Genomic DNA, 576,716 nt, shown 5'->3' with positions numbered 1-576,716 from the left:
AGAAACAGGAAAAAACACAACTACATGGAGAATAAATAACATACTTTAAAAGAATGACTGGGTCAAAGAAGAAATTAGAGGAGAGATCAAAAGATACATAGAAAAAAATGACAATGAAAATATATCTTACCAAAATTTTGGGGATGCAGCGAAAGCAGTTTTAAGAGGGAAATATATCATTACAAGCCTATCTCAAGAAACAAGAAAAATCCCAAATAAATAATCTCATGTTACACCTTAAAGAACTAGAAAAAGAAGAACAAGTGAAACCCAAGGTCAGCAGAAGAATGGAAATAACAAAAATCAGAGCAGAACTAAATGAAATAGAGAACAAAAAGACAATAGAAAAAACTAATGTGACAAAACGCTGGTTCTTTGAAAAGATTCACAAAATTGACAAACGCTTGTCTAGACTCACTAAGATAAAAAGAAGGACGACACTAATTAACCAAATCAGAAACGAAAAAGGGGAATTTATCACGGACACCACAGAAATACAAAGGATCATCCAAGAATACTATGAAGTACTATATGCCACAAAATTCAATAACCTAGAAGAAATGGAAAAGTTCTTAGAAACATATAGCCTTCCTAGGCTGAACCATGAAGAACTGGAAAATCTAAACAGACCAATCACCAGTAACAAAATTGAATAAGTCATCCAAAATCTTCAAAAAGCAAAAGTCTGGTACCAGATGGCTTCACTAGTGAATTCTACCAAACCTTCAAAGAGGATCTAATACCAATGCTGCTCAAACTCTTCCAAATATTGAAGAAGAGATAGTACTCCCTCACTCATTTTAGGAAGCCAACATTACCCTGATACCAAAACCAGGTAAGGACAGAACAAAAAAAGAGAACTACTGAGCAATATCTCTGATGAATACAGATGCAAAAATCCTAAATAAAATACTAGCAAATCGAATACAACAATGTATTAAGAAGATTATTCATCACGACCACGTGGGGTTCATCCCCGGGGTACAAGGATGATACGACAACCGCAAAACCATCAGTCTGTTACATCACATAAACAAAATAAAATATAAAAATCATATGATATTAATTGACCCAGAAAAAGCATTTTACAAGATACAACCCCCATTTATGGTTAAAACACTTAATAAAATAGTATAGAAGGAAAACAGCTGAACATAATAAAGGTCATATATGACAAGCCCTCTGCTAATCTCATAATTAATGGTGAAAAACTGAAGCCCTTTGCTCTATGTTCAGTAACATGACAGGGCTGTCCCCTATCACCTCTGCTGTTGGAAGTGCTTGCCAGAGCAATCAGGAAAGAGAAAGAAATAAAATTCGGAATGAAGCAGTTAAATTATCACCCTTTGCAGATGACATGATGCTATACACAGAAAACACTAAACACTCCACCAAAAAGCTATTAGAAGCAATCAACGAATACAGTACAGTTGCTGTCTTCAAAATCAACGTACAAATCTCCATTGCTTTCCTATATACTAACAATGAAATCTCAGAAAAAAAATTCAACAAGCAATTCCTTCTGCAATTGCATAAAAAAGAAAAAATAGCTTGAAATAAACTTAACCAAGGATGTGAAAGACCTATATGCTGAAAAGTATAAAACATTTTTGAAAGAAATTGAAGAAGACACAAGAAATGGAAAGACATTCCATGCTCATGGATTGGAAGAACCAACGTAGTTAAAATGGCCATATTACCCAAAGCAATATACAGATTTAATGCAATCATCATCAAAATCCCAATGGCATTTTTTAAAAACATAGAAGAAAAAATAATCTTTTAAAATAATCTTTTAAAAACATAGAAGAAAAATAATTGTGATTTGTTTGGAATCACAAATGACCCCGAATAGCCGAAGTAATCTTAGAAAAAAACAACAATAATGGCGGTATCACACTTCCTGACTTTGGCTTGTACTACAGGGCTACAATAATCAAAACCACATGGTATTGGCAGAAAAACAAACACATAGACCAATGGAATAGAATTGGGAACCAAGAAATAAAACCACATAAATATGGACAGATAATTGTTGACAATGAAGCAAAAAACATGCAATGGAGGAAAGACAGCCTCTTCAATAAATGGTGCTGGGAGAATTGGATAACCACGTGCAAAAGAATGAAACTGGACTGCTATTTGTCACCATGTACCAAAAGTAAATCAAAATGGATCAAAGACTTAAGCATAAGACCTGACACAATAAACTGTATAGAGGAAAACATAGGTATTATACTTATGGACCTTGGGTTCAAATAGCATTTTGTGAATTTGACTCCAAAGGCAATGGAAGTAAAAGGTAAAATAAATGAATGGGACTATATGAAACTTAAAAGCTACTGCACAGCGAAAGAAACCATCGACAAGATAAAGAGGCCACCAACTGAATGGGAGAAGACTTTTGCAAACAGTGCCTCCCATAAGGGACTAATATCCAAAATATGCAAGGAACTCATGCAACTCAACAAGAAAAAAACAAACAACCTAATTGAAAAATGGTCAGAGGACCTGGGGAGACATTTCTCCAAAGAGGACATAAAAAAGGCAAATAGACATAAAAAAATGCTCAACATCACTAATCATCAGAGAAATGCAAATGAAAACGACAATGAGCTATCACCTCACCCCAGTCAGAATGGCTATCATCAAGAAGTCAAATAGTAACAAGTGTTGGAGAGGCTGTGGAGAAAAGGAACCCACATACACTGTAGTTGGGAATGTAGACTGGTTCTGCCGTTGTGGAAGGCAGTGTGGAGTTTCCTCAAAAAATTATGAATAGAATTACCATATGACCCATCAATCCCTCTCCTGTGTATCTACCCCAAAAATCTGAAAACATTTATACATAAAGACACGTGTGCTCCAATGTTCATTGCAACTTTGTTTATGGTGGCCAAGACATGGAAATAACCAAAATATACTTCGATAGATAAATAGATAGAGAAGTTGTGGTATATATACACATGGAATACTATTCTGTGGTAAGAAAAGATGATATAGGACCAAATGTGACAACATAGTTGGATCTTGAGAGTGTATTGCTGAGTGAAATAAGTCAGACAGAAAAAGCAGAAAACCACGTGATTTCAATGATATGTGGTGTATAAAACAAAAACAACAAAAGAACAAGAGAAACTAATGAGAACAGAAACTCATAGACACAGACAATAATTTATTGGTTACCAGAGGGTAAGGGTGGTGGTGGGTTGGAGATGAGGGTAAGGGGGATCAAATATATGGTGATGGAAGGTGAACTGACTCTGCGTGGTGAACACAGAATGGGATTTATAGATGATATAATACAGAATTGTACACCTGAAATCTATGTAATTTTACTAACAATTATCACCCCAATAAATTTAAAAAATAAATTAAAAAAAAAGAAAAATGGAAAATTACAATTCATTCATGGTATGATTACAAGAATATTGTGCTATCGTCTTTCGAGGTACTATTATACCATTTATCTGATTCCAAACAATTCATGCCATTGCCACCAATGCCATTGGGCTTTCATTTCCCATTCTCCACTCATCTTGTGTCCTGGCAAACACTGACCTGCCATCATTTAATATGCATTTGAGTATGGTGGTTCTGTTATATAAATGGAGTAACACCACAGGTTGGCTTGTGAACCTAGCTTCTTTCACTTGCTAAGGTCTCAAGATTCATCCTTGTCTTATGCACTATCCGTACTTCCTTCATCATTATGGCTGTAGAGATATTTCATTTTACACATATACCACCTTTGTTAATTTATTCATCCGTTGATGTGATACTGAGTTTCTACATTTTTACTATTATTTATATTGCACCTCTTGATTCAGTGTAGAAGTTTCTGTGCACCTGTTTTGAACTCTTTTTTCTATATATCAATGGTGATATGGTATTTTCATTTTCAACACACTGGCCAAGTAGCAAACTATTTTACACAGTAGTCATATCATTCTATATCTCCACCGGAGACATGTGAGTGTTCCAGTTCTTCCACATCATTGTCAACCACATGTGATGTCTCTTCTGGTTGATCACACTATTCTTGAGGCTGTAACATATTATTTTATTGTGCTATCGATTTCTGCTTCCCTAACCGGTAAAGTATTAGTGTGTTAGATTTTCATAGCAAAATGTTATAGACTGTGTGGCTTCAATAACAGAAGTGTACATCTCACCGACCTGAAAGTCCAACAAGAAGGTGCCATGAACGTTGCTTTCTCAGTAGGGTCTTGTAACAGGAACTGCTCAGGAGTGTCTGTCATTGAGTGTGTCAGTAGGAAGGCCCAACTAGAGCAGAACCACAGACTTCATTCTTTTGAAAACCTCACTCTCTGTTGTCTGCCCCGCATTGGAGTTTAATCCCCATTCAGCACGAATTCTAAACTTGATGAGCCTACTCACCTATGAACATAGACATTTCCTGGGAGTGGAAATGAAGAATTGGTCAGAGATTTGGGTCAAGGGTTGTGGTCTCTTCCAGGGTTCAGGCCTGAACTATAATGAAGCACCTGATATCTGGACCAGGGTCAACCTCAGTGTGGAATCAGAGTCCCAGAGAGCAGTTTCCAGGCTTCTGGCCTTTTGTAAGGAGGTGGAAACAATCTCATCTCAAGTTCCGTGTTTTTCACAGTAATCCAACTGTGACATCATCGTACCATCATCAGATGGTCACAGCCACAGCAGTGCCCTGGCCAATTTTCTTATCAGAGTCATAACCAGACAGTCCTCCCCTTCGAGCCCTGGGCTCCATGTGCAACATCTTCTGTGCTCCATAGATCCAGCTTACTCATATACAGTGTTCTGAACCAGCGATAATGAATGCATAGAAATATCGTGCCATTTCAAAGAGGAGCAATGTCCTGATATGCAATCTCTGTGAGCCCTGGCTCCAAAAAGTGCTCCATCCCAGAGTGTTCAGGAATCAATGTGAGCTCCAGAAATGAAGTAGAAGGGGGATTTCCCTCTCTGTTGGTATTCTCAACAATGGCCACATATCTTTCCTAACTGGTTGGGCATCAAATTCTTTACAATTGATGCACTTTTGCTGACTAGTTTCAAGGGGGTGTTGGTGCACAGAAAGGCATAGTAGAGATTTGCATGGTCCCCTATCAGTTCAGATAGTCATGATGGGCTCCATGGGTCTGCCACCTGAATACGCTGTTACAAGCCTCTCAGCGGGCTGATTTTGGAGGGTTGGATTTAGTTCAGTAAAAGTCATATTTGAAGAAAATATGTAAGAAAGAAGGAAAGGTCCAGTTTCTCTGGGTGTTGGCTCAGTAGCAGGCACAGTATATACTGTGGTTCTCCTTATTTTACTTATCAAAGCACACTCTAAATTTTCTGGGGAGGATACTCTCTGCCATCACCTATCAGGTGATGTAACAAAGAATTGGAAGCCACGATAGATTCTCTGGCCACAAATAGATTCCCATATGCAAAATGTACTGGCTCTCTGAGTAAAAGTATGAAAATTGGAAACGTTGCCTTAATTATGAAGATTGGAGTATTAAAGAAACACACACAACATGCACAAAATGTAAAAGATGAAACAGATAGACTTGATGTAGAAGGCCCTAAATTATAGGGAATAGAATGGAAGAGGCACAGCAGACCCAGAGCAATCTGAGTTTTAGCTTCATCCAGATTACAGGTCATTCAGTATAACCTGGTCGCAACCCTGGGAGAGACCACAGCACTTGACCAGGCTCTCTGAGCAATCCTTCCTTTCCACTCCAAGAAAATGTCTTGGCTTACAGGTGAGTAGACAGATCATGTTTTGTTGTAGGGACTTCTTTCCATGTGTAATGATTTTGTCCCTTTCAATTCACAGTCAATGAAACATGTGAAAAGTCCTTTCCAAAACCAGAGCTCCTTCTGTAAAAACGAAATCAACTCCATGAGGCAAATATCCACCACCACACTTCTTTCTAAGAAGGACCCTTCTCCCATTTGCACCAAAATTTCAGAGGCTGTGTTTAATGATATTTATAACTGAGAACCTTTCTCATGTAGACAATAGGGTATAGTAGGCAGGGCCATCAGAGTATTGCAGGTCTTGTGATTTATCAGAGGTGTCCTACTAGGACTAATTCTTAGAGTGTATTGGTAAAACACACACAACAAGTTTGCCATTGGGAAAATTGAAGATTACAATCCAATCATGCTAGATGACAAGAACTTTGTGCTATCATCAATCAGGTGATCTATACCATTTATCTGAATTCAAACAATCAATAGAAACACCATGCCATGGAGTTTTCATTTCCCAATCTCTCATCTTGGACGAAACCAAACACTGACCTGCCTTCTTTCCCTATGCATTTGACTATTGTGGTTCTTTTATGTAAATAGAGTAACACCATAGATGGCCTTCTGAAGCTAGATTCTTTCCCTTGCCAAGGTCTCAAGATTCATCCTTGTCATAGCCACTGTCAGACTTCCTTCATCATTATGGCTGTCCAGATATTTCATTTTATACAAAAAGCACCTTTCCTAATTTTTTCATCAGTTGATGTGATATTGCGTTTCAATATTTTTGCTATTATCTATAGTGCAGCTCTGAATTCAGTTTAGAAATTTCTGTTCACCTGATTTAAACTTTTTTCTATGTATTAATGGTGATATGATATTTCCATTTTCAACACACTGAACAAATAGTGAACTTTGTTCCAGAGAAGTCATATCATTCTATGTGTCCACTGGAGACATGTGAGTATTCTAGTTCTTGCACATGATATTTTCAACCACATGTGATGTTTTCTCTTCTGGTTGATAACACCATTGATAAGGGTGTAACATATTTTCTTATTGTGCTATCAATTTCTGCTTGTTTGACAGGTAAAATGCTAGTGTATTCATATTTTTGTGGCAAAATATTATACACTGTGTGGCTTCAATAACAGAAGTGTATATCTCCATCCTGAAAGTCCAAGATGAAGGTACCATGAGAGTTGTTGTCTCAGGTGGGGCTTGTAACAGGTACCTGCTCAGCAGGGGCTGACCCTGAGGGTGTCAAAAAGAAGGCCCAGCATGATCAGAACCACAGAGATTGCTATTCTCACAGACTAACTATCTGTTGTCTTCCTGGCACTGGAGTTTTATCCCTATTCAACAACCTCTAGGCCTATCCCATCTCAGGGTCCTCATGTGTCACAATGATACGACTGTGATCACATCGTCCCATCACCATGTGTTTCAGCCACAGAAGAGCCCTGGACTATTTCTTACCAGAAACATATTCATGACAGTCCTCCTCATTGAGCCTTGGGATACACCTGCACCATCCTCTGTTTTCTGCACAGCTAGCTTACTCATACTACAGAGGCACTTGGGCCCAGAGATAATGACTTGCCTAGAATCACTATCCCAGTTCAAAGAGGAGCAATATCCTGACATGCAGTCTGTGTGAGCCCTGGCTCCAAAAACTGTTCCATCCAAGGGTGTTCAGGAATGAAAGAATGTGAACTCCAGAAATGAAGCAGAAGAGAGCTTCTCATCTCAATTGTTGAATCTCAACAATAAAAATTGTGGAAACACAGTATCACATCACCTGATGTATAAATAGCAAAGGTAATATACATATAAAAGGAAATATCTCTACAGCCATGATGAAGTGGCTATGAAAGTGATGAATCTTGAGACCTTGGCAAGTGAAGGAAGCTAGCTTCGGAAGGCCTCTTATGGTGTTACTCGATTTACATAACAAAATGATAATTGTCAAATTCATAGAGAAAGAAGGCAGGTCAGTGTTTGCCACTGCCCAAGATGAGGGGAGAATGGGAAGTGAAAACTCCATGTCATGGTGTTTATATTGATTGTTTGGAATAAGAATAATGGTATAATATAGCCTCGATTGATGATACCACAATGTTCTTGGTCTTTTAGAATGACTGACTTGTAGTTTTCAATTTTCTCAATGGCAAACAGGATTGTGTGCATTTTAACAAAAGAATGTAAGGGTTATTCCTAGCAGGACACCTCTCATAAACCATAAGTACTTTAACATTCTTATGGTCTTGCCTACCAGATCCTTTTGGATACGTGACAAAAGTTCTGAGTTTATAAATCATTAAACACTGTCACTGAAATTTTGTTACAAATGGGAGAAGGGCCCTTCTCAGAAAAAAGTGTGTTGGAGGACACTTGGCTAATGGAGTTGATCACAGTATTATATAGAGAAAACTATTTTCTGAAAGGAGTATTCACAGATTTCAATCACTCTGAAATGAAAGGGACAGATTCATAACACATGGAATGAAGTCTCTACCACAAAACATTTAGAGACTACCACCTGTGAGTGGAGACATTTCATTAGAGTGGAAAAGAAGCATTGGTCAGAGAGAACGACCAAGGACAGTGGTCTCTCACACAGATCCTAGAGGATATACTGAAGGACATGCAGTCTAGACCATAATAAAACTCAGATTGCTGGGGGTCTGCTGTGCCTCTTTCATTCTCTTCCATATAACTTAGAGCCTCCTATGCCATTCCAACCTGTTTCATCTTTTACATTTTGCACATGTTTAGTGTGTTTTTTTTTTTGTTTGTTTTTTTTTTAAATTAAATTTATTGGGGTGACAATTGTTAGTAAAATTACATAGATTTCAGGTGTACAATTCTGTATTACATCATCTAGTGTGTTTCTTTAATACATTGATCTTCCTAATTGAGGAAACATTGCCAACATTCACTCTTTCCGTGAGAGTGTCCGTACATTTTGTATGTGAGAAACAATGGGTGGCCAGAAAATCTATTGTGACTTCCAATTCTTTGTTATATCACCTGTTAAGTAGTGGAAGAGAGCATCATCCCTGGAGAAACTTAATGTCCTTTGACAAGTAGAATAAGGAGAACTACAGTACGCACTGAGCCAGCTATTAAGCCAACACACCAACAAGTGGACCTTCCGTTCTTCTTAGGTATTTCCAGGAAAACTTGATGTCTATTGAATAAAATCCACCCAATTCAAATAGGCCGGTTTATAGGCATGAATTGTAGTATTCAGATGGTAGTCCCAGAATCTCTTCCTGCTTGTCAGAACTGACATAGGAACATACAAACGTACATCCTGCCTCTCTGTGTACCAACACTCCCTTGACACCACTCAGCAAATGTGTAAGACTATCAAGAACCTGGTGCCCAAATTTGCTAGGTATGAAAAGTGGTTATTATTGTAAATCACCAACAGAGACTAGAAGACCTGAGTTTCTTCTTATGTAAAGCTCACATTCATCAGGTACCACTCTTTGATACAGCAATTTGGAGCCAGCACTCACGCCAACTGCATATCAGTTCTTGCGCTTCTTTGAAGTGGCAAAGTGAATCCTGAGAAGTCATTATGCCTGGGCCCAAAGGCCTCTGTAGTATGATTAAGATGGCTCTACGGAGCACAGAGAATGGTGCAAGTGGAGTCAGGGCTCAAAATGGAAGGACTGTCGTGGATAAGTCTCTGAGCAGGAAATGAGCCAAGGCACCTCTGTGGCTGAGACCTCCTGGAGAGGTGATGATGATGTCCCAGTTGTCTTTTTGTGACACATGAGGCTACCGATATATGATTGGACAAGTGGGTGTGGGCACGGATTACCACTCCAGTGCTGGGCATACAACAAAGTCTGAGACTGAGAGGAAAATGAGATCTGTGGCTCTGCTTGGGCTCTTCTTAGTCTTGAAATGCTCAGCGTCAGACTGCTGAGCAGTTTCCTGTTGACAGACCCTACTGAGAAAGCAACGTTCTGGCACCTTCAACTTGGACTTTCAGTGTGATGAGAAACACATTTCTGCTTTGAAGCCACACAGTCTATAACATTTTGCTATGAAAATTGGACACTTTGTCTGTCATAGAGGGTAAATCGAAGCACAATGATACAACATGCTACTCCTTCAAGAATCCTGTCATCAACCAAAGAGTAAAGTTCATATGTGCATTGACAATGTGCTGAGGAAGAACTAGAACATTCACATGTCCCTGCTGGATACATAAAATAATATAGTTATTGTGGAAAACAGTTGGCTATTTGTCCAGAATGTTGAGAATGGAAATACAACGTGACCATTGGGAAGTGGAAGTTGCATGGCTTGTGTTTCTATTGATTGCTTGTAATCAGAAAAATGGTATTAGACAGTAAGGATTGAGGAAAGCACAATGCTATTGGCATGTTAAAAAACTGAATTGTAGTTTTCAAAGGTTCCAATGGCAACCTGGTGGTTTGAATTTTACCAAAAAATGTAAAGATTAATCCCAGTAGGGCACGTATCATGCACCACAAGTCCTCTAATGTTGTGATGGCTCTGCGTGCTAGATCCTTTGGGCTACATAAGAAAGCACCTCAGTTCTAAATACAAATATTGCCTATGAAATTTAGATCTCAATGGGAGAAGTTCCATTTCTAGAAATAATTGTGTTGGTGAATACTTGCCTGATGGGGTACGTTACAATTGTACAGAGAGAGAACTGATTTTGAAAGGATTTTTCACCGATTTCATTCACTGTGAATTGAAATGAGAATCATTACAAATTGAAAGAAGTCTATGAAACAAAATATGATGGGCCTCCTCACCTGTGTGCATAGATATTTCCTTCGAATGGAAAGGAAGGATTGGTCAGAGAGTCAGGGCAATGGCTGTGGTCTCTTGCAGGATTCAATCCAGGGCTGTCCTGAAAAACCTGGAGTCTAAATCAGGCTAAAACTCGGATTGCTGCGGATCGCCTGTGACTCTCCCTTTATCTTTCATGTTACTGAGGGCCTCCTATGGCATGCCTATATGTTTCATCTTTTACATTTTGCAAATATGAGTGCTGTACTTTCATATTCTGATCTTCATAATTGAGGAAACATTCCCAATTTTCACCATTTTACTCATAGAGTCTGTACATTTTGCATGACGGACTCCATGTATGGTCAGAGAATCTATAGTGAATTCCAATTTTTGTTATGTCATCTGCTAAGGTGAGACAGAGAGTGTCTTCCCCAGAGAAATCCAGTGTCTTTCACAAGTATAATATGATGAACTACAGTATATACTGATACAGCTACTGATTTCCCACACAAAGAAAGTAGATCTTCCTTTCTTTCTTAGTTAATTCCCGGCATACATGACCTCTTCTGGATTTCATCTAACTCTCTGAACTGATCCAGTTGATAGGCATCAGGGAATTTAGATGGCAGACCCATAGAGCCCATCCTGCCTATCAGATCTGACCTAGTACCATACAAATGCGTATCCTTCCTCTCTGTGTACCAACACTTTCTTGACACTATTCAGCAAATGATGAGGACAACCAAGAACCTGATGCCCCAACTTGCTTGGTATGATAAGTGGTTCTTGCGGAAAATCAGCATCAGAGACTAGAAGACCCGATCTGCTTCTATCTGGAGCTTACATTCATCCAGTAACTGTTTGATGGGGGGCAGTTTTAGGAGTCAGCGCTCACACCAACTGCATGTTATTTCTTGCTCATCTTTTAAGTAGCCAGGTGATTCCTGGCAAGTCATTTTGGCTGTGACCTAGGGCCTCTGTATTATGAGAAGGTGGCTCTATGGTTCACAGAGAATGGTGAAGTCTCACTCAGATCTCAAAGTTGAAGCACTGTCCTGGATAAGTGGCTGTGCAGCAAATGGTCCAATGCACCTTTGTGGCTGCGGCCTCCTGGAGAGGGGATGATGATGTCATGGTTGTCTTTTGTGACACATGAGGATACTGACATGTGATTGGCCAAGTGGCTGATGGGCAGAGATTCCAGGTCTACTGCTGGGCAGACAACAGAGTGTGAGTCTGTGGAGAGCAACTTCTGTGGCTCTGCTTGGTCTGTTCCTTCCTGCTGATGCCCTCAGCTTCAGACACTGTTGAGCAGCTTCCTGTTGACCAACCTTCCTGAGAAACAACATTCTGGCACATTCACCTTGGACTTTTAGGACTGTGAGCAATACACGTCTCTTATTGAAGCCACACAGTCAATAACATTTTGCTATGAAAATCGGACAATTTATCAGTCAGGGAGGGAAAATCAAAAGCACAGTGAGAATATATGTTACTCCTTCAAGAATGCTGTGATCAACCAAAGAGAAAATATCATGTCTGCTTTGACAATGCAATGTGGGAGACCTGGAATTTTCACAGGTCTCTGATGGATACATAGAATGATATAGCTATCGAGGAAAACAGTTCGCTATTTGTTCAAGATGTTGAGAATGAAAATATCACGTGACCATTCATATATACACAATAGTCTTTAAAACAGATGCCCAGAAACTTCTAAACAGGATCAGATCTGCTCTGTAGATAATGCAAAAAATGTAGACATGCAATAACAGGGTAACTGATGAATGCATTAGAGAAGGTGATGTATGTATAAAATGAAACAAGATACAGCCCTAAAGGTGTGAATTTTACCAAAAAAACGTAAGGGATATTCAGAGTAGGGCACCTCTCATACACCAGAAGTCCTCAACGTTGTGATGGCCCTGCCTGCTAGACAGTTTGGGCTACATGAGAAAGCTCATCAGTTCTAAATCCAAATACTGCCAGTGAAATTTAGGTCCGAATGGGAGAAGTTTCCTTGCTAGAAATAAGTGTGGTGGTAGATATTGGCCTAATGGAGCAGATAACCAATTTACAGAAAGTGCACTGATTTTAGAAAGAAGTTTTCACAGGTTTCATTCACTGTGAATTGAAAGGGAGAGAATAATTAAACATTGAAAGAAGTCTCTGAAACAAAACATGATGGGCCTCCTCACCTTTGAGCATAGATATTTCCATCGAGTGGAAAGGAAGGATTGGTCAGAGAGCTGGAGCAACAGATTTGGTCTCTTGCAGGATTCAAGCTGGGGTCTCCTGAGGGACCTGGAGTCTAAATCAGGCTAAAAGTCAGAATTCTGCTGATCTGCTCTGCCTCTCCCTTTCTCTTCCATGTTACTGAAGGCCTCCTATGGCATGCCTCTCTGTTTCATCTTTACATTTTGCGCATGTCGTGTGTGTTACTTTAAGACTCAGATCTTTTTTTTTTCATTCCATTTATTAAAAAGATAAAACAAACTTTTAAACATATGATTGATTTCTAAATTTATAAGCATTTTGCACTTACTCCCCCTACCATCACAGTTGCTTTCTTTTTCGTCTTTCAAATTTCATATCTGTTCTCTTTAACTTATCATTTAAATATCACCTTTATGGTCTCAGTTCAGATTTTGATGTATTTGTTTTATTAGATTCAGGTGCGCAAGACAAAGTAATACTTAACGTTTATATTTTATCCCTCACACTGTGTGAACCCTCCTCCCCCATCCACTATCCCTGTGACATCGCACAGGGCCATTACATTTCCACTGTCTCTCTTCCTAATGCTGTACTCCGCTTTTTGTAAGTACATACATGTACACATACATACATATATACATATATGTGTATATACATACATATACATACAAACTTGCAGTTGACATTCATTATTGTTCAGGCATCTACATCATCCCTGAGGTGGTCTCCCTAATGAGACAAGTGTCCGTCGGATACCCTACAAAATATTTAAAACATTATTGACTACATTCCCCAAATTAATTTTCAGAACCCCGTGGCCATCTTGTGGTTACTGACTTTTTTCCAATCACCTCACTTCCTCCCATATCCCCACCCCCGCCCATCTAGTAACCTCAGTTTTTCCTCTATGTCTCCAAAACTGTTTCTGATTAGTTTATTCACTTATTATTTTCTTTAGATTCCACATATAATGAGATCATATAGTATTTCTCTTTCTCTGTCTGACTCATTTCACTTAACATAATGTTCTCTAGGTTAATCCATGTTCTTGCAAATAGTAAGATTTTTTTTTTTTTCTTTAAGGCTGCTTAATACTCCATTATATAAATGTACCACAGTTTCTTAATCCTGTCATCTACACATGGGCATTTTGGTTGTTTCCATGTCTTGGCTATTGTGTATATTGGTGCCATAAACATAGGAGTGCATAAAGTTTTTGGAATTAGAGTTTTGGATTTTTCCAGATAGATACATAGGAGTGGAATTGCTGGATCATAAGGTAGTTTCATTTTCAGATTTTTGAGATACCTCCATACTATTTACCATAGTGACTGCAGCAATTTGCAATCCCACCAACATTTCAAAGGGTACCCTGTTCTCCACATCCATGCCAACACTTGTTTGTTGATTTATTGATGATAGCCATTTTGACTGGTGTGCAGTGGTATCTCATTATAGTTTTTATTTGCATTTTCTAATGATTAGTGAGTTTGAGCATTTTTTCAAATGTCTGTTTGCCATGTGTATGTCCTATTTAGAAAAATGTCTCTTCATGTCCTCTCTACATTTTCTATTGGGTTGTTTGTTTTTTGTGGAGTTGAGTTCAGTGAGTTTTATATAAATTTGTGATATTAACCCCATATCAGATATATCATTGGCAAATATATTTTGCCATTCAGTAGGGTCCCTTTATGTTTTATTGATGGTTTCCTTTGCTGTGAGAAAAACTTTTTAGTTTGATGCAATCCTACATGTTTATTTTTATTTTTTTCTACTACTTCCCTTATGCGAGGAGATATATCAGTAAAAATCTTACTCTGGGTAATGTCTGTGAAGTTTCTTCCTATGTTTTCTTCCAGGAATTTTATGGTTTCAGGTCTTACATTGAAGTCTTTTTTTTATTATTATTATTAAATTTATTGAGGTGACAATTGTTAGTAAAATTACATAGATTGCAGGTGTACAATTCTGTATTACATCATCTATAAATCCCATTCTGTATTCATCACCCAGAGTCAGTTCTCGTTCCATCACCATATATTTGATCCCCATTACCCTCATCTCCCACCCCCATCCCCCACCCTCCTTACCCTCTGGCAACCACCAAACCATTGTCTGTGTCTATGAGTTTCTGTTTCTCATTTGTTTGTCTTGTTCTTTTGTTGCTTTTGGTTTATATACCACATATCAGTGAAATCACATGGTTCTCTGATTTTTCTGTCTGACTTATTTTGCTCAGCATTACACTCTCAAGATCCATCCATGTAGTCACAAATGTTCCTATATCATCTTTTCTTACCGCCGAATAGTATTCCATTGTGTATATATACCACAACTTCTTCATCCATTCATCTATCGAAGGACATTTTGGTTGTTTCCATGTCTTGGCCACCGTAAACAAAGCTGCAACGGATATTGTAGCACATGTGTCTTTATCTCTAAATGTTTTCAGATTTTTTGGGTAGATAACCAGGAGAGGGATTGCTGGGTCATATGGCAATTCTATTCGTAATTTTTTGAGGAACCTCTACACCGCCTTCCATAATGGCTGCACCAGTCTGCATTCCCACCAACAGTGGATGAGGGTTCCTTTTTCTCCACAGCCTCTCCAACATTTGTTACTATTTGTCTTGTTGATGATCGCCATTCTGACTGGGGTGAGGTGATATCTCATTGTGGTTTTGATTTGCATTTCTCTGATGATTAGTGATGTTGAGCATTTTTTCATATGTCTATTTGCCATTTGTATGTCCTCTATGGAGAAATGTCTCTTCAAGTCCTCTGCTCATTTTTCAATTGGGTTGTTTGTTTTTTTGTTGTTCAGTTGCATGAGTTCCTTGTATATTCTGGATACTAGCCCCTTATCGGAGGCACTGCTTGCAAAAATCTTCTCCCTGTCAGTTGCTGGCCTCTGTATTTTGTCAATGGTTTCTTTTGCTGTGCAGAAGCTTTTAAGTTTCATATAGTCCCATTTGTTTATTTTAGCTTTTACTTTCATTGCCTTTGGAGTCAAATTCATAAAATGCTCTTTGAACCCAAGGTCCATAAGTTTAGTACCTATGTTTTCTTCTATGCAGTTTATTGTGTCAGGTCTTATGCTTAAGTCTTTGATCCCTTTTGAATTAACTTTGGTACATGGTGACAAACAGCAGTCCAGTTTCATTCTTTTGCACTTGGCTATCCAATTTTCCCAGCACCATTTATTGAAGAGGCTGTTTTTGCTCCATTGTATGTTTTTAGCTTCTTTGCAAAAATTATCTGTCCATATTTATGTGGTTTAATTCTGGGTTCTCAATTCTATTCCATTGGTCTATGTGTCTGTTTTTCTGCCAATACCATGCTGTTTTGATTATTGCAGCCCTGTAGTACAAGCCAAAGTCAGGAAGTGTGATACCTCCATTATAGTTCTTTTTTCTTAAATTGCTTTGGCTACTCGGGGTCTTTTGTGGTTCCAAACAAATGTGATGATTTTTTGTTCTATTTCTTTAAAATATGCCATTGGGATTTTGATGGGGATTGCATTGAATCTTTATATTGCTTTGGGTAATATGGACATTTTAACTATGTTGATACTTCCAATCCATGAGCACGGAATGTCTTTCCATTTCTTTGTGTCTTCTTCAATTTCTTTCAAAAAATTCTTATAGTTTTCAGCATATAGGTCTTTCACATCCTTGGTTAAGTTTATTCCTGGGTATTTTATTCTTTTTGCTGTAATTGCAAAAGGAATTTTTGTTTTGTTTTGTTTTGTTTTGTATATTTCTTTTTTTGAGATTTCATTCTTAGTATATAGGAAAGCAATAGAGTTTTGTACATTGATTTTGTAGCCAGCAACATTACTGTGTCCGATGATTATTTCTAATAGCTTTTTGGTGGAAAATTTAGGGTTTTCTATATATAGCATCATGTCATCTGCAAAGAGTGATAATTTAAATTCTTCATACCCAATTTGGTTGCCTTTTATTTCTTTCTCTTGCCTGATCGCTCTGGCAAGGTCTTCCAACACTATGTTGAAAAGCAGAGGTGATAGAGGACAGCCTTCTCGTGTTCCTAAACATAGAGCAAAGGGTTTTAGTTTTCAACATTAATTATGAGATTAGCAGAGGGCTTGTCATATATGACCTTTATTATGTGAAGATATTTTCCTTCTATACCTATTTTATTAAGTGTTTTAATTATAAATGGAGGTTGTATCTTGTCAAGTGCTTTTTCTGCATCAATTATTATAATCCTATGACTTTTGTCTTTTATTTTTTGTGTGTGATGTTTCACATTGATGGATTTGCTTATGTTGAATCATCCTTGTGCCCCGGGGATGAACCCCACTTGGTTGTGATGAAGAATCTTTTTAATGCATTGTTGTATTCGATTTGCTAGAATTTGATTTAGGATTTTTGTATCAGTATTCAACAGAGATATTGGACTGTAGTTTTCTTTTTTTCAGCTGTCCTTACCAGGTTTTGGTATCAAGGTAATGTTGACTCATAAAATGAGTTAGGAGTTACTGTCTCCAATTTTTTGGAAGAGTTTGAGCAGGATTGGTATTAGAATCTATTTGAAGCTTTGGTAGAATTCACTAGTGAAGACATCAGGTCCCGGACTTTTGCTTTTGGGAAGGTTTTAGATGACTGATTCCATTTCGTTACTGGTGATCAGTCTGTTTAGATTTTCCAGTGCTTTATGGTTCAGTCTTGTAAGGCTCTATGTTTCTAAAAACTTGTCCATTTTTCTAGATTATTGACTGTGGTGGCATGTAGTCCTTCATAGTATTCTTGGATGATCCTTTGTATTTCTGTGGTGTCCGTGATAACTTCCCCTTTTTCGTTTATGATTTGGTTAATTAGTGTCTTCTCTCTTTTTATCTCAGTGAGTCTAGCCAAAGGGTTTGTCAATTTTGTAATCTTTTCAAAGAACCAGATCTCTGTCACATTAATTCTTTCTATTGTCTCTTTGTTCTCTATTTCATGTAGTTCTGCTCTATTTTTTGTTATTTCCTTTCTTCTGCTGACCTTGGGTTTCACTTGTTCTTCTTTTTCTAGTTCTTTAAGGTGTAACATGAGGTTATTTATTTGGAAGTTTTCTTGTTTCTTGAGATAGGCCTGTAATGAGATAAATTTCCCTCTTAAAACTGCTTTTGCTGCATCCCAAAAATTTTGGTAGGATATATTTTCATTGTCATTTGTTTCTATGTGTCTTTTAATCTCTCCTCTAACTTCTTCTTTGACCCAGTCGTTCTTTAAAAGTATGCTATTTAATCTCCCTGTATTTGTGATTTTTCCCTCTTTTTTGCAGTTGATATCCAATTTCAAAGCCTTGTGATCAGAGAATATGTTTGGTATGATTTCAATCTTCTTAAATTTGCTTATGCTGATTTTATATCCCAATATATGGTCTTTCCTTGAGAATGTTCCATGTGCACAAGAAAAGAATGTATAGTCTGATGTTTTAGGATGAAGTGCTCTATAAATGTCAATTATGTCCATTTCATCTAATGTGTCAATTAGGGCTATTATTTCATTATTTATTTTCTGTTTGGATGATCTATCCATAGCTGTCAATGATGTGTTTAAGTCCCCTAGTATAATCGTGTTTTGGTCAATTCTTCCTTTAGTTCTGTTTGTAGTTGCTTGGTATATTTTGGTGCTCCCTGATTGGGGGCATAAATATTGATGACTGTTATGTCTTCTTGTTTTACAATTCCCTTCACCTTATGAAATGTCCATCTTTGTCTCTTGTTATCTTTTTCACCTTGAAGTCTGTTTCATCTGATATCATTATGGCTATACCTGGTTTTCTCTGCATACCATTTGCTTGCAGTGTCAATTTCCACCCTGTCTCTTTTAGTCTATGCTTGTCCTTGTAGCTGAGATCTATCTCTTGGAGACAGCATATGGTTGGGTTTTGTTCTTTGATCCAGTCTGCTACTCTGTGACCTTTTATTGGTGAGTTCAGTCAATTTACATTCAGGGTGATTATCGATATGTGAGGATTTCCTGTCAGTCTATCTTTAGTTTTCTGGTAAGGCTGTGTCTCCATTATTTCTTTGCCTTTTTGTTGTTGTCTATTATTTCTGTGTGGTGGTATTCTATGATGTTTCCCTCAGTTTCTTCTCTTATTACAGTATATATATATCAGTTCTGGATTTTTTTTTTTGAGTCATTTCCCTTACGTTTATGTAAAAAGAAAGTTTGATGTTTAGAGTGTTTTGTTTTCTTCAGCACGCTTACTTTCTCCATTCCCATATTCCGGTTCAGGCCTTTACTCTCCCCTTTTTTATGTTTTGGTTGCCACAGATTGTCCCTTTTGATGGTAGTTGAAAAGCCTCCTTTAGTATTTCTTGTACTGCAGGTCGTGTAGAAGAAAATTCCCTCAGCTTCTGTGTATCTGGAAAGGTCTTTATTTCTCCTTCATATCTAAAGGATATCTTTGCTGGATATAATATTCTTGGCTCTAATTTCTCTCTGTCAATAGTTTGAATATTTGATTCTAGTCCCTCCTGGCTTGTAGAGTTCCTGCTGAAAAATCTGATGATAATCTAATGGGCTTTCCTTTGTAAGTTACCATCTTCTTTTCCCTGAGTGCTTTGAATAGCTTTCTTTGTGATTGATATTATACATCTTCAGTACAATGTGCCATTTAGAAGGCCTTTTTGGATTGAGGTAATTAGGTGTATTATGTGCTTCTTGGATTCGAAGGACCAATTCTGTCCAAAAGTTTGGGAAGTTCTCATCGACGATTTGTTTGAATATATTCTCTGTTCACTTCTCTCTTCTCCTTCTGGTATGCCCATTATTCTTATATTGCTCTTTCTGATGGAGACAGAAAGTTGTTGTAGAATACTTTCATTTCTTTTAAGTCTCAAGTCTCTTTATCTTCCATCTGTGTAATTTCCAGGTTTCTATCTTCGATGTCACAGATTCTATCCTCCATCTGGTCAACTCTACTGCCTAAGCTGATTATTTCCTTCTTAATTTATTCTATTGAGATCTTAATCTCCAGAAATTATTTTGGTTCTTTTTTAAATTTCAATCTCTTTCGTAAAATGCACATGCTGTTCTTTGATTGTGTTTTTGTGATAATTTAACTGCCTATCTGTGTTTTCTTGCATCTCGTTGAGTTTTTCAGAACTGCAATCTTGAATTCTCTGTCATTTGACTCACATATTTCTGTATCTTTCTGGAGATTTCCGTTTCTGGAGATTTTTCACTTTCTTTCTGAGCTATCTTGTTGCCTTGGTTATTCATGGCGATTACTGTTTTACTATTTCTCTGCTTAGACATCTACAGGAGTAGCTTCTGCAACAGGTTAATAGGAAGCGGTCTTTCTTTTGTTTTCCAGTATTTGTTGGTAGAATGTTTTATGTTTTCTCTAACTGTAGCTTATTTTTCTTCTCCCAAACGGTAGTGCTATGTTTTGTCTTCACTATTCCAGCTTCTCACACAATGGGGGTATTCCTTGGGAGACGGGCTTCTCCTGTGTTAATAGTTCATCTAGGTCACAGGGCGCAGTTTCCCGGTGGGTATGCGGAGAGCTTTTGATGTTCCAAAACACTTCCAGCTCCAGATTCAGAGCCCATATGTTTCAGCAGTTCTTATTACTCCTGCAGGGATCCGCCCAGTTAGGTGGGGTAATGGGCAGGGTGAGTTGTGAGAGGTGGTCCAGAGGAATATCAGCGCACACCACCACAGCTGGTGTTGCTTTCACAGCTCCCTCCCCTTGCCAGAAATAGTTAGGCTGTGAATTTTTGTCTGCGGTCCACAGTTCTCAGAACAGCAAATATTATTTTATTTTGATCTGACACTGCTACTGTTCTGTTTCTAGCACCGGGCAGGTGGGGGTGGGGCAATCTCTGGGAGGGTAGGGTGAGGGTGGCTAGTCTCATTGTCTAAGGCTTCTGTTCTTTGCTCAGCAGTGAGGGCTTAAACCACCATTTTCAGCCTTCTTCCCTCAATCTTTGCTCTGAGGTCTCTGCCGTGAGCGTTGGGCTCAGCCATGTTATATATGCCCCCTCAGCCCTGTGGGCCATAAGCAGAGCCTTAGCAATCCGAGTTCTTCCCTCTCCCACAGCTGCAGTAGTTTCAGGAAGCAGCGAGCTCGGAGCACTGAGCTAGGTCTACGTCCTGTGCCTTCACGGCTCCGTCTCCACACTTCTCTCTTTCCTCCTCTCCTGTTCGCATGGTTCGCCCACCTGTTGTGATAGCCCTGCCTACTAGGCTATTTGGACTACATGAGAAAGCTCCTAAGTTCTAAAAACAAACACTGCTAGTGAAATTTAGATCCCAATGGTAGAAGGGACTTTGCTAGAATTAAGTGTGGTGGTGGATGTTTGCCTTATGGAGTAGATTACCATTTTAAAAAGAGAACACTGAATTTGGAAAGGAATTTTCAGGAATTACCTTCACTGTGAATTGAAAGGGAGACAATCATTACCATTGAAAGAAGTCTCTGAAACAAAACGTGATGAGCCTCCTATGCTCTCAGCATAGTATTTTCTTTGAATGGAAAGGAAGGATTGGTCAGAGAGCCTGGGCATCGGCTGTGGTCTCTTGGGGGTTGCAGCCTGAGATATCCTGAAGGACCTGGCCTGTAAATCAGGCACAAACTTGGATTGATGAGGATCTGCTGTGCCTCCCCCATTCTCTTCCATGATACTGAGGGCCTTTTATGGCATGCCTCTCTGTTTCATCTTTTATATTTTGCACATGTTGTGTGCATTATTTTAATGCTCAGATCTTCATAATTGAGGAAAGATTCCCTATTTTCACCATTTCAGTCATAGAGTCTGTACATTTTGCATGTGGGGCTCCATTTGTGGTCTGAAAATCTGTCGTGACTTACAATTCTTTGTTACCTCATCTGTTAAGTGGTGGCTGAGTGTGTCTTCCTGAAGAAATCAGTGTTTTTGACAAGTAGAGTATGGAGAACTAAAGTATATTCTGAGCCAGCTACTGAGCCCACACACAAAGGAAGTGGTCCTTCCTTTCTTTCTTAGGTAATTCCTGGCAAACGTAACTTCTATTGAATTATAACCAACCTTCGAAAATCAGCCTTTTGATAGGCACCTATGCAGAATTTAGTTGGCAGACCCATAGAGCCCATCCTGCCTTTCAGAACTGATGGAGCTCTATACAAATATGTATCCTTCCTCTCCGTGTACCATCACTCCCTTGACACTACTCAGCACATGATGATGTCTATCAAGAACCTGATACCCAAACTGCTAGGTATAAGTGGTTTGGGTTTAAAATCACCATGAGAGACTAGAAAACCCGATCTGCTTCTAACTGGAACTCACATTCATCTGGGAAAACTCTTTGATGTGGCACTTTTGGAACCAGTGCTCACACCAACTACATGTCAGTTCTTGCTCCTCTTTGAAATGGCAAGGTGATTCCTGGCATGTCATTTTGGCTGTTCCCTAGGGCCTCTGTAGTATGACAAGATGGCTCTATGGACCACAGAGAATGGTGAAGGACACTCAGTGCTCAAACTGGAAGGACTGTCCTGGATAAATCTCTGGGAGCAAATGGTCCATGACAACTCTGTGGCTGCAGCCTCCTGGAGCGGGGATGATGATGTCACAGTTGTCTTTTTGTTACACATGAAGATACTGATATGTGATTGCCCAGGTGGCTACTGTTCATGGTTTAAAGCTCCAGTGCTGGGCAGACCACAGATTTTGAGTCTTGAGGAGAGCGACTTCTGTGATACTGCTTGTGCTGTTTCTTACTCCTGAGGCCCTCAGTGTCAGAACCTGCTGAACAGTTTCCTGTTGACAGACCCTTCTGGGAAAGCAACTTTCTGGGAACTTCATCTAGGACTTTCAGGACGGTGAGAGATAAACTTCTTTATTGAAGCCACACAGTCTATAACATTTTGCTAAGCAAAAAGGACATTTTATCTGTCAGGGAGGAAAAATCAAAAGTACAATGAGACAATATGCTACTCCTGCAAGAATGCTGTGATCAACCAAAGAGAATAGATTGCATGTGCATTGAAAATGTGATGTGGAAGAACTGGAATGATCACATGACTCTGGTGGTTACGTAGAATAATATAGCTACCGTGGAAAACACTTTGCTATTTGTGCAGTATGTTGAGAATGTAAATATCATGTGACCATGGATATATACACAATAGTCTTTAAAACGGATGCCCAGAAACTCCTACGCAGAATTCAGAATTGCACTGTAGATAATGGCAAAAATGTAGAAACACAATATCAGATCAACTGATGAATGCATTTGTGTAGTGGTATATGTATAAAATGAAACAAGATACAGTCATAAAGGTGAAAGAAGTCATGATGCTGGCCACCGCAAGATTGTATCTTGAGACATTGGCAATAGAAAAAGCTAGCATACCAAGGCCACATACGCTGTCTCTTGATTAAGATGCCAAAATGGCAATGTCAACTTCATAGGGAATGAAGGCAGGTCAGTGTTTGCCAAGGCACAAGTTGTGAGGCAGTGTGTATGAGAAGTGAATCTTGAATGTCTTGCTTTCTATTGATTGCTTGTAATCAGAAAAAATGGTATTAGACAGCAAGAATTGAGGAAACCACAATGCTATAGCATATTACAAAGCTGAATTGATTTTTTTAAAGGGTCCAATGGGAAATTGGTGGTGTGAATTTTACAAAACAATGTAAGGCATATGCCCCGTAGGTCACCTCACTTAAACCACAAGTCCTCTAATGTTGTTGTGGCCCTGCCTCCTCGACCCTTTGGGCTACATGAGAAAGCTCCTCATTTCTAAAAAACAATGCCAGTGAAATTTAGGTCTCTATGGGACAAGTGTCCTTTCTAGAAATAAGCATGGTGGTGGATATTTCCCTGATGGAGTAGATTACCATTTCACAGAGAGAGCACAGATTATGGAAAGGAGTTTTCACAGATTTCATTCACTGTGGATTGAAAGGGAGAGAATCCTTTTGTATTGAAGAAGTCTGTGAAACAAAACATTATGGGCCTCCTCACCTGTAAGCATAGATATTTCCTTCAAGTGGAAAGGAAGAATTGGTGAGAGAACGTGGCAAAGGCTGTGGTCTCTTGCGAGTTTCCAGCCTGGGCTATCCTGAAGGACCCGGAGTGTGAATCAGACTAAAACTCGGATTGCTGTAGATCTGCTGTGCCTCTCCCTTTCTCTTCCATGTTAATGGTGGCTTTCTATGGCATTCCTACCTGTTTCATCTTTTAAATTTTGTGCATGTTGTGTGCATTGCTTTAATACTCTGATCTTCATGATTGAGGAAACATTCCCAATTTTCACACTTTTACTCATAGAATCTGTACATTTTGTATGGGACTCCATGTGTTGTCAGAGAATCTATTGTGACTTCCAGTTCTTTGTTACATCTCCTGCTATAGGGAGGTAGAGAGTATCTTCCCCCAGAGAAATTCATTGTTTGGCCAGTAGAATATGGATAAACTACAGTATATACTGTACCAGCTACTGAGCCCCGTAACAAAAAGAGTAGAGCATCCTTTCTTTCTCAGGTAATTTCTGGTGAACCTGACCTCTGCTTAATTACATCCAAACCTCTCAAATCACCTTATTGATAGGGACATGTTTTGGAATCAGATTGATGACCCATGGAGCTCATCCTGCCTTTCAGAACTGAGAGAGCACCATACAAATATGTATCCTTCCCTCTCTGTACCAAAACTCCTTGACACTCAGCAAATGATGAGGACAATCAACAACCTGAAGCCCCAACTTGCTAGGTATGATAATTTGTCTTGTTGAAAATAACCATCAGATACTGGAAGACCCGATCTCCTGTCTTGAGCTTACATTTTTTGGTAGCACTCTATGATGGGACACTTTTTGGAGCCTGTACTCATACCCACTGCATATCAATTCTTGTTCCTCTTTGATCTTCAAGGTGATTCCTGGCAAGTCGCTATGTCTGTGTCAAACGGCCACTGTAGTATGAGAAAGAAGGCTCAATGGAGCACAGAATATGGTGAAATCACACTTATGGCTCAAAGTGGAAGGCTGACCTAGTTAAGTCTGGGCAGCAAATGGTACAAGGCACCTCTGTGGTTGCGGCTTCCAGGAAGGGGGATGATGATGACACAGTTGTCTTTTTGTGACATATGTGAACACTGATATGTGACTGGCCAGGGTGCTGCTGGGCACAGATTATAGCTCTAGTGCATGGCAAACAACAGAGTGTGAGTCTGTGAGGAGAGTGAACTCTGCGGCTCTGCTTGGGCTGTTCCTTCCTCCTGACAGCATCAGTGTGAGACCCTGCTGAGCAGTGTCCTGTTGACAGACCTTCCTGAGAAAACAGCATTCTAGCACCTTCAGCTTGGAATTTCAATACGGTGAGAAATACACTTCTGCTATTGAAGCCACACAGTCTATAATATTTTGCTATGAAAATCAGACAATTTGTTGGTCAGGGAGGTAAAATCGAAAGCACAATGAGAGAATATGCTACTACTTGAATTATGCTGTGTTCAACCAAAGAGAAAAGATCACATGTGCATTGAAAATGTGATGTGGAAAGACTGGAAAACTCCCATGTCTCTGCTGGATACAGAGAATTATATAGTTACTTTGGAAAACAGTTCGTTATTTTTCCAGTATGTTGAGAATGAAAATACAATGTGACCATTGATATATAAATTACTGTTTTAAACGGATGCCCAGAAACTCCTATACAGAATTCAGAACTGCATTCTAGATAATGGCAATAATGTAGAGACACAATATCTGGTCAACAGATGAATGCATAAGCAAAGGTGTTATATATATAAAATGAAAGAAGGTACAGTCATAAAGGTGAGAGAAGTTCTGATACTGGCCACAGCAAGAAAGTATCTTGAAAAAATTGGCAAGAGAGGGAAGCTAGCATCCCAAGGCCACTTACCTTGTGTCTCCATTGAGATAACAGATCGACAATGTCAACTTCATAGAGAAAGAAAGCTGGTCAGTGTTTCCATGGCCCTAGATGTGGGGCAGCATGGATAGGAAGTGAAAGTTGCATGGCTTGGGCTTCTATTGATGTTTGTAATCAGAAAAAATGGTACTAGACAGTGAGAATTGAGAAAAGCACAATGCTGGTGGCATATTACAAAACTGAAATGTTTCTATTAATTGTTCCAATGGCAAACTGGTGGTTTGTATTTTACCAAAACAATGTAAGGGATATTTCCAGTAGGCATATCTCATAACCCACAAGTCCTCTATTGTTGTGATGGCCCTGCATTCCAGACACTCAGGGCCACATGAGAACGCTCCTCAGTTCGAAAAACAAATACTGCCAGTGAAATTTATATCCCTATGGTAAATGTGCCATTGCTAGAGTTATTGTTGTGAAAGATATTTGCCTGATGGAGTAGATTGCAGTTTCACAGAGAGAGCACTCATTTTGGAAAGGGGTTTTTACAGATTTCATTCACCGTTAATTGAAAGAGAATCATTACTCATTCAAAGAATTCTCTGAAATAAAATGTGATGGGCCTCCTCATCTGTGGGCATAGAAATTTCCTTTGAGTGGAAAGGAAGGATTGCTAGGAGAGCAGGGGCTTTGGCTGTAGTGAATTACATGGTTCAAGCCTGGGCTATCCTTAAGGACCTTGAGTCTAATAAGGCTAAACCCTGGATTGCTGGAGATCTGCTGTGCCTCTTTCATTCTCTTCCATGTTACTGAGGGCATCCTACAGCATGACTATCTGTTTCATCTTTTATATTTTCGCATGCTATGTTCATTCCTTTAATACTCTGACCTTTGTGATTGAGGAAACATTCCTAATTTTCACCCTTTTACTCATAGAGTCTGTACATTTTGCATGTGGCACTCCATGTGTGGTCAGAGACTCTATCGTGACTTCTAATTCTTTGTTACATCACCTGCTAAGGGTTGACAGTTAGTGACTTCCCCAGAGAAATTCAGTGTCTATGACAAGTTGAATATGGAGAACTACAGTATATACTGAGCCAGCTACTGAGCACACACAAAAAGAAAGTGGACTTTCCTTTCATTTTAGATAATCCCTGGTGAACCTGACCTCTAATGAATTACATCCAACCCTCTGAAATCAGCCAGCTGATAACTACGCATTAGAGAATTCAGATGTCAGACCCATAGAGTCATCCTGCCTGTCAGAACTGACTGAAAAGCATACATATGTGTTTTCTTGCTCTCTGTGTGCCAACACTCCCTCAACACTACTCAGCAAAAGATGAGGACAATCAGGAACCTGATGCTCTGACTTTCTAGGTATGATAAGTGTTTTTTTTTTTTTGAAAATCACCATCAGAGACTAGAAGACAAGATCTACTTCTATGTGGAGCTCAAATTCATCTGATAACACTCTTTAGGGGGCATTTTTTGGAGCCACCACTCACACAAACTGTAGGTCATTTCTTGCTACTCTTTGAAGTCGCAAGGTGATTCCTGACAAGTCATTATAGCTGGGAAAAATGGCCACTGTAGTATGAGAAAGATCGCTCTATGGATCACACAGAATGTTGAAGTCACTCTTAGGGCTCCAAGAGGAAGGGCTCACATGGATAAGTCTCTGGGCAGCAAATGGTCCTAGGCAACTCTGTGGCTATGGCCTCCTGAAGAGGGGATAATGATGTAACTGTTGTTGTTTTTTGTGACACATGAGCATACTGATATGTGATTGGCAAGGTGGCTGCTGGGCATTGATCACAGCTCCAGTGCCGGGCAGACAACAGTGTGTGAGTCTGTGAGGAGAGTCAGTTCTATGTCTCTGCTTGGGCTGTTTCTTCCTCCTGAAGAACCTCAGTGTCAGACCCTGCTGTGCAGTTTCCTGTTGACAGACCTTCCTGAAAAGCAACATTCTGGAACCTTCATATTGGACTTTCAGGATGTTGACAAATACACTTCTGTTATTGAAGCTACACAGTCTGTCACATTTTGCTATGAAAATTGGAAACTTTATCGGGCAGGGAGTAAAAATTGAAAGCACAATGAGACAATATGCTACTCCTTCAAGAATGCTGTGATCAACAATAGATAAAAGATCACATGTGTGTTGACAATGTAATGTGTAAGAACTGGAATACTCACATGTCTCTGCTGGATACATAGAATGATATAGCTACGGTGGAAAATGTTCACTCTTTGTGCAGGATGATGCAAATGAAAATATCCTGTGACCATTGATACATACAAAATAGTGCTTTAAATGGATCCCCAGAAACTCCTAAATAGAATTCAGAACTGCACAGTAGATAATGGAAACAAGTAAGAAATACAATATCAGGTCAACTGATGAATGCATTAGTGAAGGTGGTATATGTATAAAATGAAATAAGATACAGTCATAAAGGTGATAGAAGTTAAGATGCTGGCCTCAGCAAGAATGTATATTGAGAAATTTGAAAAGTAAAGAAGCTAGCATCCCAAGGCCACATTCCTTGTCTCTCCATTCAGATAAGAGACAGACAATGACAAATTCATATGGAAAGATGTCACGTCAGTTTTTGCCAGGATGCAAGGTGTGGGACAGCGTGAATGGGAAGTGAATGTTGCATATTGTGTGTTTCTGTTGATTGCTTGTAATCAGAAAAATGGAATTACACAATAAGGATTGAGGAAAACACAATGCTGTGGGCATCTTAAAAACTGAATTATGTACTTTGAAAGATCCAATAGCAAACTGGTGGTGTGAGTTTTACCAAAACAATTTAAGGGATATTTCCAGCAGTCCACCTCTCCTAAACCAAAGTCCTCTAATATTGTGATTGCCCTGCCTCCTAGTCCCTTTGGACTTCATGAGAGTGCTCCTCAGTTCTAAAAACAAACACTGTCAGTGGAATTTAAGTCTCAAATGGAGAAGTGCCCTTGATAGAAATCAGTGTGGTGGTGGATGTTTGCCTGATGGAGTACATTCCTGTTATACAGAGAGATAACTGATTTTGGAAAGGAGTTTTCACAGATTTTATTCACTGCTAATTGAAAGGGAGAGAATCATAACCTTTGAAAGAAGTCTCTGAAAGAAAACGTGATGGGCCTCCTCACCTGTGAGCATAGATATTTCCTTCATGTGGAAAGGAAAGATTGATCAGAGACCTGGAGCAATGACTGTGGTCTCTTGCGGGGTTCAAGCTTGGGCATCTCTGAGGAACCTGGAGTCTAAATCTGGCTACACCTCAGATTGCTGTGGATCTGCTGTGCCTCTTCTATTTTACTGAAGGCCTCCTACAGCATGCCTATCTGTTACATCTATTACATTGTGTGCATGTTGTGTGCATTAACTTAATACTCTTTTCTTCATAATTGAGGAAATATTCCCAATTTTCATACTTTTACTGACAGATTCTGTACATTTTGCATGTGGGAATACATGTTCTTTCTTATGTCACTTTCTGAAGGGTTGATAGAGAGTGTCTTCCCAGAGAAATTCAGTGTCTTTGACAATTAGAATTTGGAGAACTACAGTACATACTGAGCCAGCTATTGAGCCCATACACAAATAAAGTGGGCCTTCCTTTCTTTCTTAGGTAATTCCTGGTGAACCTGACCTCTACTGAATTACATCCAATACTGTGAAATTAGCCGGTTGATAGGAACATATCAGGGAATTAAGTTGGGAAACCTATGGAGCCCATCCTGCCTGTCCGAACTGATGGAGCAAACATACAAATGTGTGTCTTTCCTCTCCATTTACCAATATTCCCTTGACACTACTCAGCACATGATGAGGACAATCAAGAACCTGATGCCCAAACTTCCTAGGTATGGCAAGTCATTCTTGTAGAAAATCACCATGAGAGACTAAAAGACCTGATCTTCTATCTGGAGTTCAAATTCATCCAAGAACACTCTTTGATGGGGCAATTTTTGGAAGCAGTGCTCACTCCAACTGCATGTCATTTCTTGCTCCTCTTTGAACTGGCAAGGTGCTTCAAGGCAAGTCATTTGGCTGGTCCCAAGGGCCTCTGCAGTTTGAGAAAGAGTGGCCTACAGGAACAGAGATTGGTGAAGTGACACTCAGGTCTCAAAGTGGAAGGAGAGTGCTGGATAAGTCTCTGGACAGAAAATTGTCCAAGGCACCTCTGTGGCTGTGGCCTCCTGGAGAGGGGATGAGCATGTCCCATAGTTTGTTTTGTAACACATGAGGATATTGATATTGGACAGGCAGCTGCTGAGCACAGATTATAGCTCCATTGCTGGGCAGACAACAGGGTGAGTCTGTGATAAGAGCGAATTCTTTGGGTATGCTCGGGCTGTTCCTTCTTCCTGAAGGCCTCAGTGTCAGTCCATCCTGAACACTTTCCTATTGACAGATCCTACTGAGAAAATGTTTTCTGGCAACTTGACCTTGGACCTCCAGGAGGGTGAGAAATACGCTTCTGTTATGGAAACCACGCAGACTCTAACATTTTGCTATGAAAATGGGATATTTTATCAGTCAGGGAGGAAAAATGGAAAGGACAATGAGACAATATGCTTCTCGTTTAAGAATGTTGTGATCAACCAAGGAGAAAAGATGGCATGTGCATTGACAATGAGATGTGGAAAAACTGGCACACTGACATGTCTCTACTAGATAAATAGAATGATATAGATACTTTGAAAAACATTTCACTATTTGTCCAGTATGTTGAGAATGAAAATATCACGTGACCATTGATATATACACAGTAGTGTTTAAAATGTATGCCCAGAAACTCCTAAACAGAATTCAGAACTGCACTATAAATCATGGTGAAAATGTTGAAAGACAATATAGGGTCAAGTAATGAATGTATTAGCGATGGTGGAATATGTATAAAATGAAACATGACACAGTCATGAAGGTGACATTAATCTTGATATTGGCCACAGTAAGAATGTTTCTAGAGACATTTTCGAGGGAATGAAGCTTGCAACCTAAGCCACATACGCTGTCTCTCGATTAAGGTAACAGAAGGACAATGTCAAATTCATTGGGAAAGAAAGCAGGTCAGTGTTCAACAGAGCACAAGGTGTGGGACAGGGTGGATGGGAAGTGAAAGTTGCACTGCTTGGGTTTCTGTTGATTTCTTGTAATCTAAAAATGGTATTACACAGCAAGGATTGAGGAGACCACAATGCTCTTGGCATATTACAAAACTGAACTGTACTTTTTAAAGTTTCTAATGGCAAACTGATAGAGTGACTTTCACCAAAAAAAGTAAGGGATATTCCCAGTAGAGCACCTCTCCTAAACCACAAGTCCTCTACTGTTGTAATGGCCCTGCCTCCTAGACCCTTTGGGCTACATGAGAAAGCTCCTCAGTTCTAACACAAACACTGCCAATGAAATGTAGGTCCCAATGGGAGAGGTACCCTTGCTAGAAATATGTGTCGTGGTGTATATTTGCCGATGGAGTAGATTTCAATTTTAAGGAGAGAGTTCTGTTTTTGGAAGGTAGGTTTCACAGATTTCATTCACTGTGAATTGAAAGGAGAGAATCATTACACATGGAAATAAATCTCTCAAGTAAAATGTGATGGGCATCTTCACCTGTGAGAATAGATATTTCCCTCGAGTGGAAAGATGGATTGGTCAGTGATCCAGAGACATGGCTGTGGTCTCTTGCTGGATTCAAGCCTGGGCTATCCTGAATGATCTGGAGACAAATTCATGCTAAAACTCAGATTGCTGTGGATCTGTGGTGCCTCTCCCATTCTCCTGCATGTTACTGAGGGCCTCCTACTGCATGCCTATCTGTTTCATCTTTTGAATTTTATGCATGTTGTGTGTGTAACTTTTTTTTTGGTTTATAATCTGATCTTCATAACTGAGGAAACATTTCCTATTTTCACACTTTTACGCATAGAGTCTGTACATTTAGCATATGGGACTCCATGTGTGGTCAGAGAATCTATTGTGACTTCCTATTCTTTGTTACATCACCTGCTAAAGGGTGGCAGAGAGTGTCTCCCCCAGAGAAATTGAGAGTCTTTGACAAGTAGAATATGGAGAACTACAGTTTATACTGGTGCAGCTACCCACTAACAAAGAAAGTAAACCTTCCTTTCTTTCTTAGGTAATTCCTGGTGAATCTCACCTGTAGGGAATTACATCCAAACCTCTGAAATCAGCCAGTTGATAGGCACCCTTATGGGATACAGATGGCAGACCCATGGAGCTCATCCTGCCTGTCACAACTGATAGAGCACCATACAAATGTGTATCCTTCTTCTCCGTGTACTAAACCACACTTGACACTACTCAGCACATGATGAGGAAAATAAAAACAACCAGATATGCCAACTTGCTAAGTTTGATAAATGGTTCTTGTTGAAAATCAATGTCAGAGTGAGAACACCTGATATGCTTCTATCTCGGGCTCACATTCATCCAGTAACACTCTTCGATGGGGCACTTTTTGGAGCCAGTGCTCACACCACCTGTACGTCAGTTCTTGCTTGTCTTTGAAGTGGCAATGTGATTCCTTGCCAGTCATTTTGGCTGGGGTCAAGAGGCTCTGTTGATTGAGAAAGAAGGCTCTACGGATCACAGAGAATGGTGAATTCACATTCAGAGCTCAAAGTGGATGGACTGTCCTGGATAAGTACCCGGGCAGCAAATTGTCCAAGATACCTCTGTGGCTGCGGCCTCTTGGACAGGAGATGATGATGTCACAGTTGTCTTTTAGTGATACATGAGGAAACTGATATGTGATTCACCAGGCAGCTGCTGGGCACAGACTGCAGCTCCAGTGCTGGGCAAACAACAGAGTGTGAGTCTTTGAGGAGAGTGACTTCTGTGGCTATGCTTGGGCTTCTCCTTCCTCCTGACGCACTCAGCGTCAGACCCTACTGAGCAGTTTCCTGTTTACAGACACTCCTGAGGAAGCAAGAGTGGCACCTTCATCTTGGACTTTCAGGACGCTGGGAAATACACTTCTGTTATTGAAGCCACACAGTGTGTAACATTTTGCTATGAAAATTGGACAATTTCTTAGTCACGGATTGAAAATAGAAAGCACCATGAGACAATATATTACTCCTTCAAGAATGCTGTGATCAACAAAATAGAAAAGATCACATGTGTGTCGAAAATGCAATGTGGAAGAACTGGAAATCTCACATGTCTCTGCTGAATACTCAGAATAATATAGCTACCTTGGAAAACAGTTCGCTATTTGTCCAGAATGTTGAGAATGAAAATTCCACGTGACCAATTATATATACACCATTTTTTAAAAACGGATGCCCAGAAACTCCTAAACAGAATCGGAACTGCACTGTAGATTATGACAACAATGTAGAAACACAATATAATGTCAACTGATGAATACATTAGTGAAGTTTGTATATGTATAAAGTGAAACAAGATACAGTCATTAAAGTAACAGAAGTCCTGATGCTGGGCACCACAAGAAAATATCTTGAAAAATTGGCAAGAGAAAGAAGCTAGCATCCCAAGGCCACATACTCTGTCTCTTCATTAAGGTAACAGGACAACAATGTCATATTCATAGGTATAGAAGGCAGGTCAGTGTTTGCCAGGATGCAAGGTGTGGGGAAGTGTGCATGGGAAGTGAAAGTCGCATAGCTTGGGTTTCTACTGATTGCTTGTAATCAGAAAAAAATGGTATTAGACAGCAAGTAGTGAGGAAAGCCCAATGCTGTCGGCATATTACAAAACTGAATTGTGTTTTTTAAAAGTTCCAATGGCAAACTGGTAGTGTGAAATTTAGCAAAGTACTATAAGTTTTATTCCCAGTAGGGCCCTTCTCCTAAACTACAAGTCCTCTAATGTTGTGAAGGACCTGCCTCTTAGACGCTTTGGCCTACATGAGAAAGCTCCTCAGTTCTATAAACAAACACTGTCCATGAAATGTCGGTCCCAATTGGAAAAATGTCCTTGCTAGAAATAAGTGTGGTGTTGGTTATTTCCCTGATGGAGTACATTACCGTTTTACAGCGAGAGCACTGATTTTGGAATGGAGTTTTCACAGATTAATTCACTGTGAAATGAAAGGAGAGAATCATTAACTATTGTAAGAAGTCTCTGAAACAAAACATGATGGGACTGCTCAATTGTGACCATAGATATTTCCTTCGAGTGGAAAGGAAAGATTGGTCAGAGAGTCGGAGAAATGGCTGTGGTCTCTTGCGGAGTTCAAGGCTGGGCTATCCTGATGGAGCTGGAGTCTAACTCAGGCTAAAACTCAGATTGCTGTGGATCTGCTATGTCTCTCCCATTCTCTTCCATGTTACTGAGAGCCTCCTACGGCATGCGTATTGTTTCATCTTATACATGGTGCGCATGTTGTGAGCATTTCTTTAATGCTCTGATCTCCATAATTGAGGAAATATTCCAAATTATCGCACTTTTACTCACAGAGTCTGTATATTTTCCATGTGGGAATCCACGTGTGGACAGAGAATCTATCATGATTTAAAGTTCTTTCTTACATCAGCTGCTAAGGGGTGGCAGAGAGTGTCTTCCCCAGAGAATTCATTGTCTTTGACAAATAGAATATGGAGAACTACAGTATATACTGATCCAGCTACTGAGAAAAGACACAAAGAACGTGGACCTTCCTTTCTTTATTAGGTAATTCCTGGTGAACCTGACCTCTACTGGATTATATCCAACCCTCTGAAATCAGCCGCTTGATAGGCATGCATCAGGGAATTCAGATGGCAGACCCATGGAGCCCACCCTGCCTGTCAGAACTGACCGAGCACCATAAAAATGTGTATGCTTCCTCTCCATGTACCAACACTCCCTTGACACTACTCAGCAAAAGATGAAGACAATAAAGAACTGATGCCCTGATTCATTAGGTATGATAAGTGGTTCTTGTGGAAAATAATCAGCAAAGACTAGAAGACCTGATCTACTTCTATCTGGAGCTCACATTCATCATGTAACACTCTTTGATGGGGCACTTTTTGGAGCCAGCATGCACACCAACTTCATGTCACGTCTTGCTCCTCTTTGAAGTGTAAAGTTGATTTATAGCAAGTCATTAAGATGGGGCCCAAGAGCCTCTGGAGTATCAGTAAGAAGGCTCTGTAGAGCACAGAGAATGGTGAAGTCATACCCGGGGCTCTAAGTGGAAGGAGTGTCCTTAATGAGTCTGTGTGCCACAAATGGTCCAAGGCACCTCTGTGGTTGTGGCCTCCTGGAGAGGAGGCCAACTTATTTCAGACAACTGATTTCAAAGTTGTCTTTTTGTACCACATGAGGACATGGATATATGATTGACCAGGCAGTTGCTGGGCATAGATTACAGTTCCAATGAGGGTTATACAACACAGTGTGAGTCTGTGAATAAGATCGACTTCTGTGACTCTGCTCAGGCTGTTCCTTCCTCCTGACACTCTCAGGGTCAGGTGCTCCTGAGCAGTTTCATGTTGACGGACGCTCCTGAGAAAGCAATGTTCTGGCACCTACCTCTTGAATTTCAGGATAGTGAGAAATACATTTATCTTATTGAAGCCTCACAGTCTATAATGTTTTGCTCTGAAAATCGGACAATATATCAATCAGGGAAGGAAAATTGAAAGCACAATGAGACAATATGTTTCTCCTTCAAGAATGCTGTGATCCAACCAACGACAAAAGATCACATGTGCATTGACAATGTGATGTGGAAGAACTGGAATGCACACTTGTCTCTTCCAGATACATAGAGTGACATAACAACTTTTGAAAACAGTTCGCTATTTGTCCTGGATGTTGAGAATGAAAATATCACATGACCATTGATATATACACAATAGTGTTTAATACAGATGCCCAGAAACTCCTAAACTGAATTCAGAACAGAAGTATAGATAATAGCACAAATGTAGAAACACAAAATCAGGTCAACTGATGAATTCATTAACAAAAGCATTAGTGAATGTATAAAATGAAAAAAAGATACAGTCATAAAAGTGACAGTTGTCCTGATGCTGGCCACTGTAAGATAATTACTTGAGAAATTAGCAAGTGAAAGATGCTACCATCCCAAGGTATTATAGGCTGTCTCTCGATTAAGATAACAGACAGACAATGTCAAATACATGGGGAAAGAAGGCACATCAGTGTTTTCCAGGGTTCAATGTGTGTGGCAGCTTGGTTTGTAAATGAAAGTTGCATGGCTTGGTTTTCTATTGATTGCTTATAATCAGAAAATTTGTATTAGACAGTAAGGATTGAGGAAAGCACAATGCAGTTGGCATATAATAAGACTGATTGCATTTTTGTAAATGTTCCAATGGCAAAATTGTGGTGTGAATTTTACCAAAATTATGTGAGGGATATTTGCAGTAAGGGACCTCTCCAAAACCACCGGTCCTCTAATGTTGTAATGGCTCTGCCTCCTAGATCTTCTGGGCTACATGAGAAAGCTCCTCAGTTCTAAAACAAACAATTCCAGTGAAATTTAGTTCCCAATGGGACAACTGCCTTGGTATAAATAAGTGTGGTGATGGATATTTGTCTGAAGGAGATATTACCGTTTTACAGAGAAGGCAATGATTTTGGAAAGGAGTTTTCACAGATTTCATTCACTGTGAATTGAAAGGGAGATAATCATTACATTTGAAAGAAGTCTCTGAAACAAAATGTGATGGTCCTCAACTGTGAGCATAGATATTTCCTTTGAGTGGAAAGGACAGATTGGTCAGAAAGCTGAAGCATCAGCTGCTGTCTCTTTGGTGTTCAAGCCTGGGGTATCCTGACACATCTGGAGTCGAAATCAGGGTAAAACTTGGATTGCTGCGGATCTGCTCTGCCTCTCCCATTCTCTTTCATTTTACTGAGGACCTCCTATGGCTTGCCTATCTGTCTCATCTTTTACGTTTTGCACATGTTGTGTGCATTTCTTTAATACTGTCATCTTCATATGGAGGAAATATTCCCAGTTTTCACCCTTTCATGAGACTCTGTACATTCTCCATGTGAGAATCCCTGTGTGGTAATAGAATCTATCGTGACTTCCAGTTCTTTCTTATGTCACATGCTAAGCAGTGGCAAAGAGTGTCTTCCCATGGAGAAATTCAGTATATTTGACAAGTAGATTTAGGAGAACTACCTTTTATATTGAGCCAGGAAACAAGCCCACTCACAAAGAAAGTGGAACTTCCTTTTTTCTTTGGTAATTCCTGGCAAACCTCACCACTACTGAATTATATCCAACCCACTGATATCAGTCTCTTTATCAGCATGCATGAGGGAATCATATGGGAGACCAATGGAACTCATCCTGCCTGTCAGAACTGACAGAGCAACATACAAAGGTGTGTCCTTCCTCTCCATGTACCAACACATTCTTGAAACTACTCAGCAAATGATGAGGACAATCAAGAACCTAATGTCCCATCTTACTAATTTTGACAAGTGATTCTTATTGAAATTCACCATCAGAGACTAGAAGACCTGATCTGCTTCTATCTGAAACTCACATTCATCCGGATACCCTCTTTGATGGGGCACTTTTTGAGCCAGAGCTCAGACCAACAGCATGTCATTTCTTGCTCCACTTTGAAATGGGAAGGTGATTCCTGGGAAGTCATTATGTCAGGGCCCATGGGCATCTGTAGTATGAGAAAGAAGGTTCTATGGAGCACAGAAAATGGTGAAGTCACACTCAGGATTCAAAGTGGAAAGAGTGTCCTGGATAGGTCTGTGGCCAGCAAATTTTCCAAGGCACCTCTATGGCTAAGGCCTCCTGGATACGGGATGATGCTGTCACAGTTCTCTTTTTGTGACACATGAGCATACTGATATGTGATTGGCCAGGTGGCTGCTGGGCACGGATTACAGCTCCAGTGCTGGACAGACAAGAGAGTCTGAGTCTGTGAGGAGAGAGACTTCTGTGGCTCTGCTCGGGCTGTTCCTTCCACCTGATGCCATCAGTGTCAAACCCTGCTGAGCAGTTTCCTGTTGACAGACCCTCCTGAGAAAGCAATTTTTTGGCACCTTCATCTTGGACTTTCAAGACAATGATAAATAAACTTCTGTTATTGAAGCCACACAGTTTGTAATATTTTGCTATTAAAATTGGACACTTTATTGGTCATGGATGGAAAATCGAAAGCAAAATGGACAACATGCTACTCTATCAATATTCCTGTGATCAACCAAAGAAAAAGATCACATGTGTGTTGAAAATGTGATATGGAAGAACTGGAACTCTCACATATCACTGCCTGATTCATAGAATGATATAGTTACAGTGCAAAACAGTTCACAATGTGTCCAGTATGTTGAGAATCAAAATATTCTGTGACCATTTATATGTACACAGTAGTGTTTAAAAATAATTCCCAGCAACTTCTAAAGAGAATTCAGAACGTCACTGTAGATAATGGCAAAAATGTATACACACAATATCATGTCATCTGATGAATGCATTAGTGAAGGTGGTATATGTATAAAATGAAAAAGATACAGTCATAAACTGGACAGAAGTCATGATATTGGCCACCATAAAAAAAGTGTCTTAAGAAATTGGAATGAAAGAAGCTAGCATCCCAGGGCCAATTATGATGTCTCTCCATTAATAACAGAACGACAGTGTCAAATTCATAGGGAAAGAAGGCAGGTCAGTGTTTGCCAAGGGCGCAAGTGTGGGGCACTGTGGATGGAAAGTGGAAATTGCATGGCTTGGGTTTCTATTGATTACTTTTAATCACAAAATGGTATTAGGCAGCAAAGATTGAGGAAAGCAAAATGCTGTTGATATATTGCAAAACTGAATTTTATTATTTAAAGATTCCAAAGGCAAACTGTTGGTGTGAATTTTACCAACACAATGTAAGGGATAGTCCAGTAGTGCAACTCTCCTAAACCACAAGTCCTTTACTCTTCTGATGGTCCTGCCTCCTATATCCTTTGGGCTACATGAGAAAGTTCCTCAGTTCTAAGAACAAACACGGCCAGTGAAATTTAGATCCCCATGGCATAAGTGCCCTTGCTAGAATTAAGTGTGGTGGTAGATATTTTCCTGATGGAGGAGATAACCATTTTAAATAGAGAGCATGGTTTTGGAAAGAGTTTCCACAGAATTCATTCACTGTGAATTGAAAGAGAGAGAATAATTACACTTTGAAAGAAGACTCTGAAATAAAACGTGATGGGCCTCCTCACATGTGAGCATAGATATTTCCTTCACTTGGAGAGGAAGGATTGGATAGAGAGCTGAAGCAATGGCTGTGGTCTCTTTGGGAGTTGAAAACTGGGCTATCCTGAGGGACCTGTAGTCGAAATCAGGCTAAAACTCGGATTGCTTTGGATCTCTTCTGCCTTTCACATTCTATTCAATTTTATTGAGGACCTCCTATAGCATGCCTATCTGTTTCATCTTTTACATTTTGTTCATGTTGTGTGTGTTACTTTAATACACTGATCTTCACAACTAAGGAAACATTCCCAGTTTTCACCCTTTTACTCATAGAGTCTGTCTGTACATTTTGCATGTCTGTCTCCACATGTGGTGAATGCATCTATAGCGACTTCCAATTCTTTATTATCTCACCTGCTAAGGGGTGGAGGAGTGTCTTCCCTGGAGTAAGTCAGTGTCTTTGACAATTCGAATATAGAAAACTACAGTATATCCTGAGCCAGCTACTGAGCTCACATACAAAGAAAACGGACCTTCCTTTCTTTGTTAGGTGATTCCTGGCGATTCTGACCTCTACTGAGTTACATGTATCCCTCTGAAGTCAGCCGGTAGATAGGCACACATCAGGGGATTCTCATGTCAGACCCATGGAGGCCATCCATCCTGTCAGAACTGAGAGTGCATCATACAAATGTGTAACCTTCAACTCTATGTACCAACTCTCTCTAGACACTACTCAGCATATGATGAGGGCAATCAAGAATCTGATGGCCCGACTTGTTAGGTATGATGCTTGGTTCTTGTTGAAAATCACCATCAGAGACTAGAAGATCTGATCTGCTTCTATGTGGAGCTCACATTCATCCGTTAACATTCTTTGATGGGGCACATTTTGGAGCCAGCGCTAGGACCAACTTCATGTCAGTTTTTGATCCTCTTGGAAGTCCACAATGAATTCTCTCAAGTCATCATGCCTGTGCTAAATGGCCTCAGTAGTATGAGAAAAAAGGCTCTACAGAGCATAGAGATGCTGAAGTCACACTCAAGGCTCAAATTGGAAAATCTGATCTGGATAAGTTTCTAGGCAGCAAGTGGTCCGAGGCACCTCTCTGGCTGTGGCCTCTTGGAGAGGGGATGATGACGTCATTGTTTGCTTTTTGTGACACATGTGGATAATGATAAATGATTGGCCAGGTAGCTGCTGAGCACGGATCATAGCTCCATGCATGGCAGTCAACAGAGTGTGAGTCTGTGAGGAGAACGAATTCTGTGGTTCTGTTCTGGCTGTTCCTTCCTTCTGACAGCCTGAGCATCAGACCCTGTTGAGCAATTTCCTGTTGAGAGACCCTTCTGAGAAAGCAATGTTCTGGTATTTTCATCTTAATCTTTCAGGATGGTGAGAAATACACTTCTGTTATTGAAGCCACACATTGTATAACATTTTGTTCTGAAATCAGATATTTTATCAGTCATGGAGGGAAAACCGAAAGCACAATGAGATAATACACATTTTTAAGAATGTTTTTAAGAATGGCGTGATGAACCTAAGAGAACAAATTACATGTGTGTTGACAATGATTTGTGGAAGTACTGGAATGCTCACTTGACTCTATTGGATACATAGAATGATAAAGTTACCATGGAAAACCGTTCTCTATTTTCAAGGATGTGAAGAATGAAAATATCATGTGCCCATTGATACGTACACAACAGTGTTTAAAACGAATGCCCAGAAACTACTATATAGAATTCATAATTGCACTATAGATAATGGCAAAAATGTAGAAACACAATAGCAGGTCAACTGATGAATGCATTATCAAGGGAGTATATGCAAAAAATGAAGAAGATACAGTCATAAATGTGACAGAAGTCTTGATGCTGGCCACTGATAAAAAGTATCTTGAGAAATTGGCAAGAGAAAGAAGTTAGCACCCCAAGGCCACATGCGCTGTCTCTCAATTAAGATAACAGAACGACAATGTTAAATTCACAGACAAATAAGGCAGGTCAGTGTTTCCCAGTGTGCAAGGTATGGGGAAGCATGGATGGGAAGTGAACGTTGAATGGCTCGAGTTTCTATTGATTGCTTGTAATCAGAAAAATGGTATGGGCAGAAAGTATTGTGGAAAGCACAATGCTGTTGTCATATTACAAAACCAAATTGCATTTTTTAAACTTTCCAATAGCAAACTGGTGTAATGAATTTTACCAAAACAATGTAAGGGATATTCCCTGTAGGTCACCTCTCCTAAACCACAAGTCCTATAATGTTGTGATGGCATTGCCTCCTAGACCCAGTGGGATACATGAGAAAGCTCCTCAGTTCTAAAACAAACACTGCCAATGACATTTAGGTCCGAATGAGAGATGTGCCCTCACCAGAAATAAGTGTGTTGGTGGATATTTGCCTAATGGAGTAGCTTGCTGCTTTACAGAGACAGCACTGATTATGGAAAGGAATTTTCACAGATTTCATTCACGGTGAATACAAAGGGAGTGAATCATTACACATTCAAAGAATTATATGAAAGAAAACATGATGGGCCTCCTCATATTTGAGCACAGATATTTCCTTCAAGTGGAAAAGAGGGATTTGTTAGAGAGCCGTGGTAGGAGCTGTTGTCTCTTGAGGGCTCAAGCCTGGGTTTTCCTGAAGGACCGAAAGTGTTTTTCTTTTTTTTTTTTTAAATTTATTGTTTTAAATTTATTGGGGTGACAATTGTTAGTAAATTTACATAGATTTCAGGTGTACAATTCTGTATTACGTCATCTATAAATCCCATTGTGTGTTCACCGCCGCTCCTGGGTATCTACCCAAAAAATCTGAAAACATTTATACATAAGGACCTGAAGTCTTAATCAGGCTAAACTTCGGACTGCTGTGAATGTGCTGTGCTTCTCCCATTCTCTTCCATGTTACTGAGGGCCTCCTATGGCATAACTATCTATTTCATCTTTTAAGATTTGCAATGTTATATGTGTTTCTTTAATACCCTGACATTCATAATTGTGTCAACTTTCCCAATTTTTACCCTTTTACTGATAGAGTCTGTATATCTTGAGTATGGAAAGCCATGTGTGGTCACTGAATCTATTGGGACTGCATATTCTTTGTTACATCACTAACTAAGGAGTGGCAGAGTGACTTCCCCAGAGAAATTCAGTGTCTTTGACATGTAGAAAATGCAGAATTACAGTATATAGTGAGCCAGCTACTGAGCCCATACATAAAGAAATTGGACCTTCTTTCTTTCTTAGGTAATTCCTGGAGAACCTGACCTCTGCTGAATTACATCTAACCGTCTGAAATCAGCTGGTTGATAGGCATATATCGGGGAATTCAGATGGCAGTCCCATGGAGCCCATCCTGTCTTTCAGAACTGACTCAGCACAATACAAGTGTGTATCCTTCCTTTTCATGTAAAAACAATCCCTTGACACTACTCAGCAATTGATGAGGACAAACAAGAACCTGATACCTTAACTTGCTTATTATGATAAGTGGTTATTTTTGAATATCACCATCAGAGACTAGAAGGCCCGATCTGCTTCTATCTGGAGCTCACATTCATCTGGTAACACTCTTTGAAGGGACACTTTTTGGAGCCATCACTGACACCAACTGCATGTCAGTTCTTGCTCCTCTTTGAAGTGGCAAGGTGATTCTGGGCAAGTCCTTAAGGCTGGGCCCAAGGTCCTCTGCATTATGAGAAGGAAGGCCCTACAGAGCACAGAGAATGGTGAAGTCACACTCAGGTTTCAAAGTGGAAGACTGTGCTGGATAAGTCTCTGTGCTGCAAATGGTTGAAGGCACCTCTGTGGCTGTGGCCTCTTGCAGACGGGATGATTATGTCACAGTTTGATTTCTGTGACACATGAGTACACTGAATTGTGGTTGGCCAGATGGCTACTGGGCACTGATTAAAGGTCCAGTGGTGGGCAGACAAGAGATTGTGAGTGTGAGAGGAGACCAAATTCTGTGGCTCTGCATGGGCTGTTCCTTCCTCCTGAGGCCCTCAGAGTCATACCCTGCTGAGCAGTTTCCTGTTGATAGACACTCCTAAGAAAGCAATGTTCTGGCAGCTTTATCTTGGACTTTCAGGACGAAGAGATATACGCTTGTGTTATTGATGCCACACAATACATAATATTATGCTTTGAAAATCGCACACTAGTTTAGTCAGGGAAGGAAAATCGAAAGCACAATGAGACAATATGTTATGTCTTCAAGAATGCTGTGATCAACCAAAGAGAATAGGTAACATGTGTGTTGATAAAGCTGTGGAAGAACTAGAATGCTCAATTGTCTGTGCTGGATACATAGAATTATATAGCTAACATGGAAAACAGTTTGCTGTTTGTCCAGGATGTTGAGAATGAAAATATGTCCTGAACATTGATATATACCTAATAGTGTTTAAAACGGATGCCCAGGAAGTCCGAAACACAATACAGCACAGCACTTTAGTGAATGGGAAAAATGTAGAAACACAGTATATAGTCAACTGATGAATGCATAACCAAAGGTGGTATATGTATAAACTGAAACTGAAGATACAGTCATAAAGGTGACAGAATCCCGATTCCACAAGAAAGTGTCTTTAGAAATTGGCAAGAGAAAGAAGCTAGCATCCCAAATCCAAATATGCTGTCTATCCATTCAGATAACCAATCGTCAATGTCAAATTCATAGGGAAAGAAGGCAGGTCAGTGTTTGTGGGGGTGCAATGTGTGGGCCAGCATGGATGTGATGTGGATGTTGCATGGCTTGGGTTTCTATTGATTGCTTGTAATCACAAAAATGGTATTAGATAGCAAGGATTGAGGAAAGTACAATGCTGTTGGCATATTACAAAACTGAATTGTATTTTTTAGTTTCCAATGACAACCTGGTTGTGTGAATTTTACCAAAACAGTACAAGGGGTAATCCACTAGCCACTTCTCATAAACCACAGTTCTCTAATGTGATGGCCCTGCCTCCTAGACACTTTGGGCTGCATGGGAAAGCTCTTGAGTTCTAAAAACAAACACTGCCAGTAAAATTTAGATCTCAATGGGTGAAGTGCCCTTGTTAGAAATAAGTGTGATTGTGGATACTTATCTGAAGGAGTAGCTTCCCATTTTACAGAGAGAGCACTGATTTTGGAAAGGAGTTATCACAGATTTCATTCACTGTGAATTGAAAGGGAGAGAATCATTACACATTGAAAGGAGTCTCTGAAATAAAACGTGATGTGCCCTGTCACCTGTGAGCATAGATATTTCCTTCGATTGGAAAGATAGGGTTAGTCAGTGAGCCAGCATAATGCTGTGGTCTCTTGTGGGGAGCAAGTCTGGACTATCCTGAAGGACCTGGTGTCTAAATAAGGCTAAAACTGGTATTGCTGTGGATCTGCTACGACTCTCCCATTCTCTTCCATGTTACTGAGGGCCTCCTATGGTATGGCTAACTGATTAATCTTTTACATTTTGCACATATCATATGCGTTACTTTAATACTCTGATTTTTATAATTGATGAAATATTCTCAATTTTCACACTTTTACTCATAAATTCTGTACATTTTCATGTGGGACTGCATTAGTGGTCTCTGCATTAACCGTGACTTCTAATTCTTTGTTAGGTACACTGCTAAGTTGTGGCAGAGAGTGTCTTCCCCGGAGACATTCAGTGAATTTGACAAGTAGAATATGGAAAACTACAGTGTATATGGAGCCAGTTACTGAGCCTACACACAAAGAAAGTGGTCCTTCCTTTCTTTCTTAGGTAATCCTGGTGAACCTGACCTCTACTAAATTACATCCAACACTCTGAAATCAGCTGCTGGATAGGCACAAGTTGGTGGAATCAGATGGCAGACCCATTGAGCCCATCCTGCCTGTCAGAACTGAGAGAGTGCCATACAAATGTGTATACTTCCTCTCTGTGTACCAACACACCTTTGTCACTGATCAGCAAATGATGAGACAATCAAGTACCTGATGCCCGACTTAATAGGTATGTAAAATTGGTTCTTGTTGAGAATCACTATCAGAAATTAGAAGACCCAATCTGCTTTTATCTGGACCTCACATTCATCTAGGAACACTCTTTGATGGGGCACTTTTTGGAACCTGTGCTCACACCAACTGAATGTCAGTTTTTATTCAGCTTTGAAATGACAAGTTGATTTCTGGCAAGTCATTTTGGCTGGGCCAAGAGCCTCTGTACTATCGGAAAGGTGGGTCTATGGAGCATAGAGAATGGTGAAGTCACACTCATGGCTCAAAGTGGAAGAAATGTCCTGCATAATTCTATGGACAGCAAATGGTCCAAGGCACCTCTGTGGGTGTGGCATCCTGGAAAGTGGATAATGATGTCACAGTTCTCTTTTTTTGACACATGAGGATAGTTATATGTGATTGGCCAGGCAGCTGCTGTTCACAAATTGAACTTCCAGTGCTAGGCAGACGACAGAGTGTGAGTCTGTGAAGAGAGTGTCTTCTGTAGCTCTGCTTAGGCTGTTCACTCCTCCTGATGCCCTGAGCATCAGACCCCGCTTAGCAGGGTCCTGGTTACAGACACTCCTGAGAAAGCAACATTCTAGCAGCTTCAACATGGACTTTCAGGATGGTGAGAAATACTCTTCTGTTATTGAAGCCACACAGTCTTTAACATTTTGCTATGAAAATCAGATACTTTATCGGTGAGGGATGGAAAATTGAGAACACAATGAGACAATATGCTACTCCTTCAAGAATGCTGTTATCAACCAAAGATAAAAGATCACATGTGTATTAAAAATGCGATGTGGAAAAACTGGAATGCTCACATGTCTCTCCTGGATACATAGAATGATATAGCTACCTTGGAAAAGGGCACGCTATTTGTCAGTATGTTGAGAAGGAAAATATCACGAGACCATTGATATATTTACTGTAGTGTTTTAAACAGATGACAGAAACTCCTAAACAGTATTCAGTACTTCACTGCAGATATGGCAAAAATGTAGAGACTCAATATCAGGTCAACCGATGAATGCATAAGCGAAGGTGCTATATGTAAAAAATGAAACAAGATACAGTCATAAACGTGACAGAAGCCCTAATACAGCCACAGCAGGACAGTAATTGAGAAATTGGCAAGTGAGGGAAGCTAGTATCCAAAGGTCACATACGCTGTCTCTCCATTAAGATAACAGACCGACAATGTCAAATTCATAGGGAAAGAAGGCAGGTCAGTGTTTGCCAGGGTACAAGGTGTGGGGGAGCATGGATGTGATGTGGATGTTGCATGGCTTGGGTTTCTATTGATTGCTTGTAGTAAGAAAAATGGTATTACACAGCAAGGGTTGAGGAAACTAGAAAGCTGTTGGCATATTACAAAACTTAATTGCATTATTTAAAGATTCCAATGGCAAATGGTGGTGTGAATTTTACCAAAACAATGTAAGAGATAATCCCAGTAGGTCACCTCTCATGCTCCACATCTCCTCTAATGTTGTGATGGCCCTACCTCCTATACCCTTTGGGCTGCATGTCAAAGCTCCTCAGTTCTAAATCAAACACTGAGAATGAAATTTGGGTAGAAAGGGAGAAGTGCCCATGCTAGAAATAACTGTGGTGGTGCATATTTGCATGATGGAGTTGCTTGCTGTTTTACAGAGAGAGCACTGGTTTTGGAAAGGAGTTTTCACAGATTTCATTCACTGTTAATTAAAAGAGAATCATGACTCATTCAAAGAAATTGCCCAAACAAAACGTGATGGGTCTAATCACCTGTGAGCGTAGATATTGCCTTCAAGTATAAAGGAACGATTGCTCAGAGAGCAGGGGCAACAGCTGTGATATCTTACAGGGTTATGCCTGGGCCATCCTGAAGGACATGGAGTCTAATAAGGCTAAAACTCGGATTGCTGTGGATCTGCTGTGCCTCTCCTGTTCCCTTCCATGTTACTGAGGTCCTCCTATGGCATGCCTATTTGTTTCATCTTTTACATTTTTTGCATGTTATGTGTGTTTCTTTGATACTCTGACATTCATAATTGAGGAAACATTCCCAATTTTCACCCTTTTACTCATAGAGTCTCTACATTTTTCATGTGGGACTCCATGTGTGGTCAGTTAATCTATTGTGACTTCCAATTCTTCATAGGTTACTTGCTAAGGGGCGCCATAGAGTGTTACTGTCGGAGAAATTCAGTGTATTTGCCAAGTAGACTTTGGAAAACTACAGTATATACGAGCCAGCTACTGAGCCCACACACAAAGAAAGTGGAGCTTCCATTCTATGTTAGGCAATTCCTGGTGATCCTGACCGCTACTGAATTACATCCAACCCTCTGAAATCAGTGGGTGGATAGGAACACATTGGGGGATTCGAATGGCAGACCCATGGAGCCCATCTTGCCTGTTAGAACTGAGAGAGCACAATCCATCCTCTCCATGTACCAACACTCCTTTGACACTGCTCAGCAAATGATGCAGACCATCAAGTACCTGATGCCCCAACTTAATAGCTATGAAAAGTAGTTCTAGTTGAAAATCACCATCAGAGAGTAGAAGACCCGATCTGCTTTTATATGGACCTCACATTCATCATGGAACACTCTTTGATGGGTCACTTTTGGAGACAGCACACACTGCAACTGCATGTCAGTTCTTGCTCCTCTTTGAAGCATCAAGGTGATTACTGGCAAGTCATTAGGGCTGTGCTGAAGGGCCTTGGTAGTATGAGAAAGAAAGGGCTACAGAGCACAGACTATGGTGAAGTCACTGTCAGGGCACAAAGTGGAAGGACAGTCATGGATAACTCTCTGTTCTCAAATAGTCCAATGCATACTTGTGGCTGCGTCCTCCTGAAGTGGGGATGATGATGTCACAGTTGTCTTTTTGTGACACATGAGGATACTGATATTTGATTGGACAGGAGGATGCTGAGCTAGGACTAAAATAGCAGTGATGGACAATGGTGTGTGAGTCTGTGAGGAGAGCAATTTCCGTTGCTCTGCTAGGGCTGTTCCTTCCTTCTGACACCCTCAGGATCAGACCCTGATGAGTAGTTTCCTGTTGACAGAACTTCCTGAGAAAGCAAAGTTCTGGCACCTTCATATTTGAGTTTCTGGACATTGTGAGATACACTTCTGTTATTGAAGCCACACAGCCTATATCATTTTGCTATGAAAATCAGATGCTTTATGAGTAATGAAGTGATAATCTAAAGCACAGTAAGACACATTCTACTCCTTCAAAAATGCTGTGTTCAACCAAAGAGAAATGATCACATATACCATGATAATATGATGTAGAAGAACTGGAATGCTCAAATGTCTCTGCTGGATGCATAGATCGATATAGTTACCATGGAAAACAGTTTGTTATTAGTCCAGGATGTTGAGAATGGAATTACCCGTAACCATTGATATATACACAATAGTGTTAAAACGGATACCTAGAAACTCCACACTAAACTCGGAACTGCACTGCAGATAAAGGCAGAAATGTAGAAACACAATATGTCACTGATTAATGCCTTAGCGAATGTGGTATATGCATAAAATGATCCAAGATCCATTCTTCAAGGTGACAGAAGTCCTGATTCTGGCGACTGCAAGAAAGAATCTTGAGAAATTGGCAAGAGAAAGAAGATAACACCCAAAGGGCACATACGCTGTCTCTCCATTAACATAATGGAACAACAATGTCAAATTCATAGGGAAAGAAGACAGATCAGTGTTTGACCATGGTGCAATGTGTGGGGCAGCATGGATGGAAGTTAAAGTTCTGTGTCTTGGGTTTCTATTGATTGCTCATAATCAGAAAAATGGTTTTAGACACAAGGACTGAAGAAAGCACAATGCTTTTGTCATATTACGAAACTGAATTATATTTATTAAATGATTCAATGGCAAACTGATGGTGTGAATTTTACCAAACCATTGTAAGGGTTATTCCCAGTAGGTAACCTGTTCGAAATTACAGGTTCTCTAATGTTGTGAAAGCTCTGCAACCTGTACCCTTTGGGCTACATGAGAAAGTTCCTCAGTTCTAAAACAACACTGCCAGTGAAATTTAATTCCCAATGGGAGAGGTACCCGTGATAGAAATAAGTGTGGTTGTGGATATTTGCTTGATTGAGCATATTACCATTTTAGAGAGAGCACTGATTTGGAAAGGAGTTTTCACAGATTTCATTCACTGTGAATTGAAAAGGAGAGAATCATTACACATTGAAAGAATTCTCTGAAACAAAACCTCTGGGCCTCCTCACCTGTGAGCATAGATATTTCCTTTGAGTTGAAAGGAATAATTGTTCAGAGAGCCAGGACAATGGCTGTGGTCATGGTGGTTTTCAAGCCTAGTCTATTCTGAATGTTCTGGGGTCTAAATCAGGTTAAAACTCGGTTTGCTGCGATATGCTGTGCCTCTCCCATTCTCTTCAATGTTACTGAGGGCCTCCTATGGCATGCCTATCTGTTTCATCTTTTACATTGTGCACAAGTTGTGTGCATTACTTTAATACCATGATCTTCATAATTGAGGAAACAGTCCCAATATTCACATTCTTACTCATAGAGTCTGTATATTTTCCATGTTGGACTCCATGTGTGGTCAGTGACTTCCCATATTTGTTATGTCACCTGCTAAGGGGTGGCAGAGAGTGTCTTCAATGGAGAAATTTAGTGTATTTGACAAGTAGGTTAAGGAGAAGTACCATATATACGGAGCCAGCTGCTGAGCCCACATACAAAAAAGTGGACCTTCCTTTCTTTCTTCATTAATTCCTGGTAAACATGACATCTAATCAATTACATCCAACCCTCTGAAATCAGTCAGTTGATAGGCAGGTATCAGGGAATTCAGAAGACAGACCCATGGAGCCCACCCTTACTTTCAGAACAGACAGAGCACCATAAAAATATGTAACCTTCCTCTCCGTGTACCAAGAGGCCCTTGACACTCCTGAGCAAAAGAGGAGGACAATCAAGAACCTGATGCCCAAACTTGCTAAGTTTGATAAGTGGTTTGTTGAAAATCACCATCAGAGACTAGAAGACCCGGTCTGCTTGTATCTGGAGCTCACATTCATTTGGGAACACTCTTACATGGGACACTTTTTGGAGTTAGCGCTCACACCAACTGCATGTCAGTTCTTGCTCCTCTTGAAGTGACAAGGTGATTCCTTGCAAGTCATTATGTATGGCTCACGGGCCTCTTTTGTATGAAAAAGAATGTTCTACGGAGCACAGAGAATGGTGAAGTCATATTCAGGGGTCAAACTGGATGACCTGTCATGGATAAATCCTTGGCCAGCAATGATCCAAGACAACTCTGTGGATGTGGCCTCCTGGAGAGAGGATGATGATGTCACATTTATCTTTTAGTGACACATGAGGATACTGATATGTGATTGGCCAGGCAGCTACTAGGCACCGATTCCAGCTCCAGTGCTGGGCAGCCAGCAGAGTGTGAGACTGTGAGGAGAGCAACTTCTGTGGCTCTGCTCAGGTTGTTCTTTCCTCCTGACCCCCCCCAGGATCAGACCCTGTGAGCAGTTACCTGTTGACAGACACTCCTGAGAAAGAACGTTCTGGCACCTCCATTTTTAATTTTCAGGCAGGTGAGGAATACACTTCTGTTATTGAAGCCACACAGTCTATAACATTTTTCTGTGAAAATCAGAGACTTCATCAGTCAGGGAGGGAAAATCAAAAGCAGAATGAGACAATACACTACTCCTACATGAATGCTGTGATCAACCAAAGAGAACAGATCACATGTGTGTTGATAATGTGATGTGGAAGAACTGGAATGCTCTGATGTCTCAGCTGGATGCATAGAATGATATAGCTATGGTGGAAAACAGTTAGGTATTTTATCAGTATGTTGAGAATGAAGACATCACGTGACCGTTGATATATACACAATAGTGTTTAAAACGGATGCCCACAAACTCATAAACATAATTCAGAACTGCACTGAAGATAATGGCAAAAATGTAGAAACACAATACCAGGTCAACTGATGAATGCATTAGCGAATGTGTTATATGCACAAAATGAAACAAGATACAGTCATAAAGGTGACAGAAGTCCTGAGGCTGGTCACAGAAAGAGTGTATCTTGAAAAATTGTCAAGAGAAGGAAGCTAGCATCCGAAGGCCACATATGATGTTTCTCCATTAAGATAACAGACTGAGAATATCAAATTCATAGAAAAGAAGGCAGGTCTGTATTAGCCAAGGTGCAAGACGAGGGGCAGCGTGGATGGAAAGTGTAAGTTGCATGTCTTGGGTTTCTATTGACTGCTTATAAACAGAAAAATGTTATTAGACAGCAAGGATTGAGGAAAGAAATGCTGTTGGTATATTACCAAACTGACTTGTATTTTTTAAAGGTTACAATGGCAACCTAGTGGTGTGAATTTTAGCAAAAAAATGTAAGGATATTCCCAGTAGGTCACCTCTCCTAAACCACAAGTCCTCTAGTGTTGTGATGGCCCTGCCTCCTAGACCCTTTGTGCTACATGAGAATGCTCCTCAATTCTAAACACAAACACTGCCAGTGAAATTTAGGTCCCAATGGGAGAAGTGCCCTTGCTAGAATTTGTGTGGTGGTAGATATTTTCCTGATAGAGTAGCTGGCCTTTTAAAAGAGAGAGCACTGATTTTGCAAAGGAGTTTTCAAAGATTTCATTCATTGTGAATTGAAAGGGAAATCATCATTACACATTGAAAAAGACTAATGATTTGAGAGTGTAATGCTGAGAGAAATAAGTCAGACAGACAAAGCAGAGAACCATGTGATGTCACTGATATGTGGAATTTAAACCCAAAACAACAAAAGAACAAGACAAACAAATGAGAAACAGAAACTCATAGACACAGACAATAGGTTAGTAGTTACCAGAGTGTAACTGGGGTGGGGAGTGGGAGACGAGGGTAAGGAGATCAAATATATGGTGATGGAAGAACTGACTCTGGGTGGTGAACACACAGTGGGATTTATAGATAATGTAATATAGAATCATACAACTGAAATCTATGTAATTTTACTAACAATTGTCACCCAAAATAAATTTAATAAAATTAAAAAAAGAAAAAAAAAGAAATTTGGACACTTTATCGGTCAAGGAGGGAAAATGGGAAGCACAATGAGACAATATGCTTTTTTCAAGAATGCTCAAACAAAGAGAAAAGATCACATACGCATTGACAATGAGATGTGAAAGAACTGGAATGCTCACAGGACTATGGTGGATCCATAGAATGTAAAAGCTACCCTGGTATACCTTTATCTATTTGTCATGTATGTTGAGAATGAAAATTCACATGACCATTGATATATACATAACAGTCTTTAAAAAAGGGATGCCCATAAACTCCTAAACAGAATTCACAACTGCAAAGCAGATAATGGAAAAATGTAGTGACACAATATCAGGTCAACTGATGAATGCATTAGCGAGGTTGTTATATGTATACAATGAAACAAGGTATAGTCACAAAGGACAGAAGTCCTGATGGTAGCACCCACAAGAAAATGTCTTGAGAAATCGGCAAGAGAAAGAAGCTAGCAACCTAACGCCACATATGCTGTCTCTCCATTAATATAACAGACCAGCAATGTCAAATTCATAGGGAGATACGGCAGGTCCATGTTTAACAGGGCGCAACATATGGGCAGCATAGATGGGAAATGAAAGGTGCATGGCTTGGCTTTCTATTGATTGCTTGTAATCAGACAAATGGTATTAGACAGCAAGGATTGAGGAAAGCACAATGCTGTTGGCATATTACAAAACATAATTACGTTTTTTAAAGGTTCTGATGGCAAAATGGTGGTGTGAATTTCACCAAGACAATGTAAGAGATAGTCCCAGTAGGGCACCTCTCTTAACCACAAGTCCTCTAATGTTGTGATGGTCCTGCCTCTTAGATCCTTTGGGCTACATGAGAAAGCTCTTCAATTCTAAACACAAACACTGCCAGTCAAATTTAAGTCCCAATGGGAGACGTGCCCTTGCTAACATAAGTTTGGTGGTGGATATTTGCCTGATGGAGCAGAATACAGTTTTAAAGAGAGCACTGATTTTGTAAAGTTTCACAGATTTCATTCTGAGAAACTTTGAGATTCAATGTGAATTGAAAGGAAGAGAATAATTACACATGGAAAGAAGTCTGTGAAACAAAAGATAATGGGCGTCCTCACTTGTGAGCATGCATATTTCCTTCGAGTGGAAAGTCAGGATTGGTCAGCCAGGCAGGACGACAGCTGTGGTCTCCTATGTTTCAAGCCTGGGGTAACCTGAAGGATCTGGAATCTAAATTAGGCTAAAACTCGGATTTCTGTAGATCTGTTATACCTCTCCATGTTACTGAGGGATTCCTGTGGAATGCCTATCGGGTTCATCTTTTGCATTTGTAAATGTTGTGTGTGTTACTTTAATACTCTGATCTTCATAACTGCAGACATATTCCCAATTTCACACTTTTATTCACAAGTCTGTACATTTTGCATGTGTGACTCCACGTGTGGTCAGAGAATCTATCATGGCTTCTAGTTCTTTGCTACATCACTTGCTAGGGGTGACACAGAATGTCTTCACTGCAGAAATTCAGTGTCTTTGACAAATAGAATATGGGGAACTACAGAATATACTGAGCCAGATACTGAGCCCACACACAAAGAAAGTGGACCTTCCTTTCTTTCTTATGTAATTCTGGGCAAACCTGACCTGCACTGAGTTACATCCAACTCTCTGAAATCAGCTGATATATAGGCACACATTGGGGAATTCAGATGGCAGACCCAAGAGCCCATCCTGCCTGTCAGAAATGACAGAGCACCATATGAATGTGTATACTTTTTCTCCATGTACCAACACTCCCTTGACACTACTCAGCAAATGATGGAGACAATCAAGAACCTGATCCCCCAACTTGCTAGGCATAATAAGTGGTTCTTGTTGAAAATTACCATCAGAGATTAGAAGACCAGATCTGCTTCTATCTGGACATCACATCCATCCATTTACACTCTTTGATGGTGCCCTTTTTAGAGCCATTGCTCACACCAACTGCATGTCACTTCTTTTACCTCTTTGAAGTGGCAAGGTAATTCCTAGCAAGTAATTATGTGTGGGATGAAGGGTGGCAGTAGTATGACAAAGAAAGAAATCTCTACGGAACACAGAGAATGAAGAAGTCACACTAAGAGCTCAAAGTGGGAGGACTGTCCTGCATATGTAAATGTGCAGCAAATGGATAAAGACACCTCTGTGTCTCCAGGCCTCCTGGATAGGTGTGATGATGTCCCAGTTGTCTTTCTGTCACACATGAGAATACTGATATGTGATTGGCCAGGTTGCTACTGGATACAGATTACAGCTCCAATCCTGGGCAGAGAAAAGTGTGTGAGTCTCTGAAGAGAATGACTTCTGCGGCTCCACTCAGACTGCACCTTCCTCCTGACACTCTCAGCATCATAACTTGCAGAGCAGTTTCCTGTTGTCAGACCCTCCTGAGAAAGCAACATTTTGTCACCTTCATCTTAGACTTTCAGGATGGTGAGAAATACAATTTATTATTAAAGCCATACAGTCTATAACATTTTGCTATTAAAATCAGACACATTTTAATAGGGAGGACAGGGAGGGACAATCAAAAGCACAATGAGACAAAATGCTACTCCTTCAAGAATGCTGTGATCATCCAAAGAGAAAAGATCACCTGAGCATTGACAATGCGGTGTGGAAAACAGGAATGCTCAGATGTCTCTGCTGTATACATAGAATGATATAGCTACTGCAGAAAACAGGTCACTATTGTCCAGAATATTGAGAATGAAAATATCATGTGACCATCAATATACACACAACACTGTTTAAAGCGGATGCCTCAAACTCCTAAACATAGTTCAGAACTTCACTGTAGATAATGGGAAAAAATGTTGAAACACATCATGTCAACTGATGAATGCATTAGTGAGGTTGTATATGCATAAAATGAAACAAGATACAGTCATAAATGTGACAGAATTCCTGATGCTGGCCACAGCAGGAAGAATCTTAAGAAATTGGCAGAGAAAGTAGCTAGCGTCTCTAGGCCAAATATGCTGTTTATCCTTTAAGATAACAAAACAACAATGTCAAACCATTAGGGAAAGAAGGCACGTCAGTGTTTGCCAGGGCAGAAAACACAGTGCAGTGTGGATGTGAAGTGAAAGTTGCCTGGCTTGGGTTTCTGTTGATTGTTTTTAATCAGAAAATTTGTATTATACAGCAAAGATTGAGGAAAAAACCATGCTCTTGGCATATTACCAAACTGAATTGTATTTTTTAAAGGTTCCGATGGCAAACTGTTGGTGTGAATTTTACCAAAAAAAGGAAGGAATTTTCCCAGTAGGGCACGTCTTCTGAACCACATGTCTTCCAATGTGTGATGGCCCTCGCTCCTAGAACTTTTGAGTTACATAAAAAAGCTCCTCAGTTCTAAAAGGAAACACTGCCCATGAAATTTAAGACCCAATGGGAGAAGTGCACTTGATAGAAATAAGTGTGGTGGTCGGTATTTGCCTGATGGTGTAGCGGGCGTTTTTCAGGGAGGGCACTTATTTGGAAAGCAGTTTCACAGATTTCATTCACTGTGAACTGAAAGGGAGAGAATCATTACCCATTGAAAGAAGTATCTGGAACAAAATGTGATGGGCTTCTGCACCTATGAGCATAGATATTTCCTTTGAATAGAAAGGAAGGATTGGTAAAGAACCGGGGTAATGGCTGTGATCCCTTTGGGAATTTAAGCTGAGCTATCCTGAAGGAGATGGAGTCTAAATCAGGCTAAAATCCGGATTGCTGTGGATCTGCTATGGCTCTCCCATTCTCTTCCTTTTTACTGAGGGCCTCCTATGGCATGCCTATCTGTGTCATCATTTACATTTTGCGCATGTTGTGTGTGTTACATTAATACTGTGATCTTCATGATTGAGGAAACATTCCAAATTTGTTATCCTTTTACTCAAAGAGTCTGTACATTTTACATGTGGGACTCCATGTCATCAGATAATCTATCATTCCTTCCAGTTCTTTGTTATGTTACCTGCTAAGGGGTGGGAGAGATTGTATTCCCCAGAGAAATTCAGAATCTCTGACAAGTACAGTATCGAAAACTACAGTATATACTGAGTCAGCTACACACATACAAACAAAGGAAGTGGACCTTCCATTATTTCTTAGGTAATTCCTTGAGAACATGGCCTCTACTGAAATACACCTAACGCTCTTAAATCAGCCAGTTTATAGGAACTTATTGGGGAATTCAGGTGGCAGACCCATGGAGCCCATCTTGCCTTTCATAACTGACATGGCCCCATACAATTGTGTATCCTTCCTCTCCTGGTATCAACACACCCTTGACACTACTTAACAAATGATGAGTACAATCTAGAACCTGATGCCCAAGTTTGCTAGGTATGATAATTGGTTCTTGTTTAACATCATCACCAGAGACCTGAACACCCAATCTGCTTCTATCTGGAGCTCATTCTCATCTGGTAACACACTTTGATGGGGATATTTTTGGAGTGTGCAGTCCCACCAACTGCATGTCAATTCTTGCTCCTCTTGGTAGTGGAAAGGTGATTCCTGGAAAGTCATTATGGCTGTGCCCAAGGGTCCGGAATATCAGAAAGAAGTCTCTTCAGAGTACAGAGAATGGTGAAGTCACACCCAGGCTTCAAAGTGGAAGGACTGTCCTGGATAAATCGTTGGGCAGCAAATGGTCCAAGGAATGTCTGTGGCTGCTGCATCCTGGAGAGGGGATGATGATGTCTCAGTAGTTATTTTGTGACACATGAGGATACTGATATGTGATTGGCCAGGCTGCTGATGGGCACCAAATACATCTCCAGTGCTCGGCAGAAAACAGAGTATGAGGCTGTGAGTGAGTGACTTCTGTGGCTCTACTGCGACTGTTTCTTCTCCTGATGCCCACCTGGTGAGACACTACTAGGCCGTTTCCTGTTGACAGACCCACCTAAGAAACAATATTCTGGCACGTTCATCTTGGACTTTCAGGACAGTGAGAAATACACTTCTGCTATTGAAGCCAAAAAGCCTGTAACATTTTGCTAGGAAAATCGGACACTTTATCAGTCAGGGAGGGAATATTGAAAGCACAATGAGACAATATGCTACTCTTTCAAGAATGATTTGATCAACCAAGGAGCGAAGATCACAAGTGCGTTGACATGTGATGTGGGAGAAATGGATCACTGACATAATTCTGCTGAATACATAGAATGATATAGCTACAGTGGAAAACAGTTCGCTATTTGTCCAGTATGTTGATAATGAAAATATCAAGTGATCATTGATATATACACAATAGTGTTTAAAATGGATGCCCAGAAACTCCTAAACAGAATTCAGAACTGCACTGTAGATAATGGCAAACATGTAGAAACACAATATCAGGTCAACTGATGAATGCGGTAGCAAAGGTGTTATATATATAAAATGAAACAAGATACATTCATAAAGAGGACAGAAGTCGTGATACTGTACACAGCAAGACAGTGTCTTGAGAAATCAGGAATAGAAAGAAGCTAGCAACCCAAGTCCACATCCGCTGTCTCTCCATTAAGAAAACAGAGTGACAATTTGAAATTCATAGGGAAAGAAGTCAGATCAGTGTTTCCCAGGGCACAAGATGTGAGGCATCGTAGATGGGAAGTTAAAGTTTAATGTCTTGGGTTTCTATTGTTTGCTTGTAATCAGAAAAATTGTATTTGACAGCAAGGATTGAGGAAAGCACAATGTTGTTGGCACATTACAAAACTGAATTGTATTTTTTAAAGGTTCCATTTGCAAATTGGTGGTATGAATTTACCCAAACATTGTAATTAAACATTCCCAAGTTTCACAATTTTACTCAGTATGTGTACACTTTTCTTGTCGGACTCCATGTGTGGTCACAAAATCTATCGTGACTTCAAATTCTGTAAGTCACCTGCTAAGGGGTGGCAAAGAATAATCTCCCTGGGGAATATCAGTTTCGTTGACAAGTAGAACTGGAGAACTACATTATATACTCTACCAGTTTCGAAGCCCAAATGCCAAGAAAGTAGATCTTCCTTCTTAGGTAACTCCTGGCAAAACTGACCTCTACTGAATTACATCCAACCCTCTGAAATCAGCTGGTTGATATGCACGTATCAGGGAATACAGTTGACAGAAACATGGAGCCCATCCTAACTGTCTGAACTGACAGGCAACATACCAATGTGTATCCATCGTCTCCATGTACCAACACTCCCTTGACACTACTCAGCACATGATGAAGACCATTAAGAACCTGATGCCCAAACTATCTAGGTATGATAAGTTGTTCTGCTTGAAAATCACCATCAGAGACTAGGAGACTGATCTGTTTCTATATGGAGCTCAAATTCATCCGAAAACACTCTTTGATGAGGAACTTTTTGGAGCCAGTGCTCACACCAACTGCATGTCAGTTTTTACTCCTCTTTGACATAGCAAAGTGATTCCTGGCGAGTCATTTTTACAGGGTCCAAGGGCTTCTCTAGCATGAGTAAGATGGATCTACAGAACACAGAGAATGTTGAAGGCACACTCAGGGCTCAAAATGGAAGGACTGTGTTGGATAAGTCTCTGGGGAGCAAATAGTCAAAGGAACATCTATGGCGGCAGCCTCCTGGGGAGGGGATATTGATGTCACAGTTGTCTTTCTGTGACACCTGAGGACATTGATATTTGATTGGCGAGGTGACTGCAAGGCACAGGTTAAAGCTCCTGTGCTGGGCAAACAACAGGGTGTGAGTTTGTGAAGAGAGTGACTTCTGTGGCTAGGCTCAGGCTGTTCCTTACTGTGGATGCCCTCAGCGTAAGACCCTTCTGAGCAGTTTCCTGTTGACAGACTCTCCTGCGAAAGCAATGTTCTGGCACCTTCATCTTGGACTTTTGGACAGTGAGAAATACATTTCTCTTGTTGAAGTCAATGTCTATAACATTTTGATATGAAAATCAACACTATCAGTCAGGGAAGGAAAACAAAAAACACAATTAGACAATATGCTACTGCTTCAAGAATGCTGTGATCAACCAAATAGAAAATATCACATGTGCTTTGACAATGCGATGTGGAAGAACTCGAATGCTAACATGTCTCTGGTGGATGCATAGATTGGTAAAGCAAATGTGAAAAACTGTTCGTAATTTGTCCAGAATGTTGAGAATGAAAAAATCATGTAATCTTTGATATATAGATAATAGTGTTTAAAACGGATGCCCAGAAACTAAAAAGAAAAAAGCAGGTTCTGAACTGAACTGTAGAGTATGGCAACAATGTAGAGACAAAATATCAGGTCAAATGATGAATTCATTAGCAAAGGTGGTATATGTATAAAATTATACAAAATAGAAGCATATAAGTGACAGAAGTCCTGATACTGGCCACAGCTGGAATGTATCTTGATAAATTGGCAAGACAAAGAAGCTGGTATCCCAAGGCCACATACCCTGTCTCTCCATTAAGATAACAGTCTGACAATGTCAAATTCACAGGTAAAAAAGGCAGTTCCTATTTGCCATTGCACAAGGTGTCTGGTAGCGGGGATAGGTAGTGAAAGTTACATGTCTTGGGTCTATTGATTCTTGTAGTCAGAAAATGGTATTAGACAACAAGGATTGAGGAAAGCACAATGCTGTTCACATATTAAAAAACTGAATTATATTTTTTAAAGGTTCCAATGGCAAACTGATGTTGTGAATTTCACCAGAACAATGTAAGGGATGTTCTCAGTAGGGCACCTCTCCTAAGCCACAAGTCTTCTAATGTTGTGATGGCCCTGCCTCCTATACCCTTTGGGCTACATGAGAAAGCTCCTCACTTCTAAAAGCAAAGACTGCCTGTGAACATGAGGTCCCAATGTAATAGGTGCCCTATCTAGAAATAAGTGTAGTGAACATATATGCCTGATGGAGTAGTTTACCATATTGCAGAGAGAGCACTGATGTTGGAAAGGAGTTTTCACAGATTTCATTCACTGTGAATTGAAAGGGAGAGAATCATTACCCATTTAAAGAAGTCCCTGAAATTCAATGTGTTTGGCCCCCCACCAGTCAGCATATATATTTCCTTCCAGAGAAAAAGAAGGATTGGTCAGAGAGCCAGGCCAACAGCTGTGGTTTCCTGTGGGGTTCAATCCTGGAATATTATGAAGGAGCTGACGTTTTATCAGGCTAACACTCGGATTGCTGCGGATTGGCTGTGACTCTCCCATTCTCTTCTATGTTACTGAGGGTCTCTTATGGCAAGCCTCTCTGTTTCATATTTTGCATTTTCTGCATGTGTGTCATTACTTTAATACTCTGTATTTCATGATTGAGAAAATATTCCCGATTTTGTCCCTTTTACTCATAGAGTCTGTATATTTTGCTTGTGGGACTCCATGTGTGGTCAGTGAATCTGTCGTGACTTCGAATTCTTTATTACATCACATGATCACTGGTGACAGAGTGCATTTCCAGAGAAATTTTGTGTCTTTGACAAATAGAGTATGGAGAACTACAGTATATACTGAGCCAGTTATTGAGCCTACCCACAAAGAAAGTGGACCTTCCTCTCTTTCTTAGGTAATTCCAGGAGAACCTGACCTCTACTGAATAAAATCTAATGTTCTGAAATCATCCGGTTGACAGGCACTTATCTTGGAATTCAGATGGCAGATCCATGGAGCCTATCCTGCCTGTCAGAACTGACAGAGCACCATAAAAATGTGCATTCTTTCTCTCCATGTATCAATATTCCCTTGAAACTACTCAGCAAATGATGAGGACAATCAAGATCCTGATGCCCTGACTTGAGAGGTGTGATAAATGAGTCACATTGAAAATCACTATCAGAGACTAGAAAACCCAATCTGCTTCTATCTGGAGCTCAAATTCATCCGGTAGCACTCTATGATGGGTCATTTTTTTGGACTCAGCGCTCACACCAACTGCATGTCAGTTCTTGCTCCTCTTAGAAGTGGCAAGATGATAGCTGTCAAGTCATCATGGCTGCACCAAAGGGCATCTGTATTATGATAAAGAAGACTCTAGGGAGCACAGAGAATGATGAAGTCACACTCAAAGTGGAAGGACTGTCCTGGATAAATTCCTGGGCAACAAAAGGTCCAAAACAAATCTGTCACTGCAGCCTCCTGGAAAGGGGATGATGATGTCACATTTGTCTTTTTGTGACACATGAGGATACAGATATGTGATTGGCAAGGTGGCTTCTGGAAAAGATTTCAGCTCTATTGCTGTGCAGACCTCAGAGTGTGAGTCTGTATTCAGAGCAATTTCTGTGACTCTGCTCAGTCTGTTCCTTCCTCCTTACATCAGACCCTGCTGAGCAGTTTCCTTTTTACAGACCCTCCTGAGAAAGCCAAGTTCTGGCACTTCCGTCTTGGACTTTCAGGACAGTAAGAAATACACTTGTCTTATTGAAGCCACACAGTCTATAAAATTTTGCTATGAAAATCAGAAAGCTTATCAGTCAGGGTGGGAAAATCAAAAACACAATGAGACAATATGCTACTCCTTCATGAATGCTGTGATTAACCAAATAGAAAAGATCACATGTGTGTTCACAATGCGATGTGGAAGACTGGAAAGCTCACATGGCTCTTCTGGATACATAGAATGATATGGCTACAGTAGAAAACAGTTTGCTATTGGTCCAGGAGGTTGAGAATGAAAATATCACATGACCACTGACAAATACACAATAGTGTTTAAAAAGGACGCCCAAAAACTCCTAAACAGAATTCAGAACTGCTCTGTAGATAAAGGCAAAAATGTAGAAACACAATATCAGGTCAAACGATGAATGCATTAGCGAAGGTGGAATATGTATAAAATGAAACAAGATATAGTGATAAAGATGACAGAGTCCTGATGCTGGCCCCCGCAAGAAAGTATCCTGAGAGATTGGCAAAAGAATGAAGCTTTCATCCCAAGCCCAAATACGCTCACTCTTCGTTAAGATAACAGAAAAACAGTGTCACATTTTTAGGGAAAGAATGCAGCTCAGTGTTTGCCAAGGCACAAGGCATGGGGTAGCCTGGATGGGAATTGAAAGTTGCACGGCTTGTGTATCTAATCATTGCTTGTAGTCAGAAAAACATGGTACTAGACAGCAACAATTGAGGTAAGCACAATGCGGTTGGTATATTACAAAACTGAATTGTATTTTTTAAAGGTTCCAATGACAAACTGGTGATGAGAATTTGATCAAAACAATGTAAGGTATATTCACAGTAGGACACCTCTTATAAACCACAAGTCCTCTAATGTTGTAATATCCCTGAAATCTAGTCCCTTTAGGATACATGAGAAAGCTCCTCATTTCTGAAAACAAACACTGCCGTTGAAATTTAGGTCCCAATGGGAAAAGTGCTCTTGCTTGACATAAGTTTGGTGGCAGATATTTACCTGATGGAGTAGATTGCCAGTTTACAAGGTGAGCACTGATTTTGGAAAGGAGTTTTCACAATACACTGTGCATTGAAAGGGAAGGAATCATTACTAATTGAAAGAAGTCTCTGAAACAAAACGTGATGGGACGCTTCACCTGTGATCATACATATTTCCTTCAAGTGGAAAGGAACGATTAGTCAGAGAGCCATGGGATTGGCTGAGGTCTCTTGTGGCATTCAATCCAAGGCTATCCTGAAGGACCTGGAGTCTAAATCATGCTAAAACGCGGATTGCTGCGGATCTGCTGTGCCTCTCCCATTCTCTTTCATGTTACTGAGAGCCACCTATGGCATGCCTTTCTGTTTCATCTTTTACAGTTTTAGTTTGTATTTGCATTACTTTAATACTCTGATCCTCATAATTGAAACATTCCCAATTTTCACCCTTTTACTCTTCGAGTCTGGATATTTTGCAAGTGAGACTTCATGTGTGGTCAGTGAATCAACTGTGACTTTTAATTCTTTGTTATGTCACCTGCTAAGTGGTGACAGACAGTGTCTTCCTGGAGAAATTCTGTGATTTTGAAGTAGAATATGGAGAACTACCGTAGATACAGGGCCAGCTACTGATCCCACACACAAAGAAAGTGGACATTCCATTCTTTTTTAGGTAATTCCAGCAGAACCTGACCTCTACTGAATTACATCCAACCTCTGAAATCATCAGGTGGATAGGCAAGAAATGGGGAATTCAGATGGCAGACACATGGAGACCATCCTGCCTGTCAGAAATGACAGAGCTCCACAGAATTGTGCATCCTTCCTCTTCATGTACAAAAACTCCATTGACCGTACTCAGCAAATGATGAGGACAATGAAAAAACTGGTATTCCATCTTGCTAGGTATAATAAGTGGTTCTTGTTGGAAAATCAACTTCAGAAACTAGAAGACCTGACCTGCTTCCTTCTGGAGTTCACATTCATCTGGGAACACTCTTTAATGGGGCACTCTTTCGAACCAGCGCTCACACCAAATACATTTCAGTTCTTGCTCCTCTTTGAAGTGGCCAGGTGATTCTTGGCAAGTCATTATGGCTGGGACCAAGGGACTCTGTAGTATGCGAAAGAAGGCTCTACGGAGGACAGAGAATGGTGAAGTCACATTCAGGACTCAAGTAGGAGGACTGTACTAGATAACACTTTGGGTGCAAATGGTCCAAGGCACCTCTGTGGCTGGACAGTGGATGATGATGTCACAGTTGTCTTTTTCTGATGCATGAGGACACTGATATGTGATTGGCCCGAAGGTTGCTGGGCAGTGATTATAGCTCCAATGCTGGGCAGACAATAGAATGGGAGTCTGTAAGCAGAACGACTTCTGTGGCTCTGCTTGGGCTCTTGCTTCTTCCTGATGCCCTCAACATCAGACCATGCTGGAAAGTTTAATTTTGACAGAACCTCCTGAGTAAGCAACATTCTGTTACCTTCCTCTTGGCCTTTCAGGATGGTGAGAAATAAACTTCTTGTACTGAAGCCACACAGTCAATAATATTTTGCTATGAAAATCAGACAACTTATCAGTCAGGGGGGGAAAATCGAAATCTCAATGACACAATATGCTACTCCTTCAAGAATGCTGTGATCAAGAGTAAAAGTCACATATGCATTGACATTCTGATGTGGAAGAACTGGAATGCTCATGAGTCTCTCCTGGATACATAGAATGATATAGGTACAAAGAAAAACAGTTTGCTATTTGTACAGTATGTTGAGAATGAAAATGTATGACCATTGACATGTATACAATAGTGTTTAAGCCGGATGACCAGAAACTCCTAAACAGAATTCAGAATTGCCCTGTACATATTGGCAAAAATGTAAAAACACAATATCAGGTCAACTGATGATTGCATAGCGATGGTGGCATATGTATAATATGAAATAATATACAGTCATAAAGGTGACAGTAGTCCTGATGCTGAACTCAGCAAGAAAGTATCTTGAGAATTTGGCAAGTGAGGTAAGCTAGGATCCAACAGCCACAAACAGTGTCTCTCCATTAAGAAAACAGACTGAGAATGTCACATTCATATGGAAAGAAGGCAGGTCAATGTTTGCCAGAGCACAAGGTGTGGTGCAGCATGGATGGGAAGTGAAAGTTGCATGGCTTGGGATTCTATTGATTGCTGGTAAAAATAAAAATGGTATTAGAGAGCAAGGATTGAGGAAAACACAATGCTGTTGGCATATTACAAAACTGAATTGTATTCTTAAAGGTTCCAATGGCAAGCTGGTGGAGTGAATTTTACCAATACAATGTTAGGGATATTCACTGTAGGTCACCTCTCCTAAACCCTTTGCTAGAAATAAGAGAGTTGGTGGTAATTTGCCTGATGGAGTACATTACCATTTTACAGACAGCACTGATTTTGGAAAGGAGTTTTCAAGATTTAATTCACTGTGAATTGAAAGGGAGAGAATGTTTACACATTGAAAGAAGTCTGAAACAAAATGTGATGGGCATACTCAACCTGTGAGCATAGATATTTCCATTGAGTTGAAAGGAAGGATTGGTCAGAGAGTCAGGGCAATGGCTGAGGTCTCTTTCAGAGTTCTAACCTTGGTTATGTTGAAGGACCTGGAGTCCAAATCAGGCTATAACTCGGATTGCTGCAGACCTGCTCTGCATCTGCCTTTCTCTTCCATGTTTCTGAGGGCCTCCTTCAGCATGCCAATTTGTTTCATCTTTTACATTTTGTGCATGTTGTGATTGTTAATTTAATACTCTGATCTTCATAATGGAGGAAACATTCCCAATTTTGACCCTTTTACTCATAGAGTCTGTACATTTTGTATGTGGGACTCCATGTGTGGTCAGTGTATTTATCGTGACTTCCAATTCTGTGTTACATCACCTGCTAAGGTGTGACAGAGAGTGATTTCCACCGAGAAATTCAAGGTCTTTGAAAAGAAAAATATGGAGAACTACAGTATATACTGAGCCTGCTTGCAAGTCCACACAAAAAGAAAGTGGACCTTCCTTTCTTTCTCAGGTAATTCCTGGTGAAACAGACTCTACTGAATTGCATCCAAATCTCTGAAATCAGGTGGTTGATAGGTACATATTGGGGAATTCAGAGGCAGACCCATGGAGCCCATCCTGCCTGTCAAAACTGACACAGCAACTTTTCATTGTGTATCCTTCCTCTCTGAGTACCTATACTCCTTAACACTACTCAGAACATGATGAGGACAATCGAGAACCTGATGCCCAAACTTGCTAGGTATGACAAATTGTTCTGGTTGAAAATCACCATCAGAGTTGAGAAGACACGTTCTGTTTCCATTGGGAGCTCACATTCCTCTGGAACACTCTTTGATGGGGCACTTTTTAGAGCCAGCACTCAAACCAATTTCATATAATTTCTTGCTGTTCTGTGAAGTGGCAAAGTGATTCCAGACAAATCATTTTGTCTGGTACCAAAGGCCTCTCTTGTATGAGAAAAATTGCTTTAGATAGCACAGATAATGATGATGTCAACACAGGGCTCAAAGTGGAGGGACTCTCCTAAAAAATTATCTGGGCAACAAATTGTCCAGGACAGCTCTGTGGCTGAGGCCTCCTGGAGAGGGGATGGTAATGTCACAGTTGTTTTTGTTAGACATGAGGATAATGTTATGTGATTGACCAAGCAACTGCTGGGTACAGATTAAAATCCCATTGCTGGGCAGACAACAGAGTGTGAGTCTGTGAGGACAGCAACTTGCATGGCTCTTTTTGGGCTGTTCCTTCCTACTGAAGTCTTCAGCTTCACACCCTGCTGAACAGTTTGCTGTTGAGAGATCTGCTGAGAAAGAAACATTCAGGCATCTTTATTCTGGACTTTCACTATGGTGAGAAATATACTTCTGTTATTGAAGTCACACAGTCTATAACATTTTGCGATGAAAATACGACACATTTACAGACAGGGAGGGAAAATCGAAAGCACAATGACACAATATGCTACTCCTTCAAGAATGCTGTGAGCAACCAAAGAAAAAAGATCACATGTGTATTAACAGTGTGATGTGGAAGAACTGGAATTGTCACATGTTTCTGGTGGATGCATAGAATTATGTAGCTAACATGGAAACAGTTGGCTATTCATTGAATATGTTGAGAATAAAAATATCACGTGACCATTGATGTATACAAAATAGTGCTTAAAACGGTTGCCCATTTAAACACCCTTTTTGGGATTTAAACATAAACTGCTAAACAGAATTCAGAACTGCTCTGTAGTTAATGGCAAAAATCTAGAAACACAATATGTGGTCAATTGATGATGCATTAGCGAAAGTGGTATATGTATACAATGAGAGATGATAAAGGCATAAAATTGACAGACGTCCCGATACTGGCTACTGCAAGAAAGTTTCGGGAGAAATTGACAAGAGAAAGAAGCCAGAATCCTAAGGACACATATACTGTGTGTTTATTAAGATAACAGAATGACAATGACAAATTAAAGGGGAAAGAAGTCAGGTCAGTGTTTACCAGGATGCAAGGTGTGGGGAAACGAGGATTGGGAGTTGAAGTTGCATGGCTTGGGTTTCTATTGATTGCTTGAATCAGAAAAAATTGTATTAGGCAGCAAAGATTGAGGAAAGCACAATTCTATTGGCATATTACAATACTGAATTGTATTTTTCAAAGATTACACTGGCAAACTTGTGGTATGAATTTTACCAAAACAATGTAAGGGATATTCCCAGTAGGGCACGCCTCATAAACCACAAGTACTCTAATGTTGTGATGGCCTTGCTTCCTAGACCCTTTGGGCTACATAAGAAAGCTCCTCAGTTCTAAAAACAAACACTGCCAGTGAATGTTAGGCCCCAAAGGGAGAAGTGCCCTTGCTAGAAATAAGTGTGGTTGTCAATATTTGTCTGATGAAGTAGTTTGACATTTTACAGATAAAGCACTGATTTTTGAAAGGAGTTTTCACAGATTTCATACACTGTGAACTGAAAGGGAGATATCCATAACAATTTGAAAGATGTCTCTGAAACAAAATGTGATGGGCCTCCTCAACTGTGAGCATAAATATTTCCTTCGTGAGGAAAGGAAGGATTGTTCAGACAGCTGGGGCAATGGTGGTGGTCTCTTGGGGGTTAAAGCCTAGGCTATCATGAAGGACCTAGAATGTCTATCAGGCTAAAACTCATATTGCTGTAAATCTGCTGTGCCTGTCCCATTCTCTTCAGTGTTAGTGAGGGCTTCATACAGAATGCCTACTTGTTTCATCTTTTATATTTTGCAACTGTTTTTCACATTTCTTTAATACTCTGATATTCATAATTGCGGAAACATTCCCAATTATCACACTTTTATTCATAGAGTCTGTACATTTTGCATGTGGGACTCCAAGTGTGGTCAGAGGATCTAGCGTGACTTCCAGGCTTTGCTACGTCAGCTGCTGAGAAATTGCCCAGTGTGTCCTACACGGAGAAATTTGGTGTCTTTGAAAAGTAGAATATGGAGAACTACAGTATATATTTAGACAGCTACTGAGATCACACAAAATGAGAGTGGACCTTTTTTTTTCTTTCTGAGGTAATTGCTGAAGAAGATGACCTCTACTGAATTACATCAAACCCTTTGAAATCAGCCAGTTGATAGGCTTGCATTGGAGAATTCAGATGTCAGATCCATGGAGCCCATACTGCCTGTCAGAACTGACTGAGCACCATACAAATGTGTGTCCTTCCTCTCTGTGTATCCTACCAAGACTCCTTTGACAATACTCAGCAAATAATTAAGACAATCAAGAACCTGATCCCCCAAATTGCTAAGTATGATAAGTGTTTTTTGTTTGTTTGTTTGTTTGTTTGTTTGTTTTGTCTAAAATCACCATCAGAGACTAGAAGACCGATCTGCTTCTACAAGGAGCTCACATTGATCTGCCAACTGCAGGTCAGTTCTAGCTCCTCTTTGTAGTTGCAAGGTGATTACTAGCAAGTCATTATGGCTGAGCCCAAGGGCCTCTGTAGTATGAAAAATATGTCTCTACAGAGTACAGAGAATGCTGAGGTCACACTCAGGTCTCAAATTGAAGGACTATCCTGGATAAGTCTCTGGGCAGAAAATGGTCCAAGGCACCTCTGGCAGTGGTCTCTTTGGAGGGAATGATAATGTCATAGTTGTCTTTTTTGACACTTGATGATACTGATATGTGATTCCCCAGGCAACTGTGGGGCACAGATTACATCTCCAGTGGTGGCAGACAACAGAGAGTGAGTCTGGGAGGAGACCAACTTCTGTGGCTCTGCTCTGGCTGTTCCTTCCTACTGATGTCCTCCACTTTGGACACCACGAGCAGTTTCCACATGACAGAACCTCCTGAAAAAAAAAACGTTCTGTCACCTTCATCTTGGATTTTCAGGACGGTGAGAAATAAGCTTCTGTTATTGAATCCACATGGTCTATAACATTTTGCTATGAAAATCGGACACTGTATCAATCATAGAGGGAAAATCAGAAGCACAAAGAGTCTATACATTACACCTTCAAGAATGCTGTGATCTACAAAAGAAAAAGATCACATGGGCATTGAAAATGTGATGTGGAAGCACTGGAATGCTCACACGTCTCTGGTTGATACATAGAATGATATAGCTACTGAGGAAAATGGTTTGCTATTTGTACATATGTTGAGAATGAAAATTCCACGTGACCATTGATACACAAAACATAGTGTTTAAAACGAGTGCCCAGAAACTCCTAAACAGAATTCAGAATTGCACTGTGGATAATTTCCAAAATGTAGAATTACAATAGCAGTCAACTGATGACAGCATTAGCGAAGGTGGTATATGGATAATATCTAACAAGATACAGTCATAAAGGTGACAGAAATCCTGATACTGGCCACAGCAAAAACTATCTTTAGAAATTGGCAAGAGAAAGAAGCTAGCATCCCAAGGCCGCATATACTATCTCTCCATTAAGATAACAGATTGACAATTACATATTAAAAGGGAAAGATGGCAGGTCAGTGTTTGCCAGGGTGCATGTTTTGGGGAAACAAGGATGGAAAGTCAAAGTAGCATGGCTTGGGTTTCTATTGCTTGCTTGTAATGAGATAAATAGTATTAGACAGCAAGGATTGAGGGATGCAAAATGCTGTTGGCATAATACAAAACTGAACTGAATCTTTCAAAGATTCCAAGGGCAAATTGGTGGTGTGAATTTTACCAAAACAATGCAAGGAATAATCCCATTAGGGCACCTCTCATGCACACAAGTCTTCTAATGTTGTGATTGTCCTGCCCCCCTAGGCCCTTTGAGCTACATGAGAAAGCACCTCAGTTCTGAAAACAAACACTGCCAGTGAAATTTAGGTCTCAATGGGAGAAGTGCCCTTGCTAGAATGAATCTGGTGGTGGATATTTGCTTGACGAATTAGATCATAATTTTACAGAGAGCACTGATTATGTAAAGGAGTTTTCCCAAATGTCATTCACTATGAATTGAAAGAGTTCTCTGAAACAAAACGAGAAGGGTCTCCTCACCTGTGAGCATAGATACTTCCATTGAATGGAAAGGAATTTTTGGTCACAGAACAAGTGAAATGGCTGTTGTCTCTTGTGGGGTTCAATGCTAGTGTATCCTGAAGGACCTGGAGTCTAAATCAGGCTAAAACTCAGATTACTGTGGATATGCTGTGCCTCTCCCATGTTTCTGAGAGGTTCCTATGGCATGCCTATCTGTTGCATCTTTTACATTTTGCGCATGCTATGTGCATTACCTTAATGCTCTGATCTTCATAATTGAGGAAAGATACCCAATTTTCACACTTTTATGCATAGAGTCTGTACATTTTGCATGTGGGACTCCATGTGTCATCAGATAATCTATCAAGACTTCCAATTCTTTGTTACATCATCTGTTGAAGGGTGGCAGAGAGTGTCTTCCCCCAAAAAATTCATTGCCTTTAATAAGTAGAATAAGGAGAACTACAGTATGTAAACAGCCAGTTACTGAGCCAACACACAATGAAAATGGACTTTCCTTTCTTTCTTAGGTAATTTCTGGTGAATGTGACCTCTACTGAGTTACATCCAACCCTCTGAATCAGTCGTTTGATAGGCATGCATGGGGGAATCAGAGGGCAGAACCATTTACCTCCTCCTTCCTGTCAGAAGTGACAGAACACCATAAAATGTGTATCCTTCTACTCTGAATTCCAAAACTCTCCTGACACTACTCAACATATGATGAGGACAATCAAGAACTTGATGCCCCAACTTGTTGAATATGGTAAGTGGGTGTGTTGAAAATCACCATCAGAGACTAGAAGACAGGATCTGCCTATATCTGGAGTTCACAATCATCCAGGAACTCTCTTTGATGGGCACTTTTTAAAGCCAGCTAACACACCAACTGCATGTCAGTTCTAGCTCCTCTTTGAGGAGGAAAGGTGATTTCTGGAAAGTCATTAGGTCTGGGCCCAAGGGCCTCTCTAGTATGAGAAAGAAGGCTCTACGGAGGACAGAGAATGGTGAAGTCACACTCATGGAACAAAGTGGAAGGACATTCCTGGATAAGTCTCTGGGTAGCAAATATTCAAAGGCTGAGGCTCCTGGAGAGTGGATGATGATGTAACAATGGTCTTTTTGTGACATACGAGGATACTGATATGTGAAAGGCCAGGCAGCTGCTGTGCATGCATTACAGCTCCGGTGCTAGGCAGACAACAGAGTGTGAGTCTGTGAGGAGAGCGATCTGTGTCTCTGCTTGGGTTGTTCCTTCCTCCTGACACCCTCAGCATCAGACCCTGCTGAGCAGTTTCCAGTTGACAGACCCTCCTGAGAAAGCAACGTTCTGTCACCTTCCTCTAGTAATTTCAGGACAGTGAGAAATACAACTGCTATTAAAGCCACACAGGCTATAACATTTTGCTACGAAATCTGACATTATATCAGTTAGGGAGGGAAAATCTAAAGCACAATGAGACAATAGCATACTGCTTCAAGAATTCTGTGATCAACAAAAAAGAAGAGATAACATGTACATTGAGAATGTGATGTGGAAGAACTCTAATGCTCACATGTCTCTGCTGGATATATAGAATCGTATAGCTATGGTGGAAAACAGTTCGCTATTTATTCCGGATGTTGAGAATGAAAATGTCACATGAACATTGATAAATACTCAATAGTGTTTAAAACAGATGCCCAGAAACTCCTAAACAGAATTCAGAACTGCACTGTAGATATTGGCAAAAATGTAGACACACAATATCAGGACAACTGATGAATGCATTAGCGATGGTGGTATGTGTATAAAATGAAACAAGATACAGTCATGAAAGTGACAGAAGTACTGATGCATGCCACAGCAAGAACATGCCATGAGAAATTAGACAGAGAAAGAAGCTAGCATCCCAAGAACACATACGGTGTCTCTCGATTAAGGTAATAGAACGCAATTTCAAATTCATAGGGAAAGAAGGCAGGTCAGTGTTTGTCATGGTGCAAGGTGTTGGGCAGCGTGGATGGTAAGTGAAATTTGCATGGCTTGGGTTTTGATTGATTTCTTGTATTCAGAAAAATGTTATTAGAAAAAAAGATTGAGGAAAGCACAATGCTGTTGGTATATTACAAATTTTAATTGTATTTTTTAAAGGATCCAATGCAAACTGGTGGTGTGAATTTTAGCAAAACATTGTAAGGGACATTCCCAGCAGGGCATCTCACTTACATCACAAGTCCTCTAAAGTTGTGATGGCCCTGCTTCTAGACAATTTGGCCTAATTGAGAAAGCTCCTCAGTTCTAAAAATCAAACACTGCCAGTGCAATTTAGGACCCAATGGAGGAAGTGCCCTTGCTAGAAATAAGTGGTGTGGTGGATATTTGACTGATGGACTAGATTACCTTTTCACAGAGAGAGCACTGAATTTGGAAATGAGTTTTCACAGATTTCATTCACTGTGAATTGAAAGGGAGAGAATCATTACACATTGATAGAAGTCTCTGAAAGAAAATGTGATGGGACTCCTCACCTGTGATCATAGATATTTTTTTTTTTTGAGTGGAAATGAAAGATTGATCAGAGAGCCAGGTTAACTGAAGTGGTCTCTTGCAGGGTTTAAGGATGGGCTTTCCTGAAGGAACTGGTGTCTAAATCAGTCTAAAACTCAGATTGCTGTGGATTTGCTATGCCTCTCCCTTTATCTTACATGTTACTGAGGGACTCATACAGCATGCCTATCTGTTTCATCTTTTACATTTTGCATGTGTTATGTGCATTTTTTTTAATACTCTGACCTTTAAGATTGAGGAAACACTCCCAATTTTCACAGTTTTACTCAGAGAGTCAGTATATTCTGCATGTGGGACTCCATGTGTGTTTAGAGAATCTATTGCGCCTTCTCTTTCATTCTTACATCACCTGCTAAGCAGTGGCAGAGAGTGACTTCCCCGGAGAAATTTAGTGTCTTTGACAAGTAGATTCAGGACCTACCTTATATACTGAGCCAACTAATGAACACAAACACAAAGAAAGTTGAACTTCCTTTCTTTCTTCGGTAATTCCTGGCAAACTTGACCACTACTGAATTACACCCAACTCTCTGAAATCAGCCAAAGATAGGCTCATATTGGGGAATTCAGATGGCAGACCATGGAGCCCATCTGGCCTGTCAGAAATGATAGAGCAACATACAAATATATGTCCTTCTTCTCTGTGTACCAACACTCCCTTGACAGTACTCAGGATATGATGAGGACCATCAAGATCCTGATGACCAAGCTTGCTAGCTATGATAAGTTGTTCTTGTTGATAATCACAATCAGCAACAAGAAGACCTGATCTGCTTCTATCTGGAGGTCATATTCATCCAGTAACACTCTTTGATGGGGCACTTTTTGGAGTTAGCGTTCACACCAACTGCATGTCAGTTCTTGTTCTGATTGAAGTGACAATGTAATTCCTGGCATGTCATTTTGGCTGGGCCAAGTACATCTCTAATAAGACAAAGATAGCTCTATGGAGCACAGAGAATGGTGAAGTCACACTCATGGCTTAAAGTGCAAGGAATGTCTTGGTAAAGTCTGTGTGTAACAAATGTTACAAGGCATCTCTGTAGCAGTAGCCTCCACGAGATTGTATCATGAGGTAACAGTGGTCTATTTGTGACACATGAGGATACAGAAATGTGAATGGCCAGGAGGCTGCTGGGCATGGATTAAAGCTCAAATGCTGGGCAGACAACAGAGTGTCAGTCTGTGAGCAGTTTCCTGTTGACAGACCCTCCTGAGAAGGCAACCTTCTGGAAACAACATCTTGGAATTGCAGGAAGGGGAGAAATACCCTTCTGTTATTAAAGCCACACAGCCTATAACAATTTCCTAAGAAAATTTTATGCTTTATCGGTCAGAAAGGGAAATCAAAAGCAAAATGAGACAATATTCTACTCCTTCAAGAATGCTGTAATCAACCAAAGAGACAAGATCACATGTGCAATGACAATGTGATGTGTATGAACTGGAATGCTCACTTGTCTCTGGTGGATACATAGAATGATATAGCTACCATGTAAAACAGTTTGCTATTTGTCCAGTATGTTGAGAGTGAAAATATCATGTGACCAATGATATAACACAATAGTGTTTAAAACGGATGCCCAGAAACTCCTAATCAGTATTCAGAAGTGTACTGTAGAAAATGGCAAAAATGTAGAGATACAATGACAGGTCAACTGATGAATGCATTAGCGAAGGTGGTATATGTATAAAATGAAACAAGATACAGTCATAAACATGATAGAAATCCTAATACTGGCCACAGCAAGAAAGTATCTTGAAAACTTGTCAAGAGAAAGAATCTAACATCCTAAGTCCACATACACTGTCTCTCCATTCTGATAACAGAAGGACAATGACACATTCACAGGTGAGGAAGGAAGGTCAGTGTTTGCCAGGGTGCAAAGTGTGCAGCAGCATGGATGGGAAGTGAAAGATGCATGGCTTAGGTTTCTATTGATTGCGTGTAATCAGAAAAATGGTCTTAGTCAGCAATGATTGATTAAATCAAAATGGTGTTGGCATACTACAAAACTGAATTGTATTTTTTAAAGGTTCCAATGGCAAAGTTGTAGTGTGAATTTCAGCAAAACAATGTAAGGGATATTCCCAGTAGGGCACCTCTCATAAACCACACGTCCTCTAATGTCGTGATGGATCTGCCTCCTAGACACTTTGGCCTACATAAGAAAGCTCCTCAGTTCTAAAAACAAACACTGCCAGTTAAATTTAAGTCCCAATGTGAAAAGTGCCCTTGCTAGAAAGAACTGTGGTGGTGGATATTTGTCTGATGGAGTAGCATGCCGTTTTACAGAGAAAGCACTTATATTGGAAAGCAGTTTTCACAGACTTCATTCACTGTAAATTGAAAGGGAGAGAAACACTACACATTGAAAGAAGTGTCTGAAACAAAACATGATGGGCCTCCTCATCTATGAGCATAGATATTTCCTTTGAGTGGAAAGGAAGGATTGGTCAGAGAGCTGGGGAAACAGCTATGGTCTCTTGCGGTGTTCAAGCCTTGGTTATCCTGAAGGCCTTGGAGTCTAAATCAGGCTTAAACTCGTAATGGTTCAGTTTTCAGTGCCTCTACCACTCTCTTCCATGTTACTGAGAGCCTCCTATGGCATGCCTATCTGTTATATCTTTTACATTTTTCTCATGTTATGTGTGTTTCTTTATACTCTGATCTTCATAATTGAGGAAAACTCCAAATTTTCACACTTTTACTCCGAAACTGTACGTTTTGCATCTGGGACTCCATGAGTGGTTAGAGACTCAGTTGTGACTTCCAATTCCTTGTTATTTAACCTGCTAAAAGTTGGCAGAGTGTCTTCCCTGAAGAAATTCAGTGTCTTTGAAGTGTAAAACATTTAGATCTACATTATTACTGATCCAGTTTCTGAGCCCACACACAGATCAATTGGATATTCCTTTCTTTTAGGTAATTACTGGTGAACATGACATCTACTCAATTACATCCAACCATGTGAAATCAACTGGTTGATAGGCTCACATCGGGGGATTCAGTTTGTAGACTGATGGAGCCCATCCTGCCAATCAGAAATGAGAGAGCACCATACAAATGTTTATTTTTCCTCTCTGTGTACCAACACTCCCTTGACACTTCTCAGCAAATGATAACAACAATCAAGAACCTGTTGCCCAAACTTACTAATTATGATACGTCGTTGATGTTGAAAATCACCATGAAAGACTAGAAGATCCTGTCTGCTTCTATCTGGAGTTCATATTCAGCCTGTAAAATTCTTTGTTGGGGCTATTTTTGTAGCCAGCACAAACTCCAACTGCATGCCAGTTCTTAATCCTCTTTGAGGTGGCAAGGTGATTCCTGGCAAGACACTATGGCTGGGTCCAAGGGCCTCTGTATTATGAGAAAGATTGCTCTATGGAGCACAGAGAGTGTTGAAATCACACTCAGGACACAAAGGGGAAGGATTGTCCATGATAAGTCTCTGGGCAGAAAATATTGCAAGGCTCCTCTGTGGCTTTGGCCTCCTGGAAGTGGATAATGATGTCACAATTGTCCTTTTGTGACAAGTGAGGATACTGAAATATGATTGACCAGGCGTCTGCTTGGCATGGATTTTACCTCCAGTGCTGGGCAGACAGCAGACAGTGAGTCTGTGAGGAGAGTGACTTTTGTGACTCTGCTTTGGCTGTTCCTTCCTACTGACAATCTCAGCGTCAGATCATGCTGAACAGTTTCCTGTTGACAGACACTCCTGAGAAAGCAACGTTCAGGTACCCTCATCTTGGACTTTCAGGACGGTGAGAAATACAGTTCTATTATTGAAGCCTCACTATCGATAGCATTTTGCTATGAAAATCAGACAACTTATCAGTCAGGGATGAAAAATCAAAAGCACAATGAGACAATTTGCTACTCCATCAAGAATGCTATAATCAGCCAAAGGTAAAACATCACATGTGTGTTGAAAATGCGATGAGGAAGAAATTTAATGTTAACATGTCTCTGCTAGATACATAGAATAATATAGTTACCGTGGAAAATAGTTCACTATTTTTCAGTGTGTTGAAATAGAAATATCATGTGACCATTGATATATTCACAATAGTGTTTAAAACAGATGTCCAGAAACTCCTAAACAGAATTCAGAACTGCACCATAGTTAATGGCAAGAATGTAGAATCACAATATCAGGTCAACTGATGAATGCATTAGAGAAGGCGTTAATGTATAAAGTGAAAGAACACACAGTCATAAGGGTGACAGAAGTCCTGATGCAGGCCATTGCAAGAAAGTACCTTGAGAAATTGGAAGATAAAAAGCTAGCATCCCAAGGCCACATACACTGCCTCTCAATTTAGATAACAGAATGACAAAGTCAAATACATTGGGAAAAAAGGCACGCCATGTTTGCCAGGGTGCAAAATGTGGGGCAGCCTGGATGGAAACTGAAAGTTGCATGGCTTGGGTTTCTATTGATTGCTGGTAGTCAGAAATATGGTATAGATAGGAAGGATTGAGGTAAATAAAATGCTGTTGGTATATTAGAAAACTGAATTTTATTTTTTAAAAGTTCCAATGGCATACTAGCGGAGTGAATTTTAAAAAATCAATGTAAGTGATATCCCCAGGAGGGGTCACTCCTAAACCAGAAGTCCTGTAATATTGTGATGGCTGGGCCTCCTAGACTTTTTGGACTTCATTACAAAGTTCCTCAGTTCTAAAAACAAAACAAAACAAAAAAACTATAGGGAAATTTGGACCCAATGGTACAAGTGCCCTTGCTAGAACTAAGTGTGGTGGTGGATATGTGCCTGATGGAGTACATTGCCATTTTACCAAGAGACCAATGATTTTGGAAAGGTGTTTTCACAGATTTCATTCACTGTGAATTGAAAGAAAGAGAATCATTACCGTTGAAATATATCTCTGAAACAAATGTCATGACCTCCTCGTCTGTGAGAATATATATTTCCTTCAAGTGGAAAGGAAGGATTGCACAGAGAGCCAGGCTGTGGTCTCTTGCAGGGTTCAAGGCTAGGTTATATGGAGAGACCTGGAGTCTTAATCAGGCTAAACCTTAGATTGCTGCAGATCTGCTCTGCCTGTCCCATTCTCTTCATAATTTACTGGGGGCTTCCTACGACAATCCTAACTGTATCATCTTTAGTATGTTGCACACTTTGTGTTTGTTACTTTAATACTCTGATCGACCCAATTTAAGAAACATTCTGAATTTTCACCCTATTACTCATAAAGTCTGTACATTTTGCATGGGGACTCCATATTTGCTCATAGGATCTCTCATAACTTCCAATTCTTTGTTACGTCACCTGCCAAGGGGTGGCACAGAGGGTCTTCCCCAGAGAAATTCGGTGTTTTTGTCAAGTAGAATATGCAGAACTACAGCATATACTAAGCAAGCTACTGAGCCTACACACAAAGAAAGTGGACCTTCCTTTCTTTCTTAGGTAATTCCTGGCAAAACTGACCTCTAGTGAATTGCAACCAACCCTCTGAAATCAACCGTTTCATAGGCACATATTGGGGAATTCATGGCAGAACCATGGAGCCCATCCTTCCAGTCAGAAATGACAGAGCAACATAGAAATATGTACCATTCCTCTCCATGTACCAACACTCCCTTGTCACTACTCAGCACATGATGAGGTCCATCAAGTACCTGAATAACCAAACTTGCTAAGTATGATAAGTGGTTCTGGTTGAATATCACCATCAGAGAGTAGAAGACCCAATCTGCTTCTCTCTGGAGGTCACAGTCATCAGGTAACACTCTTTGATGTGGCAATTTTTGGAGCCAGTGCTCACACCAACTGCATGTGTCTTTTTTCTCCTTTTTGAGGTAGCAAGGTGATTCTTGGCAAGTCATTATGGTGGGGCCAAGGACCTCTGTACTATGAGAAAGAAGAATCTACAGAGTACAAAGATGGTGAAGTCACATTCAGGGCTAAAAGTGGAGGGCTATACAGCATAAGCATATGGGAAACAAATGGTCCAAGGCACCTCTGTGGCGGCCGACTCCTAGAGAGGGGAAGATGATGTTTCAGTTCTCTTTTTGTGACACATGAGCATACAGATATGTGAGTGGCCAGGCAGATGCTGGGCACAGAATACAGCTCCAGTGCTGGGCAAAGAAAAGAGTGTGTGTCTGTGAGGAGAGCAACTTCTGTGACTAGCTCAGGCTCTTCCTTCTGACACCCTCAGGGTAAGACCCTGCTGCACAGTTTCCTGTTGACAGACCTCCTGTGAAAGCAACATACTGGCACCTTCATCTTGGAATTTCAGGATGGTGAAAAATACACTTCTGTTATTGAAACCGCAAAGGCTATAACATTTTGCTGTGAAAATTGGACACTTTATCAGTCAGGGTGGAAAATCAAAAGTACAATGAGAAAAGATGCTACTCCTTCAAGAATGCTGTGATAAACCAAAGAAAAAGATCATATGTGCATTGGCAATGCGATGTGGAAGAAATGGAATGCTCACATGTCTCTGCTGGATCATAGAATGGTATAGCTACCATGGAAAACAGTTCACTATTTTTCCATTATGTTGAGAATGAATGTATCACATGACCATTGATATATACACATTAGTGTTTAAAAATGAATGCCCAGAAACTCCTAAACAGAACTCAGAACTGCACTGTACATAATGGCAAACATGTAGAAACACAATATCATGTCAACTGATAAATGCATCTGTGAAGTTGGTGTATGTATAAAATGAAACAAGATACAGTCATATATGTGACAGAAGCCCTAATACAGCCAGAGCAGGAAAGTGTCTTGAGAACTTGGCAAGAGAAAGAAGGTAGCACCCAAGTCCTCATACTCTATATCTCCATTAAGATAACAGAACGACAATGTCCAATCATAGCGATAGAAGGCAGGTCAGTGTTTGCCATGACACAAGGTGTGGGGCAGTGTGGATGGAGAGTGAAAGATGCATGGCTTGTGTTTCTATTGATTGATTTTAATCAGAAAAATGGTATTAGACAGCAAGAATTGAGGAAAGCACAATGCTTTTGGCATATTACAAAACTGAGTTGTATTTTTTAAAGGTTCCAATGGAAAAATGGTTGTGTGAATTTTACCAAAGCAATGTAAGGGATATTCCCAGTAGGGCACCGCTCATAAACCACACGTCCTCTACCGTTGTAATGGCCCTGCCTAATAGACACTTTGGGCTACATGAGAAAGCTCCTTAGTTCTAAAAACAAACACTGTCAGTGAAATTTAGGTCCCAATGGGAGAAGTGCCTTGCTAGAAATAAGTGTGTCATTGGATATTTACGTGACATGTAGCTGGCCGTTCTAAAAGAGAGCACTGATTTTGGAAAGGAGTTTCATAGATTTTATTAACTGTGAATTGATAGGCAGAGAATCATTAGAAATTGAAAGAAGTCTCTGAAACAAAAGATGATGGGCATCCTCACTTGGGAGCATATATATTTCCTTCGAGTGGCAAGGAGAATTGGTTAGCAAGGCAAGGCAACGGCTGTGGTCACTTGAGGGATTCAAGCCTTTGGCTATGATGATGGACCTGGAGTCTAAATGAGGCTAAAACCCGGACTGCTGCGTATCTGCTCTGCTTCTCCCATTCTCTTCCATGTAACTGAGTGCCTCCGACAGCATGCCTACCGGTTTCAGCTTTTGCATATGCATATGTGATGTACTTTTCTTTAATACTCTGATATTGATAATTGAGTAAAAATTCCCAATTTTCACTCTCTTACTCCAAGAGTGTATACATTTTTCATGTGGGACTTCTTGTGTGATATGAGAATTTTTGTTGACTTCCAATTCTGTGTTATGTCACTTGCTAAGTGGTGGGAGAGAGTGACTTCCATGAAGAAATTCAGTGTCTTTGACAAGTAGAATATGGAGAACTACACTATCTACTGAGCCTGCTTCTAATCCCACACAAAAAGAAAGTGGACCTTTCTTTCTTTCCCAGGTAATTCCTGGTGAACCTGACCTCGACTGAATTACATCCAAACCTCTGAAATCAGCTTGTTCATACGCAGGTATCAAGAAATTCCAATGGCAGACTCATGGAGCTCATCATGCCAGTCAGAACTGCCAGAGGAACATACAAATGTGTATCATTCTTCTCCATGTACCAACACCCCTTGAGACTACTCAGCACATGATGAGGACAGTCAAGAACCTGATGCCCAAACTTGCTAGGTATGATAGTGGTTCTCTTTGAAAATCACCATCAGAGACTAGAAGACCCAATCTGCTTCTATCTGGAGCTCACATTCATCAGGGAACACTCATTGTTCAGTTATTTTTGGAGTCAGCATTCAAACCAACAGCATAGAAGTTCTTGCTCCTCTGAAGTGGCAAGGTTATTTCTGGCAAGTCATTATTGTTATTCCCCAGGGTCTCTGTTTTATAAGAAACATGGCTCTGCAGAGCACAGCGAATAGTGAAGTCACAGTAAGGGCTAAAATTGGAAGGACTGTATTGGATGGGTCACTCTGCAGCAAATGGTCCAAGGCAACTCTGTGCTGCAACCTCCTGGATAGGGGATAATGATGTCACAGTTGTGTTTTTGTGACACATCAGGATACAGATATGTGATTGGCCAGGCAGTTGCGGGACACAGATTACAGCTCTGGTGCTGGGCAGACAACAGTGTGTGAATCTGTGAAGAGAGAGAATTCTGTGCCTCGACTTGCACTGTTCCTTCTTCCTGACACCCTCCACATCAGACCCTGAAGAGCAGTTTCCTGTTGCCAGACCCTCATGTGAAAGCAACATTATGGCACCTTCATCTTGGACTCTCAGGACGGTAGATATACATTTCAGTTATTGAAGCCAAACAGGATCTAACATTTTGCTATGAAAACCGGACACTTTATCGCTCAGGAAGGGAAAAGAGAAAGCACAATGAGACAGTATGATACTTCTTCATGAATGCTGTGATCAACCAAAGAGAAAAGATCACATGTGCTTTCACAATGCAATATGGAAGAAGTGGAACACTCACATGTCTTTTCTGGATACATAGAATGATAAATCAAGCAATGAAACAGTTCCCAATTTCTCCAGGATGTTGATAATGAAAATATCATGTGACCATTGATATATAAACAATAGTGTTCAAAATAGATGCCCAGAAACTCTTAAACAGAAATCAGAACTGCACTGTAGAGAACGGCAAAAATTTAGAAACACAAAGTCAGGTCACTGATGAAAGCACTAGCAACAATGGTATATGTATGAAATGAAACAAGATACAGTCATGAAGGTGACAGAAGTCCAGAAGCAGGCCACGGCAAGAAAGTATCTTGAGAAATTGGCAAGAGAAAGAAGCAAGCATCCCAAGGCGTCAGATTGCTGTCTCTCCATTAAGAGAAAACAATGACAATGTCAATTTCATAGGGAAATAAGGCAGGTCAGATTTTGCCAGTGCTCAAGGTGTTGGGCAACATGGATCGGAATTGAAAGTTGCAAGGCTTTGGTTTCTATTGATTGCTTGTAATCAGAAAAATGGTATTAGACAGCAAGGATAGAGGAAAGCACAATGCTGTTGGCATATTAGAAAACTGAACTGTTTTTTTAAATGTTCCAATGGCAAACTGGTGGTGTGAATTTCACCAAAACATGTGAATGATATTTTCAATAGGACACTCTCATAAATTACAACTCCTCTAACGTTCTGATGGCCTTGCCTCCTAGACCCTCTGGGCTACATGAGAAAGCAACTCAGTTCTAAAAACAAACACTGCCAGTGAAATTTATGTCCCAATGGGGGTAGGCCCCTTGTTAAAAATAAGTGTGGTGGTGGATATTTGCCTGATGGAGTAGATTACCATTTTACAGAGAGCACTGATTTTTGAAAGTAGTTTTCACATATTTCATTCACTGTGAATAGAAACTGAGAGAACCATTACTCATTGAAACAAGTCTCGGAAACAAAGCATGATGGGATTCCTCACCTGTCAGCGTAGATATTTCCTTCGAATGGAAAGGAAAGATTGGTCAGAGAGGTAGGGCAATGGCTGTGGTCTCTGCATTGTTCAAGTCTGTCTATTGTTAAAGACCTGGAATCAAAAACAGGATCTGATGTGCCTCACCCATTCTCTTCCATGTTACCGAGGGCTTCTTATGACAGGCCTTTCAGTTTCTTCTTTCACATTTTGCTCATGATTTGTGGTTTTGTTTAATTCTCTGATCTTCATAATTGAGGATACATTCCCAATTTTCGCCCTTTTACTCATAGAGTCTGTACATTTTACATGTGGCAATCCATGAGTGGTCAGATAATCTTTTATGACTTCCAGTTCTTTGTTATGTCACCTGCTAATAGATGGTACAGAGTGTCTTCCCTCAGCGAAATTCATTGCCTTTGACCAATAGAAAATGGAGAACTACAGTATATACTGAGCAATGTACTGAATCGACACACAAAGAAAGTGGATCTTCCTTTCTTTTTAGGTAATTCCTGGTGAACCTGACATCTACTGAATTACATCCAACCCTCTGAAATCAGTTGGTTCAAAGACATATATCTGGGAATACAGATATCAGACCCATGGAGTTCATCCTGCCTATCAGAACTGATAGAGCACCATACAAATGTGTATCCTTCTTCTCCGTGTATCAACACTCCCTTGACCCTACTCAACACATGATGGGGACAATCAAGATCCTACTATCCAAACTTGCTATGTATAAGTGTTTCTTCTAGAAAATCACCATCAGAGACTAGAAGACCCTATTTGCTGATATTTGGAGTTCATTCCTCAGGGAGCACTCTTTGATGGGGCGCTTTTTGGAGACAACACTCAAATCAACTGTGTATCAGTTCTTGCTCCTCTTTGAAGTGACAAGGTGATTCCTGGCAAGTCATTATGTTTGGGCTCAAGGGACTCTGTAGTTGAGAAACATGGCTCTATGGATCACAGGGAATGGTGAAGTGACACTCAGGGCTGAAATTGGATGGTCAGTCCTGTATAAGTCTCTGGACTGCAAGTGGTCCAAGATATTCCTTAGGCTGTCACCTCCTGGGGAGGGGATGATGATATCACAGTTGAATTTTTTCTGACAAATGATGATACTGATATGTGATTGGGCATGGATTACAGCTCCACTGCTGGGCAGACAACAGAATGCAAGACTGTGAGGAGAGCAACTTCTGTGGCTCTGCTCAGGCTGTTCCTTCCTGCTGAAGCCATCAGCATCAAATCCTGTTGAACATTTCCTGTAGACAGATCCTCCTGATAAAGCAATGTTCTGGCACCTTCATCTTGGACTTTCAAGATGGTGAGAAATACACTTCTCTTATTGAAGCCACACAGTCTATAACATTTTGCTATGAAAATAGGACTCTTAATCAGTCAGGGATGGAACATCGAAAACACAATGAGGCAATATGCTATTCCTTCAAGAATGCTGTGATCAACCAAAGAGAAAAGATAACATGTGTGTTGACAATGCGATGTGGAAGAATTGGAATGCTCAATTTTCTCTGCTGGATACATAGTATGATGTAGTTACCATGGTAAACACTTCACTATTTGTACAGTATGATGAGAATGAAAATACCACGTGACCATATATATATATATATATATATATATATATATATATATATATATATATATATATATATATATATATATACAAACTAGTATTAAAACAGCATGCCCAGAAACTCCTAAACAGAATCAGAACTGCACCTTAGATAATGGCCAAAATGTAGAAACACAATATCTGGTCAACTGAAGAATGCATTAGCGAAGATGCTACATGCATAAAATGAAATAAGACACAGTCATAAGGTAACAGAAGTCCTGATACTGGTGACCACAAGAAAATATCTTGTGAAATTGTCAAGAGAAAGTAGCTAGCATCCCGAGGCACAAGCACTGTCTGTCCATTAGGATAACACAATGACAATGTCAAATTCATAGGGAAGGAAGGCAAGTCAGTGTTTGCCATAGCTCAAAGTGTGGGGCAGCGTGGATGGAAGTGAAAGGTGCATGGCTTTTTTGTTCTATTGATTGCTTGTAATTAGAAAAATGGTATTACACAGCAAGGAATGAGAAATCCACAATGCTGTTGGCATATTACAAAACTGAATTGTATTTTTTAAAGGTTCTGATGACAAACTAGGGGTGTGAATTTTACCAAAAGAATGTAAGGGATATTCCCAGGGGGCCACCTCTGATACACCACAGGTCCTCTATGTTGTGATGGCCCTGCCTCCTAGATACTTTTGGCTACATGAGAAAGCTACTCAGTTCTAGAAACAAACTCTGCCAGTGATATTTATGTTCCAAAGGGAGAACAACACTTGCAAGAAATAAGGGTGTTTGTGGATATTTGCCCTATGTAGTAGCTTGCTGTTTTACAGAGAAAACACTGATAATGGAAGGAGTTTTCACATATTTCATTCACTGTTAATTGAAAGGGAGAAAATCATTATGCATTCAAAGAGGTCCCTGAAAAAACACCTGATGTACCTCCTCACCTGTGAGAGTAAGTATTTCCTTCTAGGGAAAGAAAGGATTGGTCAGAGAGCTGAAAAAATGTCTGTGGTCTCTTGCAGGGTTCAAGCATGGGCAATCCTGAAGGACCTGGAGTCTAAATCAGGCTAAAACTCAGATTGCTGTGGATGTGCAGTGCCTCCCCTTTCTCTTCCATGTTACTGAGAGCCTCCTACAGCATGCCTATCTATTTCATCTTTTACATTTTGTGCATGCTGTGTGCATTACATTAATACTCTGATCTTCATAATTGAGGAAACACTCCCAATATTTCTCCCCTTTTATTCATACTGTGTATGCATTTTGCATGTAGGACTCCATGTGTGGTCAGGAAATCTATTGTGACTTCCAATTCTTTCTTACATCACCTGCTAAGGGGTGGCAGAGAGTGTCATCCCCCAGAGTAATTCAGTGTCTCTGACAAGTAGAATATGAAGAACTATAGTATATACTGAGCCAGCTACTGAGCCCGCACAGAAACAAAGTGGACCTTCCTTTCTTAGGAAATTCCTAAAAAACCTGACCTCTATTGAATTACATCAAATCCTCTGAAATCAGCTGCTTGATAGGCACACATGGGGGAAACAGATGCAGACACGTGGAGCTCATCCTGCCTGTCAGAATTGACAGAAGAGCATAAAAATATGTATCCTTCGTCTCCATGTACAAACTCTCTCTTGACTCTACTCAGAAAAAGATGAGGATAATCAAGAATCTGATTCCCCAACTTGTTTTGTACGATAAGTTATTCTTGTTTAAATTACCATCAGAGACTAGAAGACCAATTCTGCTTCTATCTGGAGCTCACATTCATCCGGAAATTGCCTTTGATGGGACACTTTTTGGAGGTGGCACTCACACCATCCGCATGTCAGTTCTTGCTCCTCTTTGAAGTGGCAAGGTGATTCATGGCAAGTCATTTTGGCTCGGCCTGAGGGCCTCTGTAGTATGAGAAAGCTGGATCTACAGAGCAAAGAAAATGGTGAAGTTCCCTACTGGGCTCAAGGTTGAAGGACTTTCCTGGATAAGTTTTGGGCAGCAAATGGTCCAAGGCATCTCTCTGGGTGTGGCCTCCTGAAGAGGGGATGATGATGTCACAGTTGTCTTTGTGTGTCACATAAGGACACTGATGTGTGATTGGCCTGTTGACTTCTGGTCATAGATTACAGCTCCAGTGCTGGGCAGACAACAGACTATGAGTCTGTGAGGAGAGTGACTTCTGTGTCTTTGCTTGAGCTGTTCATTCCTCATGATGCCTTGGACATAAGACCCTGTAGAGCAGTTTTCAGTTGACAAACTCTCCTGATAAAACAATGGTCACCTTCAACAAGGACTTTCAGGATGGTGAGAAATACACTTATCTTATTGAAGCCACAAAGTCTATAGCATTTTGCTATGAAAATCGGACACCTTATCAGTTCAGGGAGGGAAAATCAAAAGCACAATGAGAGAATATGCTACTCTGTCATGAATGCTGTGATCAACCAAAGAGAAAAGATCACGTATAAGTTGACAGTGCAATTTGGAAGAACTGGACCTTCACATGTCTCTTCTGGATTCATAGAATGTTATAACTACATTGGAAATCAGTTCACTATTTGTCCAAGATGTCGAGAATGAAAATATCACATTACCTTTGGTATATACACAATAGTGTTTAAAACGGATGCCCAGAAATCCTAAGCAGAATTTAGAACTGCAGTGTAGATAATGGCTAAAAAAGTAGAAACACAATATAAGGTCAACTGATGAATGCATTAGCGGATGTGTTATATGTTTAAAATAAAACAAGATACATTCATAAAGGTGACAGTAGACCTGATGCTGGCCACCACAAGAAAGTTAATTGAGAAATCAGCAAGAGAAAGACACTAGCATCCCAAAGTATCATAACATGTCTCTCGATTAAGATAACAGACAGACATTGTCAAATTCATAGGGAACGAAAGCACTACAGGTTTTCCCCAGGTGCAAGGTGTGGGGCAGCATGGATGGGAATTTGCATGTCTTTGGGTTCTATTGATTGCTTGTAATCAGAAAAATTGTATTAGACATCAAGGATTGAGGAAACCACAATGCTGTTTGCATACTAACAAACTGAATTGTATCTTTTAAAGGTTGCAATGGCAGCCTGCTGGTGTTAATTTTACAAAAACAATGTAAGGATATTCCCAGTAGGGATTCTCTCCTAAACCACAAGTCCTCAAATTTTGTGATGGCCCTGCCTCAGATAACCATTGGCCAACAAGGGAAGATCCTCTGTTCCAAAACAAACACTGCCAGTGAAATTTAGGTCCCAATGGGAGAAGTGGCCTTGCTAGAAATAAGTGTGGTGGTGGATATTTGCCTGATGGAGCAGATTATCTTTTCACACAGAAAGCATTGACTTCAGAAAGTACTTTTCACAGATTTAATTCACTATGAATTGAAAGGGAGAGAATCGTTACACATTGAAAGTAGTTTCTGAAAAAAAACATGATAGGCCTCCTCACCTGTGATCGTAAACATTTTCTTCAAATTGAAAGGACGGATTAGTCAGAGATCTGGAGCAACAGCTGTGATCTCTTGCAGGTTTCATTCCTGGGCCATCCTGAGGGCCATGGAGTCTAAATCAGGCTAAACTTTGGATTGTTGTGTATCTGCTGTGCCTCTGCCATTCTCTTCCATGTTACTGAGGGCCTACTATGGCATGCCTGTCTGTTTCATCTTTCGAATTTTGCGCATGTACTGTGTGTGTGTTTAATACTCTGATCTTCATAACTGAGGAAACATACCCAATTTTTACCCATTTACTTATAGAGTCTGTATATTTTGCATGTGGTTCCCCCTGTGTGGTCAGTGAATTTATCGTGACTTCCAATTCTGTGTTGCATCACCTGCTAAGGAGTAGCAGAGAGTTATTTCCCCATATAAATTCAGTGTCTTTGACAAGTAGAATATGGAGAACTACAGTATATACTGAGCAGCTTCTAAGCCCACACACAAAGAAAGTAGACACTCCTTTATTTCTTAGGTAATTCCTGGTGAACCTGAACTCTACTGAAGGACATACAACTCTCTGAAATCAACCAGTTGATAGGTGTGCATCAGGGAATTCAGATGGCAGATCAATGGGGCACATCATGCCTTAGAGAACTGACAGAGTAAAATAGAATTGTGTATCCTTTCATTCTGTGTACCAACAGTCCCTTGAAACTAATCAGCAAATGATGAAGACAATCAAGAACCTGATGCCCCAATATGCTAGGTGTGATAAGTGGTTCTTGTTGAAGAGCAACATCAGAGACTAGAAGACCCGATCTGCTTCTATGTGAAGGACACTCTTTGATGGGGGAATTTTTGGAGCTAGCGCTCACACCAATGGCATGTCAGTTCTTGCTCCACTTTTAAGTCCAAGGTGATTTCTGACAAGACATTATGTTTTGACCAGGGGCCTCAGTAGTATAAGAAAGAAGGCTCTGTGAAGCACAGAGAATGGTGAAGTTACACTCAGGTCTCAAAGTGGAAGGAATGATCTGGACAAGTCTCCGGGCAGCAAATGGTCCAATGAACCTCTGTGTCTGTGGCCTCCTGGAGAGGGGATGATGATGTCACTGTTGTCTTTTTGTGATAGATGTGGGCACTGATATGTGATTGGCCAGGCGACTTCTGATCACGGAAGATAGCTCCATGCCTGGCAGACAACAGAGTGCAAATCTCAGTTTAGATCAAATTTTGTGGTTGTGTTCAGGCTGTTCCTTCCTCCTGATGCCCTGAGCGTCAGGCCCTGCTGAGTAGTTTCCTGTTGACAGATCCTCCTGAAAAAGCAACATAAAGGAACCTTCATTTTGGACTTTCAGGATGGTGAGAAATACACTTCTGTTATTGAAGCAACACAATGTATAATATTTTGCTCCGAAAATCAGACACTTTATCAGTCAGGGAGGAAAAAACGAAAGCACAATGAGACAATATGCTTCTTTTTCAAAAATGCCACGATCAACCTAAGAGAACAGATCACAGGAGTGTTGAAAATGTGATGTGGAAGAACTGGAATGCTCACATGTCTCTGCTGGAGACATAGAATGACACAGCTACCATGGAAAACAATTCTCTATTTGTCAAGGATGTTGAGAATGAAAATATCACGTGCCCATTGATACATACACAATAGTGTTTAAAATGGATGCCCAGAGACTCCTAAACATAATTCAGAACTGCACTGTAGATAATGACAAAACTGTAGAAACACAATATCAGATCAGCTGATGAATGCATTAGTGAAGTTGTTATATCTATAAAGTGGAAAGAGATACAGTCATAAAGGTGACAGAAGTCCAGAAGCTGGCCACTGACAGAAAATATCTTGAAAATTTGGCAAGAAAAAGAAGCTAGCATCCCAAGGCCACATAGGCTGTCTCTTCATTAAGATAACAGAACGACAATGCCAAATTCATAGGGAAGCAGGCAGATCAGTGTTTGCCAAGACACAAGGTGTGGGGTAGCGTGGATGGGAAGTGAAAGGTGCATATCTTGGATATCTATTGATTGCTTGTAATCAGAAAAATAGCATTAGACTGCAAAGATTGAGAAGATCACAAAACTGTTGGCATATTACAAATCTGAATTGTATTTTTTAAAGGTTTTGATGGCAAACTGGTGGTGTGAATTTTACCAAACAATGTAAGGGATATTCCCTGTAGGTCACCTCTCCTAAATCACAGTCCTCTAGACCATTGTGGATCCATGAGAAAGCTCCTCATTTCTAAAAACAAACACTGCCAGTGAAATTTAGGTCCCAATGGGAAAGGTGCATTTGCTAGAAATAAGTGCGTTGGTGGATATTTGACTGATGGAATAGATTACAGTTTTAGAGAGAGAGCATGGATTTTTGTAAGGAGGATTCACAAATTTCATTCACTAAGAATTGAAAATGAGAGAATCATTACAATTTAAATAAGTCTCTGAAACCAATGTTACGGGCCTCCTCACCTGTGAACATAGATATTTTGTTAGAGTGGAAAGGAAGGATTGATCAGAGAGCCAGGGCAATGGCTGTGGTCTATTGCTGGGTTCAAGCCTGGACTATCCTGAAGGACCTGGAGACTAAATCAGGGTAAAACTCAAATTGCTGCAGATCTGCAGTGCCTCTCCCATTCTCTTCCTGGTTACTGAGGGCATCCTTTGGCGCCCCTACCTGTTTCATCTTTTACATGTTGTGCAAGTTGTGTGCATACTTTAATTCTCTGATCTTCATAATTGATGAAACATACCCAATTTTCAACCTTTTACTCATAGCGCCTTTACGTTTTGCATGTGGAACTCCATGTGTGTTCAGAATATCTATCGTGACTTCCATTTCGTTGTTACATCACCTGCTAGGTTGTGGCAAAGAATGTCTTTCCCCAGAGAAATTCACTGTCTTTGACAAGTAGAATATGGATAACCACAGTATCTACTGAGCCAGCTACAATGCCCACACACAAAGAATGTGGACCTTCCTTTCTTTCTTAGGTAATTCCTGGAGAAACTGACCTATACCAAACTACTTCCAACACTCTGAAATCAGCCGCTTTTTAGTCATGCATTGGGAAATTCAGATGGCAGATCCATGGAGCTCATACTTCGTGTCAGAACTGACAGAGCACCATACAAATGTATATCCTTCCTCTCTATGTACCAACACTCTGGACACTGCTCAGCAAATGATGAGGACAATCAAGAACCTGATGCTAACACTTGCAAGGTATGATAAGTGGTTCTTGTTGAAAATCACCATCAGAGACTAGAAGACCCGATCTGATTCTCTAGGGAGCTCACATTCATCTGGTAATACTCTTTGATGGGGCTCTTTTTTGAGCAAGGACTCATTCTAACTGCATGTCTGTTCTTGCTCCTCATTGATGAGGCAAGGTGATTCCTCGCAAGTCATTATGGCTGGGACCAAGGACCTCTGAAGTATGAGAAAGAAGGCTCTACGGAGTAAAGAGAATGGAGAAGTCACAATTAGGGCTCAAAGTAGAAAGACTGTCCTGTATAAGTCTTGGCAGCAAATGGTCCTGGGTACCTCTGTGGCTTAGGACTCCTGGAGAGGGGCTGATGATGTCAGAGTTGTATTTTTTTGACACATGAGCATACTGATATGTGATTGGCCTGGTGGCTATTGGGCATGGATTACAGCTCCAGTGCTGTTCAGTCTACTGAGTGTGAGTCTGTGAGGAGAGTGTCTTCTGTGACTATCCGTGGTCTATTCTTTCCTCCTGACACCCTCAGCCTCAGACCATGCTGTGCAGTTTCCTCTTGACACACACTCCTGAGAAAGAAATGTTCTCTCACCTTCATTTGGACTTAAAGACAGTAAGAAAGACGCTTCTGTTATTGAAGCCACACACTCTATAACATTTTGCTATGAAAATCAGACAGTTTATCACTCAGGGAGTGAAACTTGAAACCACAATGAGATAGTATACTACTCCTTCAAGAATGCTGTGATCAACTAAAGAGAAAAGATTGCATGTGTGTTGACAATGCGATGTGGAAGAACTGGAATGCTCACATGTCTCTGATAGATATATAGAATAATATACATACTGTGGAAAACAGTTCTCTATTTGTGCAGTATTTCGAGAATGAAAAAAACCAAGTGACCATTCATATATACAAACTAGTGTTTAAAAGCCATGCCCAGAAACTACTAAACAGAATTCAGAACTGAACTTTAGATAATGAACAACAAGGAAGCAACACAGTATCAGTTCAACTGATGAATGCATCAGTGAAGGTGTTATATGTATAAAATTAAATAAGATACAGTCACAAATGTGCATAAAATGAAAGAAGACTCTGTCATAATGTTGACAGAAGTCCTGATACGGGCCACACAAGAAAGTATCTTGTGAAACTGGCACAAGAAACAAGCTGACATCCCAAGGACACATACGCTTCTTCTCCATTAAGATAACAAAAACAATTGAAATGCATAGGGAAAGAAGGCAGGTGAGTGCTTGCCAGGGCGCAATGTGTGGGGCAGTATGGACGGGAAGTGAAACTGGCATGGCTTGGGTTTCTATTGATTGCTTGTAATCAGAAAAATGATATTAGACAGCGAGTTTTGAGGAAAGCACAATGATGTTGTCATATTACTAAATGAATTGTATTTTTCAAAGTTTCCAGAGGCAAACTGTGATGTGAATTTTAACAAAACAATGTAAGGGATATTACAAGTAGGGCACCTCTCCTAAAATACAAGTCCTCTAATGTTATGATTGCCTGCCTCCTAGACTCTTTAGGCTACATGAGAAAGCCCCTCAGTTCTAATAACAACACTGCCCGTGAAATTTAGGTCCCAAAGGGAGTAGTTCCTTTGCTAGAAATGAGTATTGGGGTGGATATTTGCCTGATGGAAAAGGTTACTGTTTTGCAGAGGGAGCAAAGGAGTGAAATGAAAAGGAGAGAATCATTACACATTGAAAGCGGTCTCTGAAACAAACCTAAATGACATCCTCACTGTGAGCATGGAAATTTCTTTTGAGTAGAAAATAAAAATTGGTCAGACAGGTGTTGCAAGATCTGTGGTTTCTTGTGGGATTCAAGCCTGGGCTATCCTCAAGGAACAGGAATCTAAATCAAGATAAAACTCGGATTGCTGCAGATGCGCTGTGCCCCTCCCATTCTCTTCCATGTTACTGAGGGCCTCCTACGGCATGCCTATCTGTTTCATCTTTTGGGTTTTCTCATGTTATGTGAGTTTCTTTAATATTCTGACCTTCATAATTGAGGAAACATTCCCAATTTTCACACTTTTACTAATAAATTCTGTACATTTTGCATGTGGGACTCCATGTGTGGTCAGTGACTCAATCCTGCCTTCCAATTCATGTTACGTCACCTGGTAAGGGGTGGCAGAGAGTTTCTTCCCCAGGAAAATCAGTGTCTTTGACAAATAGAATATGGGTACTTACAGTATATACAGACCCAGCTACTGAATGCACACAAAAAGAATGTGGGCCTTCCTTTCTTTCTTAAGTAATTCTTGGTGAACCTGACACCTACAGGATTATATCAAACACTCTGAAATCAGCCGGTAGATAGGCAAGAATCGGGGAATTCAGAAGGCAGACCCATGGAGTCCATCCTGCCTCTCAGTACTGACAGTGCACCATACAAATGTGTATCTTCCTCACAGTGTAGCAAAACTCCTTTGACACTACTCATCAAATGATTTGGACATTCAAGAACCTGATGCCCAAACTTGTTAGGTATGGTAAGTGGTTCTTGATGAAAATCACCATCGGAGTTATAAAGGCTGATCTGTTTCTGTCTGGAGCTCACATTCATCCAGTAATAGTTATAATAGGGAACTTTTTGGATACAGCATTCAAAACAAGGGTATGTCCATTCTTGTTCCTCTTTGAAGTGGCAAGGTGATTCCTAGCAAGTCATCATGGCTGGGCCCAAAGGCTAATATAGTGTGAGAAAGATGGCTGTACAGAATACAGAGAATGGTGAAATCACACTCAGGGTTCATAGTACAAGGACTATCCTGGATAAGTCTCTGGGCAGCAAATGGTCCAAAGCACCACTGTGGCTGTGAAATCCTTGGAGAGGTGATGATTTTGTCAGAGTTCTCTTTTTGTGACACCAGTGGATACATATCTGTGATTGGCCACGCGGCTGCTGGGCACAGACTAAAGCACCAGTACTGTGCGGACAACAGAGTGTGAATCTGTGAGAGGAGTGATTATGTGGCTCTGCTCAGGCTGTTCTTTCCCCCTGACACCCTCTTCATACACCCTCTGCATAATACACAACCTGCACTACAAGAAATACTAAAGGAGGCTATTCGACCACCATCTGCAGGGACAATTTGTGACAATCAAAACATACAAATGGGGAGAGTAAAGGCCTGAACTTGATTATGGGAATGGAGAAAGTAAGCATGCTGAAGAAAATGGAATACTCCAAATATTAAACTTTCTTTTACACAAACTTAACTGTAACCACTCAGCATAATCCAGAACTGAAATATATACTGTAATGAAAGAAGAAACAGAGGAAAAACATCATAGAATGCCACTACACAGAAATAACAGACAACAACAAACAGTCAAAGAAACAATGGAGACACAGCCTTACCAGAAAAATAAATATAAAGTGACAGGAAATCCTTATATACCACTAATGACCCTACATGTAAATGGACTGAACTCACCAATATAAAGGCACAGAGTAGCAGATTTGATCACAAAGCTAAACCCAACCATAAGCTGTCTCCAAGAGACACATCTCAGCTACAAAGACAAGAATACACTCAAAGTAAAAGGGTAGAAATGGAAACTCCAAACAAATGGTATCCAGAGAAATTCAGACTAGCCATATTGATATCAGATGAAACAGTCTTTAGTGTAAAAATGGTAAGAAGAGAAAAAGAGGGCATTTCATAACGGTAAAGGGGAATATACAACAACAACACATAACAGTCCTCAATATTTATGCCCCCATCAGTGAGCATGAAAATATACCAAGCAACAGATAACAGAACTAAAGGGAGAAATTGACCAAAACACAATTATACTTGGGGACTTGAATACATCACCAATGGCAATGGATAGATCATCCAAACAGAAAATAAATAACGAAATAGCAGCCCAAAATGACACATTAGGTGAAATTGACATAACTGACATTTATAGAGCACTTCATCCTAAAGCATCAGACTATACATTTTTTTCTCATGTACGTGGAACATTATCAAAGATAAACCATAAATTGGGACAAAAAATCAGCCTCAGCAAATTTAAGAAGATTGAAATCATACCTAGCATATTCTCTGATCACAGAGAAAATGGATATCAACTGCAAAAAGAAATCAGAAAAAAACACAAATACATGGAGATTAAACAACATACTTTTAAAGAAAGATCAGGTTAAAGAAGAAATTAGAGGAGAGATCAAAATAAACATAGAAATAAATGAAAATGAAAATACGTCTTACCAAAATTTTTGGGATGCAGCATTAGTAGTTTTAAGAGAGAAATTTATATCATTATATGCCTGTATCAAGAAAGAAGAACAATCCCAAATAAATAAGCTCATGTTACACCTTAAAGAACTAGAAAAGGAAGAACAAATGAAACCCAAGTTCAACAGAGAAAGGAAATGACAAAAATCACAGCAGAACTAAATGAAATAAAGAACAAAAAGAAATTTTAAAAAATTAATGTGAAAAAGAGCTGGTTCTTTGAAAGATTAACAAAATTGAAAACCCTTGGCTAGACTCACTAAGGTAAATAGAGAGAAGACACTAATTAACAAAATCAGAAATGAAAAAGGGGAACTTATCATGGACACCACAGAAATAAACAGGATCTTCCAAGAATACTATGAAAGACTACATGCCACCAAATACAATAACCTAGAAGAAATGGAAAAGTTATTAAAACATAGCCCTCATAGGCAGAATCAAGAACTGGAAAAACAGACATTTCACCAGTAACGAAATTGTATCAGTCATCCAAAACCTTCCTAAAAGCAAAAGTCCGGGGCCAGATGGTTTCACTAGTGAATTCTACCAAACCTTCAAAGAGGATCTAATACCAATACTGTTCAAACTCTTCCAAAGAAGAGACATTACTCCCCAACTCATTTTATGAGGCAAACATTACCCTGACACCAAAACCTGGTAAGGACAACACAAAAAAAAGAAAACTACACACCAATATAGCTGATGAATACAGGTGCAAAAACCCTAAACAAAATTCCAGCAAATCAAATACAACAATACATTAAAAAGATTATGTGTTGTGACCAACTGGGATTCATCCCAGGGGCACAAGGATGATTCATCATCTGCAAATCCATCATTGTGATACATCACATAAACAAAATAAAGGACAAAAATCATATGATTATATCAATATATGGAGAAAAAGTATTTGACAAGATACAACATCCATTTATGATTAAAACACTTAATAAAATTGGTATAGAAGTAAATACCTTAACATAATAAAGGCCATATGTGACAAGCCCTCAGTAATTTTACTAACAATTGTCACCCCAATAAATTTAATTAAAAAAAAAAATTCATAATTAATGGTGAAAAACCGAAGTCCTTTGCTGTATGTTCAGGAACATGACAGGGCTGTCCCCTATCACCTCTGCTTTTCAACATAGTGTTGGAGGTCCTTGCCAGAGCAATCAGGCAAGAGAAAAAATAAAATGACTCCATATTAGGAATGAAGAAGTAAAATTGTCACTCTTTGCAAATGACGTGATGTTATAGATAGCATACCCTAAAGACCCCACCAAAAAGCTATTAGAAAAAGTCAACGAATACAGTAAAGCTGCTGGCTACAAAATCAACTTACAAAATTCCATTGCATTCCTATATACTAACAATGAAATCTCAGAAAAAAAAACACACTACTTTTGCAATTGCATAAAAAATAATAACATACCTAGGAATTACCTTAATCAAAGATGTGAAATACCTATATGCTAAAAACTATTAGACCTTTTTAAAAGAAATTGAAGACAACACAAAGAAATGAAAAGACATTCCATGTTCATGGATTGGAAGAATCAACATAGTTAAAATGGCCATATTACCCAAAGCAATACAAATTTAATGAAACCACCATAAAAATCCCAATGACATTTTTAAAGGAAATATAACAAAAAATTATCAGATTTGTTTGTAAGCACATAAGTCCCTGAATAGATAAGCAATCTTAAGAAAAAAGAACAATACTGGAGGTATCCTACTCCCTGACTTTAGCTTGTACTATAGGTCTACAATAATAATAACAGAATGGTATTGGCTGAAAAACAGACACATAGACCAATGGAATAGAATTGAGAACCCAGAAATAAAACCACATGAATATGGACAGATAATTTTTTCCAAAAACAAGAAACATGCAAAGGAGAAAAGACAGCCTCTTCAATAAATGGTGATGGGAGAATTGGATAGCCCAATACCAAAGAATGAAAGTGGACTACTATCTTTCACCGTGTACCAAAATTAATACGAAATGGATCAATGACTTAAGCATAAGACATGACACAATAAACAGCATAGAAGAAAACAAAATTAATAAACTGATGGACCTTGCATTCAAAGAGCATTTTATGAATTTGACTCCAAAGGTAAGGGAAGTAAAAACTAAAATAAATGAATGGGACTATATAAAAGCTTCTGCAGAACCAAAGAAACCATAGACAAAATAAAGAGGCAATCAAATTACTGGGAGAAGATTTTTGCAAACAGTGTCCCCGATAAGGGGCTAATATCCAAAATATACATGGAACACATGGAACTCAACAGCGAAAAATACAAACAACCCAATTGAAAAATGGGCAGAGGACCTGAAGAGACATTTCTCCAAAGAGGACCCACAAATGGCAAATAGTTATAGGAAAAAATGCTCAACATCAATAATCATCAGAGAAATGCAAATAAAAACCACCAGAAGATATCACCTCACTGCAGTCAGAATGGCTATCATCAACAAGACAAATAGTAACAAGTGTTAGAGAAGCTGTGGAGAAAAAGGAACCCTCATACACTGTTGGTGGGAATGCAGACTGGTGCAGCCATTATGGAAGGCAGTATAGATGTTCCAAAAAATTTGTGAATAGAATTACTGTATGACCCAGAAATCCCTCTCCTGAGTATCTACCCAAAAAATCTGAAAACATTTATACATAAAGACACGTGTGCTCGAATGTTCACTGCAGCTTTGTTTACGGTGACTATGACATGGAAACAACCAAAATGTCCTTCGATAGATGAATGGATAAATAAGTTGTGGTATATATACACAATGGAATACTATTTGGGGGTAAAATTAGATGATATAGGAACACTTGTGACAACATGGATGGATCTTGAGAGTATACTGCTAAGTGAAATAAGTCAGACAGAAAAAGCAGAGACCCATATGATTTCACTGATATGTTGTATATAAACCAAAAAAACAAAAGAACAAGACAAACAAATGAGAAACAGAAACTCATAGACACAGACAATAGTTTAGTGGTTAACAGAGGGTAGGGGGAATGGGGGTTGGGAGAGGTGGGTAAGAGGGATCAAATATATGATGATGGAAGCAGAACTGAATCTGGGTGGTGAACACACAATTGGATTTATAAATTATGTAATACAGAATTGTACACCTGAAATTCTATGTAATTTTACTAACGATGGTCATCCAAATAAATTTGAAAAAAAGATAAAACATATATCAACTATTCAGAAAAAAAGGAAAGTACAATGAGACAATATGCTACTCCTGGAAGAATGCTGTGATCAACCAAAGAGAAAAGATCACATGTGTGTTGACAATATGATGTGGAAGAACTGGAACGTTCACATGTCTCTGGTGGTTATATAGAATAATATAGCTACCACGGAAAACACTTCACTATTTTCCAGTATGTTGATAATGGCGATATCATGTGAAAATCGATATATATATATACAATGGTGTTTAAAACAGATTCCCAGAAACTCCTAAACATAATTCAGAACTGTACTGTAGATAATGACAAAAATGTAGAAACACAATATCAGTTCAACTGATGAATGTATTACCGAAGTGGGATATGTATAAAATGAAACAAGATACAGTCATAAAGTAGAAAAGAAGTCTTGATGCTGGCCACCACAAGACAGTAGCTTGAGCAATTAGCAAGAGAAAGAGATACCATCTGAAGGCCACATACACTGTCTCGCGATTAAGATATCAGAACAACAAAATCAACTTCATAGGGAATGAAGGCATGTCAGTGTTTGCCAGGGAGCAAGTTGTGTGGCAATATGGATGGGAAGTGAAAGTTTCAAATCTTGGGTTTTCTATTGATTGCTTGTAATCAGAAAATTGCATTAGACAGCAAGGACTGAGGAAACCACAATGCTGTTGGACTATTACAAAGATGAATCGTATATTTTAAAGTTCCATTGGCAAACTGGTCGTGTGAATATACCAAAATAATGTAAGGCATATTCCCGGTAAGTCACCTCACCTAAACCACAAGTCTTCTAATGCTGTTGTGGCCCTGCCTCCTAGACGATTTGGGCTACATGAGAAAGTCCACAGTTCTAAAAGAAACACTGCCAGGGAAGTAATGTCCAAATGGGAGAAGTGCCCTTGCTAGAAATAGGTGTGGTGGTGAATAGTTCCCTGATGGAGTAGATTACCATTTCACAAAGAAAGCACTGATTTTGGAAATAAGTTTTCACAGATTTCATTCACTGTGAATTGAAAGGGAGAGAATCATTATGCATTGAAGAAGTCTCCGAAACAAAACATGATGGGCCTCCTCACCTTTGAGCATAGATATTCTCTTCGAGTGGAAATGAAGGATTGTGAGAGAGTCAGGGCAATGGCAGTGGTCTCTTGCAGGGTTCAACCCAGGGCTATCCTAAAGGACCTGGAGTCTAAATCAGGCTACAACTCGTATTCCTTTGGATCTGCTGAGCCTGCCCTTTTCTCTTCCATGTTTATGAAGGTCTCCTATTGTATGCCTATCTGTTTCATCTTTTACACTTTGCACATGTTGTGTGTGTCACTTTAATATTCTGTTCTTCATGATTAAGGAAACAATCCCAATTTTCACACTTTTACTCAAAGAATCTGTACATTTTGCATGTGGCCCGCCATGTGTGGTCAGTGAATCTATTGTGACTTCTAATTCTTTAAGTCATCTGCTAAGGGATGGTAGAGAGTGTGTTTCCTAGAGAAATTCAGTGTCTTGGACAAGTAGAATGTGGAGAACTACAGTGTATACCAAAACAATTCCTGAGCCCACACACAAAGAAAGTGGACCTTCCTTTCTTTCTTAGGTAATTCCTGGTGAATCTGACCTCTACTTATTACATCCATCCCTCTGAAATCAGCTGGTTGATAGGCATACGATGGGAAACTCAGATGACAGATCAATGGAGCCTATCCTGCCTGTCAGATCTGACAGAGCACCATACAAATGTGTATCCTTCCTTATCCATGTACCAATACTCCCTTGACACTACTCAGCAAATGATGAGGACAATCAAGGAACTTGCTAGGTATGATAAGTGGTTCTTGATGAAAATCACCATCAGAGACTAGAAGACCCATTCTTCGATCTGGAGCTCACGTTCATCCGGTAACACTCTTTGATGGGGCACTTTTTGGAGCCAGCGCTCACACCAACTGCACATCAGTTCTTACTCCTCTTTGAAGTCCAAGGTGACTCCTGGCAAGTTATTAGGGCTGGGCCCAGGCGCCTATGTAGCATGACTAAGAAGGCTCTACAGAGCACAGAGAATGGTGTAGTCACACTCAGGGCTCAAAGTAGGTCTGTCCTGGATAACTCTCTGGGCACAATTTGTCCAAACACCTTTGTGGTTGAGGCCTCCTGGAAAGGTTATGATGATGTCACAGTTGACATTTTGTGACACATGAGGACACTGATATTTGATTGCCCAGGCACCTCTGGGCGTGGATTACAGCTCCAGTACTGGGCAGACAACAGAGTGCGAGTCTGTGAGGAGAGCAACTTCTGTGGCTCTGCTCAGGCTGTTCTTTCCTCTTGATGCCCTCAGCATCAGACCCTGCTGTGCAGTTTCCATTTGACAGAGACTCCTGAGAAAACAACGTTCTGACTCCTCCATCTTGTACTTTCAGGATTGTTAAAAATACACTTATTTTATTGAAGCCACATAGTGAATACGTTTTGTTATATAATCCGGACACTTTCTCAGTCAGGGAGGGAAAATCGAAAGCACAATGAGACAATATGCTTCTCCTTCAATAATGTGATCAACCAAGGAGAAAAGATTACATGTGTTGACTGTGTGATTTGGAAGAACTGAATGCTCACATGTCTCTCCTGGAAACAAAGAATGATATAGCTACATTGGAAAACAGTTCTCTATTTGTCCAGTGTGTTGAGAATGAAAATGTCACATGGCCATTGACATATACATAATAGTGTTTAAAAACGGATGCCCAGAAACTCCTAAACAGAATTCAGAACTGCAGTGTAGATAATGGCACAAATGGAGAGACACAGTATCATGTCAACTGATGAAGGCATTAGCGACAGTGGTACATATATCAAAGGAAACAGGATACAGTCAAAATGTGACAGTAGTCCTGTTTTTGGAAACCGCAAGAAAGTCACTTGAGAAATTGGCAACAGAAAGTCACTAGCATCCCAATGTATCAAAAGCTTTCTCTCGATGAAGATAACAGACCAACAATATCAAATTCTTGGCGAAAGAAGGCAGGTCAGTGTTTTCCAGGGCACAATGTATGGGTCATCGTGGATGGGAAATGAAATTTGCATGGCTTGGATTTCTGTTGATATATTGTAATCAGAAAAATGGTATATGACAGCACGAATTGAGGAAAGCACAATGCTGTTGGCATATTACAAAACTCTGGCATTTTTTTTAAATGAATGTTTATTTTAATGAAGTTTTTTGTTTATTGGCGTGAAAATTATTAGTGAAATTACATAGATTTCAGGTTTACAATTCTGTATTACATCATCTATAAATCCCGTTGTGTGTACACCACCCAGAGTCAGTTCTCCTTCCATCACCATATATTTGCTCCCCCTTTCTCTCATCTCCCACCCCAACCCCCCTTTCCCTCTGGTAACCACTAAACTACTGTCTGTGTCTTTGAGATTCTGTTTCTTATTTTTTTGTCTTGTCCTTTTCTTGTTTGCTTTTTTATATACAACACATCAGTGAAATCATATGGTTCACTGCTTTTTCTGTCTGACTTATTTTGCTTAGCATTATATGCTCAAGATGCATTCATGTTGTCACAAATCTTCCTACATATTCTTTTTGTTACCGCAGAATAGTATTCCATTGTGTATATACATCACAACTTCTTTATCCATTCATCTATCAAAGGATATTTTTGTTTGTTTATTTACTTTTTTCTAATTTATTGGGGTGACAACTGTTAGAAAATTACATAGATTTCAGGTGTACAATTATGTATTATATCATCTATAAATCCCATTGTGTGTTCACCACCCAGAGTCAGTTCTTCCATCGCCATATATTTGATCCCCCTTACCCTCATCTCCCACACCCAACCCCCATACCCTCTGGTAACCACTAAACTATTGTCTGTGTCTATGAGTTTCTGTTTCTCATTTGTCTTGTTCTTTTGTTGTTTTTGTTTTACCACATATCAGTGAAATCACGTGGTTCTCTGCTTTTTCTGTCTGACTTATTTCGCTCAGCATTACACTCTCAAGATACTGCCATGTTGTCACAAATGTTCCTATATCATCTTTTCTTACCTCCAAATAGTATTCATTGTGTATATATATCACAACTTCTTTATCCATTCATTTATCGAAGGCCAACACTTGTTACTATTTGTTTTGTTGGTGATACCCATTCTGACTGCGTTGAGGTGATAGCTCATTATGGGTTTTATTTGCATTTCTCTGATTATTAATGATGTTGAGCTTTTTTTCATATGTCTATTTGCCATTTGTATGTCCTCATTGAAGAAATGTCTCTTCAGTTCCTCTGCCCATTTTTCAATTATTTTGTTTGTTTTTTGTTGTTGAGTTTCATGAGTTCCTTGTATATTTTGGATATTAGGCCCTTAAGGAAGCACCATTTGCGAAAGTCTTCTCCCATTCAGTGGTTGCCTCTTTATTGTGTTGATTGTTTCTTTTTCTGTGCAGAAGCTTTTAAGTTTCATATACTCCCTTTTGTTTATTTTAGCTTTTACTTGCATTGCCTTTGGAGTCAAATTCATAAAATGCTCTTGGAACTCAAGGTCCGTAAGTTTAATACATATGTTTATTGTGTCAGGTCTTATGCTTAAGTCTTTGATCCATTTTGAATTAACTTTGGTACATGGTGACAAATGGCAGTCTAATTTCATTGTTTTGCATGTGGCTATCCAATTCTCCCAGCACCATTTATTGAAGAGGCTGTCTTTGCTCCATTGTATGTTTTTAGCTTCTTTGTCAAAAATTATCTGTCCATATTTATGTGGTTTCATTTCAGAGTTCTCAATAATATTCCGTTGGTCTATGTGTCTGCTTTTTCTGCCAAAACCATGCTGTTTTGATTATTGTAGCCCTGTAGTACAAGCCAAAGTCAGGAAGTGGGATACCTCCAGTATTGTTCTTTTTTCTTAAGATTGCTTTGGCTATTTGGGGTCTTTTGTGGTTCCACACAAATCTGATGATTTTTTTTGTTGTTGTTCTATTTCTTTAAAAATGCCATTGGGATTTTGATGGGGGTTGCATTAAATCTGTATATTGCTTTGGTTAATATGGCCATTTTAACTATGTTGATTCTGGCAATCCATGAGGACAGAATGTCTTTCAATTTCTTTGTGACTACTTCAATTTCTCTTTAAAATGTCGTGTAGTTTTCAGCATATAGGTCTTTCACATCCTTGGTTAAATTGATTCCTAGGTATTTTATTCATTTTGCTGCAATTGCAAAAGGAATTGTTTTTTGTATTTCTTTTTCGGAGATTTCATTGTTAGTATATAAGAATGCAGTGGACTTTTGTATGTTGATTTTTTTTTTTTTTTTTTTTTTTTTTGTACATTGATTTTGAACTAGCAACGTTATACATTTGTGGATTGTTTCTAAAAGCTTTTTGGTGGAGTCTTTAGGGATGTGACAAATTCTTTTAATGTATGTTGTATTTGATTTGCGGGAATTTAGCTTAGGATTTTTGCATCTGTATTCATCAGAGATATTGGTCTGTATTTGTCTTTTTTCTTGTTGTTCTTACTAGGTTTTGACATCAGGGTAATGCTGGCCTCATAAAATGAGTTGGGGAGTAGTGTCTTTTCTTGAATTTTTTGGAAGAACTTGAGCAGAATTGGTATTAGATCCTCTTTGAAGGTTTGGTAGGATTCACTAGTGAAGCCATCTGGTCCTGGACTTTTGCTTTTGGGAAGGTTTTGGATGACTGATTCAATTTCATTACTGGTGATCGGTCTGTTTAGATTTTCCAGTTCTTAATAGTTCAGCCTAGGAAGGCTATATGTTTCTTGAACTTGTCCATTTCTTCTAGGGTATTGAATTTGGTGGCATATAGTCCTTCATATTATTCTTGGATGATCCTTTGTATTTCTTCCCCTTTTTCATTTCTGATTTTGTTATAACAGTCTTCTCTCTTTTTATCTTAGTGAGTCTAGCCAAGGGTTTGTCAATTTTGTTAATCTTTTCAAAGAACCAGCTCTTTGTCACATTATTTTTTTCTATTGTCTTTTTGTTCTCTATTTTATTTACTTCTGGTCTGATTTTTGTTATTTCCTTTCTTCTGCTGACCTTGGGTTCACTTGTTCTTCTTTTTCTAGTTGTTTAAGGTGTACATGAGGCTATTTACTTGAGATTTTTCTTGTTTCTTGCGATAGGCCTGTAATGAGATAAATTTCCCTCTTAAAACTGCTTTCTCTGCATCCCAAAAATTTGGTAGGATGTATTTTCATTGTCATTTGTTTCTATGCATCTTTTGATCTCTCCTCTAACTTCTTCTTTGACCCAGTCGTTCTTTAAACATATGTTGTTTAATCTCCATGATTTGTGTTTTTTCCTGCTTTCTTTTTGCAGCTGATATCCAATTTCAAAGCCTTGTGATCAGAGAATATGCTGGTACGATTTCAATCTTCTTAAATTTGCTGAGGCAGATTTTATGTCCCAATATATGGCTATCCTTGAGAATGTTCCGTGTACACTAGAAAAGAATGTATAGTCTGATGTTTTAGGATGAAGTGCTCTATAAATGTCAATTATGTCCATTTCCTCTAATGTGTCATTTTGGGCTGCTATTTCATTATTTATTTTCTGTTTGGATGATCTGTCCATAGCTGTTAATGATGTATTTAAGTCCCCTAGTATAATTGTGTTTTGGTCAATTTCTACCTTTAGTTCTGTTAGTAGTTACTTGGTGTATTTCGGTGCTCCCTGATTGGGGGCATAAATATTGATGACTGTTATGTTTCTTGTTGTACAGTCCCCTTCACCATTATGAAATGTCCATCTTTGTCTCTTGTTATCTTTTTCCCCTTGAAGTGTGTTTCATCTGATATCATTATGGCTGCACCTGATTTTCTCTGGGTATCATTGGTTTGGAATGTCAATTTCCACCCTTTCACTTTGAGTCTATGCTTGTCCTTGTAGCTGAGATGTGTCTCTTGTAGACAGCATATGGTTGGGTTTAGTTTTTTGATCCAATCTGCTACTCTGTGCCTTTTTATTGGTGAGTTCATCCCATTTACATTTAGGGTGATTCTTTATATGTGACGCTATCCTGTCATTCTATCTTTAGTTTTCTCTTAAGGCTGTGTCTCCATTGTTTCTTTGCCTTTTTTTTTGTTGTCTATTATTTCTGTGTGGTGGTATTCTATAATGTTTCCCTCTGTTTCTTCTTTTATTACAGTATATATTTCAGTTCTGGTTTTTTTTTGAGTGGTGATACTTAAGTTTTTATAAAGGAAAGTTTCATATTTAGAGTATGCTGTTTTCTTCAGCACGCTTACTTTCTCCTTTCCCGTATTCCGGTTCAGGCCTTTACTCTCCCACTTTTTTATGTTTTGGTTGCCACAAATTGTCCCTGTTGATGGTGGTCGAAAAGCCTCCTTTATTATTTCTTGTAGTGCAGGTCGTGTATTAGAAAATTCCCTCAGCTTCTGTATGTTATGAACGGTCTTTTTTCCTCCTTCCTATTTAAAGGGTATCTTTGCTGGATATATTATTCTTGACTCATAATTTCTGTCTTTTAAGAGTTTGAATATTTGGTTCCACTTCCTCCTGGCTTGTAGAGTTTCTGCTGAAAAAGCTGATGATAATCTAATCAGCTTTCATTTGTATATCACCGTCTTCTTTTCCCTGACTGCCTTGAGGATTCTTTCTATGTTGTTGATTTTAGACAGCTTCACTACAGTATGCCTTGGATATGGCCTGTTGGGATTGATGTATTTAGGTGTTCTAGTTCCTTCTTGCATTCGAGGGTCCAGTTCTGTCCACAAGTTTGTGTTGTTCTCATCGAAAATTTGTTTGAATATATTCTCTGTTCCCTTCTTTCTTTCTTCTCCTTCTGGTATGCCCATTATTCTTATATTGCTCTTTATGATGAAGTCAGAGGGTCTTGTAGAGTTCTTTCATTTCTTTTAAGACTCCAGTCTCTTTCCTCTTATATCCATGTCATTTCCAGTTTTCTATCTTCGATGTCACTGATTTTTTCCTCCATCTGGTCAACTCTACTACCTAAGCTGGCTATTTCATTCTTAATTTCTTCTATAGAGTTCTTACTGTCCAGAAACTCTATTTGGTTTTTTATTAAAATTTCAATCTTTTTCGTAAAATGCACATGTTGTTCTTTCATTGTGTTTCTAAGTTCATTAAACTGCCTTTCTGTGTTTAGTTGCTTCTCGTTGTGTTTTTTCAGAATTGCAATCTTGAATTCTCTATCACTTAAGTCATATATTTCCACACCTTTAAGTTCTTTTCCTGGAGGCTTTTCACTTTAGCTCTGAGTGGTCTTGTTGCCTTGGTTATTCATGGCAATTTCTTATTTATTATTTCTCTTCCTCAACATCTACAGCAGTGGTTCAGCAACATTCTGATAGGAAGAAAATTTTCTATTATTTTCCAGTACTTGTTGGAATAATGTTTTATTTTCTTTCTGACGCAGCTTTTTATTCTGTCTCACATGGTAGTGCTATGTTTTCTCTGCACTATTCCACCTTCTCACACAATCAGGAGATTCCCTGGAAGATGGGCTTCCTTAAAAAAAAAAAAAAATAGTTCACCTGAGTAACAGGGCTCAGTGTCTTTGTGGGTATGCAGAGAGCTTTTGATGTTCCAAAGCTCTTCCTGCACCAGATACAGAGACTGTGTTTCAGCAGTTCTGTTTACTCCAGCAGGGATCCACCCAGATATGTGGGTCCAGGGGTGGGGTGAGTCGTGAGGTGGTCCAGAGCAATGGTGGTGACACCGCCACATCTGGTCCTGTTTCCAGAGCTCCCTCCCCTTTGCTCAAACTAGTTGTGCTGCGAATCTGTGTCTGAAGTCCACAGTTCTCAGAACAGCAAATATTCTGTTCTTTTGATATGACACTGCTACTCTTCCATTTCTAGCACCGATCAGGTGGTGGCAGGGCAAGCTTTGGGAGGGTAGGGAGGGGGCGGCTAGTATCAGTGCCTAAGGCTTCGGTTCTGTGCTCCACAGTGAGGGCTAAATCTACCGATTTCAGCCTTTTTCCCTCAGTCTTTCCTCCGAGGTCTCTGCCGTGAGCATTGTGTTCAGCCATATTATACCCTGTCCCCTCAGCACTGTGGGCCATAAGTAGATCCCTACAGGCTGCGTTCTTCCCTCTCCTGAAGCTGTGGTGTTTCCTCGATGCAGCAAACTTAGAGCACTGAGCTAGGTTTGCGTCTTTTGCCCATGCAGCTCAGTCTCCACACTTCTCCCTTCCCTCCACCCTCTCTAGCGTGATTCGCCCACCTTTAGGTGAATTTAGTAGTGAGCATCTTCCTCTTGACTGTCTGCAATGCAGGGAGTCCTTTGTTTTGTTATGGCTGTTCGATTAGTTGTAAATTCCATGGAAGATTTACAGAGGCTCACCTCACACTGCCATTTTGATGATGTCAATCTGAGTTGCATTTCTTAAAGGTTCCAATGGCAAACTCATGGGTGAACTTTACCAAAATGATGTAAGGGATATTCCCAGTAGGGAACCGCTCCTAAACCACAAGTGCTATAATTTAATGATGACCTTTAATCCTAGAACCCTTGGGTTACATGAGAAAGCTCCTCAGTTCTAAAACAAACAATGCCAGTAGAATTTAGTTCCCAATGGGATAAGTGGCCTTGCTAGAAATAAATGTGGTTGTGGATATTTGCCTGATGGAATAGATTACTGATTTCCAGAGAGAGCAATGATTTTGGAAATAAGTTTGACAGATTTAATTCGTTGTCAATGGAAAGGGCAACAATCATTACACATTGAAAGAAGTCTCTGAAACCTAACTTGATGGGACCCCTCACCTGTGAGCATAGATATTTCCTTTGAATGGGAAGGAAGGTCAGAGCGCTAGGGCAATGGCTGTAGTCTCTTGCCTATGCTATCCTGAAGGATCTGGAGTCTAAATCAGGCTGAAATTGTATTGCTGCAGATCTTCTGTGCCTATCCCATTCTCTTCCATATTATTGAAGGGCTCCTATGGCATGGCTATCTGTTTCATCTTTTACATTTTCCACATGTTGTGTGTGTTAATTTACTGTTGTCACACAGCAGCCTAGCCGCCTGTCCCTACCATCCTTTCCTTAGGGAAAGAGGGTTGCGGGTTTGTCCCTCTTAGGGGTTGAGTTTTATAGGTCTCCTCTCTTGGTCCCAGTATGCTGGGTCTGCGGTCAAAGACGAGTAAGTTTCCTCAAGGGAGGGACGACTTAAGCCAGACGGGACCCCAGGGACCCCCATGAGTTAGCCTCTGAAACTAGGAAGGGATGCCCCTCCTCCAATGTTTTCTGGAAGCTGCTGACGCATGCTGCAAATGTCCAGCACCCTATTGTGCTAAGGAACGTTAATTGAGCGAAACTGCCTCGCTCCCGCTTAGCTCATGGGATAATTACCTTGAGAGACCTGCTCCCCCAGGGGTTGTACACACCGCACCTTGGTCATGCGGGGACGGCATGAACAGGTTGCTTTGGGACAATATGATTGGATATTGGGAACATGCTGATTGTGTTAGTGGTGTAAGAGTTTTACAGACCCTGCTCAGAATCATGTGATGCCTATTGTAAAAAAGCAATAAATACCCACAACGACCCGATTCGGGGCTCCAGTCTCTTGAGGCTGTGAGTCCCTTGGTCCTCTGTGGTTTCTCTGCATTCAGTGTCTCTGGTCTCTTTAATTCTATAATAGAATTTAGCCTCTGCCGCCTCCCTTGCTTTCCCACTGCTTGTGTTGTGCAGGACGCAACAATTTACTACTCTGATTTTCATAATTGAGGACACATTCACAATTTTTACCATTTTACTCATAGAGTCTGATCATTTTGCATATGGTACTCCATGTGTGGTAGTGATTCTATCGTGACATTCCAGTTCTTTGTTAGGTCACCTGCTAAAGTGTGACATAGAGTGTCTTCCTGGAGAAATTCTGTGTTTGAAGTAGAATATATACATTATATACTGAGCCAACACACAAAGAAGGTGGACCTTAGCTTTCTTTTTGGGTTATTCCTGGCAAACCTGACCTCCATTGAATTACATTCAACCTTCTGAAAACATTCGGTTGATAGGCATTTGCCATGGAATTCAGGTGGCAGAAATGTGGAACCCATCATACATGTCACAAATAACAGAGCACCATAGAAATGTGCATCCTTACTCTTCGTGTACCAATACTCCGTTGACACTAATTAGCTAATAATGAGGACAATCAAGAACCTGATTCCCCAATTTGCTAGGTATGATAAGTGGTTCTTGTTGAAAATCACCATCAGAGACTAGAAGAACTGATCTGCTTCTATCTGGAGATCACATTCATCAGGTAACACTCTTGATGGTGTACTTTTTGGAGTCAGTGTTCACACCAACTGCATGTCAGTTCTTGCTCCTCTTTGAAGTGGCAAGATGATTCCTGGCAAGTCATTATGGCTGTTCACAAGGACCTCTGTAGTATGAATCACTTGGCTCTATAGAGCACTGAGAATAGTGAAGTCACACAAAGGGCTAAAAATGGAAGGACTAATCTGGATGGGGCTCTAGGCAGCAAAAGGTCCACGGCACTTCTGTGGCTGTGGCCTCCTGGAGAACGGATAATGATGTCACAGTTGTATTTTTGTGACACATGAGGATACTGATATGTGATTGGCCAGGTGGCTGCTTGGCACAAATTACAGCTCCAGTGCTGGGCAGAAAACAGAGTGTGAGTCTGTGAGGAGAATGACTTCTGTGGCTCTGCTCAGGCTGTTCCTTCCTCCTGGTGCCCTCAGCGTCAGACCCTGCTGAGCAGTTTACTGTTGACAGACACTCCTGAGAAAGTAACATTCTGGAACCTTCATCTTAGACTTTCAGGATGGTGAGAAATTTCCTTCTGTTATTGAACCCACACAGTCTATAACATTTTCTATGAAAATTAGACACTTTATCAGTCAGGGAAGGTAAATTGAAAGCACAATGAGACAATATGGACCTATTTCAAGAATGCTGTGATCTACCAAAGAGAGAAGTTCACACGTGGGGTATCAATTCAATTTGGAAGAACTGGAATGCTCACATGTCTCTGGTGAATAAATAGAATGATAAAGCTACTGTGGAAAACAGTTTGTTATTTGTCCAGTATGTTGAGAATGATAATATCATGTAACCGTTAATATATACATAATAGTATTTATAACTGATGCCCAGAAACTCGTAAACAGAATTCAGAACAGCACTACAGATAATGGCAAAAATGTAGTCATAATATTTCATCAACTGAAAATGCATTAGTAAAGGTTTTATATGTATAAAATAAAACAAGATACAGTCATAAATGTGAGAGAAGTACTGATGAGAAAGCTTCTCATTTCTAAAAACAAACATTACCAGTGAAATGTACATCCCAATGGGAGAAGTTCCCTTGCTAGAATTAAATGTGGTGGTGGATATATTCCGGATGGAATAGATTGATGGTTTATACAGAGAGCACTGTTTTTGGAAAGGAGTTTTCACAGATTTCATTCACTGTGAAGTGAAAGGGGGAGAATCAAATCACATTGAAAGAAGTCTCTGAAACAAAACTTTATGCGCATCCTCATTTGTGAGCATTGATATTTCCTTCAAGTATAAAGGAAGGATTGGTCAGAGAGCTGGGGTAATGGCTCTGATCTCTTGTGCAGTTCAAGCCTTTGCTATCTTGATGATCTGGTGTCTAAATCAGGATAAAATTCAGACTGCTCTGGATCTGTGGTTCCTCTCCCATTCTCTTCCATTACAGAGGGCCTTCCACACCATGCCTATCTTTTAGATCTTTGACATTTTCTGTATGTTATGCACTTTTCTTTAATACTTTGATCTTTATAACTGAGTAAACATTACCAATTTTCCCAATTTTACTCAGAGAGTGTGTACATTTTAAATGTGGGACTTCATGTGTGGTCAGGAATCCCTGTGACTTTCAATTTTGTGTTACATCACCTACAAAGGGGTTGCAGAGAGTGACTTCTCCTAAAAAATTCATTGTCTTTGACAAGTAAAATATAGAGAACTACATTATATGCTGAGCCAGCTACTGAGCCCACATACATACGCATTGACAATGTGATGTGGAAGAACTCTAATGCTGACAGGACTCTGATTGATACATAAAATGTTATAGTTACCGTGGAAAACAGTTCGCTATTTGTCCAGGATGTTGAGAATGAAAAATTCACATAACCATTGATATATACATGATAGTCTTTAAAACGGATGCCCAGAAACTCCTATAAAGAATTCAGGAACGCCCTATAGATAATGACAAAAATGTAGAAACACATTATCTGGTCACTGGTTAAATGCATTAGCGAAGGGGGTATACATACAAAATGAAGCAAGATACAGCCATCAAGGTGACAGAAGTCCTGATACTGACCACAACAAGAAAGCATCTTATGATTGGCAAGAGAAAGATGCTAGCTCGACCCAAGGCCACATATGCGGTCTCACGATTAAGATAACAGACAGACAATGTCAAATTCATAGGGAAGGAAGACAGGTCAGTGTTTGCCATGTTGCAAGGTGTGGACCAGCGTGGATGGGAATTGAGAGTTGCATGGCTTGGGTACCTATCGATTGCTTATAATCAGACAAATGGTATTAGACAGCATGGATTGAGGAAAGCACAATGCTATTGGCATATTACAAAACTGAATTGTATTTTTAAAATGATTCCAACGGCAAACCAGTAGTGTGAATTTTACCAAAACATTGTAACAGATATTTCCAAAGGAAACGTCTCATAAACCACATGTCCTCTAACATTGTGATGGCCCTGCCTCTTGGACCCTTTTGGGCTACAAGAGGAAGCTCTTCATTTCTAAAAACAAACACTGCCAGTGAAATTTAGGTCGAAATGGGAGAAGTGCCCTTGCTATAATTAAGTGTGTTGGTGGATGTTTCCCTGACGGAGTAGATGACCATTTTAAAGAGAGAGCACTGGTTTTGGAAACGACTTTTCACAGACTTCATTCACTGTGAATTGAAAGGGAGAGAATAATTTCACATTGAAAGAAGTCCCTGGAACAAAATGTGATGGGCCTCCTCACCTGTGAGCATAGATATTTCCTTTGAGTGGAAAGGAAGGATTTGACAGAGAGCCTGGGCAATGGTTGTGGTCTCTTGTGGGGTTTTAGCCAGGGGTATCCGGAAAGACCTAGAGTCTAAATCAGGCAAAAAATCGTATTGCTGCAGATCTGTTCTGCCTCTCCAATTCTCTTCCATGTTTGTGAGGGCCTCCTATGGTATGTTTATCTATTTCATCTTTTACATTTTGTGCATGTTATGTGTGTTTCTTTAATACTCTCATCTTCCTAATTGAGGAAACATTGAAACAAGTCTCTGAAACAAAATGTGATAGGCTTCCTCACCTGTGAACATAGATATTTCTTTCAATTGGAAAGGAAGGATTGGTCAGAGATCCAGGGCAATGGCTGTGGTCTCTTCAGCATTCAACCTAAGCCTATCCTGAAGACCCTGGAATCTAAATCATGCTAAAACTCGTATTGCTCTGGATCTGCTGTGCCTCTCCCTTCTCTTCCATGTAACTTAGGAAATCCAGTGGCATGACAATCTGTTTCATCTTTTACAGGTTACATATGTTATGTGCTTTTCTTTAATACTCTGATCTTGATAATTGAGTAAACAATCCCAATTTTCACACTTTTACTTAGAGAGTGTGTGCATTTTGCATGTGGGACTCCATGTATGGTCAGAGAATCTATCTTGTCTTTCAATTCTGTATTATGGCAACGCTAACGGGTGGCAGAGAGTGACTTCCATAGAGAAATTCAGGGTCTTTGACAAGTAGAATATGGGGAACTACAGTATATACTGAACCAGCAATTCAGTCCACAAACAAAAAATGTGGATCTTCTTTTTTTTGTCAGGTAATTCCTGGTGAACCAGACCTCTACTGAATTATATCCAATCCTCTGAAATTAGGAGGTTTTTAGGCACATATCATGATATTCAGAAGCAGACCCATGGTACCCATCCTGCCTCTCAGAACTGACAGAGCCCCTTTCATTTGTGTATCCTTCCTATCCATGTACTTACAATTCCCTAACACTACTCAGCACATGATGAGGACAGTCAAGAACCTGATGCCCAAACTTGCTAGGTTAAGTGGTTCTGGTTCAAAATCACCATCAGAGACTAGAAGACATGATTTCCTTCTAAGTGGAGCTCATATTCATCTGGGAACATTCTTTGAAGGTGCACTTTTTGGAACCAGCGCTCACACTAACTGCATATAAGTTCTTGTTCCTCTTTGAAGTGGCATGCTGATTACTGGCCAGTCATTTTTGCTGGGCCCAAGGGCCTCTCTATTTTGAGAAAGATGGTTCTTTGGAACACAGAGAATGGTGAAGTAAGTCACCCTCAGGACTCAAAGTGGAAGGAGAGTCCTGCATAAGTCTCTGTGTAGCAAAAGTTCCAAGGCACATCTGAGGATGTGGCCTCCTAGAGAGGGGATGATGATGTCACAGTTGTCTTTTTGTGACACATGAGGATAATTTTATGTGATTGACCAGGTGGATGCTGGGCACAGATAAAAGTTCCATTGCTGGCCAGACAAAAGTGTGTTAGTGTGTGAGGAGAGTGACTTCTGTGGGTCTGCTCGGGCTGTTTCTTCCTCCTGATACACTCAGCGTCAGAACCTGTAGTGCAGTTTCCTGTTGACAGACGCCCCCCTGAGATAGCAATGTTCTGGCACCTTCATCTTGGAGTTTCAGGAAGGTGAGAAATCCACTTTTGTTATTAAAGCCATACAGTCTATAACACTTTGCTATGGAATTAGGACACATTGACGGTCAGAGAGGGAAAATCGAAAGCACAATGATACAATATGTTACCCTTCAAGAATGCTGTGATCAACCAAAGAGAAAAGATCACATGTGCATTGAAAATGCAATGAGGTAGAACCTGAACAGTCCTGTTCTCTGCTGGATACAGAGAATAATATAGCTCCCTTGGATAAAGTTTGCTCTTTGTCCAGGATATGGAGAATGAAAACATCACATGACCATTGATATATAAACAATAGGGTTTAAAACGGATGTCCAGAAACTCCTTAAGATAATTCAGAACTGCACTGTAGATAATGGCAAAAATGTAGAGAAAGATATCAGGTCAACTTATGAATGCATTAGTGAAGGAGGTATATGTATAAAATGAAACAAGACACAGCCATAGAGTTGTCAAAAGTTTTGATACTGCCCACAGCAAGAAAGTATCTTGAGGACAAGAAAGTATCTTGAGGAATCGCTAAGAGAGGGAATCTAGCATCCCAAGGCCACATACACTGTCTCCCCATTGAGACAATAGGCCAGAAATGTCAAACTCATAGGGAAAGAAGGCACGTCAGTATTTGCTAGAGCACAAGGTGTGGGGAAGCATGGATGGGAAGTGAAAGTTGCATGCTTGGGGGTCTATTGGTTGCTTATAATCAGAAAAATGGTATTAGACAGCAAGGATTGAGGAAAGCACAATGTTGTTGGCATATTGCAATACTGAATTTTATTTTGTGAAGGTTCCAATGGCAAACTTGTGTTGTGAATTTTACCAATTAAATGTTAGTTATATTCACTTTAGTTCACCTCTAATAAACCTCAAGTCGTCTAGTGTTGTGATGGCCCTGCCTCCAGGACACTTTGGGCTTCATGAGGAAGCTCCTCAGTTCTAAAATCAAACACTGCCGGTAAAATTTAGGTCCAAATGGGAGAAGTGTCCATGCTAGAAATAAATGTAGTGGTGGACATTTACCTCATGGAGTACATTACCATTTTACAGATAGAACACAGATTTTCTAAAAGAATATCACAGAATTCATTCACTGTGAATTGAAAGGGAGAGAAACATTACACATAGAAAGAAATCTCTGAATCAAAACGTGATGGGCCTCCTCACCTGTGAGCATAGATATTATAATCGCATGGAAAGGACAGATTGGTCAGAGAGCAAGGGTAATGGCTGTTGACTCTTGTGGGGTTCAAGCCTTGGCTATCCTGAAGGACCTGGAGTCTAAATCAGGATATAACTAGGATTGCTGCGAATCTGTTGTGTCTTTCCCATTCTCTTCCATGTTATTGAGGGCCATCTATGCCATGTCTATCTGTTAGATCTTTCACATTTTGCATATGTTATATGCTTTTATTTAATACTCTGATCTTGATAATTGAATAAGCATTACCAATGTTCCCAATTTTACTCAGAGAGTGTGTTCATTTTACATGTGGGACTTCATATCTGGTCAGAGAATGCTCATGACTTTCAATTTTGTGTTACGTCACCTGCTAATGGTTGGCAGAGAGTGACGTCCCCGAATAAATACAGTGCTTTTGACAAGTAAAATATAGAGAACTACATTATATACTGAGCCAGCTGCTGAGCCTACACTCAAGAATGTGGATGTTCCTTTCTTTCTTAGGTAATTCCTGGCGAATCTGACCTCTATGCTATTATATCCAACCCTTTGAAATCAGCTGGTTGATAGGTATGTATCAGGCAATTCAGTTGGCTGACCCATGGAGCCCAACCTGCCTGTCAGAACTAAGAGAGCACCACACAAATGTGCATCCTTCCTCTTCACGTATCAACACACCCTTGACACTACTCAGCAAATGATGGGAACAATCAAGAAACTGATGCCCCAGGTTGCTATGTGTGGTAAGTTGTTGTGGTTCAAAATCACCATCAGAGACTAGAAGACCCGACTTCTTCTATCTGGAGCTCCTATTCATCTGGGAACACTCTTTCATTGTGCACTTTTTGGAGCCAGAGCTCACAAGTGCATATAAGTTCTTCATTCACTTTGAAGTGGCAAGGTGACTCCTGGCAAGTCATTTTTGCTGGGGTCAAAGGCCTCTCTAATATAAGAAAGATGGCTATATGGGGCACAGATAATGAGGAAGTCACACACAGTTCTCATAGTGGAAAGATAAGTCTCTGGGCAGCAAATTGTCCAAGACACCTCTGTGGCTCTGGCATCCTAGAGACGTGATGATCATGTTACCTTTGTGCTTTTGTGAAAGGTGTGGATACTGATATGTGATTGGCTAGATGGCTGCTGTGCAAGTATTACAGGTTCAGCGCTGGGCAGACAACAGAGTGTGTGTATGTGAGGAGATTGACTTCTGTGGCTCTGCTTGGGTTGTTCCTCCCTCCTGAAACCTTCAGTGACAGATCCTGCTGAGCAGTTCCCTGTTGAGAGACCCTCCTGAGAAAGCAATATTCTGGCACCTTCATCTTGGACATTCAGGATGGTGAGAAATACGTTTCTGTTATTGAAGCCACACAGACTATAACATTTTGGTACGAAATTCCAAAACTTTATCACCCAGGATGAGAAAATGGAGAGCACAATGAGACAATATGCTACTCCTTCAAGAATGCTGTGATCAACCAAAGAGAAAAGATCACATGTACATTGACAATGCGATGTGGAAGAACTGGAACACTCACATGTCTCTGTTTGATACATAGAATTATATAGCTACTGTGGAAAACAGTTCTCTATTTGTCCAGGATGTTGATAATGAAAATATCACATGACCATTGATATGTACCCAGTAGTATTTAAAACGGATGATTAGGAACTCCTAAACAAAATTCAGAACTGCACAGCAGATAATGGAAAAAATGTAGAAACACAATATCAGGTCAACTGATTAATGCATTAGAGAAGGTGGTATATGTATAAAATGAAACAATATACAGTCATAAAGGTGATAAAAGTCCTGATGCTGGCAACTGCAACAAAGTAGCTTGAGAAATTGACAAGAGAGAAGCTAGCATCCCAAGGCTACATTTGCTGTTTCTCCATTAAGATAACACAACAACAATGTGAAATTCATAGTGAAGGAAGGCAGGTCTGTGTTTGCCAGGGTGCAAGGTGTGGGGCAGCGTGGATGGGAATTGGAATTTGTGTGACTTGGGTTTCCATTGATTGTAATGAGAACAGTGGTATTAGAGAGAAAGGATTGAGGAAAGTACAATGCTGTGGTCATAATACAAAACTGAATTCTTTTTTTTTTTATTAAATTTATTGGGGTGACAATTGTTAGTAAAATTACATAGATTTCAGGGGTACAATTCTGTATTACATCATCTATAAATCCCATTGTGTGTTCATCACCCAGAGTCAGTTCTCCTTCCATCACCATATATTTGATCACCCTTACCCTCATCTCCTACCCACCACCCCCCACCCCCTTACCCTCTGGCAACCACCAAACCATTGTCTGTGTCTATCAGTTTCTGTTTCTCATTTGTTTGTCTTGTTTTTTTGTTGCTTTTAGTTTATATACCACATATCAGTGAAATCACATGGTTCTCTGCTTTTTCTGTCTGACTTATTTCGCTCAGCATTACACTCTCAAGATCCATCCATGTTGTCACAAATGTTCCAAAGGCAAACTGGTGGTGATTATTTTACCAAAAAATGTAAGGGATAGTCCCAGTAGGGCACCACTCCTAAACGATAAGTCCTCTAATGTTGTGATGACCCTGCCTCCTAGACACTTTAGGCTACATGAGAAAGCTCTTCAGTTATAAAAATAAGCACTGTCAGAGAAATTTAAGTGCCAATGGGAGAAGTGCCCTTGCTTGAAATAAGTGTGGTGGTGGACATTTTTCTGATGTAATAGATTACCATTTTACAGAGAGAGCTCTTATTTTGGAAAGGAGTTGTCACAGATTTCATTCACAGTGAATTGAAAGGGAGAGAATCACTACACATTGAAAGAAGTCTCTGAAACAAAACGTGATGTGCATCCTCACCTGTGAACATAGATGTTTTGTTCGAGTGGAAAAGAAAATTTGGTGCAAACGCCAGGGCTACAGCGGTGGTCTATTGCGGGATTCAAGCCTCGTCCATCGTCAAGGTCAAGGAGTCTAAATCAGGAGAAAACTTGATTGCTGCAGATCTGCTGTGCTTTTCCTATTCTGTTCCATGTTACTGAATGTCTCCTACAGCATTGACTCTCCATTTTTTGTTTTACATTTTTGGCATGTTACGTGCGTTTTTTTTTTTTGTTTGTTTGTTTGTGTTTTTTTTTAATTAAATTTATTGGGGTGACAATTGTTAGTAAAATTACATAGATTTCAGGTGTACAATTCTGTATTACATCATCTATAAATCCCATTGTGTGTTCATCACCCAGAGTCAGTTCTCCTTCCATCACCATATATTCGATCCCCCTTACCCTCATCTCCCACCCCCCACTCCCCGCCCCCCTTACCCTCTGGCAACCACTAAACTATTGTCTGTGTCTATGAGTTTCTGTTTCTCATTTGTTTGTCTTGTTCTTTTGTTGTTTTTGGTTTATATACCACATATCAGTGAAATCACATGGTTCTCTGCTTTTTCTGTCTGACTTGTTTTGCTCAGCATTACTCTCTCAACATCCATCCATGTTGTCACAAATGTTCCTATATCATCTTTTCTTACAGCCGAATAGTATTCCATTGTGTATATATACCACAACTTCTTTATCCATTCATCTATCGAAGGACATTTTGGTTGTTTCCATGTCTTGGCCACCGTAAACAAAGCTGCAATGAACATTGGAGCACACGTGTCTTTATCTCTAAATGTTTTCAGATTTTTTGGGTAGATACCCAGAAGAGGGATTGCTGGGTCATATGGCAATTCTATTCGTAATTCTTTGAGAAACCTCCACACTGCCTTCCATAATGGCTGTACGAGTCTGCATTCCCACCAACAGTGTATGAGGGTTGCTTTTTCTCCACAGCCTCTCCAACATTTGTTGCTATTTGTCTTGTTGATGATAGCCATTCTGACTGGGGTGAGGTGATATCTCATTGTGGTTTTGATTTGCATTTCTCTGATGATTAGTGATGTTGAGCATTTTTTCATATGTCTATTTGCCATTTGTATGTCCTCTTTGCAGAAATGTCTCTTCAAGTCCTCTGCCCATTTTTCAATTGGGTTGTTTGTTTTTTTGTTGTTGAGTTGCATGAGTTCCTTGTATATTCTGGATACTAGCCCCTTATCGGAGGCACTGTTAGCAAAAATCTTCTCCCATTCAGTTGGTGGCCTCTTTATTTTGTCAATGGTTTCTTTTGCTGTGCAGAAGCTTTTAAGTTTCATATAGTCCCATTTGTTTATTTTAGCTGTTACTTCCATTGCCTTTGGAGTCAAGTTCATAAAATGCTCTTTGAACCCAAGGTCCATAAGTTTAGTACCTGTGTTTTCTTCTACGCAGTTTATTGTGTCAGGTCTTATGCTTAAGTCTTTGATCCATTTTGAATTAACTTTGGTACATGGTGACAAATAGCAGTCCAGTTTCATTCTTTTGCACGTGGCTATCCAATTCCCCCAGCACCATTTATTGAAGAGGCTGTCTTTGCTCCATTGTATGTTTTTAGCTTCTTTGTCAAAAATTATCTGTCCATATTTATGTGGTTTTATTTCTGGGTTCTCAATTCTATTCCATTGGTCTAAATGTCTGTTTTTCTGCCAATACCATGCTGTTTTGATTATTGTAGCCCTGTAGTACAAGCCAAAGTCAGGAAGTGTGATACCTCCATTATAGTTCTTTTTTCTTAAGATTGCTTTGGCTATTCGGGGTCTTTTGTGGTTCCAAACAAATCTGATGATTTTTTGTTCTATTTCTTTAAAATATGCCATTGGGATTTTGATGGGGATTGCATTGAATCTGTATATTGCTTTGGGTAATATGGCCATTTTAACTATGTTGATTCTTCCAATCCATGAACACGGAATGTCTTTCCATTTCTTTGTGTCTTCTTCAATTTCTTTCAAAAAAGTCTTATAGTTTTCAGCATATAGGTCTTTCACATCCTTGGTTAAGTTTATTCCTAGGTATTTTATTCTTTTTGCTGCAATTGCAAAAGGAATTGTTTTTTGTATTTCTTTTTCTGAGATTTCATTGTTAGTATATAGGAAGGCAATGAACTTTTGTGCGTTGATTTTGTAGCCGGCAACTTTACTGTATTCGTTGATTGTTTCTAATAGCTTTTTGGTGGAGTCTTTAGGGTTTTCTATATATAGCATCATGTCATCTGCAAAGAGTGATAATTTAACTTCTTCATTCCCAATTTGGATGCCTTTTATTTCTTTCTCTTGCCTGATTGCTCTGGCAAGGACTTCCAACACTATGTTGAAAAGCAGAGGTGATAGGGGACATCCCTGTCGTGTTCCTGAACGTAGAGCAAAGGGCTTCAGTTTTTCTCCATTAATTATGAGATTAGCAGAGGGTTTGTCATATATGGCCTTTATTATGTTAAGGTATTTTCCTTCTATACCCATTTTATTAAGTGTTTTAATCATAAATGGATGTTGTATCTTGTCAAATGCTTTTTCTGCATCAATTGATATAATCATATGATTTTTGTCCTTTATTTTGTTTATGTGATGTATCACATTGATGGATTTGCGTATGTTGAACCATCCTTGTGCCCCGGGGATGAACCCCACTTGGTCGTGATGAATAATCTTTTTAATGCATTGTTGTATTCGATTTGCTAGAATTTTATTTAGGATTTTTGCATCGGTATTCATTAGAGATATTGGTCTGTAGTTTTCTTTTTTTGTGCTGTCCTTACCAGGTTTTGGTATCAGGGTAATGTTGGCCTCATAGAATGAGTTAGGGAGTACTGTCTCTTCTTCAATTTTTTGGAGGAGTTTGTGCAGAATTGGTATTAGATCCTCTTTGAAGGTTTGGTAGAATTCACTAGTGAAGCCATCTGGTCCCGGACTTTTGCTTTTGGGAAGGTTTTGAATGACTGATTCAATTTCGTTACTGGTGATCGGTCTGTTTAGATTTTCCAGTTCTTCATGGTTCAGCCTTGGAAGGCTATATGTTTCTAAGAACTTGTCCATTTCTTCTAGGTTGTTGAATTTGGTGGCATATAGTCCTTCATAGTATTCTTGGATGATCCTTTGTATTTCTGTGGTGTCCGTGATAACTTCCCCTTTTACGTTTCTGATTTTGTTAATCAGTGTCTTCTCTCTTTTTATCTTAGTAAGTCTAGCCAAGGGTTTGTCAATTTTGTTAATCTTTTCAAATCACCAGCTCTTTGTCATATTAATTTTTTCTATTGTCTTTTTGTTCTCTATTTCATTTAGTTCTGCTCTAATTTTTGTTATTTCCTTTCTTCTGCTGACCTTGGGTTTTACTTGTTCTTCTTTTTCTAGTTCTTTAAGGTGTAACATGAGGTTATTTATTTGGGAGTTTTCTTGTTTCTTGAGATAGGCCTGTAGTGAGATAAATTTCCATCTTAAAACTGCTTTCGCTGCATCCCAAAAATTTTGGTAGTATGTATTTTCATTGTCATTTGTTTCTATGTATCTTTTGATCTCTCCTCTAATTTCTTCTTTGACCCAGTCCTTGTTTAAAAGTATGTTATTTAATCTCCATGTATTTATGTTTTTTCCCGCTTTCTTTTTACAGTTGATATCCAATTTCAAAGCCTTGTGATCAGAGAATATGCTTGGTATGATTTCAATCTTCTTAAATTTGTTGAGACTGATTTTATGTCCCAATATATGGTCTATCCTTGAGAATCTTCCGTGTACACTAGAAAAGAATGTATAGTCTGATGTTTTAGGATGAAGTGCTCTATAAATGTCAATTATGTCCATTTCATCTAATGTGTCATTTAGGGCTACTATTTCGTTATTTATTTTCTGTTTGGATGATCTATCCATAGCTGTCAATGATGTATTTAAGTCCCCTAGTATAATTGTGTTTTCGTCAATTTCTCCCTTTAGTTCTGTTAGTAGTTGCTTGGTGTATTTCGGTGCTCCCTGATTAGGGGCATAAATATTGATGACTGTTATGTCTTCTTGTTGTACAGTCCCCTTCACCATTATGAAATGTCCATCTTTGTCTCTTGTTATCTTTTTCACCTTGAAGTCTGTTTCATCTGATATCATTATGGCTACATCTGATTTTCTCTGGGTACCCTTTGCTTGGAGTGTCAATTTCCACCCTTTCACTTTGAGTCTATGCTTGTCCTTGTCGCTGAGATGTGTCTCTTGGAGACAGCATATGGTTGGGTTTATTTTTTTGATCCAATCTGCTACTCTGTGCCTTTTTATTGGTGAGTTCAGTCCATTTACATTTAGGGTGATTATTGATATGTGAGGATTTCCTGTCATTCTATCCTTAGTTTTCTGGTAAGTTTGTGTCTCCATTGTTTCTTTGCCTTTTTGTTGCTGTCTATTATTTCTGTGTGGTGGTATTCTATGATGTTTCCCTCTGTTTCTTTTTTTATTTCAATATATATTTCAATTCTAGATTTATTTTGAGTGGTTACCCTTAAGTTTATGTAAAAGAAAGTTTGATATTTAGAGTATTCCATTTTCTTCAGCACGCTTACTTTCTCCATTGCCATATTCCGGTTCAGGCCTTTACTCTCCCCCTTTTTGAGTTGTGGTTGCCACAAATCGTCCCTGTTGATGGTGGTCGAATAGCCTCCTTTAGTATTTCTTGTAGTGCAGGTCGTGTATTAGAAAATTCCCTCAGCTTCTGTATGTCTGGAAAGGTCTTTATTCCTCCTTCATATCTAAAGGATATCTTTGCTGGATATATTATTCTTGGCTCATGGTTTCTCTCTTTCAATAGTTTGAATATTTGGTTCCACTCCCTCCTGGCTTGTAGAGTTTCTGCTGAAAAATCTGATGATAATCTAATGGGCTTTCCTTTGTAAGTTACCGTCTTCTTTTCCCTGGCTGCCTTGAGGATTCTTTCTTTGTCGTTGATTTTAGACAGCTTCAATACAATGTGCCTTGGAGAAGGTCTGTTGGGATTGAGGTATTAGGTGTTCTGTTTGCTTCTTGGATTCGAGGGTCCAGTTCTGTCCACAAATTTGGGAAGTTCTCATCGACAATTTGTTTGAATATATTCTCTGTTCCCTTCTCTCTTTCTTCTCCTTCTGGTATGCCCATTATTCTTATATTGCTCTTTCTGATGGAGTCAGAAAGTTCTTGTAGAGTTCTTTCATTTCCTTTAAGTCTCAAGTCTCTTTCTTCTTCAATTTGTGTCATTTCCAGGTTTCTATCTTCGATGTCACTGATTCTTTGCTCCATCTGGTCAACTCTACTACCTAAGCTGGTTATTTCATTCTTAATTTCTTCTATTGAGTTCTTAATCTCCAGAAATTCTATTTGGTTCTTTTTTAAGATTTCAATCTCTTTCGTAAAATGCTCATGCTGTTCTTTGATTGAGTTTCTGAGTTCCTTTAACTGCCTATCTGTGTTTTCTTGTATCTCGTTGAGTTTTTTCAGAACTGCAATTTTGAATTCTCTGTCATTTAAGTCACATATTTCTGTATCTTTAAGTGCCTTTTCTGGAGATTTTTAACTATCTTTCTGAGCTATCTTGTTGCCTTGGTTATTCATGGTGATTACTGGTTTACTATTTCTCTTCCTAGACATCTACAGGAGTGACTTCTGCAACAGGTTGATAGAAAGCGATCTTTCTTTTGTTTGCCAGTACTTGTTGGTAGAATGTTTTATTATTTCTCCAACTGCAACTTATTTTTCTTCTCCCACACAGTAATGCTATGTTTTCTCTGCACTATTCCAACTTCTCACGCAAAGGGGGGATTCCCTGGGAGACGGGCTTCTCCTCTGTTAATAGTTCGTCTAGGTCACAGGGCGCAGTGTCCCGGTGGGTATGCAGAGAGCTTTTGATGTTCGAAAGCTCTTCCAGCTGCTGATTCAGAGCCCGTATATTTCAGCAGTTCTGTTTACTCCTGCAGGGATCCGCCCAGATAGGTGGGGTCAGGGGCGGGGTGAGTTGTGAGAGGTGGCCCAGAGCAATGGCGGCGACCACCACCTCAGCCGGTCCTGCTTCCACAGGTTTCTCCCCTTTGCTGGAACTAGTTGGGCTGTGAATTTGTGTTTGCGGTCCACAGATCTCAAAACAGCAAATTTTCTGTTGTTTTGATCTGACACTGCTACTGTTTCGCTTCTAGCACCGGGCAGGTGGGGGCGGGGCGAGCTCTGGGAGGGTAGGGAGGGGGCGGCTGGTCTCAGTGCCTAAGGCTCCGTTCTCTGCTCGGCAGTGCGGGCTTAAACCACCGTTTTCAGCCTTTTTCCCTCAGTCTTTTCTCCGAGGTCTCTGCCGTGAGCGTTGGGTTCAGCCGTGGTATATGCTGTCCCCTCAGCCCTGTGGAGCCCTGGCAGAGCCCTAGCAGTCCGAGTTCTTCCCTCTCCCGCAGCTGCGGTAGTTCCGGGAAGCAGCGAGCTCGGAGCACTGAGCTAGGTCTGCGTCCTGCGCCCGCGCGGCTCCGTCTCCGCGCGCTTCTCCCTTTCCTCCTCCCTCCACTCGCGCGAATCTCCCACCTGTCGGTGATTTCAGTCGGTAGTGGGCCTCTTCATGTTGCCTGTCTGCTGTGCAGGGAGTCCTTTGTGGAGTTTTTGTTGTTCGATTCTTTGTAAATTCCGGGGGAGCTTTACAGAGGCTCACCTCACGCCGCCATTTTTCCCTGTTTTTTTTTTTTTTAATACGCTGACCTTCGTAATTGAGGAAACATTCCCAATTTTCACCTTTTTACTCAGAAATTCCTTTTTTTTTTTTTTTTTGCATGGGAGATTCCATGTCTCCTGAGAGAATCACTCATGACTTCCAATTCTTTGTTACTTGACCTTCTAAGTCGTGGCAGAGAGTGTCTCCCCTGGAGTAATTGACAGTCTTTCATACGTTGAATATGGAGAACTACACTATATACTGTGAAAGCTACTGAGCCCACACAGAAATAAATTGGACCCTCCTTTCTTTCTTAGGTAATTCCTGGCAAACATGACCTTTAGGGAATTGCATCCAACCCTCTGAAATCAGCTGGTTGATAAGCACATATCGTGAAATACAGATCACCAACCCATGGAGCGCATCCTAACTGTCAGAATTGACAGAGCAACATACAAATGTGTATCCTTCCTCTCCGTGTACCAACACAGTCTTGACTTTACTCAGCAAATGATGAGGACTATCAAGAACTTGATGCCCCTAACTGGCTAAGTATGATAAGCAGTTCTTATTGAAAACCACCATTAGAGCCTAGAAAACCCTATATGTTTCTATCCGGAGCTCATATTCATCTGGAAACTCTCTTTCATGGGGCACTTTTTGTAGCCACTGCTAACACCAACTGCATGTCAGTTCTTGCTCTTCTTTGAAGTGGAAAGGTAATTCCTGGCAAGTCATTATGTCTGGCATCAAATACCTTTTTTATAATGAGAAAGAAGGCTCTATGGAGCACAGTGAATGTTGAAATCACACTCAGGGCTCAAAGTGGAAGGACTGTCCTGGACAAATCTGTGGGCAGCAAATGGTCCAAGGCACCTCTGTGGCTGAGGTCTTCTGGAGAGGAGATGATGATGTCACACTTGGCATTTTGTGATATATGAGAATACCAATATGTGATTGGTCAGGCAGCTGCTGGGCTCAGATTAAAGCTCCTGTGCTGGGCAAAAACCAGATTGTAGGTCTGTGAGGAGACTGAATTCTGTGGCTCTACTAGTGCTGTTCCTTCCTCATGTCTGAGCGTCAGACTTGCTGAGCAGTTTCTTGTTGACAGATGCTCAAGCGAAGAAAGATTCTGGCAACTTAATCTTGGATTCTGGATGGTGAGAAATACACTTCTGTTATAGAACCCACAGAGTCTATACATTTTTCTATGAAAATCGGACACTATAGGTCAGGGAGGGAAAATTGAAAGCACAACGAGACAATATGCTACTCCTTCAAGAATGCTGTGATCAACCAAAGAGAAAAGATTAAACATCCATTGAAATGCAATTTGGAAGAACTGGAATGCTAACATGTCTCTGGTGGATACATAGAATGATATATGTACCGTTAAAAATGGTTCAATATTTCTCAGTATGTAGAGAAAGAATGTATCATGTAACCATTGATATATACATAATAGTGTTTGAAAAGGATGCCCAGAAAATCCTAAACAGAATTCTCAACTTCACTGTAGATAATGGCATAAATGTAGAGATACACTATCAGGTCACCTGGTGAATGCATTCACAAAGGTTGGGTATGTATAAAATGAAAGAAGACACTCTCATAAAGGTGACAGAAGTACTGATACTGGCTACAGCAAGAAAGTGTCTTGAGAAATAGGAAAGAAAGAAGCTGGCATCCCAGGCCACATACGCTGTCCCTCCATGAAGAAAACAGAACAAAAATGTCAAATTCATAGGGAAAGAAGGCAGGTCACTGTTTGCCAGGGCACAAGGTGTTGGACAGCGTGGATGGGAATTGGGAGTTGCATGGCTCGTGTTTCTATTGATTGCTTGTAATCTAATGGTTTCAGACAGCAAGGATTTAGGGAAGCACAATGCTGCAAGGAAACTACAAAACTGAATTGTATTTTTTAAAGGTTCCAATGGCAACCTAGTGGTGTGAATTTTACCAAAACAATGTAAGGGATATTCCCAGTAGAGCAACTCTCATAGACCACAAGTTATAATGGCTCTGCCCCCTAAACCCTTCGGGGTACATGAGACAGCACATTAGTGCTAAAAACAAACCCTGACAGTAAAATTTAGGTCCCAATGGGAGAAGTGACCTTGCTAGAAATTAGTGTTGTAGTGGATATTTGCCTGATGGCATAGCTTGCTGTTTAACAGAGAACACTGATTTTGGAAAGGAGTTTTCACAGATTTCATTCATTGTGAATTGAAAGGAAGAGACTCATTATGCATTGAAAGAAGTCTCTGAAACAAAACTTGATGGACCTCCTATATGTGAGCATAGATATTTCTTTCACGTGGAAAGGAAGGATTGGTCAGAGAGCCAGGGCAATGGCTATGGTCTCTTGCGGTGTACAAGCCTTCACTATCATGAAGGCCCGAAGTCTAAATCAAGCTAAAACTTGGATTGCTGTGGATCTGGAGTGCCTCTCCCATTCTCTTCCATGTTACTGAAGGCCTCTTAATGCATGCCTATCTGTTTAATCTTTTACCTTTGGCACACGTAGTGTGCATTATTTAATACTCTGATTGTGAAATTGAGGAAACACTCCCGATTTTCATAATTTTACTATAAAGTCTATACATTTTGCATGTGGGACTACCTCTGTGGTCAGAGAATCTATTGTGACTTCCAATTCTTTGTTATGTCACCTGCTATGGAGTGGCTGACAGTGTCTTCAATGGAAAAATTCAGTGTTTTTGTCAAGTAGATTATGGAGAACTACAGTATATACTGAGGCAGCTACAGATCCCTCACACAAAGAAACTGGACCTACCTTTCTTTTTCAGGTAATTTCAGGCAAACCTGACCTCTACGGAATTACACCCCACCCTCTGAAATCAGTCGTTTGATAGGCACTTATCACATAATTCAGTTTGTAGACCCATGAAACCCACCCTGTTGGTCAGAACAGACAGAACACCATACAAATATGTATCCTTCCTCTCTATGTAACAACATTCCTTTGACACTACTCAGAAAATTATGAGGACAATCAAGAACCTGATGCCCCAACTTGCTATGTATACGTGGTTCATTTTGAAAATCAACATGAGAGTCTAGAAGTCCCGATCTGCTAATATCTGTACTTCACATTCGTCTGATAAACCTCGTTGATGGGGCACTTTTTGGAACTAGCACACACACCAACTGTATGTCTGTTCTAGCTGCTCTTTGAAGTGGCAAGATGATTTGTTGGAAGTCATCATGGATGGGCACAAGGGCCACTGTAGTATGAGAAAGATTGCTCTACGGAGCACAGAGCATATTTAAATCACACTCAGGGCTCAAAGTGGATGGATATCCTGGATAAGTCTCTTGACAGCAAATGGTCCAAAGCTCCTTGATTGCTGCATTCTCCTGGAAAAGGGATGATGATGTCACAGTTGCCTTTCTGTGACATGTGAGGATACTGACATGTGATTGGCCATGCAGCTGCTGGCCACACATTAAAGAACCAGTGCAGGACAATCCTCAGAGTGTGAGTCTATTAGGAGCGTGACTTCAGTGCCTATGCTCAGTCTCTTCCTCTCTCGTGATGCGCTTAGCATCATACCCTGCTGAGCAGTGCCCAGTTGACAGACTCTCCTGCAAAGGCAATGTTCTAGCTCCTTCATCTTGGACTTCTGGATTGTGAGAAATACATTTCTGTTATTGAAAGCACACAGTGCGTAACATGTTGCTATGAAAATCAGAAACTATCAGTCAGGGTGGGAAAATCTAAAGCACAGTGAGACACTATACTACTCCTTGAAGAATGCTGTGATCAACCAAAGAGAAATGATCACATGTGCTTTGACAATGCGATGTGGATGAGCTGGAAGCTCACAATCTCTGGTAGATACATAGAATGATACAACTACCATGGAAAACAGTTCATAATGTCCAGTATATTAAGAATAAAAATATCATGTATGATTGATATACACAAAGTATTGTTAAAATGTATGCAAAGCAACACCTAAACAGAATTTAGAACTGCACTGTAGATTTTGGCAAAAATGTAGAAACACAATATCATATAAACTGATGAATGCATTAATGGTGACGGTATACGTATAAAATGAAACAATAAGCTGTTTTGATTATTGTAGCCCTGTAGTACAAGCCAAAGTCAGGAAGTGTGATACTTCTATTATTGTTCTTTTTCCTTAAGATTGCTTTGGCTATTTGGGGTCTTTTGTGGTTCCAAACAAATCTGATGATTTTTTTGTACTATTTCTTTAAAAAATGCCATTGGGGTTTTGATGAGGATTGCATGAAAAATGTCCAGAGGACCTGGACAGACATTTCTCCAAAGAGGACATACAAATGGCAAATAGACATATGAAAAAATGCTCAACATCACTAATCATCAGAGAAATGCAAATAAAAGCCACAATGAGATATCACCTCACCCAAGTCAGAATGGCTATCATCAACAAGACAAATAGTAACAAATGTTGGAGAGGCTGTGGAGAAAAAGGAACCCTCATACACTGTTGGTGGGAATGCAGACTGATGCAGCCATTATGGAAGGCAATGTGGAGGTTCCTCAAAAAATTACAAATAGAATTACCATATGACCCAGCAATCCCGCTCTTGGGTATCTACTCCAAAAATCTGAAAACATTTAGAGATAAAGACACGTGTGCTCCAATCTTCATTGCTGCTTTGTTTACCGTGGCCAATACATGGAAACAACCAAAATGTCCTTCGATAGATGAATGGATAAAGTAGTTGTTGTGTATATACACAATGGAATACTATTCGGCAGTAAGAAAAGATGATATAGGAATATTTGTGACAACATGGATGGATCTTGAGAGTGTAATGCTGAGCGAAATAAATCAGACAGAAAAGCAGAGAAGCATGTGATTTCACTGGTATGTGGTATATAAACCAAAAAACAACAAAAGAACAAGACAAAATGAAGCAACATACAGTTATAAAGGTGACATAAGTCTTGATCTTGGCCACAGCAAGTAAGTATCTTTAGAAATTGGCAAGAACAAGAAGCTGACATCATAAGGACACATACGCTCTCTCTCCATTAAGATGAGAGACAAACGATGTCAAATTCATACCACCCATTCTCTTCCACGTTACTGAGGGCCTCCTATGGCATAACTTTCTGTTTTATCTTTTATATTTTGTGCACGTTGCCCCCAAAAAAGAAGTCAGGTCAGTGTGTCCCAGGGTGCAAGGTGTGGGGCAGCGTGTATGTGAAGTGAAATTCGCATGGATTATGTTACTTGTAATCAGCAAAAATGGTATTAGACAGTACAGATTGAGGAAAGCACAATGCTGTTGGCATATTACCAAACTGAACTGTAGTTTTTTAAATATTCCAAAGGCAAACTGGTTTTGTAAATTTTACCCCCAAAAAAATTGATGTTCTATTTTGTAGGACACCTCTCATATACCAAAAGTCCTCTAATGTTGTGATTGCCCTGCCTCCTAGACCCTTTTGGGCTACATGAGAGAGCTTCTTATTTCTAAAAACAAACACTGCCAGTGAAATTTAGGTCCCAATAGGTGATGTGCCCTTGCTAGAAATAAGTGTGGGGGGTGAATATTTCCCTGATGGAGAACATTACATTTTACAGAGAGCACTGAATTTAAAGGAGTTTTCTCACATTTCATTCACTGTGAATTAAAAGGGAGAGAATCTTTACACATTGAAAAAAGACTCTGAAACAAAGTGTGATGGGCCTCCACACCTTTGAGCATAGATATTTCCTTTGAGTGGAAAGGAAGGCTGGGTTAGAGAGCCGGGTAATGGCTGAGATCTCTTGCGGGGTTCAAGCCTGGGATATACTGAAGTACCTGGAGTCTAAATCAGATTAAAACTCAGATTGGTGCGGATTTGGTGTGCACCATCCATTCTCTTCCATGTTACTGAGGACCTCCTATGGCATAACTTTCTGTTTTATCTTTTATATTTTGTGCACGTTGTCCACATTTCTTTAATACATTTGGGCACCTTCAGCTTAGACTTTCCGGATGGTGAGAAATACACGTCTCTTATTGAAGCCACACAGTCTATAACATTTTGCTATGAAAATCAGAACATTTATGAGTCAGGGAGGTAAAACAGAAAACACAATGAGACAATATGCTACTCCTTGAAGTATACTGTGATCAATCAAAGAGAAAAGATCACATGTGTGTGGAAAGTGTGTTGTGGAAGATCTGAAATGCTCTCATGTTTCTGGTGGATACATAGAATGATATAGCTACTATGGAAAACAGTTCGCTATTTATCCAGGATGCTGAGAATGAAAAATTCACGTGACCATTGATATATAGACACTAGAGTTTAAAACGTATGTCCGGAAACTCCTTTACATAATTCAGAACTGTAATGTAGATAATGGCAAAAATGTAGAAACACAATATCAGGTCAACTGATGAATGCAGGAGCGAAGGTGGTATATGTGTAAAACGAAACAAGATACAGTCACAAAGGTGACAGAAGTCTTGATACTGGACAACTCAACAAAGTATCATGAGAAATTGGCAAGAAAGTAGCTAGCATCCCAAGGCCACCTATGCTGTATCTCCAATAAAATAACAGATCAAAAATGTCTAAATCATAAGGAAAGATGGCATGTCAGTGTTTGCCAGGGCACAAACTATGGAGAACCATGGATGGGAAGTGAAAGTTGCATGGATTTTGTTTCCTGTTATAAGAAAAATGGCGTTATGCAGCATGGATTGAGGAAACCACAATGATGTTGGCATATTACAAATCTGAATTGTATTTTTTAAAGGTTCCAATGGCAAACTGGTGGTGTGAATTTTACCAAAACATTGTAAGGGATATCCCCAGCAGGGCAATTTTCCTAAACCACAAGTCCCCTAATGTTGTGATGGACCTGCCTATTAGACACTTTGGCTTACGTGAGAAAGCTCCTCAGTTATAAAAACAAACACTGCCAGTGAAATTTAGGTACCAATAAGATAATTACCCTTGCTAGAATTACGTGTGTGGTGGATATTTGCCTGATGGAGGAGCTTGTTATTTTACATAGAGAGCACTGATTTTGAAAAGGAGTTTTCACAGATTACATTCACTGTGAATTGAAAGGGAGAGAATCATTACACATTCAAAGAAGTCTCTGAAACAAAACGTGGTGGGCCTCCTCACCAGTGAGCATAGAAATTTCCTTTGAGTGGAAAGGAAGAATTGGTCAGAGAGTCAGGGCAATGACTGAGGTCTCTTGCGGGATTCAAGCCTGGGTTATCCTGAACAACCTGGTGTCTAATTCAGGCTAAAACTCAGAATGCTGTGGATCGGCTGTGCCCCTCCCTCTCTCTTCCATGTTAGTGAGGGCCTCATGTGGCATAACTTTCTGTTTCATTTTTACATTTTGTGAATATGATGTGTTTCATTAATACTCTGATCTTAGTAATTAAGGACACATTCCCAAATTTCACAATTTTACTGATAGAGTCTGTGTATTTTGCCTTTGGGACTCCATGTGTGGTCAGAGAATCTAGCGTGACTTCTAATTCTCTGTTATCTCACCTGCTAAGGGGTGGCCTAGAGTGTCTTCCCCAGAGAAATTCAATGTATTTGACTGGTGGAATATGGACAACTACAGTACATACTGAGCCAAACACTGAGCCCACACACAAAGAAAGTGGACCTTCCTTTCTTTCTTACATAATTCCTGGCAAACCTCACCTCTACTGAATTACATCCAACTCTCTTAAATGAGCTGCTAGATAGGCACATGTCAGGGAATTCAGAAGGCAGACTCTTGGAGCACATCCTGCCTCTCAGAATTGACAGTGCACCATAAAGATGTCTATCCTCCCTCTCTTTGTACCAACACTCCCTTGACGCTACTCAGCAAGTGATGAGGACAATCATGACGCACAATCTTGCCAGGTATGGAAATTGGTTCTTGTAGAAAATCACCATCAGAGACGATGAGACCATGTCGTTCTATCTGGAGCTCACATTCATCCAGTAACACTCAATGATGGAGATCTTTTATAACAAGCACTCACACCAACTGCATGTCCCTTCTTGCTAATCTTTGAAGTGGCAAGGTGATTCTTGGCAAGTCATTGTGCCTGGGCCCAAAGGCCTCTGTAGTATGAAAATAAAGCTGTATGGAGCACAGAGAATGGTTAAGTCACACTCAAGGCTTGAAGAGGCAGGACTGTCCTGGATAAGTTTCTGGGAAGTAAATATTCTAAGTCACCTCTGTGCCTGTGTCCTCCTGGAGTGGTGATGATGATGTCACAGTTTCCATTATGTGACACATGAAGATAATGATATGTGATTACCCAGGCAGCTCTTTGGCATGGATTACAGCTCCAGTGCTGCACAGACAACAGAATGTGAGTCTGTGAGGACAGTTAATTTGGGGGCTCTTCTCGGGGTGTTCCTTCCACATTACGCCCTCAGCGTTAGACCTTGCTGAGCAGTATCCAGTTGACAGACCCTCCTGAGAAAGCCACGTTCTGGAACCTTCATCTTGTACTTTCAGGAGGCTGAGAAATACACTTCTGTTATTGAAGCACCACAGCCTATAACATTTTGCTATGAAAATCGGACAATATATAACTCACGGAGGGAAAACCACAAGCACAAGGAGACTTTATGCTATACAAGAGAAATGATCACATGTGTCTTGACAAAGTGATGTGGAAAAACTGGAATGCTCATATGTCTCTGCTGGATACATAGAATGATATAACTACCATGTAAAACATTTTGCTTTTGTGCAGTATTTTGAGAATGAAAATATAACGTGAACATCAGTATATACACAATAGTTTAAAATGGATGCCTAAAACTCCTAAACATAATTCACAACTGCAGTGTAGATAAAGGCAAATATGTCGAAACACAATATCCGGTCAACTAATGAAGACATTAGTGAACATGTTATATGTATAAAAGGAAACAAGATACAGTCATGAAGGTGACAGAAGTCCTGATGCTTGACACTGCAAGATAGTGTCTTGAGAAAATGGAAAGAGAAAGAAGCTAGCATCTGAAGGCCACATACATTGTCTCTCGACTAAGATAACAGAATGACAATGTCAAATTCATAGGGAATGAAGGCAGTTCAGTGTTTGCCAGGGAGAAAATTGTGGGGCATCATGGATGGGAAGTGAAAGTTGCATGTCTTGGGTTTCTATTTACTGCTTGTAATCAGAAAAATGGTATTAGACAGCAAGCACTGAGAAAAGCACTATGCTGTTGGCATATTACAAAACTGAATTGTATTTCTTAATTGTTCCAATGGAAATGTGGTGGTATGAATTTTACCAAAACAATGTAAGGGATATTCCCAGTCAGAAACCTCTCCTAAACCACAAGTCCTCTAATGTTGTGATGACCCTGCCTCCTAGACACTTGGGGTATAGGAGATAGCTCCTCAGTTCTAAAAACAAACACTTCCAGTGAGATTTAGGTCCCAATGGGAGAAGTGCCCTTGCTACAAATCTGTGTGGTGGTGGATACTTGCCTGATGGAGTATATTACCATTTTACAGAAACAGCATTTATTTTGGAATGGAGTTTTCACAGATTTCATTCACTGTGAAATGAAAGTGAGAGAATCATTACACATTGAAAGAAGTCTCTGAAAAAATCATGATGGGCCTCCTCATCTGTGAGCATAAATATTTCCTTCGAGTGGAAAGGGAGGAGTCTCACAGAGCTGGAGCAATGGCTGTGGTCTCTTCCAGGGTTCAAGCAGGGGCTATAATGAAGGACCCGGAGTGTAAATCAGGCTAATCCTCTGTTTGTTGCAGATCTGCTGTACTTCTCCCATTCTCCTCCATGTTACTGAAGGTATCTATGGTATGCCTATCTGTTTCATCTATTACATTTAATGCATGTTGTGTGTGTTAATTTAGTACTCTGATCTTCATAATTGAGGAAACATTCCCAATTTTCACACTTTTACTCATAGATTCTGTACATTTTGCATGTGGGTCTCCATGTGTGGTCAGAGAATCTATTGTGACTTCTAGTTCTTTGTTAATTCACCTGTTAAGGGTGTCAGAGACTGTCTTCCTCTGGAGAAATTCAGTGTCTTTGACAAGTAGAATATGGAGAAATACAGGATATACTGAGCCAGCTTCTGTGACCACAAAAAAGAAAGTGGACCTTCCTTATTTTCTTAGTTAAATCTTTGCGAAACTGACCTCTACTGAATTTCATCCAACCCAGTGAAATCAGTCGTTGATAGACATGCATTGGGAAATTCAGGTAACAGACCCATGGAGGCCTCTTGTCTTTCAGAACTGACAGAGCAACATACAATTTGTATCTTTCCTCTCTGGGTACCAAAATTCTCTTGACCCTAATCATCAAATGATGAGGACAATCAAGAACCTGATGCCCATACTTGCTTGGAATGATAGGTGGTTCTTATTGAAAATCACCATCACAGACTAGAAGACCCAATCTGCTTGTATCTGGAGGACACATTCATCCGGTAACACTCATTGATGGGGCACTTTTTGGAGCCAGCGCTCACACTAACTGCATGTCAGTACTTCCTCCTCTTTGAAGTGGCAAGTTGATTCCTGGCAAGACATTATGTTTGGGCCCAAGGGCCTCTGTAGTATGAGGAAGAAGCCTCTATGAAGCACAGAGAATGGTGAAGTCACACTCATATCTCAAAGTGGAAGGACTGTCCTGGATTAGTCTCTGTGTAGGAAAGGTTCCAAGGCATCCTGTGGCTTCCCCTCCAAGAGACGGGAATATGATGTCACAATTTTCTCTTTGTGACACACAAGGATAATGATATGAGTTTGGCCAGGCAGCTGATGGACACGGAATACATCTCCAGTTCTGGGCAGACAGCAGAGTGTGTCTGTTAGGATAGCAACATTTGTGCATTTGTGGCTCTGCTCGGGGTGTTCCTTCCTCCTGACACCATCAGCATCAGATCCTGCTGAATAGTTTCCTGTTGAGAGATCCTCATGAGAAACCAACATTCTGGCACCTTCATCTTGGACTTTTGGATGGAGAGAACTACACTACTGTTATTGAAGCCACACAGTCTACAACATTTTGCTATGAAAATAGGACACTTTATCAATCAGCGAGGGAAAATCGACAGCATAATGATAAAAAATGCTACTCCATCAAGAATGCTGTGGTTAACCAAAGAGAAAAGTTCACTTGTGCATTTTTGTGCGATGTGTAAGAACTGGCATGCTCACATGACTCTGGTACATACATAGAATAATATAGCTAATGAGGAAAACTGTTTGCTATTTATCCAGGATGTTGAGAATGAAAATATCTTTTGACCATTGGTATATACACAATAGTGTTTAAAACAGATGCCCAGAACCTCCTAAACAGAATTCAGAACTGCACTGTAGATAATGGCAAAAATGTATAAACACAATAGATGGTCATCTGATGAATGCATAAGAGATGGTGATATATGTATAAAATGAAACAAGATACCGTAATGAAGGAGACAGAAGTCTTGATGCTGGCTACAGGAAGAAAGTACATAGAGAAATTGGCAAGAGAAAAAAGCTAGCATCCCAAGGTCACATATGTTGTTTCTCCATTAAGATAACTGCGTAAGCATGTCAAATTCATAGGGAAAGAAGGCAGGTCAGTGTTTACCAGGGCACATGGTGTGGGGCAGCATGGATGGGAAGTGAAAGTTGCATGGCTTGCATTTCTATTGATCGCTTGTAATCAGAAAATCGTATAGACAACAAGGTTTGAGGAAAGCACAAAGCTGGTGGCATATTACAAAACTGAATTTTATCTTTTAAAGATTCTAATGGCAAACTGGTGGTATGAATTTTACCAAAACAATGTAAGGGATCTTCTCAATAGGGCACCCCTTGTAAATCACAATCCTCTAATGTTGTGATGGCCATGCCTCCAAGACCCTTTGGTCTACATGAGAAGGCTCCTCAGTTCAAAAACAAAAACACAGCCAGTGAAATTAGGTCCCAATGGGAGAACTGCCCCTGGTAGAAATAGGTGTGATGGAAAATATTTACCTGATGGAGTAGATTGCCCTTTTAACAGAGACCACTGATTTTGGAGGAGAGTTTTCACAGATTTCATTCACTGTAAATTGGAAGGAAGACCTTACACATTAAGAAATGTCTCTGAAAATAACAACAACAACAACAACAAAAACAAACAAACAAACAAATAACGTGATGGGTCTCCTTACCAGTGAACTTAGATATTTCCTTTGAGTGGAAAGGAAGGATTGTGCAGAGAGGCAGTGCAATGGCTGTGGTCTCTAATGGGGATCAAGCCAAGGCTAGTCTGAAGCACCTGTAGTCTAAATCAGGCTAAAATTCTGATTGCTGCAGATTTGCTGTGCATCTCTCCCATTGTCTTCCATGTTACTGAGGACCTAATACGGCATGCCTCTCTGTTTCATCTTTTATATTTTACACATAGTATGTGCATTTCTTTAATACTCTGATCTTCATAATTGAGGAAACATTCCCAATTTTCACACTTTTACTCAGAGAGTCTGCACATTTTGCATGTGGGACACCACGTGTGGTCAGAGGATCAGTGATGACTTCCAATTCTTTGTTACATAGCCTGTCAAACGGTGGCAGAGAATGACTTCCCCAGAGAAATTCAGTGTATTTGACAAGTAGAATATGGAGAACTACAGTATATACTGAGCCAGCTACTGAGACAAAAGTGGACACACAAAAAAGTGGACCTTACTTTCTTTTTCGGTAATTCCTGGTGAACCTGACCTCTACCTAATTACATCCAAAATTCTGAAATCAGCCGGTTGACGGCATGTAACGGGGGATTCAGATGGCAGACCCAGGGAGCCCATCCTGCCTGTCAGTAGTGAATGAGCACCATACAAATGTGTATCCTTCCTCTACATGTAGCAACTCTCCCTTGACACTACTCAGCAAATGATGAGGGCAATCAAGAATCTCATGCCCTGACTTGTGAAGTATAAGTGATTCTTGTCAAAAATAAGCAGCAGAGATTTCAACCCGTTATGCTTCAATCTGGAGCTAACATTCATCTAGTAACATTCTTTGGTGTGGCACTTTTTGGAACCAAATCTCACCCCAACTGCATATAAATTTTTGCTCCCCTTTAAAGTGGCAAAGTTATTCCTGGCAAGTCATTTTTACTGGGCCCAAGATCCTTTCCAGTATGAGAAAGATGGTTCTATGGAGCACAGAGAATGATGAAGTCACACTTAAGGCTCAAATTGGGGGAAAGTCCTGGATATTTCTCTAGGCAGCAAATGGACAAAGACGTATCTGTGGCTGCCGCCTCCTCGAAAGGGAATGATGATGTCAAGTGGACTTTCTGTGACATACAAGGGTACTGATATGTGATTTGACAGACAGCTGATTGGCACAAATTCCAGCTGCTGTGCTGGTTAGACAACACAGAGTGAAGCTGTGAGAAGAGCAACTTCCCTGGCTCTGCTCGGGCTGTTCCTTCTTCATGACGGCTTCAGCGTCAGGTCCTGCTGAGCTGTGTCCTGTTGGCAGACTCTCCTGTGAAAGCAATGTTCTGGCACCTTAATGTTAGAGTTCTGGACAGTGAGAAATAAACTTCTGCTATTGAATCCACACAGTCTATTATATTTTGTAATGAAAATCGGACACTATCTATCATTCAGGGAGGGAAATCTGAAAGCACAATGAAACATTATGTTACTCCTTCAAGATTGTTGTGATCAACCAAAGAGAATAGATCACATGTGAGTTGACAATGTGATTTGGAAGAACTGAAATGCTCACATGTCTCTGCTGGATACATAGAATGATATAGCTACCATGGAAAGCAGTTTGATATTTATCCAAGATGCTGTGAATGAAAATACCATGTGACGATTGATATACACACAATAGTGTTTACATCAGATGCCCAGAAATTCCTAAACAGAAATCAGAACTGCAAGGTAGATAATGGCAAAAATGTAGACACACAATATCAAGACAACTGATGAATGCATTCGCGAAGGTGGTATATGTATAAAATGGAACTAAATACAGTCGTAAAGGAGACAAAAGTCTTTATGCTGGCCACAGAAATAAAATATCTTGAGAAATTGGCAAGAGCATGAAGCCAGCATCTCTACGCCACATATGCAATCTCTCCATTAATATAACAGAATAACAATGTCAAATTCATAGGGAAATAAGAGAGATCAGTGTTTGCCAGGGTGCAAGGTGTGGGGCAGCATGGATGGGAATTGAAAGTTGCATGGCTTGGGGTTCTATTGATAGCTTGTAATCAGAAAAATGGTATTAAACAGCAAGGATTGAGGAAAGCAAAATGCTGTAGGCATATCACAAAACTGAATTTTATTTTTTAAAGTTTCCTAAGGCAATAGGGAGGGTTGAACTTGACCAAAACAAGGTAAGGTATGTTACAAAACCGAATTGTATTTCTTAAAGTTTCCAATAGCAAACTGGTGGTGTGAATTTTACCAAAACAATGTAAGGGATATTCCCAGTCGGGCACCTCTCCTAAACCCCAAGTCCTCTAAAGTTGTGATGGATCTCCCTCCTCAGTTCTAAACCAAACACTGCAGTGAAATTTAGCTTCCAATGAGAGATATGCCCTTGCTAGAAATAGGTGTAGTTGTGGATATTTGCCTAATCGAGGACATTACCATTTTACAGAGAGAGCACTGATTTTGTAAAGGAGTTTTCACAGATTTCATTCACTGTGAATTGAATGGGAGAGAATCATTACACATTAAAATAAGTCTCAGTAACAATACATGAAGTGATGCCTCACCTGTGAGCACAGATATAGCCTTCGAGTAGAAAATAATGATTGGTCAGAGAGCCACGCAAAGGCTGTGGTCTCTTACAGGGTTCACGCCTGGGCATTCCTGAGGGACCTGGAGTCGAAAGGAGGCTAAAACTCAGATTACTGAGGATCTGCTCTGCCTCTCGCATTCTCATCCAGGTTACTGAGGGTCCCTTATGGCATGCCAATCTCTTTCATCTATTACATATTGTGCATGTTATGTTTTTTTTGTTTAATTCTCTGATCCTCATAATTGAGGATACATTCCCAATTTTCACCTTTTTACTCATAGAGTCTGTATATTTTACATGTGGCACTCCACGTGTGGTCAGATAATCTATTGTGACTTCCAGTTCTTTGTTGTGTCACCTGCTAAGGGATGGTAGAGAGTGTCTTCCCGCAGAGAAATTCATGGTCTTGGACAAGCAGAATATGGAGAACTACAGTACATATTGAGCCGATAAACAAAGAGAGTGGACCTTCCTTTTTTTCTTAGGTAATTTCTGGCTAACCTTACCTCTATTGAATTACATCCAACCCCCTGAAATCAGTCAGTTTTTAGGCATGTATCGGGGAATTCAGATGTGAACCCCATGGAGTTTATCCTGTGTGTCAGAACTGAGAGAGCACCATACAAATGTGTATCCTTCTCCATGAATCAACACTCCCTTGACACTTCTCAGCACATGATGAGGACAATCAAGAATCTGCTACCCATTCTTGCTAGATATAAGTGTATCTTCTTGAAAATAACAATCACAGACTAGAAGACCATGTTTGATGATACATGGAGCTCATTCCTCAGTGAACACTCTTTGAAGGGGCACTATTTGGAGACAGCGCTCACACCAACCTCATATCAGTTCTTGCTCCTCTTTAAGTGGCAAGGTGACTCCTGGAAAGTCATTATGGCTAGGCCCGAGGTCCTCTGTAGTATGAGTAACATGGCTCTACTTATCACAGAGAATGGTGAAGTGACACTCAGGCCTGAAAGTGGAATGACAGTTCCTATAAGTTTCTGGACAACAATTGGTCGAAGACACTTCTGAGGCTGTTGCCTCCTGGAGAGGGGATGATGATATCACAGTTGTATTCTTTCTGACACATGATGATGCTGGTATGTGATTGGCCAGGTGGCTGCTGGGCATGGATTAAAGCTCCAGTGCTGGGCAGACAACAGAATGTGAGTCTGTGAGGTGAGTGAGTTCTGTGGCTCTGCTCTGGCTGTTCCTTCCTCCTGATGCCATTAGCATTAAACCTTGTTGAGCGTTTTCTGTTGACAGACTCTCCTGATAAAGCACCATTCTGGAACCCTCATCTTGGACTTTCAGGATGGTTAGAAATGCATTTATCTGTGAAACCACACAGTCTATAATGTTTTGCTATGAAAATCGGACATTTTATCACTCAAGGAGTGAAAATTGAAAGCACAATGAGACAAAATGCTACTCCTTAAAGAATGCTGTGATCAACCAAAGAGAAAAGATCACATGTGCATTGACAGTGTAATTTGGAAGAACTGGAATGCTCAGATGTCTCTGCTAGATACATAGAATGATATAGCTACATTGTAAAACAGTTTTCAAGTTGCCCAGGATGTTGAAATTGAAAATATCAAATGACCATTGATACATACACAATGGTGTTTAAAACAGATGCCCAGAAACGTGTAAACATAATTCAGAACTGCAGTGTAGATAATGGTACAAATGTAGGAACACAATATCAAGTCAACTGTTGAAGGAATCAGCGAATGTATCATATGTATAAAATGAAACAAATATAATCATAAAGGTGAAAGTAATCCTGATGTTGGACACCCAAAGAAAGTTACTTGAGAAATGGCAATGGAAATACGCTAGCATCGCAAGGTATCGCAGGCTGTCTATCGAATAAGATAACAGACCGAAAATACCAAATCATAGGGAAAGAAGGAAGGTCAGTGTTTTCCAGGGCTCAAGGTGTGGGGCAGTGTGGATGGAAAGTGAAAGGTGCATGGCTTAGGGTTCTGTTGATTGCTTGTCATCAGCAAAATGATGTTAGACAGCACTGATTGAGGAAAGTAAAATGCTGTTGGCATATTACAAAACTGAGTTTCATTTTTATAATGATTTTTTTTAAATTTTATTTTATTAAATTTATTGGGGTGACAATTGTTAGTAAAATTACATAGATTTCACGTGTACAATTCTGTATTACATCATCTATAGATCCCATTGTTCGGTCACCACCCAGAGTCAGTTCTCCTTCCATTACCATATATTTGATCCTCCTTATCCTCCTCTCCCAATCCCCACCATCCTTACCCATTTGTAAACACTAAACTATTGTCTGTGTCTATGAGTTTTTTGTTTCTCAATTATTTGTGTTGTTCTTTTGTTGTTTTTGGTTCATATACCACAAATCAGTGAAATTATATGGTTCTCTGCTTTTTCTGTCTGACTTCTTTCGCTTAGCATTATATTCCCAAGATCCATCCATGTCGCAAATGTTCCTATATCATATTTTCTTACCACCAAATAGTATTCCATTTTGTATATATACCACAACTTCTGTATACATTTCAGTATTGAAGGACATTTTGGTTGTTTGCATGTGTTGGCCACCATAAACAAAGCTGCAATGAACATTGGAGCATCCATGTCTTTATATATAAATGTTTTCAGATTTTTTGGGTAGATACCTAGGAGAGGGGTTGCTGGGTCATATGGTAATACTATTGGTAATCTTTTGAGGAATCTCCACACTGTCTTCCTTAACAGCTGCACCAGTCTGCATTCCCACCAACAGTGTATGAGGGTTTCTTTTTCTTCACTGCCTTTCAAACACTTGTTATTATTTGTCTTGCTGATGATAGCCTTTCTGACTGGGATGAATTGATATCTCATTGTGGTTTTTATTTGCATTTCTCTGATGATTAGTGATGTTGAGCATTTTTTCATATGTCTATTTGCCATTTGTGTGTCCTCTTTGGAGAAATGTTTCTTCAAGTCATCTGTCTATTTTTCAATTGGATATTTGTTTGTTTTTTTGTTGTTGAGTTTCATGAGTTCCCTGTACATTTTGGATATCAGCCCTTCATCAGAGGCACTGTTTGCAAAAAACTTCTCCCATTCAGTTGGTTGCCTCTTTATTTTGTCAATGGTTTCTTTTGCCGTGTAGAAGATTTTAATTTTCATATAGTCCCATTCACTTATTTTAGTTTACTCCCCTTGCCGATGAGTAAAATTCATAAAATGCTCTTTGAATCCAAGGTCCATAAATTTAGTACCTATGTTTTTTTCCATGCAGTTTATTGTTTCAGGTCTTATGTTTAGGTCTATGATCAATTTTGGATTAATTTTGATTCATAGTGACAGATAGCAGTCTCGATTCATTCTTTTGCACGTGGCTATCCAATTCTTCCAGCACCATTTATTGAAGAGGCTGTCTTTTCTTCGTTGTATATTTTATAATTTTTGAGAAAAGTTTTCTGTCCATATTTATGTGGATTTATTTCTGGGTTTTCAATTCTATTCCACTGGTCTATGTGTCTGTTTTTCTGCCAATACCATGCTGTTTTGATTATTGTAGCCCTGTAGTACAAGCTAAAGTCAGGGAGTGTGATGCCTCCAGCATTGTTCTTTTTCTCAAGATACCTTTTGCTATTCATTGTCTTTTGTGGTTCCAAACAAATCTGATGATTTTATATTCTACTTCTTTAAACAATGCCACTGGGATTTTGATGAGGATTGCATTAAATCTGTATATTGCTTGGCGTAATATGGCCATTTTAACTATGTTGATTCTTCCAATCCATGAGTACAGAATGTCTTTCAATTTTTTGTGACTTCAATTTTTTTTTTTTTTTTTTTTTTTTTAATGTCATACTTTTCAACATATAGATCTTTCACATCCTTCATTAAGTTTATTCCTGGGTATTTTATTCATTTTGTTGCAATTGCAAAATGAATTGTTTTTCTGTATTTCTTTTTTGAGATTTTTTTTTTTTAAATCAAATTTGTTGAGGTGACATTTGTTAGTAAAATTACATAGATTTCAGGTGTACAATTCTGTATTACATGATCTATAAATCCCATTGTGTGTTCATCACCGAGAGTCAGTTCTCCTTCCATCACCATATATTCGATCCCCCTTACCCTCATCTCCCACCCCCCACCCTCCACCCCCCTTACCCTCTGGCAACCACCAAACCATTGTCTGTGTCCATGAGTTTCTGTTTCTCATTTGTTTGTCTTGCTCTTTTGTTGCTTTTGGTTTATATACCACATATCAGTGAAATCACATGGTTCTCTGCTTTTTCTGTCTGACTTATTTCGCTCAGCATTACACTTTCAAGATCCATCCATGTTGTCACAAATGTTCCTATATCAAATTTTCTTACCGCCGAATAGTATTCCACTGTGTATATATACCACAATTTCTTCATCCATTCATCTATCGAAGGACATTTTGGTTGTTTCCATGTCTTGGTCATCGTAAACAAAGCTGCAATGAACATTGGAGCACATATGTCTTTATCTCTAAATGTTTTCAGATTTTTTGGGTAGATACCCAGGAGAGGGATTGCTGGGTCATATGGCAATTCTATTTGTAATTTTTTGAGGAACCTCCACACCGCCATCCATAATGGCTGCACCAGTCTGCATTCCCACCAACAGTGTATGAGGGTTCCTTTTTCTCCACATCCTCTCCAACATTTGTTATTATTTGTCTTGTTGATGATCGCCATTCTGACTGGGGTGAGGTGATATCTCATTGTGGTTTTGATTTGCATTTCTCTGATGATTAGTGATGTTGAGCATTTTTTCATATGTCTATTTGCCATTTGTATGTCCTCTTTGGAGAAATGTCTCTTCAGGTCCTCTGCCCATTTTTCAATTGGGTTGTTTGTTTTTTTGTTGTTGAGTTGCATGAGTTCCTTGTATATTCTGGACACTAGCCCCTTATCGGAGGCACTGTTTGCAAAAATCTTCTCCCATTCAGTTGGTGGCCTCTTTATTTTGTCAATGGTTTCCTTTGCTGTGCAGAAGCTTTTAAGTGTCATATAGTCCCATTCGTTTATTTTAGCTTTTACTTCCATTGCCTTTGGAGTCAAATTCATAAAATGTTCTTTGAACCCAAGATCCATAAGTTTAGTACCTAAGTTTTCATCTATGCAGTTTATTGTGTCAGGCCTTATGCTTAAGTCTTTGATCCATTTTGAATTAACTTTGGTACATGGTGACAAATAGCAGTCCAGTTTCATTCTTTTGCACGTGGCTATCCAATTCTCCCAGCACCATTTATTGAAGAGGCTGTCTTTGCTCCATTGTATGTTTTTTGCTTCTTTGTCAAAAATTTTCTGTCCATATTTATGTGGTTTTATATCTGGGTTCTCAATTCTATTCCATTGGTCTATGAGTCTCTTTTTCTGCCAATACCATACTTTTTAGATTATTGTGGCCCTGTAGTACAAGCCAAAGTCAGGAAGTGTGATACCTCCATTATAGTTCTTTTTTCTTAAGATTTCTTTGGCTATTTGGGGTCTTTGGTGGTTCCAAACAAATCCGATGATTTTTTGTTCTATTTCTTTAAAATATGCCATTGGGATTATTGGGATTTTGATGGGGATTGCATTGAATCTGTATATTGCTTTGGGTAATATGGCCATTTTAACTATGTTGATTCTTCCAATCTGTGAGCATGGAATATCTTTCCATTTGTTTGTGTCTTCTTCAATTTCTTTCAAAAATGTCTTATAGTTTTCAGCATATAGGTCTTTCACATCCTTGGTTAAGTTTATTCCTAGGTATTTTATTCTTATTGTTGCAACTGCAAAAGGAATTGTTTTTTATATTTCTTTTTCTGAGATTTCATTGTTGGTATATAGGAAGGCAATGGACCTTTGTGCGTTGATTTTGTAGCCGGCAACTTTACTGTATTCGTTGATTGTTTCTAATAGCTTTTTGGTGGAGTCTTTAGGGTTTTCTATATATAGCATCATGTCATCTGCAAAGAGTGATAATTTAACTTCTTCATTCCCAATTTGGATTCCTTTTATTTCTTTCTCTTGCCTGATTGCTCTGGCAAGGACTTCCAACACGATGTTGAAAAGCAGAGGTGATAGGGGACATCCCTGTCGTGTTCCTGAACGTAGAGCAAAGGGCTTCAGTTTTTCTCGATTAATTGTGGGATTAGCAGAGGGCTTGTGATATATGGCCTTTATTATTTTAAGGTATTTTCCTTCTATACCCATTTTATTAAGTGTTTTAATCATAAATGGATGTTGTATCTTATCAAATGCTTTTTCTGCATCAATTGATATAATCATATGATTTTTGTGCTTTATTTTGTTTATATGATATATCACATTGATGGATTTGCGTATGTTGAACCATCCTTGTGCCCCAGGGATGAACCCCACTTGGTCGTGATGAATAATCTTTTTAATGCATTGTTGTATTCGATTTGTTAGAATTTTATTTAGGATTTTTGCATCGGTATTCATTAGAGATATTGGTCTGTAGTTTTCTTTATTTTGTGCTGTCCTTACCAGGTTTTGGTACCAGGGTAATATTGGTCTCATAAAATGAGTTGGGGAGTACTGTTTCTTCGTCAATTATTTGGAAGAGTTTGTGCAGTATTGGTATTAGATCCTCTTTGAAGGTTTGGTAGAATTCACTAATGAAGCCATCTGGTCCTGGACTTTTGCTTTTGGGAAGGTTTTAGATGACTGATTCAATTTCGTTACTGGTGATCGGTCTGTTTAGATTTTCCAGTTCTTCATGGTTCAGCCTTGGAAGGTTATATGTTTCTAAGAACTTATCCATTTCTTCTAGGTTGTTGAATTTGGTGGCATATAGTCCTTCATAGTATTCTTGGATGATCCTTTGTATTTCTGTTATGTCCGTGATAACTTCCCCTTTTATGTTTCTGATTTTGTTAATCAGTGTATTCTCTCTTTTTATCTTAGTAAGTCTAGCCAAGGGTTTGTCAGTTTTGTTAATCTTCTCAAAGAACCAGCTCTTTGTCACATTAATTTTTTCTATTGTCTTTTTTTCTCTATTTCATTTAGTTCTGCTCTAATTTTTGTTATTTCCTTTCTTCTGATGACCTTGGGTTTTACTTGTTCTTCTTTTTCTAGTTCTTTAAGGTGTAACATGAGGTTGTTTATTTGGGAGTTTTCTTGTTTCTTGAGATAGGCCTGTAATGAGATAAATTTCCCTCTTAAAACTGCTTTCGCTGCATCCCAAAAATTTTGGTAGGATGTAGGCTTTGAAATTGGATATCAACTGTAAAAAGAAAGTGGAAAAAACACAAATACATGGAGACTAAACAATATACTTTTAAAGAAGGACTGGGTCAAAGAAGAAATTAGAGGAGAGATCAAAAGATACAGTTGTATTTTTTGACACATGAGGATACTGATATGTGATTGTCCAGGTGGCTGCTGGGTACTAATTACAGCTCCAGTGCTGGGCAGAAAATAGAGTATGAGACTGTGAGGAGAGCAAATTCTGTGTCTCTGCTCGGACTGTTCCTCAATCCTGATGCCTTCAGTGTCAGACCCTGATGAGCAGTTTCCTGTTAACAGACCCTTGTGAGAAGCAATGTTCTGGCACCTTCATCTTGTACTCTCAGGACAGTGAGAAATACACTTGTGTTATTGAAGCCACACAGTCTATAACATTTTACTATGAGAACCGGACACTTTATCGCTCAGGGAGGGAAAATCGAAAGCAAATGAGACAGTATGCTACTCCTTCATGAATTCTGTGATCAACCAAAGAGAAAAGATCACATGTGGTTTCACAATGTGATGGAGAAGAACTGGAATGCTCACATGTCTCTTCTGGATACCTACAATGATATAGCTAGCAAGGAAAACAGTTCACAATTTGTCCAGGATATTGAGAATGAAAATATCATGTGATCATTGATGTATACAAAATAGTGCTTAAAAACTGATGACCAGAAACTCCTCAACAGAAATCAGAACTGCACTATAGATAATGGCAAAAAGGTAGAAAAACAATATCAGGTGAACTGATGAATGCATTAGCGATGGTGGCATAAGTATAAAATGACCAAAGATACAGTCATAAGGTGACAGAAGTCTTGATGCTGGCCTCCGCAGGAAGGTATGGTGAGGAAATAGCAAAAAAGAAGCTAGTATCACAAGGCCACATATGTTGTCTCTCTATTAAGATAACAGACAGACTATATCAAATTTATAGGGAAAGAAGTGAGGTCAGTGTTTGCCAGGGTGCAATTTGTGGGGCAACATGAATAGGAAGTGGAAGTTGCATGGCTTGTTTTTCTTTTGATTGCTTGTAATAGAATAAATGTTAATAGACAGCAGGGATTGAGGAATCCACAATGCTGTTGGCATATGACAAAACTGAATTGTATTTTTTAAGGTTCCAAGGGCAAACTTGTGGTGTGAATTTTACCCGAAACTTGTAAGGTATAGTCCAAGTAGGGCAACTCTCCAAAACTGCAAGTCCACTAATGTTTTCATGTCCCCGCCTCCTAGCCTGTTTGGTCTACATGAGAAAGCTCTTCATTTCTACAAACAAACACTCCCTGTGATATTTAAGTCCCAATGGGAGAAGTCCCTGGTTAGAAATAAGTGTGGTGGTGGATAATTGCCTGATGGAGTAGATTACCGTTTTACAGAGAGTACTGACTTTGTAAAGGAGTTTTCACAGATTTCATTCACTGTGAATTGAAATGGAGAGAATAATTACACATTGAAAGAAGTCTCTGAAACAAAATGTGATGGACTTCCTCACCTGTGAGCATAGATATTTTCATGGAGTGTAAAGGAAGGATTGGTCAGAGAGCAGGGCAACGGCTGTGGTCTCTTTGGATTCAAGCCTGGGCTACCCTGAAGGACTTGGAGTATAAATAAAGCTAAAACTCAGATTGTTGTGGATCTGCTGTGCCTCTCCCTACCTTTTCCATGTTTCTGATGGCCTCCTATGGCATTGCTGTATTCTTCAGCTTTTACATGTTGTGCATGTTGTTGTGTTTTACTTTAATAGTCTGATCTTCATAATTGAGGAAACATTCCCGATTTTCACCCTTTTACTCATAGAGTCTGTATATTTTGCATGTGGGACTCCACGTGTGGTCAGAGAATCTATCATGACTTCCAATTCTTTCTTGTGTCACCTGCTAAGGGGTGGCAGGGAGTGTCTTTTCCGGGGAGAATCCAGTGCCTTTGACAAGTAGAATATGGAGATCTACAGTATATACTGTGAGAGCGTCTGAGTTAACACATAATGAAAGTGGACTTTCCTTTCTTTTTAGGTAATTGCATGTGAACCTGACCTCTACTGAATTACTTCCAACCCTCTCAAATCAGCCAGTTTATAGGCACATATATGGGAATTCATATGGCAGATCTATGGAGAACCTAATGCCTGTCAGAACTGACAGAGCAACATACGAATGTGTATCCTTCCTCTCCATGTACCAACACTCACTTGACATTATTCAGCAAATCATGAGGACAATCAAGAACCTGATGCCCCAACTTGCCAGGTATTATAAGTAGTTCTTCAAATATATGGTGGTGGGAGGAGAACTGACTCTGGGTTGTGAAAAAACAATGGGATTTATAGATGATGTAATACAGAATTGTACAACTGAAATCTATGTAATTTCACTAACAATTGTCACCCCAATAAATTTAGAAAAATAATAAGTTGTTCTTCTTGAAAATTACCATCAGAGACTAGAATACCTGATCTGCTTCTATCTGGAGCTCACATTCAATTGTAAACACTCTTTGAGGTGGCTATTTATGCATCCAGTGTTCACACAAACTGCATGTTAGTTCTTGCTCCTCTTTGAAGTGGCAAGGTGATTCCTGGGACGTCATTTTGTCTGTGCCCATTTGCCTGTGAAGTATGTAAAAAAAAAAACCTCTACAGAGCACAGAGAATGGTGAAGTCACACTCAGTGCTCAAAGTGGAAGGACAGTCCTTGATAAGTCTCTGTGCAACAAATGATCCAAAAGACTTCTGTGGCTGAGGCATCCTAAAGACATGTTGATGATATCACAGTTGCCTATTTGTAACACATGTGGGTACTGATATGTGATGGCCAGGCTGCTGGTGGGCATGGATTAAATCTCCAGTGCTGGGCAGAAAACAGATGTCAGTCGGAGAGGAGAGCGACTTTTGTGGCTCTGCTCAGGCTGTTCCTTCCTCCTGATGCCCTCAGCGTCAAACCATGCTGAGCAGTTTTCTGTTTACAGACACTCCTGAGAAAGCAATGTTCAGGCACTTTCATCTTGAACTTTCAGGATTGTGAGAAATACACTATCGTATTGAAGCCACGCAGTCTATAATTTTTTGCTACAAAAATCAGACTCTTTGTCAGGCAGGGAGGGAAAATCGAAAGCACAATGAGACAATATGCTACTCCTTTAAGAATGCTGTGATCAACCAAAGAGAAAAGATCACATGTGCATTGACAATGCAATGAGGAAGAACAAGAATGCTCAAATAACTCTGGTGGATACATAGAATGATGTGGGTACCATGGAAAACAGTTCACAAAATGTCCATATTGTTGAGAATGATAATACCACATGACCATTGATATGTACACAATAATATTCAAAATGGATCCCGAGAAACTCCTAAACAGAATTCAGAACTACAGTGTAGATAAGGTCACAAATGTGCAACCACAATATCAGGTCAACTGATGAATGCATTAATGAATATTTTATAGGTATAAACTGAAACAAAATACAGTCATAAATGTGACAGCAGTCCTGATGCTGGCCACCGGAAGAAAGTTACTTGAGAAATGGCAACAGAAAGATGCTAGCATCCAAAGGTATCATACTGTGTCTCTCGATTAAGATAACAGACAGACAATGTCAAATTCATAAGGAAAGAAGGCAGGTCAGTGTGTTCCCAGGTGCAAGGTGTGGGGCACCGTGGATGGGAAGGGAAAGTGGCATGGTTTGTGTTTCTATTGATTGCTTGTAATCAGAAAAATGGTATTAGACAGCAAGGATTGTGGAATGCACAATGCTGGCAGCATATTAGATAACTGAATTCCATTTTTTAAAGGTTTCAATGACAAACTGGTGGTTTGAATTTTACCTAAATAATATAAGGGATATTCCCAGTAGGGCACCTCCCCTAAACAACTAGTCCTCTAATGTTGTGATGTCCCTGCCTCCTAGACCCTTTGGGCTAAATGGGAAAACTCCTCAGTTCTAAACAAACACTTCAGTAAAATTTAGGTCCCAATCAGAGAATTGCCCATGCCTGAAATAAGTGGTTGGTGGATATTCGCCTGAAGGAGTAGATTACCATTTTACAGAGAGAGCACTGATTCTGGAAAGGACTTTTCACACATTTCATTCTCTGTGAATTGAATGGGAGAGAATCAATACACATTGAAAAAAGTCACTGAAACAAAACGTGATGGGCCTCCTCACCTGTGAGCATCAATATTTCCTTCAAGTGGAAAGGACAGATTGGTCAGAGAGTTGGAGTAATGACTGTGGTCTCATGTGGAGTTCAAGTCTGGGCTATCCTGAGGGACATGGAGTATAAAGTAGGCTAAAACTCGTATTGTGTATCCTTTCTCTTCGTGTACCAACATTCCCTTGACACTACTCAGCAAATGATGAAGACTATCAAGAAGCTGATGCACCAACGTGCTAGGTATGATAAATGGTTCTTGTTGAAAATCACCATCAGAGACTAGAAGACCTGATCTGCTTCTATCTGGAGCTCACATTCATCTGGTAACTCTCTTTGATGGGGCACTTTATGGAGCCAGTGTTCACACCAACTGCAGGTCAGTTCTTTCTCATCTTGACGTGGCAAGTTAGTTCCTGGCAAGTCTTTTTGGGTGTGCCCATTTGCCTCTGAAGTACTAAAAAATAAGCTTTACAGATCACAGACAATGGTGAAGTCATACTCAAGGATCAAAGTAGAAGGACTGATCTGGGTAAGTCTCTGGGTAGCAAATGGACCAAGGCACACATGTGGATGTACCTTACTGGAGAGGGGATGAAGATGTAACAGTTGTCTTTTTGTGACATATGAGGATACTGATATGTAATTGGCCAGGCTGCTGCTGGGCCCGGATTACAGCTCCAGTGCTGGACAGACAACAGACTGTGAGTCTGTGAGGAGATCTACTTCTGTGGATTTGTTCGGGCTGTTCCTTCCTCTTGATGCCCTCAGCATCAGACCCTGTTCAGCATTTTCCTGTTGATAGACCCTCCTGAGAAAGGAATGTTCTGGCACCTTCATCCTGAACTTTCAGGACAGTGAGACTTACACTTCTATTATTGAAGCCACACAGTCTATAACATTTTGCTATGATAATCAGACACTTTGTCAGTCAGAGGGAAAATCAAAAGCACAATGAGACAATAAGTTATTCCTTGAAGAATGCTGTAATCAACCAAAGAGAAATGATCACATGGGCGTTGACAATCTGATGTGGAAGTACTGGAACCCAAAATGGCTCTGTTGGGTACATAGAATGATATAGCTACCATGGAAAAATTTTTGCTATTTTTCCAGTAGGTTGAGAATGAAAATATCATGTGACCATTGACATATACACAATAGTTTTATAAATGGATGCCCAAAACTCTTAAACATAATACAGAACTACATTCTAGATAATGGCAACACATAGAACACTATATCAGGTCAAGTGATGAATGCATTAACGAAAGTAGTATATGTATACAATTAAATAAGACACAGTCACAAATGTGACAAAGTCCTGATACTGGCCACAACAATAGAGTATCTTGAGAAATTGACAAGAGAGGGAACCGACCATCCCTTGTCAACATACCTTGTCTCTCTATTAAGGTAACAGACAAACATTGTCAAAATTCATAGAAATAAGACAGTTCTGTATTTTCTAGGGAGCAAGGTGTGGGGTTACATGGATGGGAAGTGAAAGTTGTACGGTTTGGGTTTCTATTTATTGCTTGTAATCATAAAACATGGTATTAGAAAGCAAGTATTGAGGCAAGCACAATGCTGGTGACATATATCAAAACTGAATTGTATCTTTTAAAGCCCCCAATTTCAAACTGTTGGTGTGAATTTTACCAAAACAATGTAAGGATATTTCCAATAGGCCTCCTCTCATAAAACACAAGTCCTCCAATGTTGTGATGGCCCTGGCTTGCAGACACTTTGGCCTACATGAGATAGCTCCTTAGTTCTAAAAACAAAGACAGTCAATCAAATTTAGGTCCCAATGGGAGAAGTGCCCTTGATAGAAATAAATGTGGTGGTGCATATTTGCCTGATGGAATAGATTGACATTTTACAGAGAAAGAAATTATTTTGGAAAGGTGTTTTCACAGATTTCATTCACTGTGAACTCAAAGGCAGGGGGAGTCATTACGCATTGAAAAATTCTCTGAAACAACTCTGGCTGAGACTCCACACCTGTGAGCATAGCTATTTCCTTTGAGTGGAAAGGAAGGATTGGTCTGAGAGCCAGGGGAGTGGCTGTGGTCTCTTGAGCTGTTCAAGCCAAGTCAACCTGAAAGATCTGGAGTCTAAATCAGGCTAAAACTCGGATTGTTGCTGATCTTCTGTGCTTCTCCCATTCTCTTCAGTGTTACTGAGGGCCTCATATGGCATGCTTATCTGTTTCATCTTTTACATTTTTTGTATCTATGTGCTTTTCTTTAGTACTCTATTCTGGATAATTGAGTCAACTGTCCCAATTTTCACAATTTACCAAAATAGTCTGTACATATTGAATGGGAGACTTGATGTGTGGTCAGAGAATCTATTGTGATTTAGTATTCTGTGTTTTGTCTCCTGCTAAGACATGCGAGAGTGACTTCCAGGAGAAATTCAGGGTTTGACAAGTAGAATATGGTGAACTACAGCATATACTGAGCCTTCTTTTAAGCCCACACACAAAGGAAGTGGACCTTCCTTTCTTTCTTAGGTAATTCCTGGCGAACCTGACCTCTTTTGAATTACACCCAACCCTCTGAAATCAGCCGGTTAATAGGCATGCATCAGGAGATTCAGATGGCTAAACCATGGAGGTCATCCTGCCTGTCAGAACTGAGAGATTACCATACATATGTGTATCATTCTTCTCCATGTATCAACAATCCCTTAGATTTATTCATTAAATGATGAGGACAATCAGAAACCTGATGCCCCGACCTGCTATGTGTGATAAGTGGTTTTTGTTGAAAAGCAATATCAGAGATTAGAAGACCTAATCGGCTTCTACCTGGAGCTCACATTCATCTGGTAATACTCTTTGATGAGGCTCATTTTGGAGCAAGCGCTGACACCAACTGAATGTCAGTTCTTGCTCCTCTTTGAAACCATAAGCTGGTTCCTGGCAAGTCATTATGGCTGGGCCCAAGGGCCTCTGTAGTATGAGAAATAAGTCTCTATGGAGCATAGAGAATGGTGAAGTCACACTCAGGGCTCAAAGTGGAAGGACTGTCCTGGATAAGTCTCTGGGTAGCATATGGTCCAGGACACCTCTGTGGATGAGGCCTACATAAGAGGGTAAGATGTCACAGTTGACATTTTGTGACACATGAGGAAACTGATATGTGATTGTCCCGGTAGCTGCTGGGAATAGATTACAGCTCCAGTGATGGTCAGAATACAGAATGTGAGTCTGTGAGGAGAGCAAATTCTGTGGCTATGGTCGAGCTGTTCCTTTCTCCAGATATACTCAGCGTCAGATCCTGCTTTGCAGTTTCCTGTTGACAGACCCTCCTGAGAAAGCAACATTCTGGCACCTTCATCATGTGCTTTCAGGACAGTGAGAAATACACTTCTGTAATTGAAGCCACACAGTCCATAATTTTTGCTATGAATATCGGACACTTCATCACTCAGGGAAGGAATATCGAAAGTACAATGAGATGATATGCTATTCCTTCAAGAATGCTGTGATCAATGAGGAGAAAATAACACAAGTGCATTGACAATGTGATGTGGAAGAACTCTTATGCTCTCATGTCTTTGCTGGATACATAGGATGATATGGTGACCATGGAAAGCTGTTGGCAATTTGTCCAGTATGTTGAGAATGAAAATACCATGCAACCATTTTTATATACAAAGTAATGTTTAAAACAGATGCCCAGAAACTCCTAAACAGAATTCTGTATTGCACTGTAGATAAGGGCAAAAATGTAGAAACACAATATCAGGTCAACAGATGAATGCATTAGCAAAGGTTGCATATGTAGAAAAAGAAACATGATACAGGCATTAAGGTGACAGAGGTCCTGATGCTGTCCACAGGAAGAAAGAATCTTGAGAAACTGGCAAGAGAAAGAAACTGGCAGCCTAGGTTTCTTACACTGTCTCTCGAAAAATGTGCTCAATGGCAATGTCAAATTCATAGGGAAAGAAGGCAGGTCAGTGTTTGCCATGGTGCAAGGTGTGGGGCAGCGTAGATGGGAAGTGAAAGTTGCATGGCTTGGGTTTCTATTGATTGCTTGTAGTTAGAAAAATGGTATTAGACAGCAAGGATTGAGGAAAGCACAATACTCTTGGCATATTACAAAACTGTTTTATATGTTTTAAAGGTTCTAATGGCAAACTGGTGGTGTGCATTGCACCAAAAAATATGTGAGATATTCCCATAAGATCACATGTCATAAACCACAAGTCCTCTAATGTTGTGATGGCCATGCCTCCTAGACATTTTGGTCTAAGTGAGAAAGCTCCTCAGTTCAAAAAACCAAACACTGCCAGTGAAATTTAGGTCCCAACGGGAAAAGTGCCCTTGCTAGAAATAAGTGTGGTGGAAGATATTTGCCTAAGAAGCAGATTGCTGTTTAACACAGAGAGCACTGATTTTGGAAAGGAGTTTTTGCAGATTTCATTCACTATGAATTGAAAGGTAGAAAATGATTACACATTAAAAGACATCTTTAAAAAAACATGATGGGTCTCCTCACCTGTGAATGTAGATATTATCTTCAAGTGGAAAGGAAGGATTGGTCAGAGAGCCAGGACAATGGCTGTGGTCTCTTGCATCTTTCAAGCAAGGCTCTCCTGAAGGACCTGGAGTCTAAATCTGGCTAAACTTGGATTGCTCTGGATTTGCTCTGCTTCTCCCATTCTCTTCCATGTTACTGAGGGCCTCCTATGGCATGACTTTCTGTTTTATCTTTTACATTTTGCACATGTTGTGTGTGTTACTTTAATACTGTGATTTTCATAATTGAGGAAACATTCCCAGTCTTTACACTTTTTCCATAGAGTCTGTACATTTTGCATGTGGGACTCCATGTGTGCTCAGAGAATCTATCATGACTTCCAAATCTTTGTTACATCACCTGCTAAGCTGTGGCAGAGAGTGAATTCCCCAGAGAAATTCAGTGTCTTTGACAAGTAGAATATTGAGAACTACAGTATATATTGAGCTAGCTACTGAGCCCACACACAAATAAAGTGGACTTTCCTTTCTTTATAAGGCAATTCCTGGAGAACCTGACCTTTACTGAATTACTTCCAAACCTTTGAAATCAGCCTGTTCTTATGCACATACTGGGGAATTCAGATGGCAAACCCAAGGATCTGACCCTAACTGTCAACACTGACAGTGAACCATAAAATTATATATCCTTCCTCTCCATGTACCATCATTCATTTGACACTACTCAGCACATGATGAGTACTATAAAGAACTTGATTCCCAAACTTGCTAGGTATGATAATTGTTCTGGTTGAAAATACCATCAGAGACTATAAGTCCCAATCTGCTTCTCTTGGAGCTCAGGCATCTGGGAACACACTTTGATGGGGCACTTTTGGAAACAGCGCTTACACCAACTGCATGTCATTTCTTGCTCCTCTTTGAAGTGGCAAGATGATTCCTGGGAAGTTATTTTGCCTGGGACCAAGGGCCTTCAGAGTAAGAGAAAGATGGGTCTATGGAGCACAGAGAAGGTTGAGTTCACATTCAGAGGTCAAAGTGGAAGGACTGTCCTGGATAAGTCTCTGGGCAGCAAATGGTCCAAGGCACATGTTTGACTGTGGCCTCCTGGAGAGGGGATTATGATGTCACTGTTGTGTTTTTGTGAACCATGCAGATACTGACATGTGATTGGTCAGTCTGCTGTAGGGCACAGATTAAAGCTCCCGTGTGGATTGACAACAAAGTGTGAGTCTGTGAGGAGAGTGACTTCTGTAGCTCTACTAGGGCTGGTCCTTCCTACTGTATTCATCAGGATAAGACACTGCTGAGCAGTTTCCTGTTGACAGACCCTCCTGAGAAAGTAACATTCTGGCAGTTTCATCTTGGAATTTCAGGACAGTGAGAAATACACTTTTGATATTGAAGCCATGCAGTCTATAACATTTTGCTCTGAAAATTGGGCACTTTATCTGTCAGGGAGGAAAAATCAAAAGCACAATGAAACAATATGCTACTCCTTCAATAATGCACAATCAACGAGAAAAGATCACATGTGCGTTGACAATGTGTTGTGGAAAAGTGGAACACTCACATGTCTCTGGTGGATACATATAATGTTATAGCTACCGTGGAAAACTTTTCACTATTTGTCCTGTATGTTGAGAATGAAAATCATGTCATCATTGATAGATACACAATAGTATTTAAAACGGATGCCTATAAACTCCTAAACAGAATTCAGAACTGTCCCCTAGATAATAGAAAAATGTAGAGACACAATATCAGGTCAACTGATGAATGCATTAGCGAAGATAGTAGATGTATACAATGAAATAAGGTAGAGTCATAAAGGTGACAGAGTACTGATGGTGGCCACTGCAGGAAAGGATCTTGAGAAATCGGAAAGAGAAAGAAGATAGTGACCCAAGGCCATATATGCTGCCTCTCCATTGATATAACAGACCAACAATGTCATATTCAGAGGAAAAAAAGGCAGGTCAATGTTTAACAGGATGCAATGTGTGGGCAGCATGGATGGGAAGTGTAATTTGCATGTCTTGGGTTTTTCTTGATTGCTTTATTCAGACAAATGGTATTAGACAGCAAGGATTGAGGAAAGCACAATGCTGTTGGCATATTACAAAACTGAATTATATTTCTGAAGGTTCCAATGGCAAACTGGTTGTGTGAATTCCCCCAAACAATGTAAGGGCTATTCCCAGTAGGGTACGTCTCCAAAACTCAAGTCCTCTAATGTTTTGATGGCTCTGCCTCCTAGACCATTTTGGGGTACATGAGAAAGCTCCTCATTTCTAAAAACAAACACTGCCAGAGGAATTTAGTTCGCAATGGGAGTACTGCCTTTGCTAGAATTAAGTTTGGTGGTAGATATTTTTTTTTTTTTTTTTTTTTGTAATTTTCTTTTTTTTTTTTAATTAAATTTATTGGGGTGACAATTGTTAGTAAAATTACATAGATTTCAGGTGTACAATTCTGTATTACATCATCTATAAATCCCATTGTATGTTCATCACCCAGAGTCAGTTCTTCCATCACCATATATTCGATCCCCCTTACCCTCACCTCCCCCCCACACCGCCCTTACCCTCTGGCAACCACTAAACTATTGTCCGTGTCTATGAGTTTCTGTTTCTCATTTGTTTGTCTTGTTCTTTTGTTGTTTTTGGTTTATATACCACATATCAGTGAAATCACATGGTTCTCTGCTTTTTCTGTCTGACTTGTTTCGCTCAGCATTACTCTCTCAAGATCCATCCATGTTGTCACAAATGTTCCTATATCATCTTTTCTCACTGCCGAATAGTATTCCATTGTGTATATGTACCACAACTTCTTTATCCATTCATCTATCGAAGGACATTTTGGTTGTTTCCATGTCTTGGCCACCGTAAACAAAGCTGCAATGAACATTGGAGCACACGTGTCTTTATCTCTAAATGTTTTCAGATTTTTTGGGTAGATACCCAGGAGAGGGATTGCTGGGTCATACGGCAATTCTATTCGTAATTATTGAGGAACCTCCACACTGCCTTCCATAATGGCTGCAACAGTCTGCATTCCCACCAACAGTGTATGAGGGTTGCTTTTTCTCCACAACCTCTCCAACATTTGTTACTATTTGTCTTGTTGATGATAGCCATTCTGACTGGGGTGAGGTGATATCTCATTGTGGTTTTGATTTGCATTTCTCTGATGATTAGTGATGTTGAGCATTTTTTCATATGTTTATTTGCCATTTGTATGTCCTCTTTGGAGAAATGTCTCTTCAAGTCCTCTGCCCATTTTTCAATTGGGTTGTTTGTTTTTTTGTTGTTGAGTTGCATGAGTTCCTTGTATATTCTGGATACTAGCCCCTTATCGGAGGCACTGTTGGCAAAAATCTTCTCCCATTCAGTTGGTGGCCTCTTTATTTTGTCAATGGTTTCTTTTGCTGTGCAGAAGCTTTTAAGTTTCATATAGTCCCATTCGTTTATTTTAGCTTTTACTTCGATTGCCTTTGGAGTCAAGTTCATAAAATGCTCTTTGAACCCAAGGTCCATAAGTTTATTACCTATGTTTTCTTCTATGCAGTTTATTGTGTCAGGTCTTATGCTTAAGTCTTTGATCCATTTTGAATTAACTTTGGTACATGGTGACAAATAGCAGTCCAGTTTCATTCTTTTGCACGTGGCTATCCAATTCTCCCAGCACCATTTATTGAAGAGGCTGTCTTTGCTCCATTGTATGTTTTTAGCTTCTTTGTCAAAAATTATCTGTCCATATTTATGTGGTTTTATTTCTGGGTTCTCAATTCTATTCCATTGGTCTATGTGTCTGTTTTTCTGCCAATACCATGCTGTTTTGATTTTTGTGGCCCTGTAGTACAGGCCAAAGTCAGAAAGTGTGATACCTCCATTATAGTTCTTTTTTCTTAAGATTGCTTTGGCTATTCGGGGTCTTTTGTGGTTCCAAACAAATCTGATGATTTTTTGTTCTATCTCTTTAAAATATGCCATTGGGATTTTGATGGGGATTGCATTGAATCTGTATATTGCTTTGGGTAATATGGCCATTTTAACTATGTTGATTCTTCCAATCCATGAGCATGGAATGCCTTTCCATTTCTTTGTGTCTTCTTCAATTTCTTTCAAAAATGACTTATAGTTTTCAGCATATAGGTCTTTCACATCCTTGGTTAAGTTTATTCCTAGGTATTTTATTCTTTTTGCTGCAATTGCAAAAGGAATTGTTTTTTGTATTTCTTTTTCTGGGATTTCATTGTTAGTATATAGGAAGGCAATGGACTTTTGTGCGTTGATTTTGTAGCCGGCAACTTTACTGTATTCGTTGATTGTTTCTAGTAGCTTTTTGGTGGAGTCTTTAGGGTTTTCTATATATAGCATCATGTCATCTGCAAAGAGTGATAATTTAACTTCTTCATTACCAATTTGGATGCCTTTTATTTCTTTCTCTTGCCTGATTGCTCTGGCAAGGACTTCCAACACTATGTTGAAAAGCAGAGGTGATAGGGGACATCCCTGTTGTGTTCCTGAACGTAGAGCAAAGGGCTTCAGCTTTTCTCCATTAATTATGAGATTAGCAGAGGGCTTGTCATATATGGCCTTTATTATGTTAAGGTATTTTCCTTCTATACCCATTTTATTAAGTGTTTTAATCATAAATGGATGTTGTATCTTGTCAAATGCTTTTTCTGCATCAATTGATATAATCATATGATTTTTGTCCTTTATTTTGTTTATGTGATGTATCACATTGATGGATTTGCGGATGTTGAACCATCCTTGTGCCCCGGGGATGAACCCCACTTGGTCGTGATGAATAATCTTTTTAATGCATTGTTGTATTCGATTTGCTAGAATTTTATTTAGGATTTTTGCATCGGTATTCATTAGAGATATTGGTCTGTAGTTTTCTTTTTTTGTGCTGTCCTTACCAGGTTTTGGTATCAGGGTAATGTTGGCCTCATAAAATGAGTTAGGGAGTACTGTCTCTTCTTCAATTTTTTGGAAGAGTTTGTGCAGAATTGGTATTAGATCCTCTTTGAAGGTTTGGTAGAATTCACTAATGAAGCCATCTGGTCCCGGACTTTTGCTTTTGGGAAGGTTTTGGATGACTGATTCAATTTCGTTACTGGTGATCGGTCTGTTTAGATTTTCCAGTTCTTCATGGTTCAGCCTTGGAAGGCTATATGTTTCTAAGAACTTGTCCATTTCTTCTAGGTTGGTGAATTTGGTGGCATATAGTCCTTCATAGTACTCTTGGATGATCCTTTGTATTTCTGTGGTGTCCGTGATAACTTCCCCTTTTACGTTTCTGATTTTGTTAATCAGTGTCTTCTCTCTTTTTATCTTAGTAAGTCTAGCCAAGGGTTTGTCAATTTTGTTAATCTTCTCAAAGAACCAGCTCTTTGTCACATTAATTTTTGCTATTGTCTTTTTGTTCTCTATTTCATTTAGTTCTGCTCTAATTTTTATTATTTCCTTTCTTCTGCTGACCTTGGGTTTTACTTGTTCTTCTTTTTCTAGTTTTTTAAGGTGTAACATGAGGTTTTTTATTTGGGAGTTTTCTTGTTTCTTGAGATAGGCCTGTAATGAGATAAATTTCCCTCTTAAAACTGCTTTCGCTGCATCCCAGAAATTTTGGTAGGATGTATTTTCATTGTCATTTGTTTCTATGTATCTTTTGATCTCTCCTCTAATTTCTTCTTTGACCCAGTCCTTCTTTAAAAGTATGTTGTTTAATCTCCATGTATTTGTGTTTTTCCCCGCTTTCTTTTTACAGTTGATATCCAATTTCAAAGCCTTGTGATCAGAGAATATGCATGGTATGATTTCAATCTTCTTAAATTTGTTGAGACTGATTTTATGTCCCAATATATGGTCTATCCTTGAGAATGTTCCGTGTACACCAGAAAAGAATGTATAGTCTGATGTTTTAGGATGAAGTGCTCTATAAATGTCAATTATGTCCATTTCCTCTAATGTGTCATTTTGGGCTGCTTTTTCGTTATTTATTTTCTGTTTGGATGATCTATCCATAGCTGTCAATGATGTATTTAAGTCCCCTAGTATAATTGTGTTTTGGTCAATTTCTCCCTTTAGTCTGTTAGTACTTTCTTGGTGTATTTCGGTGGTCCCTGATTGGGGGCATAAATATTGATGACTGTTATGTCTTCTTGTTGTACAGTCCCCTTCACCATTATGAAATGTCCATCTTTATCTCTTGTTATCATTTTCACCTTGAAGTCTGTTTCATCTGATATCATTATGGCTACACCTGATTTTCTCTGGGTACCATTTGCTTGGAGTGTCAATTTCCACCCTTTCACTTTGAGTCTATGCTTGTCCTTGTAGCTGAGATGTGTCTCTTGGAGACAGCATATGGTTGGGTTTAGTTTTTGATCCAATCTGCTACTCTGTGCCTTTTTATTGGTGAGTTCAGTCCATTTACATTTAGGGTGATTATTGATATGTGAGGATTTCCTGTCATTCTATCTTTAGTTTTCTGGTAAGGCTGTGTCTCCATTGTTTCTTTGCCTTTTTGTTGTTGTCTATTATTTCTGTGTGGTGGTATTCTATGATGTTTCCCTCTGTTTCTTCTCTTATTTCAGTATATATTTCAGTTCTGGATTTTTTTTTGAGTGGTTACCCTTAAGTTGATGTAAAATAATGTTCAATATTTAGAGTATTCCATTATCGTCAGCACGCTTACACTCTCCATTCCCATATTCTGGTTCAGGCCTTTACTCTCCCCCCTTTTGAGTTTTGGTTGCCACGAATTGTCCCTGTTGATGGTGGTCGAATAGCCTCCTTTAGTATTTCTTGTAGTGCAGGTCGTGTATTAGAAAATTCCCTCAGCTTCTGTATGTCTGGAAAGGTCTTTATTCCTCCTTCATATCTAAAGGATATCTTTGCTGGATATATTATTCTTGGCTCATGATTTCTCTCTTTCAATAGTTTGAATATTTGGTTCCACTCCCTCCTGGCTTGTAGAGTTTCTGTTGAAAAATCTGATGATAATCTAATGGTCTTTCCTTTGTAAGTTACCGTCTTCTTTTCCCTGGCTGCCTTGAGGATTCTTTCTTTGTCGTTGATTTTATACAGCTTCAATACAATGTGCCTTAGAGAAGGCCTGTTGGGAATGAGGTAACTAGGTGTTCTATTTGCTTCTTGGATTCGAGGGTCCAGTTCTGTCCACAAATTTGGGAAATTCTCATCGACAATTTGTTTGAATATATTCTCTGTTCCCTTCTCTCTTTCTTCTCCTTCTGGTATGCCCATTATTATTATATTGCTCTTTCTGATGGAGTCAGAAAGTTCTTGTAGAGTTCTTTCATTTCTTTTAAGTCTCAAGTCTCTTTCTTCTTCTCTCTGTGTCATTTCCAGGTTTCTATCTTCGATGTCACTGACTCTTTCCTCCATCTGGTCAACTCTACAACCTAAGCTGGTTATTTCATTCTTAATTTCTTCTATTGAGTTCTTAATCTCCAGAAATTCTATTTGGTTCTTTTTAAAAATTTCAATCTCTTTCGTAAAATGCTCATGCTGTTCTTTGATTGAGTTTCTGAGTTCATTTAACTGCCTATCTGTGTTTTCTTGTATCTCGTTGAGTTTTTTCAGAACTGCAATCTTGAATTCTCTGTCATTTAAGTCACATATTTCTGTATCTTTAAGTGCCTTCTCTGGAGATTTTTCACTTTCTTTCTGAGTTATCTTGTTGCCTTGGTTATTCATGGCGATTACTGGTTTACTATTTCTCTTCCTAGACATCTACAGGAGTGGCTTCTGCAACAGGTTGATAGAAAGCGGTCTTTCTTTTGTTTGCCAGTACTTGTTGGTAGAATGTTTTATTATTTCTCCAACTGCAACTTATTTTCCTTCTCCCACAGAGTAGTGCTATGTTTTCTCTGCACTATTCCAACTTCTCACACAATGGGGGATTCCCTGGGAGACGGGCTTCTCCTCTGTTAATAGTTCGTCTAGGTCACAGGGCGCAGTGTCCCGGTGGGTATGCGGAGAGCTTTTGATGTTCCAAAGCTCTTCCAGCTCCTGATTCAGAGCCCCTAGGTTTCAGCAGTTCTGTTTACTCCTGCAGGGATCCGCCCAGATAGGTGGGTCAGAGGTGGGGTGAGTTGTGAGAGGTGGCCCAGAGCAATGGCGGCGACCACCACCACAGCCGGTCCTGCTTCCACAGCTCTCTCCCCTTTGCTGGAACTAGTTGGGCTGTGAAATTGTGTTTGCAGTCCACAGTTCTCAAAACAGCAAATTTTCTGTTGTTTTGATCTGACATTGCTACTGTTTCGCTTTTAGCACCGGGCAGGTGGGGGCGGGGCGAGCTCTGGGAGGGGAGGGAGGGGGCGGCTAGTCTCAGTGCCTAAGGCTCCGGTCTCTGCTTGGCAGTGCAGGCTTAAACCACCGTTTTCAGCCTTTTTCCCTCAGTCTTTTCTCCGAGGTCTCTGCCGTGAGCGTTGGGTTCAGCCGTGTTATATGCTGTCCCCTCAGCCCTGTGGAACCCTGGCGGAGCCCTAGCAGTCCGATCTCCCGCAGCTGCGGTAGTTCCGGGAAGCAGCGAGCTTGGCGCACTGAGCTAGGTCTGCGTTCTCCGCCCGCGCATCTCCGTCTCCGCGCACTTCTCCCTTTCCTCCTCCCTCCACTCGCGCGAATCTCCCACCTGTAGGTGATTTCAGTCAGTAGTGGGCCTCTTCGTGTTGCCTGTGTGCTGTGCAGGGAGTCCTTTGTGGAGTTTTTGTTGTTCGATTCGTTGTAAATTTCAGGGGAGCTTTACAGAGGCTCACCTCACGCCGCCATTTTTCCGGAAGTCCTTGGTGGTAGATATTTGCCTGAAGGAGTAGATTAGCGTTTTAAGGAGAGAGCACTGATTTTGGAATGAGTATCCACAGATGTCATTTACTATGAACTGAAAGGGAGAGAATCATTACATATTGAAAGAAGTTGCTGAAACAAATCATGTAGGGCAATATCACCTGAGAGTGAAGATATTTCCTTCGAGTGGAAAGGAAGGATTGATCAGAGAGCCGGAGCAACACCTGTGGTCTCTTGCAAAGTGTAATCCTGGACTATCCTGAAGGACCTAGAGTCTAAATCATGCTAAAACTTCTATTGCTGCTGATCTGCTGTGAAGTTGAAGGAGAATCCTAGATAAGTCTTTGGACTGCAAATGGTTAAAGGTACTTCTGTGTCTGTGGCCTCCTGGAGAGGGTCTATGATGTAAAAGTTGTCTTTATGTGACATATGAGGATATTGATATGTGATTGCTCCGGAGGCTGCTGGGCACAGATTAAAGCTCCAGTCCTGGGCCGACAAGAGATTGTGAATCAGTGAGGAGAGCAACTTCTGTGGCTCTGCCTGGTCTGTTCCTTCCTCCTGATGCCCTCAGCATCAGACCCTGCTGAGCAGTTTCCTGTTTACAGAGACTCCTGAGAAAGCAACGTTCTGGGACCTTCATCTTGGACTTTCAGGACAGGGAGAAATACACTTATCTTATTGAAGCCACACGGTCTATAACGTTATGCTATGAAAATTGGACAGTTTATCAGTCAGGGAGGGGAAATTGAACACACAATGAGACAATATGCTACTCCTTCAGGATGCTCTGATCAACCAAAGATAAAATATCACACGTGCCTTGACAGTGCGATTTGGCAGAACTGGAACACTCACATGTCTCTTCTGGATACATAGAATGATATAGCTACATAGGAAAACAGTTCCTTATTGTCCAGGATTTTGAAATTGAAAATATCACATGACCATTGATATATACACAATACTGTTTAAAAACGGTTGCCCAGAAATTCCTAAACAGAATTCAGGACTGCAGTGTAGATAATGGCAAAATGTAGAAACACAATATCAGGTCAACTGATGAATCCATAAGAGAAGGTGGTATGTGTATAAAATGAAACAAGATACAGTCATAAATGTGACTGCAGTCATGATACCTGACACAGCAAGAAAGTAGCTTGAGAAATTCACAAGACAAAGAAGCTAGTATCCAAATGCCACATATGATGTCTCTTCATTACGATAACAGAATGACAATGTCAAATTCCTAGGGAAAGAAGACAGGTCACTGTTTGTCTTGGTTCATGGTGTGTGGCAGCGTGGATGGGAAATGAATGTTGTATGTCTTGGGTTTCTGTTGATTGCTTGTAATCAGAAAAATGGTATTAGACAACAAGGATTGATGAAAGCACAATGCTGTTGGCATATTACAAAACTGAATTGTGTTTTAAAGGTTCCAATGGCAAAGTTGTGTGAATTTTACCAAAACAATGTAAGGGATATTCCCAGTAGTGCACCTCTCATAAACCACAAGTCCTCTAATCTTGTGATAGCGCTGCCTCCTAGACACTTTGGGCTTCATGAGAAAGCTCTTCAGTTCTAAAAACAAACACTGACAGTGAAATTTAAGTCCCAATGGGAGAAGTGCCCTTGCTAGAAATAAGAGTGTTGGTGGATATTTTCCTGATGGAGTCATTTCACTTTTTCAGAGAAAACACTGATTTTTGAAGGGATTTTCACAGGTTTCATTCACTGTGAATTGAAATGGAGAGAATTGTTACCCATTGAAAGAAGTCTCTGAAACAAATGGTGATGGGCCTCCTCACCTGTGAACATGCAGATTCCCTTTAAGTGGAAAGGAAGGATTGGTCAGAGAGCCATGGTAAAATCTGTGGTGTCTTGCACGCTCAACACAATGCTATCCTGAAGGACCTGGAGTCTAAATCAGGCTGAAACTTGGATTGTGGTGGATCTGCTATGCCTCTCCTATTCTATTCTATGTTACTGAAGGTCTCCTATGACATGACTTTCTGTGTCATCATTACATTTTGCGCATGTTTTGTGCATTTCCTTAATACTCTGATCTTCACAATTGAGGAAGAATTCCCTATTTTCACAATTTTACTCATAGTGTCTGTACATTTTGCATGTGGTACTCCATGTGTGGTCAGAGAATCTATCGTGACTTCCAATTCTGTATTATGTCACCTGCTAAGGGGTGGCAGATAGTGAGTTCCACAGAGAAATTCAGTGTCTTTGAAAAGTAAAATATGGAAAACTACGATATATACTGAGCCAGATTCTAAGCCCACAGTCAAGGAAAGTTGATCTTACTTTCTTCCTCAGGTAATTCCTGGCAAACCTGACCTCTACTGAATTACATCCAAACCTCTAAAATCTTCTGTTTTTAGGCATGTATCAGGGAATACAGATGGCGGTCCCATGGAGCCCATTATGCCTGTAAGAACTGACAGAGCAACATATATATGGGTATCCTTCCACTCCATGTACCAACACTCCTTTGAAACTATTCAGCAAATGATGATGACAATCAAGAACCTGATGAGCAAACTTGCTAAGTATGATAATGGTTCTGGTTGAAAATCACCATCAGAAACTAGAAGACCTGATATGCTTCAATATGGAGCTCGCATTCATCCAGGACACTTTTTGATTGGGCACTTTTTGAGAACAGCGCTCAAACCAACTGCATATCAGTCCTTGCTCCTCTTTAAAGTGCCAAGGTGATTCCTGCCAAGTCATTTTTGCTGGGCCCAAGGGCCTCTACTGTATGAGAATGATGGCTCTACGGAGCATGGAGAATGATGTAGTTACACTCAGGGCTGAAAGCCTGTCGTGGATAAGTCTCTTGACAGCTAGTGGTCCAAGGCACCTCTGTGTCTGTGGCATCCTGGAGCGGGGATGATGATGTCACAGTTGTCTTTCTGTGACACTTGAGGATCTTCAGCAAATATACACCAACATACTTATTTCTAGCATGGGCTATTCACCCATGGGACATAAATTTCACTGGCAGTGTTGGTTTTAGAACTGAGGAGTTTTCTCATGTAGCCCAAAGTGACTAGAAGGCAGGGCCATCCCAACATTAGAGGATTTGTAGTTTAGGAGATCTGCAATATTGGGAATATCCCTTACATTGTTTTGGTAAAATTCACACCACCAGATTGCCATTGGAACCTTTAAAAAATACAATTCACTTTTGTAATAGACCAACAGCATTGTTCTTTCCTCAGTCCTTGCTGTCTAATACCATTTTTCTGATGACAAGCAATCCATAGAAATTCAAATTATGCAACTTCCACTTCCTATCAACGCTGCCCCACACCTTGCACTTTTGTAACACTGACCTGCCTTCTTACCCTATGAATTTGACCTTGTTGGGTTATTATCTGAACAGAAGACAGCTTATGTCACCTTGAGATGCTAGCTTCTTTCTCATGCTAATTTCTCAATGTGCTTTCTTGTGGTGGTCAGTATCAGGACTTCTGTCCCCTCAATGAATATATCTTGTTTCATTTTATGCATATACTATATTTAGTAATACATTAATCAGTTGATCTGATATTGTGGTTCTACATTTTTGCAGTTCTGAATTTTGTTTAGGAGTTCCTGGGCATCCATTTAAATCAAATTGTGTATATATATCAATGGTCACACGATATTTTCATTCTCAACGTACTGGACAAATGGTAAACTGTTTTCCACTGTACCTATAACATTCTATGTATTCAGGACAGACATGTGAGTGTTCCAGTTTTTCCACATTGCTATGTCAAGGCAAATGTGACCTTTTCTCTTTGGTTAATCACAGCATCGTGAAGGAGTAGCATATAGTCTCATTGTGCTTTCTATTTTCCCTCCCTGACTGATAAAGTGTCTGATTTTCACCGCAAAATGTTATAGACTATGTGGCTTCAATAACAGAAATGTGTTTCTCACTGTTCTGCAAGTCCAAGATGAAGGTGCCAGAACATTACTTTCTCAGAGGGTCTGTCAACAGGAAACTGCTCATCAGGGTCTGACGCTGAGGGTATCAGGAGGAAGGAACAGCCCAAGCAGAGCCACAAAATTTGCTCTCCTCACAGACTCTCACTCTGTTGTCTGCCCAGCACTGGAGAAGAAATCTGTCTCCAGCAGCCACCTGGGCAATCACATATCAGTATCCTCATGTGTTACAAAATACAACTGTGATATCATCATCCCCTCTCCAGGAGGGCACAGCCACAGAGGTGCCTTGGACCATTTGCAGCCAGAGGTTATCCAGGCTAGTCCTTTCACTTTGAACCCTGATTGTGACTTCACCGTTCTCTGTGCTCCATACAGTCTTCTTTCTCACACTACAGAGTCCCCAGTGCCCAGCAATATTGACTTGCCAGGAATCAACCTGTCTCTTCAATGAGTAGCAAGAAATGACATGCAGTTGGTGTCATCATTGGCTCCAAAATGTGCTCCAACAAACAGTGTTACTGGATGAATGTCAGCTCCAGTAGAATCAGGTGGGGTCATCTCGTCTCTGATGGTGATTTTCAACAAGAGGCACTCAGCATATTTAGCAAGTTGGGGCATCAGGTTTTTGATTGTCCTCATCATTTGCTGAGTAGTATCATGGGAGTTTAGGTACACGGAGAGGAAGGATACACAGTTGTATGGTGCTCAGTTCTGACAGGCAGGATGGTCTCTATGGGTCTACCATCTGAATTTCCTGATGTGTGCCTATCACCCACTGATTTCAGAGGGTTGGGTATAACTCAGTAGAAATCAAGTTCACCAGGAATTACCTATGAAAGAAAGGAAGGTCCACTTTCTTTGTGCGTGGGCTCAGTAGCTGGCACAGTATATGCTGTAGTTCTCTATATTCTGCATTATCAGGACACTGAATTTCTCTGGGGAAGACACTCTGTGCCACCCTTACCAGGTCACTTAAAAAAGAACTAGAAATCACGATAGATTCTCTGACCACACATGGAGATCCACATGCAAAATGTGCGGACTCTTTGAGAAAGTGTGAAAATTGGAAAGGTTTCTGAACTATGAAGATAATAGTGTTAAAGAAACGCACCTAACATGCACAAAATGTAAAAGATGAAACAGATAGGTATGACATAGGAGGCCGTCCGTAACATGGAAGAGAATGGGAGAGGCATAGCAGATCGACATTAATCTGAGTTTTAGCCTGATTGAGACACCGGATCCCTCAGGATAGGCCTGGCTTGAACACTGCACGAGAACATTGCCCCTGCTCTCTGACCAATCCTCCTTGCCACTGGAAGGAAATATCTACATTCACATGTTAGGAGGCCCATAGTGTTTTGTTTCAGATACGTCTTTGAATGTGTAATGATTCTCTGTCTTTCAATTCACAGTGAATGAAAACTGTGAAATCCCTTTTTGAAAATCAGTGCTCTCTCTGTAAAACATCAAGCTACTCCATCAGACATATATCCACCACCACACTTATATCAATCAAGGGCACGTCTCTCATTGGGACCTAAATTTCACTGGCAGTGTTTCTCTTTAGAACTGAGGAGCTTTCTCGTGTAGGCCAAATGTTCTAGGAGGCAGGGGCATTACAACGCTAGACGACTTGTGGCTTATGAGAGGTGCCCTACTGGGAATATCTCTTACGTTGTTTAGGTAAGATTAACACACCTCCAGTTTGCCTTCGGTACTATTAAAAATACAATTCATTTTATTTTTTATTAGTTTCAGGTGCACAAGACAAAGCAAACTTAGACGTTTATCATTTATATCCCTCACACTGTGTGAACCCCCTCCCCCATCCACTATCCCTCTGTACGTTCCCCAAATTAATTTTCAAACCCCCATGACCATCTTATGGTTACCGACTATTTTTCAAAACCTCTCACCTTCCCCTTATCATTTTTGTAATACGCCAACAACATTGTGGGTTCCTCAAACCTTTCTGTGTAATATCATTTTTCTGATTACAAGCAATCAATAGAAACCTAAGCCATGCAACTTTCAGTTCCTTTCCATGATGCCCTACAGCTCGTGCTCTGGCAAACATTGACCTGCCTTCTTTCCCTATGAATTAGACATTGCCATTGTGTTATCTTAATGGAGAGACAGTGTATGGGGCCTAAGGATGCTAGCTTTTTCTCTTCCAAATTTCTCAAGATATTTGCTTGCTGTGGCCTGTATCAGGACTTCTCTCATTATTATGACTGTATCTTGTTTCATTTTATACATATACCAACATTGCGTATGCATTCATGTGTTGACCTGATATTGTGTCTCTATATTTTTGGAATTAGCTACAGTGCCATGCTGAATTCTTTTTAGGAATTACTTGACTTCCTTTTTAAACACCATTGTGTGTATATGAATTTCCAAGTGACATTTTCATTCTCAACACAGTGGACAAATAGCGAAGTGTTTTTCACAGAAGCGATATCATTCTATGTATCCACCAGAGACATGTGAGTGTTCCAGTTCTTCCACATCACATTGTCAAAACACATGTGATCTTTTATTTTTGATTTATCACAGAATTCTTGCAGGAATAGCATATTGTCTCATAGTACTTTCAATTTTCCCTCCCTGACTGATAAAGCATCTAATTTGCATAGGAAAATGTTATAGACTGTGTGACTTCAATAGCAGAAGTGTATGCCTCACCATCCTTAAATTCCTAGATGAAGGTGCCAGAGAATTGTTTTCTCAGAAGGGTCTGTCAACAGGAAACTTCCCATCAGGGTCTGACACTAAGGGCTTCAGGAGGAAGGAACAGCCTGAGCAGAGCCACAGAAGACGCTCTCCTCACAGATTAACTTTCTGCTGTCTGCCCAGCACTAGAGATTTAATTTACCCAGTAGCACCCTGACCAATCAAATACCAGTATCATCATGTGTCACAAAAAGAAAACAGTGACATCAAAATCCCCTTTCCAGGAGGCCACAGCCACCGAGGTTCTTTGGACAGATTGCTGTCCAGAGACTTATCCAGGACAGTCCTTCCATTTTGGGCCCTGAGTGTGACTTCAACACTCCTTGTGTTCCCTAGAACCATCTTTCTCATACTTGATAGGCCCTTGAGCATATCAAAAATGACTTGCCATGAATCACCTTGCCACTTCAAAGAGGACCAAGAACTGACATGCAGTTGGCTTCAAAAACTGCACCATCAAAGAATGTTCCCAAATGAATGTGACCTCCAGATAGAAGCATGTCGGTCTCCTAGTCTCTGAAGGTGATTTTCAACAAGAACCAGTTATTATACCTAGCAAATTCGGGCCTCAGGTTCTTGATTGTCCTCATCATGTGCTGGGTAGTGTCAATGGAGTTTTGGTACATGGAGTCTAAAGATACACATTTCTTTGGTGCTCTGTCAGTTCTGACAGTTAGTATGGAACCCATGGTTAGGCATCTGAATTCCGTGATATGTGTCTATCAAGTGGCTGATTTCAGAGGGTTGGATGTAATTCAATAGAGGTCAGGTTTGCCAGGAATTACCTAAGAAAGAAAGAGCACTTCTTATAACTTGTGTGTGGGCTTAGTAGCTGGCTCAGTATATAATGTAGTTCTGCATATTTTACATGTCAAAAGACACTTAATAACTCCTTGGATGTCACACTCTGCACCCCTTCGTAGGTGACGTAACAGAATTGGAAGTCACGATCGATTCTCTGACAATACATGGAGTCCCATATGCAAAATAAATACACCTTATGAGAAAAATGGTGAAAATTGGGAATGTTTCCTCAATTATGAACATTGGAGTATTAAAGTAATGAACACAACATGCACAAAATGGAAACACGAAACAGATTTGTATGCATCGGAGGCTCTCAGTAACATGGAAGAGAACGGGAGAGGTACAGCAGATCCGCAGCAATCCAAGTTTTAGCCTGATTTAGACCCCAGGTCTGTCAGGATAGCCCAGGTTTGAACCTCGTAAAAGACCTCAGCCATTGCACCAGCTCTCTGACCAATACTTCCTTTCAAGTCAAAGGGAATATCTATGCTCATAGGTGAGGATGCCTATCACGTTTTGCTTCAGAGACTTCATTCAATGTGAAATGATTCTCTCACTTTCAATTCACATTGAATGAAATCTGTGAAAACTCTTTTCCAAAATCAGTGCTCTCTCTGCAAAACAGTAATGTATTCCACAAACTAAATATCTAGCAACAGTCTTATTTCTAGGAAGGGCACTTCTCCCATTGGAAACTAAGTTTCACGGACAGTGTTTGTTTAAAGAACAGAAGAGCTTTCTCATGTAGCCCAAAGGTTTTAGGAGTCAAGGCCATCAAAACATTAGAGGACTTGTGGTTTATGAGAGATGCACTACTGGGAATATCCCTTACATTGTTTTGGTAACATTCACGCCAGTTTGCCATTGGAATGATTAAAAAATACAATTCAGTTTTCTAATATGCCAACAGCATTCTGCTTTCCTCAATCCTTGCTGTCTAATACTTTTTCTAATTGCAAGCAATCATAGAAACCCAAGCTATGCATCTTTCACTTCCCATCCACGCTGGCCCATGCCTTGTGCTCTTGCAAACACTGACCTGCCTTCTTGCCCTATGAATTTTACTTTATTGGTCAGTTATCTCAATGCAGAGAGAGCATATGTGACCTTGGGATGCTAGCTTCCCTCTCTTGCCAATGTCTCAAGATGCTTTCTTGCTGTGGCCAGTATGAGGACTTCTGTCACCTTGATGACTGTATCTTGTTTCATTTTATGCATATACCCCCTTCGCTAATGCATTCATCGGTTGACCTGATATTGTGTATCTACATTTTTGCCATTATCTACAGTGCAATTCTAAATTCTCTATATGGGATTTTGGGCATTTGTTTTAAACACTATTTAGTATATATCAGTGGTCACGTGACATTTTCATTCTCAACATAGTGGACAAATATTGCACTGTTTTCCATAGTAACTAAGTCATTCTATGTATCCACCAGAGGCTTGTGAGCATTCCAGTTATTTCACATTGCATTGTCAAGACATGTGGTCTTTTTTCTTTCCTTGATTACAGCATTATTGAAGGAGTAGCATATTGTCTCATAGTGCTTTCGATTTTCCCACCGTGACTGAAAAGTAACCGATTTTCAAGCGAATAATAATAGACTGTGTGGCTTCAGTAACAGAATTGTATTTCTCACTGTCCTGAAATTCCAAGATGAAGCTGCCACAATGTTGATCTCTCAGGATGCGTGCCAGCAGGAAACAACTCAGCATGGTCCGACGCTGAGGGCATCAGGAGGAAGGAACAGCCTAAGCAGAACCACAGTAGTCACTCTCCTCAGAGTCTCATTCTGTTTTCTGCCCAGCACTGGAGTTGTAATCTGTTCCCAGCAGAAGCCTGGCCAATCACATATCAGTATCCTCCTGTGTCTCATAAAGACACCTGTGACTTCATCATCCCCTCTCCAGGAGGCCGCAGCCACAGTGGTATATTTGACACTTGCTGCCCAGAGACTCATCAAGGAGAGCCCTTCCACTTTGAGCCCTGTGTGTGACTTCAACTTTCAACATGCTCTGCACATCCTTCTTACTCATACTACAGAGGCCCTTGGGCCCAGCCACAATGAATTCCCTGGAATCACCTTGCCACTTCAAAGAGGAGCAAGAACTGACATGCATTTGGTGTGAGTGACAGCTCCAAAAGGTGCCCCATCAAAAAGTGTTATTGGATGAATATGAGCTCTAGATAGAAACAGATCAGGTTTTCTAGTCTCTGATGGTGATTTTCAACAAGAACCAATTATCATAGCTCAGGTTTTTGATTGTCGTCATCATTTGCTGGGTACTGTCAAAGGTGTGTTGGTACATGGAGAGGATGGATACACATTTGTAAGTCGGTCTGTCAATTCTGACATGCAGATTGGCTCTATGGATCTGCCATCTGAATTCCCTAATGTGTGCTTATAACCTGGCTGATTTCAGTGGGTTGGATGTAATTCAGTAGAGGTCATGTTCGCCAGGAATTACCTAAGAATAAAAAGAAGGACCACTTTCTTTTGGTGTGGGCTGTAGTTCTGGCTCAGTATACACTATAGTTTTCCATATTCTATTGTCAAAGACACTGAATTTCTCTGGGGAATACACTCTTTGCCAACCTTTAGCATGTGACCTATCAAAGAATTGGAAGTCTGGTAACCACTAAACTATTGTCTGTGTCTATGAGTTTTTGTTTGGTAAGGGGTGTGGTGGGTAGGAGATGAGACTAAAGGGGGATCAAATATATGGTGATGGAAGGAGAACTGACTCTGAAGGTGAACACACAATGGGATTTATAGATGATGTAATACAGAATTGTACACCTGAAAACCTTGAATTTTACTAACAATTGTCACCCCAATAAATTTAAAAAATAAATAAAAATAAAAATATTGGTAGTCCTGATAGATTCACTGACTGTACATGGAGTCCCACACTCAAAATGGAAAGACTCTATGAGTAAGAGGGTGATAATTGGGATTGTTTCTGCACTTATGAAGATCAGAGTATTCAAGTAATGTACAAAACATGGGCTAAATATAAAAGATAAAACAGATAGCCATGCCATAGGAGACCCTCAGTAACATGGAGGAGAATAGGAGAGGCAGAACAGAAGCACAGGATTCCGAGATTTAGCCATCTTTAGACTCCAGGTCCTTCAGGATAGCCCAGACTTGAACACTGCAAGAGAGCACAGCTGTTGCCCCGGCTCTCACCGATGTTTCCATTCCCCTTGAAGGAAATATCTATGCTCACAGTTGAGGCCCATCACATTTGTTTCAGATACTCTTTTCAATGTGTAGTGATTCTTCCCTTTCAATTCACAGTGAATGAAATCTGTGAAAACTCCTTTCCTAAATCAGTGCTCACTATGTAAAACAACAAGCTACTCCTTCAGGCAAGCATTCACCACCACACTTATTTCCAGCAAGGACACTTCTCCCATTGTGATCTAAATTTCACTTGTGGTGATTGTATTTAGAACACAGGAGCTTTTTATGTAGCCCCTGAGAGTCTAGGAGTTAGGGCCATCACAACATTAGAGGTCTTGTAGTTTATGAGAGGTGTCCTACTGCGAATAACCCTTACATTGTTTTGGTAAAATTCATACCACCAGTTTGCCATTGGAACTTTTAAAAAATACAACTCAGTTTTGCAATATGCCACCAATGTCCTTTCCACAATCCTTGCTGTCTAATACCATTTTTATGGTTACAAACACTCAACTGAAATCCACGAGATGCCACTTTCACTTCACATGCACACTGCCCCATAACACTGACCTGCCTTTTTACCTATGAATTTAACATTCTGGTTATTTTATCTTAATGTAGAGACAGTGTAAGTGACCTTGGGATGCTAACTTCATTAACTTGCTCTTTTCTCAAGACTCTTTCTTGCTTTGGCGAGTATGATGACTTTTGTCACATTTATGAATGTATCTTGTTTCATTTTACACATCTACCACATTCGCTAATGCATTCATTAGTTGACCTGATATTGTGTTGCTACGTTTGTGCCATTATCTACAGTGCAGACCTGAATTCTGTTTAGGAATTTCTGGGTATCCGTTTTAAACATTATTGTGTATATATCAATGGCCATATGATATTTTCATTCTCAATATAATGGACAAATAGTGAACAGTTTTCCACAGTTACTATACTATTTTATGTATCTAGTAGAGAAATGTGAGTGTTTCAGTTCTTCCTCATCACATTGTCAACACACATGTGATTTTTTTCTCTTTGGTTGATCACAGCATTCTTTAAAAAGTAGCATATTGTCCCAGTGTGCTTTTAATTTTCTTTCTCTGACTGATAAAGCGTCCTATTATCATAGAAAAATGTTATAGAATGTGTGGCTTCAATAAGAGAGGTGTATTTCTCACCGTCCTGAAATTCCATGATGAAGGGGCCAGAATGTTGCTTTCTCAGGAGGGTTTGTCAACAGGAAAGTGTTCAGCAGGGTCTGATGCTGAGGGAGTCAGAAGGAAAGAACACTCCGAGCAGAGCCACAGAATAAGCTCTCTTCATAGACTCACACTCTGTTGTTTGCCAGGCACGGAGGTATAATTCGTGCCCAGCAGCTGCCTGGCCAATCACATATCAGTATCCTCACGTGTCGCAAAAAGGCAACACTGACCTCAACATCCCCTCTCCAGGAGGTCACAGCCACAGATTTCTCCTGAAACATTTGCTGCCCAGGGACTTATCCAGGACAGTCCTTCCACTTTGAGCCCTGAATTTGTCTTCACCATTCTCTGTGCTCCATGGAGACTTCTTCATTATACTATAGTGGTCCTTCAGCCCAGACATAATTACTTGCCAGGAATTACCTTGCCAGTTCAAAGAGGAGCAAGAACTGACATGCATTGGTGTGAGCGCTAACTACAAAATGTGCACTATCAAAGAGTGTTACCAGATGAATATGAGCTCCAGAGAGAAACATATCAGGCCTTCTAGTCTCTGATGGTGATTTTCTTTATTTTTTTTTCTTTTTAAAATATTTCTATTAAAATATAGTTAATATACAATATGATGGTGATTTTCAACAAGAATCACTTATCAAAACTTGCAAGTTTAGGGAACAGGTTCTTGATTGTCCTCATCATTTGCTGAGTAGTGTGAAGGGTATGTTGATACACAGAAGTAAGGATACACATTTGTAACTTGGTCTGCCAGTCCTGACATGAAGGATGGGCTCCATGGGTCTGCAAAGTGAATTTCCTGATGCATGCCTAGCAACCAGCTGATTTTAGAGGGTTGGATGTAATTCAGTAGAGGTCATATTTGTGAGGAATTGTCTAACAAAGAAAGGAAGGTCCACTTTCTTTGTGTGTTGGCTCTGTAGCTGGTTTACTATACATTATAGGCCTCCATATCCAACTTGTCAATGACACTGAATTTCTCCAAGGAAGACACTCTCTACCACCCCTTAGCATTTGACACAACAAAGAATTGGATGGCACAATAGATTCCTTGACCACACATGGAGTGCCACATGCAAAATATACAGACTCTATGAGTAAAAGTGTGAAAATTTGGGTTGTTTCCTCATCATGCAGATCAGCGTATTAAAGTAACACACATAACATGTGCAAAATGTAAAAGATGAAACAGATAGCCATGTCGTAGGAGGCCATCAGTAGCATGGAAGAAAAAGGGAAAGGAAGAGTAGAGCCACAGCAATCCGAGTTTTAGCCAATTTTAGACTCCAGGTCCTTCAGGATATCCCAGGCTTGATCCCCCTAAGAGACCTCTTCCATTGCCCCAGCTCTCTACCCCAAAATCACAGGTGTGGAGGCAAATCACTATGATCACAGGTGTGGAGGCAAATCACGCTTTCTTTCAGTGTCTTCTTCCTTTTTTTTTTTTTTTTTTAGAATTCACATTCAGGATGGTGCTTTATTTAGTTGGAAAGCTGTCTGAAGTCTTTTTTTTAAATTTAATTTTATTAAATTTATTGGGGTGACATCGAATATATGGTGATGGAAGGAGAACTGACTCTGGGTAATGAACACACAATGGGATTTATAGATTATGTAATTCAGTGTCTTCTTTCAATCTGTAATGATTCTCTCCCTTTCAATCCACAGTGAATGAAATCTGTTAAAAATCCTTTCCAAAATCAGTGCTCTCTCTGTAAAACAGCAGCTACTCCATCAGGAAAATATCCATACCATTCTTATTTCTAGCATGGGCACGTCTTCCATTGGGATCTAAATTTCACTGGCAGCATTTGTTTTAGAACTTAGGAGCTTTCTCATGTTGCCCAAAGAGTCTAGGAGGCAGGGCCATGAAACCACTGGAAGACTTGTGGTTTAGGACATGTGGCCTACTCAGAATATCCCTTAAACTGTTTTGGTAAAAGTTACGCCTCCAGTATACCCTTGGAACCTTTATAAAATACAATTATTTTTTGGTAATATGCCAACAGCATTGTGCTTTCCTCATTCTTTCCTGTCTAATACCATTTTTCTGATTGCGAGCTATCTATAGAAACCCAAGCCATGCAACTTTCACATCCCATCCATGCTGCCCCACAACTTGCACCCTGGCAAACACTGACCTGCCTTCTTTCCCTGTGAATTTGACATTCTCAGTCTGTTATCTTAAGGAGAAACAGTATATGTGGCTTTGAGATTCTAGCTTCCCTCTCCTCCCAATTTATCATGATACTTTCTTGCTGTGTCCAGTATCAGGTCTCCTATAACCTTTATGACTGTATCTTGTTTTATTTCATACGTATACAACCTTCGCTAATGTATTCATCAGATGACCTGATATTGTGTCTCTATATATTTGTCATTATCTATAGTGCAGTTCTGAAATCTGTTTAGGGTTTCTGGGATCCAGTTTAAACACTACTGTGTATATATCAATGGTCATGTCATATTTTCATTCTCAACATACTGGATATTGCAAACTGTTTTGCACGGCAATTATATCATTCTTTGTATCCAGGAGAGACATAAGAGTATTCCAGTTTTCCACATTGCATTGTCAATGCACATGTAATCTTTTCTGTTTTATTGAAGCAGCATTCTTGAAAGAGTAACATATTGTCTCATTGTGCTTTCGTTGTTCCCTCCCTGACTGATAAATTGTCTTATTTTCAAAGCAAAATGTTATAGACTGTGAGGCTTCAATAAAAGAGATGAATTTCTCACAATCATGAAAGTCCAAGATGCAGGTGCCAGAACATTGATTTCTCAGGAGGGTCTGTCAACAGGAAACAGCTCAGCAGGGTCTGACACTGAGGACATCAGGGGAAGGAACAGACTGAGCAGAGCCACAGATCTTGCTGTGTTCACAGACTCACACTCTGTCTGCCCAACATTGGAGCTGTAATCCATGCCCAGCAGCTGACCGGCCAATCACTTATCAGTATTCTCATGTGTCACAAAAAGACAACTGTGACATAATCATGCCTCTCCAGGAGTCCGCATCCACAGAGGTGCCTTGAACTATTTGCTACCCATAGACATATGCAAGATAGTCATTCCAGTTTGAGCCATGAATGTGACTCCACCAATCTCTGTGCTCCATGGAGACCTCTTTCTCAAAATACAGAGGCCCTTGGCCCAGACAAAATTACTTGCCAGGATTCACTTTGCCACTTCAAAGCAGAGCAAGGACTGACATGCAGTTGGTGTGAGAACAGTTTCCGAAAAGAGCTCCACCAGAGAGTATTACTGGATGAATATGAGCTCCACATAGAAGCAGATTTGGTCTTCTGGTCTCTGATGGTGATTTTCAACAAGAACCACGTATCATAGCTAGCAAGTCAGGGAATCAGGTTCTTGATTGTCATCATCATTTACTGAGTAGTGTCAAGGGAGTGTTGGTACATGAAGAGGAAAGATGCACATTTGTATGGTGCTCTCTCATTTCTGACAGGCAGGAAGGGCTTCATGGGTCTGCCATCTGAATTCCCTAATGTGTGCCTATCAACCTGATGATGTCACAGTTTTGGAGGTAATTCAGTAGAGGTCAGGTTCACCAGGAATTTCATAGGAAAGAAAGGAATGTCCACTTTCTGTATTTGTTGGCTCAGTTGCTGCCTCCATATATACTGTAAATTTATATATTCTACTTGTAAAATACACAGACTTTCTCCAGGAAGACACTCTCTGCCACGTCGTAGCAGGTGAGTAAACAAAGAATTGGAAGTCCTGATAGATCACTGACTACACAAGGTTTCCCACATGCAAAATGTATAGACTCTAAGAGAAAAAGGGTGAAAATTGGGAATGTTTCCTCAATTATGGATATTGGAGTATTAAAGTATCACACACAACATGTGCAAAATATTAGAGATGAAACAGATAGTCATGCCATAGGAGGCCATCAGTAACATGGAAGAAAAAGTGAGAGGCACAACAGATCCACAGCAATCCGAGTTTTAGTCTGATTTAGACTCCAGGTCTTTCGGGATAACCCAGGCTTGAACCCTGCAAGAGACCACAGCCATTGCCCTGGCTCTCTCACCAATTATTGCTTTACGTTTGAAGGAAATATCTATACTCAGAGTTGTGGAGGCCCATCGGGTTTTCTTCAGCAACTTGTTTCACTGTGCAATGATTCTCTCCCTTTCAATTCACAGTGAATGAAATCTGTGAAAACTCCTTTCCGAAGTCAGTGCTTATTCTGTAAAATGGTAATGTAGTCCATCAAGCAAACATCCACCATCATACTTATTTTTAGCATGGGTACATCTCCATTTTTTTTTCTCTGAAAATTTCACATGCATTGTTTGATTTTAGAACTGAGGAGCTTTCTTATATAGGCCAAAGGGTATAGGAGGCAGGTCCATCAGAATATTAGAGGACTTGTGTTTTAGGAGATGTGCCCTACTGGGAATATTCCTTACAATGTTTTGCTGAAATTCACACCACCAGTTTGCCATTGGAACCTTTAAAAAATACAATTCAGTTTTGTAATATACCAACATCATTGTGCTTTCCTCAATCTGTGTTGTCTAATACCATATTTCTTATTACAAGAAACACAAACCATTCACATATCCCTTACAATCCATGCTGCCCCACACCTTGTACCTTGGCCAACACTGGCTTGCCTTTTTTTCCCTATGAATTTGACATTGTTGGTCTGTTATCTGAATGGATAGTCAGCATACGTGGACTTAGGATGCTAGCTTGTTTCTCTTGCCAATTTCTCAACATACTTTTTTTGTGGAATCTGATTTTCTGTCACTTTATGACTGTATCTTGTTTCACTTTATACATATACCACCTTAGCCAATGCATTCATCAGTTGACCTGATATTGTGTTTCTACATTTTTGCCATTATCTAATGTGCAGTTCACAATTCTGTTTAGGAATTTCTGGAATTCAGTTTTAAACACTATTACATACATATCAATGGTTACATGATGTTTTCATTCTCAACATACAGGACAAATAGCAATACATATTCCACGGTAGTTATATCATTCTATGTATCCACCAGAGAAACATGAACATTCCAGTTCTTCCACATTACATTGTCAAAGCACATGTAATCTTTTCTCTTTGGTTGATCACAGTTTTCTTGAAGGAGTAGCATATTGTCTTATTGTGCTTTCGATTTTCCCTCCATGACCGATAGTGTCCGATTTCCATAGCAAAATGCTATAGACTGTGGGGCTTCAATAACAGAAGTGAATTTCTCACCATCCAGAAGTCCATGATGAAGGTGTCAGAACTTTGCGTTCGCTGTAGTGTCTGTCAACAGAACATTGCTCATCAGGCTCTGACACTGAGGGTGCCATAAATAAGGAACAGCCCAAACAGAGCCACAGAAATAACTCTCTTCACAGACTCACACTCTGTTGTCTGCTCAGCACAGGAGATGTAATCTGTCCACAGCAGCTTCCTGGCCAATCACATATCAGTATACTCATTTGTTACAGAAAGAAAACTGTGACATCATGATACACTCTCCAGGAGGGCACAGCCACAGTAGTGTCCTGGACAATTTGCTTCCCAGAGACTTATCCAGGAAAGTCCTTCCACTTTGACCCATGAGTGTGATGCCATCATACTTTGTGCTCCGTATAGACATCTTACTCATACTAGCGAGGCCCTTGAGCCCCGCAAAAATGACTTTCCAAAATCACCTTGCCACTTCAAAGAGGATCAAGAACATATATGCAGTTGTCGTGAGAGCTGGCTCTAAAAAGTGCCCCATCAATGTGTGTCCCCAGATGAATGTGAGCTCCAGATAGAAGCTGATTGGATCTTCTAGTCTCTGATGGTGATTTTCAACAAGAACCACTTATCCAGAGGGTAAGGGGGATCGAATATATGGTGATGGAAGGAGAACTGACTCTCGGTGATGAACACACAATGGGATTTATAGATCATGTAATACAGAATTGTACACCTGAAATCTATGTAATTTTACTAACAATTGTCACCCCAATAAATTTAATAAAAAAATATATATATACATCTGCATAAAAACTTTAAAAAAAAAGAACCACTTATCATACCTAGCAAGTTTGGGGCATCACTTTCTTAATTGTCCTCATCATTTGCTGAGTGTTTCAAGGGAATATTGGTACATAGAGAGGAAGGAAACACATCTGTATGTAGTTCGCTCAGTTCTGACAGGCAGGATCGGATCCATGGTTCTGCCATCTGAATTCCCTGATATGTGCCTATCAACCGGCTAATTTCAGAGGATTGGATGTACTTCAGTAGAGTGCCAATTTGCCAGGAATTACCTGAGAAAGAAAGGAAGGTCCAGTTTGAACATGGGTAAAAAGCACTTCAGTATATACTTAAGTTCTCCATATTCTACTTGTCAAAGACACTGAATTTCTCCATTGAAGTCACTCTCTGCCACCCCTTAGCAGGTGATGTAACAAAGAATTGTAAGTCAGGATAGCTTCATTGATCACCCATGGAGTCCCACATGCAAAATGTACAGATTCTAGGAGTCTAAGTGTGAAAATTGGGGATGTTTCCTCAAATATGAAGATCAGAGTATTAAGTAACACACAACATGCTCAAAATGTAAAAGATGAAACAGAAAGTCAGGTTGTAGGAGGCCCTCAGTAACATTGAAGGGAACAGGAGAAGCACAGCAGATCCGCAGCAATATGAGGTTTAGCCTGATTAGACTCCAGTTTCTTCAGGAGAGCCCAGGCTTGAACCCTGCAACAGACCACAGCCATTGACTTGCTCTTGAGCAATACTTCCTTTCCACTCGGAGGAAATATCTATGCTCACAGGTTAGGCGGCCCATCACGTTTTGTTTCAGAGACTTATTTGAAAGAGTAATGATTCCCTTTCAAATAACAGTGAATAAAATATATGAAAACTACTTTCCAAAATCTGTGCTCTCTCTGTAAAATGGCAAGCAATTCATTCAGGTAAATATCCACCACCACACTTATTTCTAGCAAGAACACTTCTCCCATAGGGACGTAAATTCACAGGCAGAGTTTGTTTTTAGAACTGGGGAGATTTCTCATTTAGCCTAAAGTGTCTAGGAGGCAGGACCACCAAAACATTAGAGCACTTGTGGTTTCTGAGTGGTGCTCTACTGGGAATTAAACTTACATTGTTTGGGTAAAATTAACATACCACCAGTTAGCCATTGGAAACTTTAAAAAATATAATTCAGTTTTGAATTATGCCAACAGCATTATGGTTTCCTTAATCCTTTCTGTGTAATAGAATTTCTCCGATTACAAGGAATCAACAGAAACCAAGCCATGCTAATTTTACGTCCCATCCACGCTGCCCCACACCTTGTGCTCTAGCAACTACTGACCTGTCTTCTTCCACTATGAATTAGACATTGTCATTCTTTTATCTGAAAGGAGAGACAGTGTATGTGGCTTTGTGCTGCTAGATTCTTTCACTTGCTAATTTCTAAGGGTTTTTCTTTCTGTGGCCAGAATCAGGACTTCTGTCACCTTTATGACTGTATCTTGTTTGGTTTTATACATATACCACAATCGCTAATGTATGCATCAGTTAAGCTAATATTGTGTGTCTACATTTTTGCCATTATCTACAGTGCCATGCTGAATTCTCTTTAGGAGTCTGTGCATCCGTTGAAACTCTACTGTGTATATATCCATGGTCACACTATATTTTCATTCTCAACATAATGGACAAAGAGCAAAGTGTTTTCCATGGTAGCTATATCATTCTATGTATCCACCAGAGACATAAGAGCGTACCAGTTCTGCCACATCGCATTTTCCACACACATGGGCTCTTTTCTCTTTGGTTGATCACAGTATTCTTCAAGGAATAGCATATTGTCTCATTGTGTTTTCTGTTTTACCTCCCTGACTCATAAAGCATCCAATTTTCATAGCAAAATGTTATAGACTTGTGTCCTCAATAACGCAGGTGTATTTCTCTCTATCCTGATGCCCAAAATGAACGTGCCATAACGTTGCTTTCTCAGGAGTATCTGTCAGCAAGAAAGTGCTTGGTAGTGTCTGAAGCTTAGGGCATCAGTAGGAAGGAACAGCCTGAGCAGAGTCAACAAATTTGCTTTCCTCGCAGACTAACTCTCTGTTGTCTGCCTAGCACTGGAGCTCTAATCTGTGCACACCAGACATTTGCTCAATCACAAATCAATATGCTCATGTGTCACAAAAAGACAACTGTGACATCATCATAACTGCTCCAGTAGGCCACAGCCACAGAGTTGGTTTGGACCACTTGCTGCACAGAGACTTATCAATGACAGTCCATCCAATTTGAGCCCTGAGTTTTTCTTCACCATTCTCTGTGCTCCATAGAGCTTATTTTCTCATACTACAGAGGCCCTTGAGTCCAGCCATAATGACTTGCCTGGATCACCTTGCTTCTTCAAAGAGGAGCAAGAACTGACATGCATTTGTGTGAGCGCTGGCTCCAAAAATGCATCATGAAAGAGTGTTACCGGATGAATGTATGATCCAGTTAGATGCAGATCAGGTGTTCTATCCACTGATGGTGATTTTCAACAAGAATCTTTCATTACACCTAGGAAGTCGGGGCATCAGTTTCTTGATTGTCCTCATCATTTGCTGAGTAGTGTCAAAGGATTGTTCGTACACAGAGGGGAAGGATACCGATTTGTATGATGCTCTGTCTGTTCTGACAGGCAGGATGAGCTCCATGGTTCTGCCATCTGATTCCCCATGCTTTGCTATCAAGCAGTTAATTTCAGAGGGGTGATGACATTCAGTAGAGATCAGGTTCACCAGGAATTACTGTAGAAAGTAAGTATGGTCCACTTTCTTTGAGTGTGAGCTCAGTAGCTAGCACAGTGTATACTGTAGTTATCCATATTCTATTTGTCAGAGTCACTGAATTTATCTGGGGAAGACACTCTCTTCCACCCCTTAGCAGGTGACATAACAACAAACTGGAAGTAATGATAGATCCTCTGGCCACAAATGGAGTTCCACATGCAAAATGTACAGACTCTATGAGTAAAGGGTGAAAATTGGGTATGTTTTCTCAATTATGAAGATTAGAGTATTAAAGAAATGTACATAACATGTGTAAAATGTAAAAGAAGAACCAGATAGGGATACCATAGGAGGCCTGTAGCAGCATGGAAAAGTATGAGAGAGGCACAGCAGATCAGCAGGAATCCAACTCTTAGCTTGATTTAGACTCCAGTTCATTTAGTTATTTCAGGCTTGCACTCCGCAAGAGACCACAGCTGTTGCCCCGTATGTCTGACCAAACCTTCATTTTCAATCGAAGGAATTATCTAAGGTCACAATGGAGGAGATCCATCACGTTTTGTTTCAGAGACATCTTTCAATGTGTAATGCATCTCTCCCTTTCAAATCACAGTGTATGAAATCTGTGAAAACTCCTTTCCAAAATCAGTGCTCTCTCTGTAAATCGGTAATCTACTCCATCAGGCAAATATACACCACCACACTTATTTCTAGGAAGGGCACCTCTCCCTTTGGGACCTAAATTTCACTAGCAGTGTTTGTTTTTAGAACTGAGGAGTTTTCTCATGTTGCCCAAAGAGTCTAGGAAAAAGGGCTATCAAAACATTAGAGGACTTGTGGTTTAGGAGAGGCGCCCAACTGGGACTATACCTCACATTGTGTTGGTAAAATTCATACCACCAGTTTTCCTTTGGAACCTTTAAAAAGGCAACTCTATTTTGTAATATGTCAACAGCATTGTGCTTTCCACAATCCTTGCTGCCTAATACGATTTTTCTGAATACAAGCAATCAATGGAAAACTAAACCATGCAACTCGACTCTATATGCATGCTGTCCCACAACTTGTGCCCTGGCAAACACTGACCTGCCTTCTTTCCCTATGAATTTGATATTGTTGGTCTGTTATCTAAATAGAGAGACAGCGTATGTGGCCTTGGAATAGTAGCTTCTTCTTGCCAATTTCTCATGATAGATACTTACTTGCGGTGAAAGCATCAGGACTTCTGTCACCTTTATGACTGTATCTTGTTTCATTTTATACGTATACTACCTTTGGAAATACATTCAAGTGTTGACCTGATATCGTGTTTCTACAATTTTGTCATTATCTACAGTGCAGTTCTGAATTCGGTATAGGAATTTCTGGACATCCGTTTTAAACACTATCGTGTATATATCAATAGTCACGTGATATTTTCATGCTCAACATCCTGGCCTAACAGCGAACTGTTTTCTTTGGTAGTTATATCATTCTATGTATCCAAAAGAGACATGTGAGCATTCCAGTTCTTCCAAATTGCACTGTCAATGCACATGTGCTCTTTTCTCTTTGGTTGATCACAGCATTCTTGAAGGAGTAGCATATTGCCTCTTTGTGGTTTTATTTTTCCCTCCATGACTGACAAAATGTGCAGTTTTCATAGCAAAATGTAATGGGTTTTGTGGCTTCAATAACAGAAGTGTATTTCTCACCATCCTAAAAGTCCAGGATGAAGGTAACAGAACATTGATTTACCAGGAGGGGTGTCACCAGGAAATTTCTCACAAGGGTCTGATGCTGAGGACTTCAGGGGAAGGGAGAGCCTGAGCGGAGCCACAGACTTCGCTCTCCTCACAGACTCAGACATTGTTGTCTGCCCTGCATTGGAGCTGGAATCTGTGCCCATCAGCCACCTGGCAAATCATATATCAATTTCCTCCTGTATCTCAAAAGACAACTGTGAAATCATCATCCCCATTCTAGGAGACCTCCCCACAGAGGTGCCTTGGACCACTAGCTGCCCAGAGACTTATCCAGGACAGTCCTTCTACTTTGAGACCTGAGTGTGATTCCACCATTCTCTGTGCTCCGTAGAGCCTTCCTTATCATTCTACAAAGGCCCTAGGGCCAGTAATAATGACTTGCCATGCATCACCTTGCCACTTCAAAGAGGAGCAAGAACTGATATGGAAATATTGTGAGCACTGGCTCCAAAAGATTCCCCATCAAAATGTGTCAGGATGAATGTGAGCTCCATAAGAAGCATACCGGGACTTCTACTCTCTGATGGTGATTTTCAATTATCATACCTAGCAAGTCGGGACATAAATTTCTTGAATATCCTCATCGTTTGCTGAGCAGTGTCAATGGAGTTTTGGTATGGGGAGAGGAAGGATACACATTTGTATGTTGCTCTCTCAGTTCTGACAGGCAGGATGAGCTCCAAAGTTCTGCCATCTGAATCCGCTGGTGTGCGCCTATCAACAGGCTGATTTCAGAAGGTTGGATGTAATTCAGTAGAGGTCATATTCACAGGATTTACCTAAGAAAGAATGGAAGGTCAACTTTCTTTGTGTGTGGGCTCAGTAGTTGGTCATTCTGTACTGTAATTCTCCATATTCTACCAGCCAAGACACAGTATCTTTGGGGGAAGGAACTCTCTACCACCACTTAGCAGGTGATATAACAAAGAATTGGAAATCATTATATATTCACTGACCATCATGGATTCCCACATGAAAAATGTAAAGACTCTACGAGTAAAAAGATGAAAATTGGGAATGTTACATCAATTATGACAATCAGAGTATTAAAATCACACACAACATGCGCAAAATGTAAAAGATGAAACAGATAGACATGCCATAGGAGGCCCTCAGTAAAATGGAAGATAATGGGAGAGACACAACCAATCTGCAGCAATCCAAGTGTTAGCCTGATTTAGACTCCAGGTTCCTCAGGATAGCAGAGGCTTGAACCCTGCAAGAGACCACAGCTGTCACCCTGGCTCTCTGAGCAATCCTTAATTTCCATTTGAATGAATTATCTATGCTCACAGTTGAGAGGCACATCATGTTTTGTTTCAGACACATCTTTCACTGTGTAAGGCATCTCTCCCTTGCAATTCACAGTTTATGAAATCTGTGAAAACTCTTTCCAAAATCAGTGCTCTCTCTTTAAAATGGTAATGTAATCCACAGTCAAATATCCACTACCACACTTATTTGTAGCAAAGGCATTTCTCCTTTGGAACCTAAATTTCACTAGAAGTGTTTGGTTTTAGAAGTGAGGATTATTCTCATGTAGCCCAAAACTGTCTATAAAGCAGGGCCATCACAACATTAGAGGATTTATGGTTTACAAATTGTGGCCTACTGGGAGTATCCCTTACATTTTTTGGTAAATCTCACACCACCAGTTCATTGGAATCTTTGAATAATACGATTCAATTTTAAAAATGCCAACAGCAATGTGCTTTCCTCAATCCTTGTTCTCTAATATCATTTTTCTGATAATAAGCAATCACTAGTAACACTAGCCATGGAATTTTCACCTCCCATCCTTGTTTCCCCACAACTTCTGCCCTGGCAAACACTGACCTGTCTTCTTTCCCCTTTAATTTGTCATTGTCATTCTGTTATCTTAATGGAGAGACAGAGTATGTGGCCTTGAGTTTATAGCTTCTTTTTCTTGCCACAGCATCTTTTCAAGATGCTTTCTTGCTATGGCCACTATCAGAACTTCTCTCACCTTTATGACTATATTTACTTTGATTTTACACATATACCACGTTTTCTAATGTTTTCATCAGTTGACCTGATATTGTATTTCTACATTTTTGCCAGAAAGTAGATCTGAATTCTGTTTAGGAGTTTCTGGGCATTCTTTTAAACACCATTGTACATATATATCAATGGTCACATGGAATTTTCATTCTCAACATACTGTACAAATAGCAAACTGTTTTCCACAGTAGCTATATCATTCTATGTATCCAGCAGAGACATGTGAGCATTCCAGTACTTCCACATCACATAGTCAACGCACATGTGATCCTTTCTCTTTGGTTGATCACAGCATTCTTTTTATTTATTTATTTATTTATTTTAATTTTTGGGGGGTGACAATTGTTAGTAAAATTACATAGATTTCAGGTGTACAATTCTGTATTACATCATCTATAAATCCCATTGTGTGTTCATCACCCAGAGTCAGTTCTCCTTCCATCACCATATATTTGATCCCCCTTACCCTCACCTACCACCCCCCACCCCCTTACACTCTGGTAACCACTAAATTATTGACAGTGTCTATGAGTTTCTGTTTCTCATTTGTTTGTCTTATTCTTTTGTTGTTTTTTGATTTATATCAGTGATCACAGCATTCTTGAAGGAGTAGTAAATTATCAAATTGTGCTTTTGATTTTCCCATCCAGACTCATAAATTGTATGCTTTTCATAACAAAATGTTATAGACTGTGAGGCTTAAATAAGAGAAGTGTAATTCTCACCGTCCTGATACTCCAAGATGAAGGTGCCAAACGTTGCTTTCCCAGGAGGGTCTGTCAACAGGAAACTGCTCTGCAGTGTCTGAAGCTGAGGGCATCAGGAGGAAGGAACAGCCAGAGCAGAGACACAGCAGTCGCTCTCCTCACATACACACTCTCTGTTGACTGCCCAGCACATGATCTGTAATCTTTGCCCAGCAGCTGCCTGGCAAATCACATATCAGTGTTCTCAAGTGTCACTAAAGGACAACTGTGACCTCATAATCACCTCTCCAGGAGGCCACTGTCACAGAGGTGTCTTGGACCATATGCTGCCCAAAGACTTATCCAGGACAGTCCTTCCATGTGAGCCTTGAGTGTGACTTCATCATTCGCTGTGCTCCATAGAGACATCTTTCTCAAATTACAGAGGCCCTTGGGACTAACCCTAGTGATTTGCCAGGAGTCACCTTGCCCCTTCAAAGAGGAGCAAGAACTGACATGCAGTTGGTGTAAGCACTGGCTCCAAAGTGTGCCCCATTGAAGAGTAATCTGTATGAATGTGAGCTCCAGATAGAAGCACATCAGATCTACTAGTCTCTAATGGTGATTTCCAACAAGAACCACTTATCATTCTTAGAAAGTTGGAGCCTCAGGTTCTTGATTTTCCTCGTCATTTGTTGACTAGTACCAAAAGAATATTGGTACATGGAGAGGAAGGATTATATTTGATTGGCACTCTGTCAGTTCTGACAGGCAGGAAAAGGGGTATGGGGGTGCAATCTGATTCCCCCATGCATGCCGACCAAGCGGCTGAATTCAGAAGCTTGGATGTAATTCAGTAGAGGTCAGGTTCACCGGGAATATCCTAAGAAAGAAAGGATGGCCCACTTTCATTGTGTGTGGGCTCAGTAGCTGGATCAATATATACTGTTTTTTTGCTATATTCTACTTGTGAAAGACACTGTATATCTCTGGGGAAGCCACACTCTGACAACCCTTCGCAGTGATGTAACAAAGAATTGGAAGTCACGATAGATTCTCTGACCACACATGAAGTAACACATGCAAAATGTACAGACTCTATGAGTAACAGGGTGAAGATTGGGAACATTTCCTCAATTATGAAGAGAGTATTAAAGTAACAAACACAACATGCACAAAATGTAAAGATGAAACAGATAGGCATGCCATAGGTGGCCATCAGTAACATGGAAGATAAAGGGAGAGGCACAGCAGATCGACAGCAATCTGAGTGATAACCTGATTTACACTCCAAGTCTTTCATGATAAAACAGGCTTACACTGGCAAGAGACCACAGCCGTTGTGCTGGCTCTCTGACCAATCCTTCCTTCCTCTAAAAGGACATATCTATGCTCAAATGTGATGAGACCCTTCATGTTTTGTTACAGAGAATTCTTTGAATGTGTAATGATTCTCTCTTTCTATTCACAGTGAATGATCTCTGAAAACTCCTTTACAAAACAAGTGTTCTCTGTCAAACGGTAATCTACTCCATCAGACAAATATCCACAACCACCCTTATTTCTAGCAAGGGCACTTCTCCCATTGGGACCTAAATTTCACTGGCAGTGTTTGTTTTTAGAGCTGAGAAGGTTTGTCATGTAGCCCAAAGGTTCTAGGAGGCAGGGACATCACAACATTAAAGGACTTGTGGTGCATGATGTGTCCCCTACTGGGATTATCCTTTACGTTGTTTTGGTGAAATTCACACAACCACATTGCCATTTGGAACCATTAAAAAATACAGTTCAGTTTTGTAATATCTTAACATCATTGTGCTTTCCTCTATCCTTGCAGTCTAATACCATTTTTCTGATTACAAGCAATTAATAGAAACCCTTCCACACAATTTTCACTTCCTATCCATGCTACCCCATACCTTGTGCCCTAGTGAACACTGACATGCCTTCTTTCCCTATAAATTTAACATTGTCATTCTGTTATCTTTATGGAGAAACAGCATATGTGGCCTAGGGATGCTAGCTTCTTTCTCTTGCCAATTTCTCTAGATACTTTCTTGTGGAATCGAGTCTTCTGTAACATTTATGACTGTATCATCTTGTTTCATTTTATACATATACCACTCTCGATAATGCATTCATCAGTATACCTGATATTGTGTTTCTACATTTTTGACTATCTACTGTGTAGTTCTGAATTCTGTTTATGAGTTTCGGTCGTGCACTTTATGGATTATTGGGCATATATGTTACCTGTTATTTTCATTCTCCATATCCTGGAAAAATAGTGAATAGTTTTCCACAATAGCTATATCATTCTATGTATCCAGCAGAGATATCTGAGCATTTCATTTCTTCCATATCGCATTGTCAATGCACAGATGATCTTTTCTGTTTGGTTGGTCACAGCATTCTTGATGGAGTAGCATACTGTCTCATTGTGCTTTCTATTTTCCCACCTTTACTGACAATGTGTTCTATTTTCATAGGAAAATGTTATTGATTGTTTGGCTTCAATAATAGAATTGTTTCCTCACCATCCTTAAAATCCAAATGAAGGCACCAGAACATTGCTTTCTCACAGGTTCTGTCAATAGGAAACTGCTCAACAGAGTCTGACGCTGATGACATCAGGAGGAAGGAACAGCCCTAGCCCTGCCACAGAAGTGGCTCTCCTCACAGACTCACACTCTGTTGTCTGCCCAGCACTGGAATCTGTGTCCATCAGCCACCTGGCCAATCACATATTAGTGTCCTCACGTTTCACAAAAAGACAACTGTGATATCATCATCCACTCTCCAGGAGGCCCCACCACAGAGGTACTTGGAATATTTGCTTCCCAGAGAGTTCTCTAGAACAGTCCTTCCACTTTGTGCCCTGAGTGTAACGTCACCATTTTCCATGCTCCATAGAGCTTTCTTTCTCATACTCCAGAGGCCCTTTGGCCCAGCCCTAATGACTGACCAGGAATCATCTTGAAACTTCAAAGAGGAACGAGAACTGACATGCAGTTGGTGTGACCGCTGGCTCCAAAAAGTGCCCCATCAAGGAGTGTTACCAGATGAATGTGAGCTCCAGATAGAAACAGATAAGGTCTTGTAGTCTCTCCTGCTGATTTTCAACAAGAACCACTTTTCATACATAGAAAGTCAGGTGATTAGGTTCATGATTGTACTCATCATGTGGTCATTAGAGTCAAGGGTGTGGTGATACACGTAGAGGAAGGATACACATTTGTATGGTGCTCTGTTGTTTCTGAAAGCCTGGATGGGTTCCATGGGTCTGCCATCTGAATTCCCCAATGCATGGCTATCAACCATCTGATTTCAGAATGCTAGATATAATTTAGTAGAGATCAGGTTCACCAGGAATTACCTATGAAAGAAAGGAAGGTCCACTTTCTTTATGTATGGGCTCAGTAGCTCACTCAGTATATACTGTAGTTATCCATATTTTACTTGTCAAAGACACTAAATTTCTCCAGGAAAACACTCTCTGCCAAAGCCTAGCATGTGACAGACATAACAAAGATCTTGAAGTCATGATAGATTCTCTGACAACACATGGAGTCCCACTTGGAAAATGTGCAGACTCTTAGTAAAAGTGTGATAATTGGGAATGTTTCCTCAATTATGAAAATCAGAGTATTAAACAAATGCTTACAACATCGGCAAAATGTAAAAGAGGAAACAGATAGGCATGCCGTAGGAGGTCCTCAGTAGCAAGGAAGAGAATAGGAGATGCAAAACAGATCCCCAGTTACCCAAGTTTTAGCCTGATTTAGACTCCAGGTCATTCAAGATAGCCCAGGCTTGAACTATGCAAGCGACCACACTCTTGGCCCAGACAAAATGACATTCCAGGAATCACCTTGCCACTTCAATCAGAACAAGAACTGACATGCAGTTGATGTGAGTGCCTGCACCAAAAAGTGCCCCATCAAAGAGTGTTACCGGATGAAAGTGAGTTCCAGATAGAAGCAAATTGGGTCTTCTTGTCTCTGATGGTGATTTTCAACAAGAACCACTTATCATAGCTAGCAAGATTGGGCATAAGCTGCTTGATTGTCCTCATCATATGCTTAGTACTGTCAAGGGAGTGTTGGTACACGAGAGGAAGTACATACATTTGTATGGTGCTCATTCACTCATGACAGGCCAGATGGGCACAATGGGTATGCCATCTGAATTCCCTGATATGTGCCTATAGCTGGTGGATTACAGAGGGTTGGAAATAATTAAGTAGAGGTCAAGTTTCCCAGGAATTACTGAACAAAGAAAGGAAGGTCCACTTTTTTGTGTGTTGGCTCGGGAGCTGGCACAGTATATAAGGTAGGTCTCCTGAATCTACTTGTCAAATACACTTAATTTATCCAGGGAAGTCACTCTCTGCCACTCCTTACAGGTGATGTAAGAAAGAATTAGAAGGCACAATAGATTCTCTTACCACACATGGAGTCACACATGCAGAATAAACTGACTTTATGAGTAAAAGAATGAAAATTTGGAATGTTTCCTTAATCTTGAAGATCAAATTATTAGCAAAACTCAAAAAACATATGCAAAATATAAAAGATGAAACAGATAGGCATGCTGTAGGAGGCCCTCAGTAACATGGAAGAGAATCAGAGCGGCACAGCAGACCCACTGCAATCCGAGTTTTAGCCTGATTTAGACTGCAGGTCCTTAAATATAGCCCAGGCTTGAACCCTGCAAGAGACCACTGTCATTGCACCAGCTCTCTTACTGAATTTTCCTTTCAACTCTAAGGAAATATCTATGCTCACAGGTGAGGATGCCCATCACATTTTATTTCAGAGACTTCTTTCAATGCAATGAATCTCTCTCTTTCAATTCAGATTGAATGAAATCTGTCAAAACTCCTTTTCAAAATCAGTGCTCTCTCTGTAAAATGGTAATCTCCTCCATCAGGGAAATATCCTCCAATCTATTTATTTCTAGCAAGGTCACTTCTCCAATTGTGACCTAATTTCACTGTCAGTGTTTGTTTTTAGAACTGAGGTGCTCTCTCATATAGCCCAAAATATCTAGGAGGCAGGTCCATCACAACAGTAGAGGACTTGATGTTTAGGAGAAGTTCCGTACGGGGATTACCCCTTACATTGTTTTGGTAAAATCCCCACCACCAGTTTTCCTTTGCAACCCTTAAAAAGACAATTAACTTTTGTAATATGACAAAAGCACTGTGCTTTCCTCAATCCTTGCTGTCTAATACCATTTTTCTCATTACAAACAATCAATAGAAACCGAAGCCATGCAACTTCCTCTTCCCATGCAAGCTGCCCCAAACTTTGAGCCCAGGCAAACACTCACCTGCCTAATTTCCCTATGAATATGAAATTTCTGTTATGTTATCTTAAGAGAGATAGCATATGCGGCCTTGGGATCCTAGCTTCATTCTTGCCAATTTCTCAAGGTACCTTTTTTGAGGTGCCCAGAATCAGGATTTCACCTTTATGACTGTATCTTGTTTCATTTTACACATATGCCACTTTTGCTACTACATTCATCAGCTGATGTTATATTGTGTTTCTACATTATTTCCATTATCTGCAGTGCAGTGCTCAATTCTGTTTAGGCATTTCTGGACATCCTTTTTAAGAACTATTATGTATATATCAACGGTCACATGATATTTTCATTCTCAACACACTGGACAAATAGTGAACAGTTTTCTACTCTAGCTATATCATTCTATGTATCCAGCAGAGACATTTGAGTTTTCCAGTTCTCCCCCATCACATTGTCAGTGCACATATGATCTTTTCTCTGTCGTTATTCAAAGCACTCGTGAAGGAGTACCATATTGTCTCATTGGGCTTTTCATTTTCCCAATCTGATTGATAAAATGTCTGTTTTTCATAGCAAATTGTTATAGATTGTGTGGTTTAAATAACAGAAGTGAATTTCCTACCATGCTGAAAGTACAAGATGAAGAAGCCAGAATGGTGCTTTCTCAGGAGTGTCTGTCATCACAAACTGCTCTGCAGGGTCTGACGCTGAGGGCTTCAGGAGGAAGGAGCAATCTGAGCAGAGCCACAAAAGTTGCTCTCTTCACAGACTCACACTCTGTTGTCTACCCAGCACTGGAGCTGTAATCTGTGCCCATAAATCAGCTGGCCCCTCACATATCAGTATCTTCAAGTGTCACAAAAATTCAACTGTGACATCATCATCCTCTCTCCCAGAGTCTGCAGCCACAGAGGTGCCCTGGACCATTTGCTGCCTAGAAACTTACACTGGGCAGTCCTTGAACTATCAGTCCTGAGTGTGAATTCACCATTCTCTGAACTCCCTAGGGACTTTTTCTCATAGTACATAAGCCCTTGGGCCCATTCATAATGACTTGGCAGGAATCACCTTGTCTTTTCAAAGAGGAACAAAAACCGACATGCAGTTGGTGTGAGCGCTGTCTCCAAATTTAGCCCATCAAAGATTGTTACCAGATGAACATGAGCTCCACATAAAAGCAGATTGGGTCTTCCAGTGTCTGATGGTGAGTCTCAACAAGATCCACTTATAATACTGAGCAAGTTGGGGCATTAGGCTCTTGATTGCCCTCATCATTTGCTGAGGAGTGTCAAGGGAGTGTTGGTACATGGAGAGGAAGGATACACATTTGTATGGTGCTTTTTCAGTATTGACAGGCAGGATGGGCTCCATATGACTGCCATCTGAATTCCCTGAAGCGTGCCTATTAACTGGAAGCTTTCAAAGTGTTGGATGTAGTTAGGTAGAGGTCAGATTTTCCAGGAATAACCTAAGAAAGAAAGGTAGGTCCACACTGTTTGTGTGCAGCCTCAGTAGCTGCCTCAGTGTATACTTTAGTTGTCCATATTCTACTTTCAAACACACTGAATTTCTCCGGGGAACACACTCTCTGCCACAGCTTGGCAGGTGATGTAACAAGGAATTGGAACTCACGATAGATTCTCTAACCACATATGGAGTCCCACATGCAAAATGTACAGACTCTAAGAGTAAAACAGTGAAAATTGCTAATGTTTCCTCAATTATGAAGATCAAAGTATTAAAATAATGCACACAACATGCACAGAGTGTAAATTATGAAACAGATATGTGTTCCACAGAAGACCCTCAGTAACATGGAAGAGAGTGGGAGAGGCACATGAGATTTGCAGCTATCTGAATTTCAGCCTGATTTAGACTCCATGTCCTTACGGATAGCCCATGCTTGAATCCTGTAAAGACCACAGCCGGATCTCGGCTCTCTGACAAATCCTTCCTTTCCACTCGAAGGAAATAGCTATGCTCACAGGTGAGGAGGCCCATAACGGTTTGTTTCAGAGACTTGTTTCAAAGTGTAATGATTCTCTCCTTTCAATTTGCAGTGAATGATATCTGGGAAAACTCCTTTCCAAAATCAGTTCTCTCTTTGTAAAATGGCATTATACTACATCATGTAAATATCCACGACCACACTTCTTTCTAGCAAAGGCACCTTTCCCATCAGGACGTAAATTTCACTGGCAGTGTTTGTTTTTAGAAGTGAGGAGCTTCCGCATGTAGCAAAAAGTGTCTAGGAGGCAGGGTGATCACAACATCATAGTACTTGTGGTTTATGAGAGGTGCTCTACTGGGAATATGCCTTACATTATTTTGGTAAAATTCACATCTCCAGTTTGTCATTGGAACCTTTAAAAACACAATTCAGTTTTGTAATATGCCAACAGCATTGTGCTTTCCTCAATCTTTACTGCAATACCATTTTTCTAATTGCAAGCAATCAGTAGAAACACAAGCCATGTAACTTTCACTTCCCATCCATGCTGCCCACACCTTGCACCCTGGCAAACACTGGCCTGCCTTCTTTCCATATGAATTAGACATTGTCGTTCTGTTATCTGAATGGAGAGTCAGCTTATGTGGTCTCGGGATGCTACCTTTTTTCTCTTGCCAATTTCTAAAGATACTTTCTTGCTGTGCCCTGTATTGGGACTTCTATCACCTTTATCACAGTGTCTTGTTGCATTTTATACACATGCCACCTTCGCTAATGTATTCATCTCTTGACCTGATACTGTGTCTCTTACATTTTTGTCATTATCCACAGTGTCATGCTGAACTCTGTTTAGGAGTTTCTAGGCATCCGTTTTAAACACTGTTGTGTATATATCAATGGTCATAGGTAATTTTCATTATCAACATCAAGTAGAAATAATGAACTGTTTTCCATGGTAGCTATATGTCATTCTATGTATCCAGCAGAGACATGTGAGCATTATAGTTCCGCAACATCGCATTGTCAACATATTGTGATCTTTTCTCTTTGGTTAATCACAGCATTCTTGAAGGAGTAGCATGTTGTTTCATTATGCTTTAGATTTTCCCTCCTTGATGGATCAAGTGTCAGATTTTCTGATCAAAATGGTATAGGCTCTGGGGCTTCAATATCAGAAGTGTATTTCTCACTGTCCTGAAACTCCAAGTTGAAGGTGCCAAATGTTGCTTTCTCAGAAGGGTCTGTAAACAAGAAATTGCTTAGCTGGGTCTGATGCTGTGGGGTCAGGAGGAAGGAACAGCTCGAGTAAGGCACAGAAGTCTTTCTCCTCACAGACTAACACTGTTCTGTCTGCACAGCACTGAATATGTAATCTGTGTCCTTCAGCCACTAGACCAATCCCATATCGGTATCCTCATGTGTTACAAAAAGACAACTATGACATCATCATCCCCTCTCCAGGAGGTCGCAGCCACAAAGGGGCCTTTGACCATTTGCTGCCTGCAGAATTATCCATAACTCTCGTTCAACTTTGAGCTCAGAATGTGATATCACCCCTCTTTGCTCCATAGAGAATGCTTTCTCATACTACAGAGGCCTTTCGGCCAAGCCTTAATGACTTGTCAGGAATCACCTTGCCACTTCAAAGAGGAACAGAATTGACATGCAGGTAGTGTGAGCGCTGGCTCCAAAAAGTGCCCCTTTAAAAACTATTACCCAATGAATGTGAGCTCCAAATAGAAGCAGATCTGGTTTTCTAGTCTCTGATTGTATAGTTCAACAAGAACAACTTACGATTCCTAGCAAGTTTTTGCATCAGGTCCTTGATTGTCCTTGTCATTTGCTGAGTAGTGACAAGGGTGTGTTGGTACGTGGAGAAGAAAGATACACAATTCTATCATACTTTCTCAGTTTTGACAGGCAGGATGGGCTCCTTGGCTCTGCCCTCTGAATTCCAAGATGCATTCCTATCAACCAGCTGATTTCATAGTGTTGGATGTAACTCAGTAGAGTTCAGCTTCACCAGGAATTACCTAAGAAAGAAAGGGAGGTCCACTTTCTTAGTGTCTAGGCTCAGTAGCTGGAATAGTATGTTCTGTAGTTCTCGATATTCGACTTGTCAAAGACACTGAATTTCTCTGGGGAAGATGCTCTCTGCCAACACTTAGCAGGTGACATAACAAAGAATTGGAAGCCACGATATATTCTGTGACCACACTTGGTGACCGACATGTAAAACATGCAGACTCTATGAGTAAAAGGGTGAAAATTGAGAATGTTTCCTCAATTATGTAGATCAGAGTATTAAATTAACAAACACAACATGCCCTCAATGTAAAATGTGAAACAGATCTGCATGCCATAGGAAGCCCTCAGTAACAAGGAAAAGAATGGGAGAGGCACAGCAGATCCACAGCAATCTGAAGGTTAGCCTGATTTACACTCCAGGTACTTCAGGATAGCCTAGGCTTGAACCCCGCAAGAGACCACATCCATTGACCCGGCTTTCTGACCAATCCTTCCTTTCTGCTCGAAGGAAATATCTATGTTCACAGGTGAGGTGGCACATCAAGTTTTGTTTCAGAGACTTCTTTCAACGGGTAATGATTCTCTTCCTTTCAATTCACAGTGAATGAAATCTGTGAACATTCCTTTCCAAACTCAGTGCTGTCTCAGTAATATGGTAATCTACTCCTTCAGGTGAATATACACCACCACACTTATTTCTAGCAAGCGCACTTCTCCCATTGAGACCTAAATTTCACTGGCAGTGTTTGTTTTTAGAACTGAGGAGCTATCTCATGTAGCCCAAAACGGTTTAGGAGGCAGGTAAATCACAAAGTTAGTGGACTTCTGGTTTATGAGAGGTGCCCTATGGAATAGACCATACTTTTTTTTTTTTTTTTTTTTTTTTTTTTTGGTAAAATTCACACAACCAGTTAGCCTTTGGAACGTTTAAAAGTGCAATTCAGGGCGGACTTCCGGAAAAATGGCGGCGTGAGGTGAACCTCTGTAAAACTCCCCTGGAATTTACAATGAATCAAACAACAAAAACTCCACAAAGGACTCCCTGCACAGCAGACAGGCAAGACGAAGAGGCCCACTACCGACTGAAATCACCTACAGGTGGGAGATTCGCGCGAGTGGAGGGAGGAGGAAAGGGAGAAGTGCGCGGAGATGGAGCCGCGCGGGCGCAGGACGCAGACCTATCTCAGTGTGCCGAGCTCGCTGCATCCCGGAACTACCGCAGCTGCGATTGAGGGAAGAACTCGGACTGCTAGGGCTCCGCTTGTGGCCCACAGGGCTGAGGGGACAGCATATACCATGGCTGAACCCTACGCTCACGGGAGAGACCTTGGAGAAAAGACTGAGGGAAAAAGGCTGAAAACGGTGGTTTAAGCCCTCACTGCCAAGCAGAGAACGGAGCCTTAGGCAGTGAGACTAGCCGCCCCCTCCCACCCCTCCCAGAGCTCGCCCCGCCCCCACCTGCCCGGTGCTAGAAGCGAAACAGTAGCAGTGTCAGATCAAAACATCAGAAAATCTGCTGTTTTGAGAACTGTGGGACGCAGACACAAATTCACAGCCCAACTAGTTCCGGCAAAGGGGAGGGAGCCGTGGAAGCAGGACCGGCTGTGGTGGTGGTCGCCGCCATTGCTCTGGGCCACCTTTCACAACTCACCCCGCCCCTGACCCCACCTATCTGGGCGGATCCCTGCAGGAGTAAACAGAACTGCTGAAACATACGGGCTCTGAATCAGGAGCTGGAAGAGCTTTGGAACATCAAAAGCTCTCCGCATACCCACCGGGACACTGCGCCCTGTGACCTAGACGAACTATTAACAGAGGAGAAGCCCGTCTCCCAGGGAATCCCCCCATTGTGTGGGAAGTTGGAATAGTGCAGAGAAAACATAGCACTACCGTGTGGGAGAAGAAAAATAAGTTGCAGTTGGAGAAATAATAAGACATTCTACCAACAAGTACTGGAAAACAGAAGAAGGACGTCTTCCTATCAACCTGTTGCAGAAGTCACTCCTATAGATGTCTAGGAAGAGAAATAGTAAACCAGTAATCGCCATGAATAACCAAGGCAACAAGATAGCTCAGAAAGAAAGTGAAAAGTCTCCAGAGAAGGCACTTAAAGATACATATATATGTGACTTAAGTGATAGAGAATTCAAGATTGAAGTTCTGAAAAAACTCAACAAGATGCAAGAAAACACAGATAGGCAGTTAAATGAACTCAGATACTCAATCAAAGAACAGCATGAGCATTTTACGAAACAGATTGAAATTTTAAAAAAGAACCAAATAGAATTTCTGGAGATTATGAACTCAATAGAAGAAATTATGAATGAAATAACCAGCTTAGGTAGTAGAGTTGACCAGACGGAGCAAAGAATCAGTGACATCGAAGATAGAAACCTGGAAATGACAGATGGAAGAAGAAAGAGTATGAGACTTAAAAGAAATGAAAGAAATCTACAAGAACTTTCTGACTCCATCAGAATGAGCAGTATAAGAATAATGGGCATACCAGAAGGAGAAGAAAGCGAGAAAGGAACAGAGAATATATTCAAACAAATTGTCAATGAGAACTTCCCAAACTTGTGGACTGAACAGGACCCTTAAATCCAAGAAGCAAATAGAACACCTAGTTACCTCAATCCCAACAGGCTTTCTCCAAGGCACATTGTATTGAAGCTGTCTATAATCAACGAAAAAGAAAGAATCCTCAAGGCAGCCAGGGAAAAGAAGAAGGTAACTTACAAAGGAAAGCTCATTAGATTATCATCAGATTTTTCAGCAGAAACTCTACAAGCCAGGAGGGAGTGGCACCAAATATTCAAACTATTGAAAGAGAGAAATCATGAGCCAAGAATAATATATCCAGCAAAGATATCCTTTAAATATGAAGGAGGAATAAGACCTTTCCAGACATACAGAAGCAAAGGGATTTTCTAATACACGACCTGCACTACAAGACATACCAAAGGAGGCTATTCGACCACCATCGACAGGGACAATTTGTGGCAATCAAAACTCAAAAAGGGGGAGAGAAAAGGTCTGAACCAGAATTAGGGAATGGAGATAGTAAGCGTGCTGAAGAAAATGGAATACTCTAAATATCAAAATTTCTTTTACATAAACTTAAGTGTAACCACTAAAAAAAAAAAAAAAAAAATCCAGAACTGAAACATAAACTGTAATAAAAGAAGAAACAGAGGGAAACATCATGGAATACCACCACACAGAAATAATAGAAAACAACAAAAATGCAATGAAACAATGGAGACACAGCCTTACTAGAAAACTAAAGATAGAATGACAGGAAATCCTCACATATCAATAATCTCCCTAAATGTAAATGGACTGAACTCACCAATAAAAAGACACAGAGTAGCAGATTGGATCAAAAAACTAAACCCAAACATATGCTTTCTACAAGAGACACATCACAGCTACAAGGACAAGCATAACTCAAAGTGAAAGGGTGGAAATTGACACTCCAAGCAAATGGTACCCAGAGAAAATCAGGTGTAGCCATAATGATATCAGATGAAACAGACTTCAAGGTAAAAAGATAACAAGAGATAAAGGTGGATATTTCATAATGGTAAAGGGGACTGTACAACAAGAAGACATAACAGTCATCAATATTTATGCCCCAAATCAGGGAGCACCGAAATATACCAAACAACTAATAACAGAATTAAAGGGAGAAATTGACCAAAACACAATTATACTAGGGGACTAAAACACGTAATTGACAGCTATGGATAGATAATCCAAACAGAAAATGAATAACGAAATAGTGGCCCTAAATGACACATTACATGAAATGGATATAATTGACATTTATAGAGCACTTCATCCTAAAACATCAGACTATACATTCTTTTGTAGTGTACATGGAATATTCTCAAGGATAGACCATATACTGGGACATAAAATCAGTCTCAGCAAATTTAAGAAGATTGAAATCATACCAAGCATATTCTCTGATCACAGTCTTTGAAATTGGGTATGAAAGCAAAAAGGAAGCGGGATATAACCAAATACATGGAGATTAAACAACATACTTTTAAAGAACGACTGGGTCAAAGAAGAAGTTAGAGGAGAGATCAAAAGATACATAGAAACAAATAACAATGAAAATACATCCTATTAAAATTTTTTGTGTATATATACCACAACTTCTTTATCCATTCATCTATTGAAGAACATTTTGGTTGTTTCCATGCATATATACACAATGGAATACTATTCGGCAGTAAGAAAAGATGATATAGGAACATTTGTGACAACATGGATAGATCTTGAGAGAGTAATGCTGAGCGAAACAAGTCAGACGAAAAAGCAGAGAACCATGTGATTTCACTGATATGTGGTATATAAAACACAAACAACAAAAGAACAAGACATATAAATGTGAAACAGAAACTCATAGACCAAAAACAACAAAAGAACAAGACAAACAAATGAGAAACAGAAACTCATAGACACGGACAATAGTTTAGTGGTTGCCAGAGGGTAAGGGGGGTGGGGGGGGAGGTGAGGGTAAGGGGGATCGAATATATGGTGATGGAAGAACTGACTCTGGGTGATGAACATACAATGGGATTTATAGATGATGTAATACAGAATTGTACACCTGAAATCTATGTAATTTTACTAAGAATTGTCACCCCAATAAATTTAATTAAAAAAAAAAAAAGAAAAAAAAAAAAAAGAAAAAGAAAAAAAAAAAAAAACTCATAGACACAGACAATAGTTTAGTGGTTGCCAGAGGGTAAGGGGGATGGGGGGTGGGGGGTGGGAGATGAGGGTAAGGGGGATCGAATATATGGTGATGGAAGGAGAACTGACTCTGGGTGATGAACACACAATGGGATTAAGAGATGATATAATACAGAATTGTACACCTGAAATCTATGTAATTTTACTAACAATTGTCACCGCAATAAATTTAATTAAAAAAAAAAAAGGAAAAAAAAATTTTTGGATGCAGCAAAAGCAGTTTTAAGAGGGAAATTTATCTCATTAAAGGCCTATCTCAAGAAACAAGAAAACTCTCAAATAAATAACCTAATGTTCCACCTTAAAGAACTACACGTAGAAGAACAAGTAAAACCTGAGGTCAGCAGAAGAAAGGAAATAACAAAAATTAGAGCAGAACTAAATGAAGTAGAGAACAAAAAGACAATAGAAATATTAGTGTGAAAAGAGCTGCTTTTTTGAAAAGATTAACAAAATTGACACATCCTTGGCTAGACTCCCTCAGCTGAAAAGACAGAAGACACTAATTAACAAAATCAGAAACAAAAGAGGGGAAGTTATCATGGACACCATAGAAATACAAAGGATCATCCATGAATACTATGAAGGACTATATGCCACCAAATTCAACAACCTAGAAGAAATGGACAAGTTATTCGAAACATATAGCTTTCCAGCCTGAACCATGAAGAACTGGAATCTCTAAACAGACCGATCACCAGTCCCAAAATTGAATCAATCTTCCAAAACCTTCCCAAAAGCAAAAGTCCGGGACCAGATGGCTTCACTAGTGAATTCTACCAAACCTTTAAAGAGGATCTAATACCAATCCTGCTCAAACTCTTCCAAAAAATTGAAGAAGAGACAGTACTACCTAACTCATTTTATAAGGCCAATATTACCCTGATACCAAAATCTGGTATAGACAGCACAAAAAAGATAACTACAGACCAATATCTCTTATCATCACCAATGCAAAAATCGTAAATAAAACTCTACAACTCGAATACAACAGTGCATTAAAAAGATTATTCATCACGACGAAGTGGGTTTCCACCCCGGGGCTCAAAGATGGTTCAACATCCGCAAATCCATCAATGTGATACATCACATAAACTAAATAAAGGACAAAAATCATATGATATATCAATTGATGCAGAAAAAGCATTTGACGAGATGCAACATCCATTTATGATTCAAACACTTAATAAAATAGGTATAGAAAAAATACCTTAACATAGTAAAGGCCATATTTGACAAGCCCTCTACTAATCTCATAATTAATGGTGAAAAACTGAAACCTTTTGCTCTACATTTAAGAACACGACAGGGCTGTCCCCTATCACCTGTGCTTTTCAACATAGTGTTGGAAGTCCTTGCCAGAGCAATCAGGCTAGAGAAAGAAATAAAAGGCATCCAAATTGGGAATGAAGAAGTTAAATTATCACTCTATGCAGATGACATGATGCTATATATAGAAAACCCTGAAGACTCCACCAAAAATCTATTAGAAACAATCAATGAATACAGTAAAGTTCCTGGCTACAAAATCAACGTACAAAAGTCCATTGCTTTCCTATATACTAACAATGAAATCTCAGAAAAAGAAATTCAAAAAACAATTCCTTTTGCAATTGCAACCAAAAGAATAAAATACCTAGAAATAAACTTAACCAAGAATGTGAAAGACCTATATGCAGAAAACTATAAGACATTTTTGAAAGGAATTGAAGAAGATGCAAAGAAATGGAAAGACATTCCGTGCTCAATGATTGGAAGAATCAGCATAGTTAAAATGGCCATATTACCCAAAGCAATATACAGATTCAATGCAATCCCCATCAAAATCCCAATGGCATATTTTAAAGAAATAGAACAAAAAATCATCAGATTTGTTTGGAACCACCAAAGACCCCAAATAGCCAAAGCAATCTTAAGGAGAAAGAACAATAATCTAGGTATCACACTTCCTGACGTTGGCTTGTACTACAGGGCTACAATAATGAAAACAGCATGGTATTGGCAGAAAAACAGACACATAGACCAATGGAATAGAATTGAGAACCCAGAAATAAAACTGCATAAATATGGACAGAAATATTTTGACAAAGAGGCTAAAAACATACAATGGAGGACAGACAGCCTCTTCAATAAATGGTGCTGGGAGAATTGGATAGCCATGTGCAAAAGAATGAAACTGGACTATTTGTCACCATGTACCTAAGTTAATTCAAAATGTTTCAAAGACTTAAGCATAAAACCTGATGTAATTACTGCATAGAAGAAAACATAGGTACTAAAATATGGGCCTTGGGTTCAAAGAGCATTTTATGAATTTGAGTCCAAAGGCAACGGAACTAAATGCTAAAATAAATGAATGGGACAATATGAAACTTATAAGCTTCTGCACACCAAAGAAACCTTCGACAAAATAAAGAGGTCACCAACAAAATGGGAGAAGATTTTTGCAAATAGTGCCTCCGATTAGGGGCTAATGTCCAGAATACAAAAGGAACTCATACAACTCAACAACAAAAAAGCGAACAACCGAATTGAAAAATGGGCAGGGGATTGAAGAGATATGTCTCCAAAGAGGACATACAAATGGCAAATAGTCATATGAAAAAATGCTCAACATCACTAATCATCAGAGAAATGCAAATAAAAACCACAATGAGCTATCACCTCACCCCAGTCAGAATGGTGATCATCATCAAGACAAATAGTATCAAGTGTTAGAGAGGCTGTGCAGAAAAAGGAACCCTCATACACTGTTGGTGGGAATGCAAACTGGTGCAGCCATCATGGAAGGCAGTGTGTAGATTTCTCAAAAAATTATGAATAGAATAGCCATATGACCCAGCAATCCCTCTCCTGGGTATCTACCCAAAAAATCTGAAAACATTTATACATAAAGACACGAGTGCTCTAATATTCATTGCAGCTTTGTTTACGGTGGCCAAGATATGGAAACAACCAAAATGTCATTCGATAGATGAATGGATAAAAAATTGTGGTATATATACACAATGGAATACTATTTGGCGGTAAGAAAAGATGATATGGGAACTTTTGTGACAACATGGATGGATCTTGAGAGTGTAATGCTGAGCGAAATAAGTTAGACAGAAAAAGCAAAGAACCATGTCATTACACTGATATGTGGTATATAAACCCAAAACAACAAAAGAACAAGACAAACAAATGAGAAAAAGAAACTCATAGACACAGACAATAGTTTAGTGTTTACCACAGGGTAAGGGGCATGGAAGGTGAGAGGTGAGGTAAGGGGGATTAAATATACCATGATGGAAGAAGAACTGACTCTGGGTGGTGAACACACTATGGGATTTATAGATGACGTAATATAGAATTGTACACCTGAAATCTATGTAATTTTCCTAAAAATTGTTACCCCAATAAATTTGAAAAATAAATTAAAAAACAAACAAACAAATAAAAAACTAGTAGATGGGTCATCAGTTTTTTATTGTCCTCGTGATTTGCTGAGTAGTGTCAAGGGAGTGTTGGAACATGGAATGGAAGGATACACATTTGTATGGTCCTCTTTCAGTTCTGACAGGCAGGCTGGACTCCATGGGTCTGCCATCTCAATCTCCTAATGCATGCCTATCAACTGGATGATTTCACCAGGTTGGATTGAATTCAGTAGAGGTCAGGTTCCCCAGGAATTACCTAAGAAAGAAAGGATGGTCCACTTTCTTGGTGAGTGGGAATAATAGCTGGCTCAGTATATAATGAAGTTCTCCATATTCTTCTTGTCAAATACACTTATTTTTCTGGGGAAGACTCTCTCTGAGACCCCTAAGCAAGTGACATAACAAAGAATTGCAATTCACAATGATTCATTGACTGCACATGAAATCTCAAAAGGAAAATGTACACACTCTATGAGTAAAAGGATGAAAATTGAAGTGTTTGCTCAATTATGATGATCAGAGTATTAAAGTAATGGACACAAGCTGTAGAAGATGAAACAGATAGGCGTGCCAAATAGGCATTCAGTAACATGGAAGAGAATGGGAGAGGTACAGCAGATCTGCAGCAATCCGATATTTAGCGTGATTCAGACTCCAAGTCTGTAAGCCCAGGCTTGAACCCCGCAAGAGAGCACAGCCATTTATCTGGCTCTCTACCAATCCTTTCTTTCCACTCGAAGGAAATATCTGAATTGTCTTTAGGAGTTTCTGGGCATCCTTTTAAACATTATTATGTATATATCAATGATCACATAGTATTTTCATTATCAACGTCCTGGACAAATAGCGGACTGTTTTCCATGGTAAGTATATCATTCTCTGTATGCAGCAGAGACATGTGAGTGTTCCAGTTCTTCCACCTAGCATTGTAAAAGCACATGTGATCTTTTATCTTTGGTTAATAACACCATTCTTGATGGAGTAGCATAAAGTCTCATTGTGCTTGCTATTTTCTCTCCTTGACTGAAAAAATTGACCGATGTTCATAGCACAATGTGATAGGTTGTGTGGCTTCAATAGTAGAAGTGTGTTACTCACCATCGTGAAAGTCTAACATGAGGGTGCCAGAATGTTACTTTCTTAGGAGGGTCTGTCAACAGGAAAGTGCTTTGTTGGGTCTGATGCTGAGGGCATCAGGAGGAAAGAACAACCCAAGCCGAGCTACAGATTTCACTCTCCTCACAAACTCACATTCTGATGTATTTGGAGCACTGAAGATGTAAAGCGTGCACAGGAATCACCTGGCTAATCATGTATCAGTATCTTCCAATGTCACATAGAGAAAACAGTGACAGAATCATCCCATCTCCAGGAAACCACAGCCACAGAGGTGACTTGAAACATTTCCTACTCAGAGGTTTATCCACCAGAGTCTTTCCACTATGAGCCCTAAGTGTGACTTCACCATTCTCTGTGCTCCGTAGAGCCTCATTTCTCATACTACAGAGGCCCAGATATAATGATTTCCCAATTCTTTGGAAATTGGCCCAGATATAATGATTTCCATTATAGATTTCCAATATATTTCCATATATATTTCTACATGGGAACAGATATAATGATTTCCAGGAATCACCTTGCCAACTCAAAGAGTAGGACAACTGCCATGCAGTTGGTGTGAGTGCTGGCTCCAAAAAGTGTCCCATCAAAGAGTGTTAGTGGATAAATGTGAGCTCCAGATAGAAGTAGATTGGGTCTTCTAGTCTCTGATGGTGATTTTCAACATGAACACTTATTATACCTAGCAAGTTTGGGCATCAGGTTCTTGATTGTCTTCACCATTTGCTGAGTAGTGTCAAGGGAGTGTTGGTACATGGAGAGGAGGGATAGACATTTGTATATTGCTCTGTTAGTTTTCACAGGCAGGATGAGATCCATGGGTCTGCTATCTGAATGCCACGATTTGTGCCTACCAGCCAGCTGATTTAAGAGGGTTGGGTGTAATTCAGCAGAGGTCAGGTTTGCCTGCAATTACCTAAGAAAGAATGTAAGGTTCACTTTCTTAGTGTGTCGTCTTGGAAGTAGGCTCAGTATATACTGTAGTTCTCCAAATTCTTCATGTCAAAGACACTGAATTTCTCCGGGGAGGACACTCTGTGCCGCACCTTAGCAGGTGACATAACAAAGAATTGGAAGTCATGATAGATTCTCTGTCCACACATGGAGTCCCACATGCAAAATTTACAGACTGTCTGTGTAAAACCATGAAAATGGGGTATGTTTCCTCAATTATGAAGACCAGAGTATTAAACTAATGCCAACAACATGCAGAAAATATAAAAGATGAAACAGATAGGCATGACGTAAGACACCTAAATAACATGGAAGAGAATGGGAGAGTCACAGCAGATATGAAGCAATCCGAGTTTTAGACTGATTTAGACACAAGGTCCTTCATGCGAGCCCAGGTTTGAACACCACAAGAGATCATAGCCATTGCCCAGTCTCTCTAACCAATCATTCTTTTCCACTTGAAAGAAATGACTAAGCTCACAGGTGAGGGGTACATCATGTTTTGTTTCAGAGACTTCTTTCAATGTGTAATGATTATCTCCATTTCAATTCAAAGGGAATGAAATCTGTGAAAATTCCTTTCCAAAATCAATACTCTTTCTGTAAAACATCAATCTACTCCATCAGGCAAATATCCACGATCACACTGACTCTAGCAAGGACACTTATCCCATTGGGACCTAAATTTCATTGGTTGTGATTGTTTTCAGAACTGAGGAGCTTTCTCATGTAGCCCAAAATGTCTACGAGGCAGAGGCATCACAACATTAGAGGACTTGTGGTTTAGGACAGGTGATCTATTGGGAATATCTCTTACATTGTTTATTAAAATTCATATCACCAATTTGCCTTGGCAAGTTTCAGAAATACAATACAGTTTTGTAATATGCCAACAGCTTTGTGATTTCCTCAGTCCTTGCTGTGTAATATCATTTTTCTGATTACATGCAATCTATAGTAACTGAAGCCATGCAACTTTCACTTCCCATCCATGATGCTCCACACCTTGCGCTCTGGGAAACACTGACCTGCTCTCTTTCCCTGTGAATTTCACATTTTTGTTCTGTTATCTTAATCGATGCTAGCTTCTGTCTCTTGCCAATTTCTCAAGATGCTACCTTGCAGTGGCCAGCATTAAGACTTCTGTCACCTTTATGACTGTAGCATGTTTTATTTTATACATATAGCACCTTTGCTAATGCATTTATCAGTTGACCTGATATTGTGTTTCCACATTTCTGCCTTTATCTACAGGGAAGTTCTGAATTATGTTTAGGAGTTTCTGGGCATCTGATTTAAACTCTATTTTGCCTATATTGATGGTCACGTGATATTTTCATTCTGAAAATACTGGACAAACAGCGAACTGTTTTCCACAGTAGCTATATCATTCTATGTATCCACCAGAGACATGTGAGCATTCCAGTTCTTGCACATCACATTGTGAATGCACATTTGGTCTTTTCTTTTTTGTTGATCTCAGCATTCTTGAGATGTAGAATATTGTTTCATTGTGCTTTCAATATTCCCTCCCCGACTGATAATGTGTCCGATTTTCATAGCAAAACATTATAGTCTGTCTGGCTTTAATTATATAAGTGTATTTCTCACCATTCTAAATGTCCAAGATGAAGATCCCAGGAACTTGCTTTCTCAGGAGGGTCTGCCAACAGGGAACTGCTCTGCATGGTCTAAAACTGATGGTGTCAGAGGATGGAACAGCCTGAGCAGAGTCAAATAATTCACTCTAATCACAAACTCACATTCTATTGTCTGCCCAGCAATGGATGTGTAATTCAGGCCCAGCAGCTGCCTGACAAATCATATGTCAGTATCCTCATGTGTCACAAAAAGGCAACTGTGACATCATCATCATCTCCTCTCAAGGAGGCCACAACCAAAGAGGTGCCTTAGACCACTTGCTGCCCAGAGACTTCTCCAGGACAGTCCTTCACATTGAGCTCTGATTGTGATTTCTCCATTCTCTGTGCTCCATAGATCCTTCTTTCTCATACTGCAGAGGCCCAGATGTAATGATTTGCCAGGAATCACCTTACCACTTAAAGAGTAGCAAGAACTGACATGCAGTTGGTGTGAAAGCTGGCTCCAAAAAGTGCCCCATCACAGAGTGTTACTGGATGAATGTGAGCTCCAGATAGAAGCAAATATGGTCTTCTATTCTCTGATGGTGTTTTTCAAAAGGAACCACTTATCATACCAGTTAAGTTGGGGGATCAGATTCTTAATTTTCCTCATCATTTGCTGATTAGTGTCAAGGGAGATTTGGTACATGGAGAGGAAGGATACACATTTGTAAGATGCTCTATCAGTTCTGAAAGGCAGGATGGCCTCCATGATTCTGCCATCTGAATTTCCCAATGTTTGCATATCAAGCAGCTTATTTCAGAGGGTTTGATGTAATTCAGTACAGGTCAGGTTTGCCAGGAATTACCTAAGAAAGAAAGGAAGGTCCAACTTCTTTGTGTGTGGGCTCAGGATCTGTCCCAGTACATACTGTAGTTCTGCATATTCTTCTTGTCAAACACACTGAATTTCTCTGGGGAAGACACTCCGCTAGACCCTTAGGAGGTGATGTAACAAAAAACCGTAAGTCACGATAGATTCTCTGACCACAAATGGAGTCTCACTTTCAAAATTTACTCTATGAGTAAATTGGTAAAAATTGGGACTGTTTCCTCAGTTATGAAGATCAGAGTATTAAAAGTAATGCTCACAATGTGTGCAAATTATAAAAGATGAAACAGATAGGCATGCCATAGGAGGCCCTCAGCAACATGGAAGAGAATGGGAGAGGCACAGCAGATCCTCAGCAACCCGAGGTTTAGCCTTATTTAAACTCCAGGTCATTTAGATAGGCCAGGCATGAACCCTGCAAGAGAATACAGCCATTGCCCCATCTCTCTGACCAATCCTTCCTTTCCACCTGAAGGAAATATCTATGCTCACAGGTGAGGAGGCCCATCATGTTTTGTTCCAGAGACTTGTTTGAAAGTGTAATGATACTCTCCCTATCAATTCACAGTGAATGAAATGTGTGAACACTCATTTCCAAAATCAGTGTTCTCTCTGTAAAATGGCAGGCTACTCCCCTAAGCGGATATCCACCACCAAACTTATTTCTAGCAAGGGCACTTCTCCATTTGACATCTATATTTCACTGTCAGTGTTTGACTTTAGAACTGAAGAGCTTTCTCAGGTAGCCCAAATTGTTTTGGAGGCAAGGAGATCACTACATTAGAGGACTTTGGTTTATGAGAGGTGCTCTACAGGGAATATCACTTATATTGTTTTTGGTAAATTTGACACCACCCGTTTGCCATTGGAATCTTTACAAAACACAATTCAGTTTTGTAATATGCCAACAGCATTGTGGTTTCCAAAATCCATGCTTTGCAATACCATTTTTCTGATTACAATTAATCAATAGAAACCACCTTTCACTTCCCATCCAAGCGGCCCCACCACTTACACTCTGGCAAATACTGACATGCCTTCTGTAAATGTGAATTTGACATTGCAATTCTGGTATCTGAATTGAGAGTCAACATTTGTGGCCTCGCAGTACTAGCTCTCTGTCTTGACAATTTCTCAAGATTCTTTCTTGCTGTGGCCAGTATGAGGACTTCTGTCACCTTTATGACTGTATCTTGTTTTATTTTATATATATACCACTTTCGCTAATGCATTCATCTGTTGGCTTATATTGTGTCTCTACATTTTTGACATTATCTACAGTGCAGTTCGAAATCTCTTTAGGAGTCTGCACATCTCTTTAAAATACTATTTTGTGTTTATTCATGGTCATGTGATATTTTCATTCTTAACATACTTGACAAATAGCCACAGTAACTCTATAATTCTATGTATCCACCATACATATATGAGCATTCCAGTTTTTCCACATCACATTGTCAATGTTCATGAGATCTTCCCTCTTTGGTTGATCACAGCATTCTCGAAGGAGTAGCATATCATGTCATTGTGCTCTTGATTCCCCCTCCCTGAGTGATATAGGGTCTGGTTTTCATAACAAAATGTTATAGACTATGTGGCATCAATAAAAGAAGTGTAGTTTTCACCGTCATGAATGTCAAAGATGACAGTGCCAAAACATTGCTTTTCAAGGAGGGTCTGTCAACAGGAAACTTCTCAGCAGGGTCTGACACTAAGGGCATCAGTAAGAAGAAACAGCCTGAGTAGAGCCACAGATGTCTCTTTCCTCACAGCCTCACACTCTGTTGATGCCCAGCACTGGAAGTGTAATCCATGCCCAGCAGTCGCCTGGCCATTCAAATGTCAGTATCATCATGGGCCACAAAAAGACAACTGTGACATCATCATCCCTCTTCAGTAGGCTGCAGCCATAGAGGTGCCTTAGACCTTTTGCTGCCCAGAGACTTATCCTGGACAGTCCTTCCACTTAGAGCTCTGAGTGTGTCTTCACCATTCTCTGTGCTCTGTAGAGCCTTCTTTCTCATACTACAGAAGCTCTTGTGCCCACATGATGACTTCCAAGAAATTATCTGGCCACTTTAAACAGTAGCAAGAAGTGACACACAGTTGGTGTCAGTGCTGCCTCCAAGTTGCTCCCCGTCAAAGAATGTTCCCAGAAGAAAGTGAGCTTCAGCTAGAAGCAGATTAGGTCTTCTAGTCTCTGATGGTGATTTTCAAAAAGAAGTACATGTCATAGAGAGAAAGTTTGTGCAACAGGTTCTTGATTATCCTCATCGTTTGCTGAGTAGTGTCAAGGGGTTGTTGGTACATGGAGATGAAGGACGCACATTTTTATGGTGTTCTTTCAGTTCTGACAGGCAGGGTGAGCTCCATGGTTCTGCCATCTGAATATCCGATAGGTACCTATAAGCCAGTTGATTTCAGAGGTTGGATGTAATTCACTAGAGGGAAAGTTCATCATGAATTACCTAAGAAAGAATGGAAAGTCCACTTTCTTTTTGGGAGGGCTCAGCAGCTGGCTCAGTATATACTGTAGTTCTCCATATTCTACTTGTCAAAGACACTGAATTTCTCCAGGGAAGACCCTGTCTACTACCCCTTAGCAGGTTACATAACAAAGAATTGTAAGTCACATTCTCTAAGCACACTGGAGTCCCACATGCAAAATGGACAGACTCTCTGAGTAAAAGGGTGAAAGTAGGGATTGTTTCCTCAACTATGAAGATTAGAGTATTAAATAAATGCAAGTAACATGAGCAAAATGTTAAACATGAAACAGATAGCCATGTCATAGAAGGCCCTCAGTAACATGGAAGAGAATGGGAGAGGCAAGCAGATCCACAGCAATTCGAGTTTTAGCCTGATTTAGACTCCAGGTTATGTAGGATAGCCTGGGCTTGAACCCCTCAAGATAACACAGCTGTTACCCCAGCTCTCTGACAAATCTTTCCTTTCCAACGAGGGAAATATCTATGCTCACAGGTGAGGAGGCCCATCACATTTTGTTTCAGAGGCTTATTTCAATGTGTAATGATTCTCTCCCTTTCAATTCACAGTGAATGACATCTGTGAAAACTCCTTTCTAAAATCAGTGCTCTCTCTTTAAAATAGCAAGCTATTCCATCAGGCAAATATCCACCACCACGCATATTTCTATGAAAGGCACATCTCCCACTGGGACATAAACTTCACTGGCAGTGTTTGTTTTCAGAATTGAGGTGCTGTCTCATGTAGCCCAAACTGTCTAGAAGGTAGGACCATCACAATATTAGAGGACTTGTGGTTTATGAGTGGTGCCCTCCTGATATTATCCCTTAACTTGTTTTGGTAAATTTCACACCACCCCTTTTCCATTTGAACAGTTAAAAAATACAATTAAGTTTTGTAATATGCCAACAGCATTGTAGTTTCCTTAATCCTTGCTGTGTAATACCATTTTTTCTGATTACAAGCAATCAATAGCATTCCAAGCCATGCAATTTTCACTTCCCATCCATGCTGTCTTACACCTTGCTCTCTGGCAAACGCTGACTGGCCTTCTTTCCCTATGAATATGTCATTGTCATTCACTTATATTAATGGAGAGAGAGTGTATGTGGCCTTGAGATGCTAGCTTCCCTCTTTTGCTGATTTCTGAAGATGCTTTCTTGATGCGGCCAGAGTCAGGACTTCTATCACTTTTATGACTCTGTTTTGTTTCATTTTATACATATACCACTTCGCTAAGGCATTCACCAGTTTACCTGATATTTGGTTTCTCCATTTTTTACATAATCTACAGTGCAATTCTGAATTCTATTTAGGTTTCTGGGCATCTGCTTTAAACACTTTTGTGTATATATCAATGGTCACATGATATTTTCATTCTCAACTTCCTGGACAAATAGCAAACTGTTTTCCACAGTAGCTATTTTCCACGTTTGTTCCATGGTAACTATTCTATTCTATGTATCTACCAGTGATGTGAACATTGCAGTGCTTCTGGATCACATTTTGAATGCACATGTGATCTTTTCCCTTTGGTAGATCACAGCATTCTTGAAGGAGTAGCATATTGTCTCACTGGTCTTTCGATTTTCCGTGCCTGACTGATAAATTGCCCAATTTTCATAGCAAAATGTTGTAGACTGTGGGCTACAATAACAGAAGTGTATTTCTCACTGTCCTGAAAGTCCAAGATGATGGTGACAGAATGCTCTTTCTCAGGAGGTTCTGTCAAAGGGACACTGCTCAGCAGGGTCCGATGCTGAGGAGTCAGTGGGAAGGAACATCCTGAGAAGAGCCCCAGAATTTTCTCTCTTCATAGACTCACACTCTGTTGTGTGCCCTGGATTGGAAATTTACTCCATGCCCAACAGACACCTGGCCAATCATGTATCAGTATCCTCATGTGTCACAAAAAGACAATTGTGACATCATCATCCCCTCTCCAAAGGGCTGCAGGCACAGAGGTGCCTTTGACCATTTACTCTCCATAGACTTATACAGGGACAGTCTTTCCACTTTGAAGGCACCTCAGTGGTTGTGGTCTCCTGGAAAGGGGATGATGATGTCACAGTTGTATTTCTGTGACAAATGAGTATACTGATATGTGTTGACCATGCGGCTGCTGGACATGGATTAAGGCTCCAGTGCAGGGCAGACAAGAGAGTGTGATTCTGTGAGGAGACCAAATTCTGTGGCTGTGCTCAGGCTATTCCTTTCTCCTGAAGCCCTCAGCATCAGAACTTGCTTTTCAATTTCCTGTGGACACACCCTCCTAAGAAAGCAATGTTCTGGCACCTTCATGTTGTACTTCCAGGACGGTGAGAAAAACACTTATGTTATTGTAGCCACACAGTCTATAACATTTTGCTATGAAAATCTGACACTTTATCAGTCAGGTAGGGAAAATTGAAAGCACAATGAGACAATATGCTACTTCTTCAAGAATGGTGTGATCAACCAAAGAGAAAAGATCACATGTGTTGACAATGTGATGTGGAAGAACGGGAACACTCAATTGTCTCTGCTGGATACATAGAATGATACAGCTACTGTGGAATACACTTCTCTATTTGTCCAGTATGTTTAGAATGAAAATATCACCTGACCATTGATATATATCTGATAGTGTTTAAAACAGATGTCCATAAACTCCTAAACAGAATTCAGAACTGCACTGTAAGTTAATAGCAAAACTGTAGAAATACAATATCAGGTCAACAGATTAAAGAATTAGCAAAGGCAGAATATGTACAAAATGTACAGTCATCAAGGTGACAGAAATCCTAATATGGGCCACAGCAAGACAGTATCTTGAGAAATTGTCAGGAGAAATAAGCTAGCCTCCCAGGGGCACATATTCTTTCTCTCCATTAAGATAACAGAAAGGCAGTGTCAAATTCGTAGGGAAAGAAGGCAGGTCAGTGTTTGCCAGGGCTCAAGGTGTGGCCCATCATGGAAGGGAAGTGAAAGTTGCATGACTTGTGTTTCTATTTAATTCTTGTAATTAGAAAAATTATATTAAACAGCAAGGACTGAGGAAAGAACAACGCTGTTGTTAAATGACTAAACTGAATTTTATTTTTAATGGTTCCAATGGCAAACTGCGCGTGTTAATTTTAACAAAATAATGTAAGGGATATTGCCAGTAGTCCACCCTCCAAAACCACAAGTCCTCTAATGTTGTGATTGGTCTGCCTCCTAGAACCTTTGGACTACATGAGAAAGCTCCTCAGTTCGGAAAAAAAAAAAAAAAAAAAAAAAACACCCAAAAATCACTGCCAGTGAAATTTAGGTCCCAATGGGAGAACTTCCCTTGCTAGAAATAAGTGTGTTGTGGATATTTGTCTGATGGAGTAGATAACCGTTTTACAGAGAGAGCGCTGATTTTGGAAAGGAGTTTTCACTGATTTCATTCACTGTGAATTGAAATGAAGAGAATCATCACTAATTGAAAGAAGTATCTGAAACCAAAATTGATGTTCCTCCTCATCTGTGAGCATAAATATTTCCTTCGAGTGGAAAGGAAGATTTGGTCAGAGAACCCGAGTAACGGCACTGGTCTCATGCGGGGTTCAAACCTGGGCTATCCTGAAGGACCAGGAGTCTAAATCAGGCTAAAACTCGGACTGCTGTGAATCTGCTGTGTCTCTCCCATTCTCTCCCATGTTACTGAGGACCTCCTACTGAATGTCTATCTATGTCATCTTTTTCATGTGTGCCTGTTGTGTGCGTTACTTTAATACTCTGATCTTCATGATTGAGGAAACAACCCACTTTTTACACTTATACTAATAGATTCTGTACCTTTTACCTGTGGGGCTCCATGTTTGGTCACAGAATCTATCATGACATCCAATTCTTTGTTAAGTCACCTACTACAGGTTCACTGAGAATGTCTTCCCTGGAGGTATTCAGTGTCTTTGACAAGGAGAATATGGAGAACTACAGTATATACAGAGACAGTTCCTGTGCCCAAACAAAAGAAAGTAGACCTTCCTTTCTTTATTAGGTAATTCCTTGTGAAACTGACCTCTACTTAATTATACCCAACATTGTGAAATCAGCTTTTTGATAGGTACGCATCTTGTAATTCAGAGGACAGACCCATGGAGCCAAACCTGACTGTAAAAGTAACAGAGCACCACACAAATGTGTATCCTCCTTCTCCATGTACCAACAATTTTTGACACTACTCAGCAAATGATGAGGACAATCAAGAACTTGATGTCCCAACTTGCATGATTCTTGCTGTCGTGAGTCTTGTTGAGAAAAATGATGAGAGACAAGATGACCTGAACTGCTTGTATTTGGCACTCACGTTCATCCAGAAACACTTTTTTATGGGGCACTTTTTGGAGCCAGCACTCACACCAACTGCATGCCAGTTCTTGCTCCTCTTTGAAGTGGCAAGGTGATTCCTGGCAAGAAAATATGGGTGGGTCCAAGGGTTTCTGTAGTATGAGAAACATGTCTCTACAGAGTACAGAATATGGTGAATTCAAAACAAGGTCTCAAAGTGGAAGGACTGTCCTGGATACGTCTCTGGGCAGGAAAAGGTCCAAGGCACCTCTGTCATTGCGGACTCCTAGAGAGGGGATGATGATGTCACAGTTGTCTTTTTGTGACACATGAGGATACTGATATGTGATTGGCATGGCAGCTGCTGGACACAGATTCCACCTCCATTTCTGGGGCGGCAACAGAGTGTGAGTCTGTGAGGAGAGCGACTTCTGTGGCTCTGCTCAGGCTGTTCCTGTCTCCTAAAGTCCTCAACCTCAGACCCTGCTGAGCAGTTTCCTGTTGAGAGACCCTCCTGAGAAAGCAACTTTCTTGAATTTTCATCTAGGACTTTCAGTGCAGTGAGAAACACACTTCTGTTATTAAAGCCACACAGTCTATAACATTTTGCTATGATTTTTGGACACTTTATCAGTCAGGGAGGGAAAATCAAAAGCTCATGAGTCAATATCTTACTCCTTCAAATATGCTTTGATCAATCAAAGAGAAAAGATCACATGTGCTTTGACAATGTGATGTGGAAGAACTAGAACGCTCACATGTCACTGCTGGATCCAAAAAATGATATAGCTACTGTTAAAAAACAGTTCGCTATTTGTCCAAGATGTTGAGAATGAAAACGTTATGTGACCATTGTATATATACAATAGTGTTTAAAACGAAGGCCCAGAAACTCCTAAATAGAGTTCAGAACTACACTGTAGTTAATGGCAAAAATGTAGAAACACAATATAAGGTCAACTGATGAATGCATTATTGACAGTGGTATATGTACAAAATGAAACATGATAAAGGAATGAAGGTGATGCAAGCCACTGCAAGAAAATACCTTGAGAAATTAGTAAGAGAAAAAGCTAGCATCCAAAGGCCACGTATGCTGCCTCTCAATTAAGAAAACAGAACGGCAGTGCCAAATTCATAGAGAAAGAAGGCAGTTCAGTGTTTCCCAGGGAGCAAGGTTTGGGGCAGCATGGAAGGGAAGTGAAAGTTGCATGGCTTGGGTTTCTATTGATTGCTTGTAATCAGAAAAATTGTATTAGAGAGTAAGGACTGAGGTAAGCAAAATGCTGTTGACATATTACAAAACTCAATTCTATTTTTTAAAGTTTCTAATGCAAACTGGTGGAGTGAATTTCACCAAATCTATGTCAGGAATATTCCCAGCATGGACGTCTCCTAAATGACAAGTCTTCTAATGTTCTGATGGCCATGCTTCCTAGACACTTTAGACTTCATTACAGTGCTCCTCAGTTCTAAAAATTAACACTGATAGTGGAATTTAGTTCCCGATGGGAGAAGTGCCCTTCGTAGAAATAAGTGTGGTGGTGGATATTTTCCTGATGGAGTACATTTCTGTTTTACAGAGAGAGTAATGATTTTGGAAAGGAGTTATCACAGATTTCATTCACTGTGAATTGAAATGGAAATTCAATGTCTTTGACAAGTAGAATATGCAGAAATACAGCATATACTGAGCCAGCTACTGAGGCCACAAACAAAGAAAGTGGACCTTCCTTTATTCCTTAGGTATAAAATGAAACAGGACACAGACATAAAGGTGACAGAATTCCTGCTACAGGCCACAGCAAGAAATTTTCTTGAGAAATTGGCAATAGCGGGAAGCTAGCATCCCAAGGCCAAATATGCCATCTCTCCATTAAGATAACAGATTGAGAGTGTCCAATAAATAGGGAAAAAAGGCAGGCCAGTGTTTCCCAGGGAGCAAGGTGTGGGGAACTGTGCTTGGGAAATGAAAGTTGCATGGCTTGGGTTTCTCTTGTTTGCTTTTAGTCAGAAAAATTGTATTATATAACATGGCTTGAGGAAAGCACAATACTGTTAGCATTTTACAAAATTGAATTGCATATTTAAGGTTCCAATGGAAACTTGGTGGTGTGAACTTTCATCAGCCACAAGTCTCCAATGTTGTGGTGGCCTTGCCTCCTAGACTCTTTGGGCTACATTACAAAGTTCCTTATGTTAAAAACAAACACTCCCAGGTAATATACGTCACAATGGGAGAAATGCCGTTGCTAGAATTAAGAGTGGTGATGGATATTTGCCTGATGGGATGGATGACAGTTTTAAAGAGAGGACAATGATTTTAGAAAGGAGTTTTCACAGATTTCATTCACTGTGAATTGAAAGGGAAAGAATAATCACCCATTGAAAGAAGCCTCTGAAAGAAAATATGATGGGCCTCCTCACCTGTGAGCATAGATATTTCCTGCGAGTGGAAAGGAAGGATTGGTCAGAGATCTGGGGCAATAGCTGTGGTCTCTTGATGGGGTTCAGCCTGGTCTGTCCTGAAGGAGTCTAAATCAGGCTAAATCTCGATTGCTGTGGATCTGCTCTGTCTCTCCCATTCTCTTCAATGTTAATGAGGGCCTCCTCTGGCATGCGTATTTGTTTCATCTTTTACATGTTTTGCATGTTGTGTGCATTACTTTAATACTCTGATCTTCATAATTGAGGAAACATTCCCAATTTTCTCCCTTTTACTTAGGGAGTCTATATATTCTCCATGTGGGACTCCATGTGTGTTAAGAGAGTCTATTGTGACTTCCAATTCTTTGTTATGTCACCTGCTAAGGAGTGGTAGAGAGTGTCTTCCCTGGAGAAATTCAATGTCTTTGACAAGTAGATGAAGGAGAACTACCTTATATACTGAACAAGTACTGAGTCCACAGAAAAAGAAAGTGGACCTTCCTTTCTTTCTGAGGTAATTCCTGGCAAACCTCACCTCTACTGTGTTACATCCAACCCTCTGAAAGCAGCCATTTGATAGGCATGCATTGGGGATTCATTGGTAGACCCATGGAGCCCATTCTGCCTGTCTGAACTGTTATAGCACCATACAAATATGTATCCGTCCTTCTCAATGTTCCTACACTCCTTCGGCACTACTCAGCAAATGATGAGTACAATCGAGAACATGGTGTCCAACTTGTTTATTTTTTTCTTTTTCTTTTTATTTTTAAATTTTATTTTATTAAATTTATTGGGGTGACCATGAGAGACTAGAAGACCCAATCTGCTTCTATCTGGAGCTCACATTCATTCGGTTACACTCTTTGATGAGGCACTTTTTGGAGTCAGCGCTCACAGGAACTCTGTGTCAGTTCTTCCTCCCCTTTGAAGTGACAAGGTGATTCTTGGCAAGTCATTAAGGCTGGGCCAAATGGCCTCTGTAGTGTGAGAAAGAAGTCAGTACAGAGCACAGAGAATGGTGAAGTCACATCAGGGCACAAAGTGCAAGGGTGTCCTGGATAAGACTGTGGGCAGCAAATGGTCCAAGTCACCTATGTAGCTGAGGCCTCCTAGAGTGGGGATGATGATGTCACAGTTGTCTTTCTGTATATGATTGGCAGGGAGCTGCTGGGCACGGATTAAATTTCTGTGCTGGGCACACAACAGTGTGAGTCTATGAGGAGAGTGACTTCTGTGGCTCAGCTTGGTCTATTCCTCTCGCTTAACGCCTTCATTGTCAGACCCTGCTGTGCAGTTTCCTGTTGACAGACCCTCCTGTGAAAGCAACATTGTGGTACCTTAATCTTGGACTTTTGGACAGTGAGAAATACACTTCTCTTATTGAAATCAAAGTCTATAACATTTTGCTATGAAAATCGGACACTATCGGTCATGAAGGGAAAACCAAAAGCACAACGAGACAATATGATACTGCTTCAATAATGCTGTGATCAACCAAAGAGAGAAGATCACATGTGCATTGACAATGTGATTTGGAAGAACTGGAATGATTACATGACTTCAGTGGAGGCATATAATGGTAAAGATACTGTGGAAAACAGTTTATTATTTGTCAAGAATGTTGAGAATGAAAATGTCACTTAATCATAGTTATATACATAGTAGTGTTTAAACGGATTCCCAGAAACTCCTAAACAGAATTCAGAACTGCACTGTAGATAATAGTAAAAATATAGAGACACAATGTTGTGTCAACTGATGAATGCATTAGCGAAGGTGGTATATGTATAATATGAAACAGATATAATCATAAAGGAGACAGAGGACATGATACTGGCTACAGCAAGAAAGTAACTTGAGAAATTGCAAGAGAAAGAAGCCAGCATCGCAAGGGCACATAAACTGTCTCTCCATTAAGATAGCAGAATGACAGTGTCAAATTCATAGAGAAATAAGGCAGATCAGTGTTTGCCATGGTGCAAGGTGTGGGCAGCGTGGATGGGAAGTAAAAGTTGTATGGCTTGGGTTTCTATTCATTGCCTAAGTCAAAATATTTTATTACCCATCAAAGATTGAGGTAATCACAATGGTGTTGGTATACTACAAAACTGATTTTTTTTTTTTAAAGTTCCAATGGCAAACACTGTAAGGGATTTACCAGTAGGGCACCACTCATACACCACAAGTCCTCTAGTGAGTGGTAGACTTGCCTCCTAGACAGTTTGGGCTACATGAGAAAGCTCCTCAGTTCTAAATAGAAACACTTACAGTGAAATTTAGGTCCCAAAGTCACAAGTGCCCTTGCTAGAATTAAGTGTGGAAGTAGATATTTCCCTATGAAGTACAGTACAATTTTACAGAGAGAGCACTGATTTTTGAAAGGAGTTTTCACAGATTTCATTCACTGTGACTTGAACGGAAGAGAATCATTACACATTGAAAGAAATCTGTGAAAAAAACATGATGGGCCTCCTCACTTGTGAGCATAGATATTTCCTTCGAGTGGAAAGGAATTATTGGTGAGAAAGCCACGGCAACAGCTGTGGTCTCTTGGGGGGTTCAAGCCTTGGTTACCCTGAAGACGTGTAGTATAAATCAGGCTAAAATTCAGATTGCTGCTGATGTGCTCTGTATCTCCCATTCTCTTCCATGTTACTGAGGGTCTCCTATGGCATACATCTCTGCTTCCTCATTTATTTTTTGCGAATATTTGTGAGTTACATTAATACTCTGATCTTCATATTTGAGGAAACATTCCCATTTTTCACACTTTTACTCATAGATTCTGTATATTTTGCAGGTGGGACTCCATGTGTGGTCAGAGAATCCATCGTGACTTCCTGTTCTTTGCTATGTCTCCTGCTTAGGGGTGGCTGAGGTGTCTTCCCGAGATAAATTCAGTGTCTTTGACAAGTAGTATATGGAGAACTACAGTATAAATTGAGCTAGCTTCTGAGCCCACACAAACAGATTGTATACCTTCTTTTCTTTCTTAGATAATTTCAGGCAAACCTGATCTCTACTTAATTTAATCCAAAACTCTGAAATCAGCCATTTGATAGGCATGCTTTGTGGAATAAAGATAGCAGACCCATGGAGCTCATCCTGCCTGTCAGAACTGACAGGGATCCATTCAAATGAGTATCATTACTCTCTGTGTACCAAACTCCCTTCACACATCATAGCAAATGATGAGGACAATCAAGAACCTGATGCCCAAACTTTCCAGGTATGATAAGTGGATCTTGTTGAAAATCACCATGAGAGACTAGAAGACCTGATCTGCTTCTATCTGGAGCTCATATTCATCTGTTAACACTCTTTGATGGTGCACTTTTTGGAAGAAGTTTCACACCAACTGAATGCCACTTCTTGCTCCTATTTGAAGTGGCAAGGCGATTCCTGACAAGAAATTATGGGTGGGCCCAAGGCATTCCGTAGTATGAGAAACATATCTCTACAGAGTACAGAGAAAGGTGAATTCAAAACAAGGTCTCCCATGAATAACCAATGCAACAAGATAGCTCAGAAAGAAAGTGAAAAAATCTCCAGAGAAGGCACTTAAAGATACAGAAATATGTGACTTAAATGACAGAGAATTCAAGATTACAGTTCTGAAAAAACTCAACGACATACAAGAAAACACAGATAGGCAGTTAAAGGAACTCAGAAACTAAATCAAAGAACAGCATGAGCATTTTACGAAAGAGATTGAAATCTTAAAAAAGAACAAAATAGAATTTCTGGAGATTAAGAACTCAATAGAAGAAATTAAGAATGAAATAACCAGCTTAGGTAGTAGAGCTGACCAGATGGAGCAAAGAATCAGTGACATCGAAGATAGAAACCTGGAAATGACACAAATAGAAGAAAAAAGAGACTTGAGACTTAAAAGAAATGAAAGAACTCTACAAGAACTTTCTGACTCCATCAGAAAGAGCAATATAAGAATAATGGGCATACCAGAAGCAGAAGAAAGAGAGAAGGGAACAGAGAATATATTCAAACAAATTGTCGATGAGAACTTCCTAAATTTGTGGACAGAACTGGACCCTCGAATCCAAGAAGCAAATAGAACACCTAGTTACCTCAATCCCAACAGACCTTCTCCAAGGCACATTGTATTGAAGCTGTCTAAAATCAACGACAAAGAAAGAATCCTCAAGGCGGCCAGGGAAAAGAAGACGGTAACTTACAAAATAAAGCCCATTAGATTATCATCAGATTTTTCAGCAGAAACTCTACAAGCCAGGAGGGAGTGGAACCAAATATTCAAACTATTGAAAAAGAGAAATCATGAGCCAAGAATAATATATCCAGCAAAGATATCCTTTAGATATGAAGGAGGAATAAAGACCTTTCCAGATATACAGAAACTGAGGGAATTTTCTAATACATGACCTGCACTACAAGAAATACGAAAGGAGGCTATTCGACCACCATCAACAGGGACAATTTGTGGCAACCAAAACTCAAAAAGATGGAGAGTAAAGGCCTGAACCGGAATATGGGAATGGAGAAAGTAAGCGTGCTGAAGAAAATGGAATACTCTAAATATCAAACTTTCTTTTACATAAACTTAAGGGTAACCACTCAAAATAAATCCAGAATTGAAATATATACTGAAATAAAAGACGAAACAGAGGGAAACATCATAGAATACCACCACACAGAAATAATAGACAACAACAAAAAGGCAAAGAAACAATGGAGACACAACATTACCAGAAAACTAAGGATAGAATGACAGGAAATCCTCACATATAAATAATCTCCCTAAATGTAAATGGACTGAACTCACCAATAAAAAGGCACAGAGTAGCAGACTGGATCAAAAACTAAACCCAACCATATGCTGTCTCCAAGAGACATATCTCAGCTACAAGGACAAGCATACACTCAAAGTGAAAGGGTGGAAATTGACACTCCAAGCAAATGGTGCCCAGAGAAAATCAGGTGTAGCCATAATGATATCAGATGAAACAGACTTCAAGGTGAAAAACGTAACAAGAGACAAAGATGGACATTTCATAATGGTGAAGGGGACTGTACAACAAGAAGACATAACAGTCATCAATATTTATGCCCCCAATCAGGGAGCACCGAAATACACCAAGCAACTACTAACACAACTAAAGGGAGAAATTGACCAAAATACAATTATACTAGGGGACTTAAATACATCATTGACAGCTATGGTTAGATCATTCAAACAGAAATTAAATAACGAAATAGTAGCCATAAATGACACATTAGATGAAATGGACATAACTGACATTTATAGAGCACTTCATCCTAAAACATCAGACTATACATTCTTTTCTAGTGTACATGGAACATTCCCAAGGATAGACCATATATTGGGACATAAAATCAGCCTCAACAAATTTAAGAAAATTGAAATCATACCATGCAAATTCTCTGATCACAAGGCTTTGAAATTGAATATCAACAGTAAAAAGAAAGCAGAAAAAAACACAAATACATGGAGACTAAACAACATACATTTAAAGAAGGACTGGGTCAAAGAAGAAATTAGAGGAGAGATCAAAAGATACATAGAAACAAATGACAATGAAAATGCATCCTACCAAAATTTTTGGGATGCAGTGAAAGCAGTTTTATGAGGGAAATTTATCTCATTACAGGCCTATCTCAAAAAACAAGAAAACTCCCAAATAAATAACCTCATGTTACACCTTAAAGAACTAGAAAAAGAAGAACAAGTAAAACCCAAGGTCAGCAGAAGAAAGGAAATAACAAAAATTAAAGCAGAAATAAATGAAATAGAGAACAAAAAGACAATAGAAAAAATTAATGTGACAAAGAGCTGGTTCTTTGAAAAGATTAACAAAATTGACAAACCCTTGGCTAGACTTACTAAGATAAAAAGAGAGAAGACACTGATTAACAAAATCAGAAACGTAAAAGGGGAAGTTATCCCAGACACCACAGAAATACAAAGGATCATCCAAGAATACTATGAAGGACTATATGCCACCAAATTCAACAACCTAGAAGAAATGGACAAGTTCTTAGAAACATATAGCTTTCCAAGGCTGAACCATGAAGAACTGGAAAATCTAAACAGACCGATCACCAGTAACGAAATTGAATCAGTCATCCAAAACCTTCCCAAAAGCAAACGTCCGGGACCAGATGGCTTCACTAGTGAATTCTACCAAACATTCAAAGAGGATCTAATACCAATTCTGCACAAACTCTTCCAAAAATTTGAAGAAGTGACAGTACTCCCTAACTCATTTTATGAGGCCAACATTACCCTGATACCAAAACCTGGCAAGGACGGCACAAAAAAAGAAAACTACAGACCAATATCTCTAATGAATACCGATGCAAAAATCCTAAATAAAATTCTAGCAAATCAAATACAACAATGCATTAAAAAGATTATTCCTCACGACCAAGTGGGGTTAATCCCCGGGGCACAAGGATGGTTCAACATACGTAAATCCATCAATGTGATACATCACATAAACATAATATAGAACAAAAATCATATGATTATATCAATTGATGCAGAAAAAGCATTTGACAAGATACAACATCCATTTATGATTAAAACACTTAATAAAATAGGTATAGAAGGAAAATACCTTAACATAACAAAGGCTATATATGACAAGCCCTTTTCTAATCTCATAATTAATGTTGAAAAACTGAAGCCCTTTCCTCTACATTCAGGAATATGACAGGACTGTCCCCTATCACCTCTGCTTTTCAACATAGTGTTGTAATTCCTTGCGGAGCAATCAGGCAAGAGAAAGAATTAAAAGGCATCCAAACTGGGAATGAAGAACTTAAATTATCACTCTTTGCAGATGACCCACATGATTTCATCTTATGTGGTATATAGACCAAATACAGCAAAAGAACAAGACAAACAAATGAGAAACAGAAGCTCATAGACACAGACAAGAGTTTAGTGGTTAGCAAAGGGTAAGGGAGGTAGGGGGTGGGAGATGAGGGTAAGGGGGATCAAATATATGCTGATGGAAGGAGAACTGACTTTGGGTGGTGAACACACAACAGGATTTATAGATGATGTAATACAGAATTGTATACCTAAAATCTATGTAATTTCACTAACAATAGTCACCCCAATAAAGAAAAAAATAAAAGCTTCATTAAAAAAAACAATCATTAAAAAAAAATACAGGACAGTTTTGTAATATGCCAACAGCATTGTGCTTTCCTCAATCCTTGCTGTCGAATACCGTTTTTCTCATTACAAAAACACAATCTATGCAACTTTCACTTCCCATCCACGCTGACCCACATTTTGTGCCCTAGAAAACACTGACCTAGCTTATTTCCCTATAAATTTGACTCTATTGGTCTATTATCTTAATCTAGAGACAGCATATTATACCTTGGGAATCTAGAGTCTTTCCATTGCCAATACCTCAAATAACTTTCTTGCAGGGTCTAGCATCAGTACTACTGTCACGTTTATGATGGTATCTTGTTTCCTTTTATACATATACCACTTTCACTAAAGGATTCGTCAGTTGACCTGATATTGTGTTTCTACATTTGTGCCATTGTCTACAGTGAAGTTCTGAATTCTGTTTATGAGATTCTGGGCATTCGGTTTTAAACATTATTATGTATATATCACTGGCCATGTGATATTTCCATTTTTATTTTGTTTTATTTTTTTTCTAATTTTTTATTTATTTTTTATTTATTTTTTAATTTTTTGGGGTTGTAATTGTTAGTAAAGTTACATAGATTTCAGGTGCACAATTCTGTATTACATCATCTATAAATCCCATTGTGTGTTCATCACCCAGAGTCAGTTCTCCTTCCATCACCATATATTAGATCCCCCTTACCCTCATCTTCCTGGATAAATAGCAAACTGTTGTTCAATGTAGGTATGTCATTGTATGTATACAGAAGAGACATGTGAGCATTCCAGTTCTTAAAAATCACACTGCCAACACACATGTGATCTTTTCTCTCTGGTTGATCACAGCATTCCTGAAGGAGTAGCATATTGTCTCATTGTGCTTTCGATCTTTCTGCCCTGACTGATACACTGTCTGATTTTCATAGTAAAACATTATAGACTGTGTGGCTTCAATAAGATACCTGTGTTTTTCACTGTGCTGAATGTCTAAGGTGAAGGTGTCAGAATTTGCTTTCTCAGGCCTCTCCGACAACAGGAAACTGCACAGCATTGTCTGACGCTGAGGGCGTCAGGAGGAAGGAACAACCAGTAGAGCCACAGAAGTCACTCTCCTCACAGACACACACTCTGTTGTCTGCCCAGACTGGAGCTGTACCCCATACCCAGAGGTGACTGGACAATCACTTGTCAGTGTCCTCATGTGTCACAATATGACAGCAGTGACATCATCATCACCTCTCTAGGAGGTTGCTACAAAAGAGGTGCCATGGACAATAGTCCCCAGAGAGTTATCCAGGACAATCCTTCCACTTTGAGCCCTGAGTGTGACTTCACCATTCTCTGTGCTCCGTATAGCCTTCTGTCTCATACTACAGAGGTCCTTGGGCCCAGCAAAAATTATTTGCCAATAATCACCTTGCCTCTTTAAGGAGGAGCAAGGACTTATGTGCAGATCGTTTGAGCGATGGCTCCAAAAATTGCCCCATACAAAATTGTTCCCAGATGAATGTGAGCTCCATATTGAACAAGACCCAGTCTTTTAGTCTCCAGTCGTGATTTTCAACCAGGACCAATTATGATACCAGCAAGTTTGTGCATCAGTTTCTTGATTGTCCTCATCGTGTGCTAAGTAGTGTCAAGGGAGTGTTGGAACACGGAGAAGAAGGATACACATTTGTATGATGCTGTGCCCATTCTTACAGGCATGATAGGCTCCATGGGTTTGCCATCTGAATTCCCTGATACTTGCCTATCAACTGGATATTTCAGAGGGTGGAATATAATTCACTAGAGGTCAGGTTCACCATGAATTACCTAAGATAGAAAGGAAGGTCCATTTTCTTTGTGTGGAGGCTTAGTGGCTGGCTAATTATATACTGTAGTTCTCATATTCTGCTGGTCAAAGACAGTACATTTATCTGGGGAAGAAACTCTCTGCGAACACTTAGTAGGTGACGTAACAAAGAATTGGAATTCACGATAGATTCATTGACCGCACATGGAGTCACACATACAAAGTGAACAGACTCTAGGAGTAAAAGGGTGAAAATTGGGAATGTTTCCTCAATTATGAAGAACAGAGTATTAAAGTAACACACACAACATGCACAAAATATAAAAGATGAAACAGATAGGCGTGCCACAGTAGGCCCTCAGTAACACGAAGAGAATGGGAGGGGCACTCAGATCTGCAGGAATCCCAGTTTCAGCCTGATTTAGACTCCCGGTCCTTCATGATAGCCCAGTTTTGAACCCAGCGGGATACCACAGCCATTGCACAGGCTTTCTGACCAATCCTTCCTTTCCACTAAATTAATTATCTATGCTCATAGGTGAGGAGGCCCGTCATGTTTTGTTTCAGAGACTTCTTTCAATGGGTTATGATTTTTTCCATTTCAATTCACAGTGAATGAAATCTGTGAAAACTCTTTTACAAATCAGTGCTCTCTCTGTAAAACGGTTATGTAGTCCATCAGGCAAATATCCACCATCACTCTAATTTCTAGTAAGGGCAGTTCTCCAATAGTACCTGACTTGCAATGGCAGTGTTTGTTTTAGAGCTTTCTCATGAAGCCAAAAGGGTCTAAGAGGCAGTGCCATCACAACATTAGAGCACTTGTGGTTTAGGAGAGGTGACCTATAAAAAATATCCATTGCATTGTTTTGGTAAAATTTGCACGATGATTTTGCCATTGGAAACTTTAAGAAATACAATTCAGTTTTGTAATATGCCAACAGAATTTTGCTTTCCTCAATCCTTGCTGTCTAATACCATTTGTGTGATTACAAGTTTTCAATAGAAGCCTAACCTATGCAACTTTCACTTCTCGATCATGCTGCCCCACACCTTGCACGCTGGCAAACACTGAGTTGCCTTCTTTCCCTATGAATTTGACATTGTCGGGCTGTTATCTTAATGGAGAGACAGCATATGTGGCCTTAAGATGCCAGCATCTTTCTCTTGCCAATTTCTCAAGATACGTTCTTGCTGTGGCCAGTATCAGGACTTCTGTCACCTTTATGACTGTATCTTGTTTCATTTTATTCAGATAACACCTTCGCTAACGCATTCACCAGTTGACCTGATATTGTGTCTCTGCCTTTTACCCATTATCTGCAGTGAACTTCTGAATTCTGTTTAGGAATTTCTGAGCATCCGTTTTAAACACTATTATGTATATATCAATGGTTACATGATATTTTCATTCTCAACATAGTGGAGAAATAATGAATTGTTTTGCACAGTAGCTATATCATTCTACGTATGCAACAGAGACATGTTAGCATTCCAATTCTTCCACATTGCATTCTCAAAGCTCATGTGATCTTTTCTATTTGGTTGATCACAGCATTCTTGAAGGAATAGCATATTTTCTCATTGTACTTTCAATTTTTCCTCCCAGACCGGTAATGTCTGATTTTTATGGCAAAATATTATACACTGTGTGGCTTCAAAAACAGAAGTGTGTTTATCACCATCCAGAAGTCCAAGATGAAAGTGCCAGAACGTTGCTTTCACAGGAGTTTCTATCAAAAGGAAACTGCTCAGCAGGGTCTGACACTGACATCACATTGAAGGAACAGTGTGAGCATTGCCACAGATCACTCTCCTCACAGACTCACACTGTTTTGTCTGCTCCACACTGGAGCAGTATTCCGTGATCGGCAGACACCTGGCCAATCACACATCAGTGTACTCCTGTATCACAAGAAGACAATTGTGACATCATCATCCCTTCTCCAGGAGGCCGCAGCCACAGTGGTGCCTGGGAACATTTCCTGCCCAGGGATTTATCCAGGACTCTCCTTATTCTTTGAGACCTGATTGTGACTTCATCATTCTCCATGCCACATATAGCCATTATTCTCATAGTAGAGAGGCCTTTGGGTCCAGCAAAAATGACTTGCCAGGTATCACCTTGCGCCTTTAAGGAGGAGCAAGAACTTATATGCAGTTGGTTTGAGCGATGGCTCCAAAAATTGCCCCATCTAAAATTGTTCCCAAATGAATGTGATCTCCATATTGAACAATATCCGGTCTTCTAGTCTCTGATCGTGATTTTCAACCAAATCACTTATAATACCTAGCAAGTTTGTGCATCAATTTCCTGATTGTCGTCATCATGTGCTGAGTAGTGTCAAGGGAGTGTTGGAACTCAGAGAAGAAGGATGCACATTTGTATGGTGCTGTGTCCATTCTGACAGGCATGATGGGCTCCATGGGTTTGCCATCTGAATTCCCCGAAACTTGCCTAACAACCGGATGATTTCAGAGCGTGGAATGTAATTCAGTAGAGATCAGGTTCACTAGGAATTACGTGAGAATGAAAGGAAGGTCCACTTTCTTTTTGTGTGTGCTTTGAATCAAGCTAAGTACACACTGAAGTTCTCCATATTTTACTTGTCAATACCACTGCATTTCCCCATGGGAGTCACTTACTTCCACGCCATAGAAGGATACGTAACAAAGAATTGGAAGTCACAATAATTTCTATTGACCAAACATGGAGTACCACATGCAAATATACCGAGTCTCTGAGTAGAGTTGAAAAATGGGAATGTTTCCTCAATGACGAAGATCAGAGTATTAAGAAATGCAAATAACATTTGCAAGCAGTGTTACCAGATGAATGAGAGCTCCACATAGAAACAGATTGGGACTTCTAGTGCTGATAGTGATTTTCAAAAAGAACCACTTATCATAATAAGCAAGTCTGGGCATCAGGTTCTTGATTGTCCTCACCATTTGCTGAGTAGTGTCAAGAGAGTGTTGGTACATGGAGAGGAAGGATACACATTTGTATGGCTCTCTGTCTGTTCTGACAGGCAGGATGAACTCCATGGAACTGCCATCTGAATTCCCCGATGCACGCCTGTTAACCTGCTGATATCGGAGGGTTGGATGTAATCCAGTAGAGGTCAGGTTCGCCAGGAATTACCTATCAAAGAAAGGAAGGTCCACTTTCTTTGTGGGTTGGCTCAGTAGCTTGCTCACTATATACTGTAGTTCTCCATATTCAACTTGTCAAAGCACTGAATTTCTCTGGGTAGACACTTTCTGCCACCCTTTAGCAGGTGACTTAACAAAGAACTGGAAGTCATGATAGATTATCTGACCACACATGGATTCTCACTTACAAAATGTACAGACTCTATGAGTAAAGGGTGAAAATTGAGAATGTGGCCTCAATTATGAAGATCAGAGTATTAAAGTAAAGCAAATATTGCACGCAAAATGTAAAAGATGAAACAGATAGGCATGACGTAGGAGGCTCAGCAACATGGAAGAGAATGAGAGTGGCAGAGAATATCAGGAGCAATCTGAGTTTTAGCCTTGTTTGGACTCGAGGTCCTTCAGAATAGCTCAGGCTTGAACCCCACAACAGACCACAGCTGTTGACCTGGCTCTCTGACCAATCTTTCCTTTCCACTAGAAGGTAATATCTATCCTCACAGGTGAGGAGTCTCATGATGTTTTGTTTCAAAGCATTCTTTCAATAGGTAATGATTTTCTCCCTTTCAATTCATAGTGAATGAAATCTTTGAAAACTTTCCTAAAACAGTGTTCTCTGTGTAAAACTACAAGCTATTCCATCAGGTAAATATCCATCACCTCACATATTTTTAGCAATGGCACTTCTCCCATTGGGACATACATTTCACTGGCATTGTTCGTTTTTAGAACTGAGGAGCTTTCTCATGTAGCCCAAAGGGTCTATGATTCATGGCCATCACAACCTTGGAGGACTTGTGATTTAGGAGAGGTGCCCTACTGGGAATAGCTCTTATATTGTTTTGGTAAAATTCACACCACCAGTTTTCCATTGGAAACTTAAAAAAATACAATTCAGTTTACTAATATGCCAACAATATTGTGGTTTCCTCAATCCTTGCTGTGTAATACTATTTCTCTGATTAAAAGCCAACAATAGAAACCCAAGAGATGCAACTTTCATTTCTCATCCACTCTGCCCCACTCCTTGCTCTCTGGAAACCACTGACTTGCCTTCTTTCCCTATGAGTTTGAGATTGTTGTTCTATTATCTTAATGGAGAGACAACGTATGTGGCTTTGGGATGCTAGCTCAATTCTGTTACCAATTTCTCAAAATCCTTTGTTGCTGTAGCCAGTATCACGACTTCAGTCACCTTTATGACTGTATCTTGTGTATATATATATATATATATATATATATATATATATATATATATATGCTAATGCATTCATCAGTTGACCTGATATTGTGTCTCTATATTTTTGCCATTATCTGCCATGCCATGCTGAATTCCATTTAGCAGTTTCTGGGCACCTGTTTTAAACACTACTACATGTATATATTCATGGTCATGTGATATTTTCATTCTCAACATACTGGACAAATAACGAAGTGTTTTCCACAGCAGCTATATCATTTTATGTATCAACTAGAGACAAATCAGCATTCAAGTTCTTCCACATCTCAATGTCAACACACGTGATTTTATCTCTTTGATTTATCACAACGTTCTTTCAAGGATACCATATTGTCTCATTGTGCTTTCAATTTTCCCTCCTTGACCAATGAATTGTCCGAATTGCATAGCAAAAGGTTATAGACTGTGTGGTTCCATAAGAGAAGTATATTTCTCAAAGTCCTGAAAGTCCAGGGTGAAGGTGCCAGAACATTGCTTTCCCAGGAGAATCTCTCAACAGGAATCTGCTCAGCAGGTTGTGTCACTGAGGCCGTCATGGGGAAGAAACAGCCAAGCAGAGCCACAGAGGCCACTCTCCTCACAGACTCATACTGTTGTCTGCTCAGCACTGGAGCTTTTTTCCGTGCCCAGCAGCCAACTGGCCCATCACATATCTGTATCCTCATATGTCACAAAAGACAACTGTGACATCATCAACCCCTCTCAAGAGGTCACAGCCACAGAGATGCCTTGTACCGTTTGCTGCCCTGAGACGTATCCAGGACAGTCCTTTCACTTTGAGTCCTGGGTGTAACTTCAACATTCACCGTGATATGTAGAGCCATCTTCTCATACTACAGAGGCCCTTGGGAGCAGCCAAAATGACTTTCCAGGAATAACCTTTACACTTCAAAGAGGAGCAACAACTGACATGCAATTGGTGTGAGCACTGGTTCCAAAAATTGCCCATCAAAGAGTGTTCCCAGATGAATGTGAGCTCCAGATCCAAGCAAATTGTGTCTCCTAGTCTCTGATGGTGATTTCAAACCAGAACCATTTATCATAAATAGCAAGTTTGAATATCAGATTCTTGATAGACCTCATCATGTGCTGAGTAGTGTCAAGGGAGTGTGGGTAAACAGAGAGGAAGAATAGATATATGTATGGAGCTCTGTCAGTTCTGACAGGCAGAACAGGCTCCATGGCTCTACCATCTGAATTCCCCAATACGTGCCTATCAACCAGCTGATTTCACAGGGTTGGATGTAATTCAGTAGAGGTCAGGTTCACCAGGAATTACCTAAGAAAGAAAGGAAAGTCCACTTTGTGTGTGGACTCAGTATCTGGCTAAATACATGCTGTAGTTATTCATACTCTTACTGTCAAATACACTGAATTTCTTCAGGGAAGTCAATCTGTGCCACCCATTAGCAGGTGACATAACAAAGAATTGGAGTCACGATATATTTTCTGACCACTATGAAGTGCCATATGCAAAATGCACAGACTCTATGAGTAAAAGGGTGAAAATTGGGAATGTTCCCTCAATTGTGAAGATCAGAGTATTATATAAACCCACGTTACATGCAAAAAACGGAAAAGATAAAACAGATAGGCATGCCATAGGAGGCCCTCAGTAACGTGGAAGAAAATGTGAGAGGAACAGCAGATTTGCAGCAATCCGAGGTTTAGCCTGATTTATATTCAAGGTCCTCCAAGATTGCCCAGGCTTGAACCCCACAAGAGACCATAGCTGTTACCCAGGCTCTCTGACCAATCCTTCATTTCCACTCGATGGAAATATCTATGCTCTCAGGTGAGGAGCCCAATCTCCTATTTTTTCAGAGACTTATTTCAATGGGTAATGATTCTCTCCTTTTCATTTCACAGTGAATGAAATCTGTGAAAGCTGTTTTCCAAAATAATTGCTCTCTCTGTAAATGCTTGAACCCCGCAAGAGACCACTGCCATTTTCCCAGTTCTCTGAGCAATCTTTCCTTTCGACTTGAAGGCAATGTCTATGATCAAAGGTGAGAAAGCCCGTCATGTTTTGCTACAGTGACTTCTTTGAATGCATAATGAATCTCTCCCTTTCAATTCACAGTGAATGAAAAATGTGAAATCTCCTTTCCAAAATCAGTGCTCTCTCTGTAAACAGCACCTATTCCATCAGACAATATCTACCATCACACTTATTTCTAGCAAGGCAATTTCTCCCATAGGTACCTAAATTTCACTGGCAGTGTTTGTTTTTAGAACTGAGGAGCTTTGTCAAGTAGCCCAAAGGATATAATAAGCAAACAATCACAACATTAGAGGACTTGTATTTTAGGAGAGGTCACCTACTGGTAATATCCCTTACTATGTTTTGGTAAAATTTGCACGTCAGTTTGACTTTTGACCCTTTAAAGATACAATTCATTTTGTAGTATGATAACAGAATTGTGCTTTCTTCAATCCTTGCTGTTTAATACAATGTTTTTTTTATTAAAAACAATGAATAGTAACAAAAACCATGAAACTTCCACTTCCCACCCACACGCCCCTACACTTTGCTCCCTGGCATACACTGACCTGTGTTCTTTCCCTATGAATTTGGTGTTCTATTATCTTAATGGCAAGGCAGCCTACGTGGCCTTCAGATGCTAGCTTTTTCTCTTGCAAATTTCACAAGATATTTTCTTGCGGTGGCCAGTATCAAGATTTCTGTCACCTTTATGACTGTGTGTTGCTTCATTTTATGCACGTAACACCTTCGCTTATGCATTCATCAGTTGCACTGATATTGATTTTCTAAATATTTGCCACCATCTACAGTGCAGTTCTGAATTCTGTTTAGTAGTTTCTGGACAGGCGTTTTAAACACTAGTTTGCATATATCAATGGGCACTCAGTGTTTTAATTCTCAACATACTGGGCAAATAAGGAACTGTTTTCTATGGTAAGTATATCATTCTATGTATCCAGCAGAGATATGTGCACATTCCAGTTCTTCCACATCCCATTGTCAACACTCATGTGATCTTTTCTCTTTGGTTGATCACAGCATTCTTGGAGGAGTAGCATAATGTCTCATTGTGGTTTCAATTTTCTTTCCCTGAATTATAAAGTGTCCTATTTTCATAGCAAAATGTTATGGACTGTGTGGTTTCAATAATAGAAGTGTTTTTCTGACCGTTTGGAAAGTCCAAATGAAGGTGTGAGAATGTTGATTTCTCAGGAGGGTCTGTCAACAGGAAACTGCTCAGCAGGTTCTGATGTTGAGGGAATCAGGAGGAAAGAACAGACCATGGACAGCCACAGAATTTGCTCTCCTCACAGACTGACACTCTGTTTTCTGACTAACACTGGAGCTGTAATATCTGCCCAGCAGCCATCTGGCCAATCACAAATCAGTATCCTCATGTGTGACAACTAGACAACAGTGACATAATCATCTACTCTACAGGAGTCTTCAGCCACAGAGTTGCCCTGGACCATTTGCTTCCCAGAGACTATCCAACAAAGTCCTTTCGATTAGAGACCTGAGTGTAACTTCACCATTCTCTGTGCTACACAGAGACTCCATTCCCATATTACAGAGGCCTTAAGGCCCAGACATAATGACTTGACAGGAATCACCTTGTAACTTTAAAGAGGGCAAGAACTGACATACAGTTGGTGAGAATGCTTTCTCCAGAAAGAGTCCCATCAAAGAGTATTACCAGAGGAATGTGAGCGCCATAAAGAATCAGATTGGGTCGTCTAGTTTCTGATGGTGATTTTCAAAAAGAATCACTTATCATGCATAGCAATTTGGAGCATCAGGATCTTGATTGTCCTAATCAGTGGCTGAGTAGTGTCAACGGTGTGTTGGTACAAGGAGAAGAAGCATACATATTTGTCTGGTGCTCTGTCACTACTGACTGGCAGGATGAGTGCCATGGGTCAGCCATCTGAATTCCCCCATGCATGCCTGAAGTGGCTGATTTCAGAGTTTGGATGTAATTCAGTAGAGGTCAGTTTCACCAGGAATTACCTAAGAAAGAAAGGACGGTCAAATTTCTTTGTGTGTGGGCTCAGTATGTGGCTCAGTAGATACAGTAATTCTCCATATTCTATTTGTCAAAAACAGTGAATTTCTCTGGGGGGAGACAACTCCTGCCACCCCTTAGCAGGAGACATAATAAAGAATTGGATGTGACGATAGATACTCTGACAACACATGGAGTCCCACATGCAAAATATGCAAACTCTATGAGTAAAAGGGTGAAAATTGGGAATGTTTCCTCAATTACAAAGATCAGAGTATTAAAGAAAAGCACATTACATATGCAAAATGTAAAAGATGAAACATATAGGCATGGGAAAGGAGGCACTCAATAACATGGAAGAGAATAGGAGATGCACAGAAGATCCGAAGCTTTCCGAGGGTTAGCCTGATTTAGAAACTCGGTCTTTCAGGATAACTTTGGCTTGAAAGCGTCAAGAGAGCACAGCATTGCCCTGGCTCTCTGACCAATCCTTCATTTCCACTTGAAGGAAATATATATGCTGACAGGTTTGGAGGCCCATCACGTTTTGTTTCAGAGACTACTTTGAATGTGTAATGATTCTCCCCCTTTGAATTCACAGTTAATGAAATCTGTGAAAACTCCTTTCCAAAATCATTGCTCTCTCTGTAAAGGAGCAATCTACTCCATCCGGCAAATATCCACCATCACACTTATTTCCAGCAAGGGCATTTCTCCCATTGGGACCTAAATATCCCTGGCAGTGTTTGTTTTTAGAACTAAGAGGCTTTCTCATGTAGCCCAAAGTGTCTATGAGCCCAGACCTTCACAACAGTAAAGTATTTGTGGTTTATGAATGGAGCCCTACTGGCAATGTCCTTACATTGTTTTTGTAAAATTCACACCACCAGATTGATACTGGATGCTTTAAAATATACAATTCAGTTTTTTAACACGCCACCAGCATTGTGCTTTCCTCAATCCTTGCTTTCTAATACCATTTTATGATTACAAGTAATCAATAGAAACTCAAGGCATACAAGTTCTACATCCCATGCAGGCTGCCCCACACCTTGCGCCCAGGCAAACACTGACCTGCCTCCTTTCCCTATGAATTTTGACATTGTCGGTGTGTTATCTTAATGAAGAGCAAGGTATGTGGCCTTGGAATGCTATCTTCCCTCTCTTGCCAGTTTCTCAAGATGCTATCTTGCTCTGTACAATATCAGGACTTCTGTTACCTTTATGACTGTATCTTGTTTCATTTTATAAATATACGAAGTTCTCTAATGCATTCATCAATGGACCTGACATTGTGTCTCTACATTTTTACCATTATCTACAGTACATTTCTGAATTCTGTTTAGGAATTTCTGGGCATCCAATTTAAGCACAATGGTCACATTATATTTTCATTCTCAACATATTGGACAAATAGCGAACTCTTTCTATGTTAGCTATATTATTCTATTTATCCACCAAAGACTTGTGAGCGTTCCAGTTCTTACACATCACATTATCAATGCACATGTGATCTTCACTGTTTGGTTGATCACAGCATTCTTGAAGGAGTAGCATATTATCTCATTGTGCTTTCGATTATCCCTCCCAGACTGAAAATGTGTCCTATTTTCATAGCATATTTTGACTGTGTGTTTTCAACAACAGAAGTGTATTTCTCATCATCCTGAAAGTCCAAGATGTACATGCCAGAATGTTGCTTTCTCGTGAAGGTCTGTCAATAGGAAACTATTCAGCAGGGTGTGAATCCTGAGGGCTTCAGGAGGAAGGAAAAAACCAAGCAGAGCCACAAAAATCGCTCTCATCACAGATACAGAGTCTGTTGTCTGCCCAGCAATGGAACATTAATCCGTGCCCAGCAGCCACTTGGTCAATCACATATCAGTATCCTCCATTGTCACAAAAAGACAACTGTGAAATCATCATCTTATCCCCAGGAGGCTGCAGCATGAGACGTGCCTTGGACCTTTTGCTACACAGAGACTTATGCAGCACTGTCCTCCACTCTGAGCCCTGAGTGTGAGTTCATCACTCTCCGTGCTCCATACAGCCATCTTTCTCATCCTAGAGAGGCCCTTCGGTCCAGCAAAATGACTGCCAGGAATTGCCATGCCACTTTAAAGAGGATCAAGAACTTACAGGCAGCTCATGTGAGCTCTGCCTCCAAAAAATGCTCCATCAAAAAGTATTCCCATCTGACTTATATCACTCAGCATTACATTCTCAAGATCCATCTATGTTGTCACAAATGTTCCTATATCACCTTTTCTTACCGCCGAATAGTATTCCACTGTGTATATATACCACAACTTCTTTATCCATTCATCTATCGAAGGACATTTTGTTTGTTTCCATGTCTTGGCCACCGTAAACAAAGCTTCAAGTGGTATATAAACCAAAAATAACAAAAGAACAAGACAAACAAATAAAATCAGAAACTCATAGACACCGACAATAATTTAGTGGTTACCAGAGGGTAAGGGGGTGGGGGTGGGAGATGAGGGTAAGGGGATCAAATATATGGTGATGGAAGGAGAACTGACTCTGGGTGGTGAACACACAATGGGATTTATACATGATGTAATACAGAATTGTACACCTGAAATCTATGTAATTTTACTAACAATTGTCACCCCAATAAATTAAAAATAAATAAATAAATAAAATAAAATGAATACAAATTTAGGAAGCCAAGATCAAGATTGAGACAGTAAAAGGAAATAAAGTATTGAGATAAGGGGGGGGAAAACAAATAACAAAAAGTGTTCCTGGATGAATGTGAGCTCCAGATAGAAGCACATCAGGTGTTCTAGCCTCAGATGGTGATTTTCAACCAGAACCACTTATCATACCTAGCAAGTTTGGGCATTATGTTCTTGATTATCCTCATCATGTTCTGAGCAGTGTTAAGGCATGTAGGTAAACAGAGAGGAAGGGTACACAATTGTATAATGTTCTGTCAGTCCTGACATGAGGATGGCTCAATGGGTCTAGCTCTGAATTGCCCAACATGTACCTATCAACCTACTGATTTCAGAAGGTTGTATGTAATTCAGTAGTGATCAGGTTAGCCATAAATTACCTGAGACGAACAGTAGGTCCACTTTCTTTTTTGTGTGGGCTCAATAGCTGGTTCAGTTTATACTATAGTTCTCTATATTCTGCTTGTCAAAGACACTAAAATTCTCCATGAGAGACACTCTCAGTCACCCCTTAGCAGGTGACATAACAAAGAATTTGAAGTGACAGTAAATTCTCTAACCAGACATGGAGTCCCACCTGCAAAATCTGTAGACTCTCTGAGTAAAAGTGTGAAAATTGGGAATATTTCCTCAATTATGAAGAACACAGTATTAAAGAAACACTAATAACATGCTCAAAATGTAAAGGATGAAACAGAAAATCATGTCACAGGAAGCTCTCAATGACATGGAAGGGAATGGGAGAGGCACAGCAGATCAGCAGTAATCCGAGTTTTCAACTGATTTAGACTCTAGGCCCTTCAGGATAGCCTTGGCTTGAATGCCACAAGAGGCAAGCCAGTGGCCCAGCACTCTGCAAAATCCTTGCTTTTCACTCAAAGGAAATATCTCTACTCACAGGTAAGGAGGTCCATCACATTTTGTTTCTGAGATTTATTTCAATGGATAATGATTCTCTCCCTTTCAATTCACAGTCAATGAAATCTGAGAAAACTCATTTACAAAATCTATGCTATCTCTGTAAATGGCAAGTTACTCCATCAGGCAAATATCCACAAACACTCTTATTACTAGCAAGGACACTACTCCCATTGGGACCTAAATTTCACTCTCAGTGTTTGTTTTTATTAATGAGGAGCTTTTTCATGTAAATCAAATGTTCTAGGAAACAGGGCCTTCACAATGTTAGAGTTCTTGAGGTTTATGAGATGTGCCCTACTGGGAATATCCCTTACATTGTTTTGGTAAAATTCACATCACCATTTAGCCATTGGAACCTTTAAAAATACAATTCAGTTTTGTAATATGCCACCAGCATTGTGGTTTCCTCAATCCTTGCTGTGTAGTACCATTTTACTGATTACAAGCAATCAATAGAAACCCAAGCCACACAACTTTCACTTCCTATTCACATTTCCCCACCCCATGCGACCTTGCAAACCCTTACTTGCCCTCTTTCCCTATGAATTAGGCATTGTCAGTCTGTTATCTTAATGGAGAGATAGTGTATGTGGCCTTGGGATGCTAACTTCTACCTATTGCCAATTTCACAAGATACTTTCCTGTGGTGGCCAGTATCAGGACTTCTGTCACTTTTATGACTGTATCTTGTTTCATTTTGTACCTATACACCCTTCGCTGATGCATTCATCACTTGAAATGACATTGTATTTCTACACTTTTGCCATTGTCTATAGTGCAGTTCTGAATTCTGTTTAGGAGTTTCTTGGCATCCGTTATAAACACTATGGTGTATATATCAATGGTCACATGATATCTTCATTCTCAACATTCTGGATAAATTGTGAAGTGTTTTCCACATTTGTTATATTATTCTATTTATCTGCCAGAGACAGGGGAGCATTCCAGTTCTTCCATGTCACATTTTCAATGCACATGTGATCTTTCCTCTTTTGTTGATCACAGCATTCTTGAAGGAGTAGCATATTGTCTCATCATTCTACCAATTTTCCCTCCCTGACTGATAAAGTGTCTGAATTTCATAGGAAAATTGTATAGATTGTGTGGCTTCTATAACCGAAATGTATTGATCAATGTCCAGAAATTCCATGATGAAGGTGCCAGAATGTTGCTTTCACAGCATGGTCTGTCAACAGGACAACTACTCAGCAGGGTCTGACTCTGAGGGCTTCAGGAGGAAGGAGCAGACTTAGCACAGCCACAGACATTGCTTTCCTCACAGACTCACACTCTGTTGTCTGCCAAGCACTATAGATGTAATCCGTGTCCAGCAGCTGCCTGGCCAATCACATATCAGTATAACGATGTGTCACAAAAAGACAACTGTGACATCATCATCCCCTCAGCTGAGGCTGCAGCCCAAGATGTTTGTTAGACCATTTGCTGTCCAGAGACATATCCAGGTCAGTCCTTCCTCTTTGAGTCCAGAGTGTGACTTCACCATTCTCTGTGCTCTGTAGAGCCTTCTTTCTCATAATACAAAGGCCCTTGGCCCCAACCATAATGACTTGCCAGGAATTACCTTGCCACTTCAAAGAGGAGCAAGAACCGACGTGCAGTTCGTGTGAGCGCTAGCTTCAAAAAGTGCTCTTTCAAAGAGTATATCTGGATGATTGTGAGCTGCAAATTGAGGAAGATCGGGTCTTCTAGTCTCTGATGGTGATTTTCAACAAGAACCACTTATCATACATAGCAAGTTAAGGAATCAGGTACTTGATTGTCCTCTTCATTTGCTGAATAGAGTCTAGGGAGTGTTCATACATGGCGAGGAAGGATACACATTTGTATGGTGCTCTATCTGTTCTGACAGGCAGGATGTGTTCCATGGGACTGCCATCTGAATTCCCAGATGTCTGCTTATTAACCAGCTGATTTCAGAGGGTGGATGGAATTCATTAGAGGTCAGGTTCACTAGGAATTTCCTAAGATAGAAAGGGAGGTCCACTTTCTTTGTGTTTGGGCTCAGTAGCTGGTACAGTATATACAGTAGTTCTCCATATTTTTTGTGTCAAAGACATTGCATTTTTAAGGGAAAATATACAATCTGACATCCCATAGCAGGTGATGTAACAAAGAATTGGAAGTCACTATAGATTCTCTGACCACAAATTGAGTCCCACATGACAAATATACAGACTCTATGAGTAAAAGGGTGAAAATTGGGAATGTTTCCTCAGTTATGAAGATCAGACTATTAAAGTAACGCTCAAAATGCACAAATGGAAAACATGAAACAGATAGGTAAGCCATAGGAGGCCCTCTATTACAAGGAAGAGAAAGCGAGATGCACAGCAGATCCACAGGAGTCTGAGTTTTAGACTGAATTACACTCCAGGTCCATCAGGATTGCTCAGGCTTGAAACGGAAGAGACTAGAGCCATTGCCCAGGCTCTCTGACCAATCCTTTCTTTCCTCTCGATGGAAATACCTATGCTTACATTTGAGGAGGCCCATCATGTTTTGCTTCAGAGACTTCTTTCAATGAGTAATGTTTCTCTCCCTTTCAATTCACAGTGAATGGAATCTGTGAAAACTCCTTTACAAAATCAGTGCTCTCTGTAAAACGGTAATCTACTAAATCCAGCAAGTATCCACCACCACTCTGAATTATAGCAGGGGAACTTCTCCCATCGGGACTAAATTTCACTGGCAATCTTTGGTTTTAGAACTGAGATGCTTTCTCGTGTATCCAAAGGGTCTAGGATAATGGGCCATCAAAACATTGAAGATTTGTGGTGCACGAGTAGTGCCCTGCTGAGATTATCCCTTACATTGTTTTCATAAAATTCACGCCACAAGGTTGTCATTGGAACCTTTAAAAAATGCAATTCAGTTTTGTAATATGACAATAGAATTGTGCTTTCATAAACCCTTTCTCTCTAATACCTTTTTTCCTGATTATAAGCAATCAATATAACACAAGCCATGCAACTTCAACTTCCCATCCATGTTGCCCCACAACTTGTGCCCTGGAAAACACTGACCTGAATTCTTTCCCTATAAATTTGACATTGTTGTTCTGTTATCTTAATGGAGAGACAGCATATGTGGCCTTGGGATGCTTGATTCTTTCTTGCCAGTTTCTCAAGATACTTTTGTTTTGTTTTTTTTTGTTTGTTTGTTTGTTTTTTTGCAGTGGCCAGTATCAGGACTTCTGTCTCCTTTATGACTGTGTCTTTTGTATTTTATATAGATAAGATAACACCTTCATTAATGCAATCATAAGTTGACCTGATATTGTGTTTATATATTTTCGCCATTATTTACAATGAAGTTCTGAATTCTGTTTGGGAGTTTCTGGGCATCCATTTTAAACACTATTTTGTATATATCAATGGTAATGTGATATTTCATACACAACATTCTTGTCAAATATCGACCTGTTTTCCATGGTAACTGTATCACTCTATGTTTCCAGCAGAGATATGTGAGTGTTCCACTTCTTGCACATCGCATTTACAATGCACATGTGATGTTTTTTCTTTCATTGATCACAGCATTCTTGAAGGAGTAGCATTTTGTCTCATGGTGATTTCAATTTTCCCTCCCTGGCTGATAAAGTGTTTAATTTTCATAGCAAAATGTTACAGAATGCGTGACTTCCATGACAGAAGTGTATTTCTCACTGTCCTGAAGTCCAATATGAAGTTGCCTGAAATTGGCTTTCTCAGGAAATTCTGACAACAGGAAACTGCTCAGCAGGGTCTCACACTGATGCTGTCAGGAGGAAGGAACATCCGAGCAGAGGAACAGAAGTCGCACTCCTTACAGACTCACACTCAGTTGTATGCCCAGCACTTGAGCTGTAATCTGCACCCATCAGCTGCCTGGCCAATCACAAATCAGTATGCTTATGTATCACAAAAAGACAACTGTGACATCATCCCTTCTCCTGGAGGCCTCAGCCACAGAGGTGCTTTGGACCATTTGGTGCCCACAGACTTATCCAGGAAATTCCTTCCACTTTGAGCCCTGAATGTGACTACACCATTCTCTGTGCTCCATATAGTCTTCTTTCTCATACTATAGAGGTCCTTGGAGCCAGTCATAATGACGTGTCAGGAATCACATTGCCACTTCAAAGAGAAGCTAGTACTGACCTGAAGTTGTGAGCACAGGCTCCATAAAATACCCCATCAAAGAATGTTACTGGATGAATCAGAGTTCCAGATTGAAGAAGATCTGGTCTTCTATTCTCTGATGGTGATTTTCAAAAAGAATCACTTCTCATACTTAGCTAGCCGGGGCATCATGTTCTTTATTGTCCTTATCACATAGTAAGTCATGTCAAGGGAGTGTTGTTGCACGTAGAGGAAGGACACAGATTTGTATGGTGTCCTGTCAGTTCTGACAGTCATGATGGGCTCCATGGGCCTGCCATCTTAGTTCCCAGACCATGCCTATCAACCGGCTGATTTCAGAGGGTTGGATGTAATTCAGTACAGGTCATGTTGGGCAGGAATTGCCTAGAAAAGAAAGGAAGGTCCACTTTCTTAGTGTGTGGGCTCTATAGCTGGGTCAGTACATACTGTAGTTCTCCATATTTGCTTGTCAAAGACTCAATTCCTCTGGGGTAGACACTCTCTCCCACCAATTAGAAGTGATGTAACAAAGAATTGGAAGTCATGAGAGATTCTCTGACCACACATGAAGTACTACATGCAAGATGTACAGACTTGCTGAGTAAAAGTTTGAAAATTGGGAATGTTTCCTCAATTATGAATATCAGAGTATTAAGGAAATGCACATAACATGCGAAAAATGTAAAACATAAATCAGAAAGTCATGCCCTGGTAGACACTCAGTAATATGGAATGGATGGGTGTGGTCCAGCAGATCTGCAGCAATCTGAATTGTATCTTGATTTAGATTCCTTGTCCTTGAGGATAGCCCATGATTGAATCCTGCAAGAGACCATGGCAGTTGCCGTGGCTCTCTGTATAATTTTCTTTTCCAGTTGAAGGAAATATCTATGCTCACCAGTGAAGAAGCCCATCATACCTTTCAGAGACTCCTTTCAATGTAATGATTCTCTCCCTTTCAATTTACAGTGAATGAAATCTGTGAAAACACCATTCCAAAATCAGTGCTCTCTCTGTAAAACAGTAATCTACTGCATCAGGCAAATATCCACCACCACACTTATTCTGGCAAGGGCACTACACCAATTGGGACCTAAATTTAACTGGCAGTGTTTGTTTTTAGAACTGAGGAGGTTTCTCATGTAGTCTAAAGGATCTAGGAGGCAGGGCCATCACAACCTTAGAGGAATTGTGGTTTAGGGGAGGTGCACTACTGGGACTGTCCCTTACATTGTTTTGCTTGAATTTACACTATAAGTTTGTCTTTGGAAAGTTTAAATAATACAATTCAGTTTTGTAATATGATAACAGCATTGTGCTTTCCTCAATCCTTTCTGTCAAATACCATTTTTCTGATTACAATAAACAGAAACCCAACCCACGCAACTTCCAATTCCTATCTACACTGTCCCACACCTTGTACGCTGGCAAAGACTGACCTGCCTTCTCTCACTATGAATTTAACATTGTTATTCTGTTATCTTAATGAAGAGACAACATATGAGGCCTTGGGATGCTAGCTTCTTTCTTGCCAATTTCTCAAGATACTTTCTTGCGGCGGTCAGCATCAAGAATTCTGTCACCTTTATCACTGCATGTTATTTCATTTAATAGATATATCACCTTCGATAATGCATTCGTCAGTTGACCTGATATTGTGTCTCTACAATTTTGCCATTACCTACAGTGTAGTTCTGAATTCTGTTGAGGAGTTTCTGGTCATTCGCTTTAAACACTATTGTGTATTTCACAAAGGTTATGTGATATTTCCCTTCTCAGCATCACGTAAAAACTGTGAACTGTTTTCTACTGTAGCCTTATCATTCTATGTATCCAACAGTGACATATGAATGTTCCAGTTCTTCCACATTGCATTGTCAATGCATATGTGATTTTTTTCTCTTTGACTGATCACAGCATTCTTGAATGAATTGCATATTGTCTCATTGTGCTTTCAATGTTCCCTCTCTGACCCATAAAATGTCCATTCATAGCAAATTAGTATAGACTGTGTGGCTTCAATAAAATAAGGGTATATCTCAGCATTCTGAAAGTCCAAAATGAACGTGACACAACATTGCTTTCTCAGGAGGGTCTGTGAACAGTCAAGAGCTCAGCAAGATCTAATGCTGAGGGCTTTATGAAGAAGGAACAGCCCTTAGAGTGCCATATAAGTCACTTTGCTCACAGACTCACACTCTGTTGTCTGGCCAGCAATGGAGCTGTAATCTGTGCTTAGCAGCAGCCTCGCCAATCACATATCAGAATACACATGTGTTACAGAAAGACAACTGTGACATCATCATCCCCTCTTCAGGAGGCCACAGCCTCAAAGGTGCTTTGGGCCTTTTCCTATACAGTGATGTATCCAGGACAGTCGTTCCACTTTGAGTCTAGTGTGTGACATCAACATTCTTTGTGCTCTGTAGAGCCTTCCTTTTCATAATACAGAGGCCCCTGGGCCCCGCCATAATTACTTGCAGAAATCACCTCGATAATTCAAATAGAGCAAGAACTGACATACAGTTGGTGTGAACGCTTGCTCAAAAATTACCCCATAAAGATTATTTCTGGATGCATTTGAGCTCCAAGTAAAAGCAGATCGGGTCTTCCAGTCTCTAATGGTGATTTTCAACAAGAACCACTTATCATACCTAGCAAGTTGGGCATCAGATTCAACATTGTCCTCATCATATTATGAATAGTATCATGGGAGTTTTGGTACATGGAGAGAAAGGATACACATTTGTATAGTGCTCTCTCAGTTCTGACAGGCAGGATGGGCTCCATGGTCCAGCCTGCTGAATCGCCCGATGTGTGACTATCAGTCGCAGATTTCAGAGGATTGGACATCATTCAGAAGAGGTCAGGTTTGCCAACAATTACCTGAGAATTAAAGGAAGGTCCAATTTATTTGTGTGTGCCCTCAGTATCTGGCTCAATATATACTGTAGATCTCCATATTCTACTTGTCAAATACACTGAATTTCTCTAGAGAAGACACTCTCTGCCACCATTAGCAGGTGACATAACAAATACTTGGAATCAACAATAGATTCATTGATGGCACATAAAGTTTCACATGAAAAATGTACAGACACTATGAGTAAAAGGGTGAAAATTGGGAATGTTTCCTCAATTATGACAATCAGAGTATGAAAGTAACTCACACAACATATGCAAAATAACAAAGTTGAAACAGATAGGAATGCCATAGGAGGCCCTCAGTAACATAGAAGAGAATAGTAGAGTCACAGCAGATCCACAGCAATCTGAGTTTCACCCTGATTTAGACTCTTGGTCCTTCAGATAACCCAGGCTTGAACCCCGCAAGGGACTACAGCTGTTGCCCCAGCTCTCTGACCAATCCTTCCTTTCCACTTAAAGGCAATGTCTATGCTCACAGTTGAGGAGTCCCATCAAGTTTTCTTTCAGAGACTTCTTTCAATGTGTAATGAATCTCTCCCTTTCAATTCATGGTGAATGAAAAATGTGAAATCTCCTTTCCAAAATCAGTTCTTTCTCTGTAAAACAGCAACTACTCCGTCAAACAATATCCACCACCAAACTTATTTCTAGCAAGAACACTTCTCCCATAGGGAACTAATTTCACTGGCAGTGTTTGTTTTAGAACTGAGGAACATTATTATGTATCCTAAAGGTTCTAGTAGGCAGGGCCATCACAACATTAGAGGACTTGTGGTTTAGGAGAGGTTCCCTACTGGGAATATCACTTATATGCTTTTCATAAAATTCACAACACCAGTTTGACATTGGAAACTTTAAGAAATGCAACTCAGATTCAAATCATTAACATGGCAGTGTGCAGTGAGCCTCTGTAAATCTCTCCTAGAATTTACAACTAATCGAACAACTATAGCACAACAAAGGACTCCCTGCACAGCAGGCAGGCAAGATGAAGAGGCCCACTACTGAATTCACCTAAAGGTGGGCGAATCACACAAGCAGTGGAGGAGGAAAGGAAAAGTGCGGAGATGGAGCCGCGCAGGCACAGGAGGCAGAACTAGCTCAGTGCCCCAAGCTCGATGCATCCAGGAACTACTTCAGTTGCAGTACAGGGAAGATCTCAGACTGCTCGTGCTCTGTGTATGTCCCACATGGCTGAGGGGAAAGCATATAACATGGCTGAACTCAACGTTCATGGCAGAGATCTTGGAGAAAAGACTTAGTGCAGAAGGCTGAAAATGGTAATTTAAGCCCTCACTACTGAGCAAAGAACCAAAGCCTTAAGCATTGGGACTAGCCGCCCCCTTCCTCCCCACCTAAATCTGGCCCGACACCACCTGTCTGGTACTAGAAGCAGAACAGTAACAGTGTTAGATCAAAAGAGCAGAATACTTGCTGTTCTGAATCCTACGGGATGCAGACATAGATTCGAGCGCAACTAGTTTTGGCAAAGGGGAGGGAGCTGTGGAAGGAGGACTGGCTGTGGTGGAGGTCATTGCCATTACTCTGGGCCACCTCGCACAACTCACCCCAGCTATCGGGGTGGATCCCTGCAGGAGTAAACAGAACTGCTGAAACATACAGGCTCTGAATCTGGTGCAGGAAGAGTTTGGAGCTTCAAAAGATCTATGGATACCCACACCGACACTGTGCCCTGTGACCCAGGTGAACTATTAACAGAGGAGAAGCCCATCTCCCACGGACCAGCCCCATTGTGTGAGTAGCTACAATAGTGCAGACATAACACTACCGTGTAAGAGAGAAAAACAAGATGCAGTTGGAGAGACAAAAAAACATTCTACCAACAAGTACTGGAAAAGAAAAGACCTCTTGCTATCAACCTGTTGCAGAAGCCATTCCTGTAGTTGTCTAGGAATAGAAATAGTAAATCAGTAATTGCCATGAATAACCAAGAAAACAAGACCACTCAGGAAGAAGGTGAAAAATCTCCAGGAAAGGAACTTAAAGATATGGAAATATGTGACTTAAATGACAGATAATTCAAGATTGCAGTTCTGAAAAACACTCAACGAGATGCAAGAAATACAGAAAGGCAGTTTAATGAAATCAGAAACACAAACAAGGAACAACATGAGCATTTTACGAAAGAGATTGGAATTTTAAAAAGAACAAAATCGAATTTATGGAGACTAAGAATTCAATAGAAGAAATTAAAAATGAAATATCCAGCTTACGTAGTAGAGTTGACCAGATGGAGGAAAGAATCACTGACATCGAAGATAAAAACCTGGAAATTACAGAGATGGAAGAAGAAAGAGACTTGAGATTTAAAATAAATGAAAGAACTCTACAAGAACTTTCTGACTCCATCAGAAAGAAAACATATAAGAGTAATGGGCATACCAGAAGCAGAAGAAAGAGAGAAAGGAACAGAGAATCTTTCAAACAAATTCTCCATGAGAAATTCCCAAACTTGCAGACAGAAGCGGATCCACAAATCCAAGAAGCAAATAGAACACCTCATACAAACAGGCCTTCTCCAAAACACGTTGTACTGAAGCTGTCTAAAATAGATGACAAAGAAAGAATCCTCAAACCAGCCAGGAAAAAGGAGATGGTAACCTACAAAGGAATGTCCATTAGATTGTCATCAGATTTTTCAGCAAAACCTCTAGAAACCAGGAGGGAATGGAAAAAAAAATTCAAACTATTTTTTTTATTATTTTATTAAATTTATTGGGGTGACAATAGTTAGTAAAATTACATAGAATTCAGGTGCACAATTCTGTATTACATCATCTATAAATCCCATTGTGTGTTCATCACCCAGAGTCAGTTCTCCTTCCATCACCATATACACGATCCCCCATACCCTCGTCTCCCACCCCCCACCCCCCACCCCCCCTTACCCTCTGGCAAACACTAAACGATTGTCTGTGTCTATGAGTTTCTGTTTCTCATTTGTTTGTCTTGTTCTTTTGTTGTTTTTGGTTTATATACCACATGTCAGTGAAATCACATGGTTCTCTGCTTTTTCCGTCTGACATATTTCGCTCAGCATTACTCTATCAAGATCCATCCATGTTGTCACAAATGTTCCAATATCATCTTTTCTTACCGCCGAATAGTATTCCATTGTGTATATATACAAAAAATTCTTTATCCATTCATCTATCGAAGGACATTTTGGTTGTTTCCATGTCTTGAAAACTGTAAACAAAGCTGCAATGAACATTGGAGCACACGTGTCTTTATCTCTAAATGTTTTCAGATTTTTTGGGTAGATACCCCGGAGAGGTATTGCTGGGTCATATGGCAATTCTATTCGTAATTTTTTGAGGAACCTCCACAGTGCCTACCATAACGGCTGCACCAGTCTGCATTCCCACCAACAGTGTATGAGGGTTCCTTTTTCTCCACAGTCTCTCCGACATTTGTTGCTATTTGTCTTGTTGATGATAGCCATTCTGACTGGGGTGAGGTGATATCTCATTGTGGTTTTGATTTGCATTTCTCTGATGATTAGTGATGTTGAGCATTTTTTCATATGTCTATTTGCCATTTGTATGTCCTCTTTGTAGAAATGTCTTTTCAAGTCCTCTGCCCATTTTTCAATTGGGTTGTTTGTATTTTTGTTGTTGAGTTGCATGAGTTCCTTGTATATCCTGGATGCTAGCCCCTTATCAGAGGCACTGTTTGCAAAAATCTTCTCCTATTCAGTTGGTGGCCTCTTTATTTTGTCAATGGTTTCTTTTGCTGTGCAGAAGCTTTTAAGTTTCATATAGTCCCATTCATTTATTTTAGCTTTTACTTCCATTGCCTTTGGAGTCAAGTTCATAAAATGCTCTTTGAACCCAAGGTCCATAAGTTTAGTACCTATGTTTTCTTCTATGCAGTTTATTGTATCAGGTCTTATACTTAAGTCTTTGATCCATTTTGAATTAACTTTGTTACATGGTGATAAATAGCAGTCCAGTTTCATTCTTTTGCACGTGGCTATCCAATTCTCCCAGCACCATTTATTGAAGAGGCTGTCTTTGCTCCATTGTATGTTTTCAGCTTCTTTGTCAAAAATTATCTGTCCATATTTATGTGGTTTTATTTCTGGGTTCTCAATTCTATTCCATTGGTCTATGTGTCTGTGTTTCTGCCAATACCATGCTGTTTTGATTATTGTGGCCCTGTAGTACATGCCAAAGTCAGGAAGTGTTATATCTCCATATTGTTCTTTTTTCTTAAGATTGCTTTGGCTATTTGGGGTCTTTTGTGGTTCCAAACAAATCTGGTGATTTTTTGTTCTATTTCTTTAAAATACGCCATTGGGATTTTGATGGGGATTGCATTGAATCTGTATATTGCTTTGGGTAATATGGCCATTTTAACTATGTTGATTCTTCCAATCCATGAGCACGGAATATGTTTCCATTTCTTTGTGTCTTCTTCAATTTCTTTCAAAAATGTCTTATAATTTTCATCATATAGGTGTTTCACATCCTTGGTTAAGTTTATTCCTAGGTATTTTATTCTTTTTGCTGCAATTGTGAAACTATTGAAAGAGAGAAATCATGAGCCAAGAATCATGTATCGAGCAAAGATATCCTTTAGTTATGAAGGAGGAATAAAGACATTTCCAGACATATAGAAACTGAGCGAATTTTCTAATACAAAACCTCCACTACAAGAAATAATAACGGAGCCTATTCTAACACCATCAACAAGGGCAATTTGTGGCAACCAAAACATAAAAAGGGGAAGAGTTCAGACCTGACCCGGAATATGGGAATGGAGACAGTATGCATGCTGAAGAAAATGGAATACTGTAAATATCAAACTTTCTTTTAGATAAACTTAAGGGTAACTAATCAAAAAAATTAAATGCATAAGTGAAATATATACTGTAATAAAAGAAGAAACAGATTGAATTATCATAGGATACGACCCCACAGAAATAATAGACAAAAACAAAAAGGCAAAGAAACAATGGAGACATAGCCTTACCAGAAAACTGAATATAGAATGACAGGAAATACTCATATATCAATAATCACCCTAAATGTAAATGGATGATCTCACCAATAAAAAAGCCCAGAGTCGCAGATTGGATCAAAAAACTAATCCTAACCATCTGCTGTCTCCAAGAAACACATCTCAGCTACGAGGACAAGAATAGAATCAAAGTGAAAGAGTGGAAATTGACATTCCAAGCAAATGGTATCCAGAGAAAATCAAGTGTAGTCATACTGATATTAGATGAAACAGACTTCAGTTTGAAAATCATAACAAGAGACAAAGATGGATATTTCATAATGCGACAATACAACAAGAAGATATAACGGGCATCAATGTTTATGCTCCAATCAGGGAGCACCAAAATATACCGAGCAACTACTAACAGAACTAAAGGGAGAAAGTGACCAAAACACAATTATACTAGGGGACTTAAATACATCTCAGACTGCTATTGATAGATCATCCAAACAGAAAATAAATAATAAAATAGCAGCCCTAGATGACACATTACATGAAATGGACATAAAAAAACATATATAGAGCACTACATTCTAAAACATCCAACTATACACTTTTTTCTAGTGTACATGGAACCTTCTCAAGGATAGACAACATATTGGGACATAAAATCAGCCTCAACAAATTTAAGAAGATTAAAATCAAACCAAGCATATTCTCTCATAACAAGGCTTTGAAATTTGATATCAACTGGAAAAAGAAAGTAGGATAAAACACAAATACATGGAGATTAAGCAACACACTTTTAAAGAATTAGAGGTCAAAGAAGAAAATACAGGAGAGATCAAAAGATACATAGAAATAAATGATAATGAAAATACATCCTACCAAAATTTTTGGGATGTAGCAAAAGCAGTTTCAAGAGGGAAATGTATATCATTAAAGGCCTAGCTCACAAAACAAGAAAAATGCCACCTAAATAACCTCATGTTACAACTTAAAAAACTATAAAAAGAACAAGGAAACCCAAGGTCAGCAGAAGACAGGAAATAACAAAAATCAGAGCAGAACTAAATGAATTAGAGAACAAAAAGAATACAAAAAAATAAATGAGACAAAGAGCTGGTTCTTTGAAAAGATTAACAAAATTGACAAACCCTTGGCTAGACTCACTAAGATAAAAAGAGAGAAGACACTAATTAACAAAATCAGATACGAAAAAGTTGTTGTTACAAAAACACCACAGAAATACAAAGGATCATCCAAGAATATTATGAAGGACTATATGCCACAAAATTCAATAACCTAGAAGAAATGGCCAAGTTCTTTGAAACATATAGCCTCCCTAGGCTGAAACATGAAGAACTGGAAAATCTACACAGACCGACCACCAGAAACAAAATTGAATCATTCATCCAAAACCATCCCTATAGCTAAAGTCCTGGTCCAGATGCCTTCACTAGTGAATTCTAATAAACTTTCAAAGAGGATCTAATACCAATCTTGCTCAAACTCTTCCAAAAACCTGAAGAAGAGACAGTACACCTAACTCATTTTATGAGGCCAACATTACACTGATAACAAAACCTGGTAAGGACAACAGTGCAGATTTGATAAGAATTACCTAAGAAAGAAAGGAAGATCCACTTTCTTTGTGTTTAGATTCAGGAAATGGCTCATTATATACTGTAGTTCTCCATATTCTACTTGTCAAGGACACTCAATTTCTCAATGGAAGGCACTCTCTGCCACTCCTCAGCAGGTGATGTAACACAGAATAGATCTATGGAAGACCCAATAGATTCTCTGAACACACATGGAGTCCCACATGCAAATGTACATATTCTCTGAGTAAAAGTATTGAAATTCGGAATGTTTACTCAATTATCAAGATCAGAGTATTAAAGAAAACACACAATATATGGAAAATGCAAAAATAAAACATAGGCATGACTTAGGAGGCCCTCAGTAACATGGAAGAGAATGGGAGAAGTACAGTAGATCCACAGCAATCTGAGTTTTATTCTGATTTAGACTCAGGTCCTTCAGGATAGCCATGGCTTCAACCCCGCAAGAGACCACAGCCATTGCCCCGCTCTCTGACCAATCCATCCTTTACACTGGAAGGAAATATCTATGCTCACAGGTAAGGAGGTCCATAAGGGTTTTTTTTGTTTTGTTTTGTTTTGTTTTTCTTCAGAGACTTCTTTCAATGGGTAATGATTCTCTCCCTTTAAATTCACATGAATTAAATCAGTGAAAACTTTGTTCCAAAATCAGTGCTCCTTCTGTAAACTGATAAAACACTCCATCAGCCAAATATCCACCAACATACTTATTTCTAGCAAGGGCACTTCTCCCATTGGGACCAAAATTTCACTGGTAGTGTTTGCTATTAGAACTGAGGAGCTTTCTCATGAAGCCCAAAGGGTTTAGGATGCAGCATCATAACATTAGAGGACTTGTGATTTACGAGAGGTGCCCTACTGGGAATATCCCTTACAATGGTAAAATTCTCAACTCCAGTTTGCCATTGGATCCTTTGAAAGAAACAATTCAGTTTTGTAATCTTCAAACATCATTGTGCTTTCCTCAATTCTTGCTATCTAATACCATTTTTCTGATTGTAAGCAATCGATAGAAACCCAAGCCATGCAACTTTCACTTCCCATCCATGCTGTCCCACACCTTTCGCTCTGGCAAACACTGACCTGACATCTTTCCCTATAAATTTGACATTGTCTGTTTTATCTTAATGGAGAGGCAGTGTATGTGGCCTTGGTATGCTAGCTTCTATCTCTCCAATTTCTCAAGATATGTTCTTGCTGTGTCCATATCAGGACTTCTGACACATTTATGTCTGTATCTTGTTTCATTCCACACACATACCGCCATCGTTAATGCATTCATCAATTGACGTGATATTGTGTCTCTACATTTTTGCCATTTTCTAAAGTGTGGTTCTGAATTATTTTTAGGAGTTTCTGTGTATCCGTTTTAAACACTATTGTCTATCTATCAATGGTCATGTGATATTTCATTCTCAAAATACTGGACAAATAGACAAGTGTTTTCCACTGTGGATATATAATTCTATGTATCCACCAGAGACATGTGAGCATTCCAGTTCTTCCACATTGCATTGTCAATGCACATGTGATCTTACTCTTTTGTTGATCACAGCATTCTTAAAGGAAGAGCGTATTGTTTCATGGTGCTTCCTATTTTTCCTCCCTGACTGATATAGTGTCCAAATGTCATAGCAAAATGTTATAGACTGTATCGCTTCAATAACAGAAGTGTATGTCTCACCATCCTACAATTCCAAGCTGAAGGTGCCAGAACATTGCTTTCTCATTAGGGTCTGTCCACACAAAACTGCTCAGCAGAATCTGATGCTGTAGGCATCAGTAGGAAAGAACAGCCAGAGAATAGCCACAGAAGTCGCTCTTCTCAAAGATTCACACTGTGTTGTCTGCCCAACACTGGAGCTTGAATCTGTGTCCAGCAGCTGCCTGGCCAATCACATATCAGTATCCTCATGTGTTATCAAAAGACAACAGTGACATCATCATGCCCTCTCCAGGAGGCGGAAGACACAGAGGTGCCTTGGACCATTTGCTGCCCAGAGATTTATCCAGGTCACTTTGAGACCTGAGTGTCACTTCACCATTATCTGTTCTCCACAGAGCATTATTTCTCATACTAAGATGCCCTTGGGCCCAGGTATAATGACTTGCAAGAGATCATCTTGCCACTTCAAAGAGGAAGAAGAACTGACATGCAGTTGGTGTGAGTGCTGGCTCCAAAATATGCCCCATCGAAGAGTTTTACTGGATGGAAGTTTCACAATGAATGAAATGTTTGTAAACTTCTTTACAAAATTTGTGCTCTCAATGTCAAATGGAAAGCTACTCCATAAGGCATATATCCACAACATTCTTATTATCAGCAAGGATACATCTTCCATTGAGATCTAAATTTCACTAACAGTGTTTGGTTTTAGACCTGAGGAGCTTTGACATGTAGCCCAAAGGGTCTAGGAGGCAGGGCCATCACAACATTAGAGGACTTGTGGTTTATGAGAGGGAAGTACCCCTTACATTGTTTTGGTAAAATTCACACCAACGGTTTGCCATTAGGACCTTTAAATGATACAATTCAGTTATGTAATACGCCACCAGCATTGTGCTTTCATCAATCTTGGCTGTCTAATAACATTTTTCTAATTACAAGCAATCAATTGAAACCCAAGCCATGCAACATTCACTTCCCATCCATGCTGCCCACACCTTGGGACCTGGCAAACACTGACTTTCCTTCTTTCCCTATGAATTTCACATCCTCACACTGTTGTCTTAATGGAGAGACAGGCTTTGTGGCCTTGTGATGCTAGCTTCCCTCTTTTGCCAATTTCTCAAGATACTTTCATGCTGTGGCCAGCATCAGGACTTCTGTCACCTTTATTACTGTTCTTTGTTTCATTTTATACATATGCCAACTTCGTTACTGCAGTCATCAGGTGGCCTGATATTGTGTCTGGCTCATTATATACTGTAGTTCTCCATATTCTAATTTTCAAAGACACTGAATTTCTCCAGAGAAGAAACTATATGCCACCCTTTATCAGATGCTGTAACAAAGATTTGGAAGTCAGGATAGATTCACTGAGCACACGTGCAGTCCCTCATGCAAAATGTATAGAATTAATGAGTAAAAGTGTGAGAAATGGGAAAGTTTCCTCCATTAAGATGATCAGAGTATTAAAGTAATGCACATAATATACACAACAGTTAAAAGATGAAACAGATAGTCATGCCATATTAGGCTCCCAGTAACATGGAAAGGAATGGGAGAGGCACAGCAGTTTCACAGCAATCCAAAGTTTAGCCTGATTTTGAATCCAGGTCCTGCAGAAAAGATGACATTTGAACCCCAAAAGAGACCACAACCATTTTCCCAGCTCTCTGAACTATCCTACCTTTCCACTCAAAGGCAATGTCTATGCTCACAGGTGAGGAGTCCCATCACATTTTGTTTCAGAGACTTATTTCAATGTGTAATGATTCTCTCCCTTTCTTTTCACAGTAAGTGAAATCTGTGAAATCTCCTTTCCAAAATCAGTGCTCTCTCTGTAAAATGGTAATCTACTTCATCAGGCAAATATCCACCAACACACTTTTTTCTAGCAAGGGCACTTCTTCCATTGGCACCTAAATTTCACTGGTAGTGCTTGTTTTAAGAAATGAGGAGCTTTCTCATGTATGCTAAAGGGTCTAGGAGGCAGGTAAATCACATTAGAGGACATGTGGTTTAGGAGAGGTGCCCTACTGGGATATCCATTACAATGTTTTGGTAAAAATCATACCACCAATTTGCGACTGGAACTTTTAAAAGATACAATTCAGTTTTCTAATATGCCAGCAGCATTGTAGTTTTCTCAATCTTTGCTGTCTAACACCATTTATGATTATACACAATCAATAGAAACCCAAGCCATGGAACTTTCACTTCCCATCCACACTGCCCCACACCTTGCACCCCAGCAAAAACTAACCTCTCTTCTTTCCCTATGAATTTGACGTTTTCAGTCAGTTATCTTAATGGAGAGACAGCCTGTGTGTCCTTGGATTCTATCTTGAGCCTCTTGCCATTTCTCAAGACACTTTCTTGCTGTGGCCAGTATGAAGATTTCTATTACGTTTATGACTGTATTTTGTTTCATTTTATACATATACCACCTTCGCTAATGCATTCATCTGTAGACCTGATATTGTGTCTCTACTTTTTTGCCATTATCTGCACTGCAGTTCTGAATTCTGTTTAGGAGTTTCTAGGCATGCATTTTAAACACTATTGTGTATGTATTAATGGTCACATGATATTTTCATTCTCAACATACTGGACAAATAGCGAACTGTTTTCTGTATAATTCTATGTATCCACCAGAGACATATGAGCATTTCAGTTCTTCCACATCACATTCTTAATGCACATGTGGTCTTTTCTCTTTGGTTGATCACAACATTTTCGAAGGAGTAGTATATTGTTTCATTGTGCTTTTGATTTTCCCTCCCTGACCTATAGTGTCTGATTTTTGTAGCAAAATTTTATAAACTCTGTGGCTTCAATAACAGAAGTCTATTTCTCACCATCCTGAAAGTCCAAAATGAAGGTGCCAGAACGTTGCTTTCTCAGAAGTGTCTATCAACAGGAAACTGGTCAACAGGGTCTGATGCTGAGGGTATCAGGAGGAGGGAACAGCCCAAGCAGAAGCACAGAAGTTACTCTCCTCACAGATTCACATTCTGTTGTCTGTCCAGCAATGGAGCTTTAATCGGTGCCCAGCAGACACCTTGCCCATCACATATCAGTATCCACATTTGTCACAGAAAGACAACTGTGACATTATTATCCCCTCTCCATGAGGCTGCTGCCACATATGTGCCTTGGACCATTTGCTGCCAGGAGACTTATCCAGGACAGTTATTTCTTTTGATTCTCAGTGTGACTTTATCATTCTCTGTACTCCATAGTGCCATCTTTCCCATAATACAGAGGACCTTGGGACCAGCAAAAATTACTTGCCAGAAATAAACTTGCCACTTCAAAGAGGACCAAGAAAAGAATTAGAGTAAATGTGAACTCTGGCTCCAAAAAGTGCCCCATCAAAGAGTGCTCCCGGGTGAATGTGATCTCCAGATAGAAGCAGATCGGGTCTCATAGTCACTGATGGTTATTTTCAAAACGAAACACTTATCATTTCTAGCAAGTCAGGGCATCATGTTCTTGATTGTCCTCATTATTTGCTCAGTAGTGCCAAGGGAGTGTTGGTATATGGAGAGGAAGGATACACATTTGCATGTTGTTGTCTCAGATCTGAAAGTCAGGATGGGCTCCATGGGTTTGCCATCTGAATCCCCTGATGCATGTCTATTACCTTGTTGATTTCAGAGAGTTGGATGTTATTCAGTACAGGTCAGTTTGGGCAGGAATTATCTAAGGAAAGAAGGACAACTTTCTTTGTGTGTGGGCTCAGTAGCTGGCTCAGTATATACTGTAGCTCTCCATATTCTACTTGTCAAAGACACTGAATTTCTCTGGGGAGGACACTCTCTGCCACCCATAGTAAATGAGAGAACAAATAATTGGAAGTCATGATAGATTCACTGACCGCACGAGGAGTCCCACATGAAAAATCAGTAAAAATTACTCTATCAGTTAAAATGTGAAAATTGGGAATGTTTCCTCAATCATAAACATCAGAGTATTACAGTAACACAAACAACATGTGCAAAATATAAAAGATGAAACAGATAGGCATGCCGTAGTGTCCCCTCAGTAAAATGGAAGAGAATGGGAGAGGCACAACAGATCTTCAGCAATCCGAGTTTCAGGCTGATTGAGATCCATGTCCTTCAGGATAGCTCCAGCTTGAATCTTGCAAGAGACCACAGCTTTTGACCCAGGTATCTGACCAATATTTTCTTCCACTTGAAGGACAGTTCTAGGACCAGAGCTGAAGAGACCCAGCATGTTTTTTTGAAAGGTTTCTTTCAGTGTGTAATGATTCTCTCCATTTCATTTCACAGTTAATGAAATCTGTGAAAACTCCTTTCAAAATCAGTCCTGACTCTGTAAAATGCTAACCTACTCCCACAGACAAATATCTATTACCACACTTATTTCCAACAAGGGCACTTCTACCATTGGGACCTAATTTCACTGGCTGTGTTTGTTTATAGAAATGGGGAGCTTTCTCATGTAGCCCAAGGGTCTAGGAGGCAAAGTCATCACAACATTACAGGACTTGTGGTTTACAAGAGATGCCTTACTGGGAAAAGCACTTAAATTGTTTTGGTAAAATTCACACCTCTGGTTTACCATTGGAACATTTTAAAAATACAAGCATTTTGTTACATGCCTATATCATTGTGTTTTCCTCAATCCTTGCTGTCTAATACCATTTTTCTGCTTACAAGCAATCAGTAGAAACACAAGTCATGCAACTTTCACTTCCCATCCACGCTTTTCCACACCTCATGCACTGGCAAACACTGACTGGCCTTCTTTACCTATGAATTTGACATTGTCGGTCTGTTATCTGAATGGGTACACAGCGTATCACCTTGGGATGCTGGCTTCTTTCTTGCCAATTTCACAAGACACTTTCTTGCATTAGCCAGCACCAGGACTTCTGTCACCTTTATGACTGTATCTTTTTTCATTTTATACATATACCACCTTCGCTAATGCATTCATCAGTTGACGTGATATGGTGTTTCTACAAATTTGCCATTAACTACAGTACAGTTTGGAAGTTGTTTAGGAGTTTCTTTGCATCTATTTTAAACACTATTGTGTATATATCAATGGTCATGTAATATTTTCATTCTCAACATTCTGGACTAATAGTGAACTGTTTTCTATGTTAGCTATATCATTCTAAGTATCCAGAAGAGACATGTGTGTGTTCCATTACTTCCACATCGCATTGTCAACACACATGTGATCCCTTCTCTCTGGTTGATAATAGTATTCTTGAAGGAGTAGCATATTGTCTCGTTATGCTTTCGATTTCCCCTCCCTGACTGATAAAGTGTCTGATTTTCATAGCAAAATGTTATAGGTTTTGGGGCTTCAATTACAGAAGTGTATTTCTCACCGTCCTCAAAGTCCAAGATGAAGGTGTCAGAACATTGTTTTCTCAGGAGGGTCTGTCAACAGGGAAATGCTTAGCAAGGTCTGACATTGATGGCATCATGAAGAAGGAATAGCCTGAGGAGAGCCATAAAAGTTGCTCTCCTCACAGACACACACTCTGTTGTCTACCCAGCACTGGAGCTGTAATCGTGCCCAGAAGTAGCCTGGCCAATCACTTATCAGTAAGCTCAGATGTCATAAAAAGCCAACGGTAACATCATTATCCCCTTTCCAGGAGGCCACAGCATCAGTTGTGCCTGGGACCATTAGCTACCCACAGATTTATCCAGGACAGTCCTTCCATTTTGAGCCCTGAGTGTGACATCATAATTCTCTGTGTTCCATAGAACCTTCTTTCTACTACTACAGAGGTCCTGGTGCACAACCATTATGAATTGGCAGGAATCAACTTGCCACTTCAGAGAGTAGCAAGAACTGATATGCAGTTGGTGTGAGCACTGACTCCAAAAAGGGCCCGTCAAAGAGTGTTACTGGATGCATGTGAGCTCCAGATATAAGCAGATAAGGTCTTTTAGTGTCTGATGGTGGTTTTCAATAAGAAACACTTATCATACTTAGCAAGTTAGGGCGTCAGGTTCTTGATTGTCCTCATCATTTAGTGAGTAGTGTCAAGGAAGTGTTGGTACATGGAAAGAAAGGATACAAATTTGTATGTTGGTCTGTCAGTCCTGGCAGGCAGGATGTCCTCCATGGGTCTGCCATCTAAATTCCGTGAAACGTGCCTATGAACCGGCTGATTTCAGAGGGTTGAAAGTAATTGAGTACAGGTCAGGTTCTCCAGGATTTACCTAAGAAAAAAGCAAATTCCAATATATTTTTGTGTGGGCTTAGTAGCTGGCTCAGTATATACTGTATTTCTGGATATTCTACATGTCAAAGACACTGAATTTCTCCTGGGAGGATACTCTCTGACATCCATTAGCAAGTGATGTACCAAAGAACTGAAAGTCATGATAGATTCTCTGACCACACATGGAATCCTACTTGCAAAATGTACAGACTCTATGAGTAAAAGCATGAAAATTGGGAATATTTATGCCATTATGATGATTAGAGTATTAAGGTAACACACATAACATACACAAAATGTAAAAGATGAAACAGATAGGCATGCCATAGTAGGCCCTTATTAACATGGAAGAGAATGGGGAGGCATAGCAGATCCACAGCAATCTGAGTTTAAGCCTGATTTAGACCCCAGGTCCATCACGATACCCAAGGCTTGAAGAATGCAACAAGCACAGCCGTCTTCACGGCTCTCTGGTCAATACTTTCTTTCCACTCGAAGGAAATATCTATGCTCACAGGTGAGCAGTCCCATCATGTTCTGTTTCAGAGACTTCTTACAATAAATAAAGATTCTCTCCTTTACATTTCACAATGAACAAATCTGTGAAAACTCCTTTCCTAAATCAGTGCTCTCTCTATAAAATGGTAATGTTCTCTATCATGCAAATATCCACCAACACTCTTATTTCTAGCAAGGGCACTCCTCCCATTGGTACCTAAATTCCACTGGCAGTGTTTATTTTTAGAACTGAGGTGCTTTCTCATGTAGCCCTAAGGGTCTAATAGGAAGGGCCATAACAACATCAATGGCTTCTGGTTTATGAGAGGTGCCCTACTGGGAGTATCCCTCCCATTGTTTTTGGTAAAATTCACATCACCAGTTTGCCATTGGAATCTTCAAAAAATACAATTCAGTTTGGTCATATGCCAACATCATCATGCTTTCCTCAATCCTTGCTGTCTAATACACTGTTTTCTGATTAAAAACAATCAATAGTGGTGATGGAAGGAAAACTGAGTCTGGGTGGTGAACACACACTAGGATTTATAGATGATATAATACAGAATTGTACACCTGAAATCTATGTAACTTTACTAACAATTGTCACCCCAATAAATTAAAAAATATAAGTAAATTAAAAAAAAAAAATCAATAGTATCCAAAGCCATGCAACTTCCACTTCCCATCCTTGCTTCCACACAGCTTGCTCCCTGGCAAACACTGACCTGCCATCTTTCCCTATGAATTTGACATTGTTGTTCTGTTATCTTAATTGAGAGTCAGCATATATGGCCTTTGGATGGTAGCTCCTTTCTTACCAATTTCCCAAGATACTTTTTTTGTGGTGGCCAGTATCAGGACTTCTGTCTATTTATCACTGTGCCTTCTTTAATTTTAAGTGTATACCACCTTCATTAATGCATTCATCAGTTGACCTGATATTATGTTTCTACATTTTTGCCATTGTCTACAGTGCAGTTCTGAATTCTGTTTAGGAGTTTCTGGGCATTTGTTTTATACACAATTGTGTACATATCAACGGTCACGTGATATTTTCCTTCTCAACATACCTGACAAATAGCGAACCGTTTTCCTTGGTAGCTGTATCATTCTATGTATCAACCAGAGGCATGTTAGTTTTCCAGGTCTTCCTCATCACATTGTCAATACACATATGATCTTTTCTCTTTGGTTGATCATAGCATTCTTGAAGGAGGTGTATATTGTTTCATTGTGCTTTCAATATTCCCTACCTGACTGATAAAATGTCCGATTTTGACAGCAAAATGTTATAAACTGTGTGTCTTCAATAGCATAAGTGTATTTCTCACCGTCCTGAAAGGCCAATATGAAGGCTCCTGAACATTGCTTTCTCATGTGGGTCTGTCAATGGGAAACTGCTCAGCAGAATCTGAAGCTGAGGGCATCAGGAGGAAGGAACAGCCCGAAAAGAGCAACAGAAGACACTCTCCTCACAGACTCACACTCTGTAGTCTGCCCAGGACTGGAGCTTTAGTCCATTCCCAACAGCCACCTGGCCAATCACATATCAGTATCCTCATATGTCACAAAACGAGAACTGTGACATCATCATTTCCTCTCCAGAGAAAGAGGTGCTTTGGACCATTATCTGCCCAGAGATTTATCCATCACATTTGTTCAAATTTGATCCCAGAGTGTGACTTCATCATGCTCTGTCCTCCATTGAAAACCATCTTTCTCATACTAGAGAGAATCTTGGGCCCAGGAAAAATGACGTGCAAGGAATAAACTTTCCACTTTAAAGAGGAGCAAGAACTTATATGCATTTGTTGTTCATTGTCTCCAAAAAGTGTCCCATCAAAGAGTGATCCTAGATGAATGGGTACTCCAGAAGGAAGCAGAATGGGTCTTCTAGACTCTGCTGGTGAATTTCCCAAGTTTTGTCATCAGATTATTGATTGTCTTCATCATGTGCAGTATTATGTCAAGGTAGCATTGGAACATGGAGAGGACGGATACATATTTGTATGTTGCTCTGTGAGTTATGACATTCAGGATGGGCTCCATGGATCTCCCATCTGAATTCCCTGATACTTGCCTATCAACCAGCTGATTTCAGATGGTGGGATGTAATTCAGTAGAGGTCAGGTTCACCAGCAATTATCTGAGGTAGAACGGAAAGTCCACTTTCTTTGTGTGTGGGCTTAGAAGCAAGTTCAGTATATACTTTAGTTCTCCATATTCTACCTGTCAAAGACACTGAATTTCTCTGTGGAAGTCACTCTCTACCATCCCTTAGCAGGTGATGTAACACAGAATTGAAGACACAATAGAACCTCTGACCACACATGGAGTCCCACATGCAAAATGTGCACACTCCCTGCATGTAAGTGTGAAAATTCAGAATGTTTACTCAATTACCAAGATCAGAGAATTAAAGAAAAGCACATACTACACACAAATTGTAAAAGTTTAAACAGATAGTCATGCAGTAGGAGGCCCTCACTAACAAGGAAGAGAATAGGAGAGGCACAGAAGATCCACAGAAATCCATGTTTTAGCCTGATTTAAACTCCAGGTTCCATCAGGATCGCCAAGGCTTGACTAACCCTGCAAGAGACCACAACCATTGCCCCAGTCTATGACCAATCCTGCCTTTCCACTCTAAGGAAATATCTACACTCACAGGTGAGGAGGCCCATCACAATTTATTTGAGAGCGTTATTTAAATGTGTAATGATTCTTTGACTTTCAGTTCACAGTGAATGAAATCCGTGAAATCTCCTTTCCAAAATCAGTGTTCTCTGTAAAACGGAAAGATTCTCTGTAAAACAGTCCTATATGCACCCACACACTTATTTCTAGCAAGAGAACTAATCCCATTGGAACCTAAATTTCACTGGCAGTGTTTGCTTTTAGAACTGAGGAGCTTTCTCACATAAACCAAAGGGTGTCGTAGGCAGGGTCATTACAATATTACAGAGTTGTGGTTTATGAGAGGTGCCTTACAGGGAATAACCCTTACATTGTCTTAGTAAAATTCATACCAGAAGTTTGTCATTGGAACCTTTAAAAAATCCAGTTGAGTTTTGTAATATGCCAACACATTGTGCTTTCCTCAATCCTTGCTGTCTTAAACCATTTATCTGATTACAACTAATCAATAGAAACCCAAGCTATGCAACTTTCACTTCCCATCCACGCTTCTCCACACCTTGCACCCTGGCAAACACTACCTGGTCTTCCTACCCTATGAATTTCACATTGTCTTCTGTTATCTGAATGGATAGATAGCACATTTGGTTTCAGGATGCTAGCTTCTTTCTCTTTTCAATTTCTCAACATACTTTCTTGTGGAATCGGGACTTCTCTCCCCTTTATGACTGAATCTAGTGTCATTTTATACATATGCCACTTTTGTTACTGCATTCATCTGTTGACCTGATAGTGTGTTTCTACATTTGTGCTATTATCTACAGCGCAGTTCTGAATTCTGCATACCAGTTTTTGGGCATCCGTTTTAAACACTATTGTGTGTATTTCAATGGTCACATGATATTTTCATTCTCAACATACTGGAAAAGTCACAAACTCTTTTCCAATATAGGTATTTCATTCAATGTATCCAGGACAGACATGTGAGCATTCCAGTTCATGCATATCGCAATGTCAAGTCACTTGTGATATTTTCACTTCGGTTGATAACAGCATTCATGAAGGAGTAGCATATTGTCTCATTGTGCTTTAAATTCCCCCCCCCCCGACTGATTAAGTGTCTTATTTTCATAGCAAAACGTTATTGACTATGTGGCTTTTTTGAGAGAAGTTTATTATCAACATCCTGAAAGTCCAAGATGAATGTGCCAGAACGTTGCTTTCACAATAGGGTCTGTCAACAAGCAACTGCTCTGCAAGGTCTGATGCTGAGGGCATCAGAGGAAGGAACAACCTGAGTAGAGTCACAGAACTCGGTCTCCTCACAGACTCAAACTCTCTTATGTGCCCAGCAATGGAGATGTAATCCATGCCCGGCACCCTCATGGCCAGTCATATATCAGTATACACATGGGTCACAAAAAGACTGCTGTGACATCATCATCCCCTATCCAGGAGACCATAGCCAGAGAGGTGCCTTGGACTACTTGCTGCCCAGAGACTTATCTCAGACAGTCCTTCCAATTTGAGCTGTGAGTGTGACTTCACCATTCTGTCTGCTCCATAGATACATCTTTCTCATACTACATTGGCCTTTGGGCCCAGCCATAATGGCTTGCCAGGAATAACTTTGCCACGTCCACAAGGAGCAAGAAGTTCTATGCAGTTGGGGCGAAGGGTGGTTCGAAAAAGTGCTCCATCAAAGAGTGTTCCCAGATGAATATGATCTCCAGATAGAAGATGATCGGGTATTCTAGTCTATGATGGTGATTATCAACCAGAACAATTGATCATACCTAGCAAATTTAAGCATCACGTTCTTGATTGTCCACATCATGAGCTGAGTAGGGTCAAGGGAATGTTGTTACATGGAGAAGAAAGGTACATATTTGTATGATGCTCTGTCAGTTGTGACATGAAGGATGCGCACATGGGTCTGCCATTTGAATTCCCTGATACATGTCTATTAACCAGCTGATGTCAGAGGGTTGAAAGTAATTCAGTAGAGATCAGGATCACCAGGAATTACCTGAGAAAGAAACGAAGGTCCACTTTCTTTGTGTGTTGGCTTACAAGCAAGTTCAATATACACTGTAGTTCTCCATATTCTACTTTTCCAAGACATTGAATTTCTCCATGGAAGTCACTCTGTGCCATGCCTTAGCAGTTGGTATATCACAGAATTGGAAGTAACAATAGATTATATGACCACACATGGAGGCCCACATGCAAAATGTATGCACTCTCTGAGTAAAAGAGTGAAAATTTGGAATATTTACTCAATTATAAAGATCAGAGTATTAAAGAAACATGCATAACATGCGCAAAATATAAAAGTGAAACAGATAGCCACGGTGTAGGAGGACCTCAGTACCATGGAAGAGAATGGCAGAGGCACAGCAGATCTGCAGCAATCCGAGTTTTAGCCTGATATAGAGTCCAGGTACTTCAGGATAGCCAAGGCTTGAAACCTGCAAGAGAACAAAGCCATTGCCCCGGCCATCTGACCAATCCTTTCCACTCAAAGGAAATATCTACAATCAGAGGTGAGGAGGCCCATCACGTTTTGTTTTACAGACTTCTTTCAATATGTAATGATTCTCAGCCTTTCACTTCACAGTGAACGAAATCTGTGAAAACTCTTTTCCAAAATCAGTGTCCTCTCTGTAAAAGGGCAAGCTACTCCATTTGGCCTATATCCACGAAAACGCTTATTTCTAACAAGGTGACTTCTCCCATTGGGACCTAAGATTCACTGGCAGTGTTTGATATTCGATTTAAGGAGCTTTCTCATATGCCCCAAAGTGTCTAGGAAACAGGGCCATCACAACATTAGAGGACTTGTGCTTTATGAGATGTACCCTACTGGGAAAATCCCTTACACTGTTTTGGTAAAATTCACATCACCAGTTTGCCACTGGAAACTTTAAAAAATATAATTCATTTTTTAAAATATGTCAACACGTTGTGCTTTCCTCAATCGTGCTGTCTTATATCATTTTTGTGATTATAAGCAATCAAGAAAAACCCAAGCCATCTAACTTTCACTTCCCACCCACGTTGACCCACACCTTGTGCCCTGTAAAACACTAACCTGTCTTCTTTCCCTACGAAGTTGACATTGTTGGTCAGCTATCTGAATGGATAGACAGCATTTTTGGATTTGGGAGGCTAGCTTACTTCTCTTGCCAATTTCTAAAGATACTTTCTTGTGGAATAGGGACTTCTGTCTCCTTTATGTCTGTATCCTGTTTCATTTTATACATATACCACCTTCTCTAATGCATTCATGAGTTGACCTGATACTGTGTTTCTACATTTTTGCCATTAACTACAGTGTGGTTCTGAATTCTGTTTAGGAGTTTCTGCCATCTGTTTTAAACACTATTGGGTATATATCAATGGACAGGTGATATTTTCATTCTCAACATCCTGGACAAATAGCAAACTGTTTTCCAAGGTACCTATATCATTCTATGAATCCAGCAGAGACAATTGAGTACTCCAGATCTTCCACATCGCATTGTCAACAAACATGTGATCTTTTCTCCGGTTGATGATGACATTCTTGAAGGAGCAGCATATTGTCTCATTGTGCTTTTGATTTTCCCACACTGACTAATTAGCTTTCTGATTTTCATAGCAAAATTTTATAGACTGTGTGGCTTCAATAAGACAAGTGTATTTCTCACTGTCCTGAATGTCCAAGATGGAGGTGCCAGAACTTTGCTTTCTCAGGAGGGTCTGTAAACAGGAAACTGCTGAGCAGGGTCTGATGCTGAGGATGTAAGGAGGAAGGAACAGACTGAGCAGAGTCACAGAAATCGCTCTGAACACAGGCTCACACTCTGATGTCTGCACAGCAATAGAGTTGAAATCTGTTTCCAGAAGCCACCTTGCCAATCATATATCTGTATCCTCATGTGTCACAAAAAGACAAATGTGACATCATCATCCCTTTCCAGGAGGCTGCAGCCACAGATTTGTCTTGGACCTTTTGTTGCCCAGGAATTTATCCAGGACAGTCCTTCCACTTTGAGACCTGAGTGTGACTTCATCATTCTCTGTTCTCCCTAGAGTCTTCTTTATCATAATACAGAGGCCCTTTGGTGCAGCCATGATGACTTGACAGGTATCATCTTGCCACTTCTAAGAGGAGAAAGAACTGACTTGCAGTTGGTGTGAGCGCTGAGTCCAATAACTGACCCATCATAGAGTGCTACCAGATGAATTTGAGCTCCAGTTAGAAGCAGATTGGGTTTTCTAGTCTCTGATAGTGATTTTCAACGTGACTCATTTATCACACCTCTCAAGTCAGGTCATCAGGATCTTGATTTTCCTCATCATTTGCTGAGTAGTTTCAAGGGAATATTGATACACGGAGAGAAAGGATGCACATTTGTATGGTGCTCTGTCAGTTCTGACAGGCAGGATAGGCTCCACAGATCTGCCATCTGAATTCCAAGATGAGTGCCCGTCAACCTGATGATTTCAGAACGTTAGATTTTATTCATTAGAGGTCAGGTTCTCCTGGAATTACCTAAGAAAGAAAGGAAGGTCCACTTTCTTTGTGGGTAGGCTCAATAGATGGCTCCGTATATACTGTAGTTTTCCATACTCCATTTGTCAAAGATACAGAATTTCTCTGGAAATGCACTCTCTGCCAACATTTAGCATGTGATGTAATAAAGAATTGGAAGTCACCACAGATTCACTGACCACACATGGAGTCCAACAAGCAAAATATACAGACTCTATGAGTAAAAGGGTCAAAATCGGGAATATTTCCTCAATCACGAAATACAGAGTATTAAAGTAATGCACACACATGCAGAAAATGCAAAAGATGAAACAGACAGGCTTGCCATAAGAGACCCTCAGTAACATAGAAGAGAATGGGAGACTCACAGCCAATCCTCAGAAATCCGAGTGTTAGCCTGATTAAACGTCAGCTCCTTCATGATAGTCCAGGCTTGAACCCCACAGGACACCATAGCTGTTGGCCTGGCTCTCTGACCAATCCTTCCTTTCCACTGGAAGGAAATATATATGCTGACTGGTGGGGGGCCCAACACATTTAATTTCAGGGACTTCTTTAAATGGGCAATGATTCTCTCCTTTTCAATTCACAGTGAATGAAATCTTTGAAAACTCCTTTCCAACAACAGTGTTCTCTCTGCAATATGGTAAACTACTCCATCAGGCATATGTTCACTACACTTATTTCTAGATAGGGCACCTCTCACATTGGGACCTAATGTTCACAGGCAGTCTTTGGTTTTAGAAGTGAGGAGCTTTCTCATGTAGCCCAAAGGGTATAGGAGGCAAGGGCATCACAACATTAGAAGACTTGTGGCTTAGGAGAGGTTCCCTACTGAGAATATCCCTTACATTGTTCTGGTGAAATTCACAACACCAGTTTGCCATTGGAAGCTTTAAAAAATATAATTCAGTTTCGTAATATGTGAACAGCATTGTGCTTTCCTCAATCCTTGCTGTCTAATACCATTTTCTGATTGCAAGCAATCAATTGAACCCAAGACATGTAACTTTCACTACCCATCCACCCAAACAGACACCTTGTGCCATGGCAAACAGGACCTGCCTTTTTTACCTGTGAATTAGACATTATCAGACTGTTATCTTAATGGAGAGATGGCGTATGTGGCCTTGGAATTACAGCTTCTTTGTCTTGCCAATTTATCAAGATACTTTCCAGCTGTGGCCAGTATCAGGATTTCTGTCACCTATATGACTCTATTTTGTATAATTTTATACATATACCACCTTCGCTAATGCATTCATCTGTTGACATTATATCTTGTCTCTACATGTTTGCCTTTCTCTACAGTGCAGTTCAGAACCTGCTTTTTTCTTTTTTCTTTTTTTTTTTTTCAGTTTCTGGGCATCCGTTTTAAACACTATTATCTATATATCAAAGATTACATGATTTTTTCATTCTCAACGTTCTGGACAAATTACGAACTGTTGTTCACATTAACTTTACCAATCTATGCATCCACCATAGACATGTTAACATTCAAGTTCTTCCACATCGCACTGTCAAAGCACATGTGATATTTTCTACTTTGTTGATCACAGCATTCTTGAAGCAGCAGCATATTGTATAATTGTGTTTTTGATTTTCCATCCCTGACCCATAGTGTTGATTTTCATATCAAAATGATATAGACATTGACTTCAATAAGAGAAATGTATCTCTCACTGTCCAAAAGTCCAAGATGAAGGTGCCAGAACATTGCTTTCGCAGGAGGGTCTGTCAACAGGAAAGTGCTCAGCAGGGTCTGACGCTGAGGGTGTCAACAGTAAGGAGCAGCCTGAGCTGAGCCACAGAAGTCACTCTCTTCGCAAACTCACACCCTGTTGTCTGCCCAGCACAGGAGTTTTAACCTGTACCCTGCAGTCACCTGGCCAATCACATATCAGTGCCCTCAAGTGTCAAAGAAAGACAACTGTGACATCAATATCTCCTCCCCAGGAGGCTGCCGCCATAGATGTTCCTTTGACCATTTGCTCCCCAGAGACTTATCCAACACAGTCCTTCCATTTTGAGCCCGGAGTGTGACTTCAACATTCTCTGTGTTCTGTAGAACCATCTTACTCATACTAGAGAGGCCCTTGGGCCCTGTAAAAATGACTCGCCAGGAATCACTTTGCTATGTCAAAGAGGAGTAAAAACTGACATGCATTTGGTGTGAGCACTGGCTCCAAAAAGTTCCTCATCAAAGAGTGTTTCCGGATGAATTTGAGCTCCATATAGAAACATATCAGTATCCTAGTCTCTGATGGTGATTTTCAAGCAGAACAACTTATCATACCTAGATAGTTTGGGCATCAGGTTCTTAATGGTCCTCATCATGTGCTGAGTAGTGTCAAGAGAGTGTTGGTACATGGAGATGATGGATACACATTGGTATTTTGCCTGTCATTTCAGACAGTTAGGATGGGTTCCATGTTTCTGTCAACTGTATTCCCTGATACATGCATATCAACCAGCTGATTTCAGAGGGATGGATGTAATTCAGTAGAGGTCAGTTTTGCCAGGAGTTACCTAAGAAGGAAGATCTACTTTCTTAGCATTTGGGCTTCGAAGCTGGTAGAATATAAAAAGTATTTCTCCAGTTCTACTTGTCAACAAAACTGATATTCCCCAGGGAGAATATTCTTTGCCACCCCTTAGCAGGTGACTTACAGAATTTGAAGTCATTGTAGATTTTGTGACCACACATGGAGTCCGACAAGCAAAATGTACACACTCTCTGAGTAAAATTGTGAAACTTGGGAATGTTTAATTACAATGTTTGGGTAAAATTCATACCACCAGTTTGCAAAATGGAACCTTTAAAAATACAATTCAGTTTTGTAATGTGCCAACAGCATTGTGCTTTCCTCAATCCTTGCTGTCTAATACCATTTTCTTTTTCTTTTCTTTTTAAATTTTATTTTATTAAATTTATTGGGGTGACAATTGTTAGCAAATTTACATAGATTTCAGGTGTACAATTCTGTATTACATCATCTATAAATCCCATTGTGTGTTCATCACCCAGAGTCAGTTCTCCTTCCATCACCATATATTCGATCCCCCTTACCCTCATCTCCCAACCCCCACCCCCCGCCCCCCTTACCCTCTGGCAACCACTAAACTGTTGTCTGTGTCTATGAGTTTCTGTTTCTCATTTGTTTGTCTTGTTCTTTTGTTGTTTTTGGTTTATATACCACATATCAGTGAAATCACATGGTTCTCTGCTTTTTCTGTCTGACTTGTTTCGCTCAGCATTACACTCTCAAGATCCAGCCATGTTGTCACAAATGTTCCAATATCATCTTTTTTTACTGTCGAATTGTATTCCATTGTGTATATATACCACAGCTTCTTTATCCATTCATCTATCGAAGAACATTTGGTTGTTTCCATGTTTTGGCCACTGTAAACAAAGCTGCAATGCCATTTTTCTGATTACAAGCAAACAATAGAAACCCAAGACATTAAACTTTAACTTCCCATCTACGATGCCTCACGTCTTGTGCCCTGGGAAACACTGATCTGACTTCTTTCCCTATGAATTTGAAAATGTCGTTCTGTTTTCTTAATGGAGAGACAGCGGATGTGGCCTTGGGATGCTAGCTTCTTTCTCTTCCTGATTTCTCAAGACACTGTCTTGCTGTGTACAGTATCAGGACTTCTGTCCCCTTTATGTCTGTATCTTGTCTCATTTTATACATATACCACCTTCGCTACTGCATTCGTCTGTTGACCTGATATTGTGTCTCTACATGTTTGCCATTATCTACAGTGCAGTTCTGAATTCTGTTTAGGAGTTTCTGGGCAACCATTTTAAACACTATTGTGTATATGTCAATGATCACTTGATATTTTCATTTTCAACATACTGGACAAATAGCGAACTGTTTTCCACTGTAGCTATATCATTCTATGTATCCAGCAGACATATGTCAGTGTTCCATTTCTTCCACATCACATTGTCAACGCACTTGTGATCTTCGCTCCTTGGTTCATCAAATCATTCTTGAAAGAGTAGCACATTGTCTCACTGTGCTTTCAATTTTCCCTCCCTGACTGATAAAGTGTCCGATTTTCCTAGCAAAATGTTACAGGCTTTTTGGCTTCAATAACAGAAGTGTATGTCTCACTGTCTTGAAAGTCCAAGAAGAAGGTGCCAGAATGTTGTTTCTTAGGAGGGTCTGTCAACAGGAAACGGCCTAGCAGTGTCTCACCAGGCGGGCATCAGGAGAAGAAACAGTCGGAATAAAGCCACAGAAGTCTCTCACTCACAGATTCATACTCTCTTGTCTGCCCAGCACTGGAGATGTAATCTGTGCCCATCAGCAGTCTGGCCAATCACATATCAGTATCCTCATGTATCACTAAAAGACAACTGTGACATCATCATCCCCTCTCCAGGATGCAGCAGCCACAGATATTCCTTGGACCATTTGCTGCCCAGAGATTTATCCAGGACAGTCTTTCCACTTTGAAGCCTGAGTGTGACTTCACCATTCTCTGTACTCCGAAGAGACTTCTTTCTGATAGTACCAGGGCCTTTGGGCACAGCCATAATTACTTTCCAGTAATCACCTTTCCACTCCAAGAGGAGCAAGAATTGACATGCAGTTGGTGGGACCACGCCCTCAAAAATATACCCATCAAAGAGTGTTACCGATGAGAATGAGCTCCAGATAGAAGCAGATTGGGTGTGCAGGTCTCAGGTGGTTATTTTAAACAAGAATCAATTATCATACCTAGCAAATTTGGGCATCAGGTTCTTGATTGCACTCATTTGTTAAGTAGTGTCAAGGGTGTGTTGATACCGGGAGAGGAAGTATACACAATTGTATGGGGCCATGTCAGTTATGAAAGGCAAGATGGGCTCCATGCGTCTGCCACCTGAATTCCCAAATAAGTTCCTATAAACTGACTGATTTAAGAGTGTTAGATGTATTTCAGTAGAGGCCATGTCCTCAAGGAATTACCTAAAAAGTAATGGAAGGTCCACTTTCTTTGTGTAGCTGACTCAGTATATACTGTAGTATTTGATATTGTACTTTTCAGAGATTGTGAATTTCTCCAGGGAACACAATCTCTCCCACCCCTTAGCAGGTAACATAACAAAGAACTGGAAGGCACTGTTTGCAAAAATCTTCTCCCATTCAGTTGGTGGCCTCTTTATTTTGTCAATGGTTTCTTTTGCTGTGCAGAAGATTTTAAGTTTCATATAGTCCCATTCGTTTATTTTAGCTTTTACTTCCATTGCCTTTGGAGTCAAATTCATAAAATGCTCTTTGAACCCAAGATCCATAAGTTTAGTACCTAAGTTTTCTTCTATGCAGTTTATTGTGTCAGGTCTTATGCTTAAGTCTTTGATCCATTTTGAATTAACTTTGGTACATGGTGACAAATAGCAGTCCAGTTTCATTCTTTTGCACGTGGCTATCCAATTCTCCCAGCACCATTTATTGAAGAGGCTGTCTTTGCTCCATTGTCCGATAAGGGGCTAGATTCCAGAATATACAAGGAACTCATGCAATTCAACAACAAAAAAGCAAACATTTGTTGTTTCTTAGGAGGGTCTGTCAACAGGAAATGGAAATGTATCCATTTTAAACACTATTTTAAACACTATTGAGTATACATCTATGGTCACGTGATGTTTTTGTTCTGAACATACTGGACTAATTGGGAACTGTTTTCAAGGGAAGCTATAACATTCTATGTATCGACAAGAGACAAGTGAGCATTCTAGTTCTTCCACATCACATTGTGAAAGCACATATGATATTTTCTCTTAGTTTGATCACAGCATTCCTGAAGGAATAGCATATGTTCTCATTGTGCATTCTATATTCCCTCCCTGACCGATAAATTGATTTCCATAGCAAAATGATATAGACTGTGTGGTTTAAGTAACAAAAGTGTATTTCTCACCGTCCTGAAAGTCCATGTTGAAGTTTCCAGAATGTTGCTTTCTCAGGATGATCCGTCAAGAGTCAACTGCTCAGCAAGTTCTGAGGCTGAGGGCTTCAGGAGGAAGGAACAGTCTGAACAGAGTGATATAATTTGCTGTCCTCACAGACCCACACTTTGTTGTCTGCCCAGCACTGGAGCTTTATTCCATGCCCAGCAACCACCTGGCATATCAGGTGGCAATTAAATATCAGTATCCTCATGTTTCACAAAAAGACAACTGTGACAATATCATCCCCTCTCCAGGAGGCCACAGCCTCAGAGTTGCCTTGGACTTTTTGCTACACAGAGACTTATCCAGGACAGTCCATCCAATTTGAGCCCCGAGTTTAACTTCAGCATTCTCTGTGCTCCATAGAGCCATCTTTCTCATAGTAGAGAGGCCCTTTGGACCAGCAAAAATGACTTCCCAGGAATCACCTTTCCGCTTAAAAGAGGAGCAAGAACTTATATGCAGTTGGTGTGAGTGCTGGCTCATAAAAGGGACCCACCAAAGAGTGTTCCTGGATGTATGTGAGTTCCAGAGAGAAGCAGATAGGGTCTTCTACTGTCTGAATGTGATTTTCAAAAAGAACCACTTATCTTATTTATCTAATTGTGGTCTCAGGATCTTGATTGTCTTCATCATTTGCTGAGTAGTGTCAAGGGAGTGTTGGTACACGGAGAGGTTGCTTACAAATTTATATGGTGCTCTGTCAGTTCTGGCATTCAGGATGGGTTCCATGGGTCTACCTCTACATTCCCCAGTACATGCCTATCCACTTGGTGATTTCAATGGGTTGGATGTACATCAGTGGGTTCGCTGAGAATTTCTTGAGAAGCAAGAAAGGTCCATTTTCTTTGTGTGTGTTTATTCAGGAGCTCGCTCAGTATATACTTTAGTTCTCCATATTCTACTTGTCAAAGACACTGAATTTCTCTGTGAAAGTCATTCCCTGCCACCACTTTGCAGGTGATATAACACAGAATTTGAAGTCACAATAGATTCTCTGACCACACATGGAGTCCCACATGCAAAATGTACATACTCTCTGAAAAAAAGTGTGATAATTGGGAATATTTCCTCAATTATGAAGATCAGACTATAATAGTAACACACAAAACATGCACAAAATGTAAAAGAAGAGATAGGCCTGCCGTGGTGGCCCTCAATAAAATGGAAGAGAATGGGAGAATCACAACACATCCACAGCAATCTGAGTTTTAGCCTGATTTGGACTCCAGGTCTCTTAGGAAATTCCAGGCTTGAACGCCACAAGAGACCATAGCCATTGCTCCAGATCTCTGACCAATCTATCCTTTCCACCTGAAGGAAATATCTATGACCAAAGGTGAGGAAGCCCATGACGTATTGTTTCAGAGACTCCTTTCAATGTGTAATGATTCTCTCCCTTTCAATTCACAGTGAATGAAATCTTGAAAACTCCTTTACAAAATCAGAGCTCTCTCTGTAAAATGGTAATCTACTCCATCATACAAATATCCACTACCACTTATTTCTAGCAAGGGCACTTCTCTCATTGGGCCTAAATTTTACTGGCAATGTTTGTTTTTAGAACTGAGGAGCTTTTTCACATATCCCGAGGGTTTAGGATGTAAACTCATAACTTTACAGTACTTATGTTTAGGAGAGGTGACCTACTGGGAATATTCCTTACATTCTTTTAGTAAAATTCAAACTACCCTTTTACCATTGGATCATTTAAAAATACAATTCAGTTTTGTAATATGACAACACCATTTTGCTTTCCTCAATCCTTGCTGTCTAACACCATTTTTTTTTTCATTAGAAGAAATCAATAGAAACCCAAACCATGCAACTTTCATTTCCCATCCATGTTGCCCACACCTTGCGCCCTGGCAAACATGACATGCCTTTTTTCCCTATGAATTTGACATTGTCGTTCTGTTATCTTAATGGAGAGATAGTGATTGTGGCTTTGGGATGCTAGATTCTTTCTCTTGCCTATTTCTCAAGACACTTTCGTGGGGCAGCCAGCATCAGGACTTCTGTCACATTTATGACTGTGTCTTGTTTCATTTTATACACATATCACATTAGCTAATGCATTCATCAGCTGACCTGATATTACGTATCTACATTTTTGCCATTATCTACAGTGCAGTTATAAATTCTGTTTAGGAGTTTCTGAGCATCGGTTTTAAAGACTATTGTGTATATATCCATGGACATGTGATATTTTCATTCTCAACATCCTGGAAAAATTGTGAACTGTTTTCTACATGAGCTATATCATTCTATGTATCCACCAGAGACGTGAGCCTTTGATTTCTTCCACATTGCATTGTCAATGCACATATGATCTTTTCTCTTTGGTGGATCACAGCATTCTTGAAGCAGTATCATGTTGTCTCATTGTGCTTTCAATTTTCCCTCCCTGACTGATAAAATGCCTGATTTTCATAGCAAAATAATATAGGCTTTGTGGCTTCAATAAGAGAAGTGTATCTCTCACAATCCTGAAAGTCCAAGAAGAAGGTGCCAGAATGTTGCTTTCTCAGAAGTGTCTGTTAACAGGAAACTGCTCAGCAGAGTCTGACGCTGCAGGCATCAATATAATGAAGAGCCCAAGCAGAGTCACAGGAGTCTCTCTCCTCACAAACTCACAATCTGCTCTCTGCCCAGCACTCGAGCTGAAATTGTGCCCAGGAGCCATCTGGCCAAACAAGTATTGGTATCCTCAGGTGTCACAAAAAGACAACTGTGACATCATCATCCCCTCTCCAAGGGGCCACAGTCACAGCGGTGCTTTGGACCTTTTACTGCCCAGAGACTTATCCAGATGAGTCCTTCTTATTTGAGCCCAGATTGCGACTTCACCATTCTTTGTGCTCCATACAACCTTCTTTGTAATACTACAGAAGCCCTTGATGCAAGCATTAATGACTTGCCAGGAATCACCATGCACTTCAAAGTGGAGTGAGAAGTTACATGCAGTTGGTGTGAGTGCTGGCTCGAAAAGGTGGCCCATCAAAGAGTGTTACCGGCTGAATGTGATTTCCAGATCAAATTGTCAATGCACATGTGGTCTTTTTTCTTTGGTTGATCATAAAATCTTTGAAGGGGTAGCATATTGTCTCATTTTGCACTGGATTTTCCCTCCCTGACCAATAAAGAGTCCGATTTCATAGCAAAATGTTATAGACTGTGTGGTCTCAATAACAGAAGTGTATTTCTCACCATCCTGAACGTCCAAGATGAAGATGCCAGAACGATGCTTTCTCAGATGGTTTTATCAACAGGATCCTTCTCAGCATACACTTATTCTGAGGGTGTCAGGAGGAGGAAATAACCTGAGCCTAGACACAGAAGACCCTCTACTCAATGACGCACAATCTGTTGTCTCCCCTGCACTGGAGCTGTTATAGGTGCCCAGCAACAGCCAGGCCAATCACATATCAGTATACTCATATGTCACAAAAAGACAATTGTGACATCACATCCCCTTTCCAGGAGTCCACATCCACAGTAGTTACTTTGCCTATATGCTGCCCAGAGACTTATCTAGGACAGCTATTCCATTTTGATCCTTGAGTGTGCTTTCAGCTTTCTCTGTGCTCCGTACAACCTTCTTTGTGGGGAGCCATGGTTACAGCTAACTCCGAGACTTAATAGAATGGCTCGGTTTATGCTTAACCTGTTTCCTCCCTTGAGGCATTGTCTCTGCCTGCACCTGGGGGGAGCTTGCAGGCTGCTGAGGAATGTGAGAGCGGCCAGTCCCCGGACACAGAAGACTGATGGCTATTCAGGGTAATAGATAGGATAATTACTTTTGGGAGTTTCAGTGATTTTCTATCCTCTATGTAAAAGTTAAAAATTTACATTTGCTAAGGTAATGCATACTTTCTTTGTTAAGTTGCACATACTCAAACTGCATATATTGGTGAAGAAGGATAAATTCGAGGCTTCAGCATCCCTGAAGCCCTGCAGCATTAGCATTTGTGTGAGTGTCTTTTATTTCATTCTCACTCCCCCATTTAGGTTCTGATCGACTTGTGGCGGCTGGCTCGCCACACTTGGCGCCCGAACAGGGACCTGAATACGGGGGTAACAGTGAGGAACACGGCGTGGCAAGGGCCCGGCTTGAAGAGGAGCTTATTTCAGTGGATGCGCGGTGAGTAAGACACAGATGTTTTGGGATAAATTTAGATGTAATATTACCCCTCGGTCGAATGAATGTGTGAATGAGTGATACTTCTACGACTTCTTGTCACGGAGCTTGCTTGGGCCCTAATCTGCGGTTCCGTTTCTGTCATACAGCATAATGGCGACTGGACTTCGGTCCACCAGTTCGGGGACTTATACCGATGCGCCTTAGCCAAGACAGATTTAGTCCCGCGAGGGGCATGGCCAGACGGGCATCTGACTGTTTCCTTTGTTGACTGAAGGGACGAAAAGGGGAAAATGGGTCATGCGAGCAGCAAGGAACTGTATGTCAGAGGACTTAAGAAGTTGCTTGCCGCCCATGGCAGTCCGGTGAGCAGAAAACAGTTACAAGATTATTATGCTGCCCATGGACCTCAGCGGGTCCCTGTAAAAACATTCGGGTTATGGACTTTGATCAAGGATTGCTTAGATCTTAAACGTGAGGGCTGTAAGCTAGAGAAAGTGAAACAAGCTGGAAATGAGAAAATTCTCCCACCTGCCGCTTCTCCGGCGGAGAGAGAGGAGAGGGAGGGAGCCAAACATACGGAAGGATTTTCTAAGGTTAACAAAGAGCCTGTTTGTCAGGAATCTCCGGTCGAGTCTTGGGAAGATCTAGACCCTCAGGATCAGGAAGAATTAGAGGATGAGGCAGCCAAATATGATAGGGACAAATACCCTCCTTTGGTGGCTAGGCTCAAGAAGGCGAGCAACCTGCAGGCACTGCACTTTCTTTTTCAGATCAGCTAAAGAAGATTCAGGGACAGTTGATAGAACTTAAAGTTGCTGTAGATGGAGGAAATTGTCCCCGGGGTCCCCTGATTCCTTTTAGAGATCAATGGAATCCTCGGGGTAAAGATCTCCCCATAGTTAATCCCTCTGCACCACCTCCTGAGGAGCCCTGTATGTGGGGTCCTCCACTGCAGCCTTCGGTTTGGGACATGCCTAATAAGTCTCCGCCAGATTATGTTAAGCCAGGGTCGGACTCTGTTGTGCGTTCCCCTCTTCAAATTGCTTGTGAAGAAGCTCACAAGCAGGGGGAGTCCACAGAGCAATTTGGAATATATCCTATCTTTGAAAGGCTTGACCAGGCAGGGTGCAGGGTTAGAGAATGGAGGCCATTTCAATGGAAACAATTAATGGAATTAAAGGAGGCTTGCACACAATATGGTAATATTGCCCTTTTCACCATGGCAATTTTGGATGCCCTGTCTAGTGAAGCTACCCCTGCAGAGGATTGGAAGCATATTGCACATGCTTGCCTTTCTGGGGGCGACTATCTCTTATGGAAATCAGAGTTTTATGAAAATTGCAAAAAGAAGGCTAATCAAAATGCCCTAAGGCAAATTCCTATTACTTTTGGCATGCTAGCAGGAGAAGGCATATATGCTGAATTAAGAAACCAGATGGGCTTTGCAGCGGGAGTTTATGCTCAAACCACTGCAGTGGCAAAAGACGCTTGGCAAATGTTGCCTGATTCTTCCTGCAAGGAGGAACATGTTTCTCACATAAGGCAGGGTGCAGATGAGCCTTTTCAGGAATTTGTGTCTCGCCTCAATACAGCCGCAGGGCGGATTTTTGGGCCATCAATTGCCACTCAGTCATTTATAATGCAGCTTGCTTATGAGAATGCTAATTCTACTTGTCAAGCAGTTATTAGACCATTTAGAAAAAAAGGAACATTATCTGACTATATTCGCTTGTGTGCGGATGTAGGATCCTCTTTTACCCAAGGCATAGCCATAGCAGCAGCTATGCAAGGGAAGCCTATGAAAGAAATATTGTATCAACAGGCAAGACTCAATACAGAGAGTCGCTCTGGGACTTGTTTTACTTGTGAGAAATTGGGACATCGAGCTGCCCAATGCCCTCGTAAAGGAGAGTCTGAGAACTCGACCGCTCCTACAAAAAGCCTCCAGATATATGTCCTAAATGTAGAAGAGGAAAACATTGGGCCAATGAATGCAAATCCAAGACAGATAAAGATGGGAAACCCATCCAGGGAAACTGGGTGAGGGGCCAGCCCCTGGCCCCGAATCAACAATGTTATGGGGCACTACAGATCCCAGAACAGATGCAGGGACAGAAAGGGAATGAGCCTCTGAGAGAAATTGCATCACAGATTTATTCCGAGCCACCTCAGGTAGCACAGGATTGGACCTCTGTTCCACCACCGACATCGTATTAACTCCTGAGATGGGAATGCAAGCATTGCCCACAGGGATCTTTGGGCCACTACCACTAAGAACTGTAGGTTTATTATTAGGAAGAAGTAGTTCCACTATGAAAGGGATTCAGGTTTCCCCGGGAATTATTGAGGAGGACTTTACTGGAGAAATTAAAATTATGACTCACTCACCTTTAAATATTTCAGTTATACCTGCTGGGACTCGCATAGCTCAGCTAATTATTTTACCTCATATAAAAATAGGAAAAAATAGGCAAAGTCAGAAACGTGGAGACCGAGGATTCGGTTCCTCTGATGCTTATTGGGTTCAGGAAATAAAAAGAGATCTACCTGTTTGCAGCTTAAAATTAATGGAAAAAGTTTTCAAGGGATTTTGGATACTGGAGCTGATGTATCCTGTATAGCTGTTGAACATTGGCCTTCCAGTTGGCCTATGCGATGCACTAATACAGACTTACAGGGCATAGGTCAGTCTCATTCCCCTAAGCAAAGCAGTAATTTATTGTCATGGCAAGATGAGGAAGGACATCAGGGGACTTTCCAGCCATACGTTTTCCCCGGTTTGCCCGTTAACCTATGGGGATGGGACATTATGAGCAATATGGGAGTTTATCTTTTTAGCCCAAGCACTCCAGTAACTCAGCAGATGTTTGGTCAAGGGCTCCTCCCAGGACAAGGCTTAGGCACTGAGGGACAAGAACGTCAGGAACCTGTTTCGCCTACCGCTAATTTACAAAAAAACAGGTCTGGGATATTTTCCCCATGGGTCATAGATCTACCTGTACTCCACCAGAAAACTGCAGAAGCAATAACTTGGAAATCTGACATGCCTGTGTGGATAGATCAATGGCCCCTTACTCAAGAAAAAATATTAGCCGCTCAAGCGCTAGTACAGGAGCAGCTTGATAAGGGCCATGTAATTAAATCTACATCGCCCTGGATTCACCCATTTTTGTAATTAAGAAAAAATCGGGGAAATGGAGATTGTTGCAGGATTTGAGAAAAGTAAATGAAACTATGGAAGTTATGGGTGCTCTCCAGCCAGGATTACCTCATCCTTCTGCTATTCCAAAGGATACCTATAAAATAGTGCTAGATCTGAAAGAATGCTTTTATACTAACCACTCCATCCCCAAGATTGTAAGAGATTTGCTTTTAGTATTCCTAGCCTGAACTTCCAGGAACGTATGAAAAGATATCAATGGTGAGTCCTTCCCCAAGGTATGGCTAATAGCCCCACCTTGTGTCAGAAGTTTGTTAGTGAAGCAATTGATAACACCAGAAAACAGTTCCCTTCTGTGTATATCATTCATTATATGGATGACATCTTATTGACTTGTAAGAAAGAAGGAATGTTGTTAGCTTGCTTTGTAGATATGAAAAAGAATCTTCTGGCCTCGGGTCTTATTATTGCACCTGAGAAAGTACAGAGAAGTGAGCCTTATTCTTCCTTGGGATTTCAGTTGTTTGCTCAGTATTTCACTCCACAAAAAATAGAGCTTAGGAAAGATCATCTCAAATCTCTTAATGATTATCAGAAACTGTTGTGAGATATTAATTGGCTGCGCCCTTCTTTGGGACTAACTACTGGAGATCTTAAACCACTGTTTGAAATTTTAAAAGGAGATTCTGATCTGACCTCCCCCAGGTCTCTTACTGAGCCTGCGCAGCAGGCTCTCTCTAAGGTTGAGGAAGCCATTCAGCAACAGCATGTTTCCTTTTTAGATTATTCTAAACCTCTATATGTGTATGTTTTGGACACCAAACATACACCCACAGCGGTGTTATGGCAAGAAGGGCCACTTAGATGGATACACCTCCATGTGGCTGCCCAAAAGAATCTTACTCCTTATTATGAATTTGTGGCCAGTTTAATTCAGGAGAGCCGCTTGGAAGCTCGAAAATATTATGGAAAGGAGCCAGATTCTATTGTTGTCCCTTTTACAAAAACACAGATTCAAGGCCTGATGCAGTTTACAAACAGTTTTCCTGTGCATTGGCTAATTTTGTGGGGACTTTGGATAATCATTATCCCAAGCATAAATTGCTTCAATTTTTTCAACATCATGATCCAATTTTCCCTTCAATAGTGTCACATGCTCCTCTTCCTTCTGTACCTAATGTTTTTACTGATGGATCCAACAATGGTGTAGATTTGTTGTGGCCACAGGTAAACTCCAAAAAAACTTAAAACAGATAATGGCTCAGGTTATACCAGCAAAAAATTTTTTCTATTTTGCCAGCAATTTTCGATCAATCATGTTACTGGCATTCCTTACAATCCCCAAGGACAAGGGATTGTTGAGCGCACTCATGGCACTTTGAAAGTCAATTTGCAAAAAATAAAGAAGGGGGAGTTATATCCCCTAACGCCTCATAATTATCTGTCTGATTCTCTCTTTATTCAAAATTTTTTGACCTTGGATGCCCATGGCAAGAGTGCTGCAGAGCGCTTTTGGCATCCTTCTACTGCCCCTCAGGCTTTGGTCAAATGGAAAGATCCACTTACGGGCTTTTGGAAAGGCCCAGATCCAGTCCTCATATGGGGACAAGGACATGTATGTGTTTTTCCACAGGATGCAGAAGGCCCCCGGTGGCTGCCAGAACGATTGGTGCGACATGTGGACCCTCTACCTATTGATGACACTGCTAGCCCTCAGCAATGCAGAAGACGACCAGATGTATTGGGACTATGTACCTGATCCACCAATCTTCCACCCCGCTGTGTGGGACGGTCCTGAGATTCCAGTCTATGTTAATGATACTCATGCCTTAGGACTGCCCTCTGATGGGCACATGAAACAGCAACTGGAGAAAAATTTCACTTATAATGGTATAGGAATAGGTTTTCCTATTAGTATTGCAAAAAATAGGTCAACATCTGGGTGTTTGCGTAGTTCTCCTGTCACTATGCACATTAATGACTCTTTAGTTGGATGGACTGTTCGTCTTAACATGCTTGGCGATTGGTCCGGAGGACGCAAGATAAATCTGCCCGTCCCTCCATCACGTCCATCTTGCAAAAAAAGATTGAAATTAAATATTGAGACTGTCCCATGGAGAGACTGTCCTGGCAATGATCCTGTTCGTTATGACATCCCTGGAACAGGCAGATACATCGTTGACTGGTCGAGAAGTAACCGGTCCGGATGGGCCCGAGAACTGACTTCTGGACTTTGGAATTCTGACTCACAATATCAGCAAAATTCATTATGGAGACTTACGGGAGTAATGGATGAGGTTGTTTAAATAGTTGAGTTCTGTAAATCAGGCACTCCCTGCAGTCATGTGAGTTTCTTGAAAGATGGGACTAGAGATTGGACTACTGTTGCTAAGACTGTTAATATATCTGCTTGTGTTCCTTCTCCTTATGCACTGTTGATTGGAAATGTTAATGTACACTTTATAGAAAATCAATTTAGTGTATCCTGTAGTAATTGTTCTTTAGCAAATTGTATTTCTTGGGTACCATTAGGAACTCATGTTATGATACTTAAACAACCATCTTTTGTTATGCTTCCTATTAATATTTCTGGACCTTGGTATGCTGAAAGAAGTTTGCAGGTTTTTAAAGAAATTGAGTATGCTTTGAGAAGACAAAAACGGTTTATTGGACTTCTACTTGCAGGAATTATGGCTTTGGTTACTATAATCGCAACTGCTGCTACAGCAGCTGTGGCTCTTTCTCAGACTATTCAAAATGCTCATTATGTTAATACGCTTTCAAAAAATGTTACTTTGGCTTTAGGGACCCAAGAAGCTATTAATGAGAAATTAGAGCAAAAAGTGTATGCCCTTTATGATACAGTTCAGTATATGGGAGATGTGATTCAGGTATAAAAGTTAAATCTCATTTAGAATGTCATTCAGAATATCATTGGATATGTGTTACTTCTAAAAAATATAATAATAGTCAATATGATTGGAATCGGGTTCGTTTACATCTTCAAGGAATTTGGCATGATGCTAACCTATCTTTGGATATGCTTCGGCTTCACGATGAAATCCAAAGTATGAGAGAAGCTGAAGCCTTAAAATTTGATGCAGCTCAATCTGCTTCTGAGTTCATTGATGTTCTTAGGAATGTTTTGCCCTCTATGCCTTATATTACCCATTCTGTTATGACGTTCCTTACATTGGGCATCTGTGTCTGTTTGGTTCTGTGCCTACTCCCCATCCTCATTAGATGTTCATCAGCAGAATGTTAGACTTACGAGCTGACATCCATCAGCTTGAGCTTAAGGCGAAGCCTTAAGCCTCTCTCCCCCGTGCATTATGAGGGATGGGTTAGTCAACGACGGGTAAATACTTGGGAGCTGCTTCAACACCTATGACAGGGATTGTGTGATAAAATATGAGTACCAAAGATGGGTAAGTTGAGGCCGGCGTCCTGGAACACCTAAGACAGGCACCGTCACCTCGCCATCATGGCTGGATGGATTTTGTTCCTATAAAATAAAAAAGGGGAAGATGTGGGGAGCCATGGTTACAGCTAACTCCAAGCCTTAATAGAATGGCTCGGTTTATGCTTAACTTGTTTCCTCCCCTGAGGCATTGTCTCTGCCTGCACCTGGGGGGAGCTTGCAGGCTGCTGAGGAATGTGGGAGCGGCCAGTCCCCGGACACAGAAGACTGATGGCTATTCAGGGTAATAGATAGGATAATTACTTTTGGGAGTTTCAGTGATTTTGTATCCTCTATGTAAAAGTTAAAAATTTACATTTGCTAAGGTAATGCATACTTTCTTTGTTAAGTTGCACATACTCAAACTGCATATATTGGTGAAGAAGAATTAACTTGAGGCTTCAGCATCCCTGAAGCCCTGCAGCATTAGCATTTGTGTGAGTGTCTTTTATTTCATTCCCACTCCCCCATTTAGGTTCTGATTGACCTATGGCGGCTGGCTCGCCACACTTCTTTCTCATACTACAGAGGCCCTTGGGCCCAGCCATAATGACTTGCCAGGAAACACCTTGCCACTTCAAAGAGGAGCGAAAACTGACATGCAGTTGATGTGAGCGCTGGTTCCAATATGTGGCCATGAAAGAGTGTTCCCTGATAAATGTGAGCTCCAGATAGAAGCAGATTGGTTTTTCTACTCTCTGATGGTGATTTTCACCAGAACCACTTATCACACCTACGAAGTTTGGGTGTCAGGTTCTTGATAGTCCTCATCATGTGTGAGTAGTGTCAATGGATTGTTAGTACATGGAGAGGAAGGATACACATTTGTATGGTGCTCTGTCAGTTCTGACAGGCAGGATGGGCTCCATGGTTCTGCCATCTGAATTCCCAGATGAGTGCCTATCAAACAGCTGATTTCAGATGGGTGGATACAATTCAGCAGAGGTCAGGTTTGCCAGGAATTTCCTAATAAAGAAAGGAAGATCACACAGTGGGATTTATAGATAATGTAATACAGAATTGTACACCTGAAAGCTATGTAATTTTACTAACAATTGTCACCCCAATAAATTTAATTAAAAAAAAAAAAGAAAGGAAGATCCAGTTTATTTGTGTGTGGGCTCAGTAGTTGGGTCTGTATATACTGTAGTTCTCCATATTCTATTTGTCAAAGACACTGAATTTCTCCCGGGAAGTCACTCTCTGCCAATCCTTAACAGGTGACATGACAACTAATTGGAAGTCATGATAGATTCTCTGAGGACACATGTAACCCACATGCAAAATATGCAAACTCTATAAAAGTGTGAAAATAGGTAATTTTTCCTCAATTATGAATATCAGAGTATTTAAAAAAGCATATAACATGACCAAAATGTAAAAGATTAAACTGAAAGGCATGCCATAGGAGGTCCTCGGTAACATTGAAGATAATGGATAGACACGGCACATCCGCAGCAATCCATGATTTAGCCTGATTGAGACTGCCCGTGCTTCAGATTTCACGAGGCTTGAACACCTCAAGAGACCATAGCCATTTCCCTGGTTCTCTGATCATACTTCCTTTCCACTGGAAGGAAATATCTACACTCACAGTTGAGAAGGCCCTTCACATTTTTTTTTTCATAGACTTCTTTCAATTTGTAAAGATTCTCTCTCTTTAAGTTCAAAGTGAACGAAACTGTGGAAACTCCATTCCAAAATTAGTGCTGTGTCTTAAAACATTAATCTACTCCTACAGGCAAATGACCACCACCACTCTTATTTCTAGCTAGAGCAGTTCTCCCTTTGGGACTTAATTTCAATGGCAGTGTTTGTTTTTAGAACTGAGGAGCTTTCTCATGTAGCCCAAGGGTCTAGGAGGTAGGGCCATCACACCATTACAAGACTTGTGGTTTAGGAGAGGTGCCCTACTGGGACTATCCCTTACATTGTTTTGGTAAAGTTCACATTTCCAGTTTGCCATTGGAACATTTAAAAAATACAATTCAGTTTTGTAATTTGCCTACAATATTGTGCTTTCTTCAATCCTTGCTGTTTAATAACATTTTTTCTGATTACAAACAATCATTAGAAACCCAAGCCATGCAACTTTCACTTGTCATTCATGCTGCCCCACACCTTGCACCCTGACAAACATTGACCTCCCTTCTTTCTCTGTGATTTTGACATTGTCGGTATGTTATCTTAATGGAGAGACAGGCGGTTGTGACCTTGGGAAGGTAGCTTTTTTCTCTTGCCAATTTCTCACGATACTGTCTTGCTGTGGCCAGTATCAGGACTTCAGTCACCTTTATGACTGTATCTTGTTTCATTTTATACATATACCACCTTAGCTAATGCATTCAATTGTTGACCTGATATTGTGTCTCTGCATTTTTGCCATTATCTACAGTACAGTTCTCAATTCTGTTTAAGACATTCTGGCCATCCATATTAAACATTATTGTGTATATATCATGGTTAAGCGTATTGTTTATTCTCAACATACTGACAAATAGCGAACTGTTTTCCACATTAACCATATCATTATAATTATCCATCAGAGACAAGTGAGCGTTCCAGTTATTCCACATCACATTGTCAACACACATGTGATCTTTTCTCTTTGGTTGATCACAGCATTGTTGAACGAGTCACAGAGTTTCTCATTGTGCTTTCCATTTCTCTCCCTGACAGATAAATTGTCCGATTTTCATAGCAGTATGTTATTGACTGTGTGTAATCAATAATAGATGTGAATTTCTCACAGTCCTGAAAGTCCAAGATGAAGATTCAACAAAGTTGCTTTCTCAGGATGGTCGGTCAACAGGAAAGTGCACAGAAGAAAATCACACTAGGGTTTTGGGAGGAAGGAAGAGCCCGAGCAGAGCCAGAGAATTTGCTCTCCTCACAGGCTCACAATCTGTTGTCTGCCCAGCACTGGAACTGTAATCTGTGCCCAGTAACCACCTGATCAATCACAATCAGTATCCTCATATGTCAACAAAAGATAATTTTTACATCATCATCCCTGTCCAGGAGGCCACAGCCACAGAGGTGCCTTGGAACATTTGCTGCCCAGAGACTTATGCTGGACTGTCCTTCAACTTGAAGCCCTCAGTCTAACTTCATGATTCTCTGTGCTCCATAGATCCTTCTTTGTCATTCTACAGAGGCCCTTGGTCACAGACATAATGACTTGCCAGCCATCACCTTGGACTTCAAAGAGGAGCAAGAACTGACATGTAATTGGTGTGAGAACTGGCTTCAAAAAGTGCACCATCAAAGAGTCTCCTTGATGAATGTGAGCTCCACATAGAAGCAAATTGGGTCTTCTCATCTCTGTGGGTGATTTTCAAAAAGAACCACTTACTATACCTAGCAAGTTGGGGCATCTGGTTTTTGATTGCCCTCATCTTTGCTGAGTAGTGTTAAGGGAGTGTTGGTACATGGAAAAGAAGGATACACATTTGTATATTGCTCTCTCTGTTCTGACACGCAGGATGGGATCCATGGATAGGCCATGTGAATCTCCTGAGGCTTGTCTATCAATTGGTTGATTTCAGATAGTTGGATGTAATTCAGTAGAATTCAGGTTCTCAAGGAATTACCTAAGAAATAAAGGAAGGTCCCCTTTCTTGGTGTGTGGGCTCAGTAGCCGGCTCACTATATACTGTAGTTCTGCATATTCTACTTGTGAATGACACTGAATTTCTCTGGGGAAGACCCTCTCCACGACCCCTTCGCAGGTGATGTATCAAAGAATGGTAAGTCAAGATAGATTCATTGGCCACACATGTAAGCTTACATGCAAAATGTACAGATTCCAGGAGTATAAGTGTGAAAACTGGGAATGTTTCCTCAATTATGAACATCAGAGTAGTAAGGTAACAAACACAACATGCACAAAATTTAAAAGATGAAGAAGATAGGCATTCCACAGGAATCCCTCAGTTATATTTAAGAGAATGGGAGAGGCACAGCAGATCTGCAAAAATAAGAGTTTGGGCCTGATATACACTCTAGGTCCTTCAGGATAGCCCAGGCTTGAATCTCGCAAGAGACCACAGCTGTTGCCCTGGCTCTCTGACCAATCCTTCCTTTCCACTTGAAGGAAATTCTATGCTAACAAGTGAGGAGGCCCATCATATTTTGTTTCAGAGACTTCTTTCAATATGTAATCATTCTCTCCCTGTGAATGAAATCTGTGAAAACTCCTTTCCAAATCAACGTTCTCTCAGTATAATTGTAATGTACTCTATCAGGTAAATATTTACCAACAATCTTATTTATAGCAATGGCACATCTCCCATTGAGACTTAAATTTTATTGGCAGTGTTTATTTCTAGAAATGAGGAGCTTTCTCATGAAGATCAAAGAGTCTAGTACGCAGTGCCATCACAACATTAGAAGACTTGTGGTGTAGGAGAGGTGACATACAGGGAATATCTCTTACATTGTTTTGGTAAAATTAACACCATCAGTTTGCCATTGAAAACTTAAAACATATAATTCAGTTTGAAATAAGGCTAACAGCATGGTGCTTTCCTCAATTGTTGCTGTCTAATACTATTTTTCTGATTACAAGCACTCAATAGAGACCCAAGCCATGAACCTTCACTTACCATCCACACTGCCCAACAACTGGAGCTCTGGCAAACACTGACATGCCTTCTTTCCCTATGAATTTGATATTGTCTTTCTGCTATCTTAATGAAGAGACAGCATATGTGGCCTTGGGATACTAGCTTCTTTCTCTTACCAATTTTCAAGATACTTTGTTGCAATGGACAGTGTCAGGACTTCTGTCACCTTTAGGACTGTGTTGTCTTTCATTTTATACATATATAACCTTCATTAATGCATTCATCAGTTGACCTAATATTGTGTTTCTACACTTTTGCCATTATCTACAGTGCAGTTCTGAATTCTGTTTAGGAGTTTCTTGGTATTTGTTTTAAACACTACTTTGTATATATCAATGGTCACGTGGTATGTTAAATCTCAAAATACTGAACAAATAGCGAAATGTTTTCCACGGTAACTACATCATTCTATGTATCCAACAGAGACATGAGAGTGTTCCTGTTCTTCCACATCACATTGTCAATGCACATGTGATATTTTTTCTTTGATTGATCACATCATTCTTCAAGGAGAAGCATATTGTCTCATTGTACTTTTGATTTTCCCTCCCTGAGTGATAAAGTGGACGATTTTTGTAGCAAAATGTTATAGACTGTGTGGCTTCAATAACAAGTGTATTTCTCACTGTCCTGAAAGTCCAAGATGAAGGTACCAGAAGGTTTCTCTCTCAGGAGGTCTATCAACAGGAAACTGCTCAGTAGGATCTGACACTGAGGGTTTCTGGAGGAAGGAACAGCCCAAGGGGAGCCACAGAAGTCACTATCCTCACAGTCTCACACTCTGTTGTCTGTCCAGCACTGGAGGTTTAATCATGCGCACAACTGGCTGGTCAATCATGTATAAGTATGCTCATCTGTCACAAGGAGACAACTGTGACAGCATCATCCGCTGTCCAGGAGGCCACAGCAACACAGGTGTATTGGACATTTGCTGCCCAGAGACATATCCAGGAATGTCCTTTCACTTTCAGCCCTGAGTGAGACTTCACCATTCTCTGTGTTCCATAGAGCCATCTTCTCATACTACAGAGGCCATTTTGTCCAGTCGAAATGACTTGCCAGAAATCACCTTGCCACTTCAAAGAGGAGCAAGAACTGACATGCAGATGTTGTGAGCATTGATTGCAAAAGATGAATTCTGGAAGAGTCTTTCTAGATGAATTGATCTCCAGATAGAAGCAGAGTGCATCTTCTAGTCTCTGATGGTGATTTTCAATCAGAACCAGTATCGTACTTATCAAGTTTGGTTATCAGGTTCTTGATAGACCTCATCATGTGCTGAGTCGTGTCAAGGTAGTGTTGGTACATGGATAGTTAGGATACACATCTGTATGGTGCTCTGTCAGTTCTGACAGGCAGGAAGGGCTCCACGTGTGTGCCATCTGAATTTCTTGATTCCTAACTATCAACTGTCTAATTTTAGATGGTTGGATGTAATTCAGCATGGGTCAGGTTTGCCATGAATTACCTAACAAAGAAAGGAAGATCCACTTTTTTGTGTGGGACTCAGTAGCTGGCTCAGTATATCCAGCAGTTCTCCATATTCTACTTGTCAAAGACACTGAATTTCTCCAGGGAAGACACTATCTGCCACCCATTATAAGGTGAGGTAACATGAATTGGAAGTTACGAAAGATTCACTGACCACACATGGTGTCTCACATGCACAATGTACAGATACTTTGAGTAAAATAATGAAACTTGGGAATGTTTCCTCAATCAAGAAGATCACAGTATTAATGTAACACACACAACATGCGCAAAATGTAAATGATAAAACAGATAGGCATGCCATAGGAGGCCCTCAAAAAAAGGAAGAGAATGGGAGAGGCATAGCAGATCCATAGCAATCCGGGTTTTAGCCTGATTTAGACTCCATCTCCTTCAGGATAGCTCAGGCTTAAATTCCCAAAGAGATCACAGCTATTACCCTGGTTCTCTGACCAACCCTTCCTTTCCATTCAAAGGAAACATCTATGCTCATAGGTGCGGAGGCCCATCACGTTTTGTTCCAGATACTTCTTTCAATGGGTAATGATTCTCTCCCTTTCAATTCACAATGAATGAAATCTGTGAAAACTGCTTTCCAAAATAAGTGCCCTCTCTGAAAAACGCCAGCTACACCATCAGGCAAATACCAACCACCACACTTATTTCTATCAAGTGCACTTCTCCCATTGGGACTTAAATTTCATGGGTAGTGTTTACTTTTAGAACTGAGGAGCTTTTTTATGTAACTCAAAAGTTCTAGGCGCGAGGGCCATCACAACATTAGAAGACGTGGTTCAGGAGAGGTGCCCTACTGGGGAAATCCCTTACTTTTTTTGGTAAAACTCACACCAACAGTTTACCATTGGAACCTTTAAAAAATACAATTCAGTTCGGTAATATGCCAAGAGCATGGTTCTTTCCTCAACCTTTGCTGTATAATACAAATTTTCTCATTACAAGCAATCATCAGAAACCCAAGCCAGGCAATTTTCACTTCCCATCCACGCTGCACTATGTCTTCTGCCCTGGCAAACACTGACGTGCCTTCTTTCCCTATTAGTTTGACATTGTTGTTCTGTTATCTTAAAGGATAAACAGCATATTTTCCCTAGAGATGCCAGCTTCTTTCTCTTGCCAATTTCTCAAGATTTATTTCTGCTGTGGCCAGCGTCAGGAATTCTGTTACCTTTATGACTGTATCTTGTTTCATTTTATGCCTATACAACCTCACTAATTCATTCATCAGTTGACATGATGTTGTGTTTCAACATTATTTCCCATTATCTACAGTGAAGTTCTGAATTATGTTTAGGAGTTTGAGGCAACCGCTTTAAACAGTATTGTGTGTATATCGATGGTCACATGATATTTTCATTCTCAATATTCTGGACACATAGTGAACTGATTTCTGCAGTAGCTATATCATTCTATGTGTACAACAGAGACATCTGAGCATTCCTGTTCTTCCACATCACATTGTCAACGCACAGGTGATCTTTTCTCTTTGGATGATCACAGCATTCTTGAAGGAGTAGCATTTTGTCTCATTGTACTTTCGATTGTCCCTCCCTGTCCTCCCTATTAAAAAGTGTCCGATTTTAATAGCAAAATGTTATAGACTGTATGGCTTTAATAATAAATTGTATTTCTTACCATCCTGAAAGTCCAAGATGAAGGTTACAGAATGTTGCTTTCTCAGGAGGCTCTGTCAACAGAAAACTGCTCTGCAAGGTATGATGCTGAGAGTGTCAGGAGGAAGGTACAGTCCGAGCAGAGCCGCAGAAGTCATTCTCTTCAGAGACTCACACACTTTTCTCTGCCCAGGACTGGAGCTGTAATCTGTGTCCAGCAGCAACCTGGCCAATCACATATCAGTATTCTCATGTGTGACAAAAAGACAACTGAGACATCATCCCACCTATCCAGGTGGTCTGCAGACACTGAGGTGCCTTTATCCATTTGCTGCGCATTTACATATGCAGGACAGTCCTTCCAATTTGAGTTCTGAGTGTGACTTCTTCACTCTCTCTGTTCTCAGAGCTTTCTTTCTTTGTCATACTATAGCGACCCTTCATCCCACACATAATTACTTGCTAGGAATCACCTTGCCACTTCAAAGAGGTGGAAGAACTGACATGCAGCTGGTGTGAGCAACGGCTCTAAAAAGTGCACCATCAAAGAGTGTTAATGGATGGATGTGATGTCCAGATAGAAGCAGATCTGGTCTTCTAATCTCTGATGGTGATTTTCAACAAGAACCACTTATTATACCTAGAAAATTGTGGTATCAGATTCTTGATTGTCTACATCATTTGCTGAGTAGTGTCAAGGAGTGTTGGTATATGCAGAGGAAGCATACACGTTTTTATGGTGCTCGATCAGTTCTGACAGGCAGGGTGGGCTCCATGGGTCTGCCATCAAAAGTCCCTCATGCATGCCTATCAAGCGGCTGATTTCAGAGGGTTGGATGTAATCAAGTAGAGGTCAGGTTCACCAGGAATTACCTAATAAAGAAAGGAAAGTCCATGTTCTTTGTGTGTTTTCTCAGTAGCTGGATCAGTATATACAGTAGTTCTCCATATCCTATTTGTCAAAGACAATGAATTCTCTGGGGAAGACACTCTCTGCCAACCCTTAGAACTTTAAATCATGATAGATTCTCTGTCCACACATGGATTCCAGCATGGAAAATATACAGACTCTGTGAGTAAAAGTGTGATAATTTGGAATGTTTCCTCAATTATGAAGATCAGAGCATTAAAGAAATGCTCACAACATGCGCAATATGTATAAGATGAAACAATAGGCTGCCGTAGGAGGCTCTCAGTAACATGTAAGAGAATGGGAGAGGCATAGCAGATCCAAAGCAATCTGAGTTTTAGCCTGATTTAGACTCCAGGTCCATCATTATAGCCCAGCCTTGAACTCCGCAAGAGACCACAGCCATTTCTCCAGCTCTCTGACCAATCCTTCCTTTCCACTCAAAGGAAATAGCAATGGTCACAAGTGAGTAGTCCCATCATGTTTTGTTTCAGAGACTTCTTACAATAGGTAATGATTCTCTACTTTTCATTTCACAGTGAATTAATCTGTGAAAACTCCATTCCAAAATAAGTGTTCTCGCTGTAAAACGGTAATGTACTCCATCAGGGAAATAACCAACACCACACTTATTTCTAGCAAGGACATTTCTCCAGTTGGGACGGACATTTCATGGCCAGTGTTTGTTTATAGAACTGAGGAGCTTTCTCATGCAGGCCAAACCGTCTAGGAGGCAGATCCTTCACAACATTAGAGGACTTGTAGTTTAGGAGAAGGACCCTACTGGGAATAAACCTTATAGTACTTTGCTAAAATTCACACTAGCAGTTTTCCATTGGAAATTTAAAAAAATACAATTCAGTTTTGTAATATGCCAACAGCATTGTGCTTTCCTCACTACTTGCTGACTAATACCATTTTTTTCTGATTAGATGCAATCAATAGAAACCCAAGCTATGCTACTTTCACTTCCCATGAACACTTCCCCACACCTTGCGTCCTGGCAAACACTGACCTGCCTTCTATAACTATGAATAGGACATTGATGTCCTGTTACCTTAATGAAGAGACAGAGTATGTGGCCTTGGGATGCTAGCTTATTTCTCTTGCCAATTTCTCAAGATATTTTCTTGTGGTGCCCAGCATCAGGACTTCTGTTACTTTCATGACTGTATCTTGTTTCACTTTATACATATACCAACTTAACTAATGTATTCATCAGTTGACATTATATTGTGTTCCTACATTGTAGTCATAATCTACAGTGCAATTCCGATTCTGTTTAGGAGTTTCTGGGCATCCGTTTTTAAACAATTATGTATATATAATTGGTCACATGGAATTTTCATTCTCAACATTCCGGACAAATCGTGAACTGTTTTCCAAGGTAGCAATATTATTCTGTGTATTCAGTAGAGACATGTGAGATTTCCAGGTCTTCCACATTGCATTTTCGACACACATGTGATCTTTTCTATTTTGGTGATCACAGCATTCTTGAAGGAGTAATATATTGTCTCATGGTGCTTTTGATTTTCATTCCATGACTCAGAAATGGTCCGATTTTCATAGCAAAATGTTACACATGTGTGGCTTCAATAACAGAAGTGTATTTCCCAGCGTCCCGAAAGTCCAGGATGAAGGTGCCACTCTTGCTTCCTCAGGAGTGTCTGTAAACAGGAAACTGCTCAGTAGGGTCTGACAATGAGCGCATCAGGAGGAAGGAGAAGCCCAAGCATAGCCACAGAAGTCATTCTCCTCAAAGACTCACACTCTGTTGTTTGCCCAGCACTGGAGCTGCAATCTGTGCCCAGCAGTCGCCTGGCCAATCACATATCAGTATCCTCGTGTATCACTAAATAACAACTGTGACATCATCCTCTCCTCTCCAAGAGGCCGCAGCCACAGAGGTGTCTTGGACAATTTGCTTCCCAGGTACTTATCCAGGACTGTCCATCCACTTTGAGCCCCGAATTTGAATTCACCATTCTCTGTGATCAGTAGAGCCTTCTTTCTCAATCAACAGAGCCCCTTGGCCCCAGCCATAATGAGTAGCAAGGAGTCACCTTGCCACTTCAAAGAGAAGCAAGAACTGAAATACAGGTGGTGTGAGCACTGGGTCCAAAAACTGCCCCATCAAAGACTGTTACTGGATGAATGTGAGAACGAGATAGAAGCATATCAGGTGTTCTCGCTCTGACATTGATTTTCAACAAGAACCATGTATCAAACTTAGCAAGTTGGCATATCAGGTTTTTTTTTTTAATTTTCCTCATCATGTGCTGAGTAGTGTCAAGTGTGGGTTGGTACACGGAGACGAAGGATACACATTTGTATGGTGCTCTATCAGTTGTGACAGGCAGGATGAGCTACATGGGTGTGCCATCTGTATCCTGTAAGGGTGCCTATCAACCGGCTGATTTCAGAGGTTTGGATGTAATTCCCTACAGGTGAGGTTCAACAGGAATTAACTAAGAAAGAAAGGAAGGTTTACTTTCTTTGTTAGTGGGTAGCTGCACCTGTATAAACTGTAGTTCTCCATATTCTACTTGTCAAAGACTCTCAATTTCTCTGGGGGAGACACTCTCTGCCACCCTTCTGCAAGTGATGTAACAAAGAATTGGAAGTAACGATAGATTCTCTGACCACACATGGAGTTCCATATGCTAAAGGTACAGACTCTATGCATAAAAGTGTGAAAATAGGAAATGTTTCCTCAGTTATGAAGATCAGATTATTAAAGTTAGGCACACAACATCACAAATTTCAAAAGATGAGACAGATAGGCATGCGGTAGGAGGACCTTAGTAACATGCAGGAGAATGGGAGAGGCACTGCAGATTCACAGCAATCCGAGTTTTAGCATGAATTTGTCTCCAGATCATTCAGGATAGCCCCGGCTTGAATCCAGCAAGAGACTACAGCCATGTCTCCGGATAACTGACCAATCCATCTTTCCACTTGAGGGAAATATCTATTCTCATAGGTGAAGATGCCCATCACATTTTGCTTGAGAGATTTCTTTCCATGTGTAATGACTCTCTCCTTTTAATTCACAGTGAATGAAATCTGTGAAACCTCCCTTTCAATAACAGAATTCTCTCCGTAAAATTGAAATCTACTCCATCAGGCAAATATACACCACAACACATGTTTCTAGCAAGGGCACCTCTCACATTGGGACCTAAATTTCATAGGCAGTGTTTGTTTTAGAACTGAGGAGCTTTCTCATGTAGCCCAAAGGGTCTAGGAGGCAGGGCCATCACAACAGGAGAGGACTTGTGGTTTAGGAGAGGTGCTCTACTGGGAATATCCCTTACTTTTTGATGAAAGTCACACCATCAGTTAACCATTAGAAACTTTAAAAAATACAATTTAGTTTTGTAATATGCCAAGAGCATTGTGCTCTCCTCAATCCTTTCTGTGTAATACCATTTTTGAATCACTAAATTTCTTTTTTGACTTTTTATTTTTTATTAAATTTATTGGGGTGACAATTGTTAGTAAAATTACATAGATTTAAGGTGTACAATTCTGTATTACATCATCTATAAATCCCATTCTGTGATCATCACACAGAGTCAGTTATCCTTCCATCACCAGATATTGATCACCCTTACCTTCATCTCCGACCCCCACCCACCACCCCCTTTACCCTCTGGTAACCACTGAACTAATGTCTGTGTCTATGAGTTTCTGTTTCTCATTTGTTTGTCTTGTTCTTTTGTTGCTTTTGGTTTATATACCACATTTCAGTGAAATCACATGGTTCTCTGCTTTTTCTGAATGACTTATTTCGCTCAGCATTACACTCGAAAGATCCATCCATGTTGTCACAAATGTTCCTATATCATCTTTTCTTACCACCGAATAGTATTCCATTGTGTATATATACAACAACTTCTTTATCCATTCATCTATTCAAGGACATTTTGGTTGTTTCCATGTCTTTGCCACCATAAACAAAGCTGCAATGAACATTGGAGGACACGTGTCTTTATATCTAGACATTTTCAAATTTTAGGGGTAGATACCCAGGAGAGGGATTGCTGGGTCATATGGCAATTCTAGTCGTAATTTTTTGAGGAACCTCCAAACTGCCTTCCATAATGGCTGCAGCAGTCTGCATTCCCACCAACAGTGTATGAGGGTTCCTATTTCTGCACAGCCTCTCCAACACTTGTTACTATTTGTCTTGTTGATACTAGCCATTCTGACTGAGGTGAGGTGATATCTCATTGTTGTTTTGATTTGCATTTCTCTGATGATTAGTGATGTTCAACATTTTTTCATATGTCTATTTGCCATTTGTATGTCCTCTTTGGAGAAATGTATCTTCATGTCATCTGCCCATGTTTCAATTGGGTTGTTTGTTTTTTGTTGTTGAGTTGCATGAGTTCCTTGTATATTCTGGATATTAGCCCCTTATCGGAGGCACTGTTTGCAAAAATCTTCTCCTATTCAGTTGGTGGCCTCTTTATTTTGTCGATGGTTTCTTTCGCTGTGCAGAAGCTTTTAAGTTTCATATAGTCCCATTCGTTTATTTTAGCTTTTACTTCCGTTGCCTTTGGAGTCAAATTCATAAAATGCTGTTTGAACCAAAGGTCCATAAGTTTAGTACCTATGTTTTCTTCTATGCAGTTTATTGTGTCAGGTCTTATGCTTAAGTCTTTGATCCGTTTTGAATTAACTTTGGTACATGGTGACAAATAGCAGTCCACTTTCATTCTTTTGCATGTGGCTATCCAATTCTCCCAACACCATTTATTGAAGAGGCTGTCTTTGCTCCATTGTATGTTTTTAGCTTCTTTGTCAAAAACTATCTGTCCATATTTATGTTGTTTTATTTCTGGGTTCTCAATTCTGTTCCATTGTTCTATGTGTCTGTGTTTCTGCCAATACCATGCTGTTTTGATTATTGTAGCCCTGTAGTACAAGCCAAAGTCATTAAATATGATACCTCCATTTTTTTTCTTTTTTCTTAAGGTCGCTTTGGCTATTCCGAGTCTTTTGTGGTTCCAAACAAATATGATGATTTTTTGTTCTATTTCTTTAAAATATGCCATTGGGATTTTGATGCGAATGCATTGAATCTGTATATTGCTTTGGGTAATATGGCCATTTTAACTATGTTAAATCTTCCAATCCATTAGCACGGAATGTCTTTCCATTTCTTTGTGTCTTCTTCAATTTCTTTCAAACATGTCTTATAATTTTCAGCATATTGGACTTTCACGTCCTTGGTTAAGTTTATTGCTAAGTATTTTATTCTTTTTGCTGCAATTGCAAAACGAATTGTTTTTTGTATTTCTTTCTCTGAGATTTCATTGTTAGTAAATAGGAAGGCAATGGACTTTTTACGTTGCTTTTGTAGCTAGCAACTTTACCGTATTCGTTGAATGTTTCTAATAGCTTTTTGGTGGAGTCTTTAGGGTTTTCTATATATAGCATCATGTCATCTGCAAAGAGTGATAATTTAACTTCTTCATTCCCAATTTGGATGCCTTTTATTTCTTTCTCTTCGCTGATTGCTCTGGCAAGGACTTCCAACACTATGTTGAAAAGCAGAGGTGATAGGGGACAGCCCTGTCGTGTTCCTGAACGTAGATAAGGTGTCAGTTTTTCACCATTAATTATGAGAATAGCCGAGGGCTTGTCATATATGGCCTTTTTTTATGTTAAGGTATTTTCTTTCTATACCTATTTTATTAATTGTTTTAATCATAAATGGATGTTGTATCTCGTAAAATGCTTTTTCTGCATCAATTGATATAATCATATGATTTTTGTCCTTTGTTTTGTTTATGTGATGTATCACATTGATAGATATGCGGGTGTAGAACCATCCTTGTGCTCCGCGTATGAACCCCACTTGGTCGTGATGAATAATATTTTTAATGCATTGTTGTATTCTATTTGCTAGAATTTTATTTAGGATTTTTGCATCTGTATTCATCAGAGATATTGGTCTGTGGTTTTCTTTTTTTGTGCTGTCCTTACCACGTTTTGGTATCAGGGTAATGTTGGCTTCATAAAATGAGTTAGGGAGTACTATCTCTCTTTCATTATTTTGGAAGAGTTTGAGCAGGATTGGTATTAGACCCTCTTTGAAGGTTTGGTTAAATTCACTAGTGAAGCCATCTAGTCGCCGACTTTTGCTTTTGGGAAGCTTTTGGATGACTGATTCAATTTATTTACTGGTGATCGGTCTGTTTAGATTTTCCAGTTCTTCATGGTTCAGCCTTGGAAGGCTATATGTTTCTAAGTACTTGTCCATTTTTCTAGGTTGTTGAATTTTGTGGCATATATTCCTTCGTAGTATTCTTGGATTACACTTTGAATTTCTGTGGTGTCCGTGACAACTTCCCCTTTTTCATTTCTGATTTTGTTAATTAGTGTCTTCTCTCTTTTTACCGTAGTGAGTCTAACCAAGGGTTTGTCAATTTTGTTAATCTTTTCAAAGAACCAGCACTTTGACACATTAGTATTTTCTATTGTATTTTTGTTCTCTATTTCATTTAGTTCTGCTCTGATTTTTGTTATTTCCTGTCTTCTGCTGAACTTGGGTTTTATTTGTTCTTCTTTTTCTAGTTATTTAAGGTGTAACATGAGGTTATTTATTTGGGAGTTTTCTTGTTTCTTGGGATAGGCCTGTATGATATAAATTTCCCTCATAAAACTGCTTTTGCTGCGTCCCAAAAATTTTGGTAGGATGTATTTTCATCGTCATTTTTTTCTCTGTATCTTTTGATCTCTCCTCTAATTTCTTCTTTGACCCAGTAGTTCTTTAATAGTATGTTGTTTAATCTCCATGTATTTGTGTTTTTTCCTGCTTTCTTTTTGCAGTTGATATTCAATTTCAAAGCCATGTGGTCAGAGAATATGCTTGGTATGATTTCAATCTTCTTAAATTTCCTGAGTCTGATTTTGTGTCCCAATATATGGTCTATTCTTGAGAATGTTCCATGTACACTAGAACAGAATGAATAGTCTGATATTTTAGGAGGAAGTGCTCTATAAATGTAAATTTATCAATTTCATCTAATGTGTCATTTATGGCTGCTATTTAGTTATTTATTTTCTGTTTCGATGATCTATCCATAGCTGTCAATGATGTATTTAAATCCCCTAGTATAATGGTGTTTGGTCAATTTCTCCCTTTAGTTCTGTTAGTAGTTGCTTGGTATATTTCGGTGCTCCCTGATTGGGGGCATAAATATTGATGACTGTTATGTCTTCTTGTTGTATAGTCCCCTTCACCATTATGAAATGTCCATCTTTGTCTCTTGTTATCTTTTTCACCTTGAAGTCTGTTTCATCTGATATCATTATGCCTGCACCTGATTTTCTCTGGATACCATATGCTTGGATTGCCAATTTCCATGCTTTCACTTTGAGTGTATGCTTGTCCTTGTAGCTGAGATATGTCTCTTCGAGACATCATATGGTTGGGTTTAGTTTTTTGATCCAATCTGCTACTCTGTGCCTTTTTATTGGTGAGTTCAGTCCATTTACATTTAGGGTGATTATTGATCTGTGAGGATTTCCTGTCATTCTATCTTTAGTTTTGTGGTAAGGCTGCATCTCCATTGTTTATCTGCCTTTTTGTTGCTATCTATTATTTGTATGTGGTGGTATAGTATGATGTTTCCCTCTGTTTCTTCTTGTATTACAGTACGCATTTCAGTTCGGTATTTTTTTTTTTTTTTTTTTGAGTGGTTACCCTTAAGTTTATGTAAATTTAAGTTTGATATTTAGAGTATTCCATTTTCTTCAACACGCTTACATTCTCCATTCCCATATTCCGGTTCAGGCCTTTACCCTCCCCCTTTTTATGTTTTGGTTTCCACAAATTGTCCCTGTTGATGGTGGTCGAATTATCTCCTTTAGTATTTCTTGTAGTGAACGCCATGTATTAGAAAATTCCCTCAGCTTCTGTATGTCTGGAAAGGTCTTTATTCCTCCTTCATATCTAAAGGATATCTTTGCTGGATATATTATTCTTTGCTCATAATTTCTCTCCTACAGTAGTTGAATATTTGGTTCCACTCCCTTCTGGCTTGTAGAGTTTCTGCTGAAAAATCTGATGATAATCTAATGGGCTTTCCTTTGTAAATTACTGTCAAAATAACCTAAGCTGTTTATTTCATTCTTAATTTCTTCTATCGAGTTCTTATCTCTAGAAATTCTATTTGGTTCTTTTTTAAATTTTCAATCTCTTTCATAAAATGCTCATGCTGTTCTTTGATTGTGTTTGTTAGTTCATTTAATGTCCTATCTGTGTTTTCTTGTATCTCGTTGAGTTTTTTCAGAATTGCAATCTTGAATTCTCTGTCATTTAAGTCACATATTTCTGTATCTTTATGTGCCTTTTCTGTGTTCTTTTCACTTTTTTCTGAGCTGACTTGTTGCCTTGGTTATTCATGGAAATTACTGACTTACTATTTATCTTTCTAGACATCTACAGGAGTTGCTTCTGCAACAGGTTGATAGGAAGAGGTCTTTCTTTTGTTTTCCAATACTTTTTGGTAGAATGTTTTATTTTTTCTCCGAGCGCATCCTATTTTTCTTCTCCTGTACAGTAGTGCTATGTTTTCTGTGCACTATTCCAGCTTCTCACACAATCAGGGGATTCCCTGTTAGATTGGTTCTCCTCTGTTAATAGTTTGTCTATGTCACAGGGTGCAGTGACCTGGTGGGTATGCGGAGAGCTTTTAATGTTCCACAGCTCTTCCAGCTCCAGATACAGAGATTGTATGTTTCAGCGGTTCTGTTTACTCATGCAGAGTTCCGCCCAGATACTTGGTGTCAGGGTTGGGGTGAGTTGTGAGAGGTGGCCCAGAGCAATGACCGCGATCACCACCACAGCCGTTCCTGCTTCACAACTCCCTCCCCTTTTTGGAACCAGTTGGGGTTCGAATTTGTGTCTGCGGTCCACAGATCTCAGAACAGCAAATATTCTATTCTTTTGATATGACACAGCTACTGTTCTGTTTCTAGCACCGGGCAGGTGGGGGTGGGGCGAGCTCTGGGAGGGTAGGAAGGGGGTGGCTAGTCTCAGTGCCTAAGGCTTCCATTCTCTGCTTGGCTGTGAGGGCTTAAACCACAGTTTTCAGACTTCTTCCCACAGTTTTTTCTCCGAGGTCTCTGCTGTGAGCTTCGGGTTCAGCCGTGTTATATGCTGTCCCCTCAGCCCTGTGGGCCATAAGCGGAGCCCAGTAGTCTGAGTTCTTCCATCTCCCACTGCTGCAGTAGTTCCGGGATGGAGCGAGCTCCTAGCAGTGTGCTAGGTCTGCATCCTGCACCCGAGCAGCTCCATCTCCACGCACTTCTCCATTCCAGCCTCCCTGGCTCACGCGATTTGCCCACCTGTAGGTGACTTTGGTAGTCGGCCTCTTCGTCTTGCCTGTCTGCTCTGCACGGAGTCCTTTGTGGAGTTATTGTTGTTCGATTAGTTGTAAATTCCAGGGGAGCTTTACAGAGGCTCACCTCACGCCGCCATTTTGATCTGGAATCTAAGTGCGATTTTCATAGTAAAATGTTATACACTGTGTGTTACAATAACAGAAGTGTATTTCTAACTGGTCTAAAAGTTCAAGATAAAGGTTCCTGAACATTGCTTTCTCAGGAGATCTGTCAACAGGAAGCTGCTCAGCAGGGTCTGATGCTGAGGGCATCAGGAGGAAGAAACAGCCCTCACAGAGCAACAGAAGACACTCTCCTCACAGACTCACACTCTGTTGTCTGTGTAGCACTGGAGGTTTAATCGGTGTGCAGAAGCCACCTAGCCAATTACATATAAGGATCCTCATGTGTCACAAAAAGACAACTATGACATCATCATCCTCTCTCCAGAAGGCCACAGCCACAGAGGTGCCTTGACCATTTGCTGCCCAGATATCGTCCAAGACTGTCATTCCACTTTGAGCACTGAGTGTGACTTCACCATTCTCTGTGTTCCAGAGAGGTATCTTTCTCATGCTACAGAGGCCCTTGCGACCAGCCAAAATGTCTTGCCATGAAACAACTTGTCACTTCAAAGAGGAGCAAGAACTCATACTCTGTTGGTTTGAGCATTGGTTCCAAAAAGTGCCACATCAAAGAGGGTTCCCAAATGAATGTGAGCTCCAGATAGAAGCAGATTGGGTCTTCTAGTCTCTGATGGTGATTTTCAACCACAACAAGTTATCATATCTAGCAAGTTTGGGCATCAGTTTCCTGATAGTCCTCATCATGTGCTGAGTAGTGTCAAGGGATTGTTGGTACACATCGAGGAAGGATACACATTTCTATGTTACACTATCAGTTCTCACAGTCAGGATGGGCTCCATGGGTCTGGCATCTGAACACCCAAGTCATGCCTATCCACTGGCTGATATCAGAGGCTTGGACTAATTCAGTAGTAGTCATGTTCACCAGGAAATACGTAAGAAATAAATGAAGGCCCAAATTCTTTTTGCCCAGGCTCTGTTGCTGGCTCAGTATATACTGTATTTCTCCATATTCTACTTGTCAAAGACACTGAATTTCTCTGCGGTTGTCACTCTCTGCCACCCCATAGAAGTTGATGTAACAGAGAGTTGGAAGTCAAGATAGATTCTCTGATAACACATGCAGTGCTACTTGCAAAATGTACAGGTTCTATGAGTAAAAGGGTGAAAATTGGGAATGCTTCCTCAATTATGAAGATCAGAGTATTAAAGAAACGCACATAACATGTGCAAAATATGAAAGATGAAACAGATAGGCATGCCATAGGATGCCCTCAGTAAAATGGAATAGAATGGGAGAGGCACAACAGATCTGTAGCAATCTGAATTTTAGCCTGATTTAGACTGCAGGTTCTTCAGAATAGCCCATGCTTGAACCCTGCAACAGACCACAGCCATTGCCCCAGGTCCTGGCAAATCCTTCCTTTCCACTCAATGATATATCTATGCTTAGAGGTGAGGAGGTCCATAGCGTTTTGTTTCAGAGACTCCTTTCAATGAGTAATGAATCTCTCCCTTTCAATTCACAGGGAATGAAATCTGTGAAAACACCATTCCAAAATCAGTGCTCTCTCTGTAAACTGGTAATCTACTGAATCCGGCAAATATCCACCTCCACACTTATTTCTAGCAAGGACACTTCTCCCATGGGACATAAATTTCACTGGTAGTGTTTGTATTGAGAACTAAGGAGCTTTTTCACATAGCCCAAAGAGTCTTGGAGTCAGGGCCATGGCACATTAGAGGAGTTGTGGATTATGAGTGGTGCCCTACTAGGAATATCCCTTACATGGTTTTGGTAAAATTCACATCACCAATATGCCATTGGAAACTCTAAAAAATCAATTTTGTTTTGTAATATGACACCAAATTGTGCTTTTCTCAACCCTTACTGTCTAATACCAACATTCTGATTACAAAAAAGATCAATAGAAACACAAGACCTACAACTTTCACGTCCCATCCACACTGCCCCACTCCTTGTGCTCTGGCAAACACTGACCTGTCTTCTTTCCCTATGAATTTGACAATGATGATCTGTTATCTTAATGGATAGACAGCATATGTGGTCTTGGGATGCTAGCATCTTTCTCTTGCCAGGATCACAAGATACTTTCTTGTTGTGGCCAGTTCAGAAATTCTGTCACATTTATGACTGTGTCTTCTTTCATATTATGCAAATAACACCTTCGCTAATGCATTCATCAGTTGACCTACTATTGTGTTTCTACATTTTTGCCATTAACAACAGTGTGGTTCTGAATTGTGTTTATGAGTTTATGGGTATCCATTTTAAACACCATTGTGTATATCTTAATGGTCAAGTTAGAGCATCATTATCAACATCATGGTCAAATAACAAACAGATTTCCACAGTAGCAATATAATTCTATGTATGAGCAGAGACATGTCAGCATTCCAGTTCTTCCACATCACATCGTCAATGGACATTATAGCTTTTCTCTTTGGTGGATCACAGCATTCTTGAAGGAGTAGCATATTTTCTCATTGTTTTCTCGATTGTCCCTCCCTGAGTGATAAAGAGTCGATTTTCATAGCAAAATGTTATAGATGGTGTGGTTTCAATAACAGAAGTGTATTTCTCACCATCCTGAATGTCCAAGATGAAGGTGCCAGAACATTGCTTTCTCAGGAGGGTCTCTCAACAGGAAACTGCTTAGCATGTTCTGATGTTGAGGTCATCAGAGTTGCGGAACAGCAGAGCAGAGCCACAGAATTTGCTCTCCTGACAGACTCACATCTTTTGTCTGCCCAGCACTGGAGCTGTAATCTATGACCAGTAGCTGCCTGACAAATCACATCAGTATCCTCATGTATCACTAAAAGACAACAGTGATGTCATCATCCACTCTCCATGTGGCCTCAGCACCAGAGTAGCCTTGGACCATTTGCTGCCCAGGGACGTATCCAGGACAGTCATTCCACTTTGAGCCCTGAGTGTACTTCACCTTCATCTGAGTTTCACAGAGCCTTCTTTCTCTTACTAAAGATGCCCTTAGCCTGAGCCATAATTACTTGCCAGGAATTCCACTTTCCACTTCAAAGAGGAGCAAGAACTGATATGCAGTTGCTGTGAGCGCTATCTCCAAAAAGTGCCCTATCAAAGAGTGTTACCAGATGAATGTGAGCTCCAGATAGAAGCAGATCAGGTGTTCTAGTCTCTGATGGTGATTTTCAACAAGAACAACTTATCATACCTAGCAAGTTGGGGCATCAGGTTCGTTATTGTCCTCATCATTTGCTGAGTTCTGCAAAAGAGAGTTTGGGTACATGAAGAGGAAGAATACACGTTTGTATAACTTTCTGTCAGTTTTGACAGGCAGGATGAGCTCCATAGGTCTGCTATCTGAATTCTCCATTATGTGCCTATCAACTGGCTGATTTTGGAGGGTTGGATGTAATTCAGTAGAAGATAGGTTCTCCAGGAATTACCTAAGAAAGATAGGAAGGTCTAGTTTTGTTGGGTGTGGGCTCAGTGGCTGGATCAGTATATATTGTAGTTCTCCATATTCTACTTGTCAAAGACACTGAATTTCTCCGTGGAAGTCACACTCTTTCACCTCTTAGCAGGTGAGGTAACAAAGAATTGGAAGTCACAATAGTGTCAATGGCCACACATGGAGTGCTACATGCAAAAAGTACAGACTCTATGAGTAAAAGTGTGAAAATTGGGAATGTTGCCTCAATTATGAATGTCAGAGTATTAAACAAACACACATAATATGTACAAAATGTAAAAGATGAAGCAGATAGGCATGCTATAGGAAGCCCTCGGTGACATGGAAGAGAATGGGAGAGGCACAACACATTCGCAGCAATCCTAACTTTAGACTGATTTAAAATCCAGGTCCATCAGGATAGTCAAGGCTTGAGCCCACAAGAGACCACAGCTCTTGCCATGGCTCTCTGACCAATCCTTCTTTCCACTCAAAAAAAAAAAAATCTATGCACAAAGGTGAGGAGACACATCATGTTTTGTTTCAGAGCCTTCTTTCTTTGAGTAATGATTCTTACTTTCAATTCACATCAGTAGGATGTAATCTGTAAAAACTCCTTTCCAAAATATGTGCTCTCTCTGTAAAACGCTAATCTACTCCATCAGGCAAATATCCACACCACACTTATTTGTAGCAAGGATACTTCTCCCAATGGGAACAAAATTTCACTGGCAGTGTTTGTTTTTCGAAATCAGGTGCATTCTTAGGTACCCAAAAGTTTCTAGGAGGCAGGGAGATCACAAATTTAGAGGACTTTGGTTTATGAGAGTTGCCCTACAGGGAATATTCCTTACAATGTTTTGCTAAAATTCACACCACCATTTTGTCATTGGAACCTTTAAAAATACAATTCAGTTTGGTAATATGCAAACAGCATTTTGTTTTCTTCAAATCTTGTCATTACTTTTTTACCGATTACAAGGAATCAATAGAAAACCAAGCCATGCAACTTCCACTTCCCATCCATGCTGCCCCACACTTTCACCTTGGAAACAATGACCTGCCTTCTTTCCATTTGAATTTGACCTTGTGGTTTGTTATCTTAATGGAGAGGCAGCATATGTGACCTTGGGATGCTAGCTTCTTTCTCTTGCAAATTACTAAAGGTAGCTTCTTGCTGAGGCCTGCATCAGGACTTCTGTCACCTCCATGTGTGTATTTTTTTTTTCATTTTATACATATACCTCCATTTCTAATGCAGTCATCAGTTGAACTGATATGTGTTTCTACATTTTTCACATTACGCACTGTGCAGTACTGAATTCTGTTTAGAGTTTCTGGACATGCATTTTAAACACTAGTTTGTATGCATCAATTGTCACATGGTATTTTCATTCTCAACATACTGCACAAATAGTGAACTGTTTTCCACAGTAAGTATATAACTCTCTGTGTCCAGCAGAGACATGTGAGCATTCCAGTTTATCCACATCGCAATGTCAACACACATGTGATCTTTCCTCTTTGGTTAATCACATCATTGATAAAGGAGTAGCATATTTTCTCATTGTGGTTTCGATTTTCCCTCCCTGAGTAATAAAGTGCCCGATTTTCATGTCAAAACGTTTTTGACTGTGTGCCTTCAATAACAGAAGTGTGTTTCTCACCATCTTGAAAGTCCAAATGAAGGTGCCAGAAAGTTGATTTTTCAGGAGTGTGGGTCAACAGGAAACTACTCAGCAGTGTCTGATGCTGAGGGCATCAGGAGAAAGGAACAGACCGAGGAGAGCCACAGAAGTCACTCTCCTAACAGACTCACACTCTGTTCTCTGACCAGCAGTGGAGCTTTAATCTGTGCCCTGCAACTGCCTGGCCAATCACTTATCAGTATCCATATAAGTCACAAAAACACAACAGTGAAAACATCATCCACTCTCCAGGAGGCTGCAACCAAAGAATTGTCTTGGATCATTTGCTGCCCAGAGACTAATCCAGCACTGTCCTACTTGAGCTCTGAGTGTGACATCACCATTCTCTGTGCTCTGTAGAGCCATCTTTCTCATACTACGAAGGCCCTTGTACCCAGCCTTAATGAATTCCCAGGAATCATCTCGCCACTTCAAAGAACTGACATGCAGTTGGTGTGAGTGCTGGTTCCAAAAACTGCCACATTAAAGTATGATCCTGCATGAGTGAGCTCCAATAGAAGCAGACCCGGACTTCTAGTCTCTGATGGTGATTTTCAACCAGAATAACTTATCATACCTAGCAAGTTTAGGCATCAGGTTCTTGATACTCCTCATCATGTGCTGAGTAGTGTCAAGGGAGTATTGGTACATGGAGAAGAAGGACTCATATTTGTATGGTGCACAATCAGTGCTGACAGGCAGGATCAGATTCTTGGGTATGCCTTCTCATTTTCCCAGTATGTGCTTAGCAACCGGCTGATTTCATAGGGTTGGATGTAATTCAGTAGAGGTCACTCTCTGCCACCACTTAGCAGGTGATGTAACAAAGAATTGGAAGTCACGATACATTCACTGACCATAATAGAGTCCCACATGCATAATGTACAGAATCTATGAGTAAAGGTTGAAGATTCGGAATATGTCCTCAATTATGATGATCAAATTATTAAAGTATCGCACAAAACATTAGTAAAATGTAAAAGATGAAATAGAGAGGTACGCTCTAGGAGGCCCTCAGTAACAGAAAGAAGAAAGAAAATGGGAGAGCCTCGGCAGATCCACAGCAATCTGAATTTTAGACTTATTTAGACTCCAGATGCTTCAGATTAGCCCAGGCTTGAAGCGGAAGAGACCACAGCCATTGTGCCGGCTCTTTGACAATTGCTTCCTTTCCATTCGATGGAAATATCCATGCTCACAGGTGAGGAGGGCCATCACATTTTGTTTCAGAGACTTCTTTCAATGTGTAATGATTCTCTCCGTTTCCCATTCACAGTGAATGAAATCTGCAAAAACTCCTTTCCAAAATAAGTGCTCCTCTGTAAAATGGCAAGCTACTACATCAGGCAAATATTCACCATCAGATTTATTTCTACCTAGGTAACTACTCCCATTCAGGCATAAATATCACTGGCAGTTTTTGTTTGTTGAACTGAGGAGCTTTCTCATGTAGCCCAAATGGACCAGAGACAGGGCCATCACAACATTAGAGGACTTGTTGTTTACGAGAGGTGCCCTCCTGGGAATATGCCTTACATTATTTTAGTAAAATACTCCCCATCAGTTTGCAATTGGACAATTTTAAGATACAAATCTGTGTTGTAATTGTCAACAGCATAGTGCTTTTCTCAACCCTTGCTGTCTAACACCATTCTTCTGATTAAAAGCAATCAATAGAAACCCAAGACATGCAACTTTCATTTCCTATCCACGCTGCCCCACAACTTGCGCCTTGGCAATCACTGACCTTCCTTCTTTCCCTATGAATTTGACATTGTCGGTTTGTCACCTAAATGGAAAGACATTATATGTGGACTTGGGATGCTGGCTTCTTTCCTTGGCAATTTTTCAAGACACTTTCTTGAGGTATCCAGTGTCAGGACTTCTGTTACCTTTATGTGTGTATCTTGTTTCATTTTATACACATATTACTTTCACTAATGTATTTATCAGTTGATGTGATATTGTGTCTCTATGTTTAGCCTTGTTCTACAGTGCGGTTCTGAATATTATTTAGGAGTTTCTGGGCATCTGTTTTAAACACTATTGTGTGTATATGAATGGTCACGTGATATTTTCATTCTCAACATACTGGACAATTAGCAAACTGTTTTCCATGGTAACTATATCATTCTATGTATCCAGCAGAGACATGTGAGCCTTCCAGTTCTTCCACATCACACTGTCCATGCACATGTGCTCTTTTCTCTTTGTTTGATCACTGCATTTTTGAAGGAGTAGCATATTGTCTCACTGTGCTTTCCATTTTCCATCCATGACTGATAAAGTGTCCAACTCTCTTAGCAAAATTTTATGGACTATGTGGCTTCAATAACAGGGGTGTATTTCTCACTGACCTAAAAGTCCAAGATGAAGGTTCCAGAACATTGCTTTTCCCAGGCATGTCTGTCAACAGGAAACTGCTCAGCAGGGTCTGACGCTGAGGGCATCAGGAGGAAGAAACAGCCTGAGCCGAGCCGCAGAATTCGCTCTCCTCAACGACACACACAATTTTGTCTGCCCAGAACAAGAGCTTTAATCTGTTCCCAGGAGCTGCCTGGCCAATCTCACATCAGTATCCTCATGTTTCACTAAAAGAAAACTGTGACATCATCATCCCATCTCTAGGAGGCTGCAGCCACAGAGGTGCCTTGAACTTTTGCTCCCAGAGAGTTATCCAGGATAGTCCTTCCACTTTGAGCGCTGAGTATGTCTTCACCATTCTCTGTGCAGTGTAGAGCTCTTTTTTCTCAAAGTTCAGAGGCCATACGCCCAGTCAGAATGACTTGTCAGGTATCACGTTGCCCCTTCAAAGGACAGCAAGAACTTACATGCAATTGGTTTGTGTGCTGGCTCCTAAAAGTGCCCATCAATTGTGTTACAGGATGAATGTGATCTCCAGATAGAAGCAGATCATGTCTACTAGTCTCTCGTGGTGATTTTCAAAAAGAATTACATCATACTTAGCAAGTCAGGGCATCAGGTTCTTGATTGTCCTCATCATTTGCTGAGTAGTGTCAAGGGAGTATTGGTACACGAAGAGCAAGGAATAACATTTGTATATTTCTCTGTCAGTTCTGACAGGAAGGATGGGCACTATACATCTGCTATCTGAATTTGATGATCCATGTCTATCAATTGATTGATTTCAGAAGGTTCAATGTAATTCAGTCAAGGTAAGGTTCACCAGGGATTACATGAGAAAAACAGAAGGTCCACTTTCCTCGTGTGTGGGCTCAGTAGCTGGCTCAGTACGTACAGAGGTTCTCCATATTCTACTTGTCAAAGACACTGAGTTTCTCCAGGGGAAGAGACTCTGTGCCACACTTAGCAGGTCATATGACAAATAATTAGAAGTCACAATAGATGCTCTGACCTCACATGGAGTCCACCATGCAAAGGGTACAGACTTTATCAGTAAAAATTTGAAAATTGGGAATGTTTCCTCAATTATGAAACTCACAGTATTAAAGTAACACACATAACGTGCACAAAATGTAAAAGATGAAAGAGATTGGCATGTCATAGGAGGTCCTCAGGAACATGGAAGAGAATGAGAGAGGCTAAGCAGATCTGCAACAATCCGAGTTTTAGCCTGATTTAGACTCCAGTTCCTTTAGGATAGCCCAGATTTAAACCATGGAAGAGATCTCAACCACTGCCCCAACTCCCTTACCAATCCTTCCTTCCATTTGAAGGATATATTTTTGGTTACAGGTGAGGAGGCCCATCACGTTTTTGTTTTTGTTTTTTTCAGAGTCTTCTTTCAATGTGTAATGATTCTCTCCCTTTCAATTTGCAGTGAATGAAATCTGTGAAAACTCCTTTTCAAAATCACCGCTGAGACTTTAAAAAGGTAATCTACTGTATCAGGCAAATATCCATAACCACACATATTTCTAGGAAGTGTACTTCTCCCATTGGGACCTCAATTTCACAGGCAGGGTTTATTTTTAAAACTGAGGAGCTTTCTCATATATCCCAAATGGTCTAGGAGGCAGTGCCATCACAACATTAGAAGACAGGGGTTATAGGAGAGGTGGCCTTCTGGGAATATCCCTTACATTGTTTCATAAAATTCACATCACCAGTTTAACATTGGATCCTTTAAAAGATGCTATTCAGTTTTGTAATATGCCAACAGTATTGTGCTTTCCTCAATCCTGGCTGTGTAATACCATATTTTTGATTACAAGCAATCAATAGAAACCCAAGCCATGCAACTTTCACTTCCCATCCACGCTGTCCCATACCTTGTGCCATGGCAAACACTGCCCTTCCTTCTTTCCCTATGAATTTGACACTGTAGTTATGTTATCTTAATGGAGAGACAGCATATGTTGTTATGGGATCCTACCTTCTTTCTCGTGCCAATTGTTCAAGCTTACTTCTTTGTGTGGCCAGTATCAGGAGGTCTGTCACCTTTATCACTATATCTGGTTTCATTTTATACATTACCACCTTCGCTACTGCATTCATCATTTGGCCTGATATTGTGATTCTACATTTTTGCCATTATCTACAGTGCAGTTCTGCTTTCTGTTTAGGAGATTCTGGGCATCTGTTTTAAACACTATTGTGTATATATCAATGGTCACATGATTTTGTCATTATCAAAATCATGGATAAATAGTGAATTGATTTCCATGGCAGCTATATTAATCTATGTATCCAGCAGAGACATGTGAGCTTACCAGTTCTTCCAAATCGCATTGTCAATGCACATGAGATCTTTTGCTTTGGTCGATCACAGCAATCTGGAAGGAATAGCATATTGTCTCATTGTGCTTTTGACTTTCCCTCCCTGACAGATAAATTGTCTGATTTCCATAGCAAAATGTTATGGACTGTGTGGCTTCAATAAGAGAAGTGTATTTCTCACTGTAGTGAAAGTCCAACATAAAGGTACAAGAATGTTGCTATTATACACTGTGTGGATTCAATAACAGAAGTGTATTCCTCATTGCCCTGAAAGTCCCAGATGAAGGTGCCAGAAAGTTGCTTTCTCATGAAGGTCTGTCAACAGAAAACTGCTCAGTAGGGTCTGAAGCTGAGGGTCTCAAGAGGAAGGAACAGCCTCAGCAGAGCCACAGAAGTCGCTCTCCTCACTGACTCACAATTTGTTTTCTGCTAATCACTGGAGGTGTAATCCATGCCCAGTGGCCACCTGGTCAACAATATATCAGTGTCCTCATGTGTCACTAAAAGACAAGTGTGACATCATCATCCCCTCTCCAGGAGGTTGCAGCCACAGAGTTGTCTTGGGCCATTTGCTGCCCAGGGACTTATGCTGGAAAGTCCTTCCATTTTGAAACCTGACTGTGACTCCACCATTCTCTGTGTTCTGCAGAGCCTTCTTTCTCATACAACATACACCCTGGGCTCAGCCATAATGACTTGCCAAGAATCAACTTTCCACTTCAAAGAGCAGTAAGAACAGACATCATTTGGTGTGATCACTTCTCCAAAAACTTTCCCTTTAAAGAGTGTTACTCAAAGAATGTGAGCTCCACATAGAAGCAAATCGGGTCCTGTAGTCTCTGATGGTGATTTTCACCAAGAGCCACGTATCATACCTAGAGAGTTGGAGCATCAGATTCTTGATTGTCCTCAATATTGGCTAAGTAGTGCCAAAGGCATTTGGTACATGTACAGGAAGGGTAGACATTTGAATGGTGCTCTGTCAGTTCTAATAGACAGCATGGGTTCTATGGGTCTGCCGTCTGAATCACCCAATATGTGCCTATGAACTAGCTGATTTCAGAGAGTTAGATGTAATTCAGTAATGGTCAGGTTCACTAGGAATTACCTAAGAAAAATGAAAGGTTCACTCTCATTGTGTGTGGCCTCAGTAACTGGCTCAGTATATATTGTAGTTCTCCATATTCTACTTGAAAAAGGCACTGAATTTCTCCAGAGAAGACGCTCTGTGCCACCTCTTAGCAGGTGAGGTAACGAAGAATTGGAAGTCACGATAGATTCTCTGACCGCACATGGAATCCCACATGCATAATATACAGAATCTATGAGTAAAGGTTGAAAATTGGAAATGTTTCCTCAATTATGAAGATCAAAGTATTAAAGTAACATACACAACATGCAAAAATTGTAAAAGAAGAAACAGGTAAGCATCTGCCAGATGCCCTCAGTATCATGAAAGAGAATGAGAGAGGCACACCAGATCCACATCTATCCGAGTTTTACCTGATTTAGAATGCAGTTCCTTCCAGATAGTCCAAGATTGATCCCCGCAAGAAACCATAGCTGGTGCCCCATCTTTCTAACCAATCCTTCCTTTCCACTCCAAGAAAATATCTATGCTCACATCTGACGAGGCCCCTCCAGTATTTTCAGAAACTTCTTTCAAAGTGTAAGGATTCTCTCCTTTTCAATTTGCAGTGAATGAAATCTGTGAAAACGCCTTTCAAAAATCAGTGCTCTCTCTGTAAAACGGTAATCTACTCCATCAGGCAAATATCAACAAACACACTTATTTCTAGCAGGGCACGTCTCCCATTGGGATTTATTTTAACTGGATATGTTTGTTTTTAGAATGGAGTAGCTTTCTCATGTAGCCCAAAGATTCTAGGTGGCAGGGTCATCACAACATTAGAGGACTTGTGGTTTAGGAGAGGTTCCTAAAAGGGACTATATCTTATATTGTTTTGGTAAATTTCAAACCACCAGTTGGCTTTGGAACATTTAAAGATACATTTCAATCTTGTAATATGAAAACAGCACTGTGCTTTCCTCAACCCTTGCTGTCTAGTACCATTTTTCTGATTACAAGCAATCAATAGAAACACAAGCCATGCAACTTCCACTTCCCATGTATGCTGCACCAAATCTTGCGCCCTGGCAAACACTGACCTGACTTCTTTCACTATGAATTTGATGTTGTCAGACTGTTTACTAATGGAGAGCCAGCGTATGTGTCCTTGGGATGCTAGCTTCTGTCTTGCCAATTTCTCATGATAATTTCTTGCGGTGGTGAGCATCAGGACTTCAGCCACCTTTATGACTATATCTTCTTTCATTTTATACATATACCACCTTCACTAATGTATTCATCAGTTGACCTGATATTGTGTTTCTACATTATTTCCTTTATCTGCAGTGCAGTTCAAAATTATGTGGAGGAGTTTCTGGGCATCCGTTTTAAGCACTAATTTTTATATATCAATGGTCACAAGATATTTCCATTCTCAACACCCTGGACAAATAGCAAACTGTTTTGTACAGTAGCTATATTATTCTATGTATCCAGCAGAGTCACGTGAGCATTCAAATTCTTCCACATTGTGTTATCGATGCACATGTGATCTTTTCTCTTTGGTTGATCACAGCATTCTTGAAGGAGTAGTATATTGTCTCACTGTGCTTTCGATTTTCCCTCCCTGACTGATAAAATCTCTGATTGTCATATAAAATGCTATAGAATGTGTGGCTTCAATAATAGAAGGGTATTTCCTCCATCCAGAAGCCCACGATGAACATGCTAGGACATTGGTTTCTCTGTAGTGTCTGTCAACAGGACATTACTCAGCACGGTCTGATGCTGAGGGTGTCATGAGGAAGTAACAGCCCGAGCAGAACCACAGAAGTGACTCTATTCACAGATACACAGACTCACACTCTGTTTTGTGCCTAGCACAGTAGCTGTAATCTGTGCCCAGTAACTGCCTGGTGAATCACATATCATTATATTCATGTGTCACAGAAAGACAACTGTGACATCATCATCCCCTCTCCACGAGGCCACAACCACTGTGGTGTCTTGGACCGTTTGCAGCCCAGAGACTTATCCAGGAAAGTCCTTCCACTTCGAGCCATGAGTGTGATGTCATTATTCTCTGTGCTCCATATAGACATCTTTCTCATACTAGAGAGGCCCTTGAGCCCAGCAAAAATGACATTCCTGGTATCACCTTGCCACTTCAAAGAGGAACAAGAACTTATATGCAGTGGGTGTGAGTACAGTCTCCAAAAAGTGCCATCAAAGAGTGTTCCCAGATGAATGTGAGCTCCAAATAGAAGAAAATCAGGTCTTCTAGTCTCTGATGGTGATTTTCAAAAAGAACCACTTATCATATCTTGCAAGTGGGGCATCAGGTTCTTGATTGCCCTCATCATTTGATGAGTGGTGTCAAGAAAGTGTTGGAACATAGAGAGTAACGAAACATTTGTATGGTGCTCTGTCAGTCCTGAAAGGAAGAATGGGCTCCATAGGTCAGATATCTGCATTCCCTGACACATGCCTATCAAACAGCTGATTTCAGAAGGTTGGATGTAATTCAGTAGACTTCAGACTCACCAGGAATTACCTGAGATAGGAAGGAAGATCCACTTTCTTTGAGAGTGGGCTTAGAAGCAAGCTCAGTATATACTGAAGTTCTCCATATTCTACTTGTCGAAGACATAGAATTTCATGATGGAAGTCACTCTTTACCACCCCTTAGCAGGTGACATAACAAATAATTGGAAGTCACAATAGATTATTTGACCGCACTGGAATCCAACATGCAAAATATACAGACTCTATTTTTTAATTTATTGAGGTGACAATTGTCAGTGATATTACATAGATTTCAGGTATACAACTCTGTGTTACATCATCTATAAATCCCATTGTGTGTTCACAATTCAGAGACAGTCTCCTTCCATCAGCATATATTTGATCCTCCTTACCCTCGTCTCCCAACTCCCACCCCTCTTACACTTTGGTAACAACCAAACTATTGTCTGTGTCTATCAGTTTTTGTTTCTCATTTTTTTTGTATAAACCAAAAACAACAAAAGAATGGGACCTATATTACTCTGGCAGTATTTGTTTTTAAAACTGAGGAGGTTTCTCATGTAGCCCAAAGTGTCTCATAGGCAGGGCAGTCACTACATTAGAGGATTTGTAGTTTATGAGAGGTGTCCTACTGGGATTAACCCTTACATTGTTTTGGAAAATACACATCACCAGTTTGCCATTGGAACCTTTAAAATGTACAATTCAGTTGTGTAATATGCCAAAATCATTGTGCTTTCCTCAATTCTTGATGTCTAAAGAAGTTATCTGATTACAACCAATCAAAAGAAAACCAAAACATCCAACTTTCAGTTCCCATCCACGCTGCCCTACAACTTGCACTCTGGAAAACACTGACCTGCCTTTTTTCTCTATGAATTATACATTGTCATTCTGTTATCTTAATGGAGAGACACGTATGTGGCCTCATGGTGCTAGGTTCTTTCACTTGCCAATTTCTCAAGATATGTTCTTGCTGTGGCCAGTATCAGAAATTATGTCACCCTTATGAATGTGTCTTATTTCATTTATACATATACCACCTTCACTAATGCTTGTATCAGTTGACCTCATATTGTTTGTCTACATTTTTACCATTATCTACAGTGGCATGTTGAGTTCTGTTTAGGAGTTTCTGTGCATCATTTAAACTCTACTGTGTATATTTTCATGGTCACATGATATTTTCATTCTCAGCATACTGGACAAATAGCAAAGTGTTTTGCATGGTAGCTATATCATTCTATGTATCCAACTGAAATATGTGAGTGTCCTACTTCTTCAACATCACATTGTCAACGCACATGTGATATTTTCTCTTTGGTTGATCACAGCATTTGTGCAGGAGTGTAATATTGTCCCCTTGTGCTTTCCATTTTCCCTCGCTGACCAACAAATTGTCAGATTTGCATAGCAACATGTTATAGACTGTGTGGTTTCAATAACAGAAGTGAATTTCTAACTTTCTAGAAAGTTCAAGATGAAGGTGCCCGAAAGTTGCTTTCTCAGGAGGGTCTGTCCACAGGAAACTGCTCATCAGTGTCTGATGCTGAGAGTTGTCAGGCAGAATGAACAGCCAGAGCAGAGCCAGAGTTGTCACTGCTCACAAACTCAGACTCTGTTCTTTGCCCAGCACTGAAGCTGTAATCGTGCCCAGCAACCACCTGGCAAAACACATATCAGTATACTAATGTGTCAATAAATACTACATCATCATCCTCTCTCCAGGAGATTGCAGCCACAGAGGTGCCTTGGACCACTTACTGCCCACAGACTAATCCAGAACACTCCTTCCACTATGAGCGCTTAGTGTGACTTCACCATTCTGTGTGCTCCATAGACCCTGATTTCTCAGACTACAGAGCCCTTTGGCCAAGCCATAATGACTTGCCAGGAATCACCTTTCCACTTCAAAGTGGAGCAAGAACTAATACGCAGTTGGTGTGAGCACTGGCTCCAAAAAGTGCCCCATCAAAGAGTGTTCCCTGATGAATGTGAGTTCCTGATAGAAGCAGATCTCGTCTTCTAGTCTATGATGGTGATTTTCAAGAATAACCACTATCAAACCTACCAAGTTTGGGCATCAGGTTCTTGGTTATCCTCATTATTTGCTGAGTAGTGTCAAGGGAGTGTTGGTACGCAGAGAGGAAGGATACATATTTGTATGTTGTTCTGTCAGTTCTGACAGGCAGGATGGACTCCATGGTCTGCCCACTGAATTCCCAAATATGTGCCTACCCACCAGGTGATTTCAGAGGTTTGGATGTAATTCAATAGCGGTCAGGTTGTCCAGGATTTACCTAGGATAGAAAGGAATGTCCACTTTCTTTGTGTGTGGGCTCAATAACTGACGCAGAACATACAGTAGTTCTCACTATTCTACTTGCAAAGACACTGAATTTCTCCTGGGAAGACACTGTCTGCCATCCCTTGCAGGTGATGTAACACAGAATTGGAAGTCACGATAGTTTCTCTGACTACACACAGAGTCCCACATGTGAAATGTACAGAGTCTCTGAGTAAAAGTTTGAAAATGGGAATGTTTCCTCAATTATAAAGATAAGAGTATTAAAGAAATGGACATAACATGCCCAAAATGTAAAAGATGAAACAGAAAAGCATGGCATAGGAGGGCCTCAGTAACATGGAAGAGAATGGGAGAGGCACTGCAGATATGCAGCAATACGAGATTTAGCCTGATTTAGACTCTAGGTCGTTCAGGATAGACTTAGGTTGAACACCAAGTAGACCACAGCCATTGCCCTGGCTCTCTGACCAGTCCTTCCTTTCCATTGAAAGGAAATATCTACATTCACATGTGAGAAGTCCCATCAAATTTCATTTCAGAGACTTCTTTGAATGTGAAATGATTCTCCCCATTTCAATTCACAGTGAACGATATCTGTGAAAACTCCTTTCCAGAATCAGTGCTTACTCTGTAAAATAACAATCTATTCCATCAGTCAAATATGTTCCACCACACTTATATCTGGCAAGGGCACTTCTCCCATTAGGACCTAATTTTAACTGGCAATGTTTGTTTTATGAAATCAGGAGCTTACACATGTGGCCCAAAGGTTCAAGGTTCAAGGAGGCAGGTAAATCACAACATTAGACAACTTGTGTTTTATGAGAGGTGTCCTTCTGAAAATATCCCCTATGTTGTTTTGGTAAAATTCACACTTCCAGTTTACCTTTGGTACATTAAAAAATACAATTCAGTTTTGTAATATGTCAGCAGCATTGTGCTTTCCTCAATCCTTTTTGTCTTTACCATTTTTCTGACTACAAGCAATCAATAGAAACTGAGGCTATGCAACCTTCACTTCCCATCCATGCTGCCCCACACCTTGTACCCTGGCAAACACTAATCTTCCTTCCTCCCTTCCCTATGAATATGATATTGTCATTCTGTTAACATAATCAAAAGACAGTGTATGTGGCCTAGGTTGCCAGCTTCTTACTCTTGCCAATTTCTCAAAAAATTTCTTGCTGTGGCGAGTATCAGGACTTCTGTCACCTTTATGAATGTATCTTGTTTCATTTTATTCATATACAACCTTCACTAATGCATTAATCAGTTGACGTGCTATTCTGTCTACATTTTTGCCATTATCTATAGTGTCATGTAGAATTCTGTTTAGGAGTTTCTGATCATCCGTTTTAAACACTACTGTGTATATATTCATGGTTAGGTTATACTTTCATTCTCAACATACTGGACAAATAGCGAACTCTTTTCCACGTTAGCTATATCATTCTATGCATCCAATAGAGATATGTGAGCATTCCAGTTCTTCTTCATCACTTGTCAATGCACATGTGATCTTTTCTCTTTGATGATCACAGCATTCTTGATGGAGTATCATATTGTCTCATTGTGCTCTTGATTTTCTCTCCCTGAGTGACAAAGTGTCTGATTTTCATAGCAAAATGTTGTGGACTGTGTGGCTTCAATACAGAAGTGTATTTCTCATCGTCTTGAATGTCCAATAAGACAATGCCAGAACATTTTTTCTCTGGAGGTTCTGTCTACAGGAATATGCTCAGCAAGGTCTGATACTGAGGGCGTCAGGATTTAAGAATAGCCCGAGGAGAACCACAAAATTTGATCTACTCACAGACTCATACTCTGTCATCTGCCCAGCACTGGAGATATAATCTGTGCCCATCAGTTGCCTGAGTAATCATATATCAGTATCCTCATGTGTCACAAAAAGACAACTGTGACATTATCATCCCATCTTCAGGAGGTGGCAGCCACAAGTAACTTTGGAACATTTGCTGCCCAGGGACTTATCCAGGACACTACTTCCACTTTGAGCCCTGAGTGTGACTCCACCATACTCCGTGCTCCATTGCACCTTCTTTCTCATACTATAGAGGCCCTTGTTCCATCCATAATGACCTGCCAAGCCTCACATTGCCACTTCAAAGAGGATCAAGAACTGACATGGAGTTAGGGTGAGTGCTGGCTCCTAAAAGTGCCCCAAAAAAGAGAGCTCCCAGATGAATGTGAGCTCCACAGATAAGCAGATGATGTTTTTTAGTCTATCATGGTGATGCTTAAAAAAACTACTTATCATACCTAGCAAGTCGGGTCATCAGATTCTTGATTATCCTCATCATTTGCTGAGTAGTATCAAGGGAGTGTTGGTACACGGACAGGGAGGATATACATTTGTGTGGTGCTCTGTCAGTTCTGACAGGCAGGATGGGTTCCATGGGACTGCCATCTGAATTCCCAGATACATGCCTATCAACTGACTGATTTCACAGAGTTGCATGTAATTCAGCAGAGGTCAGGTACACCAGGAATTAACTAACAAACAAAGGAAGATCCACTCTCTTTGTCTGTGGGATCAGTAGCTGTCAGTATATACTGTAGTTCTCCATATTCTACTTGTCAAAGACACTGAATTTCTCTGAGGAAGACACTCTCTGCCACCCCTTAGCTGGTGATGTAACAAATAACTGAGAGTCACAATAGATTCTCTATGACACATGGAGATCCACATGCAAAATATACAGAATCTATGAGTAAAAAGTGAAAATTGGGAATGTTTCCTCAGTTAAAAGATTAAAGTATTAAAGTAAAGCTCACAACATGCTCATAACAGATGAAACAGATAGGCAAGACATAGGAGGCCCTCAGTAACATGGAAGAGAATGGGAGAAGCAGAGCAGATCCACAGCAATCTGAGTGTTAGGCTGATTTAAACTCCAGGTCCTCAGGATAGCCCAGGCTTGAACTCTGCAAGAGACCACACCAGTTGCCCAATCACTCTGACAAATCTTTCCTTTCCACTTGAAGGAAATATCTATGTTCAATGTGAGGAGGCCCATCACATTTTGTTTCCAAGACTTGTTTCAATGTGTATTGATTCTCTCCCTTTCAATTCATAGTGAATTAAATCTTTGAAAACTCCTTTGCAAAATCAGTTCTCTCTCTGTAAAGTATAATCCACTTCATAGGGAAATATTCATGTCCACACTAAATTCTAGCAAAGACATTTCTCCCTTTGGGACCTAATTTCATTCGCATTGGTTGTTTTTAGAACTGAGGAGCTTTCTCATGTATCCCAAAAGGGTCTAGGAGGCAGTTCCATCACACCATTAGAGAACTCATGGTGTACGAGAGGTGCCCTACTGGGAATATCCCTTACATTGTTTTGGGAATATTCACATAACCAGTTTGAAATTGGATGATTTAAAAGATAAACTCAGTTTTGTAATATGCTACCAGCATTGTGTTTTCCACAATCCTTGCCTTCTAATACAATTTTTCTTATTGCAATCAATCAATAGCAACCCAAGCCATACAATTTCCACTTCCCTCCATGCAGCCCCACACCTTGCACCCTGGCATACACTGACCTGTCTTCTTTCCCTATGAATTTTGACATTGTCGGTCTGTTATATTAATGGAGATAAAATGTATATGGCCTTGGGATGCTAGCGTTCCTCTATTGTCAAATTTTCAAGACCCTTTCTTGCTGTGGCCAGTATCAGGTGTTCTGTCACCTTTATGACTGTATCTTTTTCATTTTATATATATTCCACCTTCGCTAATGCATTCATCGATTGAATTGACATTGTTTCTCTACATTTTTGCCTTTATCTATACTGCAGTTCTGAATTCTGTTCAGGAGTTTCTGGGCATCTATTTAAACACTATTGTGTATAAATTGATGGTTACATGATATTTTCATTCCCAACATACTGGACAAATAGCGAATTGTTTTGCATGGTAACTATATCATTCTATGTATCCACCAGAGATATGTGAGAAATCTAGGGATTGCACATCACATTGTTAATTCACATGTGGTCTTTTCTCTTTGGTTGATCACAGCATTCTTGAAGGAGTTGCATATTGTCTCATTGTGGTTTTGATTTTCCCTCCCTAAACTGATAAATCATCCAATTTTCATAGCAAAATGTTATAGACTGTGGTTCTAATAACAGAAGTGTATTTCCCACCACTCTAAAAGTCCAAGATGAAGATGCCAGAATGTTGCTTTCCCAGGAGTGTCTGTCAACAGGAAACTGCTCAGCAGGGTCTGACCCTGAGGGCATCAAGACTGAGGAATAGACCAAGCCAATCCACAGAAGTCATTCTCCTCACAGATTCACACTCTGTTGTATACCTAGCACAGAGCTTTACTCCGTGCCCAACAGCCCCCTGCCAATTACACAGAGAAAGACAACTTTGACATCAATATCCCCGCTCCAGGAGGCCACAGTGACAGTGGTACCTTGGACCATTTGCTGCCCACAGTCTTATCCAGGACACTCCTTGCACTTTGTGCCCTGAGTATGACTTCACTATTCTCTGTGCTACATAGAGACTTCTTTCTCATGCTACAGAGGTCCTTGGGCCCAGACATGATGACTTGCCAGGAATCTCCTTGCCACTTTGAAGGGGAGGAAGAACTGACACAGAGTTCCTGTGAGCGCTGGCTCCAAAAAGTCCCCCATCAAAGAGTGTTACCAGATGAATGTGAACTCCAGATAGAAGCAGATAGGGTCTTCTAGTCTCTGATGGTGATTTTCAAAACGAACCACTAATCAAAACTAACAAGTTGGGGGCATCATATTCTCAGGTTTTCTCATCATTTGCTGAGTATTGTCACGTGAGTGTAGGAAAATGGAGAAGGAAGGATACATGTTTGTATGGTGCTCTATCAGTTCTGACAGGCAGGATGGGCTCTATGGGTCTGCCATTTGAATCCCTGATGCATGCCTATCAACTGACTAATTTTGAGCATTGGATGTAATTCAGTAGAGGTCAGGTTCACCAGGAATTACTTAGGAGAGAAAGGAAGGTCCACTTTCTCTGTCTGTGGGCTCAGTGCCTTGCTCAGTATATAAGGTAGTTCTCCTTAATCTACTTGTCAAAGACCCTGAATTTCTCCATGGAAGACACTCTCTGCCACCCCTTAGCAGGTGACATAACAAAGAATTGGAAGTCACAAGAGACTTTCTAACCACACATGGAGTCCCACATGAAGGATGTGCAGACTCCCTGAGACAAAGGGTGAAAATTGTGAATGTTTCCTCAATTATGATGATCAGAGTATTAAAGTATCACACACAACATGTACAAAAAGTAAAAAGATGAAACAGATAGTCATGCCATAAGAGACCCTCATTAACATGGAAGAGAATGGGAGAGGCACAGCAGATCCACAGTAATCCGAGGTTTAGCCTGATTTAGACTCCAGGTCCTTCAGGACAGACCAGTCTGAACTGCGCAAGAGACCACAGCTATTGCCCCGGTGTTCTGACCAATCCTTCCTTTCCACTCGAAGGAAATATCTATGCTTACCGGTGAGGAGACTCATCATGTTTTCTTTCAGAGACTTCTTACAATGGGTAATTATTCTCTCCCTTTCGATTCACAGCAAATGAAATCAGTGAAAACTCATTTCCAAAATCATTGTTCTCTCTTTAAAACTGTAATCCACCCCATCAGGCAAATATCCACAACCACACTTAATTATAGCAAGGCCAGTTCTCCCATTGGGATGTATATTTCACCGGGATTGTTTGTTTTTAAAATGAGGAGCTTTCTCATGTAGCCCGAAAGAATCTAGGAGGCAGGGCCATCACAATATTAAAGGACTTGTGGCTGATGAGAGGTGCCCTACTGGCTATAGTCCTTACATTATTTTGGTAAAATTCAGAGACCTAGATTTTTATTGTAATCTTTAAAAAGTACAATTCCGTTTTTTTTTGTTTGTTTGTTTGTTTGTTTTTTTTAATTAAATTTATTGGGGTGACAATTGTTAGTAAAATTACATAGATTTCAGGTGTAAAATTCTGTATTACATCATCTATAAATCCCATTGTGTGTTCACCACCCAGAGTCAGTTCTCTTTCCATCACCATATATTCGATCCCCCTTACCCTCATCTCCCACCCCCGACCCCCCGCCCCCGTTACCCTCTGGCAACCACTAAACTATTGTCTGTGTCTATGAGTTTCTGTTTCTCATTTGTTTGTCTTGTTCTTTTGTTGTTCTTGGTTTATATACCACATATCAGTGAAATCACATGGTTCTCTGCTTTTTCTGTCTGACTTGTTTCGCTCAGCATTACTCTCTCAAGATCCATCCATGTTGTCACAAATGTTCCTATATCATCTTTTCTTACTGCCGAAAAGTATTCCATTGTGTATATATACCACAACTTCTTTATCCATTCATCTATCGAAGGACATTTTGGTTGTTTCCATGTCTTGGCCACCGTAAACAAAGCTGCAATGAACATTGGAGCACACGTGTCTTTATCTCTAAATGTTTTCAGATTTTTTGGGTAGATACCCAGGAGAGGGAATGCTGGGTCATATGGCAATTCTATTCGTAATTCTTTGAGAAACCTCCACACTGCCTTCCATAACGGCTGCACCAGTCTGCATTTCCACCAACAGTGTATGAGGGTTCCTTTTTCTCCACAGCCTCTCCAACATTTGTTGCTCTTTGTCTTGTTGATGATAGCCATTCTGACTGGGGTGAGGTGATATCTCATTGTGGTTTTGATTTGCATTTCTCTGATGATTAGTGATGTTGAGCATTTTTTCATATGTCTATTTGCCATTTGTATGTCCTCTTTGGAGAAATGTCTCTTCAAGTCCTCTGCCCATTTTTCAATTGGGTTGTTTGTTTTTTTGTTGTTGAGTTGCATGAGTTCCTTGTATATTCTGGATACTAGCCCCTTATCGGAGGCACTGTTTGCAAAAATCTTCTCCCATTCCGTTGGTGGCCTCTTTATTTTGTCAATGGTTTCTTTTGCTGTGCAGAAGTTTTTAAGTTTCATATAGTCCCATTCGTTTATTTTAGCTTTTACTTCCATTGCCTTTGGAGTCAAGTTCAAAAAATGCTCTTTGAACCCAAGGTCCATAAGTTTAGTACCTATGTTTTCTTCTATGCAGTTTATTGTGTCAGGTCTTATGCTTAAGTCTTTGATCCATTTTGAATTAACTTTGGTACATGGTGACAAATAGCAGTCCAGTTTCATTCTTTTGCACGTGGCTATCCAATTCTCCCAGCACCATTTATTGAAGAGGCTGTCTTTGCTCCATTGTATGTTTTTAGCTTCTTTGTCAAAAATTTTCTGTCCATATTTATGTGGTTTTATTTCTGGGTTCTCAGTTCTATTCCATTGGTCTATGTGTCTGTTTTTCTGCCAATACCATGCTGTTTTGATTATTGTAGCCCTGTAGTACAAGCCAAAGTCAGGAAGTGTGATACCTCCATTATAGTTCTTTTTTCTTAAGATTGCTTTGGCTATTCGGGGTCTTTTGTGGTTCCAAACAAATCTGATGATTTTTTGTTCTATTTCTTTAAAATATGCCATTGGGATTTTGATGGGGATTGCATTGAATCTGTATATTGCTTTGGGTAATATGGCCATTTTAACTATGTTGATTCTTCCAATCCATGAGCACGGAATGTCTTTCCATTTCTTTGTGTCTTCTTCAATTTCTTTCAAAAAAGTCTTATAGTTTTCAGCATATAGGTCTTTCACATCCTTGGTTAAGTTTATTCCTAGGTATTTTATTCTTTTTGCTGCAATTGCAAAAGGAATTGTTTTTTGTATTTCTTTTTCTGAGATTTCATTGTTAGTATATAGGAAGGCAATGAACTTTTGTGCGTTTATTTTGTAGCCGGCAACTTTACTGTATTCGTTGATTGTTTCTAATAGCTTTTTGGTGGAGTCTTTAGGGTTTTCTATATATAGCATCGTGGCATCTGCAAAGAGTGATAATTTAACTTCTTCATTCCCAATTTGGATGCCTTTTATTTCTTTCTCTTGCCTGATTGCTCTGGCAAGGACTTCCAACACTATGTTGAAAAGCAGAGGTGATAGGGGACATCCCTGTCGTGTTCCTGAACGTAGAGCAAAGGGCTTCAGTTTTTCTCCATTAATTATGAGATTAGCAGAGGGCTTGTCATATATGGCCTTTATTATGTTGAGGTATTTTTCTTCTATACCCATTTTATTAAGTGTTTTAATCATAAATGGATGTTGTATCTTGTCAAATGCTTTTTCTGCATCAATTGATATAATCATATGATTTTTGTCCTTTATTTTGTTTATGTGATGTATCACATTGATGGATTTGCGTATGTTGAACCATCCTTGTGCCCCGGGGATGAACCCCACTTGGTCGTGATGAATAATCTTTTCAATGCATTGTTGTATTCGATTTGCTAGAATTTTATTTAGGATTTTTGCATCGGTATTCATCAGAGATATTGGTCTGTAGTTTTCTTTTTTTGTGCTGTCCTTACCAGGTTTTGGTATCAGGGTAATGTTGGCCTCATAAAATGAGTTAGGGAGTATTGTCTCTTCTTCAATTTTTTGGAAGAGTTTGTGCAGAATTGGTATTAGATCCTCTTTGAAGGTTTGGTAGAATTCACTAGTGAAGCCATCTGGTCCCGGAATTTTGCTTTTGGGAAGGTTTTGGATGACTGATTCAATTTCGTTACTGGTGATCGGTCTGTTTAGATTTTCCAGTTCTTCATGGTTCAGCCTTGGAAGGCTATATGTTTCTAAGAACTTGTCCATTTCTTCTAGGTTGTTGAATTTGGTGGCATATAGTCCTTCATAGTATTCTTGGATGATCCTTTGTATTTCTGTGGTGTCCGTGATAACTTCCCCTTTTACGTTTCTGATTTTGTTAATCAGTGTCTTCTCTCTTTTTATCTTAGTAAGTCTAGCCAAGGGTTTGTCAATTTTGTTAATCTTTTCAAAGAACCAGCTCTTTGTCATATTAATTTTTTCTATTGTCTTTTTGTTCTCTATTTCATTTAGTTCTGCTCTAATTTTTGTTATTTCCTTTCTTCTGCTGACCTTGGGTTTTACTTGTTCTTCTTTTTCTAGTTCTTTAAGGTGTAACATGAGGTTATTTATTTGGGAGTTTTCTTGTTTCTTGAGGTAGGCCTGTAATGAGATAAATTTCCCTCTTAAAACTGCTTTCGCTGCATCCCAAAAATTTTGGTAGGATGTATTTTCATTGTCATTTGTTTCAATGTATCTTTTGATCTCTCCTCTAATTTCTTCTTTGACCCAGTCCTTCTTTAAAAGTATGTTGTTTAGTCTCCATGTATTTGTGTTTTTCCCCGCTTTCTTTTTACAGTTGATATCCAATTTCAAAGCCTTGTGATCAGAGAATATGCATGGTATGATTTCAATCTTCTTAAATTTGTTGAGACTGATTTTATGTCCCAATATATGGTCTATCCTTGAGAATGTTCCATGTACACTAGAAAAGAATGTATAGTCTGATGTTTTAGGATGAAGTGCTCTATAAATGTCCATTATGTCCATTTCATCTAATGTGTCATTTAGGGCTACTATTTCGTTATTTATTTTCTGTTTGGATGATCTATCCATAGCTGTCAATGATGTATTTAAGTCCCCTAGTATAATTGTGTTTTGGTCAATTTCTCCCTTTAGTTCTGTTAGTAGTTGCTTGGTGTATTTCGGTGCTCCCTGATTGGGGGCATAAATATTGATGACTGTTATGTCTTCTTGTTGTACAGTCCCCTTCACCATTATGAAATGTCCATCTTTGTCTCTTGTTATCTTTTTCACCTTGAAGTCTGTTTCATCTGATATCATTATGGCTACACCTGATTTTCTCTGCGTACCATTTGCTTGGAGTGTCAATTTCCACCCTTTCACTTTGAGTCTATGCTTGTCCTTGTAGCTGAGATGTGTCTCTTGGAGACAGCATATGGTTGGGTTTAGTTTTTTGATCCAATCTGCTACTCTGTGCCTTTTTATTGGTGAGTTCAGTCCATTTACATTTAGAGTAATTATTGATATGTGAGGATTTCCTGTCATTCTATCCTTAGTTTTCTGGTAAGGTTGTGTCTCCATTGTTTCTTTGCCTTTTTGTTGTTGTCTATTATTTCTGTGTGGTGGTATTCTATGATGTTTCCCTCTGTTTCTTTTTTTATTTCAGTATGTATTTCAATTCTGGATTTATTTTGAGTGGTTACCCTTAAGTTTATGTAAAAGAAAGTTTGATATTTAGAGTATTCCATTTTCTTCAGCACGCTTACTTTCTCCATTCCCATATTCCGGTTCAGGCCTTTACTCTCCCCCTTTTTGAGTTTTGTTTGCCACAAATTGTCCCTGTTGATGGTGGTCGAATGGCCTCCTTTAGTATTTCTTGTAGTGCAGGTCGTGTACTAGAAAATTCCCTCAGCTTCTGTATGTCTGGATAGGTCTTTATTCCTCCTTCATATCTAAAGGATATCTTTGCTGGATATATTATTCTTGGCTCATGGTTTCTCTCTTTCAATAGTTTGAATATTTGGTTCCACTCCCTCCTGGCTTGTAGAGTTTCTGCTGAAAAATCTGATGATAATCTAATGGGCTTTCCTTTGTAAGTTACCGTCTTCTTTTCCCTGGATGCCTTGAGGATTCTTTCTTTGTCGTTGATTTTAGACAGCTTCAATACAATGTGCCTTGGAGAAGGTCTGTTGGGATTGAGGTAACTAGGTGTTCTATTTGCTTCTTGGATTCGAGGGTCCAGTTCTCTCCACAAATTTGGGAAGTTCTCATCGACAATTTGTTTGAATATATTCTCTGTTCCCTTCTCTCTTTCTTCTCCTTCTGGTATGCCCATTATTCTTATATTGCTCTTTCTGATGGAGTCAGAAAGTTCTTGTAGAGTTCTTTCATTTCTTTTAAGTCTCAAGTCTCTTTCTTCTTCAATTTGTGTCATTTCCAGGTTTCTATCTTCGATGTCACTGATTCTTTGCTCCATCTGGTCAACTCTACTACCTAAGCTGGTTATTTCATTCTTAATTTCTTCTATTGAGTTCTTAATCTCCAGAAATTCTATTTGGTTCTTTTTTAAGATTTCAATCTCTTTCGTAAAATGTTCATGCTGTTCTTTGATTGAGTTTCTGAGTTCCTTTAACTGCCTATCTGTGTTTTCTTGTATCTCGTTGAGTTTTTTCCGAACTGCAATCTTGAATTCTCTGTCATTAAAGTCACATATTTCTGTATCTTTAAGTGCCTTCTCTGGAGATTTTTCACTTTCTTTCTGAGCTATCTTGTTGCCTTGGTTATTCATGGCGATTACTGGTTTACTATTTCTCTTCCTAGACATCTACAGGAGTGACTTCTGCAACAGGTTGATAGAAAGCGGTCTTTCTTTTGTTTGCCAGTACTTGTTGGTAGAATGTTTTATTATTTCTGCAACTGCAACTTATTTTTCTTCTCCCACACAGTAGTGCTATATTTTCTCTGCACTATTCCAACTTCTCACGCAATGGGGGGATTCCCTGGGAGACGGGCTTCTCCTCTGTTAATAGTTCGTCTAGGTCACAGGGCGCAGTGTCCCGGTGGGTATGCGGAGAGCTTTTGATGTTCCAAAGCTCTTACAGCTCCTGATTCAGAGCCCGTATATTTCAGCAGTTCTGTTTACTCCTGCAGGGATCCGCCCAGATAGGTGGAGTCAGGGGCGGGGTGAGTTGTGAGAGGTGGCCCAGAGCAATGGCGGCGACCACCACCACAGCCAGTCCTGCTTCCACAGCTCCCTCCCCTTTGCTGGAACTAGTTGGGCTGTGAATTTGTATTTGCAGTCCACAGATCTCAAAACAGCAAATTTTCTGTTGTTTTGATCTGACACTGCTACTGTTTCGCTTCTAGCACCGGGCAGGTGGGGGCGGGGCGAGCTCTGGGAGGGCAGGGAGGGGGGCGGCTAGTCTCAGTGCCTAAGGCTCCGTTCTCCGCTCGGCAGTGCGGGCTTAAACCACTGTTTTCAGCCTTTTTCCCTCAGTCTTTTCTCCGAGGTCTCTGCCATGAGCGTTGGGTTCAGCCGTGTTATATGCTGTCCCCTAAGCCCTGTGGAGCCCTGGCGGAGCCCTAGCAGTCCGATCTCCCGCAGCTGCGGTAGCTCCGGGAAGCAGCGAGCTCGGCGCACTGAGCTAGGTCTGCGTCCTGCGCCCGCGCGGCTCCGTCTCCGCGCACTTCTCCCTTTCCTCCTCCCTCCACTCGCGCGAATCTCCCACCTGTAGGTGATTTCAGTCGGTAGTGGGCCTCTTCGTGTTGCTTGTCTGTTGTGCAGGGAGTCCTTTGTGGAGTTTTTGTTGTTCGATTCTTTGTAAATTCCAGGGGAGCTTTACAGAGGCTCACCTCACTCCGCCATTTTTCCGGAAGTCTACAATTCCGTTTTGCAACATCCCAAAAGCACTGTGATTCCCCATTCCTGGCTGTCTAATACTATTTGTCTGATTACAAGCAATCATTAGAAACCCAGGTCATGAAACTTTCAGTTCCCATCCATGAGCCCCACACCTTGCGTCTGACAAACACTGACCTGCCTTCTCTCCCTATGAATTTCACATTGTCATTCTGTTATCTTAATGGAGAGACAGAGTATGTGGACTTGGGTTGCTAGCATCTTTCTTTTTCCCAATTTCTCAAGACACTTTCTTGCTGTGGCCAGTATCAGGACTTTGGTTACATTTATGACTCAATCTTTTTTTCATGTTATGTAAGAGCCTGACTCAGAAAAACTATGCCATCCGGCAGCACATGACCTAATTCCTGGGACAGTCAGTTTGCCCTTAAAAGGTCACATCTCTGCTAAGTACAGCTCCTTCCTCATTCCGCTCCCTGCCCAGTTTACCCTAATCTATATAAGCTTGTAGCTGCAATAAAAAATTTGAGGCTTGATCAGAACTTTGTCTTGCCTCCATTTCTTCGTGCCTCCTATTTTCTCTTTTCAGGGTGTCTCTCTTCGGTCCCTGTCGAATGCCCCGCTGGTCGGGGCATTTCTGGCACCCAACGTGGGGCTCGAAGATCCCAGACCCTTTGAAAAACTGTCTGCCTTAAGTCCGGCCAGACGCGTTGCTGAGTCTCCGCGCGATTTAACCGCGTGAGCCTGACTCGTTTCCTGATCTCCGCGGATACAAGCCAATCCGTGAGCCTGATCTGATAGAGGTAAGCAGACATACGAAAATAGATGTTTCGGGATAAAATTAGATTTAATGTTACCCCTCGGTCGAATGAATGTGTGAATGAGTGACAGTTCCACGACTTCTTTTCACGGAGCTTGCTTGGGCCCTAATCTGCGGTTCCGTTTCTGTTATACGGCATAACGGTGACTGGACTCCGGTCCACCAGTTCGGGGACTTATACCGAAGCGCCTTAGCCAAGACAGATTTAGTCCCGCGAGGGGCACGGCCAGACGGGCATCTGACTGTTTCCTTTGTTGACTGAAGGGCCGAAAAGGGGATAATGGGTCAGACATTGAATTCTCATGAACTCTTCATTTCTGGGTTAAAAATTTCCCTCAAGGTGCGAGGAATTAAGGCTAGAAAAAAAGATCTCCGTGACTTTTTCGAATTTCTGACAGACATTTGCCCCTGGTTCCCCCAGGAGGGAACAATTGATATTAAAATTTGGAAGCTCGTCGGCGATGCGTTCCAAGACTTTTATAAAGCCTTTGGGCCTGAAAAGGTCCCTGTTTCTACTTTTACTTACTGGAATCTCATAAATGACGTCCTCAGGGTTCACTCCCATGACCCGGATGTCATAGAAGTTATTAAAAAGGGGGAGAGCCTCTTAAAGGAATCGTCCCGTCCCCCGTCTGAAAATGACTCCGTGTCTATAGATATCCCTATTACTGACCCTAAGCCCAAGCCCTGTCTCGAGAAAGGCCCTACCCAAAATTCGGCTGAACCCCCTAGTCATCCCTCAATAAGACTTTATCCCTGCCTTAAAAACCTTCCCCAAGATTCGGACACAACCCTCCCTCCCGAGGACCAGGCTACCCTTGAGGATGCGGCCGCTCGTTACCATCAGGAGGACCCCTCTGTATCGTCTCCTCCACCCTTCCGGCCACCTCCTTATACCATCCCTCAAAACCATCCATTCCTCGCTCCCATCATCCACAGTCCACCTTCTACTATTCCTCACTCCAATCCCCCTACTCAAACAACCGCCTCCCTAACACAACAGATTGCCTCTCTTCAAGAGGTCCTCCAGGAAAAACGCCAACACATTAGTCTTCTCAAAGAACTCCGTGCCCTTGAGGCTGAACTCGCTGCACTCTCTGGGCTGCCCTTTTCCCCCCGTCTACCCCTAAAATGAGCTCCCAAACAAAGACCTGTCCTCGCTTTTCCGGTCACTCGCAGACAGTCTGCAGAGGTAGGTCCCAATACTCAGACCCCTGAGGACCCCCAAGAGGAGGATACCGCAGAGGGGTCCAATAATGAAGCTGAGGAACAGGATAACCCCCCCTCAGAGGAAGAGGCGGGGCCCCTAAGAGACAGACAGCACTACTGCCCTTTAAACATTAAGTATTTAGAAGACTTAAAGGCTGCGGTCCACGCTTATGACCATGTAGCTCCCTTCACGGTAGCCTTGCTGGAAAGCCTCACCGACCGTTGGCTAACGCCAAATGATTGGTTCACTTTAGCTCACGCCACCCTGTCTGGTGGTGATTTTGTTTTATGGCGCACAGAGTATGTGGAAAACGCACGAAAAATTGCTGAACGAAATACTCAAAGCCAGTCCTCCCGCTCCTGGACTAGAGATCGCCTTCTCGGCCGACCGCCCTATAACACCAATGAGGCTCAGGCCGCCCTCCCCCCAGGCTTGTTAGCTCATGTCCAAAATGCCGGCCTTAAGGCCTGGTGTAAACTCCCACCCAAAGGGCCCGCCAGCACCTCCTTGGCCAAAATCCATCAAGGGCCTGACGAATCCTATTGCGATTTCATCAGCCGCCTAACTGAGGCTGCCGAGCACTTAATTGGAAAAGAAGAGTCAGATAGCGCCTTTATTAAACATCTTGCATTTGAAAATGCCAATGCCACCTGCCAAGACGCCATCCGCCCCCATCGCAATGGCTCTCTCTCAGACTATATTAAACTTTGTTCTGGTGTCGGGATGTCTCACGCCATCGGTCTAGCCATTGGAGCCGCACTAAAAAGCTTCACAGAGGACAATGAAAAATCCTGTTACAATTGTAAACAACCTGGTCATTTTGTCCGGGAATGCCCTATAGACAAACAGCCCCGTCAGCCACCTTCCACTATCTGTCCTCGCTGTAAACGCGGCAAACATTGGGCTAGAGACTGTCACTCCAAGGTAGATGCTATGGGTAACCCAATTCGCCCCAGGTCAGGAAACCCCCAACGGGGCCAGCCCCTGGCCCCAAGTCCCCAGAACAAACCAGGGGCAATACGGTTTGTTCCTCAGTCCCAGTCTCCATTACCTCCCTCTGCAGAGCCACCCCAGGCAGTGCAGGATTGGACCTCTTGTCCCCCACCCCAGCATTATTAACCCCTGATCAAGGCATACAACTCCTCCCTACCAATGCCCATGGGCCTCTACCACCCAATACCTTTGGGCTAGTCCTTGGGCGCGGTAGTTCAGCTCTAGCAGGGATTAATATTATCCCGGGAGTAATTGACCAAGATTACACGGGGATCATTACTCTCCTGGCCTCAGCTCCTAACGGGCCGGTTACTATTCAACAAGGCCAAATAATAGCTCAACTTATTTTACTTCCCTTAGATTCCTCCACTAAGTCTAACCTCCCTCACCCCAGACTACACTCTGCCTTTGGGGCCTCAGATACCTACTGGATACAACAAATTACCCCTGACAGACCCCTACTCACCCCAAAATTAGACAATAAACCCTTTGAGGGACTCATTGACACTAGGGCTGACGCTACGGTCATCGCTTCTCACTTCTGGCCTGCCTCGTGGCCTACCACTGTTGCCTCCACCCATCTAAAGGGCATCGGTCAGTCTACTAACCCTAGACAAAGTACAAAACTTCTCACTTGGACAGACAGTGAAGGTAATACCGGCCACGTCCAACCTTATATCATCCCAGGGCTGCCCGTTAACCTCTGGGGACGTGATATACTTTCCCAGTTAAAGCTTATCATGTGTAGCCCCAATGAAGTAGTCACACAACAAATGCTCAACCAAGGCTTTGTCCCAGGACAGGGGCTTGGAAAGTTGGGACAAGGCATCAAACATTCCATAACTGTTATAACCAACAATAATCGGACAGGTCTGGGACATCCCGACCAAAATTTCTCCTAGCGGCCATTAACTTCCTTGTACCCCATGCAGACAAAATAAGATGGAAATCGGATGAGCCTGTATGGGTAGACCAATGGCCACTTAATTCAGAAAAACTCACAGCCGCCACACATTTAGTACAGGAACAACTGGCGGCTGGCCATCTTGAGCCTACCACCTCCCTGTGGAACACTCCTATATTTGTTATTAAAAAAAAAGAGTGGAGCCTGGAGACTTCTCCAAGACCACCGTGAAATTAATAAAACTATGTTTGCCATGGGGGCTCTTCAACCTGGCCTCCCTTCCCCTGTTGCCATACCAGCCAATCACGCCAAAATTATTATTGATCTAAAAGACTGCTTTTTCACCATTCCCCTCCATCCCCAAGACAAAGAGAGATTTGTCGTTAGTCTCCCAGTCATTAGTTTCAAAGGACCCATGCCTCGCTATCAATGGAAGGTCCTTCCACAAGGCATGGCCAATAGCCCTACACTATGCCAAAAATTTGTGGCCCAAGCAGTTGACCCTCTTCGTACTCGGTGGCCCTCCATTTACATCATCCATTACATGGACGATATCCTTTTGGCCGGGCCATCCTCCGAAAAGGTTCTCCAATGCTGCCTGGAACTTACCAAAAATCTTGCCCAATTTGATCTCCAAATCGCTCCTAATAAGATTCAAATACAAGATCCCTACTATTATCTTGGCTTCGAATTCAATTCCAATCTTATTACCACTCAAAAGATTGTGCTAAAAACATCCCATCTCCGTACGCTCAATGATTTTCAAAAATTCTTGGGGGACATTAACTGGCTCCGGCCATATCTCAGGCTCACTACAGGACAGTTAAAACCATTATTTGATGTCTTACAGGGAGATCCTAATCCTCTCTCTCCGCGTTCACTTACTCCGGAAGCTCACCAGTCCCTTCAAATAATACAATTAGCCATTGAACAACAACAGATTAAACACATATCTTACCACCAACCCTTTTCTCTTATGATATGTGCCACCCCTCACTCTCCAACGGCGGTACTATGGCAAGAGGCCCCCCTATTGTGGATTCATTTACCCTCCTCGCCCGCCAAGGTTCTTACTCCCTATCCCACATTAACAGCCAGCATCATCCAAATAGGGAGAGAAAAAAGTCGACTATATTTTGGGATGGACCCTAACCGGATCATCCTCCCTTATACTAAAAATCAAATTAATTGGCTCATGAAAACGATGATAACTGTACAGTAGTACTTTCTTCCTTTCCAGGTACTATAGACAACCACTATCCTGCCAATAGGTTGCACCAATTTACACGAGTACACCCATTCATTTTTCCAAAAATTACCAGTGCCAAGCCCCTATTAGCGGCTGCCTTAGTCTTCACTGACGGCTCCTCCAAAAGTCAGGCTGCCTATGTTATCAATGGCCAAACCTTTACAGTCCCTTCACCCTATCAATCTGCACAGCTAGTTGAACTGTTTGCTATCCTACAGGTTTTTATCCAACTCCCAGATACTCCATTCAACCTATATACAGATAGTGCTTATATCGCCTTCTCCCTTCCCCTTCTAGAAACCGTGCCCTACATCAAACCCTGCAGTAATGCAGTCCCTCTTTTCTGCCGCCTTCAACGGCTCATTACCTCAAGACATCACCCCTTCTTTGTCGGCCATTTACGGGCCCATTCCGACCTTCCTGGCCCACTAATTCAGGGTAACGCCCTTGCGGATGCCGGCACCCGACTCATCCTCGCCGTTCTCACCGACCCCCTAAACAAAGCTCAACAGTGTCACGCTGTCCATCATTTAAATGTCCGCACACTCTGCCTCATGTTCAAAATCACTAGGGATCAGGCCAGAGAAATAGTCAAGAGCTGCCCTGGATGTGTTACTCTTCTCCCAACACTCCACTTAGGGGTCAACCCTCGGGGAATTCTCACCAATGAAATCTGGCAAATGGATGTTACCTATATCCCAGAGTTCGGGTCCCTCAAATATTCTCATGTCACCATCGATACTTACAGTGGGTTTATCTTCTCCAGCCTCCATACAGGAGAAGCTACAAAAAATGTTATTGCCCATGTCCTCCAGTGTCTAACTGTACTCAGAAAGCCCCAAAAGATAAAAACTGATAATGGCCCTGGGTACACTTCCCAGGCCTTTAAACAATTTTGCGGCCAATTTCAGATTCAACATGTCACTGGTATCCCGTACAATCCCCAGGGACAAGGAATTATTGAACGAGCTCATCAAACCTTAAAAAACACCTTAAATAAACTCAAAACATCCACTTCGTAACCCACTAAAGGTTCCACTCGTAATATTCTAAATCACGCCCTGTTCGTCCTCAATTTTCTACAACTAGATGACCAGGGTAACTCCACTGCAGACCACCTTTGGTGTCAAAAAACAAAACATCAATGCGCCAAGGTCATGTGGAGAGATCCCCGCAAGGCAAAATGGAACGGGCCCGACCCAGTTCTCATCTGGGCGCGAGGATCTGCCTGCATATATGATACCCAAGAAAACAATCCCCACTGGTTACCTGCTCGTCTGGTCAAACCCATTAACCCCCCTATCACTAATCCACCACCACCAGGGACTTAATCGCTGAGATATTTCCTTTTTTTCCACAGATGTTACACCCAACCATTCTCTTTGGATATCTACTCCTGGTAACTTCTTGCGTTTTGGCTGGCTATTGTTAATTCCACTGCTCCTGCCTTCCCCGCTCCTAATCATGTTTTCATCTGCGGCAACGGCCTGGCCTTCATGGCCCTCCCCACCAATTGGACTGGCCTCTGTGCACTGGCTTTTCTCTTGCCAGATATAGATATTCTACCCGGAGATCAGTCACTTCCTATACCAGCCCTTGATCTTTTCCCTGGGCAACAAAAACGGGCCCTCGCGTTCATTCTCCATATGGCAGGACTAGGTATAAAGGCCGCTATGGCCACAGGTGCTGCCGGGGTAGGAGTGTCCGTAGACACTTATCAACGGCTTTCTCTCCAACTTATTGATGATGTTACCACACTATCAGATACTATTAATGACCTTCAAGACCAGGTCGACTCCTTAGCAAAAGTAGTACTCCAAAACAGACGAGGGCTTGATCTTCTAACAGCGGAACAAGGGGGGATCTGTTTAGCTTTACAGGAACGATGCTGCTTCTATGCCAACAAATCCGGCATAGTGCGAGACAAGGTCAAGAGACTCCAAGAAGATCTTCTTCAACACAAAAAACAACTTCTTAACAACCCCTTTCTAACTAGTTTTAATGGTCTCTTGCCTGTTCTCCTCCCCATCTTTGGTCCCATTCTAGGATTACTCCTACTTGTCTCCCTCGGACCTTGGGCATTTAATAAACTGACAGGATTTATCAAACAACAAATAGACAACATTTTGGCCAAAACCATCCACATTCATTATCAACGGCTGGCGACAATGGATCACCCAGAGGGTGACTATACTCGCTCACAAGCAGGCTCCAGTTATATAAACATATAACTGACATGGTGGCTGAGGACATGTCGGCCTATAACAAGAGGCCTGAGCACCAGACGGCTGCAGCAATTGGGTACTGCAAGGGAGGGTCCCGACTGACCCAATCTCAGTTCTCCCTGAACTCATGCCCAGACTGCATAGGGGTTGGTGCCTACAACAAAAATAACTGCCCCACCCCTGGTCCACAAAAGGCACTGGGGGCTACGCGCTATTGGGACCGTCTGGGCCTCTGAGTTCCCGTCTCGGTTAAGGCTCACTCTCTTAAAAAGGTAAAGAGAGAGTAAAGAGAGAGGAGATGTAGGAGCCTGACTCAGAAAAACTATGCCATCCGGCAGCACATGACCTAATTCCTGGGACAGTCAGTTTGCCCTTAAAAGGTCACGTCTCTGCTAAGTAAAGCTCCTTCCTCATTCCGCTCCCCGCCCAGTTTACCCTAATCTATATAAGCTTGTAGCTGCAATAAAAAATTTGAGGCTTGATCAGAACTTTGTCTTGCCTCCATTTCTTCGCACCTCCTATTTTCTCTTTTCAGGGTGTCTCTCTTCGGTCCCCGTTGAATGCCCCGCTGGTCGGGGCAATGTTATACATATAACACCTTCTATAATGCATTCATCAGTTTACCTGTATTGTGTTTCTACATTATGCCATTTTCTACAGTGCAGTTCTGAATTCTGTTTAGGAGTTTCGGGGCATCCGTTGTAAATACTATTGGGTATATATCAATGGTCACGTTATATTTTCATTCTCAACATACAGAAAAATAGTGAACCGCTTTTCAGTGTAGCTACATCATTCTATGTATCCAGAGAGACACGTGAGCATTACAGTTCTTCCACATCACATTCTCAACAAACATGTCATCTTTTCTCTTTGGTTGATCACAGCATTCTTGAAGGAATAGCATATTGTTTCATTGTGCTTTCCATTTTCCCTCCCTGACCCATAAAATGTCTGATTTTCATGGGAAAAATTATACATTGTGTGGTTTCAATAACAGTAGTGTATTTCTCACTGTCCTGAAAGTCCAATATGAAGGCGCCAGAACATTGTTTACTCACAGGGTCTGTCAACAGGAAACTGGTCAGCATGGTCTGACACTGACGTCTTCAGGAGGAAGGAACAGCCCAAGCAGAGCCACAGAAGTAGCTTTCCTGGAAAATTTTGTCTGCCCAGCACTGGAGATGTAATCCATTCCCAGCAGCCCCCTGGCCAATCACAAATCAGTATACTCATGTGTCACAAGTAGACAATTGTTACATCATAACCCCCTCTACAGGAGGCTGCAGTCACAGAGGTGCCTTGGACCATTTGTTGCCCACAACTTAACCAGGACAGTACTTTAACTTTCAGCCCAGAGTGTGACTTCTCCATATTTTATACTCCATAAAGCCTTCTTTCTCATATTTTAGAGGCCCTTGGTCCCACTCATATGACTTGCCATGAATCACCCTGCGACTTCAAAGAGGAGCAAGAACTGACATGATGTTGGTGAGCACTGCCTCCAAAAAATTCCCCATTAAAGACAACTACTGGATGAATGTGAGCTCCAGATAGAAACAGATAGGGACTTCTAGTCTCTGATGGTGATTTTCAACAAGAACCACTTATCACACATAGCATTTTTGGGCATTAGATTCTCGATTGTCCTAATCATTTGTTGAGTAGTGTGAAGGGAGTGTTGGTACATGGAGAGGAAGGATACACATTTGTATGATGCCGTGTCAGTACTGACAGTGTGGTTGGGCTCCATGGGTCTGCCATCTGAAATCCCTGATGCTTGCCTGTCAATCGGCTGATTTCAGAGTGTTGGATGTAATCCAGTAGAGGGCAGGTTCACCAATAATTACCTAAGAAAGAAAGGACGGTTCACTTTCTTTGTGTGTTGGATCAGTAGCTGGCTCAGTGTATACTGTGGTCCCCCATATTCTACTTGTCAAAGACACTGAATTTCTCCAGGGGAAGAAACTCTCTTCCACCAATTAACAGGTGATGAAACAAAGGTTTGGAAGTCACAATAGATTCTCTGACCACACATGGAGTCCCACATGCAAAATGTACAGACTCTATGTGTAAAAGTGTGAAAATTGGGAATGTTTCCTCATTTATGAAGATCAGAGTCTTAAAGTAACAAACACAACATACGAAAAATGTAAAAGATGAAACCAATAGGCATGCCACAGGAGGCTCTCAGTAACAAGGAATGGATTGGGAGAGGCACACAGATCCATTGTAAACAAAGTTTTAGCCTGATTTTGGTTTCAGGGCCTTCAGAATAGCCTACGTTTGAACCCGGCAAGAGACCACTACCATTGCCCGGCTTTCTGGCCAATCCTTCCTTTCCACTTGAAGGAAATATCTAGGCTCACAGGTGAGGAGGCCCATCACGTTTGTTTCAGAATTTTTTTTCAATGTGTAATGATTCTATCCCTTTCATTTCACAGTGAATGAACCTGTGAAAACTACTTTCCAAAATCAGTGCTCTCTCTGTAAAATGGCCAGCCAATCCATCAGGAAAATATCCAGCATCTCACTTATTTCTAGTAAGGTTACTTCCCCCATTGGGACCTAAACTTCACTGGCAGTGTTTTTGGAACTGACATGTAGCACAAAGGGTCTAGGAGGCAGGGCCATCACAACATTACGGGACTTGTGGTTTAGGAGAGGTGTCTTGCTAGGAAAACCCCTTACATTGTTTTGGCAAAATTCACACCACCAAGTTTCCATTGGAACCTTAAAAAATACAATTCATTTTTGTAAAATGCTAACAGCATTGTGCTTTCCTCAAGCCTTTTTATCTAATACAATTGTTCTGATTAAAAGCAAAATATAGAAACACAAGCCATGCAACTTTCACTTCCTAAGCACAGTGTCCCACACCTTGCTCCCTGGCAAACCCTGACCTGCCCTTTCCCCTATGCATTGCACACTCTCAGTCTGTTATCTTAATGGAGAGATAGTATATTTGGCCTTGGGATGCTAGCTTCCCGCTCTTGCCAATTTCTCAAAAATTTTCTTGCTGTGGCCTGTAACACGAATTCTGTCACCTTTATGGCTGTGTCCTGTTTCATTTTATACATATACCACCATCACTAATGCATTCATCAGTTGACCTGGTATTGTGTTTCTACATTTTTGCCATTATCTACATTGCAGTTCTGAATTAGGTTTAGGAGTTTCTGGGCATCCATTTAAACACTATTGTACATATATCAATGGTCATTAAATATTTTCATTTGCAACATCCTGGACAAATAGTGAACAATTTTCCATGGTAGCTACATAATTCTATGTATCCAGCGGAGCCATGCGAGTGTTCCAGTTCTTACTCATCGCATGTCAATGCACATGTGATATTTTCTCTTTTATTGATCACAGCATTCTTGAAGGAATAGCATATTATCTCATTGTGCTTTCAATTTATACTCACTGAGTGATAAATCGTACAATTTTCATAGCAAAATTATATAGACTGCTTGGCTCCAATAACAAGTGTATTTCTCACCATCCTGAAAGTCCAAGATGAAGGTGCCAGAACGCTGTGTTCTGGGGAGGTTCTGTCAACAGGAAACTTCTCAGCAGGATCTGAAGTTGAGGGTGTCAAGAGGGAGGAACAACCTGGCAGAATCGCCAAAGTTACTCTCCTCACTGATCCACACTCTGTTTTCTGCTCAGCACTGGAGCTGTAATCCATGCCCAGCAGACGCCTGGCCAATCACATATCAGTATTCTCATGTGTCACAAAAGGACAACTGTGACATTATTATCCACTCTCTAGCAGCCCGCAGCCATAGAGGTGCCTTGGACCATTTGCTGCCCAGAGACTTATCAGGACAGTTGTTATACTTTGAGACCTGAACGTGACTTCAACATTCTCTGTGCTCCCTAGAACCTTCTTTCTCATACTACAGAGGCCATTGGGCCCCCCATATGATTTACCTGGAATCATCTTGCCACATCAAACAGGAGCAACAACTGACATGTAGTTGGTTTTAGCGCTGGCTACAGAAAATGCCCCATCAGTGAATGATAACAGAAGCTTGTGAGCTCCTGAGAGATGCAGATTGCGTCTTCTAGATTCTGATAGTGATTTTCAACAAGAACCACTTATCATACCTAGCAAATTTGGGCATCAGGTTATTGATTGTACTCATCATTTGCTGAGTAGTGCCAAGGGAGTGTTGGTACACGGAGAAGAAGGAAGCACAATTATACAGAGCACTGTCAGTTTTGAAGGGCAGATGGGCTCTATGGGTATGGCTTCAGAAATGCCAGATAAGTGCCTGTCATCTGGCTGATTGCAGAGGTTTGGATGTAACTTAGTAGAATTCAGGTTTGGCAGGAATTACCTAAGAAAGAAATGAAGGTCCACTTTCTTTGTGTGTGGGCTCAGTAGCTGGCTCAGTATGTACTGTATTTCTCCATATTCTAATTGTTAAGGACACTGCATTTCTCTGGGGAAAGACACTCTGTGCCACCAATTAGCAGGTGATATACCAAGAATTGGAGGTCACTATAGATTATCTGAGAACATACGGAGTCCTACTGCAAAATGTACAGACTCTTTGAGTAAAAGTGTGAACGTTGGGAATGTTTCTGCAATCATGAAAATCAAAGTATTAAAGTAATGCACAACATGGACAAAATGTAAAAGATGAAACAGATAGGCAGGCCATAGATGTCCCTCACTAACATGAAAGAGAATGGCAGAGGAACAGCAAATCCACAGCAATCTGAGTGTTAGCCTGATTAAACTTCAGCTCCTTCATGATAGCCCAGGCTTGATCACTGCATGAAACCACAACCATTGCCCTGGCTCTCTGACCAATCCTTCCTTTCCACCTATCCCTTACATTGTTTTCCTAAAATTCACACGATCAGTTTGCCATTGGAACCTTTAATAAATGCAACTCAGACTGACATCATCAAATATCGGCATGAGATGAGCCTCTCTAAATCTCCCCTGGAATTTACAACTAATTGAACAACTGTAACACAAAAAAGCACTAACTGAACAGCAGACAGGCAAGATGAAGAAGCCCACTACTGAGTTCACCCATGGTGGGCGAATCGCGTGAGTGGAGTACGAGGGACAGCAGAAGTGCAGTGACAGAGCTGCATGGGCACAGGACTCTGATCTAGGTCAGTGCTCCGAGCTCGCTGCATCCCGGAACTAGCACAGCTGCTGTAGAGAGAACTCAGACTCCTATGGCTCCTTGCATGGCCCAGAGGGCTGAGGGGATAGCAAATAACATGGCTGAAACAATGCTCATGGTAGAGACCTCTGAGAAAATACTGAGTGAAGAAGGCTGAAAACAGTGGTTTAAGCCCTCTCTGCAGAGGAGAGAACTGAAGCCTTAGGCACTGAGACTAACCGTCCCCTCCCTACCCTCCCAGACCTTGCCGCAACCCCACCTGCCAGGTTTTGGAAGCGGAACAGTAGCAGTATCAGATCAAAAGAATAGAATATTTGCTGTTCTGAGAACTGTGGACTGCAGACACAGATTCACAGCACAACTAGTTCTGACAAAGGGGAGGGAGCTGTGGAAGCATGACCGGCTGTGCTGGTTGTCACTACCATTGCTCTGGGCCACCTCTCACAACCCAACCCTCCCCTGGGCCCACCTATCTGGGCACATCCTGCAGGAGTAAACAGAACTGCTGAAACATAAGGGTTCTGAATCTGGTGCAGGAAGAGCTTTGGGAATTCAAAAGCTCTCTGCATACCCACATGGACACTGTGCCCTGTGACTCAGGCGGACTATTAAAAGAGGAGAAGCCCATCTCCCAGGGAATCACCCATTGTGTTAGAAGCTGGAATAGTGCAGAGAAAACATAACACAACCGATGAGAGAGAAAAAAGGCTGCAGTAGGAGAGAAAATAAAACATTGTACCAACAAGTACTGGCAAACAAAAGAAAGACCTCTACCTATCATCCTGTTGCAGAAGTCACTCCTGTAGATGTCTAGGAAGAGAAATAATAAATCAGTAATTGCCATGAATAATCAGGGCAACAAGACACCTCAGAAAGAAAGTGAAAAGTCTCCAGAAAAGGAAGTTAAATATATGAAAATATGTGACATAACTGACAGAGACTTCAAGATTGCAGTTCGTAAAAAACTAAACGAGATGCAAGAAAACTCAGAAAAGCAGTTTAATAAACTCAGAAACACAATCAAAGAACAATATGAGCATTTTAAGAAAGAGATTGAAATTTTAAAAATGAACCAAATAGAATTTCTGGAAATTAAGAACTCAGTAGAAGAAATTAAGAATGAAATAACCAGATTAGGTTGTAGAGGTGACAAATTGGAGGAAAGAATCAGTGACATCGAAGATAGAAACCTGGAAATGACACAGATGGAAGAAGAAAGAGACGTGAGACTTAAAAGAATTGAAAGAACTCTACAGGAACTTTCTGAGTCCATCAGAAAGAACAGTATAAGAATAATGGGAATACCAGAAGGAGAAGAAAGAGAGAAGGGAACAGAGAATATATTCAAACAAATTGTCGATGAGAACTTCCCAAATTTTGTCTAGAAATGGATCCTCGAATCCCAGAAGCAAATAGAACACCTAATTACCTCAATCCCAACAGGTTTTCTACAAGGCACATTGTATTGAAGCTGTCTAAAATCAATGACAAACACAGTATCCTCAAGCAGCCAGGGAAAAGAAGATGGTACCCTACAAAGGAAAGCCCATTAGATTATCATCAGATTTTTCAGCAGAAACACTACAAGCCAGGAGGGAGTGGAAGCAAATATTCAAACTATTGAAAGAGAGAAATCATGAGCTAAGAATAATATAGCCAGCAAAGATATCCTTTAGATATGAAAGAGGAATAAAGACCTTTCCAAACATATGGAAGCTAAGAGAATTTTCTAATACAGGATCTGCACTAAAAGAAATACTAAAGGCTATTCAATCACCATCAATAGGGACAATCTGTGGCAACCAAAACAAACAATTGGGAGAGTAAAGGCCTGAACCGGAATATAGGAATGGTGAAAGTGAGCATGCTGATGAAAATGGAATACTCTAAATATCAAACTTTCTTTTACATAAACTTAAGGGTAACAACACACACACAAAAAAATTTGGAACTGAAATATATACTGTAATAAAAGAAGAAACAGAGGGAAGCAACATAGAATACCATGACACAGAAAAAATTATACAACAACAAAAAGGTAAAGAAACAATGGTGACACAGCCTCACTAGAAAACTGAAGATAGAGACAGGATATCCTCATATATCAATGATAACCCCAAATGTACATGGACTGAACACACCAATAAAAAGGCACAGAGTAGCATTTGGATCAAAAACCGAAACCCAACCATATGCTGTCTCCAAAAGACACATCTCAACTACAAGGACAAGTATAGATTCAAAGTGAAAGGGTGGAAATTAACACTCCAAGCAAATTGTATCCAGAGAAAATCAGGTGTACTCATACTGATATAAGATGAAACAGACTTCAGGGTGAAAAAGATAATAAGAAACAAAGATGGATGTTTCCTAATGGTAAAGGGGACTATACAACAAGAAGACATAACAGTCAACAATATTTATGCCCACAATCAGGGAGCACCGAAATATAGCAAGCAACTACTAACAAAACTAAAGGGAGAAATTGACCAAAACACAATTACACTAGGGGACTTAAATACATCATTGACAGCTATGGGTAAATCATCCAAATAGAAAGTAAATAATGAAATAGCAGCCCTAAATGACACATAGGATGAAATGGACATAATTGGCATTTATAGAGCACTGAATCCTAAAACATCAGACTGTACATTCTTTTCTAGTGTACATGGAACACTCTCAAGGATAGACCATATATTGGGATATAAAATCAGCCTCAGCAAATTTAAGAAGATTGAAATCATACAAAGCATATTCTCTGATCACAAGCTTTGAAATTGGATATCAATTGCAAAAGGAAGTGGGAAAAAACACAAATACATGGATATTAAACAACATACTTTTAAAGAACGACTGGGTCAAAGAAGAAGTTAGAGGAGTGATCAAAAGATACATAGAAACAAATGACAATGCAAATACATCCTACCAAAATTTTTGGGATGCAGCGAAAGCAGTTTTAAGAGGGAAATTTATCTCATTACAGGCCTATCTCAAGAAACAAGAAAACTCCCAAATAAATAACCTCATGTTACACCTGAAACAACTAGAAAAAAAGAACAAGTGAAACCCAATGTCAGGAGAAGAAAGGAAATAACAAAAATCAGAGAAGAACAAAATAACATAGAGAACAAAAAGGCAACAGAAAAATTAACGATACAAAGAGCTGTTTTTTTGAAAAGATGAACAAAATTCACAAACCCTTGGTTAGACTCACTAATTAACAAAATCAGAAATGAAAAAGGGGAAGTTATCACAAACACCACAGAAATACAAAGCTTCCTCCAAGAATGCTATGAAGGAGTATATGCTACCACATTCAATATTCTAGAAGAAATGGACAAGTTCTTAGAAACATATAGCCTTCCAAGGCTGAACCATGAAGAACTGGAAAATCTAAACTGGCCGATCAACAGTAACAAAATTGAATTAGGCTTCCAAAACCTTTCCAAAGTAAAAGTCCCGGACAAAATGCCTTCAATAATGAATTCTACCAAACCTTCAAAGAGGATCTAATACCAATTCTGCTCAAACTCTTCCAAAAAATTGAAGAAGAGACGGTACTTCCTAACTCATTTTATGAGGCCAACATTACCCTGATACCAAAACCTGGTAAGGACAGAACAAATAAAGAAAAGTATAGACCAATATCTCTGATGAATACCGATGCAAAAATCCTAAATAAAATTCTAGCAAATCAAGTACAACAATGCATTAAAAAGATTATTCATCACAACCAAGTGGGGTTCATCCCCGGGGCACAATGATGGTTCAATCTCTGCAAATCCATCAATGTCATACATCACATAAACAAAATAAAGGACACAAATCATATGATTATATCAATTGATGCAGAAAAAGCATTCAACATAGTGTTGGAAGTCCTTGTCAGAGCAATCAGGCAAGAGAAAGAAATAAAAGGCATCCAAATTGGGAATGAAGAAGTTAAATTATCAATCTTTGCAGATGACATGATGCTATATATAGAAATGCCTAAAGACTCCACCAAAAAGCTATTAGAAATAATCAACGGATTCAGTAATGTTGGTGGCTACGAAATCAATGTACAAAACTCTATTGCTTCCTATATACTAACAATGAAATCTCTGAAAAGAAATGCAAAAAACAATTCCTTTTGCAATTGAAGCAAAAAAAGCAAAATATCTAGGAATAAATTTAACCGAGCATGTGTAGGACCTATATGCTGAAAACTGTAAGAAATTTTTGAAAGAAATAGAAGAAGACACAAAGAAATGGAAAGACATTCCATGCTCATGGACTAGAAGAATCAACAGAGTTAAAATGGCCATATTACCCAAAGCAATGTACAGAATTAACACAATCCCCATCAAAATCCCAATGGTGTTTTTTAAAGACCTAGAATAAAAAATCACCAGATTTGTTTGGAACCATGAAAGACCCCGAATAGCCAAAGCAATCTTAAGAAAAAAGAACAACAACGGAGGTATCACACTTTCTGATTTTAGCTTGTACTATAGGGCTACAATAATCAAACTGCATGGTATTGGCAGAAAAACAGACACATAGACCAATGGAATAGTATGGCGAAACCAAAAATAAAACCACATAAATATGGACAAAGAAGCTAAAAACATTCAATGGAGGAAAGACAGCCTCTTCAATAAATGGTGCTGGGAGAATTGGGTAGCCACGTGCAAAAGAATGAAACTGGACTGCTATTTGTCACCATGTACCAAAATTAATTCAAAATGAATGAAAGTCTTAAGCATAAGACCTGACACAATAAACTGCATAGAAGAAAACATAGGTACTAAATTTATGGACCTTGGGTTCAAAGAGCATTTTATGAATTCGACTCCAAAGGCAATGGAAGTAAAAGCTAAAATAAACAAATGGGACTACATGAAACTTAAAAGCTTCAGCACAGCAAAAGAAACCATCGACAAAATAATGAGGCAACCAACTGAATGGTGAATGTTTTTGCAAACAGTGCCTCTAATAAAGGGCTAGTATCCAAAATATACAAGGAACTCATGCAACTCTACAAAAACAAAAACAACAACAAAGAAAACAACCCAATTGAAAAATGGACAGAGGACCTGGAGAGACATTTCTCCAAAGAGGACATATAAATGGCAGATAAACATATGAAAAATTGCTCAACATCACTAATCTTCAGAGAAATGCAAATGAAAAACACAATGAGATATCACCTCACCCTAGTCAGAATGGCTATCATCAACAAGATAAATAGTAACAAGTGTTGGAGACACTGTGGAGAAAAAGGAACCCTCATACACTGTTGGTGGAAATGCAGACTGGTGCAGCCGTTCTGGAAGGCAGTGTGTAGGTTCCTCAAAAAATTAGAAATAGAATTACCATATGACCTAGCAATCTCTCTCCTGGGTATCTACCCAAAAAATCTGAAAACACTTATACATAAAGACACGTGTGCTCCAATTTTCATTGCAGCTTTGTTTACAATGGCCAAGACATGGAAACAACCAAAATGCCTTTGATAGTTGAATACATAAAGAAGTTGTGATCATATATATATATATATATATATATAGATAGATAGATAGATAGATCTAGATCTAGATCTAGATCTAGATCTAGATCTAGATCTAGATCTAGATCTATATCTATATCTATATCTATATATCTATATATCTATATATCTATATATCTATATATCTATATCTATATCTATATCTATATCTATATCTATATCTATATCTATATCTATATCTATATCTATATCTATATATATATACTGGAATACTATTCAGTGGTAAGAAATGATGATACAGGAACATTTATGACAACATAGATGGATCTTGAGAGTATAATGCTAAGCGAAATAAGTCAGACAAATAAAGCAGAGAACAACATGATTTTCTGACAAGTGGTATATAAACCAAAAACAACAAAAGAACAAGACAAATAAATGAGAAACAAAAACTCGTAGACAGAGACAATAGTTTAGTGTTACCAGAGGCTAAGGGGGGTGGGGGGTGGCAGATGAGGGTAAGGGGGATCAAATGTATTGTGATGGAATGCGAACTGACTCTGGGTGGTTACACACAATGAGATTTATAGATGATGTAATACAGAATTGTACACCTGAAATCTATGTAATTTTACTAACAATTGTCACCCCAATAAAGTAAAAAAAACAACATATGATTATATAAATTGATCTAGAAAATCATTTGACAAGATACAACATCCATTTATGATCAAATCTCTTAATAAAATAAGTATAGAAGGAAAATACCTTAGCATAATAAAGGCCATGTATGACACACCCTCAGCTAATTTCATAATTAATGGTGAAAAACTGCAGCCCTTTGCTCTACATTCAGGAACACGACAGGCCTCTCCCTCTGCTTTTCAACATAATGTTGGAATTCCTTGCCAAAGCAAACAAGAAAGAGAAAGAAATAAAAGGCATCCAAATTGGTAATGAAGAAATTGTCACTGTTTTCAGATTACATGAGGCTATGTATTGAAAACCGTAAATCTCCACCAAAAAGCTACTAGAAACAATCAACAAATACAGTTAAGTTGCCGGCTGCAAAATCAGTGTACAAAAGTCCATTGTTTTACCTATATCCACCACAACATTTATTTGTAGCAATGGCACTTCTCCCATTGCGACCTAAATTTCACTGACAGTGTTTGTTTCTAGAACTGAGGAGCTTTCTCATATAGCCCAAACATTCTAGGAGTCTGGGCCATTAAAACATTAGAGGACTTGTGGTTTATGAGAGGTGCCCTACAGGTATGGTCCCTTACACTGGTTTGGTAAAATTCATACCAGCAGTTTGCAATTGGAACCTTTAAACAATACAATTCAGTTTTGTAATATGCCAACAGCATTATGCTTTCCTCAATCCTTGCTGTATAACACCATTTTTCTGATTGCAAGCATTCAATAGAATCCCAAGCCATGCAAATTTCACTTCCCATCCACTCTACCCCATGTACTGCACATGGGAACCACTGAACTGCATTTTTTCCCTCTCAATTTGACATTGTCGTTCAGATACCTTAATCGTGAGACATTGTAAGTGGCCTAGGTTGCCAGGTTCTTTCTCTTGCCAATTTCTCAAGATACATTCTTGTGATAGCAATCAGAGGAGTTCTTCATGACTGTAACTTGTTCCATTTTATACATATAACACATTCAATAATGCATTCATCACTTGACCAGATATTATGATTCTACATTTTTACCATTATCTACAGTGAAGTTCTGAAATCTCTTTAGGAGTTTCTTGGTTCCATTTTAAACATTGTTGTGTATATATCAATGATCACGTGATATTTTCATTCTCATCATACTGTACAAAAAGGGAACTGTTTTCCACTGTAGTTACATAATTCTATGTATCCAGCAGAGACATGTGAGAATTCCAGTTCTTCCACATCGCATTGTCAATGCACACGTTTTCTTTTTTCTTCCATTGATCACAGGATTCTTGAAGGAGTAGCATACGGTCTCATTGTGCTTTCGATATTCCCTGCCTGACAGATAATGTGTCCGATTTTTTATCGCAAAACGTTATACACACAGTGTGGGTTCAATAAGATAAGTGTATTTCTCAGCCTCCTGAATGACCAAAAAGAAGGTGCTAGAATTTTGCTTTCTCAGGAGGATCTATCAACAGGAAACTGCTTAGCAGGGTCTGATACTGAGGGTGTCAGGAGGAAGGAACAGCCTGAGCAGAGCCACAGAAGTTGCTCTCCTCATAGACTCAAACACTGTTGGAGCTGTAATCCGTGACAGCAGGCACCAGGCCAATCACATAACAGTGTCCTCATGTGCCACAAAAAACAACTGTGACATCATCATCCTCTCTCCTGGAAGCTGCAAACAGAGGTGCCTTGGACCATTTGGCCCTAGAGAGTTATGCTGGATAGACCTTCCGCTTTGACCCTTGAATGTGAATTAACCATTCTCTGTGATCTGTAGAGGCTTCTTTCTCATTCTGCAGAGGCCTTTGGGCAAAGCCATGATGACTTGCCTGGAATCACCTTGCCACTTTAAAGATGAGCAAGAACTGACACGCAGTTGGTGTGAACACTGGCTCCAAAAACTGACCTAATAAAGAGCGTTAGCATATGAATGTGAGCTCCAGATACAAGGAGCTCAGGGCTTCTAGTCTCTGCTGCTGATTTTCAACAAGAACCACTTATCGTACCTAGCAAGTCAGTTCATCAGATTCCTGATTGTCCTCATCATTTGCTTAGTAGTGCCACGGGAGTGTTGGTATACAGAGAGGAATGATACACATTTGTATGTTGCTCTGTCAATTCTGAAAGGCAAGATGGGCTCCATGGCTCTGCCCTCTGAATTCCCAGATGCATGCCTATCAACCAGCTAATTTCAGAAGGTTGCAAGTAATTAAGTAGATGTAAGGTTCACCAGGAATTACCTAAGAAAGAAAGTAAGGTCCACTCTCTTTGTGTGTTGGCTCAGTAACTTGCTCAGTATATACTGTAGTTTTCCATATTCTACTTGTCACAGACACTGAATTTATCTGGGGAAGACACTCTCTGCCACAGCTTAGCAGGTGATGTAAGAAAGAATTGGAAGTCATGATAGATTCTCTGACACACAGAGAGCCCCATCTGCAAAAGGTACAGACTGTGAGTAAAAGTGTGAAAGTTGGGAATCTTTCCTCAGTTTAGAAGATCAGTGTATTAAAGTAATACAGACAACAGCACAAAATGTAAAAGATCAAACAGATAGGCATACTGCACGAGGCCCTCAGTAACATGGAAGAGAATGGGAGAGGCAGAGAAAATTAGAGCAATCCAAGTATTAGCCTGATTTATACTCCAGGTCCTTCAGGATAGCCCAGGCTTGAACCCAGCAAGAGATCACAGCTGTTGCCCCGGTTCTCTGACAAATCTTTCCTTTCCACTAAAAGGAAACATCTATGCTCACAGGTGAAGAGGCCCATCATATTTTGTTTCAGAGACTTCTTTCAATGTCTAGTGATTTGATCCCTTTCAATTGACAGTAAATTAAATCTGTGAAAACTCCTTTCCAAAATCTTGTCTCTGTAAAATGGTAATCTGTTCCTACAAGCAAATATCCACAGGGACACTTATTTCCAACAAAGGCACTTCATGCATTGGGACCTAAATTACACTGGCAGTGTTTGTTTTTAGAACTGAGGAACTTTCTCATGTAGCCCAAGGGTCTGGGAGGCAGGGCCATCACAACATGACAGGACGTGTAGTTAAGGAGAGGTGCAGTACTGGGAATGTCCCTTACATTTTTTGGTAAAGAAAACACCTCCGGTTTGCCATAGGAACCTTTAAAAAATACAATTCAGTTTTGTAATATGCCTACAGCATTGTGCTTTCCTCAATCCTTACTGTCTAATACCATTTTTCTGATTGCAAGCAATCAATAGAAAACCATGCCTTGCAACTTTCATTTCCCATCCATGCTTTCCCACACTTTGCGCCCTGTGCATCACTGATCTGTCATCTTTCCCTATGAATTTGAAATTTTCATTGTGTTATCTTATTCAAGAGTGGGCATATATGGCATTGGGATGCTAGCTTCTTTCTCTTGTCAATATTCCAGATACTTTCTTGCTGTTGCCAGCATCAGGACTGCTGTCAGCTTCATGATTGAATCTTGTTTCATCTTATACCTACATGATCTTCGCTAATTTACTCATCACTTGACCTGATATTGCATTTCTGCATTTCTGCCTTTCTCTACAGTGCAGTTCGGAATTATGTTTAGGATTTTTTTGGTATACGTTTTAAACACTATTGTGTATATACCAATGGACATGTGATATCTTCATTCTTAACAACCTAGATAAATAGCAAAGTTTTTCCATGGTAGCTATATCACTTTATGTGTCAGCAGAGACATGTGAGCGTTCCAGTTCTTCCACATCACATTGTCAAAGCACATGTGATCTTTTCTCCTTCGTTGATGACAGCATTCTTGAAGAAGTAGCATATTGTCTCAGTGTACTTTTCATTTTCCCTTCGTGACCAATAAAGTGTTCGATTTTCATAGCAAAATATTATAGCTTGTGTGGTTTCAATAACAGAAGTGTATTTCTCACTGCCTTGAAAGTCCAAGTTGAAGGTGCCAGAACGTAGCTTTCTCAGGAGGGTTTGTCAACAGGAAACTTATGAGCAGGGTCTGATACTGAGGGAATCCATAGGAAGAAAAAAACAGAGCACAGTAACAGAATTTGCTTTCCTAACAGACTCACATTTTGTTGTCTGCCAAGCACAGGAGCTATGGCCAATCACATATCAGTATCCTCAGGTGTCACAAAAAGACAACTGTGACGTCATCATCCCTTTTCCAGGAGGCTGCAGCCACAGATGTGTCATGGACCATTTGAGCCCAGAGAGTTATCCAGGACAGTCCTTCCACTTTGTGCCTTGAGTGTCACTTCACATTATCTGTGCTTCGTAGAGCCATAATTCTCATACTGCAGAGAGCCTTTGGCCCAGCCCTGAAGAATTGCCTGGAATCATCTTGCCACTTTAAAGATGAGAATAACTGACATGCAGTTGGTGTTTCATTGGCTCCAAAAAGTGTCCCATTAAAGAGTGTTCCCTGATGAATGTGAGCTACAGATAGGAGCAGATTGGTCTTCTAGTCTCTGATGGTGATTTTCAAAAAGAACCACTAGTCATACCTAGAAAGTTGAGGCATCAGGTTCTTGATTGTCCTCATATTTGCTGAGTTGTGTGAAGGGAGTGTTGATACATGGAGAAGAAAGATTCACATTTGTCTGGTGCTCTGTCAGTTGTGACAGGTGGGATTGGCTCCATGGGTTGCCATCTGAAATCCCTAAAGCATGCCTATAAAATGGCTGCTTTCAGTGGTGTGTTTGTAATTCAGTAGATGTCAGTTTGCCAGAAACTACCTAAGGAAGAAAGGAAGGTCCACTTTCTTTGTTTGTGGTCTCAGTAGTTGGCTCAGTATATGCTGTAGTTCTGCATATTCTACTTGTCAAAGACACTGAATTTCCCTTTCAATTCACAGTGAATGAAATCTGCGACAACTCCTTTCCAAAATAATAACTCTCTCTGTAAAACGGCTATGTACTCCTTCAGGAAAATATCCACCACCGCACTTATTTGTATCAAGGGCACTTCTCCCATTGGGACCTAAATTTCACTATCAGAGTTTATTTTTAGAACTAAGGAGCATTGTATTGAAGTCCAAAGTGCCTAGGAGGCATGGACATCACAACATTAGAAGAATTGTCATTTAGCAGAGGTCCATGCTTGGAATATTCCTTACATAGTTTTGGAAACTTCACTCCACCAGTTTGCATTAGAGCCTTTAAATAACACAATTCAGTTTGTAATATGTCAACAGCATTATGCTTACCTCAGTCCTTACTGTCTAATACCAATTTTCTGACTACAAGCAATCAATAGATACCCTAGCCATGCAACTTTCACTTCCCATCCATGCTGCCCCAAACCTTGAGCTCTGGGAAACACGGACCTGCCTTTTTTCCCTATGAATTTGACGCTGCTGTTCTGTTATCTTAATCAAGTTGCAGCGTGTATGGCCTTGGGACGCTAGCGTTTTCTCTTGCTAATTTCTCAATGTGCTTTCTTGCAGTGGCCTGCATCAGGACTTCTGTCACCTTCATGACTGTACCTTGTTTCATTTTGTACATATACCTCTGTCACTAATACATTCGTCAGTTGACCTTATATTGTGTTTCTACATTTTTGCCATTAACTACAGTGGAGTTCTGATTTCTATTTAGGAGTTTCTGGGCATCCATTTTAAACACTGTATTATATATCGCAATGGTCACATGATGTTTTCATTCTTAATGTCCTGGACAAATAACAAACTGTTTTTTATAGTAGCTATATCATTCTGTGTATCCAGGAGTGACATGTCAGAGTTCCAGGTCTTCCATATTACATTGTCAATGCACAAGTGATCTTTTCTCTTTGATTGATCACAACATTCTTGAAGGATTAAGATATTGTCACATGTGCTTTCAATTTTCCAACTCTGACTGATAAAGTGTCCGAAATTCGTAGCAAAATGTTATAGACTGTGTGACTTCAATAAAAGAAGTGTGTTTCTCACCATCCTGAAAGTCCTAGATGAAGGTGCAAGAACATTGATTTTTCAGGAGGGTCTGTCAACAGGAAACTGCTCAGCAGGGTCTCAGGCTGAGGGCTTCAGGAGGAAGGTACAGCCCGAGCAGAGCCACAGAAGTCGCTCTCCTCACAGACACACACCCTGTTGCCTCCCCAGCACTGGAGCTGAGATCCATGTCCAGCAGCCGCCAGACCAATCACAGATCAGTATCCTCATGGGTCACAAATAGACAACTGTGACATCATCATCCCCTCTCCAGGAGTCTGCAGCCACAGAGGTGCCTTGGAACTTTTTGCTGTCCAGAGACGTATCCAGGACAGTCCTTCCATTTTGAGCCCTGTTTATGACTTCACCATTCTCTGTACTCGACAGAGACCTGTTTCTCATACTACAGAATTCTTTGGACCCAGTCATAATTACTTCCAGGAATCACCTTGCCACTTCAAAGAGGAGCAAGAACTGTCACGTAGTTGGTATGAGTGCTGGCTCCAAAAAATGCCCCATGAAAGAGTGTTTCTGGATGAACGTGAGCACCAGATAGAAGCAGTTCAGGCCTCCTGGAATCTGATCATGATTCTTAACAAGAATCATGTCAACAAGAATCATGCAAGTTGGGGAATCAGGTTCTTGACTCACCTCATCATTTGCTGAGTAGTATTGAAAGACTGTTGGTACATGGAGAAGGATACAGATTGGTGTGGTGCTCTGTCAGTTCTGACAGTCAGGATTGGCTCCATGCATCTGTCATCTGAATTACCAGATGTGTGCCTATCCAACAGCTGATTTCAGAACGTTGGATATAATTCAGTAGATGTCAGTTTCACAAGGGATTATGTAAGAAAGAAAGGGAGTCTACTTGCTTTGTGTTTGGGACCAGGAACTGTCTCTGCATATACTGTAGTTCTCCATATTCTCCTTGTCAAGGACACTGAATTCCTCCAGGAAAGACATTCTCAGTGAACCCTTAGTAGGTGACTTAACTAAGAATTGGATGTCATGATAGATTCTCTGACCAAACATGGAGTCCCACAGGTAAAAGGTACAGACTCTATGAGAATAAGGGTAAAACTTGGGTTGTTTCCTCAATCTGAAGATCAGAGTACTAAAGTAACACATACAACATGTGAAAAATTTAAAAGATGACACAGATAAACATGCAGTAGTATGTCGTCAGTAAAATGGGAGAGAATGGGAGAGGCAGAGCAGATTCACAGCAATCCAAGTTTTAGCCTGATATAGACTCCAGGTCCTTCAGGATAGGCCAGGTTTTAACCCTGAAGGGACCACAGCCATTACTACACTTCTCTGACCAATCGTTCCATTCCACTCATTGGAAATATCTATGTTCATAGGTGAGGAGGAACTTCACGTTTTGTTTCAGATACTTCTTTTAATGGGTAATGATTCTCAACATTTCAAATCACAGTGAATGAAATCAGTGAAAACTCCTTTCCAAAATCAGTGTTCTCTCTGTAAAACGGTAATCTAAACCATCAGGCAAATATCCGCAATACACTTATTTCTTGCTAGGGCTGTTCTCCCATTGGAACTTAAATTTCACTGGCAGTGTTTGTTTCTAGAACTTAGGAGCTTTCTCATGTAGCCCAAAGGTTCTAGTAGGCAGACCAATTGCAACATTATAGGACTTGTGGTTTAGGAGGTTGGCCTACTGGAATATCCCTTACATTGTTTTGGTAAAATTCATACCTGCAGTTTGCCATTGGAACCTTAAAAAATACAATTCAGTTTAGTCATATGACAACCGCATTGTGCTTTCCTGAGTCCTTGCTGTTTAATAGAATTTTTATATTACAAGAAATCAATAGAAACATAAGCCACGCAAATTTCACTTCCCTTCCATGATGGACCACACCTTGCACCCTGGCAAACACTGTCCTGCCTTCTTTCCCTATGAATTTGACACTGTCATTCTGTTATCTTAATGGAGAGACAGAATATGTGCCCTTGGATGCTAGCTCTATTCTCTGCCAATTTCTCAAGATACTCTCTGGTGGTGGCCCATATCAGGACATCTGTCACCTTGATGACTGTACCTTGTTTCATAGTATACATATACCACCTTCACTAATGCTTTCACCTGATACTGTATTTCTACATTTTTGCTAATAACTACAGTGTGGTTCTGAATTATGTTTAGGAGTTTCTGGGCATCTATCAGGTATATATCAATGGTCAGGTGATATTTTCATTCTCAACATACTGGACAAATAGAAAACTGTATTCCATGGTAGCTATATCATTCTATGTATCCAGCAGAGACAATTGAGAGTTCCAGTTCTTCCACATCGCATTGTCAACACACATATGACCTTTTCTATTTGATTGATCACAGCATTCTTAAAACAGTAGCATATTGTATCATTGTGTTTTCAGTTTTCCCTACCTGACCAATAAAGTTTCCAATTTTCATAGCAAAATGTTATAGACTGTGTGGCTTTAATAACAGAAGTGTATTTCTCACCATCCTGAAAGTCCAACATGAAGGTGCCAGAACATTGCTTTCTCAGGAGGGTGTGTCCACAGGAAACTGCAAAGCAAAGTCTGATGCTGAGGGCTTCAGGAGAAAGGAACAGCTTGAGCAGAGCCACAGAATTTGGTCTCTTCATAGACACACCCTCTCTTGTCTGCACTGCAGTGGAGCCTTAATCCATGTCCAGAAACCACCTGGCCAATCACATATCAGTGTCCTCATGTGTCACAGAAAGACAACTGTGATATCATCATCACCTTTCCAGAAGGCCACAGCCACTGAAGTGCCTTCAAAGTGGGAAGACTGTCTTGTATAAATCTATGGACAGCAAATGGTCCAAGGCACCTCTGTGGCTGCAGCCCTCTAGAGAGGGGATGATGACATCACAATTGTCTTTTTGTGACACATAAGTATACTGATATGAGATACTCCAGGTGTCTGCTGAGCATGGAGTAAATTTCCAGTCCAGGGCACAAAACAGAGTGTGAGTCTGTGAAGAGAGCAAATTCTGTGGCTCTCCTCAGGATGTTCCTTCCTACTGACTACTCAGTGTCAGACCCTGCTGAGCAGTGTCCTTTGACAGACCCCCCTGATAAAAATGTCTGGCACCTTCATCTTAGATTTTCAGGATGGTGGGATATACACTTCTGTTATTGAAGCCACACAGTATATTACAGGTGCAATGAAAACCAGACACTCTATCTGTAGGGAGAGGAAATCAAAAGCACAATGAGACAATATGCTTCTCTTTCAAGCATGCTGTGATCAACCAAAGAGAACAGATCACATGTTCATTGACAATGTGATGTGGAAGTACTGGAATGCTCACATGCCTCAGGTGGATACATAGAAAAATATAGCTACCATGCAAAACATTTATCTATTTGTCCAGGATGCTGAGAATGAAAATATCATGTGCCCATTGATATATACACAATAGTTTTTAAAACGGATGCCCAGAAACTCCAAAGAGATTTCAGAACTGAAATGTAGACAATGGCAAAAATGTGGAGGCACAATATCAGGTCAACTGATTAATGTAATAGTGAAGGTGACATATGTATAAAATGAAACAAGATACAGTCATAAAGGTGACATAAGTCCTGATATTGGCAACAGCAAGAAAGTATCTTGAGAAACTGGCAAGAGAAAGAAGATAGCATTCCAAGGACAAATATGCTGTGTCTCCATTAAGATAACAGAACAACAGTGTCAAATTCATAGGGAAAAAGGCAGGTCAATGTTAGCCAGGGCACATGTGTGGGGCAGCATGGATGGGAAGTGGAAGTGGCAACTCATAGGTTTCGGTTGAGTGCTTGTAACCAGAATCATCATATTAGACAGGAAGGATTGTGGAAAGGAAAATGTTGGTGGCATATTGCAAAACTGAATTGTATTTTTTAAAGGTTCCAATGGCAAACTGGTGGTATGAATTTTACCAAAACAATGTAAGGGATATTCACAGTAGGGCATTTCTCATAAACTACAAGTCCTTTAACGTTGTGAAAGCCCTAACTCTTAGACACTTAGTGCTACATGAGAAAGCTCAACAGTTCTAAAAACAAGCACTGCCAGTAAAATTTAGGTCCCAATGGGAGAGGTGCCCTTGCTAGAAACAAGTGTGTTGGTGGATGTTTGCCTGTTGGAGTAGATTACTGTTTTCCAGAGAGAGGACTGATTTTTGAAAGGAGTATTTCCAGATTTCATTCACTGTGAATTGAAAGGAAAGAATCATTACACATTGAAAAAAATCTCTGAAACAAATATGATGGGCCTTCTCACCTGTGAGCATAGATATTTCCTTTGAGTGGAACAGAAGGATTGGTTGGAGAGCCTGGGCAAAGGCTGTGGTCTCTTGCCGGTTTCAAGCCTGTGCTATCCTGAAGGACCTGGAGTCTAACTAAAGCTAAAACACGGATGCTGCGGATTTGCTGTGGCTCTCCCATTCTCTTCCATGTTACTGAGGGCCTCCTATGGCATATCTATCTGTTTCATCTTTTACATTTTGCCCATGTTGTGCATTACTTTAATACTCTGATTTTCATAATTGAGGAAACATTCCCAATTTAAACTGCTTCCTCATAGTGTCTTTACATTTTGGACGGGGGGCTCCATGTGCGGTCAAAGCATCTATCGTGACTTCCAATTCTTTGCTAGGTCACATGCTAAACGTTGGCAGAGAGGGTCTTTCTGAGAGAAATTCAGTATCTTTTGCAATAGAATATGATAAACTACAGTATATACTGAGCCAGCTACTGAGCCAACATCCAAAGAAAGTGGACCTTCCTTTATCCGTAGGTAATTCCTGGTGAACCGGTCCTCTACTGAATTATATCTTACCCTCTGAAATCATCCGGTTTATAAGCATGCTTCGGAGAATTCAGATGGCATACCCATGAGCCTATACTGCATGTCAGAATTGACAGACCAAATTAAATGTGTATCCTTCCTATCTCTGTACCAACACACCCCTGAAACTACTCAGCAAATGAAAAGGACAATCAAGAACATGGTCTATGATAAATGGTTCTTGTTGAAAATCACCTTCAGAGACTAGACGACCCGATCTGCTTCTATCTGGAGCTCATATTCATTAGATAACCCTCTTTGATGGGGCACTTTTTGGAGCCAGCACTCACACCAAATGCATGTCTGTTCTTGCTCCGCTTTGAAGTGGCAAGGTGATAGCAGACAAGTCATTAGGGCTGGACCCAAGGGCCTCTGTGTTGTGAGAAAGAAGTATGTATAAATCACATAGAGAGTTGAAGTCACACACAGGGCTCAAAGTAGTAGTGCTCTCCTGGATGAGTCTCTGGGCAGCAAGTTTTCAAAGGCTCCACTATGTCGGCTTCCTCCTGGAGAGGGGATGATGATGTCACAGGTGTCTTTTTGTGACACATGAAGATACTGATAAATAGTTGGTTAGGCTTCTTCTAGGAACACATTACACCTCCAGTGATAGAGTGTGAGTCGGTGAGAAGAACGACTTCTGTGTCTCTAGTTAAGCAGTTCCTTCCTCCAGACGCCATCATCATCAGACCCTGCTGTGCAGTTTCCTGCTGACAGACCCCCATGAGAAAACAACGTTCTGGCACCTTCATCTTGGACTTTCAGGACGGTGAGAAATACAATTCTGTTATCGAAGCCACATTGTCTATAATAATTTGCTTGATAATCGGTTACTTTTTTGGTCATGGAGGGAAAATCGAAAGTGCAATGAGAAAATATGTTACTCCTGCAAAATGGCTGTAATCAACCAAAGAGAAAAGACACATGTGCATTGACAATGTGATGTTGAAGAACTGGAATGCTCACTAGTCCTGGTAGACACATAGAATGATATAGCTACTCTGGAAAACAGTTCGCTATTTGTCCAGTATGTTCAGAATGAAAATATCTTGTACCATTGAAATATGCTAAATAGTGTTTAAAATAGATGCCCAGAAACTCCTAAACAGAATTCAGAACTGTACTGTAGATAATTGCAAAAATGTAGAAACACAATATCAGATCAACCGATGAATGCATTAGCCAAGGTGGTATATGTATAAAATAAAACAAGATACAGTCACAAATGTGACAGAAGTTCTCATTCTGGCCACAGCACGAAAGTATCTAGAGAAATTCACAACAGAGGGAACCTAGCATCCCAAGGCCACATACGCTGTCTCTACATTAAAATAACCAACCGACAATTCAAATTCATAAAGAAAGAAGGACTGACAGTGTTTGCCATGGCGTAAGGTTTGGGCCAGCGTGGATGGGAAGTGAAAGTTGCATGGGTTAGGTTTTTATGATTGTTTGTAATTAGAAAAGCAAGGATTGAGGAAAAGCACAATGCTCGTGTATTAGATAGCAAGGATTGAGGAAAGCACAATTCTGGTGGCATATTTCAAAACAGAATTGTATTTTTAAAGGTTCAATGGCAAACTCGTGGTGTGAATTTACCAAAACAATGTAAGTGATATTCCCAATAGGGTACCTCTCCTAAATCACAAGTCCTCTAATGTTGTGATGGCCCTGCCTCTTAGACCCTTTGGGTTACATGAGAAAACTTCTCAGTTCTAAAAACAAACACTGCAGTGAACCTTCCGTTCCAATGGGAGAAGTGCCCTAGCTAGAAATAAGTGTAGTTGTGGATATTTGCCTGATGGAGTACATTACTGTTTTACAGAGAGATCACTGATATTGGAAAGGATTTTCACAGTTGTCATTCACTGCAAATTGAAAGGTAGAGAGAATCATTACACTTTGAAAGAAGTCTCTGAAACAAAACGTGATGGCCCTCCTCACTTGTGAACATAGATATTTCCTTTGAGTGGAAAGGAAGGAGTGGTCATAGAGCTGGGGCACCAGCTGTGGTCTCTTGTGGGGTCAAACCTGGGATATTCAGATGGACCTAGAGTCTAAATCAGACTTAAACTCGGATTGGTGAGGATCGGCTGTGCCTCCACCATTCTCTTCCATGTTAGTAAGGGCCTCCTAAGGCATATCTATCAGTTTCAAATTTACATTTTGCTCATGTTATGTGCCTTTCTTTAATACTCTGACATTCATAATTGAGGAAACATTCCGAATTAACACACGTTTACTCAGAGTGTCTTTACATTTTGCATATGGGAGTACATGTGTGGTCAGAGACTCTATCATGACTTCCAATTCTTTGTTATGTCATTGCTAAGGGGTGGCAGAGAATGTTACATAACCTGATAAGAATGGTAGAGAGGGTCTTCCCGGGGGAAATTCAGTGTCTTTGACAAGTAAAATATGGATAATTACAGTATATAGTGAGCCAGATACTGAGCCCATACACAAAGAAAGTGGACCTTTTTTTCTTTCTTAGCTAATTCCTGGTGAACCTGAACTCTACTAAATTGAATCCAACCCTTGGAAATCAGCCGCTTATAGGCAAACATCTGGGAATTCAGATGGCAGACCCATGGAGCCCATCCTGCCTATCAGAACTGATGAGCAACATACAAATATGTATCCTTCCTCTACGTGTGCCTACACTCCCATGACACTCCTAAGAAAATGATGAGCACCATCAAGAACCTGATGTCCCAACATGGTATGTATGATAACTGGTTCTTGTTGAAAATCACCACCAGAGACTAAAAGACCAAGTCTACTTCTATCTGGAGCTCATATTCTTCCAGGAACACTCTTTAATGGGGCACTTTTTGGAGCCAGCACTCACACTGACTGCATGTCAGTCCTTGTTCCTCTTTAAAGTGGCAAGGTGATTCCTGGCAAGTCATTATGGCTGGACACAAGGACCGCTGTAGTATGAGAAAGAAAGCTCTATAAAGTACTGAGAATGATGAAGTCACACACAAGTTTCAAAATGGAAGGACTGTCCTCCTGGATAAGTCTCTGGGCAGGAAATCGTCCCAGGCACGTCTGTGGCTGCGGCCTCCTGGAGAGGGTATGATGATGTCACAGTTGTCTTTTTGTGACACAGTATGACTCTGATATGTGATTCACCAGGTAGCTGTTGGGCACAGATTCCGTCTCCAGTGCTCAGCAGACAACAGAGTGAGAGTCTGTGAGGAGAGCAACTTCTGTGTCTCGGCTCAGGCTCTTCCTTCCTCCTGATGCCCTCAGTGTCAGACCCTGCTGTGCAGTATCCTGTTGACAGACTCTCCTGAGAAAGCAACGTTCTGACCCCATCATCTTGGACTTTCAGGACGTTGAGAATTCCTTTCTGTTAGTGAAGCCACATAGTCTATAACATTTTGCTATGATAATCATATATTTTATCAGTCAGGGAGGGAATATCAAAAGCACAAAGAGACAGTAAGCTACTCCTTCAAGAATGGTGTGATCAACCAAAGAGAAAACATCACATGTTTATTGATAATCCCATGTGGAAGGACTGGAATGCTTACATATCTCTCCTGGATACATAGAATGATATAGCTACAGTGGAAATCTGTTTAGTATATGTCCAGGATGTTAAAAATGAAAATATCAGGGGATCATTTGTATATACACAATGATGTTTACAGGAGTTGCCCAGAAACTCCTAAACAGAATTTACAACTGCACTATATATAATGGCAAAAATGTAGAGACACATAATCATGTCAACAGATAAATGCATTAGTGAAGGTGGTATATGTATAAAATGAAACAAGATACCGTGATAAATGTGACGGAAGTCCTGATACTGGACACAACAAGAAAGTATCTGGAGAAATTGGCAAGAGAAAGAAGGTAGCTTCCCAAGGCCACATGCACTGTCTCTCCATTAAGATAACAGACTGACAATGTCAAATTCATAGGGAAAGAAGGCAGGTCCTTGTTTGCCAGGGCTAAATGTATGGGGCAGTATGAATGGCAAGTGAAAGTTGCATGGCTTGGGTTTCTATTATTGCTTTTAATCAGAAATATGGTATTAGACAGCAAGGATTGAGGAAACAAAATACAGTTGGCAGATGACAAAACTGAGTTATATATTTTAAAGGTTCTAATAGCAAACTGGACTTGTTAATTTTACCAAAACAATGTGAGGGATATTCGTACTAGGGCTCCTCTCGTTAACCACATATCCTGTAATGGTGTGATGGCCCTACTGCTTGGACACTTTAGCTACAGGAGTAAGCTCCTCTGTTCTACAAACTAACACTGCCACTGAAATTTAGGTTCAAATGGAGGAAGTGCCCTTTCTAGAAATATGTTGGTGGTGGATATTTGTCTGATGTAGTAGCTTTCCCTTTCACAGAGGAGGACTGATGTTGGAAAGGATTTTTCACAGATTTCATTCACTGTGAATTGCAAGGGAGAGAATAATTACACATTGAAATAAGTCTCTGAAACAAAACGTGATGGACATCCTCTCCTGTGAGCATCGATATTTCCTTCGAGTGGAAAGGAAGGATTGATCAGAGAGCGAGGGCAATGGTTGTGGTCTCTTGCGGTATTGAATCCAAGGCTATCCTGAAGTACTTGGAATCTAAACCAGGCTAAAACTCATATTGCTGTGGATCGGCTGTGCATCTGCCATTCTCTTCCATGTTACTCAGGGTCTCTTATGGCATGACTCTCTGTTTCATCTTTTATATTTTGTGCATATTATATTTTGTGTGTTACTTTAATACTCTGATCTTCATAATTGAGTAACATTCCCAATTTTCCCACTTTTACTCACTGAGTCTGTACATTTTGCATGTGCGAATCCATGCGAGGTCAGTGTATCTATCGTGGCATCCAATTCTTTCTTATGTCACCTGTAAAGTGGTGGCAGATAGTTCTTCCCTGGAGAAATTCAGTGTCTTTCACAAGTACAATATGGAGAACTACAGGGTATGCTGAGCCTGCTACTGAGCCCACACACAAAAAATGTTGACTTTCCTTTCTTTCTTAAGTAATTCCTGCTGAAGCAGACCTCTACTGAATTACAGCCAACACTCTGAAATCAACAGGTTGATAGGCACGCATCGGGGGATTCAGATGGCAGACCCAACTAGCCCATCCTGCCTGTCAGAACTGAGAGAGCACCATACAGATGTGTATCATTCCTCTCCATGTATCAACACACCCTTGACACTACTTAGCAAATGATGATAACAATCAAGACACTGATGTCCCAACTTACTAGGTATGATGAGTGTTTTTAGTTTTTTTTTTTTAAATCACCATCAGACAGTAGAACACCAGATCTGCTTTATGTGGAGTTAACTTTCATGCAGGAGCACTCTTTGGTGGAGCACTTTTTGGAGCCAGCACTCACAAGAACTGCATGTCATCTCTTGCTCTGCTTTGAAGTGGCAAAGTGATTGCTGGCAAGTCATTTTGTCTGGCATTCAGAGCCTCTTCAGTCTGAAAAAGAAGGCTGTACGCAGCACAGAGAATGGTGGATGCACTGCCAGGGCTCAAAGTGGAAGGACTGTCCAGGATAACTCTCTGGGCACCAAATGATCGAAGGCACCACTGTGGCTGTGGACTCCTGGAGAAGAGATGATGATGTCAAAGTTGCATTTTTGTGACACATGAGGATACTGATATATGATTGGCCAGGCCACTGTTGGGCACAGATTACAGCTCCAGTGCTGGGCAGACAACAAGTATGAGTCTGTGAGTAAAGCGACTCTGTGGCTCTAATCGAGCTGTTTCTTTTCCTGACATCTGAAGTGTCAGACACTACTGAGCAGTTTCCTGATGACAGACTCTCCTGAGAAAGCAACGTTCTGGCAGGTTCATTTGGAAATTCAGGATGGTGAAAAGTACACTTATATTATTGAAGCCAGAAAGCCTATAATATTTGTCTATGAAATATGGACAATTTATCAGTCACAGAGCAAGAATCGAAAGCACAATGAGACAATATGCTATTCCTTCAAGAATGCTGTGATCAACAAAAGAGAAAAGATCACACAAACATTGACAATGTGATGTGGAAGAAATGGAAAGCTCACATGTCTCTGCTGGATACATAGAATCATATAGCTGTGGTGCAAAACAATTTGCTATTTATTCCTGATATTGAGAATGAAACTATCACGTGACCATTTATTTATACTCAATAGTGTTTAAAATGGATGCCCAGAAACTCCTAAACAGAATTCATAACTGTACTGTAGATAATGGTAAAATGTAGAAACAAATTATCAGGTCAACTGATGAAGGCTTTAGCGACGGTGGTATATGTATAAAATGAAAGAAGACAAAGTCATAAAGGTGAAAGAAATCCTGATACTGGTCACAGCAAGAAAGTATATTGAGAAACTGGCAAGAAAGAAGCTAGCATCCCATGTCAACATATGCTGTCTCTTGATTAAGATAACAGAAGTGCAACGTCAAATTCATAGGGAAAGAAGGCAGGCCGTCTTTGTCAGTTCGCAAGGTATGGGACAGTGTGGATGGGAAGTAAAATTCGCATGGCTTGGGTTTCTATTAATTGCTTGTAATCAGAAAAAATAGTGCTACACAGCAAGGATTGAGGAAAGCACAATGCTATTGGCATATTAAAAGCCTGAATAGTATTTTTTATAGGTTCCAATGACAAACTGGTGGTGTGAATTTTACCAAAAAATGTAAGAGATATTCCCAGTAAGGTGTTTCTCATAATCCACAAATCCTTTTATGTTGTGATGGTTTTACCTCCTAGACCTTTTTGGCTTCATGAGAAACCTCTTCAGTTCTCAAAACAAACACTGCCAGTGAAATTTGGGTACAAATGGGAGAAGTGAAATTGCTAGAAATAAGTGTGGTGGTGGATATTGGCGTTGTGGAGTAAATTACCCTTTTATTGAGAGAGAACTGGTTTTGAAAGGAGTTTTCACAGATTTCATTCACTGTGAATTAAAAGGGAGAGAATAATTTCACATTGAAAGAAGTCTCTGAAACAAAATGTGATGGGCCTCCTCACCTGTGAGCATAGATATTTCCATCAAGAGGAAAGGAAGGATTGGTCACAGAGCCGGGGCAACAGCTATGGTCTTTTTCGATTCAAGCCTGGGCTATCCTGAAGTACCTGGTGACTAAATCAGACTAAAACTCGGATTGCTGTGGATGTGCTTGTATTTCCCTTTGTCTTCCATGTTACTGAGGGCCTCCTATGGCATGCCTATCTGTTTCATGTTTTACATTTTGTTCATAATGTGTGTTACTTAATACTCTAATAATTGAGGATTCATTCCCAATTTTCATACTTTTACTCATAGTCTTAACATTTTGCATGTGGGAATCCATATGTGGTCAAAGAATCTAAGGTTACTTCCAGTCCTTTGTTATGTCACTGGCTAAAGGGTGGAAGAGTATGTCTTCCCCCAGAAAAATTCAGTGCCTTTGACAAGTAGAATATGGAGAACTACAGTATATACTGAACAAGCTACTAGGCAAACACACAAAGAAAGGGGACCTTCCTTTCCTTATTAGTTAATTCCTGGTGAACCTGACCTATACTGAATTACATACAACCCTCTGAAGTCAGTCATTTGCTAGGCACGTATCGGAGGATTCATATGGCAGACCCATGGAGCTCATCCTTCCTGTGAAAACTGAGAGAGAACCACACAAATGTGTATGTTTCCTCTCCGTGTACCAACACTCCCTTGACACTACTCAGCAAATGATGAGGACAATCAAGAACCTGAAGCCTCAGCTTGATAGGAATGATAAGTGGTTCTTGTTGAAAATCACCATCAGAGACTAAAAGACTGGATATGCTCCTATGTGGAGCTCACGTTCATCTGGTATCACTCTTTGATGGGGTATATTTTGGAGCCAGCTCTCACAGAAACTCTATGTCAATTTTTGTTCCTCTTTGAAGTGCCAAGGTGTTTCCAGGCAAGTCATTCCAGGTTATTCCAGGCTATGCCCAAGGGCCTGTGTAGTATGAGGAAGAAGGCTTTACAGAGCAAAGAGAATGTTGAAGTCACACTCTGGGCTCAAAGTAGAAGGATTGTTCTGGATAAGTCTCTGGGCAGCAAATAGTCCAAAGCACCTCTGTGGCTCATGTCTCCTGGAGAGGGTATGATGATGTCACAATTATATTTCTGTGACACATGAGGATACGGATATGTGATTTCCCACATAGCTGCTCAGTAAAGATTACAGTTCCTTGCTGGGCAGACAACATAGTGTGAGTATGGAATGAGAGTGAATTCTATTGCTCTGCTTGGGCTGTTCCTTCCTCCTGACACCCTCAGTGTCAGACCCTGCTGACCAATTTCTTGTTGACAGAGCCTCCAGAGAAAGCAATGTTCTGGCACCTTAATCTTGGACTTTTAGGACAGTGAGAAATACACTTCTGTTACTAAAACCACACAGTCTATAACATTAGCTATGAAACCGGGTTTTTTTTTAGTCAGGTAGGAAAAATTGAAAGCATGATGAAACAATATGCTATGCCTTCAAGAATGGTGTGATCAACCAAAAAGAAAAGATCACACGTGCATTAACAATGTGACATGGAAGAACTGGAATACTCACATGTCCGAGCTGGATACATAGAATATTATAGCGACAGTGGAAAACAGTTCACTATTTGCCCAGGATGTTGAGAATGAAAATATCACGTGACCATTGTTATATACACAGTACTGTTTAAAAGACATGCCCAAAACTCCTAAACAGATTCAGAACTGCACTTTAGATAATTGCAAAAATGTAGAAACACAATATCAGGTCTACTGAAGAATGCATTAGTGAATGTGGTATATGTATAAAATGAAACAAGATACAGTCGTAAAGGAGACAGAAGTCCCGATTCTACAAGAAAGTATCTTGAGAAATTGGCAAAAGAAAGAAGCTAGCATCCCAAGGCCACATATGCTGTCTCTCCATTATGATAACAGACTGAAATGTCAAATTCATAGGGAGAGAAGGCAGGTCACTGTTTGCAAGGGCGCAAGTTGTGGGGCAGCGTGAATGGGTAGTGGAAGTTGCATGGCTTGGATTTCTATTGATTGCTTGTAACGAGAAACATGGTATTAGACTGCAAGAATTGAGGAAACCACAAAGCTGTTGGCATATTACCAAACTGAATTGTATTTTTTAAAGATTCAAATGGCAACCTAGTATTTTGAATTTTATCAAAACAATGTAAGGTATATTCCCAGTAGGGCACTCCTCATAAACTACAAGTCCTCTAATTTTCTGATGGCCCTGCCTCCTAGACACTTTGGGCTACATGAGAAATCACCTCAGTTGTAAAAACAACACCGTGTGGAATTTAGGTCCAAATGGGAGAGTTGCCCATGCTAGCAATAAGTGTGTTGGTGGATATTTTCTTGATGGGGTAGGTGGCTGTTTTACACAGAGAACACTGATTTTGGAAAGGAGTTTTCACAGATTGCATTAACTGTGGATTGAAAGGGAAAGAATCATTACACATTGAAATAAGTCTCTGAAACAAAATGTGATGGGCCTCCTCACCTGTGAGCATAGATATTTCCTTCAAGTGGAAAGAAAGGAGGGTTAGAGAGCCAAGCAATGGCTGAGGTCTCTTGCGGGGATCAAACTGGGCTATCCTGAAGGACCTGTAGTCTAAATCAGACAAAAACTCAGATTGATGTGGATGTGCTCTGCCTCTCCCATTCTCTTCCTCATTACTGAGAGCCTCCTATGGCATGTCTATATGCTTCATCTTTTACATTTTGTGCATGTGGTGTGTTTTTCTAAAATACTCTGATCTACATAATTGAGGATACAATCCCAATTTTCATCCTTTTACTCACAGAGTCTGTACATTTTCCATGTGGGATTCAATGCGTGGTCAGAGAATCTATCATGATTTCCAAATCTTTGTGACATCACCCGCTCAGTGATGGCAGAGAATGATTTCCCCGGAGAAATTCAGTGTCTTTGACAAGTAGAATTTGGAGAACTACAGTATATACTAAGCCAGCTCCTGAGACCACACACAAAGAAAGTGGACCTTCGTGTCTTTCTTAGCTAATTACTGGAGAACGTTAACTTTACCGATTTACATCCAACCCTGTGAAATCAGTCGGTTCATAGTCAGTATCGGTGAATTCAGATATCAGACCGATGGAGTTCATCCTGCCTGTCAGCACTGACAGAGCATCATACAAATGTGCATCCTCCCCTCTGTGTACCAACACTGCCTTGACACTACTCAGCAAATGATGAGGACAATATATTACCTGATGCTCAAACTTGCTAGATAGCATATGTGGTTCTTGTTGAAAATCACCATCAGAGATTGGAGACACAATCTGCTGCTATCAGGAGCTCACATTCATCAGGGAACACTTTTTGATGGGACATTTTTTTGATCCTGTTCTCACACCAACTGCATGTAAGTTCTTACTCCTCTTTGAAGTGAAGAAGTGATTCCTGGCACGTCATTATGGCTAGGCCCAAGGGCCTCTGTAGTATGAAAAATGAGGCTCTATGAAGCAGAGATGGTGAAGTCACACTCAAGTTTCAAAGTGGAAGGGCTGTCATGGATAAGTCCCTTGGCAGCAAATGGTCCAATAAAACTGTGTAGCTCAGGCCTCCTGGAGAGAGGGTGATGATGTCACAGTTGTCTTTTTGTGACACATGAGCATACTAATATGTGATTGGCCAGGCGGCTGCTGGGAACAGATTACAGCTCCAGTGCTGGGCAGACAACAGAGTTTGAGTCTGTGAGGAGAACGACTTAGGTGGCTCTGCTCCAGCTGTTCCTTCCTCCTGATGCCATCAGTGTAAGACCCTGCTGAACAGTTTCCTCTTGACAGATCCTCCTGAGAATGGCATGTTTTGGCACCTTTATATTGGGCTTTCAGGACGGTGAGAAATACACTTCTGTTATTGAAGCCACTCTGTCTGTAATATTTTACTATGAAAATTGGACACTTTATTGATTAAGGAGGGAAAATCGAAAACACAATGAGACAATATGCTACTTCTTAATGAATGTTATTATCAACCAAAGAAAGAAGATAACATTTGCTTTGAAAATGCAATGAGGAAGAACTGGAATGCTCAGTTGTCTCTGCTGGACACATAGAATGATATAGCAACCAAGGAAAAGAGTTTGGAATCTGACCAGGATGTTGAGAATGAAAATAAACCTTACCATAGATATATACCCAATAGTGTTTAAAACGGATGCCCAGAAACTCTTAAACAGAATTCAGAACTGCACTGTAGTTAATGGCAAAATGTAGGAACTCAATATCAAATCAACTTATGATTGAATTAACGAAGTTGGTATATGTATTAAATGAAACAATATACAGTCATTAAAGCGACAGAAATCCCGATTCCACAAGAAAGTATATTGAGAAATTGGCAAGAGAAAGAAACTACCATCCCAAATCCAAATATGCTGTCTATCCATTCAGATAAAAGATTGACAATATCAAATTTACAGGGAAAGAAGGCAGGTCTCTGTTTTGCAGGGCTCAAGGTGTGGTGCAGCTTGGATGGAAAGTGAAAGTTGCATGGCTTGGGTTTCTATTGATTGCTTGGGATCAGAAAAATGGTAAAAGACAGCAAGGATTTAGAAAACACAATGTGTTGGTATATTACAAATCTGAATTGTATTTTTTAAAGGTCCAATAGAAAATTGGTTTTGTGAATTTTACCAAAACAATGTAAGGGATATTCCCAGTAGGTCACCTCTCGTAAATCACACGTCCTCTGATGTTGTAATGGGCGTGGCTCCTAAACCCTTTGTGCTACATGAGAAAGCTCCTCAGTTCTAAAAACAAACACTGCCAGTGAAATTTAGGTCCCAATGAGAGAAGTGCCCTTGCTAGAAAGATGTCTGTTGATGGATATTTGCATGATGGTGTAGCTTGACGTTCTAGAGAGAGAACACTGATTTTGGAAAGGAGTTTTCTCAGATTTCATTCAGTGTGAATGGAAAGGCAGGAAATCATTACACATTGAAAGAAATCTCTGAAACAAAACTTGAAGGACCTACTCACCTGTGATCGTAGGTATTTACTTCGAGTCAAAAGGAAGTATTGGTCAGAAAGCGGGGGCAATGCCTGTGGTGTCTTACAGCTTTCAAGCCTTGGTTATCCTGATGGACCAGGTGTCAAAAACAAGTTAAACTGGCATTGCTGCGGATATGTTGTGCCCCTCCTATTCACTTCCATGATACTGAGGGCCTCCTATGGCATTCCTATCTGTTTCATCTTTTACATATGCATATGTTATGTGCTTTTTAAAAAATATTCTGATATTGATAATTCAGTAAAAATTCCTAATTTTCAGACTTTCACTCAAAGAGTGAGTACATTTTGCACGTGGGACTCCACATATAGTCAGAGACTCTATCGTGACTTCCAAATCTATGTTATGTCACCTGCTAAGGGGTGGCAGAGACTGACTTCCATGGAGAAATTAAGTGTCTTTGACAAGTAGAATATGGAGAACCACAGTATATACTGATCCACTACAGAGCTCACACACAAAAAAGTGGACCTTCCTTTGTCTTTTAGGTAATTCCTGGTGAACCTGACATCTACTGAACTACATCCAACCCTCTGAAATCAGCCGCTTGATAGGCATGCAGTAAGGAATTAGATGGCAGAGCCATGAAGCCCATCCTCTCTGTCAAAACTGACAGAGCACCATACAAATGTGTATCCTTCATCTCCATATACCAACACTCTATTGACACTACTCAGCACATGATAAGGACAATCAATAACCTGATGCTCCAACTTGCTAGGTATGATTAGTGGTTCTTGTTGAAAATCACCATCAGAGACTAGAACAGCCAACATGTTCCTATCGGGAGCTCACATTCATCCCGTAAAACTCAACGTGGCACATTTTAGAGTCAGCGCTCACACCAACTGCATGTCAGTTCCTGCTCCTCTTTGAAGTGATTCCAAGCCAGTTATTGTAGCTGGGTGCAAGAAACACTGCAGTATGAGAAAGATGGCTCTACGGAGCACAGAGAATAGTGAAGTCACACTAGGCTCAAAGTGGAAGGACTGATCTGGATAAATTTCTGGGCAGCAAATAGTCCAAGGTACTTCTGTGGCTGCGGCCTCCTAGACAGGGGGTGATGATGACACAGTTGTTTTTTTATGACACATGTGGATACTGATGTGAGATTGGCCAGGCTGCTGCTGGTCTTGCATTATAGATCCTGTCACTGGCAGATAACAGAGACTGAATCTGTGAGGAAAACGACATAAGAGGCTCCGTTAAGGCTGTTCCTTCCTCCTGGTGCCCTCAGGGTCAGACACTGCTGTGCAGTCTCATGTTGACTTATCCTTCTAAAAAAGCAATGGTTTGGCACCTTCATCTTGAACTTTCAGGACGGTGAGAAATACACTTATTTTATTGAATCCATACAGTGTATAACATTTTGCAACAAAAACCGAACACTTTATCAGTCATGGAGGGAAAATCGAAAGCACAATGAGATACTATGCTACTCATTAAAGAATGCTGTGATCAACCAAAATGAAAAGATCACACGTCCATTGACAATGTGATATGGAAGAACTGTTAACATTCACATGTCCTTCCTGGATACATAGAATGATACAGCTTCTGTGGAAAACAGCTTTCTACTTGTCCAGGATGTAGAGAATAAAAATATCACGTGCCTATTTATGTACAAAAAAAGTAGTGTTTAAAACGGATGCCTAAGTAGAAATCAAACTTGCACTGTAGATAAAGGCAAAAATGTAGAAACATAATATCAATACAACTGATGAATGCTTTAGCTAAGGTGGTGCATGTATAAAATATAACCAGATGCAGTCATTAAGGTGACAGAAGTCCTGATGCTGGCCACCGCAGGAAAGTATTTTTAGAAATTGGCAAGAGAAGGAAGTCAGCATCCGAAGGCCACGTACTCTGTCTCTCCATTAAGAAACAGAACGGCAATGTCAAATTCATTGACATTGAATTTAAAGGCAGGGAAAGAAGGCAGTCAGTGTTTGCCAGGAAGAAAGGTTTGAGGCAGAGTGGGTGGGATGTGAAAGTTGCATGGTATGTGTTTCCTGTAATCAGAAAATGGTATTAGACAGCAAGCATTGAGAAAAGCACAATGTTGTTGGCATATTATAAAAGTGAATTGCATTTTTTTAATGTTCCAAAGGCAAACTGGTGGCGTGAATTTTACCAAAACACTGTATGGGATATTCCCACTACGGCACCTCTATTAAACCACAATTCTTCTAATGTTGTGATGACCTTGCCTGCCAGACCCTTTGGACTACATGAGAAAGCTCCTCAGTTCTGAACACAAACATTGCCAGTGAAATTTAGGTTCAAATGGTAGAAGTGCCCTTTCAAAAAAAAAGTCTGGTTATGGATATTTGCCTGATGGAATAGATTATCAATTTACAGAGAGGGAGCGGACTTTGGAAATGAGTTTTAACAATTTCATTCACACTCAATTGAAAAAGAGAGAATCATTACCCATTGAAAGAATTCTCTGAAATAAAATGTGATGGGCCTCCTAACCTGTGAGCATACAGATTTCCTTCGAGTGGAAAGGACACATTTCTCAGAGACCCAGGGCAACAGCTGTGCTCTCTTGCTGGTTCAAGCCTGGGCTATCTTGAGGAACCTGGAGTCTTAATCAGTCTAACACTCGGATTGCTGTGCATCTGCTGTGCCTTTCCCTTTCTCTTACATGTTACTGAGTGCCTCCTATGGCATGTCTATGTGTTTCACCTTTTACATTTTGTGCAGGTTGTGTGTGTTACTTTAATACTCTGATGTTCATAATTAAGGAAACAGTCCCAATTTTCACCCTTTTACTCATAGACTCTGTACATTTTCATGTTGCACTCCAAGTGAGGTCAGATAATCTATCATGTCTTCTAAATCTTTGTTACATCACCTGCTACGGAGTGGCAGAGAGTGTCTTTCCCAGAGAAATTCAGTGTCTTTTACAAGTATAATATGGAGAAATTAGGTATATACTGAGACTGCTACTGAACCCACACCCAAAGTAAGTGGACTTTTCTTTCTTAGGTAATTTCTGGCGAACCTGACCTCTACTGAATTACATCCACCCCTCTGAAATCAGCCGGTTGATAGATACATAATTGGAATTCAGTTGGCAGACTCATGAAGCCCATTCTGCCTGTTTGAAATGACAGAGCACCATACAAAAGTGTATCCTGCTTCTCCATGTACTGACACTACTCACCACATGATGAGGTCTATAAAGAAGATGATGCCCAAACTTGCTAGGTATGATAAGTGGTTCTGGTTGAAAATCACCATCAGAGACTAGAAGAGCCAAGCTTCTGCTATCTGGAGCTAACATTCATCCAGGACCACTCTTTGACGGACAACTTTTTGGAAGCAGCGCTTACACAAACTGCATGTCAGTTCTTGCTCTTCTTTGAAGTGGCAAGGTGAATCCAGGAAAGTCATTTTGGCTGGTCCCAAGGGCCTCCGTAGTATGAGAAGATGGCTCTACAAAGCACAGAGAATGATGAAGTCACACTCAGGGCTCAAAGTGGAAGGACAGTCTTGGATAAGTCTCTGGGCAGCAAATAGTCCAAGACACCTCTGTGGCTGCCGCTTCCTGGAGAAGGGATGATGATGTCACAGTTGTCTTTTGTAACATATGGGGATATTGCTATGTGATTTGCTAGGTGGCTGCTGGGCATGGATTAAGCACCAGTGCTGGAGAGACAACAGAGTTAGAATCTGTGAGGAGAGCAACATCTGTGGCTCTGCCTGGACAGTTTCTTCCTCATGACACTCTCAGCGTCAGACCCTGGTGACCAGTTTCCTGTTGACACACCCTCCTGAGAAAGCAATGTTCTGGCACGTTCATCTTGGACTTTCAGGATGGTGAGAAATACACTTCTATTATTGAAGCCACACAGTCTATAACATTTTGCAATGCAAATCTGACACTTTATTGGTCAGGGAGGGAAAATTGAAACTAAAATGAGACAATATGGTACGCCTGCAAGAATGTTATGATAAACCAAAGAGAAAAGATCTCATGTTCCTTGACAATTTGATGTGGAAGGACTGGAATACTCACATATCTTTGGTGGATACATAGAATGATATAGCCACCGTGGAAACACTTTGCTATTTGCCCAGTATGTTGAGAATGAAAATATCATGTGACCCTGGAAAGCACACAATAGTGTTTAAATTGATGCTCAGAAACTCCTAAACATAATTTAAAACCTCACTGTAGATAATGGCAAAATGTAGAAATACAATATTCGGTCAACTGATGAAAGCATTCACGAAGGTGGTATATGCATAAAAGTGAAACAAGATACAGTAACAAAGATGACAGAAGTCCTGATACTGGCCACAGCAAGAACGTATCTTTAGAAATTGGCAAGAGAAGGAAGCTAGCATCACAAGAACACATAATCTGTCTGTCAATTAAGATAACAGAACGACAATGGCCAATTGTAGGGTAAAGAAGGCGGTTCAGTGTTCGCCAGGGCACAAGTTGTGGGGACAAGAGAATGGGAAGTGAAAGTTGTATGGCTTGGGTTTTTATGGATTGCTTGTAATCAGAAAAATGGTATTACACAGCAAGGATTAAGGAAAGCGCTTTGCTGTTGTCATATTATAAAACTGAATTGTATTTTGCAAAGATTCTAATGGTAAACTTGAGGTGTAAATTTTACCAAAATAATGTAGGAGATATTATCAATAGGGCACCTCTCCTAAACCACAAGTCCTCTAAACACTGGCAGTGAAATTTAGGTCCCAATGAGAGAAGTACCCTTGCTAGAAGTATGTGTGGTGGTTGATATACGCCTGATGGAGTATATTACTGTTTTACAGAGAGAGCACAGATTTTGGAAAGGAGTTTTCACAGATTTAATTCACTGTGAATTGAAAGGGAGAGAATCATTAACCATTAAAAGAATTATCTGAAACAAATCCTGATGGACCTCCTCATCTATGAGCATGGATATTTTCTTCAAGTGGAAAGGAAGGATTGGTCAGAGAGGCTCTGCAACAGCTGTGGTCTCCTGCAGGATTATAACATGGGCTATCATTAAGGACCTAGAGTCTAAGTCAAGGTAAAACTCAGATTGCTGCGGATCTGCTGTGCTTCTCCCTTTCTCTTCCATGTTACTAAGGGCCTCCTACAGCATGCCTATCTGTTTCATCTTTTATATTTTGCACATGTTGTGTGTGTTATTTAATAGTCTAATCTTCATAATTGTGGAAACATTCCCAATTTTCACACTTTTACTCAGAAAGTCTGTACATTTTGCATGTGGGACTCCATGTGTGATCAGAGTATACCGTGACTTCCAATTCTTTCTTACGTCACCTTCTAAGGGGTGGCAGAGAGTGTCTACCTCCAGAGAAACTGAGAGTCTTTCTCAAGTAGAATATGGAGAAATACAGTATATCCTGAGCAAGCTACTGAGCCTACAAACATAGAAATTGGACCTTCCTTTCCTTAGGTAATTCCTGGTGAACCTGACCACTAGGGAATTATATCCAACCCTCTGAAATCAGCCGTTTTATACACATGTATTGGGGAATTCAAATGGCATACCTGTGGAGTCCATCTTGCCAGTCAGAACTGACAGGGTACCATACAAATATGTATCCTTCTTCTCTGTGTACCAACATTCCTTTAACACTAAACAGCATATGATGATGACAATCAAAACCTGATGCCCTGACTAGCTAGGTATGACAAGTGGTTCTTGTTGAAAATCACAATCAGAGACAGGAAGACCTGATCTGCTTCTATCTGGAGCTCATATTCATCCCACAACACTCTTTCATGGGGCACTTTTTAGAAGCATTGCTTAGACCAATTTCTTGGCAGTTCTTGCTCGTCTTTGAAGTGGCAAGGTGATTCCAGGCAAGTCATATGGCTGGGAAGAAGGGCTTCTGTAGTATGAGAAAGATGGATTTATGGAGCATAGAGAATGGTAAACTCACACTCAGGGCTCAAAATTGAAGGACTGTCCTGGATAACTCTCTGGGAGCAAAAGTTCCAAGGGACCTATGGGGCTGTGGCCTCCTTGAGAGGGGATGATGATATCACAGTTTTCTCTTTGTGACACAAGAGGATACTAATATGTGATTGGCCAGGCACCGCTGGGCACAGATTACAGCTGCATTGCTGGGCAGACAACAGAGTGTGAGTCTGTAAGGAGAGTGACATCTGTGCCTCTGCTCGGGCTGTAGCTTCCTCCAGATCCCCTCAGCGTCAGACAGTGCTGAGCAGTTTCCTGTTGACAGAGCATCATGAGAAAGCAAATTTCACGCACATTCATCTTAGACTTTCAGGATGGTGAGAAATACACTTATCTTATTGATGCCAAACAGTCTATAACATTTTACTATGAACATCAAACACTTTATAAGTCATGGAGGGAAAATCGAAAGCACAGTGAGACAATATGTACTCCTTCAAGAATGCTGTGATCAACAAAAGAGAAAAGATGACATGTGCATGGACAATGCGATGTGGAAGAACTGGAACACTCACAAGACTCTGCTGGATACATTGAATGATATAGTTACCATGGAAAACAGTTTGCTATTTGTCCAGTATGTTGAGTATGAAAATATCATGTGATCATTGACATGTACAGAGTAGTGTTTAAAAAGGATGCCCATAAACTCCAAAACAGAATTCAGAAATGCACTGTAGATTTTGGTAAAAATGTAGAAACACAATATCAGATCAACTGATGAATGTATCACCAAAGGTGGTATATGTATGAAATGAAACAAGAAAGAGTCATAAAAATGATAGAAGTCCTGATGCTGGCCACTGCTAGAAAGTAGATTGAGTAATTGTCAAGAAAGATACTAGCATCTCAAAGCCACATATGCTGCCTCTCCACTAAGAAAACAGACCACCAATGTCAAATTCATAGGGAAAGAAGGCATGGCAGTGTTTGCCATGGCACATGGTATGGAGCTGTGTAGATGGGAAGTGGACATTGAATGGCTTTGGCTTTTATTGATGGCTTGTAATCAGAAACATTGTATTAGACAGCAAGAATTGAGGAAAATACAGTGCCGTTGTAATATTACAAAACTGAATTGTATTTTTTCAGGGTTCCCATGGCAACCTGGTGGTGTGAATTTTACCAAAACACTATAAGGTATAATGTCAGTTGGGCAACTCTCAAGCACCACAAGTCCTCTAATATTGTGATGGCCCTGTCTCCTACACCCTTTGGGCTACATGAGATAACACCTCAGTTCTGAAAACAAATACTGCCAGTGAAATATAGATCTAACTGGGAGAAGTGCCCTTGGTAGAATTAAGTTAGGTGGTGAATATTTGAGTGATGGACTAGATTACCATTTCACAGAGGGCACTGATTTTGTAAAGATGTTTTCACAGATTTCATTCACACTGAACGAAAAGGGAGATAATCATTACACATTGAAGTAATTCTCTGAAACAAAACGTGATGGAGCTCCTCTCATGTGAGTATAAATATTTCCATCAACTGGAATGGAAGAATTGGTCAGATAGCTGGGGAAACAGCTGTGGTCTCTTGCCTGTTCAAGCATGGGCTATCATGAATGACCTGGAGTCTAAATCAGGCTAAAACTTGGAATGCTGGGGATCTGCTGAGCCTCTCCCATTCTCTTCCCTGTTACTGAGTGCCTCTGAAGGCATGACTTTCTGTTTCATCTTTTACATTTTGGGCATGTTTTCTGTGTTACCTTAATATTCTAGTCATCATAATTGAGGAAACATTCCCATTTTCACACTTTTACTCATGGAGTCTGTACATTTTGCATGTGGGACTCCATGTGTGGATAGAGAATCTATTGTGACTTCCAATTCTTTGTTATGCCTACTGCTAAAGGGTGTCACAGAGTGTCTTCCACCAGAGAAATTCAGTGTCTTTGAGAAGTATAATATAGAGTACTACAGTATATACTGAACTAACTACTGAGACCACAACCAAAGAAGGTGGACCTTCCTTCCTTTCCTGGAAAAGTCCTGGTGAACCTGACCTCTACTGAATTACATCCAACCCACTGAAATCAGCCGGTTCATAGTCATGTATCAGAGAATTCAGATGACAGACCCATGGAGCCCATCCTGCCTGTCAAAACTGACAGAGCACCGTACAAATGTGTATCCTTCCTCTCAGTGTACCAACACTCCCTTGACATTACTCAGCAAATGATGAGGACAATCAAGAACCTGATAACACGACTTGCTAGGGTTAATAAGTTATTCTTGTTGAACATCACCATCAGAGACAAGAAGACCCTATCTTCATCTCACTGGAACACACAGTCATCCAGTAACACTCTTTGATGATGCACTTTTTGGAGATAGCACTCACACCAACTGCATGTTAGATCTTCCTCCTCTTGGGCTAGTCATTATGGCTGCACCCAAGGGCCTCTGTAGTATGAGAAAAAAGGCTCTACGGAGCACAGAGAATGGTGGTCACACTCAAGGCTCAAATTGGAAGGACTGTCCTTGATAAGTCTCTATGCATTACAAAACAACTCTGTGGGTGTGGCATCCTGGAGCGGGGATGATGAACTCACAGTTATCTTTTTGGGTCACATGAGGATACTGATATGCGATTGGCCAGGTGGCTGGTGGGCACAGATTACAGCTCCAATGCTGGGCAGACAAGAGTGAGTGTGTCTTGAAAGATAGTGAATTATGTGGCTCTGCTCAGGCTGTATCTTCCTCCTGATGCCCTCAGCTTCCGACACTGCCGAGCAGTTTCCTGCTGACAGACTTTCCTGAGAAACAACATTCTGGCACCTTCATCTTGGACTTTCAAGACCATGACAGATACACTTCTGTTATTGAGGCCACACAGTCTATAATATTTTGCTATGAAAATAGGACACTATGAGTCAAGGATGGGAAATTGAAAACACAATGAGACAAAATGCTACTCCTTCAAGAATGCTGTGATCAACCAAAGAGAAAAGAGCACATGTGTATTGAAAATGCGATGTGCAAGAATCTGAATGCTCACATGTCTCTGCTGGATACAAAGAATGATATAGCTACCTTGGAAAGTGGTTCTCTATTTGTCCAGTATGTTGATAATGAAGAGATCACATGACCTTTGACATATACACCAAGTGTTTAAAACAGATGTTGGGAAACTCCTATACAGAATTCAGAACTGCCTGTAGATAATGGCAAAAATGTAGAAACACAATATCAGGTGAACTGATGAATGCAGTAGTGAAGGTTGAATATGTATAAAATGAAAAAAAGATACAGTCATAAAGGTGACAGAAAACCTGATAATAAAATCCACAGGACAGTATCATGAGAAATGGGTAAGAAAGAAGCTAGCACCTCAATTCCACATACGTTGTCTCTCCATGAACATAACAGAATGAAAATGTCTAATTCATAGGGAAAGATGGCATATCAGTGTTTGCCAGGGTTCAAAATATTGAGCAGCGTAGATGGGAAGTAAAAGTTTCAAGGCTTGGGTATCTACTGATTGCTTGTAATCAGAAAAAAAATGGTATTAGACAGCAAGGATTGAGGAAAGCACAATGCTTTTGGCATATCACAAAACTGAATTGTATTTTGTAAAAGTTCCAAGGCCAAAGTGGGGTTGTAAATTTTACCAAAACAATGTAAGGTATATTTCCTGTAGTGCACCTTAGAGAAACAAAAGTCCTCTAATATTGTGATGGCACTTCCTCCTAGATACTTTGGGCTACATGAGAAAACTCCTGAGAAATAAAAACAAACACTGCCGTGCAATATATGTCCCAATGGGAGAAGTGCTCTTGCTAGAAATAAGTATAGTGGTGGTTATTTACCTGATATGGTAGATTACAGTTTTAAAGAAACAGCACTGATTTTGGAAAGGAGTATTCCCAGATTTCATTCACTGTTAATTGAAAGGGAGAGAATCATTACACATTGGAAGAGGTTTCTGAAAAAAAACGTGCTGGGCCTCCTCACCTGTGAGAGTAGATATTTCTGTAAAGTGGAAAGGATGGATATTCAGAGAGCCAGGACAACGGATATGGTCTCTTGTGGGGTTCAAGCCTGGGCTATCATGAAGGACCTGGGGTCTGAATCAGGCTAAAACTCAGATTGCTGCGGATGTGCTGTGTCTATCCCATTCGCTTGCATGTTACTGAGGGCCTCCTATGGCATGACTGTCAGTTTCATCTTTTACATTTTGCTCATGGTATGTGTTTTTCTGAATACTCAGATCTTCATAATTGAGGAAATAATCTCAATTTTCACCCTTTTACTCAGAGTCTGTAAATTTTGCATGTGGTGCTCATGTGTTTTCAGAGAATCTATTGAGACTTGCAATTCTTTTTTATGTCACCAGCTAAGGGGTGGCAGAGAGGATCTTCCTCAGAGAAATTCAGTGCCTTTGATAAGTAGAATATGGAGAACTACAGTATGTACTGAGCCAGCTACTGAGCCCACACACAAAGTGGACGTGCCTTTCTTTCTGAGGTAATTCCTGGTGAACCAGACCTCTGCTGAATTACATCCAACCCTATGAAATCAGCTGGTTGATAGGCATGCATCAAGAAATTCAGATGGCAGAACAATGGAGCCCATCCTGCCTTTCAGAACTGACAGAGCTCCATACAAATGTGTGTTCTTCCTCTCCATGTACAAACACTCCCTTGACTATACACAGCACATGATGTAAAGAACCAGATACCCAAACATGCTAAGTATGATAAAAGGTTTTGCTTGAAAATAACTTTCAGAGACTAGAAGATGCACTCTGCTTGTATCTACAGGTCACATTCATCCGGAAACATTTTTTGAGAGGGCACTTGATGGAGCCAGCACTCACAACAATTGCATGTCAGTTATTGCCCCTCTTTGAAGTTTCAGGGTGATTCCTAGCAAGTCATTTAGGGTGGTCTAAAAGGCCTCTGTAGTATGAGAAGATGGCTTTAAGGAACACAGAGAATGGTGAAGTCACACTGAAGGCTCAAATTGGAAGGACATTCCTGGATAAGTCTCTGGGCAGCAAATGGTTCAAGGCAACTCTGTGGCTGCGGCCTCCTTTAGAGGGGATAATGAGGTCAGAGTTGTCTTTCGGTGACACACGAGTACACTGATATGTGATTGGCCATGCTGCTGCTAGGCCAAGATTAAAGCTCTAGTGCTGGGCAGAGAACACAGTGTGAGTATGTGAGGAGACCAAATTCTGTGGCTCTGCTCAGGCTGTTTCTTTATCTTGAAGCCCTCACCAACAGACCTTGCTTTGCAGTTGACTGTTCACACCCTCCTGAGAAAGCTATGTTCTGGCATCTTCATCTTGGACTTTCATGATGGTAAAAAATACACTTCTGTTATTGAAGCCACACAGTCTATAACATTTTGCTATGAAAATCAGACACTTCATTGGTCAGGGAAGGAAAATCGGAAGCACAATGAGACAATGTGCTATTCCATTAAGAATGTGGTGATCAACCAAAGAGGAAGTGGTTTTATAATATGTGTGATGACAATGTGATGTGGAAGAACTAGAAAGGTAATTGTCTCTGCTGGATACATAGAATTATATAGCTACCGTGGAAAATTGTTTGTTATCCGTTCAGGATGTTGAGAATGAAAATCTGACCTGAACATTGATATATACCGAATAGTGTTTAAAACGGATGCCCAGAAACTCCTAAAAAGAATCCATAACTCAGTGTAGATAATGGCGCAAATGTAGAAACACAATATCTGGTCAACTGATTAATGCTGTAGCGAAGGGGATATGTGTATAAAATGACACAAGATACAGTCATAAAGGTCACAGTTCTCCTGACGCTGGCCACTGCAAGAAAGTTACTTGAGAAATTGGCAAGAGAAAGGCGCTGGCATCCCAAGGAAATATATGCTGTCTCTTGTTAAAGATAACGGACCAACAATCTCAAATTTATAGGGAAACAAGGCAGATCAGTGATTTCCAGGATGCAAGGTGTGGGACAGTGTTAATTGTAAGTGAAAGTTGCATGGTTTGGGTTTCCATGGATTACTTGTAATCAGAAAAATTGTATTATTCAGCAAGGCTTGAGAAAGCACAATGCTGTTGTCATATTACAAAACTGAATTGTATTTTGTAAAGATTCCAATAGCAAATTGGAGGTGTGAACTTTACCAAAACAATGTAAGGGATATTCCCATTAGGGAACCTCTGCTAAACCACAAGTGTTCTAATGTTGTGATGGCCCTGCCCCCTAGAATCTTTGGGCTACATGAGAAAGCTCCTCCTTACTGAAACAAACACTACCAGTGAAGTTTAGGTCACAACTGCAGAAGTACACTTGCTAGAAATAAATGTGGTGGTGGATATTTGCCTGATGGAATAGAATACCGTTTTACAGAGAGAGCACTAATTTTGGAAAGGAGTTTTCACAGATTTCATTCACTGTTACTTGAAAGGGAGGGAATCATTACACATTGAAAGAAGTCTCTGAAACAAAACGTGATGGGCTTCCTCACCTGTGTGCATAGTATTGCTTACGAGTAGGAAGGACACATTGGTCAGAAAGTTGGAGCAATGGCTGTGGTCTCTTGCAGGATTGAAGCCTGAGATATCCTGAGGAACCTGGAGTCTAAATTGGGCCAAAACTCGGATTGCTGCGGATCTGCTATGCCTCTCCTTTTCTTTTCCATTTTACTGAGGGCCACCCACGGCATGCCTATCTGTTTCATTTTTCTATATTTTGTGCATGTTGTGTGTGTTGCTCTAATACTCTGATCTTCATAATTCAGGAAACATTTACAATTTTCACCCTTTGACTCTTGGAGTCTGTATATTTTGCACATGGGTCTCCATGTGTGGTCAGTGAATCGATCGTGACTTCCAATTCTTTGTTACGTCACCTGCTAAGGTGTGGCTTAGAGTGTCTTCCCCAGAGAAGTTCAGTGTCTTTGACAAGTGGAATATTGAGAAATACAGTATATAGTGATCCAGCTACTGAGCCCACACACAAAGAAAGTTGACCTTCCTTTCTTTCTTAAGTAATGCCTCATGAATCTGAGTTCTACTGAATTATATCCAACTCTCTGAAATCTGCCAGTTGATGGGCATGCTTTGAGGAATTCAGATGGCAGACCCTTGGAGCCCATCTTGCTAGTCAGAACTGACAGAGCAACATACAAATGTGTACCCTTCTTCTCTGTGTACAAAATCTCCCTTGACAATACTCAGCAAATGAAAAGGAAAATAAAGAAATTGATGAATTGACTTGCTATGTATGATAAGTTGTTCTTGTTGAAAATCAGCAGCAGAGACTAGAAGACCTTATCTGATTCTATCTGGAGCTCACCTTCATCAGGTAACAAACTTTGATATGGCACTTTTTGGAGCCAGCGCTCACACCAACTGCATGTCAGTTCTTGCTCTTCTTTGAAGTGGCAATGTTATCCTAGGCAAGTCATTTTGGCCTGGCCCAAGGACCTCTGCAATATGAGAAAGAAGACCCTATGGAGCACAGAGAATTGTGAACTCATATTCCCGGCTAAAAGTGGAGGGACTGTACTGGAGATCTCTTTGGATTCAAATGGTCCAAGGCATCTCTGTGGATGCGGGCTCCTAGAGAGGGGATGATGATGTCACAGTGGTCTTTTTGTGACATATGAGGATACTGATATGTGATTGGCCAAGTGTCTGCTGTGCACAGAGTACAGTTCCAGTGCTGGGCAGACAACAGAGTGCAAGTCTGCGAGGAGACCAAATTCTGTGGCTCTGCTCTGGCTGTTCCTCCTGATAACCTCAGCGACAGACCCTGCTGAGCAGTTTCGTGTTGACAGATACTCCTGAGAAAGCAGCGTTCTGGTGTCTTCATCTTGGACTTTCATGACGGTGAGAAATACACTTCTGTTATTGAAGACACACAGTCTATAACATTTTGCTATGAAAATTGAACACTTCATCAGTCATGGAGGGAAAATTGAAAGCACAATGAGACAATATACTCCTCCTTCAAGAATACTGTGATCAACCAAAGAGAAAAGATTGCATGTGCATTGACAATGTGATATGGAAGAATTGGAATTCTCACATGTCTCTCTGGATACATAGGATGATATAACTAACAAGAAAACAGTTCATATTTGTGCCGTATTTTGAGAATGACAACGTTATCTGACCATTGATAGATAGTCAATAGTGTTTAAAACGGATGCCAGGAAACTACTAAATAGAATCAGAACTGCACTTTAGATAATGGCAAATATGTAGAAAGACAATATCTGGTTAACTGATAAATGCATTAACCAACGTGTTATATGTATAAAATAAAACAAGATACATTCATAAAGGAGACAGAAGTCATGTTGCTGGCCACCGCAAGAAAGTATATTGACAAATTGGCAAGAGATGGAAGCTAGGATCCCAAACCACATAAGCTGTCTCTTCATTAAGATAACAGAAAGACAATATCAAATTCATAGGGATTGAAGGCGCGTGAGTGTTTGCCATGACACACGTTGTGGGGCTGCATGAATGGGGATGAAAGTTGCATGGCTTGGTTTTCTATTGATTGCTTGTAATCAGAAAAATTGTATTAGACAGCAAGTAGTGAAGAAAGCCCAATGCTGCTGGCATATTAAAAACTGAATTGTATTTTTTAAAGTTTCCAATGGCAAACTGTTAGTGTGAATTTTAGCAAAGCATTGTAAGAGTTATTCCCAGTAGGGAACTTCTCCTAAAGCACAAGTCCTCTAATGTTGTGATGGACCTGCCTCCTAGACCCTTTGGTCTACATGAGAAAACTCCTCAGTTCTAAAATCAAACACTGCCAGTGAAATTTAGGTCCCAATGGGAGAAGTGCCCTTGCTAGAAATAAGTGTGGTGGTGGATATTTGCCTGATAGAGTTCATTACCATTTTACAGAGAGAGCACTGATTTTGTAAAGGAGTTTTCACAGATTTCATTCACTGTGAATTGAAAGTGAGAAAATCATTACACATTGATAGAAATCTCTGAAACAAAAAGGTTATGGTCCTCTTCACTTCTTAGCATACACATTTCCTTAAAGCTGAAGGAAAGGCTTGGTCAGAGAGATAGGGAACGACTGTGATCTCTTGTGCGGTTCAAGCCTGGGCTATCTTGAAGGACTTGGATTCTAAATAAGGCTCAATCTTGGGTTGCTGCATATCTGCTGTGCTTCACCCATTCTATTCCATGTTACTGAGGGCCTCCTATGGCATGCCTATATGTTTTATCTTTTACATTTTATGCATGCTGTGTGTTACTTTAATACTCTGATCTTCATAATTGAGGAAAGATACCCAATTTTCACGCTTTTACTCTTAGATTCTGCATATTTTGAATGTGGGACTCAATGTGTGTTCAGTGATCTATCATGACTTCCAGTTCTTTGTTAAGTCACCTGCTAAGGGGTGGCAGAGAGTGTCTTCCTGGGAAGTTTCTGTGTCTTTGACAAGTAGGACATGAAGAACTACAGTATATACTGAGCCAGCAACTGAGCCCAAACACAAAGAAAGTGGACTTTCATTTCTTTCTTAGGTAATTCCTGGAGAAACTGACCGCTACTGAATTACGTGCAACCCTCTGAAATGAGCCAGTTTATAGGCACTTATCAGTGAATTCAGACATCCAATCTAGGGAGCCCATCAGGCCTGTGAGACTGACAGAGCACCATACAAATATGTATCCTTCCTCTGCGTGTTGTAACACTCCCTTGACACTACTCAGCAAATGATGAAGACAATCAAAGAGCTGATGCCCAACCTTAATAGGTATGATAAGTGGTTCTTGTAGAAAATTACCATCAGTGTCTAGAACACCTGATGTTCTTCTATCTGGAGCTCACATTCATCTGGTAACACTCTTTTATGTGGCACGTTGTAAAGCCAGCGCTCAGAACAACTGCAAGTCAGTTCTGCCTCCACTTTGAAGTAGAAAGGTGATGTCTTGCAAGTCATTATGTCTGGGCTCAAAGGCCTCTGTACTATTAGAAAGAAGGCTCTGTGGAGCTCAGAGAATTTTGAAGTGATACTCAGGGCTCAAAGTGAAGGACTCTTTGGGATAAGTCTCTGGGCAGTAAATGGTCCAATGCACCTCGCTGGTTGCGGCCTCCTGGAGAGGGGATGATGATGTCACAGTTGTACTTTTGTGACACATGAAGAAACAGATATGTGATTTTCCAGGCAACTGCTGGGCATGGATTACAGCTCCAGTGCTTGACAGACAACCGAGTGTGAGTCTGTGAGGAGATCAACTTCTGTCATTCTCCTTGGCAGTTCCTTCTTCCTGAAACCCTCAGCGTCGGACCATGCTGAGCATTTTCCTTTTAACAGACCTCCTGAGAAAGCAACATTCTGGCACTTCATCTTGAACTTTCAGAACGGTGAGAAAACCACTTCTGGTATTGAAGCAACACAATGTATAGCATTTTACTATAAATATCCGACACTTTATCCACCAGGAAGGGAAAATTGAAAACACAATGGGACAATATGCTACTCCTTCAAGAATGTCATGATCAACCAAAGAGAAAAGATCACGTGTACATTGACAATGTGATGTAGAAGAGCTGGAACGCACATAGGTCTCTCTGGTGGATACATGGAATGATATAGCTACTAAGGTAAACAGTTCACCATTTGTCCAATATGTTGAGAATGTAAAATTCAAGTGATATTTCATATATACACAATTGAAGTTAAAACAGATGCCCAGATACTCCTAAACAGAATTCTGAACTGCACTGTATATAATGGCAAAAATTGGAAACACAATATCAGGTCAACTGATAAATGCATTGACGGAAGTGGTATGTGTATAAAATGAAACAAGACACAGTCATAAAGGTGACAGAAGTCCTGATGCAGGCCACAGCAAGTAAATACCATTAGAAATTGGCAAGAGAAAGAAGGTGGCAACCTAAGCCACATATGATGTCTCTCAATTAAGGTAACAGAACGACAATGTCAAATTCATATGGAAAAAAGTCACATCAGAGTTTTCCAGAGTAGAAGGTGTGTGGCATCATGGATGGGAAGTGAAAGTTCATGACTTGGGTTTGTATTGATTGCTTGCAATCAGACAAATGGTATTAACAGCAAGGATTGTGGACAGCATAATGCTGGTGGCATATTGCAAAACTGAATTGTGTTTTTTAAAGGTTCCAATGGCAAAGGGGTGGTGTGAATTTTACCAAAACAATGTAAGGGACATTCCCAGTAGGGCACCTCTCATAAACCACAAGTCCTCTAATGTGATGGCCCTGCCTCCTACATCCTTTGGGCTACATTAGAAAGCTCCTCAGTTATTAAAATGAACACTGCCAGTGAAATTTAGGTCACAAATGGAGAAGTGCCTTTCCTCAAAACAAACATGGTGGTGGATGTTTGCCTGACAGTATAGTTTGTGGTTTTATAGAGGCAGCACTAATTTTGGAAAGGCTTTTTCACAGATTTCATTCACTGTGAATTGAAAGGGTGAAAATAATTACACATTGAAAGAAGTCTCTGAAACATAATGTTATTGGCCTCCTCACCTGTAACCATAGATATTTCCTACAAGTGAAAAGAAGGATTGCTCAGAGAGCCAGGGCAATGGCTGTGGTCTCTTGCAGGGTTCAAGCCAGGGTATCCTGAGGGACCTGAAGTCTAAATCAGACTAAAACTTGGATATCTGTGGATCTGATGAGCCTCTCCAATTCTCTTCCATTTTATTCAGGGCCTGCTATGGCATGGGTATCTGTTTCATCTTTTAGATTTTGCACATGTTGTGTGCGTTACTTTAATATTCTGATCCTCATAATTGAGGAAACATTCCAAATTTTCACCCTTTTCCTCATACATTCTGTACATTTTGTGTGTGGTTCTCCAAGGAACGTCAGTGAATCTATAGTGATATACAATTATTTGTTAAGTCACCTGTTAAGTGGTGGCAGACAGGGTTTTCCCTCAGAAACTCAGTGGCTTTGACAAGTAAATTATGGAGAACTACAGAATATGCTGAGCCAGCTATTGAGCCCATACACAACGAAAGTGGACCTTCTTTTCTTCTTTAGGTAATTCCTGGTGAACCTGAACTTTACTGAGTTACATCCAACCTTCCCAAATCAGCCAGTTGATAGACACACATTGGGGAATTCCAATGGAAAACCCATGGAGCCCATCCTGCCTGTCAGAATTAACAGAGCACCATATGAATGTCTATCCTTTCCCTCCGTGTACCAATATGCCCTTGATAACCACTCAGCAAATGATGAAGACAATCAATAAACTGAGCCTCCACTTGCTAGGTATGATAAGTGTTTTTTGTTGAAAATCACCATCAGAGTCTAGAATTCCACATTTGCTTCTATCTGGAGCTTTAATTAATTCAGTAGCACTCTTTCATGGGGCACTTTTGGAGCCAGCACTCACACCAAGTGCATGTCATTTCTTGCTTGTCTTTGAAGGGTCAAGGTGATTCCTGGCAAGTCATTATGTCTGTTCCCAAGGGCCTCTGTAGTATGAGAAAGAAAGCTCTATGGAGCACAGAGAATGGCAAAACCACACCCAGGGCTCGAAGTAGAAGGACTGTCCTGGATAAGTTTCTGGGCAGAAAATTTTCCAAGGCACCTCAGTGGCTGTGGCCTCCTGCAGAGGGGATGATGATGTTATAGTTTCCTTTATGTGACACATGAAGATACTGATAAGTGATTAGCCAGGCCCTCCTTGGCACGGATTTCATTTACAGTGCTGGGCAGACAAAAGAATGTGTGTCTGTGAGGAGATTGACTTCAGTGGCTCTGCTCAGGGTGTTCTTTCCTCTTGAGGCCATCAGCATCAGACCCTGCTGAGCAGGTTCCTGTTGACAGACACTAGTGTAAAAGCAATGTTTGGCACCTTCATCTTGGACTTTAAGGATGGAGAGAAATACACTTATGTTATTGAAGCCACACAGCCTATAACATTTTGCCATGAAAATCAAACAATTTATAACACAAGGAGGGAAAATCAGAAGCACAATGAGACTGTATGCTACACCTTCAAGAATGCTGTGATCAACCAAAGGGAAATGATCACATGTGTCTTGACAACATGATGTGGAAAAACTGGAATGCTCACATGTCTCTGCTGGATACATAGAATGACATAACTATCATGTAAAATAGTTCACTTTTGTCCATTGTTTAGAGATTGAAAATATAATGTGAACTTCAGTATATACACAATAGTGTTTAAAACGGAAGCCCAGAAACTCCTAAAGAGAATTCACAACTGCACTGTAGATAAGGGCAAAAATATAGAAACACAATATCAGGTCAACTAATGAATGCATTAGCGAAAGTGTTATATGTATAAAATGAAACCAGATACTGTCATAAAGGGGACAGAAGTCTTCATGCTTGCCAACTCAAGATAGTATATTGAGAAAATGGAAAGAGAAAGAAGCTAACATCCCAAGTCCACATACGCAGTCTCTCAATTAGTATAACAGAACGACAATGTCAAATTCATAGGGAATGAAGGCAGGTCAGTGTTTGCCAGGGTTCAAGTTGTGATGCAGCGTGGATGGGAATTGAAAGTTGCGTGTCTTGGATTTCTATTGATTGCTTGTAAACAGAAAAATGGTATTAGACAGCAAGCATTGAGAAAAAACCAATGCTGTTGGTACATTACAAACTGAATTGTATTTCTTAAATGTTCCAATGGCAAACTGGTGGTGTGAATTTTACCAAAGCAATGTAAGGGATATTCCCAGTAGAGCACCTCTCCTAAAACACAAGTCCTCCCATGTTGTGATGACACTGCCTCCTAGACACTTGGGCTATATGAGAAAGCTCCTCAGTTCTGAAAACAAACACTGCCAGTGAAATTTAGGTCCCAATGGGAGAAGTGCCCTTGCTACAAATCAGTGTGGTGGTTGATATTTGCCTGATGGAGTAGATTACCATTTTCACATAGAGAGCACTGATTTTGGAAAGGGAATTTCACAGATTTCATTCACTGTGAATTGAAAGTGAGAGAATCATTACACATTGAAAGAAGTCTCTGAAACAAAACATGATGGGCCTCCTCACCAATGAGCATAGATATTTCCTTCAAGTGGAGAGGAAGGATTGGTTAGACAGCGGGGCTAAAAGTTGTGGTCTCAGGTGGGGTTAAAGCCAGGGCTATTCTGAAGGACATGTATCCTAAATAAAAATAAAGCTTGGATTGTTGCGGACATGTTGTCCCTCTCCCTTTCCCTTCCATGTTACAGGGGGCCTCCTACAGCATGCCAATCTGTTTCATATTTTACATTTCTTGTATGCTGTCTGTGTTATTTTAATACTCTGATCATTGTAATTGAGGAAACAGTCTGAATTTTCACCCTTTTGCTCATAGAGTCTGCACATTTTGAATATGGAATTCCTTGTGTGGTCAGTGAATCTATCGTGGCTTCCAATTCTTTGTTATGTCGTCTGCTAAGGGGTGGCAGGAAGTGTCATCCCAGGAGAAATTCAGCGTCTTTGACAAGTAGAATATGGAGAAGTACATTATATACTGAGCCAGGTACTGAGCCTACACAAAAAGAAAATGGACCTTCCTTTCTTTCTTATGTAATTCATGACGAACCTTACCTCTAGTGAATTACGTGCAACACACTGAAATCAGCTGCTTGATAGGCATGCATTGGGGAATTCAGAGGGCAGACCCATGGAGCTCATCCTACCTGTCAGAAGTGAGAGAGCACAATACAAATGTTTTTCCTTCCTCTACATGTACCAACACTCCTGTGACACTATTCAGAAAATGATGAGGACGATCAAGAACCTGAAGCCCCAAATTGCTAGCTATGATAGTGGTTCTTTCTGAAAATCATCAACAGAGATTAGAAGACCTGAACTTCTTCTATCTGGAGATCACGTTCATCCAGTTAAGGTCTTTGATGGGCATTTTTTTGTAGACAGCACTCACACACTGCATATCAGTTCTTGTTTATCTTTGAAGTAGCAAGGTGATTCCTGGAAAGTTATTATGGTTGGGCCAAGGGCCTTTGAGGTATGAAAATAAGGTTGTACGGAGCACAAAGAATGGTGAGGTCAAACACAGGGCTCAAAGTGATTAGGCTGTCTTGGATAAATCTCTGGGCGGCAACTTGTCAAAAGCACAACTGTGGCTGTGGCCTCATGGAGAGGAGATGATGATGTCACAGTTGCCTACTTGTGACACATGAGGATACTGATATGTGATTGGCTGGTTTCTTTTGGCATGGATTACACCTCCCGTGCTGAGCAGACAACAGAGTGTGAGTGTGCGAGGAAAGCGGCTTCTCTGGCTCTGCTCAGGCTGTTCTTTCTTCCTAACACCCTCATCATCAGTCCCTGTTGAACAGTTTCCTGTTGACAGACCCGCCTGAGAAAGTAACATTCTGGCATCTTCATCTTGAACTTTCTGGACGGTAAGATATACACTACTATTATTGAAGCCACACAGCCTATAATATTTTGCTATGAAAATCAGACACTTAATCAGTCAGGGAAGGAAAATCAAAAGCACAATGAGACTTTATGCCACTCCTTCAAGAATGCTGTGACCAACCAAAGAGAAATGATCACATGTGCATTGACAGTGCAATTTGGAAAAACTGGAATGTTCACATGACTCTGCTGGATACATAGAAGATGTATCTATAAAAGAAAACAGTTCAGTGTTTGTCCCATATGTTGAGAATGAAAATATCATGTGACTATTGATATATACACAATAGTGGTTAAAACAGATGCCCAGAAACTCCTAAACAGAATTCAGAACTGCACTGCACGTAACGGAAAAAAAATGTAGAAACACAATAGCAGGTCAACTGGTGAGTGCATTAGGAGGGTGGTATATGAATAAAAATAAAACAAGATACAGTCATAAACATGACAGAAATCCTGGTACTGCCCACCACAAGAAAGTATCTTGAGAAATTGGCAAGAGAAGAAGCTAACATCCCAAGGCCACTTACGCTGTCTATCCATTAAAATAACAGAATAACAATGTCAAACTCATAGGGAAATAAGGCAGGTCAGTGTTTGCCAGGCCACAAGTTGTGGGGTAACATGGATGGGTTGTGGAAGTTGCATGGCTTGGGTTAATAGTGATTGCTTGTAATTAGAAAATGGTATTAAACAGCAAGCATTGAGGAAACCCCAATGCTGTTGGCATATTCCAAAATTGAATTGTACTTTGTTAAGGTTCCAATGGCAAACATGTATTTTGTGTATTTTACCAAAACAATAAAAGGGATATTCCCAGTAGGTCTCCCTTATACTCCCCAAGTTATCTAGGGTTGTGCTGGCCTTGCCTGCTAGACTGCTTATGATAAATGAGAAACCTGCTGGCTTATAAATACAAACCCTGCCAGTGAAATTTAGGTCCCAATCTAAGAAATGCCCTTACTAGAAATAAGTGTGGTGGTGGATATTTCCCTGATGGGGTAGTTCATCGTTTTACAGAGAGAACACTGATTTTGGAAAGTCGTTTTCTTAGAATTAATTCTCTGTGAATTGAAAGGGAGAGAATCTTTACACATTCATAGAAGTGTCTGAAACAAAATTTGATGGGCCTCCTCACCTGTGAGCACAGACATTTCCTTCAAGTGGAAAGGAAGAATTGGTCAGAGATCTGCGGAAATGGCTGTGGTCTCTTGCTACGTTCAAGCCAAGGCTATCCTGAAGCACCTGGAGTCTACATCAGGCTGTTATTCGGATTGCTGCGGATATGATATGCCTCTCCCATTCTCTTCCATGTTACTGAGGACCTCCTCCGGAATGTCTTTCTGATGCATTCTGTACATTTGCATGTGGTAATCCATAGGTGGTCAGTGAATCTATCATGACTTCAAATTCTTTGTTACGTCACCTGCTAAGAGGAGACACATAGTGTCTTCCCCAGATCAATTCAGTGTCTTTTACAGGTAGAACATGGGTAACTACAGTATATACTGAGCCAGGTAATGAGCCAACACACAAAAATGTGGACCTTCCTTTCTTTCTTAGGTAATTTCTGGTGAATCTGACCTCTACTGAATTATATACAACCCGTTGAATTCAGCGGTTGGTAGGCACGTATAGGGGAATTAAGGTGGAAGACCCATGGAGCCCATCCTGCTTGTCAAAACGGTCGGCCTCTGTAGTATGATAAAGATGTCTCTATGGAGCACAGAGAATGGTGAAGTCATTCTCAGGGCTCAAAGTGGAAGGATTGTCCTTGATAAGTCTCTGGAGCAGCAAATCTTGCAAGGCATCTCTGTGACTGTGGCCTTCTGGACAGGGGATAATGATGTCACAGTTGTATTTTTGGGAAACATAAGAATATTGGAATGTGATTGTCCAGGGAGCAAACCTCCCTAGACATGGATTACACGGATTACATGGATTACAGCTCCAGTGTTGGGCAGACAAAAGTGTGAGTCTGTAGGCAGAGTGAATTCTGTGGTTCTTCTTGGTCTATTCCTCAGTTCAAAAGAAAACACTGCCAGTTAAATTTAGGTCTCAGTGGGAGAAGTGCCCTTGCTAGAATTATGTGTGGAGGTGGATATTTCCCTATGAATTTCTTTTACATAGTTCTTTTACAGAGAGAACACTAATTTTGGAAAGGAATTTTCACAGATTTCATTCACTGTTAATTGAAATGAGAGAATCATTACACACTGAAAGAAGTCTCTGAAAATATTGTGATGGGTCTCCTCACCTATGAGCATAAATATTTCCATCGAGTGGAAAGGAAAGATAGCTCAGAGAGCTGGGACAACAGTTGTGGTTTATTGTGGGGTTCAAGCAGGGGATATCCTGAAGGACATGGAGTGTAAATCAGGCTAATACTCGGATTGCTGAGGATCTCCTCTGCCTCTCCCATTCTCCACCATATTACTGAGGGTATCCTATTACATGCCTATCTGTTTCATCTATTACATTTCATGCATATTGTGTGCATTACTTTAATACTCTGCTTCACAATTGCACTGTATATAAAGGCAAAAATGTGGAAACAGATTATCAGGTCAACTGATGAATGCATTAGAGAAGGTTTTATATATATAAAATGAAAGAAGACACAGTCATAAAGCTGACAGAAGTCCTGATACGGGCCACCACAAAAAAAAAAAAAAATCTTGAGAAATTGGCAAGAAAGAAGCTAGCATCCCAAGTTCTCATACCCTATCTCCCCATTCAGACAACAGAACAATAATGTCAAATCCATAGGGAAAGAAGGCAGGTCTTTGTTTGCCATGGTACAAGGTGTGTGGCAGCGTGGATGGGATGTGAAAGTTCCATGCATTGTATTACTTGTAATCAGACAAATGATATTAGACAGCAAGGATTGAGGAAAGCACAATGCTGTTGGTATATTACAAAACTGAATAGTATTTTTTAAATATTCCAACGGCAAACTGGTGGTGTGAATTTTACCAAAACATTTTAAGGGCTATTCCCAGTAGGGCATCTCTCCTAAAACACAAGTCCTGTAATGTTTTGATGGCTCTGCCTCCTAGAACCTTTGGGCTACAAGAGAAAGCTCCTCAGTTCTAAAAGAAACACTGCAAGTGAAATTTAAGTCCTGATGAGAGAGGTGTGGTGGTGGATAATTCCCCAATGGAGTAGATTACCGTTTTACAGAGAGCACTGATTTTGGAAAGGCGTTTTCACAAATTTCATTCACTGTGCATTGACAGGCAGAGAATCATTACACATTGAAGGGTGGGTGGTGGGAGATGAGGGTAAGGGGGTCGAATATATGGTGATGGAAGGAGAACTGACTCTGGGTGATGAACACACAATGGGATTTATAGATGATGTAATACAGAATTGTACGCCTGAAATCTATGTAATTTTACTAACAATTGTCATCCCAATAAATTTAATTAAAAAATAAATAAATAAATAAATAAATAAATAAATAAATAAATAATTAGATAGATATCATTCACTTAGAAGGAATAGTGTTGAATATTCCAGTCTAATGACCACTATTCCCAAATATTCAATGCGGAGTTAGTAGCCTGTCATTCAAAGGCTCCTGTCATATTTTTAAACCAACTATTTCCCATAATAGACACAAGACAATGACAAAGTAAACATGTAAGTTTATAGGGGAAACAAAGTTTATGAGGACTTCTGCTGACACTCGCCAACACACATTTTAGACTTTGTTATGCTGCATAGCCTTTTAGGTCATTGGCAATAAAAAGGATGTGCCCACAATGGAGGCTGTGGATGATGGAAAGGCAGCAGGTGTATCTGCTGTTACCATCATTGGGAACCATGGTTTTCCTGCTAATTGTAGGGTTAGAAAGTTGACCATAAGAGATGGATAAATCATGAGGATGGATTGGAAAATCAGCTTCAAAATAGCTTCTCTGTAAACAAGATGTAATGTGGGAATGTGAATTACAAGTTATACCTGCAATTAAATCTTAAATCGGGCCATTTCCTTGAGTGCATATGAAAGGTGGTTATGTGGTTTGAAGCAGGATTTGGATGTAGTTCAAGTTGTTTTAACAGTCTAACTAAAACTGATGAGAAGACTATAAAACCCTTGTGATTAGAGCAGCCCTATGTGCAATTCTCTGATTTGGTCTGGCTTTACCTTTTGTGGCATAGTTAAATGTGTGGAGTTTGAAACTATGTGTACTTTACTTGGATCAGCAACAAAATAAGAATTATGATTATTTACATGACACTTTGCTCTAAAGTATTTATTTTTGAAGTTGAATGATGCAAGTGATTAAGAACCATTTTTCCTTTCAACTCTTCATTCTCAGTAAAAGATGGGCACTGCCTTGTTTAAAATAGAGATTTTAATAGCACTATCTAAAACAATGGGAAAAAAGTTATTTACTGACACGTAAAAGAAGAAAGAAGACCTCCAGATCCTATGAAGAACTTTATAATTTTGTAATCAAGAATTTACCCAAACATGAGTTCATCTATAAATTTACAGTGTTCACTATTTTCAAACATTACTTATTGGGCATAGAAATCTAAATTTGACTTCCTCAAGTGAAAAACTGTTTCCATATTTAAAGTAACAGTGAACAAATATTTTAATGGAGGTTCAACTTTTTTCAAAATTCAGAATGCACATTTATCTATATTTTGAAATAAAATTAATGTAGTAATTTTATATAATTTTAACATAGGTATTTATAGACCTTATCATATTACAAGTAAAAACTACCTTACTTAACACAGAGACCGAATTTCTTTTGACAGAAAGTCATGTGGAAAAGCAGATCTTTGAAAAGCGGGCTGTAGTTTATTAAATCCATAGAAGTTTAGCTGTCTAAGTAAACATTTCATGCTTCCAGTTTCAAATATTTTGAAAGGAGCTTTTCTCTCCAAAGCTTCTTTTCGAGGAGTTAATCATTAGTCAATATACAAGTTCCATTCTCATCCTCCATATAGATTTAAAGGTGTTGCTCACAACTGTATTCCAAGTTTTCTGGGAAAGATCATGGAATGAAAATCATTATCTTCATTTTGTTCAGAATCACAGTACATATAATGTGGTTGTCTTAGCAATGCTCACTCAGTCACTGCCAAGAATGCCTATTTGTGAATCACTGACAAGTCCATGTTCTCAGTGAGTGTATGTCTTTTTCCCAATAAAGATATAATGGTGTTTACTGAGCTATGAATCCTCTCTTACAAGAAATATGTTGAATGCCTGAAGAAACATGTGCCATTTCAAAAAACTTTTCTTGAGTTCCTTCTCTCATCTCCATAGTATTGAATACTGCAGCTTCAAATGTTGCTTTGACAGGCTTACACGTGTAAAATATCCAGATCAACACAACAGTTTTCTACCTATCAGCTGTTATATCACAAATAGACTGGTCTCCTAGCAATGTCATACTATATGAAACCAGTGTATTTTTCCCGTGCACATTTTATTCAGTTCAAAAACTGGTTATTTATTTCAGAATGGTTATTTATATGGTGTGATCTGCAAAATCTGAGGGCCACAAGAGATTTTAATCAGTACATCTTAGTGGTTCATCCAGTCAATATGATGCAATGAATTTCAGATTAGTCACTATAGTATCAGGTATAATAAATTGAAAATGTACAAAATCAGATAGACAGAGTAAGTAATTTTACATAGTGTGGTATTTAAAACTATGCTGTGTAATAGCCGTGTGCATAAACACCATGGATGTGTAAGCACAATTTTCAATTGTTAGAGAAAAACAGTACAATTTGATTCAAATATAAAAATGGATAGCTGTTTTTCTGTTTTACAAGAATGGCTTTGCAATCACAACACATTTAATTCATTTATACAATCATAGATATAAGCATGAAAACATTGTACTTTTTGTCTGTGTAGATATGTACATGTAAATGTAAATATGATATTTAAAAATGGAGATCTTTTAAGTAGATTCTGTCAGTGTAAACAAACAAACAAACAAACAAAGGATAATACAGTCCTATAAATGTAATACATATGTGTTAATATGTTGTCTTATATTACACAGTAAGGGAATATATAACATAAAATATCCACTCCTGGGTGTAGTGATAGGGCCCTGCTTGTCCTAAGCCATTTGTGGTCTCCTGATTGTTCCCTGGTGTACCTGAGTACATCCTGGAGTTCGTCAGTGACTCCTGGTATCCCTGAGCTTGCCCTGAGCACACCTTGGTGATCCTGGTTGGCCCTGTTGCTTCTGAGTGTGCCCTCACATTTCTGACTGATTTTTCATGATCCCATTAGTACCTTTGTGATAACGAATGCTTCCTAGTGGTAGTGAGATTTCCCTGGTGAAGTTGGGAACATCTGGGTTGTCTTGATCTTTCCCTGAAAATGTAATCCATCTCGGTTGGGGTGTGTGCCATCTGAATTTCCTGAAAGTGACCCAACGTTCTTTGGGTCTCCCGGATTTTCTGAGTCCCTCTTCTTTTCCTGTGGGACACGGCAATGTCATTTGTTTCTCCTTATTGTCCTGATATCTATCTGATAATTCTCCTTGCTTCCTTGATTTCCGGAGAATGTGTGATTAAGTTCATCATCTCCAGTTGTGCGTAGCTAGAGTCACCTCCAGTCATCTAGCAACCTCAGAGTGTCCTAAATCCTCAAGGTGCTCACTGTTAACCAGGGAATATCAATGAAATTGTAACATGCTAGCATAGTAAGCTTCAAGCATAGTAAAGTAAGGCTACAGAAAGTTAACAACAGTTTTGTAATGGTCGTGGAATCTAAATTAAGACAGGGTCATGAGCCATAGAATGGACTGAGTCCAAATGATTATGTCACCAATTATGAGATTAATTCCCAATATCTAATAACATGTTTTCTTATCTAATTCATACACTAGTGAGGATATAGAGTTTTGACATGAGACTGACATACAGTTGCAACATAAATCTTCAAGGTAATTTCATTTCTTTCAGTGACAGAGAGAAAATGTTAAGGTAATTCCCAACTCATTGGAAATTTGGTCTGGCTCCTTAGACAAGGGTTGTCCAATGCTAAAATAACTATCGCCAAAAGTGATGTCAAAAAAAAGCAGAAGTGTTCACTTTAAACTAAAAAATAGACCACTATGTCTGCTGTCCTAGTGTATGCCTGATGTTCCTGTCATCTTCTTGTTTGTCATAAGAGACTAGTCTTGGCACTGAGTGTACCCTGGTGATGCTCAGAGTGCTGTGGTAGTGCTCAGAAAATCTTGTTTTGTTTTTTCATGTGAAGCCAACATTGTCAAAGAGACCACTACTAATCCTGTGCTGAGTGGTAATCCTATTTGGGTTCTGGAGTCCCTGATGAAAACCCCGTAAGAGCTGAGTATCTGATATAAATCCTAGATACTCCTCATTTGTGCTGAGGGGCACCATTGTCCTGTGCAGCCCATGTGGTAGTGATTTTCTCCAGACGCTCACAATATACCCCTAACAATTGTAGGAACCCTCTTGCACTTTGCAGTCTCCCTCATATTTCTGACAGTGGCCTGGTGGTACTGAGTGACCCTAGTAGCCATGAGTTTTCCCTATTTGTTTTGATGGCATAATAGGTAGTTTTCATATGGTAGGTAGTATTATTAGCCACTGGAATTTGTGGTGGTTTTGTTGTGTTCATATGTGTCTTCTGGTGTTGTTGTGACCCCAGAGTCCCCAGGACAAACCTTGATTTTTTTTTTTCTGAGCATCAGAATATTGCCACAAAACTCCCAATGTAATCTACATAGTTACTTGCTGGTCCTGAGTGGAACTTAGTTCATCTGAGTGGTCTCTGAGGTTCTGACAATGCTCCATTTTTCCTCTGCAATTTCTGGATTTTCAGGGTACCTGAACACCCTAATTGTTTTTGATACAATCATGATAAGCACCAAATCCCTTAGGTAATTTGTGGTTTCTCCACAGACATTGATTTGCCTGTTTGTTTGTTTGTTTGTTTGTATTTGTTGTGGTTGTTATTCCAAAGCATCCACTGGTGAGCCTAAGTATCTTTGCAGGTACAACCTGGTGGTTTTGAGAATCACCTGATACCTCTGATAGCTTTTGGATGTCTTTTTTTCCATCCCATAGTGGTCCGGTAAGGGCTCTGTATAACACAGATCACTCTCTGGTGCCCACGCTGCAATCCTAATCATCGTAGGGTAACACCAGTTAACTAGAGCACCACCTGAGTATCTTAAAACCTCTCTGGTGGCCTTGTGCCCCTCATTCTTTTTCCTGTTAAAGGACAGGTGTTTTTGAGTGCCTTCTTGTGCTGCTGAGGGCTTTTCATATTTTTAATTGTGCTCTCTCGTCCGAACATGAAACCTGGTTGATTCTAACACAACTTTCCTTGTAGTCTACTGTGTCTCTTGATCAGCACATGTGTTATCCTGACAGACCCTTGATTTCCCCAATAGTCACATGATAATTGTGAGTGACCAGTAGTTTTCCTCAACACCCCAGGGTTGTGTTGATGTTTCATGTAATGATTAATGCCTAGTGTGTCACATCGTCTTCTGGAAGTCATGACCTATACTCAGTATACCACATACACCTGTGGATATGATCATTGGACTTTCCTAAACTGTATAATCAGCATGTAGTTATTAATGCCCCCAGGTTGTCTGATATCCCCCTGTAGTTCTGAGTGACTGAAAGTGATCAAGGGTGTTGCCAGCTGGCGGTAGTGCACACAGTGTATTATGGCAACCCACTGAATGCCTTGAGTGCTCTCTGGTGTTCCTGAGAGATTTCTGTTCAACTTGAGTATTTTGGGGGTGTTTTGGGAACCTACTGGTAGTTTTGAGTGACTCCAAGTGGTCCAGTGTCACTTGCAACTCAGAATCAGTCAGAGGTGAAAGTCCTACCTAGAAGTCAGAGGAGCCCTCTTCCAAGGCATCCATTATCTGCGCCATATTCGTACTCTTGATGCTGCAAGGGAGGGACCAGGTGGTGGCTGGCTAGTACAGGAGATAGGAAACCCAGGGGCCAGATCATTCAGGAAATATTCCTAATGGCGCCAAGCCCTGGCTTATGAACGCAGTCTTGCAACACTCACCCTGAAATTTTGGGTAAAGCATGGATCTTGGGCACAGGTTGGAACTCCTTGGGCTTAGCAGCAGAGGTCCAAATTAGAATTATGAATAACACGAGGACTGTTCATACAAAACTGGTTTATGACTCACAGGTTTTCATCGTGATGGAGACATAGGCATGGAACTCTGAATGTCCATCTCTTCTGTCAGAACCAGGCATGTGTGGTATCCGAACATAAGTGGCTTCTGTGCAGGTTGGGGCACACTGTTGTCAGGTGGAGGTGAAGTGTTCTCAGGAAATTGTGCCTCACTGTGTTTGTGCACAGACATGTAGCACCCAGGGGGACACCCCGGGCCTTGTTGCTGTTGGGTTGAAACAGCGGACCTAGGCAATGGAATAGTCAGCCCATGTGAGGCTTTTCCCTAGACTTGTTCTACTGACCTAGCACTTTCAGCCCCAGAGTCCAGCGTTCAGGCTCCTTGACCTGAAGCAGTTTGTGAACCACACAGAAATGTAGGCTATGATCGGAGACTAAAATGAAAACATGCTTAGCTACATGATGAATTTGCAGGTGAGGATAGGGAGTGAGTGCGGCTAGGGGAAGCAATGTACTCTTGGAAACAGGAAAGGGCAGGTGTGCTGGGAAGAGGTTTCCACTGTCTCATCCACTTTTTCCTGGCAAGTTGAGGAATTCAGATATCGCCATGATTTCTGGAAGATCAGGTTGTTCTTTTGGTGTAACCCCTACTTTCACAATCAGGTGATAGTAAAGGAGTATGTCATCCACGTGCCCAGTAAGAACAGGCTGACTAGTTGGGATGCTCGAGAGGTGTGTGAAAGTTGAAATAAATCCAGCCCCTTTTTATATACTTGTCTTCCTGTGGTATATAAGGTGTCTGTCACATGCCACCCCAATTCATTTGTACCTGCAATATGCATGTGAAACCTATAGCCGCAGGCACGATGCCAGCAGCTCTAACTTTTTCAACTGGTTCTCTGACCATCGTTTTGCAAGCTCTGGCACAATTACTGCGGTGGGGTCTCCCAGGCTGTATCAAAAAAAGCTTTAGTGTGCATTCGCCCCTGTTAGATTTGGGATCTTAGTCCTGCCCATCCTTATGTGCCCCATTTACCCGGCCAGATCATCAGTAAGGGCCAATCCCTTCTAATACTATGTAAAGAGCAAAGTACCACAGGAGGAATCTCACAGGAGAACAGGTGTGGAGCATGGGCTGGGGCAGTGAAACATGTGCTATCAGGTAGCTGGGGCATTTATTTCTCAGTGACAGAACCTGTGCTCAAAGGAACTCAGTCAGTGCAGGAGGACAGCAAGATGACACAGGGAGTCTGCATAACTGCAGAGCAAATCTCTTTATGACTAGGGAAGCTCATGGTGGATGAAGTAGTGAGAATGTGCAGAGTCATTCCAAATCAATGGTCACTCATTAACTCCACTCCTCTGTACTTCATTGCCTGGCTTTCCACCCCACTTCAGGACTCCATACTATCCCCTTAAACTAAGGATGACAACATGTAATTCTTAGTAACCTTTGTTTTTTAGGTATAAAAGGCACAGACATGTGTGAGGGGAGCAGGGTGCCAGGATTGTTTAACAAGCAATGGCCAGCTCACACACCCATGTGTTCTGTGTCCTCTGATGACGCCACCATGAGTATTCCTGATTTTACATAGGATGAAGCCTTTTTCCCAGGTCCTCTATCAGGTTGAGACCCCAACACGTAAAAGACAACCATGGAACAATGTTTTTCTCATGAACACAGAAATGAAAGTGTCCCTCCTCACCCGACAATCATGTACATAGCATATGAGGCACAAATAAAACCTTACCAACAGTTCTTTCCCAGAACCATTTTCAACTTTCTAAGTATAACACTAATGGGAGTACCTGGAGTATGGACCATGAATCTGTTTCAAATCTGACCCAGGAAGTTACAGGTCAGATCCAGGGGGATCCCAGCCCAGGGTTGGTTGCCACCTAGGAACACCTGTGTTGTGGCCACACAAAGGACTGACTCTGTCAGAAATGGAGGGCAGGGTCTTCCACCTCCTTTCTCCCTGGCAATTTTCTCTAGTCCTAGATGCAGTGGCCCCAAGGTAAACATTTCTGAGGGTGTCCAGCTATTCCCCATCGTATGAAGAAATACTGGTTCACCTCAACTAAGATGAAGTATCACATTTTGGGATGTGCATGCTACAAGAATGCCATGAGAAGTCCCATGAACTGGAGAGGTGTATTGTTTTGTGGAGGGAAAGCAAAAATTTGGAAAGGTTGCTGAGAAACAAAAGTGTATAAGAGAACAAAATGAGTTGTGGAACTGACAGTTTCTTAATTGCTGAGTTGCTTGGCTATTCATCTATTCTGTAGGAGATGCAGCACATCTCTTTGTGTCAGGGCATGACACTGATGAATCATTTGTGTGGATGACACTGTCGGGACTGTAGTTTGCAATCTTTCCTATAATTGACTCCAAGTGTTGCTATGTTGGAACTTTCCCTTACGGTCTCCTGCTCACTTTTCATGCATTTTCACTTTACAAATTTTCTCATTCCCCACTTTTTGTCAAGATCTTTCTCCGAAACATCACTGCTCAATGTAATATTCCTTTTATTTCCTGGTTTTGGGCCTGCAGTGCAAGCCAGGACATTTCTCTGCTGTCATGGTCCCCATTGAAGTGATCCTGTGCAGATTGGAATGCTAACAAGAAGGAATACCTTGATTTTCTCCTTGTCAGCAATATCTGTACCATGGGGACCTTTCACAACTCACGTAGTGAAACACCCTACAACTTCAAACTCTCGGTTTCTCCAAGGAAATTTTTGTTAGTGCCACTTTCAATAACATCCTCCATTAAATAATACAATTCCTCTACTTTTTTTATGGCTCTGCCACATTTAAATGTGCACAAAGGCAATGCCTTGCTCTTCCCAAATGAAACACACACACACACACACACACACACACACACATATGCACACATATATAGTTTCTCAGGCGAAATGACTGACTGTTGTCTAATTCAGTTCAAGAGACACTACAGCCCCATTAGTGCATTCAGCCTACTCAGAGGATTGGGATGGAATGTGCAATCCAAGTGGTGTAAAAGGGTACCAGCAGCACAGAATTGGTGAAGCCCCTGGCTGATAGATTGCGTTCCCTGATCCCTATGGAGTTGGAGAGGGGTTTTCACATAGGGGTTTTCATTGAAGACTAATCGTTGCCACGGAAGACCCACTGGCTTGCCCAGAAGGGAAGGCTTGGGCCCAGTGAGAAAACACAGCATGACTGAAACATATTCATATGTCTGGGATATGGGCGAATGTGTGGTATGGAGTTGCCCAACTTAAGTGGCCCACTAGGAAAGTTAAAATATCTAGCATCCATTCTATCACATTCTTGTGGGTGCTGGTAGTCCAAGTGGGACAAGAGCCCCAGATATACCCTGTGGCCTCATTGATATATGGGCAGGAACATTCATTCACGAATGCTATCATTTGTTCACGACACCCAAAGTTGAAAACGTGCTATAGAGAGGACTGGGATTCTTGGAACTTTGGTAGGAATTTTGCCTTGCTAGTTTTGCCCACTCCTCTGATCTCTCATTTTTCTATCTGAAACAGCTGTTAAAAAATTTCTAGTATTTTTTTTTTCTTTTCTTGTAGCCAAATTCGGGACATTACCCATTCATTTTTCTAGATTATCGTCTATGGAGGATCACAATAGAGCTTGATGGAGGTCTGGATATTAGTTCCTTTGCAGACATATCCAAAGTTAAAGATATTGCTGTGATGACTTTTAATGAGTTACAGGAGAATACCCAGCACAGTATAGAACGTTTCCAACCTGTAAATAAGAGCCTTCATTGAAATATGAAAAAATACTCATTGATCAGAAGCTTCTAAGTCAGGTACTCTACTTCGTGTAAATGTTACAAGGAGTCAAATGGTCATCATTCAGCTCTAAGGTGACAAAAGAGCTTTGCTCAGTGGAGGAGATGGGCAGGATATGAAGGTCCAGTTTTTTCAAATGAGAAAGGTTTATAACAATTGCAGTTAGCAAAAGGATTTCATGGGGGAGCACAACTGATTGAAAATTGTTGAGTGTGGTGAGAATTTTAGAAATTGTACATTTTGCACAGATGTAAAAGAGGACCCTGTGATTTTTCTCACTGGCTTTAAGCAAATGGGCAGTGGCAGGAATGTCTCTGAGAGAGGGATGGTGTCCTTGTACCACAGGGTCTAGTTACTGGCTATAATTCCCAGGAGTCCCTGTGGACGTCCATAGTTTAGGGTAAGTATTTCCATGACACTTTCATTCTTTACAGATGGCACAGGGTAAGGCAGTTGCTCATTAAGATGTCCAAGGGCTGATGATCTGAACATATTTTTCAAGGTCCCAAAGACTAAGCATATAGGTGCTGGGCCATGCAAAATGCACCTGCATTCTAACCGCTAAAGTAGGCAATGTTCACTACAACCTTGGAACTGGCACTGATTTTGAGTTTGGGGGAATTTCAGGATGCCATGTAAGCATCTGAACCCAGTGCTCTTCTTGTTCCCAGACTGGGAATCTCAAACGCAAGTTTGTGCAATGTGATATATTTTGGAGTCTTGCACCTTCAATGTTAGCATTTAACAGGTTGCTGCTGTCCTGCTGTAAGAACATTGAGAAGGAGAGCACAGAGAATTCACCTGTGTAGTGCCACACAGGATAGCTTGAAGGAAGTTTTATATCCCCTAAGTGAGATCTCAAGATATGTGAACAGTAAGAGTGAATTGCTGAGAAGCCCTGAAGCATTGCTGCCAAGGTTTGTTGCTTTTCTAACTGGTTTAAAGCAAAACAGGCACTGGCTGGTCTTATCAACTAAAATAGAAAAAAAAAAAGAAAACAAAAACAAACCAACAAAAAAAGGTGCTGGCTGCTCCTATCATCATTGTATCAATCTATTAGCCTGAAAGGCTTGCTTTCCTTGGGAATGGATGTCATGACTGTGTAGTAGTAACAACTACAGGGCACTGGGGGATAACGGTGTTTAGTGTTGCCATGTCCTGGATAAATCTTCATCCCCAGGGACTGGGCTTTCTTACAAGCAAAGGGTGGGAGGAATCACAAGTCCTGATACAAGGGACAACAGCTCCTCATCCTTGTATTACCCTGTTATGGACTTGAGGCCTATAAGGACATCTTTATTTATTATGTAAGGACAAATTTTGCACATAGGTTTCAAGAATTCACCTTGAATTTGTACAGACAGTGCACTGTGAATTCTGGAATGTCAGTTGAAGAGTTTCCTCAAGCAGAGGATGATAGTTGACCAAACAGGAGCAGATAACCAATGTCTCTAAATGCAATTCTTGTAATAGCAGTGGAGTAAAGGAGGGATGTCGAAAGATACTTTATTTTACCTGATTGTGTAGTTTGACTGCTAGTGTCAAATCCTTTATTTACTTGTCCCACTTAGAGGTAATAAATTCCAGCCTAATGCCTTTCTAACACAGTCTCAGAGGAAGAGTTGGGATTGATTTAGTCATAGGCTTTGCCATGGCCACAAGGTCTAGAAGACCACCTACATGGTTTGTGGATACACACTAATTGTACCCTGTCTTGGTCTAGATTTTCATTTCCTAGACCAAGGGATTTCAGAACAATCCCTGAACTACGGCAGAATTCCAGGGAATATTCACGTATGTTTGCATGTACACATGGATACATGGCTGCACATGTCCATAACATGCATATGTATGTATACATATGGATGTCTCAAGCATGTGCATTCATCTACCCATGTATAGTGCGCAATTAAACATGAAACCACTTGTAAAACGCTCATGAAATCCGTGTCATTGAAAACTGCCCAACAATATACACGTGACCTATAATTTCAGTGATGCAGCACCATGTATCAACATGCTTCATCCTTGTCTCTAGATATCTCCCGGGATAAAACAGGGAGAAAGAACCACCTGTGTCCAGAGACTGATTCCCTGTGTAAAATAGACAGAATGGTTGCAATCAGCATATGCCGGAATGGAAGAAATTCCAAATTGACATTTATGCTCTTGTCAAGTGAATGAGAAACCTTTCTCCCGAGGTTTACTGTATAGAAGAGAAATGCCTTTTGGTAATGCTGGGGGAGTGGGGTCACTGACGTGTATTACAACAGAATAAGTTGTCACAAACTTACTTTGCTGCTGTGACCCCTACAGGGTCTCGCCTCACAATCTACGTGGCAAGCGTCTTCCACAAGGGTCCCTGTGCCGTATTAGCCTACTGACACCTACGGACGAAAAGAAACGGTAGTCTTAGGAACCAACAATGGCAAATCCCTTCCATCTGGGAGGACACATGCTAGCTTTTAGTCCTGGGAAAGGAGGGTCGCTGCCACTGGCACCATTCCCGGTTTGTGGTACCAGACCTTTATGGCAGTGCTTGGGGTCCCTTGGATAGTTTCAACATGTAACAGAACGGGGGACCCCATAATAGGCCATAGTGAGAGCACATAGTTTCTTCGTAAAATCATCCCTGTATCGGGAACTCTGTATATTACAGTCACCTGCGGTGGCCACTCAGCCACTACCTCTGGCGTCACTTGCAAATCATGAGTCAAACCGGCCCCCCATGGGCCTATCAGGCCCAACCATCGACAGTGGGGGCTTTTGACCTGCCAGGGCCAAGTCCATTGCATAGTGATATGTCCCCAGGTGGACAGTCAGACGATCCATTGAATCATGAATTGAAGGCACTGCAGCATGCATGGTCAAGTCACCTTATTTAACTCTCTATAGTCCACAGTCATTCGCCAGGTCCCATCTGGCTTCTTGACAGACCATACTCGGGAGTTAAAGGGACTGTGCGTTAGCCTCACAATGTGTGCCTTCTCCAATTCCAATATTATACGATGAATCTCCTCCTGTCCTGGCAGGCGGTACTGTCATACTGTAACCACGCACCAGGGCTGTGGCAACACTTGAGGAGGGTGGTGAGCATGCCCACATGTCACCGCTTTCACCACCCGGATCCGGAGATGGAACTGTCCTACCGATGTCTGTAAGCTGAGGCCATGTAGCAAGTCCACCGCTAGAATATACTACGGAACGGGGGAGACATAAACCTTGTAGGTATGAGGAGGAAGCCTTCCTACACCCAGTGGTAAGGAAATGGCTTTCACAGTCACAGTGTTTCCCCCGTAGCCATCAATGCAGATTGCTGGTCCAGGGAACAGTTCTGGGTTCCCATAAACGAGACTGTAGTCAGAGCCAATGTCAACTAGAGCCAAAACCCTCTGTACATTCGAAGGGGACCAATGCATGGACAGTTCCACGTGGGGTCTCCGGTCCCTGCTCATCCGCTCTGACCGGGTACCTTGGCCCTACCCCTAATCAAACTGAAAGGGGTCGGCCTCAAGCGGCTGCATGAAGTCCTGGAGGGACATGGGTCGCGCTTTCCCAGACTCCTCCTTTATGCTTCTCTGGAATTGTTGTTCCGGATGCAACTGTTTCCAAAGTTCCAGCAGGAGTGCATTGGGTTGTTGGTCTATTTTCTTCCTATCAACCCCTGCTGCCACGAGATCACGCAACATCTGTGCACGTGTTACTCTCTGAGGCCCGCGACCTCGCCCCTTTACCTTTGGTTTGGGCTTCCAGGTCTCAACTGCGCAGACCTCCTGTCTTAACTTCCTTCACCTCCGGCTTTCAATATCCCCTAGGGTGGCCATGGCAGTTGTAACTTCATGGATCTGTCTCCCTACATACGGTGTAAGAATAACAACCAAGGATCCAAAAGCCCTTGCAGGTGCAGTATCCAAAACCAGATCTCTCATGCTGGCAGTAAAAAGCTCGTCATCTGGGCCCTGCATGTTGAGGTTAAAAATAGCATGTCTCATACCCATTTCATGGATTATTTGCGTAAGTTCTGTATATGACTGCCATTGACTCATAGTGTCGGGCTGCTCACCAACCTGTTCCCATGTGGTGCATACTGCAGCAGTGAGCCACTCCATTAGAGAATGGTAGCCCTGGTTGTGGGCCAACCTGTGGCAGTTTTGTAACCTTTATCACAGGGACTGGTTCACTGTCACAAAGGCTAGCTTTTCCATCTCGTCTGGGGAGCAGAGAATGTCGTCTGCTCCCTCATCCCATAAACGCAATAGCCAATCTGAGACTGGCTCTCCAGGGCACTGTCTGTTCCACCTCCCCAGCTCCTGCAACTCAGTGGGAGTGTATGGGGTATAGGTCGTGAACTCAGTCACAGCTGGGTTGCCAGGAGCAATGCGCTCGGGGCTAAAATGTTGCTCACGTTTTACCCTTTGCTTCAAGATTGGCCGGGCTTGTGGGTTGGGAGCTACGTTGCCTCCACTAGCTTCCTCCGCCTCTGCCTCAGAGTCTCCATCTTGGGGACCCTGTTCTAACAGGCAAACCCTGGTTTCCAGTGCTTCCAACCGGGAACTGGTCCGGCACCTGGGCCATTTCATTAAGTGCATTTTCCGTGTTGAGGCTCAAGGCCATGAGGAACATCCAGCCCACACTGCTGGCTGTAGCTTTGTCCTCCTCTAGCAACTGCTCAGCCAGAGCTTGCAGGGCCCTCTCCATACTGGCCGGAGAGCCGTCCATGTCCTCCCACCTCTCCTTGGGGGTCCAACTCCTGAGGACAGTGGCCACCGGACACCATTCACTGTGTGGGGGCCACACGTGCTCCTGCCCAGAGTCAGACGCCATTCCTATCTGGTTGGAATCTTGCTCGCCACGCCAGGTGTCTGAGTGGGTGGAAGCCTCGGTGTAAGATGTCCACAACTCTCAGAGCTTAAAGACACAGCAGATCACCAAAATGAAGGAAATGCCGTCCATGGCCAAGAGGGTGATGTGCCAGCTGGAGGCTTGAGTCTCCCAGGCAGACCATGCCTCCTGTTCCTAGTGTCGCTTCTCATGGGCATTCAGAAGCTGGGCTCTCAAACGCACAAACCGCTCCACCATGCTTTGGTAGGTGTTCGCCGGCACCGTACTCTGCTTATGAAGCTGAGCTTTTATATGTGTAAACTGCTCCAGTATATTCCGAGTGTTTCAACCGACACCATACCCTGCTTGCTGCACCATTTGTCGTGCGGGGCGGCCTTCAGGGTCTCTGCTCCCGCTCCCCACACAAGAACGCAGGATATGGTGAGGACAAAAAGGAACACCCACGAAGCCATAGGTAGAGGAGCCTTACAACGATGGTCTCACTGGAGGCTGGGTTCACCGGACGTGCGACCTGCTATCCGTTTTTCTGCCAACCGACCGACAGCTCTCCTCCACTCTCCTCAACTCTGCTCCTCTACTCTCCTTGGCTCTCCTCCGTAGCTACAGCAGTTATATTAGTGGCTAATTGGCTAACTGGCTACAGGTGACGGCCATTCAGCCGCAGCTGATGGCCATCTACTACCCGAACCAGCACCTTTCCACGTGAGGCTGAGAGCCTGTAAACTACTTTCTGGGGCTCTGTCCCCAAAAGTATCGTAGCACAAGGCGAGTGCGGCCTGTTTCCGGGAAGGTAAAGTGATCTGCACGTGCTATGGTGCTTTACTTATGCAAGGGGGCCTTCATGAGGAAGTGGCCTGCTGGCCTTCCAGTGCAGTGGGCGCCTGGGGACCCTGCAGGCCGCAGCAGCCAGGGCAGGGGCGGTGGCCAAGTCCTCAGGTTTGTGATACTGCCAGGAGGAGCGGCCCTGGTGGCACGGCCGGAGGTGATACTGTGTGTGGAGGACATCAGGCGTGTGGACAGTGTGGTGATAGAAGACAAGGTAGCGACACAGGACGTAGTGAAGGATGAAACAGAGGTGGGGGTTAGGAGGTGGGAGGAATGGAGGTTGGGGAAGACTAGGCACAAGCTGCGGTCCCCGAGGAAGAGGAGCAGGCCTGGGTACTGTGCGGGAGGACATACCCCGGAACCCCTTCCGGCACGACGTCGGTGTGCGGGGACCTGGGTCCCACCCACTTGGAGGCGCTGGAGGCCCTTCACTTGAAGCCCAAGCCTGTGAATAAGGAAGCCATTCTGTGCCAGGGTTAGTCGGGGTGTTTACAACGTGTGTGTGTGTGTGTGTGTGTGTGTGTGTGTGTGTTTGTGTCTGTGAGAGAATGTGTGGTGGAGTTGTTAATCGGTAATTAGAAATAAGAATAGAAATGTGAGATTCTTGCATATGGTCACAAGTCATGTAGATTTTTATTTGAATCTTTTGTTTAGTTTTAAGAAACCTGATATCACTCTCTTGAATCAAATCCTCTCTAATTTGGGAAAACTTCGCCAAAGTTTATGTTCATGTTATAAACAGAAAGGAGTCATTATTTACAGTGTTTCTTTCTCTAAGGAAAAAACCTGGGAGGGAAACTTTAGCAATGCCTTGTTAGCTACTGGGTTACAAATGACTCTGAAGTGCAGTAATTATTAATGAAGACAAACAAATGAGAAACAGAAACTCATAGACACAGATAATAGTTTAGTGGTTGCCAGAGGGTAAGGGGGGTGGGGGGTGGGGGGTGGGAGATGAGGGTAAGGGGGATCGAATATATGGTGATGGAAGGAGAACTGACTCTGGGTGATGAACACACAATGGGATTTATAGATGATGTAATACAGAATTGTACACCTGAAATCTATGTAATTTTACTAACAATTGTCACCCCAATAAATTTAATGAAATAATTTTTTTAAAAAAGAAAGTGATAGTGTGGTTTTCTGTTTAAACACACAAGATGACTTGGGCTTTTCCACCCAAGGCATGAGTGGCTCATGAGATTTATGGGAGGCCTGTTTTTGTTGAAGTGGATAATACAGGGACAGTGTGTGGGCTCACAATGGTCATTAGGTGATGCAGACTTGTGAAGCCTGCCTGTCTCCCACTTCTCTGCCAGACATCGGTCTGCACATAACAGCACAGCCTGGACTCACTGACTCCTGTGAAGTCAAATGTAGAATTTAGATTCAAGTCACCGTCTCTGATTCTTAATCCTAGATTCTGCAAATGGCCAGGAAGAGAAGGTATTTAGAAGGTATTATGAAAAGCAGTATTGTAAAAGTGTGGGAATACAGAAATAGATAAATAGATAATGTCAGATAACAGAGGAGGATTAAAATACGTACATAAGGAAACAAACATTATTACCAAATAGATTCTTATCACAAGTAGTGCTAGAAATAAAGCCATGGTAATTAGAGTATCGAGACGTAATTTAAAAAGGAAGATAAAGCAGGTTTTAAATATGGTGGATTCTGTGGAGGATGATATTTTTTTCAATTAGAGGAGGGGGGATTATATCAATTTCCTAATTATTTTGGAAAGCACCAAGTCGGCTCTTTAGTGTGGGTAGAGAAAAATAGATAATGTCAGATAAGCCATATCTCAGTAACATACTATTTTTGAGGGAGTTTGGTCTGTATTTAAAGAACAATTGTTCCTTGCTAAGCAAGAATGAAGATTATTTTATTTACAATTTATGGATGGTGTAGCCTACACCATGTATATGGAGCAAGTTGTAGTTTCTATCATTTATTATAGACATTAACTTAAAGCATCAGCTCACCACATTTGTGTCAGAGCCTTTGGCCTCAGTCATGAAACACACAACAGAACTGCCTATATCTGGGCACAGGTATGCAATGCATGAAGGTCTCATCAACTCCATCTATAATATTTTTGGGTTCTCATCTGTCTCTCCTACCAAAAGAGATAGAAAATAAAAATCCCAAGTCACCCTGAGGTTAAGACCATGATCGATATCATCTCTTTATGACTAACTTTCCATGCCAAAAATTTCATTTATTTTCTTAGCAGCACAACTAGCATCTTACTTCACAAATTTGTTTCAGTATTCCCTAACTTTTACAATACTGCTTTTCATAATAAACAAGACAGTTTCACTTTTAAATTATCAATTTCATTTCAGGTCCAATTCATTTTTTCTAGATAAGTATAAATAAAACAAAACAAACTCCCTTCCTTTGTTCTAACGTTAGGAGAAAGTTGGGGCAAGTTATTTCTACCTTCCTTGTGAAACTTCACTGTACGCAGAAAGATCTCTCTTGTAATATTTTTCATCTGTAAAACTTTATGAAAATCATTAACTCATGAAAAAAAACAAGTTTCAGATTACAAATTTGACTTATATAAAATCTTACATTTAGTAATGCAGAAAACTGTGATGAGAGATTTTCCTTGAGCTGTAATATAAAAAGCAGGGACCATTCCTCTCACTAGTTTTTTAACCTCTACCCTCGAAAGCAAAGTAAATACTGACCTTCATTAAATATTTGATACCCAGTGAGCTAACCATCTGAGCTATTCAAGTTCCTCATGTCCCAACAGTGCTTAGAGATGAAAGGAGTCTGCAGTCCTTTTCTTTTAATTTATTGGGTGACAATTGTTAGTAAAATTACATAGATTTCAGGTGTACAATTCTGTATTACATCATCTATAAATCCCATTGTGTGTTCACCACCCAGAATCAGTTCTCCTTCCATCACCATATATTTGATCCCCATACTCTCATCTCCCACCCCCAACCCCCCTGACACTCTGGTAATGACTAAACTATTGTCTGTGTCTATGAAATTCTGTTTCTTATTTGTTTGTCTTGTTCTTTTGTTGTTTTTGGTTTATATACCACATATCAGTGAAATCACATGGTTCTCTGCTTTTTCTGTCTGACTTATTTTTCTCAGCATTACACTCTCAAGATCCAGCCATGTTGTCACAAATGTTCCTATATCATCTTTTTTTTTACCGCCAGATAGTATTCCATTGTGAATACATGCCACAACTTCTTTATCCATTCATTTATCAAAGGACATTTTGGTTGATTCCATGTCTTCGCCACGGTAAACAAAGCTGCAATGAACATTGGAGCACACGTGTCTTTATGTATAAATGTTTTCCGATTTTTTGGGTAGATACCTGGGAGAGGGATTACTGGGTCACATGGTAATTCTATTCATAATTTTTTGAGGAACCGCCACACTGCCTTCCATAACGGCTGCAGCAGTCTGCATTCCCACCTACAGTGTATGAGGGTTCCTTTTTCTCCACAGCCTCTCCAACACTTGTTACTATTTGCCTTGTTGATGATAGCCATTCTGACTTGGGTGAGGTGATGTTTCATTGTGGTTTTGATTTGCATTTCTCTGATGATTAGTGATGTTGAGCATTTTTTCATATGTCTATTTACCATTTGTATGTCCTCTTTGGAGAAATGTCTCTCAAGATCCTCTGCCCATTTTTCAATTGGGATGTTTGCTTTTTTGTTGTTGAGTTTCAAGTGTTCTTGTATATTCTGGATATCAGCCCATTATTGGAGGCACTGTTTGCAAAAATCTTCTCCCATTCAGTTGGTTGCCTCTTCATTTTGTCGATGGTTTCTTTTGCTGTGCAGAAGCTTTTAAGTATGATACAGTCCCATTCGTTTATTTTAGCTTTTACTTCCATTACCTTGGAGTCAAATTCATAAAATGCTCTTTGAATCCAAGGTCCATGAGTTTAGTACCTATGTTTTCTTCTATGCAGTTTATTGTGTCAGGTCTTATGCTTAAGTCTTTGATCCATTTTGAATTAATTTTGGTACATGGTGACAAATAGCAGTCCAGATTCATTTTTGAGCACGTGGTTATCCAATTCTCCCAGCACCATTTATTGAAGAGGCTGTCTTTGCTCCATTGTATGTTTTTAGCTTCTTTGTCAAAAATTATCTGTCCATATTTATGTGGTTTTATTTCTGGGTTTTCAATTCTATTCCATTGTGTCTATGTGTCTGTTTTTCTGCCAATACCATGCTGTTTTGATTATTGTAGCCATGAAGTACAAGCCAAAGTCAGGAAGTGTGATTCCTCCATTATTGTTCTTTTTTCTTAATATTGCTTTGGCTATTTGGGGTCTTTTATGGTTCCAAACAATTCTGATGATTTTTTGTTCTTTTTTTTTTTTTTAATGCCATTGGGATTTTGATGGGGATTACATTATATCCATATATTGCTTTGGGTAATACGGCCATTTTAACTATGTTGATTCTTCCAATCCATGAGCACTGAATGTCTTTCCATTTCTTTGTGACTTCTTCAATTTCTTTCAAAACTGTCTTACAGTTTTCTGCATATTGGTCTTTCACATCCTTGGTTAAGTTTATTCCTAGTAATTTTATTATTTTTGCTGCAGTTGCACAAGAAATTGTTTTTTGTATTTATTTTTCTCAGATTTCATTGTTAGTATATAGGAAAGCAATGGAATTTGCCCGTTGATTTTGTAGCCAGCAACTTTACTGTATTCGTTGATTGTTTCTAATAGCTTTTGGTGGAGTATTTAAGGTTTTCTATATATAGCATCATGTCATCTGCAAAGAGTGATAATTTAACTTCTTCATTCCCAATTTGGATGCCTTTTATTTCTTTCTCTTGTCTGATTGCTCTGGCAAGGACTTCCAACACAATGTTGAAAAGCAGAGGTAATAGGGGACAGCCCTTGTGTGTTCCTGAACGTAGAGCAAAGGGCTTCAGTTTTTCAACATTAATTATGAGATTAGCAGAGGGCTAGTCCAATATGGCCTTTATTATGTGAAGGTATTTTCCCTCTATACCTATTTTATTAAGTGTTTGAATCATAAATGGATATTGTATCTTGTCAAATGCTTTTCCCTCATCAATTGATATAATATAATTTTTGTCCTTTATTTTGTTTATGTGATGTATCATACTGATGGATTTGTGGATGTTGAACCATCCTTGTGCCCCGGAATGAACCCCACTTGGTCGTGATGAATAATCTTTTTAGTGCATTGTTTTATTAGATTTGCTAGAATATTATTTAGAATTTTTGCATTGGTATTCATCAGAGATATTGGTCTGTAGTTTTCTTTTTTTGTGTCGTCCTTATCAAGTTTTTGTATCAGGGTAAAGTTGGCCTCATAAAATGAGGTAAGGAGTATTGTCTCTTCTTCAATTTTTTGGAAGAATTGGAGCAGAATTGGTATTAGATCCTCTTTGAAGTTTTGGTAGAATTCACTAGTGAAGCATTCTGGTCTCGAACTTTTGCTTTCGGGAAGGTTTTCGATGAAGGATTCAATTTCATTACTGGTGATTAGTCTTTTTAGATTTGCCAGTTCTTCTGGTTCAGCCTTTGATGGTTATATGTTTCTAAGAACTTGTCCATTTATTCTACATTATTAAATTTGGTGGCATAGAGTCCTTCATAGTATTCTTGGATGATCCTTTGTATTTCTGTGGTGTCCGTGATAACTTCCCCTTTTTCATTTCTGATTTTGTTAATTAGTGTCTTCTCTCTTTATCTTAGTGAGTCTAGCCAAGGGGTTGTCAATTTTGTTAATCTATTCAACGAAGAAGCTCTTTGTCACGTTAATTTTTTTCTGTTGTCTTTTTGTTCTCTATTTCATTTAGTTCTGCTCTCATTTTTGTTATTTCCTTTCTTCCACTGATCTTGGGTTTCACTTGTTCTTCTTTTTTTAGTTCTTTAAGGTGTAACATGAGGTTATTTATTTGGGATTTTTCTTGTTTCTTGAGATAGGCCGGTAACGATATAAATTTCCCTCTTAAAATTGCTTTCGCTGCATCCCAAAAATTTTGGTAGGATGTATTTTCATTGTCATTTGTGTCTCTGTATCTTTTGATCTCTCCTCTACTTTCTTCTTTGACCTGGTCATTCTTTAAAAGTATGTTGTTAATCTCCAGGTATTTTTTGTTTTTCTTCTGCTTTCTTTTTGCAGTTGATATCTAACTTCAAAGCCTTGTGATCAGAGACTATGCTTGGTATGATTTCAATCTTTTTAAATTTGCTGAGTCTGATTTTATGTCCCAATATATGGTCTATCCTTGAGAATGTTCCATGTACACTAGAAAAGAATGTATAGTCTGATGTTTTAGGATGAAGTGTTCTCTAAATGTCAATTATGTTCATTTTATCTAATGTGTCATTTAGGGCTGCTATTTCGTAATTTATTTTCTGTTTGGATGATCTATCCATAGCTGTCAATGATGTATTTACGTCCCCTAGTATAATTTTGTTTTGGTCAATTACTCCCTTTAGTTCTGTTAGTAGTTGCTTGGTATTTTTTGGTATTCCCTGATTGGGGGCATAAATAATGATGACTGTTACCTCTTCTTGTTGTACAGTCCCTTCACCATTATCAAATGTCCATCTTTGTCTCTTGTTATCATTTTCACCTTGAAGTATGTTTCATCTGATATCATTATGGCTGCACCTGATTTTCTCTGGGTACCATTTGCTTGGAGGGTCAATTCCCACCCTTTCACTTTGAGTCTATGCTTGTCCTTGTAGCTGAGATGTGTCTCCTGGAGACAGCATATGGTTAGGTTTAGTTTTTTGATCCAATCTACTACTCTGTGCCTTTTTATTGGTGAGTTCAGTCCATTTACATTTAGGGTGATTATTGATATGTGAGGATTTCTTTTCATTCTATCTTTAGTTTTCTGATAAGGCTGTGTCTCCTTGTTTCTTTGCCTGTTTGTTGTTCTCTATTATTTCTGTGTGGTGGTATTCTATGATGTTTCCCTCTCTTTCTTCTTTTATTACAGTATATATTTCAGTTCTGGATTTTTTTTTTTTTTTGAGTGGTTACCCTTAAGTTTATGTAAAGGAAAGTTTGATATTTAGAGTATTCCATTGTCTTCAGTACGCTTACTTTCTCCGTTCACATATTCCGGTTCAGGCCTTTACTCTCCCCCTTTTTGAGATTTGGTAATCACAAATTGTCACTGTTGATGGTGGTTGAATATCCTCCTTTAGTATTTCTTGTATTGCAGGTCATGTATTAGACAATTACCTCAGCTTCTGTATGTCTGGAAAGGTCTTTATTCCTCCTTCATATCTAAAGGATATCTTTGCTGGATATATTATTCTTAGCTCATGATTTCTCTCTTTCAATAGTTTGAATATTTAGTTCCACTCCATCCTGGATTGTAGTGTTTCTGCTGAAACATGTGATACTAATCTAATGGTCTTTCCTTTGCATGTTACTGTGTTCTTTTCCCTGGCTGCCTTGAGGATTCTTTCTTTGTCGTTGATTTTAGACATCTTCAATACAATGTGCCTTGGAGAAGACCTGTGGGGAATGACGTAACTAGGTGTTCTATTTGATTCTTGGATTCGAGAGTCCAGTTCTGTCCAAAAGTTTGGGAAGTACTCATCGACAATTTGTTTGAATATATTCTCTGTTCCCTTCTCTCTTTCTTCTCCTTCTGGTATGCCCATTATTCTTATATTGCTCTTTCTGATGGACTCAGAAAGTTCTTGTAGAGTACTTTCATTTTTTTTAAGTCTCAAGATTCTTTCTTCTTTGATCTGTGTAATTTCCATGTTTCTCTCTTCGATGTCACTGATTCTTTTCTCCATCTGGTCAACTCTACTACCTAAGATGGTTATTTCATTCTTAGTTTCTTCTATTGAGTTAGTATTCTCCAGAAATTCTATTTGGTTCTTTTTTTAAAATTTCAATCTCTTTCGTAAAATGCTCATGGTGTTCTTTGATTGTGTTTCGGAGTTCATTTAACTGCCTATCTGTGTTTTCTTGCATCTCATTGAGTTTTTTCAGAACTGCAATCTTGAATTCTTTGTCATTTATGTCATGTATTTCTGTATCTTTAAGTGCCTTTTCTGGAGATTTTTAACTTTCTTTCTGAGCTATCTCATTGCCTTGGTTATTCATGGAGATTACTGGTTTACTATTTCTCTTCCTAGACATCTACAGGAGTGGCTTCTGCAACAAGTTGATAGAAAGCGGTCTTTCTTTTGTTTCCCAGTACTTGTTGGTAGAATGTTTTATTTTTTTTTCCGACTGCAGCTTTTTTTCTTCTCCCACACGGTAGTGCTATGTTTTCTCAGCACTATTCCAGCTTCTCACTCAATGGTGGGATTCCCTGTTAGACAGTCTTCTCCTCTGTCATTAGTTCGTCTAGGTCACAGGGCACAGTGTCCCGGTTGGTATGCGGAGAGCTTTTGGTGTTCCAAACCTCTTCCAGCTCCAGATACAGAGCCCATATATTTCAGCTGTTCCGTTTACTCCTGCAGGGATCCACCCAGATAGGTGGAGCCAGGGGCGAGTTGAGTTGTGAGAGGTGGCCCAGAGCAATGGAGGCACCCAACACCACAGCTAGTCCTGCTTCCACAGCTCCCTCCCCTTTGCCGGAACTAGTTGGGCTGTGAATTTGTGTCTGTGGTCCACAGTTCTCAGAACAGCAAATATTCTGTTCTTTTGATCTGACACTACTACTGTTCCGTTTCTAGCACTGGGTACGTGGGGCAGGGCAAGCTTTGGGAGGCTCGGGAGGGGGCAGCTAGTCTCAGTGACTAAGGCTTCTGTTCTCTGCTCGGCAGTGAGGGCTTAAACCACGGTTTTCAGCGTTCTTCCCTCAGTCTTTTCTCTGAGGTCTCTGCCGTTAACGTTGGTTTCAGCTATGTTATTTGCTGCCCCCTCAGCCCTGTGGGAAGCAGAGCCCTAACATTCCGAGTTCTTCCCTCTCCCGCAGCTTCAGTAATTTTGGGAAGCAGCAAGCTTCGAGCACTGAGCTAGGTTTGCGTCCTGTGCCCGTGCAGCTCCGTCTCTGCACTTTTCCCTCCCCTCCTGCCCCCGCTCACGCAAATCACCCACCTGTAGGTGATTTCGGTAGTGGGCCTCTTCGTCTTGCCTGTCTGCTGTGCAGGGAGTCCTGTATGGAGTTTTTGTTGTTCTATTTGTTGTAAATTCCAGGAGAGCTTTACAGAGGCTCACCTCATGCCACCATTTTTCCTCCAAGTCGGTGGATATATTCTTAATCTCAACTGAGTTCTTCCAATGCACCCTATCCAGTGAAAAATGGGTCCATCATCAAGAAGTGGAAGTGCTCCTCCAAAAACATCTGCCCGTTCTGGTTCAGGGTGGAGCAATAGTGGGATGGGAAGAGAAGGTAAGGTAAAAACAATCATTTTTTTTATTAATGAAATTGAGCTATTGTAAACTGAATGCTTAACTTTAAAATCAACAAGCAAAATGGAGAGTGGAAAGTGCATGGGAATATTCACTGATCACAATGTTATTAATTGAGTCATGGTAAGAAAATAATGTTCAGCTTGTAGTTATGGATGCAGTAGATATTTAACACTACAGTGGGAAAAGCAGTTCCTCTGAGTCCCTGTTTGACACAGGGTCCTTCCTAATTTTTAAAGTTTCTGCTAATAAACTTTGATTAGTACACTTATTTTTCACATGGATCAAGATGAAACTTTTCGTGAAGGTGAGAGAATATTCTGATCAATGGTGTAATTAGGCTATGTGTTTTGACCAACTGGACAAAATGACAAACATAAACTAAGACTTGCCATATTAACCTATTTTCCTTTATTTGTTTGGATCATGATGGCACTTGATGGATTTTTTTTTTAACATAATGTTGATGGATACATTCTTAATCTCAATATGAGTTCTTGCCAATGAACCTTGCTAATGGTTCCCTGACCTAAACATTATTAAAAAGTTCAGTTAAAAGACCATAATAGTGTTTATGTGCAGGGTATCATTTTTGGTTGTGTGAAAACACTAAGAAATATATACAAATACACATGGGATACATTTTCTGATTCTTTTTTTTTTTTTTTTAAATTAAATTTATTGGGGTGACAATTGTTAATAAAATTACATAGATTTCAGGTGTACAATTCTGTATTACATCATCTATAAATCCCATTGTGTGTTCACCACCCAGAGTCAGTTCTCTTTCCATCACCATATATTCGATCCCCCTTACCCTCATCTCCCACCCCCCACCCCCCGCCCCCGTTACCCTCTGGCAACCACTAAACTATTGTCTGTGTCTATGAGTTTCTGTTTCTCATTTGTTTGTCTTGTTCTTTTGTTGTTCTTGGTTTATATACCACATATCAGTGAAATCACATGGTTCTCTGCTTTTTCTGTCTGACTTGTTTCGCTCAGCATTACTCTCTCAAGATCCATCCATGTTGTCACAAATGTTCCTATATCATCTTTTCTTACTGCCGAATAGTATTCCATTGTGTATATATACCACAACTTCTTTATCCATTCATCTATCGAAGGACATTTTCGTTGTTTCCATGTCTTGGCCACCGTAAACAAAGCTGCAATGAACATTGGAGCACACGTGTCTTTATCTCTAAATGTTTTCAGATATTTTGGGTAGATACCCAGAAGAGGGATTGCTGGGTCATATGGCAATTCTATTCGTAATTCTTTGAGAAACCTCCACACTGCCTTCCATAACGGCTGCACCAGTCTGCATTCTCACCAACAGTGTATGAGGGTTCCCTTTTCTCCACAGCCTCTCCAACATTTGTTATTGTTTGTCTTGTTGATGATAGCCATTCTGACTGGGGTGAGGTGATATCTCATTGTGGTTTTGATTTGCATTTCTCTGATGATTAGTGATGTTGAGCATTTTTTCATATGTCTATTTGCCATTTGTATGTCCTCTTTGGAGAAATGTCTCTTCAAGTCCTCTGCCCATTTTTCAATTGGGTTGTTTGTTTTTTTGTTGTTGAGTTGCATGAGTTCCTTGTATATTCTGGATACTAGCCCCTTATCGGAGGCACTGTTTGCAAAAATCTTCTCCCATTCAGTTGGTGGCCTCTTTATTTTGTCAATGGTTTCTTTCGCTGTGCAGAAGCTTTTAAGTTTCATATAGTCCCATTCGTTTATTTTAGCTTTTACTTCCATTGCCTTTGGAGTCAAGTTCATAAAATGCTCTTTGAACCCAAGGTCCATAAGTTTAGTACCTATGTTTTCTTCTATGCAGTTTATTGTGTCAGGTCTTATGCTTAAGTCTTTGATCCATTTTGAATTAACTTTGGTACATGGTGACAAATAGCAGTCCAGTTTCATTCTTTGGCACGTGGCTATCCAATTCTCCCAGCACCATTTATTGAAGAGGCTGTCTTTGCTCCATTGTATGTTTTTAGCTTCTTTGTCAAAAATTATCTGTCCATATTTATGTGGTTTTATTTCTGGGTTCTCAATTCTATTCCATTGGTCTATGTGTCTGTTTTTCTGCCAATACCATGCTGTTTTGATTATTGTAGCCCTGTAGTACAAGCCTAAGTCAGGAAGTGTGATACCTCCATTATAGTTCTTTTTTCTTAAGATTGCTTTGGCTATTCGGGGTCTTTTGTGGTTCCAAACAAATCTGATGATTTTTTGTTCTATTTCTTTAAAATATGCCATTGGGATTTTGATGGGGATTGCATTGAATCTGTATATTGCTTTGGGTAATATGGCCATTTTAACTATGTTGATTCTTCCAATCCATGAGCACGGAATGTCTTTCCATTTCTTTGTGTCTTCTTCAATTTCTTTCAAAAAAGTCTTATAGTTTTCAGCATATAGGTCTTTCACATCCTTGGTTAAGTTTATTCCTAGGTATTTTATTCTTTTTGCTGCAATTGCAAAAGGAATTGTTTTTTGTATTTCTTTTTCTGAGATTTCATTGTTAGTGTATAGGAAGGCAATGGACTTTTGTGCGTTGATTTTGTAGCCGGCAACTTTACTGTATTCGTTGATTGTTTCTAATAGCTTTTTGGTGGAGTCTTTAGGGTTTTCTATATATAGCATCATGTCATCTGCAAAGAGTGATAATTTAACTTCTTCATTCCCAATTTGGATGCCTTTTATTTCTTTCTCTTGCCTGATTGCTCTGGCAAGGACTTCCAACACTATGTTGAAAAGCAGAGGTGATAGGGGACATCCCTGTCGTGTTCCTGAACGTAGAGCAAAGGGCTTCAGTTTTTCTCCATTAATTATGAGATTAGCAGAGGGCTTGTCATATATGGCCTTTATTATGTTGAGGTATTTTCCTTCTATACCCATTTTATTAAGTGTTTTAATCATAAATGGATGTTGTATCTTGTCAAATGCTTTTTCTGCATCAATTGATATAATCATATGATTTTTGTCCTTTATTTTGTTTATGTGATGTATCACATTGATGGATTTGCGTATGTTGAACCATCCTTGTGCCCCGGGGATGAACCCCACTTGGTCGTGATGAATAATCTTTTTAATGCATTGTTGTATTCGATTTGCTAGAATTTTATTTAGGATTTTTGCATCTGTATTCATCAGAGATATTGGTCTGTAGTTTTCTTTTTTTGTGCTGTCCTTACCAGGTTTTGGTATCAGGGTAATGTTGGCCTCATAAAATAAGTTAGGGAGTATTGTCTCTTCTTCAATTTTTTGGAAGAGTTTGTGCAGAATTGGTATTAGATCCTCTTTGAAGGTTTGGTAGAATTCACTAGTGAAGCCATCTGGTCCCGGACTTTTGCTTTTGGGAAGGTTTTGGATGACTGATTCAATTTCGTTACTGGTGATCGGTCTGTTTAGATTTTCCAGTTCTTCATGGTTCAGCCTTGGAAGGCTCTATGTTTCTAAAAACTTGTCCATTTCTTCTAGGTTGTTGAATTTGGTGGCATATAGTCCTTCATAGTATTCTTGGATGATCCTTTGTATTTCTGTGGTGTCCGTGATAACTTCCCCTTTTACGTTTCTGATTTTGTTAATCAGTGTCTTCTCTCTTTTTATCTTAGTAAGTCTAGCCAAGGGTTTGTCAATTTTGTTAATCTTTTCAAAGAACCAGCTCTTTGTCATATTAATTTTTTCTATTGTCTTTTTGTTCTCTATTTCATTTAGTTCTGCTCTAATTTTTGTTATTTCCTTTCTTCTGCTGATCTTGGGTTTTACTTGTTCTTCTTTTTCTAGTTCTTTAAGGTGTAACATGAGGTTATTTATTTGGGAGTTTTCTTGTTTCTTGAAGTAGGCCTGTAATGAGATAAATTTCCCTCTTAAAACTGCTTTCGCTGCATCCCAAAAATTTTGGTAGGATATATTTTCATTGTCATTTGTTTCAATGTATCTTTTGATCTCTCCTGTAATTTCTTCTTTGACCCAGTCCTTCTTTAAAAGTATGTTGTTTAGTCTCCATGTATTTGTGTTTTTCCCCGCTTTCTTTTTACAGTTGATATCCAATTTCAAAGCCTTGTGATCAGAGAATATGCATGGTATGATTTCAATCTTCTTAAATTTGTTGAGACTGATTTTATGTCCCAATATATGGTCTATCCTTGAGAATGTTCCATGTACATTAGAAAAGAATGTATACTCTGATGTTTTAGGATGAAGTGCTCTATAAATGTCAATTATGTCCATTTCATCTAATGTGTCATTTAGGGCTACTATTTCGTTATTTATTTTCTGTTTGGATGATCTATCCATAGCTGACAATGATGTATTTAAGTCCCCTAGTATAATTGTGTTTTGGTCAATTTCTCCCTTTAGTTCTGTTAGTAGTTGCTTGGTGTATTTCGGTGCTCCCTGATTGGGGGCAAAAATATTGATGACTGTTATGTCTTCTTTTTGTACAGTCCCCTTCACCATTATGAAATGTCCATCTTTGTCTCTTGTTATCTTTTTCACCTTGAAGTCTGTTTCATCTGATATCATTATGGCTACACCTGATTTTCTCTGGGTACCATTTGCTTGGAGTGTCAATTTCCACCCTTTCACTTTGAGTCTATGCTTGTCCTTGTAGCTGAGATGTGTCTCTTGGAGACAGCATATGGTTGGGTTTAGTTTTTTGATCCAATCTGCTACTCTGTGCCTTTTTATTGGTGAGTTCAGTCCATTTACATTTAGAGTAATTATTGATATGTGAGGATTTCCTGTCATTCTATCCTTAGTTTTCTGGTAAGGTTGTGTCTCCATTGTTTCTTTGCCTTTTTGTTGTTGTCTATTATTTCTGTGTGGTGGTATTCTATGATGTTTCCCTCTGTTTCTTTTTTTATTTCAGTATGTATTTCAATTCTGGATTTATTTTGAGTGGTTACCCTTAAGTTTATGTAAAAGAAAGTTTGATATTTAGAGTATTCCATTTTCTTCAGCACGCTTACTTTCTCCATTCCCATATTCCGGTTCAGGCCTTTACTCTCCCCCTTTTTGAGTTTTGTTTGCCACAAATTGTCCCTGTTGATGGTGGTCGAATGGCCTCCTTTAGTATTTCTTGTAGTGCAGGTCGTGTATTAGAAAATTCCCTCAGCTTCTGTATGTCTGGAAAGGTCTTTATTCCTCCTTCATATCTAAAGGATATCTTTGCTGGATATATTATTCTTGGCTCATGGTTTCTCTCTTTCAATAGTTTGAATATTTGGTTCCACTCCCTCCTGGCTTGTAGAGTTTCTGCTGAAAAATCTGATGATAATCTAATGGGCTTTCCTTTGTAAGTTACCGTCTTCTTTTCCCTGGCTGCCTTGAGGATTCTTTCTTTGTCGTTGATTTTAGACATCTTCAATACAATGTGCCTTGGAGAAGGTCTGTTGGGATTGAGGTAACTAGGTGTTCTATTTGCTTCTTGGAGTCGAAGGATCCAGTTCTGTCCACAATTTTGGGAAGTTCCCATCGATAATTTGTTTGAATATATTCTCTGTTCACTTCTCTCTTTCTTCTCCTTCTGGTATGCCCATTATTCTTATATTGCTCTTTCTGATGGAGTCAGAAAGTTCTTGTAGAGTTCTTTCATTTCTTTTAAGTCTCAAGTCTCTTTCTTCTTCAATTTGTGTCATTTCCAGGTTTCTATCTTCGATGTCACTGATTCTTTGCTCCATCTGGTCAACTCTACTACCTAAGCTGGTTATTTCATTCTTAATTTTTTCTATTGAGTTCTTAATCTCCAGAAATTCTCTTTGGTTCTTTTTTAAGATTTCAATCTCTTTCGTAAAATGTTCATGCTGTTCTTTGATTGAGTTTCTGAGTTCCTTTAACTGCCTATCTGTGTTTTCTTGTATCTCGTTGAGTTTTTTCAGAACTGCAATCTTGAATTCTCTGTCATTTAAGTCACATATTTCTGTATCTTTAAGTGCCTTCTCTGGAGATTTTTCACTTTCTTTCTGAGCTATCTTGTTGCCTTGGTTATTCATGGCGATTACTGGTTTACTATTTCTCTTCCTAGACATCTACAGGAGTGACTTCTGCAACAGGTTGATAGAAAGCGGTCTTTCTTTTGTTTGCCAGTACTTGTTGGTAGAATGTTTTATTATTTCTCCAACTGCAACTTATTTTACTTCTCCCACACAGTAGTGCTATGTTTTCTCTGCACTATTCCAACTTCTCACGCAATGGGGGGATTCCCTGGGAGACGGGCTTCTCCTCTGTTAATAGTTCGTCTAGGTCACAGGGCGCAGTGTCCCGGTGGGTATGCGGAGAGCTTTTGATGTTCGAAAGCTCTTCCAAGTGCTGATTCAGAGAACGTATATTTCAGCAGTTCTGTTTACTCCTGTATGTGATTTCAGTCGGTAGTGGGCCTCTTCGTGTTGCTTGTCTGCTGTGCAGGGAGTCCTTTGTGGAGTTTTTGTTGTTCGATTCTTTGTAAATTCCAGGGGAGCTTTACAGAGGCTCACCTCACTCCGCCATTTTTCCGGAAGTCTTACATTTTCTGATTCTAAGAATCATTTCATTGAGAGGAAAATAACAAGAAAAAGTAATGATGGCTTAACTGATAGAACTTAAGTATTTTGTCATGTAGCTTGAAGGGATATCATTGGCACTAAGTGGTATTTTAAAATAAAATTAAGACTTGAAAAGCAAGTCTAAGGATTCAGACATCTTAGGTTGGGAGGAAATAACAGAAGCGCATAAAATTGTGAAATATATGGAGGACATAAATTAATCTCTGTGACTATTTGGTGCAGAGATGTTTTAAACTCTAACATAATGGTCTAACATAATAATTTGAAATTGTTTGAAAAAATATTTAAAGCAGCAAAGCAGCGGATGAAGTGTAGAATCAAATATAAGAAGAGATAATAAATTTGAAAGGGAGGTGTCCCATCTCAGATTGAACAGAGAAGGAAGCAAGAGGCTTTAGAAACAACTCTTAGTAAGGCTTGACAAACAATTCTTAGTAATCCATATAACAACATGTCTTCTATTTTACTGAAGTTAAAAGACAATTTGAGCTCCCTTACCCCTTCAGATTTTCTCTTTGACCCTTGATATGGTAAGAACTTGAAAAATCACTGATTTGGAAGATATATTATACTTCCTTAGTAAGCGTTGTTTCTAAAACAACTTCTTAATTTTGCTTCTCAGTTCAATCTGAGTTCATTTGTCATGTGGAATCCAAAGAAACAAATAAGTGAGCAAAACAGAAACAGACTCAGATACAGAGAAGAAACGGATAGTTGCCTGATGGCAGAGGGGTTGGGAGGCTTGCTGAAACAGTGAAGGGATTACAAAGTACAAATTGGAAGTTAAAACATAATTGTGGGGATACAATTTCAGCATAGGGGATACAGTCAATAATACTGTATTAATGTATGTATGGTTCCAGATGGGTATTATACTAATCTGGGGGATCAACTTGTAAGTTACAGAAATGACTATCCACTGTGCTGTACACCTGAAACCGATATAAAACAATATGGAATGTCAACTGAAATTGAAAGTAAATTTAAAAGAAAATTACATTTCATATGCAGAAGATCGCTAAATCTAAGTAAGTACAGCATGGCTATCAACTTCAAAATACACAAGACGCCTATACATCCCTGTTAGTTTATGAGCTAGTGAACAAACACAAATAAGTGAAAGGATTACCTCTAGGAGCTGGGAGTAAAAATTAACACATGAAGAATATTACTGATCAAAGAAAGTCATGTGTTAAATGAGATACAATGCTCTTAAAGTGATCCTTTAAATAGTATTATGGATATGCATTAGAATTCTATGTTGTCATCATTATAGAGTCTCAGCTTGTACATTGAAATTTAGGAGCATTAGAATAGAGTCAACCAGTTGGCAATAAATTGTAAAATATATGTAAAGAATTTGGCATGAAGTAGCACAATAAAAATATTGATAAGCCCAAAAGAGTATTATTTACAGTGTAATAATACATAGAAGTGGAAGATAAGAAGATGGAGTATCCTGAAACCTACAAAGATTAGCATGAAAAGACTAGTGTAAGTGGGAAATAAGATCTTGAAACTCATTTGTGATAATTTGTTGTCTGGGTGGGTCGAGTCTCAGAGTAAGGTGCGTGTGCCTCGGGGAGCTGGAAGAAGATGTGTGGACCCGAAGGCAAAGTAGACATTTTATTTAGGCTTAATTAGGGGCACAATCAGCCCCATCGCTGGATACAGCCAGCAGCTCTGGTCATGTCTCAGCTGCTCTCTTAGTGAAACATCCGGACACTTTTATACCACACAGAGACAAAGGTGGCATACAGCCAGGGTGCTTACATAAGAGTACATATGTAAGATGTATGGCGCCAGCATTGTGTATTATCAGGTCACCTGGTCAGGGCTAGTAATGTATAGCATCGTCCTGGACCAGCACGTCACCGGGTCAGGGCCAGTATCTGGTCAGGGAGTGAGCCTGACAAAGGTTATTTTTCCTACACCTGATCCCTTTAAGAGTTTCTCACCTGCCAGCTAGTCGCGTCTGCCTCAGCCTTCTCTGTAGATCTTTGTGTCAAAGGGCAGAGCCGTGTACCCAGAGGATACAACAGCGATATGAAGAATAGCAGAAGGCCACTAGGATACAAGCCCCTCTTTTCAACAGAGCAAAAGCTCATCTCCAAGAGGAGGAGAGTCAGGACCACCATTCTTGTCAGGGGTCTCCTTCTGGCACGAGTGCCACTAATTTCTCCTGTCAGGGCAGACAGTGCCTGGCATACATTTGTCTTATTATCAGCAATGTATAAACAGTAGTCAGCATGTACAATTACACAGGTACCACCCTGGGCAGTAGTTAAAATGGCCAAAGCCATCCGGTTTTGGAGGACTATCTTTTTCATCGATCAAATTTCTCCATCAGGAAGTGCAGGGCCTGGTGGGTTTGGTTAAGTGCTCAGGCGGTGTGCTCAGCAAGTACAGTAATTTGTGTTTCCAGCACAATAGAACTAGCTTGTGGACTGCAAATAACCAAAGGATAAAACCATGCGGGTGTCCTCTTGACAAAGTGATGTCTGGCTGTAAAGGGCTCCCAATTTTGGGTGTCGAGTTTCTAGTGTGGGTCGCACACTGGCTGGATGGTTTGGCCATCCCCATGTACAATTCCCTATCTACTGGAAAGGGACTTAGGGCCAGCCATAAGGGGTCTAAATTGGTGGGGTCCAACCCCTGTTCCTTTTTGCCCTTTTACCATATATGACCCTCGGAGACTTGGGTTGCGTTCTGACATAGGGTCGCAGGTAACCAACCCATGTCTCTGGTGTCAGTCTGTCATTACCAAAACAGAGGGATGACCTGGGTAAATTCTACATCTTTATTCCTGAGACATCTGACCCATCGTACACTGCATGCCCCAACCACGCCATGGTGTGTTTTCTTTGCATCCTGATGTGGGAGAGGACGTGTCACCAATTAAAGTTCCTGCCTATCTGTCGAGGGTTCCATCCTTGCAACCAAGTCCAGTTATCTGCACTGGCTGCATAGATACACCATGGAAACCCTGTCGGTGTGGGCTGGAAACTCTGTAAATCCAACACTGTAGATGTTGGCCATTCTGGTGTAGGTTTGGGCCCAGCCTACCATCATATTGGCCTACAGGCATCTATGAGCTGAAAGAAACAGTAGACGTAGGAAAGAGCAATGGCTGATCCCTCCCATCTGGGAGTATACATGCTAGCTCTTTTTCCTGGGAGAGGAGAGTTTCTGCTCCCAGCACCTTTCCCATGTTTGGAGCAGTGTTGGGAATCCCTTGTGTGATTTCAACACGTAAACAATAGGGAACCCTATGACAGGTCACAGTGAGAGCACAGAAGGCCCTGCGTGATTGTCCAGGTGTCGGGACCTTCATAGACCACAGTCACCTGTGGTGGCCATTTGGCCACGAACCCTGGAGTCACTTGTCAGTCTTGGGTCACACCAGCTCCCCATGGTGCTAGCAGGTCCTTCCAATGACAGTGGGGACTTTTGATCTGCCAAGGCCAAGTCTGTTGTAGTCGTTTTTGTGCTTTAAGTATGCGGTTGTTGGTTAAAGGATGTTTTTATTTTTGCCATATCCCAGCTATAGTCGGGTCTCACTGGTAGTGACTTGTAGTTGTATGGGAGTGGCCATCCAATGTAGCAGAATCTCTACTGGTGAGGGCACACCCCTTCTAGACTTCACGTGCAAATTCTCAAAACTTTCCACAGTCACGAGGCCCAGTCAGACTTCGTGGGAGGGTGTTACGACACCTGAAGGCCTTGTTTCAATAGGCTTTTATAATGCTCAATTATTCCAGGTATCTGTGGCTTGTATGGGGCATGGAAGAGCCATTGTATTCCATCCTGGCAGTCAATTGCTGCACTATATATCCCATAACGTGAGTACCCCTGTTGCTTTCAATGACCTGTGGGCATCCATAGAGGGCACACAGCAATGTGTGCACCCTTAGAGGGCATACAGCAATGTTAATTTATGTCTCTGGTCTGCAAAGAGACATGGCCAAGCAATCAATAACCCTGTAGCAGTGTCTACTGCTGTGAACGTGTAAGTGTCATTCTGGGCTTTGGACAGGGGTCCTAGGTAATCTACTTGTCAGCAAGTGAGGGGCACCCTCCCTCGCGTGAGTTATTGTGTCAACCTCCCTCATGTTTGCTGTTTGGGACTGTCCTGGGCACTAAAGAAACAGTTGTGACAGACACCAGCCATCTCCTTCCATTTCAAGGACAGCCCCCAGATTCTGTTCACCTGCCACATGGTTTTGTTTTTCCGTGCTGCAACTTTCTATGCAGCCAGTGAGCTACATCAGTGGCAGGTGACCGTTCTAACCAACAGACCTGTGCTAAAGCATCTGCGTCATCATTACCTGGGGCGTTAAAGGGGAGTGATCCGTAACGTGCATCTGGGTCACCTCTTTTTCCTGTCCTAAATCCCAGAAGTCTTGCCACATGTATTGAGTTCACCGTGGATGGTGTCCTACCTACATTTTTGGTGCTTCCACATGGGGAGCCACAACATCAGACGCTGAAACACCCCCGAGCTCTCTGTGCAAATTACCAAGAACCAGGTTCGTGGCTGATGATGATCTAAACAGCCCTTAGCTCAGCCCAGAGACTACTCTTACCCACCCCAGCATCAAACCAAATGGTGTCTATTTTGGACTGTACACCAAAAGCTGTCTAAATGGCAGCAACTCTCTGAAGAGCCATCAGTATACGGGGCATCTTCAGGTACTGTGTGGCTGTCCCTGTCTATAAGTTGAGGGTTCTAAATTCCCCCACTAGGTAAATCACCAGGCGTGACCTAAGCTACAAGATCCACAGGACATAGGACATACTATAGTTGTGCTCAAAGGGCTTGAACTGAGGGTACTACATTGCTCTAAGTAGGCACACCACTTGGCACGGCTCGTGGTCAGTGTCACCCCGGTTATGGGTCCCTGGGTCCACAATAACGATGTCATTTCTAAGATGGCTTCTGTAGCCACCAAAGCTGTGTACACAGTGGCCATTTGTTTCCATCAGGGAGTAGCAGACTTCCGCTCCTTTACACAGTTGGGAGCAGAACCACACTGGCAACTGAGATGCTCCTGCTGTTGCCAGAGGCCCCAATCATACCCCTCATGGATTATGTGAACATGGAGTTCAAACAGGCAACCTGGATCTAGTATTTGTAGTACCTGTGTCTGTTGAGCTGCCCATTAGTGGCAACACATGTCTGTGGTATAGTCTCTGTCTAATCCCATGAGGCACCCTTCTTCACCAGGCACATAAGTGTCTTGCCATCTGTGCTAAATGGGGTAAACCCAACTAATACCCCAACAGACCTAAATACGTTTGTAGTTGGGAAACCTTGGTCGGTCGGGGAAATACCTGTATTTTACAATAACAACTTCTGGTATAACCTTTGCCTAACCCGACCACACAACACCCAAAAACTTGACAGATAAGCCAGAGCCCTGGAACTTTCCTTCGTTCACTGCCCAGCCACATGACTTCAAGTGGCAGAAGAGAGAGAGAGCTGCTTGTTCTAAATCTGAAAGAGAATCAGATGTTAGTAATATATCATCAACATATTGAAGCAGAGCCACAGAAGATGGCTGTTTCCACTGTGCCAAATATTGGCCTCAAGACTATGGCCAATAGTGGGACTATTTAAATATCACTGTTGGAGGGCTTCAGAGGTCTACTGATGCCCGACCCATGTGATGGCAAACTGTTCTTGACTCTCAGGTTCAATGTCAATAGAGAAGATCTCCAGATCCACTACATAGCGATACGTTCCCAAGCGTATAGTGAAGCGGTCCATAAAATCAGGAACTGAAGGCAATGCAGCATGCAGAGGTGGTGTCACCTTATTTAATTTCCTGTAGTCTGTTGTCATTCATCAAGTCCCACCCGGTTTCTTCACTGCCATACCAGGGAGTTAAAGAGACTATGCATTGATCTCAACAATGTGTGCTTTATCCAGCTCTAAAATTGTGTGGCCAATCCTCATCCCACATCTGTCAGTGGATGTGTCACTGTAACCACGTGATTGAGCCACAGCAATACACAAGCAGGAGGGAGTGAGCATGTCCATATCACAGTTTTCATTACATGGATTCAGAGGCGGAACTCTCCGACCAAAGTCTATAACCTGAGGCCATGCAACTTATCTACCCTTAGAGTATATTCCAGGATGGGGGAGACATACACTGTGTAGGTATAGATGGGAAGACTTCCTATACCCAGTGGTAAGCAAATGACTCTCACCTTCAAAGTCCCCTCCCCCCATAGCCATCAATATAGATTGCAGGTCTGGGAAACAGTTCAGGGTTCCCAAAGATAAGGCTGTAGTTTGCTCCGGTGTCAACCTCATGCCAAACCCTCTGTACATTTGAAGGGGATCAATGTATGGACAGTTCTAGGTGGGGCCTCTGGTCCCCACTCATTCTCTGTGACCGGGTACCTTGCCAACCCTAAACCAGACAAACTGGAAGGAGCTAGCCTCCTGTGGTAGCATGAACTCCCAGAGGGACGTGGATCACGCTTTCCCAGACTTCTCTTTGGGGTTTTGCCAGAATTGCTGTTCTTGACGTAACTGTTCCCACAGTTTGAACAAGACCACATCAGGTTGTCAGGCTACCTTTTCCTTGATCAACTTCCGCTGCTAAGACATCTTTTCACATGTGCATGTGCATCACCCTTTGGGGCCTTCTGGTTTGCCCTCCCATACTTCTATTTTGGACTTCTTGTCTTAACCTCTAAGACCTTGCACCCTAATTTATCCTGCCGCCATCCCTCCACATCTCTCAGGGTGGCCATGGGGGTTGTGACTTTAAGATTCCACCGTCCCGTATAGGGGTCAAGGAGAGCACCCAAGGACCCAAAGACATTTGCAGGAGCAGTACGCAAAATCAAATCTCTCATGTTGATCATAAAATGCTCATCACCTGGCCCATGTGTGTTAGAGACAAACAGCATGTCTCATACCCATATTACGGATGCTTTGCACAAGTTTAGTATATGATTACCATTTGTTCACAGTCCAAGGCAACTTGCCTACATTTCCCCCTACTGTGTGCACCACAGCAGTGAGCCACTCCATTAAGGATTGGTTGCCCTGGCCTTGAACTAGCGTGCAGTAATTTGCAGCCATTGCCATAGAGATGGGTGCACCATCAGGGAGGTTACCTTTTCAATTTTACCTGAGGAACAGAGAATGCTGTCTGCTCCCTCGTCCCACAAGCACAGCCACCAAGCTTCGAGTGGATCATCGGGGCATTGCAACCACGGTTTTATTAACTCTCACAACACCGTGGGAGTATAAGGAGTATAATTTGTGAACTCAGTCACTGCTGTGTTGATAGCATCAATGCCCCCGGGTCCAAAGGCTGTTCATGTTTTACCTCTTGTTGTACAGTGGACCAAATGCAGGGGTGCGGGACATCGTCAGCCTCCCCAGAGTCCTTTGTCAGGAACTCCAGGGTGCTGTCTGCTTCGCACCCCCCTACTGCGGAGTTCCTTCTCGAGCTGATGGAGTCTGGCCTCCAGCAGTTCCTCCAGAGACTGTAGGTCCCATACTCTGGTCACTTCAGCAAGCACTTCCTCTTCAATGCATGTCCGCACAGCACATTGCGGCACATCCAGCTCACACATCTGGCAGCACCTCTTGCTTCTTCCAGCAGCTGCTCAGTTAAAACCTGTAAGGCTTTATCTGTGCTGACCTGAGAATCATCCACGTCTTCCCACCCTTCCAAGGAGGCCCAGCTCCTCAGAGTATTGGCCACTGGGTGCCACAAACCGTTGAAGGCACATGTTCTGTCCAGGGGCGTAGAGATCTCTTACCTGACCTAGATCCTGCTTGCTTCGCTAGGTGTCCTGGTGGGTTGAGTCTCAGGAGTAATGTGTGTACACCTCAGGGAGCTGGAAGAAGATACATGGAGCTGAAGGCAAAGTAGACATACTTTATTCAGACTTAGGGGGAATACTCAGCCCCTTTACTGGATACAGCCAGCACCCTTGTCAAGTCTCAGCCACCAACCTTGTGAAACAGCTGGACAACTTTATGCCATACAGAGACAAAGGTGGCTTACAGCAAAGGTGCTTACATAGGAGTATATCTTTCAAATGGATGGTGCCTTCACCTTGTTCCTTTATGTCGGACCAGAAGGTCTCCGGGTCAGGGTTAGCACTGCTACTATATCTCAGACCAGCATATCGCTGGGGGAGAGCCAGCCACTGGTCGGGGAGAGAGCCTGACCAAGGCTATTTTACCTTCACTTAGGTTAATATTGTAGTCTCAGGACAAACTGGGAGAGTGGTAATAGTACCAGACTTGGGTATTGAAAAGACTAATTAGTTGTAATGGGACCATTATAATGAGTAATACATTAAGTAGTAAGGATGAAGGCAAGACAGAGACTTTTAAATAATTGAGGCAAGAGATGGATGAAGTACGACAATGACAAATAGAAAAGGAGAAAAACTTACAGATAAGATTTTAGAAGACATATGTAAGCATTGTATACGTGAAAGTAGCTGTCAAAATCATATTTGGTTCAGATTTTTGAGGTTTTGCTTATTGAAGGTCATGTAAAGATTATACAAAATGTATACTGGGAGGGGAGAGGTCTCAGGATAAAACCATTATTCAAGAATAACACTTTAAAGGGCAGACAAAATGAGCATAAATGGAATCTTAGACTAATTATTGTACATCAATTTGGAAAGAGGAAAGAACACGATGTTTTTAATGTTTTTTTCTTTTTCTTTGAAACATTATGCTCAATTCTGAGACACTTAGGCATTTTTAAATTGCAGGACCAGTATTGTGTTGGAGAAAAAAATACGGAGGTCCTCCATGCCGAGAGTCAGTCTCTTCCAGGAGAAAATAGTGTATGACACTGAGGTATAGTGGTTATTCTACTAAACATAGGTAAAGGACAATAAAATATATGAACCGTTATATCATAGTTGATATATTTTGTTCAGGTGAAATTCATCTACCATAAAATTAAACATTTTCAGAGTGAACGATGCAATAACATTCACAGTGTTTTGCAGTCATGACCTCTGTCTGGTTACAAAATATTTTCATTACCAGCAAGTAAAATGATCTGACATTTAAGCAATCACTCCCAATTTATTCCCCTGCCCCAGGCACTAGCAAGCTCTTATATGTGTTCTGTCTATATCAACATTCCTATTCTGGATGAATCATTCTATTGGAATCAAACAATAGGTGACCTTTATTTATCTGGCTGTTTTTCATTAGCATGAATGTTTTTGAGGATCATCAGTCTTGTAGCATGAATAGTACATCACACCTTCAAGACTGATTAAATATATAGTCCATTGTAGGTGTCGTTAATTAACCGAGCTTGTTCATCCATTTGTCTGTTAGGGTTATTTCCATCATACTGCTGTTGTGAATATTCATGTACAAGTATTTGGGTATAGAATACCCAAGTATCCTATTATTTGGGTATGTACTGAGGGAATGGCATTCCTGGTCATATCATAACTCTGTTTACTTTTTTAAGGAACCACTCATCTTTCCCATAGCACCTGCACCATTTGACATCTCTATCACCAGTGTATGTAGGATTCCATTTTTTGTACATCTTCATCAACACTATATACTTTTCTTTTTCTGTTTTCTTTGTTTCTTTAATTAAACTTTATAGGCGTGAAAATGGTTAGTAAAATTTCATAGATGTCAAGGGTACAATTCTGCAATACATCACCTACACACCACACTGGGTGTTCACTACCCAGAGTGAGGAGAACTTTCATTTAAAAACAAATTATGTAGCCAACTTACGAGTAAAGTAGTATCTAATATTGGTTTTGATTTGCATATCTCTAATGACTAATTATATTGAGCATGTTTTCACGTGCCCGTTGACTATATGTGTTCTTTGGAGACAAGCGTATTCAGGTCCTTTGTTCTTTTCAAATACTTTGTATTTTCTTTGTCAGAGCTTTTAATATATTCTTCTGTGTATCAGAAGGTGTATTTTAAAATATTTGCTACTTTATTTGTTTAAGTTCTTCAAGTAGAGATAATCACAGTTCCAAAGACTACAAGAATTACTGTAAAAATACAACCTAGAGGCTACCGTGATTATAACCATTCACCTCCTCAGGATGGACATTCCTCTAGGATACATAGGTACTATGAATTTTTCTCCTTCTTAACAAACTGCATTTCTCAATTTGGACAATGGCTCATACTCTGTGTTGACTTTTTTTTTTGTTTTTTTAATTTTGTGATCGTGATGACTCTGGTGGGGTCATGATATAGAGTAATCTGAACATACAGGAGAGGTTCTTACAGAGATTCACATGGTAGTTATGGTAAGAGTCCAGTTTTGACTTGTAAATCATACAGTTAGACTTAGCAGGCCAGTGTTGTTTTATTTTGCTTCTAATTCTACGACGGGAAAACACTACTGTGGACTTTTGATTAGGTTGAAGGTCTTGGAATCATTATCTTAATAGCTCTTTCAAACAAATAGAATGCTTTTAAGGGTAAATTGGATGTCTCATCTTATTTCCTAATTAAATAAAACTTACTTTAACACTTTAACAGGTGTTTAAGAGTATGAAGCAAAGGAACAGTGTTAAAATCAGAATCACAGCCTAATTTCATAAACTGTGAATAGGACATTTATTTTAAAGAAATGACTTAGGCTACAGATATACTCTTACACTATCTTTTAAAGGAACATGAGATCCTTTAGTGAAAGGTATTTGCATCTTTGTTGCCTTCTGAGCAGAGGAAAACGAAGGCACATTTTCCAGATATTTAGTTATCACTTTATAATGTCATGGTGTCATGATACCAGAATATTTTGTAATGTAGTTTAGATTTTGTTCTTTGATCATTGACTTTACAGGAAACTCTCGGGGTGTACCACCAGCACGAGGGCCCCCTCTGACTTATGATGGAAGTGGTTCTTACGATGAGTATAACACCCGAAAAGGATATGGTGGATGGCTGAAAAATAATTAATCAGCCGAAGTGGTACATCTCTAAGTGGTCATGATTTAGGTGGCAGACAGGAATGATGGTTTTCACCCTTTATGGATAGGGTATACTCTATTCCTCATGAATCATATAGTAGCTCAAGTTACAGGGTTTCCAGAGCAGTTTGTGGGGGAACCCGACCTGAAAGATCAGGCTGAAACAGATACTGAACAATGCTGTTATGTACTAAATTTTCTGTGAGAAGAGAAACTTTAAATGCCATGTTTCTGTTAGTTGAGTACTACAAAAGAAAAAAAAAAGTGTTTGTTTGGGTAGATGTGTGTATTATTTTTCCATCCATGAATTTTTGGATAAGATGATAAAGTGGAATTTCTCAAAGTAATTTCATAATTGTTCATTTTAATTGAGATATGAAACTTTAACAGTTTAAATTTCATGTCTCTTTTGCTATACTTTTCAGAGTCAAATATCCACAAAATACTATTTTATATCTTATTTTACTCCTGACTAAAACAACCATAAAAGCAATGTGGAGGTGAGTTGCTCTGTTTCTGTAAAATTTCCCTTTATGTCTTTGAACATAAAAAGGCATACAAAATTAAGCAGCCTGTTACATTACCATCAGGAAACTGTGCCTGTTTGCCAGCTTGAAGGGCTAAAGAAATCATATGTTCCTCTTTGAAAAACTAAATGAATAAAAGAAAAGGTTTGAACATTTTACAACAAGGCTGCAAAACAATTTTTGCCTCATAAGTGTGACATTGTGTGTGTGTTTATATCCCTTAAAGAAATGGTATATGTGAAGATAAAAATTGAACATATGGAATGATATAAAGGTTTTAAGGATGTAAAATTAAGCATCCATTTGCTTATCCATTCTATAGCAGCAGATGGCCCAAGTGTCAATAATGGTAAGTTAATCCATTTTCTCCACGAAAACAAAACTGATCCAGTTAGTCTGATGACTACCCTTTATATCAGAAATTAATAGTGAATATCAACTATAATGGAAAAATAAAACTGAGCCAGTTAACTTTCCTGAGTATGTATCTTAATGAAATGAAATAAGTGTGCTTAAGTGAGTGTGTGTGTTTGTGTGTGTGTGTGTGTATGTATATATTTATGTGTGTATTGGGGGTCCAGAAAATGCATACACATGACTTGTATTCATTTTTTTATTACCAGTATATATTGAGTATTGCAAATTTAACACAGGTTTTCCTTTCTTAAAATGTGTATACAATGTTTGACACTCTCTGTATTGTTTGTGTGCCTATGTAAATATATGTGCATATGTAAATACATACGTACATATATTTACAAATATATGTAAATGGTGGAAACAAAGCATTGTTCTTAAGGAAGCACTCATTAACTTTACCTTGAGATATTGAAAATCAGTGAAAATCCAAAGGTTTAATACTGTATGCTCTTACAAATACAGAAGGATCTGCCAGTCTTAGGATATTTATCAGTAAATGTAGTCAAAGATCATTAATAAGAATACTTTAAAAAAACTCATGCATTCTTGGAAGCTTGAGTATATAAAGTTTTATTAAGTCCGTCAAATTGAGTTTCCAAACTAGCATGTATCTTTGAGGATTCTTAGAAGTATTCCTTTAAAGGAACAGTGCAAATGAAGTTTAGCTTGTGGAATATTAAGGGGGTAAAAATGTTACAATTTCCATATTAGATTGAAGCATCAAATGGATATCCTATGTTCTTTATCCACTCATCGTTCATGGGCATTTGGGTTGCTTCCATACCTTAATATTTTAAGGGAACACACGAACATACACTGTCGATGGAATTCCAAACTGATGCAGCCAACGTGGAACACAGTTTGGAGTTTTCTTAGAAAACTGAAAAGAGAATTTCCTAATGACTCAGCAATTCCACTTCTAGGTATAAATCTGAAGAAATCGAAATGACTAATTAAACAGATACGTATTCATCACAACACTCTTTGCAATACCCAAGTGGAAGCACAGCAAAGGCCAATAGATAAATGTTAGTTAAAGCTCCCGCCATGCATTACACACGTGCAGGACTAGCGTGCGTCCTTGGTTACTGGATCATCTGTCACTGCCTGCTTCCTGACAATCGCTAATCTGCACTTCTCTTGTGTGTGCCAGTGCAGGAAAGGCACTGCTTAGGTCTGCAGATGATCTCTCCTGTGTCCACGTTGTCTGAGGAGTGTGTTGGTTCCTAAAAGCTGTATCCACACACAGCCCCTCAAGAAACCTGTGTGCAGAAAGGGCTTCCTGGTTGTGTTTGGAGCTCTGCCAGACTCACAGCTTGAAAAGCCTGTATATGTGTGTGGGGAAGCAGGCTGTGTGGAAACAACAGCCCACCACATCCACTATGACCCGCTGGTCACCACCTCCTGTTCATCAATGAAACCTGAACCATGTCCTCTACAGCCAGCACTGCCTCCTGATGCCACTCCAGGGCCTCCTTCCTGCTCCACCTCCACACCGACGATGGAGGCCTCTGTCACCCTCCCACCTGCTGAGGCAGGCAGGGTCTCCATGTGTCCCCCTGGCCGGAAGACCCTTGGCTCCAGCTGCTGCCCCTTCAAGGCACAATCCCAGAGTTACATGATCTGAGGATGACAGATCACTGGACCCGCCTAGAACCAGCCTCACTTGCCATGGGGCCCCGCCCTGAGAAGTGCAGCGGAGAAGATGCAGAAGGCAGTAGCACATGTGTCATGTTGAAGGGACATTTGTCAGCTGCAATCCTAGAACCGTAGAGCTGGACTTCTACGTTTGGCTGCCCGTCTCTGATTGGAAGGGCGCATGCGGAATGTGGCCACACACCCTTCACTGAATCTGCTGGAAGGATGCCAAAGCCATGCTCAGTCTGCTGACCCTGTCTTCACCAATCAGAAAGAGGATCTGTCGACTACAGACCCTGTCCCTTCCTGGCTAAGGACCTCCTATCCACCTTGCCTCATCCCACCAGCTTCTTGGCCAGGCTTCTTCCTCACCACCCTTCCCAATGTGCAGTCCCTCCCTCTATAAGGACCAGTGTGTAGAAAGTCCACTGAAGCTGGCATCTGGTGTTTACCTGGACATGGGCGCCAGCTGCTGGGACCCTGAGCGCTAGGCAGGGTTTCCTACTACAAAATCACAGTCTTGTAGCACTTGTGCAGCTGATCACAGGGAGTTCTCAGGAAATAGCCCTGGGTATAGGACCTGGCCAGCGCAGTATATCCCTGGAATAGACATATCTGAGAAACGAAATGCAGACACTGTCACGGACACTACACGTGGGGAGCTGTGGCATTAATACTTGCAAAGTTGACCTCCTGTACTTAGGGGATATAAGCCCTTCATTGAACAGTGCATTATGTCGGAATGTTTCTTTCTTTCTCCCTCTCTGCCACCCACCGTCCCTCCCTCCCTCCCTGCCTGACTGCCTACCTCCTTCTCTCTTCCACTGTCTTTACTTCTTACTCTCTTTCTATTCTTATGTCCTTCTCCTTTGATCCCCTGACTTTGTGTCTCTCACTCCCCCATGTTTTTAATCTTGGGTTTACTGTGATGTCCAAAAAGGTGGAGCTTTTGCAAATAAAGTACATACTAGAGTGTTTTGGTCAACCACCATTCAATTTCCCTAAAAGAGCCTGAGCCTTTCTGTGGTTACACCTTTGTAATATCCTCCCATCGTGGGTCATGCTAGAATGCCTGCCTTCCTTTCACCAAATGATTCTAGGAACATTGACAAATGTTCCTCAAATGTGGCCTTGTCACTGCATGAGTCTTAGAGACTCAGGAGGGCAGGAGACACACAGGATCTCCTCCTTTTCTTGGTGAACACAGAGACTGTTGCTTGGCAGAGCACCAAGGATGAGCTCTTCTGCTGCCTGGTCAGCAGCTCAGGCAGACGCAAACCTTCACTGTGGCGGTGACAGTAGATAGAATTGTCCCAAAACACGATTTCTAGGGCAAGTGGTTCCTGCTGTTGGGCAGCATCGACGACAGAATGCTTCCCATCTGACCCCGTGCTTCCAGCCAGTTTGCCGTGACAGAGAGCAGGGCTGAGGATGGTGTTTTCCATAAGGCTGACCTGCCAAAGTTTTGATGGAAGAAAGTAGTGTACTCTCCTGGAGCACAAGTCAGCTACCCTAAGATTACTTCAAGGTGTTTTTCTCATATATTGGTCACCTCAGGGGAAAGATTTCTCATTGGCTTGACAAGAACATAAGGATATGTGATTGATTTGGGGTTTCTTTCTCTCCTGCATATGCTGTTTTGGACCATTTGGTCTACTGTGTCTATGGCATTGGTCTGTCAACACAGGTGTTTCTTTCTCTTTGTTCTATCCCAGGGGGTGCAAAGATACTCCTTTAGTGTGTTTGCCTTCAAATGTCAATGCATCAGAGACACTCTTAGTCATATATCTGTTGTCTCAGAGTTCTCAATTTCTTTAAGTTCAGATGCTTTTTTATGAGATTTATAACATTTCAGTGTACGCATACACATACATAGGTGAATACACACACCATAGTTGTCTATATGCACACTTAAATAATATATAAAATGACCATATGTAACCCTGCATCTGAGCATGTGAATAACATATACATATGTATATATGAATATTATATGAAATATATATGTGTACATGTGTATGTGTGGTGTGTGTGTGTGTGTGTGTATGTTATTCACATGATCAGATGCAGGGTTACATATGGACATCTTAAGTATTATTTGGTAAGACAAAGACAGTGACACCCACCACAAGTCCTCCCCTTTAGAGGGATGAAGCCTACTTGCTCATGCATGCTTATGCATGCAGGGAGAGCGTGCTACCTGAAAGGTGTAGGAACTCTGAGGTTGGGTCACCATGCCCTGATAATCAAAACAAGATCACAATATTTATCTGTCCTGACATGCAGCCCGGTATCTGTGTGCAATTATTGGGAATTTTCAGTGTGCGTGACTTTTACTTGGAACAACACCTAAGACTTGCACCCCATGAGAAGTTTTTCAACTGCTCTCACAGGGCTCCACCTCTGCACAACTGTGTTCCCAAAGCACAGTGCCAACACCCTCGTTCTCAGGGCTGGATCAAAGACTGATCAAAGGCACACACTTCTACATATAACAGTCTCAGGCTTCCTTCCCAGCTGGACTCATAAATGAAATTGAGCCCACTCATCATCCAAAGTCAGGCTGAATATGCACCCAACCCTGGTGTGTATGAGCCATTGTCTATTCAGGAAAGGATAGCAGACACGCCCATCCTACACAAAACCACATCATTAACTCTTTGTGTGCCCTTCCTAGTCGCAGAGAGTAGAGATAAAGGCTGTTAAAGAAATCCTATGGGACTACTCCTGGAGTCCAGCATGGCCCGGACTGGTGTGACAATACAAGGCGATCTTAGGGTCACTGGAAAACCTTTCCCTTTCGCCAGAACACAGATTCTAGGGATTCAATATGAGAGGTGCCAGGAATAAACCTAGTATAAAATTTGGTGCTGGAAAGACAGGTTTTCTTTGCATCAGTGTGAGCATCACGCAGAGGTAGACCATCCATCCTCTCCATTGCCAAGGCCTCTCGACACCCTCATACACCCTCTGAGGCTGTACCCTGACAAGCAGCTGGTCATACACAGATTTACTTGCAGGGTAGCAGAGACTGGTGAAAGTGGCTCTCAAAGCCTCTCTGCTCTGAGACAGGCTGTTCGATAGTGAATCCTTTAGTGTACTCAGGGTGATCAGACAGCATGAGGGACATCTGACAGTATGGTAGGGACAGATAGCCTCATGCAGGATAAAACTTATCCTCAACAGGGAGAGACCTCTCAGCCACACTGATAAAATCTTGGAGCCCAGCGACGGCAGTAAGTCCCTATCCGTCCACCTGAATTACAGCGCTTTCTTCACCACTACTGTCAACTCTGGAAGGAGCAGGCTAGCTGCTTGCGACCAAATCCATCCTGTCTGCACACCCTTCCCTCAATCTATTACACCCCTGCTCTATCTACTCCAGGGCTTCGGCCCTCCTGTAGCCTGAGACACCCTAAAATGCAAGGAACCCAATGAAAATGAAAGGGTCATGCGGAGGTGAATGTAACTTAGTATGGCTATCCTTTAGCCTCACTGCAGTGTCTCCTGAGGAGAGATGCCCTCCCCTGTGGCACCACTCATACTAATTGCTGGTACCCTGCAGAACTTCCTGGACAAGGGCAGAAGAGCAAGTAGACCAGTGGTGTCACCACTGACTCAGCGCAGGGCACTCTCTCATTATCTGTCCCACAGTCCCTTCCTCCAGGATGATAGGAGAAAGGCCCAGACAGCGTGGTACAAGGGTAACATCACACTGAACAGCTACACTTCCCACACACTGCCTTAAATGCTGCTCCCTCGTGCAGAGGTCAGGAGTGCCTGCAAACTGTCAAAATTCCCATCACCACTCCTAGGGCTAGTGACGCCTACCTCAGAAAGTCACTTGTCTTTTGTCAGTGTGCGGCCACCATCCAAGAAGAAGGGTATACATGAAGCTGCCTAAGCCACAGAAACTAGGGACAGTGGGGGTCACAGGTTACTTTAGGCTTTGCTCATCGGGACTGCGCCCTGTGTCTGGCACCTTCATGCAGGACAAGTCTTTATCATTAAAGCATCGTGTCTTCCTACTGATCCCAACCCCACAGACTGTAGCCTGCTACAAAGAACCATGGCCTCTCAGTAATTGCACTTCCTGCTCTACTCTCATCTTCACTTCCAGAAGCCTGCCTCTGCCCCGTACACAGCACATTCCACAGGTTACAGATCCTATCCCACCACAGGAGGCGGTCTGCTCATTAATCCCACGTAAATCTATCATACACACAACACAACGATGGCAGCACTGCACAGCTTCCTTATGTCTCTTTCAGTGTCACTCCAGATAGCTGGTGCAATCCTCTGAAACTTCCACAGGAGATCCATTCCTCATATCTATGATGTGCAAAATAACCAAGTGGATCCATTGTGCCATCTCTCCCATCGGCAGACTCTTGTTGCCATTGTTCTACTTGGCCACATTTCATGATCTGTCCTCTTCCTCTCAGGATCTGTAGTGCCCCCAACACATACACACACCAAGCAGGCAAGGAGGCACACACCAACATGAGTAAATCCATGTAAGTCAATGTGCGATCATGTGACGGATCCACTAGTTGGCTCAGTGGGCAGTGCACCTTACCCTTGAAATCACATTACATTTACACCCAGGGTTTTAAATACAGAGATGCAGACATCCATTGCCATTGGCAGAATTATGGGTTTAGTTGTGAGGGCCTCCTGGGTGTATGTCAAATTTCAAGGGTACTTGCATTATCCGTACAGAAAAGGATATGGCAAGATAAGCAGGATCTGCTCTTTGTGATGAACGCTGTAACAAACATTTACGGGGGGGGGGGGGTGTTATTTGGCCTTCTGCCTCTACAGGGCAATATTACCTGCCTGAAGCTGAGTCTCGCTGGGCACTTTAGACGTGTGTGACAAGGTATAAGGTACCAGTACAGAAACAGAGTGTGTACACTCAGGAAAATAGGTTGTGAAGGCCTCTCTAGGCAGATCGGTGGTGGTAGTGGAAGGACTGTGAGACTGAATGAAGAGAGAGAGGTAGGCACAAAAAAGCACTGCACAAACTATTTGATGTTTCTGGATGGTGTCTTGGATAGGACTAATGTGGAAGAATCACTCTTTGAATGTCTGAGGGTCACAGGGCGGATTGAGAACACTGGTGCACAAGACCTGGGTTCCCATCGTTACCTCTTCCAAGGCCCTACATCTCCATCATGTGTCCTATTCTCTGTTCATCCTTTGCCAGGGGAACCCCAGTTTTTCCATCATATCTTGAAAATATAATGGTAGGAGAAATGAAATTTGTGAGCATCCATGATTGCATGAGCAGATAGATAGAGTCACAAAACATGGGTGCACATATAATATCTGCTGTTTAAAAATAATACCTAAAATGTCCATATGTAACCATGCATGTGAGCAGCTGACTAGCACATATATACACACATGTGTTTATATGTATGCATGTGTGTGTGTGTGTGTGTATATATATATATATATATATATATATATATATATATATATATGGACATCCATGGTGTGTGCTTTAATCTATGTATGTTTATGCATACACTGAAATGTGGTACCTATCATAAAATAATAACATGTGAACTTTGGGCAATTTTGAACTCCAGGATGACAGATATCTGACCAAGAGTGTCACTATTATAGTGCCATATGAGGGCAGACACAGAGTAAAAGAAACACCTGTGTTGAGAGGCTGATGCCATACACAACAGTAGACTGAATGGTCCCAATCAGCATATGCAGGAGACATAGAAACACAAAATGAACCACATTTCTTAATGTACTTGTCAAGCAAAACATAAATCTTTCCCCTGAGGTGACCTACATAGGAGAAAAACACCTTGAGTAATGTATGGGTAGCTGACTGGTACTCCAGAGACAACACTCCTTTTTCAGTCACAATTTAGGCAGGTTAGTCTTATGGAAACACCATCCTCAGCTTTGCTCTCTGTCATGGTCAATAGGGTGGAAGGGCGTGTTGGCTGGGAAGAATTCTGCTGTGCACGCTGCCCAATAGCAATAACCATTGCCCTAGAAATCGTGTTGTGGGACAATTCCATACCATGTCACTGCCACAGGGAAGGCATGCATCTGCCTGAGATGCTAACCAGGGAGCAGACAGCTCATCCATTGTGCTCTGCCGTGCAATGATCTCTGAGTTCACCAAGACAAGGAGGACATTGTGTCTGTCACCTGCTCTCCCGAGTCTCTAAGATTTGTGCAGTACAATGTCCAAGTTGGAGGGACATTTGTCAGTGTTCTTGGAATCTGTCTGTGAAAGGAAGGCAGGCATCCTTGCATGACCCATGATAGAAGTAGTTTACAAAGGTGTAACTGCACAGAGACTCAGATTCTTTTAGGGCAGGAACAGGAGTGATGTCATAGGAATGGTGGCAGTGAGGTGGTCTTCTTGAGTTCTCCACTGGAACTTACCACAAATTGAACATGTGTAACCCTTCAAAGAACACACTGCTCATCATACACAACAGCTAAAAGATGTGCATGAGGATTATTAGAAGGTGGGCAAATTGGGCAAGCAGGGTAAGAGGGAAGGGAACAGAATGGAGACGCGGACCGCATCAGTGGCTGCAGAGACAAAGGAGGTCCCAGGACAGAACAGACATCAGAAGAGCCAGGAGGTGGACTCTTTCGTTGCATCCCACAGCTGATATCTCCTGCCGAGAGAGCAGCATATCCAGCCTTTGAGGAGTAACCTCAGCTGAGACATCTAGCTGGGCCCTAGTTCGGACGAGAATATAAACTCCATACCTGGGCCCCTCCCCTTCACTCTCCCAATGCTACCCTCACCCTTCCAGATTCAAGATGGCCTCTGAACTGAAGAGTAGTGTCATATTACAGAGGAGCCATACCGCTCAGGATCTGGGAAGCCCCAGCTTTATCTCTGACCCAGGGAAGAGGCTTGGAAGAGTGTGACATTACTGGGCTTGGAGAGAGAAGACTTCCCCATCTCCAGCCCCCACCTTTTCTGGCCTACCTGGTGCAGTGCAATTAAACTGTAGAGACACTCCCAGGGGTCAGCAGTAGGTGGCAGATGCAGATCTGGACTTTCTGCAGCTCAGAAATCTCCCACCCTACACACACACACACACACGGAAGAAGTGCCCTAAGACTCAGGAGATCTGGGTACAAGGCTGGTTGTGTTACTCTCAGTGCGCACATGTGCAGGCAAGAGCAGAAACTGCCTTGATTTTGTAAAAACTACCATCCACACCCCAGAGCCACACTCATCTAAAACTATAGTCCCAGGATCACTCTGGGCACCAGGTGACCGGCTCTGCCTGCACAATACATGGAGGACTCTTTGATTCTGCAGAGGACAACCTAAAGATTGCCTGTTGGGCTTAAGCCAAGACTGATGCTGCTTTTTCTGTTTTGTTATGTTTCTGTATTTTTGATACTTTTGCCTGTGTTAAGCATGGGTTATCGGTCGTTTTTACATGTGAGACTATTTCGTTTTTGTTGTTGTTGTTGTTGTTGTGCTTGGTGATTTGCTTTGTTTTGAAATTGCCCTACAGCAGGGCCCAGCTCAAGAGGAACAAGATTGAACACACCCAGAGGCCAATTCCTGACCAAACCAGAGTATTACCGGGTTTGACCTACAAATGACAAACCCAGGGGGACTTCTCTATAGGCACAAGTGCCCGTAGGGGCCATGCCTCATTTGAGTAGTCACACAGCAGAACATCCCTCACACAGCAGAACATCCACTGTGGGCAGAGCCAAGTCTCCCAACTAGTCAGTGTAGGAGTCAATCCCACCTACTGACAAGCCAAAAGCAATTAAAGATCACCTTTAACAAGACAATATATCCAACACAAGAGTCACCTAAGGAGCACACACAAAGTAGAAGAAAGAAGTGGTGCAAGTCAAATATAAAGGATACATACTACATAAGACATCCCAGCAAAAACCAAGAACCCTAGGGGATCTACCTAATACAGCAAAGCAAACAGAGAGTCAGCCAGCATGGGGAAAGAAGGAAACATGTCCAAATAAAGAAGAGAAGAAACCTCCAGAATTGGAATCAAATGAAATAGAGGTAACCAACCTATCAGAGACAGAGTTCAGAACACTGATGATAAGAATGTTTAAGGAGCTTAGTGTTGACATAAAGAAGAATAGAGACATCATAATGAACAACTAGTTAGAAATAAAAATAAAATAACTGAAATAAAGAACACATTTGAAGGAATGACCAGCAGGTAAGATGAGCAGAAGATCGAATCAGCGACTTAGAAGACAAGTTAACAGAGATCACCCAACAGAACAACAAAAAGAAAAAGAATGAAAAACAATGAAAATGGTTTAAAAGATTTCTGGAATAACATCAAGCACAACAACATGAGCATCATAGGAATATCACAAGGTGAAGAGAGGGAGCAAGCAATCAAGAATATATTTGAAATAATAATGTCTGAAAACTTCCCTAACTCGGTGAAGGAAACCAACATACAAACTCAGGAAGTGCAGAAAGTTCCATCTAGGATAAAACCAAACAGGTCCACATCAAGACACATTATAGTTAAAATGGCAACAGTTAAAGAGAGAATCCTGAAAGGAGCAAGAGAAAGACAGCAGGTTGCATACAAGGGAACTGCTATAAGACTATCAAATGTCTTTTCTACAGAAACATTGCAGACAAGGAGGGAGTGGTAGGAGGTACTCAAAAAGTGATGGAAAACAAAGGCCTACAACCTAGATTGCTTTATCCAGCAAGGCTATCATTTAAAATTGAAGGAGAGATACAGAGCTTCCCAGAAAAGAATAAGCTAAAGGAATTTATTACCACCAAGCCAGCACTGCTGGAAATATTAAAGGGGCTTTTGTAAACAAAAGAAAGATGAAAACAATCAGACTACGAATTTAAAAAATGGCAATAACTATGTATCTATCAATAATCACTTTAAATATAAGTGGATTAAATGCTCCAATCAAAAGACATAGGGTGGCTAAGTGGATAAGAAAGCAAGACCCTTGTATATGCTGTGGACAAGAGACTCACCTCAGATCAAAAGATACACAGGCTGAAAGTAAAGGGTTGGAGTAAGATGTTTCATACAAATAGAAATGAGACAAAAGCTGGAGTTGCAATGCTTATATCTGACAAAATAGGCTTTAAAATGAAGAATATATTAAAAGACAAAAATGGGTCCTAGATAATAAAGTGATCAATCTGACAAGAGGTCACAACCATTGTAAACATCTATGCACCAAACATAAGAGCACCTAAATATGCAAAACAGATATTGAATGACATAATGATAAACAGTAACACTATCGTAGTAGGGAACTTCAACACAACTCTGACAACAAGGGACAGGTCTCCAGACAAAAACATCAATATGTAAACAATAGCATAATGACACATTGGACCATTTGGATTTAATCGAGATTTTCAGAGCAATTCACCCCAAAGCTGCAGAATGCACATTCTTCTCAAGTGCATATGGAACATATTCCAAGACAGGCCACATGTTAGGCCACAAGAAAATTCTTGATAAATATAAGAAAATTGAAATCATACCAATTGTCTTCTCTGACCATAATGTGCTGAAATGAGAAATGAACTACAAGAAAAAATAAATAAATAAACAGGAAGACACACAAATTCATGGAGGCTGACTAACATGTTACTAAATAATGAATGGGTCAACCATGTGATCAAGGAAGAAATCAAAAGATATCTTGAGATAAATGAAAATGAAAACACGATGATACAAAATCTATGGGATACAGTGAAAGCAGTGCTAAGAGGGAAATATGTAGTACTTCAGGTCTACCTAAAGAAATAAGAAAAATGACTAATCAAAAATTTATCTTCTAAAGGGATCTGGAAAAATAAAAGCAAAATAAGCCCAAAAGGAGTACAAGGAAGGAGATAATAAAGATCAGAGTGGAAAATAAAAAATGAAATAGAAACCAGAAAAAAAAAAATACTAAAGGTCAATCAATCCAAGAATTGGTTTTCAGAGAACATAGACAAAATTGACAAACCTTTAGTTAGACTCCTCAAAAGAGAGAGAGAGAGAGAGAGAGAGAGAGAGAGAGAGAGAGAGAGAGAGAGACAGAGAGACAGAGAGACAGAGAGACAGAGAGACAGAGAGAGAGAGAGAACCCAAATTAATAAAATCAGAAATAAGAGACGTGACAACAGACATCACAGAAATACCAGAAAAAAATAAAATAAAATAAATAAATAAATAAATCTTATGAAATTACTATGAGCAACTATATGCCAACAAATTAAACAATCTTGAAGTAATGGACAATTTTCTAGAAGCATACAACCTTCCAAGGCTACCTCAAAAAGAAACGGAAACTTGAATAGACTGGTTACCATCAGGGAAATTGAATCAGTAATCAGCAATCTCCCAACAAACAAAAGCCCTGGACCAGATGGCTTTACAGGTGAATTTTACAAAAAAAATAAAAATAATTATCACCTATTCCCTCAAAGTATTCCAAAAAATCCAAAAGGAAGGGAGGCTCTCAAGTACATTTTACGATCCCGAAATCGGACAATTACACTACAAAACAAAACAATCAAACAAAAAACTACAGTTTGATATCTCTAATGAACATAGATGCAAAAATTCTCAAGAAAATATTAGCGAACATAATTTAACAATATGTTAAAAAGATCATACACCATGATCACATGGGATTCATGCCTGGTATGCAAGGGTGGTTCAACAGTCATAAATCAATTAATGTGATACACCACATTAATAAAATGAAAAATAAAAATAATATGATCATATCAATAGATGCAGAAAAAGCATTGGACAAAACCCAGCAAACATTTTTGATATAAACCCTTGAGAAAGTGGGAATACAGGGACCATATCTCAACATAATAAAGGCCACATATGAAAAACTCACTGCTAACATCATACTTAATGGGGAAAAGCTGAAACCATTCCTCTCAAGATCACAAACAAGACAAGGTTGCCCACTTTCTCCACTTCTATTCAACATAGTGCTGGAAGTTCTAGCCACAGCAATCTGACAAGAAAAAGAAATAAAAGGCATCCAAATAGGTAAGGAGGAAGTAAAATTGCCATTACATGAAGATGACATGATACTATATAGAGAGAACACTAAAGACTCCTCCATACAAAATTAACATTCAGAAATCAGTTGCATTTATATACACCAAAAACAAAAAATCAGAAGGAGTAAGAAAACAATCCCATTTACAATTGCTTCGAAGACTATAAAATAACTGGGGATAAATTTAACCAAAGTAGTAAAAGATCTGTATTCAGAAAATTATAAGACACTGAAGAAAGAAATTAAATAAGATAGAAATAGATGGAAACACATACCATACTCAAGGATAGGAAGAATTAATATAATATAGTTAAAATCTCCATACTACCTAAGGGAATATACAGATTCAACGCAATTTCTATCAAACTACCAAGGACATTTGTCACAGAAATAGAACCTATAATCCTAAAATGTATATGAAAATATAAAAGACCTTGGAAAACCTTGGCAATTTTGAGAAATAAGAACCAAGTGGGAGGTATAATGATACCTGACATCAAATTATACTACAAGGCTTCAGTAATCAAAACAGTATAGTACTGGCATAAAAACAGATACATAGATCAATGGAACAGAATAGAGAGCCCAGAAATAAATTCATGCCTATATGGTCGTTTAATCTACGACAATGCAAGCAAGAATTTATGGTAGAGTAAATACAGCCTACTCAATAAATAGTGTTGGGAAACTTGGACAGACACATGGGAAAAAAATGAAGCTGAACCTTCTCCTTACACCATATACAAGAATAAATTGAAAATGAATTGAAGTCTTCATTGAAAGATCTGATAGCATAAAATTCCTAACTAAAAATATAGGAGTGAGGGAGCAAGGGAAGGAGGGAGGGAGAGAGAGAGAGAGGAACAGGCCAACAGAATGAGCCCTTTAATGAGTGACTTTTTTTTCTCCTTGAGTACCGGAGGTCAATTCTGCAAATATTAAGGTCACAGCCCCTACTTGTAGAATCGTTGCCAGTGTCTGCAGCTTGGTTCCCAGACATGCCAATTCCATGGATATCATCGTGTTAGCCATGCCACATATACTATGGGCTATTTCCTGAGAGCTCTTTGTGGAACAGTTGGACAAGTGCTACAACACAATGATTTGGTAGTGGGAAGCCCGGCCTAGCACCCAGTGTCCCAGCAGGTGGCACCCACGTCCAGGAAACCCCTGAGATGCCAGGTTCAGTGAACTTTCTACAGGCGGGTGATTGGAGAGGTCACAAGGGCCATTTGTGAATGTGCTTGCATTGGGCCTGAGGAAGAAGCCTTGTCCAAGAAGCAGGCGGGATGGGGGAACTGAAGGGTGGTCATTATATAGGAAGGGCGTGGGTCCAGGGTCGCCAGGTCCTCTTTCTGATTGGTGGACATGGGGCCAGCTGACTGAGCGGGGCTCTGGCATCCTTCCAGCAGATTGAGTATGGGGGCAGGCGGGCACTTTGAGCTTCGCACTACCTACCGGAGACCAGCAGCCAAACCCAGAGCCCCGCTCTAGGGCCCGAGGCTACTGGACTGAATTGTCGGCTCTGCACACACGAGCGTCCTCCTTCCACGCCTTCTCCACTGTACAGCTTAGAACAGGGCCCCATGGAGAGTGAGGCTGGGAAGGGGGCAGGTCTGGCGGTCTGGGAGTCCTCGGATGACTTAGTTGTGGAACCGTGCCTTCAACAGGCAGCGGCCCGAGAGTGTCCCGGCCCAGCGGGACTCCTGGAGACCCTGCAGGCCACCGCAGGTGCGAGGGTAGCAGAGGCCTCCATCCTCAGCGTGGCGTCGGAGCAGGAAGGAGGGGCCCCTGCGTGGCCACATGAGGCAGTGCTGCTTGTAAAGGACGTCACACATGAGGTAGAGGTCATGACAGAAGAGGAAGTGGTGGCCCAGGAGTCTGTGGACGATGATTCGGAGGTCCGGCAAGTGGAGGAACTCGGGGTCATGGGGGACGGACAGAATGAGGTACAGTGTGTTGGGAGTGAGGAGGAATCACAGGCCCCAGTGTGGAAGGACAAGCCTGGGCCGGCCCTGCCGGCACCACGCCGGAGGTCTGCGTACAGCCCGCAGTCCCCACTGCAGCTGCTGCAGGCCCTTCAGTTACAGCTGAGTGTTAAGGCCCGGCACAGTAGCGCCTACTATCGGCTGAGGCGCAAGATCTGTCAGAGCAGGCAGCCGCATCTGGAGCGTAGAAGGAACATCATCCAGTGCATCCACGGCTTCTGGGCCAAAGCTGTATCCTTACGGATGACTCCTGGGGTATGCTGCTGAACGGAAGACAGCCATGGCAGGCACAAATTGCAAGGGCCAGGTGGAAGCCCGGTAAGGGCTGAGGGAAGGGCCTGAGTGCCTCGAACGCACGTCTTGGGGTCAGGTTTAGGAGGACCAGGAGAGTCCTCAGGCGTCTGAGCAGAAATTATGGGCCAATCCTTTCGACACAGAGGTTGCCCGAGCACACTTCCTTGGCCTCAGGGAGTGTGCCCGGGCAACGTGTATGGAGGCTACGTGACACACTGCAGACATTTCAAGGACACAGTGTCCTGGGCAATCCCAGCAGAAATGGAGCCCACACACTCCTCCCAGGCACTCTGTGTGTGGGTAGTTGTTCCATAGTTGAGTGCCAAAGCACAGGTAGGTGTTGTATGTAGGGTTTAAGCGGTATGATGCCACTCTCCTTCCCAAGACAATACTCAGCTAGATGAGCTCAGGAGCAGGCTACAGCACTGCTACCCCAAAGCCTCCATGCAAATCCCCACCACTAACCCCTCTCACACACACAAAAACAATCACAGGACAAGGTGTGAGTGCAGCAGAGCTCCCTTCCGCATGCAGGTATCTCGAGAAGCTGTGTGTGGACACAGCTTCATGGGAACAAACACACCCTCCTCAGGGAACCTGCAGACAAGAGAGAAACATCATAAGAAGTGGTTTTTGAACATGTGCACACATAAGTGAGCTGCAGAATAGGGGTAAGTCAGCACGCAGGCCCTCCTCATGTCATCACAGGCAGCATAAGGTAAACCTGCACCCTGGGATACCACAGTCGTGGGCACATGAGATAAATGGCAGGGGCTGAGGGTTTGGTTGGGTGGCACTGCCTAGCATCCTGCCACATGCCAATCTAGTACCTCCTCTATCCCAGACTGGCTCAGCTGCTTTAGGCCCTACCTTGAAAGCATGAAGACTCCTAGACCAGAGCACTGATTCTGAACCACCCACACTTGTCAGCCTTGATCAGTGGCCAAGATGAAGACATGTTTAGCTACATGACCAGTTTGGAAGTGAGATGATGTGCCTGGAGCAGGGCTAGGGGCACTTGGTTGGGGTGATGTGATTCAGAGAAGGGGCTCTAGTCCTGCCACCATGCTAGCTCAGCAAGCAAAAAGACATGTCCCTATTCTCAACCTCTTGCACGTGACAGGTGCAGTAATTGAGCTACCCAGGTATCAGTCAGTTGAAGTTTCCCTTTTGGAGAAACCCCTTCTTCTACAATGAAGTGATCATCAAGGAGTATCACATTAACTTTCCTGGAAAATGGTGGTGCTCAGGACAGGGGCAAAAGAGGCAAGGCATGGGTGCTGGGCCAGTGTGTCCCTTGTGTTCCTCCCCTCTGCTCCCAGGGTATAGGGCATCTTGTTCCACTCCAGTATGGTGTTTCTGGGCCTATGGACAAGGATGCAGCAGTCACAGTCACAACATCATGGGCCTTAACTTATTCAACTGGTTATCTGACCACAACTTCCCAGGGTCTAGCAGGATAACTGAGGTATAAGCCCTCTGGCCATGGTCAGAAATGATGCTGAAGGAGACCCCAAGTGCATGGAAGGAGTCTAGGCCCTGTCCTGAGCTGCCTGCATTGTTTCCTCCGTCCAAGAATATCATTGAGACGTCACAGGAATGGCGGCAGTGGGGCATATTTTTTGAGTTCTTCTCTGGATCTTATCAGAAATGGGACATTTATAACCCATCAAAGGATTCTCTGCTCATCACACAGAACAGCTAAGAGACTCGTGCAAGGATTACTTGCAGGTGGAAAATTGGGCGAGCAGGGGAAGTGGGAAGGAAGCGAAGTGGAGACACGGCCACTTCTGCATCTGCGGGGTCTGCATCAGTGGCGGTGGAAATGCAGTCCACCCCTGTGTCTGTGGGGACGTGGCCCTCATCTGCATTGGTGGAATCCCGGCCGAAATCCGCAGCTGCAGAGATGCAGGGGATCCCAGGACGGAACAACAAACAAAAAAGCCAGGAGGTGGGCATTTCCCTTGCATCCCACAGCTGATTTCTCCTGCCGAGGGGGCAGCATATCCAGCATTTGAGGCAATAACCTCAGCTGATACCTCCAGTTAAGCCCTAGGCCGGACAAAGGACACAAACTCCATACCTGGGCCCCTTCTACCGCTCTTCCAATCCTACCCCTACCCGTTCAGAGACTTGAACTGGCCCCTGAACTGAGGAGTGGTGTCAGATTACAGAGGAGCCTCGGTACACGGGCTCTGGGAAGACTGGCGGGTGGCTCTCGCCCAGGGAGGAGGCTGGAGGAGTGTGGTTTTTTCTCGGCTAGGAGAGAGGTAACTCTTCCGCCCCCAGCCACCATCTTTTCTGGCCTACATGAAGAGTGTGACACAGCTGGACTTGGAAAGAGAAGACCCCTCCATCCACAGACCCAACTCTTTCTGGCCTGCCTCGGGCGGGGCAATTACAACTATGAGGCACTCCCAGGACCCAGCAGTAAGCCACAGATGCAGCAACCAGCTTTTAGCAGCTCTGAAATCTCCCGCCCGCCACACACACACACACACACACACACACACACACACACACACACGGAAGAAGTGCCCTAAGACTCAGGAGAACTGGACACAGGGCTGGTGGTGTTACTCTCAGTGTGCATATATGCAGGCAAGGGCAGAAACTGCACTGGCTTTGTAAAAACTACCATCCAGACCCCTCACCTCACAAATCTAAATCTGCAGTCCCAACGTCAATCTAGGCACCAGGTGAATGGCTCTGCCTGCACAATATGCAGGGGACTCTTTGGTACAGCATAGGACAACCTAGAGTTTTCTTGGTGGCCTTATGCCAAGACTGGTGCTGCCTTCTGTTTTGTTTTGTTTTGTCTTTATATCTTTGATATATTTGCCTGTGTTGAGTGGGGGTTGTTGGTAGTTTTTACATGTGAATGTATTTGATATTTTTCTTTGTTGTTGTTCTTGTTGTGCTTGGTGATTTGTTTTGTTCTGAAATTGCCCTGCCATGGCCCAGCTTAAGAGGCACAAGATTCACCATTCCCAGTGGCCAACTCCAGACCAAACCAGAGTAATACCGGGCTTGACCTACAATGACAAACCCAGAGGGAATTCTTTACAGGCACAAGAGCCCATAGAGGCTAAACAACATTTAAGCGGTCAACACTCACGCAGTAGAACACCCTGCAGTGGGCAGAGCCAAGTCTCACAGCTAGTTAGCCTACCAGTAAACCACACCTACTCACAAGCGAAAAGCAATTAAAGATCTTCAACAGGAGAATATACACAACACAAGAGTCACCTTTGGAGCACACGCAGAGGAGAAAAATGAAGTAGTGCAAGTCAAATATAAAGGACACATACTACATAAGATAACCCAACAAGAACTAAGAACTATAGGGGATCTATCTAATACATCGAAGCAAACACAGAGAGTCAGCCAGAATGAGGAAACAAAGAAACATGTCCCAAATAAAAGAACAGAAGAAACCTCCAGAAATGGAACCAAATGAAACAGAGATAACCAACCTACAAGAGACAGAGTTCAGCACTCTGATGATATGAATGTTTAAGGAGCTCAGAGACGACATCAAGAAGGATGTAGAAATCATAACAAACAACCAGTTAAAACTAAAGAACACAATTACTGAAAAAAGAACTCACTTGAAGGAATTAACAGCAGGCTAGATGAAGCAGAGGATTGAATCAGCAACTTAGAAGACAAGTTAGCAGAGATCACCCAAACAGAAAAACAGAAAGAAAAAAGAATAATAAAAAAAAAATGAAGAAGGTTTAAAAGACCTCTGCGATAACTCAAGTGCAACAACATGTGCATCATAGGAATACCAGACGTTGAAGAGAGGAAGCAAGGGATTGAGAATATATTTGAGTAATAATGTCCGAAAACTTCCCGAACCTGCCGAAGGAAACCAACATACAAGCCCAGGAAGCGCAGAGATAAACACCATTCCAACCATGATAAACCCAAACAGGTCTACACCAAGACACATTATAGTTAAAATGGCCAAGGTTAAAGACAAAGAGAGAATCCTAGAAGGAGCAAGAGCAATACAGAGGGTTACATACAAGGGACTATCAAATGACTTTTCTGCAGAAACATTGCAGGCCAGGAGGGAGTGGCAGGAGATACTCAAAGTGATGGAAAACAGAGGCCTACAATGGAGATTGCTTTATCCAGCAAGGCTAACATTTAAAGTTGATGGAGAGATAAAGAGCTTCCCAGAAAATAATAAGCTAAAGGAATTTATTACCACCAAGGCAGCATTGCAAGAAATACTAAAAGGACTTCTGTAAATAGAAGAAAGATGAAAACAATCTAACACAAATTTATAAATGACAATAGCTATGTACCTATCACTAATCACTTTAAATTTAAATGGATTAAATGCTCCAATCAAGAGACATAGGGTGGCTGAGTGGATAAGAAAGCAAGACCCTTGTATATGCTGTTTACAAGAGACTCATCTCAGATCAAAAGAGACACAGAGGCTGAAAGGGAAGGGTTAGAGTAAGATATTTAATGCAAATGGAAATGAGACAAAAGCTGGAGTTGCAATACTTATTTCTGACAAAATAGACATTAAAATGAAGAAAATATTAAAAGACAAAGATGGGCACTATATAGTAATAAAGGGATCAATCTGACAAGAGGATAACCTGACATAACCCTAGTAAACGTCTATGTACCCAAAATAGGAGCACCTAAATATATAAAACAGATATTGACTGACATAAAGACAGAGATCAATAGTAACATTATCATCGTAGGGGCTTCAACACACCTCTGACAACAAGGGACAAGTCTTCCAGACAGAAAATCAATACAGAAACAACAGCCTTAAATGATACATTGGACCACTTGGATTTAATCGATATTTGCAGAGCATTTCACCCCAGTGCTGCAGAATACACGTTCTTCTCCAGAACACATGGAACATTTTCCAAGATAGACCATATGTTAGGCCACAAAACAAGTCTTGATAAATTTAAGAAAATTGAAATCGTATCAATTGTCTTCTCTCACCACAGTGGAATGAAATTAGAAATGAACTACAGGAAAAAACTGGAAGGCACACAAATTCATGGAGGCTAAATAACCCGTTACTAAATAATGAATGGGTCAAGCAGGAGATCAGGGAAGAAATCAAAAGATATCTTGAGACAAACGGAAATGAAAACACGACAAGCCAAAATCTATGGGATGCCGCGAAAGCAGTCCTAAGAGGGAAGTTCATAGCATTGCAGGCCTACCTAAAGAAATAGGAAACATCACTAATAAACACTTTATCTTCACACTTAAGTGATCGGGAAAAACAGCAACAAAATAAGCCCAAAGGGAGTACAAGGAAGGAGATAATAAAGATCAGAGTGGAAATAAATGAAATAGAAACCAGAAAAACAATAGTAAAGATCAATGAGTCCAAGAGTTGTTTTTTAGAGAAGATAAACAAAATTGACAAACCTATAGCCACACTCATTAAAAAAAAAGAGAGAGAGGAACCAAGTTAATAAAATCAGAAAGGAAAGAGGAGAAGTGACAACAGACACCGCAGAAATAAAAAAAAAATAAAAATTATTATGCGCAACTATATGCCAACAAATTTGACAATCTGGAAGAAATGGACAGTTTTCTAGAGGCGTACAACCTTCCAAGGCTAACTCAAGAAGAAATAGAAAACCTGGTTAGACTGATTACCACCAGGGAAATTGATCAGTAATCAACAATCTCCCAACAAACAAAACCCTGAACCAGATGGCTTTACAGGTGAATTTTACAAAACGTTCAAAAAAGAAGTATCACCTATTCTCATAGAGCTCTTCAACAAAATCCAGAAGGAGGGAAGACTTCCAAACACTTTCTAGGAAGTCACTACCACCGTGATCCCAAAATCAGAAAAAGATGCCACAAAAAATGAAAATGACAGGCTGATATCGCTAATGAACATAGATGCAAATCCTTAACAAAATATTAGTGAACATAATTCAGCAATACATTAAAAAGATCATACACTATGATCAAGTGGGATTCACCCATGGTATGCAAGCGTGGTTCAAAATCCGCAAATCAATTAATGTGATACACCACATTAATAAAATGAAAAATAAAAATAACATAATTATATCAATAGTTTCAGAAAAAGCATTTGATAAAATCCAGCAGCCATTTATGATAAAAAAGTGGGTATAGAGGGATCATATCTCAACATAATAAAGGCCATCTATGATAAACCCACAGATGACATCATACTCAATGGGGAAAAGTTAAAACCATTCCCCTTAAGATCAGGAAAAAGGCACGGTTGCCCACTTTCTCCACTTCTACTCAACATAGTGCTGGAAGTTCTAGCCACAGCAATCAGACAAGAAAAATAAATAAAAGGCATCCAAATCGGTAAGGAGGAAGTAAAATTTTCATTATATGCAGAGGACATGATACTATATATAGAGTATCCTAAAGTCTCCACCAAGAAACTATTAGAGTTGACAGATGAATTTAGTAAAGTAGCAGGATACAAAATTAATATTCAGAAATTGGTTTCATTTGTACATGCCAATAATAAAACATCAGAAGGAGAAATTAAAAAAGCAATCCCATTTACAATTGCTCCAAAGACTATAAGATACCTGGGAATAAATTTAACAAAGGAAGTAAAAGATCTGTACTCAGAAAATTATAAGACACTGAAGAAAGAAATGAAAGAAGATACATATAGATGGAAACACATACCATGTTCATGGATAGGAAGAAGTAATATAGTTAAAATGCCCATACTGCCTAAGGCAATATACATATTCAATGCAATTCCTATCAAACTACCAACGACGTTTTTCACAGAAATAGAACATATAATCCTAAAATTTATAAGGCACCAAAAAGACCCCAGATAGCCTCAGCAATCTTGAGAAATAAGAACAAAGTGGGAGGTATAACAATACCTGACATCAAATTATACTACAAGTCTCCAGTAATCAAAACAGCATGGAACTGGCATAAAAATAGACAGATACTTCAATGGAACAGAATAGAGAGTCCAGAAATAAATCCATGCCTATATGGCCATTTAATCTACAACAATAGAAGCAAGAATGTACAGTGGGGTAAAGACAGTCTTTTCAATAAATGGTGCTGGGAAACCTGGACAGAAAAATACAAAAAAATGAACTTGGATAACCTCCTTACACCATATACAAAAATAAATCAAAACAGATTAAAGACTTAAATGTAAGATCTGAAAACATAAAATTCCTAGAAGAAAATATAGGAAGAAACTTCACAGACATTACCCAGAGAAAGATTTTTACTGAGTATCCCCTTGCGCGAGGAAAGTAAGAGAAAAAATGAACATGTTTAATAAAATAAAATTAAAAAAAAAAAAAAAATGAACATGTCGGATTACATCAAAGTAAAAAGTTTTTTCACAGCAAAGGAAACCATCAATAAAACAAAAAGGGATCATACTGAATGGGAAAAGATATTTGACAATCATATATCTGATAAGGGGTTAATATCACAAATTTATAAAAAACTCACTCAGCTCAACTCCAAAAAAAACAAACTACCTAATTAAAAAATGGGCAGCGGACATGAAGACGCATTTTTCTAAAGAGAACATACAGATGGCAAACAGACATATGAAAAAATGCTCAAACTCACTAACTAGCAGATAATTGCAAATAAAAACCACAATGAGATACCACCTCACTCCAGTAAAAATGGCTGTAGCTATCAATAAATCAACAGACAAGTGCTGGCGAGGATGTGGAGACAAGGAATGCTTGTGCACTGTTGGTGGGAATGCAGATTGGAGCAGCCATTATGGAAAACAGTATGGAGTTATCTCAAAAATCTGAAAATGGAACTACCTTATGATCCAGCAATCCCACTCCAAGGTATCTATCTGGAGAAATCCAAAACTCCAATTCAAAAATCTTTATAAACTCCTATGTTTATTGCAGCACTATACACAATAGGCAAGACATGGAAACAACTGAAATGCACATCAGTAGATGATAATCAGTAGTAGATTAAGAACCGGTGGTACATTTATACAATGGAGTATTACGCAGCCATAAAGAAGAAAGAAATCTTACCATTTGCAACAACATGGAGGGACCTAGAGAACATTATGTTAAGTGAAATAAGTCAGACAGAGAAAGACAAATACCATATGATCTCACTTATATGTGGAAACAAAAGAAAAGAATGAGTGAATGAACTAATCAGAAACAGTTTTGGATACATAGAGGAAAAACTGAGGGTTGCCAGATGGGCGGGGTGGTGGGGATAATGGGGAACATGAGAGGTTTAGAAAATAGTCGGTAACCACAATATGGCCACGGGGTTTTGAAAATTAATTTGGGGAAGGTAATCAATAATGTAAAGATTTTGTAGGGTATCCGATGGACATGTGTACCATTTGGAAGACCACCTCAGGGGTGATGTAGATGCCTGATCTCTGCACTGTACACCTGAAGCTGAACAATAATAAATTCCAACTATAATTATATATATATATATATATATATATATATATATATATATATATATATATATATATATATATATGTATATATATATACATATATATATATATATATATATATATATTTTTTTTTACAGGAAGCGGAGTACAGCATTAGGAATAGAGACAGTGGAAATGTAATGGCTCTGTGCAATGTCAGAGGGCTAGTAGATGGTGGGAGGGGGCATCACACAGTGTGCGGGATATAAATGATAAACATCTAAGTTATTGCTTTGTCTTGTGCACCTGAAACTAATCAAATTTAAAAAAAATAAAAATAATGAAAAATAATAAAAAATAATAATAAAATAAAAGTGACCCTGAAGATAAGAATCATTTATATCATTCCAAGTATGACGGCATTTCTTACTAATGCCCCATTGCTTAGTGAGAAAATGTAGGTTCTAAATCTTGTGTGATTCTTAAAGAAAAAATGTTTTTTTTCTTCCTGTTTTATTGGGTCATTATATTATAAATATTAAAACTTCCTTTTTAAAGAGAAAAAACAAACACACACAAGAATATAATTGAGTTGCATGAGTTCCTTGTATATTCTGGATACTAGCCCCTTATTGGAGGCACTGTTTGCAAAAATCTTCTCCCATTCAGTTGGTGGCCTCTTTATTTTGTCAATGGTTTCTTTTGCTGTGCAGAAGCTTTTAAGTTTCATATAGTCCCATTCGTTTCTTTTAGCTTTTACTTCCATTGCCTTTGGAGTCAAATTCATAAAATGCTCTTTGAACCCAAGGTCCATAAGTTTAGTACCTATGTTTTCTTCTATGCAGTTTATTGTGTCAGGTCTTATGCTTAAGTCTTTGATCCATTTTGAATTAACTTCGGTACATGGTGACAAATAGCAGTCCAGTTTCACTCTTTTGCACGTGGCTATCCAATCCCCCCAGCACCATTTATTGAAGAGGCTGTCTTTGCTCCATTGTACGTTTTCAGCTTCTTTGTCAAAAATTATCTGTCCATATTTATGTGGTTTTATTTCTGGGTTCTCAATTCTATTCCATTGGTCTATGTGACTGTTTTTCTGCCAATACCATGCTGTTTTGATTATTGTGGCACTGTAGTACATGCCAAAGTCAGGAAGTATGATACCTCCATTATAGTTCTTTTTTCTTAAGATTGCCTTGGCTATTCGGGGTCTTTTGTGGTTCCAAACAAATCTGATGATTTTTTGTTCTATTTCTTTAAAATATGCCATTGGGATTTTGATGGGGATTGCATTGATTCTATATATTGCTTTGGGTAATATGGCCATTTTAACTATATTGATTCTTCCAATCCATGAGCATGGAATGTCTTTCCATTTCTTTGTGTCTTCTTCAATTTCTTTCAAAAATATCTTACACTTTTCAGCATATAGGTCTTTCACATCCTTGGTTAAGTTTATTCCTAGGTATTTTATTCTTTTTTGCTGCAATTGCAAAAGGAATTGTTTTTTTGTATTTCTTTTTCTGAGATTTCATTGTTAGCATATAGGATGGCAATGGACTTTTGTGCGTTAATTTTGTAGCCGGCAACTTTACTGTATTCGTTGATTGTTTCTAATAGCTTTTTGGTGGAGTCTTTAGGGTTTTCTATATATAGCATCATGTCATCTGCAAAGAGTGATAATTTACCTTCTTCATTCCCAATTTGGATGCTTTTATTTCTTTCTCTTGCCTGATTGCTCTGGCAAGGACTTCCAACACTATGTTGAAAAGAGGAGGTGATAGGGGACAGCCCTGTTGTGTTCCTGAACGTAGAGCAAAGGGCTTCAGTTTTTCTCCATTAATTATGAGATTAGCAGAGGGCTTGTCATATATGGCCTTTATTATGTGAAGGTATTTTCCTTCTATACCTATTTTATTAAGTGTTTTAATCATAAATGGATGTTGTATCTTGTCAAATGCTTTTTCTGCATCAATTGATATAATCATATGATTTTTGTCCTTTATTTTGTTTATGTGATGTATCACATTGATGGATTTGCGTATGTTGAACCATCCTTGTGCCCCAGGGATGAACCCCACTTGGTCGTGATGAATAATCATTTTAATGCATTGTTGTATTCGATTTGCTAGAATTTTATTTAGGATTTTTGCATCGGTATTCATCAGAGATATTGGTCTGTAGTATTTTTTTTTGTGCTGTCCTTACCAGGTTTTGGTATCAGGGTAATTTTGGCCTCATAAAATGAGTTAGGGAGTACTGTCTCTTCTTCAATTTTTTGGAAGAGTTTGTGCAGGATCGGTATTAGATCCTCTTTGAAGGTTTGGTAGAATTCACTAGTGAAGCCATCTGGTCCCGGACTTTTGCTTTTGGGAAGGTTTTGGATGACTGATTCAATTTTGTTACTGGTGATCAGTCTGTTTAAATTTTCCAGTTCTTCATGGTTCAGCCTTGGAAGGCTATATGTTTCTAAGACTTGTCCAATTCTTCTAGGTTGTTGAATTTGGTGGCATATAGTCCTTCATAGTATTCTTGGATGACCCTTTGTATTTCTGTGGTGTTCGTGATAACTTCCCCTTTTACGTTTCTGATTTTGTTATTCAGTGCCTTCTCTCTTTTTATCTTGGTAAGTCTAGCCAAGTGTTAGTCAATTTTTTGAATCTTTTCAAAGAACCAGCTCTTTGTCACATTAATTTTTTCTATTGTCTTTTTGTTCTCTATTTCATTTAGTTCTGCTCTAATTTTTGTTATTTCCTTTCTTCTGCTGTCCTTGGGTTTTACTTGTTCTTCTTTTTCTGGTTCTTTAAGGTGTAACATGATGTTATTTATTTGGGAGTTTTCTTGTTTCTTGAGATAGGCCTCTAATGAGATAAATTTCCCTCTTAAAACTGCTTTCGCTGCATCCCAAAAATTTGGTAGCATGTATTTTCATTGTCATTTGTTTCTATGTATCTTTTGATCTCTCCTCTAACTTCTTCTTTGACCCAATCCTTCTTTAAAAGTATGTTGTTTAGTCTCCATGTATTTGTGTTTTTTCCCGCTTTCTTTTTACAGTTGATATCCAATTTCAAAGCCTTGTGATCAGTGAATATGCATGGTATGATTTCAATCTTCTTAAATTTGTTGAGACTGATTTTATGTCCCAATATATGGTCTATCCTTGAGAATGTTCCATGTACACTAGAAAAGAATGTATAGTCTGATGTTTTAGGATGAAGTGCTCTATAAATTTCACTTATGTCCATTTCATCTAATGTGTCTTTTAAGGCTATTATTTCGTTATTTATTTTCTATTTGGATTATCTATCCATAGCTGTCAATGATGTATTTAAGTCCCCTAGTATAATTGTGTTTTGGTCAGTTTCTCCCTTTAGTTCTGTTAGTAGTTGCTTGGTATATTTTGGTGCTCCCTGATTGGGGGCATAAATATTGATGACTGTTATGTCTTCTTGTTTTATAGTCCCCTTCACCATTATGAAATGTCCATCATTGTCTCTTGTTATCTTTTTCACCTTGAAGTCTGTTTCATCTGATATCATTATGGCTACACCTGATTTTCTCTAGGTACCATTTGCTTACAGTGTCAATTTCCACCCTTTCACTTTGAGTCTATGCTTGTCCTTGTAGCTGAGATGTGTCTCCTGGAGACAGCTTATGGTTGTGTTTAGTTTTTTGATCCAATCTACTACTCTGTACCTTTTTATTGGTGAGTTCAGTCCATTTACATTTAGGGTGATTATTGATATGTGAATATTTCCTGTCATTCTATCTTTAGTTTTCTGGTAAGGCTGTGTCTCCATTGTTTCTTGCCTTTTTGTTGTTGCCTATTATTTCTGTGTGGTGGTATTCTATGATGTTTCCCTCTGTTTCTTCTTTTATTTCAGTTCTGGATTTATTTTGAGTGGTTACCTTAAGTTTATGTAAAAGAAAGTTTGATATTTAGAGTATTCCATTTTCTTCAGCACGCTTACTTTCTCCATTCCCAGATTCCGGTTCAGGCCTTTACTCTCCCCCTTTTTGAGTTTTCGTTGACACAAATTGTCCCTGTTGATGGTGGTCAAAAAGCCTGCTTTAGTATTTCTTGTAGTGCAGGTCATGTATTAGAAAATTCCCTCAGCTTCTGTATGTCTGGAAAGGTCTTTATTCCTCCTTCATATCTAAAGGATATCTTTGATGGATGTATTATTCTTGGCTCATGATTTCTCTCTTTCAATAGTTTGAAGATTTGGTTCCACTCCCTCCTGGCTTGTAGAGTTTTGATGAAAAATCTGATGATAATCTAATGGGCTTTCCTTTGTAAGTTACCGTCTTCTTTTCCCTGGCAGCCTTGAGGATTCTTTCTTTGTCATTGATTTTAGACAGCTTCAATACAATGTGCCTTGGAGAAGGCCTGTTGGGATTGAGGTAACTAGGTGTTCTATTTGCTTCTTGGATTTGAGGGTCCAGTTCTGTCCACAAATTTGGGAAGTTCTCATCGACAATTTGTTTGAATATATTCTCTGTTCCCTTCTCTCTTTCTTCTCCTTCTGGTATGCCCATTATTCTTATATTGCTCTTTCTGATGGACTCAGAAAGTTCTTGTAGAGTTCTTTCATTTCTTTTAAGTCTCAAGTCTTTTTCTTTTTCTCTCTGTGTCATTTCCAGGTTTCTATCTTCGATGTCACTGATTCTTTCCTCCATCTGGTCAACTCTACTACCTAAGCTGGTTATTTCATTCTTAATTTCTTCTATTGAGTTCTTAATCTCCAGAAATTCTCTTTGGTTCTTTTTTAAAATTTCAATCTCTTTCGTAAAATGCTCATGCTGTTCTTTGATTGAGTTTCTGAGGTCATTTAACTGCCTATCTGTGTTTTCTTGTATCTTGTTGATTTTTTTCAGAACTGCAATCTTGAATTCTCTGTCAGTTAAATCACATATTTCTGTATCTTTAAGTGCCTTCTGTGCAGAGCAAGAATCACACTCAGTTGTATGCCCAGCACTGGAGCTATAATCTGTCCCCAGCAGATGCCTTAACAATCACAAATCAGTACATTCATATGCCACAAAAAGACAACTGTGATATCATCCCCTTTCCTGGAGACCTCAGCCACACAGGTGTCTTGGGCCATTTGCTGCCTATAGACTTATCCAGGAAAGTTCTTTCCCTTTTAGCCCTTACGGTCACTTCACCATTCTCTGTGCTCCATAGAGACTTATTTCTCATACTACAGAAGCCCTTGGGCCCAGGCATAATGACTTGCCAGGAATCACCTTGCCACTTCAAAGAGGACCTAGAACTGACATGCATTTGTTGTGAGAACTGACTCCAAAAAATACCCCATCAAAGAATGTTACTGAATGAATGGGAGCTCCAGATAGAGGAAGATCTGGTCTGCTACTCTCTGATGGTGGTTTTCTAAAAGAATCACTTATCATGCTTAGCTAGAAAGTGCACCACCTTCTTGATTGTCCTCATCACATGGTGAATAGTGTCAAGGGAGTGTTGGTACACGGAGAGGAAAGATACACATTTTTATGGTGCTCTGTCAGTTCTGACAGACAAGATGGTCTCCTTGGGTGTGTCATCTGAATTCCCCGATGCGTGCCCATCAAGCGGCTGATTTCAGAGTGTTGGAGTTAATTCAGTAGAGGTCATGTTCACCAGGAATTACCTAAGAAAGAAAGGAAGGTCCACTTACTTTGTGTGTGGGCTGAATAGCTGGCTCAGGATATACTGTAGTTCTCCATAATTTACTTGTGAAATACACTGAATTTCTCTGGGGAAGAAACTCTCTGCCACCCCTTAGCAGGTGACGTAATATGAATTAGAGTGATGATAGATTATCTGACTACACATGGTGTCCCACATGCAAAATGTACGGACTGTATGAGAAATGGGTGAAAATTTGAAATGTTTCCTCAATCGTGAAGATCAGAGTATTAATGTAATGTACACAACATATACAAAATGTAAAAGATGAAACAGATAGGCATGCCATAGGAGGCACACTGTAACATGGAAGAGAATGGGAGAGGCACAGCAGATCCGCAGCAATTCGAGTTTTAGGTGATTTGAACTCCAGGTCCTTCAGGATAACTCAGGCTTGAACCTCAAAAGAGACCACATCTGTTGCCTCAACTCTCTGACCAATCCTTCCTTTCCAATCAAAGGAAATATCTATGTTCACAGGTGAGGGAGCCCATAATGTTTTGTTTCAGAGACTTCTTTCAATGGGTAACGATTCTCTCCCTTTAATTCACAGTGAATGAAGTCTGTGAAATCTCCTTTACAAAACCAGTGCTCTCTCTATAAAATGGTGAACTACTTCATTCAGGCAAATACCACCACCACACTTATTTTAGCAAGGGCACTTCTCTGATTGGGTGCTAATTTCACTGGTAGTGTTTGTTTTTATAACTGATAAACTTTCTGATGTAGCCCAAAATGTCTTAAAGGCAGGCCCATCATATTAGAAGTCTAATGGTTTAGGAGAGTTGGCCAATATCCTTTACATTGTTTTGGTAAAATTCACACCTCAGTTTGCCTTTGTAACCTTTAAAAAACACAATGCAGTTCTGTTATATGACAACAGCATTGTGCTTTCCTCAATCCTTGCTGTCTAATATCATATCTATGATTACAAGCTATCAATAAAAATCCAAGACATGCAACTTTCACTTTCCATCCAAGCTGCCCCACAACTTGCGCCCTGGCGAACACTGAACTGCCTTCATTCCCTATGAATTTGACATTGTTTTCCTGTTATCTTAGTCGAGAGACAACATATGTGGCCTTGTAATGCTAGCTTCTTTCTCCTTCCAGTTTCTCAAGATACTATCTTGTGGTCTCAAGTATCAAGACTTCTGTCACATTTATGACTGCATCTTGTTTCATTTTATACATATAACACGTTCACTAATGCCTTCATTGGTTGACCTGATATTGTGTTTCTACATTTTTGCATTTATCTACACTGTAGTTGTGACTTCTGTTTAGGAGTTTCTGGCATCCATTTTAAACTATTGTGTACATACTGATGTTCATGTTATATTTTCATTCTCAAAATACTGGACAAATGCGAACTGTTTTACACGTTAGTTATATCATTCTATGTACTCAGCAGAGACATAAGAACATTCCAATTTTTAAACATTGCATTGTGTAAAAGACACATGTGATTACTTCTCTTTCATAGCATAAAGTCTCATTGTGCTTGTGATTTTCCCTTGGTGAGTTATATATTGTTCAATTTTCATAGCAAACTGTTAAAGGCTGTGTGGCTTAAATAACAGACGTGTATTTCTTACCATCCTGAAAGTCCCAGATGAAGGTTCCAGAATGTGGCTTTCTTAAGAGGGTCTGTCAACTGGTTACCGCTCAGTAGGGTCTGACGCTGAGGGCGTCAGGAGGAAGGAACACTCTGAGAATAGCCACAAAATTCACTCTCCTCACAGATTCACATTCTGTTGTATGCCCAGCACTGGACTTGTAATCCGTGCCAAGGAGCCGTCTGGCTACCCACATATCAGTATTTTCATGTGTCACATAAAGGAAAGTGTGACATTATCATCCACTCTCCAGGAGGCCACAGCTACAAAAGTGCCTTGGAAAATTTGCTATCCAGAAACTTATTCAGGACAGTCATGTCACTTTGAGCCCTGAGTGTGATTTCACCATTCTCTGTGCTCCATAGAACTTTCCTTTTCATACTACAGAGGATCTTGGGCCCAGGCATAATGATTTTCCAGGAATCACCTTGCCACTTCAAAGAGTAGCAAGAAGGGAGTTGCAGTTGGTGTGAGTGCTGGCTATAAAGAGCTCCATCATTGAGTGTTACTGGATGAATGTAGACTCCAGATAGTAGTGAACATGATCTTCTAGTCTCTGATGGTGATTTTCAACAAGAACTACTTATCATACCTGGCAAGATTGTGTGTCATGATTGTCCTTATCACTTGCTGAGTAGTGTCAAGGGAGTGTTGGTACAAAGAGAGGGAGGATACACATCTGTTAGGTGCCCTGTCCGTTCTGACAGGGAGGATGTGCTCCAAGGGTCTGCCCTCTGAATTCCCCGATATGTGTTTATCTAGCGGCTCATTTCAGAGAGTTGGATGTAATTCAGTAGAGGTGAGGATTGCCAGGAAGTATCTAAGGAAGAAAGGAAAGTCCACTTTCTTTGTATGTGGGCTCAGTATTTGGCTCAGTATTTACTATAGATGTCCATATACTACCAGTCAAAGACACTGAATTTCTCTGGGGAAGACACTCTATGACACCCCTTAGCATGTGACATAACAGAGTATTAGAAGTCTCGATAGATAACCTGACCACAAATGGAGTCCCACATGCAAAATGTACAGAACTATGAGTAAACGGGTGTAATTTGGGAATGTTTCCTCAATTAGGAAGATCAGAGTATTAATGAAACACACATCATATTCACAAAATGAAAAAGATGAAACAGAGAGGCATGCAACAGGAAGCCCTCACTATCATGGAAGAGAGAGGGAGGGGCACAGCCGATCCACAGCACTCTGAGTTTTAGCCTGATTTAAACACCAGGTCATTCAGGAAAGCCCAGGCTTGAACCCTGCAAGCGACCACAGTCATTGCCCTGACTGTCAGACTGATCCTTCCTTTCCACTCAAAGGAAATGTCTATGCGCACAGATGCGGAGGCCCACCACTTTTTTTTAAGAGACTCCTTTGAATATGTAATGATTCTCTCTCTTTCAATTCACAGTGAATGAAATCTGTGAAAACTCCTTTTCAAAATAAGTGCTCTCTCTGTAAAAAGACAAGCTTCTCCATCAGGCAAATATCCACCACACACTTAATTCTAGCAAGGGTAATTCTCTGATTGGTACCTAAATTTCACTGTCAGTGTTTGTTTTTACAACTGAGGATCTTTCTCATGTAGGCCAAAGTGTTTAGGAGGCAGGTCCATCAAAATATTAGACGACTTGTGGTTTAGGAGAAGTGCTCTAATGGGTATAACCTTTAAATTGTTTTGGTAAAATTTACACCACCAGTTTGCCATTAGAATGTTTAAAAAATACAATTCAGGAGAGACGTAAACAAAATGGCGGCTTGAGGTGAGCCTCTGTAAAGCTCCCCTGGAATTTACAACAAATCGAAAAACAAAAACTCCACAAAGGACTCCCTGCACAGCAGACAGGTAAGAAGAAGAGGTCCACTACCGAAGTCACCTACAGGTGGGCGAATCACGAGAGCAGGGGAGGAGGCAAAGGAGAAGTTCGGAGACGGAGTCGCACGGACGCAGGAGGCAGACCTAGCTCAGTGCTACGAGCTCACTGCATCCCGGAAATACTGCAGGTGCAGGAGAGGGAAGAACTCGGACTGCTAGAGCTCTGCTTGTGCCCACAGGGCTGAGGGGGCAGCATATAAAACTGCTGAACCCAACGCTCATGGCAGAGACCTCAGAGAAAAGATTGAGGGAAGAAGGCTGAAAATGGTGGTTTAAGCACTCATTGCCGAGCAGAGAATGGAAGCCTCAGGCACGGAGATTAGACGCCCCCTTCCTACCCTCCCAGAGATCGCACCGCCCCCACCTGCCTGGTGCTAGAAACAGAACAGTGGCAGTGTCAGATCAAAATAATAGAATATTTGCTGGTCTGAGAACTGTAGGCCGCAGACACAAATTTGCAGCCAAACTAGTTCCGGCAAAGGGGAGAGAGCTGTGGAAGCAGGATCGGTTGTGCTGGTGGTCGCCACCATTGCTCTGGACCACCTCTCACAACTCACCCTGCCCCTGACTCCACCTATCTGGGCAGATCCCTGCAGGAGTAAACAGAACTGCTGAAACACACGGGCTCTGTATATGGAGCTGGAAGAACTTTGGAACATCAAAAGCTCTCTGCATACCCCCCCAGGACACTGCACCAAGTGACCTAGATGAACTATTACCAGAGGAGAAGACTGTCCCCAGGGAATCCCCCAATTGTGTGAGAAGCTGGAATAGTGCAGAGAAAACATAGCACTACAATGTGGGAGAGGAAAAAAAGACTGCAGTTGGAGAAAAAATAAAACATTCTACCAACAACTACTGGGAAAAAAAAAAAAGAAAGGACGCTTCATATCAACCTGTTGCAGAAGCCACTCCTGTAGCTGTCTCGGAAGAGAAACAGTAAATCAGTAATTATCATGCATAACCAGGGCAACAAGATAGCTCAAAGAGACAGTGAAAAGTCTCCAGAAAAGACACTTAAATATACAGAAATATGTGACTTAAATGACAGAGAATTCAAGATTGCACTTCAGAAAAAACTCAAAAATATGCAAGAAAACACAGATAGGCAGTTAAATGAAGTCAGAACCACAATCAAAGAACAGCATGAGCATTTTACGAAAGAGATTGAATTTTTAAAAAGGAAACAAATAGAATTTCTGGAGACTGGAACTCAATAGAAGAAATTAGGAATGAAATAACCAGCTTAGGTAGTAGAGTTGACCAAATGGAGGAAAGAATCAGTGACATCGAAGATAGAAACCTGGAAATGGCACAGATGGAAGTAGAAAGAGACTTGAGGCTTAAAAGTAATGAATGAACTCTACAAGAACTTTCTGACTCCATCAGAAAGAGCAATATAAGAATAATGGGCATACCAGAAGGAGAAGAAAGAGAGAAGTGAACAGAGAATATATTCAAACAAATTATCGATGGGAACTTCCCAAAATTGTGGACAGAACTGGATCCTTCGACTCCAAGAAGCAAATAGAACACCTAATTACCTCAATCCCAACATGCCTTCTCCAAGGTACATTATATTGAAGTGTCTAAAATCAATGACAATGAAGGAATCCTCAAGGCAGCCAGGGAAAAGAAGACGGTAACATACAAAGGAAAGCTCATTAGATTATCATCAGATTTCTCAGCAGAAACTCTACAAGCCAGGAGGGAGTGGAACCAAATATTCAAACTATTGAAAGAGAGAAACCATGAGCCAAGAATAATATATCCAGCAAAGATATCCTATAGATATGAAGGAGGAATAAATACCTTTCTAGACATACAGAAGCTGAGGGAATTCTCTAATACACAACCTGCACTAGAAGAAATACTAAAGGAGGCTATTGAACCACCATCAATTCTTGAACAATTTGTGGCAACCAAAACATTAAAAGGGGGAGAGTAAAGGCTAAACCGGAATATGGAAATGGAGAAATTAAGCATTCTGGAGAAAGTGGAATTCTCTAAATAACAAACTTTCTTTTACATAACTTAAGGGTAACCACACAAAAATAAAAATCTAGAACTGAAATATATACTGTAATAAAAGAAGAAACAGAGGGAAACATCATAGAATACCACCACACAGAAATAATAGACAACAATAAAAAGGCAAAGAAGCAATGGAGACACAACATTACCAGAAAACTAAAGATAGAATGACAGGAAATCCTCACATATTAATAATCACCCTACATGTAAATGGACTAAACTCACCAATAATAAGGCACAGAGTAGCAGATTGGATCAAAAAACTAAACCAACCATATGCTGTCTCCAAGAGACACATCTCACCTACAAGGAAAAGCATAGACTCAAAGTGAAAGGGTGGAAATTGGCACTCCAAGCAAATGGTAACCAGAGAAAATCCGGTGTAGCCATAATGATATCAGATGAAACAGACTTCAAGGTGAAAAAGATAACAAGAGACAAAGATGGACATTTCATAATGGTAAAGGGGACTGTACAACAAGAAGGCATAACAGTCATCAATATTTATGCCCCCAATCAGGGAGCACCGAAATACACCAAGCAACTACTAACAGAACTAAAGGGAGAAATTGACCAAAACACAATTATACTAGGGGAGTTAAATATGTCATTGACAGCTATGGATAGATCATCGAAAGAAAATAAATAATGAAATAGTAGTCCTAAAAGACACATTAGATGAAATGGACATAATTTACATTATAGAGCACTTCAACCTAAAGCATCAGACTATACATTCTTTTCTACTGTACATGGAACATTCTAAAGGATAGACCATGTATTGGGACAAAAATCAGCTTCAGGAAATTTAAGAAGATTGAAATCATACCAAGCTTATTCTCTGATAACAAGGATTTGAAATTGGATGTCAACAGCAAAAGAAAGCAGGAAGAAAAACACAAAAAACAAAACATAGAGATTAAACAACATATTTTTTTAAAGAAAGACAGGGTCAAAGAAGAAATTAGAGGAGATATCAAAAGATACATAGAAACAAATGACAATGAACATACATCCTTCCAAAAAGGGATGCAGCAAAAGCAGTTTTAAAAGTGAAATTTATATCACTGCAGGTTATCTCAAGAAACAAGAAAAATCCAAAATAAATAACCTACTGTTACATCTTAAATAACTAGAAAAAGAAGAACAAGTGAAACCCAAGGTCAGCAGAAGAAAGGAAATAACAAAAATAAGAGCAAACAAAATGAATTAGAGAATTAAAATACAATAGAAAAAATTACTGTGACAAAGAGCTGGTTCTTTCAAAAGATTCAAAAAATTGACTAACACTTGGCTAGACTCACTAACATAAAAAGAGAGAAGACACTAATTAACAAAATCAGAAACGAAAAAGGGGAAGTTATCACGGACACCACAGAAATACAAAGGGTCATCCGAGAATACTATGAAGGACTATATGCCACCAAATTCAATAACCTAGAAGATATGGACAAGTTCTTAGAAACATATAGCCTTCCAAGGTTGAACCATGAAGAACTGGAAATTCCTAACAGACAGATCATCAGTAATGATATTGAATCAGTCATCCAAAACCTTCCCAAAAGCAAAAGTCTGGGACCAGATGGCTTCAATAGTGAATTCTACCAAACCTTCAAAGAGGATCTCATACCAATTCTGCACAAACTCTTCCAAAAATTTGAAGAAGAAACAGTACTCCCCAACTCATTTTATGAGGCAAACATCACCCTGATACCGAAACCTGGTAAGGACAGCACAAAAAAAGAAAACTACAGACTAATATCTCTGATGAATACCGATGCAAAAATCCTAAATAAAATTCTAGCAAATTGAATCCAACAATGCATTAAAAAGATTATTCATCACGACCAAGTGGGGTTCATCCCTGGGGCACAAGGATGGTTCAACATACGCAAATCCATCAATGTGATACATCATATAAACAAAATAAAGGACAAAAATCATATGATTATACCAATTGTTGCAGAAAAAGCATTTGACAAGATACAACATCCATTTATGTTTAAAACACTTAATAAAATAGGTATAGAAGGAAAATACCTTAACATAATAAAGGCCATATATAACAAGCCCTCTGCTAATCTCATAATTAATGGAGAAAAACTGAAGCCCTTTGCTCTATGTTCAGGAACATGACAGGGATGTCCCCTATCACCTCTGCTTTTCAACATAATGTTGGAAGTCCTTGCCAGAGCAATCAGGCAAGAGAAAGAAATAAAAGGCATCCAAATTGGGAATGAAGAAGTTAAATTATCACTCTTTGCAGATGACATGATGCTATATATAGAAAACCCTAAAGACTGCACCAAAATGCTATTAGAAACAATCAACAAATACAGTAAAGTTGCTGGCTACAAAATCAACGCACAAAAGTCCATTGCCTTCCTATATACCAACAATGAAATCTCAGAAAAAGAAATACAAAAAAAAAACAATTCCTTTTGCAATTGCAGCAAAAGAATAAAATACCTAGGAATAAACTTAACCAAGGATGTTAAAGACCCATATGCTGAAAACTATAAGACTTTTCTGAAAGAAATTGAAGAAGACACAAAGAAATGGAAAAACATCCGTGCTCATGGATTGAAAGAATCAACATAGTTAAAATGGCCATATTAGCCAAAGCAATATACAGATTCAATGCAATCCCCATCAAAATCTCAATGGCATATTTTAAAGAAATAGAACAAAAAATCATCATATTTGTTTGGAATCACAAAAGACCCCGAATAGCCAAAGCAATCTTAAGATAAAAGTACTATAATGGAGGTTCACACTTCCTGACTTTGGTGTGTACTACAGGGCCACAATAATCAAAACAGCATGGTATTGGCAGAAAAACATACACCTAGACAAATGGAATAGAATTGAGAACCCAGAAATAAAACCACATAAATATGGACAGATAATTTTTGACAAAGAAGCTAAAAACATACAATGGAGCAAAGACAGCCTCTTCAATAAATGGTGCTGGGAGAATTGGATAGCCACGTGCAAAAGAATGAAACTGGACTATTTGTCACCATGTACCTAAGTTAATTCAAAATGGATCAAAGACTTAAGCATAAGACCTGACACAATAAACTGCATAGAAGAAAACATAAGTACTAAACTTATGGATCTTGGTTTCAAAGAGCATTTTATAAATTTGACTCCAAAGGCAATGGAAGTAAAAGCTAAAATAAATGATTGGGACTATATGAAACTTGAAAGCGCCTGCACAGCAAAAGAAACCATTGACAAAATAAAGAGGCCACCAACTGAATGGGAGAAGATTTTTGCAAACAGTGCCTCCGATAAGGGGCTAGTATCCAGAATATACAAGGAACTCATGCAACTCAACAACAAAAAGCAAACAACCCAATTGAAAAATGGGCAGAGGACTTGAAGAGACATTTCTCCAAAGAGGACACACAAATGGCAAATAGACATATGAAAAAATGCTCAACATCACTAATCATCAGAGAAATGCAAATCACAACCACAATGAGATATCAATCACCTCACCCAAGTCAGAATGGCGATCATCAACAAGACAAATAGTAACAAATGTTGGAGAGGCTGTTGAGAAAAGGAACCCTCATACACTGTTGGTGGGAATGCAGACTGGTGCATCCGTTATGGAAGGCAGTGTGGATGTTCCTCAAAAAATTACGAATAGAATTGCCTTATGACCCAGCAATCCCTCTATTGGGTATCTACCCAAAAAATCTGAAAACATTTATAGATGAAGACACGTGTGCTCCAATGTTCATTGTAGCTTTGTTTACGGTGGCCAAGATATGGAAACAACCAAAATGTCCTTCGATAGATGAATGGATGAAGAAGTTGTGGTATATATACACAATGGAATGCTATTCGGCGGTAAGAAAAGATGATATAGGAACATTTGTGACTACATGGATGGATCTTGAGAGTGTAATGCTGAGCGAAATAAGTTAGAAAAAGCAGAGAACCATGTGATTTCACTTATATGTGGTATATAAACCAAAAGCAACAAAAGAACAAGACAAACAAATGAGAAACAGAAACTCATAGACATAGACAATGGTTTGGTGGTTGCCAGAGGGTAAGGGGGGTGGGGTGTGGGGTGTGGGAGATGAGGGTAAGGGGAATCGAATATATGGTGATTGAAGGAGAACTGACTCTGGGACACAATGGGATTTATAGATGATGTAATACAGAATTGTACACCTGAAATCTATGTAATTTTACTAACAATTGTCACCCCAATAAGTTTAATAATAATAATAATAATAAAAAAAAACAATAATGCAGCTATCACACTTCCTGACTTTGGCTTGTACTACAGGGCCACAATAATCAAAACTGCATGGTATTGGCAGATAAACAGACACATAGACCAATGGAATAGAATTGAGAACCCAGAAATAAAACCACATAAATATGGACAGATAATTTTTGACAAAGAAGCTAAAACATACAATGGAGGAAAGACAGCCTCTTCAACAAATGGTGCTGGGTGTACTGGATAAGCACGTGCAAAAAATGAAACTAGACTGCTATTTGTCACCACGTACCAAAATTAATTCAAAATTGATCAAAGATTTAAGCATAAGACAAGACACAATAAACTGCATAGAAGGAAACATGGGTGCTAAATTTATGGTCCTTGGGTTCAAAGAGCATTTTATGAATTTGACTCCAAAGGAAATGGAAGTAAAAGCTAAAATAAATGAATGGGACTATGTGAACCTTAAAAGCTTTGCACAGCAAAAGAAACCATCGACAAAATAAAGAGGCCACCACCTGAATGGGAGAAGAGTTTTGCAAACAGTGCCTCTGATAAGGGGCTAATATCCAGTATATACAAGGAACTCATGCAACTCAACAAAAAAAAACAAACAACCCAATTGAAAAATGGGCAGAGCACCTGGAGAGACGTTTCTCCAGAGAGCACATAAAAATGTCAAATAGACATAAGAAAATATGCTCAAAATCACTAATCATCAGAGAAATGCAAATGAAAACCACAGGAGATATCACCTCACCCCAGTCAGAATGGCTATCATCAACAAGACAAATAATAACAAGTGTTGGAGAGGCTGTGGAGAAAAAGGAAGCCTCATACACTGTTGGTGGGCATGCAGACTGGTGCAGCTGTTATGGAAGGCAGTGTGGCGCTTTCTCAAAAAATTACAAATGTTGCCTTCTCAGGAGTGTCTGTCAGCAGGAAAGTGCTTGACAGTGTCTGAAGTTTAGGGCATCAGTAGGAAAGGACAGCCTAAACAGAACCAACAAATTTGCTCTCCTCACAGTCTCACTCACTGTGGTCTGCCTAGCACTGGAGCTCTAATCTGTGCACACCAGACACTTGGTCAATCACATATCAATATGCTCATGTGTCACTAAAAGACAACTGTGACATCATCATAACCGCTCCATTAGGCCACAGCCACAGAGTTGTTTTGTACCATTTGCTCCACAGAGACTTATCAATGACAGTCCATCCAATTTGAGCCCTGAGTTTGTCTTCACCGTTCTCTGTGCTCCATAGAGCTTATTTTCTCATACTACATAGGCCCTTGAGTCCAGCCATGATGACTTGCCTGGAATCAGCTTGTTTTTTCAAAGAGGAGCAATAACGGACATGCATTTGTGTGAGCGCTGGCTCCAAAAAATGCATCATGAAATAGTGTTACCAGATGAATGTGTGCTCCAGTTAGATGCAGATCGGGTGTTCTATCCACTGATGGTGATTTTCAACAAGAACCACTCATTACACCTAGGAAGTCGGGGCATCAGGTTCTTGATTGTCCTCATCATTTGCTGAGGAGTGTCAAACCAGTGTTCTTACACGGAGAGGAATGATACCAATTTGTATGATCTGTCAATTCTGACAGGCAGGATGAGGTCCATGGTTCTGCCATCTGATTCCCCCATGCTTTGCTATCAAGCAGCTGATTTCAGAGGGTGGATGACATTCAGTAGAGATCAGGTTCATCAGGAATTACTGTAGAAAGAAAGTATGGTCCACTTTCTTTGAGTGTGAGCTCAGTAGCCAGCTCAGTGTGTACTGTAGTTCTCCATATTCTATTTGTCAAAGTCACTGAATTTATCTGGGGAAGACACTCTCTGCCACCACTTAGCAGGTGACATACAATGAATTGGAAGTAACAATAGACCATATGACCACAAATGGAGTTCCACATGCAAATTGTACCGACTCTATGAGTAAAGGGTGAAAATTGGGTATGTTTTCTCAATTATGAAGATCAGAGTATTAAAGAAATGTACATAACATGTGCAAAATGTAAAAGATGAAACAGATAGGGATGCCGTAGGAGGCCTGTAGTAACATGGAAAAGTATGGGAGCGGCACAGCAGTTCAGCAGGAATCCGATTTGTAGCTTGATTTAGACTCCAGTTCATTTAGTTATTTCATGCTTGAACTCTGCAAGAGACCACAGCTGTTGCCCCATCTGTCTGACCAAACCTTGATTTCAATAGAAGGAATTATCTAAGGTCACAATGGAGGAGGCCCATCACATTTTGTTTCAGAGACATCTTACAATGTGTAAGGCATCTCTCCCTTTCAATTCACAGTGTATGAAATCTGTGAAAACTCCTTTTCAAAATCAGTGCTCTCTCTGTCAAACGATAATCTACTGCATCAGGCAAATATACAACACCACTCTTATTTCTAGCAAGGGCACCTCTCCCTTTGGGACTTAAATTTCACTAGCAGTGTTTGTTTTTAGAACTGAGGAGTTTTCTCATGTTGCCCAAAGAGTCTAGGAAACAGGGCTATCAAAACATTAGAGGACTGTGGTTTAGGAGAGGTGCCCAACTGGGACTATACCTCACATTGTTTTGGTAAAATTCATATCACCATCTTTCCTTTGGAACCATTAAAAATGCCATTACATTTTGTAATATGCCAACAGCATTGTGCTTTCCTCTATCCTTGCAGTCTAATACGATTTTTCTGATTACTAGCAATCAATGGAAAACCAAGCCATGCAACTCGACTCTATATGCATGCTGCCCCACACCTTGTGCCCTGCAAACACTGACCTGCCTTCTTTCCCTATGAATTTGACATTGTCATTCTGTTATCTTAATGGAGACACAGCACATATGGCCTAGAGATGCTAGCTTGTTTCTCTTGCCAATTTCTGTAGATACTTTCTTGTGGAATCGAGTCTTCTGTAACCTTTATGACTGTATCTTGTTTCATTTTATACATATACCACCCTCGATAATGCATTCATCAGTTTACCTGATATTGTGTTTTTACATTTTTGCCATTATCTACTGTGTAGTTCTGAATTCTGTTTAGGAGTTTTGGTCATGCACTTTAAACATTATTGTGCATATATGTTACCTGTTATTTTCATTCTCCAAATCCTGGAAAAAATAGTGAACAGTTTTCCACGATAGCTATATCATTCTATGCATCCAGCAGAGATATCTGAGCATTCCAGTTTTTCCACATCGCATTGTCAATGCACAGGTGATCTTTTCTGTTTGGTTGATCACAGCATTCTTGAAGGAGTAGCATATTGTCTCATTGTGCTTTCGATCTTACCTCCCTGACTGATAGATAATATGTCTGGTTTTCATAGCAAAATGTTATAGACTGATTGGCTTCAATAACAGAAGTGTATTTCTCACCATCCTGAAAGTCCAAGATGAAGGTTCCAGAACGTCACTTTCTCAGGAGGGTCCGTCAACAGGAAACTGCTCAGCAGAGTTTGATGCTGAGAGCATCAGGAGAAAGGATCAGCCCAAGCAGAGCCACAAAACTCACTCTCCTCACAGACTCACACTCTGTTGTCTGCACATCACTGGAGATGTAATCTGTTCCCAGCAGCTGCCTGGCCAATCACAAGTCAGTATCGACATGTATCAAAAAAGACAACTGTGACATCATCATCCCCTCTCCAGGAGGCCGTAGCCACAGAAGTGCCTTGGACCATTTGTTGCCCAGAGACTTATCCAGGACTGTGCTTCCACTTTGAGCCCAGAGTGTTACTTCAACATTCTCTGTTCTCCGTAGAGCCTTCTTTGTCATACTAGAGAGGCCCTTGTGCTCAGCCCTAATGACTTCACTGGATTCCCCTTGCCACTTCAAAGAAGAACAAGAACTAACATGCTGTTGGTGTGAGTGCTGGCTCCAAAAATTGCCCCATCAAAGACTATTACTGGATGAATGTGAGCTCGAGAGAGAAGCAGATTGCGTCTTCTAGTCTCTCATGGTGATTTTCAAAAAGAAATATTTATCATAGCTAGTAAGTTTCGGCATCAGGTTCTTGATTATCTGCGTCATTTGCTGAGTTGTATCAAGGCAGTTTTGGTACACGGAGAGGGAGTATACACATTTGTATGGTGTTCTGTCAGTCCTGAAAGGCAGGATGGACTCCATCGGTGTGCCATCTGAATTCCCTGCTGCATGCCTATGAACCAGCTGATTTCAGAGGGCTGGATGCAATTCAGTAGAGTTCCATTCACCAAGAATTACATAAAAAAGAAATGAATGTCCACTTTCTTTGTATGTGGGCTCAGTAGCTGGCTCAGTATGTACTGTGGTTCTCCATAGTCTACTTGTCAAAGACCCTGAATTTCTCTAGGGAAGACCCTCTTAGCCCCCCCTTATCATGTGACGTAACAAATAATTGGAAGTCACGATAGATTGTCTGACTACACATGGAGTCCCTTAATGCAAAATGTACAGACTCTATGAGTAAAAGTGTGAAAATTGGGAATGTTTTCTCAATTATGAAGACCAGAGTATTAAAGAAATGCTCATAACAAGCACAAAATGTGAAAGAAGAAACAGATCTGCATGCTGCAGGAGGCCCTCAGTAATATGGAAGATAAAGGGAGCAGATCCAGAGCAACCCAAGTTTTAGCCTTATTTAGACTGCAGGTCCTTCAGGATAGCCCAACCTTGAACCCTGCAAGAGAGCACATTGGCTAACCTGGCTATCTGACCAATCCTTCCTGTCCACACACAAAAAAAATAATGTCTGTGATCACAGGTGTGGAGTCCCATCACATATTGTTTCAGAGACTTCTTTCAATGTGTAATGAGTCTCTCTCTTTCAATTCCTCCCTGACTGATTAGCTGTCCAGTGTTCATAGCAAAATGTTATAGACTGTTTGCCTTCAATATCAGTTTATTTCTCACCATCCTATAAGTCAAAATGAAGGTGCCAGAATGTTTCATTCTCAGGAGGGTCTGTCAACATGAAAGTACACAGCGAAGAATCACCATGACAGAATCAGAAGGAAGGGACAGTCCCAGCAGAGCCACAGAAATTGCTCTCCTCACATACTCACACTCTGTTTTCTACCCAGTTCTGGAGCTGTAATCCGTACCAAGCAGCAGCCTGTCCAATCACATATCACTATCCTCCTGTGTCTCAAAAATACAACTGTGACATCATCATCCCCTTTCCAGGAGGCCACTGCCACAGAGTTGGCTGGACCATTTGCTGCCCAAGAACCATCCAGGACAGTTCTTCCCCTTTCAGCCCTTAGTGTGACTTCACTATTCTCTGTGCTCCATAGAGCCATGTTATTCATACTACAAAGGCCTTTGGTAACAGCCATAATGACTTGTCGTGAATCATCTTGCCATTTCAAAGAGGAACAAGAACTGACATGTAGTTGGTGTGAGCGCTGGCTCCAAAAAGACCCCAATCAAAGATTGTTACCAGAGTAATGTGAGCTCCACACGGAAGCAGATCATGTTCTCTAGTCTCCGATGGTGATTTTCAACCAGAACCACTTATCAAACCTAGCAGGTTGTGGCATCAGATTCTTAATGTCCTCATAATTTTCTGAGTGATGTCAAGGAAGTGTTGTTACATGGAGAGGATGGATACACACTTGTATGGTGCTCTGTCAGTTCTAACAGGCAGGATGGGCTCCATGTGTCTGCCATCTGAATTCCCCGATATGTGCCTTAAAGTGGCTGATTTCAGAGTTCAATGTAATTCAGTAGAGGACAGGTTACCAGAAATTACCTAAAAAGAAAGAAAGGTCCACTTTCTTTGTGTGTGGGCTCAATAGGTGGCTCAGTATATACTGCAGTTCTTCATATTCAATTTTTCAAAAACACTGAATTTTTCCAGGGGAGACATTAACTTCCACCCCTTACAAGGTGACATAACAACGAGCTGGATGTTACTATAGATACTCTGATGTCACATGGAGTCCCACATTCAAATGTACAGATTCTATTTGTAAAAGAGTGAAAGTGGGAATGTTTCCTTAATTATGAAGATCAGATTATTAAAGAAACAATCATAACATGTGCAAAATGTAAAAGATGAAACAGATAGACATGCCATAGGAGGCTCTCAGTAACATAGAAGAGAATGAGAGAGGCACTGCAGATGCGCAGCAATCCACGTTTTAGTCTGATTTTGATTCTGGCTCTTTCAGGATAGCCCCAGCTTGAACCCCAAAAGAGATGACAGCAGTTGCCCTGACTCTCTGACCAATCCTTCATTTCTACTTGAAGGATATATCTGTGCTTGGAGGTGAGGAGTTCCATCACATTTTGTTTCAGAGATTTCTTTCAATCTTTAATTATTCTTTGTCTTTCAATTCACAGTGAATTAAATCTGTGAAAACCCTTTCCAAAATCAGTCCTCTCTCTATAAAAAGACAATCTACTCCATCAGGCAAATATCCACAAAGACACTTATTTCTAGCAAGGGCATTTCTCTCATTGCGACCTATATTTCAATGGCAGTGTTAGGATTTAGAACTGAGGAGCATTCTCAGGTAGCCCAGAGGGTCTAGGAGGCAGGGTTGCCACAAAATCAGAGGAATTATGGTGTATGAGGCTTGCCCAACTGGGAATATCCCTTGCATTGTTTTGGTAAAATTAACACAACCAGTTTGCAATTGGAATCTTTGAAAAATACAATTCAGTTTTTAATATGCGAACATCATTGTGCTTACCTCAATTGTTGCTCTCTAGTACCATTTTTCTGACTACAAGCAATCAATAGATACACAAGCCATGCAACTTTCAATTCCCATCCAGGCTGCCCCCACCTTGTGCCTTGGAAAACAATGACTTGCTTTTCTTCCCTATGAATTTGACACTGTCATTATGTTATCTTAATTGAGACACAGTGTATTTGACCTTTACATGCTAGCCTCTTTCTCATGACAATTTCTCAAGATTCTTTCTTGCTGTGGCCAGCATCAACACTTCTGTCACCTTTATGACTGTATCTTGTTTCATTTTGTACATACACCAACTTCGCTAACGCATTCATCAGTTGACCTGAGTTTGTGTTTCTACATTTTTGCCATTATCTACAGAGCAGTTCTGAATTCAGTTTAGGAGTTTCTGGTGTCCTTTTTAAACACTATTGTGTATATCTCAATGGTCATGTGATATTTTCATTCACAACCTCCTGGACAAAAAGGAAATTGTTTTTCATGGTAGCCATATCATTCTATCTATCCAGCAGAGACATGTGAGTGTTCCAGTTCTTCAATATCACATTGACAATGCGCATGTGATCTTTTCGGTTGATCGCAGCATTCTTGAAGGAGTAGCATATTGTCTCATTGTCCTTTCAATTTTTCCTCCCTGACATAAAGTGTCTGATTTCAGAGCAAAACGTTATAGACTGTGTGGCTTCAATAAGAGAAGTGTATTTCTCAGTGTCCTCAAAGTCCAAGATGAAGGTGCCAGAATGTCGCTTTGTCAGGAGGGTCTCTCAACAGGAACTGCACAGCAAGGTCTGATGCTGAGGGCATCAGGAGAAAGAACAGCTGAGAGGAGCCACAGAATTCAGTATCCTCACAGACTCACACTCTAATGTCTCCGTGGCACTGGAGCTTTAATTCATGCCTAGCAGCCGACTGGCCAATCACATACAAGTGTACACATGTGTCACAGAAAGACAACTATGACATCATCATTCCCTCTCCAGGAAGCCACAGCCACAGAGGTGCCTTCTACCTTTTGCAGCTCAAAGACTTATCCAGGGCAGTCCTTCCATTTTGAGCCCAGAGTGTGACTTCATTATTCTGTATTTTCTGTAGAGGCATCTTTCTCATACTAGAGAGGCTCTTGAGCCGAGCAAAAATGACTTGCCAGGAATAATGTTGCCACTTCAAAGAGGAGCAAGAACTTCTATGCAGTCGGTGTGAGCCATGACTGCAAAAAGTGCCCCATCAAAGAGAGTTCCTGGATGAATGTGAACTCCACATAGAAGCAGATCGGGTCTTCTAGTCTCTGATGGTGATTTTCAACCAGAACACTTACCATACATAGCAAGTTTTGGTGTCAGGTTCTTTTGGTGTCAGTTTCAAGGGAGTGTTGGTACATTGAGAGGAAGGATACACATTTGTATGGTGCTCTGTCAGTTCTGACAGGCAAGATGGGCTCCATGCGTCTGCCATTTGAATTCTCTGATACCTGCCTAAAAACAGGATGATTTCAGAGGGTTGGATGTAATTCAGTAGAGGTCAGGTTTGCCAGGATGTACCTGAGAAAAAAGGAAGGTCCACTTTCTTTGTGTGTATGTGTACAAGTAGGCTCAGTGTATACTGCAGTTCTCCATATTCTCCTTGTCAAAGACACTGAATTTCTCCATGGAAGTTACCCCCTACCACTCTTTAGCAGGTTATGTAACACAGAATTGGAAGGTACGATAGATTCTCTGACCACACATGGAGTCCCACATGTAAAATGTACACACTCTGTGAGTAATAATGTGAAAATTGAGAATGTTTACTCAATTACCAAGATCAGAGTATTAAAGAAAATCACATAACAGACTCAAAATGTAAAGGATGAAACAGATAGGAATGTCATAGGAGGCCCTCGGTAGAACGGAAGGGAATGGGAGAAGCACAGCAGATCAACAGCAATCCAAGTATAGACTGATTTGGACCCCAGGTCCATCAGGGTAGCTAAGGCTTGAACCCCACAAGAAACAACAGTCATTGCACGGGCTGTCTGTCCAATCTTTCCTTTCAACTCATAAGAAATATTTATGCTCACAGGTGAGGAGGCCCATCACGTTTTGTTTAAGAGACTTCTTTCAATGTGGAATGATTCTCTGCCTTTCATTTCACAGTGAATGAAATCTGTGAAAACTCCTTTCCAAAACCTGTGCCCTCTGTGTAGAATGGCAAGGTACCTCATCAGACAAATATCCACCAACACACTTATTTCTACCAAGGGCATTTATCCCATTGGGACCTATATTTCACTGGCAGAGTTTGTTTCCAGAACTGAAAAGTTTTCTCATGTAGTGCAAAGGGTCTAGGAGGCAGGGCCATCACAACATTAGAGGAATTGTGGTTTATGAGATGTGCCCTAATGGGAATACCCATTACATTGCTTTGGTAAAATTCACAACACCAGTTTGCCATTGGAATATTTAGAAAATACAATTCAGCCTTGTAATATGTTTAAGGAAAATACATGTGCTTTCCTTAATCCTTGCTCTCTTATACTATTTTTCTGATTCCAAGCAATCAACAGAAATCCAAGCCATGCAGCTTCTACTTCCCATTGACACTACCCCACACCATGTGCTCTGGCAAACACTGACCTGCCTTCATCCCTGTGAATTTCACATTGTTATTCTGTTATCTTAATGGAAAGACAGCATATGTGGCCTTAGGATGCCAAGGTGTTTCTCTTGCTAATATCTCAAGTTATTTTCTTGCGGTGGACATCATCAGGACTTCTGTCACATTTATGACTGTATTTTATTTCATCTTATACCTATATCTCATTAAAAATGCATTCATCAGTTGACTTGATATTGTGTTTCTACATTTTGCCATTATATACAGTGCAGTTCTGATTCTGTTAAGAGTTTCCGGGCATCCGTTTTAAACACTATAGTGTATATATCAATGGTCACGTGATATGTATTTTTTTAATTTATTGGGGTGACAATTGTTAGTAAAATTACATAGATTTCAAGGGTACAATTCTGTATTACATCATCTATAAATCCCATTGTGTGTTCACCACCCAGAGTCAGTTCTCCTTCCATCACCATATACTTGATCCCCCTTACCTTCATCTCCCATCCCCCAACCCCCTTACCCTCTGGTTACCACTAAACTATTGTCTGTGTCTATGAGTTTCTGTTTCTCATTTGTTTGTCTTGTTCTTTTGTTGTTTTTGGTTTATATGCCACATATCAGTGAAATCACATGGTTCTCTGCTTTTTCTGTCTGACTTATTTCTCTCAGCATTACACTCTAAAGATCCATCCATGTTGTCACAAATGTTCCTATATCATCTTTTCTTACCGCCAAATAGTATTCCATTGTGTATATATACCATAACTTCTTTATCCATTCATCTATCGGAGGACATTTTGGTTGTTTCCATGTCTTGGCCACCATAAACAAAGCTGCAATGAACATTGGAGCACACGTGTCTTTATCTCTAAATGTTTTCAGATTTTTTGGGTAGATACCCAGGAGAGGGATTGCTGGGTCATACGGTAATTATGTTTGTTATTTTTTGAGGAAACTCCACACTGCCTTCCATAACGGATGCACCAGTCTGCATTCCAACCAACAGTATATGAGGGTTCCTTTTTCTCCACAGCCTCTCCAACACTTGTTACTATCTGTCTTGTTGATGATAGCCATTCTGACTATGTGAGGTGATATCTCATTGTGGTTTTGATTTGCATTTCTCTGATGATTAGTGATGTTGAGCATATTTTCATATGTCTATTTGCCATTTGTTTGTCCTCTTTGGAGAAATGTCTCTCCAGGTACTCTGCCCATTTTTCATTTGGGTTGTATGTTTTTTTTGTTGTTGTTGTTGCTGTTGTTGTTGTTGAGTTGCATGGGTTCCTTGTATATTTTGGATATTAGCCCCTTATCGGAAGCACTGTTTACAAAAATCTTTACCAATCATTGGTGGCCTCTTTATTTTGTCGATGGTTTCTTTTGCTGTGCAGAAGCTTTTAAGTTTCATATAGTCCCATTCATTTATTTTAGCTTTTACTTCTCCTCTGGTTTCTCCTCTCTTAATAGTTCCTCTAGGTCACAGGGCGCAGTGTCCCAGTGGGTATGTGGATAACTTTTGATGTTACAAAGCTCTTCCAGCTCTAGATACAGAGCCCATATGTTTCAGTATTTCTGTTTACTCCTGTAGGGATCTGCCCAGATAGGTGGGGTCAGGGGTTGGGTGAGTTGTGAGAGGTGGTCCAGAGCAATGGCAGCGACCACCACCACAGCCGGTCCTGCTTCCACAGCTCCCTCCCCTTTGCTGGAACTAGTTGGGCTGCGAATCTGTGTCTGCGACCAACAGTTCTCAGAATAGCAAATATTCTGTTGTTTTGATCTGACACTGCCTCTGTTCTGTTTCCAACACCAGCAGGTGGGGGCAGGGCGAGCTGTGCGAGTGTAGGGAGAGAACGGCTAGTCTCAGTGCCTAAGGCTGCTGTTGTCTGCTTGGCATTGAGGGCTTAGACCACCGTTTTCAGCCTTCTTCCCTCAGTCTTTTCTCCGAAGTCTCTGCCATGAACATTGGGTTCAAACGTGTTATATGCTGCCCCCTCAGCCCTGTGGGCCACAAGCGGGCCCCTAGCAGTCCGAGTTCTTCACTCTCCCACAGCTGCTGTAGTTCCAGGATGCAGCGAGCTCGGAGCACTGATCTAGGTTTGTGTCCTGTTCCCGCACGGCTCCGTGTCAGCACTTCTCCCTTTCCTCTTCCCCCACTCGCACGGTTCACCCTCCTGTAGGTGACTTCGGGAGTCGGCCTCTTCGTCTTGCCTGTCTGCTGTGCAAGGAGTCCTCTGTGGAGTTTTTGTTGTTTGATTCATTGTAAATTCCATTGAAGCTTTACAGAGGCTCACCTCATGCCGCCACTTTTTCTGGGTATCAGGTTCTTGATAGACCACATCATGTGCTGTAGTGTCAAGGGAGTGTTGGTACGTGGAGACAAAATACACACATTTGTATGGTGCTCTCTCAGTTTAGACAGGCAGGATAGGTTCCATGCGTCTGCCATCTGAATATCCCAATGCATGCCTATCTACTGGCTGATTTCAGATGGTTGGACGTAATTCAGTAGAGGTCAAGAATGCCAGTAATTACCTAAGATAGAAAGGGAGGTCCATTTTCCTTGTTGTGGACTCAGTAGATAGGTCCATGTATACAGTAATTTTCCATAGTCTACCTGTAAAAGTCACTGAATTTTTTGGTGCAGACACTCCCTGCCACCCATTATCAGGTGACCAAACAAAGAATTATAAATCATGAAAGATTCACTACCGCACATGGAGTCCCACATGCAAAGTGTTAAGACTCTATGAGCAAAAGAGTGAAATTGGATATGTTTCCTCAATTATGAAGATCAGAGTATTAAAGTAACACACAATATGCACAAAAAGTAACAGATGGACGAGATATATGTGCCATAGGAGGCACTCAGTAACATGGAAGAGAGTGTGAGAGGCACAGCAGATCTGCAGCAATACAAGTTTCAGCCTGATTTAGACTCCAGGTTCTTCAGGATAGCCCAGGCTTGAACCCTACAATAGACCACAGCTGTAGCCCCAGCTCTGTGATCAACCCTTCCTTTCCACTCAAAGGATAGGTCTATGCTCACAGGTGAGGAGGCCCATCACGATTTGTTTCAGAGACTTCTTTCAATGTCTAATGATTCTCTGCCTTTCAGTTCACAGTGAATGAAATCTGTGAAAATTCCTTTCCTAAATCAGTGCTCACTCTGTACAATGGCAAGCTACTCGTTCAGGAAAGTATCTACCACCACACTTATTTCTTGCAAAGGCACTTCTCTCATTTGGGTGCATATTTCACTTGCAGTGTTTGTTTTTAGAACTGAGGACCTTTCTCATGTAGTCCAAAGGATCTAGGAGGCACGGCCATCACAACATTAGAGGACATGTTTTTTAGGAGAGGTGACCTATTGGGAATATCCCTTGAATTGTTTTGGTAAAATTCACAACACTAGTTTGCCATTGTAACCTTTCAAATTTAGAATTCAGTTTTGTAATATGCCGACAGCATTGTGCTTTCCTCAATCCTTGCTGTCTAATACCATTTGTCTGATTACAACCAATCAATAGAAACCCAAACCATGCAACTTAAACTTCCCATTGAAGCTGCCCCACACTTGAGCCATGGCATACCCAGACCTGCCTCTTTCCCTATGAATTTGACATTGTCATTCTGTTATCGTAATTGAGAGATAGCGTTGTGGCTTTGGCATGCTAGCTTCTTTCACTTGCCGATTTCTCAAATATTTTTCTTGCAGCAGCCAGCATTAAGACTTCTGTCACCTTTATGACTGTTTCTTGTTTCATTTTATACTAATACCACCTTCGCTAATGCAGTCATCAGTTGACCTGATATTATGTTTCTACATTTTTTGCCATTATCAACATTGCAGTTCTCAATTCTGTTTAGGAGTTTCTGGCCATCCGTTTTAAACATTACTGTTTACATATCAGTGGTTATGTGATATTTTCATTCATAACATCCTGAAAAAATAGAGAACTGTTTTCTATGGTAACTATATCATTTTATATACGCAGCAGAGACACGTGGGCACTCCAGGTCTTCCACATCACATTTTTTTTTAATTGGGGAAGGGGAACAGGACTTTATTGGGGAACAGTGTGCACTTTCAGAACTTTTCTCCAAGTCAAGTTGTTGTCCTTGCAATCTTAGTTGTGGAGGGTTCTGTAGAGCTTCAAGTTGTTGTTCTTTCAGTCTTAGTTGTGGAGGGCACAGCTCAGCTCCAGGTCCAGTTGCTGATGCTAATTGCAGGAGGCACAGCCTACCATCCCTGCGGGAGTCAAGGAATTGAACTGGCAATCTTGTGGTTGAGAGCCCGCATTCCAACCAACAACTGAGCCATCTGGGAGGCAGCTCAGCTCAAGGTGCCATGTTCAATCTAGGTTGCAGGGGGAAGAGCCCACCAATCCTTGCGGGACTTCAGGAACTGAACTGGCAACCTTGTGGTTGAGATCCCACTGGCTCATGTGGGAATTCAACTGGCAGCCTTCGGAGTTAGGAGCACGGAGCTCTAACCGCCTGAGCCACCTGGCCATCCCCCCACGTCGCATTTTCAATGCACATGTGATCTTTTTTCTTTGGTTGAAGACAGCATTCTGAAGGTGTATTATATTGTCTCATGGTGCTTTCAATTTCCCCTCCCTGACTGACAAAGTGTCTTATTTTCATAGCAAAATATAGACTGTGTGGCTTTAATAACAGAAGTGTATTTCTCAACGACCTGAAAACCCAAAATGAAGGTGGCAGAATATTGCTTTCTCAGGCGGGTCTGTGAACAGGATTCTACTCATCAGGGTCTGATACTGATAGCATCAAGAGACAGCAACAGTCTGAGCAGAGCCACAGAGTGCACTCTCCTGACAGACTCATACTCTGTTCTCTACCGAGCACTGGAGCTATAATCTGTGCCCAGCAACCGCCTGTCTAGACACATATCAGTATGCTCATGTGTCATAAAAAGAAAACTGTGACATCATCATCCCCTATCCAGGAGGCCTCTTCCACAAATGTGCCTCCGACCATTTGCTGCTCACAGATTTATCAATGAAAGTCCTTCCACTTTGACCCTGAGTGTGACTTCACCATTTACTGTGCTCCATAGAGCCTTCTTTCTCATACTACTGAGGACCTTGAGCCCAGCCATAAAGACTTGACAAGAATCACCTTACCATTTAAAGGAGGAGTAAGATCTGAAATGCAGTTGGTGTGAGCACTGGCTTCAAACAGTGCCCCGTCAAAGTATGTTTCTGGATGAATATGAGCTCCAGATAGAAGCAAATAGAACAGATACAACAGGTATTCTAGTCTCTGATAGTGATTATCGACAAGAACCTCTTGTCATCCTTTGCAAGTTTGGGCATCAGGTCCTTGATAGACCTCATCATTTGTTGAGTAGTATCATGGGAGTGTTGGTATATGGAGAAGAGTGTTACACATTTGTACGTAGCTCTGTTAGTTCTGAGAGGCAGGATGGGCTCCATGGGTCTGCCATTAGAATCCCGAGATGCGTGCCTATCAACTGGCTGATTTTAGAGGGTTGGATATAATTCAGTAGAGATCAGGTACACCAGGAATTACCTAAGAAAGAAAGAAGGTCCACTTTCTTCGTGTGTGGTCTCAGTAGCTGGATCAGTGTATATTGAAGTTCTCCATATTCTACTTGTCAAAGTCAAGGAAATTCTCTGGGGAAGACACTCTCTGCCACCCATTAGCAGGTGACATAACAAAGAATTGAAAATCACGATAGATTCACTGACCACTCATGGAGTCCCTCATGCAAAATGTACAGACTCTATGAGTATAGGGTGAAAATTGTGAACGTTTTTTCGATTATGATGATCAGAATATTAAAGTAACGTGCACCACATGTGCAAAGAGTAAAAGGTGAAACAGATAGGTATTCCGTAGGAGGTTCTCAGTAACACAGAATAGAATTTGAGAAGCACAGCATATATGTAGCTATCCGAGTTTTAGCTGATTTAGACTCCAGGTCCATCAAGATAGCAAAGGCTTGAACCTCGCAAAGGACCACAGGTATTGCCCTGGCTTTCTGCCCAGACTTCCTTTCTATTTGAAGGAAATGTCTATGCTCAAAGGTGAGGAGACACATCACTTTTTATTTTCAGAGAATTATTTCAATGTGTAATGATTCTCTGCCTTTTAGTTCACAGTGAATGAAATCTGTGAAAACTCCTTTCCAAAATCAGTGCTCTCCCTGGAAAACGGCCAGCTACTCCATCATAAAAATATCTTCCACCACCCTGATTTCTAGGAAGGGCACTTCTCTCATTGGGACATAAGTTTCACTGGCAATTTTGTTTTTAGCACTGAGGAGTTATCTCCTGTAGCCCAAAAGGTCTTGGAGGCAGGGCCATTACAACACTAGAGGACTTATGGTTTATGAGAGGTGCCCCACTGGGAATATCCCTCACATTGCTTTGGTAAAATTCACACAACCAGTTTTCCATTGAATCATTTAAAAATTACAATTCAGTTTTTTAATATGCTAACACATTGTACTGTCCTCTATCCTTGCTGTCTTATAAATTTTTTATATTACAAACAATCTATAGAAACCCAAGCCATGCAACTTTCACTTCCTATCCTCACTGCTCCACACCTTGTGGCCTGGGAAACACTGACCTGCCTATTTTCCTATGAATTTGACATTGTTGGTCTCTTATCTGAATGGATAGGCAACGTATTTATATTTAGGTTGATAGCTTCATTCTCTTTACAATTTCTCAAGATACTTTCTTGTAGAATTGGGACTTCTTTCACATTTATGACTGTATCTTTTTTCAGTTTATACATATATCACCTTTGCTAATACATATGTCAGTTGACCTGATATTGCATTTCTACATTTTTACCATTAACTACAGTGTAGTTCTGAATTCTGTTCAGAAGTTTCAGGGCATCCGTTTTAAACACTATTGGGTATATATCAATGGTCAGGTGATATTCTCATTCTCTACCTCCTGGACAAATAGCGAACAGTTTTCCACAGTTGCTATATAAATCTATGTAGCCTGCAGAGACAATTGAGTGTTCCAGTTCTTCCACATAGCATTCTCAACACATGTTATCTTTTTTCTTTGGTTGTTCACAGCTTTCTTGAAGGTATAGCATATTGTCATATTCTGCTTTCTATTTTCCCTACCTGACCAATAATGTGTTCGATCTTCATAGCAAAATATTATAGACTGTGTGGCTTCAGTAAGAGAAGTATGTTCTCACCATCCTGAAAGTCAAAGATGAAGGTGCCAGAACGTTGCTTTCTCAGGAGTGTCTGTACACAGTCAACTGCAAAGCAAAGGCTGATGCTGAGGGCATCAGGAGATAGGAACAGCCCACACAGAGCCACAGAATTTGGTCTCCTCACAGACTCACACCCTCTTGTATGCACTGCACTGGAGCTTTAATTGGTGCCAGGCTGTCGCCTGGCCAATTGCTCATCAGTGTACTCCTGTGTCACAGGAAGACAACCGTGACATCATCATCCACTCTCCAAGAGGCCACAGCCACAGAGGAGCCTTTAACCATTTACAGCCCAGAGACATATCTAGGGCAGTCCTTTCATATTGAGCCCTGAATGTGACTTCATCATTCTCTGCGTTCTGTAGAGCCATCTTTCTCATACTAGAAAGGCCCTTGAGCCCAGCAAAAATGACTTGCCAGCAATAACCTCCCATTTTAAGGAGGAACAAAAACTTTTGTGCAGTTGGTGTGACCACTGGCTCCAAAAAATACCCCATCAAAGAGTGTCCCCAGGTGAATGTGAGCTCCAGATAGAATCAGATTGAGTCATCTAGTCTCTGATGGTTGTTTTCAACTTGAACTACTTATCCTGTCTAACAAGTTTGAGCATTAGGTTCTCTATTGTCCTCATCATGTACTGAGTAGTGTCAAGTGTGTATTTGTACAAGGAGAAAAAGGATATACATTTGTGTGATGCTCTGTCAGGTCTGACAGGCAACATGGCCTCCATGGGTCTGCCATGTGAATTCCCTGTTACCTGACTATCAACCGGCTGATTTCAAGGATTGGATGTAATTCAGTAGAGGTCAGGTTCACCAGAAATTACCTGAGAAAGAAAGGCAGGTCCAATTTCCTTGTGAGTGGGCTTAGAAGCAGGCTCAGTATATACTATATTTCTCCATATTCTACTTGTAAAAGACACTGAATTTCTCTGGGGAAAGACAGTCTCTGCCACCCTTAGCAGGTGACTTAACAAAGAACTGGAAATCACAATAGATTATCTGACCACACTTGGAGTCCAACATGCAAAATGTACAGACTCTATGAGTAAAAGTGTGAAAATTGGAAATGTTTCCTCAATTATGAAGACCAGAGTATTAAAGTATCTCACACAACACGTGCAACATGTGAAAGATAAAATAGATAGGCATGCCACAGGAGGCCCTCAGTAACATGGAAGAGAATGGGGGAGGCACAGCAGATCAGCAGCAATCTGAGTTTTAGCCTTATTTACACTCCATGTCCATGAGGATTGCACAGGCTTGAGCACCGCAAGAGACCACAGCCCATGATCCAGCTCTTGGACCAATCCTTCCTTTCCACTCAAAAAATATATACACTCACAGGTGATGAGGCACATCACATTTGTTTCAGGGACTTCTTTCAATGGGTAATGATTCTCTCCCTTTCAATTCACAGTGAATGAAATCTTGAAAAGTCCTTTCCGAAATCAGAGGTCTCTCTGTAAAAGTGTAATCTATTTCTTAGGGAACTATCCACCGCCACACTTTATTCTAGCAAGGGCACTTATCTCATTGGGACTGAAATTTCACTGGAAGTGTTTGTTTTTAGAACTGAGGAACAGCCTGAAGAAGTCACTCTGCCTATAGACTCACACTCTTTTTTCTGCCCAGCACTGGAGTTGTAATCAGTGTTAGTAGCTGCCTGGCCAATCACATATCAGTATCCTTATGTGTCACAAAAAGACAACTGTGACATCATCATCCCCTCTCCAGAAGGCTGCAGCCACAGAAGTGCCCTGGACCATTTGCTGCCCAGAGACTTAACAAGGACAATCCTTCAACTTTGGGCCCTGAGTGTGACTTCACCATTTTCTGTGCTCTGTAGTGAAGTCTATCATAACACAGAGGCCCTCAGTAACATGGAAGAGAATGGGAGAGGCACAGCAGATCTGCAGCAATCTGAGTTTTAGCCTGATTTAGAATCCAGGTCCCTCAGGATAGCCCAGGCTCAAACCCTGAAAGAGACCACAGCCATTGCTCCAGCTCTCTGACCAATCCATCCTTTCAAGTTGAAGGAAATATCTATGCTCAAGGGTGAGGAGACCCATCATGTTTTGTTTCAAAACTTCTTTGAATGAGTAAAGATTCTCTCCCTTTTAATTCACAGCGAATGAAATATGTGAAAACTCCTTTCCAAAATCAGTGCTCTCTCTGTAAAAAGATGATCTATTCCACAAGGCACACATCTGCCATGACACATATTTCTAGCAAGGGCAGTTTCCCATTGGGACCTAAATTTCACTGGCAGTGTTTGTTTTTAGAACTGACGACCCTTCTCATGTAGCCCAAATGATCTAGGGAGGAGGGCCATCACAACATTAGAATATTTCTGGTTTTTAAGAGATGCACTACTGGGAATATCCCTTACATTATTTGGTAAAATACACACCACCAGTTTTCCATTGGAACCGTTAAAGAATTGGAATCTTTAAAAAATGCACGTCAGTTTTGTAATATGCCAACAGCATTGTGCTTTCCACAATCCTTGCTGTCTAATACTTTTTCTAATTACAAGCATTCATACAAACCCAAGCCATGGAACTTTCAGTTCCCATCCACGCTGCCCCACACCTTTCAAAATGGCAAACACTGCCTTGCCTTCTTTCCCTATGAATTTGACTTTCTCTTTCTGTTATCTTAATGGACAGAGAGTGTCTGTGTGCTTGCGATGGTAGCTTTTTCTCTTGCCATTTTCTCAAGATACTTTCTTGTGTGGCCTGCATCAGGACTTCTGTCACCTACATGACTGTATCTTGTTTCATTTTATACATATACCACTTTCACTAACATATTCACCAGTTGACCAGACATGGTGTTTCTACTTTTTTGCCATTATCTACAGTGCAGTTCTGAAATCTACTTATGAGTTTTAGTCATCCGTTTTAAACACTATTGTGTATAAATCGGTGGTCACATGATACTGTCATTCTCAACATACGGGACAAAGAGAGAACTGTTTTCCAAGGTGGCTATATCATTCTATGGATCCAGCAGAGTCATGTGAGCGTTTGTTCTTCCACATCGCATTGTTAATCCCCATATGATCATTTTCTTTGGTTGATCACAGCATTTTAGAAAGAGAAGCATATTGTCTCATGGTGCATTCAATTTTCCCTCCCTGACTGATAAAGTGTCCAATGTTCATAGTGAAACGTTATAGACTGGATTCAAAAACTTAAGTGTATTTCTCAGCATCCTGAAAGTCCACAATGAAGGTGCCAGAACATTGCTTTCTCAGGAGGTTCTGTCAACAGGAAAATGCTCAGCAGGGTCTGATGCTGAAGGAGTCAGGAGGAAGTTACAGCTTGAGCAGAGCCACATACACTCTGCTCAACAGATTCCTAACATACTCACACTCTGTGGTCTGCCTAGCACTGGAGCATTGATCTGTCCACAGCAGCTTCCTGGCCTATCACATATCAGTATTATCATATGACAAAAAAGGACAACTGTGACATCATCATCACCTTCTGGGAAGCCACAGCCACAGAGGAGCCTAGGACCATTTGCTGCCAAGAGACTTATACAGGAGATACCTTCCACTTTGAGCCCTGAGTGTCACTTCATATTCCCTGTGCTCCTCAGAGCCTTCTTTCTCATAGTACAGAGGCCCGTAAGCTCACCCATAATGACTTGCCAGGGTTCACCTTTCGAGTTCAAGAGGAGAGAGAACTGAGATGCAGGTGGTGTGAGCACAGGCTCCAAAAAGTGTCCCATCAAAGAGTGTTACCGGATGAAAGTAGCTCCAGATAGAAGCAGATTGCGTCTTCAAGTCTCTGATGGTGATTTTCAAAAAGAAGTATTTATCATAACTAGCAAGTTGGGGCATCAGGTTCTTGAATATCCTCATCATTTGCTGAGTAGGGTCAAGGGAGTGTTGGTACAAGGAGAGGAAGGTACACATTTGTGTGGTGTTCTCTCATTTCTGACAGGCAGCATGGGCTCCATTGTTCTACCATCTGAATTCCCCAACGGGTGCCTATCCACCGGCAGATTTCAGAGGGTTGTTTGCGATTCAGTAGAAGGAAGTTTCAGTAGAAGTAAGTTTTGCCAGGAATTACCTGAGAAAGAAAGGAAGGTCACTTTCTTTGTGTGTGGGCTCTTTAGCTGGGTCCGTATATGCTATAATTCTACATACTCTACTTGTCAAGACACTGAATTTCTCCTGGGAAGACACTCTCGGCCACCCCTAAGCAGGTGATGTGACAAAGATTTGAAGTCATGAGAGATTCTCTGACCACACGTGGAGTCCCACATGCCAAACGTACAGACTCTATGAGTAAAAAGGTGAAAATTCAGACTGTTAACTCAATTAGGAAGATCACAGTTTTAAAGCCACACACACAACATGTGCAAAATTTAAATGATGAAACAGATTGGCATGCTGTCAGAGGCCCTCAGTAACATGGAAGTGAATGGGAGAGGTACAGCAGATCTGTAGCAATCCAAGTTTTAGCCTGATTTAGACGCCAGATCCTACAGGATAGCCCTGGTTTGAATTCCACAAGAGACCTCAGCCATTTCCCCCACTCTCTGACCAATCCTTCTTTGCCACACAGGGGAAGTACCTATGCTCACTTGTGAGGATGCCTATTTTGTTTTGTTTCAGAGACTTCCTTCAATTTGTAATGATTCACTCCCTTTCAATTCACAGTAAATGAAATCTGTGAAAACTCATTTCCAAAATCAGTGTTCTCTTTCTAAAATGGTAATGTACTCAATCAGGCTAATATTCACCAACACAATTATATCTAGCAAGGGCACTTCTCCTATTAGGTCCTAAGTTGCACTGGCAGTGTTTGTTTTTAGAACTGTGGAGCTTCCTCATTTAGCCCAAAGTGTCTATTACACAGGGCCATCACAACATTAGAGGACTTGTGGTTTAGGAGTTTTGCCCAACTGAGAATATCCCTTACATTGTTTTGGTAAATTTCACATCACCAGTTTTCAATTAGAACCTTTAAAACCTGCATTCAGTTTTGTAATATGCCACCAGCATTGTACTTTCCTCAATCCTTTCTATCTAATACATTTTTTTTTTCTCATTACAAGAAATCAATGAAGCCGAAGCCATGCAAATTTCACTTCCCATCTACGCGGTCCCGCACCTTCAGGCTTGGAACAATGACCTGTCTTCTTCCACTATGAGTTTGGTATATCGGTCTGCTATCCTTATTGAGAGGCAGCGTATGTGGCCTTGGGATGTTAGGTTCTTTCTCTTGCTAAGTTCTGAAAATACTTTTTTGCTGTGAACAGTATCAGAACTTCTGATACCTTGATGACTGTATCTGGTTTCATATTATACTCATATCACCTTCACTAATGCATTCATCAGTTGACCTGATAATGTGTTTATACATTTTTGTCTTTATATACAGTGCAGTTGTGAAGCAGAGTATTAAAGTAACACACTCAATATGCGTTAAATGTAATAGATGAAAAACATAGGCATGCCATAGGATGCCCTCAGTAACATGGAGGGTAATGGGAGAGGTAGAGGAGATCCATAGCAATCCGAGTATTAGCCTTATTTACACTCCTCATCCTTCAGGATAGCCCCTGCTTTTACCCCACAAGAGACCACAGCCGTTGCCCCAGCTGTCTGAGCTATGCTTCGTTTCCACTCAAAGGAAATACTTATTCTCGCAGGTGAGGAGACCCATCACAATATTTTCAGAGACATCTTTCTCTCATTTCAATTCACAGTGCATGGAATCTGTGAAAACTTCTTTCCAAAATAAGTGTTCTCTCTGTAAAAGTGCAATCTACTTCATAGGGAAATATCCACCTCCACACATAATTCTAACAAGGGCACTTCTCCCATTGGGACCTAAATTTAACTGGCAGTGTTTTCTTTTAAACTGAGGATAGCCCGAGCAGAGCCTCAGAATTTGCTCTGACTACAGACTCACATTCTTTGGTCTGCCCAACACTGGAGCTGTAATCCATGCCCATTAGCTCCTTAGACAATCACATACCATTAACCTCATGTATCCCAAAAAGACAACTGTGACATCATCATCCCATGTCCAGGAGGCCACAGTAACAGAGGTGCCTTGCACCATTTGCTGCTCCAGAGACTTATCAAGGACAATCCTTCCACTTTGAGCCCTGGTGTGACTTCACCATTCTCTGTGCTCCATAGAGACATCTTTATCATGCTACAGAGAACCTCAGTTTTGAGAAGTAGGATGGGCTCCATGGATCTGCCACCTTAATTCCCGTATATGTGCATACCAACCAGCTGAATTCACAGGGTGGTATATAGTTCAGTAGAGGTCAGGTTCACCAGAAATTACCTAAGAAAGAAAGGAAGGTCCACTTTTTTATGTGTTGGCTCATTAGCTGGCTCAGTATGTATTGTAGTTCTCCATATTCTACCTGTCAAAAACACTGAATTGATCTGGGGAAGACCCTATTTGTCACTCCATAGCAGGTGATGTAACACAGAATTGGAAGTCACGATAAATTCACTGACCACACATGGAGAACCACATGCAATATATACAGACTCTATGAGTAAATGGGTGAAAATTGGGTATGTTTCCTCAGTTATGAAGATCAGAGTATTAAACAAGTACACACATCATGCGCAAAATTCAAAAGATGAAACAGACAGGCATGCCATAGTAGGCCCTCAGTAACATGAAAGAGAATGGCAGAGGCACAGCAGACACACAGCTATCCGAAGTTTAGCCTGATTTAGACTCCGTGGTCCTCAGGTAGGCCCAGGAATGAAACCTGCAAGAGACCACAGCTGTTGCTCCAGCTCGCTGACCAATCCGTCCTTTCAACTTGAAGAAAATATTTATGATAACAGGTGAGGAGGCCTATCACGTTTTTGTCAGAAACTTCTTTCAATGTGTAGTGATTCTCTACCTTTCAATTCACAGTAAATGAAATCTATGGAAACTCCTTTCCAAAATCAGTGTTCTCTCTGTAAAATGGCAATCTACTCCACCAGGCAAATATCCACTAACACACTTATTTCTAGAAAGGGCACTTCTCACATTGGGACCAAAATTCACAATCATTGTTTGTTTTTAGAAGTGAGAAGCATTGTAATGTAGTCCAAAGGGTCTAGGAATCAGGACCATCACAACATTAGAGGATTTGTGGTTTAGGAGAGGTGCCCTGCTATGAATATCAGTATCCTCATGAGTGACAAAAAGACAACTGTGACAACAACATCCCCTCTCCAGGAGCCCGCACAACAGAAGTGCCTTTTACCATTTGCTGTCCAGAAACATATTCAGGACAGTTGTTCCACTTTGAGCTCTGAGTGTGACTTCACCATTCACTGTGTTACATAGATCCTTCTTTCTCACACTATGGAGGTCCTGGGCCTTGACATAACGACTTGCCATGAATCACCTTGCCACTTCAAAGAGGAGCAAGAATGGACATGCTGATGGTGTGAGTGCTAGCTCCAAAAAGTGTCCATCAAAGGCAATTTCCAGATGAATGTGAGGTCCAGATAACTAACAATTGACACCCCAATAAATTTAATAAATAAAAAAAAGAAGCATAGTTGGTCTTCTAGTCTCTGATGGTAATTTTCAACAAGAATAACTTATCGTACAAAGCAAGTTGGGGAATCAGATTCTTGATTTTCCTCATCTTTTTCTGAGTAGAGTTTAGAGAGAGTTTGTACATGGAGAGGAAGGATACATATTTGTATGCTCTTCTGTCAATTCTGACAGGAAGGATGAGCTCCACGTGTCTGCCATCTGTTTCCCCCATGTGTGCCTATCAAGCAGCTGATTTCAGAGGATTGGATATAATTCAGTAGAGGTTAGGTTCGTTAGGAATTTCCTAAGAAAGAAAGGAAGGTCCACTCTGTTTCTGTAAGGGCTGAGTAGCTGGCTCAGTACATACTGAAGTTCTCCATATTCTACTTGTCAGAGACACTGAATTACTCTGGGGGATGACACTCTCTGCCACCACTTAGCATGTGATGTAACAAAGGATTGGAAGTTACAATAGATTCTCTGACCACACATGGAGTCCCACATGCAAAATGTATACACAGTATGAATAAAAGGGGGAAATATTGGGAGTGTTTCCTCGATTATGAAGATAAGAGTATTAACGTAATGCACACAACATGCACAATATGTAAAAGATGAAATAGATAGGCATGCTGTAGGAGGCCCTCAGTAACGTGGATGAGAAAGGGAGAGGCCATCAGATCGACAGCAATCTAAGTTTTAGCCTGATTTAGACTCCAGGTCCTTCAGGATGTCCATGCTTGAACCCTGCAAGAGACCACAGATGTTTTTTCAGCTCTTTGACCAATCATTCCTTTCCCTCGAAGGAAATACTTACTCTCACAGGTGAGGAGGTACATCAGTTGTTGTTTCAGGGACCTCTTTGAATGCATAATGATTTTCTCCCTTTCAATTAACAGTGAATGAAATATGTGAAAACTCTTTCCATTTTCAGTGCTTTTTCTGTAAAACAGCAAGCTACTCCATAAAGCAAATATCCACAAACACCCTTATTTCTTGCAAGGGCAGTTCTCCCATTGAAACCTAAATATCACTGACAGAGTTTGTATTTAGAACTGAGTAACTTTCTCATGTAGCCAAAAGTGTCTAGGAGGCAGGGCGATCACAACATAGAGGACGTGTGGTGTATCAGAGGTGGTCCCCTGGGAATATCCCTTACGTTCTTTTGGTAAAATTCACATTCCTAGATTGCCATCAGAACCTTTAAAAAATACAACTCAGTTTTTAATATGCCAACAGCATTGTGGATTCCTCAATCCTTGCTGTGTAATACCATTTTTCTAATTACAAGCAATCAATAGAACAAAAAGCCATGCACCTTTCACTCCCATCCATGCTGCCCCACACTTTGAGCTATGGCGAACACTGACTTGCCTTCCTTCACTATGAATTTGACATTGTCATTGTTTTACCCTAATGGAGAGGCAGTACTTGTGCCTGGGGATGCTAGCTACTTTCTCTTGACAGTTTCACAAGACACTTTCTTGTGGTGACCAGTATCAGAACTTCTGTTACCTTATGACTGTGTCTTACTTCATTTTATACATGTAGCATCTTCGCTAATGCATTCATCAGTTGACCTGATATTGTGTTTCTACATTTTGGCCATTATCTAAAGTGCAGTTCTGATTCTGTTTAGGAGTTTCTGGGCGTGCTATTTAAATACTAGTTTGTATACATCTATGGTCACGTGGTATTTTCATTCTCAACATACTGTACAAATAGTGAAGGGTTTCCCATGGTAACTACATCATACTATATATCCAGCAGAGATAATTGAGCATTCCACTTCTTCCACATCGCATTGTCAACACATATGTTATCTATTCTCTTAGGTTGATCACAGCATTCTTGAAGGAATAGCATATTGTATCATTGTGTTTTTGATGTTCCATCCCTGACTGATCAAGAGAACTATTTTCATAGCAAAATGTTATAGACTGTGTGACTTCAAAAAGATAAATGTATTTCTCACTGTCCTTTTTTATAATTTATATTTTAAATATATTGGGGTGACAATTGTTAGTAAAATTACATAGATTTCAGGTGTACAATTAGGTATTACATCATCTATATCCCATTGTGTGTTCACCACTCAGAGTCAGTTCTCCTTCCATCACCATATATTTGATCCCCCTTACCCTCATCTTCTATCCTCTACCCTCCTTATCCTCAGGTTACCACTCAACTATTGTCTGTGTCTATGAGTATCTGTTTCTCATTTGTTTTTCTTGTTCTTTTGTTGTTTTTGTTTTATATACCACATATCCATGAAATCACATGGTTCTCTGCTTTTTCTGTCTGACATATTTCGCTCAGCATTACACTCTCAAGATCCATTCATGTTGTCACAAATGTTCCTGCATCATCTTTTCTTACCACAAAATAGTATTCCATTGTGTATATATACCATAACTTCTTTATCCATTCATCTATCGATGGGCGTTTTGGTTGTTTCCATGTCTTGGCTACCGTAAAAAAAGCTGCAATGAACCTTGGAGCACATGTGTCTTTATCTGTAAAAGTTTTCAGATATTTTCGGTTGATACCCAGGAGAGGGATTGCTAGTCATATGGCAATTCTATTCATAATTTTTTGCGGAAGCTCCACACTGTCTTCCATAATGGCTGCACCAGTCTGCATTCCCACCAACAGTGTATGAGGGTTCCTTTTTCTGCGCAGCCTCTCCAACACTTGTTACTATTTGTCTTGTTGATGACTGCCATTCTGACTGGGGTGAGGTGATATCTCATTGTTGTTTGTATTTGCATTTCTCTGATGATTAGTGATGTTGAGCATTTTTTCATATGTCTATTTGCCATTTGTATGTCCTCTTTGGAGAAATGTCTCTTCAAGTCCTCTGCCCGTTTTTCTATTGGGTTTTTTGTTTTTTGTTTTTGAGTTGCATGAGCTCGTTGTATATTCTGGATATTAGACCCTTATCGGAGGCACTATTTGCAAAATCTTCTCCCATTCAGTTGTTGGCCTCTTTATTTGTTGATGGTTTCTTTTGCTGTGTAGAAACTTTTATGTTTCATATAGTCCCATTTGTTTATTTTAGCTTTTACTTCCATTGCCTTTGGAGTGAAATTCATAAAATGCTCTTTGAACCCAAAGTCCATAAGTTCAGGACCTATGTTTTCTTCTATGCAGTTTATTATGAAAGGTTTTATGCTTAAGTCTTTGATCCATTTTGAATTAATTTTGGTACATGGTGACAAATAGCAGTCCAGTTTCACGCTTTTGCACGTGGCTATCCAATCCCCCCACCACCATTTATTGAAGAGGCTGTCTTTTCTCCATTGTATGTTTTCAGCTTCTTTGTCAAAAATTATCTGTCCATATTTATGTGGTTTTACTTCTGGGTTCTCAATTCTATTCCATTGGTCTATGTGTCTGTTTTTCTGCCAATACCATGCTGTTTTGATTATTGTAGCCTTGTAATACAAGACAAAGTCAGGAAGTGTGATACTTCCATTATTGTTCTTTTTTCTTAAGATTGCTTTGGCTATTCGGGGTCTATTGTGGTTCCAAACAAACCTGACGATTTTTTGTTCTATTTCTTTAAATATGCCATTGGGATTTTGATGGGGATTGCATTGAATCTGTATATTGCTTGGGTAATATGGCCATTTTAACTATGTTGATTCTTCCAATCCATGAGCACGGAATGCCTTTTCATTTCTTTGTGTCTTCTTCAATTTCTTTCAAAAATGTCTTACAGTTTTCAGCATATAGGTCTTTCATATCCTTGGTTAAGTTTATTCCTAGGTATTTTATTCTTTTTGCTGTAATTGCAAAAGGAATTGTTTTTTGTATTTCTTTTTCTGAGATTTCATTGTTAGTATGTAGGAAAGCAATGGACGTTCGTACATTGATCTTGAAGCCAGCAACTTTATGGTATTCGTTGATTATTTCTAATAGCTTTTGGGTGGAGTCTTTAGGGTTTTCTGTATATAGCATCATATCATCTGCAAAGAGTGATAATTTACCTTCTTCATTCCCAATTTGGATGCTTTTATTTCTTTCTCTTGCCTGAGTGCTCTGGCAAGGACTTCCAGCAGTATGGTGAAAAGCAGAGGTGATAGGGGACAGTCATGCCGTGTTCCTGTACGTAGAGCAAAGGGCTTCAGTTTTTCACCATTAACTATGAGATTAGCAGAGTGCTTGTCATATATGGCCTTTATTATGTTAAGGAATTTTCCTTCTATACTTATTATTTTTATATATTAAATTTATTGAGGTGACAATTGTTAGTAAAATTACATAGATTTCAGGTGTACAATTCTGTATTACATCATCTATAAATCCCATTGTGTGTTCATCACCCAGAGTCAGTTCTCCTTCCATCACCATATATTCGATCCCCCTTACCCTCATCTCCCACACCCCACCCCCCACCCCACTTACCCTCTGGCAACCACCAAACCATTGTCTGTGTCTATGAGTTTCTGTTTCTCATTTGTTTGTCTTGTTCTTCTGTTGCTTTTGGTTTATATACCACATATCAGTGAAATCACATCGTTCTCTGCTTTTTCTGTCTGACTTATTTCGCTTAGCATTACACTCTCAAGATCCATCCATGTTGTCACAAATGTTCCTATATCATCTTTTCTTACCACTGAATAGTATTCCATTGTGTATATATACCACAACTTCTTCATCCATTCATCTATCGAAGGATATTTTGGTTGTTTCCATGTCTTGGCCACCGTAAACAAAACTGCAGTGAACATTGGAGCACATGTGTCTTTATCTCTAAATGTTTTCAGATTTTTTGGGTAGATACCCAGGAGAGGGATTGCTGGGTCATATGGCAATTCTATTCGTAGTTTTTTGAGGAACCTCCACACTGCCTTCCATAATGGCTGCACCAGTCTGCATTCCCACCAACAGTGTATGAGGGTTCCTTTTTCTCCACAGCCTCTCCAACATTTGTTACTATTTGTCTTGTTGATGATCGCCATTCTGACTGGGGTGAGGTGACAGCTCGTTGTGGTTTTGATTTGCATTTCTCTGATGATTAGTGATGTTGAGCATTTTTTAATCTCCTGAAATTCTATTTGGTTCTTTTTTAAAATTTTAATCTCTTTTGTAAAATGGTTATGTTGTTTTTTATTGTGGTTCTGAATTCATTCAATTGCCTTTGTGTGCTTTCTTGCATCTCGTTGAGTTTCTCAGAACTGCAATCTTGATTTCTCTGTCATCTAAGTCTCATATTTCCGTATCTGTAAGTTCTTATTCTGGAGACTTTTCACTTTCTTTTTGAGCTGTCCGGTTGCCTTGGCTATTCATGGCAATTACTGATTTACTATTTCTCTTCCTAGATATCACAGGAGCAGCTACTGCAACAGGTTGATAGGAAGATTTCTTTCTTTTTTTTTCCAGTACTTGTTGGTAGAAAGTTTTATTTTCTCTCCTACTGCAGCCTTTTTTTTTTTTTTTTTTCCTCTCACGTGTAGTGCTATATTTTATCTGCACTATTGTAGCTTCTGTCAAAATGGAGGGTTTCCCTGGGCGATGGGCTTCTCCTCTGATAATAGTTTGTCTGGGTCACAGGCCGCAATATCCATTCGGGTATGTGGAGAGCATTTGGAGTCCCGAAGCTCTTTCTGCCTCAGATTCAAGGCCCTTGTGTTTCAGCAGTTCAGTTTACTCCTTCAGGGATCCGCCCATATAGGTGGGGCTAGGGGCAGGCTGAATTGTGAGAAGTGCTACAGTACAGTGGCAGCGACCACCATCACAGCAGGTCCTGCTTCCTCAGTTCCCTCCCCTTTGTTGGAACTAGTTGTACTGTGAATCTGTGTCTGCAGTCCACAGTTGTCAGAATAGCAAATATTCTGCACTTTTGATGTGACACTGCTACTGTTCTGCTTCTAGCACCTGGCAGTAGGGGTGGGGCATGATCTGGGAGGCTAGGGAGGGGGCAGCTAGTCTCAGTGCCTAAAGCTTCTGTTCTCTGCAGCAGCAACTGCTTAAACCACCATTTTCAGCCTTCTTCCCTTAGTCTTTTCTTCGAGGTCTCTGCTGTGAGCGTTGGGTTCAGCCATGTTATATGCTGTCCCCTGTCAGTCATAAGCGAAGCCCTAGCAGTCCGAGTTCTTCCCTTTTCCACAGCTGTGGTAGTTGTGCGAGGCAGGGGGCTCAGAGCACTGAGCTAGGTCTGTGTACTGCGCCCGCCCAGCTCCATGTCCCCACATTTCCCTTCCCTCCTCCCCTTATGGCATGATTTACCCACCTTAGGTGAATTCAGTAGTGATCCTCTTCGTGTTTTCTGTCTGCTGTGCAGAGAGTCCTTATTGGAGTTATAGTTGTTCGATTAGTTGTAAATTCCAGGGGTGATTTACAGAGGCTCACATCACTCCTCCATTTAGAGGACAATAAGACTTCTTTCAATGTGTAACAATTTTCTCCCTTTGAATTCACAATGAATGAAATCTGTGAAAACTCCTTTCAAAATCAATGCTGTCTCTGAAAATGGTAATCTACTCTCACAGCGAACTGTTTTCTATATAATGTAACTATATCATTATATGTATCCATTAGAGTCATGTTAGCCTTCCAGTTCCTCCACATCGCATTGTCAAAGCACATGTGATCTTTTCTCATTGGTTGATAGCAGTATTTTTGAATGAGTAGCATAGTGTCTCATTGTGCTTTTGATTTTCCCTCCCTTACCAATAAATTGCACAATTTTCATAGCAAAATGTTAAAGAATGTTTGGAATGAATAACAGAAGTGTATTTCTCCCCATCCTGAAAGGCCAAGATGAAGGTGCAACAACGTTGCTTTCTCAGGAGGGTCAGTCAACAGGAAACTGCTCAGAAGGAAATCACGTGGATGGTTTCAGGAGGAAGGAAGACCCCGAGCAGAGCCACAGTAGTTGTTCTCCTCACAGACTCACTCTGTGTTGTGTGTCCAACACTGGAACTTAATCTGTGCCAAGTAGCCACCTGGCAAATCATATATAAGTGTCCTCATATATTTGAAAACACAACGGTGGCATCATCATCCCCTCTAGGAGGCCACAGCCACTAAGGAGCCTTGGACCATTTGCAGCCCACAGAATTACCAAGGATACTCCATCCACTTTGAGCCCTGAGTATGACTTCACCATTCTCTGTGTTCTGAAGAGCCTTCTTTCTCATATTAGAGAGGTCCCTAGGTGCAGCCATAATGAATTGCCAGGAACCACCTTGTCACTTCAAAGAGGAGGAAGAACTGACATGCAGTTGGTGTGAGCACTGACTCCAAAAAGTGCCCAAACACAGAGTGTTGACAGAAGAATGTAAGCTCCAGATAGAAGCAGACCAGGTCTTCTATTCTCTGATGGTGATTTTCAACAAGATCCACTTAGTAAAACTAGTAGACGGGTCATCACTTTTTTTATTGTCCTCTTGATTTGCTGAGTAGTGTCAAGGGAGTGTTGGAACATGGAATGGAAGGATACACATTTGTATGGTGCTCTCTCAGTTCTGACAGGCAGGATGGACTCCATGGGTCTGCCAACTGAATCTCCTAATGCATGCCTATCAACTGGATGATTTCACAGGGTTGGATAGAATTCAGTAGAGGTCAGGTTCCCCAGGAATTACCTAAGAAAGAAAGGAAGGTCCACTTTCTTGGTGAGTGGGCTCAGTAGCTGGCTCAGTATATACTGTGGTTCTCCATATTCTACTTGTCAAAGACAGTTACTTTCTCTGGGGAAGACACTCTCTGAGACCCCGTAGCAGGTGACGTAACAAATAATTGGAATTCACAATATATTCATTGACCGCACATGAAGACCCAAAGGGAAAATGTACACACTCTCTGAGACAAAGGGTGAAAATTGAAATGTTCGCTCAATTATGAAGATCAGAGTATTAAAGTAATGGACACAACGTGTAGAAGATGAAACAGATAGGCATGCCGCAGTAAGCACTCAGTAACATGGAAGAGAATGGGAGAGGTACAGCAGATCTGCAGCAATCTGATATTTAGCGTGATTCCGACTCCAAGTCTGAAAGCCCAGGCGTGAACCCCGCAAGAGAGCACAGCCATTTATCTGGCTCTCTACCAATCCTTCCTTTCCACTCGAAGGAAATATTTGAATTCTGTTTAGGAGTTTCTGGGCATCCATTTTAAACATTATTATGCATATATCAATGGTCACATAATATTTTCATTATCAACATTCTGGACAAATAGCGGACTGTTTTCCATGGTAACTATGTCATTCTCTGTATCCAGCAGAGACATGTGAGTGTTCTAGTTCTTCCACCTAGCATTGTCAAAGCACATGTGATCTTTTATCTTTGGTTAATCATACCATTCTTGATGGAGTAGCATAAAGTCTCATTGTGCTTGCTATTTTCTCTCCTTGACTGAAAAAGTGACCGATGTTCATAGCACAATGTAATAGGCTGTGTGGCTTCAATAGCAGAAGTGTATTACTCACCGTCCGGAAAGTCTAAGATGAGGGTGCCAGAATGTTACTTTCTTAGGAGGGTCTGCCAACAGGAAACTGCTTTGCGGGGTCTGATGCTGAGGGCATCAGGAGGAAGGAACACCCTGAGCAGAGCCACAGCATTCACTCTCCTCATAAACTCACATTCTGTTGTATTCCCAGCACTAGAGATGTAAAACATGCACACGAACCACCCGGCTAATCATGTATCAGTATCTTCCCATGTCACATAGAGAAAAGTGTGACAGAATCATCACCTCTCCAGGAAACCACAGCCACAGAGGTAAGTTGGAACCTTTCCTGCTCAGAGGTTTATCCACCACAGTCTTTCCACTATGAGCCCTGAGTGTGACTTCACCATTCTCTGTGCTCCGTAGAGCCTCATTTCTCATACTACAGAGGCACATGGGCCCGGATATAATGATTTCCAGGAATCACCTTGCCAACTCAAAGAGTACGACAACTGCCATGCAGTTGGTGTGAGTGCTGGCTCCAAAAAGTGCCCCATCAAAGAGTGTTAGCAGATAAATGTGAGCTCTAGATAGAAGCAAATCAAATCTTCTGTCTCTAATGGTGATTTTCAACATGAACCACTTATCATACCTAGCAAGTTTGGGCATCAGGTTCTTGATTGTCTTCATCATTTGCTGAGTAATGTCAGGGGAGTGTTGGTACATGGAGAGGAGGGATAGACATTTGTATGGTGCTCTGTTAGTTCTCACAGGCAGGATGAGATCCATGGGTCTACTGTCTGAATTCCACGATTTGTGCCTACCAACCAGCTGATTTCAGAGGGTTGGATGTAATTCAGTAGAGGTCAGGTTTGCCAGCAATTACCTAAGAAAGAATGTAAGGTTCACTTTCTTAGTGTGTTGTCTTAGAAGTAGGCTCAGTATATACTGTAGTTCTCCACATTCTTCATGTCAAAGACACGGAATTTCTCCAGGGAAGACACTCTGTGCCACCCCTTAGCAGGTGACATAACAAAGAATTGTAAGTCATGATAGAATCTCTGTCCACAAATGGAGTCCCTCTTGCAAAATTTACAGACTCTCTGAGTAAAACCTTGAAAATGGGGCATGTTTCCTCAATTATGAAGATCAGAGTATTAAAGTAATGCCAACAACATGCACAAAACATAAAAGATGAAACAGATAGGCATGACGTAGGACACCCTAAGTAACATGGAAGAGAATGGGAGAGTCACAGCAGATCCGAAGCAATCCGAGTTTCAGACTGATTTAGACACAAGATCCTTGATGAGGGCCCAGGTTTGAACACCACAAGAGATCGTAGGCATTGCCCAGTCTCTCTAACCAATCATTCTTTTCCACATGAAAGAAAAGACTAAGGGCACAGGTGAGGAGTACATCACATTTTGTTTCAGAGACTTCTTTCAATGTGTAATGATTAGCTCCATTTCAATTCAAAGGCAATGAAATCTGTGAAAATTCCTTTCCAAAATCAATACTCTTTCTGTAAAACATCAATCTACTCCATCAGGCAAATATCCACCATCACACTGTTTCTAGCAAGGACACTTATCCCATTGGGACCTAAATTTCATTGGTTGTGATTGTTTTTAGAACTGAGGAGCTTTCTCATGTAGCCCAAAATGTCTACGAGGCAGGGGCATCATAACATTAGAGGACTTCTGGTTTAGGACAGGTGCTCTATTGGGAATATCCCTTACATTTTTTATTAAAATTCATATCACCAATTTGCCTTGGAACCTTTCAGAAATACAATACAGTTTTGTAAGATGCCAACAGCTTTTTGATTTCCTCAATCCTTGCTGTGTAATATCATTTTTCTGATTACATGCAATCAATAGTAACTGAAGCCATGCAACTTTCACTTCCCATCCACGCTGCCCCACACCTTGCGCCCTGGGAAACACTGACCTGCCCTCTTTCCCTATGAATTTCACATTTCTCTTCTGTTATCTTAATCGATGCTAGCTTCTTTCTCTTGCCAATTTCTCAGGATGCTATCTTGCAGTGGCCAGCATCAAGAATTCTGTCAGCTTTATGTCTGTATCATGTTTCATTTTATACATATAGCACCTTTGCTAATGCATTCATCAGTTAACCGATATTGTGTTTCCACATTTCTGCCTTTATCTACAGGGCAGTTCTGAATTCTGTTTAGGAGTTTCTGGGCATCTGATTTAAACTCTATTTTGCGTATATTAATGGTCACATGATATTTTCATTCTGAAAATACTGGACAAATAGGGAACTGTTTTCCATGGTAGCTATATCATTCTATGTATCCACCAGAGACATGTGAGCATTCCAGTTCTTCCACATCACATTTTCAATGCACATATGGTCTTTTCTTTTTTGTTGATCACAACATTCTTTAAGGAGAAGCATCTTTTCTCATTGTACTTTTGATTTTCCCACCCTGACTGATAAAGTGTCCAATTTTCACAGCAAAATATTATAGCCTTTGTGGCTTCAATACAGAAGTGTATTTCTCACCGTCCTGAAAGAACAAGATGAAGGTACCAGTATGTTGCTTTCTCAGGAGGTATGTCAACAGGAAACTGCACAGCAGGGACTTACCCTGAGGGTGTCAGAAAGAAGGAACAGCCTGAGCAGATTCACAGAAGTTGCTCTCCTCACAGACACACACACTTTTGTCTACCCAGCACTGGAACTGTATTCCATGCCCAGCATCTGCCTGGCCACTCACATATCAGTATGCTCATGTGTCACAAAAAGAGAACTGAAACATCATCTTCCCCTCTCTAGGAGTCGGCAGCCACAGAGGTGCCTTGGACCATTTGTTTCCCATATGCTTATGCTGGATAGCCCTCCACTTTGAGCCCTGAGTGTGACTTCACCATCTTTGTACTCCATATATTTTCTTTCTCATAGTACATAGGTCCTTGGTCCCACCATAATGAATAGCCAGGAATCACCTTGCCACCTCAGAAAGGAGAATTAACACACATGCAGTTGGTGTGAGCACTGGCTCCAAAAATTGCCACATCAAAGAATGTTACCGGATGACTATGACCTCCAGAGAGAAGCAGATTGGGTCTTCTAGTCTCTGATGGTGATATTCAACCAGAACCACTTATCATACTTAGCAAGTTTGGCCTTCAGGTACTTGATGGACCTCATCATGTGCTGAGTAGTGACAAGGGAGTGTTGGTACATGGAGAGGAATGATACATATTTCTATGTTGCTCTGTCAGTTCTGACAGGAAGGATGAGCTCCATGGTTCTGCCATGAATTCCCCAATATGTGCCTATGAAACGGTTGATTTCAGAGTGTTAGTTGCAATTCAGTAGAGGTCAGTTTTGCCAGGAATTACCGAAGAAAGAAAGGAAGGTCCACTTTCTTCGTGTGTCGACTCAGTAGCTTGCTTAGTATATGCTGTAGTTCTGCATATTCTACTTGACAAAGACACAGAATTTCTCTGGGGAAGACCCTCTCTGCCACCCCTTGGCAGGTGACGTAACAAAGAATTGGAAGTTACGAGAGATCCTATGAGCAATAATGGAGTCCACATGCAAAATGCACACTCTATGAGTAATAGGGTGAAAATTTGGAATGTTTCTTAAATTAGGTAGATCAGATTATTAAAGTAACAAACACAAAGTGTGCAACATACAAAGGATGATACAGGTAGGATTGTTGTAGGAAGCCCCCAGTAATTTATGAAGAGAATGGGAGAGGCAGAGCAGATCTACAGCAATCCGAGGTTTAGCCTGATTTAGACTCCAGGTCCTTCCGGATGGCCCAGCCTTGAACCCTGCAAGAGACCACAGCCATAGCCCCATCTCTCTGTGCAATCCCTCCTTTCCACTCGAAGGAAATATATAGTCTCACAGATGAGGAGGCCGATGACATTTTGTTTCAGAGATGTTTGTCAATGGGTAATGATTCTCTTTCTTTCAATTCACAGTGAATGAAATCTGTGAAAACAACTTTCCAAAATCCTTGGTCTCTCTCTAAAAATGGCAATGTACTCCATCAGTCATATATCCACCACCACACTTATTTCTAGCAAGGGCACTTGTCCCATTGGGTCCAAATTTCCCTATCATTTTTGTTTTGCTTTGTTTGTTTTTAGAACTGAGGAGCTTTGTAATGAAGTCCAAAAGGTCTAGGAGGCCCGGCCATCACAACATTATAGGACTTCTGGTTTAGGAGTGACCCCTACTTGGGATATCACTTACATTGATTTTTTAAAATGCACTGTGCCAGTATGCCATTGAAACTTAAAAAAAAATACAATTCAGTTTTCTAATATACCAGCAGCATTGTGTTTACCTCAATGCTTCTTGTCTATACCATATTTCTAACTACCAACAATCAATAGAAACCCAAGCCATGCAACTTTCAGTTTCCATCCAGGCTGACCCACATTTTGCACTCTGGCAAACATGGCATGCCTTCTTTCCCAATTTGTCATTCTGTTATCTAAATTGAGAGGCAGTGTATGTGGCCTTGGGATGCTAGCTTTTTCTCTTCCAATTTCTCAAGGTACTTTCTTGCAATTGCCTACATCAGGACTTCTGTCACCCTTATGACTGTGTTTTCTTTCACTTTATACATGTAACACCTTCTCTAATGCATTCGTCAGTTTACCTGATATTGCATTTCTACGTTTTTGCCATTAACTATGGTGCAGTTCTGAATTCTGTTTAGGAGTTTCTGGGCACTTGTTTTAAACACTATGGTATGTGTATCAATGGTCACGTGGAATTTTCATTCTCAACATATGTACAAATAGCAAACCATTTTCCTCAGTAGCTATATCATTCTACATATCAACCAGAGACATGTGAGCATTCCAGTACTTCCACATCACATTGTCAATGCACATATGATCTTTTCTCTTTTGTAGATCACAGCATTCTTGAAGGAGTAGTGTATAGTCTCTTTGTGCTTCTGATTTTCCCTCTATGATTGATAAAATGTCCGATTTACATAGCAAAATGTTATAGACTATGTGGATTCAATAGCAGAAGCTTATTTCTCACCGTCCTGAATGTCCAAGATGAAGGTGACAAAACGATGCTTTCTTAGGAGGGTCTGTCATGAGGAAACTGCTTGGCAGTGTCCTAAGTGGAGGGCATCAGTAGGAAGGAACAGCCAGAGCATAGCCACAGAAGTTGGTCTCCTCCCAGATTCACTCTCTGTTGTCTGCCAGCACTGGAACTGCAATCTGTGCCCCACAGTTGCCTGGGCAATCACATATCAGTATCCTCAAGTGTCAAAAATGACAACTATGACATTATCATCCCCTCCAAGGAGACCGCTGCCAAAGGTGCCTTGGACCATTTGCTGCCCAGAGACTTATCCAGGACAGTCCTTCAATTTGAGACCTGATTGTGACCTCAGCATTCTCTGTGCTCTGTAGAGACGTCTTTCTCATACTACAGAGGCCCTTTGGCTCAGCCATAATGACTTGCCATTAATCGACTTGCCACTACAAAGAGGAGCTAGAACTGACCTGCAGTCGGTGTGAGCAATGGCTCCAAAAAATACCCCATCAAAAAGTGTTGTCAGATCAATGTGAGCTCCTTGTAGAAGCAGATCGGGTCTTCTAGTCTCTGATGGTGATTTTAGAGAGAAAAAAAAAAACACTTATCTACTTAGCAAGTTGGGGGATCAGGTTCTTGATTGTCTTAATTATTTGCTGAGTATTGTCAAAGGAGTCTTGGTACACCTAGAGGAAGGATACACATTTGTATGGTGCTCAGTCAGTTCTGACAAGCAGCATGGGCTCCATGGATCTGCCATCTGAATTCTCCAATGCAAGCCTATCAACTGGCTGATTTCAAAGGGTTTGATGTAATTCAGTAGAGGTCATCTTCCTCAGGAATTACCTCAGAAAGAAAAAAAAAAGGTCCACTCACATTTTGTGTGATCTCAGTAGCTGGCTAAATATATACTGTAGTTCTCCTTTTCAAAGGTGAACTATTCTACTTTTCAAAGGAGAACTATATTCTACTTTTCAAAGACACCAAATTTCTCTGGGGAGGACACACTGGGAAATCTCTTAGCAGCTGACGTAGCAAAGAATTAGAAGTCACGCTAGATCCTCTGACCACATTTGGAGTCCCACATGCAAAATGTACAGACTCTATGAATAAAGGTGCACTGTTGGTGGGAATGCAGATTGGTGCAGCCACTATGGAAAACAGTTTGGAGATATCTCAAAAATCTGAAAATGGAACTACCTTATGATCCAGCAATCCCACTCCTAGGTATCTATCCGGAGAAATCCAAAACTCCAATTCAAAAATCTTTATGCACTCCTATGTTTATTGCAGCACTATATACAATAGCCAAGACCTGGAAACAACCGAAATGCCCATCAGTAGATGACTGGATTAAGAAACTGTGGTACATTTATACAATGGAGTATTACGCAGCCATAAAGAAGAAAGAAATCTTACCATTTGCAACAACATGGATGGACCTAGAGAACATTATGTTAAGTGAAATAAGTCAGAAAGAGAAAGACAAATACCATATGATCTCACTTATATGCGGAATCTAAAGAAAAGAATAAGTGAATGAACTAATCAGAAACAGTTTTGGAAACATGGAGGAAAAACAGAGGGTTGCTAGAGGGGCGGGGGGGTGGGGATAAGGGGAAGGTGAGAGGTTTTGGGAACGTACAGAGGGATAGTGGATGGGGGGAGGGGGGTTCACACAGTGTGAGGGATATAAATGATAAATGTCTAAGTTTTGCTTTGTCTTGTGCACCTGAAACTAATAAAAAAAAAAAAAAAAAAAAAAAAAAAAAAAAAAAAAAAAGTGTGATAATTGGGAACGTTTCCGCAATTATGAATATCAGAGTATTAAAGAAATGTGAAAAACAGTTGCAAAATATAAAAGATGAAACAGATAGGCATGCCGTAGGAAGCCCTCACTAACACGGAAGAGAATGGGACAGGCCCAGAACATCTGTAGCAATACGAGTTTTAGCCTGATAGAGACTCTAGGTCCTTCATGATAGCCTAGGCTTTAACCCCCAAGAGACCACCACCATTGCCCCAGCAGTCTGAACAATCCTTCCTTTCCTCACGAAAGAAATATTTATGCTCAGAGTTAAGGAGGCCCATCACATTTTGTTTCAGAGACATCTTTCAAATTATTATGGATGTCTCCCTTTCAGTTCACAGTGTATGAAATATGTGAAAACTCCTTTCAAAAACCAGTGCTTTCTCTGTAAAATGGCAAACTACTTCATGAGTCAAATATCGACCACAACCCTTATTTCTAGCAAGGGCACTTCTCCCTTTGGGGACTAACATTCACTGGCAGTGTTTGTTCTTAGAACTGAGGAGCTTTCACATGTAGCCAAAAGGGTCTAGGAGGCAGGGTGATCACAACATTAGAGGACTTGTGGTGTATGAGGCGTGCCCTACTGGGAATATCCCTTACATTGTTTTGATAAAATTCATACCACCAGTTTGCCAGTGTAATCTTTGAAAAATACAATTCAGTATTGTAATATGCCAATAACATTGTGCTTTCCTCAATCCTCGCTGCCTAATACAATTTTTCATATCACAAGCAATCAATAGAAACCCAAGCCATGCAACTTCAACTCCCCATCCTCGTTTCCCTACACCTTGCATCCTGGTAAACACTGACTTGGCTTCTTTCCCCTTTAATTTGTCATTGTCATTCTGTTATCTTAATGAACACACAGCATATGTGACGTTAGTATTCTGGCTTCTTTCTCTTGCCAATTTCTCAAGAAACTGTCTTGCGGTGGCCAGTATCAGGACTTCGGTCAATTTTATGACTGTGTCTACATTCATTGTATACATATAGCACTTTCGCTAATGCATTCATCAGTTGACCAGATATTGTGTTTCTAGATTTTTGCCATTAACTACAGTGCAGTTCTGAATTTTGTTTACGGGTTTATGTTTAAATCCTAAAACGGTGTTTAAACGGGCAACCGTTTCAAGCACTATTGTGTATATATCAATGGTCACATGATATTTTCATTGTCAACATATTCAATGAATAGCCAACTGTTTCCATGTTAGCTACATAATTCTATGCATCATTTGCTGAGTACGGTCAATGGAGTGTTGGTACATGAAGAGGAAGGATGCACACTTCTATGGTGTTCTGTCATTTCTGACAGACAGGATGGTCTCCATGTGTCTGCCATCTGAATTCCCCATTTCTTGCCTATCAACCTGATGATTTCAGAAGGTTGGATGTAATTCAGTAGAGGTCAGGTTCTCCAAGAATTACCTAAGAAGAAAGGAATGTCCACTTTCTTTGTGTGTGGGATCAGTACCTCGTTCTGTATCTACTGTAGTTCTCCTTATTCTACTTCAAAATCATAATTTCTCCAGGAAGACACTGTCTGTCACTGCTTTGCAGGCGACATAATAAAGAATTAAGTCACAGTAGATACCCTGACAACACATGAATTTTCACATGTAAAATATCCGGACTCGAAGAGTAAAAGGGTGAAAATTGGGAATGTTTCATCAATTATGAGGATCAGAGTATTAAAGTAATGCAAACAACAAACGCAAACTGTAAAATATGAAACAAATAGCCATGCCATAGGAGGCCCTCAGTAACATGGAAGAGAATGGGAGAGGCAGAGCAGATCTGCAGCAATCCGCGTTTTAGCATAATTGAGACTCCAGGTCCTTCAGGATAACCTTGGCTTGAATGCCACAAGAGACCTCAGCCATTCCCATGATTCTCTGACTAATCTTTCCTTTCCACTTGAAGGAAATATGTATGATCACAGGTGAAGAGTCCCATTACATTTTGTTTCAGAGACTTCTTTCAATGAGTAACGATTCCTTCCCTTTCAAAGCACAGTGAATGAAATCTGTGAAAACTCTTTTCCAAAATCAGTGCTCACCTTGTAAACTGGCAATCTACTCCATCAGGCAAATATCTGCCACCAAACTTATATCAAGCAAGAGCACTTCTCCAGTTGGGACCTAAATTTCACTGGCAGTGTTTGATTTTAGAACTGAGGAGCTCTCTCACGTGTCCAAAAGGGTCTAGATTTCAGGGATATTGCAACATTAGAGGACTTGTGGTTTATGAGAAGTGTCCTACTGTGAATATACCTTACATTGTTTTGGTGAAATTCACATCACCAGTTTGCCATTGGAAACTTTAAAAAATACAATTCAGTTTTGTAATATACCAACAGCATTGTGCTTACCTCAATTGTTGCTGTCCAGTATCATTTTTCTGACTACAAGCAATGATTAGATACACAAGCCATGCAACTTTCAATTCCCATCCAGTCTACCCCACACCTTGTGGCTTGGCAAACGATGAGCTTCATTCTTTCCCTAAGAATTTGACACTGGTGTTCTGTTATCTTAATGAAGAGAGAGCCTATTTGGGCTTGGGATGATAGCTTCATTCTCCTGCCAATCTCTCAAGATACTTTCTTGTGGTGGCCAGCATCATGACTCTGTCATTTTATGACTGTATCTTGTTTCATTTTATACATATTCCACCTTTGCTAATGCATTCATCATTTGACCTGATATTGTGTCTCTACTTTTTTGCCTTTATCTACAGAGCAGTCCTGAATTTTGGGCATCCTTTTTAAACACTATTGTGTATTTGTCAGTGGTCATGTGACATTTTCATTCTCAACCTCCTGGACCAATAGCAAACTGTTTTCCACTGTAGCCATTTCATTCTATGTATCCAGAAGAGCTATGTGAGCCTTCCAGTTCTTCCACATCATATTGTGAACATACATGTGATCTTTTCTATTTGGTTGATCACAGCATTCATGAAGGAATAGCATATTGTCTCATTGTGCTTTTGATTTTACCTCCCTGACTGATAAACTCTCCAGTGTTCAGAGCAAAATGCTATAGACTGTGTGGCTTCAATAACCATAGTGTATTTCTCAGTGTCCTGAAAGTCCAAGATGAAGGTGCCAGAATGTTTCTTTCTCAGGAAGTTTTGTCAAAAGAAAAGTGATCAGCAGGGTCTGACACTGAGTGCATCAGCAGGACGGAACAGGCTGAGCAGAGCCACAGATGTTGCTTTCCTCAAAGACTCACACTCGGATGTCTGCCTGGCACTGGAGATGTAATCTGTGGCCAGCAGCTGACTGGACAATCACATATCAGTATCCTCACATGTCACAAAAAGACAACAATGACATCATTATCTCCTATCCAGGAGAGCACAGCCACAGTTGTACCTTGGACCATTTCCTGTCCAGAGACTTATTTAGGACTGTACATCCACTTTGAGCCCAGAGGGTGACTTCAACGTTCTCTATGATCCATAGAGCATTCTTTCTCATACTACAGAGGCCCTTGGGCCCAGCCATAATGACATACCAGGGATGACCTTGCCACTTCAAAAAGAAGCAAGAAGAGACATGCAGTTGTTGTGAGCACTTGCTCCAACAAGTGCCCCATCAAAGAGTGTTACAGGATGAATGTGAGCTCCAGATAGAAGCAGATCAAATATTTTAATCTCTTATGGTGATTTTCAACAAGAACCACTTAATATAGCTACAAGTTTGGTGTCAGGTTCTAGATTGTCCTCATCATTTGCTAAGTAGTGTCAAGGGAGTTTTGCTACACTGAGAGGAAGGATAAACTTTTGTGTGTTGCTCTGTCAGTTCTGACAGGCAAGATGGGCTCCATGGGTCTGCCATATGAATTCCCCATTGCATGCCTATCAACCAGCTAGTGTGAGAGGTTTGGATGTGATTCTTTAGGGGTCAGGTTTGCCAGGAATAACCTAAGAAAGAAAGAAAGGTCCACTTTATTTCTGTGTGGGCTCAGTTGCTGGCTCAGCATATATTGTTGTTCTCCATATTATACTTTTGAAAGACACTGAATTTCTGTAAGTAAGACACTCTCTGCCACCGCTTAGCTGGTCATGTAACAAAGAATTGGAAGTCAGGATAAATTCACTGACCACACATGGAGTCCCAAATGCAAAATGTACAGACTCTATGATAAAAGCAGTGAAAATGGAGAATGTTTCCTCAATCATGAGGATCAGAGTATCAAAATAACGCTCAAAACATGAGCAAAATGTGAAAGATGAAAGAGATCGGAATGCCGTAGGAGACCCTCAGTAACATGGAAGAGAATGGGAGAGGCACAGCATTTGCACAGCAAACCGAGCTTTAGCCTGATTTAGACTCCAGGTCCTTCAGTAAAGAAAAGGTTTGAACTTCGCAAGAGACCACAGCTGTTGCTGCAGCTCTCTGGTCAATCCTTCCTTTACACTCTAAGGAACTATCTATGCTCACAGGTGAAGAGGCCCATCATGGTTTGTTTCAGAGATTTCTTTCAATGTGGAATGATTCTCTCGCTTTCAATTCACTGCGAATGAAATCTGTGAGATCACCTTTCTAAAGTCATTGCTCTCTCTGTAAAGTGGCTATCTACTTCATCAGGACAATATCAACTCTCACACTTATGTTTAGCAAGTGCACTTTCACAACTGGGTCCTAAATTTCACTGGCAGTGTTTGTATTTAGAAATGAGGTGCTTCTCATGTAGCCCAACGTGTCTAGGAGGCAGGGCAATCACAACATTAGAGGACTTATGGTGTTTGAGGAGTGCCCAACTGGGAATATCCCTTACATTGTTTTGGTAAAATTCACAAAAATAGTTTGCCATTGTAACCTTTCAAAAATACAATTCAGTCTTGTAATATGCCAACAGCATTTTGCTTTCCTCTATCCTTACTCTCAAGTACCATTTTTTTGTAATTACAAGCAATCAATAGAAATCCAGGCCATGCAACTTTGAATTCCCATCCAAACTGTCCCACAACATTGAAGCCTGTCAAACACTGACCTGCCTTCTTTCCCTATGAATTTGACATTTTTGGTCGGTTGTCTCAATGGAGAGACAGTGTTTGTGGCCTAGGGATCCTAGATTCCCTCTTTTGCTGATTAATGAAGATATTTTCTTGCTGTGGGCAGTATCAAAACTTCTGACAACTCTATGGCTGTGTCTTGTTTTATTTTATACATATACCTCCTACACTAATGCATTCATCATTTGACCTGATATCTGTGTCTACATTTTTGCCATTATTCACAGTGCAGTTATGAATTCTCTGTAGGAGTTTCTGGGCATCTGTTTTAAACACTATTGTGTATATATCAATGGTCATGTGATGTTTTCATTCTCAATATCCTGGACAAAGAGCAAACGTTTTTTCCAAGGGAGCTATATTATTCTATGTATCCAGAAGAGACAAAGGAGCATTCAGGTTCTTTAACATCTCATTTTCAATGCACATGTGAACTTTTCTTTTTGGTTTATCACAGCATTTTTGAAGGGATAGCATATTATAGCATTATGCTTTCGATTTCCCTCCCTAACTGATAAATTGTCTGATTTTTTAATCAAAATTGTATAGATTGTGTGGCTTCAATAACAGAAGTGTATTTCTCACATTCTGAAAGTCCAAGATGAAGGTTCCAGAACGTTCCTTTCTCAGGAGGGTCTGTCTACAAGACACTGCTCAGCAGGTTTTGAAGCTGAGGGCTTCAGGAGGAAAGAACAGCCCCAGCCACAGAAATCGCTCTCCTGACAGTCTCACACTCTCTTGTCTGCCCAGCATGGGAACTTTAATCCATGCCCAGCAGCCACTTAGCCAATCACATATCAGTATCCTCATGTGTCACAGAAAGACAACTGTGACATCATCATCTGCTCTCAAGGAGGCCACATTCTCAGAGGTTCCTTCAACCATTTGCAGCCCATAGAGTTATCCATTACAGTCCTTCCACTTTGAACCCTGACTATGACTTCACCATTCACTGTGCTACAGAGAGCCTTTTTTCTCATACTGTAGAGGAACTTTGTCCAGCCATAATGACTTCCTGGAATCTCCTTGCCACTTCAAAGAGGAGCAGGAACTGACATGAAGTTGGTGTGAGTGCTGGCACCAAAAAGTGCCCCTTCAAAGTGTGTTACCGGATGAATTTGAGCACCAGATAGAAGCAGGTTGTGTCTTCTAGTCTCTGATGGTGATATTCAACAGTAACCACTTATGATACCTAGAAATTTATCGATCAGTTTCTTGTTTATCCTCATCAATTGCTGAGTAGTGTCAAGGGATTGTTTTTACACGGAAAGGAAGTATACACATTTGTTGTGCTATGTCAAGTCTGACAGGTAGGATGAGATCCATGGGACTGCCACCTGAATTCCCTGATATGTGCCTATAAACTTGCTGATTCCAAAGAGTTGGATGTCATTCAGTGGAGGTCAGGTTTGCCAGGAATTACCTGAGGAAGCAAGGAAGGTCCAACTTCTTTGTATGTGGGCTCAGTAGCTGGCTCAGTAGATACTGTAGTTGTCCATATTCTACTGTCAAAGACACTGAATTTCTCCAGGGAAGTTACTCTGCCACCCCTTAGCAGGTGATATAACAAAGAATTGGAAGTCACGATAGATTCAATGGCCACACATGGAGTGCTACATGCAAAATATACAGACTCCATGAGTAAAAGTGTGAAAATTGGGAATGTTTCCTCAATTATGAAGATCAGAATATTAAAGTAACGCACACAACATGTACAAGAAGTAAAAGAAGAAACAGATAAGGCATGCCACAGGTTGCCCTCAGTAACATGGAGGAGAATGGGAGAGGCACTGCAACAATCCGAGATTAACCTGATTGAGATTCAAGGTCTTTCAGGATAGCCCAGGCTTGAAACCAGCAAGAGACCACAGCCATTGCCCCAACTCTCTGACCAATCATTCCTTTCCACTTGAAGGAAATATCGATGTTCACAGGTGAGGAGGCACACGATGTTTTGTTTCAGAGACTTCATTCAAAGTGTAATGATTCTCTCCCTTTCAATTCTCAGTGAATGAAACCTTTGAAAACTCCTATCAAAAATCAGTGCTCTCCCTGTAAAATGGTAATATACTCCATCAGGCAAATATCTACCAACACACTTATTTCTAGCAAGTGCACTTTTCCCATTGGGACCTAAATTTCACTGTCAGTGTTTATTTTTATAAAATGAGGAGCTTTTTCATGAAGCCTCAAAGATCTGGGAGGCAGTGCCATCACAATATTAGAGGTCTGTGGTTTATGAGAGGTGACTTACAGGAACTATACCTTACATGTTTTTGGTAAAATTCACGCCATTGTTTTGCCAATGGAACCTTTAAAAAATACAATTCAGTTTGTAATGTGCCAACAGCATTGTGCTTTCCTCAATACTTGCTGTCTAATAACATTTTTTTATTACAAGCATTCAATAGAAACCCAAGCTATGCACCTTTCACTTCCCTTCCACGCTACCCCACAACTTGTGCCTGGCAAACACTGACCTGCCTTCTTTCCCTATGAATTTGATGTTGTCATACTGTTATCTTAACGGAGAAGCAGTGTATGTGAACTAGGGATGCTAGGTTCTTTCTCTTTCCAATTTCTCAAGACACTTTCTATGGGTGGCTTGCATCAGGACTTCTGTCACCTTTATGATGGTATCTTGTTTCATTTTGTACATATACCACCTGCACTAACACATTCATCAGCTGCTCTATTATTGTGTTTCTACAAGTTTGCCGTTGTCTACAGTGCAGTTCTGAATTCTGTTTAGTAGTCTCTGGGCAACCGTTTTGTACACTGTTGTGTATATATCAATGGGCACATGATATTTTTATTCTCAACATCCTTGACAAATAGAGAACTGTTTTCCATGATAACTATATCATTCTATGTATCCAGGAGATACATGTGAGCCTTCAAGTTCTTCCACATCACATTGTCAATGCACATGTGATCTGTTCTCTTTGGTTGATCATGGCATTCTTGAAAAGTAGCATATTGTCTCATTGTGCTTTCGATTTTCCCTCCCTGCCTGATAAAGTGTCCAGTTTTCAAGCAAAATGCTATACACTGTGTGGCTTCAATAACAGAAGTGTGGTTGTCACCGTCCTGAAAATCGAAGATGAAGGGGCCAGAACGTTGCTTTCTCAGGAGGGTCTGTCAACAGGAAACCGCTCTGCAAGATCTGATGCTGAGGGCATTAACAGGAAGGAACAGCTCAAACAGAACCATAGAATTTGCTCTCCTTACAGATTCACACTCTGTTGTCTGCCAGGCATAAAGGTATAATCCATGCCCAGCAGCCCCTTGGCCTATCACATATCAGTATCCACATATGTCACCAAAAGACAACAGTGACATCATCATCTCCTCTCCAGGAGGCTGAAGCCACAGAGGTGCCTTGGACCATTTGCTGCCCAGAGACATATCCAGATCAGTCCTTGCTCTTTGAGCCCTGAGTGTGACCTCACCGTTTTCTCTGCTCCACAGAGCCTGCTTTCTCATACTACTGAGTTCCTTGGGTACAGACATAATGACTTCCCAAAAATCACCTCAGAATTTAAAGAGGACCAAGATCTGACATACAGTTGCTTGGAGCACTGGCTCCAAAAAGGCCCTATCATAGTGTTTCCTGGATGAATGTGAGCTCCACATAGAAGTAGATTGGTTCTTCTAGTCTCTCATAGTGATTTTCAACAACAACAAAGTATCATACATTGCAAGTTGGGGTATCAGTTTTTTGATTGTCCTCATCTTTGCTGAGTAGTGTCTAGGGGTTGTTGGTACATGTAGAGGAACGATACACATTTGTATGGTGCTCTGTCAGTTCTGACAGGCAGGATAGCCTCCATGGTGCAGCCATCTGAATCTTCCAATGCGTGCTGATCAACTGGCTGATTTCAGAGGGTTGGATATAACTAAGTAGAGGTCAGGTTCGCCAGGAATTACCTAGAAAAAAGAAAGACCCATTCTCTTTCTGTGTGGGCTCAGTAGCTCGCTCAATATATACTGTAGTTCTCCATATTGTACTTGTCAAAAACACTGAATTTCTCCTGGAAAGTCGCTCTACACCACCCCTTAGCAGGTGACATAACAAAGAACTAGAAGACACGATATATTCACTGACCACACCCGGAGTCCCACATACAAAATATACAGACTCTATGAGTAAAAATGTGAAAATTGGAAATGTTTCCTCAATAATTATGATCACAGCATTTAACTAACACACACAACATGCACAAAATATAAAAGATGAATTGATAGGCATGCCATAGGAGGCCATCAGTAACATGGAAGAGAATTGGAGAGGCAGAGCAGGTCCCCAGCAATCGAAGTTTTATTCAGATTTAGACTCCAGGTCCTGCAGAATAGCCCAGGATTGCACCTTACAAGAGACCACAGCGGTTGTCATGGCTCTCTGACTAATCCTTCTTTTTGACTCGAAGGAAATATCTACACACCCAACTGACCGTGACCATAACATTTTTTTTCAGAGACTTCTTTTAATGTGTAAGGATTCTCTCCCAAGATGAAGGTGCTAGAACATTGCTTTCCCAGAAGGGTTTGTTAACAGGAAACTGCTCAGCAGGGTCTGACTCTGTGGACGTCAAGAGGAATAATCTGAGCAAAGCCACAGAAGTCACTTTCCTCACAGACTCACACTCTGTTTTCTGCCCAGCACAGGAGCTGTAATCCATGCCCAGCAGCCACCTGGCTAATGACATATCAGTATTCTCATGTGTCACAAAAAGACAAGAATGACATCATCATCCCCTTTCCAGGAGTCCTCGGCCTTAGAGGTGATTTGGAACATTTGCTGCCCAGAGAATTATTCAGCAAAGTCCTTCAACTTTGAGCCCTGAGTGTGACTTTACCATTTTCTGTGCTCCATACTGCCTTCTTTTTCATACTGCACAGGCTCTGGGGGCCAGCCAAAATGTCTTGCCAGGAATCACTTTGCCACTTCAAAGTGGAACAAGAACTCTTGCGAAGTTGTTGTGAGCACTGGCTCCAAAATGTGTCCCATCATGTGTGCTTCCAGATGAAAGTGAGCTCCACATAGAAGCAGATCTGGTCTCATATTCTCTGATGGTGATTTGCAACAAAAAACCACTTATCATAACTAGCAAGTCAGAGCATCAGGTTCTTGATCGTCCTCCTCATTTGCTAAGAAGTGTCAAGGAAGTGTTGGTACACGGAGGAGAAGGATACACATTTGTATGGTGCTCTCTCAGTTCTGACAGGCAGGATGGATCCATGGGTCTGCCTTCTGAATCACCAGATGTGTGCCGATCAACTGGTTGCTTTCATAGTGTTGGATGAAATTCAGTAGAGGTCAGGTTCAGCAGGAATTACCTAAGAAATAAAGGAAGGTCCACTTTCTCTGTGTGTGGGCTCAGTAGCTGACTCAGTATATACTGTAGTTCTCCATATTGTACTTGTGAAAGACACAGAATTTCTCCAGGGAAGAACTCTGCCACCCCTTTACAGGTGACATAACAAACAATTGGAAGTCACGATAGACACACTGACATCAAAAGGATTCCCACATGCAATACGTACAGACTCTATGAGTAAAAGAGTAAAAATTGGGAATGTTTCATCAATTATGAAGATCAGAGTATTAAAGTAACACAGACTACATGCATGAAATGTAAAAGAGGAAACACAGTCATGCTGTAGGAGAACCTGAGTAACATGGAAGAGAATGGGAGATGCAAAGCCTTCAACAGCAATACGAGTTTTAGCCTGGTTTAGAATCTCGTCTTTCAGGATAGCCTTGGCTTCAATGCCACAAGAGATTACAGCCATTGCCCCGGCTCTCTGACCAATCTTTCATTTCCACTTGAAAGAAATATCTAAGCTCAAAGGAGAGGAGGCCCATCATATTTTGTATCAGAGACTTCTTTTAATGTGTAATGATTCTTTCCCTTGAAATTCACAATGAATGAAATCTGTGAAAACTCCTTTCCAAAATCAGTGCTCTTCTGTGAAAGGGCAAGCTACTTCATCAGGCAAACATTCACCACCACACTTATTTCTGGAATGGGCACTTCTTCAATATGGACATAAAGTTCAGTAGCAGTGTTTCTTTTGGAACTAAGTTGCTTTCTCCTCTAGCCAAAAGGGTCTAAGAGGTAGGGCTATCACACCATTATAGGACTTGTGGTTTACGAGAGGTGCCCTACTAGGAATATGCCTTACATTGTTCTGGTAAAATTCACAAGTCCAGTTTGCCATTAGAACCTTTAAAAGATACAATTCAGTTTTGTATTCTGCCAACTGTATTGTGCTTTCCTCACTCCTTTCTGTCGAATGCCATATTTCTGATTAGAAGCAATCAATAGAATCCCAAGGCATGGAAATTTCACTTGCCATCCATGCTGCCCAATAACTTTCACCCTGGCAAACACTGACTTGCCTTCTTTCCCTATGATTATGACATTGTCAGACTGTTATCTTAATAGACACACAGTGAATGTGGCCTTGGGATACTCTTTCCAATTTTCAAGCCACTTTCTTGTTGTGTCCAGTACCAGGACTTCTGTCTCCTTTAGGACTGTATCTTGTTTCATTATATATATATATATATATATATATATATATATATATATATATATATATATATATATATATATATATATATATATACCTCACTAATACATTCATCAGTTGACATGATATTGTGTCTCTACATTTTTGCCATTATATACACTGCAGTTGTGAATTCTGTTTAGGAGAATCCAGGCAAATGCTGTAAACATGATTGTGTATATATGAATGGTCCCATGATATTTTCATTCTCAACATCCTGGACAAATATCAAACTGTTCTCCACGGTAGCTATATCATTCTATGTATCCAGGAGAGACATGTGAGCATTCTGGTTCTTCCACATGGAAATGTCAACGCACATGTAATCTTTTCTCTTTGTTTGATCACAGCATTCTTGAAGAAGTAGCATGTTGTATCATTGTGCTTTCTGTTTTCCCTCACTGACTGATGAAAATTAGAATTATCATAGCAAAATGTTATAGACTGTGTGGCTTCACTAACAGAAAGTATTTCTCACCGTCCTGAAAGACCAAGATGAAGGTGCCAGAAGGTTGTTTTCTCAGGTGGGTCTGTCAACAGGGAACTGCTCTGCAAAGTCTGACACTGAGGGTGTCAGAGGAAGGAAGAGCCTGAGCAGAGCCACATAATTCACTCTCCTCCCAGACTCATACTCTGTTGTCTGCAGAACACTGGACCTGTAATCCGTGCCCAGCAGCCACCTGCCCAATCATATGTCAGAGTCTCCTGTGTCACAAAAAGACAATTATGACATCATCATCCCATCTCCAGGAGAACCCAGCCACAGAGAAGCCTAGGACTATTTGGTCCCAGAGAGCTATCCAGGACAGTCCTTCTGCTTTCCACCCTGAATGTGACTTCACCTTTCTCTGTGCTCTGTAGAGCCTTCTTTCTCATTGTACAGAGGACCTTTCGCCCATCCCCAATGACTTGCCAGGAATCACCTTGACACTTCAAAGAGGAGCAAGAATTGACATGTAATTGGTGTGTTCACTGGATCCAAAAATGTCCCATCAATGAGTGTTTCCAGGTGAATGTGAGCTCCAGAGAGAAGCAGACTGGGTCTTCTAGTCTTTGCTGTTGATTTTAACAAGGACCACTTATCATACTCAGCAAGTTTGGCCATCGAGTTCTTTATTGTCTTCATTACGTGCTGTGTAGTGTCAAAGGAGTTTAGGTACATGGAGAGAAAATATGCACATTTGTATGGTGCTCTGTCTCTTCTGATAGGCACGAAAGGCTCCATGAGTCTGCCAAATGAATTCCCCAATACATGCTTATCAACTAGCTGATGTCAGAGTGTTGGATGTTTTTCAGTGGATGTAAGGTTTGCCATGAATGACCTTAGAAAGAAACGAAGGTCCACTTTCTTTGTGTGTGGGGTCAATAGCTGCCTCAGTGTATACTGTACTTCTCCATATACTACTTCTCAAAGTCAGCGAACTTCTCCAGGGAAGTCACCTTCTTCCACCCCTTAGAAGGTGAAATAGCAAAAAACTTTAAGTCATGATAGATTCTCTGGCCACAGATCGAGTCCTCCTTGCGAAATGTACATACTCTATGAGTAAAAGTGTGAAATTTGGGAAAGTCTCCTCAATTATGAAAATCAGAGTATGAAAGTAATGCACACAACATGCGGAAAATGTAAAATAGAAAAGAGATACACATGTCATAGGAGGCCCTCTGTAACATGGATGAGAATGGGAGAGGCACAAAGATTCACAACAATCTGACTTTCAGGCTGATTAGACTCCAGGACAGTCAGAAAACCCAGGCTTGAACCCAGATTGGGACCACAGCCATTGCCCCGGCTCTCTGACCAATCATTCCTTTCCACTTCAAGACAATATCTGTGCTCATAGGTGAGGACTTCCATCATGTTTTGTTTGAGAGAAGTCTTTCAGTGTGTAATGATTATCTCCCTTAACATTCACAGTGAAATAAATCAGTGAAAATTCCTTTCCAAAATCAGTGCTCTTTCTGTTAAATGGTAATCTACTCCTTCATGCACATGTACACCACCACACTTATCTCTAGCAAGGGCACTTTTCCCATTGGAACTTAAATTTCACTGGCAGTGTTTGTTTTAGAATTGAGATGCTTTCTCATGTATCACAAAAGGTCTAGTAGGCAGGGCCATCACAACATTATAGGACTTCTGGTTTAGGAGAGGTTACGTACTGGGAATATTCCTTACATTGCATTGGTAAAATGCACACCAGCAGTTTGCCATGGGAAACTTTAAGAATTGCAACTCAGATTGACATCATCAAAATGGCGGCTTGAAGTGAGCCTCTGTAAATCTCCCCTGGAATTTACAACTAATTGAACTACTATACCACAACAAAGGACTCCCTGCACAGCAAACAGGCAAGATGAAGAGGCCCATTACAGAATTCTCCTAAAGGTGGGTGAATTGTGCAACCAGGGGCAGAGGGAAAGAGGAAGTGCAGAGACGGGGAAGCGCAGGCACAGTACACAGACCTAGCTCAGTGCTCCGAGCTCGCTGCATCCAGGAACTGATGAAGATGCAGGTGATTGAGAACTCAGAATGCTAGGGCTCTGTTTATGGCCCACAGGTCTGAGGGGACAGCAAATAACACCACTGAACCCAACGCTCATGGCAGAGACCTTGGAGAAAAGACTGAGGGAACAAGGCTGAAAATGGTGGTTAAGCCCTCACTGCAGAACAGAGGACCGAATCATTAGGCACTAAGGCTAGCGATCCCCTCCCTACCATCCCAAAGCTTGCCCTGCCACCACCTACCTGGTGATAGAAGCAGAACAGTAGCAGTGTCAGATTGAAAGAACAGAATATTTGCTCTTCTGAGAAACGTGGACCACAGACACAGATTTGCCCAACATTTTTGGGCAATGGGGATGGGGAGGGTGCTGTGGAAGCAGGACCGGCTTTGGTGGTGGTCACCACCATTGCTCTGGGCCACCTCTCAAAATTCACCCCGCCCCTGACCCCATCTATCTGGGAGAATCCCTACAGGAGTAAACAGAACCGCTGAAGCATATGAACTCTGAATCTGGTGCGTTAAGAGATTTGGAACTTCTAAAGCTCTCTGCATACCCACACAGACACTGCGCCCTGTGACCCATGTGAACTCTTAACAGAGGAGAAGCCCGTATCCCAGTGAATCCTCCCATTGTGTGAGAAGCTGAAAAAGTGCAGAGAAAACATAGCATGACAGTGACAGAGGGAAAAAAAAAAAAAAAAAAAAAAAAAAAAAAAAAAACAGCTGCAGTAGGAGAGAACATAAAAGATTCTACCGACAAGTACTGGAAAACAAAAGAAAGACCTCTTCCTATCAACCTGTTGCAGAAGCCACTCCTGTAGATGTCGAGGAAGAGAAATAGTAAATCAGTAATTTCCATGAATAACCAAGGAACAAGACAGCTCAGAAAGACAGTGAAAAGTTTCCAGAAAAGGAACTTAAAGATATGGAAACGTGTGACTTAAATGACAGAGAATTCAAGATTGCAGTTCTGCAAAAACTCAATGAGATGCAAGAAAACACATAAAGGCAGTTTAATGAACTCAGAAAGACAATTAAATAACAATATGAGCATTTTACGAAAGAGACCGAAATTTTAAAATAGAATGAAATAGAATTTCTGGAGATTAAGAACTCAGTAGAAGAAATTAAGAATGAAATAGCTAGCTTAGGTAGTCGTGTTGACCAGATGGAGGAAAGAATCAGTGACATTGATGATAAAAACATGGAAAGGACACGGATGCAAGGTAAGAGAGACTTGAGACTTAAAACAAATGAAAGAATTCTACAAGAACTTTCTGACTCCATCAGGAAAAGCAACATAAATATACTGGGCATACCAGATGGAGAAGAAAGAGAGAAGGGAACAGAGAATATATTCAAACACATTGTCAATGAGAACTTCCCAAACTTGTGGACATAACTGGAACCTCGAATCCAAGAAGGAAATCGAACACTTATTTAACTCAATCCCAACAGACATTCTCCAAGGCACATTGCATTGAAGTTCTCCAAAATCAATGACAAAGTAAGAATCCTCAAGGCAGCCAGGGAAAAGCAGATGGTAACCTACAAAGGAAAGCCCATTAGATTATCATCAGATTTTTCAACAGAAACTCTACAAGCCAGGAGTGAGTGGAACCAAATATTCAAACAATTGAAAGAGAGAAATTATGAGCCAAGAATAATATATCCAGCAAATAATAATATATCCTTTAGATATGATGGAGGAATAAAGACCTTTCCAGACATAATTAAGGTCAGGGAATTTTCCAATACACGACCGGCACTACAATAAATACTAAAGGAGGCTATTCAAAAACCATCAACAGAGATAATTTGTTGCAACAGAAACATAAAAAAGAAGAGTCAAGGCCTGAACCAGAATATGGGAATGGAGAGAGTAAGTGTGCTAAAGAAAATGGTATATTCTAAATATCAAATTTATTTTACATAAACTTAAGAGTAACCACTCAAAAAAAAAAAAATAAATAAAATAAAAAAAAAAAAATCCAGGACTGAAATATATACTATAATAAAGAAAAACAAACAAACAAACAAAAAAACAAAAACAGAGGGAAACAGCTTAGAATACCACCACACAGAAATAATAGGCAACAACAAAATGGCAAAGAAACAATGGAGACACAAGCTTACCAGAAAACTAAAGATAGAATGACAGGAAATACTCAGATATCAATAATCATCCAAAATGTAAATGGATTGAACTCACCAATATAAAGGCACAGAGTAGCAGATTAGATAAAAAAACTAAACTCAAGCATTTGATGTCTCCAAGAGACACATCTCAGCTACAAGGACAAGAACAGACTCAAAGTTAAAGTGTGGAAATTGACACAACAAGCAAATGGTATCCAGAGAAATGAAACAGACGTCAGGGTGAAGAAGGTAAAAAGAGACAAAGATGGACATTACATAGTTGTAAATGGGACTATACAACAAGAAGACATAACAGTCATCAATATTTATCCCCTCAATCAGGGAACATCAAAATATTTCAAGCAACTACTAACAGAACTAATGGGATAAATTGACCAAAACACGATTATACTAGGGGACTTAAATACATCATTGACAGCTATGGATACATCATCCCAACAAAAAATAATTAAAGAAATATCAGCCTTAAATGACACATTGGATGAAATTGACATAATTCACATATATAGAGCAATTCAGCCTAAAATATCAGATGATACATTTTTTTCTAGTGCACATGGAACATTCTCAAGGATAGGCCATATATTTGGACATAAAATCAACCTCAACAAATTTAAGATTGAAATAATACTTAGCATATTCGCTGATCACAAGGCTTTGAAATTGGATGTCAACTGCGAAACAAAGCAGGAGAAATACACAAACACATGGAGATTAACCAACATACTTTTAAAGAATGACTGGGCCAAAAAAGAAATTAGGGGAGAGATCAAAAGACACATAGAAACAAATGACAATGAAAATACATCCTACCACAATTTTAGAGATACAGCAAAAGCTGTTATAAGAGGGAAATGTATGTCATTATCTCAGGCCTATCTCAAGAGGCCTATCTCAAGGAACAAGAAAAATCCAAAATAAATAACTTCATGTTACAACTTAAAGAACTAGAAAAAGAAGAACAAATAAAACCCAAGGTCAGCAGAAGAAAGGAAATAATAAAAATCAGAGCAGAGCAAATGAAATAGGGAACCAAAAACATTAGGAAAAATTAACATGAAAAATACATGGTTCTATGAACAGATTAACAAAATTGATAAGATGTTGGCTAGATTCACTAAGATAAAAAGAGAAAAGACACTAATTAACAAAATCATAAATGAAAAAGGGGAAGTTATCAGGGACACCACAGAAATAAAAAGGATCATCCTAGAATACTACGAAGGACTATATGCCACTGAATTCCATAACCTAGCAGAAATGGATAAGTTCTTTGAAAAGTATAGCCTTCCAATGCTGAACCATGAAGAACTGAAAAATCTAAACAGACTGATCAGAAGTAATGAAATTGAATCAGTCATCCAAAACCTTCCCCAAACCAAAAGACCTGGATGAGACGGCTTCACTTGTGAATTCTACCAAACCTTCAAAGAAGATCTAATACCAATTCTGCTCAAACTCTTACAAAATCTGAAGAAGAGACAGTACTCCATAACTCATTTTATGAGGCCATTAGCGTGATACCAAAACTTGATAAGGACAACACAAAAAAAGAGAACTACACACCAATATCTCTGACGAATACAGACGCAAAATCGTAAACAACATTCTAGCAATTGAACACAACAATGCATTAAAAAGATTATTCATCACGACCAAGTGGGGTTCATCCCCATGACACAAGTATGGTTCAACATCCGCAAATCCATCAATGTGATACATCACATAAACCAAATAAAGACAAAAATCATATGATTATATCAGATGATGCGGAAAGAGCATTTGACAAGATACAACATCCATTTATGATTCAAACACTTAATAAAATAGGTATAGAAGCAAAAGACCTTAACATAATAAAGGCCATATATATGAAAAACCCTCAGCTAATCTCATAATTATTGGTGAAACACTGAAGTCCTTTGCTCTACGTTTAGGAACACAACAGGGCTGTCCCCAATAACCTCTGCTTTTCAACGTAGTGTTGGAAGTCCTTGCCAGAGCAATCAGGCAAGAGAAGAAAATAAAAGGCATCAAATTGGGAATGAGGAAATTAAATTGTCACTCTTTGCAGACGACATGTTGCTATATATAGAAAACCCTAAAGACACCACCAAAAAACTATTAGAAACAATCAACGAATACAGTGAAGTTTGTGGCTACAAAATCAATGTGCAAAAGTCCGTTGTATTCCTGTATACTAACAATGAAATCTCAAAAAAGAGATACAAAAAACAAGTCATTTTGCAATTGCAACAAAATGAATTAAATACCCAGGAATAAACTTAACATAGGATGTGAAGATCTATATACTGAAAACTATAATACATTTTTGAAAGAAATTGAAGAAGACAGAAAGAAATGGAAAGAATTTTCATGCTCATGGATTGGAAGAATCAACATAGTTAAAATGGCTCTATTAACCAAAAGCTACATACAAAAATAATGCAATCCCCATCAAAATCCCAATGGCATTTTTTTTAAAGAAATAGAAAAAAATATCATCAGATTTTCTGGGAACCACAAAAGACCCCGAATAGCCTTATAGTTCTTAAGAAAAAAGAACTATACTGAAGGTATCACACTCCCTGACTTTAGCTTGTACTACAGGGATACAAGAATCAAAACAGCATGGTGTTGGCAGAAAAACAGACACATAAACCAATGGAATATAATTGAGAATCCAGAAATTAAACCACATAAATATGGACAGTTATTTTTTGACAAAGAGGCAAAAAACATACAATGGAAAAAAGACAGCCTCTTCAATAAATGGTGCTGAGAAAATTGCACAGCCACAGCAAAAAGATGTAATGGGACTGATCTGTCGGCATGTACCTAAATTAATTAAAAATGGATCAAATACTTAAGCATAAGACCTGAAACAATAAACTGCATAGAAGAAAACATAGGTACTAAACTTATGGACCATTGGTTCAAAGAGCAATTCATGAATTTGACTCCAAAGGCAAAGGAAGTAAAAGCTAAAATAAATAAATGACACTATATGAAACTTAAAAGCTCCTGTACAGCAAAATAAACCATTGACAAAATAAAGAGGCTACCAACTGAATGGGAGAAGATGTTTGCAAATAGTGCCTCTGATAAGGGGCTAATATCAAAAATATAAAAGGAACTCATGAAACTCAACAACAAAAAAAGAAACAACGCAATTGATAAATGGGCAGATGACCTGAAGAGACATTACTCTACAGAGGACACACAAATGGCAAATAGACGTACATAAAAAATGCTCAACATAACTAATCATCAGAGAAATGCAAATAAAAATCACAATGAGATATCACCTCACTCCAGTCAGAATGGCTGTCATCAACAAGACATATAGTAAGACATATGTTGGAGTAGCTGTGAAGAAAAAGGAACTTTCATACACTGTTTGTGGGAATGCAGACTGGTGCAGCCATTATGGAAGGCAGTATGGAGGTTCCCCCAAAAATTACGAATAGAATTGCCATATGACCCAGCAAACCCTCTCCTGGGTATCTACCCAAAAAATCTGAAAACATTTTTACATAAAGACATCTGTGCTCTAAAGTCCCTGCAGCTCTGTTTACGGTGGCCAAGACATGGAAACAACCAAAATGTCCTTCGATAGATGAATGGATAAAGAAGTTGTGGTATATTTACACAATGGAATACTATTTGGTGGTAAGAAAAGATGATATAGGAACATTTGTGACAACTTGGAATGATTTCATTGATATGTGGTATATAAATCCTAAACTACAAAACAACAAGACAAGCAAATGAGAAACAAAAACTAATAGACATAGAAAATCATTTACTGGTTACCAGGGTTAAGTTGGGTGAGAGTTGGGAGATGACGGTAAGGGGGATCAATTATATGCCAATGGAAGGAGAACTGATTCTGAGTGGTGAACAACAGAGGGATTTATAGATGATGAAATACAGAATTATACACCTGAAATCTATGTAATTTTACAAACAGTTGCCACCCCAATGAATAAAATAGCTTCATTAAAAATAATTAAAAAATGCAACTGAGTTTTGTAATATGCCAATAGCATTGTGCTCTCCTCAATCCATGCTGTCTAATACCATTTTTCTGATTACAAGCAATCAACAGAAACCAAAGCCATGCAACTTTCACTTCCCATCCACAGTGCAGTGCCCTACAACTTTGCCCTGGCAAACACTGCCCTGCCTTTTTCACCATGAATTTGACATTGTCTCTGTTATCTTAATCCAGAGATAGCTTATGATATTTTGGCATGCTAGCATCATTCCATTCAAATTTCTCAAGTAACTTTCTTGCAGTGTCTAGCATCAGGACTACTGTCACCTTTATGACTGTATCTTGTTTCATTTTATTCATATAAAACCTTCACTAATGCATTCATCAGTTGACCTGATATCGTGTTACTACATTTGTGCCATTATCTGCACTGCAGTTCTGAATTCTGTTTAGGAGTTTCTGAGCATCCATTTTAAAACACTATTGTGTATAAATCAATGCTCATGATATATTTTCATTCTCTACATCCTGCACAAATAGCGAAGTGTTCTCTAATGTAGCTGTATCATTCTATGCATTCAAGAGAGACATGTGAGCCATCCAGTTCTTCCATATCACATTGTCAAAGAACATGTGATCTTTTCTCTTTGGTTGATCATAGCATTCTTGAAGGAGTAGCACATTGTCTCATTATGTTTTTGATTTTCCATCCCTGATTGATAAAGTGTCCGATTTTCATAGCCAAGTGTTATAGACTGTGTGTATTCAATAAGATAAAAGTATTTCTCTACATCCAGAAAGTGCAAGATGAAGGTGCCAGAATGTTTCTTTCTCAGGAGGGCCTGTCAACAGGAAACTGCTCAACAAGGTCTGACACTGAGGACTTCATTAGGAAGGAAGAGCCGAGCAGAGCCATAGAAGTTGCTCTCCTCACAGACTCACACTCTGTTTTCTGCCCAGCACTGGAGCTGTAATCCATGCCAAGCAGCTGTCTGGCCAATCACAAATCAGTGCCCTCATGTGTCACGAAAAGACCATGGTGACATCATCATCCCACTCCTGGAGGCCACAGCAACAGAGGTTCTTTGGACCATTTGCTGCCCAGAGACTATCAAGAACAGTCCTTCTATTTTGAGCCCTGTGTGTGACTTCATCATTCTCTGTGCTACTTAGAGCCTTCTTTCTCATACTACATTGGCTGTTGGGCCCAGCCTTAATGACTTGCCAGTAATGATCTTGCCATTTCAAAGAGGAGCAGAATTGATATGCAGTTGGTGTGAGTGCTGGCTCCAAAAAGTCACCCATCAAAGAGTGTCCTGGACGAATCTGAGCTCCACATAGAATCAGATTGGGTCTTCTGGTCTCTGATGGTGATTATCAACAAGAACCGCTTACCTATCTAGTAAGTTGGGGCATCAAGTTTTTGATAGTCCTCATCACTTGCTGAGTAGTGTCAAGGGAGCTTGGTACATGTAGAGGAAGGATACACACTTCTATGGTATCCTGTCAGTTTTGACAGGCATTATGGACTCCATTGGTCTGCCATCTGAATTCCCCAATATGTGCCTATCACTCGGCTAAGTTCAGAGAGCTGATGTAATTCAGTAGAGGTCAGGTTCACCAGGAATTACCTAAGAATGAAAACATGGATGGATCTTGAGAGTGTAGTGCTGAGCGAAATAAGTCAGACAGAAAAAGCAGAGAACCATGTGATTTCACTGATATGTGGTATATAAACCAAAAACAACAAAAGAACAAGACAAACAAATGAGAAAAAAAAACTCATAGACACAGACAATAGTTTAGTGGTTACCAGAGGGAAGGGGGTTGGGGTGGTGGATGAGGGTAAGGGGGATCAAATGTATGGTGATGGAAGGAGAACTGACTCTGGGTGGTGAACACATAATGGGATTTATAGATGATGTAATACAGAATTGTATACCTGAAATCTATGTAATTGTACTAAGAATTGTTACCCCAATACATTTAAAAAATAAAAAATAAATAAAAAAATAAGAAAGGAAGTTCCACTTTCTTGTGAGTGGGCTCATTAGATGACTCAGTGTATACTGTAGTTCCTCATATTCTACTTGTGAAACACACTGCATTTCTCCGGGAAAGACACCCTCTGCCAACCCTTAGCAATGACGTAACAAATAATTAGAAATCACAATAGATTCTCTGACCACACCTGCAGGCCCATATGCCAAATGTGATAATTCTCTGAGTAAAAGAGTTAAAATTAGGAATGTTTCCTCAATTATGAAGGTCTGAGTATTAAAGAAATGCACATAACGTGAGCAAAATGTAAAACTGAAACTGATGAGCATGACATAGTAGGCCCCTACTAACACGGAAAAGAGTGTGGGAGGCACATCATATCTACATCAGTCCAACTTTTAGCCTGAATTAGATTGCAGAACATGCAGGATAGCCCAGGCTTCAACCCTGCAAGAGACCACAGCCTATTCCCTGGCTCTCTGATCAATCCTTCCTTTCCACTCAAAGGAAATATCCACTCTCACAGGTGATGAGGCCCATCGCATTTTGTTTCAGAGACTTATTTCAATGTATAATGATTCTATCCCTTAAAATTCACAGTGAATGAAATCTGTAGAAACTCCTTAACAAAATCAGTGCTCTCTCTGTAAAATTGTAATCTACTATATCAGGTAAATATCCACCACCAGACTTATTTCTAGCAAGGGCATTTCTCCCATTCGGCCCTAAAATTCACTGAGTTACTGGTTTTAGAACTGAGGAGCTTTCTCTTGGAGCTCAAAGGGTCTAGGAGGCAGGATCATCAAAACATTAGAGGACTTGTGGTTTATGAGAGGAGCCCTACTGGGAATATCCCTTACATTGTTTTAGTAAAATATGCACCACGGTTTGCCATTGGAACCTTTGAAAAATACAATTCTGTTTTGCAATATGCCACCAACATTGTGCTTTCCACAATCTTTGCTGTCTAATACAATTTTTCGGATTACAAGCAATCAATAGAAACCCAAGAGATGCCAGTTTCACTTCCCATCCATGAAGGCCCACACCTTGCGTCTTGACAAACACTGACCTGCGTTCTTTCCCTATGAATTTGACATGCTGGTTCTGTTATCTTAATCGAGAGACAGTGTAAGTGACCTTGGGATGGTAGCTTCTTTCTCTTGCCATTGTATCAACATACTTTCTTGTGGTGGCCAGTTTGAGGACTTCTCTCACCTTTGTTACTTTGTCTTGTTTCATTTTATACACATAACACCTTCGCTAATGCATTATTCAGTTGACCTGATGTTGCATTTCTACATTCGTGCCATTATCTGCAGAGCAGTTCTGAATAATATCTAGGATTTTCTGTGCGCCCGTCTTTAACACTATTGTGTATATATAAACCTTCACGTGATATTTTCATTCTCAACATAATGGACAAATAGAGAACTGTTTTCCATGTTTACTATCTTATTCTATGTATTTAGCAGATAAATGTGAGGGTTCCAGTTCTTCCTCATTGCATTGACAACGCACATGTGATCTTTTCTCTTTGATCACAGCATTCATGAAGGAGTAGCACATTGTCTCATTGTGCTTTCAATTTTCCCTCTCTGACTGATAAATCATCGGATTTTCAGAGCAAAATGTTATAGACGGTGTGGCTTCAATAAGAAGAGCGTATTTCTCACCTTCCTGAAATTCCACGATGAAGGTGCCAATATGTTGCTTTCTCAGGAGGTTTGTCAACAGGAAACTGCTCAGCAGGATCTGACCCTGATAAGGTCAGGAGGAAGGAACAGCCCGAGCAGAGCCATAGAAGTCACTCTACTCACAGACTCACACTCTGTTGTCTACCCAGCATTGGACTTTTAATCCATGACCAGCAACAGCATTGCCAATCATATATCAGTATCCCCATGTGTCACAGAAAGACAACTGTGACATCATCATCCCCTCTCCTTGAGGCCACAGCAACAGAGGTGTTTTGGATCATTTGCTGCCGAGAAACTATGCAGCACAGTCCTTCCTTTTTGAGCCCTATGTGTGACCTCTTCATTCTCTGTGCTCCATAGAGCCATCTTTCTCTTTCTCTGTAGCTGTTAGGCCCAGATTTAATGACTTGCCAGGAATCACATTGCCATTTCAAAGAGGAGCAAGAAGTGATATGTAGTTGTTGTGAACGCTGGCTCCAAAAAGTCCCCCATCAAAGAGGGTCCTGGATGAATGTGAGCTCTACATAGAAGCATATTGGTTCTTCAAATCTCTGATGGTGATTTTCAACAAGAACCGCTTATCCTATCTAGCAAGTTGGGGCATCAGGTTCTTGATAGTCCTCATCATGTGCTGAGTATTGTCAAGGGATTGATGGTAAACGGAGAAGAAGGAATCACATTTGTATGGTGGTTGTCAGTTCTGACAGGCAGAATGGTCTCCTTGGTGCTGCCATCTGAATTCCCTGGTAAGTGAATATCAACCGGATTATTTCAGAGAGATGGATGTTATTCAGTAGAGGTCAGGTTTGCCAGGAATTACCTAAGAAAGAGAGGAAGATCCACTTTCTTGTGAGTGGGCTCATTAGATGGCTCAGTATATACTGTAGTTTTTCATATTTTACTTGTGAAAGACTGAATTTCTCTAGGGAAGACACTCTCTGCCAACCATTAACAATGACGTAAGAAACAATAGGAAATCACGATAAATTCTCTTACCACACATGCAGGCCCATATGTGAAATGTGAAGATTCTCTGAGTAAAAGTGTTAAAATTAGGAATGTTTCCTCGATCATGAAGGTCAGAATAGTAAAGAAATGCACATCATATGAGCAAAATGTAAAATTGAAACTGATGTGCATGACATAGTAGGCCCCTACTAACATGGAAAAACATGTGGGTGGCACATCAGATCCGCATCAGTCCAAGATTTAGCCTGAATTAGATTGCAGAACATGCAGGATAGCCCAGGCTTCAACCCTGCAAGAGGCCACAGCCTATTCCCTGGCTCTCTGATCAATTCTTTCCTTTCCACTCAAAAGAAATATCCACTCTCACAGGTGATGAGGCCCATCTCTTCTTTCTCATACTACAGAGGCCCTAGGGCCCAGCCACAATGTCTTGCCAGGAATCAACCTGCCACTTAAAAGTGGAGCAAGAACTGACATGCAGTGGCTGTGAGTGCAGGCTCCAAAAAGTGCTCCATCAAACAGTGTTACTGGATGAATGTGAGTTCCAGTAGAAGCAGATCTTCTAGTCTCTGATGATGAATTTCAGTAAGAACTACTTATCATACCTAGCAAGTTTGGGCATCACGTTTTTGATTGTCCTCCTCATGTGCTGAATAGTGTCAAGAGAGTTTTCATGCACAAAGAGGAAGTATACACATTTGTATATTGCTCTGTCAGGTGTGACAGGCAGGATGGGCTCAATGGGCCTACCATCTGAATTTCCCAATGTATTCTTTTCCCCTGCTGATTTCAGAGATTTGGATGTAATTCAGTAGATGTTAGGTTCACAAGAAATTACCTATGAAGGAAAGGAAGGTCCACTTTCTTTGTGTGTGAGCTCAGTAGCTGGCACAGTATATACTGTATTTCTCCATAATCTACTTATCATGACAGTTAAGTTCTCCAGGGAAGACACTCTCTGCCACTCTTAGCAGGTGACTTAACAAAGAACTAGAAATCACGATAGATTGTCTAACCACACATGGAGTCCCACATGCAAAATATGCAGACTCTATGAGTAACAGGTTGAAAATTGGAAAGTTTCTTGAATTATGAAGATAAGAATTCTAAAGAAACACACATAACATATGCAAAATATAAAAGATGAAACAGATAGTCATGCCGTAGGAGGCCCTCAGCATTGAAGACAATGGGAGAGGAACAGCAGATTGGCAGTATCCGAGTTTCAGCCTGACTGAGACTCTACATCCTTCAGGATAATCCAGGCTTGAACCATGCAAGAGACCAGAGTCATTGCCCTGCACTCTGACCAATCCTCCCTTCCACTGGAAGGAAATATCTACGCTCACAGGTGAGGAAGCACATGACGTTTTGTTTCAGAGAATTATTTCAATGTGTAATGATTCTCCCCCTTTCAATTCACAGTGAATGAAATCTGAGAAAACTCCTTTCCAAAATCAGTGTAAAATGGTTGTCTAATCCATCAGGCCAATAGCCACCACTACACTTATTTCTAGCAAGAACACTTCTCCCATTGGTTCCTAAATTTCACTGGCAGTGTTCATATTTAGAGCTGAGACCCTTTCTCATGTAGGCTAAACGTGCCTAGGAGACAGGGCCATCAGAACGTTAGAGGATATGTGGATAGGAGGAGTACCCTACTGGTAACATCCCTTACATCGTTTTTGTAAAATTCACACAACTAGTTTGCCATTGTCACCTTTCAAAAATAAATTTCAGTTTTGTAATATACCAACAGCATTGTGCTGTCCTCAATCCTGCTCTCTAATACCATTTTTTCTGTTTACAAGCAATCAATAGAAACCCAAGCTATTCAACTTTGAATTCCCATCCAAACTTCCCCCCACCTTGCACCTTGGTAAACACTGATCTGCCCTCTTTCCCTACATATTTGACATTGTGGTTCTGTTATCTTCATGGAGAGACAGCATGTGGGGCCTTGTAACTTCTTTCTCTTGCCAGTTTCTCTAGACACTTTCTTCCGATGGCCAGCATCAGGACTTCTGTCACCTTTATGACTGTTTCTTGTTTCATTTTATACGTATACCATTTTCGCTAATGCATTGATCAGTTCACCTGATACTGTATTTCTACATTTTTGACATTATCTTCAGGGCAGTTCTGATTCTGTTTAGGAGTTTCTGCACATCCATTTTAAATACTACTGTCTATATATGAATGGTCAGGTGATATTTTCATTCTCAACATCCTGGACAAATGGCGACCTGTTTTCCTGGGTAGGTATACCATTTTGTGTATCCAGCGTTCCAGTTCTTCCACATCGCATTGTCAATGCACATGGGATTTTTTCTGTTTGGTTGATAATGGCATTCCTGAAGGAGTAGCATATTTCTTCATTGTGCTGTTGATTTTCCCTCCCTGACTGATATAGTGTCTGATTTTCATAGCAAAATTTTGTAGACTGTGTGGCTTCAATAACATAAGTATATTTCTCACCATCCTGAAAGTACAAAACAAAGTTGCCTGAACGTTGCTTTCTCAGGAGGTTCTGTCAACAGGAAACTGCTCAGCAGGGTCTGTCACTAAGTGCATCAGGAGGTAGGAACAGCCTGAGAAGAGCCACCGAAGTCTATCTCCTCACAGAGTCAAACTCTATTGTCTGCCTAGCACTGGCTCTTTAAACACTGCCCAGTAGCTGCCTGGTCAATCATATATCAGTATCATCATGGGTCACAAAAAGACAACTGTGACATCATCATCCACTGTCCAGGAGGCCAAAGCCTCAGAGGTGCCTTGGAAAATTTGCTGCCCAGAGACTTATGCAAGACTGTCCTTCCACTTTGAGCCTTGTGTGTGACTTCACCATTCTCTAAGCTGTATAGATCCATCTTCTCATACTACAGAAGCCCTTGGGACAGGCAAAATTACTTGCCAGGTATCACCTTGCCCCTTTAAAGAGGAGAAAGAACTGGCATGCAGTTCGTGTGAGCGCTGGCTAAAAAATGCCCCATCAAAGAGTGTCCCAGATGAATGTGCGCTCCAGATATAAGCAGATCAGTTATTTACTTCTGATGGTGATTTTCAACAAGAACCATTTATCATAGCTCACAAGCTTGGGTATCAGGTTCTTCCTTATTTTCATCATATGCTGAGAAGTGTCAAGGGATTGTTCGTACACAGAGAGGAAGGTTGCATATTTGTATAGAGCTGTGTCAGTTGTGACTGGCAGGATGGGCTCCATGGGTCTGCCATCTGAATTCCCTGATATAGTCCTATGTACCAGCTGATTTCAGAGAGTTCAATGTAATTCAGTAGAGGTCAGGATAGCCAGGAATTACCTAAGAAAGAAAGGATGGACCACTTTCTTTGTGTTTGACTTCAGTAGCTGTATCAGTATATGTAGTTCTCCATATTCTACTTGTCAAAGACACTGAATTCCTCCAGGAAGACACTCTCTGCCACCCCTTATCAGGTGACATAACAAGGAATTGGAAGACACGATAGATTCTCTGACCACACATGGAGTCCCACATGTAAAATGTACAGACTATACGAGAAAAGTGTGAAAATTGGGATGTTTCCTCAATCATCAAGATCAGAGTTTTAAAGAACACACATAACATGGGCAAAATGTAAAAATGAAACACATAGGCACGACGAATGAGGCCCTCAGTAACATGGAAGAGAATGGCAGGGGCACACCAGATGCACAGCAATCCGAGCTTCAGCCTGATTTAGACTCCAGGTACTACAGGATAGCCCATGTTTGAACTCAGCAATAGACCGCAGGAATTGCCCCAGCTCTCGGACCGATCTTTCCTTTCCACTAGAAGGAAATATCTATGCTCACATGTGAGGAGGCCCATCACATATTTTTTTCAGATACTTCTTTCAATGGGTAATTATCATCTCCTTTAAATTTACATTGAATGAAATCTGTGAAAACTCCTTTCCAAAATCAGTGTTTTCTCTGCAAAATGGTAATGTACTCCGTCAGGCAAATATCCACCAACACAATTATTTCTAGCAAGGGTACTTCTCACATTGGAGCTTAAATTTCACTGGCAGTGTTTATTTTTAGAAACAAAGAGCTGTCTCATGAAGCCAAAAGTGTCCAGCACACAGGGCCATGACAACATTAGAGGACATGTGGTTTCGCAGAGGGGACCTACAGGGAATATCCCTTACATTGTTTTGGTAAATTTTACAGCACCAGTTTGCCATTGGAACCTTTAAATAACACAATTCAGTTTTGTTATATGACAACAGCATTGTGTTTTCCTGAATCCTTGCTATATAACACCATTTTTGGATTGCATGCAAATCATAGAAAACCAAATCTTGCAAGTTTCACTTCCCATCCATGCTGCCCCACACCTTGTACCCTGGCAAACACTGACCTCTCTCATTTCTCTATGAATTTGACACTGTCGTTCTGTTATCTTAATGCAGAGACAGCATATGTGGCCTTGGGACACTAGCTTCTTCTCTTTCCAATTTCTGAAAACACTATCTTGCTGTGTGATTATCAGGACTTCATTCACTTTTATGACTGTATCTTGTTTTATTTCATACATGTACCACATTTGCTAATGCAATCATCAGTTGACCTGATATTGTGTCTCTACATTTTTGCCATTATCTACAGTGCAGTTCTGAATTCTGTTCGTCCTGGCCAAATACCAAACTTTTTTCCAAGGGAGCGATATTCTATGTTTCCACCGGAGACAAGTGAGTATTCCAGTTCTTCCACATCGCATTGTCAATGCACAAGTGATCTTTAATATTGGGTTGATCATAGCATTCTTGAAGGAGTAGCATATTGTCTCATTGTGCATTTGATTTTCCTTCACTGACGGATAAAATGTCCAATTTCCATAGCAACATGTTATAGACTGTGTGGCTTCATAACAGAAGTGTATTTCTCACCATCCTGAAAGTCCATGATAAAGGTGTCAGAATGTTGTTTGTCAGGATGCTCTGTCAACAGGAAACTGTTCAGCAAGGTCAGATGCCGAGGGCGTCAGGAGGAAGGAACAGTCTGAGCAGAGCCACAGAAGATGCTCTCCTCACAGACTCACACTCTCTTGTCTGCCCTGTACTGGAGCTGTAATCCATGCACAGAACATGTTTGGCCAATCATATATTAGTATCCTCTTGCATCACAAAATACAACAGTGATATCATCATCTCCTCTCCAGGAGAAACAGCCACAGAGTGAGTATCCAGGACATTCCCTCCATTTTCAGCCTTGTGTGTGACTTCATCATTCTCTGTGCTCCTTAGAGGCATCTTTCTCATACTAAATTGGCTGTTGGGCCCAGCCTTAATGACTTGCCAGGAATCACTTTGCCATTTCAACGAGGAGAAAGAACTGCTATGCAGTTGGTGTGAGTGCTGGCTCCAAAAAGTCACCCATCAGAGTGTCCTGGATGAATCTGAGCTCTACATTGACGCAGATTGTGTCTTCTAATCACTGATGGTGATTATCAACAAAAAACGCTTTTTCAATCTAGCAAGTCGGGCATCAGGTTTTTGATAGTCCTCATCACTTGCTGAGTAGTGTCAAGGGAGAGTTGGTACACGTAGAGGAAGGATACACACCTCTATGGTGCTCTGTCAGTTTTGACAGTCATTATGGGCTCCATGGGTCTGCCATCTGAATTCCCCAATGCGTGCCTAGCAACCGGCTAAGTTCAGAGAGCTGATGTAATTCAGTAGAGGTCAGGTTCACCAGGAATTACCTAAGAAATAAAGGAAGGTCCACTTTCTTTTGGTTTGGGCTCAGTAGCTGGCTCAGTATATACTGTACTTCCATATACTACTTGTCAAAGACACTGAATTTATCTAGGGAAGGCATTCTCTAAGACCCCTTAGCAGGTGATGTAACACAGATTTAGAAGTCACGATAGATTCGTTAACGCACATGGAGCCCACATGCAAAATGTACGAGACTGTATGAGTAAAAGACTGAAAACTGGGAACGTTTACTCAATTAAGAGGTTCAGAGTATTAAAGTAACACACACAACATGAACTAAATGTAAAAGATGAAACAGAAAGACATGCCGCATGAGGTCCTCATTAACATGGAAGAGAATTGGAGAGGCATAGCAGATCCGCAGCAATCTGAGTTTTAGCCTGATACAGACTCCAGTTCCTTCAGGATAGCTCTGGCTTGAATCCCACAAGAGACAAAACTGTTGCCCCAGCTCTCTAACCAACACTTCCTTTCCACTCGAAGGAAATATCTATGCTCACAGGTGAGGAGGACAATCATGTTTTGTTTCAGAGACATCTTTCAATGGGTAATGATTCTCTCATTTTCAATTCACAAGGAATGAAATCTGTGAAAACTCCTTTCCAAAATCACTGCTTTCTCTGTAAAATGGTAATGTACTCCATCAGGGAAATATCCACCAGCACTCTTATTTCAAGCCAGGGACCTTCTCCCATTGGGACTTAAATTTCACTGGCAGTGTTTGTTTTTACAACTGAGGAGATTTCTCACGTAGCCCAAAAGTGTCTAGGAGGTAGGGCCGTTACAAATGAGAGTCCTTGTTGTTTAGGAGAGGTGACCTACAAGCAATATCCCTTACATTGCTTTCGTAAAATTCACACCAACAGTTTGCCATGGGAACCTTTAAATAATACAATTCAGTTTTGTAATATACCAACAGCATTGTGCTTTCCTCAATCCTTGCTATCTAATACAATTTTTTGATTACAAGCAATCAATAGAAACCCAAGATATGCGACTTTCACTTCCCATGCATGGTGCACCACACCATGCGGCCTGGCAAACACTGACCTTCCTTCATTCCCTAGGAATTTGACATTGCCAGTCTGTTATCTTAATTGAGAGACAGCGTATGTGGCCTTGTGATGCTAGCTTCAATCTCTTGCCAATTTCACAAGATACTTTCATGCAGTGGCCAGTATCAGGACATCTGTCACCTTATGACTGTATCTTATTTCATCTTGTTTCTTTTATACCTATACAACCTTCGCAAATGCACTTATTAATTGACCTGACATTGTGTTTCACCTTTTTGCCATTTTCCACAGTGTAGTTCTGAATTCTGTTTTGAAGTTTCTTGGTATCCGTTTGAAATACTATGGTGTATGTATAAGTGGTAACGTGATATCTTCATTTTGAATATTCTGGACAAATAGTGAACTGCTTCCACAGTGGCTATATCATTCTATGTATCAGGCAGACATGTGAGCTTTCCAGTTCTTCTAAATTGCACTGTCAACCATATGTGATCTTTTCTCTTTGGTTGATCACTCCATTGTGGAAGGAGTAGCATATCATCTCATTGTGCTTTCGATTATCCCTCCCTGACTGATAAGGTCTCAGATTTTCATAGCAAAATGTTATAGACCATGTTGCTTCAATAACATAATTGTATTTATCACCGTTCTGAAAGTCCAAGATGAAGGCGCCAGAACGTGGATTTCTCAGGAGGTTCTGTCAACAGGAAGCTGCTCAGCAGGGTCTGACAATGAGGGCATTTGGAGGACAAAAACCGCCCAAGCAGAGCCACAGATGTTGATCTCCTCACAGTCTCGCACTCTGTTGTATGCCCAGCACTGGAGGTGTAATCTGTGCCCAGCAGCCACCTGGCATATGACATATAATCAGTATCCTCATTTGTCACAAAAAGACATCTGTGACATCATCATTCCCTTTCCTGGGGGCTCCAGTCACAGAGGTGCCTTACACCATTTGCTGCCCAGAGACTTTTCCTGGACCACCTTCCACTTAGAGCCAACAGTGTGACTTCACCATTTTCTGTGCTCCATAGAAACTTCTTTCTCATACTACTGAGGACCTAAGGCCCAACAATAATGACTTGCCAAGAATCATCTTTCAACTTCAAAGAGGAGGAAGACTAATATGTAGTTGGTGTGAGCACTGCCTCGAAAAGTGTCCCATCAGAGTGTTACTGGATGAATTTGAGCTCCAGATAGAAGCAGATTGGGTCTTCTAGTCTCTGATGGTGATTTTCAACATGAACCACTTATCATACCTTGCAAGTTAGGGCATCAGGTTCTTGATTGTCTTCATCATTTGCTGAGTAGTTTCAAGGGAGTTTTGGTACAAGGAAAGGAAGGATAGACATCTGTATGGTGCTCTGTCAGTTCTGACAGGCAGAATGGGCTCCATGGTTCTGCCATCCGAATTCCCTGAGATGTGCCTATCAACCGGCTATTTTCAGAGTGTTGGATGTAATTTAGTAGAGGTCAGGTTCACCAGGAATTACCTAAGAAAGAAAGGAAAGTCCATTTTATTTGCATGTGAGCTTTGAAGCAAGCTCAGGATATACTGTAGTTCTCCATATTATACTTGTCAAAGACACTGGGGAAGACACCATCTGCCACCCCTTAACAGGTGATGTAGCAAAGTACTGGACATCACAATAGATTCTTCGAGCACACATGGAGTCCCTCATGCAAAACGACAGACTCTCTGAGTTAAAGCATGAATATTGTAAATGTTTCCTCAATTAATTATGAGGATAAGAGAATTAAATAAATGCACATAACATGTGGAAAATGTAAAAGATGAATTGATAGGAATGCCATAGGAGGCCCTCAGTACATGGAAGAGAATGTGGAAGGCCCAGCAGATTCACAGCAATCTGAGTTTTAGCCTGATTTAGACTCCATGTCCTTCAGGAGAGTCCAGGCTATAACCCGAAAGTGACCACAGCTGTTTCCCCTGCTCTCTGACCAATCCCTATTTTCCACTCGAAGGAAATATCTATGCTCACCTGAATTACATGCAAATCTCTGATGTAATATCTATGCTCCTTACCTCAGATGAGGAGTCCAATCACATTTTGTTTCAGAGACTTTTTCAGTGGGTAATGATTCTCTCCCTTTCAATTCACAGTGAATGAAATCTGTGAAAACTCCTTTCCAAAATCAGTGCTCTCTCTGTAAAACGGTAATCTATTCCATCAGGCAAGTGTCCACCAACACTCATAATTCTAGCAAGGGTACTTCTTCCATTGTGACCTAAATTTCACTGTCAGTGTTAGTTTTTTAGAACTGAGGAGCTTTCTCATGTAGCCTAAAATGTCTAGGAGGTAAGGCCATCACAGCATTAGAGAACTGGTGGTTTAGGAGAGGTGCCCTACTGGGACTATCCTTTACATTGTTTTGGTAATATTCATACCACCAGTTTGTTTTTGTATCCTTTAAACAAAACAATTCAATTTAGGAATTTGACAGCAGCATTGTGCTTTCCTCAATACTTTCTGCCTAATACCATTTTTCTGATTACAAGCATTCAACAGAAACCCAAGCCAAGCAAATTCCACTTCCCATCCATGCTGCCCTACACCTTGCACTCTGGCAACACTGACCTGCCTTCTATCCCTATGAATTTGACATTGTTGTTCTGTAATCTTAATAGAGACAGTGTATGAGACCTTGGGATGCTAGCTTCTTTCACTTGCCAATTTCTCACATAACTTTCTTGTTATGTACAGCAGTGGGTCTACTGTCACTTTTATGAATGAATCTTGTTGCATTATACACATATGCCACCTTGGGCCCAGCAAAAATGACTTGCCAGAAATCACCTTGTCTCTTCAAAGAGGAGCAAGAACTGACATACAGTTGGTGTGAGTGTTGACTCGAAAAGTGCCCCCTCAAAGAGTGTTACCGAACGAATGTGAGCTCCAGATAGAAGAAGAACAGGTCTTCTAATCTCTGATGGTGATTTTCAACAAGAACCCCTTATCATAACTATCAAGTCTTGGCATCCAGTTGTAGATTGTCCTCATCATTTGCTGAGTAGTGTCAAGGGAGTTTTGGTACTTGGAGAGGAAGGATGCACATTTTTATGGTGCTCTGTCAGGTCTGACAGGCAGGATTGGATCCATGGTTCTGCCATCTGAGTTCCCTGCTATTGGTCTATCAACTGGCTGATTTCAGAGGGTTGGATATAATACGGTAGAGGTAAGGTCACCAGGAATTACCTAAGAAAGAAAGGAAGGACCACTTTCTTTGTGTGTGAGCTCACTAATGGCTCAGGATATACTGTAATTCTCCATATTCTACCTGTCAAAGACAGTTAATTTATCCAGGAAAGACTCTCTCTGCCATACTTTAGCAGGTGATGTAACAAAGAATTAGAAGTCACGATAGATTCTCTGACCAAACATGGAGTCCCACATGGAAAATGTACAGACTCTATGAGTGACAGTCTGAAAATTGGGAATTTTTCCTCAGTTATGAAAATCAGAGTATTAATGAAACTCATATGACTTGTGCAAAATGTGAAAGATGATACAGAAAGGCACGGCATAGGAGGCCCTCAGCAACATGGAGGAGAATGGTAGAGTCACAGCAGATCCTCAGCAACCCGAGGTTTATCCTTATTTAGACTCCAGGTCATTTAAATAGGCCAGGCATGGACCCTGCAAGAGAACATGGCCATTGCCGCCTCTCTCTGACCAATCCTTCCTTTCCACCTGAAGGAAACATCTATGCTCACAGGTGAGGAGGCCCATCATGTTTTGTTCCAGAGACTTCTTTGAATGTGAAATGATTGTCTCCCTTTCAATTCACAGTGAATGAAATGTGTGAACACGCATTTCCAAAATCAGTGTTCTCTCTGTAAAATGTCAGGCTACTCCCCCAGGCAGATATCCACCACAAAACTTATTTCTAGCAAGGGCACTTCTCTATTTGATATCTATATTTCACTGTCAGTGTTTGATTTTAGAACTGAAGAGCTTTCTCAGGTAGCCCAAATTGTCTTGGAGGCAGGGAGATCACAACATTAGAGGACTTTGGTTTATGAGAGGTGCTCTACAGGGAATATAACTTACATTGTTTTGGTAAATTTCACACCACCAGTTTGCCATTGGAACCATTAAAAAACACAATTCAGTTTTGTAATATGCCAACAGCATTTTGGTTTCCGAAATCCATACTTTGTAATACCATTTTTCTGATTACAATTAATCAATAGAAACCACATTTCACTTCCCATCCAGGCTGCCCCACATCTTACACTCTGGCAAACACTGATGTGCCTTCTGTAAATGTGAATTTGACATTGCAATTCTGGTATCTGAATTGAGAGTCAACATATGTGGCCTCATGGTACTAGCTTCTCTCTCTTGACAATTTCTCAAGATTCTTTCTTGCTGTGGCCAGTATCAGGACTTCTGTCACCTTTATGACTGTATCTTGTTTTATTTTATACATATACCACCTTTGCTAATGCATTCATCTGTTGATCTGATATTGTGTCTCTACATTTTTGACATTATCTACAGTGCATGTTGAATTCTCTTTAGGAGTCTGCACATCTCTTTAAGATACGATTTTGTGTTTATTCATTGTCACGTGATATTTTCATTCTTAACATACTTGACAAATAGCACAGTGTTTTCCACAGTAACTCTATCATTCTATGTATCCACCATACATATATGAGCATTGAAGTTTTTCCACATCACATTGTCAATGCTCATGAGATCTTCCCTCTTTGGTTGATCACAGCATTCTTGAAGGAGTAGCATATTGTATCATTGTGCTCTCAATTCCCCCTACCTGAGTGATAAAGGGTCTGATTTTCATAGCAAAATGTTATAGACTGTGTGGCATCAATAAAATAAGTGTATTTTTCACTGTCCTGAATGTCAAAGATGACAGTGCCAAAACATTGCTTTCCAAAGAGGGTCTGTCAACAGGAAACTGCTCCGCAGGATCTGACGCTAAGGCATCAGGAGGAAGAAACAGCCTGAGCAGAGCCACAGATGTCTCTCTCCTCACAGCCTCACACTCTGTTGATGCCCAGCACTGGAGGTGTAATCCGTGCCCAGCAGTCGCCTGGCCATTCAAATGTCAGTATCATCATGGGACACAAAAAGACCACTGTGCCATCATCATCCCTCTCCAGTAGGCTGCAGCCATAGAGGTGCCTTAGACCTTTTGCTGCCCAGAGACTTATCCAGGACAGTCCTTCCACTTAGAGCCCTGAGTGTGTCTTCACCATTCTCTGTGTTCTCTAGAGTCTTCTTTCTCATACTACAGAGGTCCTTGGGCCCAGACATGATGACTTCCCAGAAATTATCTTGCCACTTTAAACAGTAGCAATAAGTGACAGACAATTGGTGTCAGTGTTGCCTCCAAGTTGTTCCCCATCAAAGAATGTTCCTAGATGAAGGTGAGCTCCATACAGAAGCAGATTGGGTCTTCTAGTCTCTGATGGTGATTTTCAAAAAGAAGTACATGTCATAGAGAGCAAGTTTGTGCATCAGGTTCTTGATTATCCTCATTGTTTGCTGAGTAGTGTCAAGGGGTTGTTGGTACATGGAGATGAAGGACGCACATTTGTATGGTGTTCTATCAGTTCTGACAGGCAAGGTAGGCTCCATGGGTCCGCCATCTGAATATCCGATATGTGCCTATAAGCCAGTTGATTTCAGAGGTTGGATGTAATTCACTAGAGGGAAGGTTCATCAGGATTTACCTAAGAAACAAAGGAAGGTCCACTTTCTTTGTGTGTGGGCTCAGTAGCTGGCTCATTATATACTGTAGTTCTCCATATTCTACTTGTCAAAGACACTGAATTTCTCCAGGGAAGACCCAGTCTACCACCCTTAGCAGATTACATAACATAGAATTGTAAGTCACGAAACATTCGGTGAGCACATTGGAGTCCCACATGCAAAATGGACAGACTCTCTGAGTAAAAGGGTGAAAGTAGGCACTGTTTCCTCAATTATGAAGATTAGAGTATTAAACAAATGCAAATAACATGAGCAAAATGTTAAACATGAAACAGATAGACATGCCATAGAAGGCCCTAAGTAACGTGGAACAGAATGGGAGAGGCAAGCAGATCCACAGCAATTCAGTTTTAGCCTGATTTAGACTCCAGGTTTTTTAGGATAGCCTGGGCTTGAAACCCTCAAGAGAGCACAGCTGTTACCCCAGCTCTCTGACAAATCTTTCCTTTCTACTCGAGGGAAATATCTATGCTCATAGGTGAGGAGGCCATCACGTTTTGTTTCAGAGACTTATTTCAATGTGTAATGATTCTCTCCCTTTCAATTCACAGTGAATGACATCTGTGAAAACTCTTTTCCAAAACCAGTGCTCTCTCTTTAAAACGACAAGCTATTCCATCAGGCAAATATCCACCACCACACATATTTCTATGAAAGACACATCTCCCATTGGGACATAAACTTCACTGGTCATGTTTGTTTTCAGAACTGAGGTGCTTTCTCATGTAGCCCAAACTGTCTAGAAGGTAGGACCATCACAATATTAGAGGACTTGTGGTTTATGAGTGGAGCCCTCCCGGTATTATCCCTTAAATTGTTTTGGTAAATTTCACACTACCACTTTTCCATTTGAAGTGTTAAAAAATACAATTCAGCACTCCCTTGACACTACTCAGCACATGATGAGGACAATCAAGAATCTGATGCTCCCCCCAATAAATCTAATGAAATAAAATTTAAAAAAAAAGAATCTGATGCTTAAACTTGCTAGGTATGAAAAGTACTTCTTGTTGAAAATCACCATCATAGACTAGAAGTCCCGATCTGCTTCTATCTGTAGCTCATATTGATCCAGTAATAGTCTTTAATGGGGCATTTTCTGGAACCAGTGCTCACACCAACAGCATGTCAGTTCTTGATGCTCTTTGAAGTCGCAGGGTGATTCTTGGCAAGTCACTATGGCTGGGTCAAATGGCATCTAAAATATGAGAAAGAAGGCTTAACATAGTATAAAAAATGGAGAAGTCACATTCTGGGCTGAAAATTAAAGTACTGTCCTGCATAAGTCTGAGGGCAGCAAATGCTCCAAGGCACCTCTGTGGCTGCAGCCTCCTGTAGAGGGGATTATGATGTCACCGTTGTCTTTCTGTGACACATGAGGATACTGATTTGTGATTGGCCAGGTGGCTACTGGCAACAGATTACATCTCCAGTGCTGGGCAGACAACAGAGTGAGAGTTTTCCAGGAGAGCAACTTCTGTGGCTCTTCTCAGGCTGTTCCTTCCTCCTGAAGAACTCAGTGTCAGACCATGCTGACCAGTTTCCTGTTGACAGACCCTGTGAGTAAGCAACGTTCTGGCACCTTCATCTTGGACTTTCAGTATGGTGAGAAATACACTTCTGTTATTGAAGCAACACAATCTATAACTATTTCCTATGAAAATCAGACACTTTATGGTTCAGGGAGGATAATCGAAAGCACAATATGACAATATGCTACTCCTTCAAGAATGCTGTGATCAACCAAAAGAAAAGATCACATGTGCAATGACAATGTGATGTGTAAGGACTGGAACGCTCACATGTCTCTCTGGATACATAGAATGATACAGCTGTGTTGGAACTTCGCTATTTTTCTGGATGTTGAGAATGAAAATATAATGTGACCATTGATATATACCCAGTAGTGTTTACAACAGATGCCCCAAAACTCCTAAACAGAATTCAGAACTGCACTGTAGATAATGGCAAATTGTAGAAACACAATATCAGGTAAACTGATGAATGCCTTGTAGAAGGGGTTATATGTATAAAATGAAACAAGATTGAGTCATAAATGTGACTGAAGTCCTGATACTGGCCACAGCAAGAAAGCATCTTGAGAAATTGGGAAGAGAAAGATGCCAGCATCCCAAGTCCACATACTCTGTCTCTCCATTAAGACAACAGAACGACAATGTGAAATTCCTAGGGAGAGAAGGCAGATCAGTGTTTTTCAGGTGAAAGCTGTGGGGAAGCATGGATTGGGAGTGAAAGTTGCATGACCTGGGTTTCTATTGATTGCTTTTAATCAGACAAATAGTATTGGACAGCAAGGATTGGGCAAATCACAATGCTTTTTGGATGTTGCAAAACAGAATTGTACTTTTTAAAAGTTGCAATAACAAACTAGATCTGTGAATTTTACCAAAACAATGTAAGAGCTATTCCCAGTAGGTCACCTCTCATCAGCCACAAGTCCTCTCATGTTGTGATGGCCCTGCCTCCTAGACTCTTTTGGGCCATGTTACAAAGTTCTTTATGTTAAAAACAAACACTCCCAGTGTAATATACGTCAAAATGGGAGACTTGCTGTTGCTAGAATTAAGTGTGGTGGTGGTGGATGACAGTTTTAAAGAGAGAGCAATGATTTTAGACAGGAGTTTTTACAGATTTCATTCACTGTGAATTGAAAGGGAGAGAATAATTACTCATTGAAAGAAGCCTCTGGAAGAATATATGATGGGCCTTCTCACCTGTGAGCATAGATATTTCCTTCGAGTGGAAAGGAAGGATTGGTCAGAGAGTGGGGGCAACAGCTGTGGTCTCTTGCGGGGTCAGCCTGGTCTGTCCTGAAGGACCTGGAGTCTAAATCAGGCTAAATCTCAATTGCTGTGGATCTGCTCTGTCTCTCCCATTCTCTTCCATGTTAATGAGGGCCTCCTATAGCATCCCTTTTGTTTCATCTTTTACATTTTGTGCATGTTGTGTGCATTACTTAAATACTCTGATTTCATAATTGAGGAAACCTTCTCAATTTCACCCTTTTACTCAGGGAGTCTATATATTCACCATGTGGGACTCCATGTGTGTTAAGAGAGTCTATTGTGACTTCCAATTCTTTGTTACATCACCTGCTAAGGGGTGGTAGAGAGTGTCTTCCCTGGAGAAATTCATTGTCTTTGACAAGTAGATGAAGGAGAACTACCTTATATACTGAGCAAGATACTGAGCCCACAGACAAAGAATGTGGACCTTCCTTTCTTTCTGAAATAATTCCTGGCGAACCTCATCTCTACTGTATTACATCCAACCCTCTGAAATCAGCCGTTTGATAGGCATGCATCGGGGATTCAGTTGGCAGACCCATGGAGCCCATCCTGCCTGTCAGAACTGGTATAGCACGATACAAATATGTATCCGTCCTTCTCCATATTCCTACACTCCTTTGGCACTGCTCAGAAAACGATGAGGACAATCGAGAACATAGTGCCCAACTTGTTTAATTTTGGTAGGTGGTTCTTGTTGAAAATCACCAGAGAGACTAGGAGACCCAATCTGCTTCTATCTGTAACTCAAATTAATTCGGTAACACTCTTTGATGAGGCACTTTTTGGAGCCAGTGCTCACAGGAACTCTGTGTCAGTTCTTCCTCCCCTTTGAAGTGGCAAGATGATTCCTGGCAAGTCATTAAGGATGGGCCCAATTGCCTCTGTAGTAGTCAGTACAGAGCACAGAGAACGGTGAAGTCACATCAGGGCACAAAGTACAAGGGTGTCCTGGATAAGACTGTGGGCAGCAAATGGTCCAAGTAACCTATGTAGCTGCGGCCTCCCGGAACGGGGATGATGATGTCACAGTTGTCTTTCTGTATGTGATTGGCAGGGGACTGCTGGGCACGGATTAAATTTCTGTGCTGGACACACGACAGAGTGTGAGTCTGTGAGGAGAGTGATTTCTGTGGCTCAGCTTGGTCTATTCCTCTCTCTTGACGCCCTCAGTGTCAGACCCTCCTGAGCAGTTTCCTATTGACAGACCCTCCTGTGAAAGCAACATACTGGTACCTTAATCTTGGACTTTTGGACAGTGAGAAATTTTGGACTTTTGGATACTTCTCTTATTGAATCAACATCTATAACATTTTGATATGAAAATCGGACTCTATCGGTCATGGAGGGAAAATCAAAAGCACAAAGAGACAATATGATACTGCTTCAATAATGCTGTGATCAACCAAAGAGAAAAAATCACATGTACATTGACAATGTGAAGTGGAAGAACTGGAATGCTAACATGACTTTGGTGGATGCATAGAATGGTAAAGATACTGTGGAAAACAATTGTTATTTGTCAAGAATGTTGAGAATGAAAATGTCATTTAATCATAGTTATATACATTGTAGTGTTTAAACGGATGCCCAGAAACTCCTAAACAGAATTCAGAACTGCACAGTAGATGATAGAAAAAATATAGAGGCACAATATCGTGTCAACTGATGAATGCATTAGCGAAGGTGATATATGTATAATATGAAACAAGATACAATCATAAAGGAGACAGAAGTCCTGATACTGGCTATAGCAAGAAAGTAACTTGATAAATTGCAAGAGGAAGAAGCTAGCATCGCAAGGGCACATAAACTGTCTCTCCATTAAGATAGCAGAACAACAATGTCAGATTCATAGAGAAATAAAGCAGGTCAGTGTTTGCCAGAGTGCAAGGTGTGGGCAGCGTGAATGGGAAGTGAAAGTTTTATGGCTTGGGTTTCTATTCATTGCCTAAGTCAAAAAGCTTATTAGCCATCAAAGATTGAGGTAAAAAAATGGTGTTGGTATATTACAAAACTGATTTTTTCTTTTAAAGTTCCAATGGTAAACCTGTTGTGTGAATTTTACCAAAACACTGTAAGGGATATACCCAGTAGGGCACCACTCATACACCACAAGTCCTCTAGTGTAGTGGTGGACTTGCCTCCTAGACAGTTTGGCCTACATGAGAAAGCTCCTCAGTTCTAAATAGAAACCTTACAGTGAAATTTAGGTCCCAAAGGTAGAAGTGCCCTTGCTAGAATTAAGTGTGGAAGCAGATATTTCCCTATGAAGTACAGTACAATTTTACAGAGAGAGCACTGATTTTTGAAAGGAGTTTTCACAGATTTCATTCACTGTGACTTGAATGGCAGAGAATCATTACACATTGAAAGAAGTCTCTGAAACAAACATGATGGGGCTCCTCACCTGTGAGCATAGATATTTCCTTTTAGTGGAAATGATTTATTGGTGAGAAAGCCAGGGCAACAGCTGTGGTCTCTTATGGGGTTCAAGCCTTGGCTACCCTGAAGGACGTGTAGTCTAAATCAGGGTAAAGCTCAGATTGCTGCTGATGTGCTGTGTATCTCCCATTCTGTTCCATGTTACTGAGGGTCTCCTATGGCATACCTCTCTGTTTCCTCATTTACATTTTGTGAATATTTTGTGAGTTACATTAATACTCTGATCTTCACATTTGAGGAAATATTCCCATTTTTCACACTTTTACTCATAGATTCTGTACATTTTGCAGGTGGGACCCCATGTGTGGTCAGAGAATCCATCAAGACTTCCTGTTCTTTGTTATATCTCCTGCTTAGGGGTGGCTGAGAGTGTCTTCGCCAGATAAACTCAGTGTCTTTGACAGGTAAAATATGGAGAACTACAGTATAAATTGAGCCAGCTTCTGAGCCCACACAAAAGATTGTATAACTTCTTTTCTTCCTTAGATAATTTCTGGCAAACCTGATCTCTACTGAATTGTATACAAACCTCTGAAATCAGCCATTCAATAGGCATACTTTGTGGAATACAGACAGCAGACCCTTGGATCTCATCCTGCCTGTCAGAACTTACAGGGATCCATACAAATGTGTATCCTTCATCTCTGTGTACCATCACTCCCTTCACACTACACAGCAAATGATGAGGACAATCCAGAACCTGATGCCCAAACTTTCCAGGTATGATAAGTGGTTCTTGTTGAAAATCACCATGAGAGACTAGAAGACCCTATCAGCTTCTATCTGGAACTCACATTCATCTGGTAACACTCTTTGATGGGGCACTTTTTGGAGCAGGTTTCACACCAACTGCATGCCAGTTCTTGCTCCTCTTTGAAGTGGCAAGGTGATTTCTGGCAAGGAATTATGGTGGGCCCAAGGGATTCTGTAGTATGCGAAAGATGTCTCTACAGAATACAGAGAATGGTGAATTCAAAACAAGGTCTCAAAGTGGAAGGACTGTCCTGGATAAGTCTCTGGGCAGAAAATTGTTCAAAGCACCACTGTTGCTGCTCCTAGTGGAGAGGGGATGATGATGTCATGGTGGTCTTTTTGTGACACATGAGGATATGGATATGTGATTGGCCAGGTGGCTGCTATGTACAGAATACAGCTCTAGTGCTTTACAGACAACCGAGTGTGAGTCTGTAAGGAGAGTGACTTCTGTGTCTCTACTTGGGCTGTTCCTTCCTCCTGATGCCATCAGCATCAGATCCTGCTGAGCAGTGTCCTATTGACAGACCTTCCTGAGAAATCAACGTTCTGGCACCTTCATCTGTGAATTTCATGACGGTGAAAAATGCACTTCAGTTATTGAAGCCACAGTCTATAATAATTTGTTGTGAATATTGGACTATTTATCAGACATGGAGGGAAAATCAAAAGCATAATGAGACAATATACTACTCCTTCAAGAATGTTGTGATCAACCTAAGATAAAAGATCACATGTGTGTTGACAGTGTGATGTGGAAGAACTGGAATGCTCACATGTCTCTCTGGATACATAGAATGAGACAGCTACATTGGAAAAAAGTTCACTATTTCTTTAGGATATTGAGAAGGAAAATATCACGTGACCATTTACACACACACACACACACACACACACACACACACACACACACAATAGTGCTTGAAATGGATGCCCAGAAACTCCTAAACGAATCAGAGCTGCACTGTAGGTAATGAGAAAAATGTGGAAACACAGTATTAGGTCAACTGATGAATGTGTTATCGATGGTAGTATATCTATAAAATGAAACAAGATATAGTCATAAGGTGACAGAAGTACTGATACTTGCCACAGCAAGAAAGTATCTTGAGAAATTGGAAAGAGAAAGAAGCTAGCAACCCAAGTCCACATACTCTGTCTCTGTCTTCTGATAAGGGAAGGACAAAGTCAAATTCATAGGGAAGCAAGACAGGTCAGTGTTTGACAGGGTGCAAGGTGTGGGGTTGCGTGGATGGGAGTTGTGGGCAGCTTGGATGGGAAAGTCTCATGGCTTGTGTTTCTATTGATTGCTTGTAATGAGAACAATGGTATTCGAGATAAAGGATTAAGGAAAGCACAATGCTGTTGGCAAACAACACAACTGAATAATATTTTTCAAATGTTCCAAAGGCAAATTCATGGTGTGAGTTTTACCAAAACAATGTAAGGGGTTTCCCAGTAGGGCACCTCTCCAAAACCACAAGTCCTTTAATATTGTGATGGCCCTGCCTCATTTTAGAAACAAACACTTCCAATGAAATTTAGGTGCGAATGGGAGAAGAGCCCTTGCTAGAATTAAGTTTGGTGGTGGCTATTTGCCTAATGGAGTAGATTTTCGTTTTAAGAGGGAGCACTGATTTTGGAAAGGAGTTTTCACAGATATAATTCACTATGAATTGAAAGGTAGAGAATCATTACCCGTTGAAAGAAGTCTCTGAAACAAAATGTGATGGGCCTTCTCATACGTGAGCATAAATATTTTATTTGATTGGAAAGGAAGTATTGGTCAGAGAGCAGGGGCAACAGCTGTGGTTCAAGCCTGGGTTATCCTGAAGGACCGACAGTCTAAATCTGATTAAAATTCATAATGTTGCGGATCTTCTGTGCCTCTCCCATTCTCTTCCATGTTAGTGAGAGCCTCCTACGGCATGGATATATGTTTTATGTTTTATATTTTGTGCATGTTATGGACATTTTAATACTCTGATCTTCATAATTGAAAAAATCATTCCAAATTATCACACTTTTACTCATAGAGTCTGTACATTTTACATGAGGTACATATTTGTGGTCAGAGAATCTATCATGACTTAAAATTCTTTGTTACAACACCTGCGAAGGGATGGCAGAGAGTGTCTTCCCTGGAGAAATTCAGTGTCTTTGACAAGTATAATATGGAGAATTGCAGTATCAAGTGAACCAGCTACTGAGCAAATCACAAAGAAAGTGGACCTTCCTTTCCTTCTTAGGTAATTCCTGGTGAACCTGACATCTACTTGATTACATCCAACTCTGTGAAATCAGCCCCTAGATAAGCACTCATCGGGGAATTCAGAAGGCAGACCCATGGAGACCATCTTGTCTGTCAGAACTGACAGAGCACGATACAAATGTTTATCCTTCCTCTCAGTATACCAACACTCTCTTGACACCACTCAACAAATTATTAGGAAAATCAAGAAACTGATGTCCCAAATTGCAAGGTGTGATAAGTGATTCTTGTTGAAAATCACCATCAGAGACTAGAAGACCCAATCTGCTTCAATATGAATGTGAGCTCACATTCACCCGGGAACACTGTTTAATGGGGCAATTTTTGGAGCTAATGCTCAAACCACCTGCATATAAGTTCGTACTTTTTATTTAAGTGGCAAGGTGATTCCTGGTAATTCAATTTTGCTGGGCCCAAGGGCCACTCTACTATGAGAAAGACGGCTCTACGGAGCATGGAGAATGATAAAGTCACACTCAGGGCTCAAAGTGGAAGGACTGTCCTGAATAAGATCCTGGGCAGCAAATGTTGCAAGGCACCCCTGTGGCTGCAGTCTTCTGGATAGGGGATGATGATGTCACAGTTGTCTTTCTGTGACAAATGAGGATATTGACATGTGATTGTCCAGGCAGCTGCTGGGCATGCATTACATCTCCTGTGCTGGGCAGACAACAGAGAATGAGCCTGTGAGGAGAGTGACTACTGTGATTCAGCACAGGCTGTTCTTGCCTCATGACACCCTCAGCGAAAGACTGTACTGAGCCGTTTCCAGTTGACAGAAAGCCAGCGAAACCAAGGTTCTGGCACCTTCGTCTTGGACTTTGGGACCATGAAAAATACACTTCTGTTATTTAAGCCACACAGTGTATACCATTTTGTTATGAAAATCGGACACTATCAGTCAGTGAGGGAAAATTGAACACACAATGAGACAATATGCTACTCCTTCAAGAATGCTGTGATCAGTCAAAGAGAAAAGATCACATGTGCTTTGATGATGTGATGTGGAAGAACTGGAATGCTAATATGTATCTGGTGTATACATACAATGATATAGCTACCGTGGAAAACAGTTTGTTATCTGTCCAGCATGTTGAGAATGAAAATATCATGTAACCATGGATCTATTCATACTAGTATTTAAAAAACTGATGCCCAGAAAATACTAAATGGAATTCAGAATTGCACTGTAGATAATGGCAAAAATGTAGAGACACAATATAAGGTCACTTGTGAGTGCATTAGCGAAGGTGGTATATGTATAAAATAAAACAAGTTATAGTCATAAAGGTGAAAGAAGTCCTGATAATGGCCACAGCAAGAAAGTATCTTGAGAAATTGACAAAGAAAGAAGCTAGCATCCCAAGGCCACATAGGCTGTCTCTTCATTAAGATAACAGTTCAACAATGTCAAATTCATAGGGAAAGAAGGTAGGTCCATGTTTGCCAGGGCGCAAGGTGTGGGGCAGCGTGGATGGGAAGTGAAAGTGCATGGCTTGACTTTCTATTGATTCCTTATATCAGAAAAATGGTATTAGACAGCAAGGTTTAGGAAAACACAATGATGTTGGCATATAACAAAACTGAATTTTATTTTTAAAAATTTCCCATGGCAAACTGGTATTGTGAATTTTACCAAAACATTGTAAGGTATATTCTCAGTAGGGCACCTCACCTAAACCACAAGTCCTATAATGTTGTGATGGCCCTCCCTCCTAGACACTTTGGGATACATGAGAAAGCTCCTCAGCTCTAAAAACAAACACTGCTAGTGAAATTTAGGTCCCAACGGGAGAAGTGCCCATGCTAGAAGTAAGTGTGCTGGTGGATATCGGCCAGAATGAGTAGCTTGCCGTTTTACAGAGAGAACATGGGTTTGGAAAAGAGTTCTCACAGATTTCATTCACTGTGAACTGAAAGGCAGAGAATCATTATGCATTGAAGTCTGTAAAACAAAATGTGACAGGCCTCCTTACCTCTAAGCGTAGATGTTTCCTTCGAGTGGAACGGAAGGATTGGTCAGAAGGCCAGGGCAATGTTTCTGTTCTCTTGTGGGGTTCAAGCCTTTGTTATCCTGAAGGACCTGGAGTCTAAATTAGGATAAAACTTGGATTACTGTGTATCTGCTGTGCTTCTCTCATTCTCCTCATGTTACTAAAGGGCTCCTATGGCATGCCTATGTGTTTAATCTTTTACATTTTGCGTATGTTTTGTGCTTTTCTTTAATACTCTGATATTTATAATTGAGTAAATATTTCAAATGCTCACATTTTTACTCAGAGAATGTATACGTTTTGCATGTGGGTCTCCATGTGTGGTCAGAGAATCTATTGTTACTTCCAATTCTGTGTTAGGTCACCTGCTAATTGGTGGCAGGTAGTGACTTCCATTGAGAAATTCAGTGTCTTTGACAAATAGAATATGGAGAACTACAGTACATACTGAACCTGCTTATAAGGCCACACACAAAGAACGTGGCCTTCCTTTATTTCTCAGGTAATTTCTGGTGAACCTGCTCTCTACTGAATTACATTGAACAGTCTGACATCAGGTGGTTTATAGGCATTTATCTGGGAATTCAGATGGCAGACCCATGTAGCACTTCTTGCCTCTCAAAACTGACAGAGCACCATACAAATGTATCACTTTTTCTCCAAGTGACAACACTCCCTTGATCCTACTTAGCACGTGATATGGCCAACGAAGAACATGATCCCCAAACTTGCAAGTATGATATATGGTTCTGGTTGAAAATCACCATCAGAGACTAGAAGACCCAATCTTCGATCTAGAGCTCACATTCCTCCTGGAACACTCTTTGATGGGGCACTTTTTGGAACCACCTTTCACACTAACTTCATAGAAGTTCTTGCTACTCTTAGAAGTGACTGTGTTATTCCAGGAAAGTCATTATGGCTGGGCCAAAGGACCAATGTAGTATGAGAAATATGTCTCTATGGAGCACAGAGAATGGGGAAGTCACACTCAGATCTCAAATTGGAAGGACTGTCCTAGATAAGTCTCTGGGCAGCAAATGGTCCAAGGCACTTCTGTGGCTGTTGTTTCCTGGATAAGGGATGATGATGTGACAGTTGTCCTTTTGTGACACATGAAGTTACTGATATATGACTGGCTATGCAAGTGCTAGGCATGTATTACATCTCCAGTTCTGGGCACACAACCAAGTGTAATTCTATGAGGAGACCGAATTCTGTGGCTCACTCGGACTGTTCCTTCCTCCTGATGCCCTGCACATCAGACCTTGCCGAGCAGTTTCCTGTTCACAGACCCTCCCAGGAAAGCAATGTTCTGGCACGTTCATCTTGGACTTTCAGGATGTTGAGAATACACTTCTTGTAGAGAAGCCACACAGTCTATAACATTTTGCTATGGAAAATGGATACTTTATAATTCAGGGAGTTTAAATCGAAAGCACAATGAGAAAATATGCAACTCCTTCAAGAATGCTGTGATCCACCAAAGAGAAAAGATCACATGTGTCTTGACAATGCAATGTGCTCCAACTGGAATGCTCACATGTGTCTGCTGGATGCATAGAATGAAATAGCTCCATTGAAAAACTGTTCACTATTTGTCCAGTATGTTGAGAATGAAAATGTCATGTGACCATTGGTATATACACAATAGTGTTTAAAACAGAGGCCCAGAAACTGCCATGCAGAATTCAGAACTGCACTGTAGATAAAGGCACAAATGTAGAAACACAATATCAGGTCAACAGATAACTGCAGTAGCAGGGGTGGTATATGTATAAAATGAAACCAGATACAGTCATACAGGTGACACAAGTCCCGATTCAACAAGAAAGAATCTTAAGAAATTGCCAAGGTAAAGAATCTAGCATCCCAAATCCAAATATACTGTCTATCCATTCAGATAACAGACCGACAATGTCAAATTCATAGGGAAAGAAGGATGATTAGTGTTTGCCAGGTGCAAGGTGTGGGGCAGCGTGGATGGGAAGTGAAAGTTTTATAGCTTGTTTTCCATTGATTGATTGTTCAGAAAAATGGTATGTGACAGCAAGGGTTGAGGAAAACACAATGTGTTGGCATATTACAAAATTCAATTGTACTTTTTAAACTTTCCAATGGCAAACTGGTGGTGTGAATTTTACCAAAACAATGTAAGGAATATTCCCTGTAGGGCATATCTCATAAATCACAAGTCTATAATGTTGTAATTGCCCTGCCTACCACACACTTTGGGCTAAATGAGAAAGCTCCACAGTTCTAAAAACAAACGCTGCCAGTGAAATTTAGGTCCCAATGGGAGAAGTGACCTTGCTAGAAATAAGTGTGTTGGTGTATATATGCCTGATGGAGTAGCTTTCTGGTTTACAGAGAGCACTGATTTTAGAAAGGAGTTTTCACATATTTCATTCACTATAAACTGAAAGTCAAAGAATGATTACACATTGAAAGAAGTCTCTGAAACAAAATGTGACGGGTCTCCCCACCAGTGAGCATAGATATTTCCTTAGAGTGGAAAGGAAGGTTTGGTCAGAGAGCCGGTGCAACGGCTGTGGTCTCTTGCGCGGTTGAAACCTTGACTATCCTGATTGACCTGGCGTCTAAATCAGGTTAAAATTCAGATTGCTGTGGATCTGCTCTTCCTCTCCCTTTCTCTTCCATGTTACTGAGGGCCTTGTATGGCATCGCTCTCTGTTTCATCTTTTTTTTTTTTTTTATTAAATTTATTGGGGTGACAATTGTTAGTAAAATTACATAGATTTCAGGTGTACAATTCTGTATTACATCATCTATAAATCCCATTGTGTGTTCATCACTCAGAGTCAGTTCTCCTTCTATCACCATATATTCGATCCATTTGCAGTTGCAACGTGATTTCTGGAAAGTCATTATGGTTTCTGGAAAGTCAAGGGCCTCTGTAGTATGAGAAAGGTGGCTCTATGTAACACAGAGAACTCAGAAGTCACACTTAGGCTCAAAGTGGAAGCACTGTCCTGCATAAGTCTTTCAGCAGCAACTGGTACAAGGCATCTATGTAGCTGCAGATCAGCAGAGGACATGATGATGTAACACTTGTCTTTTTGTGACGTATGAGGATACTGATATGTGAATGGCCAGGTGTCGTTTGGGCATGGATTACAGCTCCAATGTTGGGCAGACAACACAGTGTGAGTCTCTGAGGAGAGCAACTTCTGTGGCTTTGCATGGGCTGTTCCTTCTTCCTGATGCCCTCAGCATCAGACCCTGCCGAGCAGTGTCCTGCTTACATATCCTCATGAGAAAGGAAAGTTCTAGCACCTTCATCTTGGACTTTGACGATGGTGAGAAATACACTTCTGTTATTGAAGCCAAACATTCTATAACATTTTGCTATGTAAATCGGACACTTTTTCAGTCAGGGAGGGAAAATCGAAAGCACAATGAGACAATATGCTTCTCCACAAGAATGCTGTGATCAACCAAAAAGAAAGGTCACATGAGCATTGACAATGCGATGTGGAAGAACTGGAATGCTTACATGCATCTGCTGGATACATAGAATTATATAGTTACCGTGGAAAAGAGTTCAATATTTGTCCAGTATGTTGAGAATAAAATTACCAGTGACCATTGATATATGCAAAGCAGTGTTTGAAACAGATGCCCAAAAACTCCTAAGCAGAATTCAGAACAGCACTGTAGATAATAGCAAAAATGTAGAAACACAATAACAGGTCAAACGATGAATGCATTTGAAAAGATGGTACATGTATAAAATGAAAGAAGACACAGTCATAAAGGTGACAGAATTCCTGATACTGGTCACTAAAAAGAAGTGTCTTGAGAAATTGGCAAGAAAGAAGCTAACATCCCAAGGCCACATATGCTGTCTTTCCATGAAGATAACAGAACGACAATGTCTAATTCATAGGGAAAGAGGGCAGGTCAGTGTTTGCCAGGGCGCAAGGTATTGGGCAGCATGGATGGCAAGTGAAATTTGAATGGGTTGGTTGTCTATTGATTGCTTGTAATCAGAAAAATAATATTAGACAGCAAAGATTGAGGAAACCACAATGCTGTTGACATATTTCAGGGGGGAAAAAAGTGAATTGTATTTTTTAAACGTTTAATGGCAACCTGGTGTTGTGAGTTTCACCAAAACAATGTAAAGGATAATCCCAGTAGGGCACCTCTAATGCAGCACAAGTCCTCTAATGTTGTGATGGCCCTGCCTCCTAGACTCTTTGGGTTACATGAGAAAGCACTTCAGTTATAAAACCAAACACTGCCAGTGAAATTGAGGTCCCAATTGGAGAAGTGCCCTTGCTAGAATTAAGTGTGGTGGTGGAAATTTGTCTGATGGAATTATTTCCATTTTACAGAGAGCACTGTTTTGGTAAAGGAGTTTTGTCAGATCAATTCAGTGACAGATACACACTGAATTGAAAGGAAGAGAATCATTACATATTCAATTCATTCTCTGAAACAAAACTTGGTGGGCTGCCTCACATGTAAGCATAGCTATTTCCACCAAGTGGAAAGTTAGGATTGGTCTGAGAGCTGGGGCAACAGCTGTGGTCTCTTGCATGGTTCAAGTCTGGGCTATCCTGAAGGACCTGGAGACTGAATCATTCTAAAACTTGGATTGCTGTGGATCTGCTGTGCCACTCCCTTTCTTTTCCATGTTATTGATGGCCTCCTATGGCAGGCCTGTCTGTCTTACCTTTTACATTTTGTGCATGCTGTGTGCATTACTTTAGTACTCTGATCTTCATAATTGAGGAAACTTTCCCAATTTTCACCCTTATGCTCATAGAGTCTGTACATTTTGTATGTGGGACTACATGTGGTCAGTGAAACTATCATGACTTCCAATTCTTTGTTACGTCGCCTGCTAAGCGGTGGAAGAGAGTGACTTCCACGGAGAAATTCAGTTTCTTTGACAAATGAAATATGGAGAACTACAGTAAATACTGAGCTTGCTTCTAGGCTCATACACAAAGAAAGTGGACCTCCCTTTCTTTCTCAGGTACTTTCTGGCAAAAGTGACCTCTACTGAATTACATCCATCCCTCTGAAATCATCCCGTTGATAGGCATGTGTCACGGAATTAAGATGGCAGACCCATTGAGCCCAGCCTGCCTGTCAGAATGGACCGAGCACCATACTAATGTGTTTTTCCTTCCTCTCCATGTACCAACACTCCCTTGACATGACTCAGCAAATGAAGAGGACAATCAAGAAACTGATGCCCCAGCTTTCTACGTGTGATAAGTAGTTCTGGTTGAAAATCACCATCAAAGAGTGGAATACCTGATCTTGTTCTATCTGGAGCTCACATGCATCCAGGGACACTCATTCATGGGACACTTTTTGGAGCCAGCGCTCACAACAAGTGCATATAAGTTATTGTTCTCTTTGAAGTGGCAAGGTGATTCCTGACAATTCATTTTTGCTAGGGTCAAGGGCCTCTCTAGTATGAGAAAGATGGCTATCTGGAGTACAGAGAATGATGAAGTCACACTCAGGGCTCAAAGTGCAAGGACTTGCCTGGATAAGTCTCTGGGCTGCAAATGGTCCAAGACATCTCTGTGGCTGTGGCCTTCTGGAGAGTGGTCGATGATGTCACTGTTGTGTTTTGTAACATATGAGGATACTGATATGTGATTGGCTAGGGGGCTGCTGGGCTCAGATTACAGCTCTAGTGCTGGTCAGACAACAGAGTGTGTGTCTGTGAGGAGATTGACTTCTTTGGCTCTGCTCGGGTTGTTCCTTCCTCCTGACACCCTCAGCATCAGACCCTGCTGAATACTTCCATGTTGAGAGACCCTCCAGAGAAAGCAACGTTCCGGCACCTTCATCTGGACATTCAGGTCAGTGAGAAATACACTTCTGTTATTGAAGCCACACAGTCTATCATATTTTGCTATTCAAATCCAACCCTTTATCACTCAGAGTTGGAAAATCATGAGCACAATGAGACAATATGCTACTCCTTCAAGAATGCTGTGATCAACCAAAGAGAAAAAATCACGTGTCCATTGACAATGTGATGTGGAAGTACTAGAACACTCACATGTCTCTGCTTGATACATAGAATCATATAGCTAACATGGAAAAGAGTTTGCAATTTGTCCAATATCTTGATAATGAAAATATCATATGACCATTGGAATGTACACAGTAGTTTTTAAATAGGATGCCAGAAACTCCTACACAGAATTAAGAACAGCACAGTACATAATGGCAAAAATGTAGAACGTAATATCAGGTCAACTGATGAATGCATTAACCAAAGAGGTATATGTATAAACTGAAGGAAGATACAGTCATGAAGGTGAGAGTTGTCCTGATGCTGGACACTGCAAGAAAGTATTTGAGAAATTGGCAAGGGAAATAAGCTAGCCTCCCAAGGCCACATACACTGTCTCTCCATTAAGATAGCAGAGCAAAAAGCCAAATTCATAGGGAAAAAAGGCAGGTCAGTGTTTGCCGACATGCAAGGTGTGAGGCAGCGTGGATGAAAGTGGGAGTTGCATGGCTTGGGTTTCTATTGATTGCTTGTAATAAAAAAAAAATGGTATTAGACAGCAAGGATTGAGGAAAGCACAATCCTTTTGGCATATTACAAAACTGAATTGTATGTTTAAAGCTTCCAATGGTAAACTGGTGGTGTGAATTTTACCAATAAAATCTTCGGGATATGCACTGTACATCACCTATGCTAAACCACAAGTAATCTGATGGCGCTGCCTCCTAGACTCTTTGGGCTCCCTGAGAAAGCTCCTCAGTTCTAAAAACAAACGCAGCAAGTGAAACTTAGGTCCCAAAGGGAGAAGTGCCCTTGTTAGAAATGAGTTTTGGTTGTAATTTGCCTGATGGAATACATTACCATTTTACAGAGAGCACACTGATTTTGGAAAGATTTCACATTTTTCATTCACTGTGAATTGAAAGGGAGAGAATCATTTCCCATTGAAAGAAATCTCTGAAACAAAAAGTGATGGGTCTCCTCACCTGTGAGCATAGATATTTCCATCAAATGGAAAGGAAGGATTGGTCAGAGAACCGGGGCACCGACTGTGGAGACTTGCAGGTTTAAGCCTGGGCTATCCTGAAGGACATGAGTCTAAATCAGGTTAAATCATGGATTACCACTGATTTGTTGTGCCTCTCCCATTCTCTTCCATGTTACTGAAGGTCACCTATGGCATGACTTTCTGTTTCATCTCTTTTTTTGTGCATGTTGTGTGCGTTAATTTAATAGTCTGTCCTCATAATTAAGGAAAAATTCCCCATTTTCACACTTTTACTCATATAATCTGTACATTTTGCTTGTGGGAATCCATGTGCAGTCAGTGTATCTATCATTACTTCTAATTCATTGTTACGTCACCTGCTAAGGGTTGGCAGATAGTGCCTTCCCTGCAGAAATTCAGTGTCCTTCACAAGTAGAATTTGGAGAACTAAAGTATATACAGATCCAGCTACTGAGACCAGACACAAAGAAACTTGACCTTCCTTTCTTTCTTAGGTGATTCCTGGTGAACCTGACCTCTACTGAATTATATCCAACCCTCTAAAACCAACCAGATGAGAGGCATGAATTGGGAGATTCAGATGGCAGACCCACGTAGCCACGTAGCCTGTCAGAACTGAGAGAGCACCATACAAATGTTTATCCTCCCTCTCCATGTACAAAAC

This window comes from Rhinolophus sinicus, unplaced genomic scaffold, assembly GCF_057876585.1.
Source record: "Rhinolophus sinicus isolate RSI-liver-muscle unplaced genomic scaffold, RSI-T2T HiC_scaffold_22, whole genome shotgun sequence".
Lineage (NCBI taxonomy): Eukaryota > Metazoa > Chordata > Mammalia > Chiroptera > Rhinolophidae > Rhinolophus > Rhinolophus sinicus.
The sequence above is the reverse complement of the archived record's forward strand: the minus strand, read 5'-3'. Positions refer to the sequence as shown.